Source organism: Alternaria viburni, assembly GCF_023758015.1.
Source record: "Alternaria viburni strain BMP 2772 chromosome Unknown scaffold_11, whole genome shotgun sequence".
NCBI lineage: Eukaryota > Fungi > Ascomycota > Dothideomycetes > Pleosporales > Pleosporaceae > Alternaria > Alternaria viburni.
The window spans coordinates 248,654-785,256 of NW_026055780.1; the positions used below are offsets into that span (position 1 = coordinate 248,654).

Below are 536,603 nucleotides of genomic sequence, written 5' to 3' on the forward strand. Positions count from 1 at the left end.
AGCATAGTGAATCGATGTTTACGCTTCATGGGTTACTGCCTGAATATTGTTCGATTCAAGTGCGTCACTTTTCTTACAATCGTGTAAAGTATCAACGTCAGACAGTGAAGTCAACAGGCCATTGGCTTTGACGAACGGAGAGCCCTTCCCGACCTAGGAGTTCAAGAAGACTATGCATCACGGCCAGTACGTGGATCACCGCCCATGAAGATCCCGATACTATTATTAACAGAAGAGAAAATGTGTACATATCCGAAGAAAGGTAATTGGTAATCCGTTCAAGAAATCCGAAACCTCCTCCAAAAGCTCCGTCGAGATCGTTGCCGCAGTCCGCCGGGCCTTCGACATTGTGAAAGTATTGACCAGGAATACATGAGCCTGCTGAAATAGGCTGACGTGAAAGTGGGAAATAGTGAGAACAGTGTCGTGAGAGCCGAGGATCTAATAGAGACAGACCAAGGAAAGTGACAAGACAGTGGGGTACATGCGTTTGACGCTGCACTAAGACGGGGCATGCTAGCCATCCGATAGTACAACAGTGAGATCGCCATGCATAATAGCAGCCTATCCAAGTTAGCGATTGTCTGGCTTTGCGGAAGGACAGTAGAGCAACGTACAGTGCAGCCGCGATCTGGGTCTTCCCAACACTTGTCGGCTTGACACCACTGGTTTGTGGCGCTCTTGTACCGGCAAGGAGATACAACGCCATCGCCAATGAAGGTGATGTCGTAGCCAAGTCGCTCTTTCTTGCATAGCTCGTTTTGTTTCAGGCTGGAGAAACCTTCTTGCATTGGACCGTCATCGAAGGATGTTCCGAACACCGCTGGCGCCCAATTGCCCTTGCCTCCCATTTCTGTACCCCACGTACAAGCCTCGTCTTCAGGTACGCCCTGTTTGTTGACGTAGTACTGAGCTGAAGTTTTCTTGCCTTGCCAAAAGAAATACTTCTGTTGATCGGGATTGGCTAGGAAGCCGGTCTCACCAGGACCGACGGTGACTGGGAAAGTCATGGACTCAGTCCCTGCCACGTATAAGCAAGTGTGTTGAGAGGGTGGGTGTTTACCATACCGGGATAGTCTGTGCGACAGAAAGAGACAGACTTTGAGAGTTTGTTCTGCACTTTCACACCCATGTGCTTTGATCCTTGAACGCAGAGGGTATTGGCGATCTTGCCGTCGGCCATCTCCAGAAACCCGTCTTCGTTGCAGTACAAGCCACCAACACTCTGACCCGTCCTACCTTGAATCGAGGGGAACGAAGCCTTGAGATACGGATTCGGGCAGCCATAGGAACAGAAGCTGCCAGACGTGCAGCAGGTACCGTCCGAGCATGAACCTTTTGGAACGGTTGTGATGTCATCGAAACCATCTCCTCCGGAATATTGGGGATCTTGGATACCCGACCAGCCTCCCAGACCCTCATGGGCGATAGGCAAGGCGCCATATCCGTAGGGGAACTCGGTGCAACGTATTTTGCCGTTCGGGAATTCTTTATCGCACTCGGCACAGTGACCGTCCTTGTCGACCATGTCTATCCAGGGACGCGGAGTACCGGACTGCTGAACAGGTGTCGTATCCTGGGAGGGACTCGGTGTAGGGTTGCTCGGGGGCATTTCGGGTGTTGGCGCGGGCTTCTGAGGTTCGGGCGCAACAGGCGCGGACTGTTCGGCAGCCTTCTTAGGAGTGGGTTCTGGTGTCGGATCGGTGGCTGGAACTTGATGCTTGGAAGCTGGAGGCAGAGTAGGCAATACGACGGGACTACTAGTCGATGTTGAAAGGACACCATCATTACCCCACTTCAGAGTGCCGTTAGCGATACCCTCACGGGCCTCTTCCTCTGTGATTGAATGATCCTCGAGCCAGTATACGATGTGAGTCTCGGTCGCTGCAGGCGCGAAGATGGTGCCGCGCTTGACCGGATCGTGAGCACGAGCGTGGCGGTGCATGTGGTGCGGCTTAGCTGCAGTGATTACAGCAAGCGCTGTGACGGTAACTATGTGCCCAATCTTCATGGTAGGCTAGAGCTTGCAACACTTTTGTGGAAGTCACTAATACCTTCTCCTAACGTTAGCCAGTGCGGCAGGAAGTGGTGTGACACAGAGCGACTCACCGTTTCTTCCCTATAAACAGTTACTTCCTCCAAGTTCTTGACAGAACGATCGGTGTCGCGGTACTGCTTTCGACTTTGTCGGCTACTTTGTTGTTGTGAAGTAGGCGGGGAAGTAGCGGAGAAGGATATTGGCAGTGCCTAAGGAGCGAAATGGAGATGAAACTCCGGGTGAAGACACGAAAGAATGACCGGTGAAGCGTGAAGGCGACTGAGTCGGTTCTGACTTATAGGAAACGAGCGTAGGGGGAAGACACAAGAGCGAAAGTGAGGTGAGTATTGTTTGTATCGTGGTGCCAAGACAGGGTCTCACTAGCGTGGCTGCTCCGTTTGGGCAAGAAGGAGCAATGATCTAGGTATGCGCCTACTGCGTTCTGAAGCTCTTCCGCAAATAGACAATGATCGATCGCTGAAACGGGAAAGAGTGTGTGATATGGCGAAGAGAGTGCGTACACCGCTTAGATATCTTAGCTTTGGAGGAAAGTGTTGAAAAGAGTGAATGTGAATGTGGCAATTGATTCAACAGCACAAACAGCGAAGACGACAATCAAAAGAAAGATTACCGTTCTCAAAGGAGGCTCGCTCATATGACCTTTCGGTCTAGTGAACGAGCTGCGTGGCATAGGTAGCTGGGTATTATCTGAGCAGGCTATCAGTCTGTGCCACATATGTACGTGTCTCGAAGGACAAGAGTGCGCCTTCGCTGCCAATCTGCCATGCGTCCAGACGTAAAGTGCGCCGAGAGCAAATGGGAGATACGTGGTGTCTCCAGTGCTAAAGCGCTGATTGACTGAGAAGCACCGGGTTCCTGAGGGCATGTTGATCTGCGCATGGCATTGGTACATGCTCAGAGTGGTAGTTCCTGTCAATATGCAGTGCGACATCGAAGTTTTGGTTAGACTTGGAAGAGCCGGATGCGCCCGCGATCTGCGAGAAGACACGAGTGACGCGGAGAAGAAGCTGAACGTGCGTGGAAGCCGAGAGATAGTCAAATGGTCGGACTGTACTAAGAATGGCTCAAGCCAGATCTGACAGTAGTGCGGTGCTCCGTGTTAATAGGCGCTGGCTTGCCTTGGGGTCTTGGTATGCGCGGTGACGTTACCCCGATGTTACTGTCGCATAGAATGTATACAGAATACGTATATCATCACGGTGATTTGCGCAATTTGGCCGTGCAATAGGAGACTTCGAGAATCAAGGCGTCTGTGTGTGAACAAGGTGAAAGCCCAATGTCTGCGTGTCGGCGCATACGTAGCCTGCTTTGTCTTCTCTTTCGACAGAATTCAGCAGTTGGTCACTATCGGTGAGTGTCAGTACTCTAGGTTCATAGGACGACTCAGCAGCCATGTTGTAAGCGACGTAGCAGCGCGCTGGTCACCCGAAGCTCGTGTTCTATGCAGCCCTGTTGTCGTGTGTTACGGGTTTTGGCGCAGCGGGCCACATCAGGTATAATATGATCATGGGACCCTCTAGTAGAACGCGAGACTCATGCGACGAGACGTGATGGTGAGGTTGATGGGGGAAAGATGAAGGAAGCGACGTGACGAGATGGAAAGGCTTTGCGCTAATAATCAGGGCCCACATGTTCGTCCCGAGATGCAGGGGCTCGTAGTGCCACAGCGTGACCGACATGTTTTGTGACTGCGACAACTGCACAAGTGACAGATGCATACAAACAGACTTGGTAAGAATAATGCCTTCAGGTATGTACAGATACTTTAGCGATACTCCATGCAGGTAGCTCTTCTCCAACACTCCTACGCTGTAGACAACGAACTAATCAATCAGAAGAAGCTCATCTCGCGAACTGCTGCTAGACAAGTGATCTAGACTTGCTGAACATAGTTGGCTGGTACACTGCGTACTACGCCGTCTTTCTCGACATCTGCCCAGCCGTCACCAGCCTCCATGTTGATGAGAACAAAGCGATCTCCTTCTGACATGGAATGCTCTGCGTCGCTTTGCGCAGTGTAGTCATACAGTGCTTCGACGTACTTCAACTTCTTCGCGCCACGCTTCGGCGCAACGGCGGGTCCCTTCTTCTTACCGGGAGCGGCAGCCGCGGCAAAGTTGGTGGTTGATGCCGACGATGCAGAGTACGTCGAGTCAGGTCTTGCTGATGAGAATGTAGAAGCAGTGGTAGGTGGTGTCGCGACTGTCATCTCGACATACGCTGCTGGGACAAGACCCTCTTTGAAGCCAGCACGGACTTTCATCCATCCAGAACCATCTGTGGCTGAGTGTTAGCAAAGTAACGAAAGAGACCTGACATGTGAGAAGCGTCTATTACATACCATCGGGTTCTACAATGGTAACATCCGTACCATCTGCAACAGTCAATTCGCCCTCTCCATTCTCTTGATAGGCGTAAAGCATTCTACCCTTCGCTTCTGCAGACTTGGGTGTTGGAGGAGGCATGTCCTCGTCGTTCTTGACGTATTGCGTAGGTGGAGGAGCAACTAGCCTGTTTTTCCTGGCACCCGGTACAGTCGGCGCCTTCTTCTCTGGTGGTGGTGGAGTTTCCTCGGCAGTAGGCGACATTCCTCCAGATATTGAGCGATGCGCAGTGGCCGAATAGCCAGAGCTGAGAGTGTTCATGGAGTTTACTGTGTCGCTTCTCCCCAGTGGGGGTAGATTCGTACTGGAGCTCGTCGCGGCGCCATTCGTCGCTGTCACTGCGTGCGCGGCCTTCTGCCTTTCTTCTTTTAACTTCTTCTTCTCAACCTTGGACTGCTCGCCGGGACAGTCGGCGGGAACCTTCATCTCACACTTGCTATGGCACGTATAGCCACAGTCTTGACAGTCGTACCCCTTCGCGGACAGCCCCCATATTCGATCTCCGCATAGATCGCAATTCGTAGGTATCTTGAATGTCTGCGACTTGAAGTTGTGGTTTCGTGCGCCAATGCTCAGGTCACCGACAACTGAAGTGATGGTCGAAACCTCCACCTCGGCGCTGACTTTCTGTCTCTCCACCTCATGCATTTGTTCCTGTATAGCGAAGACAGCGCGAACGATGTCCACTTCATCTCTCTTGTCTTTTCCGTCCCTTATGTTCTGGCGCACGGTTTTGGCGTTCTCAACTTCTTTACGTTTCTTCTCGAGCTCGCGCCGGTACTCCCCCAATGACGTCTTCGATTTGGTGAGAACGTTGCGCAGAAATACCGTCGCGGAATCGTCGACCGCGATACTACTGTCGTCTAGCCAAACCGGGCTGGGCTCGAATTGGAAGTCACCAGGCTCCTGGAATGAGCCAGCGTTGTGCCGTACGAACATCATCGAGTCGAGAAGAGGGTTGTTTCGCGGGATCTCGGCAGAGAGATGCTTCAGATACTCGGTACTCCGCGTAAGTGTTTGGGTTTCGATCTGAGCGGCGAGTGACCATATCGTATTCAGCTTGTTAACCCGTGTTTCCGAAAGATCCTGGAGGCTCTGTGACTGTTAGCCATGCGTCATTGATGTTGCGGCTTGACTTACGTCTAGTAGCTCAGGGACGTATTCATGGTAGTACATCTCCTTTTGCTTGTTGGTTACGTTGATACTGATGAGATAGGTGTTCTGCAGTGGTCAGTGTATGGGATGTGAGATTTGGCATGCTACGTACCTTGACGTTGCGCATCTCGACCTGCTGCTGTTCGAAAGCATTCCGCGCCTTGGCTTTTCCGTGGTCAAATGCGCCGTCCGCCTTCTTGCGCCGGCTCTCGACCTCCTGGCAGACGCTATCATATTTGCCCTTTTGCTTGCGCAACTCGCCATACTGGTTGTCGCGCTCCTTCTCCAGCTTAGCAGCATAGTCTCCGTGCAACTTGCGCAGCTCCTCGGTGCGGGTGCCAAGGACCTTGAGGGGGTCAGCGAGCTGGGTGATGAGAGCGCCAGCGAATTGTTCGTGTTCGGAGGCGCGGGATTCGAGGGTGCTTAATTGAACACCCCATGTGGTCATAGAAGCGCTGTGTGGATATGTCAGTAACGCCCAAACCTCATGCGACGACCGTCATACCTCTCGAGCGAGCCTGGAGTAACGGTAGGCGTGTCACCAACACTGAGGCTGCTCTGCTTCTTTGCCTTCTTCTCATAGTACTTCTTCGCAAGCGCGCTGAGTTTTGCCGAGTATTCCTTCTCGATAGCGCTCCGTTCCCGGTAGAACTGTTGGATGTCATCCAGCCAGGAGATGCCGCCGGAGACCTGCAGTCGCGTGTCAGTAACTCGAAGCGCAAGGCACGTAGCTGGCGGCGCATATGTCTGTTCTCCCCCGGCAGTGTATGAGAGGGTGTATGACGTACCCAAGCGTTGACTGTCTTGAAGCCATCCTGTGATCACCCGTCAGCGCATGCTCGGAGGTGCTGCTCCAACTCCGCATACCTTCAGTTCGGCGCCAAACTGGGGCGCAATGTCGACCTCCATGATTGCTGAGATGTGTATGGGTCGTGCACGTGGAGAGAGGGGACTAGGGCCCCAGACATAGAGGGTGAAGGAGTGCTGGGGCGAGGGCGGGAAGGGATACGCGGAGTACACCAGGCGTCTTGGTTACCGGCAGCCCAATTAGTGGGGCAGGAGGAATGGCAACGAGGCGGTGCGTGCCGAGGAGGGAAACCCGGGATCTGAGCCGGTGACGCTGGATCTTGGTATTCTTCTGTTTCGGTTGTATTATGTGGTGTGGTGATTAGTGGCACACGCCGACTACAATGGCATGCAGGAACAGGGCTATTGAGCGCTTTCACTCGGTCGCGCCTGCACACATGCTCGGGGCCTGTTCATGCGGCCTGCGCGCTAAAGCTGCCTAGCGTCTCAGCCCCGCCAAAGTCGACAACTGGAGCTCTCACAATTTCCAACGCGTCTCTTGTACCTGCAACAACACAGCTACCTCACACTTTGCGCCAAACCACCTTGAGCGAGCAACGACTTTGTATCTATAGCAATCCGCTCCGCTCAGCAAACTCCCGCGACTATCACCAAGGTCGCGCCTTCCTCACCTCACCGCCCGCAACGCGACCTGCACTCGCCCACCATGTCGGCGGCAGAAGAAACCCCCATCAAGCAGGAGCCGACCGAGGAGACTCCTGCGCAGGAACCCAAAGAAGCCCCGGAGTCTTCGCTCGAAAAGGCTCAGACCGATGGCAGCGGTCCACCTGGAAACGGCTCTGCTCTGGCTGAGCCCAAGTTCAATGTCGAGGTCAAGCTCGCCGACCTGCAGGCAGACCCCAACAACCCGCTCTACTCCGTCAAATCGTTTGAGGAGCTTAATCTGTAAGTGTACCGCGCTCACACCAACGAGCTAGCTAACAATGTCAGCTCCGAGGAACTCCTCAAGGGCATTCGCAGCATGAACTTCACCCAGCCATCCAAAGTTCAAGAGAAGGCCTTGCCTCTGCTTCTGATGAACCCGCCCACCAACATGATCGCGCAGTCACAGTCTGGAACTGGTAAGACTGCTGCCTTCTCGCTCAACATTCTCTCTCGCGTCGACCTATCGAACCCCGAGCCGCAAGCGCTGGCACTCGCGCCTAGCCGAGAACTCGCCCGTCAGATTCTAGGTGTCATCACGCACATGGGTCAGTTCATGGACGGTCTCAAGACTATGGCTGCCATTCCCGACCCGTCACGAAGGGGACAACAGTTCAATGCACAGATTCTCGTCGGCACACCGGGAACTGTTCAGGACATGCTGAGGCGGCGTCTTATCAACCCAAAGAACATCAAGATTCTGGTTTTGGACGAGGCCGACAACATGTTGGATCAGCAGGGCATGGGCGAGCAATGCACTCGCGTCAAGTCACTCTTGAACAAGGACATCCAGACAGTCCTCTTCTCCGCTACCTTCCCACCCACGGTCATTGCATACGCCAAGCGCTTCGCACCCAACGCAAACACAATTACTCTAGCGCACGAGGAGTTGACCATCGAGGGTATTAAGCAGCTGTACATTGATATTGACAAAGACAATGACAAGTACGCGACATTGCTCAAGTTCTACGGTCTGATGACACAAGCCTCGTCCATCATTTTCGTTAGGACCAGAAGGACTGCTGAGGAGCTCGAGAAGCGCATGGTTGCCGAAGGCCACAAGGTTGCGCAACTCAGTGGTGCCCTGGAAGGCCCTGAGCGTGATCGCATCATCGACCAGTTCCGCTCCGGAGAGGCCAAGGTCCTCATCACTACCAACGTTCTCGCCCGTGGTATCGATGTGCAGTCAGTCACTATGGTTATCAACTATGTAAGTTGCGAATCAAAAGAATATCTAGAAGGTGTACTAACTGTTCTACCAGGACGTCCCGACCATGGCAAACGGAGTGGACGCAGACCCCGAGACATACCTCCACCGCATTGGCCGTACCGGTCGTTTTGGACGCGTCGGTGTCGCCCTCACTTTCGTACACGACAAGAACAGCTGGACACAGCTGAACTACATCGCGAGCTACTTCAAGACGGACCTCGTTCCCATCGACACATCGGACTGGGACGCCGTCGAAGAACTGATTCAGGGTGTCATCAAGTCATCGCGAGCTGGCAAGACAACGGAGGAGATGAAAGGCTAGGGTGTAAAACAGGGACTATGTGTGAGGGAACAAAGCTTTTGAGCGATAGCGAACACATGACAGGGGCAACGCAGCCGTTGACCTCTATGAAGAGATAAAAGAATCACGTACGATGGAAATGAATCAAAGATACCCAAGCTTAGCAGAGTAAACTAAGTCTTCTCTTTTCAAGTCTCAAACGCCCCCGGCGCCGTAACCACTATGATGATGAGTGAACTCGCTATCAGCGCGCCTGCTATGGCGCTGACAATGATGATGCTGCCTCTCGACGCGGGGAACTTGCCCCGTATAACGTAATGCTGCGCCTCGAAGTACCGATGAAACCCTATCAATAGCATGAGAATGGCAATACCGATAAACGTCGCGCCCAGCGGTTTCCCCAAATGCCGTAGTTTCGCTTGTGGAGAGGTTGTAGAAGATGAATCCGGCGAATTCGCTATGGATGTGTTTAGTCGGAAGAGTTGCGTTATCGCTATGCCGATCGAGGCAAAGGAGAGGGATGTGCGGAGCCAGGCTAGGAAGGTACGTTCTATGTATCATGTTAGTATCATTATTACCCATCTTCCCGCATTTACATCCACAGGAGGCAGTCGGGAGGAACGGATTCTTCTTACCCAACGCCAAATGATCCCTAGCAACACTCCCCTTATTATCCAACTCTACACTCCCATACTTTTCCCAAAACGCGCTCCACCACCCTTTCTCGCGTTGTTCCACCGCTGCTGCTTCCCGCTCTGCGCTCCTCGCGCGGTGGTCTACACTCGCATGCCCGTTTAGTCGGCGCTGGTCGACGGCGGGTTGCAACGTCCCTGCCGTGCCTTCTTGTGGCGCACCAGAATCCGTGGCGGAGGGCCCTTGCGGTATGGAGGACGCGCCGTTGGGGTCTTGGGATGGGTTCGCGGGTTTAGTCGTTGTGGTGGAGGTGGAGGTGGAGAGGTCGCGTGCGCGGATATCAGGGGAGATGGAGTTGTAATCTTTGGTGTGGGATTGCGAACTCGTTACTATGGGTGAGGTTTCCGAGGCGCCGCTGTGGGTTCGTGGTGGGAGGGCGTCGCGTTCGGAGGTGCGTTTACGGGGGCCGGCGATTTCGGCCATGGTTTCCTCCTGTTTCTCGATTCGTGGGTGTTACGAGACTGGTCGCTGGAGATGGTGTGAAATGTTCCCGTCGTCCCGTATGGGTTCAGTCGTGGGAATAGTTATGGTACGGTCGAGGGAATGCCGTGGGAAGCGTCATCTCATCCCGCACCGAGGTGGATCGGGCGAGGTACCGGAGCTCTGGCGCGCGACGATCCGTTCCCCGCGGGGTTCACTGTCGCATGCGTCTGTCGATGCATGCTGCCTCAATATTCCTATGCTTGTAGAGTCTCTCGATTAGGCATGTTAGATCTAAAGATGGGCGTAGCGTGATTGCGCCTGGTCGTCACGCAAGACCCGCATCTGCCACTGGCCTATTGGAACGAAGCGTGCTCCGCAGCCCACATAGTCGAGGCTAATTGCTTGGAAACATCTTGGATATATGGGTACTATTTCACGCCGCAATGCCTGATTGATCGGTAACTCAAGCCGTTGCAGTAGAAACTTTCGTAATCCAATTCAAAGATGATGCTGGTATATCTCTTGCCAGCAAGCCTTCTATACCCCTAATACATGACTATTTTCGTACATGCAATGCTCATGATATCAACAGTGTGGCAGTCGGAAATCCCCTCTCGAACGCCGCCCAAGACCGCCAAAGGAAGCAGTCTGCAAATAGATTGTACATGGCCTCGGATCTTCTTACTCGTTGTAGTGGTAAACCTAAGACCAATGTTAGCAAGCAATGTCTGTGTGACAGGACGGAAAATGACTTACAAGGTAGTTTGGCAGTCCGAAACTTTCCCAGTTCAGCCGGTTCGCCATCTTGGCAAAACCTTCCGTCTCAATGAGGTTGTAAAAGGCAAACGGTGGGAACATGGCGCCGTCTCGGTGTACCTCCGCCTTGACGAGCAAAGTAGCGCCGCCGACTCCGTCGAGCTTGATCTTTGCCTTGGGATCCGCCGATGTGTCGTGCATCTTAGCCATGAGGCTACGGTATGTAGCCATCTCGGCGTACCCTTCGAGCAGAATGTCGTCCTTGCCCATCTTAGCAGCAAGGTCCTTGGCTGTGGGGCTGTCGATCCAGTTGTTGAAGTCGTATTCCCGGATGTCCATGCTCTTCTTATCTTCATTGTAGTATCTCTGGAAGCAGTTGGGGACGATGATGGGCACGTCGTAATCGGCCAGATCCTGGATCAGAGTGGGTGGTGTCTCGACGATATCTGCGTCCATCCAAAGGACCCATGAGGTTGTAGGACCTAGCGTTGTGAACAAGAGCGAATTGCGCGCCTTGGCCATGGCTGCCCGTCGTGCCTTCTGGTTCTCCATCTTGTGACGCTCGGCTTCGGTTTGCGACTGGAGGGGGGACTCGGTGTCCTGGCGGAGGATGGTAATGGCGGAGAAGCGATTCTTCTTGGATCCAGTTTGTGTCTTGGTGACTTGCGCCTGTAGCGCTGCGTACGCGGCATTGCCCTCCTTTGTCTTTGGTATTATGAAGCCCAGGGAGATGAGGTTGTGTGGGTAGTTGAGCTTGAGCAGGTTGTCCCAGTATTCTTGGTAGAACTTGGCCAATGGGGTGAGAATCAGGACCGTCTCCTCGTTTTCGATTGGCGTGCGCGTGTTGGTCACGTTGTTCATATAGTAATGTACGACGGGCGGCGCGGCCTGTGGAGCATTCGCCTTGGACTTGCGGAACGGTAGCGAGGGTGGCGAGAGGGGGTTCGAGGCTACCTCACCCCCTCCTTTTCTGGTAATGGACGGCACATCGGTACCAGAGAAGAAGAAGACGAAGAAGCCGATGCAGAGGATGCCCGCGAGGATTATGGTAATGGGATTCGAGCGTCGGAACGAGCGTGACATGGTGGGTGGACGATTAGGAAGGAAGGCGAACCGCGGCTGCCAAATGGGAGGGGTCTATGAAGGGCGCATCAGAAGCAGAGGCAGGCGGTGGTGATGGTGCGGGCGTGGGTCGGCGCAAGGAGGTGTGTGCGAGACGTGGCCTGGCCGGCGCTCCAAAAAGTGTCAAGGGCGTGTGCAGGCGCCCGAGTGGATGGCAAGCGTCCGGAGGGCTTCCAGGGAGTATAGACGCGTCGGTTGACAGGCTCAATGCTCGGGCTGGCAGGTGACAGGAGTGCTTGCCATGCTACCACGCCCGTTGTCGCGAGATGCGGCTCTGCTTACGTACGCATCTCGTCTCCAGGCCCTGCAGGCATCGCGGGTAGTGCGATCTGCTAGCTGCGGATGGTGCGTCATGACCACCTGCATCTGCATCTTCAACACCACGTCCATGCTTCACTATGGTCAATTGAGCTTCGACAAATGCCTCTACTGGTTGCGCGACAATGGCCACTCTTGAGGCGCGCCGCTGCCGCCGCTCGCCCTCTGCGCTGTCCCTCAGTCATACCGAATAGACGCGCAAACTTCGATCAATTCAAAGCATATCACGCGCCCGTTCGTCGGCACTGCGGCATAATTTTACCACCATCTGTGGAATCGCATGTAAGGAAATTGCTCCAAACCACTGCCATAATCTAATAACGTCTCCAGCCACACGATCTTGTTCAGCACATCGCTCCTCCACCACTGGACGTCGCCCGTCAAAGGACCTTCTGTGTCTTCTTCGTCACGCCTTCGTATGCGCACTATTTGCTGGACGATGACGCTTTCCTCCGCAACGCTCTTCTGCGCGCTTACGAAAATGCGGCCGACATACCGGACCTCCACATAGATGCACTGTGTGCTGTCGTAGACAAACTCCCCGTCAGCAGGGTTGGGGAGAAGAACCCTACTCAGCCGCCTCTTGCTGGCGCGGGGTTCGAAGGAATATCCTACGCGATTCTCCCGTCCGATGTTTCTGTACCGTCCCACGAACTATCGCCATTAGACAAGAGCGCTATCGATTTCATATTTGCCGAACACAACGTCAAGGACACCGTCTATCGTGACACTTTGCGGTTGCCTCTTGCAAATACTGTCTTCCAGACAGGCTCGCCATCCACGATGATCCTATCGACTTGGTCCCTGGATGCGAATCGTCAAATGACCCCTGTATCCAAGACCAATGTTTCTCATCATGGAATCCGCTTAGTCAAGCAACAGAAAGACTCAACTCCCGTTCTCCACGTACCGTTAATTCCACTCACAATGCCCCGCACAGTCAACGGCTGCATGGGCAACATCATCCGCAGGGTTATCGGGCCTGGTGGTAAATCTCTGCAGGCCTCGTCGGAACTTGAAAATGTTGTTCCCAGATTCTTCAAATCGCGAGGACAGCCTGCGCAAGCGACTGTAGCTTGGGCATTAGTGATACCCGATGAGTTGAGGGCCATCATTGCCGCTCGAACAGATGAAATCCTCTCTGGCTTGCCAACAGACAATCAGAGTCCGGTCTCCGAGCATACAAATGCATGGGAGCGTCTATGGCGCAGTGATCCCCCTCTCTATAACACGCTGGTGTCGCAAGCACTTACTGAAGGAGCACGTCTCCATCGAGTCTTGAGTGGTGGAGGCGGATGGGGAAAGAAAGCTGGCTTATTATCGTTGGATCCTGCAGCGGCCAGTCCAGCGGCAGACCCACCAAAGGATGACGATTTTCTCAGCATGATCAGTGATCCCCAAAACTTCGAGTCAACTCTTACACCCGTGGTGCGAGACGGTGACTCGATACAGTTCTTCATCTCTCCGAAATCAGATCTCGAACAGTTGGCTCAAAAGTCCGGTCACAGGGGGACGATCAGATGGGCTACATTCGGGAAAAAGATTAACTGGGGCTGGGAGGTGGGCACTATTCCTAGCACTGTGGACTCGATCCCCGGGGAGTTGTCGCAAGACAGTCAGACCAAAGGAGACAAGATATTTTGTCTTCCTGGCTTTGGTGCACTGAGTGAAGGAGCGATGACGCTCACACAGCACTCCCGGGTAGACGAAGGCACGCCCCACAGCGTCACTACTACGGTCGATGTTCCCTTTTCTCGTTTCCGGACGATGCGTAAAAATGAGGCTACGCCTGATGAAAATAAAGAGGACGAGGACGTAGGTGAGCCTGATGTGGACTCAACCTTCCCATGAATGTGTTCTGATAGCCCAGGTAGTCAAAACATGAGCCAAATACACCGAAATCTGTGCCATCCATCCGTGCGCAAGTGCCGACTCACAATCTCTCAACTCTGAAAGTAGCCAACACGTCTCCGGCTCAGCAAGAAGAGCAATCGCGTACCCCTCCAAGACTAACAGTAGCGGAACTGGTTCGCAAGCTCAAGATAGAAGGGCAATCTACTACCGGTCGGCTCCGTGTTCGGACAGCGAACGCAATATTGCGCAGATTCGAGAAGCTCTTCGATAAACAGAAGAAGAAGCATACAGCAGTCATGTCAGAGATTCTGCAACGCCACTGTCTTTTGATGGCTGTGAGGTTCAGGACGCTTATGGTTGATGCAGCGGAGCTGATGGAAGAGGCTGATGCCGTTTTGGACGACATCAATCGCACACTTGTGAGAAGGATTCCAGCTAAGGAGAGAGAGAGGCCAAAGGAAGAGAGGCTGCAGAGGAACGCAGAGAAAAGGGAGAAGAAGAGGGCACAAAAGGCTGAAAGAGCGGCACAGAAAGAAAATCGTGCCAGAAAGAAAGACAAGACGACCGCGGTATCACCAACAGCGACGGGGGCGCCAGTCCGCAAGTTTGCCTCCCATGGAATGTCCACAGCGGTCGAGATCAACGAGAAACTCAAACCCGCCGTCTCCGAAGTCTCCCGCCTGACTGAAGAGGCCAGAGCCATCATGGCTGCCATTCAACACACCAAACCACACATCCGCAGAATGCCCGTCTCAAAACTAGCAACAGCCCAAGCGTTCAACCAAACGCTAGGTTACGCCGTTCAAGACATCCTCTGTCTGACAGAGGAAGCACGCACTATAATGTCTACCATCCAGCAACGCAAACAACAACACCAACGGCAACGCACCCAGCAAACTCAATGGCGACACCTGCGCCGATGGGGCCACGACACTACATTCGTTTCCTTGAAGCCTGACACCTCACCCAGAGTCCTCTTGGACACAGCATACAAAGCGCGCCGAACCTCGATATCCATGATGCGAGCCTTCAAAAAGCGCGTTAGGAGTATCAAAGCTCTCATCCGGCAGCGTAAACACGACCTACGCAAATTGATCAACGCCAAGCCAGGTACCGTGCAAGACCGGCGGCGCAGGCGCATCCGACGCGTCAGCCTGCCTGTCCACGTTGTGCGCTACCCATCTGGACGCCGAACAGTGCGGAATCAGACTGTCCCTGCGTTGCAGAAAGGGAAGCGGTTTGCGAGGTTTAGGACTGTGATGCAGCGGCAGCCGGGGTTCAGGACGGTGACGCAGCAAAGGCAGTCGGTGATGGAAGAGAGGAAACAGAAGAGAGATGAGCTTGCGGCTACGGTGGCGGGTTGGCTTGGTGGCGGTGGGGGTGTTGGTGGCGATAAAGGCGGCCTTGGATCGTTATTGGATACGTCAGTGAAGGACGAGAACAGGGGTGGACGGAGGAGGCGGAGGTGAGGGGTGCACAGAATGTTGATGAAGAGTGAGGATGTAGTCGCAAGATGATGTATATACAACTTTAGGATACAGAAGAGTAGAGTGTTATTGATGCTCCAGAAGCTTATTGCATGTCCGCATACCCTATCCTCATCTTTGTGCACTGCATGTAAACGATACTTCTCCAGCTCATCTCATCTCATGTCCATCATGCTTGCTAGCGCTGAAGAGGTATAAATACCAGCTTTCTCTCTGCTCAATCCTCTCTCTCATACCATCTTTTTCCCTCTTTTTTTTTCAAAAAGATGCGATACACGCGTTCATGTCGTTCTGTCCAAAACCACCCGATATCCGATCATGTTTGGTGCTGGCTGTCGAGAACAAAACCTATTGGTCAACGAATAAAGTCCTCCCTTCTTCCGAATCTTCCAAAATTCAATGATGCAGCGGAACATGCTGTTCTCGAGTCAAAAGACGACACACTGCTTGGTGTATGTCTTTCCGCTGGACTCCTCAAATCTACACATTGAGAATCTATGGTTGCGCAGCCAGAAAACTACAAAACACTCTAGACAACTTCCTGATGGTCGTCTGTCGAGCTTTTCTCTCTGCTCAGGCTTCTTACATACACCACCATTTCTTCCTCTTCTTCCTACAAAAGAATGCGAAGAACATACCGATGTCTTCCAAAAACAGCACGTTTCGCTTCAATGACCAGCCCTGGCTGTCCAAAAACGTTGAGCTCCGTTTCCATGTGTTTCCGCTCTTCCGATCTTCGAAACAACTTCAAGATCCGCTATGCCTTCCTCGAGTCGAAGACTGGCATCGATACGATAATGCCAATCTTTCCTCCGAACTATCCAAACGTATGGGGCAAGGAGTCTGTGGCTGTACAGCCAGAAAAGCAGAAGATCACAGGACTGCATGGCAGTCTTCTGTCCAGCTTTTCCTCTGCTCAGTCGTCTCTCTCTTACCAACATATCTCCCTCTTCTTCTCAAAACGAGTACAGTATCGCATCATGTTCTTTTGAAAATACGACCACTCGCCTTATGACTAGTGCTGGCTGTCCAAAAAGAAATATGGCGCTCGCTTTATGACCAGTGCTGGCTGTCCAAAAAGAAATCCAAGGGTATCATGTGTTTCTGAACTTCCGATCTTCAAACATACCTAGGTATACGTTGCTCCTTTATGGTTTGTCGAGCCAAGATCTGCTATTGATACAACCTTATCAGTCTTTCTGCTGGACTATCTGAACTTTCACCGCTACCGTTCCATGGCTGCGCAGTCAAAAAAGACAGCCTCATGATTGATGGCGGTTCTCTGCCGCGCCTCGTCTTGTTCAACAACACCCGACCCTTATACGTCTCTATATCTGCGTCTCGGGCTTTTGATTGACTAAAAACTCTTCGAGCGCATGCAATGTCTGCTTCTCTGGCCTTTGCGACACTAGGGAATGTCTTTAAAAGTACAGTTCACTATGCGCATAGAGATCTGAAATCGGTACAAGCTCATGCGTATGAGTTCACGAGAGACGCCAAACATATGATCATCAAAATCGACTTGTCAAAAGTTCCATACCAGAAAATTATGGTGTCTGTGTCTCCTGTACGATGCTGCATACATTCCTTCCGATCTGTCCTCCTTGAGTGGTATAAAACACACCCTGCCTCTCCGGAGTTCTTCTCCCTCCTACTATATCTATTCCGGCTTTTTTCCAAAACTTCGTCGCGTCTCTTTTATGAAACCGAAATCCTCAAACCAGCACTGGCATGTCTGGTGCGTTGGGTGCTCCGACACGCCAACAATTAGCACTTTTGTTCAAAACACAGTCCGAAATTCTCATGTCCCAAAGTCGTTGACATACCGACTTACTTTGCTTCGAGGATTTGTTTAGACTTAAAGCTGCAACCACGACAATGATGTCTGGCTCGAGGACTAAAAGACATCTTCTACTTCCTCTCCGACCTTCTTCTCTTCACACCACTCAAAAACATCTATTTCTAAAATACCGAAATTCATGGTCTGTGGTCGCATGGTGGTGAAACCGAAAATTATCAAGGCCTACACTCATGACTGTCTTCTCCTCCGAGTATCTAAAAGGCCTGCTCACTTTGCAATGGTCTCCGCCTTCTTCCTTCCTAGAAATGGTCATGTCCAGGCTAAATGCGACTCTTCTTTCCTCCAAAACACACCAAAGACCGAGCACAACGCTAGCCGCAGCGGCATATAAAAGGCCCTTCTACCCATCGTCAATAATCTACCCTCCGACTTCTCCGGGATACTTCCAAAATATCAAAAATGTAATGACATCCAGCGATGAACAAAAGCTCACGACATTAAAGCCATGTGCATTTTGCGCGACTTCCAAGGCCACCCAAAACAGTTGTCGACTCCTGAGATGCGCGGACGAACTCCACTTTCAAAACTGGAGAAGAAGAAATAACATGGTTCTTTGCCTGCTCCGTCAAAAAAAGTCAAAAATATCAGCTGGATGTCTGAGAAGCTCTGCTGTGCCAAACACTACTCGTCCGCTACGCATGAGTTTGAGAAGAAGAGCGGCTCCAAAACCTTCAAGTATCAACGCACATGTGAGAGAAAAGCACCAAGAATCGGCATATAAAAGCCCCTGAATTTCGCCTGAGATTGCTCCTTTTCTTCTTAACACCACAATATCTCACTCCTATTCTCATTTACTAAAAAATCTCCGTGTATTATTAGATGGAGTGAGAGTGAGGATTTCTGGAAAACGATGAACGGCGTTGGAATGTCCGGCGGATGGCGTACCTCTCTCTCTATCTTACAAACGTGCCTTGAGCTTGTCGCTGCTGATCTTGATGGTGATGATGATGATCATCATCATCATCATCACGCATTTTCTCTCCTGTGCTCCGTTGAGCAGTCCCATGGCAACCACCACCCCGCAGTCCGACATTCCGTCAATCTGAGGATTGCGAGCTTAGGTTCATGCTATACGATGTGTTAGTATTGGCTCTGGAATGAGTCAGTAGAAGCTTGGGAAAGTGCCGCGTCGATGAGGACCGATCGGCCGGGTTCTGAGTCTATGCCAGATATCCAGTACCCCTATAGCGATGGAGAGTACTGTGTTCTTGTTCAGCAATCGTGGTCGGCATGGGGGAAGTCAGCCTACACGTATGTACTGAAGTCGTGAAACATGTAGCAAGTAGTCAGTAGCTTCTGCTCGCACTCTTTTTAAGCGTCGAGAACGCGATAAAGATCACAACACAGCCATCACCTCGAAAATCCGTCCACGCAAAGACGAGCCAAGAATTAAGTAATCTCATTTCTCGCCCATGCATATCCACCTATAATAAGCCTGTAACCCTCCCAGCGCCAATCAATATCAAAAGAAGTTGCCATGTATGCATAGCCACCCAGCTTTTGCCCTTTGTAAAACTCCGAGGCTCATGAAGAACGAGAAAACAGGAACAGAAACATGGGGTGAGTGATATATTCGTTCGACGTTGTGTCCGGCCACTCGAGACATGAACCACACGATCCCTCCGCTATGAGTATGAAGCAAGCGAGCGTGATGCTGCTACGTTTCTCGAGCATGAGGATGCTGGGAAGGATCGTGGACGTGCGAACGAGAAATCGTGTTGTGTTGGTCACTCAGGGTCGAGAATCGACGCAAGATAGAACCTCTGATCGCGAAACAACCTATAAATCGACTTTCGAGGACGTGAAGTCCCAGAGCATCTTGACGAGGGAATCGGGTAGGGTGTAGAGGTCGACGTGGAACTCGCCATCTATGATTTGTTAGCACGTGCCTTGCAATGCGAGATGATGGAAACCCACTCTCGACGTCATTCTTAGTGTACGTCTCGCTGGTCTTGTTGTCGTGGACCAAGGTGACGACGTGCAGCAGGTCATCCTCACCCAGCTTCTGCAGTCCATCGGCCAGCTTCTCCATGTCTACGTTCTTGTCTCTCCGGCCCTTCTTCTTGGCGGCGTCCTTGTTGCGCATGCCGTTGGCCTCGGCGGGACCAGACTCGGCGAGGAGGGCGAGGAGCTCAGGCTTGGGGTTGCGGAAAGTCTGCAATGGCGGGTTAGCAGTGTTCTGGCTGATGAACAGCACGCGTATGTGGTACTTACAACTTGGTGCTTGGCCTCATAACGCTCCGACTGGAAGTTGAGGTCGTGCTCGAGGGTGTGATCACCGCCCTTGCCAACAGCGGACAAGACAATGCTCATGTCGAACTCACCCCAACCCTTCTCATCGATGCGGAACGGCGGCTTCTTGATGACTTTTGGCATGTTAGTGGGGATGCTTGCTGACGGCATACTGCTGAGCGCAGTGTCGGGCGCACTTACTGTGCTTGTTCTTCTCGAACGAAGGATGCAGGTTGTAGACGGCCTTCTCGAAGACGCTGGGCATGACCTCGTTGCCCTGATCATCCAGCAGCCAGACCTCTATGCTCCATGATCGCATGGGATATCCCTCAACGGGCGAAGGCTCCGCGCTGTGAATGTGTATTAGCGGCTGGCGACGTGTAGACGCGTGAGATGGGCAGGCGCATGCGATTGCGCGCGGATTGTACGTACATGGGCTTCTGGTGAGTGATGAGCTTGACCCATCGCTTGACCTGCGCGGTTGTTAGCATTTGCGCGATGGTTTTGAGGGCATCTCCAGGCCGCAACTTACGTCAGGCATCTTGTCTGATTTGCGCCGCGAGGACTGCGTAGACGGGCTGCTGCGAGCGTGATTGGTTCCGGCCTGCCTGGAGAATATATACGCGAGGTGTGTAGAGGCGGTTCACGTCGGGCGCGGTCTGGCGTGTCGGTCTCTTGCGACAAAGCCGGGGCGCGTGTAGTAAAGGCGTGGCTGGTCTCGGGTCGCGAGCTCTGATTTGGCGAGTTAACTGAGAGATGGTCGCGGGGCGGCGGAGACGGAGACTAGTTGCGCTGGCTTGGCGCAAACCATCAAGCTGTAAGAAAAGCTGCACGAGCACGGAAGCCTGCCTGACAGGGGACTAGCCCTCTGCCAGGTGAGAGACGTGATACGGCATCGGCACACGTTTGCATTGCAGGTGAGACTGCACGCTATGCAGGGTCAATTTCGCCATTTCTTAAAAGTAAAGCCATCACTACCAAGTCGACGCATTTCGTGCCATCAGGTCTTGCATGGGGGGACGCCGTTGACTACAGTAGTCGGGCCATTTAGTTACTATCTAGTTATGTGCAGGGTGTGGGTAATCTCTTCTACCACCATCTTATCATGCCGTCCCAATTCCTCATTCACTGTTCGTGCAATCCATCTTTTCGTGTCTCATCCCATCCTCCAAGCTGTTATTATCCGGCAGCATTTACTGCTCCGACTTGCCGAAAAGCGCCTCGTTCTCTTGCTGGGCCTTGATGAAGGCCTCCTTGAACTGGTTGGCATCTGACAAATATAGTTAGTGCTCCGCTGCGCGGTTTCGTGCATCTGCTTGGACTCACTCTCGCTGTTGGCGAACCGGATGGCCAGGGTCTGAGCCTCGGGCTCGCCCTCGCTGACATCGGCGGCGGCGTTCCAGACCCAGCTGCGGTCGCTGCCGACGTTGGGCGACAGCTTCATGTCGGGAACAACTATGCACTTCTCAGTATCCGCGTTCATATCCGCCTTCCATGTATCATACCGTAGTGGTTGGCGCAGACCTTGAGGGTCTTGTCACGGCGCATGACGAGACGGGTCTTGCCATTCTCCTTGTGCTTCAGTAACCGGACGTCACCAGTGCCGCGCTCCTTCCACTCCCGCGATTCCCTGTCGAACTTGAACAGCTTGGCGCGCATCTTGAATACTTGCTCCTCGAGCTCCTCGTTGGTCTTGGTGTCGACCTTCTCGGTGAGGTGGACGACGGGCTGGAAGTCGACATCGGGCTCTTCGTTCTCGGGGTCCTCGTCCTGTCGCCTTGTCAGTACATCCTAGAAAGCACCGTAGCACATACGCACCTCGCCCTTGGGCTTGGAAGCACCTGATGGCTCGTCGACATCGTCGGCCTCCTCCTTCTTGACCTTTGCGGGGCCGCCACCGAACATGGAAAAGACGTTGTCCTTCACTGCGGCCGCTGCCTCTGTCGCCTTCTCTGTGATGGGCTTGTCATCCTTGCTCTCTGTGGTGGTCTCGGGCTTGTCAGATGCCTTGTCGGTAGTGACCTTTGCGGTCTCGTCCTGGACAAGAGTCGCCGCAGGGTTGGCGATCTGCTCGGCGGCGGGGTCGGGCTTGGCTGCTTCAGACATCTTCTTCTATGAATGCGGAGTATTCGGGTCTGTGTGTGATAAGAAGAAAGCCGCGTTTGTGGGGGAGATGTGGTGTGTTTGTGGGTTCTTGTGTCAACAACTGCCTGTAAATTGGGAAGTGGGATGCCCCTCCAGAACGCGCTTTACCCGGTTCGGCTCAGGGGACGTGCCCAACGCGCCTGCTCACACCTGACGCAACGTGCACCCTACCAGTCTGCCCTAGATGATGAGTCAACGTGTAACTACGTCAGTACAGAGCCAAGGGCATGTGCGCATCTACAAGCTGCTGTAGATGCATCGTGGTATGAGATGAATTTGACAAGTCCTATAACTCCCAAGTTGTCCTACTGTCCACACCAGGTCCCAGGGGTATATCACTGCACCCTTGTGTCTGCCCTCCTGTCCGTATACGCCGCATAATCAAAACAAGACAGTGCAGAAAGTCACATGAGATCCTCCACTGCGTGCCGCCTTCCCATGTTCCCTAGACCGCCCCTCCCACCTTTGCACATGCCCAACTCTGCCCCTCACCGCCTTCCTTTGCAGACAGTCCCGCCGCCGTCTCCATCTTGCACCTCACGCGAAGAGCATTCATCCTGGCCCTTTGCATCGCTGACGATGTCCGCACCGGTGCGGTCACCTTTCGCAACCCCATCCATGTAGCATCCGGTATCTGTCTTGCCCGCTGAGCCTTCATCTCCAGTTGATGCTTAGTTTCCTGAAGTTGCTTGGAAGCGTAGAGATCAAACCCGGCCATGTATTCTTGCAGGTGCTGTGCAGCTACAGCGGAGACGTTGCGAAGGGTGTTTTGTGTATCCAATATGTTTGACATGGCGGTGTCGAGAAGTTGATCTAGCGTCGACTTGTTGTGTCCGAGCATCACCTCGAAAGATTGCCGCAAGAGAGGCTTTGAATGTGTGGCAATGCTGACATTGAATTTATCGAATCGATACTGCTGATCCAGGTCGACAATGTACTCGCCAGTGGTGGTCCGGTTGTAATGTGCTGGAACCTCTTGAGAGTGGCGAGAAACTTGAACCTGAAGTTGGGGTTTCTTCCGGTTCGAATTGAAGGATTTAGAAGGACGGAGTACAAACTGATGGTCTCCGGTGATCTGGATTTCGAAACCTCCAGCCTGACTGTTCTTCGCCTTTGGCTTCTGGGTAGCCTGCTTTGGCTGGGACGGTACGACAGTGAGGCCTCGAGCTTCGTGTACAAGGCTCGAGCGACATGAATCCGGGTAGCGAGCCGCACTTGGAGACACTGAAGCTGCGGGCGTGATCGTTGTGGTGTTGCTTTGAATCTCTGAAACGGCTGGTGACACTGACCGCCCTTGGGACACCTTTTGGTACAGCATAGGGGTATAAGCCGCACCCATGAGAAGCGCGGGGATGAGGGCGAAGAGAACGAAAGCAGATGCTAGCAACTTTGCAGTTGGCCATGGTGAGCCCATCTTCTTCGTAGACGTCTTGGTCTTGTCACTAAACCACGATTTGCGGGCTGTCGAGGCAGCCTTCGTGCCCCGTGCCTTCGCTAGATGAGGACTAATGAGTGCGAGATGGCGATTAAGCTGCGATGGCTCGAGTTGGTCGAACTGGTGGATATCGAGGGGCAGTACCTCCTTCAGCTCGTAATCAGTGTTCGGGTTGTCTCGCCCTTCTACGCATACCCGTAACGTTGTAGTGTTCTCATCAACGGAAGATCCAGCTCCGAAAGGATTGGTCTCAGCAAGTTCGATGCATGGGATTGTCTCGCGTTCGAATACTTCCTTGGCAGATGCAAGATCTTGCTTGTCAGCAGTGCTATCAAGGACGCTTGGGTGACAGAGGACCACAAGGTCTGGTCGATCTGAAGAGTGAGTAGACAGGCCGGAGCCGAACATGAGCTGTCGTCCATCTTCCATGATGGCGAGAACGTGCCTCTTCTCGCGCGACTTATGAATCTCCATTTTGGCACAACGATCAGCGTGCGGGACGGGGGCATAGGGCTCGATGTGGCCGCGGACCATGACCGACTTCGAGGCGCTAGGGTAGGCAGCGAGTGCTGCGCAGATCTTAGAGGTGATGGTGCCCTCTGCCCACTTTCCACTACCAATATACAGTATTCGGTATGCGTCTGGGGTGGCGAGAGGGTCCTTGGACAAGGCTGCCTTGACCGACAACCTGATCTCTTTGCAGCCATAACGGTCGAACACCGGTGGCAGCTCGTCCGTATAACCTGCCGAGCTCTTGATGACGCTGCTTCCATGGCTTACATCAGAACTGCCCGTATCCTGCTCTTGGAGTACGAAATGCCTTGAGCTCATGCTCCCACTCAGGTATGGCGGAACCTCTGTCAAAGAGGAGTCTTCCCCAGATAGAATAGGGTGTACGTGGGTTTGCTGCTCTTGGGATTCGCCGTGCGAAGAGTATGTGCTATCTTGTAAGTGGTGCTCGCCAGCTTCGTATTCGACGTCGTCATCACTGAAATCGTCAGACGTGTCATCGGGCGTGGGACCGTCGGTGGACGCGATCGACTCGGTGTGGGCTTCGTCGTCGGACATGTCCATGACGCCGTCGCCGAGCAAGTCATAACTGCTGTCGTCGAGAGAGCTGCCCGCCTCTTCTGGGGCTCGGCGCTGAGTCGACCTCATCATGAGCGTTTCAAGATCAAGCTTAGTGAGCGAGTGGGCCACCTGCACAGGGGGGAACTTGAGATCCTGGGAGGAGTTAGGCTCGCTGGAAGACATGTCAGCCTGTTTTCATGCGGAATCCAGTGTGATCAGAAGCTCAAAGCGATCCGAGTGTGGTGGAAGGAGAGAGGGGGGAACGGTCAAGGTGAGGTTGTGGTGGGCACCAGGTGGACGCTGCCTAACTAGCTGCGGGCGAGGCGCGTATGGGGGCCTTCGGGAGGAAGTGGGGACCAGCGGGAGCAGGTGACAGCACATACCAGATTGCACACTGATAGCCTGATAAGTGAAGCGCAGGACTACCGAAATGCTGTCAGTGAATGCGAGAGACGAGCGACTGTTCAAACTGCTGCGAGTTGTGGTGACGACAAGGTGCTGATGGACGGTCGAGCTTAGGTGGGATGCGTATGGGGGTAACCCCTCATAGTCTCATAGTAAGCGATAAGATACGGAACATGGTTCACATGGCCAAAGCAGGCCACCTCATTCAATGGAACTGAACAGGCGCGCTGCAAGCTACATCAGCACAACAATAAGATTTAGTAAGATGCTGAGGCGATGCAGATTCCCGGTCCATCTACTTTTATCATGCTTTCAAGAGGTTGATGTTCAACCTTGCCCTTGCATGGGGTGGGGCCGTCATCTAAAGCAAGCAATCCCATGACCAAACAACGAGGGGATCATTCAAGAGCAGAGCTGTTTTCAACTTGTTCGTATTCGTTCTCATACACTGTGTCGCCAATGCGCAGAAAGTAAGTAAGCCTGCAACGACGCCCGCGTAGTCCTGATGCTCTATTGAAGGGCGGCCCAGCCCGTATGCAATGCCAACACCTGACGCCTTACTGGAAAGAGGAGTAGATGCTAATGTTCCCGCAAAATGCTAGCCTGAAGCTGATAGAATATCACGCGAGAAGGAGAGATCATGGTCCGTCAGGCCCAGGTGATGCCCAGCCACCAGCCACTTCTACCCATTCCGTGAGGCAGGACCCTTCTTTGCCCTCTACGTCGACAATATCCTGGTCGCATTTGCAGCGACAGCCGACACCGTTCTCCTTGACTGGGTCATAGGACGCCCAGTACTTATCTTCTTCCAGTCGCTCCTTCTCGTCGAGAGTCGTTTTCTCAAGATATGGCTCTCGGGCGAGTTGTCGCGCAGGTGCGTTGGCGGGACAATGTTGGATGGTCGTATGCCGGTATCCAAAGTCGCGGAAGTAGTGGATATCCTCAGGGCCAAGTAGCGCACCAACAGCGAGCGAGTGGATGGGCGCATCTCCCCATCTCTCCATCCAGAAGCCGCCACTACGATCCATCAACTCGAAAAAGTCATTGTACTCTTTGCTGCGGAACCAGTTCAGATTGGCGATTTCGAAATTGCTCCAGAAATGGCACATGTTGTATGATTCGCCCTCCATGTTCTCTGGGTGGATCTCAGGCATGGCCTCTGTGCCGAACTCGGCATCCATTATATCCTGGGGAAAGAAGTTCTTCTTCGACTTGGGCTCTGTCTTTGGCGCCTTCTCGTCCTCCTCTTTCGGCTTCTCCACGAACATCTCCCACATGCCCTTGGAGGTCAGGTTGTTGTTACGCTTGTAGGCCGAGGCATATCGCCAGATGTTGGGGACGGTTTCTCGTAGCTCCTTCACCGCGATGGTGAAGCCATATGTCTTCTTGTTCCGGATCATGTGGATAAAGGGATCGTATGTGATGTCGCAGAAGTACTTGATCTCAGGCTCGAGGCGCCAGTACCAGTCGTATTTGGCGAGGAGTTCGTGTTGGTAGAATTTACTGTCCGTGTTAGTGGCAATCAGAAGAAAGCATGCTAGGTTACATACCCCGAGTAGAACCTGCACATGTGATGGTAGCTCTCCATACCACCGTACATGATGGCCCTGTCACCCTGCTTGGCGATTCCTTCCTTCGCGACATCGGGATCTACCCAGTCGGGGAAGCCCCATTGCTCGGGAGGGATCTTACCCCACTCCACTGGAGCACTGACATGGGCCAAGACCGTCTCCCTGAACGTCTCGTTGAAGTCTCCGTCGTTGAGGAAGACGTATGGGTAGTGGAACCACCGATTGAAATGTCTCTCAATCGACTTGACCGACTGTATGACACCATCCAACTCCTTGTTTCTCGCTAGGACTACGAATGCAGCGTTTGCTCGGGGTCCGTTGACCTGCGGCTCGAGGCAGCCTACCGCAAATGGCTTATCGTACTTCTCGCTTATCCGTCTGCGCATTGTTGGATGTTGTTTGGATGCTGTGGTGATGGGATTTCACGTACCTTATTGAGGGAGGGCCGCCGGCGGGCATGTTCATAATGCCCTGCGAGTCGGGAGACTTTACGAACAGAATTATGATTATTATTATAACGAGACATGGAAACAGCAGCACCAGGCCCAGAGGTATCGACACGGATGAACTCCCCTTCAGCCGTATCCTGCGTCGAAAGAAGGACAACCGTGGCGAGTTCTTTTCGGCGCGGCGCGGTAGGTCGTCCAGCTTGTCTAGACTGTCCTTTGAGGTCGGTAGCCTCTTCGTCATATCTTGCAGGAAGCCCATGGTGGTGCCCGAGTGGTGGCGTGTCTGGTATGCGATTTCCTGCCAATGGCAGCCCTATTGCTCTTTGGCCCAGTCGCAAGCGGTGCGGAGCGAATTCGAGGGGTCTAGAGGACGTCGAATGAATGCGACGGTTGTGGGTGAGGAAAGGGCGACGTGTTCAACCCAAGGAGCTTGGTCGATAACGAGCGTGTGGGTCGTGACTCCAGGTGGGTGTACGAGGGCGGAGATGGGTCGGCGATTGGCGTGACGGGCTCAAGCTTGTAACCCTGAGGGAGTGAAAGGAGAGAACAGGGTCGTTGAATGTAAATTATTAGCGGCCGATGATTGCGTATGCGTTTCGAGATCTGCTAGTTGACATGTTCCCTGTCGGCGGAACGCGCCAAGCCCTTTAGCACGCATGCCGATAGCAGGTGCAGCGGACCAATACGTTTCGGGATGGGCTTTCACCCGCCATATCTAGGCACCCGACTAGACATCCCGATGGAGTGAATGCTCTCTGAAACCAAGAGTAGACTGCAAGTGCATCGTAAACTATCCGCAGCTAAGGCGGCGAAGGAGCCGCACGGAAACCCGCCGCTAAGCGATCGACACGACATTCAGCCAAACGACTAATCTAGACCCTTACGTGCATGCCGTGTCAGGACATCCCTTGCACTACAACCACCATGAGCTTCAAAGCAAAAGACCTCCATTTCGGTAAATACATATGTAACACGATCGTATCGTTCGCTAACTCGCCACAGACAGCTCACAGCCAGCCTTCTTACAGCGGCTGCGCGGGCAACTCACCAGTGGAGACACAGCCCGTCATGAACATCCAATCGCGCGGAATAAGAGGATGAAGAAAGACGACGACGAAGATGATGCCCCTACGTATGTCATGGAAGAGACGAATCAGTCGCTGAGTAAAGAGGAGTATGATGCGCTTGTGTCAGGCAAAGACGACAAAGAGGGAGGGGAGCCGGCTGCAGATGAGGCTGGAAAGAAGAAAGATGGTGATGCGACGTCGCAATCCAAAGATAAGATTGCTGAGGTTGGTGCAGTCTCAAAGAAGCGCAAGGCGGCAAAGATCATCGGGGATGACCAGGACGAGAGCAAAAAGGGGGAAGAGGCGGATGTGAAGAAGCCAGACGCGAAGTCTGCAAAGAAACCGAAGAAGGCCAAAGCTGTCAAGCTCACTTTTGGCGAAGATGAAGGCTGAAGACGGTCGCATCTCAGCCATCAGACATTACCCGCTTGTTAAGGACGATGCATCGAGTCACAAAGCTGTCGTGGTCCTCTCTACTTGCCACCAACGTCAACTCAGGCTGTGCGAGACCACCGGACTTGCCGGTTCCTCGAGGGCAGTGATCGCTTTCATTCATCTGCAACTTCCCGAGGTCCTCGCGTGGTCATGCAGGCTGGTTCGCAATGGACAGCATCAGCGACGCGATGCATATGGCGCAAAAGGGAAGGGGAAGCTCAAGCTGAGTCGTGTGTACTCTAGCATCAAGCTGACTTTAGAGCACGGAGTGTCGCATACGAGGGCTATGAGCTTCAAGGTCCTCCCTTTCAAGATTCTAGTGAGCACATGGGACAATATATTGAGATTAGTACAAGTCAATTTTGACCGTGACGGTATACCATTACTTCCCACCTGCACGATCTCGATCTCCCTTTGACTAAGCTATGCACCTTGTCATGTCTGACCTATCGCAGTGGTCCTTCGTGGTTAAGAGGCAAGATCTCAAGATGCTGCCAAGGTCGGAACGTTCCGATCGGAACGAGGATGTCAACCCAAGCGCTCGGGACTCCGCAAGGAAGTTCAAGCCTCCTGCATGCGGTTTCCCTTGTCCGTCCACAATTCTGCCATACAACATGGCGAAGTTTTCGCTCGAGGTAATTCGCACAATTGCCTGATCCATCGCATTTCTCATCTATTCTTCAGGACTTTGACAAACACATCGAGAACCTACGCGCGCAGCTCCTGTTTCTCAATGAGACGCTCGATGCGACGGATCACAATGCCCCCGACTGGCTAGCTACGGACTTGATCTCGCTGCGAAACAAGTCGGGCAGGCTACAGGACGACATGAAGAGATTTAGGGACCAGCTCGAGGACGAAGGTCTGGCGGAAAAGAAGAAGGTATGCTGTGCCATTTGCGCACGCGATGCCAAAAAGCTGACAAGCGACAGGTCAAGACTTCAAACAAACGTCTTAGTATCGAGGGCGGGAAACATGCCTCTACTACACCAACTGCGCAACCCCCAAACTCCAACTCGCATGCCATATCTCCTCTCGTGGATCAATCGCCCACACCACGCGCAAAGCGAGCTAGAATCGAAGACGACTACGTTGTTCAACATGTCGATGTCACCGAGGAAGTGAATAGGCGATTACAAGAGAGCCGTTTGCGACGCCTGATGCAGACGCCGAGCACTGCGCAGAAGCGAAAATTCGATGCATACGAGGATGGACCCAGATCAGATGGGCCGGCTGGGACAGAAGACGAAGGGCAAAGAGGTGGACAAAGTGGGAGCGAGTACGAGAGAACCCCAACGAAACGGCTGAGGAGTAGTGGAACCTTTGAACATCTAGGAAACAGGACAGAGGACAGGCCAGAGAGGCAGAGTCCACGCTTTGAAGACAGAGTCGACGTGAAGAGGAGGAAGTTCCAACGATAATCAGCGAGAGATTTGCGCGTGTTTATGAGGTCCATTATGCATGATCGGGGCAGAATAGGGACAACGGCGTAACGGGCATGGGAAGTCGAGAACAGCATATCAATAGGCGCATCTGAATTATGAGCATTCCAAATCGAGCCACCCTGTGCATTGAACTGTTCGCGTGGCTTCAGATCTCCGCAGCACCTCCGCTCCGAAGGGGAAGCTGCAGCCGAGGCGGGAGCTAGCCGCCGTCTTTGCATCATTGAACTTTTTGACATTGCGACCACCGAACTACTCTGACATCACCCCTTCACTCTGTCTGCTCGAACTCCTACACGCACGATCAATCTACTCCGACACCCACTGTATTTCCAGCATCGACTGCGCAACCACGTTCTCCAGGATGGCGACACCGAACCCCGTCCAAAATATGCCCATCCCACCAGAAGAGCGCCTCGCTCTCGAACAACAAGCCCGATACCAGCGCATAACACGTAACCTAGCCATCGGCGGCCTCGTCATATGTCCAATAATAGCCATACTCCCACCACGAAAACTAGACCTCTACACATTTTCCCTAGGCGTCGGCTTCTACCTCTCCGCCGATCATCTCATCACACTACGAACAGGTCGTGGCCTCGTACAAAACCTCAGTCCAATGCGAACCATGGACCTACCGACCGAACGCGCAAAGGAGATGCAAAAGATATTGCAAGAGGAAAGGGAAAAGAGTCGGAGGACACTGGAGCGGAAGGAAGGGCAAGAAAAGAGTATACTTGGGAAGCTGTGGATGGGTGATGAGGAGGAGGGTTGGAAGGAGCGGCGATTGGAGGAAGAAAGGAAGGCGATCGAAGAAGGCAAGAGTTATGGCGATATGATCTTTGAGCAGATTTGGGACGTTTGGAATTGGGACAAGAAGAAGGGAAAGGACGGTGAGAGCAAGAAGGAATGAACACGTCTTTGGGTCTGCAGAGCCGCATTCTCTTGTATAACACGGATGTACGATATCGCCTTCGGGAAGGACTGCCATCCATTTTGCCCTACGTTAGGATCTCCGGGGCGGGCCAGTAGCAGGAACACGTTCATGAGCTGATGACCTAGATGTCTTAACGAATACAGAAGACCTGTATCTTTGACAACAAAGTGTCTCAAGTCAAAAAAGACAAGCAGTGAATTGTCTCTCATACAGAGCCTTCAGACGCGCTTCGGATTTGCAACACTGTTGCGAGACAATGGACGCGCAGTGCAGCTGACTGGCGAAATCAACTTCTAACAAATGTCTCGAGCATGTCGCAACTAATTCTATACTTCCCATCACAGCAAATAGTCCTCTTATGACAAGATAGCCAAGGATTACGCGAAACGAGCCTGAGCACTAACTGTATGCACAGGAGCGATGTTTGCCTATCGACCACGTACTCAACGTAGGCATCCGGCCATTGGCCTACTCCAGCGCCACCATCTATGCTCACCAAACTCACCGCGTCTACCTGTTTCAGCTCAGGCCAACAGAAGGACCAAACAGTAATTATATCTAGACATCGTTTACGCAGCCTCCCATTTCCTGTGTAACATCCTTCCCGTATCGACAGAGCCACAGATCTCGGTAACAGTACGCGCTTTACTCATTACTGCAATCCTACTGGGAACCTACAGGATGTCTCAGCCAAACACGCCACTCAGTCACGCAGCCGCCGATCTGTTCCTTCCATCCATGAACGAGGAGCAACAGCTCTCTCAAGCCGACTTCAACGAACTATTCGGATCAGATGACTCAGGGCAACCTATCTTCTCGACGAACAACAGCGATATACTCGATGACTTCGGTCTTACATATGGAGACGGCGCTTTTGCAGCTGTTGACTCACCAAACACCTCCACAACTTCGACTCCCGACTTCTCAAATTACGATTTCGGCCAAACCGCCGCGGCATACCCGACTCCCGGACCAAGTACACCCCATCCCTACCCGCTAGATCTGCAACGAGCCTTCCCAACAACAACTGATGATCCAAACCACGACGATCGTCCTCGGCCTATGCGATCTCAAACAAACCATGCCTACCTCCACTCAGGACAGCCATCGCAAGGCTACGGTCGTCGTCGATCCTTGAGCACTGGCGATACAGATCGCATTGCCGCAGCCAACAGCATCACCAATCCCACTTTCGTTCGGCTCCAAGCACCGCGTGCGAGATCAGCCACACCAGAACACAAGAGAAGGCATGCCGCGCTCTTCCAACATGGAAGGAGTGTGAGTCAAGGTCCGGCACCGAGAGGAAGGCCACTCAATCCAACAAGCATACCGTACTATACGTACAACGATACATTCGTCGCCGACATGTTCTCTACTCCTATCGGTACGCCGCTGAACGAGATGAGAGATCGCCGGGATCTGGAACATGGCACTTGTCACAACAGTGCCGGCATGACAGATGTTGCAGTTGGCTCGGACAACCCGGTCATTCGGCATATGACACGACCTGATGAACTTGCACGAAGCAGACAGATCATCGAGATTGGCGCTCTAGCGGTTGCCAGTCACTTGACGCTGGATCCTAGACTTGGGCTACAAATTCCGACCACAGACCGCGCCCAAATCCTCAAGAAGCTCGCCGATATCGAGGAACATCTGGAAGACAAAGAAGCAAAGGAAGCTCTTTCCGCGTGTAAGACGATCCGAGACGCTTTGTCGAAGAGGATTGAAGCTGAGTTCATCGATACAGCAGACGAGGCGGCAGAAGATTATCTGGAGGCGCCTAGTAAAGTTCTTGAAGGAGCGCAGTATGGTATTTACGACGGTCACGATGACAACGAAATCATGGGGTTGTTGATGAGAGAGAATGGCGTTGATTGCCAGGAAACTGGATAAGATTCAACAAAACGTCCAAAACCGATAAAACTGGGCGTCGAGGAAATAGGTGCGAGGCGTAGCGCGATTGGGTCGTTATTGGGCTGAGCGTATACATGGTTGATTTCGGGCTATACATGATGTGAATAAATACCTAGGTACCTCTGATGCACAATAAACGAGTTGTGCTGTACATTGGTTCTTTAAAATCATGTCTCACACAGAACCTCATATCCCGATGCTGCTGCAAATTCGATTGGCAAACAGCGTCTTACTTCTGTGAAGACTGGGAGCGATGTGAGTGCTGCATCTCGTATTCCAAACACGCTAGCTCGCGACTTCACATGACCCATGGAAGCCGCCCCACCCGCCCCAGCTTACATACAGACCCAGCCACATAACCTCAAACGTGTCAACACGGGTGACCCTACTACAATTCATCATCGTACCTCTCATCATGATATTCCGGATAGTGCCTCTCGCTGCGATTTTCGCGTTTGCGCGATGCGGAGCTGCTGAAGCCGCACCGGAAATTACGACAGTTGCGGAGGGCTACAACGTGATTGCCAAGATCCCATGTGTCGGGTGCCCTTTCCTATACCAAGACACATCAAAAGGCAACGATGCGCCATGGGCTCAGAGAAAAGACGACAACGCTCTGGTAAACCATCCCTACTCTCAAGGAGACCAGATCACGCGCTCACGTGCCCCAGCTTCTGAACGTTTCCCTTCCCTACGACTCAGCGCATCTAAGCATCAACAATGCCCCACTTTTAGGAGACTCCAAGATTCTACCGAAAGTATACGTTAACCAAGTCTTGTTGGACATATCGAAAGATGATCTCGACAAGCTCGTCGCATCTGATCAACTCGACAACCTTGGGGGCGCTTACTTTGGCGCGTCATACGCCTACTCCCTGCGCCACGTCAAAGACTCCAATGCATTGGTGTTTCATTTCGATATCATGCAATTGTGGACTGATCTGACTTCTCCGGATCTCACAATCGTCATGGACAGAAAAGAACAGAAGATCCTGGAACTCGTCCTTCTGCAGCGTCCCCTGTTGTCTGCCGGTGACCCAGCAAGCGCATACGAGATTATCCGCGCGGCACCCATCCCGCGCTCACAGTCAAGCATAAACGGCAAGCGCATACAAAAAACGGCGATGTGGTTCCATGATTGGGACGACAATGGCAAGAAGGGTACAGCGACTCATGTTGTCAACTCGGCTTCTGCGTCCTTTGTAACCTGGCTTAGTTCCGGAATCTGGTCTCTGTTCATCTTCATTCTCGCAGTCATGGCGCTGTTTGTTGTCGTGTGCATGTTTTGCATATTTGGGTGTGGATGGCACAAAGATGAGTATGAAACAGCACAACACGGAAAGCGCAGCAGTGGGAAGGGTGCTTGGGGCGGAAACGACATTGAGGCCGTGCGGAGGTTCATGACGCCTGAAGAGCTGGGACTCCGAGGCAGTGGGAGGGTTGTGGGGGTTGGGAAAAGCGATTGATGGACTGCGAGATGAAGAGCCATCATCCAGTCCGTGATCCATCCTGAGTGACTTCCTTCCTGACCTCGGTTCGATCCTCGTGCGTTCGATGCGCGACCACTTTCATTATCATCGTCGTGTTCTTGAAAGTCTCGAAAAATCCTGCTGCATAGCCCACTTGGCAATGGCACATCATGTTCCCGACCGTTAGCGCGTCACCGTCGAGCCCACAAACAAGAACACCCCTGGGCAGATCACCGCGCCAGCGAACACATCTCCCGCGCTCACACCTCCACGATGGCACTACCATGACTGCGACGATCTTCGGCGGTCCAAGCCAAATATCTCAAATAACCGTTCACGCAAAACGAAAAAGCAACCGGCTGCGACGGCCATGTTGCTTCTGCTAGCGACGCGCGACGTCATTCCGTTACTCTCCGCGCGCCGCTAAACGTCATTCACCCAAGCTCATTTCAACGTCGCGACTCGCACCGAACCCTTTCATTGCTCGATCTTCGCGGAGGCCACAGTTAGTCACATAGCTAATTCCAGGCCAGGGAGCTGTTGGTCTCGATGCGCGTCAACGTTGGTAAAGTTTGACAGCAGTTCGTCGCAAGGCATCGTCATGGTCTGGGCTCGTGAGGTATGACCGCATAGGTTTGGTTGATATGATAAAGACCCTCAAGTTTGCACGTTGGTAGATTATCATCAGTATAGTAATCAATTTCATCACTTAATTCACAAGGGTGCTGTCCTGCACGCCCACCGAACACGCACAATGGCCATTACCAACACCACATCCACCGTCCAGGCAATTTTCGCCCTCCATGTCGTTACAGCAGGCGGCTCGATCATCCTCATTCTGGCCGCTCTTGCGTTGTTCGGTCGTCAACTCGTCGGCGGCCCTGGACGTCCCCGTACATTCAAGAAGTTTAACAGGTCAACTCTGAACAGGCACAGGTACACCAATCCATGCCCCTTCTTTCCAATGCCAAGTCAACTAACAAACAACAGTTCCACTGGCACACAACTCTTCCTCATCACGGGTCTCACCACCCTCATGATCGCCTACGCCGCGCAATCCTCCATCGTGGCCCTCCAATCCCGCCTCCCTTCCCCCTTCTACATCACCTCCGCCTACGCCTACCCCCAATACACCGAACCCTTCGGCAACAACGACTCCATCAGATATGGAAAGATCATCTCCATCCTCTCCTTCACCTACCAAGGTGCCATGATCATCATGAACGCCTGCATCGTCGGCGCCATCTGGATCCACGCCAACCACGTTCAGAACAACGGCACTGGCATCAAGGAGCCTGGTGTCCTGTCTTGGGCTCTGAACGGCTTCTGGATGTTGGCTATCCTTGCTCTTGGCTTTGCTAGTTGGGCTGTTGGTCTTGCGCGCCGTGGTAGTGGAAACTCTGCGTTGGCGTACCCGAGTTTGATTGCGGTTGATTACATGGTGAGGACGCTTTACGTTGTTTACGTAGCCACTGTCATCGCTGCGTCGACTAGTGCGACTCTTGAGGCGATCCTGTGCTGGATTGGTATCAAGAAGAACGGTGTTGTCGGTGTAAGTTCACTCCCTTCCCTACTGCGCACGACCATATACTAACGACATCTAGAACCGCTCCAAGTCAGCCCTCACCCGCTTCGTCATGCTCGTCACCCCCATCGTCTGGGTCCGCAACGCCTTCTCCATCGCGCAGCTCGTCCTCATCTACCGCAACACAAACAACTACTCGCGCACCACCAACCAGGCCCTCGCTTTCCTCTTCATCATCTTCGGTGAGCTATGCGACCTCGGTATCTTTGCTCTTGTTCTGCTCGGCGCCTGGAGCTTTGGCCGCAAGGATAACCAGAGGCCTGAGGTTGTCAAGGAGGCTAGGTACAGCGAGAGCATGAGGGATAGCACTTACATTGCCAATCCTCCTGCCACTTATGTTGCCGACCACGATACCGCTTACGTTGATGGACCTGCTGGACCTGCGTTTGAGGCGGGTAGGGGTCCTACTTACATTCCCCATGTTAACTAGGGGAGATTTGGTTTGAGTGTATGATCATCTGGTGGTAGTGGGAGTGATTTGTTTTGAAGCGTACTAGCGAGTTCAATGTAGTAATGATTAATGTTTCTATTTTGTACACGTTCACAATATGTTTGTACGCATTTGACGCTAGTTTGAACTTGCATACACATGAAAAACAGCACCAGATGTTATTGTGTCTCATTAGGAGGGCCTAGCGATGAGTACACTGACCCAGTTGTTCCGTGAACGTTCGTCTGTATGCATGCGGATTTGAGATAGACAGAGTTGAATCGGTCGAAACTTTCATAGTGTCTAAGCAGCTCGCACGATCCTATCCGTCAAGTCTACGTCCGCCACGGTAGCCGCGTCCACCTCCGCGACCATTAGGAGAACCCCTACCCCGACTACCGGCCCTGATCCGTTCCAAATTTGGAAATTGTTCTCGAGATTCTTGGACGGGTGAACCGGAAGACTTTGATGGAGAAGAGCTAAGGATATCCGAAATCCTATTGTGGCGTCAGCCCCATTCTGCACATTTAATGATGCCGCTTTACTTTGTTTGTTCGGTAAGGCCGCAAGGTTTGTCTCCGTGAGAATGATATGCGCAATTGTTCGCTTGAACCCGCACGGGGAAGACGGCGCCATCGACTCTGTACCGCGTAGAGAGACCAACGCAAACATCGCGAACGAAATTGGCAGGCAGCTTTGCGATAACGGAAGTCCACCAGACATGACTGGTTCTCCAGACAGTGATGTCTACCAAGAGCTTTTGGAGCGGGTTCCCTTCGCCAGTATTGTCATCGACAATGTTGATCCAGGATGACAGGAAACTTGTGCGTGGTGCGTCATCTGCATGGCGATCCCACTCGATCAAGCCATCAATAATGGTATCTCTATAGCTCGCATCTTGAAGGTAATCGCCCAGGAGATAGCCACGCACGAGACTCGAGCTTACGCCGTTGGAACTGCTAGCTCCCGAAGGTATGGCACAAAGAAGACCGGAGTAGAGCCAATGGGTGTAGATCTGGAAATCTATCGCGTCGCACGATGGAAGTCGAACGACGCGTTCCAGTGACTCGCGCCATGGGTGACGAAAGGCGGTCTGGAAGAATGCGGATGATGCTCGGATGGGATCTTCGTGGACGGTGAAATCGGTGTGGTTGGGTTCACGCCCAACGCGCACCGTGACGACCTTGGTTCCCATGCTACTTTTGTTAGCTGCTGGATCATCTGGGTTTGATGTTGACTTACCTAGGCATTTTGGACTGCGAGTAGAGCGGCATTATGGCGACCTTTGGCTGGAGGTTGAGTAATGCTACTGCTGTTACTGGCGCCGCTGCGGTCGGCGTTGTGTTGCAGCGATGCAGCTTAACCGCGTTGTCAGTAGAGGTAGAAGGATCGGAGCTGGGGTTCCAGAGAGATTGTCTGAGTGGGGGTGGTGCGGTACCTTGGATTATTTCTCACGAATTAGGCAAGAGCGCCCTACGACTGCCTCACCTTCACCTCACTATTCACAACTTTAAATATTTTTCATGTTGAACAATACATTTTGTACGCGCCTTGTAACTGTTTTAGTAAATCATAATTTCGCCATCGATGATGACGGGTAGTCCACATTGATACCACGTCGTCTTCATCACCCTCCGTTTCACCCGAACACCGCTTGACAGCCACGACACCGTTGTAGTCATACTAGACTGCGGAATAACCGAAGAGTCTTCCATGCCATGGTCATTCCATCCTCAAGCTCGTCGCTTTGCGTCTGGTGACTGTGTGTCGTTGGGAGCTGGGCGTTTCGTTGTGGTAGTGCGAGACCTAGACCCATTCAGCTGTGATCACGGCGTGAGCAAAGGATATTACGTACGTTCCAGATTTCTTTCGGTAGCAAGGCTTCTCATCGCCGTGACAGTGGTACTTGCAGCTCGTCTTCCAGCCATCAAATGGCGAATTGCTGGGTGGTCGAGTGATGTATCTTCCACCAACGGCTAGGAGGATATCCAGTAATAGGTCCGGTTCCATAGTGACCTTTCCTGTCGCCAAAACGTGAAGTTCGTGTTCGTCCATTGTCCATGCAATGAGGTCTGCAACTAGCTTTCTAGTGGGCGATCCAGAGGGTACGTTCTTGTAGAAATCCGAGGCGTAGTCTAGTGGAAACGGGAATGGGTTGCGCTTTATTTCGCTTGCGCATTGCATCAGACTGTCGCTTACAGCATCTCTAAAGTTGGTGTCGAGTAGGTAATGACCTAGGTCAAACAATGCAGGTAACCTCAAGAGCTCGTTAAACAAGGCCGATAGTTGGTAATCGCAACGTTGTCTACTGTGAACGACACCTGTAAGAAGCCAGTGAAAGTAGACGCCGAAGGTTTGCTTGCCAAATTCGGGTAGTGAGATGGATCGCTGCTGCGATTCCTGCCATGGTCCTCTCATCGCTGCATCGACAAACTCGGATGAGGCGCGTATGCTATCTTCAGGGACCATGAACACAGTCTTGCAGTCATAATCAACTTTCACAGTGATCATGGGTTCGTTTGCGCTGCTGGTTGTTAGTTTGTTGGTTCATGCTACTCCATGCTGTGCTTACAGGGCGACCTCGTCCTCGAATCCTCTCTGCATCGTAGTAAATTTCCTCTCGCTCAGTCGTCGTATGTGGGTTAGTGTTGGAAGGAAGGATCGTCTCCGCGCCAGGCGAGATGTGTTCTGTAAGTTTCTCTGAAGTGGATCCGTGTTTTGTGAGGTGAAGGAGGTTGCGCCTTCCGAAAGTACTGCCAAGGTTATCTCCCCAGCAGCATCATCACCAGCTCCAGAACCACCGTATTCCCCACAAAGAGAAGGAACACTCAACGGATCAACAATGGATGCATTTCAATACGCTCGCTCGCTAAACCAAACAATAGACACAAGAAATAATAAATCGCTCAACGACAGAAGCGCGTGCCATAACAACGCACACGCTGGGTATCTTACAAACATCCAAAAGGTCATGCCATGCCCGGCCGTATCCAGAAGGAAAGAAAACCTTACCAATCATTCCACGTCTCGAGACCGCATCAAGCGACCTAAAAGCCCTCAAGCATATGCTCCTACCCGGTCATCGCCATGGAAGAACCCACTCCCATCGAACCCTTCTTCCTTCGGCGTGGCCCATACCTCTGGCGAGACATCATCGTAGCTCGGCTTGCGGGCCAGGTCTTCAGAGTAGACGCTCGCGTCGTCGTTGGCCCATCGCTGGTTCCTGTCGTGGCTCTGCTGGCCGTAGACGACATTCCGGTCGTGCGCTGGAGCTCGCGGTGTGGAGCAGCTTATCCGCTGATCGCCTTCACGCGAGATGATCAAGGTGTCGGGCGAAGGAGTAGGATACGATGGCGATGTGGCAGTCGCCGAAACGATGAGCTTATTCACCAGTGCATGCAAGTCCGAGACATCGTGCTGCAGAGTGCGAACCTGCTGTTCCAAGGCCTTCCTCGCGCTCCTCTCATGTCTGAGCGCCTCGTAGACGTTCCGCAGAGCTCGCGCAGTCTCCTCGTTGCTTCCAGTGTGAGGAACGGGAGGTGCGGCAAGCGTTGGAGAACCAGGCGCAGGCTCAGGCTCAAGGGTCTCACTACTTGATTGGACGATGAGCTCTTGATGAATGCTCGGCGCTGATCTTGAATGAGAGCGCGATGCAGATGCGGAGGAACTCCGGTTCCTTGATCGCAGGTTGCGAGGCGCGTTTTCGAGGATGATGGTTTGCCGGTTGTTACGGGATGACATCCGGCGGGTGAGTGTTTCGAGATTGGAGTACCTGGATTCGAGATCTTGAACGCGATCCTCAATGGGTATGCGATGTTGACTCTTCGCTGGTGGCGGAGGTGGTGGAGAAATGCTTCGGACTTGCGGGGACTCTGGAATAGTTTCTTCCTTGGGTCCAAACAACGCATTCTTCAGGTCACCGAAGTTGAAGGCTGAGACTGGGGGCTGAACACTACGTTCTTGCTCTCGGTTCGGCTCTTCCGTTATCGGCGTCGCGGTCTGCGATTCGTCCGCTTGGACGAGCGTTGCGCTCATCTCGTTGAACGACTCGTTGTCTGGTTCCCGGATCATGGGCTCTTGCATCGGCACGGTGCGGACCGTCTCCACAGTCTTCGCTGTTTGCGGTCTACTATAGATGCTGCCGGACATGTAGCTCTCCCTCCAGAACTTGATCTCCGCACTCCTGCCCCTCTCCGTCGAGGCGCGCTCTTTTGCGAGATTGTGAAGAGCATCTGCACTTCTTGATCTCCGTCTGTCGTGTTTGGACGTTACTGTTTGAGTCGGACTGGACAGTGCGATACCGATACCGGGAGACATCTCATCTTCTTCAGCCTGTTCGTCCCACGCTGCCAGCTTTTCCCGAGGCTCGTCGAAACTGTGTCGATGAGTAATGGCACTTGGTACAGTGGGCAGCGTGGCTCTTCGGCGACCGAGATCCGGCCTGTCCGTATCGAATGTAAGGTACTCTTTCGGCGGACTTGCCGGCGGCGCATTCACGTTCATGGGGTACGGCAAATGTTGGCCTAGCGGATGTAGTGGCTGTAGCTCCTCCACTGGCAGATCAGATATCCGAGGATTGGACGGGGGTGTCCTTGGTTCTCTTGGTGGTGTTGATCTCAGCATGGTAGTGTCCTGTTGTTCGTCAGATTTCATTCGTCACGCTGTTTTAGACAAACTTACACTATGGTGGTAGCTGTGGCCACGCTGCATTGGCTCTTCTTCCAGATCATCCGCTCGGTCCGGGCCTTTTCGCCCGAACATTTTCCGGAATACATTTCTGAGGCCGCTCTTGCGCTTATTCTTCTTCTGCGCAGCTTTACCGGCGCTCTCTGGCGTGGAGCGAAAGGGCGACGGGGAAGCGATCGAAGTCGATGGCACAATGCTTTCGCGCTGTACTTCGTCCAAGTGTCGCACTCTGGGTGGGGATCTCGAAGAAATCGGGCGCTCGGGAGCAGCCGAATCGCGCTGCGGCTGCTGCTCTCCCACAGGATTTGATCGCAAGGCTGACATATGCTGTTCAGGCACAGGCGGAGGAGATTGAAGTGGTCTTGGCGGGGTTTGCGGCCTTTCATACTGCTCTTCTGGCGCGTCCTGCGGCTGCAGTGTGCGGTCCAGCGCGCCATTTTCCGCGTACTCCTTCTCTTCCTCTTCATTCAACGGCACATCCTCGGTAATAGGGATCGGCCCGCTAATTTTTAAGTTCCCTCTTCTGATAGCCTCAGCCTTCCAGCTGGAGCGCTCAAGAGGCGAGGGCGAGGGCGTCGACGCACTCATATCGGCGACGACAAAGCCTTCTCTTTGAAGCATATGGATGCTGCGATGTTTTGGATTCCGAGTGTTGGCGAATGCGCTTCTGCGGACGAGTTCTGGAAATTGCGCTTAGGCGAGGTTTACCGGGATGACCCAGCGAGCGTGAGGATCTCGACTACCATCACCGATGTTGCGAAAGCAGTGGATGGGTAAGAAGCAAAGCAAAGGCGGACCGGAGCGACAAGCGCGGCAAACGTCCCTCCTCCGAAAATAGATGCAAGGCAAGAATAGGCAATAAGGAATTAACAACGATAGCCCCCAAGACTCGAAAGAAGCGAACTCGATCAGAAAGAGCGACGAGGTTAAACAATAGAGAGACGTGCCACAGACGACGTAACGAGAAGAGCAGCAAAAGAACGGGGGGCGGCGCTCTTAGGGTCTATGTATCAGACCGAGAGCGTCATGTACCCTTTGGACAAGGGTGCCAATAGAGTGGGGAGGGTCAGTCGGATGGGGGGCGCGGCGGGAAGGAGGAGGCTATTATTGATGGCGCATTTGCGAATCAAGCAGTATGACCGGCATTACCTTTGACCACAACACAACGGGGGCTGGGGGGCTGCAGCAACAAATAAAGGCCTGATCGCTGCTGCACAAGCGTTGCATGAGAGGCCAACAAGTCGGACCACTGCGCGAACGAACGACGTGCAGGTTGTTGGCGATGGGGCTGTGGGGTTTTGCGTCCAGTACAGCTGCATGTTTTCGCCAAAGCGGACTGTTGCAATCGATACGTTCGTTGGCTGCAGCACGGCACGCGCAGGCGCGCTCGGCCACTGTCCTCTTCAGCCCTTCTGAAACATGCGGCTAACACGTCTTGGACCTCAGCTTCCCTGTCGACCTCTCAAACTTACCACTCGTCCAGAACCGCCATCTCAAATCCCAGTAAAGCCGTCGCAGAGCTAATCCTTCTGCGTCTACAAATAGCGGCTTGCAGCACTGACCGAGGCGTTCCACGAACCCTCCTCTTGTCGCGTCAGGTCTGAGCGCGAGAAGACATGGGGTCGCCAGGACGCATGTCATGTCATGGACCCTCGGCCGTGCAGACTAACAGGAATCCTTGCTCCAGCCTGCATTAACGCGTTTGAGGCTGTCCGCGGACTAACTCCGACGACGGCCTGATTGGAGCTGATTACTCTGGCCCACACCACACCGTCTATCACGACTGTTTGGTACTCTACTGCACGCGTTACCTGTTGACGATGTACGTTGATGTAAACATGATTAATAGGGGAGGCTGGTCGACAGTAGCCGAAGGGTCTCGAAAGACGTTGACAGAAGCGACGTCGCAAGCGCTGGGCGCCGTTTTGATGAAGTTTCCGGCCTGCGCTGATTGCTCGATAGTATTGCGCCATGTATTGATGGTCACGACTCGCCACCACACACACTTTATCCTGCACGACACCGTTCAGCATAAAGAGTTTGAGAGAATGAGCGCATTACTCGCTGTCTATTCTGCGCGCTCTTCTGGTCCTTCTCGTTTCTCTTTTGCGCATATATGTAATCGCATGCAAGCCCTGCTTCGCCGTCTTACCACCGTAGTCTCATGCCGCATGCCACTTTGGCGATGACATTCGGCGTATGTAGGTGTTTTGGCGCGAGCTGTCTCGACTCGCGACTTTGACGCGGGACTACTGCAGCTAAAATCACGCCGCATACCATGGCTGCAGTATCGCGCTTCGCTTGCGAACCAAACCATAGCGCTGAGACCATGTCTCCTCCCCACACCACTCCAACATGTAGTAGCGAACCACAACTCCGACATTGTTTGTTTGGGAGCCCGTGACAGCGCATGTGTTACAGCCTCGCTTGCTTACACCCCTCATCCGCCGTTTTCTTGGTCCACGTAGACGTCTGCCAAGTTCGGATACCTCAGATCGGCGTGGTCTTCTAGATGCTGCATCCAGGCTTTTAGAAACTTGGAGCCCCTGTGATTCAATCAAGTCAGCAACAATGCATGGCGCTGTGGTGTGATGAGCGTATAGAATCCTCCGCCGTATAGCAGGGTGCCGAGGGTCTGGTCTCGGTGTGGGTGACGAAGGGTTCCCGTGTGACAAAGCAAGGGGGCGTGTCACGGCAGTTTCGAGTTACGCGGGTTTCAGATTTGCTTGTTCGCAAAGACCACATCCCGACGCCCACGTTCTCGGGTATGACCGATGTCCGCGACTCCGCGATGACGGTGAGGTATCGGCTGTACATGCTGGGGACATGAATTGGGAATGAAGAGGGTACGTACTTGCTTATTGTGTCTGAGTCTCCGATCACACAAAGATGTCGCTTTGGGCGTGTCATTGCAACTGCGCCCTTCATTAGCACCTGCAGCCACGTGTTCATGCGTAGATATTGCGGCGAGTCGGCAGAGTAGGAGCTGACGTACCGTTGAGCCGTCTCTTCTCGCCCAAGAAGCCGACCTCATGCTCTGGATTGCTCCGTACTGTGCTGACAATGACGGCTTCCTTCTCGCGGCCTTGGAAGCCATCCACGGATCCTAGTTCGATACCAGGATACGCCTCTTTGAGCATTCCAGCAAGCAATGCGAGCTACCATTGTTAACGTTGAACCCCACAATACAAAGTTGACGCGCATGATGGGCAGGGTGAAGAGACGCGTACCTGTGCATTGTATGGCGTAACCATCGCGATGTCTTCCGCTTTAACGCCGGCTTTGATCAGATTTGCGACATGCATCTTCACCAACGCCGCTTCTGCCTCGTTGGATTTGCTATCGCCAAGACTCATGCCTTTCCCGCCCTTGCCTATCACACCCTCGTCTTCAATCTTCTCAGGAAAGTCACCGCCCTGAGTGTCCCAGAAGACGAGCGGCTCTTGTGTATCTTCAGTTTCTTCAACGTCGTACTTCAGGTCCTTCAGTAGACGGTCCTTGACAAAGTCTGCTGCGATAAGTTTCGAATCATACAGTTCGTCCGATGGAAATCGCATTATCTTTTCATGCATGCGATATTGCGTCGTTAGCATCCGCTTGATCGACGGGCCATGCAGAGAAAGCAGCCTGTCGAAAAGAGTTGTTTCGAGCGTCATGCCGGTTATCAGCTTGCCATCGGGTTTCTCCGCGTTATCGTCACTCTTGCTGGCTTCCTTCTTGGCCGCTTTCGTTTGTTTCGAGTTGAGAGACTTGATAGTGGGTGGTAATTGGAGGTGGTCGCCGGCCAACACCAGCTTACTTGCCTTGACCCACAGTAAAGGCACCCAGCATTGTGCCTCTAACGCCTGACTGGCCTCATCGACGATGACGACGTCGAACTCTTGACCTTTTAGATGGAAGCCACCCGCGCCATGCAGCGTCGCAAGAACGACCTTACTGCCGGTCACTAGGTTGTTTACACAACCTTTTTCTCGCTCTCTGTACTCTTGTCGGAGCTCCTTTAGTTCGGAATAGATCTGACGGCGCTCTTTGGCGTTGCGTGTCTTACGGATAGAAGACTGTTTGTCATCCATTTCTTTTCGAACATCCTGGACTAAGGCGGCTGCTTCTGACGTTCGTGTGAGAACGTCGAGAGAATGGTTCAAAACAGATGGTAAGAGGCGTGCTGGGTGTCCGAGGCGTACCATAGGGACCTTGTGAGATGCTAACCGCTCCACAATGTTATCTACGGATATGTTCGATGGACCGCATACCAGCAAGCGAAGCTTCTGCTTGAGCAATTGGAGGATAAGCTCAATCAGAGTGTGCGTCTTGCCTGTGCCTGGTGGGCCATGGATCAGCGCGACCTCTCGGGACGCTAGCGCGAATCTGATGGCCTCTTGTTGGCTGTCATTGAGAGATGGATCGTTCCACTCAAGCTTATGGAGGGGATTTGATGGATCGTTCAGGTCCGAGGGTAGGGGCGTAGGCGATGCTTGTCCAAAGAGTACGCGCATGAAGGGAGTGTACTCTTGGTCTCCGAGCTTCTGCAGCCTGTTCATCGTTTGGTTCATCCTATCATGGATAAGTTCAGGTAAAGATTGAATCAGTGTATTCGGCCAGGAAGTACCTCTTGTAGGTGACGTCGTTCGCCAATTTGACTCTAGTACATGTATCAGCCTCATTATGCCCGGTACAGCCGCCCACAATGTGTAAACTAACATCCATAGCTTGCCGCCAGTAGGCACATCTGCGTCCTCTTTGTCCAGTACAATTTCCACATTCTCCCTGCGTATCCTCAGAACGACGCCCGAGGCGCCTTTCTTCTCGAGCTCCTTCTTTTCCGTCTTTTTCGCGCTCCCGCTGGGCTGGTCTTGAACCGCGACTATATCGCCCACACGTATGCCATGCTCTGGGATGTCCGGCTTCTCGCCTTTAGCCACGACTGCCGAATCTAATCCCAGCTCGACCACGGTCTTGCCGCCCAGCCCTGTCCGTATAGAAGATATGTTAAGGTTCAGGATCGCGAGACCGGCGCGTGAGAGGGCGGTAGGCGTGTGTGACGAGAGAAGCGCGTTTGTTTCGGAGAGCTCGGCCTGAAGCTCGGCATCGAGCAGGGTGAGCTGCGAGGCGGCGAAGGACGGAATATCTGTAGGGTTCGGCATCGCTACTGGTGGCTGAGTATGTAGACGTGGGGTGGTAAGTTCGCGTCAGAGTTGATCAATTGCTGATCTGAGGAGCTTCGTTGGACCGGCAGAACCTCGCGCTACTTCAAGCAAGCTGGGACATTATACTCGTGTAGTGGTTCGCGCGACAATTTGCTACTGGCCAAGGGCACCGCAATGGCCGTTGTGTATCTGCAGTGCGCGCCGACTGCGAGAATGTTTAGGCCGAGCTGCTATTACGTCATGACTCTAACCCGTTTCGGCTTGTCACCAGCCACGGGCCGACACGCAATGAAGAAAGTAAATTTGTGCTTAATTCAGAGAAGGCTGGTTTACGCACTCTTCTGAGCTCTACACTCATGCTCAAGCCCGATTGTTGTACTCGTGAGCAAGTTTGTTTGGCTACCTAGATACTTCAAATTGGTGCATACACACGAACTCATCGCATTGCTCAAATTCTACTTAGGTAGCCTTGATTAGTCCAGATACAGTTCAAAGCTTTCTATTACTACCTAGATACAAAGCGCGCCAACAAGTGAACCACGAGATTAGCACCTTACATATCGTTGACATGTCCCATACAAAAGCCAGTGAAGTTGTACAACCAGAACTCCGTTTCTTGGGCACCCTTAACGACTAGGCTGGTCTGATTTCGCGTCAGCACGCTTTCGTCCAGTTCTTTGTTTGTCGCAATCCCTATCCACTGACTCGGAGGCGGTAATTGCCACCACTGGCTTAAGTCCGCGCATGCCAAATTCGTTCTCAAGTGTGCACTGGTGTACAAGCCCGTGGGACTCTTATTCGTTTCTATGCTTGCAATGACAATGAGGATCATCATAAGACTCATGAGCAGCAGAGTATAGATCCGGTACCATGTGCTAGAAATGCAGGGCAAGATCGTAGTCGTCGTTTGACCGCGAATAAAGTAGAAGGCGTACAATATGAGGGTAACGGTGATGAAAACGAAGTAAAACAATCCGAGTAAAAACGTCGTTGTCGTGAAGAAGAGTGTGTCTCCTAATGCTGGGGTGATGATAAGAAGAGCTAATGTCCAAATGCCACCGAGAAGAAGAAGAAAGAAGAAGCGAAAGATATGGCTTTGCCAGGATTGTGCGGGAGACTTGAAGCCAGCGGTTTCGAATGGCGTTGTTATGAGCGGTTCCAATGCTGTCGGTTGTTGATCGAGTTCCATAGCACTATCCTTCGGTAACAGAGTCCGGTGCGTCTGCACGATTGTCTCGGTTCGGATAATGTTCTGTAAGCTGTCTCGCTGGTATACAAAGTCCTCTGTCAGCCATGTTGCAGCGCATAAGCGCAGAAGACCTAAAATGGCCAACGGGAAGAATACGGCGTCGATGCCAAAGCCAATAGCGACACCGGGAAGTGCGGCTCCAGACATGGCACCAATAAGTATATAGAGTGCCGACACGCCTTGAAGTGTTGTTATGATGGTTTTCAACGTTGTCAATGAGGCAACTTCAACGTGGGTGTGCTCGGGCAAACGTAAGCAGTGCGGAGCACAGGCCGTAACCATCTCTTCTCCGCCATTCCATCCGTTCGAGGTCCAGAATATCGCGTTGGTGGCTGCTAAATCCTGACGACTCCATTGGACAGCGCGAATGCGTCGATCAGCTATCGCAGCGTATCTCCAAATTATTGATGTCGGGTTATAGCCGCATAGTCGATCGTACCATCTCGGGCGCCGATCCGTCAGATACGATATTGTAGGCGTACCAGATATGATATGCTGAATCACGACTTCCATCAGCACTTTATCTTCAGGCAGGAGTATAGCGCAGATTAGACTTACCGCGATCAATGGGGCAAGACACAAAGTGAACAAGGAGACCCACTCGGTAAAACTAACACATCGGCTGTTGTAGCGAATGGGCTCAACCTCGATGTTGAAATACGACATTGGAGACGATGCGGCCGAGACATTCGCGCAGAAGAATTCGCTAGGGATATCTGAACCTATCCTTCAGGCCCCCGGTGACCGGGAAATTACTTACGCACGTAAGCACGCACAGTGACACCTACCACCGCGTAATATCGGATGCATGTAAGCGCTGGTTATATGTACCATCCCTTGTGGAACCATGACTTCGCTTTGTTTGACCTCAAACCTTGAATGTGTCTCGATATGGACACAAAATTATAGCCAGAGATATGCCAAGAAGTTACCCAACAAGAAGTTGCGTCCGTAGCGAAGTCCCATGTGTCGCCTCAGCAGACAGCTACCAAGAGAGACAGTGGCAGCGCTTATCCTTGATACCGTACCTAGGTATACGTAGCTCAGACATCGGAAGCAGGTGTTCTCAATCGCAGCAGTTTGAGATTGCCGTGTTCCTCCGCCATCTTAAAGATGAGTGAGTTGCTAGAGATGAGGCCAAAACGATGGAACAGTCCTGGTGGCTGTTTTGATGCTGCCCAGGTGGTTACGTGTTATTTGCGACTGAAAGTGAGTACCGACCTGTTTACATCGTTTTGATCGCAAGTCCAGATGGCTCATAGCAAATCCGACAGCCGTAATGGAAATTGAAGTATTAGTGTTGCGATGGAATCAAGCCGCGATTGAGTCGGAGATAACGCTTAGTAATCCCGCACTGGCCCCCAAAGCTGAGATGGAAATCTGAGGTACTCGCGTGCCTCGCATCTGAGCTTTGTACACGGATGCGACTCCCAACATGCGGACTCGCATTGTTGAGAAATTCGAGAGCATTTCCCTTCTCCCTGCATTCCTTTGCATGCGATCCTACTGAGTCTGCGGGGCGTATGGCCGCGTCACATCAGTCCCGAGGTCTTTTTGCCTTTTATCATACGAGCTCAGCGAGTGTGCCCATACCGAATGCACGGTAAATTCCATTCCGAGATTTGTCAAAGCTTTGGATACGGATGAATACGCTCCGCTAGCATCAACTACCGTTACCGGCTCCACGCCCATCAGCCATCGGAGTGCACCCGGGCGTTGGCGCGGTGCGCTGAGTTCTCGAAACCTCTCAGAGTCTTCTCACATGCAATTTGAGTTTGCGTAAGTTTGTGGCGCCTCTCTACTACCGAGGCGTCAGCCTTGCCCGCAAGTGAGGCGCTGAACACCAATATATCGAGCGATGGATTCGCCGAGATCGTGGGGAGACCCATCGTGGATACCCCGCATTTTGTCCACGCGGGGCGAAGTAGTTACCCCTTGAAAGGTAGCATCTCCGTCATCAGAATACAAGCCAACGGTTTATGGATGGTTCCCGAGAAATGTTAACAACGATGGCGATTCAGTCGATACACCCACCCACAGACCGGGAGAATGCATCCGTTTGCGGTCCGGCAGTCAATACCACTCTTGGCGTCGATATCCTACCTTGCACGTCCCTCCACTACACATCTCATAGTCGGTGCACTCAGGTCAGTCGCGTTTTGGCGAAAGCGCAAACAGAGAAAGTTCCGAGGACGGCTTGTGTAAAGACTGATGTGGCGCAAAACCATAAACTCTGGATTACTACTCGTCCGCTAGATGCGCCGACACCTCATGACCAGCTGCCTAGACAATACGCGCCGGAAGCTATCCACCAACGATCCAAGCCTATTGTGGCTCTTTCCCCTGGCTGATGCTCTGGAGTGCGAGTTCGGATAGGTCAGCGCACGATGTTCTTCATGCACCGTGTCACCTCACAAGGCTGTCAGACCCCACTTCCATCAAAATGAGAGCGATCTGCAACCCAAAATTCCGGGAGGATGCTATTGAAGCATGGGTGTATCTGCAGCCACGGCGGGCTTTGAGCTTACGTTGAATCTTTCCACATCGCTCTTCGTCCGGACGCAATAGACTTCGACATTGTCCGAGGTTCGTTGTGAAGCGGAGCCTCTGGCTTGTGACATCTATTCCACCGGGCAAGTTAAGTATCGTGCGTTGCACAGCGATGGTAGAAGCATTCACTATAAGCAAGAACTTCATTTGATTCGACAGCCACGAGTCGAACGCACAACTACTCACTATGAAGCTGGCAACCCTTCTTTCGTTGCTTCCATTGGCTCTAGCAGTCCCAGCACCGCTGGAAAAACGAGCAAACCCTACCGTCGTTGCTCCCTCGCCTCAAGCCACGGTTGCTGGCATCAACGTATTGGGTGTTGAGTCCTTCAAAGGCATACCATACGCACAGCCTCCGATCGATCAGCTACGACTAAAGCCACCTCAGCCCATAACTTCCTCCCTGGGAAAGGTCGACGGAACCGGTATTCCAAAAGCATGCCCACAGTTCTTCTTCAGCATAGATGAGAGGAATATCCCCACCAACGTCTTAGGCACTATCCTAAACCTACCACTTCTTCAGACCGTCACAAATGCTGGAGAGGACTGCCTTACTATCAACGTACAGCGCCCAGCTGGTACCAAAGCTGGCGACAAACTTCCTGTACTATTCTGGATCTTTGGTGGCGGTTTCGAACTTGGATCTACTGCAATGTACGATGGAACGAGCCTTGTCGCTGAATCAGTCGCTCAAGGCAAGCCCATCGTCTTTGTTGCAGTCAACTATCGCGTGGGCGGATTTGGCTTCATGCCCGGGAAAGAGGTACTCGCCGATGGCTCCGCCAATCTAGGGCTACTAGACCAACGATTGGGCTTGGAATGGGTTGCTGACAACATTGCTGCATTCGGAGGAGACCCTGAAAAGGTTACGATCTGGGGGGAGAGTGCAGGTGCCATCTCTGTGTTGGATCAGATGATGCTCTACGATGGCGACAACAACTACAATGGCAAGCCGCTATTCAGAGCTGGCATCATGAACTCGGGCTCGATAGTTCCAGCTGATCCCGTTGACTGCCCCAAAGGTCAAGCCATCTACGACAGGGTATGTGTTCAATCCTACTCGGTGCCACATAACACGATGCTCACCTCTCCCAGGTCGTTGAAGCAGCTGGATGCGCCAGCTCTGCCGATACCTTGGCGTGTCTCCGCACAGTACCATACACCAAGTTCCTCAATGCCGCCAATACTGTCCCGGGCATCTTGGGCTACTTCACGGTCAATCTTTCCTACCTCCCTCGCCCTGATGGAAAAGCCCTCTCGGATTCTCCCGATGCCCTTGTCAAAGCTGGAAAGTACACCAAAGTACCCTTCATCGTTGGTGACCAAGAAGACGAGGGTACACTCTTTGGTCTCTTCACTTCGAATTTGACTACAACCAAGGAAGTAACCACCTATCTCTCAACCATCTTCTTCCAGAATGCTTCACCAGCGCAAGTCGAACAGCTAGTAGGCAGCTACCAAACTATCACCGAGGACGGCTCGCCCTTCCGCACCGGCCTGCTCAACAATTTCTACCCGCAATTCAAGCGCGTCTCCGCTATTCTCGGCGACGTTACCTTCACCCTCACACGTCGCCTCTTCTTGGAAGTCACTGGTCAAGTCGCACCCGATGTACCATCCTGGTCCTATCTCGCGACATACGATTTCGGTACACCCATTCTAGGAACGTTCCATGGCTCCGACATCTTGCAAGTCTTCAACGGTATCTTGCCCAACAATGCCGCGAAGACTATTAGAGGCTACTACTACTCATTCGTCTACAACTTGGACCCCAATGAGGGGAACACTTTCATGGACTGGCCGAAGTGGAGTGAAGGCAGGAAGCTGATCAACTTTGGAGCGAATAAGAACAGCTACCTCGATGACGACTTTAGGGGTGATACACACGAATTCTTGGCGCAAAACGTAGCGAGTTTGAGGGTTTGATCTCGATGATCTACATAGCACCTGACCTGCATGAATCCTTCGGAGTTGGACATAGCAGCAAAAAGAAAAATGAACAAAGTTTTACTCAATCACCCCTTTCGGTCTCATGACCCACCGCTGATGGTTTGTTGTGAGCTGCATGACTCAACTACGTTGCTGTCCCCATTCTTTTTCACAGGCCGCGAACTGCCAAGTGCGTTTTCAGGCCCTTCGCCAATCTTTCCTTCACAGATCTCGAACACTTCTTCCGTACATTATCCATCGCTGTTGGCCTAACCTTTTCTCCTTGCGCGGCATCGTGTATGACGTCTGCATATTGGAAACAGTTCACTTTTGAAGCAGCGCAAACTCGTAGATAGTCGTCTCCTCAGCTTCCTCCATGGCTGCCTAATCATTCAGGATGCTTGCGTACATACATCTCACTGAAGAATGACGATCGTGGTCGCATTGATGGGCGGAGATACCACGGATTTACTATGGAGATTACACGGGCGTTCTGTGGTCCGGCTCTGAGAGCCGTGCACACGCGTCACCTTCTCACATCACCGCGTTGAACGAAGCAGCCACGCGTACGAAGATGGCAAGTGGATTCCACTGACGGCGTAATGTGCTTGTCTTTGCATCGGCTTAGCATACTCATACCAAAGGTTTATGTGAATATGAAGTTGATCTCGAAGTTTCTGGGCTTATCGGCACACAAGCAACGCTTTGACGTACGTGTTGTATTCAGCAAGAACATAGAGCTAGTAGATGTCGCAAACAAAAGCGAGCGTGACTGAGGATCAGGTATCGAGAAGGAAAAGACCGGACCAAACAATTCAGCGAAAGAAATACCGAGGAAAGCTGTTTAGCATCCCTCTACCGCATCGTTGGCGATAGCTACCAGTCACACGTAACGACGGCATGACGATAGATGCCCATCATGGACTCTGAACAGCCCTCAGCTCCACTCTTATATCTCACCTCCTCCGCTTTACACTTGATCTCTCGGTCCTTGGGCAAGGCGGGTTCGCCTTGCTTTGTAGGTGGTGCATCCCAATCTTGGCACCAAAGAGATCCAGGATTGGTTCCATCGTTGAGATAGTCGCAACTACTGCTGTCGATGAGGTTGCCCAGTTCGTACGTACCAGCAGGCCAAGGTGGGTTATCGACATTGCCTTCTGCTGGTACAGTTTTCATGGCTTGCGTGTCAAGACGACATTCGGAGGACTCGCCGTAATCGCTATTGAAGAACAACCAGGTGTTTTCGTTCGAGATGTCATCGATGTAGTTTTGGTAAATGATAGAAAGCGCTTTGTTCTTGCGAGACGGTGTTGCCGAAGGCACAGGGCTCGGTGAAGTTGGACTCGAGTCGTTCGGGCTTTCATCGTCATCGTCATCGTCATCGTCCCCATGGTCGGCCTTTGTCGCCCCGTTCCAGATGACACGGATGTTGCTGTCAGAACCCCTCGCCCAGCTCGAATCGTCACTGGTAACATAATCACGAATAGCCTTGACGCGCTCCACACCAGTCTTGCTGTCGTCCCAAGGTTTGGTCGAGTAGGACAGGTATGTAGCAATGAGGCCCGCGACCTGAGGTGCAGCTATAATGAAATCGCAGGTCAATATCAAGTGCTTCTCAGCCGCATTCTTGGGAGAGATCGCTTACCTAACGAAGAGCCACTTGGAACTGTCCGCTCCTTGTCCACCTTTGATTGGCAATCAACTCGATCACCCAGCGCATAGATACTGACAAGTGGACCGGCTTGCGAGAAGTCGGCTCGATTACCTTCATCGTCGCAACCGCCGACGATGATGAGAGGGATGTCATCATCCTGAAGAACCATTGGAATTTGGTCGACATCTTTTCGGTTCGGCTGCTTGGCTGCGTTGCCTGCGGCTGCGACAAAAGGTACCCCAAGTTTGGACAGTGTACGGAGATCATCTCCGTACAGTTCTTGCTTCTGTTTGTCGTTCTTAGCTGCCTCAGGTGTGATTCCGCCTAAGCCGATGGCAATTGATGTGGTCACCACGCTCCGCGAAGCACGGCCTGGGTGACTGTTGATGTCTCTCAGAATCAAATACATGATGTTTTCCCAGTCGCCAGATTTGGGGTACATTTTTGATGACACAAGATTCGCCTGCAGGATGTGACCAGGATGTTAGCAAGCCGTTCTAAATACTTAGTAGATACCTAGATGGACATGGGAGACCATGAAAGAGAAGATCATGCCTAGGAAAGCTCGTCCGACAAAAGACAGGCACCAGAAGACTTGATAAGGTCGTAAAGCGTCAGCAACGTACCTCTTTTGCAAGCCCATACTTCTTGCCCACGGCTTTTGACGCGACATAAGTCCCGTGCGATGGCTTGTCAACATTGTCATCCGAATCTGGACTTTGGTGGTTTTCGATAGATGATCTGGATTGGAGTACGAGGTCGTTATCTGTCTTGAACTCTAACTCATCGTCACGCTGTGATGACATTATTAACGATGTGAAAGACTTGGGCTCATTTACTCACATTCTTGACTTTGATCTGGACGCCCATGTCTATCAAATATACATATACATCCCTGCCAGGATTCTCGGGGTACACAAAATCGGTGGCCTGGCTGAGTGAACCCCCCCTAGATCGTACACTTTTAGTTGGCTAATGAGAGCTGTGGAGATATATCATACGTACGGATACAGACTATCCATCAGCAGAGCGTCATCGGCGTTTTCCTGTTTCTTCCATGTCAAAGCTCTGGAAACGAGCTTCTCTCTTCTGTCGATCGCCTCTGACCGCTTGTACACTGCATCGAGTGACTGCTCAGCCGGGAGAGCCCGGAGAGATACCACGGGAAGCTCTTCCGTCATACCGGAAGTGTCTTCGTGATCCTCTACTTCTTTCTTTGCCTCCTGTGTCAAGTTGAGACTTCCATATCCGAGGATCTTGTCGTCCGGTCCGATCTGGTACATCCAGGAACCAGGCACCACCTTGCTTTTCAAGAAATCGTGGTAGTTCTTGATATCAATATCTTTCTTTACCAGAGCTATGTACTCCTTGATGTCTCGGCGGGAAATAGAGTGTTCTTCGCGGGTTGGTGGAGGATCATGGCTGGCACCCTCGCCTGCGTTACCATGAACTGCAGTGCTACCGTGATGCGTCGGCTCATGTCGCGACAAGTGGTCGCTATTCAGTGCGGGAGCTGTGGCTATGCCGGTTTGCTGCTCGACAGGAGGGACGTCTTCCCTTTGCTCAAGCGCAGCATTGTTCTCAGCGTCTCTAGTTGTAGCGTCAGCTAGATACGTCGGGATGAATGCCTGCGCAACGCAGAGCAGGAGGGAGAGATAAATAATGCGCATTTGTAATTATGCAAGAATTGGTTCGAAGAACTAAGCAAAAGATAGGATGTGAAGTCTGGTTTGTGTGTAGATAATGGGACAATTGGTGCAAGCAATGGAGATGTAGTTTAGCCATACTGAAGATTGTCGTGTCTCTTTGTACCCACTTCAGATGTCTCTTCAGCCCCAGCGACTTGGGTTTTGGGTCCAAATTTGCGTAATGATGCAACCGACTCCCTCACATGCTGTTGAGCGGCGTGAGTTCACCAGGGCCTACTGTCTTGAACCGAAACGCCTGTCGTGCAACTATCTACATATGGCATGCCATGGAGTTTACATCCGGCGTGATTCTCAACCATGCAAGGTTCCATTGGAGTGCGGGTAGGCCATTACGGAGACCATCAACTGTGCCAGTTCCGGGGCAGGCACACATATCCATGGAGCTGTTTGATCGGCCTGTAGATGCTTCGATAATCGGGGCGGAAAGTTGGCAGTTTGGTGTTTGACACAGCAGGCAGCAGTTGATAGAAGGGGCCAGATCTCGAGACGAGGCCATGATGTCGTCGGCAAGGTGATGCAGCATGAGTGGAGTTTAGTGGTGGTACAGCGGCCCCAGCATCCTAATAAGTGACAAAGAGGCATCGTCAAAGGAAGCACTATGAAACATGAGACGACCAGAGTTGGGACGCACGTCTACGTACTTGTTGGGGGGGTTCGCCATGATGGGGCAGCATGTGGGAAGGATGACGTCGCGTAATGATCCAGAGGCGACACGAGAGATGCTGCTTTGCGGCGGGTCGCTAATGAACTCAAAGTCTATTCGTTGTGATGAGGATTTTGGTAAGACGGCAGCGCGGGGCTAAGGTGACGAAGTTCGGCTGATGACGGATGACGTATGTTAGCTGTGCCACAAGATATTGCAGGTACGCGCTTTCGGCTGCTGATCAGATGCTTCTATTAGATTAAATAGAACTTCGAGGGGAGCGCCACCAGCATATGACAGTTGGGTAGATACGATCATGACACAGTGTCGGCGTTTAAGCGGGGGCCAGCCTCGCATCGAAGGATGGCGCAGGCGATGGTGGGTGGAAGCGAAACGGAGGTCAAGAACGCCGTCACTGGGACGCGCGGGCATGAATCAAGAGGGTGGAGTACTGGATGAATCTTGTGTGTATTATAAGTGCCAAAAAGCTAGACTCGCATGGAAGGTGAGCCCGAGGACTCTAGGGTAACCACGTGACAGAATGTCACTACGCCTCATACACCAGAGTCATCTTGCAGGATACCAACAGACCCGCTATGAGCTTTCCAACTATCGCACTGGCTCTCCAACGCATCCTTGTCGGTAATTCCTGCGATCTTGTCGTACTGCTCAACGAACTGCATGGCGAAGCCCTCGGATGTGTGCCAGCCCTGTATGGATGTCAGTAAAGTGATACAAGTGCCAATGAAGAGGGCTACGTACGATGTGGCAGTGCATCAGCCACGCTCCAGGGTTGTCTGTCTCGAAAGCGATGACAAGGTAGCCCGATGCTGGCAGCATAGCGGTGTCGCGACGCGGCGGGTTGTCGAGCTTGAGTGCAACATCATCGGTGTACTCTCCTGTACCCTGGGCGATGACAAAGAAATCATGGCCGTGCAAATGGATGGGGTGAGGTACTCCGATGTTAGTGCTGATGACTACGTAGACGAACTCATTCTCGCGTGGTAGGTGGAAGACGGCGTTGGAGGCCTCGAACGTCCGTTCTTTGCGCATAACTTGCATGAGCGTGGGATCGTCCCAGTACACGACCATGGATGTGCTGTTGAGAGCCCATTTGAACACGTTCTCGTCGTTGCGGCCGACAGATACAGGCTCATCGGCTGTGGACGACGTTGCTCCGACAGTCTTTGGGATGTGCGGCACAAGGTTCTCGGTCTCGTCGGAGCAGCTGTCTTCGTAGTCGTATGCGGAAGTGCTTGGCGTTCCAGCCGAGCCACCATAGTAGACTATACCGCGAATGTCGTCTTCGTTGTCGTTCTCGGAGCATGCGGACTGCGGAATCGCGCGCATCCAGAAGTTGTCGGCCACGTCTCCCTGATCAGCTGTTACAATGACGTCGTATCGTTGACCCATACCGATGCTGACAATGGTAGCTTCATAAGGTTTGATAGGTACAAGATCGGATGCAATGACAGTCATGGTGTGGTTGTCGATCATGAACTTCCAATGGGTGTCGACAGCGGCGTTGACGAGGCGAATGCGGTAAGAAGTGCCGGCGGTGAAGGAAACATTGTAGCGATGACCGCCGTCTCCGAAAGTGTTGGTGCCGTTGATCAGACCGTTGTCGAGAACTGGCGGACCATCCATCTCGGCGGAGAGGTAGAGCTCATCAACCGTCTGGTGGTCCCAGTCGTTGAGGAAGAGCATACCCAAGTCCTCGTCGTAGTTTGCCGTGGCAGGTCCATTGATAACAATACCGCCAAAGACGCCCTGCCAAGCCTGCAGGGCGAAATGCGAGTGATACCAAGTCGACCCGTGCTGGGTAGCTCTCCAGGTGTAAGTCATTGACTCGCCTGGTGCTGTTGGACATTGGGTAATGGAGCTCACACCGTCCTGGTCGTTGGTGTTCTTCTGCCAAAGACCGTGAAAGTGTATGCTCGTGCCGTTCATGGATGTTGTAAGAGAGTTGGTGACATGAACAACGACCATGTCGCCCCAGTCCGCGATGAGCGTCGGTCCCGGTATCGAGCCATTGATGGCCATCGCTGTCCGAGATACGCCGTCAGGTGCTACAACAACATCGGTGAGCTCTAGCCAGTACTCGCGGGTCACGCCAGTGTCTGGGATCTCGACGGACGCGTCGGTGTCGATGGAGTGATCACACCACTCCGAGCGTGTGGAAGCAGTGTTGCCATCGCATGCTCTTCTCGGCACTGGAAATGGTTTAGCTAACGTTGCCTCTACATGAGAATGAGGTGCAACTTACTCAAGTTCGTAACGAAAGGCGAAGAGGCCGCAAAGCCAGTCAAGGCTGCAAGACCGAAAGCGCCTCGTAACAACATGATGTGAATGTCTGAGAGGTGTTTGGTACTCGAAATAAGATGATATGTAGAGCCAACGAGCAATGATCGCGCAACGAGTGGAAGTGAGGACTAAAGCGAATGACAAGATACGAAAGACTCTAGAAAGAAGCTCCCAAAGAGTGATCTGAGCTCAGTCAAACGAATGTAAAGACAAGCTGATGGTTTTCCACAACAACAAGTCTTCGCTTCCTTTATATCGCCCTTGCATCCTACCTTCATGGCCTGTCTTATCCGAGGAATCTATTAGGGGCACAACCTGTGCAGTCTTGAACGACTCAAGGACGTCATGATAATCGAAACTTTCGCTCGTACTCTGCTTTCGTTCTCCTCCGTAGATAGTCTCATTGTTTATCGTGGGTCAAGTCTACCCTGATCCCTACTCCAAACTTCAGACGCCCCTTAGGGCATCACTTGGCGTAGGTACGCCGGCTGCTCGGTGATCTGCTAGCGGTATTGTGCATCTAAAAACGGCCGTGGGGTTACTGAGTAGGATGCGCAAAGTTTACCAGCGCATCAGGTGAGTCCCCACTCGATCGGTGCCATTCCGCCGCATCTGCCCATGGCATTATCGATTGTTGAGAAATCTTCGCGCATTGTCGGAGTTTGCTGACTCGGAATCGGAGGAAGGACGCGCCGCGGAAGGGCCGTCCATGATGACAGCTCGGCGCGCCGTTGTTGCTGGGTCGTGCCAGGTACTCAGTGGAGTAAGGTACATGAAGTCGAATAGACAAACTCTTCGAATATCCACTGAAAAACGGGTAGAATCTGCGTCTGAACGGTTCGATCGGTACCTAGAGAGATACGCGACAGTGGGGACGACAAGCATTCTCTAGCTTGAGCTTGGCAGTGCCAAAAATAAGACCCGCTCCGACTCGCACTACGTATCGCATCTGTGCTTTGAGTGGCTGAGGTTACGCGACGCCTGAGCATTGAGACAATTGAAGTCAGGCAGCATGCAACCATCGATAGCGCAGTACGCACTGTACGAGGGCGGGTCTTCATAGCCCTGGAGCCCTTCGGAGGCCTCCCAATGTAGTATACCAAGAGACATGGTTTTCACTCGAGGCGTCATGAGTATACGTGGAGACGTCGTAGTGCATCTGAGTCGCCCAGGGGACTGTAGAGGTAGGAACTGACTCAGACGATGTATCGAGTGTAATAAGGACAATGGAACTGCTGATTGTCAGCTGTTGCAACCATTCTTTACACGCTCGTTGCATTTCTGACGCTCTTTTCATATCCCTCAACGTCCACTCTTTCATCATGTATGCCACCATGCGCAGCGTACTTTTAGCTCTGCTTCCGCTTGCGGTCTTTGGTGCCCGCAAGCGTGATGTCGCTTCTACGCCTTTCCAGCTGTATGCATACAGTGAAGACATTGGTGGCTTGCCACTCTTCTATGCCGATGGTCTTGCATACCTCGGAGAGCCTGCTCTTTCCAACAGTACCGATGCTGCTGTCGTAACCTGTAAGTTCGGCTTCTTCGAGCCATCGCGTACCCAAGTTCATCCCAACTAACAGACACAGTCACAATCGATGTCAGCAAACACTTCATTGGAAACCCCAACGCTACCACCGCTACCGGTGAACCCACCTGGTCAAACACAGCTCTCTTTATTCCTTCGTCATCATCGATCGACAGGCGCGTGGGCTTTCTCCCACCCAACAACGGCACTGGCAACACCACGACACAAACATCGGGTTTCGCTTTCTACGGTTCCACGGTGATGTTGTATGGTGAAGATGGTACGGTCGCCACGTCATTTTACGGCATGAAGGCTGAGAACGGCCTGTATGAGTTGCATTGGAATGACACGGAAGGCAAGGTGCCTTTGACACTTCGGAGCATGGCGCCTAGCAGTGAAGCGTCGAAGCGACGTTGAAAAGATGTTGTTGTGATCTGGAAGGCTCTCGCAGAGTTGTCGTTCCAAGAGGCGTTAGGCAGGGAAGCTATGGGTAGTAGTAATTCTATATCAGCGGACTACAAATGTGATCGGTAATACACCAGTCTGCAACTCCAGGGCTGATACTTTAGATCGTCATTCTGCTTCGTTCCACTCGCAAGTTGCCAACAATCAAGTTCTCATCAAGTTCTGCGAGCGGTTTAATGCTCACAGAAGCTGTAAGTCGCCCTCTGCCATCCTTTCTCTGCGGTCTGGACAAACGCGCCCCTTTCCTGCATAAGCTTTTTGCGATGCTCACTTGCCTCTTGAAAACCCATAGGAAGGGAGTGCTTGGCTTCTTCGAAGTATTCGCGCACGTAGGCCATGAGCTCTTCAGGCAGTCGACCTTCCGTAGTGACAGAAGGACTTGCGAGTCCCTTCTCGGCTAGCAGATTGATGAGGTCTGGGGGGAACTTCGACAACGCTTCTTGGCGCGTCTTGTCGCTTGGTCCAAGTAGCGAGTCGACGTACCAGTCCATTTGTTGAGGCGGAATATTCGCCGTAGAGATGATGCGCTTCGTCGGATCGACAAGCCAAAGTGCAATAAAGCGACGATGTCCGGGCTTTGTAGGATCGATGAGACTAAAAGGAGAAACACGATGTTGACTAACATACGTTAGCCCAAGGCAATGTCCGAACAGAATCTTGACCGACTTACAAGACATTGGAGAAAGCTAGCAGCCGACCCTCACGCGTTTGTACGTTCCCGTAATTCTGCAAACATGGCGAATTCCCACACCCAAAGCCAGTGCCGTACACGTGCTCCATCCAGTGATAACAGTCTTGTCCAACGTCGAAACCCTCGTCATCCTGTAGGTAAGCAGACGTCTGCATGCGGAATGAGAGGCTGTTGTCAGTGATGTTATCACTGTCCAGGTAGTACAGGGCAGTTGCGCAGATGTTTTCGTTCATCTGCCCCTCGATGTGCCATCCACCCACAGGAAAGTCCGGCTTCTCGGGCGTGAGTTCAATCGAGGCCATCTTGACAATGATCTGAAGTCCCGTATCGCGAAATCTATCAGCAAGACGCTTGCCTGGTTGCGGTGCGTAGGATACGTCGTTGAAGGGAATTGGCATGATACGAGGTTTGCGGACGATCTTCCACTTGGCCTCCAGCAACCCTTCTTGGCGATCCTTATCGTTGTCGTAGTAATCCTCGTACCCTTCTTCCTCCAGGTCTTCTTCGCTGGCTTCCACATCACCACACTCTTCTTTATTGGGCGTCCAATTCTCTTCGTTCTCGTCACTACGCAACGGGACATTAGCAGCTGCAAAGTTCGAAGACATTACTTTGACTTACTCAGGATTCTCGGGTTTACCGGTGCGAGTCACCATACGACCGGCCCCTTCAAACTTGTGATAGCCGACTGCAAACCGCAAACACTGATCCCACATGGGTACGGATGTTTCGACCAGCTTTTCGATGGTATGATATATGTCGGGATATCTCGTAGGGTGAAGATTGTTGATGTAGCTGGTAAACTTAACAGACCCATCATCCTGGAAAGCCACATTGGCCGGCAACCATTGGTATTGATTGGACCAGTACTCCGGCGGGATGCTGCTGCCTCCAACGCTATAATCATGTCGGTTTTGCGCTGTAGTCATTTCGAGCCCCTGCTGGGGGACGACCTCGCCCTTGCCAGCCCAGCGCGCTACAGCGTCCGTCACACCAACCTGCTCCTCACGAAAGCCAGAACTGCGCCCATATACCAATGGGTACATAGACGGGTGTACCAGATCCTGCACCATACTATTCGAGTTGGGATGCCAATCAGGAGATGCAGCGTGGTCCGACTTGAGCTGGTCAAAAGCTTTGCGAAGCTTGGCGTGTAGCTCGCTTGTAACGAGCGTGTCAGACTTGGCTACGGAAGCGCTTGCGTCGAGAGAAGGTATGATGCCCGATTGTTCGAAATATTTGGCTTTGCTGCGAAGCTCTTGAACACACTGCATAGCGTTAGTGATGAAGACTATTTAAAAGCAATAGTAACGTACAGTATCGAATGTAGCTTCATCCAAAATGTTCTCGAGTATGCAAGACTGCCTGTCGTCATGAAGCTCGAGCCGGTCATCGTCGTGGGTCCAATACTGGCTCTTCGCAGCGGTAGCTAGGTGCCAAAAGTGTTGGTCAGGAATGGCGAGGGCCTCATTACGCCACTTGGCAACGATTTCATCATCAAAGACCTTCTGATGCCAGTCGGGCTTGTCGGTGAGTTTTTCCAAAACATCCATCACGGCAAGCTCTCGCACAGGGATGATCTCTGATTCGCTTCCATAGGCATTGTGGTGGGAGCCGATCGGATAGAAGCCGTAGTTGCTCCATTCCCAATTGCGAAGAGGTAGTCCGAATCCAGGATATTCGTTCATGGGTTTGCCAGAAGTCCCAGTCATTGTTGTCTTTGAGCGAGTGGAGAGTTGTGATCTTATGAATTCCGTGTTGATGCTGCGCTGAAACGGGGCGTGAATCCTCATTGCTTTATACAAATGAAGATTAATGGCCATATCGCAGGACCGCCAAGTTTTTGATGCACTAGCGCAGGCAACTTCGTGCTGCCTGAGCTGTTAGAGCGAAACAGAGCGAGATGGGGTATTTGGCGTATTGGAAGCCTAGCCTTTACCCGTCGAGGATGCGCCACGGAAACGAACGGAACTACACGAGAGGGGATCCGCGACTCGTGCCATCGATGCATTGCGACGATGATGTTCGCTTGAGAAGACTGGCATCAGGGCAGACATGTCGTTTAGCTTAGGGCGAAATGCGAAGCTGATGTCTGCGAGGCAATCGTGGAGAGTTCGCGGCACTGTCGCGTCACGCGTTCCGAGATCTGTGCGTTAGTGGCCCCCGCATGTGCGCTAGATGTCTTGGCACCGCCGCAAAATGCTGTCGGTGCAATGCGTCAAGCACACCTACTTTCGGCAGCATCGGCCTCTGATAGGCCTTTATACCCGTGATCTTCTTAGAAACATCGAAAAGTGTTCGAGTATACCTGGTAAGACTCCGACACACCACTGTACCGAAAAGGATGTCATACCTACAATAAAAGCAAGTTTGCACAGATGTGTGCACCGCTGTAATTATCTCTATAGAGTGCGGCACCACTACAGCCAAGTACACCGGCATGATATGCATCAAAGACCAACTTACTCAATCGTGCTTTGTGTATACCTTCACATACCTCACATGCTCATTACCCTCCGCATCCTCATAGCGTTCACTGACGATCTTATATCCTCCGAGCTTTGGCCAAATCTTCGTCCAGCAGAGCCAGTAGAACCCACCTAGAAGCAAAACGCTCACACCAACAACGGGAAATACGTAGTACGGGTAGCCGTCTGCGCTCCAATCGCCATCTGGTGGAATGAAGGGGACCAGTGCGAGGAAAATGTTTGCAGCCAGGTAAAGAACGGCAATAGGAAGATAGGTGTGCCATGGCGACTCCCAGCGTTCGCGCTTTGAGTAGTGTAGGTAGATGAGACCGGCGGTGACGAAGCCGTTGATCCAAGCGCCGGGGTAGGTATACAGATCGGTGATGAAATTGTACGCAGGACCAGCAGGGGGCGCAAGCAGTACGATGACTGTAATCAGCCAATGCAGGAACAAGGCTGTCGCCGGCGAATTGAATGGCTTATTCGACGCCCAGAATCTGCTCCACGGAAGTAGACCCTCTTTCGCGAACTCCTGGTTGAGGCGTGAGTGGGCGAAACTGACGGCGAGTACGTTGCCCAGATTGCTGAGGGCAACGAAAGCGGGAAGACTGCGCGCTCCAGCACTATTACCGAAAACGTTGCGGAAGAATAGACCAGCCACTATTACCTCACTCTTCGCAAGATCGGACTTGGGGATGGCAGCGAAGTAAGCCACGTTCGCGAGGACGTATAAGATGGTAGTTCCGCCGATTGCCAGGGGTGCAGACCAAGCCAGGGTTTTCTTCGGGTTCCGAATCTCGCCCAACACATAGTTGGCGTTCTCCCAGCCTTTGTAGGAGTAAATAATGCGCAACAGAGCTTGGCAGTACGCATAGGCACCGCCGCCACCATAGCCATCACCGACTTCCAGCGCGAAAGCGTTGTCGAAGTTGTGCGGCTGTTCGATCTTCAAATGGCCAGCCAGAGCAGCAAAGCCCGAGAAGACGATGAAGAGTAGGATGAAAACCTTGAACACGCCGAGAACGCTGAAGAGGCGGATGCCCCATTTCGGCAATGTGGCATGGAGCACAACCGAAAAAGTGACACAAGCAACGGCTATGCCACGCGCCGCCCAGCCATCGGGTGCTTCCGAACCAGCTGCAAACAGTACGTAGCGACCGAAAGCGAGCGAGTTACCGGAAGAGAATCCGAGCAACAACATCTGCGCAGCAAGAACGCATGTCGCAACGTATTTAGGGTGACGGTAGACGCGCTCCAGATAGTTCTTCTCGCCGCCTGAACGTGGGATTGCGAGACCAAATTCCAGAAACACGGATAGCCCACAGAATGTAAGAATGCCGCCAATGATCCACAGGAAGAGTGACACGCCGACCGACCCTGTTGCTGCAAAGATACCAGAAGGAGTCGAGAAGACTGCAGCAAGTAAGCAGCCATTCGAGCGTATGAGCATGAAGAGTACGTACTACCAGTGCCGATCATCTTATTCAGGATGACAAAGACTGTGGCCGTATAGCCCAACTTCTGGGAATCGTCGTAAACATAGGCGTTGTCTTCCTGCACGCTGCCATCTTCGTAGACCGGCGGGGAAGGCGAGGTTTCATCGTTGGTGTAACGCGCGACCTTTGCGTCGTCGTCAGCGACAGCGGCCATGCCTGGGCTTTGCTGGGAGTACCAGTAGCACCAATAGCTTGCGTTTCGTTGGTGATCAGAATACAACCGAAGCGGTCGCTACGAACAGTCCGCGCAGAAGATAGACGGTTACGCAGTGGCCGGGATCTTGTAGGGTCATATAGCCGTGTGCAATGGCGCGATAACATGGTTGTAGCATGCCACGCGAATTAAATTGCGAATGCACTCCTTCCATGTCGCGATCAGCAAGCACTGCAACATTGCGAGGCTTGAGTTGCTTGTGGTGTCCAAAGCTGGTGGCTCCCAAGAACCCTGAAGAGGAAGGTGAAGCATGTCGCTGGTTGGAATGTCTTGGAACATCCTCTCAACGATGCGCAGAAAAGGTAAGGGCGATGTCGTGATCGCTGGGCATTATTAGCCTACCACCAAAGTACTTGGCGCGTACTGAATGCCTTGGAATGCACTTCAGGGCGCCTCATGTCCGTCTTATGAAGATTTGGCAGTCTTGTAGAGTAAGGAACCGTTGTCATGAGTGTTCGCGGCGCGAAAGGGACACTCCCGAGGTCTCTAGGGAGCGGTATCGCTCGAATATCGAAACTGGTTCACATGGTCAAATGCGCGCGCCGCGGCGAGGGCTTCAGGTATTAGCTGACGAGAGTGAACAGAGCCTGACGTGTGGTTGAGGGTTGAGAGCAGCTGGGGATGTCTCCGCGTGTCTTGTGCCAAACCTCGGAATTCCCGGCGACGTAATTTCCGGGTTGGCGCCGGCAACAGAGCGGGCTCACGAGCTTACTCTTCTTCAACACCATAGACGGCTGACTCTTTCTACAACCTTAGCTCAAATCCCATATATGCCGTAACGCACCAGAGGCCTCGATGCCGGAAAACTTCAGATGGACGTCTTCGTCGCAACTACCCAGGTACAACGTTGGCTGGACTCCCGCTAGCGGTGTCCTGGCTGGAACAGAATCATCATCGCATCGCTTTGAAGCGCTTGCGAGGCAGCTCAGCTTCGACATTCATGCAGGCACTAATCTCTGCTATCCTAGATATCATCACAGTCTCATCTCAGGCCGTCTTTAGCCCACGATCTTACGCGTCATTGCGTCACATAAACAAGCTTCAGTAAGCTCTGTGCCGAAGCTTGACCAACGCCACGGAAGCCTCACAGACAGCACGGTACATGCCTACTTAATGGTGTTTGACCATGGCTCGTTGCTCGCTCTCCGCGTCGGTTTATCGGCTCTTCTGGCGATGTGAGATCATCTCCGAGGCTTGTCAGTGATCGGCTTAATTGGTGGATAATTTCCTCCACGTTCCCCACGTTCTCCGGATCTCTCTGGGTGGGTACTCCCCGCGCTCGGTATACCTGGTAATGATGCTGATTGGAGGCATTGAACGGATAATTGATACTAGAAGTGCATTTGCGGCTGATGATGATGCTCAGGGCACAACGGCAACCGGGCATTGCGAATGTCTTGAGCCACATGGGAACCCCAACCCCAGGAGTGCGGATGCGATGAGTTGATATAAAGTGCAGGCCAAGCCTCAGTCCGCCAAAACGGTGCGCATCCTTTTTCGGGCCGTGCGGAAACTCCAGCCTCTCACCATGCATTGGACTACACTCCTCTTTGGCCTGTTCGAGGCATGCGCTGCTGTATCGACTGTCAACCGCAAAGCGTGCCAGTATCCGACAAAGAAGCCACTGGACGGTTGCCCTCAGAACACGATTTTGGTTGGTCCTGGCCGCAACTTCTCGACCATTCAGTCCGCAGTACTCAGCTTGCCAAACGACACCACGCCCCATCACATCCTGATCCTTCCTGGCAACTATACTGAGCAAGTCAACGTCACTCGGCCAGGTCCCGTTTACCTTTTTGGTCAAACAAAAGCACCCAACGACCAAAGCAAGAACACTGTCAATGTAATATGGCGCAATGCAACTGGAGCTGGGCTATCAACATTGGACAACGCCTATACTTCGGTTCTCACCGTCGCGCCAACCTTTAACGCGAGTAAGACTGGAAGCGGGCCAACTGGTGATCCCGTACCTGCAGGTACACCATTCGGAAACACCGATTTTCGCGCATACAACATAGACTTCAGCAACTTGTATGCGCCCTACTCCGCCGGCCCAGCCCTGGCAGTCTCAGTGAGCTACGCAAACACCGGCTTCTACTACTGCGGATTCTACTCGTACCAGGACACCGTGTACGTCGGCAAACTAGGCAACGCGTACTTCTATAAGAACGAAATAGCCGGACAAACAGACTTTTTCTATGGTTTCGGCACGGCGTGGATCCAGTCCAGTCTTGTCTCTCTTCGTAACTGTGGCGGCGGCATCACAGCATGGAAGGGCAGCAACACAACCTTTGTCAACAAATACGGCGTCTACATCCACGACTCCGACGTCAAGAAGGCCAATTCTTCCCTCTCCATAACCGGCCAGTGCGCACTGGGCCGCCCCTGGAACGCTCAGCATCGTTCTATCTTCGCAAACTGCTATCTTGATGATTCGATTCAACCCAACGGGTACATCAAGTGGGGTACTACGGATCCAAGGGTGAACCTCAACACCACGATGGCGGAGTACAAGGACTATGGGCCTGGGTGGAATGAGACTGCGCGACTGGCAAGCAATGTTAGCATTGTCATGGATCGGAAGCAGTATGAGCCGTATTCGACGTTGAATAAGGTGTTTCAGTATCCGTTCTCGGGGGAGTTTGGGAACACGGCGTGGATTGATAGACACCCTGAGAGATGATGTGAACCATGAGGAGCTAGATAATACAGTCCTTGAATTTACAAGCTCTGGAACGACGAGCATTCCACAAAAAGCACCCATAGATACCGATCTACAGAACACTCCCTACAGAGAGCGGGTCTTCGATGCGAGCCACCACGAAAAGTACTTTCCGCAGTTCGTACCTAATTGTATTAGTAACAGATATTGATGGATTTTGGATGCGTCCACTTACACAGCATGCTATCGCAGCCGCCGTCCTTCTCTATGTCCGTACTGCAATGAGGGCATGGTCTAGTCAGATCCTTGATAAGCTCTAGGGACTCATCTTCCTCCTCGACGCGGTCCTTGATGCGGTATTGGTACGCTTCGCATGATTCACCTTTATGATACGGCCGATTGCAAGGTACACAGGCGCGTTCTCCGCACTTCGTACAGACACATAAATCTTCTTTCGTGTTTTCCCAATCTTCTTTCGAGATACTATCTTGCAGTGATAACGTGCCGGCTTCCATTTCTTGACTGGCGGTGACGATGCGCTGTTAGTATCATCGTCTCTCTTTCGTTTCGTGCCCTGGGAAGTAGCTTGGACAGTTGACATAGTGGTTTGCTCGGGACTTTTCAACAGCGACGAGATAGATGAGATCGATTAAGGCCTTAAATGCTTACCTAGGTAGTCATTGCACTTCTGAAAAAGCGAGAAGATTGACGAAGGAGCAAGAGTGTTCTTAGAATGAACAACACAAGTAGAGAAAATGAAGCAGTGGGTCTGCAACCTTCTCGCTGTCTCTCACCCAGTCTTCGCAGCACTATCATACTCCTTCCAAATCATCCCCTCAGGCAAAACCTTCCACTGCCCCTCCCCATCCAGCAACCCCTCCATCTTCTTCCACTCCTCCCTAACAGCCCTCTCCCTCCCCCCATCCCTCGGCACAATCCTCGCTTTGAAAGGACGCGGCTGCACCAACATGCCCTCCGTCAAATCATCCGCATCAGGCACAACAACGTTACCATCCCCATCTTTCCCAGGATAAAACTCAAACGCCCAAAGCAGCCTCGCAATAGCCAGAAACAAACTCCGCTCCGCAATATGCATACCCTGACACAATCTCCGCCCCGCCCCAAAAAGAAAATGATCCCGCTCCGCCGCATCAACATTACACGCCGCCTCCGCCGCCGTCTGCGCATCCTCGTAATACCGCTGGGGATCAAATCTCCGCGGCTCAGCATGCCGCGCCGGGTCGTTGTGGATAGCCCAAACGTTCCACAGCACACCGCTGCCTTTGGGGATCTTGTATCCCATGTACGAGTCGTCCTGGGTTACGGCGTGCGGGACGCCGAGGATGGCGGTGGGCATCCAGCGCATGCTTTCTTTGACGCAGCTGCGGATGTAGGGGAGGGAGGGTAGGTCGGAGAGGGTGGGGAGGCGGGCGCCGCAGATTAGGTCGAGTTCTGAGCGGGCGGTGGATGCGACGGTGGGGAAGAGGATCATGGCTTGGATGACTTTGGGGGGTTAGTTGCAACGATGGTGGGTATCAGGGGGTGAGTTTACGCACAGCCGATGAGTGTGGCGGATGTAGTGTCTGATCCTGCCTCTAGCAACGAACCGCTCACGTATCCGGCGAGCTCGTCTGAGAACTTCTCCTCGTCTTGCGCGCGCACTAGGTCCACGCAGAAACATGGTTTAGCAGTCCCGTTTTTGATTGCTTTCTTCACGTTTAGCCAGTGGCCGACGTATAGCTCGCTTTCTTTTTCGTGCAATTCTTTTGCGTATTTCCGTAAGGGAAGCGCAAAGTCGGGTAATGAGCGCAGGATTGGGAAGAGGTCGACTAGTTTTGCTGTAGTCTCACCCATGAGTTCGGAGAACTTTTCGAAGCCCTGTGGTGGTGTTAGAGAGATAAGAGGGCCTCGAAATGCGACTCACGGAATAGAGTTGTTTCAACTTGGGGTCGTCGATGCTTGTAGTGCGGAACCCAAAGATCATCTGCGTGGTCAAAGAGTTGGTGTAGCGACGAATATGGTCGATGAAGAGATCTGGAGTTTCTAGGAAGCCGACGAGCATGGCCTTATTCTCCAGCTCTTGGTAAGGCACATACGTGCGCGCCGCCTTGATATTGAGGTTAAGATGAACAATCTTCCGAATCATGCGCCATGTATCGCCGTACGGCTACCGCGATCAGCTCAATCACCAATTCAAAGGGTCAGAGAAGCTCACCATGAGCAACATACGACACCCACCGCTCACAATCTGCCCAAGATACATATCCGGACGCGACGAATATATCCCACTCCGTTTATCAAGCAGATCCTTCACAGCCTGGTCTGACGACAACACGACCATGACCTTCGTCCCCAGAATGAGCGAGTACACTGGTCCGTATTCTTCGGCCCACTTTTGGAATTGTAGATGCGGTTTTTCTTTCGGCATCAAGTGCAAATTTCCTATGATGGGTAGTGTCGGTGGGCCTGGGGGGTAGTTGGCGGGCCTGCGACCAACGCTGCGGAGGCTGTAGGCAGCTACTGCTACCAAGGCAGTCAGTAGGGCGTAGAGTGCGAGAGACATGGTGGTGGGGAAGAAGTGTTAAACGATTGCAGAGTGTTGCAAAACTGGCGTAGGAATCGAACGGCAAGGGACCTTCCACGCCAGAGCAACCTTCCTGCGACGGGCTTGTCTTATGTATCGACCCATCTCACCTGTCAAGCATCTTTTCCATGCAAAGGCCAGCATCAGATAACACTCCGCATACCAAGCTCTTTCCAATTCGCTCATCTTTATCTCCCGTCGAACGAGGCTGCAGTCATCAACATGGTAATTTACAGGGGCCGGGGAGATTCTGCATCGACTGAACGCTTGGGGTAGTTAGCCGAGACCCACCACTGTAGCGCTGACATGTACCCTGACCGTGGATATACCTTTCCAGCGAGATGCTGCGAACATCTTATATATGCCTCCATGCTCGCGCGGGGCATGCATATGCGGTGCATGGCCGGATGGAGACATCCTGTAGATGATCTGGACACACTGCAGCTTCTCCAATCTCTTCACACCCGTGCACTGAGCTCTTCAATCTTTGATCCGTCGTCAGAAAAGACAAGATATTGAAATGCGGTATTACATTTATTGTATCAAATTGTATCAAACAGATTCAACCATCTAGACAGGATATATGTCATAACCAGAAGACTGCGGAAGATGGACGATAAGGAGGAAGGAAAATGTATGCACTATACACAAGACGACGAGGGGGAGTATGCAACCCGTCTCACCCCTGTTACCCAGTACACAAAACTACAAGACCACAGGTATCGAACTAAACGCCAAGGATATAGAGACAGACAGACATGAGAAAGGGCATAAGACGGTAAAAGAAAATATGGGTAATGCGATTATAACGCGATCAAGCCCATGATGGCGACGATGATGGCGAAGACGGATCCTCCCATGCGTCCGAGGCCGGGCTGGATGACGGATCCAGCACCAGTGCTGCCAGTTGTACCTTGGACGAACTGGCCTTCAGCGGTCGCACCACTGCCGGATGAGCCCGTCTCTTGCGCAGGCGAATTTGGTTGTACGGCAGCTGATGTCTCGGCGACTTCTCGTCCAGCGCCACCTCCAGGGTTGCCACCAGGTACCATGGCAATATCAGTGGCCTTGGAATCGTCGTCTTTGTCCTTGGCCTCTCCTGGGTTCTCGCCGGTGCCCATAAGCGAGCCCAGAACAACTACATCGTCGGTGATGGCGACGGTGTTGTTAGTACCGGCTTCATCCGTGTACTTGTAGGTCTTCTTTCCCTTGATCTGCGCACCCTCCGGTGGGTCGTAGCACTCGACGGTGACTTCTGAGAAGCGGGCGGCGTAGTATCCGTTGGTCATGTAGGGCGAGTTCCAGTCGATCTCTCCTCCTGCCCACTCAATGGTACCCTTTTCGTTCGAGGGCAGACCGGCAGGCCAGAGAGAAAGCATTATACGCGCGGGTGTCTGGGGGTAGTCGAAGCGGCCAGAGGTCTTGTTCCATGTGTCGGAGCGCTCGAGTCTGCGCTGTTCCTTGCCGTTGATGGACCATATCAGGGTGTCTTCCTTCCAGTCAACGCAGTATTCGTGCATCGTCTCGACCGTGTTCGCGTCCGGTACAGTAAGGTTTTCGCCGTTGGTGTCTGGAATCGCGTTAGTCATGTACAAGGGTGGCTAAGCCCGAATGTCGGATTACTTACACACTGTGACACCCTGCGAGTAGAAGTTGGACTGCACGTGGCTTGTGTCTACGCCAACCCACTCAAAGTCGATCTCGTCCTTAACATCCGACATAAGAATGAAGGCAGTCACGACACCCTTGCCCTGCGCTGTGGAAAGCTTGGAGCAGATCTTGCCGTACCAGACGTAGTAGGTAGATGCCAGTAGTGTTCCAACTGTCCCTTGCGCCATAGTCAAGAGTGTTGACTTTTCCTTGGTCTTGGGGTCTGTGTATATGGTGGGCATGCCCTGCGACTGCCAGTTGATCTTGGAGGCATCGCCGAGGTACTTGTCGATGGTCTGCACATCGTCGAGGTTGTCTAGTGTGTATTTGCCGGATTTGCATACGGGTCCGGGAACGCACGAGTCGAAGCTGTGTGACATGAGGGGATCGCAGCCACCGAGGCAGAAAGCGCCGACACCGCAGTCGCCATATACTGCGAATTTGTTAGCACCAACCCCGATGCGACAGAACTTTGCGACACGTACGAGAGCAGCAGGGCGTGTCCTGAGGACAGTGGCTATCCTTTGTGCATTTGGCTCCAGCAAGCGCTGTGCCTACCAGTACTGTCGCCGTGAAGGCGGCGGACAGCAGACTTCGTACCATGATGTCGGACCGTTTGCGGGATCGTCGATGTCGTGTAAGCACCTTATCGTCGGCAAGTGGAGTAGCGCAGCGATCAAGATGATGGTATCACGACCTCTCTTGTAGTTATCGTAGGCAGGTACGCTCGATGGTTGGATGAAACAGCAGGTGTAGGGGCCCGGGCGGTTGTGCGGCGAGAGGGAAGGGCGCACGCGTGAAATTCGTGGTTTGTGTTCCCCTGAGATGGTACGGCGAAGAAGTTTCGAAAAGCGAGGGTCTTTAGGAAACGAAAGATTAAACTGTCGGGTTAGTAAAGCGAAGGTGGTCCCGAAGGATAAGAAAGGGCACTGAGGGAGTGAATCGAGGCAGGAGCGAGCGGCGACACTCTCTTTGAAGAAGGGGTGGCCCGCCGCGCAGATACGGGGCTCCATCCGCCTACGATCACGCTAGGCCGTAAATCACGGAAGGGCTAGCCGTTTGTGTCGCGTGTTAAATGCATCCGCGGCAGCGTCGCACTTCAAACATTGTTTCCGGCGTCCTCGTGAGCACTTCCATCGCGCTTCAACTCTTGAAACAGCTGTGAAGCCCACCCCTCGAAAAGAAAAGTTGACAGCTAACATCGTCCCTGCATGGCCTGCCCTGACGATCCTGGTGTTGCGCTCCGCTATCGCCACCCTGCGTCTATCGATAACCGCTAGTGGCTATTCTTGGACCACCGTGCAGGACCCTTTGCGCCCCACGTGCTTGCTTGCCCCATTGATTCCCTGGACAATTGTCGTCATACTGCACTCGCGAGTTTGCTTCGAAAATCAAAATGCTGTCGTACATTGCGCTGTCGCCGGTATCGTGGAACGCTGCTGATGTTTGCGGGGTTGTGGACCCGTTGACGCAGGTCCGGGGCAGGCGGCAGAAAACGAGCACGTACACGTCGCCTGACCATCGCTATTTGCATCATGATTAGGTTACATCCACCAGCCGACAAAGAGCCGCTCAGACCACCCCAAGGCCAGCCAGCAGACGGCCACTACACATCACAGCCTCGTGGCGACCCTTCAAAGCTTCACGACAGACAATGTGCTAAGAACATCGCGCATGCTAGTAGTATTGAACATTCTGCGTTCTGACATGGTGTGATCAAACTAGCACCGTCTGTCCACGTCAATACTTCCAAGCCTTGGTACCCAACGATCGCCAGAGATGAGCGGCAGATTTGTCACAACTCCTCCAATCGACCCCTCCATCCCAAGCAAGTAGGCTACTAACGCATCTCGCGTGTCGTCGCGGAAGCCGGATGTAGCTTTGCACTCTAAGGTGAAATTTAACGACCAGAAAGATTCCAATACAACTCTACCCAAGACGCAAGGAGACACTGCAACCTCGACTTTCTACAAGTTACGTGGTTGTAGTACGCCCAACTTCCGCTACAACACTAGAGCGCAGTCAAGCGCTTCAGCCCTTCTTCAACTGGGAGCACATTTGCTTGTGGCCCTTCTTCCAATCTTTCTTCTGGCATGCCGAGGAGCAGTAAAGCGCTACCTTGCAGCCCGCACACTTTTGCAACGGCTTTCCGTCACTTGAGCAGCGCGCACTGCATACGTTGCAGCAGTCCTGCTTCGGATGGCTCGGCTCGTTGATGTTCGCTGGCAGACCTGGTGCAGAGCTATCTCGGCTGACGGGAGAAGGAAAGATGACGGGAACGGCGACACGGACGGAGAACCGTGCTAGGGATTTGAAAGCCTCGAGACCCTCCAGATAGCCGTCAGGGAAGACACCTAACCCACAGCTGCACATGAAGCTCTCTTCCGGTACAGTACAGATCGGAATCATGTCTTGTTGCTTGTACTCACACGAAGGCTTGTGCTGCCACTGGCGACACCGCTCCGCGAACGCTGGTAGAAGATGCTTCCAGAAGAGGGCCTCTTGATCGGAGACTATGAATGTAACCATACCAGTATCAGCTAAACCCTCTACGGCTGCTGTACACTCCTTGGGTAAGGTGTTGAGCATCGCAATGACCGCAGCGTCCAAAAAGACAGTCTGGTTAGACAAATCCATACGAATGGCATGGACCATGACGATCGCGACAGTGCCATGAGTATCCTCAATACGGAATGTAGAGCATCGGGCGGTGCTGTTGAGGTCCGCGAATTGTGAGATCATCTGGAAGATCCGATCCTTGACTCCCATACGCCCAAGTGGCGCTTCGCCCCTCTTTTGGAGCTTCCTGGATAGGTCGAGCTCTGAAACCGACATGGTAGCATTGCCAGATGTAAGCCATTTCAGCCACATAGCATGCGGGCCTTTAGTGTCGATATGGAGGATAGGCAGGACATCGGGGCATACGTAATGAAGTTGTTCTAGCTCAATAGTAGATGACCTAAACTGGGCATGAGTGACGTAAAGATTGTGGAGGTTACCCACATACCTTGGGTCTTTTCGCAACGGAAAAAGCGCATTTGGTTGGGTAGACAAGGACGCTGAGTATGCTACGGGTGCCGAGTATTCAATCCACATAGACTTCCGAGCAATCTTGGTCTTACCTCCACCTAACTCCATGGGCATGGGAAGTTGGACTGTGTCCTGACACAGATCATATCCGCTGTAGATCTTCAATTCCAGACTGAACGGGTCTCGCAATTGCACGTCTACAGAGCCTCCACTCTGCAAGATTGCTGTGGCTTTGGCTGATAAGGTCTTGAAGCGCACTGCGAGGGCGGATACCCTGCTGCCAGTAGAGTCCAATGCAGGTTTCACGGTGATTGAGAATTCGCCATCTACTCATGATCAGTCCATGCAAAGGCGGTATAACGCTGAGCGCAAGCGCTGACTTACATGGTCCGGGTTTGACCTCCTCTATAGCTCCAGCTGAGACATCACCAGTCATATGCGGGCGATGTCTCGTAATATGAACATCTTTCCGACCCACCGCCGACCCATAAAGCTCGAGCAATGGACCAAGGCTGTGTGAAAACTTGGCAGCAATAGACGGTGTACTCTTCAAGCAAAGCTTAACTTCGCAAGCTGGGTCGCCTTCGAATACCAGTCCAAGCGTAGATACCACAGTCGAAACGATCAGCGGTGCTTGGCCTGACCAGCCCTGCAGATCCTCTTGGATATTCAACGTGTAATCATCTGTGAATTTTGTACCCGAAGTTATGATCGTGCCAAAACCGAGCTGAATATCGGGATAGACATTCTGCTTCGCCGACAAGGAGGTTTGTGTCATGATATGGCACTGCGGCGTACCACATCCATTTGAGAGATCCGCGAACATCGCAACCGCACTATGTGGTATGGCCATGGTGACGCATACTGTTGGTGGGATAGTACTCCAATTTCGGAATGGGCCCTTCTGTAGTTCTTTTCGGTAGTAAACCGGATGCCAATGAGCAAACGTTGCGAGATCAGCCAGACCAAGCATTTGGATATACACCAGAAGTGATTGATAGGAATGCCCACCCAACATAAGTGTTCGGTCTTGAATCACCATGTCGAGAAATCCTTCAATGAAAGGACGCCATTCGACAACTTCCGAGTTCTTGACATGCAGTAGAATAACTGCCAAACTTGCTCGCGAGTACATCTCGTATGTATGGAGCTTGCGGGCAAGCATACCTTCGGATCCCGTGTTGAGTAAACCAAGCAGACTGTGCAGGTTCTCGTCTTGAAACATGGTGTGATACATTTTGAAGACAAAGTCGGCAAGGCTCGGCGCTATCCACTCGACCCTGGTTGTTTCTGTAGGCCCCCAGAGGATGATATGTCTAGACATAGAGCGAACCATGGCTTCAGCATGACTTGAGTCTATTTCGATGGAGTCGTTGACATGCCATGAAGCGGTCGCGTCGGACCAGAAATGTGCAGGCTTCAGACCAAGCAGAAGTGCAACGGTGGGTAGATCGCCGCTTAGCAGTGCTTTAGCCGATTCAGAGTCTGTAGTTTCTGGTGGGATGAAAACTTCCGTTCTTATAGTGGCAGCCAATCTGCTTACAAGGAGGGGAGCAGCAGCAGCAAGTACGTTGAGTATACCGAGATGGTCTGTGAGATTGGATGTGTCGATAACGTCGAATTCTGTCGGAGCATTCCCGCGCGGGCCGTAACACGTGGCGTCAAGCTCCAATCGGTCGTAACCCCAATTGTTGCGGTACCAGTTGGCACTTCTCGACCCTCCATGCAGCCGCTGATGGCGTAGAACATGACAGAACGCGATGGCCTCGGAGTAGACATAACGAACTTTGACCCTCGTCGCGATGAGGCGGAAGGCCTTACACCATTCGGAGAATTGCGCTAGCGCAGAGGCCATAGGTTTGGGTAGTTCCTTGATATCTGCTTCGCTTGTCTTCAACGGCGATTCGGTGGATAGTGGTGTATAAGCTGCAGCATGATGAAACCCTAGTAGTGGGCTGGTTCCATAGTGAAGCTGAAGGCCGTCGCGAAGGCACATGAACATCGGATTCGCGATGGTCAGTTGACTGGTCATCTCCTCGTTCTCCAGAAAAGTCCCAGTTCGCCAGTATGTACGATACGTCTTGTCTAGCTCGGCTGGTGCTTCTTCAAGGACTGGGGCAAACGATCGGCCGCCAGTGAGTTGCAATGCGTGAGGCTCGACTTTGATTTCTTGCCACTTCTTCGCGGCGCGCCACTGCGCTCTCAACTTTGCTTGTAGTTGCAAGTGCTGCTTCTTGTCGGCCGGCGGTGTAGCGTATGTTGTCCAGAGCTCGAGGACCTTCGCGAATGTAGTACTGTCGCCGAACTCGACACATTGCGCATAAGAGCTGGTTTGCCAGGCTTCGAGTGATTGAGCCTGAGCGACCAGTTTTGCAGCCTGAGTCTGTAGCAGACTTGCGGACGCTGAGTCGAGAAAGTTATGATAGTAGATGTTCCATAACTGTTGCGTGTGGTCGCCAGTCATATCATCAAGTATCGATGTGAGTAAGAGCGCATTGCGAGCGATGATCTCGGCTTCTAGGTCGCAACAAGTGAAGTCGAGGCGGCGGTCGTCTTATTCAAATTAGCACAGTTTGTAAAAGTCAATATTGAGCTGCTCACCTGTACCCGAGCCGCCGTAGACAGTGAACAAGATATTGCGGACGTCGCCGCAACCAAGCAGAAGCAAAGCAGCATTTCTCTCTGGCGGAAGATTTTGAGTCAGGCACACTGCTGGTGAGTTGCCCGCTGGGTAGAAGTACGGGTTCAGCACAATGTGTGCAGGCCGTAGGGACGACATGTCGGCGCGGGTGGTGTAGCTAAAACTTCCGAAAAGCCATCGAGAAAGTTTCTGCGTGAGTGTTTGTTTGCTTAGACCAGCGTCTAGCTACAGCTAACCACTTCGGGTATATTTTCACCTTCACTACTTGAAGAGCCGAAAGAAGTCTCATGGTAGTAGACGCGGCGACGCGAATCACTGTCACACGAAGTTAACACTCACTCACCGCTGGCACCTATACATGGGATAGGCGTGCATCCCGACCGGTCCATACTCTTCTGATGTGCATGCGTTCAACTCGTAACACCCTAATATCAACGATAGAAAGATCGATGAATTGGAAACATAGGAAATGCTCTGAGATATGTAACAGAATAAGGAGTCCTGGAAGCAGTAAAATCTGATCGAAGAGATTGCTGACAGATCATCGTAGGTTGACATGCCGTCTTCGTGTCAGCCTGTGTGGGTGAGCGCATGATACTGTTTCCATCAATTTGATAGAGTCGCGTTGACGTCATGCCCAGGCCGCCTGCATCAACATCGTTGAAGTCCATGCTCACAGTTAAGCTGCATGATAGCTCTCGTCGTACAGGACAAATGCCGTGATGATGTCGCGCGATCTCTGGAAGTGAGCATGAGGATGGCAGATGGCAGGTGTGAAGTTTGACGCGTCCCATGGCGAGGCTGGAAGGCGCGTCCGCCGTCTAGCGCTCCACGCAGGTGGGGCCCTCTCTCCCTCACCATATGCCACTGGCCGATTGCGGGCAGCGCTTCTCACACGACACCATTTGGACGTTGCAACGAAGATACCCGCCGCGTGCTAATAGAAAAGTGCGAAAGAAGAGGACAGGCGCGCAGAAATACATGCAGAAATCACATCGAGAAGTACATGATGTCCTGTCCCAATCGTACCTCGGCATGTTCTCCAGCCTCCATAATCCCGCCCACAGCCATCAACACTATCGCATACCCATTACCATCCTATCCTCCACCCCTCATACCCCATCATCTTCCTGTCTAACTTCTAGATTACATGTCCTTCCTCCTCCACGGCAGCACAGGACACACAGGCATGGGCTGGGTCGATCTCGTCCCCCGGGCGGGTAAACTCTACATCGGCGGTCTCTACGCTCTATACCAAGGCGACCTCATAGATAAAGCAGGCATTACGCACGTTCTATCTGTGATAGATTATGATCCTTTACTGCAGGAGAAATTTAGGCATTTGAAACAGGTATGTTCGAAAGATTATTTAGGAAGTTGGGTTATGAATGTATACTAACAGATGCTTCAGTATGTGATCATCCTAAATAATTCGAGATGGAAAAAACATTTCTAGTTCTCTACTATCTCGGTTTACTAATATATTCTTCACGTTTAGTTTCCACATCCGCTCAGAAGACCACCCAAACACCAACCTGCTCCAAGACTTTACCCCCGCCGTCCAGTACATCGACACAGCTCTAAATGCCGAGAACGGCGGTGTATTCATCCACTGCGCAATGGGAAAGTCCCGGTCCGCAACACTCGTCTGCGCATACTTGATCTGGAAGTACAACATCACCCCTGCCGCAGCGCTGGAGCAGCTATGTGAGGGACGACCCGTGTGCGATCCAAATCCAGGGTTCAAAGAGCAGTTGGAGGTGTGGGGGGAGATGTGTGGGGTTAGTAGCGAGGAAGAGAAGAGGAATGTGTATGAGGCGTGGGAGAAAGACAGATTTACAGGGGAAGTCTGGGAGTGGGAAGCTCGCTTGGATAAAACGCGAGAACAGCAGTCACAATCAAAAGTGGCAAGGTCAAAGTTGTAGGATCAGATGATAAGAATTCAGTTATCATGACGTCTAAGTAAGGTGTGGACAGGGAAGAACAATACGTAGCAATGCCACCTCTTCTACCCGAAGCAAGGGGACGGCCCTGTCCCAGACCTGCATACTGCATCTAGGCATTCCAAGGCTTCGATTGGCCCTTCTTGGGCTTGTAGCACTGCAGCCACTCGCTTAGCGCTTTCCTGAACAACGTCCGACTAACGGGTCCGTCGGGCACGGTAGAACCCGTCGTCCTGAAGTCGTAGCAATGCTGCGCGTCCTTGAGGACCAGACCAAAGAGCTCGTTCCTGCTAGTCTTCTTTCCACACTTGGGTACGTCCTGGATGACTTGGACGCCCTTGGGGGCAAAGGGCTCAGCGGAAGCGGGGGAGAGAGTGCGCCAGGGATCGAATTCACCGTTGGACCAGTAGGTGTTGGAAGGACGGATATCCCAGCCTCCGAAGATCTTGTTGGTGCGGGCGGTGTTTGGCCACTCAGGGAAGAGCGACTTGGGAGCGTTGGGGAACTGGCGGTGGCAGATGTCCTTTTGGTGCTCAAGGGAGTTGTATTTGGAGACGAGTTGCTGGGATCCAAGGTTGGCGGATTGGAAGTATCCTGATGGGTAAATTAGTATTATGCAAGGAGGGAAGTTGGGTTTGAGAGGACGAAGACTTACCCCACTGTGTGCAGTATTGCCACGTCCAAGCAATCGAAGCGGGATCTGTGAACCTCTGGTTCAGGTCACAGTTACCGGTCACGTTCAACTTGCCCGAGCACTCGGTTTCCAAGTAATCATTCGTGTTGTTGGCAAAGACAGGGTAGCTCGCCCATCGATCAACCGTCCATTTCGCGCCCTTGCTCTTGGACCAGCCCTCCGCGGGAGCTGTAGTGTTCGTCTTGGGATCCTTCTCGAGGTAGTCGCAGAATTGACGAAGACCCAGAGATCCACCTTCCATACCGTAAGACTGCCATAGGTAGAAGGGAGTCGTAAGAGCATCGGCAAAGGTTGGGTTAGAGTTGTTGGCAGCTCCAAGTCCAAGGAACTGCTCCTTAAGCTTGGCGGTTGCGCGTGAGTCTGTGTCCATGATGTTGTCCATGTAGTTAACAGCAGCGTGGATATCCTCCGAGCAGTTTCCGAAGCCCTTGGCATGCATACCGCGCCAGATAGGTGAGAAGTAGAAGCTTTGGTCAACGGAAGCTTCGACGGGAGCTGAAGAGGCCCAAGACGCGTGGATAGTGTCGGGGTACAAGTTGCGCATGAAAGCGGCCCTCATACCGGGGTACGAGCCACCAACGAAAACCCAGGGAGTCTTGTCGGGTGTGAGCGTAGCATTGACACCCTTCCTGCTGAACTGCCTAGCAAAGGCGTCGACATCTTTAAGCGACTGCTCCGTGTTCAGGAACTCGAATGCCTCGGCTGGCGTGTTGAGGTCGATAGGCGTGGGTGTTGAGTTTCCGTAGAAGCGGTGCTCCCAAACGATTCCGATACCGTTATAGTCATCGACGAGCTGCTTGAAAAAGCTGGTTTCGTTTAGCAGCCTGGTCAGCGCACCCGGCTCTGCATCTGCCTCGCCTGTGTCGTAGAGGAAAACGGGACCGCCAGGCTTGTACGCATCCATGTTGACCCAGTACCTATTAAAGAATGTGCCATGGTACGAAGGATCCTGGCCTTTCTTGTAGGCGAAGTGGTCCAGTGGCAGCTCGACATATTCCGGAGTGATGTTTCTGAGCGGCGCGGCAGCCAACACAGCCGGGCTGTTTGACGTAGTCGCAATCTTGAGGGATTTGAAAGCCGTGGCATCGAAAGCGCTGTTTTCGGCGTCGTCGGAGAAAGTAACCATGGCCGAGCCATCTGGGTTCATGCCCATATCGGCAAGCAGATTAAGCTTGCGCTGAATGGCCGCATTCAAGGCGTTGGTGCCCTGCAACAGGGCGAGGGCCACTGCCGAGACGGAGACCGAGGACCGCATGTTGTGAATGAAAGAAGTAACGATGCGTGGATAGGAACTGTTGTACCCGGATTACCTCCGCAAGAGATCCGCGCGAGTGAGGTATGGGTGTCGGGAGAAGAGCGAAGATATTCTTCTGCGCAGCTTCGGTACCAAGGTTGTCAGACACACAGCCCAATCGACGGCACAGACCACGACAGCGACTCAAGGACGAAAGAACGGCGTAGAGATCCATCTTCGCCATCCTCAGGCCGCCCATATATACATAGCTAAGTTCGACGCTATACCGTTTTGCCGCCCATCCTGCGGCCCTTGGTAAGGGCCACAGGATCATCGGCTGCAAGGCTTACCGAGTCATTAAACTCAACGCCTATTAAACCACGGATGGCACCGAAAAAAGCTTAGGAGATCTGTCGTGCTTGTCTGCACCGCCAGCTCCAAAGCAGAAGGAGGTTTACGTAGTGACCAAGCGCGGTGGATCGAAGTACAGAAGCTTATCGGGCTTGGTGCTCGAATGGAAGGTCAATTGGTGGGATCGTGCCAAGTAGTCAAGTCGGCTTCCTACTTTAGCCTAGGTGGCACGGGTTAGTGCTGCTGCTAGATTGATGCGCGCACTCTCCAGGGTCCGCACTGTAGCACCGAGGCGACGGGTGGCCAATTTACCTGGCTATGGTCTGGACGAAGAGTAGATCTTGTGGCGACTATTACGGCCGACCCGTCGATGTTCGCGGGAAGAGAATGCATGGTTTGTGGAAGTTTTGTTATCAGACATGCTACACCAGAGAAGGGCCTACTTCGATATTATCATTATCTTCATTGTTTCGACTGCAATGGTCCTTTGTTTGCAACTCGGCAAATATCCCGTATCCCTTCAACAACAACAAGACATCTATCCCTTGCTGACCAACATCAGCCGGTCGTCGTGTCGTGTTCGGCCGTTCGTTCTCCGACGAACGGAATCTGTCCTCCAACCGAAGTATTATACATAAGAAAAGATCTTGCAATTAAAATTACCAAACACATGCAGCTCGCAGAGAGCCGCTTCATATCCATACATTAACCCCACAAAGTGTTCCAGATGCCGGGTATCGAAGGTTGCCACTACGCCGGACCGTAAAGATCAAATACCCATGTAGATTAGCCGAAGGTACACAGCCTTCTATGTGCCATGTGTCGTGTTTCCCAGCTCAATGTTGAGCCATGTGGCTGCCACCAGTCGCGGCATTCGGGAATGCGATATCTGGCCAATGGCTGGGAGCGTGTCCCTGGACTCCGGATGTTTGGACAAGCCCTTGGCCGTCGCTCCCAGTTCCCTGGGACCCACCGTCTCGACCCAGAGTCATGAGAGTGGTTGCTGTATTTAGATATTCACCGGGCTGGCTGTGTGGCTGCATGTATGCTCGTGTCCATTGACTCCAGTCTTGAGGAGCATAGGTATTAGCCGCGTACGCGGGCTGGTGGCCGTTGTTGGCAATTTGCGCATTACTGTAGGCGTACGCATCAGTTGAGGGTTGCGACATGCTACCCGAGCCTGCTCCTGCCAGTGCTGCTGCATGATTTGCATGCATGCTTGTCTCATCGCCGTTGCTGTATGCGTGTTGTTCGTACGTTCTGTTCGTATGCTGAGGGAGAGCCACCGGGGTGCCAAGACTGTATGGATGTGTAGTGTTTCCCGGAAGACCACTGTACGGGCCTACCGACTGTGAGGTGAGGGTAGGGTCCGTGGGTGAACTGGATGAGGTTGTGTACTGGTCGCGGTACCCGCTGTTGTCGTACGTGGGGGCGGTATTCGTCGATCGGGGTGGAGCATGCATCGCTACGCGAGCGAGAGACTCGGTCGCAGTTCGCTTGACAATGTTATCGTTGATGTTACTAAGCGACTGGTCGACGATCCTTGCGACGGCAGTTTTGAGTTTGTTGCAGGATCCCAGAAACTGGTCGCATTCGCCGAGCACATTGACCCAGGCTGCCATGTCGCCTTTGAGCTTTGTCATATCCACAGGCGACAGTTGCTCTTGCCGCATAGACGAGATGAAGAGAGTGGTGAAGGCAGCGGCAATGTAAACGACCGTGTTAATCCAGGGAATATCCAGACTCTTTTTGTTCATCATCGCCGTACAGTTGTGCAGCATCTTCTGCGATGCAGTCAGGCACTTGTCCAGGTTAGAATTGATGATGGCCGTGTCAGTGGACCTGCAAACGGCTGGATGGTGTAAGAGTAGGTTGAACGCCTGATACCAGTACTCGAGATACAAGGCGAATATGTGGTCATCCTCAGACGCATGCGACGGGTCGCGCAACTCGTAAGGGAGGTCGTCTTTCCACTGTTGTATGCCGGCTTCGAGGCGTTTCAAGCCCTCCAGGTATGTTTTCGGCGAATGTCGAACAGCATAGATGATCTTGTAGAGTTCCGTTTCCCAGACAATGTATTTAGCCATTTGGATGCCAACTTGGAACGAGCATTGATGGAAAATGTCCAGCTTGCCTTCCTCGCCAGGCAGACAGTCGTTCATTGGATCCGGGAATTCGACATCGATGTCACTTATGCTGATGGGTATAGGCCGTCCAAGCTTTCCGCTGAGGTTGACCAGCAGCGCGTGCAGCGTCCAGTAGACTCGTTTCCTCATCTCGATGTCCAGCTTGCCAAGTTCTCCGGTGCCGTCTACCCAGACTTTGACAGATCTATGTAGACCCAGTTGAACAGCGAACAAGTAGACAGTCGAGGTCATGATCCACGCCGCGCCGGGCTTGGGGAAGGTCCGGAGATGGTGGCATATCATGGCCATGGCTTGAACGTCTTCCCAGCCGTGGTCTCCGCGAATGAGCTCCTTGTAGAAACTCAGCGCGTACATGTAGTGGGCATGCGAATCGTCCAGCATCGTGCTGCCGCTGTGTTGGCTGTTCCGGGTCGCAATCTGGTAGGTGATGGTCGCGAGCATCAAATGAACCGTCACAATCTGAGGGGCAGTAGGAACGAAGCTGGAGTCGTTGCCGAATCTCCAAATCTGTGGGCATTAGCGGAGCGCACTGTGGTAAAGGGTGGTCGGCCTACCAAATCCATGAAGACCGGCTTGTGGACAAGCATCGTGTAGGGGTTCAGTGAACGCAGATACCAGATGGCATACTCTTGCAGCTCCGGGTATGGCGGTAGTTGGGGCTCGTCGACATGGCGACTGCCGATTGCAATGTCGATCAGTGTCGTGTAGGACATGGGCGAGCTCTCGTACTCTTCCTCGCCTGCCATGAAGTCGGTAATGTTGATTTCAGTGCCGAAAATTGACAGCGAAGTGCCTTTGATATGGCTCAAGAGTGAGTCTCCCGCCGCAACACCGAGATAGTTGTCGCCGATGGAGCCGTGCTTGAACTGCGGCAGCGTCTCGATCTTGCCTGGAGTGCCGGCTGGCGCGTAGCCGGGCAGCGGTGAGGTGCTGGTGCGTCGCGGGCCATCGTTCCACGCCTGGCTGTCGCTGGGGGCGGAGGACCACGGGTGGCTGGGCGGTTGGAGGGCGTTGTAGGCGGGCGGTGCGCGGGGCTCGATGTTGTGCTCCTTCAGCTGGGCCTGGAGGTCAGCGATTTGGGCGCGCAGGTACGAGTTCTCCGACTCCATGGCCTCGGCATGGCCGCGGACAGTGGCGCGGCCAGTGATGCGGTCGGTGGTGCGGCAGGGCGTCCTGTTCTGCTCGCATGGCGTGCAGCCCTCGGGGCGGCCATCGCAGCGTATCTTGCGCACCTGCCGTGGTGGTTAGCGGTGTCATGGTGTTTAGGAAGGCGCGTCCATGCAATGACGTCGCTGGCGCAGTGGTTGCCAATGTTGTGAGACGACGACCGTCAAGACCAATTGACATGCACCAAGCCTCCTTCATCGCGTACGACTAACTACATCACGTACCTTGCATCGATCGCACGCCTGACCCGTCCGCTTGGAGTCGGCGAGCTTCTTCTTGACAGAGCCGGAGAAGTCATTGTTGGAGGGCGGGCGGTGTTGTGGGCTCAGCGGGTCGGCATGCTCGATTCGCTGGATCTTGTTGACGAGATTGGGGTCATCGTCCGGGGGTCGCTTGGTGGCCATACTTTTCGTAATGCACGTCGAAACAGGCACGAGACGGGAAATGCCGATGGAGAAGACCGATGCAAGTAAACCCAGCAAAGGTGGTGCGCCTCGGGTGGCTTGCGACTATCACCTGTCAAACAAAAGACACATGACTTCTAGCGAGGCTTGCGGCTGCGCGGGAATTGAGCGTCGCTGCACGATGCGCGACCTCTGTGCAGTCTCGTCGGCCGGGTTGCGAGAGAGTGGAAGAGGAAGTGAGGGCTGGCTGCGCTGGGAGTCAAAGGGTGCGAGTGAAAGCGCGTTTCTCGGCGATGCGTCCAAGGGAACAGGCCCATTCTCCGCAAGCCCTCCAGCTATCGAGTCCAGTCCGCCCTTTATTGGCCACATGGCGCTCAGAAACCTGGACCTCTAGACGGCTGTGACGGTGCCTGCCCTGACATATTCGGCGAATTTAGTTTGTTCTCTGGCGATCGACACGATGATCCGTCCTGATTCGCCGTGCCACCTTCATTCTCTGGGACTAAATCTAGCTTGGCCGTCCCCGCTCCTGCCCAAAGCGGCCGTCGAGCTTTAGACTCACCCACGATCTGATATCCTTGGAGATTGCCAATGCAAATCGACAACTGGCGAACCGCCTAGCAGCGTCCGTCTCCATGATCACCAAAGAGCATCATCAACCACGAAGACGCCACTAGAGTTTTCATCACACGACGAAACACGCACGACGACATCACATCGCCAACAAGGTTCCGCCCCCGCGACGTGGTGCATTTCAACACCCAAACTTACGCCAACACCAATCCCATCTAACATGGCGTCCGTGCGAACCTTCACAATCCCGCACTACGAGGCCTTCCCTGTCCACGTGGCCTTATTCAAGGATGTCAAAAACGCCTCCTTCCTAAGGCGCCAACTACTCGAGGCCAATCCAGAGTTCGACTATGCCTTCTTGGATGCATCCATGGTAGGTCGTGGTTCACTACCTGTTCATTGCTTTTCGCGCCTCCAGCAACCCCCGCCTGTCAGGGTCCGCTGAGTCACCTGGATCAAAACAACACCCCACAAGTCAATAAAGTTTCGTGATAAGAGATTGCGAGGCGTGGATATTTTCCCCGCGGCATCTTTGCACCATGGTTAATCTCATCACACCGCATGAGTAAATCAGTCTGGCATCTGATGAGGCTGGATAACCCTAAGCACTAACGTATCCCAACGACAAAAGCCATGCCACATTTCAGCCCTACCCTGTTGTCACGGCTCATTTGAATCGCCATCTACGATGGATCGACATTCACCCTCGGTACTAACAGATCACCCCAGATACTCTCACCACACCACCTGCTCTCGGCCACATTCCTCGCCTTACACGCTCACCTGACCAACCGTGCCAAAACGCGCACTCCACATTCCGAGCTAGTATTCCGCCTCTCGCCCAACAACAACATTGGCGAATCATATAAGAAATTCGGCATCGCTGATACCACGACCGCACTGATTGCTGTCAAGCTACCCTTGTCTCCGTCAACGTCAACAGGGGAGCAGGGCGCTTATGAGAAAGATGAGAGCATCACCAATGAATCTGTGAGTAAGCATTTGGGCAGTGCGGTAGAGGGGACGAGGGTGGAGATGGGTGAGAATGGTGAGGAACTGGGTGAATGGTGTGATGTTGACAAGGTGAAGAAGGTGTATAAGCTGGGTGGAGGAGATAGTGGGAAGAAGGGAAAGAATGGTGGTGGCCTTAACGGGGAAGCGGACGCGGAGAGGAGGACAGCGGAGAAGAAAGGTATCGAAAGTGTTGTTCTGGGTGTTATCGCGCTGAAAGGGTCATGAGCCAGGGTAGGGTTCCTTGCAATGAACCACTAGGGGTGATCAGATGTTGAGGAGCCTCGACGCGTCGGGCTGACATGCGAGCCTGACCCGAGGGAGGAGAGAAGAATATTCGAAATACCAGGCAAACGGGTCGGATGCATGCATTCAACTCAAAAGAAACTTCTCCACCATACTATGCTACAGGTTTAGCGACCATATAGATACACTCTATAATTTACGAGAAAGTCGCCCAAGCTTATAACTCCCTGTACTCGGGCTTGAGGAAGTCGGCCATGTTCTTGGGCCTGGGGTATTGGTTCTCGGCGTGGTGGTGATCATGGCCGTGGGCGTCGTCGGCCGGGCCAACGTACTTCATCTCGTATACGGATCCGCACTCCATGCAGCGGGACTTGGGCTCCTCGCGGGTAAGGGTGATCCAGAGGACGTTGTGCGAATCGGCGGGGAAACCGGTGCAACCAACGTACTGCTCGTTACCGGCCGAGTTGACGGTGATGGGGTCCTCCATCGTACCTGCATTTCATCAGCATCACATCACGCCACTGGTAGCCCAAACTCGCGCAAGCTCTTTTTTCCTGATCTTTCCGGGGGCGGCATCACGTACCGAGACGGCTGGCGTCCAATGGCCTCATGTCGAAGATATCGATACCCTGCATCTTTCCGAGAATTTCGAGACGCTCAAGACCGGTCGCCTGCTCGGCATCGGTGGGAACGGTACCGGGCTGCGCACCAGGGGGCAGAAGGTCCTCCTCGGTCTTGATTTCTACAGAAGTGACCTCGTCAGCAATTGATGGTTTTGGCCTATCGTAGCCGCGGCAATGCGGATGACGAAGTGCGGGCGCAACATACGGTCGAGCTTCTTGAAGCCTGCGAGGACGCTGGGGGAGTTGGCCGAGTGACCGGTCTCCTTCTGCGCAATGTTGCTCTCCTTGGCCTCCTTGCTCTCGGTGGACTCCCCTGCTATAGTGTCAATGGCACATCGTACGATAGCTCCTCGCGAAACATACAGCGGGCAAAGGTGGTGGTGAAGGTGCGGCGGGTCGCAATGGCGCGGGGGGCCACACGCCTTGCTGCGGCGATAGCAGAGCGCTGGACGAACATGGCGGGACGATTGGGGTGGAGTGGAGAGGGTGGGCGTGGTTATCGAGCTGGTGATGTTCGTCAGTCGTGAATTGACGAGCCGACGGCAGACGGCTTGGCGCTGTGATTAGGTAAGGCAAGCCACAGAACGCTGGTGACGCTGCTGGCAAGCTTCTGCCTCGTGGTCTGCGATCGTTGATTCATCAACGGCTCGTTTCTACGGCTTACGCCATGCACCTGCAGCATCATGACCTACGCTGCATTGATCTTAGACATTGGTGATTATTTATAAGACGGTGCTACGCACGACTGCTCTACCTTACAGCCTTCGGAACTCTACTCTCAACCTTGGGACCACTCTAGACATCTTCACCCACTAACGCACTAATTTGATAATTTTGGTTACTTACCCAGCATGTCTTTCAAACCAGCGCTCGTCATCGTCGACGTACAGGAAGACTTCTGCCCGCCAGTAAGCACCCACCATTTGCATGGCTGCCTCCCAATTAACAAGCTTAGAACGGGGCGCTCGCAGTAACAGGTGGACGCGACATCGTCCCGACCATCAACGAGTTCCTCACATATCCTTTTGCTCTCAAAGTCGCGACGAAAGACTTCCATCCCCAAGACCACGTCTCCTTCGCCTCGAACCACTCTCCGCCGAACAACAAGCCTTTCGAATCCACCTTCACCATCAAGAACCCGAACAATCCAGACGAGACGCAGGAAACGCGGCTATGGCCAGACCACTGCGTGCAGGGCACGAAAGGCTCTGAGCTGCTGCCAGAGCTGGACGTCAGCAGGGTGGACCACATAGTCGAGAAGGGCCAGGACAAGCGCGTGGAGATGTACTCTGCGTTCGCGGATCCGTTCAAGCGCCCATCTGTGGCCAAGAGCGATCTTGCAGAGACATTGCGCAAGGCCGAAATCACCGACGTCTTTGTCGTCGGTCTCGCAGGCGACTACTGCGTCAAGTACACTGCGATTGATGCACAGAAGGAAGGCTTCAAAACATGGGTAGTCGGCGATGCGACAAGGGCAGTCGATCCGTCAGCAATGGAAGAGGTCCACAAGGAGTACGAGAAGGTTGGAGTGACGGTTATAGCCAAGGATGATGCACAGGTCCAGAGGGTCAAGGAGCAAATCCAGCGGACTCAGGACCAGGGCGCGAAGGATGCAAGCAGGGCCGGCGAGAGTGTGCTGGACTAGACGACAGTCATGAATGTCTGATAGTAATCGAATCTAAGGTTTCTTGTCAGATCTTTGGCGATGTGCACCCCTTGATAGCGACGTCATCGTCATGAATCCTTCTCGCGCCCGGTTCTCCCGGAATGCGGACGCGTAGCATTCAAGATTATCATCGCGCGACATCCGGGCCGGCCCCCACTGTATCTGGTGGCACTGTTCCTGGAATCGCAGGTCCTGGATACTCGGAAGAATAGTCGTGCTCCGAGCCGTGCCGCATGCGCGTGTCGCGTACTTCGTATCGCGGCGCTTTGGCATGTGCCGACTGCGGGGCATGGGGCAGCAGGCCTGCAGAACACAGCCTGGCGATCGCTATATTAGGTCCAGTCAGCTGGATGCTCAAAAGACTGCATGCTGTGTCGCCTGGCGCCCTGGACCCCTCACTGCACGCCCTTCCACGGTACAGTGTTGTTGATGTTTACAGTTTGCTGCTAAACAGGTCCAACGCGCGGGGTCGCTAGTTTTTGTGAAGCCCCCATCGTCATTGCTGCGACTAAGCTCACCCTCGCCGGCACCCGAAGCACCAAGACATCCTCTGCCGGTACTTCGCTGCCTGCTTCTGCCCGCCTCACCTCCACCACTTTTCCCTTTCTCTCCCTCTGCGGCCTGTACTCACCATGCCGCACCTACCTATAGTCTCCAAACACCGGCGGTCGTCGCTCACCAGTGCGTCATCTCCCGAATTCCGGCCGTACCGAAGCTGATGCAAGTTTGAATGTTTAGGTAGCCGCGGGTCTTCCATAGACGAGACACGACGACACGAGGGCGGCGACGAGACGACCAAGGAGGACGAGACCGTCATGGATTCCGAGCAGGGCAGCATGCTCTCCCACATCATATCCCAACTGCGACCCGGCGCCGACTTGAGCCGCGTCACGCTTCCTACCTTCATCCTCGAACCGCGGTCGATGCTGGAACGCATAACAAAGTGTGTAGCGCATCTAGGCTTGGCGACGGGTGCATAGGCTGACTATCAGGCAGCTTCATGGCACATCCGGAGACACTTCTCCCTATAACCAAGGTGGAAGACCCCGTACAGCGATTCGTAGCAGTGACAAAGTTCTACCTGAGTGGTTGGCACATCAAGCCCCCGTATGCATATCCGCCGTCTTCTTGCGCCCACAAGCAACAACTGATGTGACTTAGGGGAGTCAAGAAGCCGCTCAACCCCATCCTGGGTGAAATCTTCACAGGCTACTGGGACTACCCGGACGGCACCAAGGGCTACTACATCTCCGAACAGACGTCGCACCACCCGCCCAAGTCGAGCTACTTCTTCATGGCCCCGGAGCACAACATCCGCATAGACGGCACCCTCAAGCCTCGAAGCAAGTTCCTCGGCAACTCCGCGGCGAGTATGATGGAGGGCATCGCAGTTCTGCGGCTACTAAATACCGGCGAGCGATTGTAAGTCTAGCGCATGAACACCACATCTTGAGGCTCACGACAGGTAGTTTCGTCACTCAACCCAACATGTACGCGCGCGGTATCCTCTTCGGGACGATGAAGTACGAGCTTGGCGACCACGCATACATTCGCTGCCCCGAGACCGGTCTCACTGCCGATCTCGAATTCAAGACCAAGGGTTACTTCAGTGGGTCCTACAACGCTATCGGTGGCTACATCAAAGACTCCAGCGGCAAGAACCTCTACGAGCTCTCGGGTCAGTGGAACGAGGAGATGTACATCAAGGATCTGACAGTAAGGTTCTCACTCTTGCAAGGTCAGAATATGTACTGACCATCTGTAGACTGGCAAGAAGGAGCTCCTGTTCGATGCAGCACATACCAAACATACCCCACCGTCGGCTCGGCCTCTCGAGGAACAAAACGACCGAGAATCGCAAAAGCTCTGGCACGATGTGACCGAGGCTGTGAAGCGGAGAGATCAGGACGTCGCAACCGATGCCAAGGCTAAGATTGAAGACATGCAAAGACAGGAAGCTGCGAAAAGAAACAGCGAGGGCGTGGACTGGCACCCACAGCTCTTCAGACGCGTAAAGGGCGGTAGTGGCGGCAGCGAAGAGGGCGAAGAAGACCTCGACTGGATCATCAATGCTAAGATGTCAGTACCCTGCAAACTCTCCGTATGCGTTTCGTGCTAACAGGATGTAGTGATGGCAAGACGCCTGACGAGGTCGTCAAGCAGATCCTGCAGATCTACGCGATCCTCCCGGGTCAGAAGCCAGACAAACAATTCAACATCCCATCGCGAGCGAGTGAAGCGCATCTACCACAGGCACAAGGAGCTGTACAACCAGCGGAACAAGTACCCGTTGGACAGTCAGCACAGTCTACGGAAACGTTGCAGCCAGTACCGTCCGAGCCTACAAGCGTGCAGTCGCAACCAGTGACACAACACGAACAGCAGAGCGTAGGTCTTCCCAGCAACTTCGACGGAACATCGACTCATGCCCCGCCCTTCAAAAACAGCAGCATCCCCAGCAATTCTAGCAACCCACCTATGCCACCTCTCGAAAAGCCCTATTCGCAACCTAGTGCGATCTCACCCGAGAACCGTGAGGCCTTCGCCAAGGAACTGCCTCCCAGCAAACTCCTTAATTCCAACCCCGAACCAGAGCCACGAAAGGACGATCTCCTGCGGAGGACCGATAGTGAGACTCAGGAGGACGATGAGTTCCATGATGCACAATCGTGAGTTCTTTTTCCGAGCTCTCGTTGGCTCCGCTATCGATACCTACTACCGTAATCTGGTATCTTCTTTCTTTTTGTTGTCATGGGTCAAGGCTCACGATCCTATCTATAGAGTTCTCGAATTGAAAGAATCCAAGAAACGCTGCGGCGGCGGATGCTTTTCAACCTGCATCCCATCATAGAATTACCCCAATGCGGCCTTCATTTTATCCCGTGTCTCTAGCCTGGTAACGGGTTGTGGTTGGATGGATGGTGGCATCGAATGCATTTCTGGAAAGTACTAACCCATGTTGGTTTGCGCAATGAACTAGTATGTGAATGATGCAGTTTGAGCGGTGTTGCCTTGGGATGCCTAGATCATGTCCAGGGATGGCAAGGCTGCAGCCACGTTTTGGGACAAAGTGGGGTTGGTGGCGTTGCACCAAAGGTGCACGCCTAATCCGAAGACCCCATAATCCCGCCGTGCCGCCCTAGATACTCCACAAGCTTCTTTTAATAAGAGCTCGAGTTCCAACCTTCTGTTCTGATACCAGCTTGTGTTTTATTCATCTTTTATCATTCATCATGGGCTCCTTCGATTGTTACTGTATCTTATGCTCTATCTGCATGAACATTGGTGCCATCAGGATTGGATCGAGAAATGGCAAGTCTTTGCGCAAGCGAGATCGCGTGATGGATATAAGAATGGGGAGACGTACTGGGAAGAAGGTGGGACGCGGGATTGTCTACAGTGACGATGAGGACGAAGAAATGGAAGATGCGATCGACCCCGAAGCCGTTGAGAAGCAACGCATCGAACAGCAAGAACAGGAGGAAGACGATGCAGATTCGGATTACGAACCTTCCTCGGATTCTTCTTCGGACGACACGAAATCTATCGATAGCAACGACTCCGACTTACTTACGAGATCATCCGAGATTCTTGACGTCGCTCTTCGACCCCGTACCCCCGAGCCTGGGCCTGTGGAAGAACTCGATGATGGAAGTTGGTCGCAAGATCCCGAGTTGGACATTAGCGATGAGTGGGGTCTTGACAATTATGCCAGTACCGAGAACACTGAGGACAACAGTTTTGATCCTAGACTCATCGGACTCGACGACGTCAAATGGATTAATCGGGTCCGCGCACTGGCACTCAATCCCGAGCGGAAAGCCTACATATCCGGTAGAGGCCGCTACTACGACTATGGCTCTCTAGATATCGAAGGGCCTGGAAGAGATCCCAATGATCCGGGCGAAGGTTCTTTGAACATCACGAGCTACGCGAGTGGGGACGAACAACAAGCTTTTCCATTCCACGAGGCATGCTTCGACATTCTCGCAAAGAGCATAGGACTTGAGAGCAGAGATATTGATAAGCATGTGATGTTGAGAACGTTTAGCGCTCTTCTTGCAAACGAAAGACCAGTTTTGGATGTGGACTATCAGGTCTTTTCGGGCAACGAGCAATTTTGGCATAATGGAGCGGGATCGGAGTATGAAGTGTGCGATCCTTCCCCCCGACCTGCTCTCCAAGAAAGTATACAAGACATCCTACCCGCCAACATTTTCGGTGGGAGTCCGCAGTTGGCAAATCTAGCGCACAAGGTGCGAACGGATCCAATTGCAGTCCTCCCGTACGACCTGCTTCTCGAAATCCTTGGATATGTTGACTCCAAAGACATGCTTTCGCTCATGCAAGCTTCGCATCACGTCAACAGCGTCACTCGCGAAGCCGCATTCTGGAAACATATGGTACGCATGCGTGTATTGCCATGGTTCTACGAGTTGCGTTACTTCGTGGAGACTGCGACCACCGATGCGCTCGACTACAAAGGTCTTTTTCTCTGGGTGGATGCATCGACTCGTCCCAGGTTCGGCATCCAGGGACCCCTCATGCACATAGCAAATCGACGCCGGATCTGGGGCTGCTGCCAGCCAGTAGCCTCGCTCTACAAGAAAGCAACTGGGCCGGTCGAGCCCGCTGAGCCGGCAGACTCGGACGAAGCAAAGGCGATTCTAGACAGCTCCGTATGCTTGCACATGCCCATGACCATGTATCCCCCGCCAGCTCAGACCGAGACCGTTTCGGCACAGTTTATTCACTCTTGGAATGAGATTACTCATCGTGCTTGCGTTTTGGACACCTACTGGCGCCAGATTAACAACAGCCACGACTACTTAGTGGGCATCTCCGTCACCTTGGGTGACCAAACAAGACTTTTTGGCAGCTCTGATGGATTTACTGGACTTCCGTTTCATCTTGATCGTGGGGAGTGGATCAAGGAGATCGTCTGCTGTATCGAAGATATTGTGAATCAGACCGGGCCTCATGGGAAGCCTGAGGATCCTTGGCCATCCAAGACTGCTATGATCAGCGGTATCTCTGTACGCTGGGCTCACCATCTCCGAAGAAAACTATACTAATTAGAAGTAGGTGACACTGAATAGTGGGAGAAAAAAAGGCTTGCACCAGAGTTACGCTGGTGTACGGAGGCCGTTCCAAGTGTTGGATGGCATGCATTTAGTAGGAATGACGGGTCAAATTGCTTCGGTGAGTTGCCAAATGCTGCAGCCGTCTGCGCTACTCTACAGGCATCTACTGACCTCATTGCAAGAATGGAGCTATCTCACGTCTCGGTCTTCTTCAAGCATGCAGACCGGACTCAGCACCACTCACTCAGCCGCGATATGCATCTGCTCAGCAGATGGCATGGGGAAAGCTTGGATCATCGCTACCCTACGATCGTATTGGTCAAAAGTATCCTCAACAGGCTTCAGTCTGGGCGCATCCTACGATCCATTTCGAGTCCTTCCCCACTCCCATTCACCCCATACCATACGAACTCCCCGAGGATATGATGCCCAACGATGTGTTCATGTGGAACAAGAAAAACACAGGTATTGAATGCTTTCAGCCCGTTGCAACGAGTATCTCCATGCCTCACGATTCGACCGCTCTACCCAGCTCCCTCCCTGCGACCAACATATCGTCACCGTCCTACCAACTCCACACCGGTATCGATATCGTCGGCATCAACCCCGGCCCTCATGACATGTGGGGTAATCGCGGCCGCATGGTCGGCCGTCGCGGACCCGTCCTATGTCAATCCCCCAAATGGGCGCACGACATGACTGAGCCTCTCCGAGAATCCCTCAAAGCCGCATGGCAAGATATGAATAAGACAGGCAGTGGTCCACACCCTTACCAAATACAAAACACCGTCACTTTCCCGCTGAACCAGGAAGACATCACTGAAGTCCATGTCGAGCAGCAGTACCGCGCTCTCAAACTTGTTACGCAGAGTGGTCGGGTTGGCTACTTTGGGGAGCCGGATATGCGCGATTGGTTCGTGAGGAAGGCGGTGGGTGGAGAGCAGATTGTGGGGATTAGTGCGTGTTTTGGGGCGTTGGGGGGTTGGAGTGAGTCGGCGAGGATGTGGAGTCATCTCAAGTTGAGTCGCGTGGGGGTGGTGTTTGAGAGGGTTAATGGAGAGGGGAAGGTGATTGGTAAGGAGGAAGAGAAGGAGATGCGGGAGAAGGGTGTGGTGTTTGAGGAGGGTGAAGTTGTTATGTGCTCAGAGTAGGAGTGTATTGGCGTGGTGGTGGAACTCCAGTATGGTGTTTTGCGCAATGTGATGTCGATCTAGTTCACGCGTTTGGGTAAGTAGTTCTTTCATAGATTTAGTAGGTACATTTCTCTTGGTCAATTTCAGTTCAACATCACAACGTGTCTTTCCATATACTGCGTTCCAACGTACGATTGGATTGTGCTCATCCAGCATTTCGAGATCATAACAAGAAATACAGAATGCAACGTAGGGGGCGGTGACAACGCACATATAAGCCATCAGATGTAGTTCGATATGGATGATCCCAGTAATATGCCAGGGACGAACCTCATCGCACGACAAATCCAGGCTCTTATCACAACATCTCCGGACCGGCACGGAAACAACTTACCATCTGCCAGCTACTCACCGTTCAGTACAGCAAACCAATTGAGAACGCCGCGGACCTGAAGATCAATGTTGTCGCGTCCACGATGATGCGTCGTTCCCCACGCGCGATAAGGTTCGTGCTTGAGGGTCAGTGACATCATCCCTCGCGAAAATGCCTGGGCAGCGCAGCTAAACACAGCCTACTTCTGACAAGGTTGCGCTATCCAGATCTGCCACGTTGATCCGCGCTTTCTCTTGGTACGCGTCTTGGACAAATACCGCAAAGTATATACATTGCGACTGGCAGCCGGAATGAGCTCGTCGTGGTTGCCGCTCGACGACAACGACGCGATGCACGACCCGCTTGAGGAGCTGCGCAACCCGCGTCAGGCCAAAGATGACTTTTTGAAGTATTTGAAAGAGGAGGTGTTGAAGTTGAACTTTTATCGCGCGCATATGCTGTACTTCGTTGTCGTTATCGCGATCTCGTCGGTCATTGTTTATGGGCAGGGTCTTGCGGATGGGCCCAAAGAATATGGAGATGCGCATGTGACTTACACCGACGCGCTGTTCTTATGCACCAGTGCTATGACAACTACAGGTAAGTGTCTTCCCCGTCCTCTGGAATTGTGTGAGCCGAATACTAATCGATGCAGGGCTCAATTCGGTAGACCTCGGAGATATGTCCGGCTTCCAGCAAGCGACCTTCGCCGTGCTGCTCATGATTGGCAACATACCATTTGTATCGACAGCTGTGGTACTCATCAGAAGAGCACTATTCCGGAAAAAGATGGCAGATGTCGTCAAACATTCGCACACGATGCAAAGACTCGTGCAAGATATCGAGAACAGCCATTCAGATCAAAACGAAAGCAGCAGCAGTACCGGGAGCTTGCGCCAGCGACCGAATGCAAAACAAAGCCAGACAGGAAAAAATGTACGAGAAGAGAACGAGGAGCCGCCGCAAGCAAAGATGTATCCAAAGTCTAGAAGACGCACATATCACTACGAGACCGGATTTGGCTTCATACCAACACCTTGGGAGATGAAGTCCGCACGCAACTTCTTCAGCCGCATTCTGGACCGCTTTTCGACAGAGTTGAAACCCGAGAAACACGACTACGTCTCCTTCAAGCCGCATCTCGACTCCAAGGGTCGATTCCGCGAGCTCAGTGAGCAAGATCGCATGGAACTTGGGGGTGTGGAGTATCGCGCACTCCAAGCTCTGTTGCTTATCCTTGTCGGCTACCAGATCTTCTGGTATCTTCTTGGTATCACTTTCCTGATACCGTACGCATATCGCGACGATACCAAGAGTACATTGTATCAAGAGCAGCCCGGTGCCATCAACCCAGGATGGTGGGCATATTTTGCGACGGTGACGGAATTCTCCAACGGTGGACTCAACGTGCTCAACGCTAATTTCGTTCCCTTCAGTGGCAATGCATATGTTTTGCTTGTGGCTGCATGTCTCGCGTTCGCCGGTCAGACGCAGTTCCCGATTCTACTCCGCATCACGATATGGGTGTTGAAGAAGATACTGCCGAAAGAGTCTCGCATCAGAAACACGATGCAATTCCTTCTACAGCATCCGCGACGGTGTTTCATATACCTTTTCCCTAAGCGCGAGACGGTATACCTCTTTCTTGTTCAGCTGGGCATCGACATCACTGCCTGGCTTTGCTTCGAGATATTGAACATCGGCATGCCAGATGTCGAAGCTCTATCCACCGGCGCTAGAGTAGTAGACGGACTTTTCATGGCCAGCGGACTACGTACTAGCGGCGCATACATCATCAACATGAGTTCGCTGGCACCTGCATGTCTGGTGGCTTATCTAGTCATCATGTACATCTCCATCTACCCCATGACGTTGGTACTGCGGAAGACGAACACGTACGAGGAGAAATCGATCGGACTGGAAGAGAACGACAGCAGTGCTGCTGGCGTAGCATCACACTTGCAGAAGCAGCTCGCCTACGACATCTGGTTCCAGTTCTTTGTATTCTTTCTCATATGTATCATTGAGCGAGGTCACATTCTCAACGCATCTCCGGGATTCAGCGTCTTTTCGATATTATTCGAAGTCACATCGGCGTATGGCACCGTAGGACTGAGCCTCGGTGTACCGGGCAAAAACACCAGTCTATGCGGCGACTTTGCAAGCTTGAGCAAAGTCGTCTTAATGGCTGCTATGCTACGTGGTAGACATCGTGGACTACCTTTGGCGATCGACAGAAGCATTCTTCTACCCGGCGAAGAGTTGATGCATCGCATGGATCAAGAGTACAGCTCGAGGGGCACAGAGAACCCACAAGAAGAGGCAGAGCTGAGAAATGACATTGAATCGAGTGGCGAGCAACAAAAGAATGGTGGAAAGGGCGACCAAGATCCCGAAGACAGGAGAGGGTCGCAACCGGACAACGAGGCTGGTCAGGAAGGGGCGGGAGAGACAGTCGCAGAGTCCAACCCCTGATGAAGAAGGGCCGCAAGCACAGTGCAGCCGTGGTCCCCTCGGGAGTACTGTCGGCCAAACATCACCCCAGATAGCCACAACGATTACGTTGATACAGTCACGAGAGTCAGCTGACCCAACGACTCTACGGTCCGACACAATCCTTTGGGAGTCACGCGTTACACACGCATTAGGCGACTACACCGACGCAGGCTTTCCTATCGCCTTATGCACCAGCAAACCTTCGGTCACACTTCCAGAACCCCTCACTCATGCATGTCGCGGATATGACCGAACCCACGGCTTCAGCCTGCGACGTCATCTTCCCCCCTCAGCCATGCATACACAGATTCTATCAGCCCTACAAGGCATGCGAGCGAATCCATCGCGCGCATCCATCGCTCACACGCCACAGTTATGCGCCTCGAAACTAAGGCGCTCACAGATCCCCACCAGGTCTCAAACCCAGTTCGCATGAATACCGCCAACGCGACCCTGACCGACTCCACTGGACCGGAATCCAACGCACATCCCTGACACTTGCCGGAGCGTAGATCTGCATTAGGACTTCGGCATATGCGCTGACCGGGGACATGGAAATTGACTCGTTTGGTTCCAAGCCAGGGGGGAGTGGTGGGGATTGAGGGAGGATCTCTGGTCGATGAGATGGCGTGTTTACAGGGGGGACCACAGGAAAGGGATCATGGAGGAAGGGTAAGGCAGCAAGGCATGAATATCGGGAAATTAGCAACAGAGCACTGGTAACTTGTAGATGGCTGGGATGCAGTCTAGTTGGACGGATGGACGGGCTGTGGCGTTGTGCGTTAGGATCGGTGGGATGCGAGTCAAATGACGTTCGCGGGATGGGCGGGAGATGCGCAGGGCTGACATGGGGTCGAGCGTCAGACCAGCATGGAACGAGAATAGGAACACGGGATGCCGAGTTTTCTCTCTGCTCTCGCAAACCCGTCGCGTCTCTTAGTAAGACGGTTGTGTATTTGGAATTCTCAATGGTCCTACTCCGGTCTATGACGAGGCTGTTTATATGCACATCGCCAAAGACGACACACCCGCGTGTATTGCATGCACCCCTGCTTACGTGTGCGGAAACCCACCAACACAACGTCAACTTCCCACTCTGCCGTTTCGCACTCCGAGCACGCCGTGTGCGAACATCGTCGAAGCGAAATCGCCATCTACACGCACACACGATCTTGACAGGTGCATCTGACGCCCACGCCCGCCGTTACCAACCCGTTGTGCCGCGCAAAGAGCAACTAGTGCGGTCCCAAACGTTTCACCTACCAAACACGCGACGAGTCAGGCTTTCACCGCACCCACCGGTACCAGTACGGCAGCGACAACGGCAGCGGCAAAGAAGGAAATCATCCGACGATTGCAACGGTATGCTAGTTGGAAAAGAACAGATGGTTCAAAGGCGCGTTCGCGTTCGCTTGGTAAGTTCCGTGATGTGGTGTTCTGTGCCTTGGGGTTGGATGTCATGGGCGGGCCTTGGAAGCAAGGCTGCCGCTGTCAGATTAGTTATCTGGACGAGGAATCAGCTCATCAGCGGGTAAATGTGAGTAAGAGGTTGATTGTGCGCAAGGTCGAGGGTGCTCGAGTGCGAAGGTGGAAAAGGGTCACGTTGTCGTTGATGCCGTGGCCAAACTCGAGATTTTGCGAATATCTTCATCTTTTCAAGACTCAAGTGTCTTAACATGCCTTTGATATGATATCAGTAATACTACGGACAAGAGGAAGTTCGCAAAAGGTAAAGGAGAGGAAGTCATGTTTGACATGCTCGCTTAACCGCCTGTATTCGGCAAACATCACGCGTAAGCGAAATGTCAGGAACATGTGGTCGTCAAGGGTATGCTCGTTGGAATTCCATACCATGATGAAGTGACTTGAGCAATATGAAATATGAGCTAGTACTGTGGATATTCTTCTGTATTGACTACCGTTACCATCTACCGCGTAGAACAATGCCGCAAAACTCTTCAAAAAGTGAAGCGCCCAGATACCCGTTGATGCTATGCGCCAAGACCAAAATTCCAAATGCTGAACGCCTGAGTAAAAGATCCGAAACATCAAGTGTCTCATATGCCATGCTAAACCATACCGCTCTTGACATATACCACCGAGGACGTTAAGACAGTAATGTGAAGAAAAGGGTTGATTGAATAGCGAATTAACGAAAGTAGAGAAGAGGAGAGAAAGAGTCATTTGCCAATGCCATAACCGCATTCCCATGCCTAATGCCACGACCCAGGAAGTGATCTAACAAGTACAGGAATGTGATGATAATGGACATTTATTTCCTATCGTCGTTGAGGAGGCTGGCGATGGGCATGTTGTCCCTGGGCGCAGAGCTCCACGTACCAGCCCTTGGGCGGCCAGAGGAAGGGACAGGCATGGGCAGAACGTAAGGCATGCGCTCTGGGGCTGAAACGGCGCTAATGTTCATGGGGTTCATCGGGCTGTAGTGCTTGGCTGGCTCGCTGTGGGCAGGCGAGATGTAGCTCGGGAAGACGGAGGGCTTGAACATGGGGTTGTGCATGATGCTACCATCGGGCGAGGCGTCCGGAGTAGGAGGGCGGACAGCGTTGGAACCGTTGCGCCAGATCTCCTCGAGCTGGGCGGGGGAAACATCCGCACCGTAGTCGGCAGCGACGGTAGCCCAGAACTGTTGGCGGCGGGCTTCGTAGATGGAGCGGAGACGGTCAGTGTCAACGATCTTGGGCTGGTGGGCCACTTCGGTGTTGATACGGAGACCGTTGTAAGGCTCTGGGGATCCACGGGGAGTAAGGGTGCGGGGCTTGGGAAGGAGGATCTTGTGCTGGGAGCGGCCGGGAGAGGTGGTGATGGAGTTGGCGCGGACATGGGGACTGCCAGTGTAGCTCATGGGCGAGCTGTGGCGGGACGATTGAGAGTACGCGTCCTGATCCATAGTCATGGAGTAGACCGGAGCAGTACCGGAAGAGCTGCAAGAGGCGTTGGAAGAGACCGAGTTGTTGCGCTTGCGGCGGTGGCTACCGTGCGAGAGCTGATGGTAGTGCAGGCGGCATGCAAGCTCGGTCTTCTTGAGGTGAGCTGCAATGTGCTTGTAAGGCATCTTTTGCATGCGGGTCTGAAGAAGGTAGTTCTCCTAGATATTGTAAGTATATGGTGGATGGTGATGAGTGCAACTGGTCAACATACCTCTTCTTCGGACCAAGACCTGTTACCACCGGCTGACATCTTCCTAGCGCGGAGGCTGGAAGGGTCAGGAGACTGAGAGTTCATCTCAGGAAGAGGGGAGAGAATCTGGGGCTGGTGGTGAAGCATGTTGTAATCGTTGTGTTGCTGAGCTGATAGTATGTTGATGTTGATGTTGCTGATTGGAGTACTTGGCGTAGAAGAAGTCGTTGATTCGTGTCCACTAGGGATGTCTGTTCGTTGTGATCGAGGCTGGCTCTGAAAAGAAAGTATTACACGGTGTGTCGGTAAAAAAGTAATTGCTCAGCAATGTTGGTAAAGTTGATTAAGTGAATGTAGTGCAGCCCAAACCAGTGGGAAGTAAAAGAGAGTATTACAAGGCTGCTAAAAAACAAAAGACAGATGCCGATTGAACAGATGCGGTTGAAGCCTCGAAACTTGGGGCACTCGGGCAGTTATAGAGTTTGGACAGAGGTCAAGAAACGGGTCGGTCAGTGGTCACAGACCAGGTCGATTAGCAGTGGCAGTTTCTGAGATTGGCAACGTTTTCAAACCGTCGCTTCTGCAACTCGATTCCTGATCGGCATCATGGGGCAAAGACGGTGTTCGCAGCCAAAATGTTTAGAAGAACCTTGACACGAGACATGTTAAGCCGGAAGTGGAACGGACATGAAGACGCATACGAAATCGCTGCCTGGGGCTCTGAAGATCTAGAGCGGGATGCATAATGTCCTCAGCCTCATCGGGACCCACGGGGACAGTTTCAAAACCGCGCGCGTCGGACTTGGTGCAGTTTTGACGGAGCGCGAGGTTTGACAATGTTTGGAAAGCTGGAAACAAGCAGCGACCAGTGCCGAAGCGACGGCGGGCGCTAACGCAGAACGTGCTGTGACAGGCTGCGGGGGGGACTGTGCGCCGGCGGTCGCCCATTGCAGAGACAAACAACATTGGCAACGAGCTTTGAAGCACTTCTCAACGACGATGCCTCAGACACTTTGCTACGAATCTGCTCCATGTGAATAGGGCCGAGCAGACGGTGAGTGGAGATGATTCGCAACACACAAGAGTGCAGATGACGACGCTGTGAGACAGGCGAAACGAGTACGTTCGGATGGGTCGTGTTCCGCCTACAGCATCAACACGTCAGGCAACTCGTAAGGCCGAAGCGCTTGGCAGGCCATGTGTGCTGCTATAGGTCGTAAGTGGTAAGGCTGTGGCAGAGCGGTTCTGATCAAACGCTTGTGGCTTGTAGTGATACTGGCGCTGCGTCAGGCGGCTGGAGAAAGAGCTTGGCTTGAATGCGGAGCGGAGCCTGGGTTGAAAAGGCATCCAGGCCCACGGCGAGCAAAGTACTCAGGACGGTCCGGCAGCAGCGAATCGATTACCTCACTCCTCTTCCCCGCGCCCAGCGGTGTTGCTGATGAGCGCAAGAGGTCCTTGTTTGGTACCATCGTTGCAAGCCGCTGCTGCAGTGGCCGTGTGGAGAAGACAGGGATGGCTCGCACTCGGCGACGACTGAGGCCGGGCTAAATAGCAGCACAATCTCTGTGGTGGTGAGGGCGCCATTGGCGGTCAAGCGGCCGGTCGTGAGATAGATTGTCGAGCAGAGCAGCCGTCTGACGTGGTCGTGTTTGTGCGACTCTCGCCATGGCGACTTCCCGCTGTGTTGTTGACCGATGATGAGGTTGGAAGGCACGAGCACCACTCGAGGAAAGAGCGGCCGGTCCATGCACGCTGCCCCGCTCCAGCTGCCAGCAACTTCGTCACCACTACGGCACGCCATCTGGCCTGGTAGCGACTCCACGGTGACCTGATCTGGGGTCACTCTACTCGACCCGGCATGGGAATCGCCATGACACTCATGACAACATGCGCTTGTCGCTCCCACTACTCCGCCAGCGCCGTGGCTGTCTGTATACACAGTCATCATGTCGCGACACCCGATCGGGGGCGCTCCGCATCACTCGCATCTGCACTGGACACGCATGGAGCAGTCACGCGCTGCGCACTCTACCTCCGCTGCCCTCTAAGCACTCGTCGCGCTGTCCCCGTAACCTCAAAGCCACCTGTTCATCAGAGCCGGGCCCTAGAGCCTGTTACCCCGCTTCTTGTCTGCAGCGCGTCCCCGCGTATCTATACCTCGACCACCACCTTCAATTCACTAGCGGGCAAGTACTAGTACTTGCCCTCCCCATCTTGGGCGCCGACCCCCGCTAGCATTCGGCCACTTAACCTCACAGCGTCGCCCTCGTCCTCCACCATGATGCCTATGCCTTCCTCCCATTCGCCCGTCTGCTGCCAACCTGACCCTCTTTGTATCCCTTGTACTTGATCAGCGCTCGCACCGACAGGCCATCTGCTTCCTTGGATATCATGATGATCTACTGCCTCCAGTCTGGCCGTCGTACCCTCTGAAAGTGGTCCTGAAGCTGTAATATACGAGCATGACACTACACTCTATAGGCGCATCCTGCTCTCCCCAGTGAAGCTGTCTCGTGCTGCCGCCTGCCTGGCTTAGGTCTTATCGCCCCGTCTGCCGCCATGTCGTGAGTCTTTCCACTATATCCGTCTCGTCTTGTCCCCATTCTGCGACTCTGAGATACTTCCCCTACTCGACTCGGTACCTTGCCGCGCGCGCTGACGTTGTGGCCCCCGACAGCTCCTCGCCCTCCACCAAGCGTAGCCTGAAACCGTCGCCCATTGCAGCGAACCCCCAACCGAGCGTTCAGTACTCTGGACCGCCAGAGCTGCCCAGTTTACAGCCAGCGGCGTCATTCACCACGGCGAATCCAGAGGCTCACACTGGCGCTCAACCGCCACTGCCATCTCCTACGAGCCGAAAGCGCAAGTCTGTAACCCTCGGACAGTCCCAGGAACAGATGGCAGGTACTGCAGATAGTGCAGAGGCGCAAGCGAGTAGTGCTGTGTTGCCACCCACGGCTGATGTCGATGCTGCACAGGAGCCCAAGACCAAGAAGAGTCGGACAAATACGCCTTGGACGCCAGCTGAGGAATTGAGATTAAAACAAATGAGAGATGCTGGAAATAGCTGGAGCGAGATCGCAAAGGTGAGCAGGGCGCTTGCCGGATCAGACAACTGCCGTGTTCCCGGAGAACAGTTAGCTGACTTGGCCTTTGGTAGACGTTCCCGCAGCGGACAGAAGGGAGTGTAAAGAAACATTGGTACAAGGTGGGCATGCGACCAGTACTGTTCCACTGCGGACCCTCTAACTGACCTTCAAGGACATGCACTATGCCGAGTTCGCTGAGGACGAAGTGAGTTAGAGGCTATATCTCCGTCCCTCTGAGAGTGTGCTGATGAGTAAGAAGAGCGCCGCGCTGCTTGCCGCCATCAAAGAATACGATGCCAACAAATGGAAAGTCATCGGTCAGAAGGTTGGCAAGCCTGCAAAAGTATGTCTTGATCGTCTCTGAACGTAGTCTTCGCGTGCATGAGCTTGTACTGACGTGCACCAGGCATGCGAGCAGTACGCAAAGGAGAATTTTGGCGGCAAGTACTGAACGACACTCATGATCACAGTCTGCATCTTTCCGGAATTAGTGCGGTGGGGCCCGCTTATGATACCAGCTTTCCTATCTTGATCGAGCATCGCATGCGCAAAAGTGCTGTGGGCATCCGTTCGTCCTTCTTGGTGTTTCCGGACGTGGTTCTCGGCAGCGGAGTACACAAGGCATTAGTCGCCTTCTCTTTCCAAAAGATGCTTAGCAGTTTTCGGCAACGCTGACCAATGTTATTGTGTTTCTCCGCGGTCATCCTTTCGCTTCGGGATTTGGTTGTAGTCCTGAGGGAGCTTCCATCCTGGATATAATGTCGAATGTCTTTACTTAGCAATAGTCGGCAATGTATCCATGCCATAACGGATTGTCGCATGTGGGGAGCATCTCAAAGTCTTGCGTGTCGAAGCGGCGATTGGCCGATCTTGCTTGTGTTATCGTTTCACGTCAACGAACAGTTGGGAGAGTTGGTTTCGGCAGCCTGCAGCGGTTCGTTGAATGTTTCAACCCCTCGCCACACCACATCTCAACGTTCCGCCTCACCTACTGCCGCACGCAGATCGGCAGAATCCGCCTGGCTATTTGTAGCACACATAGACGACGCGCCTTTCCCGTCAGTGTAGCAATCATGGCGCAGAGGACGATCGTTGTTTTCTTTTTCGTGCGATCAACGGTGTCGTTGGGGCGATCTCAGTCGCGACGCCCACGTGTAACGGCATGAGTTACCCATAGTCCCAGACGAACGCTCCGGCTATGCTACCGAACCATATCAACGGGCGCGCGATGTGGTCGCGACGCGCTTGCACGAAGCCGTGCCGTAACGTCGACAGTAGATTGCGCGTCGGGGGAACTTGGTCGCCCACAATGCGCCGCAACGCGCTTCTACTCACCGTGTACATGCGCTGCACGCGCTCCGCTCACGACGCAGGCCAGATGACATGGCGGCGTGGCCGCGGTGAAGGGCGCGGTCTGTTGGACGGAGCGTGGTGAGGGCTGCATCGTGCAGTTCCGCGAGCCTATAGTTCGCAATGGCGTGCATCAGCCTAAATGGATAATGCGCCGTTGGTCGAGTACTTGAAGATTGGCAGACTATCGCTAGGCCTGAAAGTCGTACATGGCGACGGCGGTGAGGTCATAGCGAGGGCTGCAGATGCAGGGAGATCCCAGCCTCCAGCCGGGGAGCGCGTCTGTCGTGAAGGCGTCACGTGAGAGCGGCTGGTGGTGAGGGCGCGCCAGGAGGATGCGGTTGCCTCTTCGGCGAGCGCATCCGTCGTGGCGCACATAGGGCGACCGTGTAGGCAGCGGCACGACGCACTGGACTCGCGATGCCTCATCTCGCCCATGCAGTCGAGAGATGACCTGTATGCGAGGCTTGCGGGCCAGAAGATCGCGGCCGGCTGCGATTCGACGTCGACGCTAAAATCGGGAACTCGCTACTCAGGCGAGCCCGCTGTCGTCCTCGCTTGCTCCTTCTCCCCACAACGCCTCACGCAGTCGCCCTCCTCAAACACCTGGCTGCTGTCTCAGGTATACTTTCTAATTGCCACCAGCACTCCGTACACCCGCTGCGTCTGCAGCAGGCCGAAGTGCGTCATCCAATGCGGGCGTCGGGATATTTCTGTGGCTGGTAGATCCCAACTCATGGGGGGTGACGAAGCGCATATAGGGCAGGGTCTGACTCTATACCTTGAAACGGCCCACGCATGAGCCAATCTGAGGCCGTCATGCCTATGCGTTAGAGAACCATGACCGAGAGCCCTGCCATCGCTCGGTCCCACTGCTTACAGGCGGGTGCTACGGCTGCGTAAATGCCGGCATCGACAGCTGTCCTGCCCTGATCCGAGTACCGCTTCTTCGCCAGCACCATCATGCTCCATGGGGCCCTGAGCCCGGGTAAGGCTCTTCCAGGCATGAAGTGCCGTCGACTGAGGCACCGGGCGTGTATGCCATTGAGATGCCATGAAAAAATGCCATCATTGTCACAGCACCCCTCTGCCAGGCCGTTTGGAAGCACTCGCCTCCGAGCATGACCCGAGCACCTCTCCCGCGCTCCTGGCTCCGCCGTGTCTGGTAGACTGTGTCTCATCAATCTGGCAGACGGCGCTCGCTCGTGGCGCTGCCTCTTCGGGGAATCGCCTCGAGCCCCTGCCGTCTTGCTAGCCGGTTCAGAACGTCTTCAATGCACATCTCCTGGCCACCACGCTGCGCCAGGATCCCTCCTGCAGCGCCTGCAACGGCGTTGGAGATCTTTCTGGCGGCATTCTAGAAATAAACGACGATGGCATGGACCGCGCACGCCCCGGGCCCCACCGACCCTCGCAAGCCGGGCACAGTACCTCATGCCCATCTCATTTTGCATCAGCAGCCACTCACGACCCACGTCTGGCAGCATTGTACTCGTCCAGATCGCATGCCGGGGGACCCCTCCTTGTCATTGATCACCGCATTATGCTTGACGTAGAATCAGTTCCTGGGCCTTCCCTACTAAGCTCATTTGGTGCTCCTCAGGAACAGAGCGTCTCGTGGGGACGACCCATTGCTGTACATGCTTGGATCCTGTGTCCGTGTGGCAATCGCACAAGACGGACCGGGCTTTTGAAGGGACCTACTGCCCGAGATTTTTAATGCCTTCTCCCATCAGGCAGGAATCTTATATTCCACGAGCATCCCCAGCCATACGTACTTTTCGTTTGTTCCCTACAAGGCTACAACCTATATTCGACAACCCAGACGCTTAACACACGCGATAAGACCTCGACCGATGGCGCGTTCCCCTAGGCCTTTCTTGCTCCAACATTTGTCAATATAACAAAATTCGAAATACCCAAACGCGTGCGATACAGCCATCGCAACTCCGAACACCAACTCAAACCAGGCATCCTTTTTCTGGCTCAGGTCTCACTGCGGCGGCCTGCCAGAGCAACCTAGCTCTGGTAGTCTCCATGCGTGATCGCAACACTGGCGAGTCCCTATCGAGGCCCTTTCCTCGACTACAGCGTACCAGGCGATGCCGGGGAAGAACATCACATACCGACCTCAAACGTCGAACATCAAAATGTCCTCCATTCCCATACCGGATTGCCTCCGGGATACCACCCTCACTCCTTCCTGCAGCCACACCAGTCTCAAACGCTGCAACATGCCGGCGCCGGCCACCACCCTACCTACACAGACATCGACACACATTCATTACATCAACCCCATCTTCTGCGCCACCACTCCATGTCGCAACACTCGCCATCTTCCTACAACGTGGGCTACCCACCGCCGCCCCAGCAGACCGCCGGACGCAAGCGCAGCCACCAGGACGACTTGCAGCACGAACTGCCTCCGAGCTTAGAGCAGCAGCTCAATCCCTACGCACAAGCAACGGGAAGCGTCTCACTACAACACGCGACCCAGGGTTACTCCCTTCAACAGTATCCGCCGCCCGCTCCACAGTCCTCTTTACCTCCCACACATCACCACCATCTGCCAAATACTCATCGCAGTAAGAGACATCACCCGATGGAGGGCCAACCTCCCTCTCCCGCTCAACACCATGGCCCTCCTAGCGTAGTCGGTCAAGAAGGGATGCCCCCGCCAGCGCAACGACCCCGCGGCCCAAAGCTCAAGTTCACGCCCGAGGACGACCAGTTACTCGTCGACCTCAAAGAGAAGAAAAACCTCACATGGAAGCAAATCGCCGACTTCTTCCCTGGCCGCAGTTCTGGCACACTCCAAGTACGGTATTGCACGAAGCTCAAAGCAAAGACCACTGTCTGGACGGATGATATGGTAAGTCGCAACCCTAGTCATGAAACGCGCGACGTCGTGCATCGCATCCACAATCTCCGACATGCTAACCATAACCGGCAATACAGGTGGTAAAGCTTCGCAACGCCATGCAGGAGTACGAGAACGACCGATGGCGCATCATCTCCTCGAAGGTTGGCAGTGGCTTCTCGCCCGCCGCGTGCAAGGACAAGGCCGAGGCACTTGAGGCTGTGGAGTTGGCTGCGCAGGAAGAGGAGGAGGAAGAATCACAACATCGACAACATCAACACCAGGGTGCCTACTCCTCGTCTCAGATGGCAGCTGGTCCCAGCGATCCCGGCGCAAGTTACCAATGACTGGCCGACTCTAACTGCGATGGGCTGGCTGGCCAGTTCGAGGGCTTGCGTGCATGGTGAGAACAAAAAATATGAACAACAAGCATGCGCGTATGCGGAAGGGGGGCAGTGTTGCGGGGTTTGTGCTGGACACAAACCTGCCTCTCTGTGGTCGATTTCGGCATTTGCAATACTCTTCTGGGGCACACACCAGCCTCCTAATCACTAAACACATTTCCTTTACGACGTACCACGATTTGGGCCAACGGTATACCCTTCCTCTTCCAATACACACTCCTTTACAAATTACCTGCATACTTTGGATACTACGAACGATTATTCCTTCGACGCGCGACACATTCCAAGCGAGTCCAGCATTGCGGTGGCGTTGGGAAAGAGACGGCTCGGGCTGGTATCACATCATCCAGGGAGCTGTTGGAGGTTTGAGTTGACATGGACGGCATTGAGAAAGAGTCGGCCAGCGTTCCGGATACACAACAAGGGTGTAGGGAGTGAAAGAGAAGGAAACGATACCCAGGCAGAGTCGGAAGGGGCGCATTCTCATTGGTCTTTGTTTTACTCGTCACTACATCTTTTCCTTTGTACATCACTGGCGGTATCGTCATATGCTTTTGCTTATTTACATACACGCATTGCATCTATTCTCTTCTATACATAATCGTTGTTTCTTGCTACGCGACACAATCTTGCCAGATATCTCCTTCACACTCTGCATGTCTTACTAGACTACGGTCTTCGAGCCAACAACTGCATTTTGCGCTTGGTTCTCAGAATACCCATTTGTAATCTGTGGCTCATATTCATCTCCTACGTCCATCTCTCAAGGCATGACACCCGTCATCTAATGTCAAATACCTGTACCCGGGTCTTCCATCGCAACTTCGATACGCGATATGCGATCGCATGTAAATCATAACCCGCACTTGATATCAATAATTTGGAATGCTATTATGCGCATCATGTTCGCTGATGACCGTGTGTCAATGCCGGGGTTGTGGCTTGTGTCTCAACCACAACTATGGGTTTCAGATCAAGCAGTTTGAGATGCGCATCTGAGACGAGTATGGCCGCGAAGATGAGATCAGATGCTTAAGCTTCATGTTACATGTCGACATTATCATGAGATCTGGATGCGCATGGCATGATGCTTTACAGGTGGTGGTGGTGTCATCGGAGTTGCGGCCGGTCGCGGATGCAACAAGTCAAACTTCATGCTGGTATAGTACTTGCATCAAGCGCATGTGAGCTACAGCAACAAGCTTGAAAGAATTCAATTCCAAATAATTGCGCTGACACTCATTTGGGAACCACATCAGAGTGTATTCAAGCAAGCAGTCCATCCCTATCCAAACGCGATGCCTCAAGACCCAGCTCAATGCCTAGTCCACAACCAATACCACCATGTCCCCAACTACCGTTTTCCAAATACCTCCATCCCTTCCCCACGCCGCTTCCCAGCCGTCTCGAACTAATGACACCAAGGCATTATCACCCATTACCAAGATACACATGAGCCCTCGCCAACCGATCATACTTTCGATATTAAGAAAGCGCGGGCTGACCATGCCGCATGCGGGAAGGGGACAAACCTTGTTCATAATATCCGGGTTAGTGATATAGTACATTGTTCCCGCACACACCTCGCTACTGTTGCGCCAAATGGCGTCCTTTGGTCAAAGTAGAATATGCAGAGCGGATGCGGGCGCGGGAGGCGAAGAAGGCGCGGTTGTTTGTTTTGGAGAGAATGAATGCGACGCGACCTGGACATTGGTCACACCGGTTGATGATAGACAAACCACCTATAGCACCCTATAAAACGTGCGCCTAGCTTCGCGACTATTGCCTACTAGTCTACGGAGCAAGAAGAAGAAAAAGTCTTCAAGTTGGGCGTTCACGATATGCGCTGGTTTGCATCCGACTCGTCCAAATCCCGAGCCAGTAGTGACCGTTTGTGCAGCACGATCCGACGAACCCTGTCGTAAGATTCCCTCTTGAGCACCCAGCTCGTCGTTTACTGGCCCGTACCAAGACGACCCTGGTCCTTAGCAGCCAGCTCGGGTGTGGCCACACGCACGCAACGAGCATGCCGCGGCAGGCATATGCTGGATTGGGGTTGAACCGGGGCGAGAGGGAGGTTTTGCTGACCCTGTGCAGGACGATCTCTTGCCATAGACGTACACCCGATGGGCTGATGATGATGATTATGATGATGAAGCTTTTCCGACGTGACCACTGCCATGGGCGCAGGCACACATGTCTCTCGCTTACACTTTCCATGGACCCTGACCGTGCAATCCCTTGCCTGTTGCGCCTATGCCGCACCCCCCCATGGCGGTGGATGCTTCCTTTCTGCTCATCAGCTGTGCCGTAGCAGTAGCGATCTCCTTCTTACGTGTACTCCGCTTTCTTTCGGGAGCTAGCTAATGTTGATCTAACCGACGAACGCAGAGGGTGGAGGTCACGAACGGAATACGCCGAAGGCGAAAGCGGAAGAGAAGTATCAAGGATCGACACGCCGCTGCAGTGGATATTGGGAAGCCTCACGTTGTGCCTTTTTGCTGGTAGTGGCATCCTCGTCGGCCATGTGGCAGTGGCAAGACAGCCGTTTCATGTTTACATGTTGAGGTGGCGATTGCTATGTTTACCATTTGATGATGGATAACGAAGTGATTGCGAGGCGGAAAGCGGAGATCGTGTACTCGTGATCGACGAGGACCTGTGCTACCGAGAGACATCGCTTAGAGATGCATCGCGGGTGTAGGCTTCATCGGGATGTGGGGAGAACGATAGAGTCACGGCAGGTACACCGGAGTCGGTGGAGGCCGTTGGGTGAAGGCCCAATCTAGCAATGACTTCGCTTATCCGCGGCCATCGATCTCATGAAAGGTGAAATCGCTAGTCATGCTCATCGTGCAGAGAGGCGTCTCAACAGATCGAGGGCATTGACGCGTGAGGCGTAGGTGTACTTGCTGATGTGGGAGGTCTACTGAGCCCAACGCTGCTATACATTTATGGTCCGCATCCTTTCCTTCGACGACCATTGAAGACTACGTCATCCCCATCGTAACCTGCTTCTCGCGATACTTGAGCTGTCAATGAACTTGTGTTTCAATATTCACAAGATTCACCGAGGTTTACCCATACGTGATGGCTGACCAGTCACCTCCAAGCGTCAATGTATGCATCGCACCACCGCGGCGGCGATTGACAACAAGGGCTTGCTAGCTCGGTGCCTTGCTGCGCGATGCTGCACCGGCGCTGTGAACACCTGCATGTGCGCAGTACCCTGTCAATCGGTGAAGGAATATATCGAACGGGCGCGAGTAATACTCCGGCGCAGTGAGCGTTGTACCGTGCCGTCGCCGCATCCCGCCTTTTCGGTGCACTGTCAGAGAGGCAAGAGGCAACAATCCAGGAGCCCGGTAGATGGTCGGCCGGTTTCGAAGCAACCGGCTTTTCTTGCTGCTTCTGTGTGTCGCATACGATCTTGTGCGCCGCAGAGCTGTCAAGTGTTGATGACGCGCCCAAAGCTGTAGCCCACAACATAGCGCGATGCGTGTGCCAGCTCCGCCGCCAACGGCCCGCAAATCTATTGGACGATTGTGAAAAATAGAAAGTGGAGTCGTAGCCAATAGTGTCGCCGAAAGTTGCTTCTTTTCGGGTCGCCCGTGAGGCGAGGTACATAGGCTATATGCGGAGCTGATATAGCTCCGCTTCCCACAACGGCAGAGCATGGTATCTGCGCAAACGCTTGGCAAATTTCGCAAGACCCATGGAAGATGCCGTTCGTATCTTTGTACGTAAGCGAGCGCGGATGTTGTTAAACTTCCGCAAGATAATCGTGAAGGCGTAGTCACATGATCAGTGGCATCGTGAGTGTAACTATCATCGTAATACGACACTGTGAGGCGCGTTTTACTAACGACATCAGCGATTTCATTATCTTAGAATTGCGGGCGACTGTCTTTTCGGTGTTTCAACTGCCGTCAGTAACCCATTGTTATTCACCTTTAGCGTTGCTCGCGTATGCGTGATGACAGTGATTTCCCAAGGGCACAGCGACAGAGATAGCTTCTTGACCAGTGGATGTAGTATTGTTACTTCGTGCATGAGGCGTGTCGTCGCTGTTTTTACCCGATACGTGATCTAGATCATAGCATGGTTTGGCAGCTAGGGTGACGCTGAGTGACAACGAAGGGTTACAGTCTGGTGGGTGTCGACGCCGCATACATGGAGGTCGGTTGGAACATTTTGTGACAGTCTCGCTTAGACATGTTTTGAACAGATATCTCGAAGATTTCTAGTAGGTTCCATGAGTACCAGAGAGGACAGAAGCTAGACCGGCGCCTCAGGACGATTTGCTGCTTGTCACCGCGAAAAGGGGCAGCATCGCGTTCTCTCCTGAGCCTTCCAAAGACCAGGCCAAAGAAGCGAGTAACGAAGCAAGCCCAGGTTTTCGTTAAGGCGAACCACTTCGCTGGCCAAGGACATCTCACTGCCACACCCTCACCCGGAGACGCTCGCGGCTGGTCATCAAGGGCGCGTGGGTACGCTGTAAGGGTTCACGCTGACTGGCTTCTGGATGATCGGGTGCGCGTACTAGCAGACAGCGGCGTCGTGGCAGTGACGTGACGCTATTCGAGGGTACCCACCTACACTGCAGCAGCGCCGTGCCAGCAGTCAAGCCGCGGAGACACTCGCTCAGCGTCTCTGGTTCCCTATGGCACATCCGACGGCAATGAAGGCTACCGCTGAGCAAACGCGCGTCCGGGTTGACCGAGACATCACTCACCGGAGGCAAGCTGCGGGACTGATCTGGTAGCGAGCGATCCAACACACTCGCCATCCAGTTCAAGCCTGGTCGATAGTGACCCAACGCTGACGATAGCACAATCACGATGCGCTGTCATATATTATTCGCCGCGCAATAAGACAGCGGCTATAGCCAGGTGGACATTGCCGTGCACGCGCTGTTGGCTGAGAGACTTAGTGATGGGGTGTTATTGGCAACGCTCGCTTCCGTGCCAGAGTCCCAACGGTGTTGGGCTTGCGACGAATCTCCCGAGTTGATCGGCACTGTTGTGCATGTTGTTCTTGATGCGCTTCTTACAACGTAGACTTTGGTTCCGGGGACAGCAGTGAGAGCCTCTTCATCCTTCAGGGCATCGATCATGCTGACAAAACTTCGCCTCGTTAACATCCTCTTGCTCGACTTTGGTCGCGCCCCTTCTTCCTTGTCTTTGCGGTCCAGCGTTGGCTGATGCGATCGCTGTCAAGAATATTCAGCCGGCTGACGGCTGCCAGAGTGGTTCAAGCGGCTCCACTGCGATCCGCGCCTCTGGTGGTATAGCCATGGTGTCGACGTACGGCTGGTGGTCGGCGCAGGTAGGCGAATAGAATCTGGCATGCCTGCTGTTAGTATAACCCGCCATTGCCGTGATGCAACTGAACACCAGTTCAGATCGGCGCACACTGCTCACTCCAGGCGCAAGTCCAACTCCGTCTACCGAGACACTTCTCCAAGTTCTTTGCTCTTTCCTTTCGGTATATGGAGTAACTCACCAGGACATGTGCGAGACTTCGATGCCCAGTGTTCAGCTTTTGCCATAAATTATCATGGGCCGACCTTGATGCCTGAGACATCAGGCCAAACGATGGCGCGTTTCAGAAGCGGTACCGCCGGCCGATGCTGCCACCGGAGTAAGCACCCGCATCGCCTCGTCCTCTGCCTAGATACCATGTACCTTCGCGTCGCATAGTTCATCAATTTAATATTTCGTCTAGGTGCATAGCGCTGCGTTGTGCAAAGCTTTGCGAAGAAGTTTCCGAGATGTCATGTTGTGATGTTTTGTCTTTCCAAAATCTCCAGCTTGATCCGAGTCATCTCCGGACAATGTCCGTGCTTTGCATGACGTAAGAGCGGACATCCCCAGCCACTTTCTTCCATAATCACGTTAAGGAGCTTTCTTTATACGTGCGCTTGCATTTGACTGCAGTCCTCGGTGTTGCTATGGTCTCCTCCACCCGTTGAGTATATCCACGACATTCTTCTAAAACTGATTACTGGTCTGTTCCTTGGCCACCGGACCGATCATTGTGTTCTCCGGACCAATATCCAATCTCTACGGAGCGTCGTGACTTCAGAGACATGATAACGTACGTAAAGAAATTAGCGGCTGGCTACAGTTGTCATCTCGACTCCGTGAGCCTGAATCTCAACATAGGCATCGCGAACGGCCAGCAGCATCCGTGTGTATCTCACGGCTTCATCTTATCTCATCGCGACACCTCGCTAGCTTCCTGAACATGGGATTTTTTCCGAAGAACCGATCTCTTGAATACGCTTTAAGACCCCATGTTCACCATCGAGTCAACTGATCTCATAACTACCTTTACCCCATAAAACCTGTTCATCCAGCTACGAATTTCGTCTCTCTGGATCTCCATTTCACTACTGGGTAAGTGCCATAGCAATCTCAGCATTCGCTCAGCTTCCCTTCACCAATGTCACCAACGTGGTCTTTCTCTTTCTTAAGCTGTGCGGCAAGGGTAAACGGGATGGGCCGCGAAGGCAAGAAGGCCTTGCTCAGGCAGTTGCCAACGAGAAAGTAGTCATTTTGCAGTCGCGCTCGACTCTTGCGACGACAGGCGCGATGCTGAGCCGGTGAGTCTGATGGAAGGAGTGGCTGCACATCACCAGCGCGTACACTACCGCCATGGGCTATGATCAGCGCGGTGCAATAGCGGACAGAAGAAGACAGGAAGAGGCGGTCGATCCTTACCTGCGGGGTTCGTGAGGATACAAACTGTAAAGGTTGCTGGACCCACTGGGCTGCTCCAATCATTGCGATGCCATATCAAGACCCTTATCTTGTGACCTTATCTCTCGGCGCGTTTCTACCACCTTCTTTAGCCGAACATCCTCACGAGACACATATTCTGGCACACCTTGAGACCGAGAGAAAAGAGATACTCAAAATCCGCATCCGAGGCCGTCACCGACCGCGCGCGATGGACCACCAGCATCACCAGCCGATATGGCCTTTACTGGAAGGCGCTTTCGACTACACGATGAACCTGGCAAGCGAGCTCTGGACAATGATCTGGAAACCAGCCGAGCAGCCGCGTACGCAGCCTATGAGCGCGGTGGCTGCGCAGAGCTCCCATATTGAGGTCGCGAGAGTGGGTAGTAGTCTGCGCACGAAGAGGTCCGGAGATATCGCGAAAGCTTGCGCAGCTGCGCAGAGAGAAGTTGAGCGATGATGAATTCATGCAAACACGCATGGAGCAGAATACATCTTTGGTAACGTGGAGCACCTATTGGACCAGGGGAGAGGCTAATGTCAACATCAGCGAAGACTTGTCGTCACTGCTACCGACACGTCAACAACCAGAGCTGACTAAGGATAACCGCGAGCCGGAGGTGAGTGACCATGTAATTGGGAGCGGTTGATGACCGATGCGCTAATTACCTTGCCATTATGAAGGTCACCAAGTCGAAGTCCCATGCGAATGCAAATTGGGTAGTCCAGCCAGGCGCAAAGGGCAGTTGCGCACAATGAGCATTCTGACGGCGACACTAATTCCCATATCTGGAGCCCGAATGCAATAGCATTGGATGTGTATATATTCGAGAGAGGAGATTGGCTGTGCAACAGAAGAGATTACTTCTTTTGTCGAGTGGAACCAAGGTATACCGAGTTGCTCGACTTGTTCGCCGTTTCCACTGCAAAACTGGTCAAGAACCATGGTTCAGAGACTATGCGGCGACATCAGATGTGACTACTTCTTTCGGCGCACATAGCCATCTCCCACAACCATCTCCCACGTCCATCTCCCACGTCCATCTCCCACATCCATATCCCACATCCATATCCCACATCCATAACCCATGGCCATCTCCCACAACAAAGTCGCCCGACGTGGCAGCATACGCGCAGTCCATCGTGCGGATCCAGCCGCTACCCCCACAACGTCTGACGAAGACCGATATCATGCCTTGACCGGCGACCTGACAAAGTCAATCATCAACTCCGGCTTCGCCAACTGGGATGCATTCACAAAAGCGACCGGCCAACTCCTCGCAGACATCAACGCCGCAGAAAAAAAGTACACTGCAGCACACCCAACGACACACGAGATTTCCGGGATCCGGGATCTTCAGCAACGAATTCGCGAAAACAAGAACGACGCCCTCCAAAGCGTACGCAATGGAATCGACTTCCCTCCAACGCTGCTTCAAGCTCATCGCTTTGCTGCGTACTACAAGTCACCGGAAGCGTTTCTGGAAAGGAACAAGAACTTACGTGGATATGAAGAATGCGCTAGGGACAGCAAGAATAACCTTGCTTCCGCACTAAAGTTGGGTATACGCATGAAGAATTTCGACATTGCTACATTGGAGAAGTTCACGAAGTTGTGCGAGGAGTATCAAGTCCTCACTGCCCGTTTGAGTGGCCAGCCGGAAGAAGAAGCGCGACCTACACAGCCGATCTTTAACAGACTACGCGATGGCCTATAATTTGGGTACAGGCTGATATATTTCGGAATCCCCGAAGGGCTTGACTACAAAGACGAATAATAGTCCTTATGCATCTCGATATCCAAGTCTCCAAACCGTCTGTTTCCTGCAACGTGACTAGCGAGTCGGCATGGCGGCTGTGTGCTTGCGCATGGAGTTCATTCTTCCCATTCTGCTATCAATCTTGTGACTGATGCTCCAAAAACCTCGAAGGCAGTGGCTCGGCTAGTCGAACCTCCTCGACACCCTGGATAATAGCAATAAGCCGCGCTCGCCCTTGTTCAAGAGTCCAAGCGCTCGGAACATGATTGGGGTCAAGTCCGCGGAACAGATATTCGAGCTGATGATCTACAAGAATGGTTGGTCAGCTTCGTACTTGTCGATAGCCCACGCCACAGCTTGTACTTACCCCCCATATTGTCAATACATTCCAAAGTCTCGGGAAAACCACGAATGGGCTCATTCGTCCTCGGATTGTGGATAGATAGCAAAATCGTATGTCGGTCGGCTTGAGCATTATAGGCTGTCGCGTGTGTGTTGTGCTCCCTATCAAGTTCTAGTATGACAACAAAGCATAGCGTTATGCGCACTCACCTCGCTTTTCTGACCAACAAATCTTTGTACACAACAGACAGTGTGCGACTTTCGGCATCCATAGAAGCCCGAAGACGCAACACATTGTCGTGGAGACCTACAACCGTCCTTTCGAGGGAGGCAAGGCGTTGATTGAGGTTCTTGATATCGGTGCGGACAGTAGCGTACTCCATAGCAGCAGTCAAAGGGATGATGGAAATGGCTTGCAGCTGACCGACTGTAGAGTGTAGCTGCGACTCGAGAAAGGCGAGCTCAGCTTGTCTGTTGCGCATTTTGGAGTTGGTATACAAGAGCAGATGATGTTGGAGAGACCCTTCAGTGGATGTTTGGTCGACGTGAGGTAACGATTATGAGGGGATCGAAAGCTTGAACCACCCAAGAGCCGCGAAGAGAGAGAGCGCGTAATATTGAACATTCTGGAAAGCCCGCGAATATCCCTTCGCAGATGCACAGACGTTGCGAGTTGCTGTTAAAGGCTGATCGACCCCTCGGTGACTAGAGACCACTTCGAACTCGCCCATCGAAGACGTCAACATACCACTGTGACTAGAGACCACTTCGAACTCGCCCATCGAAGTCGTCAACATACCACTGCCATCATGGAGAACAACCCCTACGACATCGCATCGCAGCTTGAGGCAACCGCTGCCCAACTCCGCGCCTTCAGCACCCTCCCAGAGACTCAACGCGATGGGCCCATCAAGCAAGCTATGGAATATATGCTGGGGCAAGTCTGCGATGTATGCGAAAAGGTACGACAATTGAATCACAACTACGTCGCTCTCAACAAACAGGTTCAGGCACAGTGAGTGACATGGGAGGATTCGAAATAATCGAAACACGTATTAACAAGTATATGCCAGTATCTGGAATACCGCGATGCGCCAATATCACAGTACATACAAACTTTCTGAGATGAGAATGGGTCATATGCGCGACGTCAAGACGAATGAGCCTATCGCCGACTTTCCATTACGAGCAAAAGACTTCCGCAATCTGGATTGTACGTACCTCCCTGCATGGAACATTTTTTTTATCCACGCTGATCGATGTTAATATAGCCTCTGAGTGTGAACGTATTGCAAACGCGTTGGGAAGGGTGGAAAATTTAGGCGAAATTGGAGAGAGGCAACAAACAGTCATCCACTTGGTCGGACTCGATACTGCCGCCGTTTACCACTGGGTGTAGTCGCCACTTAAATAATAAACTTTAATTCTGTTGTAGGGCGGTCGATAGAAGACTATCGTCGTAGCTTTGGCGTGGGAGACGAGGCTGGGTCGGTGGTACGCGTATCATAGTGACATGTTGATCACGTCGTTAGAGTCAAGAGTGTACGTCGACGTGTAATTCACGGTGTTTGAGTCGACTGAACTCCAAAGAAGCAAATGGCTGATGCAGATTTCGTAGAGTTGATGAGACGTGCCGGCAAGAGGGCGGTCGGATGACAGTCAGCCGCATCGCTGACGTAATTAGCGTATTGTAGGCGTCATTTCCAGCCCGCATCGCGCATGCTTGCACCTCGGTTCTCAACACTACGGGCAGACCTCGCAAACTCATTCGAACACTGTACGGTTGCGACGTTCAGCCAATGGTACAACACCTGTTGCAACACTCCTCAACCGTGGATGAGATTCCCATGATTTCGGGCGCTGATTAATGCGCGCCTGGAATGGGCGCGTTGAGCTTCCCGAGGTCACGCGTCACCGACGCGGCGCATTTTTTTACAGATCACGTACGACCGATAGTCATGACCTGAGTCCTTGGTCAGATATCCTCGACTTTACAGGTCTCCTTCTTCCAGAGAAACGAGATGTGAGCCACCTTGCAAACACACATCGCGCACTCACTACTGTTACCATGGTTATGCATCGATGCGTTCCAAGGTTACCACCTCAGTCGCCTCCGGCAGATTAGCGTTGCAATGTACCCAACGATTCTAAGGTAGAGATCAGAGTCATCGCAATTTCATCAATGCGATGTGCGCGGATACATCAAGCTCGTATGAGTCATCTCAAACAATGTAAGGCGTCTACTCAGTATACCTAGGTGCATGGCTCAAAGGCTTCACTATGCATCAACGGCATACCCAACACCATGACGAGCGACGCATCTTCCACAGCGGAAAGTAGTTTCCATACCAAGGAAATGGCGACTGCGCTCGGAGAGATTAACCGCAACCCGCCTCGAAGGCCCCAGACTTCATCATCTACTACCAAATCGAAGGCGACATCAGCACTTCGAGCGAAGCAAGAGACGCGCAAGTTTCGCGGCACTTCCACCCCCGACCTGGCTCTTGACATCGACATGGACGAGTTCACATCCTTCACACAGTACCTGCGATCATCGAAACGCGTTCTAGCCCTCGTGGGTGCTGGTTTGTCGGTTGCTTCGGGGCTTTCGACATTTCGCGGCGACGATAGAAGATGGAGAGGTATAGAGCCTCAGGAACTTTCAAACATAGAGGCCATGACGCAGGACCCGGTGAAGGTATGGTGGTTCTTCAGCGATCGGATGAAGCGTGCGCAAGAGGCAAAGCCAAACCGGGGGCACATCGCGCTTGCGAAACTCGCAAAGGAGAAGAGTGGATTCTTCGCAATCAATCAAAACATCGATGGTAAGCAGACCTCTCAAGGCTAGGGCCTGGAAGAATGTCGACTAACACTATCTAGGTCTATGTCAACGAGCGGGCATACCGGACGAGCAGGTCGCGCAAGTACACGGCACCCTGTTCGAGATGAAATGCAGCAAACACACCTCAGACTCTACCGACCGTTGCGACTACAATACGCCCGTCTCCTATCCTGCCACCGAGGCGCTCACGATCACATCCGACATCAGCGACGCGTCCGTCCCTCTACCTCCTCTCGATCATACCCAGCTCCCTCATTGCCCACGGTGCGACAGCCTCCTGCGACCGAGCGTTGTACTCTTCGGCGAAATTTTATCGAGCAACCTCACCGAGGCTATACACTCTTTCGTCTCTTCCGAACCTCTCGATCTGTTGCTGGTAATCGGTACGAGTGGCGTTGTCCTTCCGGCAGCGATGTATATACCCAAGGCTCGCAATGCTGGTGCGAGGGTCGCATATTTCAATATGGAAGAGTATCGTGACGAGCCTGGATGCGTCTGGGCGGGCGACTGGATGTTCAAAGGTGATGCCGCGGTCATGGTCCCTGAGCTCCTAAAAGCGATCGTGGGAAATGTCGGAAGTGTGTGATAAGGAGTAAGTTGCCAATGCAATCTTAAGGGAGATAGAGTCAAGTGCTATTGGCCCTCACTCGGAGAAGCCAGGTTGCTGAACAACGAATTGAACGTGGCAACTCATGCATGGAAAAAGATTGAACAGGCCCGGAGCCTACATCAACGTTAGGTCTCCTACTTTGCATTAGCCTGCACACCCGTTCACCTTTTTTCCCCATGTTGGCATGACACCGTAGCTGTCAATCTCACTTGGGCGTGGATATTGTGTTTGTTTGCTACTGGCGCACGTGCCATGTGCGACTGCCTACTTGGGCCACGCAGCTCTCCTGCTCTTACTCCGCGACGACGTCACTCGGGTACCTACCTGATTCAATTTTGCACTCACTCTCGTCTTCCTCTTTCGCGCCTCTGCAATGCGGAAGTGACCCCAAACGCCAATCGAACAGACGTACCTGAACGATCCTTTCGACGAGGCCAGACAGCGCAGGCGTGCTCTACTGCGATTGCGACTGCTCCAATACTCTCCACAGTCTTAAAAGCATTCAAGAAGGCTTTGTGCGATGTCGTCAGTGCAGCAGACAGCGCAGCGCGCCTGGACGCTACCGCCGGCGGTATCAAATGTCACTAATCCCCTCGCGGTCGCCCTGGCTTTGTATCCAATACAGGAAGTAAGGCATACTTCCGTGAGCCTCTTACTCTATGCGCCTTGCTAATTCTGATCTGCAGGCCCTAGTCTCACTCCTGGTACCGGAGAGACTCATCGCTCTTACCCAGCTCTGCCAAACTGTTCATGGCCACATTCGCATGGACGATGCGAGTGCAAAAGCCAATCTTCTTTCCAAGACACTCTGCTCCGGATTCGGTTCGTTCGTCAGGATGTCTACTCATTGCCCCTGTCCAGCGAAGACATTCCATCCTGTGATGGTTTGCTCGAAAGGTGGATTTGGAACAGAGTCACACCCGTGTGTGGGATGTGGTGTCAACACTTGCGACGAGTGCCGCATCCATGTTTTCTACAACTTCATGACAGACGATTCTGGGCTCGATCAGCGTCGATGGTGGGCAGGCTACTACTTCCTCAACCCCATGGCTGTTGCAGTATGTCCACCTAAGAACTCCGATGGCAGCGCCTGGCATCTACCTGTCAAGGAGATGCTACCTCGCCATGACCAGGGCCGCGTGCACATTCCCCTAGCGATCGGTGCTCTAGGCGATCCCGAGCCGATTGAGCCGATTCTCGATCTGAATTTGGGTACCCACCAGTTCATCAGTCCCCGTGGGCGTACACAATTCCCCTACTCTGGCAATAACATCGTCTCGTTTCTCAACCTGACTGTCAACAAGCGCAAAGACCTCGCATGCCCTTCCTGTTACCTGGAACGCCAGAATCAAGGTGTGGCGCCTTGTTCCTGCACCCTACGGAAGCGCTTCCTAGACCGATGGTTGTGTATGCACTGCTATATCGAGGAGGTAAATGTTGATGAACAGCTCCGCCGTCATGTCGTGAAGGCAAACGAGGTCGGACAAGGCCACATACACGTGTGTGGCTGCGGAACGGAATTCACACCAGATATCATGCCAAAAGTCATGTGCAACTGGTGCAAAGGCGAGATCACAGAGCTCGAGCAGGGCACTGAGGATGATGCCACCAGTGAGAATGCCGAAGACAACAGCGAAGAAGAAGAGGAACTCGAGAACGGAGATGACGAGGAGGACCATTCGGCGGCTGACTTTGCGGGTCTGCCTCTGGACGAGTTTGGCTACGCTGAGAACCGCGACGGGTCTCTTTCGGTGTACGTGAACGGCGAGTGCATCCGCGGAGAACGTTTGGGACGAGCTATGATCCGCCAGTGGAAGAGAATCCAGGGTGAGCACGTTGAATGTACTTGCTGTATCTGCGACGAGAAGGACTCTATGCATGCTCACGCGGGGGATGATTCAGGGGACGAGGACGAAGACGAAGACGAGGGCGAAGATGGCGAGGATGACGATGACGATGATCTACCAGATCTGGAAGACGTCGAGTCAGCTGCTGGCTTCGAAGATCCATGGGGACTGGACTAAGAGTCCTGAGTCTACTGCACGCTTGTCCTGGTAGAATCACGCAGGGCACCACCGGTGAATGCGTGAACTTAGTCCCGTTCGGCAAGATACATACCAAGATGATCGCCGTATGCGATGTACATTTGCTTGTTGCGTCCAGTTGTAGGAATTCCCCGTGACCGCTCTTCCTCGGGAGAAGTCTCTAGCCTATTTACATATATAGCAGCAGATCAAAGAACGTATTCTAGTCGATACACCAAGAGTTGAGCCATCGATAGCTTCATGTCGTCTGTCAGTCGAACACCCAGATGACCAGGTGACGAAACTGTTGGTTCCTCCCCGCAGCGCGCACGACCACTTGCTCGAAGTGGACCCCTGAAGCTTGCCGTAGTGTCGTGGCGTGAAGCTTGGCACTGACACATGGACCAGAACACTGTTCCTGATCGCTTCGTCGCCGCATCCCCATCATCACCTGCACCTCCTCACGTCCCAACATCGTCTAATTGCGGCTTTGCCACACCGACTTCCGTTTTGCCAAGATGTGTTCGTGAATCCGCGGATCTCGCCAGACCTGCCGGCGAGGTACCGATTTGCACGCGTCGCGACTGGATATATTCACCACGCGCAATGAACGTATGAAGACGTCAAAACACTTCGAGAATGACCCAATACTTTCGAAATGACCGAATCATGGCGTTTCAGACGCGTATCGCGTTTCGAGGTGGCATTGACAGCGGTGAGTTGCAGTATCTTATCGGCGCGACTTCTGCCAAGACCTCTCGCCCGACGAAAGTTCGGAACATCGGTGAAATGCTCCAAGCACAGCGCATGACTGTGCGTCAATTCAATGGATAACACGTCCCGATTCCTACAGAGGCGCTCGGTCCGTCTACTCATAACCTGGTGATTTCCTCTTTTCTCTTTGCAAACAACTTTGTCATTGTATTATATCCACGATCTCCCAAATTGGCGTACCAAATTTGACCGGACGCAACTACCACAACCCTTATTCTTGTTACATCACTTTGACTCAGCGTATATGCGCCTACCAATTTAAGGTCGCAGTTCTTCTCTGGTAGCCTGGTTGCATCCACACACATAGTTACGGACGTCAACAGCAGGATAATGAAATATCTACCCACCTTTTCAGAAGACCGCAGCGCGCAGAGGACTTCCCTTAAAGACATAGCGCACGAAACAGTTGGCGAGACGTACATCGAAGAGGATCCATCGGTAGCAGAATGGTTCCGCGAATTCATTCCCACCTCACATGGCGCCGCAGAGTATGTACGCGAACTATTTCCGAGCGCACGGTGGCTGAGGCGGTATAACTTACATTGGCTGGCTGGAGACGCTATCGCTGGTATTTACAAAACCCCTGGACCCCTTGCTGGCCATTGCTAAAGAAAATGAAGGTATCACGGTCGGTCTTGTCGTCGTTCCACAAGCCATGGCATATGCTTCGCTTGCGCGGCTGTCACCCGCCTTTGGTCTTTACACTACGTTTACAGGCGCGTGTTTATATTGGATCTTTGGTACATCTAGAGATATCGTCATCGGTGTACGCTATTCATTTCACTATACCGTAATCAGCTAATCCAAGAATAGACGACAGCAGTTGGGTCCTTACTGATTGGAAGCGCCGTCAGCAAAGTTGAAGCGGAACACCCAGGGGTGTATCAACCTCAGGAGATTGCACATGCGCTAAGCTTCCTTGCTGGCGCCATTATTCTCGTCTTCGGTATCCTTCGTCTCGGCTTCATCATCGAGTTCATCCCGTACATTCCCATCTCAGCATTCGTCACCTCGGCCAGTATTACTATCATCTCGACACAGCTGCCGACTTTGATGGGCATTACAGGGATCAACACGCGTGAGTCTCCGTACAAGGTGTACGTCAACTTCTTGAAGGGCTTACCCACGGCAAGACTGGATGCGGCGATCGGTATCACATCCATCGTACTCCTGTACTTGATCAAGAACCTGTGCGCTAAGATGGAGGTGCGACAACCTCGGAAGAAGAAGATGTGGTCTATGATCTCCTCGCTGCGTCTTACATTCACTATCTTGTTGTACACCCTTATCAGCTGGCTGGTACATAGGACGACACCTGCAGGCGAAGAAAAGTTCCGGATCGTAGGTCATATTGAGAAGGGTTTCAGCCATGCAGGTGTACCAAAGATGGACGGAAAGCTCTTCGGCTTGGTGGCTACAGAACTCCCGGCGATCATCATCATCCTCATCGTCGAACACATCGCCATCGCCAAGAACTTCGGACGCAAACACAACTATACCGTCATCCCTTCACAGGAGATGATCGCACAAGGCGCTGCCAACATACTGAGTCCTTTTGTGGGTGGTTATGTGTGTACAGGCTCTTTCGGTGCTTCTGCTGTTCTCTCCAAGGCTGCAGTGCGCACTCCGTTATCCGGCGTCTTCAGCGCAGTGGTCCTAGTGTTGGCGTTGTATGCGCTCACAGCTGTCTTCTACTACATCCCGAACGCAGCGCTTGCTGGTCTGATCATACACTCCACCGTTGATTTGATCAAAGGACCAAAGGATTTGCACAAGTACTACCAACTGTCGCCGTTCGAGCTATTCATCTGGGTTTGTGGTGTTGTCATCGCATTCTTCACCGATCTCGAGACGGCGATCTACATTACTGTTGGCCTCTCCTTTGCAATGCTGCTCGTCCGCATGGCGAAAAGCCCAGGCAAGTTCCGGGGTGCTGTTGAGGTGACGCGCATCGTACGCGACGACCGCTCCTGCGATCAGTCCGTGTCGACATCAAGCGCGTCGCTATCTTCACAGCCACACGGGGAACAGACGCATCCTGCTGTAGCTATGCAGGAAGCTCGGCAAGTCTATATGCCCTACGACGTCACAGACAACCACAACCCGAACATCACCGTGGAGCCGGCATACCCCGGCGTCTTCATCTATCGTTTCAGCGAGAACTTCAACTACATCAACCAAGCTTATCATGTTGACTACCTTGCCTCTTACATTATCTCAAACACCCGACGGACTCAAGCGGATGACGGTATCCGCGCATGCGATCGTTTGTGGTGCGACGCGCCACCCACGGAGAAGCTCATCGAAGAGTCGTCATGTCTGCCCGTCTTGCGAGCCGTTGTTCTTGACTTCTCCACCGTCAACATCCTCGACATTACCAGCATCGACGGATTGAAGAGCTTACGCGAGACGCTTGATCGCCATGCAGCGCCCGGTTTGGTAGAATGGCACTTTGCTGGTGTTCACAATCGGTGGACACGCAAAGCGCTCGCCTTTGCAGGCTTTGGTTTCCCTGCTATCGTAACTGCAGAGTACACAGGAAACTGGTGTACTGCCTACACCGTATCGGCAAGTCTCGCAGGCGCGACATGCGAAGAGCACAAAGAAGTAGAAGCTGCACGGAGGGGATTGGGAGCCAGGGACGAAGAGCAGGGCAAGGACTCCACAGAAACAAATGCACTTGAGGTGCAGTTGTCTTCTACGAGCGAGAAGCAGAAGTTTTACCCGATTTACGGAGTTGACAGGCCGTTCTTCCATCTTGATCTTCACGACGCCGTTGACGCTGCAGTTCGCGATGCGAGGAAGGCTGATGAGCACGAGGCGCGCACGAGTTGTACATCGACTGCATGGTCAGGGATGCCAGCGGCCCAAGAAGAAGCATAGATGTCTGCGTCGTCGTTTTTTTCTTTCGACCCATGTCGGGTAATGGCGTTTTGCATGTCGGGCGTATTAGCGTAATTGGTGTCTCGGTCTGGCGTAGCATCAGCATTTGCATCATCGGCGCTCAAGAATGGCTAGCATTTAGAAGCACAGAATGTTCGTATCAATAATACATCTCCTCACTACCATAGCTTCCACCGACGACTGTAACCCCTTTGCCCCCATCATGTGCTATGTCGCACCTGGCGGGTACCTAGTCTCGCTACCATATGCTTCACTCCTCAAGCTCCAAGTTATAATCTCATCCCGCGTCATGTTCCCCAGAGTCATTCTCATCGCCTCCCTCACAATGTTGTCGCGCTCTTGCACACCGCCCAGTCTTGCATGTAGATCCCTATACTTGGTACTGTATTCCGCTTCCAAATCAGGCGTACGAAAGGGTGCCATTGCTTCGATCTTGTTCTTCTGCCGCTGGTACGCTAGCATGAGTTCGGCGTTGCGGCGACGGGAGTAGGCGGCATCGTCTAGAAAGGGGAAGAATGTGTTGTGAGACATTAGACGGAAGTGTATGTGTTTGTGTGTGGATCTGTATGTCTAGTTCAAGCTCGCCTCCTAGTTGAGAAGCTTATGTTCAGTGTACAACATGGATGGTACACTTTGATGACGTATATGAATATCTAGATCGGCACATGGACGCTTGCTATGGTAGAATTAGTTTGACTACAAAGAAATGTATGTGACAAACAGATCTTCCTTCGATCGTCTGGCCTCTCTCATTATTGTTCGACTACTTTCATTGAACTATGAGTGGATGCTAGTGTATACTATGATATTAGAGCAGCTCCGATATACATCGTAAGCTGAACCCCTAACTTCCCCGTTACTGCTTCTCTACCTCCAATGGCGGGACCAATAGAAACTGAATTCCACCTCCTTGCCCTCTTCCATTTTCGTTTTGTATGCTTCCATCTGCAGATGTTGCTTCCGGGTAAGCCACTCATGACAGACGAAGTGTCGATGCAGACCACGAGGCGCGACAGAGCCAGCAGCCACGATGGCTTGGTCAATCAGATTGCCATCCAGATTGGGACGGTCCCCATCTGAAAGCTGTTCCGGCCAGGCACCCTCCTTGTCTTCGTCCTCCTCATTCGGTACGAAATCCTTCGCCCTTTCCTCTTCTTCAGTGGCCTTCTTAGACCCGGTCACCCGACCATCGCACCACTCGCATACAAGCCACGAATCTTGGTCCTGTGCATCGAATGAGCTCCCACATGGACATTCTCCTGGTTCATCTCCCGCCAGCATCTCCAATATTGCCGCACCACCAGGTTTAGCTTCGTTCTCGAGGTAGCATTCAATACACAGCCATCGGTCGAGAAACCGCTTTCGAAGTGTGCACGTACACTGGTGCTTGACCTCCGTGGCTGAGCACGTCGTACAGAGTCGCTTAAGACGACCTGCAGTAACCGAAGACAGCGGTCCAGCGACAGGCCTGAAACCGGAAGAGCAAAGTGAACTACCCTTGGTTCTGAGGAATAGAGTATCGCCAAGATTTTGATCAAGTAGATTGTCAATCGGTTCGGCTTGGGCCACTAGATTGGAGTCAAATGGTAAGCCGAGACGGCCACAGTCATGCTGGGGTCGACCCTTGCCAGGCGGTAGCCTCCAGGGTGGCTGTTCTTCATCGTCTTCAGGTGGGTACCGGTAGATGGGCTCGTTAGGCGGGAGAAGGCGAACGGGAGCGTTCTTCGTCATGATGTGGCCTGCCCACCACCTTAATCCGTGTGGTCCATTATCCTCGGTCATGGAATGGTACGTCACATGTAACCTGCATTCGTCGCAAGTGTTCATGCCACAGGTGACACATGGACGGCTTTCCATGCCTGGGTCGTTGATCTCGCTGCCACATGATGCTTGCACGTGCCATTCTCCTTCGCTAGCGGGCTTGTGCTTGAGTTTACGTTGTTGGACGCCAAATCCGGGACAGAGTACCTTCGTACGGAGATTGGTACGGCTAGCGGCGCTTGAGAAGTCCAAGTTTGAGTACACCGTCTGTGAAGTTTGAGCTAGCCGGAGAACATCTTGGGGCCGAAGGTGTTCGACAAGACTAGAGAGAATGGTGTATTGGGTGGTGGCGTATAAAAATGGATTGTCCAAGCTGTTGGTGTTAGGTAGCTGCCAGGCATGGTTCTGGGTGGCGTTTTTGTCTCGACGTGGGAATCTAGGTTCGTCAACATCGGTAGCTGCGTGGTCATCTGGTGGTTGAGACATGGTTAGTTGAGCGACGGGGCGTAGAATGACTTGCGTCGACGGTGGGACTCATAATATACAGTTCGAGTGCCTTGTTGTGTTGTGTGAAGTGCACGCTTTGTCATTTCACCTTGACCTTGCTGTCACATTATGCTGATTATAAACACAACACCTAGGTAATCCGTTGTACATTTGGCAGTGTGTGCAGATGTTCGGCGAGCGAGTGTGCGATGGTGAAAACATGTAGAGAACGAATGCGCACAGAGGAGACGACAATGAATGGGATTCTGTTGACCTTCAGCACGCAAAAGGAGGCTTAGTCTGGATTGGGCTTAGCTTTGGACCCTGGCCAATCGGCTCATCGGCATTACGTCACCACACGCGAATGCTCCTTCTCTCTTCTCTACATCACATACATGACGAAGACCTCGATTTCAGCATGCCAAAGGACGACATACCTGAACATTTGAACCGTACTTCACTTCCGACAACATCACTCTCAATTCTGAGACTCACCTCATCAGCTTTATCGTACCCACCATCCGTCTGACAGTTCGTAACTCATCCATTCTTCGCATAGCGTCCGGATCCGACCGCCTTTCGTATATCTCTAGCTCCATCAAACGTACAAACTCATGGTGCACCAACAGTTCCAAACAAGCGATGATGTCTTTCGCTTCCCGTTTGAGTCGACTGTTTACTGCTCTCAGTTCCATGTTCGTCAAAGCCGTCGTGGCACCAGCATGGAAGTCTTGAATGCTTGATAACGAAGAAGCTCTTCCGGTGGATCTGGAGTTGTTGACGCGTGATCTATATCCGTTGATGCTGGCAGACACGGTACCGACCGACGAAGGAGGATAGCCTAAGTCGGGATGTCTGACAAGGCGAACGAGAATGTCGCATACGTAGTCCACGCCGGCACGAAAGGCTTGCTGGTGTGTTAGAACTTCGCTCACTTTGCTCCACTCTGGGCTCATCACGACGAGGTGAGACCCCCTCTTCCGCTTCATTCTTGTTTGTTCTTCTGCTTCTGCTAGTCACTATCTTCGTAAGAGCAATGCTGGGTTGCCTAGGTGGTGATTTCTATGGCTGTTGTGCGTACTAAATAAGATTTATGGTGAGTATCGAGCTGTCATGATCGCGCTTGATGTATTGACGTAGAAGGCAAAGTTTGCTGCAATAGTCATGCTGCAGCCCAATGGCATTCTAGAAGCATCCAGTGGGTCTACTGCACGCTCACTCAGTTACATTGTGGTATAGCTAAATGTGGAAAGCATTTTCACTAAGAGGCCCAGTAGTCTGCAGCAAAGACTCTCAACGAACGTAGACTTTCCTTCAAGACAATGTCGGCTTCAGCCGCATGTACTTGGGCATGAAACTTGTCGTAGACGATGAGCCTGGGGGTTCCAATGACCTTTACGAAATACAACATTACAACATTGCTCAACCCAGAAGCCACAGCGCGCCTACGGCACGGGTAAATCACAGCATCAGTATCACGGTCAATACGAGCGGAGACGCGGAGAAGAGACCATCGACCTTGTATCTTAGCGATCTACTTGCTGCTACCTATAATTTTCGTTTGATCACGCGACTATGAGTGTTGACAAGACCGCAGCTGCGCTGCGTGTAGTAAATTGGCCGTGACGACCTCGGGAGCCGGACAGGGGGCCCGAGCACACTTCCCACTTACTTACCTAGGTAGTCTTTGAACTTGCCGTGTCGCAACATCATCAATCCCTCCCCCAAGCTTGAAGAAATATTTAGCGCAAGGATCACGACTAAAGGGTCTGTTTGCGACTCCTGTTCGCGCACTGCTTCCCACTTTCCATCCCTATCATTCATTCCACCCCGTCTCCTCGTTGCAGCAAGAGAACAAGCTATGGGTTCCACTCAAGATGAAATCAACGATGCGATCAAAAATGGGACACTTGACGACATTAGGAGCTTTGCAGAGCTTCACAAGCGCAGACAAAACTTCGAGACACAACTGGAGCTGCTACCCGATATTCATCATCGTGGCCGACTCGCTTTCGACACTGCCATCGACGTAAACGTTCCGGAGTCGATCAAAGCAGGAGTTCCAGTAGTTTCCGTTCTGCAGCGGGTGCTCGATGCTATCGGAGCACTTTACGACGAAAACACACGTCGCAATGCAGAGCCGGTCCCGGAACGCGAAAGCACTGCTGAGCACGAGGCTCTGGTGAAAGACGCGACACCCTCCGAGCGACCTGACAACCAAAATGAGCAGCCACGCGACCAGTCACATGGGATGGAAGAAGTCATAGAATCGAGAGAGCTATTAGACTATGATGAGCCAGATAGCGCGGAAGAACAGTTCTACGAATCGGAGTCAGACTACGGAAAGCCGTCCAAAGGAAAAGGCAAGCTCAAGAGAGGCAGAAAGAAGACGAAAGACATCGAAGCCGCCAGAATTGCTATCGTAGTGGAAGCCAGGCAAAAGAGAATGCGCCTGACCCACGGCACGCCCAATAGCGACGCGAAGAACCCTAAGCGCCACCTCTTCGGTCTCAATTCTGAATTGGGAGACACGAGCGCTACGCTTTCACCGACACCCTCGTCACCGACAGCCAAGAGCGGGAAACTGCAAAACACTGTCGCAGCATCATCTCATCCTCGTGCGAGTAGCAGGTTATCCAGGGTAAGTATGCCGCTCTTTACATCTAGATCGATCCAGCTAACGGACAAACAGCAAGCCGAAGGTACACCCAGCAAACCATCTGCCGACCTACCCTCGCCGACGCCCGACAACGTAAGTCCCACCAACCTGCCAAGTCTCATCGTCAAGCTCAAGACCCGTAAACCATCTACGCCCAACCCGGTACACGTCTCAAGACCCAATCACCACCCCAAGCGCAGACGTCCACCGAAACCATACAAGAGTGCGGAAGTTGTAGACTCAGATGACGAGGGCGAGGAGATGAAGGAAGAGGCCCCTGCCAAGAGTATCAAAGAGACAAAGCGAGCGACGCGCAAAGCTACCAGCAAGACTACGAGCAAGCTTAAGACACTTGTCTTCGGCAGAAAAGAAGAAGTGGCAGTGGATGGAGACAAGGACGCCGATGTTCAAATGGCCGACCCGGAACCCATCTCAAGGAACGGTACGACGCGCGAGACCCGACAGACGCGGAGCGGAATGACCACACGTGGAAAGCAACCTACTAACATCTCCAAGGCCAAGCAAGATGCAAGGAAACCCAAACCACCAACGCCGTCAGTCAGAAAGATGCGGGAAAAGGCTCCAGTAGCTCCACGGCCAAAGCGGAATACTACAACACGGCCGCGAAGAGGTGCCATGTCCTCACCCTTTGAGTTGTTCGAGCCACCTCCCGCAGAAACCGCTATGCCCGCAGAAGAGAATGTCTTCTCGGACACGTGGTCAGACACCGCCGTATTACCAAACAGCCCTTCGCCTCCGCTCATCGCTAATCCACCTGATTCACGCCCGAAATCTTCATCATCTCCCTCGAAAACCGATACTCCATCTATCACCTCTCCAATAACCCTGACCCCCCTCGCACCCCAAACCTTCGCGCCCTTTCCCCCACTGACCCCCCGCGACCTCACCCCCTTCACACGCGGCGCCCGCATCGCGCTCGAAAATATCCTTTCAGACCACCAGTCCGAGCCGCTGACCAGTCTCATCGACCTCATCGAAGAGCTAGATGACACACGGCCGATCGTGAACGATTGGGAACATGTCACGGTGATGAAGGGCGGTTGTTGGGTGTACCAGGTTATGAGGGATGTGTGGGAGGAGGTTGTGGACGAAAGTGATGAGGAGGAAATGGAGGTGGATGTTAATATCGATGAGATTGTGGGGCGGGTTGGGGGCTGGGTTGATAGGGAGGTTGGGAGATTGGGTGGGATTGAGGAGGGGGGGTAGGTTGGGAATGGGATAGGAAGAGGGGTGGAGAGAGGGTTCGTGGAAGGGTCGTATTAGGGAGTGCGATATGGGAACAGGCAAGGATCAGAACGGAAGGATGAATGAATTGATCATGATTGTTATACATTGTATGTGAAGGTTATTCAGTCCAGCTGAATATCTATATCGCATGATATCTTGTTGCTTGGAGCGCTTCCTTATTGGGCTGCATGTCATGCATCTGCCTGGCGGCTATGATCCTACAATCACATCTCTTTACAGAATCCAAGCCAGCCCATCCCGGTCTTGGTTTTCGCTGAGTCTGCGTTCCCAGCACGATGCGTTGATTTTTCCCAGGGCTTGTTCATCGGAGCCGACCGCTGGCGTCCATGGAGAACTCTAGACTTCTAGCACAGGCTGGACGTCGCAAACATGACCGAGGTGCAAGGACCATCCCGGGCGACTCAGGATCCCTGGGGCGAAATTTTGATTCTGGCCCCCAGAGCATCTTACTCATGCGATTGATCTGATTCAGCTGCCACCGGACGAATCTGCTGGATAAGATCGACAAGATCGGCATGCGAGAACCTTTCGTACGCGAATGCCAAGCCGGGAAATGATCCTTCCAGTGCGAGAAAGGATGCGTCAGATCTTCAACAATCGAGATGACAGCCGACCGGGTTGATGTCCGCTCTGAATCGCGTAGTATGTGTCTTCGTACTCCAATGCAGACAAGCCAGAACCTAGTGTGTTTAATGTTCTGGTTTGATGGTCGCATATTGACTGCCCGCTCAGTAGGTTTGCTGTAGTTGCGGTGGACGGAAAAGTTGGTGACTTTGTTCAATCATCATCTCGATGTTCTTGGCCTCATTCATTTCAAAGTCGTGCATCAGCTCCATCTGTTGTTGCTGATTGAGCCCAGTACCCCTAGCATCCTGACTCCAGGCCGGGTTGAGATAGTCTGCCATTTCGTAGCCTTGATTCGCTGCGTACGCCTCGTTATAGAAAGGCGACGAAGCCATCTGCATATTTGTCATGTTGTAGTTGTCTTGAGGCGGCATCGTGAACGTTGGGTTCCATGTAGGTAACTCGGCAAAGGTAGTGGGTAGCGGCGCGAATTGGCCTGTAGGTGCGTAGCTGTAGGAGGGTATACTGTTGTCCATCGTGGTCTTCGGGCTCAGCTCGTTGTACGCCAATGATGGGGGCTGCTGAGGCGACGTCTGCAGTCCAGCCTGTTGTGTCGGTGCGCTTGAGAAAGGGTGGGGAGGGTTCGATAGGCCGTTGCCAAGGTTGAAGAGTTGCTGATTGTGTTCTGGTAAGTAGCCGAAAGGTCCAGGTCCTGGTACCTTGTCGGAAGGCGTGCGAACCGATGCTGTAGACGCCGTTGCTGGACTTGTGGTTCGTGACCGATTGATACCATCTACAATGTTGCCAGTGCCCACGGATGCAGTGTCGGAAGGTGAGCTGGCGGAGATGGGAACGTCGCCATCCTTATCGAAGATCCTCATGCAGGCTTGGATCAAGTTATAGTAAAGACCGATGGCGGACTCAACACCAGGCCATCGCTCGGACGCCTGCCTGATCGACTCCATAGCCACTTTCAAGTGACCCTCGACCTCTTCGCGGCTATGACGTCTTCGCACTTCGGAGTATGACAATGTCCAAAGCATGGTGTTGATGCACATGAAGATGGCTTGTGTGAAGATCCAGGTAACGTCGACGCTTTTTGTCTCGATCTGCTTCATAGTCATGTAGATGTTGTACTGGCAAGCGTCGTAGCAGCGGATGGCGGCGTCCAGGGACGGGCGAGGTACTTGTGGAGAAGGACGGTACATGAAGACGACCATGGTATTGTATCGACCGATGAACCTAGTCAGATTAGTCGAGGTACTTCGCATGCAAAGAGACATACTCACCAGACCTTGTTCAGCCCTGATCCACCGTCCATCTCAGGGCTTGTGTCTCTCCAAGCTTCTATCTTTGTCTGCATCTGAGCGAACCAAGGGTGCTGGTCGTCCTTTGGTTCGGGCTTCTTCCTCTGGTACAGCATCTTGCGTATCTCGAGTTGAAGCAGGCGCATTTTGTAGAAATGTATGCCGATCCACTTCTTGAGCGATGCTTGTGGTGCGGGCTTGATGCCTTCCCTGGTAATGTAGACATCGTCGACGAGCTCGCCGAAGTTGACATCGATGTGTTCCCGCCGTGTCGCGAAATGTGCGGGTCGTCCAAGACTATGCGACAAGCCGTAATCCATGGTAAGTATACTCCAGAACAACCGGCGGCGCATGTCGACTTCGAGAGGGTCTGCCTGACGTCCACCAGAGCCCATGCTGATTGTCTTCTCCTCGTGTAGGCCCAAGGCTTGACACAATCGTACGCCAAGACCTATTATGTAGTAGACTGCGGTCCTCGTTGGTGTCAGGAGCGAATAACCTGCGACTAGGCCAAAACATTGCAGGGTCTTGAGGTTCATAGGCTTGATGGCGGCTTCGAAGTGTTTCAGGGCGGCGAGATAGTAGCTGTCGGCGAGGCCTGCATACTGGGTGTCCATCTTCTGCAGGCTGATGGCGATGACCATGCGCAGACAGTAGTTCTGGTAAGGATCCGTGGAGCCGTTGTAGACCTCATCAACATCTTTGGTGAAGGTTGGTTCGTGGAAGATGGGGTACATGGGGTGCACTAGTCAAGTCAGTTGATGTCGAGGTTGCAAGGAGACAGCCTTACGCGCCTTTGCAGTAGAAGAGCTCTACCAGTAGGTTGGTGAGGTCTCTGTTGGGCAGTTCTTCGGCCGCGACGTCGCTGACCATTGGGTAGATCTTGGAGGTGGGTCGCTGATCTTCCTGGGCGAAGGTGTCCTTGATGTTCTTCGCCTCGGCATGTGGCACGATCTCAGAGATGCTCTTTGACTCGGTGAACTGCTTCGCCAGCTGCATCACCAGCCGGGTGATGGTGATGCCGCTGGAAGGCCCTAGGAATTTGGACTCGTCGGAGTCCTGGACACGCACCGTGGCTGCCCCACGCATCACATCTTCAGGGTCCGGTTCCACGTCGTCCCGTTCGAGATCAGCCAGCTGCTTCTCCAGGTCGCGCACCTTCTGCTGCAGGTGCACGACATAGTTCCGGGGTATTTTGCGTCCCTTGGTGGGGTCATAGTATTCGCAGTGGGAATTGGTGCGCTCGCATGGCCCGCATCGAGGGAGTCCGGGGTCGCATCTCGTCTTGCGCTGGGCTCTGGTCAGTGGACATTACGTAGCCAGCCGTGCCCGGGATGATGCTTACCGTCCGACAACGACAGCAAGCTGTCAGAGTGTGGGCGATGCGACTCTGGCCGGTGGTGGTGGTGCCTTCCTCAGACGGGTGCGGGGCCCCTTCCGTCTTGGTGTGTGTCGCAGTCGCGACTTCCATCGCTCGTCTCTCACCACGGGCGGAGGAGGACGAGGGAGCTGGCTTATGATGCGCCTGGGATGTGGGGGAGATCGACGCGCACGTCCATGCCCGGGAGGTTTGTCGCGCCGGCGAGGTCTGGTCCTGCGCCCTCAGTCCGTGAGGCCGGCGAGATGGCGATGTGGGAGCGAGTTCCTGAATACGGTAGCGGTGCCTGGGTAGAGGAGCAGCCGAGCAGTACCACCGGAGTGTCGTCCGGTGGGTGTATCTTTAACCAGGAAGAAGGAACGAGGCGCGACGTCGACTGGGCCACAAAAAACGCCTGCGCATTACCGAGCGTCCCCAATCAGACGGCGCCAAAAGGAAGTCGAAGCATGACACGCCCCCGTCGCTGGTGCGGCGCAGGCTGATGGTGACAGGCCCGGCCTCTGTCCAAACTCTGGGAGCCGAAGAAAGACGTGCAGCGTGGGCATCAAGCGCGACCAGGCTCTTGATAGGCTGCCTCCTGGAATTGGGCCTCGAACGCTCGGCCAAGCATACGTCTATCCTCATCCCGTCGCTCGCAACCGCGTCACACCCGTCCCTTTCAGCATCGCTTTCTCCCTGGCCGACTCAGCGGGGCAACACCGCCGTCCGCCGCTTCTCCATTCGGCCACAGAGCCGCGGCATTACGAAGTCCAGGGTACCGCGAGCCCGCTACGCCACCCGTCAACCCGCTGTTCAACACCACGAGAGCGCCAAACCACCAAATACATCGCGTGCTGTACCGCCTTTTTGGCAAGGCTGTCCGCGGACCTGATCTCTGCATCGTCGCGCTAGACCCCCAACGTGCATTGCACCGAGCTGGTAAGTGCCGTCCCGTCTATATCGATCGTCAGGCGAAGGGCTTTCCATCTCCGTACCGCCTTTGAACATGTAGTCTACAGCGATACTCATACATCGTGCCTAGTGCCATCTCATTTGATTCCGCTTTCCTTTTTTATGCCAGTTCTCGTCTGAACCCTTCCGCACTGTAATTCGCCCAGCGTCAGGTGACCACGCGATGCATACTTACTTGTCCTAAGATAGAAGGAACATGGTGCTGGAAACGCCGCTGCTCCGGGTGAGCAGACCCGTGGCTGCTTGTTCGCGATGTCGAGCCGCAAAAGTCAAGTGCGATGGAAAGCTGCCCGCATGCACCGCCTGTGAAAAGTCTAATCGGGCCTCTGAGTGCTCGAGCACGAACGATCAGTTTGCGCGCGGAAAAGAACGGAGCTATGTTGCTACATTGGAATCCAGAGTCGAGAAGCTCGAGAAGAAGATCCAGGAAGCACGGGCGAGGCGGAAGTCTTCAGGCGTTCTAATGCTAGACATGTCTGAAAACTCGACCCCGCGTAGAGCGTCTGCCGATACCATAAAAGCAACTAGACCCATCAGCAAAAGAGCTGCACGACGGAAGGAAGCATCAGAGATTGATGACCTGGTGTCAGATTTCGGTCTTCTGTGAGTGCGCCATATCCACCTTAATGTGCTGCACTAATCCACCAAGTGCCGTGAATGCCACTGCGAGAGACTTCTATGGCTTCACAACAGAAATGTCTTACGCCCGCCTGATCCGATCAGCGAGCGCAAAAGAGCCACTACCCGCAGACCTGATCAAAGCACTACCTCCAAAGTATGCAGCAACGCCACTGATTCAGCACTACCTGAACAACATCTTTACTCTTTGGCCAGTCTTCGAGGAGGCTACCCTCTACTCCTCTGTGGATGCCGTCTACCAGCAAGGTGACAATGCAAAACCTTGGGATCGGTGGAGCGTGCGCATGGTGTTGGCCATCGCATGTCTCTCCCAGTCCGAGTCGAGAGGTGACACCCACTACTCTGATGCCGTCGGACACATGAATGCTGCGCTAGAAAACGCTGAAGACGTGCTACATCCAGGCTACGTTTCTAGCATTCAAGCTTTGATACTCTGGACCATCTATGCTACTATGGACCCGCATCACTTCGATAGCTGGACACTAGTGGGCGCAGCTTCCAGAGCGATGGTCGATCTCGGTATACATCAAGACCCTTCTAAGAATGTAGCAATGTCAAGAGCAAAGCTAGAGATCAGGAGAAGAGTGTACTGGTGCGTATACTCTCTAGACAGGTAAGGCCGCGCCTCACGCTTCTTCTCTCTCTCTCTCTCTCTCTCTCTCTCTCTCTCTCTCTCTGCTTGCTAACCACATGGTAGATCAACATCGCTCGTCCAGACTCGCGCCTTTTCATTCTCAGACGAGGCTGCACACGTCGGCTTTCCATTCTATAACGCCTCAGTATCTCCAAAGTTTGCCTCGCCTACATCCCAAGTCTTCCAACAGTCTTTCGACACCGCAGTTGATCTCTTTAGGATACGAGAGATACAATCTGAGTGGTACATGGATCTCTTCCAATCTGGGCGCGAGCCCTGGCAGGAACCCTACCAATATATCTGGAAGCAATATAACAGGATGTCGGAGTGGTTCCAAGATATGCCACAAAGCACTTTACCCGCCGTAAAGTCCTTCTTCGAGCTCGAACTTCTTTACAGCTATGTTTACATTCTCTCACCAAGCCCGCGGATACCCCACATACACGAGTATGCGCAACGGCTGATCTTTGAACATTGCATCGCATATGCTACAAACCTCTTGGCCGTATTGGATAAGCCGTCTCATACAGTCAAACCTCCGGTCACCTTCTATGACGCCATGCGTGCGTATATGACAGGCCGACAGTTTGTCGATGTTCTGTCGCGCAACATGGAAATGATTCTTGACCCAAGACCACCAGTGCCTCCAACACCACTGGCCCCTCAAACGGAATCAGAAGATCCGCTTGCACCACCCGCGCAAATCAGCGCACCGCCTTTTCCGTCGCCACTGCTACCAGAGGGGCAAACTTCGCCATTGGATCCTACAAACCGGGCGATAAACGCTATCCACGACTACACATCAGTACTTTCTAAGTTCGGGTTGAGATTCGGTTTCACTCACTGGCGCGATCGCTTCCAACGAGAGTCAGCCGCTCTCTCCGCTCAGCTCTACCAACGCCAGCAGACGTCCCCACACACCTCGCCTCCAGTACAGCAGCTCCCACCGCCCGTGGATTATCCTCCGCAATGGTTACCGATGCCGTCCGTGTCGCCGCAAGCGCCGAACTTGATGTATCCTGGCGGCCCAACAACACCACCCAGTCTCTTCCCACAATCTAGTCCTTTCGCCAGCTCAATGTCTTACACCGGCACCTCGTACGACGGATCCGGCCACAGTCCGCAACCACACGGTATGACCTTCGATGCGAGCCCAGGTCAGCAAACGTGGGCTACCCCATCACCTCAGCCGGTACCAGAGTTGCCGCAACCTTCCGGTGGTCAGAAGAGGAGGGCGATGGTGTATGGTCCGGGCTTACCGGCGCCGCATCAGGGTCAGGGTCATAGCCCTGGTGCGTCGTCGATATCAGGGCAGGATAGCAATGGATGGACACAGCAGGATCAGCAGCAGCAGCAGCAACAAGATCCAAACAGTTACTTCCAAGTACCGTCTCTACAGCAGCAGCATAGCAATTCCTGGACGCAGGATCCGTCGCAAGGCAATTGGGGTTGATAGAAGCAAGATCGCAATACTTATTCTGTCCAATGATATGAAACCTGTCTGATATTCTGTTGTTGCAAACCGAGCACCTTTTCGCATTAAATCCTCTAGCAAGCATGTGAACTACAGTACATGGCGGGCCCGTAATCCGACCTGACCTCGTACGTGAGAAGGCGTTGCTTCCTACGGGGGATAATCTAGTCGCTTAAAGATCCATTAAATTACTCCGTTGTCATTCGGTTTTCCCAGCGCATCCACTGAGACTTAGCCAAGCCTTCTTTCAGCAGATGAGCCGCAACATGATCTTGTCTTTCCTCCCAATCGCGAAGAACCTGATAGCAGAACCCGCACCTCAAGGACTCAGGATTGAAGTCAGGATTACCCTGCTTCAATCTAGAAACTGAATGCTTGCTGACGTTGCCTCTCCGATGGCGCTCTTTCATGTGAATCAAGAGCTGGTCTTCGCGATAGAAGATGCGAGATGCGGCATCTTTGTGGATTGCGGAAGGCTGTACGCCTAGGTTGCAGACCCAATGGTACGGCCAGTAATGTACAGCTGTTTCGTGACGGTCCCATTCAGAGCGGAATTGGAAGGACTTGTTGCAGCTTGACCAAGTGCAGTACCATGAACGGCTTTTTGGGCGTTTAGTAGTTACGGGGCTCTTTTCTTCTGTTTCGCGGGCTGATGCCGTAGCATTGAATTGGTTCGGAACCTGCACCCAGCTTTTGCGTCCTCGGCGCGGACCCCTGGAATCGACAGAATTCTGACTGATCCAACTCCCTGCACTGCTCCCAGAATTTATTGAACTATCCGAGCCAGCTATGCTACCAGCCACATCGTTTGTAGGCAGGAGAGCTCGCGACATCCGGGCTCTGAGTCTAGAATCTTTCCAAGTTCGGGAGTTGTGTTGTTTCAGTACTTCGAGTTCAGACTGCGTCATCTTTGTCGTGCTCGGGATCCGAGCTTCAAATTTCGATGTGCGGTCCAATTCAGCTATTAGCTGTTCCGTTGTTCCCGTTCTTAAGATCAAAGAGTAATTATCCAAGAGTGAGTCAATGGCAGTCGAAGGGATGGCTTCCTCTGTGAGAGGGGTCGCGAGATATCGCTCGAGAGAAGTTGTGCTACGGGCGGGCGACACTCGATCCAGTTCCCTGAGACTCTCGGCTGAGACGGACGTCGATGCTTGTGAGGGCGTCTCCGATACTGAGCGCTCCCGACTTTCTTGTGGTGACAAAGCAACCGGAAAACCTAGCAGAAGACATTAGCTGTTGCATTCTGGATAGTCCAAGGTTTCCAAATGGCTGTTGGGAGTAAAAGAAGTAAAGGTAACGCACGGATATGAGCCGTGCGGTGTCTGGCGTTACTGAACCACGTCTTGACACATTTCTTGTCCAGCCCCGTTCGTTCCTGCAGATCGTTCATCTCGCGTGTGCCAGGGTAGCGGTTTTTCGAGAAATATGCCGACAAGATGGTCCTGTTCTTCGAAGATATATTTGACCGTCGTGATAGTTGCTTTACCAGCGGTCTGGTCGGATCGCGGGACTTATTGGCCGTATATGAGTGAGTCTGATCGTTCGAATGCAAATTCGGGCTTGTTGGGCCCATCTCAAATGAATCCAGAGATAGAGACTGGCCAGCGAGGTTTGCTTCGGTAAGCTCAAACCGTTCTGGGGCGGGTTCCAATGGTTTCAGAATATCGTTTGGAGATGCGATTGGCTGTTCCAGATGGAAAGAAGGTAGTGGTAAGTCGTTGTCTACGGCAAAGTTACCACATACGCCGTGCTGTTCGCAGTAGAGGGGCGGGAAGTCGCACACGCAACCCAAGTCCATGGTCGAATCTGCTTCTAGACCAGTTGCGTGCTCTGATTCAGGCCTGGGTTCGATCGAAAGAATGGGTACATTCCCCCATAACATTGTGTCCATAGCATCTTGCTCTTCGAGAAATCGCTGATAAGTTGCGTCTTGGTTCATATTTGGTTCAAGATGTTTGGGTTGAATCTGGAAGGTGCATTCCGCGTCCATGGCAGCGGTAATAGAATGGAAACGAAGTATAATGCAGCTGATAAGTAATCGGTACGAAAGATTTGGCTGACAGCTTGTAAGCGCTTGATGGTGACATGGCGAAAGCTGGGGTTCGGCTCGCTATTAAGCTACCCATGGTGAGGCTGAAAAACAAGGTGAGCGGCTTGACGTTCGTGGCTTGATGTTCGAGGCTAGGAGACGGGGAGCAGCGGTGTCGTCGTTGCCCGATTGGCTAATGCTAGCACCGCATCCACTAACGCGATGCAGAGGAACAAGGGGAGAAGGACGCAATATGTGCACAGTGACGTTGCACAGGATGCCACGGGGGAAGTAGATGGAATCGTGGGGTTGTCGCGAAGGATGGACACGACGCGCACGCGTCCCAGCAGGGGATCGCCAGGGCAGGCAGGGTCGACCCCCACTTGACGCGGGGCATCCGCCGCTATCTCTGCGCAACACCCAGCAACCAATCTGACACCCGACGAAATGCCTTACATCACCCTCGCGCACGCATCGCATTACTACCCAAGATTTTTCCAACTCCCAGAGCCACCCTGAAGCATCCTAAACCACCACCACAATGTCCACCCCCCTCGAGCGCGCCCTAACCGCCATCGACGCAGCCCACGCCGAAGACCCAAATAAAGTCACGATCAATGGCACCGAGATGCCCTACGAACTCCACTACGCGCAGAAATGCACCTCCTACCTCGAAAAGCGCGCCCCCTCCGCCTCCGAGCCCCTCCGCCTCGCCATCCGCGCCCAACACTTCCGGCGCTGGGAAGTGCCTCGCGCGAGCTACCCCATGACGCGCCCGGGCTACCACGCCTGGCGCACCTTTCTCAAAAAACGACAAGCCGAGCTCGTCGAACAAATCTGCCTCGATGCCGGATACACCGCTGAAGACGCGTCAACAGTTGGCAGTTTGATCCGCAAAGAAGACCTCAAGGTGAATGAGGAGACGATGGTGTTGGAGGATGTGGCGTGTCTTGTTTTTCTGGACGACCAGTTCGAGGCGTTTGAGAAGGAACATGATGAGGAGAAGATTGTCAAGATTTTGCAGAAGACGTGGGGGAAGATGACGGAGAGGGGGCATGAGCTTGCGTTGGAGATTCCGATGGCGGGGAGGCCGAGGGAGGTTGTTATGAAGGCGCTGGAGGGGAATTGATGATGGGCATGGGATGGAATGGAATGAAATGAAAAACGAATGGAATTGAAGTGTGTGATTTCTGTAGATTATGTGGGTGTGCCATTTGTTATGTTTGGGTATCGTTCTGAGCCTGTGACGTCTTTTTCCCTCCTCTTACAACCAGTATGTCCACGGGTCGTAGCCTAAGCTCCGCCCTCACGCTTAGCGTACTCCTCCTCCATGGCCTCCTCGTACCGCTTCTCAGCTTCCTTCTCCTGCTCAGTCTTCTCGCCGTTGTTCGCGTTCGCGAGAGCTCGTGTAGCGGCGTTCTGTATGTCGTTCTGAGCCTGCGCAGCAGCTGAAGACTGGGTCGCTGGGGTGGACTGCGAGGTCGCGGATGGCATTGGGACGGGCATCTTGGTGGTTGAGTTTGGTGGTGTTTGTAATGTGTAGAGTTTGAGTGTTTGATGCGAGATTGGGTAGTTGCTCGGGATTGGGTGTGGAAGATGAGAGACGTTGGAGGGACGCGTGAGGGGGCTATATACTGCTATACAAATGACTGGTGTTGCGTCATTGTGGCGGTGCGGGTGTGGCTGGAATCTTCCAAAGAACGTGATTCGCCACTGATCTTCGTTTGGCGACTTTCGCATGTGAAGACCACTGGCAGGTGCTGTTTGCACAATATGATGCGTTTTTACTTTAGGAGAGTTGTCTTCTAAATCATTGAAGGGCGATGCAATCATGGAGTTGACGTGGTGATGTAGACACAGAAGGTCGCAATACATCATCCCCTCGTCCTCTTACCACGATCAACGCTTGTTCCGTGCTTATTGCTTACAGCATTACTGATATTTTCAAATCGACATGTTGTTCTATACAAGCATTTTGCTTCTGTCTATCGCATTTTGCGTTTCTCTAGGAGATGCTACTAATACGCTCTCTGGGTCTCTCAAGCCAACACCGACGCGGTTGCACTCCCATGCACATCCCCATGTACCTACATCCACCAGCTCACCTCTCGCCATGGCGAAACAAGGCCATCCTACCGAAGGCCCCGCCTATTCAAGCTGGGCCCTTGCAGCAATCTCGTCTGCATCTCTCTCCACTACATCCCAGTGTCCACCCCTCCAATCCCTATGCGGCAGTGTCGGTTGCTACGATCCGAGTACAGAGCAATGCTGCGCCAAGAGGGGCATTTGCAAAATCACCCAAAACTGCGTCGAGGTCCAGCTACACAACGGCACGATGGCGGCAGGATGCTGTCCTGGTGGAACATCAGCTTGTGATGGCGTGTGCTTCGACGCATCCGCCTCCAAGTGCTGCGCTGCACCAGGCGGCACTCATGGGCTTTGCTCTGCGAACCAGGACTGCTGTGGAAACATGTGCTGCGATGAAGGCGCGGTTTGTGCCAATGGATTCAACGGTCCGATGTGCTGGCAAAAGCATGATAAAGGCACTGAGGAGATTGAAGGCCACGCCTTTATTCCACCAATTATTCCCGTTCCGAGTACGCAAAAGAGCGGTAGCGTGAGGATCAAAGCTCCCGGAATCTTCCACGCTCTATTGTTCTTGGCCCAGTTTGTGGCTGGTAGCTCCGAACAGGCCTTTCCCGCGACGCGTCTCCAATCGCTACCAATACCCCATGGAGCAGAAAACCCGGACATGGGCAATTTGACCGCATCCCCGAACAAGCGTTCATCCTGTGAGCCATTGGAACCCTGTGGTAGCGGCTGTCAATATAAACCATCTCAGTGCTGCTTCCGGGAGGATGGTACTTCTGGTTCATGTAATGCAGGCGATGTGTGCTGTCAAGAGTACTGTTGTCCTTCCAATACCATATGTATGGTCGCATCTGTGCCGCACAGTTCCGGACCGTGGTGCTGGCCGCCAGATTTACCGAGAACAACAGCGAACGTGCCATATGATCCGTTTCCTTGGCCTCACGACGTGGATGGGACAGGCTTCAAGAACACTCGAATCAAGAACAGCTCCGCTGGAACGCGACCATCCAGTGTGTTTTGCCTCATTACGTTCTTACTTTCGTTAGTGATCGCAACCTCCGCTTTGAGATTAGTGTCGATGAGTACCACTGCAACGACTGTGGGCGAACCGCTGAGGACGGTCACCACTACTATGCCGCCACATACGACAACTGGAATGGATAGCCACGTTGTTTTACCCGATGAAAAAGACCTGGATGCTGCAGGCCACGGTGGTCATGGTCACGGCGGTCACAACGCTGGAGATCATGCTGGAGGCGGTCATAACAACACCGCAGCGCGACCGGCTATACCACGACTCTTTCGACTCCTGGTCTGAAAGGGGAAACTCTGCCGTTCCAGCCGTGATTTCATCATGGCATCTGCCGACTCCCTTGCCTCGGAATAGAAGCATATTTAATGATTATCATGGGAGTGTCTGGGTCGTCGGCTGGGAACTTCAAGCGAGAGGGGTGGCAGCGAAATGAACGGTGTTTTCTTTTCTGTTCTTGCTGTATGTAGGATGGGCGGGGCCACATATCATGCAGATTTAGGACTAAGGATGGATCTGTCGTCGGCCGAATTTGAATGACGTAGATACTGTCTATCGCGTCAGTACAAACGAAGTGCAGATTGTCGAATCTCGTGAAAATATCGATAGGCTCAGACTTGCCTTTTTTAATATCGAATCAATGACACCAAATGCGTAGAGGATGTCCTATCTATTGCTAGATAGGAAAGCCCCGAGGAAAAGCATTGGTGCCTCAACCGCTTGCTCGGTCTGTAATCATAGCCAAAGGGGAAATGAGAACAAAAGAGTGACTGACCTTATTGACTTAGAACATGCGTGCCTTTCGTCTTGCCCGTCTCCATTTTGGCAGTGCGAGCGCCAAATTGTATCGCACGCTTCTTCTCTGCAGCTACTCTTTTCATGCCCAAGTGCCATGCCAACAAACGAAGTGCCCGCTTCCCGGGCTCGAGCAGCTGTGCAGGGTCTTCGCTATCGGTGATTTGCTCTAAGCCGAAATCGCATTTGGACGTCACCGGAAGACGGAGGGCTAATGCTATGAAGTCTTCGTCCAGGAAAGGAAATCGGACTTCTCTACTGCTGTTGCTGATCACGCGATCATCACGACCCAAGTTTCTCTTTCCCAGACGACTGAAATCGAGTTCCAGCTCTTCAATTAGGCCAGGATACCCGCGCCGAGCAAAGGCTGTAGCGTGTCGTTGGTACCCACCGAAGAGCTCGTCAGCACCGAGTCCGGAAAGAAGTACGTGCGCGGTAGTGGAGTAGGGCTCAGCTTTGGCCTTGGCCACAACGTGCGACAAGCCAACTCCGCGGGAAGCGAAGTAAAGTGCGTATGATATGGACAGATCCATTTCCGTGTTGTGGGGATGCATCAACGCCATGACGGTGCTGCGATGAGCTTGTGTCTCGGTATAGGGCACGTTGACCTCGACGAAACGCCACTCACGTCCAGGACAAATCTCTACCAGCTCTGCAAGAGATGATCGTCCAGTGACACGGTCGGGACAGAGCTCGTAGGGACTGACGTCTGGCTCGAGATTGGAGTGAATCCGAGGGTTCTCAAACGCGACATTGAGTAGGTCGACAGGTTCGCTTAGTGGTAGAAGTTCGTGACACATGCGCGCGAGGATTGTGCAGTCCAGGCCACCAGAGAAAAGAACGGCTACGCGTGTTTCTCCCCAGACTCCAAGCTTCGATTCCCCAGTCACTGCCTCCCGTATGTGTTGAGTGCGCAATTGGAGTGATCTCTCTAACGACGCCCTTAGCTGTTCTACTGCCCCAGCATCCTGTGAAGCAGAGTTACTGTCGATAGTCTGGTCCATGGCTGGGAACGGCAGAGTCTGAATCTGTTAGCATAAGTCGTGTGTCAGATGACTTACCTACGAAAGACAACCCAGAGTCCTCTTCTTGATCTGAGCGGCGATGCGGAACTCTCGTTACTGGGAACGATTTTGACGTAGGGTCTGCCAGCTCTACGTCTATAACATAGATACCATCGGCTTCCACCTCGGCCCACGACTCACCAGAGGCATTATCGCATACGCTAGAGAGTACAAGAGTGCCATCAGAAGTAGACTTTTGGAGCAGCGAGCGCCTTCCTAGGCAGTCGCGTCCGTAGTAGATGCGTTTGTGCGATGCATCGTAAAAGACGAGAGCATATGGGCCTCGCACGACTGACAGCAGCTCGATGACGCGTGGCATAGACGCCTCGCGCGTTCCAGTACATGCGTCCAGAAGTTTGGTAAAGACTAGCTTAGAGTCATTACCATCAATTGCCTGTCCAGCAATGCTCCACGCCTCCCCATTCCAGCAGAGGACGGAGCCGGTCGTATCATCTCTAAGTGGCTGCTCAACGATGTCGTTGCCGCGGAGAGCAAGAACCGTCGACAGGAAAGTCGCGTGAAGACGCGTTGAGACGTCCTTGGCGTTGGATTCGACAACGGTCTGGTGCTGCCCTGTGCTGTCTGGCCCTCTATTCCGGAGCAGTCGCTGGGTGTTGGCGTCAGGTATCACGTGTTCAGTCCGACTGAGCGAGAAGAAGATGCCGCACATGGCTGGGCTGATGAAATGGCGACGCAGGTCTGGTGTTGGCAGTGGCACGGCTGCAGTTGCTTGACGCGCTAGCGGCGGTGGCTCGGAGACTCGGCTTCTAGATGCCGGGAGACCATGCGGACGATTCACACACGCAGGCGCAGCAGACGTCAATCACCAGAGCACTTGACTTATATTCCCCCTGCGAGAGCTGTTGTGAGCTCTATTCCAGACCCATGGACGCTTGATCAACCACCCACAGCCCATCCATAATCCCCCCGTCGCACTCGGTCTATGTCTCCCCCGAACGCAACTCCGCAACCCGATGCAGCCCACGACAGCCACGCCGAAAGGGAGCTAGATAAGGTGCACGACCAGCACAATGTAGCCACGAGCAACCAGAGCGCGCCTTCCGTAGAGCAGCGTACAGATTCCAAAGCACCGACGGATGACGCGAACACGGCGACTGACGCGGGGCAGCCTAGCCATGTCGAGGCCCAAGACGAGGGGCATGATGGCAAGGAAGAGCCGACAGATGGGGTAGAGAAAGCACCTGAAACACCAGAGGAGACGAATGCTGCCCCAACAGGTCTCGAGGAACCCCAAGAGAAGGACACAGAAGCTGCGCAGCCAGCATCTACCGCGCCGATAGACGAGCTCACCACCAAGACAGAGAGCACAACGCTAGACCGAGCATCAACACCACCGCCGGGGCTCAGCGAGAAATCAGCAGGGAAAGCGCCCATACAATCGCCGTCGCCTCCGCCCCCTCCACCCAAAGACGACAAATACCTCACGACCAGCAACGTGCCCAGCCGAACCACATCCCCAATGTCGCAGGAACGATCGAGTGGGAGAAATTCGGAAGATGCTGCGGCCGACGACTATGGGACGAACCATGACGGCACAAGCGACGCGGTAGACAACTCGCAGGAGGAGATACAGAGCATCATGGATCAGTTCCAAGGGGATGGTGGGCCTGGCGAGAACGAGATCATGTCGCCTAGATTGGAAATCGCAAACCCCATGCTGGAGTCGCCGTCGACCCCGTATCCGCCGCGAAGATCAAGTCTCGTACCGCTCGACAAGCCCCTTCCCATTCCGGCTGACGATTCAGCCGCGACCGCCCCGCTCCAATCACCACCTCCTCGCACCTCCTCCCTACATCGCGTAGGCACCGGCACGTCCTTCGCCGAACCGTCATCGCCCAGTGCACATGCCTCGAAGTACAAGCCAGCGCAGCCAGCACCCGAGCCCGAACCAGACCTACCCTTCGACTTCCACCGCTTCCTCGAACAACTACGCCATCGCACAGCAGACCCCGTTGCCAAGTTCCTGCGCTCTTTCCTGCTCGAGTTTGGAAAGAAGCAATGGATGGTACATGAGCAAGTCAAGATCATCGGTGACTTTCTCGAATTCATCAGCAAGAAGATGGCACAGTGTGAAGTTTGGCGGACCGTCTCAGACGCCGAGTTTGACAACGCGAGAGAAGGCATGGAGAAGCTGGTCATGAACCGGTTATACACACAAACGTTCTCGCCTGCGATCCCGCCTCCAGAGCCAGCATCACCACGCAAGGGTCGACGGAGACAGGAGCCGCCTGGACCAGGCCGTAGGGGCCAGCATCAGGAGGATGTAGAGCGGGATGAGGTCTTAGCGCAGAAGGTGCGCATATACAAATGGGTCAGCGAAGAGCATCTGGATATCAAACCGGTAGGCGACAAGGGCCGCAAGTTTTTGCATCTCGCTCAGCAGGAGCTATTGAAGATTAAAAGCTATCGGGCGCCTAGGGACAAGATTATCTGCATCTTGAACTGCTGCAAGGTCATCTTTGGTTTTCTGCGGACGTCAAACTCTGATCAATCAGCCGATGCTTTCGTACCACTGCTCATTTACACAGTACTACAGGCGAACCCCGATCATCTCGTCTCCAACGTACAATACATTTTGCGGTTCCGGAATCAAGACAAGCTTGGTGGAGAAGCTGGCTACTACATATCATCGCTGATGGGCGCCATCCAGTTCATCGAGGGTCTCGATAAGACGTCATTGACAGTGACCGACGAGGATTTTGAGAAGAATGTCGAAGCAGCCGTTTCGGCCATCGCTGAGCGTCACGCAGCTGAAGAGGCCGAATCTTCATCATCATCCGCATTATTGCATCCTACTGCGCCTGGCCACAAGCGTATGCCATCACCCCATTATCATCATATAGCGGAAAAGACAACGCCATTGCGACCAGAGCTTACACAAAGAAACTCCATGGAGGCAGAGACCGCAGGGCCGAGACGGTCAACAAGTCTGAAGGATCGCAAGTCCGAAGCGGAGCAGCCAGAGGAAGAGAACGCAGCCGTTGCAGGCCTACTGCGAACAATACAACGGCCGCTCAGCACCATTGGTCGTATTTTCTCCGACAACGATACAAACCATCCGTCTGGACCTGCAGCGGCCCAGAAACCACAATTACCGCCACGTGCGTCAACAGAGTTTCCCGGCAACATGAGCGAGAAGCAACGCCCATCGCATGACGAAGACCGGCAAAGGCAGAGGTTGACGGCTGAAGACGCCGCAGCGCGACAGGCTTCAGCTGAAGCAGAGGAAGCGAGGCGCATACAACGGCAGGAACACAAGGTCGTAGTCGAGACGCTGACAGGCATGTTTCCCCAGCTGGACCGGGATGTCATCGACGATGTCGTGCGGCAGAAAGAGGGCCGGTAAGTTCTTTTTCGATTCATTCCATGCATGTTGCCAGATACTAATGATTGTCTAGGGTCGGTCTTGCAGTCGACGCATGTTTAGCATTAGCGAATCCTTGATAGACTTATTCATCTTCTCGGTCGAGTTCTTGGAGGAACTTGGCCTTTTCGTAGTAAACCAAGAGCTATTCTACGTTGCATCATCTACACCATTCATCAGTTCTATATTCTACTTGTGCTCACCGCAGCAAACGCTCAAATATTCTACCTACTCGTCGTTCACAGTTCGGTAGTTCGCGTGACCCTTAAGAGCACATGACTCTCCATTGGGATACATGGCAAACGATGGAAATATATTTTGGTACGCATTTCCACAGTTGACGCGAGAGTATGTGACATCTTACGCGTAAAAGAAGAGCGTTTACTATGACATGTGCTTGTTCGCGTTTGTATGCTTTGAACTTGTCTGTACAGTCTTCCTCGTTCCCCAGTGTCTCTTATATTTTCAACATCAATTCCACATTCAAGCATTTCTTGTACAGGCTACTTCTCACAAGAAGGCTGTATTGTCTTGTTAAGTACAGCGGAATAGATTCAGCGCCCTGTCGATAACCATGTCCGGTCACCACCACTCGCTCCTGCCTGGTCCGCGCGGGCCACCGATCGAACGCGAACTGCGCGCTCTTTCACTTCCACTTTCACTCCTCCACCATCTGATCTCGAGCTCACCTGATTCAATGACGCAACACCGCCTCGCTTATTTCGCACAGCCGATACTTTGTTCCGCGATAGCAAATTTGGTGTCGCGATCCAGCGACCCTGCCTCCCTCAACACTACCACCCAAAACACCCACCTCTTCTTCATTTCTTGAACTTCTACTACTTCACTCTTCCCCTGATTACTTCTGATACACTCAAGTACTTTGTTTGCGCTTCGCGCACCCCACCGCCATCATGAATTTCTGGGAGCAGATGCTTCTAGTGTTTGGCCTCCTCTACGGCGTGCTATCCAATGTCACTGTCGCCCACGACATCTGTGACATTCTGTTCCGCGGTATCCTACACATCGATTTCTTCGAGCTGCAGCTGCACAAGCATCCTTCCGAAGATAGCATCGCCGAGCTGTAAGTAGTACCCAGGCGTGAACGGTGTGTGACATATATACTGACTCAGGAAACCAAACTTTAGGCGAATGGCTCTACTTTGTGGTGCATTCACCTTCATCTACTTTTTCTTCCTTGCTCCTCGTCACCCCGGCATGAACCGTCGATTCGATCTCACGCTTGGCACCTCTATCGTCCTCAAGGCAATACACTCGCTGGAATCGAAGATGATCTATTGCTTCAATAAGATAGACATAGGTCTAAAGTCGCTCGAGAGCAATGTCACCAAAGAGAAGAAATTCAGTAAACGCCTCTCGAAGAAAGCAGATCTTTCGGACGCCAGGAAGTTAGCCTCCAACATGCCGCGAAAGCATCTCCATGTCATCACCCGGAACTCGTTTAGTCGACGCCTACGCAAGGTCGAGAACCGCCTGGATCAAGAACAACTAGAACAGGTCCAGCTCGCGTTCAAGAACAACAAGCTCTCGCCATCGGTTACTGCACTGGATAACGTGATCACATCTCTCTTCACTGACCTCGCCGCACCCTCCACACACATCACACATCACGCCAACAACATCGACAAGCTGAAACATGTTCATTCTTCTGTTAGACGAGCCAGTAGAAAGAAGGACACCCGGATCGGTGCACTTGAGGACGAGAACAACGACATGTTTGAAGAGCTTCGCCACAAGGATGCGGAACTCGACACGGCTTTAACCAACGCAGCTGACTTGACCGATGACTGTCAACGATCGAAGGTGCTACTGCAAAAGGTGACCGCCAACAAGTTGAAAATCGAGGAGTCACTACGCCGATGTAAGATTGAGCTGCGACGGGCTGATGTCAACCACACCACCAGTTCCGGAAGAGTGGCGAGACTCGAGGACCAGATCCAGCTTATGCGTCAGTCCACACAAGAGGCGAACGAGCGAGCCGACGCTATCGAGGAAGAGCTTCAGGATGTCAAAGGTCAGATGAGTGGTCTGGAACGCGAGCGTGCAGACCTTGAGACTGAGCGCCATCAACTTCAGACGAAGTTGAATACAGCCAAAGAGCAGTTGAACGGTGAAGATGGTCTCGAGAAGAAGACTCACGATCTGGACGCTGCCCACGAGCTCGCTCGCCAGCTCAAAGATGAAATCTCGGCTCTCAAAGAGCAACACGCAGATGTCGTCTCCAACAAGGAGAAGGACCTGAGAGAACTCAAACAGCTAAACAGGGACGCTATTTCTCGTAAGAGCAAGGAGATGCAGGAGCATCGTAGGAAGTATCAAGTCGCTCTCTCAACCAAAGAGAAGAAGGATGAAGGCTTGCGCAACGATCTCGCTGCTACAATCAACGCCAAAGATGCGGAGCTCGAAAGATTACGCGCCGAACATGCTGTCGCCATCACCGCTAAAGATAGGCAGCTCGAAGCCAAACACCAGTCTGAAGCTGCGATCATCACTCGCCATGGAATCGAAACGCAAAAGCTTCGTGAAGAGGTCGATTCGGTTAAGCTTCAAAAGGACAACAAAGTCAAAGAGCTTGACGCTCTTGTATCTAGCCATGATGACGCAATGCGTGAGCTTCGTCAACAGCTCGATTTGGTCACTCGGCAAAAGAACGCCAAAGCCCAGGAGCTGGAAGATTCTCGCACCAAGCACATCGCTGACGTGGCCGACAAGGAGAAGGAGTTTGACGACATCGTATCTCGCCATGAAAGCCAAATACAGGAGCTGCGCAAAGAGCTCGATCTGGCTAGGGACCAAAAGGCCGATGAAGCTGAGAAGCTGGAAATTTCACAGGCCGAACTTGCTACCGCGATCAATCTCAAGAACGCAGAGCTGCAGGAAGCACACTACGAACTCGCCATCGCCATCTCTGGCAAGGAATCAGAGATTGGCACACTCAACACCAAACACGTCGCTGCCATCTCTGGCAAGGAATCAGAGATTGGCTCACTTCACACCGAGCACGCCGCTACTATCGCTCGCAAGGATGCAGAGCTCAAGAAAGCCCACGACGACTACGCCATCGCCATCTCTGGCAAGGAATCAGAGATTGGCTCAATCCACACCGAGCACGCCACTGCCATCTCTGGCAAGGAATCAGAGATTGGCTCACTCCACACCCAACACACCGCTGTCATAGCCCGCAAAGATGAGGAGCTTGAAGCACTGCGTAAAGACCTCGACATGGCCAAGCTCAACAAGCAACCATCCTCAACCGATGGTCTGAAAGTCCTTGTCGATTCACAGCAAGAGACAATCCTTTCCATGACAAATGAGTGGAATGCAGTCTACGGCATCATCGAAAACGTCAACATGTGCCTGCCATCCGTCCTGAAGAGGTTGGGCAAGCCTTTGAACGATCGCCTTCCAGAGATAAGGGCCAGAATGCGACGCGACTCTGAATGTAAGCTCAGAATATTCTTTACCAAAATACCCCTACTAATTAATTGATAGTCAGGCCTGCGGAGCACCTGGGTGACCTTGAGACTGCGATGAAGATACGTCGTGGACGGTATGAGCTGGAAGGAACGTTCGATCACCAGTGGGAGTTCTTGAAGAAGTTTGTTCCTGCACTTGTGGAGGCTCATCCCGACGTCAAAGAGCTGGCTAAGGCCATTGATGGCACTTTTGACCGGCTTGAGGAGCAGGTGGTCCAACCCACCAAGGCGCCTACAATCGCGCCCGCCCCAGCGAAGGCGACCCCAGAGAAGCCCCCGAAAGATACATGTGCCTGCAAGTATCGTTTCTTGGTGACGGATAGCCAGGATGCCTGCCGCGACCATCTCGACGGGTGCGATGACTTCGCGAAATGGACCCCCGAGAAGAAGAAAAGCCTTCTGGGTAAGCTCGGTTTGACTGGCTACCAGCAGCCGAAGCAGACAAAGCCGAAGGCAGAGTCGATTACGTGCTGGCACTGCGAGCGTGAATTCGACAAAGCACACGGGCAATGGTTCCACGGCTCTCATGTCAAGGTAACATTATCCTAAACAATATCTATTCAGTGCATTGCTAACATACATGCGTTCTAGGTCTGCAAAAGGGGCGCCCCCAGCTTCGATGATGTCCCCGGCTCGAGCACACCAGGACCGAAGACTCCCGTCACCACACCTTCCAGACGCGCCCCCGTGATCGAGCACGGCTGGCAGAATACCGGGTCAGCGAAGAAGGCAGAGACATCAGACTTTGTTTCTAGTGGCATGGGGAGCAGCAAGTATGCGCGCCGATAGATTCTACAAGGCTCTAGGTCCTTGGCCCGTGGAAGGGAGCAAGGACATTGAGTAGAAAGAAAGAGACGGAGACTATACCAATCAGTGCGACACCACTAAACTGGGTGTCGTCATTGATGGCGAGGTATAGGACGGATACAGTGCGATGGAAGACGATGATCTTGTTGGATTGTTTTGGGTTTGCGATGGCGTTGATGGAGCAGTTAGTGTTTCGATACCCGTAGGATAATCTCAAAGTTTGACAGCACACACCGGTAACAAAGCCTATACAAATCAATAGTTCAGGTACCTGGGATTCCGTGACTTTGGCTACAGCAGTGATGAGGGTATCGGTGTCTTCCTGGACTAGTGCGTTGTTCGATTGGGATCTTCGCGCACTCTAACTGCAAGATGCTGGTATGCGAGGCTGGTTGTCAGACCTCTGCACTGCATTGGGCGGTAAGAGCATATTCCGTTGAGTAGCTTCTCGTCGTTAGGTAATGGATGTCAGGTTGGCCGCATCGAGCACTGGCGGTGAACAAGAACATTGTGCGCAGCTCTTTGCACTCAAGTGGGCTCATTGAAACATACTGAGTGGTCGTCTTCTTGTCGACAAGTACCGAACTGGCAAGTGCGGCTCCAGCCTGTCAGGCAAGCTGGCGTTGGCGTTGCCAGGCCGAGTCACGACAGCGAAGAGCCACGGTGACTATGACTCCACTTCGACTGTCTGGACGCATGGAATAGGCTTCTTCGCAGTGGAGACGCCGCTGGGAATGGTCTCGAAACGAGAATAGGGGACACCCACGACGCAGGTCCGCGGCTTTCTGCGAAGGTAAGTTCCGCGTTCGATAGACCGGCCAGTCCATCTCGTCACGTTGTCACAAATCTCGTCATCAGCACCAGTCTTTCCAAGGACGAAATCGAATCCTAGCAGCTGGAATGCGATTGGCGAAACATCCAAGCATCGCCATATCTGGGTATGATGGCAGATCTCCAGGGATCCAGAACCGTAGCATAAACTTATTTGTTTGTTTGCAACGGACGACAGGGTCTCCGAACCCCAAAAGGGATGTGCCAGAAACGACGATGCGAATGTTGCCGGGTAGTTAGTAAGGAAGAGGCTCATGCGCAATTAAAGCTTGAGTACTAGTCGGGCAGTCCTAGGCCAAAGTCGTCGGTCGGCAAGCTCAGGTACCACTTCAAACTCTATGGCGCACAGGCCGGGTCGCTTTAGCCGGCTGCCGCGGTGTACCTGGACAGAGGTAAGCATTGTGTAGCTATTTTCGATGCGACGTCTCTTCGTTATCGCAGCTGCTGATGAGAATCTCCGTTGGGAGAGGCGGACGATGACGGATGTCAGTCGTGACGGTGCTGGTGGTGGCTGAAACAAGCCTAGCGGCACTCCTGGAACGGCGGATTCCACCACCTAACTGCAGCCAAGATAGCCGACCTCACGAACTCCTGCTTGCGCTACCACCCACATCGGTGTGCGACTCGACGACATCACGAATAAAGGATGCGCTAATGCTACTATTTCCTCCTCGAACGACCCGAGCTCAGCCCACTTTAGTTTCAAGGCCGCAAGGCTGCACATTTGCACGGTGCGGAGAAGCCAGGCTAACCTTCCCTCCCTGCGCACATCGGGGCATCTCCCGCAACTCTAACCTGCTTTACCCTCACTCTACCCTGCGCAGCTCAGGCATCTCCCGTCTACCTGCCGTCGATCCCGCAGCAGATAGCGTGAAACAGACAATCTAGACAACCCTTCATCACTCTTTCAATAGAGTCACTATGTTTCGAAACGAAGCTACTGTGAGGCTCGCCACCATCATGCTCAGGGGCCAGTCTGGTCACTGACTACGGCTGTCTACTACCTACCAAAGGTCTACCATGCGACTCAGAACCCTCGAGTATAAGACCCCATGTTCCCAGCGCCAAAAGTAAAAAGGCATCAGCTTTGATCTCATCTACTTCACACTTTCGCTTTCAGCAACCAACAACACTTTCGTTACTACTACTACTCGACTTTATTAGTCCTTACTATCGTTTGTGCAGAGCACTTCACTTCTATCACATTTTTACTCGATCTCATATCGCCAATCGTCCAATACTCGACTTTTCGTCAAACATATCAATCAATCAACAACAGCAAACATGAAGTTCCAAATCGCTCAGGTTCTTGCTATCGCTAGCATCGCTACTGCTCTCCCTACCAACTACGGCTCCGGCTCTGGCACCACCCCAGCTGCTCCCATCACCACTGGAACTTCTCCCAGCTACGGATCTGGCTCCAGCTCAGGCCCCAGCTACGACTCTGGTGCTTCCGATGAGACTCCCAGTAGCGGCAGCGGTGGAAAGCCCAGCTACGGCGGCGGCATCGGTGCCGGTCTTCCTGGACTCGGTGGCTCTGCTGGTGGCAAGGGCGGCCTCGGTGGCATGATCGGTGGCTTCATGCCCGGCGGCGGCAAGCTCCCTGGCCTCGGTGGCTCTGCTGGTGGCAAGCTTCCTGGCATCGGTGGTGGCCTTGCCATTCCCGGCATTGGCGGCGCTGCTGGTGCTGGAGGTGCTGCTGGTGGCAAGGGCGGACTCGGCGGCTTCGGTGGCCTCATGGGCGGACTTGGCGGCGCTGGCAAGGGCGGACTCGGTGGCCTCGGCGGCCTCATGGGCGGAATCGGCGGTGGTGCTCACGGCGGTGCCAACGGCGGCGCTCACGGAGGTGCTGGTGCCGGTGTAGGAGGAGGAGCTGGTGCTGGTGTAGGAGGAGGAGCTGGTGCTGGTGTCGGTGGCTCCGTTGGCGGAGGTGCCCACGGCGGCGCTGGTGCTGGTGTTGGAGGAGGAGCTGGTGCCGGCGTCGGTGGCTCAGTCGGTGGTGGAGCAAACGGCTCTGTCGGCGGTGGTGCCAACGGCGGTGTTGGTGCTGGTGTCGGCGGTGGTGCATCTGGATCCGTCGGTGGAGGTGTAGGCGGCTCCGTTGGAGGTGGTGCCAACGGCGGCGCGGGTGCTGGTGTCGGTGGCTCTGTTGGAGGTGGTGCTTCCGGCTCTGTCGGAGGTGGCGCTAACGGAGGTGCTGGTGCTGGTGTCGGTGGCTCAGTCGGTGGTGGTGCTGGTGTTGGCGGTTCCGTCGGCGGTGGTGCCAACGGCGGTGTCGGTGCTGGTATCGGTGGCGGTGCCCACGGTGGTGCTGGTGTTGGTGCTGGCGTCGGCGGCGGTGCTCACGGTGGTGCTGGTGCCGGTGTTGGTGGCTCTGTTGGAGGCGGTGTTCACGGCGGTGCTGGTGTCGGTGCCGGTGCTGGTGGTAACGCTGGTGCTGGTGTTGGCGGCTCTGTTGGTGGCGGTGCTTCCGGATCTGTTGGCGGTGGTGCTGGTGCCGGTGCTGGTGGCTCTGGCTCAGTTGGAGGTGGTGCTTCCGGCGGTGCCTCTGGCTCTGTTGGAGGCGGTGCTTCCGGCTCTGGATCTGGCTCCGGCTCCGGCTCCCACTACTAAGTGGTCGTAGCTGAAGCATCACGCATGCTTCTTGTACATTAGACTCTGGATTGGACGAACGTTAGGATTCGAGATATGACTTTTAATTCATCACTTTACTTAAAACCTTTACTCTTTTGCACCTTTACCTTGATCTTCTATGTTTCTTGACTCAGACGAAGCAATTCTTTCTATCAACAATATTCATATTCTCAGGCAAGGGGCAGACTCAGAAACAACACAGCTCCGTCATTGCCACTGAGTCGGACCTTACTCCAGCATACCCAGCACAGCCTCCCAAGGCCTCAACTCCAGCTTCCCACTCTTCGCCTTCTCATCCAATTGCCTCTCGTCATAGTTACCAGCAACCCACTTCTTCACTTTCAGATCACCCATCTTCTCCCATACCATCTGCTCTCCACTGAAATTCAGCACAGTAATAAACGCATTCTTCTCACTCCACCGCCGATACGCAACGACCTTCTGATCTTCCATATCAAGCATCTCGAAATCACCGTACACGAAGACGTCCTTGTTCTCCTTGCGACACTCGAGACCACGCTTCCAGAATGCGCGCACGGAGAGCATACCGGGTGAAGGTTCGGGGTTTGCGAGTTGAGCTGCGGCGTTGATGCTGGGATAGTCGTCGTTGACGCGCATCCAGGGTTTTCCGCTGGTAAACCCGGCTTGGGCGGATGAGTCCCATTGCATGGGTGTTCTGGCGCTGTCGCGAGCTTTGCGTTGCTGTATAATTAAGAATAAGTAGTCAGCTTATGTCTCATTTCCTATCATACACACTGGGCTTACCATGATCTTGGCTGCTAGGGCCTGCTTTTCAGCATTGCCGGGGTAGAGGTCGCGATACTTCTTGAAGAAGTTTATGCTTTCAATGTCCTTATACTCCTCGGGTTTCCACTCCTTAGGCACGTTGCGCATGCCAATCTCCTCGCCTTGGTAGACATACAACGTCCCAGCGAGGGTAGTTTGCATCAAGCACAACAGCTTCGCGCCATACTCGCGCCACCGGTCGCTGTCATCGGTGAACCTGCTTACACTCCGAGGCTGGTCGTGGTTTTCCACGTAGAGCGAGTTCCAGCCGTCGCGCTCGAGCATCAGGCGCTGTAGCCTGTTCACGATCTTCTTCAGGTCTCGCGCATCCCATGGTTGTAGGGTGTACTTGAAATCGCCCGGTACATTGTCGATGTCGACCAAGTCGAAGACAAATATCATGTTCAGCTCTTCGTTTTCGGCACCGACGACTTTGATGACCTCGTCATCATCGCGGACGAATGGCATTTCTCCAACAGTGAGCGTGTCGTATTTCGAGAGGACATCGCGCCGAAGTTCCTTCAACCACTCGTGTAGTCTTGGGCCGTTGGCGTAGTATTTGTCACCAGGCTGGTACTTGTTGTCTTTGACCGAGATGGCCGCATCCGGGAACGTCTGAACCTTCGATATCATGTTGATCACATCCATGCGGAATCCAGAGACACCCTTGTCGAGCCAAAAGCGCAGAATATCATGTACGGCTGCGCGCACATCGGGGTTTTCCCAGTTGAGATCCGGTTGTTCGGGCGTAAAGAGGGATAGGTAGTACTCTTGAGTCTTCTCGTCCCAGGTCCACGCAGAGTTGGCCTCTCCTAGGATCTGCGCCCAGTTATTTGGAGGCAAGCGATTTCCGTCGGCATCGTACTTCGCAGGCTTCCAGATATACCAGTCGCGTTTCGAAGACTCCTTGGATGAACGCGAGTCCAGAAACCATGCGTGCTCTTCCGATGTATGGTTGACGACAAGGTCCATGACGAGTTTCATGTCACGCTTTTTGACTTCTTTGATGAGGTTGTCAACGTCGGCTAAGGTGCCATAGCTGGGATCGATGTCCTCGTAGTCTGCGATGTCGTACCCCATGTCCGCTACAAAAGGTCAGTATGTGCATGGCATACATTTTGAACATCCAGGACTTACCTTGTGGGCTCTTGTAGATTGGCGATACCCATATCACATCAACACCGAGGTCTTTCAAGTAGTCTAGCTTTTGTGTGATACCAGGGACGTCGCCCCAACCATCGCCATTGCTGTCTAGGAACGAAGCAGGGTAGATCTGATATCGGCGTCAATGTCTGCATCGGCATAATGGTGAGTCGTTCATACCTGGTATACCACCGCTTCTTTCCACCAGCGGTGCTTGTCAGTTCCGACATACAGGTCTTTCTTTTGCGACATTCTCGAAATTCTACCCGATGAATAGAGGCGTGATGTCGTGAAGTTTCGTCGTATTTAGCATTGCGAGATGCGGTGCATAGTGGTTCACGTCATAGCCGTATGTGGGCCTAGCCAGTCGCGATGGCCAACAGATGTAGTGCATCTCAACGCGTGGGTGTCTACGTGGGGCGCGTCACCCTCCCGATGTCGCGGGGTAGCCGTTGTGCCGACACCCAGCCACTCAGACGGAGAGACCTAACTCCCCATGGTATTCTCCATTTCGATGCATCTTCAGATGTGCTTTCAGCAGCAACGTGCATCGTAGCCTAGTGTCATTCGCGCAATATGGTAGATACTGTGAAGATCGCGTTGGCTGGCGTAGCTCACGCGCCAAAATACGTCACCAAGCGGCTGCACGGCTAGGCACGCGACCTCCTACCCTCCACAGAAACCGGATGAATGCTACCGTGCAACACGTACTTACAGCAACACTCCATGTTGCCCTCGTGTTCTTAAAGCTTTAGGAACCCCACCGAATCCGGTCCGATAACACCAGCGACCAGCTAACACTGAACCCACGAGAGCTTCAGGAGCTATGACGTACGACAACGACGCTGAGGAAAGAGGCACGTCCGGCTCGCGGACCCCACTTCTGGGGAGGTCAGCCCATCAGAGGATTGGACAGGAGAATGAAGGCCCTAGGTGGACCTTCACGAGTGTGCTACAGTTCTTTGGTGGCGGCATCTATGCTCCCGACTCCACCACGTATGACCCCCTGGAGATACTGCTCAACACCGAAGACGCAGACGAAAAAGACGAACTCACCACGTTATGGCGAGACAACAAGCTCAGTGAGCTCAACTTCGTCGGTGTGGTGGTAAGTCTCCGAACATCTCTTTTCGTGGTTAATACACTCGGCGCCGTGCCTTCCACATGGCGCATGCTTCACGCCGAATCGTGACAAGGCTAGCACGGGCACCATCCGTTGTGTTGGCTTTCCTCAATCAATATCAACGCTGTCGATAGCATCCGACATGCTAATACATGACAGGCCGCCCTTTTAGCTGGCGTTCTCACATCCACCGGAAGCTGGCCGAACATCTTGCCAAATGGGAAAGAATCGCCATGGTCTGTGCGCACATCATGGTACTGCGGTATCATATTGTCGCTTTTCAGCATCCTTACAGCTGCTGATCAGACCGTACGACTGCACCGCCTTTCATCACATCGCGATGGGCTGGCCAATATTCGAAAACTGATTGCCAAGACGAATGGCGAGAAGAGCCACTCATCCAAGACTGGACGTCGGACACCTAGCTTGCTACAAATCGTCACATGGCAAATGCCAGTGATGTTTTTGACCTCCGCTACTGTCTGCATGGTCGTTGGAATGTTCTTGCACGTCTGGTCTGCCACCACACACCTGCACCATCCAACACTGTGGGACGATAACACCAAGGTGCGTTCGTATGACATCCGTTCTACATAATGTTCTGACTCGTCCAAAAGGTTGCCGTCACGTTTAGTACTGTCGCCATTCTCGCAATGACGCTGTTCTTCGTCGGTCAGATCTCGCTTTACTCTCCTATTCGACAATGATGTCATACCCACGGACAAATGTTGAACATATCTGGAATTTTGGGGGAGCCCATACTCGGCTTAGGCCTTCGAAGGCCTTCCTTCATACCACTATAAAGACGATTTTCAGCGATTTGGTTCCAATTCCACGAGTGTATCTTCATTACTCGACTACTAGCAACTCCCATTCTGATTGTCGTGCTTGCGCTGGCCTCCGCAGTGTCGTTTGCTCAGTGCGCCTGACCTAATCACGCAATTAATTCAAGGGTATAAAGCGACGGAAAGAGCCTCCCTCAAGACTTTTGTCGCCAGTCACTCTGCGGTTCGTCAAGCTAAAGTATTATTTAACGCTCATGCTCACCTGTTTCACTACTCGAACGAATTGCCCTTCGTCATTGCGGGGTTTCCCCTTCTACAGATAGGGCTTGGCTCGCCAACTCCCACGCGACTAATACAAATTTCCATATTAGCTCACCGCATCTGTTCTATACGTTGCTCACAGACTCAACCACGACCTTTATATCACAACGTCTTTCCCCACACCAGCAAGTTCCTATATACAATCCGCTCAAGCAACATCTCATGGCGACGGTATCAGCAGCGGGCTCGTACGAGCAGTACAAGCTTGATACCAAGCGCTTCATCTTCTGGCTCATTGACACTGCGAAGAAGCGGGACTACGACATCGCTGATCCAGCCGAAACCCAGCAACCCTCGAGACGGCTGAAAGGCCAAGCGAGGAAGCAAGCAAAGCAAGTGACCAACCAAGCGACCGCGTCGAAGACCAATTACGTTATCTCGACGGAAAAGATCCTCGACTTGGCGAAACATATCGCAGACCATGAGGAGACCTCGACAATGCCCAAGTTTGTTTGGTACTCCTACAAGCGGGCTGTGAGAACGCGCCAGGCCTACGCCGACCGCTATGCCCAGGAAGAACTGTCGGAGACGGCTTCGGACGATGGCCACATCTACTTCCTGTGGCTGTTGAAACACTGCCACACGATCCTAAAGAAGAAGATCGCAGTGCAGGCGGTCAGCCGACCGGAGACTGCAGCACCTGCGCAACTTCGATTCAACATCGCGACTGAACCGACATCAGCGCCATCTCTCCTTCCGGTACCTGGATCCGCACCGCAGGCTGTTGATAATAGTCAGAAAACCACACCGGAAGAAATCACCGCCGCTGAGGCCGAACGAGAAGCAAAAGGTCACAAGCTGGATGAGCTGGCTCGGAAATTTGAGCTCGACATGAAGGTGAAACAAGACGCGGAGGCTGAACTCGAAACGGAGAGGAAAGCTAAAGAAGAGATCGCTTTGAGGAAGTCTTGTCTGGCGGACGATATGCGCATCATCGTCGAGCAGCTGGAGTCCGACTGGAACGACACTCACAAGACTGATGACGACGAGAATTACTTGGATGAGACCCGAGCTACTCTCATGACGGAAGCTGCGTTCCACCTCATACGCCACACAGAAGAGGCCCTGGTGAAAGAAGCTCATGAGAAAGGTCTGCCGCCATTTGATCCCTCTCTCGATGACGATGACTTCTTCGGCAAGACGTCGAAAGCGCTCAGAAAGATCGAGGCGGAGCGACGTTCACAACCAGGAGAGTATTTGTTCTTCGCTTCACGGTCGATCATTCAAGATGATGTTGCGAACCGACACACGAACGAGGACTACGACTTCCTAGTACACTACTTGTTTGAAGCCGCACTGGAACCAGTAAGTCTTCCTCGGTCCACCAAAAGTCTGATCCATATCCACACTGATTACTGACCATTGTATAGCAAGCCAGAAGGTCACATGAGGAACAGTACCAGATGCCACTACTAGCAGGATCATTAGACGCTCTGTCTCGCGCGTACGGTTCGCTGGGTTCTTTCGGCTTCATCTCAATGGTTTTCATATTTGCCGCCGAGTTGATGATCAGAATTCGAACGAAAGACCAAAACCGTTCGCTGAGGGATTACATACCAATGTCACGACGGGCGAGGGATGAAGAAGCCCAGTTCGCATCTTGGCATGAACGGGGAATCCGCTTCCCACATCTACTTCAGCAAGTCACAGACTCAGGGTATACACACCGAGGTCTGATCTTAGACCGGCCATTTTCCCATGCCCGGTACGCTAAGATGCGGATGTTGCCGCGTGACCATCTATTCTACGGTTTGCAGGACGACTACCCGTGGCCGGTGGGTCTCGAAGTGAGCAACGTCATCGAAAAACATGGCGACGGGTCTGCGCGCCAAGTGGCCGCCGCTCGGTACATTCTTCCACCACGGGACGGCGACTTCTTGCGTAACACCATTCCGACTCTGAGAGCGAAGCTTTCCCTGGTTCACATTTTGCTGCGCGAGGAAATGGGCCTCGGCTTTGCGAATCTCAGCCCGCAAATCTTCGCAATAGCCCATTTGTACAACTGCTTCCAAAAGCGGGGCTGGATCAACGGGGTCTGGCCGGAGATTGAGCTCATCATGGACCGGCATTCGAAGAAGATCTTCTCCACCGCAATACCCACGAAACCAGATGAATTCTACTCGCGCCTACTGCTTGTAGCCGGGTACTCAACCACGTTCATCAAGAAAACTCGGAATGCGGACAAGGACGTTTACAGTCGCCGCGATTTTGGGAAAGCCACCCATAAGACGTGCGAGTTAGAACCACTTCCGATGACGAAGATTCTCCGCGACTATGTCCACCAGAGGGAAACGGGCGTGCGCACCTGGTATCGCATGGACGAGGAGATGGCCAAGCACAGTAAAGTTTCTTCGCGGACGCAGGGTTCGGGCGACCTGAACATCTCGTCGTTCATCAAGGAGCTTCGCAATTCAGAAGAGCTTCCTCGCATTCTCGACCGTCTGGAGTTCGACTACATCAGTCTGACGCTACTATGCAACGAGCTTTGCGAAAAGATCGACGCCGAACAAGCAAGATTTAGCGCCAGCGGAGAGAAAGTTCACAAACAGGCGGACTGGAAGTCGCCTACCAGCGACGGGTTCATGGTTGTGGCAACGCTCCTCGGAGATCTCGACCGCGTTGTGATGAAGAAGAAGCGCAATCCCAAGGGAAACATGGACATGGCAGATACGACTAACGTTGTTGACGCAGCTGTTCGAGTGATGCAAGGCTTTCTGGATGGGCTGAAGAAGTAGGAGAAGAGGCGGACGGTCTGATTAGGCAGTTGACTTAACAATGATACCCCAAATAGCATCTTCGCGGAGTAACTCGGATGGACCGTGATTGGAAAACTTCCCGTACAGCAACGATGCATCAAATATGTGACTTCACACCACCACCGTCGCTTCATGGCTGACTCACTGCACTGATACCAGACCGGCTCCCCACCTGTGTAACAATTCAGCTCATCCCATCTGTCGTGTAAAACTTACTCCGCATCTCTACCACCCGGTTGAGATCCCAAAATCCACATCCGCCAATCACATCGAGGCACACGGGCTGCGGCTGACTGAAGGCTCGGGATCACGACGCCACTAATAAAGCTTCGTATATGCACTCCAGATGTACTGTGCCCGTGGAATGGTGTGATAGTTTCCCGCGCCGGCTGGATCGCTGGGAGCCAGAAGTGTCGAGAAAGCTTAAATTGGAGCTAGAGTCTCGCATGGTAGTGCCAGTGAAGTATCCCAATCTTGCCCTTCTGCAACATGCGTCTTCTCGATCTCTATTCCGCTAGTGTTTTCTTGTTCGGCGCAGCATCTGCGTACGGCTATTCAAGCAATTCGTGTGAAGACTTGGCCTTGGTACTGCCCAACCGCACCTTCTTCCCCGCAGCATCAACCTACAACGCATCTATCCAATCGTACCCTTTCCTTCAACTTCGGCTGCATCCATCATGCATTGTCCGTCCAACATCCGTAGAAGATGTATCGACTGCCATCACTGTTCTGCGATTGAGTAACAGCACCAAGTTTGCGATCAAAGGCGGTGGTCATAACGCGAACGTCGGCTTCAACAATATTGATGATGGTGTCACAATCGACATGCAGAGCATGAACAAGGTCGAAGTCGCGAGAGGAGATCAAGTTGTGAGGGTTGGCGCGGGGGCGCTGTGGCAGGACGTATACGACGAGGCTGAGAAGCGGAAACTGACGGTACTTGGGGGTCGCATTGGCGTCGTCGGAACTGCTGGCTTTCTGACTGGAGGTAAGCTGAGATTCTTGTAACAAAATTATGAATAGGAGACTGACTGATATTGTCCAGGTGGTATATCTTTCTTCAGCCCAGAGCGTGGATGGGCATGTGACGGCGTCGTCAACTTCGAGGTCGTACTCGCCAGCGGGAAGATTGTGAATGCCAACGCTACATCGCACTCTGATCTCTTCGCGGCGCTCAAAGGAGGGCAGCTCAACTTCGGCATAGTCTCTCGCTTTGACTTGGCAGCCTTCCCTGCTGGTCCCATCTATGGTGGAAGAATCGTTTTTGGGCCCAATGCCACCACACCCTTGCTTTCTGCGTTTACCAATTTCAAGCTCGGGGAATATGACCCATATGCAGCGGGCTGGGTCACTGTGCGCTACAACCATACGGCAGCGACGTTCACTCCAGTGAGCATCATGTGGTACACACGGCCAGCGCAAAGGCCTGGGGCACTGAAGGCGATTTTCGAGACCAAGCCACAAGTCATAAATGGCATGGTTGAAGCTCCCATTAGTGAGCATACCAGGAACGCGTCGAGACAAGTGGCCGCAAATCCTCAGCGCACCATCTGGGCAACGACCTCTTTCGCCGTCTCACCGACGATCATTCATCGCATCCACAGTTTGTGGAAAGAAGTCGTCCCGGAGATTGCGGCACAGTACGCCTATGCTAAGCCTGTCGCAGAGATCACATTCCAAGCTCTTCCCGCACCACCTCGCAACGGCACATCACCTAATAGCTTAGGCTTTCAACCAGAAGAGATGCCAGAGAAGGATCTGGTATTCTTGCAGATAATCTTCACATTTGAGGACGCTGCCGCTACCGATGGTTTCGAAGAAGCTTTGATGGATATGGTAAAACTAGTGGAAGGCCTGACGAAGGAAGAGGGTGTCTTCCATCGCTACAAGTATCTCAACTTCGCAGCATCGTTTCAGGATCCGTTGGGAAGCTATGGCGGAGTTGAGTTAGGAAGGATGAGGGAAGTGGCGAGGAAGTACGATCCAACGGGTATTTTCCAGACGCAGGTGCCGGGAGGGTTCAAGCTGTTTTGATACATATGGGCGCAAATGTACGGAGGAGTAACGAGCGTGAAGACATCGCGCGGGCGCGTCGGCGGGGTGGCTGGGACGCGTCCACGGGTGCGGGCGACATCGTCCAAACCCAAACCGGCTAGTGCAGGGGTGAGTCCCATCCATGGATCAAACCTACCTAGGTACGCAACCACGACCGCCGTCATTTCGTTAGAAACTTGCGTCCAATATATCGAATGCGTTGCCCGTTGCTATGAACTCTACGCGAATGTATCAATGTCATTAAATATGGGAAGTTCCAAAGAAGGCGGGTGTCAAGGCGTTCCGCTGAGCCGTCCGCGATGCTGGCGATTTGAATGCAAATGAGTACGTGTAACTGCTCCTGTGCTCTGGGTTCGCAAGGCGATAGTTGATTGAGACCGCACAAGAACGACCTTTGTCAATGATCGCGACTAGTATCGCTTCCAGCCTTACTTTATTACCATACTAAACGCTTTCCCGAGGTCCTCAGATGGTATGGTGGACATTACGAACGACACGTTCTCTCAACTCTTGATACCACTTGCAGCGTCGCTGGCAACCTACTGCTGTCTGCCTGTCTAAAGTGATCGGATCGAGAGAAAATGGAGACAGTGAAGGGCCTGTGGAAGTGGCGGCTCACATTCACTGTCATGGGAATCGCCTAGCAAATATTCTCACTGAAAGTACTCTGTAGCACGGCCACAATATCAATACAACTCTCGGGAAAGCATCTGCCATAAGCAGCCGCGTTGCGCCTTGAGAATTATCTCCTCTCGCCACATCAACCCAGCTGCAGGTACAGATCTTCAATTACAGTCAACCTTGGAACACATCAACAACCACCTCACAAAGTCCACGGGTTATCAACATCCACTTGCAGCCCTCGATCAACCTTTCAATACCTCGATATCGGCAGTCACACCCATACCTCAGCAGTTTACTTCACCAACACCGCGCATATTCACCGTGTCAAGATGGATCCTGTAACCATTGTTCTTTGGGTGTTCGTAGCCCTGCTGGAGATTTGGCTGGTCTTTGCACTCGCCTACGCCGGGCTGCAGAGATACGATGGACGGAACTTCTTCGAACGATTCGTGGCCGCTTTGCTATTCCGGTTGTAGACGACGGAGTGGAACAAGGTGGACGCATGAAGCTGGATGGAGATCACACTTGGGCGAAATGGGGCGTTGCGAGAAATGATGTGGATTTGTCGGAATGTCACGCAGGGTATACGCCGAGGGAATATCACGCAGTATGGCCAGATATAGGCTGGATGTGAAGGAACTCTATATTTGTCACATGCCCCTACAACTGCAGTTCGTTCATCATTTCCTCCCCTGACAGCCCCGCGAGCAAATTCTTGACACTCTCCGTAGCCATCTGTACCCGTGTCTCAATCGTGGCGCTCCCAATATGCGGAACAAGCACAGCTCTTGGCTGCTTCAGAATCGGGTGATCAGCTGTGATATTGGGCTCATTCTCGATCACGTCCAGCCCAGCACCGAATATCTGCTCTTGATCCAGCGCCGTCACCAGTGCATCAGTGTCGATGATGGGTCCTCGCGCGATGTTGACGATAATAGCGAGCTTCTTCATCTTGGAGAAGAAGTCTGTGCTTACGAGATGCTTGGTTTCTGGCGTGAGGGCGCATCCGACAACGACTACGTCGCTTTCTTGTGCGAGTTGGTCGATGCTGTTGGCTGGCTCGATGGGGATGGTAGCGTTCTTGATCAGACCGAAATGATCCTCTTTGACGGGCTTGCCAGGCTTGGACGTCAGATAGATGACCTTTTTGATCCCGAATGGCAGTAATCTCAGTAACGAAGCCTGCGCAATCCTCCCGAATCCCAAGAAGCCGATAGTCGATCCTCGGATCTGAGGGCCAGTCATGAGCAATGGATGCCATGGCATCTGAGGCCATTCGCCCTTTGCGACTTTCGTCATCGACTCTCCACCTCTTCTTTGCGCCATTAGAATGAGCATGATGGTGAGGTCTGCTACGGCGTCGGTGAGACATGTTGGTGTGTAACCGAGACGTACGTCGCGTTTCTTCAGCGCGTTTCGGTCGACATGGTCGGTACCGACGGAGAATGAAGCGATGGCTTTCAGTTGCGATCCGGCTGCTTCTAAGAGTTCTTCATCGACTTTGTCTGTGAGCATGACTAGGATTCCGGTCGCACCTTTCGCATTCTCGAGAAGCCATGGGCGCGGACATGGCTGCATGCACATCGTCAGCAACCCGTCTTCTCGCCAGTGATACCTTGGTAGAGACCTACCTTTTCGGATTGCCATTGCACAACTTCCAATTCTTCCTTCTTCGCATCGAGAAGACTTTGCGCCTCGTCGATTAATTGTCGCGTTACAACGACCTTGGTCTTCGCCATGTTGGTGTTGAATCGTGCAACTGAGGGGTCACCGCGATCGGCGTTAGGCGGGGTAGAGCTCGACTTCGTCGCAGTAGCACCGTCACGAGGAGTTGGTGAGATGTGCAGAGAAACTTGCGATAATCTTTGCATTGAAGTTGGATATGTGTCAAGCCATTACTGTCTCGAGGCATACATCTTTGCGACCTTGCTGCCGGACATCATTGGCCCGAAGCATCCGCCAATAAGCGTTGGAATAGCAAAAGCGAACCCACCTTCGGATGAGTTGTCTCCTTGCTTTCCATCAATATCATGAACCAGGGGATGGAGAGTCGCTTATCAGACGTCGTGGAACTGGAACCTAGCAATGGACGTTTGTGGAAATACACCTCATCGCTGCCCACGATACGTATCGCGCTGGCAAGTGATGCTCCCAAAGTAGCAGGTACAGCCGATGCGCGCCCCACTCCCACCATATCACCTCCTCCCCATCTCTATCTTCATTGACAAGTCTCTTATTCTGCGCAGTAATTATTCATGATCTTTGGTATAAGATAATTCGTCGCGAGTCCATTCAAAAAAAGAAGAAGCCACCACTAAGCCAAAGTTAACATGGAGGAACGAGCGCGCATCCCCGTCGCGCCACCCGTCGCCAATCCACTGCCTTCGTACTGGCACGATCCCAAGTCCCATCTTGCAAATGTCACTGAGCCAAAAGCTACAACGGCTGCACAAACCTACGACTATGTCGTCATCGGCTCCGGCATCTCAGGCACAATGACCGCCTACAACATCCTCAACACCTGGCCAGACGCACGCGTAGTGATGTTGGAAGCACGTGAAGTCTGTTCAGGCGCTACGGGTCGCAACGGCGGACATACCAAAGCGGCAAGCTACCGTAGCTACACACAGCATGTGCAAGAGCTTGGCAAAGAAGAAGCATTAAAGATAGCAAGGTTGGAGTACGCCAATATTGTTGAGACGCATCGCATGGCAGAGGAACTGGGATTGAACTGTGAAAGTAAGTTATGTAACACGGTCGATCTTATCTACGATAGACCTACCTTTGAAGCGGGCAAACTGGCGATTCAGATGCTGCGAATTGATGCGGAAGAGCAGGAGAAGGAAGTGGGAAATGCTGCGTGGTACCAGATCCATGAAGATATCGCGAGCATACAAGACAAGTTCTCTGTTGCAGCGGAAAACAGCAATCCGACAATCGATACGAAAGAGAAGCTGGCGGGCGCCTTCGAATACCTAGCCGGCAGAATCCACGCATATCGTTTTACGACCGGGTTATTGGCGGAGTGTGTCAAGAAAGGGCTACAGCTATGCACGAACACGCCAGTTCACGACATCGGTCCCTCGGCGGGATCGGAAGGCGAGAGTGGTAATCGCTGGGATGTTTGTACCCAGCATAGTACCATCACGTCCAAGAACGTCATCATCGCAACTAACGGCTACACACCCTACGTTATGAAGGAACTTCAAGGAGCTATCGTGCCAATGCGTGGACAAATCACCGCACAGCGGCCAGGAACCTCGACGAAGCTGCCAGCTCCATTACCGACAACATACTCATTCATCTACCGCGATGGCTACGAGTACATGATTCCTCGGCCCTTGCCAGACGGAGGACAGCAAATCGTTATTGGTGGTGGTTTGGGCCGTCTCCCTCACGCCGGTCCAAGCGAGTACGGAACGGTTGACGATAGTAGCTTGAACCCAGAAATCTCCAAGTATCTCAACGAGAGCTTGACTGGATATTTCGGTAAAGATAACTGGGGTGAGAAGTCTAAAGAAGAGGCATCGCGCCGCGTGGTACAGGAGTGGACAGGAATTATGGGCGCAACGGCTGACGGACGACCGTTTGTAGGTGAGGTGCCAGGCAAGAAGGGCTTGTGGATATCCGCGGGGTTCAATGGCCACGGTATGGTGTTGTGTTTAAAGTCTGCGGAGGCGTTGGTGAAGATGATGGAAACTGGAAGTGCGAATGGGAAACCAGAGTGGTTTCCTGAAAGCTTTTTGATGACACAAGAACGATTGGAGAAGTGCAATTTTCGTGGTCGTACCGATATGCAGGTATCTGAATGATTCATCTGATAGATCATCCGTTACCAGACACTCTGATTCTACTAAAACTTACCCAATGATAGTGCAGATATGATGTTCTGTTGTACGATGACACCTCAACGTAACACAGCTCTCGGTAACACACTTCTTTTTCTCTTACGATCTTTCCAGTCCTCCCTTGCCTGTGCGGGTAGGTAACAGCAAATGCAGAAGACTAAACCCCATGCAGCCCCGATCAAGTGTGCCACAGCATAAGCTTTCGGCCTCGATCGCTTCAAGATGTCTTTTCTTTGTGTATGTCCAGGTCGTTCCCGCCGGAACCATTGGCATTCTGGACCTAGAGTTCCTTTCAGCTCTTTCACCCATTCTTTCTCAGTATAGAACATGTCGCGTTCTCCATCTAAGCATCCATACGTCGTATATTCCGGCCGAACCGAGCTGTGAACTTGTCCCGGACGCCTGGTGGCTATCGTAAAGTACACTTTCGCACCCCGTTCCTCGGCTTCAACAATCCACGGACGCATTATTTGACAGATCTTGTGTATTTTCCGTGCCACACGAGGTATGGCTCTGGCTTTGAAGATGTCAATGCCTAGCTCGGTGCGGAAGGTGATGTCGAGTCGGAAGTTTGGGGGCCAGGTGCAGTCCGAAAGAGCTTTCAAATCGGATGCGAGTGTTTTGACGCTCACAGAGTCGCAGCTTCCCTTGTCTAATGATCCCTTGATAGTTAAACTAGGAAGCTTCGCATCGCGTGGGGTACGTCCCGCTCCGAACATGTCCGCGCAGAGAAATTCTGTGAGCTTGGTCGGCGTACTGATCTTGAAGTGCGGGTACTTTTCGTAGAGTATGTCAATCATTTCCGCTGCGAAAGGTGGGTAAAAGAGCGAAATCCAGGGCGGCTCCCAACGCTTAGTTGAGCTGTACTCTACCCAGGCTATTTTGTTGTCCCCATAAAAGCGACCATGGAATTCCTTGAATTCCTTAAAATCATTGCGGAACTGCTGGACGTAGATTGTTTCTCGATAGTCTTGCGTGAGAATTCTAGATAAGATCATGTCGCGTATCTCGCGTGGCAGGCGCGTATACGCGGCTTTGGTGATGCTGTGCAGCCTACACGTTGTCAGTAGATGTAAGTGAGGGCGGCTCCATGGGCATATACTCATGGTAATCTTGTGTCACCTGTGTATTGCCTAACATATTGAAACAGGATACAAATGTGATATGAACGACAGCAGCAGCTCAAGAGACGTCGAAAGACAAAGTAGGTAGCTATGGTGCTGAGGCACGGCACACGGCGAGAGTGGCTGGATGCCTAATTGGTGGCGCAGCAATGCAAGACCGGCAGCGATGGGCGGTTACGTGTATGGAATGCAGACATTGTAAGTACTTTCTGAGCCAATCAAGAGCGGCGACTGTCTTTGCGAATACCAGTATAGAAGTTCTTGTTGACATGGTATCCAATGTCAGCTACGACAGGTGGCCTATCGAGTTTTTGAGTATGCAGCTGGATGGAAGATGCAACAATTGAAGATCAAACATGACTGAGAAGGAATCGGAGTGGTGATTTCAAAAGAGGTTTTCTCGATGCACATTTGGGGTGGGAGTGAATGCTGGAGGTCTGTAGGGATGGCTTGGTCGAGTTGATGGTGCCCCACTTGGCGCGAAACGTCATCAGTGGCAGTGGAACATTCCAAGCCACGACTGCGCGGCATTCACGAGCCCAGAGCTTCAACAACCGCGACTGCCCTCTACAATCACCACCAAACCCCATATCACTCTCCTCATACACAAAATCATAACCATCATGTCTGAGAAAACTAGTACGGAAAAGGTAAGCGAAAAAGGGATGAATGAGGAAGGAAGCCCCCACTAATAGCTGCAGCCTCCAGAGAGTCCAACTACGGCGCGTGAGCTCGACTTCGACGATGACAACGACGCACCGGCAGCTGCGACCCAAGACAATGCCACTTCACCCTCACCAGCCTCCAAGTCGCCCAAGCCCGGCGTGCGCTTCAACGAGGAAGCCACAGAGATTCCACCCCAGAAGCCCCCGCGACCAGTCGACCCCCAGGTGCAGGCGCAGAACACGCTGATTGAGGCTTTCCCTGACGTCGACCCCAATGTCGTCAAGGCGGTCCTGGTGGCCAGCGGGGGCAAGGTCGAGCCTGCCTTCAACGCGCTGCTGAGTACGTGGCTGCCTGTTTGGTCCGTGGTTGTGAGGGGTATAGCTAACCAGCGCAGGCATGTCGGATCCCAACTTCAAGGCCGAGGAGGCTCCTCCGCCCCAACCGCCACGCCCACAACCCCGTAGTCAGCTCGAGCAGGACGAAATATATGCGCGACAACTGGCTCAGCACTACCAAAGTCAAGGTGGTCCAGAGGGCCAGGGCGGTTATGGATCGCGTGGCCAGGGGCAGCGACAACGGCCTGGTGAGCCCGAGCGGGAGCACAGCTTCTTCGATGGTACGATCACGCGACGTCAACATCTGTGCAGCTACTAACACCGACGCAGACGACCTCCCCGAGATCCGCAAGAACATCGAGCAGGGCTTCGAGGAGACAAAGCAAACCGTCACAAAGTGGATCAGCAACTTCACCAAGAAGCTCGACAGCGGCGAGATGGAAGAGTACGACAGATACGGCAACGTCCAGTACACGGGAAGGCAACCACCACCACAGCAGAGGCAGAACTTTGGCCCATCGCAGTCAGACCAGATGCATGGTATTCGCAAGTCAGCGGAACAGCGACGGTCGGCCGACCACAACCGCTACGACGCTGACAACCGAGTCATTGGCGATGACTTCGCAAAGCTCGAGTTGAGAGACAACGAGGGTATGTTAGAAGTACGGTGTGCGTGCAATAGCTGCTAACAACCTACAGGCCCTGGCCCGCGATCGTCAAGTCGCCCGCACGCCAACCCCGACCTCTTCAAGCCCACGCCCGTATCTCCGCCCCAGAGCGGACCCGTTGACGAGGTCGATGCGCTGTACCGCAACCCATCGCCGAACAACCAGGGCAGCCAGGGTAAATCGAGCGGCAAGAAATGGCAGCCTCTCACCTCAGTCGCACCGAACCCAGAGCCCGATGACCACGACCCCTTTAGCCTTGGCGACAGCGACGATGAGGAGAAGGACGTCAAGAAGCAGGACACAAACCCTGAAGATACCGAGCGGTTGAAGAACGCTGCTCAAAATAGCGAGGGCCCAGCCTCTGGCAAGCTCAAGCCTGCGGAACGAAGTGGCAGCGTCAGTCAGAAGGACGCTACCATGGAGGCATTATTGAAGGAAGCCAAATAAGAAGCCACCTTCTATCGCGTGATGGCTATGGGATGCGCAATACGCCCTGAGCATGGAACCTTGGCATTCCCGTTGTCCGCTGCGAATCAGTAGGTAGGATGAGAATTAACTTTACTTGTTCTATCGACCATATGTGCTTGTTGCAGTAACTTTCCTAGTCATCTTTTTGCATATTTATTGCTCTCAGGAAGAACTGCTGTTTCCCTCTATTGACATCTGGTGAGGTGAGAATTCTGTCCTTCGTTTGGCCAAATCAAGATCCGTGGCGGACCGAGATGCGTCTATGCGAACGCCTCCTCGATACGACCCTGCCGCCGTGCGCGAAAGTTCCCAAGGAGTTGCGCGCGCTCACTCACGTGTGTACCAAGCTGAGGTAAGCCTTCGTGTTGGGCCGGGTTCATGGGTTCAGAGGTCAGATACACCGCCCCTGGATTCGCGACATAAGTGCTAGATACTGTCAGGTGCATTGCGACATTCTCTGTTGGTACATTGTCTTCAGCCATGGGGCGTCCGACGATTCTTTTGTGCCGGGCTGATTACGTCAATCATTTCGAAGGCGTTCGACTGTGCCAAGCGACCTTCCCTCAGCCCTACCGCCAGCAGTCAACCCAGCTGCAACTAGCTATCACGATCAATACTCAGGGTTGAGTCTTATTAGCTTTCGTCAGCTAGTTTCCCATATGAACAGTATTGCTGTTCGACAACATTCGTATCGAGTTCGGGTCCAAAACACTGCCACCGGAGGCTTCCCTCGCATATGTTATAGCCCAATGGTACATCAACAGGCACCAGAGTCACAGCACACACTCTGGGATATATACTGCTTAGCAATACCTATGGCGATGTTGGACTTCGTAACATGAATGTATTGGCTGAGAGACTTGAGAGGCTGGATCACGGACCCCCTTGTCAGCTGAAATGTACGTCAGATCTGACCACCAACCGCTCACAGCAGCCAAACTCAGCCTCTCCGCAGCGCGTCGGTAAGCAACTTCACTCGTCACAAGTAGTTCGCGCCAAGTGTAATCCTCCCGCCAGTGGCTGCATGGCGCGAGAACTTCATTGACTCTTGGCAGTATCTCTACTCCACGACAATGGTCCTTCGCATCGGTTTGTAACGGCGTGGCTCAGAGTCTGCCTTCTCATCTGCCTGAATGTGGCCAGGTTCCTATCGTGGAGGGTGTTCACCTGATGGTCAGCTGGGTTATTTTGGGAGAAGAAGAAAATAATCCAGGTATGGACAGATCTCGCGGGCGATGAGAGGGCCTGGGGTCGTTGGATATAAAGTATCAGGGCTCATGTCATGTTCATCGCAACTACAACTTCACCAATTCCCATATCCTACTACACCAACATATTCATCATGGCGACCTTCATTCCCGTTAAGCTTCCCCAGCAGGTTGAAGACGAGGCAGACAACCAGAACTACATCCTCTACTGGAACCATGTCGGCTTGGATCTCAACCGCGTTACACACACCTTCGATGGCCCCCAAACTGGACCCCCAATCTCCGCCAGAGCTCTAGGCATGCTCCAGCTGGCCGTACACGATACCTACTTCGTCATCAAGCCTTCTTCCGACTTTAAGACTTTCCTATCCCTTGACGCCGAGGACGAGAAGTACCGCCTGCCCGATCCAGCTGGCGCAGACAATGCTCAGCAGGCGGTAGCAGGAGCAGCTTTCACGATGCTGTCCATGCTGTACATGAGGCCTGCTGTGACTCCTGTTCCCGCTTCCATTGCCAACAGCACCTACGATCAGCTCGAGTACATCATCCAGCAGTCGATCACCAACGCACCAGGGGGCGTCGATCCGGCTTCTCCCAGTTTCACCTTCGGTAAGGCTACTGCTATGAAATTCTTCGACCTACTTTTCCACCCTGAAGGTGCCAGTCAGCAAGGCTACCATCCCACAGTCGGTCCTTACAAGTTCGACGATGAGCCCACGCACCCCGTTGACCTCGTCCCCCAGGATGCCAACGACCCCAATGGTCCAAAGGTCCCCAGACGCCAGTACCACGGTCCCTTCTATGGCACGAGGGCCAAGCGCTTCGCGACTCAGAGCGAGCACATCCTTGCTGACCCACCAGCCATCCGCTCCATGTCTGACGAGCAGGCAGAATACGACGATGCTCTCCGCGAAGTATACACCATGGGCGGAGCGCCTGCCCTCAACACCACCAAGCGCACTCCCCACCAGACCGTCCAGGGAATGACGTGGGCCTACGACGGCTCAAAGTTGATCGGCACCCCACCCAGACTGTACAACCAGATCGTCCGCAAGATCGCGGTTCGATACAAGAAGGATTCCCAGTCTCTGACCAGCGAGGCCAACAACGCTGACTTTGCTCGTCTCCTCGCCCTTGTCAACGTAGCCTTGGCCGATGCAGGCGTCTTCTCCTGGAAGGAGAAGTGGGAATTTGAGTTCTGGCGCCCACTCTCTGGTGTCCGCGACGACATCCTTCGTGACCCTACACGTGTAGACCGCGGCGACCCATTCTGGCTTACCCTCGGCGCCCCAGCTACGAACTCAGATGCCCTTCCCTTCAAGCCGCCCTTCCCCGCCTACCCCTCTGGCCACGCCACCTTCGGCGGTGCCGCCTTCCAGATGGTACGCAGGTACTACAACGGCCGCCAGGGCGTCGGAAGCTGGCAGGACGACGCGCCGGACAACATCGCCATCGACTTTGTATCCGACGAACTCAACGGCATCAGCCGCGATCTCCGCCAACCCTACATGCTCGAACGCGAGATCACCGATCAACCCGGTACCGTGCGCACCCGTGTCCCCCGCCAGTTCTCTTCGTGCTGGGAGATGATGTTTGAAAACGCCATCTCGCGCATCTTCCTCGGTGTGCACTGGCGCTTCGACGCCGCGGCCGCAAAGGACATCTTAGTGCCTACCACGAAGAAAGACGTGTACGCCGTCGATGAGGCGGGCGCGGCTCTGTTCAAGAACCCAGAGGACATCAGGTACAAGACTAGGGGTACGAGGCAGGGTATCGAGGGTGACTACCCCATCGGTGGTGTGCCTCTGGGGATGGAGATTGCGAATGAGATCTTCGCCAACGGACTCAAGCCTACGCCGCCCAACTTGCAGCCTATGGTGCCGCAGATGCCGCAGCCGCCGCAGGATCAAAACCCGGTGCCGGAGGAACCGCCCAGGAAGAGAAAGGGGTTGGCGGAGGCGAAGAATGGGGATCAGGTTCCTATGATGGATGTGGAGCCCTAGATGGAGACATGTGAGTGCGTGGAGATTCGGAGCGTTCTTGTTAGTTCAAAACTTCAGTCCTTTCCTGTATGGCACAATAGTATCGGAGATTGATGTAGATTACAGAATACATATATTGTTTTACTACCATGGTGGTGCTGCACCAGTTGCTCAAAGCTTGATGCCGTGAGAGAAAGAGAGGCTGGGACGTGTAGACGGCCCTGCCTGGAGGACTCTGATAGGCTGCACAGGGCCGATCCTGGCCCTATCTGCCAAGACTGCTGCGATCTACAGATGCTGAATAACCTTCCCAATCAGGTAGCTAGCCCTGTCTGGCCAATCAGCTTTCCGTCCACAGGGACAGCAGACCCACAGAGCCCTCCCCACCGTGATCAACAGCCTTTGCAGAACCTTCCTAATCGGGTAGCTGACCCTGTCTGGCCAATCAAGTCCCGTTCCACAGGAGCAGCGACCCACAGTGCCCTCCCCACCGCAGTCCACGGTTTTTGAAAAAACTTCCTAATTGAGCAGATGGCCCTACAGACAGAGCCCTGGTTGGTCCGGCAGGGACAGAGCCCTTCCTGCTGTGACTGATAGCTAGCCTCAGTCCTTCCTAAAGTTCATGCCGGGCGCGCAAACCTCCCATCGTTGGACCAGGTACTATGTTCTGTTTCTCATAGCAGTGGGATGCTTCCGCCACGCTGCGAGCGTCGCCAGGAGGGCCACACCGCTGATAACTGCGCAAGCCATAAGTGTCTCATTGAAAGCATCTGAGTATGTCTGGCGAATAGCGAAAACTTTGTTGGGAGAAAGGGTCCGCATAGACTCAGCAAGTGACTCCAACTGCGCGCCCTCTACAATCAGCGAGTCGAGAAGCTCTTGACGCTCTTTAATGCCCAGGATAGCAGTTGACGCAGCAATACCAACGCTACCCCCTAGCACACGCACTTGCGCCATTAGGCCTTGTGCAACTGCGGTGTCGCGTGGCTCCGATTCAATGCCAGCTAGTAGAGTCGAATTGCTGACTGTCAATCCGAAGCCCAATCCGACAAAAACCTGTAGACCATAGGCTCGAGCTTGCGGGGCGAAAGTATTATCGAGTGTAGACAAGGTTGCGGTTCCAATAAGCATGAGTGCAGCACCAATGACGTTGACCGCAAACGTGTTATTCTTCTTACTCGACGCCGCACCAGCGAGAGTCGATCCAATGGCAGAGGAACCAAGCATAGGCAGCAAAGCAACGCCCGATCCAAGAGCACTCTTCCCGTTGACGACCTGGAACCGTGTTGGCAGCGAGTATATGATGACGAAGTAGGGGAAGCCTATCAACAACGTCGTAGCGAGTGCAGACATGTAGACTCTGTTCTTGGCTAGTCGCATTGGGAAGAGTGCAGCAATCGCGTCAGGCCAACGTCTTGCAATAAACCATTCCCAAGTGAACAGTGCGGCAAAGCAGAGCACACCAACGATGAGCGGGGCAACGAAGAGCGCAGAAGACCAGATGGAGCTGTTCATGAGGACGTGAATGCCGGCTTGCTGGAACGCAATGACAAAGGGCACGGAAGCAGCGACCAAGAGAAGGAAGCCTAGGAAGTCGACCTGTTTGAATCTGCGACGACTAACGCCGTGAATAAGGGCGTCGTTGGACCAAACCAGTACGAAAAGGATCAAAGGAACGATTCCGATCGGGGCATTGATCCAGAAGATCCACCGCCAGGATGTGTAGCTGGTGATGACACCGCCCAGCACTGGCCCCAAGATTCCCGACATCGCAATAATGGCTCCTGCCATAGCGCCCAGCATACCAATCACGCGCGGCGGGCTGATCTCGCCCAGTATGACGAAGCCCACTGAATACAAGCCTGAGCCACCAACTCCCTGTAGCGCACGCATAGCGATGAGCTGTTCGAGGGATTGAGCGAAGCCACAGCCGATTGAAAAGGCGAGAAAGATGACATAGGCGGCGAGGTAGGCGTTGCGGCGACCGATTACATCGGAGAGGCTTGCGAAGATGGCGGTGCAGCCAATATAGGCGAGTGTGTAGGACAATGCAATCCAATTCACCTTGGATAAGGACTGGAAGTCGACCCCGATTGTGTATATGGCAGTTGCAATGATGGATGTGTCCAGAAACGAGAGGAATAGGCCAATGCAGATACTAGGCAGTGTGTATTAGCTAGATGGACATGTTGAGATTTCGCGGTACCTTTACCTGATATACAAGCACACCAACTTCCATGTTGCAATTCCAGGCGCTGTAGTAGGACTGGAGGTGGTCTCGGGTCCAATAGTCGACTGAGCCCGTTTTTCTTCATCGTCGGTGAGGTTGAGGGGTTCCAGAGCCATTGGCGTACTGGAAGGTTTCTCGACGTCCATATTGGTGTGTCTGGGTAGATCGTGACGAAGCTGTTGTGGGGAAAGTAGTCGCGTGAACTAGGCGAGCTTTCTGTTTACGTTCCTCAACGTGGAAGGGGGACAAAGGTCAGGCGCGTCCTAGCACGGGATAACCAAACGCAGAAGTGACGATACACCCGCCGCTCTTATGCTGTTCACTTCATCATATTCCCTTCCTGATTCTCTATTTTAGTGCGTGAAGCGACTCGAGGTGAATGCATTCTGTGCCGCGTGGTAGCATTGCTGCGCCGACGCCGAGGTATGTTAACGATGCTTACGGCCGTTGTCGTTTGGATGAGAGATCTTGCAGGATTGTCATTTACCCGCAGCCGATCTGGCCAAAGTTGGGGCGTACGCCTTGCATTCAACGTTTTCCCGTACGTCGCTTATGGCTTCCTAACTGGCTCTTTACTGTCGCACAGCTTACATTGTAGCAACCATGAAAAGCAACTAATGCGCCAATAATCTTTTGGTGGTCAGAGAGGTGACGCTTGCATGTCTAATTCGATTCGGCTCGCTCAGAACTTCCAGATTCCTACAAGAGCGTTTTGGCGGGGTAGCGGTGGTGGTGATTTGTTGTTCGGATTCCGAAATGGTGGTTCGACTTGTCAACGCGCGCGCCAGGACGAAGCACATGACAGCGTCTCGACGATTTACTGTGCGAGCTAGCATTGCTTTTCTGGTAAATACGAACATTCCTGTACGCTCAAAATTGTCTGATAGCGGCCTGTCAGGCCGTACGAATGGAGAGACAGTGTATTGTTCGGGCGATTTAGTCGTCAACGCTCTTCTTCCCGCCTCCACTTCAAATATGGTATCAGCTCTGCATAGGTAGGGGTACGAAGTCAGTATATGTCTCACATGCACTTCGTACAGTCAGAACTTACCCTTGTCGGTCGGCACAACTCTTTTCCATTCGGGCTCAACACCGCTCGTAGATTCGATGCCCCTCAGGCGGTCGCGATAGAAGATGCGATAGCTGTCAAGCGCATACGCACCCATGCCCGGCAGGTGCGCAATCTCCCAGCCTTCTCTATCGTCGGCAGGCCCTAAGATCTCTCCTGGCTTGACATCTGCACCACATCCACGGTCAGGATAATGTAACCTCCTGTACCTTCTCTCTTTACATGGAGGAGCGGAAAGCCAGGCTTCAGCCAGTGCTATAAGGCGGGCCGCTCGAATCCGGTGGAGGCCTATGGGCTGCAACGTTGTTGTCAGATCTTCGAGAGATGCGGTGGAGAGCTCATTTGGCGATGGATAGGCTACGAGTAAACTGAAGAGCACTGGACGTGCCATTTGGCCCCGAGTCTGGTTCCACAGGATCGCTTGGACTACCAATGCATACAAGCTGTCGCATACACGCTCTTGAATGAGGCCATATTTTGCAGGCTGGAGCTCAAAAGGAAAACCGGGGGGTGTTGAGATGACGACTGGGTGGTCTTCGGTATCTACCCGGGTGGGCGTCCTTGCTGAAGGCTTGCGTGTTTTAGGTGCGGCATTGGTCTTTCGCTTCGCTCGTGGAGTGTCAGAAGTCGTTCGACGGCTTCGCAAAGTAACTGCCATAGTCAAGCATCAGATTTATCGTTTGTATGGAGACCACTGAGCAGTCAGACATGCTTCTCAATCAGCATACTTCTGGGAACCAAAGGCTCTGTGCGTGAAGCTTGCAGCCGGTTCCATGACGCTAATAGAAAGTCAATGATGCAACGCGTCATTGAAACACGGCGTCCAGCTAGATGGCCCTGTCCTGACACTGAACGGAATATGCTTTATCATTTTTGTAGGGTGTTTCAAAAGAATCAACAAGTTCCTGTCGAAACGCAGCTTCCCAGCGCAGAAGAAGAATGAGGCTCCTGCCATGATAAGCCTCGTTCTTGGAAGCCGCCCCACCACCCGCGACCCACTCGGCAAGAGCCCGGCACGCATCGGAATCGATCAAACAGTCAGCGCTCTATCCAATGCGCCTCTCGAAAACCCTAACAACAAACAAATATGTCTTTTAATGACGACCTCGACGATGACGACACGCTCGTTTCCAGCCCGCGCATCAAATACGAAGGCGAAGACACGAGCCCTACTACCGATCGCGAATTGAAGGCTTGGTATGCGTACCCAATCGCAGCCGAAGTCTTCGCTGTAGTCGCAGTCGGTACGTCATAGCCTTCTCTTCCACCCAGCCCACACAACCACCACCATACACATGTATCAATTTTCTCGTCTTACTTACAGATTCAAGGCGCTTTCCTCCCAGTCATCCTCGAGCAACTCGCACGAGAAAATGGCGTCTTTTTCTCCGATCACTCAAAGCCGTGTGTCGACCATACCGCATCCGGAAAACTCCGGATACGCGACGATGCAGATCAGAAAGCCGGAGGAGACTCTGAGCAATGCATGGTGAGATACCTGGGGAGGGATATGTCGACGAGTAGTTTCGCCATGTACACGTTCTCTACGGCTGTGTTACTTCAAGCAGTGGTCTTGATATGTTTCAGTTCCTTCGCCGATCATGGTAAGTCATTATGCTCAATATCTCACATCTTTAACAAGGACTAACATATTGCCAAGGCCCATACCGCAAGAAGATGCTCATGTTCACATCGTACATGGGCTCACTGGCCAGCTGTCTTTTCATCTTCATCTCACCATCACTTTACTACCTCGCTCCTATTCTAGTCATCGTCGGAGTTGCGAGTCTAGGCTGTTCATTCGTCCTGCTAAACGCATTCTTGCCACTGCTTGTCGCCAATCATCCAGATAACAATACGCTTGGGAAACCGTCATCTTCCGACTCCGCATCAGACGTCGAGCTGGAGTCACTGAACCCAGCCAATGGACCATCTTCCACGCACGCCCGCTTTGACCCCGATCGGTTGAAGCGAGATCTAGAACGAAGCGCGCAAATCTCTAGTAAAGGCGTGGGATATGGCTACATGGCCGCAGTCTTCGTCCAGATCCTTAGTATACTGATCATAGTTCTCTTCAACAAAACGGCTCTGTCGAAAACGTCGCCCAGTCTCTCCATCCGTATGATTCTATTAATGGTCGGTCTCTGGTGGGCTATATTCTCCATCCCCACACTGTTGTGGCTACGTCCAAGACCAGGTCCACCACTACCCACACAGACTACGCAGAGCTTTGCCGGAGGAAATTCATCGTCAAGGATAAGAACGTTTCTGTTCTACACATCCTTCTCCTTACGCAGCTTCTACGGCACACTTCGAAGAGCCATAAAGCTACGGCAGACGCTCCTTTTCCTGATATCGTGGTTCCTGCTGTCGGATGCCGTGGCCACCATCTCTGGAACGGCTGTTCTCTTCGCACGCACCGAGTTGCACATGGGCACCATTGCCATCGCGCTACTGTCCATCACATCTATCGGATCTGGCATCGTAGGCGCGTTTGCATGGCCGCATGTGCAACGGCGCTTTGCTCTACAGCCCAAGACCGTACTACTGTGTTGTGTAGCGGGCATGGAGATCATCCCTCTCTATGGCTTACTCGGATACATACCCATGTTTAAGAGCTTGGGGTTCATTGGTCTGCAGAAAGCATGGGAGATCTACCCCATTGCTGTCATTCATGGGATAGTCATGGGTGGAATATCTTCTTATGCGCGATCCGTCTACGCGCCTTTGATACCTGAGGGCAGTGAAGCGGCGTTCTTTGCGCTGTATGCTGTTACGGATAAAGGTAGCAGTGCATTCGGCCCAGCTCTTGTCGGGTTCATCGTTGACCAGGCGGCCACGATACGCCCGGCGTTCATCTTCCTGGCGGTCCTGGTGGTGTTGCCAGCACCGCTGCTGTGGCGGTTGGATGTGGAAAAGGGGAGAGAGGATGCGCGCGCGATGGCAGACGGAGATGCCCAGGGACGGGGAACGTACGAGAGGGTTCGTGAAGAGTAATGCGCCGGCAACTGAAGTCGGTGGGTATGATATTCATGTTCCGTAGATGCTAGTACGCCGTCCAATGCTGTAAACGCCAAAATGATAATGATCACACGCTTTAAGTCCTCTCTTCCACCTTCGGGCGCTTACTGTCCCGGGCGTGATCATCGCCGAACCTCTTCCTCTCGCCAAGTGGCCCCGCGTTTGCGCCAGAAGGGCCCTCTCTATCCCGATCTCTTCCGCCATAAGCATCAGGTCTGAATCTCTCGTCGACACCGAAATCGCCCTTGTCTCTCCGCGGCCGGTCATCACCGAAGTCACCCCATTTGCCGGTATCTTCGGTCTTCATGTCCCTATAGCGTGTCCGACCCTTTTTGCCCAGTTTTGTCATATCTCTGATCTGCATGTACTCGGGAAGAATCTCGCGATTCGTCTCGTCTTCGAAGCGCGCGTTCATGAGGTTCCTCCTATCCACACCCAGTTCCTTGAGCTCGTCTGTGAAGAAGGCGCCCTTGTGGAAGTACTTCTGCATGTACTGCATTTGCCCACGGTCGCCCTTTTCTTCTTGTTGTTTCTCGATGAAGGCGCGGTCTTCGGCTTCGCGTTCGGCGGCGGATAAGTTGCGGCGGCGCTCGATCTCTGCGCGCTCTGCTTCGGCTTCTTCGATCGCGAGACGTTCGCGCTTGATGCGCTTGAGCTCGCGCAGCTTCCAGGCGGCATATTCGGCGTCGGGGTCTACACCGTCTGTGTCGTCGATGGCGTTGATGTCGGCGTCTTCCACGTCGTCATCCCAGTCTTTCTTGCCCGCTGCCTTTTCCGCTATGCGCTGCTCGACCTGCTCCTGTACAAGCGCTCTGTTTTGCTCCTGCCGCCGTGCTTCCTCTTCTGCCGCTATCTCCTCTGCTGATTTGACAGGTGCGACTTTGTTCCGCTCGTTCTTCTTCAGAAACACGGGGCGCAGTAGTTTCTTCGGTGCCTCTTCTTCGCTACTTGACTCCTCCTCAGAAGACTCTTCTTCACTGCCGCTGCCGCTTTCACTCCCGCTGTCATCTTCGCCGCCCTCCTCTTCCTCGCTCTCTGTTTCGAACTCGTCTTCTAGCGCCTTGCGCTCCGCCTCGGATTTCTGCCGCGATGCAAGTTTTGCTTTGAGCGCCGACTTGGGAAACGAAGATGCGATGGGCGCGGGCTTTGGTTTCGCAAAAGGGTTTGGCTTTGGCTGTTCCTCCTCCGACTCTGATTCCGAGCTCGAGCGTTCTTCGGGTTCAGGTGCAGCTGTGGGTTTGCCGGCGAATTGGCGCGTTCGCACGGGTTGCGCGGTGAGTTTCTTGGATTTTGGTGGTGGCATAGTTACGGTTTGTAGAGGTGGGACGGAGTATAGAGGAAATGTGCAAACCTAGAGTGAACCGTGAACGCGCTGCCGCGGCTCTTGCAAGCGGCTTGGCGCGCGTAAGGCTGTACGACACACTTCGTACTGTACCAAGTTTCCCAAAATCACTCCGTAGGCAACAATCTACATGTGAACAAGTCTACAAACGACTGCAAACACTTTACGCACTCTTCATACACATGATATCTGGATTACACCCTCCTATATCTGTTGGTGGCGTTGTTATGAATTTTATGCGCAAATAGACATCGTGTTTTGCCTCCTAAAATACTACCTGTCCATCTCTCTCTCCGTCTGAGATTCCCCACCCAACAGGTGGTCGCCGACCCATACAGCTTTTGGGGATGAATTGATTGGTTTAATGCTATAGACTTGTACTTTGTCTCAAGTTCTGCTACGAAATAGACTTGGACATACAGAGAAGCATATGTACCTGGACGCATGCACCGAGCTTGAGCATGATGATATCTACCAGATTGTGTACTACCTGGCCAGCACATGAACGTACACTCAGATTATCTCATATTCAACTCATGAACATACGCCCATTCTAAAGCATAAACGAGTCAAATCCAACGGTTTTACGTGGATCTAAAGCCCTGCAGAAATGATAGATGCCCTCACAGTTGCCAGCAGCCGCCATGTGAACCACAAGGGAATTAACGATGTCATGTCGCTGAATTACACTAGGGAAATTTCATGATGTAAGAGTGAGGTAGTTGTACTTTATTTTGGATTATACACCCTTTGAGGGGTTGCTATTCTAATGCATTGGTGCTTCGCACACAATAATCCTTGGACTCGGACCTACGCAAGTCGGCCTCTCGGAACGCCATCATATCAAGCCCTGTAACACGAACACATAAAGTGTCGATCAGGCAAAAGACTACATATACAATAACGCCTGTTGATGCAGTGGTAATGTAAAGAAAGTGCTGATCAAATCTATTGATCAATGAAATGCTCACCGAAAGTGCCACCCAATGCAATGCACGCTCGAACGCAGCAAATATCATGTCCTCTGGACTAAAGGATGGGCAATCAATGTAAACCCAGAAAATTCGTAAAGTTGTTACACGAAGGTAATGAGTGGCCGTTCACCTGAATACAGGTTGTTGGGGAACAGGAAGTTGGTTGAACTGGTTGGTCTCAGGCCATGCACTCCGGTCCATGTATGGTAGGAGGCCAGAACGACGGTCAGTCATCGGTTGACCCAGAGGCTGATACTGCATTTGGTCGTATCTGATGTTCCTTGCAGGGTTGTGAATGGACGTCTGAGGCGGAGGCACGAGTAGTGTCTGCACGGTACGAACCGGTCGGTAAGGGGACTGGCGCTGATTAAGGAAATGGGATGGCGATAATTGTCTCGAGCCCGTTGCCGGGAAGGCGCCTACTGGAGAGGAACCTGCAGACTGTGGGTAAGGACTAATCTGACGAGACTGATCGGTAGAGGGCGTGTAGTTGTGAGCGTAAGGCGGTGGGGCCGACGATGTTGGTGTGCTGGTAGGTTGCTGCCATTGGACGGGCGGAGGGTACACCATGGCCATGGAGCGGCCACCTGGAACTGGTAGCGGAAGGTCTGACCAGTTCTTCATCTGGGCCGGCGGCATCTGCTGAGGTGGAGGTATCGAAAGACTTGGCAGAGGGGGTAAGCGATTCACGGATGGTGGTGGCTCGAATGACCTATTGACGGGCGTCTGCAGGGTCGGAATCGGGGGTGCATTGCTGTAGGGGCCAGGTGCAAATCCATGGGCCTGTCGCTTCATTGGGGGCTCAATACTGTAATCAGCGCTGCGTTTGCGTTGAATGGGTCCGAGTTCCGGAAGGGCGCCGATCGGGGATACCGTGGCCGACGTGGCCTGTGGTTGCAAAAGCGGGGTATTGGAGAATGCCATGTGGCTCGGGGAGTACATCATCGTCGTCGGTGGTGACGTTTGCTGCTGGGTTGGTGGTGAAGGAACAAAGTTCTGCGGGAGGCCTAGCATGTTCTGAGGACCGACTGGGCTTACAGCACCGGAGGCCGGAATCTTGGAGGCTCGATCGAAGAAGGTTCCGAACTTGCCCAGGATACCGTGCCACTCATTCCACTTCTCCTTTGATGTGAAAAGACTGTATCGCATGTTGCTGAGGAATTCGACCTCCATGATGTGCACCTCCTGTACCGAGATACCCGAGACCTCGGCCCATGTCTTGTTCGTGTAAGTGTTGTCGTCGAGAAACTTATTGCCGAGCATGAGAGCTACAGTCAGTAGACGGTATTCGCTGCCAGGTTTTCCTTTGACCGTGGGGTTGGTCTGCTTGAGCCTGTAGATGAAAAGCAGTGCCAAGAGAATGACATTTTGGGCAACCTGTGTGGTCGTCAAGATGGTTGCTACCCACTTCCTGAAACCAGTTGTAGGATGTGCGTCGGGAACGAGCGGCTGCATGGGCTGGCGTGGTGAGGCGGTGTCAAGTACTTGCTTGAGCGTGGCCGAGCTCTCGAACCAGAAGAGGCATGTCACCTGGATGGATGGTTAGTGGTTGCCGGTGAGATGATGGGGCCTGGAATTACCTCTGCTGCTAATTGAGGAAGACCCTCTTGTGGTGTGCTGATAGTCGGTGGGATCTTGAGGTTTGGTGATATGGTGTACTTCTTCCTCGGTGTCTGAGCCATCTCTTGTGCCTGTGGTTGTTGCCTTGGCGGGCTGGGACTTCTGGGAGCTGCTGATCTGGAGTTGCCGATTGCAGGCAGTTGATAGCCGTACTGATGCCCTGCACCTTGGTTTGGCGGTAGTGAGACCACCCTCACTGCTGAGCCGGGAAGTTCTGGGGGTGTGAGGGGAGCTCGGGGGGCTTGCTCATAGCTGTGTGAGAGGCTTGGGTAGGGAAGGTGCATCGTGGCGTCGAGCTTGGAGGAGCTGCGAGGTGCCGTGGCATACAGGTTGAAGGGAGGCTCCCGCGGCAGGGCGTGAGGCATTGGGCGAGGGAGCTGTAGCTCGAGCATGTGGACGGCAAGAGGACGGAGACGGTGAGGTGAGGTGAGTGGTGAAAGGCGGCGAGGTCAATGGGAGCAGGCGGTCATGTCCAGCAACTATTGTTTGCACGCTATCCTCTTCACTCAACCTTGGTTTGGCAAGAGGATGTCGACGACGGAGAGGTTGGCCTGTGGACGGGAGCAGGAGCTAGGCCAATCAAAGCCAGGCTATATCCGGGACACGGCAACGACGCTTGCAACTAGACTTGTAGGAGGAGAGGGTTTGGCAAAGGAGAGTGCAGAGGGACACAATAAAGAGACGTCAGGCCCGGTGAGCGTCCTGGCCGTGTGGTGCTATACCGGGAGCGGCTTGGTGTTGGGTGTGGGTAATGGTGGTGAGTGATTGTGACTGTAGGGAGGCGGATTGTCGGGGGCCCGCACGCTGGCATGGCAGACATGGCTTGGGGCCGTTGGATTTGAATAAAACATAGGTAATTCACACACACGGAGTCGTGAAGGCTCGGAAGGTTCCAGGCAGGAGCGAGCAGGGTAGGAGGAACGCCCCAAGAGGCTGATCCAGGACCCAGAAGGAGAAGCCGCGCTCTGACATCAACCGCGCCTGGAAGGAGCTAGGGGCGCACGGCCGCCAGCACAAAGCAACCGCGACCGGGGGTTCGCCGCGAGGGCAGGAGCGACCGACGCGACTAGCAGCCAAGCCGCGCGGGCTAATTACTGCTACTACAACAAGTCCAGCACGAGCGTCGTGAATAATCCATCCCTGCGCCAAACCACCCCAGCACCAGCTGCGCCGCGCGATACAGCCTCAGCACTCCCGCGCGCGCTGATTGGCCGGCGGCCCCTCAGGCGATGCATGGTGCGCGTCCAGAGGGGCTTCAGCCATGATTCCCCCCACCACACACGACCTTGCCCAGTGCGCACTGCGACAGTGGGACACCATCCGGCCACAAACGAAGAAACGATAGCGCTGGTGGGCCTCATCAACTCGCTGCAGCCTACATGGTAGGCCTGCTGCCTCCACGGAGCGCTGCCGTCTCAGACACGACGACTGATCAGAGATGGTGAGATCCCTTGCGCATCGCGGCCAGCTGCACCGGCCAAGGCGGAGCACCCACCACGAATGGTGGCCGCAGACGGCACCTCCAAACGCTGCCAGCAGCAGCAGGAATTGCCGTAAGCGGCAGACCTCCATCACGATCCATGAGACGACCGGTAATCGCCAGTGACGACCCCCAGCCTGGGCGGTCTGGAAGGGCACTATACGCGTGCAGCGTCCCGCCCATGCCGTGTTTGACCACCTGCTGCCCGCTTGCCGCCCTCAGGCATCTAAAAAGCATCTGCTGCAAGCGCACGCATAGCAAATGGCGAGACTCAATGTGGCAGACTGGACGGCGCCGCTGTGCTGCCAGACTGCAAGCGACACGAACCAGTCGCCCAGCCCGCCCGCCCTAGTTAGCCAAATCGCCGTCTTACCTTTCCCTAAGCATGCTCTATATCCGAGCCCGAACCCTGTCCAACGCGAAGCTTCCCATGCTGAAGTTTGCGCGAGCGCTGCTGATCAGCAATCCTCTTTTTTTTGCAGATGATTTTGCTGAATGACTTCCAATCATGTGGAGCCCGACCGCTGCAGCCCTCGGTTCCGATGCTTCCGGCGAATGGCAAGTATGAGGCATCCCGACGCTAGACACAGTGTTGTTATTGAGACCGGCCGGCGACGTGTTGCGTGCACTCCAAGTTGAGGCAATCTGCACTGCAGAACCGCCTTTGCAACGCCCCTGACGAAACACGATTTCGGGTATTGCGCGCGCCTCAGTTGCTGCATTCCATCACCTTGCGCGTCCATCAGGCCGGCCATAGCTGTTGCGGGGGCCTGCGGCTTGCTGGGTGCATCCACCTGTCCCGGACGCCTGTGTTGCAAGTCTTGCAAATCTTGCAATCCGCGTCCAGTTCCAAGGTTGCCTTTGCTGACCCGTCCAGCTAGCACCGGCGTCGTGAAGCATGATTGCTTATCGAGTCGCTTGCTTGGCCAGCAGCGCTAACCGTGAAACCGTGACGGAATTACACATGGCCAGAGCAGCAAGGGATACGCAGCCCGTAATCTATCGATAGCACTGAGCAGAGTCTGTGCCGCCGGTGATCCTGCTTCGCAATGCAATGAGGTTGTTGTTGGAACGGTGGAGCTTAGCAAAGCGAGCGCCGTCATACGTACAGTACATGAGCAGGGGTGTGGGTCGTGCTCGGTCCGTCGTCACTCTCTGCAAAAAAAGGTGCCCACGTAATCACCTCTGTTAACACATGGATGGCGATTGCTTGCAACCACCCGGCATGGATGCATTCCACATGCTGGTTAGCCCTCCACCGCCCGTCAAACTACTCCTATAGCATCGGTACGATGTCGGTGTGAGGGGCGACATCTCAAACACGCCCCTTCGTTGCTCCATGCCAACGGGAGGCTCGGGATGCCTGGACGACTCGGCTGGCGATTCGCTGATGCGCGTGATACGACCGCCCAAGGTCCTCCACGGCGCTGCAATAGTCATGGCTCTATCGAAACTAACTTCGCCGCTGTGCATCATCGCCTGCAGTGACCGTATGTCCAGAATCCACGTTCGACAGCGATCCCGTCTGACCGAGCGTCCTGACCGTCGTGTGGAGATGAATGGTGACTATTTTGGCGCAGAAAGGGCAATAGCTCCTTCCACGGAAGGCTGGGGGGCGTAGTACGGAGAGGACGGACGATACTCGGCACCGCTTTCCTCACCATTACACGATTATACGAGCCCCAACGACTCGTTACCGTCCTGCCCAGCCTATACCATTCACGGCACATCTATTAGCTTGGCCATGGCGCGCTGAGACGTACCGCGCTTCCACCACGCGTACATTACACCGTGCATCATCTATCGTCGATTGACTCCATCGTTTGCCTTTCAACAACTGACCCTGCCGAGCAGTGCAGCTCCATGGATGTGTCTCTAGTGCATTTCATCATGCGCAGCAACCTGGCCACAAGACATCTGCGAAAACCACTCAGCCGAGACCAGCATATATGGTTGGCGCCAGCTTGAGCACGCAAGTCCTTGGCTGGCGCGCGATATGGCAGACTTTTTTTTACTATGCTCTCACGACCCTGTGCCCGAACGGTCGCGATCATGAAGTGCGATGGATGCAGCTTGGCTACGGCTCATTAATTCCGGTCTGCAACCGGCCTTAGCGGCCCAGCTGCAAAAGCAGAACGCGATAGACGCACACACTGCAACAAGTCTTATGCCGACTCAGGATCTTGTACCTCTTTGCCACACGAGTCCAGTGGGTCGAGTTTAGCCTTTCGACACGGCTTGCGGCGTCCTCAGATCCATATCCAGTTCCCCGCTCTCTTGTGCTGAAAGAAGTAGGTCAGACGGTTCCCAACGAATGAGCACTGCGCAACCCCACGCTCTAGAGCGAGGACGCCGTAATCAACCAGCGACCCAACCTCAAGGCCTCCGTACCCGGATGATGGATCCCTTGCTATGCCTAGACGTGATCCTCTCGACGTTCACCAAGGTATATTGTGACGCAACCACTTTGCACTCGGGCTGCAATACCGCTCGTCTGACAGTGTTACAGCATGCTGACCGGCCAGGACGTAATGCGGGAAGATAGGCTCTATCCAAGGGGTACCGATACTTGCTACTTCCCACCGGAGATTGAATGTGAATATGTACAAGGGCGTTGGTACCGATCCACGAGGCCATACTAGTCTGCCCGATGCACAGCTGACCCGTATCATCATCTATCCCGCGGCTGACACTGTCATGAAGGACAACAAGTCCCGTATGCGTTACGCCACAAGCTTCATTAACACATTAGCGAAGCCACTCACGCGCCAGTCAGCCAACCAACTTTGTGTGACCAAGTTGCACCTTATTATTACACCCCATGCGACCAAAGTATCATGCAGGAGGCTCCATCTATTTGCGCCAAAGACAATGCTTCCGAGGTCGGTAAACCCTCGCTATCTTTTCCAAATACAATACGTCAAACTAGCTCGCCAAGCTCAGGCTCTTCTTTACTTTATTGCCGGGCGAAACTCCTTCAAAGGCAAACGACATGCAATTCGTCGGCTGCCTAGCGCTCGATTCGCACAACGATGTTCCAGCTTGGACATCTGGCGGTGCTTTCGACGCACGCGGCGAGTCATCGTGCCACCATCATGCAACAACCAACAAAGGCAACCGGCTAACACACTCCACACCTCCTTCCGTGCTCAGAAGCAACTCTGGATTGCCGTTCGAGGGGCCGATTGCAGCTAACCCTCTCAGACAATGCAAACGAAATCTGCGTCCTGTACGCACCTGCCGGAACGGATCCCAGGCCGCGCTTGCCCGTCTAGGTGCTGCAGTACATCGCTCAACACATACGGTTCAGCTGTCTTTGGAAAAGCGACGCATCGCTTCCTCACCTCAACGCGAGACATCCTCTGCACCACGTGCATGTCACCGAGCGGATTAGGACACCTTGGCTTGCGCCACTATGTGCAATCACAGTAGTGCGCGCTCTCCGGATCGACCTGTCGAGTTCTCGCTGCGCATCCCAAAGTGACTACTCAGCCTTGTGCAGGGACAAAGGGAAATGGGGGCAGGCAAGAACGCCGCACGCAGCCGTTGACCCAAAGGATCCGTAAGACGTGCAGACAGTCTCACCGGCTCGCACAAGCGGAGTGCCGACCAACTGGATTCTATGCTGATTACGGACACGTCGCGGGGATTGACCACCGACACGAAGGCTTTTCATGTGCATCATCACCTTCCATCGTTCGTCTCTCACTGCAGCTACTAGTGTTGTGGCATGCTTTCAAAGGGATCACCTTCCCCGACTGCACTGCCTGACAGGTTCGGACTCCACACAGCTTATATCCCTGCCGGCATCCATCTATTAATCATGGCTTCATTGGACGACAACTCCCTGGTGCGAAAACGGAGATGCCATGGCACGCATGTTACCTGGTCGGGATTCCCGGGTTCCAACATAACAGGCATTGTCGTCGCCGAGGGGTTCGAGATTGGGCTCCGCTATGTGAAAACGACCGTCGCCTGGGCCAGGAAGCTCGTCGATTCGAGCGTGTCGTAATAGCGAAGTGCATCTTGGAAGCATGTCTGATACATTTGATGTTGGTGTGCTAATGCAGTAAGATCCAGAGCATCCTCACAGCATGCTTCTCATTCGTTCGGGACCACATCTTGAAAGATGCAGGTAACGAAATGATAGAACACTCGTATATCAGAGAAGGACACAGCCCAAGAAGGAAGGTAGCAGAATGCGTATGTGGTACAAGTTCACGTACACTGTGCTAGATACTAGTCAGCTTCACTCATTCATCTTTCCGTGAACACAGCTGCACCACTCTAGTCAGACATATAGTCCCATATATCCAAACTTTTCACCCCAGTTTCCACACATGATGATGCATCAGCGACTTCCCAACTATTACTCACGTCACCTCATGCACAAACAACCGTCTCCACCACATGACCATCATCTCAGATCTAACAAGAACCCCCCATGTCTCAGCACAAATAGCATGCTCGAGCCACGTCGCAAATTCAATCGACGGTCGTGCCATGGAGACCGTGCGACATGTTTCATATCGCTGCGATAGTAGTTGGTGTTTGAAACGGGTATCGCATTGGCACCGATCGTGGCGTTTGCTTCACTAACAAACACACCGCCACGATTTGGCTTGGTAATGCGCATAGATACTGACGTCTTTGTTGTTCGTGTTGAGGTTTGACTATCTAGCTCTGCATTCGGCGTTGCTGCGCAAGAGCTGATGCCGAGTTGCACAGCCACAGCCTTAGGTTGCCCACCGGATGACGACTTCATTCTCACGATGGCTCAGCCCCTCAATTACACACATGTGGCGGGGAAACAACATGTTGGTCAGCAAGGTAGGCGTCCAGGTCATCCTTGATGATATGTTCATGACGGATATGAGTCAATTCATGGCTGAGCACTGTGGGCCCACGTATTGTAGTGGTATATTTGCGGGACCAACTGATCGTTATACACATAGTATGATACATGCTCCAACGCCCCTCTCTAGAACAGCTTGTTGTCCGCACTGGCCTTGGCTGCGTCTCTCCTCGCGCTCTGCTTCTTCCTGTCCTTTGCCTCGCCTGGCGGCTTGAAGAACAAAGACGGGCTCTCGCCATCCTTCATTGTGTAGTTCAAGTACCCTCTATGCGCTGGGTCGCGGTAGTACTCGATGTCCTTTCTTGCCGTCGCATCAGGCAGCCTGTACTTGTATTTCGACCCGATCTGTTTCATGACAGCAACCATAGCCTCCTTCTTCTTTTCTTCAGCGGCCGTCTGGAGGGCGGTGATGATGGGAGATGGGATCTTGGCGGCTGCGGAGCGAGCCGTAAGAGAGACGAGGTCTGGCGAGGCTTGGATAGAGATGGTGGGGTGTGAGTCGCCGCGGAGGACGCGCTTGATGGATGTGGGAGAGTAGAAGCGTGTTGTCACGCTGCCGCCAAGGGCTTCGATGCGTGCGATAGCGTCGGCAGAGGCGCGTGAGACGACGATGTGGATGGGTGTGGTCAATTGCTCTGGATTCTACGGCCACAATTAGCATTCGCGTAGCCATCATTGGTTGGTCTTCTCATACCCTCGCGAGCAGCTTAACGCCATGCCTCTTGACACCGTGCAGACACCTCGACTTGGCCAATTCCTTCATGGTGATGGGCTTCTTCGGGTCCAACCTCCCCTGGTCAATCCAGCTCTGTATCCGGTCCAGGTTTATGGGTGACATCTCGACCTTGAACGGGTTGTACTTCCCCCGCCCTCGCTCGGGGTTGGTAATCCATTGTGGTGTCTGACCTCCCTCGAAGCCCGCGGGGACTTTGCCGTGTGCATGCTGACCCTTCTGACCGCGTCCGCCAGTCTTTCCCTTTCCCGAAGCGGGACCGCGACCTCGTCGGATCTTTTTATTGTAGGCGCCTGCGTTGTCGGAGAGCGAGGAAAGAATGGATGCGCATCTCTGCTGGGCGGGCACAAGGAGGGGGGCGACCGATATCGCTGCGGGTGCTCTCGAGCATATGAATAGAAGAGATGAGGCGGCTCGGACCGCTCTTAGCCGTGGTGGCATGGCTGTGGATGGCTATCTTCCTGCTGGCGACGAGCTCGTTGGTGTTGAGCGAATGCGAAGATTCGATGATGAGTAAGCGGCCATGTCCGCGGGATCTAGCCTCATGCGGATGTTAACTTGTGCAACCACGCCGCATCTCCAATCGCTCCTCAACTCCACGCGTCAAAAATGGTCTTCCAGCTCCCTCGCTTCAGCTCGTGCTAGAGACTGGCTGGAACCTTGTCTGAAATCAGCGAAAACCTCATTTTAAGGTCTATGACCGTAGATGAACCTTGACAATGGTTCGTCTTTTCCCGCCTCAGGGTGCAGGTGAGTTGACGACTACATCGAATTTTGCACACCAAATAGGTTCTCACTAATGAAAAGGTCTACATCCTGCTATTCCCAAGACAGAAGAACCTGGTGTTGCAAATACTGCCACTGCATTGGTCTTATTAGGGCCAACAGCGGCAGCGACTCTGCTTCTGGGCCGGATGATCATCAGACGCCCTTTGCTGACTTTGCCGACGAAATCTGCGTACTTTGTTACCAGAGCAGGCTTTTATTCTCTTGCTCTTGCTGCGCCTCTGGCAGCTTGGTTGACGCACTGGGAAAGTCAGATCAGAAGAAGCATCCTTCATTATGAAGGAATCAATCTCCCAAAATCTCAGATTTGGCAAAGCAGTCAGGGGTTTACGAGGGATGATTCTAATATTATTGGTGGAATAGGAGGTATGCTCCTTTCTTTCAGAATGAGGAGCTTACGGAGTCTCTCCATTGGACATCGCCTACTTGGTCGGCTCGGAGCCTTCTCGACTGGATTCTCGACTCCGCTCCTTGTGTCCGATATAACAGTATCGGTATCGGGAACATACCTTCAGGAGCGATCTGCACAAAGATCTCATTACGAGAAGGCTGTGGCATTGCGTAAACTCAACAACGACCCTAACTTCATCCAATCTTTACCCCCCAGGTCCCTACTCCCAGAGCGAATTTGGAAGAAGACTGCTCGAGCTGAACGGGTGGCAATGTCATTCGACTCTCTGACTGATGAGGAGAAGGCCTTGTTGCAGCCTACTATGGTATTCAGCTGGCTGGACACTTCGACCTACAATAGTATTAACAAGACCCCGGGGGGCGCTATACCTATGGACTGGAAATATCCAGAGAATGCATCAGCGGCAGAGAAGCGGGAGTATGTGCTCAAAGAGCTTCAGTTCGTTGCGAATATGCTCAAGCCATATGCACACAATAACAGCTTTGCGCTCCAAGGGAAGCCCATTCCGCGTCTCGAAAGCTTTAGTGTAGAATACGCTTCCTTGACTAGGACATTGGTCACTCTGATGCATGGGATGCTTATACCAGAAGAAGGAAAGCCTGAGCCGCGGATGTACATTCATGATTGCTTGAGCATAATTGATGCAGAGAAAGGGGAAGATCACGTTCCGGTGGAGACTCTCGATTGCCTGCGCACGCTCAAGACGTTTTTCGAGGAAAGGAACCAGCCTGAGTATGTTGCGGGAATCGACAAACTCATACGGGAATGTGAAGGGCGTGCTGCAAAGAATAAGGAAGCCAGGAGTGGTCGAAATACAATTGAGGGATGAAACAAAAGAAGACAAGTCGTTGAAGGCCATCGCGCTTTGTTACAGGCAACCAATATTCAGTAAAATTAAGATGTGTAGTTGTCTAGACTGAGCTTGCTTAATTCAGATGTTCGCTGGCGGATGTGATACCTAGAAGACTAATGTAATCAGGCAGCGAATTGCACTCATCACACAAGCCCTAGCATCGTTTGAGCAGTGAATTTACCATGCCTAATGCTACCCTTCACTACTGTGATGCGCACGAGATCAAGCCACATCTGACTCTTTCATTGAGCTACTCGCAATGTCCGTTCTCTCGTCGTTGATCGTAGCCACCACTGGAAGATACTCTCCAACAACAACTATCGCGAACACAAGTACGTATACCCACGACCGCACACCATATATGAGTTCTATACCCCACAGTCTACTCAACCAGTAATAGAAGTAAACCAACACCCACACAACAACCGCGATGTCTGGAAACCCCGAAGATTGGCGGAAAGTCACAGGTATCGGCCACGGCAAGGACTGGGGCGCGCCAACCGCGTACCCCAAGAATGGGATTGCCTGGGGAAAGGCATTGAACCCATCAGCCGACAACAACAACAACACCAACAACGACAAGGCTTCGCCTGCTACACCTGCAAAGGGCTTGAACGCCGCGGCTCCGTCCTTCACTCCTGGTGGAGGCACTGCGAAGAAGTAGTAGGTGAGTCTATAGTAGGAGAACCTTGACTACGACATGGGCTGACGATTAGACAAGAGGAAACGGCGTAGATGGTGGCGGCGGACATGACGTCGACACAACAGGCGCGCGAGGTACAGGTATTCCAACATAGACTCTTAGATCGCTGTTCCGATGTGTACTTGGAGGACGATGTATTTTAGTACCCGTCAAACGTTAGTAGATAGTAATGTGATCAGCAAGATGTCAAGCGTTCAGCGAACACAGCCAAGTTTGAATATGTCTATGTACAGTATGAGAGTCGCATTTGCGAACAGTACACATATTCACCGCATCTTCCTATAAAGCTTCTTACATTCTTGATAACAAGCTTCCCACAAAACATCTCCTCGCGCAAAACCAACCAGCATACCAATAACACCCAATCTACAACTATCATATACCAGAAAACATGCGCGGCAACCCCTTCTACCACGACGACCCTTTCAACAATTTCACCGGTATCGGCCACGGCGCAGACTGGGGTACCAGACGCCCTTACAACACTCGCTCACGCTCAGTCTGGGGTCCAGGCGGCGGTGGTCGTCAGGATTCTTACTCTCGACCTGGCACATCAGGAGGTAGCATATTCTCGGATATGCGATCGATGGGGCCGTCCATGTCGTACTCTATGGATCCAGACTCGTCGTATGGAGGCTCTCAGTATGGAGGATCGGGATACGGTGGAGGGGGTCGGGATGTGCGGACTCCACCGGGATTCCCACCGCGAGGCTCGCCCTATTACGGATGGGGTAGACGGTAGTTTCTATTGAGTGGGACTTCGTCGAAGTGCGATACTTACGGGCTCTTGGGTCAATTACCTGTACTGCTAGGGTAATTGTTCGAGAGTTCGTCTTGTCCGTCATGTACGTATATAAACAAACAGAACAAAATGACGACTTGTTGCCATGTTACTCAGCACAGATATCTTCCACATCTAGCCCTAACTGAACCCAAGTTTGAACACTATAGAAACGTGAAGCTGCAGGATGCGAGCAAACTCAAACGGAAGTCTTGTTAGAATGGACGGAGCAATGTTGGTACCGCCACATCATGGCTTGAGAGCCAATGACTGTCTCATGAAACTATGCTGGCTCTTGCGGATATCATGTCTTAATTCCATGTACTTAAGCTTCTAAACACCGAGGATTCCACGGACGTAATCGTACTACACTGGCCAAGGTCTTGTCATGCAGTGAGTTGCGACTACGGTGGCCTGTAACAGGAGTACATGTAGGACGCATGAACACACCCGGCTTACAAATGCCCTCTTGGCAGACACTCCGCGACAACGTGATGCTCAAAGGCTGTTGTCATCATATGAAGTGGCTTCTAGAGCGAATAATCAACGGAGGTAAAGTATAAAACGTGGCCGTGCACCAGATGGAAGCAGCATACTTTGCTTCCCTTCGTGTACCTCTGAGAATATTCTGTCTGACCTTTGAGAAGACCACTATGTCGCATCTTCAATACTTCGACTATCCCGGCTTCGGCGAGCGATCAAAACGGGATTTGAACTACAGCCAAGCGGTCCGCATCGATAACCGCATCCAGGTATCCGGCCAAGGTACGTCGCCCACAGTGTATGGGCCACCCAATGCTGAACACATCCAGGCGGCTGGGATCGTACAACCGAGGAGTATCCAGAAGATCTTTCGAAGGAGGTTGACCAAGCTTTCGACAATGTCGAACATGCTATTCGTCAGGCTGGTGGAGAGGGCTGGGACCAGGTCTACAAGACGCGCTTTTATGTTACCGTACCGATTGACGAGATTGCGGAGCCGATCATCCGTAATATGAAGGAAAGATGCAAGAAACACGGGCCTCTCATGACGGTGGTGCAAGTCGTTGCTTTGTATAAGACGATGAAGATTGAGATAGAAGCGGAGGCGCACTTGGGGTGATTTGCGCAGAAACCTTGGAAGCTTGGAGCGCCTTTCGTTCCTGGTGTTAATTTAGCATAATTGGAGCAACTTACATGCGTAAAGAATATGAAGCCCATAAGATGTAAGATGTGTATATGAACGGCGCGCAAAGAGAAAGTCAATGTCTCGTACTCCCTGTGGTCCCAGTACGTCATCGTCATCGTGGCTGCCCGCTAAGTGGGGCCATGACTGCGCCACAGATCACAACGATCACTCCAGGTAGCCTCTCTCTTCCAGTCTCCACGACGACTGAGACGCCGCTAGAGTAGCATCGACAAATGAGAAGAGCTTCTTGTCCATCAATCGCGGCGTTGCAGATGCCAGAGAGCTTTCCGCGGCCATTCACCCGCCTGCTCGTGCGCCACGGAGGTCGTCATCGTCATCGCCATCGTTGACGACTATCGCGACTCCTCCTCAACGCAACAATGCCAAATCGATTCCGGAGCAAGCTAGAGAATGCTGGAAGAAAGACGGGCAATTGCCTACGGACAGTGGTCTGGCAAACGTCCAAATGCCTCATGTGGACAGTTTGCGCGCCTTGCATCTGTTGCTTGCTAGTGTTTCTGAGCCCAGGTCGACATGGAAGAAGACGAAATCTCTCGCACGAGATAGTACTTCCAACGATGCCGACACCTCGCAGACGCGCACTTTCCATGTCAGGGGACTTACAAGAGGGCCAAAAGACGCTGGCACAGCCTCGCTCAGCGCTTCTGAGCAAACTACCGTTGGAGATTCGGCGCATGATCTATGAGATGGCTCTGGGAGAACAGACAATACATGCGTCAGTTTTGGACGGGAAACTATTGACGCGAAAGTGCACACTTCGAAATTGCCTTTGCTACATGCCTTGTTCGCCTGGTCAGAAGCTGCAATTGGCACTCCCTCTTCTAAGAACATGCCGGCAAATGTAAGTTGAGTCAGATACAATTGTAACTACAGTCGCAGTACCAGTACAAGACTAACATACAACCCCTCTAGCTATTCTGAAGCTATCGAATATCTCTACAAAAGCAATGAGTTCTTCATGTCCACGGACTTGGAAGACTTTCCAACAGCAGGCTATCTCTGCTACTTCTTCCAGCCCCAACGTATCGTGCAAGTCAGCAATCTCAATATCGAATGGGATCTTGATCGCAATCAATACTTCCAGGTCAACCTGATGCCTGCGCATCACCGAGTTGAGTGGTACAGGTTGTGGGATGGGCTGAGCAAGATGACTGGTCTCAAGAGATTACACATCAAGTTGTACTTTTGTCTCGACCTCTGGCAGGGATGCTATGGTGAATTCTGGGAACAGAACAGCAAGGAGATTCTGCAGCCTGTCAAGAAAATCACGGCTCCAAGAGACTTTGTCATCACACTTCCGAATTGGCGATGCTCGACTGATATCGACACCGGCGAGTCCAACTGCGTCTTCCATCTACCAGAGAGAGACGATCAGGAAAGTAGCGCGTCCTGACGCGTCCAGGGACGATTCTCGGACGATCTCAATCACACGAACGGCAGCTTCTCGGGAATGGCTGTGGAGCATTACGGATGCTCATAAGACATATGGGGCTTCTCCAAACTCAAGCCGAAGGCGTACAACGACCTCGCAAAGGCCAATCGGATTGACGATGGGCCAAAGTCACCGCCTGGCCGGAGTACAAGACTCTAAGAAGCAAAACGCAGCCAAGACACAACATGACGGTGACGCACAGGAACCATGCACCTAAGCTCCCACCAGCGGCTTGAACAGGTCTTGCTCCGCCCGCTGTGCCGGCGCGCGTATCTTATCGCATCGTTGATCAACGTGACAGGCGGCGTGGACTTGGCAGCTTGGCGATCTAACTCGTCCCGTACAGCTTTCCACAACCATCTCGTTCTCCGTCCATCATCATGCACAGCCAAGAGCTTCGAGCTAGGGTAGCTCCACCACGTGCAGTAGCTGAGCAGCTCAGCTCGAATACCTCGAGCCGTGCGGCGTCCTGTACTTCGGCGTCTTTGATCCATCCGAGGTGTTGTACAGCTCTGGCCTTTTCCCGGCGCAGATAAGAAGCGTCATGGCCGCCAGGATGCTTGTCCTGCAGGAACCGTTCGCTCTCGCAGGTTCCCGGATACTTCCGGGTTGAGATCTGCTCACGATGCGCTCTTTCATTGCTACCTCCGTCCTCGTCGGACTCGCGTCCGCTGCCGCTGTACCTGTTGTTGCTCCCCGTGGAGACGGCTATGGTCATGGCCATGGGCACAGCAAGTTCAATGTCCAAGTCGGCGTCCGGCCTTACTATCTCGTCGACAACATGGACGAGAGCCCATTGAAGGAAAAGCTGGAGAGCTGCTCAGAGCAAGAGTTCAAAACCTCGGACTTTGTCCTTGCGCATCGTGGAGCGCCGCTTCAATTTCCCGAGCACACTCTTCAGAGTTACAAGGCTGCGCATCGCATGGGTGCTGGCCTGATCGAATGCGATGTTGCGTTCACCAAAGACAAGCAGCTTGTCTGCCGCCACGCCCAATGCGACTTGCACACCACGACCAACATCCTCAACACTACACTCGCCGAAAAGTGCACGACCCCCTTCTCGCCCGCCGCCAATGGCACCACTGCGTCGGTCAAATGCTGCACCTCCGACATCACTTTGGAAGAGTTCGGTACCCTATGCGGCAAGATGGATGGCTTCAACCCCAACGGCACCACAGTAGAGGAGTACATGGACGGCACACCCTACTTCCGCTCTGATTTATACGCGCAAGACTGCCCCAAGCTCATGACGGTCGACGAATACATTCCCCTGGTCGACAGCTGGGGTTTGAAGTACGCGCCCGAGCTCAAGACCCCCGAGGTTGAGATGCCTTTTGATGGATACACACAGGAGGCGTATGCTCAAGATCTAGTCGACAAGTTCCGCGAGTACGAGATCGATCCGAGCCGTGTTTGGCTGCAGTCCTTCTTGCCCGATGACGTTTTCTACTGGATCGATAACGAGCCTGAATTTGGTATTCAGGCCGTGTATCTCGACGAGCGCGTTGATACTCCTGAGGGCTACGCCAATGCTACTGCCAGCATCCCTGAGCTTGCTGCTCGTGGCGTTAAGATTATGGCGCCCGCTATGTTCGCTCTCACCAAGTTGGATGATGAGAACAAGATCGTGCCGTCGGAGTATGCTATTGCTTGCCAGGAACACAACTTGGACATCATCGCGTGGTCATTTGAGCGCGGTGGATGGCTGCAGATCGACGGCGGTGGTTACTACTACCAGTACGTTGCCAACCGTACCAACAACGATGGCGACATGTACGATGTGCTCGACGTGTTGGCCAAGGATGTGCACATCATTGGTATGTTCTCGGATTGGCCGGCCTCAGTAACCTACTATGCCAACTGCATGGGGCTGTAGGCGGCACAGCCTTATATAGATCCTAACAAGAGTGAAATATATCATACATCGTTCAAATGACCTCGCTCGCAATAGAGCAAAGTGATCTTGTCTTACTTGGCATCCTCCGAAGCATCGCTCGCGTTGCCGAAGATCCTCAGCTTTACCGTACTCTCCCCCATATCCCAGTCCGTCCTACAACTCGGATACGGTAGCACAACGATAGCGTCGCGCGGCTTCGTCACCATCCTCACACTTTCCAGCAGCATATCCTCTAGCTCCATCCACTCGCTCTGCCACAGCCATTGCGGGCTAGGATCCATCAGAATCACCCGAAGATGCCTCAATCCCTGCATATTCGCTATTATCGTCCACGCTTTCTCCCAATTCGCGGTATCGTCGCGGTACACGACGCGATTCGAAGGACCGCGACTCATATAAGGCAGCGCGCGAATGGCCCAGCGCAGATGTAGCGTGCGAATCGAATTGAGGCGCGGTTGTGGGATCGAAGCGGGGAGGTAGAGGAGATGCGTGATATGCAGGAGGGAGAAGGTGTGCGCGCGATATAAGTAGGAAATCGCTTCCGAGTACCTAGATTGCAGAACACAGTCAGTTTCCACAATGCCATTGTGATTGCGATGAGGAGGAGAGGAGAACACATACATGCGCCTACAAGCCCTCAGCACAGTCGGCCCACCAGGATACAATCTCGCGCCCTTCTTCCCAAACACCAGCACGCGACACATGTACTCCCTCCCGCCATCCCCTTCGCTGTCACACAGGAAATGGCCAAACCGCTTCTTCTTCGTGCTTAGTGTCAGATGCACAATCTCCGCGCCCATGACATGTTCGTATACCAATTGCCGCAGCTCAAGCGGCAATCGCGTGAAGAAGTCGCTCTGGCCCTGCGCGTGCGTGCGCGCATCGATATCGACATCCGGTTCCGACGTTAGGCTGATGGTGGATGCGCGCGGGCGCACAGTGCCGTGCTCTGGCGGCGAGGCTTTGAGCGAAAACGGGTTCCGGCTTTTAGGCTTCGGGGTCGACGGGGAGGTGGACGGGATGTCGGAGGGGGTCCAGCGTATGCCGGGGAGGCGGCTGAGGAGCGACTTTGGGGGCTTCATTAAGGGAGTGATGGGGTGGTGATGGGGAGGAGTCGGTGGTGACCTAGGGAAGGGTGCAATGGGAGAGTTGGCATGGCACGACGACGCCTCCCTTGCGCGGGCGCGCCAGCATCAGCCGCGGCGCAAAGTTGTCCAGTGCCAGAGTGATGATGGGCTGATGGGCGGGTAAGCGTGCGGGGTCTTGGCCGCCAAGCTTGTTTCGAGCAAGCTTCGTCTGGGGGAGTGGGGGAGGTGCTGTGCCCGTGGGGGGTGTAGATGGTCTGCTACTTTGGCATGCTAGCCATCGATATGAATTTCCCGATATACGCGTCTGTTCTTGCCTTTATGTGCTCACAGAGCGATACCGACATCCTGGCCTGCTTTCCGATGATCGCGTGAGTGGTACCGTACGTACGGAAACTCGCATTCTATCGCTTAATCAAGTATCGCGTACTTCTCTGTCTTGATCGATCGTATGTACTACCTAGGTAGCAGTGCCGTGCATTCTGGCATAGAGCCATTGCTTTGGTTATACTAACAGGCCAACTTCGACAATGCTATGATGATGCAGTAACTCCGTCTATCTCCATGGCAGAATTGGCAAGACCCAATCAGGCAACTTGGCCGCCTTCTGCAATTTCATCTGACCGGCAAGACTATGCCGAAAGATGGCAACGAAAGGTACAACTCTCGAGGAAGAGCCTCGAATGCTCTCACCCAGCTTTAACCTCCACTAAATCTAAATCGACTGATTTACCGGGCGGCCATCCGGACGAACATCGTCGCCAAAACGCCACGCTGTATTGGTACTGGTATACGGCACAGCCACCTGCAGTCATGAACCAAGCGCGCTTTCCCGGGGCGTAAAGTCACTTTGTCATAGACAAAGCCCCACGATAGACTACAGCTAAACATCTCTGTCATGTCTAAGCAAGAAGGTGGCAGCATGAGAAAACGACTTCGCGCTTGTGAAGAGTGCCATCGTCTAAAGATCAAGTGCGACATCAGCACCAATCCTGACGCGGCAAGCTGCGAGCGATGCACCCGCAACAACCTGGAATGCGTCCCTGCAGCACCGCGCCTTCAGCGCAACCGCATCCAGGAGCTAGAGGCGCAAATTCAAGAACTCAGCAATCTGCTTCAGAAACAGAGCAACAACAGCCCGACGCCAAGTCGCTCCCCTGGCGGACTCTCCACCAACACGCTAGGCCGGTCGCCCGGTAGCCTAACAGACAACCACTACGAAGCCATCTTGTCGTTCCTTGACGCGCGCATCTCACTTATCCAGCAACAGCACCTTCTCCAACTCTATGCACACCAAGCAGGATCGGCATGGCCCGTCATACGCCTTCCCGGGGATCTCGAATATCTCCGCACAAAGGCTCCTATCCTACTTCTCTGCATCGTAGCATACACAACTACGCAAGAGGCGCAAGGCTTGGATCTAGAGACGCACGATGAGATAATACGCGAAAGTATGCATGTCCTCGGCGAAGAAGTCTTAGGCAGAGGACAAAGATCGCTGGAACTTGTGCAGGCGCTGCTTATAGCCACGTACTGGAACAAGCTTCCGCGAAGAGGTCTAATGGGCAGTTGTTACCAGATCCTACAGCTAGCCGCAGACATGGCCATTGATGTGGGCATCGCGGGAAACTCGCTGCAGCCCACTCCCCCAGCCTACTTCTGCCGGCATCAGGACGCGGGATCGCTGGAGGCACGACGTACCTGGTTAGCCTGCTACATGGCACTCTCAAGCTCGTCGATCAGTACGCGCAGGCCGAATTCATACCCATGGAACGCTTACCACGAGGAGTGTCTGTTGTACCTGGAAAGCCAAGGAGATGCTTCCGACATGCTGCTCTGTCAGCTCGTCCGCATTACCCAACTGGACCAGGAGATATCCAATCAACTATACCTCTGCCAGATCGCTACGTTTGTAGACGGCAACGATTACAACACGTACGCCGTAATCGAGTCGATGAAGAACAAGCTCGAAGCGTGGGTCGCTCATATCCCACCTAGCCTTGCAACGTCCCAGACGCTCAAAGTGTGGTGGCACGCAGCCATGGTGCACCTGTACGAGCTCGTGCTGCACACACCCACGAACAAAGCTTCCTTCGCAGCGCCCTTCATCCCAGGCCGCATACCCGTCAAAGACTTCCCCAAGCCAACCATCATCATCGCCCCGCTCAAAACGTCGCTCGAAGCTCTCGTCCAGAACTGCCATGCCGTCCTCGATACGGCCGCAGAAATGGATCCAGCTCTCCTTGTTAATTTCCCATCATTCTGCTTCGCACCAACGGTCATATACTCGCTTTTCGTTCTCGTCACCGTCATGGTAGCTTCGACCGACCCCGCCAACACGTACGGCCAGTGCCTACCGAATAACTGTTTCCGCATTGAAGAGTTCGGACTCAAAATGCGCAATCTGGTCATGTACATGAAGGTCCTAGATCCCACCTTGAGTTGCTTCACCACGCGTATGTTCGATGCGACGAGTTGGCTGGAGCAATGGTATAACGATTACACGGCTATCCTGCAGCGGTATGAGGCAAATCTAGTTAACTAAATCGCCATTATACGGTGGTGTCTTATAGAATTGCGACGTCTTTTGAAGTTAGATGGCACGGCGAACTTTGGCCGTTGGTGTCGATCTATTCATCCGTCGTGTTACTGTTGATTGGTGCACATGTCCATGGATGCTTGCTGCCGCATGCAGCATGCATAAGCGTGGTTAGCCACGTTCTGGCCGTCAGTCAGCCATCCTGCATCGGTGTTTTTTCGCCAGGTGCTTGATGAGATGACGTTTCAAACACACGGAAATTTTTCTCTATGGTTGCGATCTGGTGATGGGATGTCTGATGATGTAGTTGTCGCGCACAGATGTTCGAATACACATTCAGCTGACACGCAATCTCGCAGTAGGCAACCTGGCTAAAGTCCGCTGTCTCGTCCGCGTACGCTAATGACGGTATGGAGGATTCCCCGTTCCTGCATGAGAAAACGCCCTGCGCTGATGCTCGTTGCTTCACCATGGGTCGCGGTGATGTGGTGCCGCTCTTGTTCAGCAGTCACCTTGTGTATCAGTCCCTCAAGGTCGATGTAATATCCAAGTACTGCATACAGAGCGGATCGAAACGCCTGTCACCAAAGAATGCTACTCTTTATAGTCTAGCGTCATCAGGCAAGCAGTTCGCTATCACTCCACCTAGTACCCTCTCGCTTACATCTCCACCCCCCTCCCTCTCTCCTCCCATCGCAACTCCCGCCTTGCACAAGCACCCTCCACCCTCCACCCACGACGCCACAACGTTATTTTTGGGTACCTCCACAAGTACATTTACCCACGACTTCTGGCGAATTCCTGCCGTCCACCCTAGCCCATCGTGTGTTTAGCGACGGTTGTTGCAGCACCAGGGGTGGATACCGGCATGCACGCTTCCCGCACTGCCGCCCCTGCTGATTCGCCACATCGTACACTGGGAAGGCAAGGCATAGGGCTGTTAGATCAACCAGATGCTTGGCTTGAGAGGTCAAGAGTGCCTAGGTGTTCTAGTAAAGCCATCACGATGCGGGAGGTGGATGGTGATGCTATATTTGGAGCATGCTGCTTTGATCGTGCACTTTTGGATTCAAGCTACCTAGTCATTATGAGTCGACGACCTCAAAATGTCTAGTACCGCGTTCTTGCAGTGGAGGTAGAGCAGGGCGGTGCTATATTTGCCACAGGTTGCATTGATCGTGCACTGCCGGATACGAAATGCCAGGTCTTGGCTGGCAGAAGTCGAAGATGTCATGGAAGTAAGCATGCAGGAAAGGGTGGCCGGTGAGTGAGATGAGGATGGAGAGGTTGGGTGTAGTCTGGATCATGGGGAGGGAAAACGTATAAGAGAGCCTCGTCCTTGGGCATGAGGACGACATCACAGCATTGCATCTTTGACTTTAGGGCCTTTAAGCAGTATCTTCTCCAGCACCTCCTCCATCCTCCGAAGGTTACCATGCGTCCATCTCAAGTCTTCTCCTACGCCATTTTGGCAGGCACCAGTCTAGCCCAAGGCGACATTGGTGCTCTCCTGGCCTCGCAGCCCGACCTCAGCACTCTCCTCGAACTAGTCAGTCTTGTAGACGGCCTCGCAGATACACTCTCCGCAGCCTCGAACATCACCATCTTCGCTCCTACCAACGATGCATTCGCAGCCGTACCACGCGATGTACCCGAGGGCCAGGCCATCGAAAACAAGAACGACACCATTGCTATCGGCGCCCTACTCGCCAACCACGTCTTCAAGGGCGTCTACCCGGCTAGTGTCATCACCGATATCCCAACATTTGCGCAGACACTCCTCGACAGCTCGTATGTGAACGAAATCCAGCCTTTCTCCAACTTTACGGGTGGAGCCTACAATGAGCTAGTCAAGAACGGAGAAGATGTCTGTGTCATCTCTGGAGAGCAGACCATTTCTACCGTCACTGAAGCTGTAAGTATCCATCATATGTATCCATCGTTACACACCCAATGCCTCACCAACAACACTAACCCAACCCCCCAGGACATCATGCTCGGCGCCGGCATAACCCTCCACAAAATCGACACCGTCCTCTCCTTCGGCGCGCCCTTCCAACTCTTCACCTACCGCTCCGGCTACTTCGCCATGAACGCCGCCCTCGAAGCCGCCCAACTCGCCATCGACTTCGGCCTCTCCAGCCCCGAAGCCACCGGCCTCAACATCTCCGACTTCACCATCTTCGTGCCCACCAACTCTGCCTTTGAAGCCATCGGCTCGGTGCTTGAGTCCGCGGACCAGGCGACGCTGCAGGAGGTGCTCAAGTACCACATTATTCCTAGCAATGTTATTTTCTCGACTGCGCTGGGGAATGTGTCGGTTAAGAGTCTGCAGGGTGAGGAGTTGGTGTTTACGGTGCTGGAGGATGGGAGGGCGTGGGTTAATGGCGCGGAGATTGTGTTTGCTAATAGTATTCTTTTTAATGGGGTGGCGCATGTTATTGATGGGTTAGTCTTCTCCTGTTTCACCATCAACCATTACCTACTCATACTAACATTCCATCGCAGTGTCCTCAACCCTCTCGCTCCTTTCGACCGCGCCTCTCTAGAGCCATCTGCCCCAGCATCCGACCGCGTTGCTTTCGAAGGCGCATCTTCCGTCTCTGAACTCCCCTTCTCTAGCGCTTCTCTCGCTTTTGGAGGTGATCTCATGACCTACACGACCACACCTGAGCTTCTCAAGACTGTTGCTGCTGTTGCGACACCTACCTCCGGCGTCGACGCTACTACTACTGGCTCGCCTATGGAGACTTACACTGGAGCTGCCATGGCGATGCTACCTGGTGCGGGTATGGCTGTTGCTGGTGCTATGGGTATTGCTGCTGCGCTTGTCTAGAGTTGAGAGGGGATGAAGTGACGGTTATGGTCATATCCAGAGTCGGCATACGAATGTGCACGCATAGATGGCATACCACTTAGATTCCCTTGAGGTGTTTTCCTTAGCAGGCATAGTTGTAATGATTCTGGAATTCGATAGTCAGCAAGTGCTAGAGCGTAGCTAGTGACCACTTTCTAATGCGATATTTGTTTCCAGGGTGTCTGTCTTGTTACAAATCATATCTGCTTCGTGATTGTCGAGTCTTTCGTTGTGATGAAGAGGAATCGGTGACTTCGCAGCGTCAGAACCATGACGTTGAGCCAGAGAACGTTGCACAGTACCGCGGGGTCCACTCTGTTGTAGGGCGTGGTAGGGCGCGCACTGGGAAAATCGTTATCGGTGCGCTTCTAACCCCCTGCGTCCAATCTGAACGGTAGTAACGAACTAGTGAGGTCTCTCAGCAAGCAGGAATACGAGGCCGGAATTAACAACATGTGGTGTGGCAATGTCGTTTGCCGGCTGCAGAAGGTGCTGAACTCTTGGATCAAGATTTGGGATGTATCCAGGAGACATTCAAGATCATTTCCCAATGAACTAGTCTAGTTTCAACCTGTTTCATGTGTATAAAGGTATCGAATTGTTGATGCATCTGATGTTGGAGTCGAGGTACAATTCCGGCCAGACCAATCACAGCAATCTCATCAGACCCACTCGAGGCGCATGTTGGGCCGATTCTGCGGCTCTCTGCGGCCCTTTTCTTCGGTAGTTTTTCTGGTTGGCTCCCAACCGAGCCGCTGTTAGCACTCGTGATGGTCATCGAACACCATTACAGAGGCATGTCGTGTGTCATCAGTTAGGCTCTGAGTGGTGATTAGTTGTGGTTATTGCGAATCGTTTTCATCGCGAATGTACGTGTGATGGCCATTCTGGTGTGCGATGGTGTTGTTCGGGCCGACTCAGATGATGTTGTCACCGCCGTAGTCGGCATCGTGATGAATGCATTTGAGGGCTGGCACGAAGAGAGTTGTTGTAGTTGCCTTAGATTACCCAGAACTTGTGTTCCATGATATAAAAGGGTTTCGAGTGCCGCAATAGATATAAACATGTTGTGATCTTAACTTCCAGTCCATAGTAATACATTGTAGACTTCGTGAAAAGAGACTGGATCACCAGCTGCGCACCTCCTTTGTTGCGAAAAGAAACTTGACAGCATGATGAATATTTCATTCCAATATTCTATAGACATCTCAAGCAATAGGCAAGTAGCCTCCGTTGCGGTACCTTCGCCCTCTTCCTCTGCTTGACCCAAGTCTTGGCGGCGACGAGCCTACCCTCCCAACTCATCGAGGAGATCAAGGGGAACCTCTGGATCGAGGCCGTGCATCGCAGGATGGCTTCGGGTCAAAGTCTGCTGATGCAGACAAGTGATCCAGCCATTACGTACGTCTTATCTTGACAAGGCCGGTGGTTTTCCGTGGCCGGTTTTGATTCCGGCCTCGTAGGATATAAGCTCGCGGTCGCCTTCGCTGTTGACAGAAGTTTCAATCCACCCCAACTCCAATATTCGGTGCTCGGACCAGATCTCCAGCATCAAAGCCTGAACACCTTCAGCATCTTTGACTTCTCTCACTCTTCAATACCTCTTTACACCATGTCGTCTTCAACATTTGACTTCCCCGTCATGAAGGACACCCGTCCTGATGACCGCACCCTCCCCGCCTTCATGGTCTCCACCACACGTGGCTTCCTTCCTCGTCAAGAACCCATCGTTGAACTACCAAAGGAGTTCGCTGCTCTTGAGTCTATCTTGCAACGCATGCCCATCAAGACACTGTCAGGGGAGCCAGGTCTACTTGCCAACTTCACCTTCGGCGACACCGTACTCAAGGAGCTTCCTGACCTTACCCCAGAGGTAGAGAAGTATCGCGATGACCTGGTTGTCATGAACGCCCTGTATCGTGACTACTCTTTCTTGGCTTCTGCATATCTCTTCGAGCCTTGCCATGAGAGGCATGTAAGAGGAGAAGAATACGGTCTGGGTCGGCAGTCGCTGCCGAGGTGCATCGCGCTACCTATCGTCAAGGTTGCTGAGATGTAAGTGGCAATGCTTTCTTCTGTCCTCATATGATGCTGGTCTTAGGTTCTTGTCTCCTCCTCAGTTTGGCATGGCCACTTCCAAAGAGAACCTGACCATGAAGTTACCTCCACCCTACCTCATAGACTGGATGGCATGGCTGACATTTTCACGTACGCAGTGCTGGTTTCAAGCCGTTCATGGAGTATGCTGGGTCGTATGCGCTCTTCAACTACCGTCTGGAAGATCCATCACGGGGCCTCGAGTACGACAACCTTCGCCTGATTCGCGCTTTCGAGCATGGCTTGGATCCCACCTCATCTGAGGCAGGCTTCGTTCTCGTACACATCGCTATGGTCAAGGAGTCTGGTGCGCTTGTCACAGGTGCCTCTGAGATGCTTGAGAGCTGTCTGGCTAAGGACCGAGAGCGATTCAACGACGGCCTTCGTACTCTGGTGGGTGGCCTCAGGAACGTCAACGCTGTAATGAACAGTAAGTGCATTGCTCAGGTGTGAGAGTTCACGACTGACGAGATTAGCCATGTGGAACCGCAGCAAGCCCCAAGGCTACACCAACTTCCGTACGTTCATCTTCGGCATCACCTCGCAGAGCATGTTTCCCAACGGTGTCATATACGAGGGCGTGAGCGAGGAGCCAATGTCTTTCCGCGGCGAGTCTGGTGCCAACGACAGCATGATTCCCATGTGCGACAACCTGCTTCAGGTTCAGATGCCGGAGACACCCCTCACAGACATTCTGAAGGACTTCCGCCAGTACCGCCCCGGCAACCACCGCGAGTTCCTGGAGGCTGTTCGTGATTGCGCTCAGCAGTCGGGCGTGCGCGAGTTTGCGAAAGGCGACTCCGTCTCTGCCGCGCTCTATCTCCAAGCTCTTGATCAAGTTCGCGACTTCCGCTGGCGGCATTGGTGCTTCACTCGCGAGTACATCCTCAAGCACACTTCGCACCCGACTGCAACAGGTGGCAGCCCGATCGTGACTGTAAGTGCTTCCTCGGTACGACGGTCCTTGCTCTTACTGACGCGTACTAGTGGCTACCCAACCAGCTGACGGCAGTACTCATGCAAATGGCGGAGACCTTTGAGTACTGCAAGACGATCAATGGTGTCAGCGATATCATGGATACAGTCAACCACCAGCGCGAGTCGCTGAGGAAGGAGGTGGAGAAGTACTGCGGGGAACGAGGTGTTGCAGCATCATGAGAGGGCACGCTTCCCTCGTCGACGGCGCTACCCGTTCTCTTGTAACTTATAGCCAAACCATGATGCATTTACTTTATGCCTTCTTTATCATGTGCGCCTTTGTTGGAGTGCTGCCTAGTCGCGACATTTTCGTGTTCCGCCCTTTTTGGTGATGACTCGCGTAAACTCAGCGATGCGAGGGCGTAAACACGTATCGTATGACTGTAGCGACAACACTACGGATGACGCCGTGGTGATTGTGGACCACGGAGGCTGTGAGTGGTGTAATGGTGGTGGTTCTGGGATGAGTCAAGACGCGCTACCGCGTGAGTCTCAGCGTCATGGCTCCGGCGGCCTTCTATCGATAAGTAGGCCCCCGGATCTCCCTAGCAGCTCCTCATCGCCATTGCCAGCGCCATTCCAGCACTTGCCACCCTTCGATGCTCGCTGCAAGACAACTCATGGAATATTCACACTCCTTCCAGCTCCCGCGAATACCAAACGTCTTATTAATACGGCGGTGTTTACGGAACACGTCCTGACAGCCCCAACCCCACATTCATACCTCCATCACACCACGTACATCGATCGCTACGAATACCTTCAGCCTAGGTTTACCGGTGGATATTTCATAATCACGTGCTATTTCGCATAATATGGCCTCCCGACACGAGCCTAAGCAGAGCCCAGCTGAGCGGCGGAAGGGCGAGTCTGTAAGTAATAACCCAGGAGAAGCCTACCTCTCTCCAAGCTGTACCCCAGATGTACCCCAGATATATTCGTTGCTTTGATACTGCAACGAGTATGGTACGGGAAAAACCAATTCCGTTGGCTCACGGTTTGCGCCGAGTAGTACAACCAGGGAAATGTGGCTTCCTGTAGCACGAAAGCGATCGCATCGTACTTTAGACGGATCACCCATTGAGGCTCCAGAAGACGTACTCAAGCTAATGTACATACCAGGCGCTCAGCGAATTCGCCGATTACGTCCAGAAACAACAGGCGCTGCGCCGACCGCCAGGCCAAGCCCCCGCCGTCCTCGAAGACCACGATGAGCTGAGCATCCTCGACGAGCTCGGCCTCTCCGATGACAACAAGGCGCACATCCGCCTCAAGACGCTCCTTACCGACCCCGCCGAAGAGAACGTCGCAGCGCTCGCTGAGCATATCCAGGGGCGCCTGGCCGAGGGCCATGGGGAGGCTCTGTTCGATGTTGGCCTGGAAGACAGCGGTGACTCCATGGGCTTCACTGAGGACCAGTGGAAGTTTGCCTTGGAGAGGATACGAGTTGCCTGCGAGAAGATCAAAGCCGACTACAAGATGCTCATGACGCGGAACGTTGGTGGTGACGTCGAAGTCGGGCCTCGCAATGCGAAGGAGCTTGGCTTAAGTGGCAAGATGATCTTGCGACAACAGCCGCAGAGTGTCGACGATGTCATCGAGACGAGGATAGCAGTTGTAGGAAATGGTGAGTGCCTCCAGGCGCAATTGAGAATATACACTGACTATTGACAGTCGACGCTGGCAAAAGTACCATGCTCGGTGTCCTCGTCAAAGGCGGCCTCGATGATGGCCGCGGAAAAGCGCGCGTCAATCTCTTCCGCCACAAACACGAAATCGAGAGCGGTCGAACCAGCTCAGTCGGCATGGAGATCATGGGGTTTGACAGCAAGAGCGAGGTGGTTGTGTCGAACGTCGCAGGTCGAAAACTTACTTGGGAAGAGATTGGACGGCGGTCTGCCAAGGTCATCAGCTTCACTGATCTCGCTGGTCACGAGAGATACCTGCGAACTACCGTCTTTGGGCTGCTGTCAAGCGAGCCCAACTACTGTCTATTGATGATCGCAGCAAACAACGGTTTAGTGGGCATGAGTAAAGAGCATCTCGGAATCGCACTTGCGCTCAACGTCCCCGTCATGGTCGTTATCACCAAAATCGACATTTGTCCGCCACAGATCCTTGAACAGACTATAACTCAGCTTTCCAAGATCCTCAAATCTCCAGGAGCGCGGAAGATACCGGTATTCATCAACAACAGGGAGGAGTGCATCACTACCGCTACCCAATTTGTGTCGAGTCGCATATGTCCTATCTTCCAAGTTTCCAACGTCACTGGTCATAACCTGGACCTAGTGCGCATGTTCCTCAACGCATTACCACATCACGGAAATTATGACGCCTCTGCTCCTTTGGAATTCCACGTCAACGACACATTCTCGGTACCTTTCGTTGGTACTGTTGTTTCAGGTGTTGTGAAGTCTGGTGAAATCCATTCTGGCGACACGGTGTTGATCGGTCCCGACAGTCTTGGGCAGTTCCAAACGACAAAGGTGCGTTCCGTCGAGCGCAAACGGATACAAGTTCCGGGATGCTCTGCTGGGCAGTCTGCTAGTCTCGCGCTGCGCAACGTTCGGCGGAAAGATGTGCGAAAAGGCATGGTCGTTTTGCACAAGGCTGAGAAGCCTGATCCAACAACCGGGATATTGCCAGCCCCGAAAGTGTACCGCGAGTTCGTTGCCGAAGTCTTGATCTTGTCGCACGCGACGACTATCAAGACCAAGTACCAGGCTATGCTACACGTTGGACCAGTGTCCCAAACCTGCGCCATTATCGACATCGATCGCCAGTACATCCGCACTGGTGACCGAGCACAGGTAGCCTTCCGCTTCGTACAGCGACCAGAGTACTTGACTGTCGGCGATCGGATACTCTTCCGTGAGGGCAGGACGAAAGGATTGGGTATTGTCAAGAGAGTTGGTTATGACTCCAAGCATCCGCTAAACCCGGAGTTGCACAAAGACGATAAGAAGAAGGATGGCCAACAGGATGGGAAGAAGGTGGAAGCATCATGACGGGTTAGAACGTAGAAGTTAGCAGATATCCCATGACCTGCTTGAGCAATCGCATTAGAAGATTGGATGATGTCACGTAATGAACGCTCTAGAGACTAGCTGTAATGAATGATATAATGACATCAATTTGCATGGTAATCCCAGCTCAAACGCAACTTTGCTGTGTCAATTGGTCTGGCACAGCCAGTGTTGATGATAGCGGCTTTTCGCGCTCAAACATGGTAATTCATAAGCTGGCGGGGCTGAGTTCGAAGTACCGCAACGTGTGGAAGTCACGGTGCTGACAGCCGCGTATCGATAACAGTGTCGCAATGTTGCACCTTCAGTGGCCGCAGTGGAAGCTTCTGAGCGACACAACGACGCCTGTTTTGACTCACAAACCTCTTCATCACATTTTTCATCTCACGTGCGAACTTTCAAGTAATAACTCCATGTTAAGATTAGTTAGCCGCGATCAGGAGGATCGCAGCCCAACGCGAGCGGACTGCCGCACACTGCAACTGCATCTAAGAGCATCGTCACGTTTTTCGTGATTTAAGGAGACCTGAACACCACTGCGGGATCCTGAAAAAGTTGTGTTCTTACACGATGGCAACTACAGACCCCGCACAGTCGACGCTGTACCCCAAGATCACGACACACATTCCTGAGATCATCGAACAGTTGCGACGCTCGAACCGCGACCCTACTCATCCAGAAAGAAACATCACTGTGGACCCAATACCTTTCGTGGGTACTGTCAAACTTCATGGCACGCACGCAGATATCCTCATATACCCTGATAACCGCATCGTGTTCCAGTCGCGCAACATAAGTGGTCTGTCCGTCGCAAAAGATAACCAAGGATTTGCGGCAGATATGTCAGAGAAGACCGCCGCCGTACTTGGACTGCGAGACATTTATCTGGCACGGTGGAGAGAGTTGAATCCCGGCACACCAATCGAAGAAGAGTCGCCCATCGTGATTGCCGGTGAATGGATAGGCGAGAAGATCCAGAAAGATGTCGCCATTGCCCAACTATCCCGCCGCTTCGTCATCGTCTCGGTTAACATCAATGGTGCATGGCAGAAAGATGAAGAGTACTCTGATATCTGCTTGCCGGACTACGATATCTACAACGCATTACGCGCCGGCATCTTTCACACAACACTCTACCCAGACGACTACGAACACACAGTATCAGAAATCGAACGCATGACCGAAAGAGTCGCCGCTCACTGCCCTTTCGCAGCGACTTTCAGTATATCCGGCTTGGGCGAAGGCATTGTCTGGAAACCTGTAGCCCCTCAATACAACGCCGACACCTCTCTATGGTTCAAAAGCAAAGGAGGAAAGTTCAAGCCTACATTCTTCCGCATCCCGAAATCCATCGAAGGTGCCGATATCATCAAAGAGCGACGCAAAGCAGCCGCAACGGTAGCAGTTGCGTGGTGTTCGCAGCAGCGATTAGAACAAGGCTGGGATGTATTGCGCGAGAAGGGTGTTGAGCGGGACGTCAGAGCACTGGGCGAATTTTTGAAGTGGATACAACATGATACTTTGGAGGAAGAGAAGGAGCATATCAAAGAGCATGGTGTGGATGAGGCGGCGTTGAAGATTGAGATTGCTAAGATTGCTAAGCCGTGGTATAGGGCGAAGGTTAGGGAGCGAGATGCCAACTGATGTCTAGCAAGCGAGAGGAGATCATCCGGAAGAAGTTTGCTGAAGTCGATTGCAGACGATAAATAAGATTGGGGAAGGTTTGTGCTCTCACGAGCAAAGCCGCAAACTTCCGACCCGGAGCTTATTAAAAGATATCTTGTCTTGGGGCCGACTAATCTTACCACTCGCTGAAAGCACTACTTCAGTAGCGACAAAGAATTCCCATCGTATTTTGGGTTTCAATAAAGTCCGAGAAACGCAGGTCTACCATACCGATCAACGACACATGTCTGCGGCGACAGAAGATGCTTTGGCAGAAAAGAGGCCACAGATGCCCGAAAAATACACCTGGCTTCGCCAAGCTACTTCCCTCTATGACAGCTGCTGTGTTAGCCTGTGTGTCCCCACCTCCGACATTGATGATGCGCGTTCCAGTCTGGCTAAGGGCGTACCAGAGGATTCAGTCATCGATGCACTCCCTAGGCGCGTCGTTGCAGTAAAGATTCCCGGAGAAGGCTCTACCCAGCCTACGATGCATTCCGAATTACGCATTCTCCAAGAGATACACCGCCAATCGTATTCTCGCAGCGGCGGTGAGCACTGCATTGAAGTAGTTGACCACTACGACATGGAAGCTATGGCCCAAGGGGAACCAGGTTGGCTGGTCATGGCAAGCTCACCAGTTTCTAGTGATCTTGAAGGATTCTTCGTCTTCGATACTAGGGATAAGCTTCCAAAATGCCTACTCTGGCTCATCATTACGCAGCTCTATGAGACAATCTACTTCCTACACCGCGAATGTAAACCGACTATCACACATGGCAGTGTTTTAGCGGAGGACATTCTTATCAGCTTTCCCAACGAAGAAAAGAAGAATGGCGAGGTTACCATTGCTAAACGCCCTAAAATCAGTCTCGTAGGATTTGCGAAGAGCTGCATCCATGATCCTACGAACTCTCCAGATGGGCTTGAACGCAAGGCTCGGGCAGAGGAAGAAGATGTCGAATCTCTGGCCCAATTGATTCGAAAGCTCATCTATAGGTGCTACGAGCATGAAGATGTATACGATGGCAAGCCAGGAGGGAAGATGACAAGGCTCGTGCGAAAGTATCTCAAAGATGATGCGCCAGAAGAGGTGAGGAAGTTTATGCAGCGGGATGCGCGAGACTTGGAGGGCGTATGGGCTGCTATCGGGGTATTCGCTAAGGAAGAATTGGGGAAAGTCAGGAATGAGGAGTGGGAAGAGGTGCGGGACTCGGTTGATGAGGTTGCTGAAGGGAAAGTAAAGTTGAGCGACATCGTCAAGGACGTTCTGAAGGGTCAGCCTGCGAATAATTAGGTGGCTAGCCCAATATCATTTCTATGTTAAGAGATGCTTAGATCTCAACATCAAGCGTTTTCTTATCTGCGACAGATCTTGTTCCTGTGTGCTTAGAATCCTACAAGTTGTCCTATTTGAGTCCCTCGAAATGTATAAACTACACTGTGTATGTTCTGCTCGAAAACTTGCACGTGTTCTCCTCGCCATCTACTAAGCTCAGTGGTTTGACTTTGGTTTCTCAAACGTCCAAACCCACTCCAGACAACGCCCGTGTCCTTGTGTGTATTCCCTCATATATCCACTCCGCTTGCCCCCGGGAATTACCAGCTCAGCCGCACGAGAGAGTTCCTTCTTCCAAGCATCTAAGTAATGATCTTCCAGACGCCTAGCTTTATTTGCGCTGTCGGTCTCCCCTCGCAAACTCCAATACCACACAAGCATTTTAGTATCATCAACAACGCCAACGAGGTGAACCTGGAGACGACGAAGCTCAGTGTGGCTAGATAAAATTTCGAGGCCAGAGAGGTTAAAGGTAAAGTCTGCCGCGCTGTTGGCAGCTAGTCGTTCATTGGTTGGGCGGACGAGTTTGATGCAAACAGTGTCTAGCGGAGTCGAGGAATTAGCCGTCGCGGCGCTTCTATTGATCTCAGCCCGTACTACTTCGCTGAGCCGGTAGACTCGTTTTACGTCATCGAAGATCATCGGCCAGTCGCACTGGATGAAGATCTCGTGCGTGTGGCACTCTGATGGAGTGATGGCGTCTAAGATATAGCTTTGGGGATGTGTATCTGATATTCGGTTATCCAGGTGCCACGTTGACTTCTGGTGTAGCTGTCGGATGCCTTCGCGCATCATTTGCTTGTTGGTAAGAAGCCATGGGGCTTTACCGTAAGCGGCTGGTGCTTCGACCGAGTCTTGCCTTCTATCATAGGCTACTTTGTAGTCTTTGGTATCGTACCGCTGGATAAAGCACTTCGTATCGCTCCAGAGGTAGTCGTAGATGATATCGCGGACTTCGGTTGGCAAGGTCGAAAAAAATGGAGAAGTCGACATTGGAGCGGTCGATAATTTTGATTTTCGATATGCTGTCGAAGACCCTAGTTAACATTCGCTTCAGTTCTTGACGGAGTTGAGAGATTGAACCGGAGACTGAGGCGAACTATGATCGTGAGATCTAATGGGGCTAGGCATTGTATATATCGGTAAAGGGAGCACCATGAATGCACTGTCCAACGGTGTGGACCAGCAACACAGCGTGAATTGCGCATTGATGGCCGTGCACACAAAGGTAGCGCAGATATCGGTCGTATGGATTATAGGTACTGGGTAGTCGAATGGTCAGGGTGGCGGCTTCAATGCCGTACCCATGGCGAATCTGACGTTTGGCGATGATTGAAGCCATTGAATGGATGCAGCTTACTCCAATTGCAGAACAGACGGATGGCGCAGCCTAGGGAGTAGTTGCCTACATATGTAAGTGATACCCTCACTGATGGTTGTGTGGCAAAGACGATGTCAAGAAAAATGGTGGACTGCTAACCCTGGCTTCGCGTTAGGGTCTGCATCCCAGTGTCTTCGAAGCCCCCGGGCGGGAACGATCAACTCCAGAATCTCGAAACATTGCTGAGAACCTTCGGGGTCAGTCATTGACAAGACGAAACAACCATGGAAATCCGAATCTGCGTGCTTGTCGAAGACGCCTGATCGCTGTCATACTCTCTTTTGACTCCAACATCAAACGCAGATGTATACCAAGCGAGAGGGATGAAAGCGTAGATGAAAATGTAGCCGTGAGTGACTGAAGTCGAGTGAAAAAGCGCACGACTTAGATGTGCCAGCGTCGCCATCTATCACGGAGATGATGGCCGGAAGAAGATGCGGAAGTCGCGACCTCAGGCTGGCAATACTTGGTGCCGCAATGACGTTTCCCACGCGCACCGACCAGCCCCGCCAAACGCGAACCTGTCGCGTCCTCACGTCGCGTCAGCTACGCCACTCAGCAAGACATGGGTAACACTGTTCGCGAGTTCACGAACAGAGATTGCCATTGAGAACATCACAATCTTGGCAGGTACAAAATCTCAAAGGACAGGAAGATGGAACTGTAAGCTTGATTTGACTTAATACTAGGACTCCACGACAGAGTTTACAGGAAACTATCTACTTCAACACCTCCAGGACACCGAGTTCTCGCAACGCTATGATACAAAGACAAAACAAAGAAAGGGCTCTTCCTGCTACAACACCGTCTAAAACCCAGTATTTACAAATGAGAACAAAGGAACGCCAAGTAATGCTAATGATGATGATGCAGAACAAAAAAGGAAAAGAGTGATGTTAGGGAAGCTTCTAGTTCCCCCTACCAAGCAACTTCTTGCCCAGAGCCTTCGCTTTCTTCGTCTTCGGACCATCGGTGTCTTCTTCCATGACGCTGCCTTCCCGTCCACTCATACCACTGACGCCACTAATACCAGTGGCCACACTCGCAGCTCGCATGCTGGCCGCTCCACTACCCGCTCTGCCTCGCATGTGTCCGGCGAAAGGTGCGCTAACTCCAGCGATATGTTTACTCAAGCTATGAATGAGATTCGCATGTACTGGCTCCGTGTTGTCTACTCTTGACAGCTCATCAGCAAAGGCGCGACCGTCGTCGACGTCTTCGGGGCCTAGTCCGTTGCTGTGATGATTCAAGCCACCCATGATGGAACCGTGTGTTGAGCGTGCTTGATTGGAAGTTGAAGGTGGTTTTGAGGATTGGAGAGACGAGCCTTCTTCCGAGACGGTGCTGATGAGACTACCTTGGCGGCCGGATGCGAAAGAACGGCGGGGCATACGGTCTTCGGCTGAGAGGTCGGAGCCACCGGGTGAGTGGTCGCGCATGGAATTCGAATCGGTGCCTGAAAGATCGGGAGAGGTGTTGAGCATCGTGCTGCTGTTGGCGAGCTGTCGGAGACGTGATTGTGCTTTGGCTGAAGGCCGGTGGTGCGAGATCTTGTTGCCGACGATTGTACCGGCGTGCGAGAGGAGCGCTCTCAAGACGTCTTTCTTGAGTTGCGTGACGAGGTCTAGGTTAGACCATGTCTTGTTGCGGTACTCTATTGTGGGCATCCTGAAGACCAGGTCATGGACATCTTCAAAGTTGCGTGTGCTCTTGCCCTTGTAGGAAAGACATAGTACCATGGACGGAATCTTGAAGTAAGCGACTGTCATGTACTCGCTCGCACGACTCATCATCTCAGTCAGATCATCACTTCTGGCTTCCTTCTTATTCGTTTTCTTCTCCGCCAGATTGGTGCCGGTGCGGTAGAGTGCAAAGCGTTTTGCAGTTCGATCAGACTCGTTCAGAGTCTGGCTTGAGTTGGTAGTACTTGACCGGACGGAGCTTGGTCTTGTGGAGGTATTGGAGCTGTTTCCCAATGTAGGCACCACCAATGCGGAGCTCGGGTGTAGAGTGCGACGAAGCTCTGTACCACTACGAGAAGGGTTGTTGTCTTTGAAGAAACGGAAATAGTGAGCGCTTGGGCGCTTAACCAAGCTCTTCCTCTTTGCGTCAGACTTTTGTACTGGATCGGGCAGCTGAAGTGTAGGCGTAAGTCGTTGTTTGAGCGCCTCCACAGCGGCGTCATCAGCTGAAAGCGAGGCGCTCATACTTGTCGCTCCAGAAATAATGCTATCGGTCTCCGCATCTTCTTCCTCCTGAGTCGGCAGAGTGTGCTTGAGTAAGAAGGGCGACGAGTTCGCGGTCTTGCTGTCACCGTACGTAGGGAAGACATATTGCAACAGCTTCTTGCCGATCTGGTACTCCAACTGCACCTTTAGTGGATACAACTCAACTTCAAAGTGCTCTACGACAGGGATACCAGCGATCGACTCAAGCGCCACAAAGTACACCTTGAGGCATTTGGCGTTTTCCGGAAGAGTCTGATCTTGCTCAAGGAAAGGTGAAATCATCTCTGGGTATAGAGCGTTAGGTAGCAAGTTCAGACCTCGCACTTGCTCAATCTCCAAAGAGTTCGAGTTGGATCCATCGTTGTTGTCTGTGCGGTCGAATGCGACGTTCTTCAGTTGGAATTCTGCTAGTGACTCTGCGCCTTCGCGAAGCAGATGCCAAACGATGTCTGATGCAGAGACATACATCCGCAAAAGGCCAGTTGAATCTCTTGCTTGAGCACGATCGTCTTGCTTGCGTTGTGCGGTCGTGATCGCCTTCATGACGAAGAAGAGCTCGTCCTCGTAGACAGCCAAGTCTTTCTCAACTTCAATCCTGTCTTCCCAACCTTGCTTGTCCAGGTATTTCTCGTTGATCTGGAAGACATTTTTGATCTCTTCTAATTGCTGGATACGCTCTTGAAGACCCATGACTAGCTTTGGAGCTCCTGCGAGATCGGTGAAGTCGGAAGCAAGCATGATCTTCTCAAGTCGCTCATTACGCGTCTTTTCCAAAGGCTCGTGGTACAGCAAAAGATCTAATACGATGACGTACATCGCATAGTACTGCCTGGAATCGCACAGGGCCCGCACGTGTGGGAAGTCCACCCATAGATGGTCAATACGGCTCTCCATGTTGTCAGCAGATGTGGCAGAGTCGGCAGCCGAGACATCGTCGTTGTACTTCAGGCGCAGCGCGTTGTGCTTGTCGTAGCGCATACTGGCTGAAGTTCGCTGTACCACCCGCTGGAAGCCGAATGGATTGCTATGGAACTCGAACATGACCTCGAAAGGTACCCATGGTGGCCACGCTGAGCCAGCTGGCGTTCCGTACATGCTTCCGGAGTACATGTGGATATCCTCCGGACTGCTAAAGGTCTTTGAGTTGGTGACGAAGATTTGCAAGCTGTCCATAGCTGCGATGAACCTTCGTTGAACGAGACCCGAGACCTCGTCCATGACACGGTCCTTGTCCATGATTTGTAGAACCTTGAGTTGCATGCCTTTGGCCGTGACAAGTACCGCAGACTTGGTGTCTTTCTCGCTCTGCAATTGGATCTGCGGTGCAATCAAACGTACGAGATACGAGTTCTGAGAGACGTAATCGTCCGCGACATCTTCATCCGCTTTTGTCGGATTCGCATGTGAAGAGTCACCAGCACCGTTGGATGCACCGTTGGTGCTCTTGCTTTTAGCGTCTTCCTCATCAGCGTCGACAAAATTCCTGCCGTCGCGAAGCAACTGCTCGATTGTTTCGTCAATATTCAGTCCGGCCTCGTTGTCGCCAGCCATGGGTGTTTCGTCAGGTCCAGATGTAGATGGTCCACGAGACTTATTCTGCTCTTCAACAACATCGAGTATGAACTTTACTGCCCTTCGTGACATGTAGTAGACGAATCCTCGACGTTGACTGACTTGGTGTATGTAGCGGAGTATGATGTTCCGTAGGGAGTTGCCCCACTTCAGGTGGATGTTGTGAATGATGAATCGGTTGTTGAAGTCATTAGTGAAGTCCGTGATAGGGTTAGGAGGCGCATCGGCGTGCTTGTGTTCAGGGTCGATAGCATTTTGAGCTTCGTCTGCTTCAAAATACTCATCTTCTGTGTCGGTATCAGGCTCTGCGACAGTGTTGTCTGGTGAAGACGCGGCAGTTTCTAGCCGCTCCAGCAGACTAGCATGCATCGTAGAGAGGAATTCTAGTTTCCGTTGAAGGAACTGGGAATGATTACGCAGAGCCTCAAGACGGCGTTGCGACTCTTGTTGCATGTCTGACGTCTCACGAACGACTTTTAATTCTTGGTCGTTGATTGCATGCTGGTTAAGAGCAACCTGCTCTTTCACACGTTCAATCCGTTGCTCAATCAATTGACATTGTACCCGACGTGGGTCATTCCTTGCCGAAATGACACAATGATGAGTCGGCTCGTTACCGAATGCGCTCTTGCGATGTTTGTCGCCCGAAATGTTGTTGGCATGATCGGTTTGACGGAAGTACGTAAATCGTGGCGCGAATGCTAGCGGGAGAATCTGTGTTTCCGGATGCCGGCGTGACGGCAAGATCCAGCCAAGTTCAATGAAGTCGTCCATATCGACCCAGCCTAGGTCGTTGTCGGGAATCGTAAACTTCGACAAGTCGGCTGTTAGATACTCCTGGTTGTAGCTAGCGAGATCATCCGCGGTGGCGTTATCAACATCTTCAGAGCCTGTTCCTGCAATGCTTGCAGACACCGCTCGGATGTCTGTCCGGATGAGGTCAAGCTGTACTTGGTTGATGCGCATACCAGTCGTCTTGTTTTGCCTGCTGTTTTGTTGGCCTTCAGGCGCTTGGACCAAAGTTCGGAATTCTTCGCGGCGCTGATGGAGATCGAACATGAAACTGTCGAGACGGGCCTTCAGTCCAGTGGCGGCCACAACGCCTGCACCATAGTCTTCCGCATCTTTGTGCTTGTAGATATGGCTCATGTACAGAGGCGATAGCAAGAGGTTGTACTTGATGGTTGCAAGGTGCCGCCCGAATTTCTTGCTAGACTTCTCTACTCCTGGCCACAGCTTACCCTGGCGTACGGGCAATGACATGGCACCGGAGAACATCGACCACCAGCTGTAGAAGTGTGTGAAGAAGCGTGGTGAGAGATGCACACTGTTGTAGGTCTTTGATGGTTCTAAGTTGGCGACAGACCATTCTCGATCGTATGGAGCAGCGATAGCGATAGACATGTGGATGTGGTGACTGCGGAAGCCTCGGAAAGCGTCATATTCCTGCACGATGTCAGCAAGAGCTTCAAATTCAAGAGACGGGTTGATTACCTTTCCATTGGATGCTTTCGCATACTTTGGATTCTTGAGGGTGACATTGTAGTGGGGTATGAAGTTGAAGGAACGGCCGCCGTCGTCCAGGTTGCGCTCAAATACCAGTCCGGCAACCCAGCGCACATTGCCGTTCAATTTCATTACTGTTTTCTTGAAGACGGCTCTCTGCCTACGACTAGACATGCTCGATGCAGTATCTGGACGGGCCACAGCTTCAGTCTCCGCGTCGTGACGAGCAAAGTGATTGAGATCCGGAATGGCGAGCACGTAGCTTCCGCTCTTGACGATCATGAAGTTTTTAGGGTCTTCGTCCTCAGCAATGCTAAGTTGCACGTCGTTTTGCCAGCACATGACAAAGCCCGCACCGTGACCTGTGACCATGTACGGATCGCGTGAACCTGCATTCCGTTAGTAGAGTGATTATACAGGATGTGTTGTGTCTTACCTTTGAGAATCAGATGGACGTCGCCATCGCCCTTCCACGACACGTTGATGCGCGAGTGGAAAGTCAACCTAATCTTGTCCCAGAATCCAACCCTCTCCGAGGGGTCTACAGCTGGCTTTGTAAAATTCTCAATGATTTGCATCATATCCTGGATTGCCGGCTGATATGACGTGCCCCAAGTAATCCTTGTCGGGTATGCTGAGTTGATATCGATCGCCATGTCAGAGTATGTCTTCACAGGCGCCACAGTCCGACGAACGTCCACCGCGTATCCACGTGTGAGCTCGCCTGCAGAGTTCCGCTCCTGTGGTACGACAACAACTCGGCTGACGCGAGAAGATTCAACGTCCCTGAACTCTTCTGCTATCACGAAGTCTGTCTTCATCAAGACGCTCGGTAGTCGGGACGACTGTATACTGCCGATAGCCGGGAAGTGCAATAGCGGTAGCGGATAATCGCGAAGGTGGATCTTGGCTTCTCCCATCTGTATTTGAACGTGCATGGGGATCAAAAGAGCGTACTGCGTATCAAATGGCATACCTTTGCCGACACGGTGCAGGAAGCGTGGGTACTCCGAAATGGGGAACGAGGGCTTGTCAATGACAATCTCCAGGTCGCTGACAGCCAGCGCCATCAGGGCTGGGCGTTGCGAGACAGCAAGAATGGTTTCCTTCTGCTCAATGTCATCCGGCAGTTCGTCTAAGCCCCAGAATGTCGAGCGGATGTCGTTCATGGATCGATTCTGAGTTGCCATTGCGAAATCGATACGCTTTTTCCACGTCTGAGCGTTGAGGCGATTAAGCTTCACGCGCGCGTCCTGTACCGATGTTTCATATGACCCACTAAGACCGCTAAAACCATCCTTGTTATACCGCATAGGATGATCTGAACGTCCCCGTTCTGGTGAGCTATGTCCGCTCGAGTCCGCGCTCTTCGTGCGTCGGTGGAACCTCAGCTCTTTGTCCCTCTTCTTGATCTTGTTCCGGCCCCGAGGATCATGTGCTGATCTTGCGCGGTACCGTGTACCGCCTCGTTGTTCGTCTTGCTGTTGTAGTTTCCGCACTTTCAGATCAAAGGCGTGTTCACGAGCAAGTCTCTGCTTCTGCTCCATGAGTCCGATACGGTAGATGGTTCCGAGCTTCCATTCAAAGGCGTTGTCTTCCAACTCGAAGAGGACAGCGCGGCTTCGGAGCGATATCTTTGGTACGATTTTGGGGCCTTCGGCCTCTTTGTCCAGTACGTACTCATTGGTTCCAGTCTTAAAGCGATGATGCACTTGCTTGGCAGTCTTCGCGACGTTCGCGACATTGTCAAAGATTTTGTGCATGACGAGTTGATGAGGCACAGCAATTCTTATCGCGTCCGTCGCGATATCGAAAGACTTTTCGTTCGTTACTGTGTGACCGTACCTGAGCTTGGACTGGCGATAATCCAATCGCAAAGATTTGACACTGACGATTCGACTCCAAGCGCGTTTGATGGCAGGGTTCTCGGCAAATAATCGCACTAGACGTGCCCGGAGGAAGGGACTGGCCCAGCGATGCTTTCCCGCCTCAAGTCCATAGATCTGAAGCATGAGAGGTGGATCTCCGGGCATGTCAGCTTTGATCTGGAAAAAGTGAGATTTGACATCGATCGTCACGATCTCGTTACCGGCTGCACTAGGTGGGTCAACGACATCCTCACCCAACGACGGTACCGACAGATGCCGTGGCGAGCTGGACGAGCTTGGCTCTGGAGCCTTGGTCTTGCCCGCACCCCAATCAAAAGACCTTTGCAGGACCTGCATTGCCATGCACAAGGCAAAATGACGATAGAGCGAATAACGCAAAAAGAGGTTTTGGCTGTAAGAGTGCACGTGAAATATCGGGCCCTGTTTATCGGAGAGCGTGTGTAGAGCAATCTCCATACGGGGCAGCGACAACGTTGGTTCTTGTTCCGATTGCTCGTCGCCCTCGATGACCAAGCCTTCCAGCCCGTAGAAATGTAACGCAAGACGTCTACCATCGGTTGGGCCGTTCAATGTTCCTTTCGGTGACTTCGGCGAAGATGGAGGTGGTGATCTAAGCAGATGCTCCTCGCGATTGATGCTTCTACTTGGTGCGCGCCGTCTTGCAGGTCTTAGATCTATGTCTTCTTCCCGTCCAGTTTTGTATTCGGCGGTCCAAGATTCCAAATGCAGAGCAACTCCTCGACTTTGTTTAGATACATCAGGATCTATTCCAGCGACGTCCACGTTGAAGTCCGATCCTTGGAGATGTACGTATGTCATCCAGGCCGGTAGTCTCCGGAGTACATTGACGCCCTTCTTTCTGGGAGGGCTACGCCGACGGCCCATGTCCTTTGACATCTGTGTGACGATCTGCCGCAGTCCTTCACTGATTTCAGGCCGAACCATGTAGAGAGAGAACGTTTGTGCGGTGCCCCAGACCTCCACAACTGGGTCGGGAGCCGCACTCATCTGGACCTTGACTTCGAGATAGTCGGTCAGAAGCAAGTTGTGCTTCTCGATGGCTGCAGTCTGGTAGTAGAGTTGCTGTGCGTTCATACGGAATGTCGAGCTCAGTGCATAATGTAACTCGCCATCTGCAGAGTGCGATGATTCCATGTCCAAGGAGATTGAGGAAGATGCAGAGATGAGTAGATCAAACTCGTCGGCCTCATGCTTGTCGGGGTCCATCGGTGGAAGAGTGACCCTAATGACAGGCTCATGGATAGATATTTTGATGTTTGCTTTGGGCAAGAGCCGGCGAAACAGATATCGCTTACGTTGTCTGGTTTCAGGCGGTTTGCGGTGCAGCTCGTAGTTGTGGAAAATGGCGAGGAGTAGTGGTAGATGCTTGGGGTCAAGATCCAGAGATGGTGATGTGACGACCAGGTTGGCGAATAGTATGTTGGTATTGCGCTCGGCGCTATCTTTGTCATTAGAGAAATGAATAGTTTTAGAAGGAAGGGTCGTGTTCAGGGTCATGGTCGCCATAGGAATGTATAGGAGGCGTTCGGGATGGCCATCGCTGTTGTCGATTCCGACAGATATGGATATGGCAGCAAGAAGAGCCTGGTGGGCAATGTCGTCGGGCGAGAAATACATGAGATGCGCGGGGCTACGAGGATCGAGGCGGAGGAGGTCCATGCCGACTTCTTTCATGGAGAGATTAAGGTAGACCGGAGGCTCGGAGCTGTGGCCCATTTCGATCTGCTTGGTGAGGCCAAGGAAGCCAATCGCGAACTGGAATTCATGGATACCGCGGAGGATGGAGCTGGCGAACTCACGTGAGTCGGATACGGTACGAACGAGGTTTTCTTCGCGGCTGTTGGGGTCGTCCAGCTCTTCCATTACATCGCTGAGCGATACGTGTGTCCGACTGCCCCGAGAACGCTTGCGAGGGCTGGGCGCACGACACTTCTGGGCCCTTTCCATGCACAGCTTGACATCGTCGAGTGGAATGAGGAGGCGACCCAATTTGAGCGCAATAGATGCATCGCGCAGACCCTCGAGGCCTTTCTTGAGGAAGCCGTGGACGTTGAGGGTACAGTGATCCAGTAGTTCGGTCGACTCCCTGCCCTCTGGGGTGAAGAGGATACTGCGGGCGGAGAAGAGCCATTCGGCTGGCCACTGCTCCTCGTCGGACTTGGGCTTGTGGTGGTTGAAGAGGCGACTGCGATCGACCGTCTTGCGCCGTGTGTCGACTGCGAGATTGAGGCCGCCGACCTGGATGGAGCCCACGTCGACTACGACCAGGGTGGTCGCGTGCGCCACGACATCGACCTGCCTGAGCCAGTTGATGTTCCGGTGCAGACGCTTGATTTTCTCCTTGGCATCTGTTAGCCGCTTCCACGTCAGGCTTCGCGGTGTCTCGTCATCGCCCATGTCGTCGTCCTCCGCCACGGGCTCGGGCGTGTTCTGGCCGCTCTTGCCCTTTTGTGTAGTGCCGTTTGCCCAATGGGCCCATCCCGTCTTCTTCCGCGGCTTCTCTCCCAGCGCTTTGAGGTCGACCGTGACCTTTAGCTCGTGCAGAACGATGCTGACTACCGTGGGTTGTGCGAATGTGGGTCGGTGAAGGGTGAAGCCGAGTCCGCGGATCTCGATGCGCAGGCCATCCTTGGGCGTGAAGGCAATGCGTCGCAGCCCCCGTAAGCCCAGGCGCTGTATGGAGACCCCGGTGGCGATGCGTATAAAGGCGAATAGGACAAAGGAGAGCAGGTATATGAGGAGCACGAGCCCCGCGAGGAACTGGAGGGTTGGCAGAGCCATGATGCTGCTTCAACCGTATGCCATTGACCGAGTCGAGGATTATCGAACGAGGTGGTCGCGAGTGCACGCGACGTGCCTGAGTGATGGGAGAGTCGGCCGGCGGAACATAATCGAAGGGAGCGCGGGCGCAGGGCTACGAGAGTTGCTGCATCGAGGGCGAGGGTGTACGTAGGTGAAAGCGCGGACTTAACGGTCGGGGCAGATGAAAGCGGCCAAAGCGGCAGGCCCGGATCGCGTCGCTGCGTCGTAGCGGCTGTGGCTAACGAAAAATTCAGGGCGAACAGGAGGATCACGATCTAGCAAACTCGATGTAGGCTCTCTCCAGACGCTCTGCGGGGCTCCGTATTTGCTTCGCTTGGTGTCTTGTGCTGATGCCGTCAGATTTCCAGGTTCCCACGCTTCGTCGGCACATCATCCCTGCATCGCCAAGACCCACCCGCGTACCGGGAAGGAGCTTAAACGCTCCTGCCACGCGACTGTCACCCAACGACACATCTGCGTGCTCGCTGAGTCACGCTCACGTGCTACAGACTTGCACTGGCATGACTATGTGTTTCCGTGGTGTTAGGCCAGACGGCTTTCCGACCAAATCAATCCGACCACCCATCTAGCCAGTCGTTCCTGCCAAGCACGACCGGCCGCGGCTGTCTGCATACGTGGGACGACAGATCATGGAACCTCATCCCGCATTACGGCCGAACTGCAACGGCGTCGGGAACAAAGAGACGCTATCCTTGCGGTGGATCATCACCTTTGAACCCTTCGAAAGCTGTGCTGGATAGATCAGGTCCTTGTGCGTACGCAATTGTCCCAGCTCTATCGATGAACTCGTCTTGATACTCGTCCATCGATGTCACCTTCTGCGCGTTCAACGCGGCTTCCTCGAGGCCTCGCGCCTTCGCAACAGCTGCTCATTCCCCGGTATCCGGCAGGAAGCGCGTCCAAATAGAAAGAAGCGAACGATGTACATCAAACTTGGAAACATTGCACCTCTTTCACCATAGCACATCACATCGCTAAAACATGGATAGCCAAAATCCTCATTCAAATATACATGATGTAGCTCCGGCTGGGAGTGCAAGCAATACGCGATCATTAATTTTGCCGCCACCCCGTCCAACAGAATTCTTCCGCTATACGGATCCCACCGGCTTTACCTATATATATGCATTCTCGCTGCACGACGCGCAAAATCTCATCGCCAACAGACTCTCCAATCACGTACCCAAGTCGCCCATCTCAGTCTTTATGGCACGAACAGCGGATGTCGCCGACAAGCCCACGGCACCATGGCACCTTTTCTACCCAGCTGTCCCCGTCGATGCTGCCAAGCTTATTTGGTCACAAAATAATTGTCACCCACCACGCATGCTTATTTGTCGGGAAGATCTTCGTGCGGCATCGGGAAAGATGATCAAAAGGGAATACCAATGGCGAGACTGGCAACACAATCAAGCGGCTAGGTGCATTGTGTTGGATGCGCCAAGCACGTCGAGCACAACGAGTGTCAGATACGATAAAGAGCCAATATGGGCTCACGGGGATAGGGCTACACTCGCAAGGTTGGGAGCACCCAACGAAGAAGCAGGAGCACCGCGGGTTCTGAGGCGTGTGGTTGGCTCATTCTTCCTTCCCTATATGTGATCGATTAAGGGGGCATTTTTGGACTTCTTGCTACGCTGGTGTGTAATTGAGGGTTCATTGCCGGGTGTTTGTCAGTTTGGACTTGGCGGATGCACGTATTCATCCACTGATCAAATTCGTCTCTGCCGTTCACAGACGTTCATGCTGTCTTTTTTTTTTATCGTTTCACTAAGTGGTTGTCCAACACTACTTATCCAAGCAGCATGTTTTTCGATGTTCTTTCATCAACAGCAAACCCGGACACCTACCAGTCTGTTTTTTGGATACACTCATTCCACGACACTACTGGGCAACTATCACCAGTATCCTCGTGATTAATTCGCGAAGCCTCTGATATCGATCATGTTAATTCGATTTCATATTGATGTAAGGACGTGGAGGTCTCAACTTACTGACACCTTAGGGATTCGTTCTCAGTGTCATGAAGACGTGGAAGGTGGTGACGTCATAGCAGGGCGCGCTCAGGTCGAGCCACGAACCAACATTCTTACGCCGTCCATTTCCATCACCACGACGCGATGCGCTGGCATTACTCTGACTCTGACGCGTCTTTTATATTTTCACAGGACAATGTGGAATTTAACGCGCATTTGACACGTGAGCACTGGCATCGTGTTCGCGTTCTACGGGTTATTGACTACGAAGCAGTCGCTAAGAGAACGCAGGTCGGTGCATCACGTCCTCACGAGCGCGCCTGCCACTCAAACCTGAGAGAAACTTTTCGCTAGCATGTACATTACGGAAGTGCTACCGCACAGCAATCACGACGCATGACATCGGGACCGCCTTCGCTGCTGTAGGGACATTGTCAACTTCAAAGGAGCTCTGACCGTCTGCCATGATGTCCGGAAAGAGTGAATGGCTAGACTGCAGCGACAGCAGCCAGAGTTGCTTCGTCGGATCTCAGCCTCAGGACCCTGCCTTTATCGACATTCTGTGCGAAAACCCTTTGTTTGTCAGTCAGTCATCGCTTCGGAATACTTGCACTCCGCTACATCCTATTCTACCTTGGTGGGCTTGTATACTTCAAACCAATCATCTAAAATATGCGTACCCGGCCCAACGTTTGCGAGCGGCTCCGCGGCTGCCCGAACCCGGCTCTCATATACTACGCCTTCTCAGATGAGTGGCTGTGCAGCTACTGCATCGGGGACACGCGAATGGGGCTTCCGTTGTGTACGGAGGATGGCTGGAGACGTGGCAGTTGCGTTGACACCGAAAGCCAGCAATGGTTTTGCGACTCACATGCAGATCGTTGCGAAGCCATCGTTGGGAGACCACAAGGTCAATCTATCGGGAATTCACATCGATGTATGCGTATTGGGGCTCTCTACGAAAGCAATGTGCTTGACCGGTACTATTGCACCGAGCACATGCCAAACAATCAAGGACTACATGATACTGAGCCAGTTGCCGACGTGGTGATTAGCCCTCCGACGATCTCGCAGACTCTCAATTTAGACATCTTTTCGACTGTGGTGGATACGGAATGTTGCATTTGTTTCGAGCCACAGCGGAGCATGCGTCGACTTATCGCCTGCAACCACATGTTCTGTGAAGGCTGTCTGTCGAAGCAGGTCAACGGACCGTATGTGAGGGCTCATGACTGTCCGCTTTGTCGGAAAGATATCTTTGATATGAGAGGTACGGACGAGGATATGTTGATCTTCGCGAGAACATAGTCATGAAAACCTATTCGAGGTTGATAAAGTGAGATGCTTGTTACGAACTTTAGTTGTGTTCTTCCCCTCTTTGTCTCATTGGCAATTATGTTTCAAACACCAACATGCTCTCACTCGCTGCCGCTCCTTCCTGTCTCTCACCTTGCCACGTTCACCGCTCACGCCACTGCCGATGTTTGCTAGTCGCCAGAGTCTTCCGCGATTTCCAAGTGCAAACAACCGAGACTAGCTCCGCTGGTGTTTAGCAGCTCTACCTCTGTCCCCAATAACTTTACCACTCCTGTATCTCGACCAAAGCCCAAGACGCATGCCAAGTACTAAGTATGGCGCCACCTTCGCAGCCAGAAGAGATGTCGTAAGTGTCACAATTCCACATTTAGAGGTCCTGACGCTGACCTCTTGTGTTGCGCAGGCTCTTCAACGATCCCATTCTCTCTGACATTAAGATCCGTCAAATCTACAAAGGCGAGACCAAAGAGTACTTCGCGCATAAAGCTATCTTGTCAGCGCACTCCAAGTGGTTCATGCGAGCTTTTACCGGCCGGTTCAAGGTAGAGGGCTTGCTAAGTCACAATCAAGGCGCTAATGCTGACATCGAGTAACAGGAGGCTACTGCTAATGTCATTGACATACACGACGACGATCCCGATCACTTCGAGCGCATGTTGCGGTTCTTTTACACTACGGGACACAAGTTGGGACCAGTGTGCAAATTCAGCGGGAACACCAAAGACAAACCCACAGAGGAGGACTTCCAGAAGCACCTTCTAGCGCCGATCAAGCTTTACGCCCTCGCTGACAAGTACGATGCGCCAGCGTTGTGCGATCATGTTACCGAAACTTGGCGCCAAAATCTCGAGGAGGCGTGGGTAGGCTCTACGCAGTTGTGCAGTATCATCCGCACACACTACGAAACCTGTATCACGGTCGATGATGCAATGAGCGGTGTCATCACCTGGTACATTGTTGACCGCTGCATGAGATGGTTGGGAACAACTGTAGAAGCTGCTCTCATGGCCAGAGAGCATCCGACGTTCTCTGTCGACATATTCTTAGCACTTCAAGCGAAGAGCAAGATCGTGCTACCAAAATAGTCAGGAACCGAGATTTGGGGACGAAGTGGAACTCTCAGACATCGAAACACTTTCATACACAACGATTGGCTACAGCGCTGGAGTGATTCCGGTGAAAATTGCCTCGTGTGGTAGTATTCGCCTTGTCGAGTTCTCATAGCCATCTCCGAGCTTACGAGCGATCAATATACAAATTCTCGTTCATGTTCCACTCCATTTCCAAAGCTACCTCTGGACAACGTCTAGCGCACTGCTACCCTCCCACTGACCCCACAGCTTCCGCATAACACCCTGCCTCTCCATCGTATCCTGCAGATGCTTCAGTGCAGCAAGCCTTCCACTTCCATCCTTCATCTTCCAGTTCCAACCCTCCGAGCGACCGGCCATAACAAGCTCCCACTTCGCCTTGTTATCAACCGGCTGCACATGCGCACCAGGCTCGCTGTACACCGTGACTACATCGCGAGCTTGCAGGAAAGCGAAGTTCGATGTACCCTGCATGCACTCGCGGATCTCGAGGACCTTGAGGGCGAGATGCGGGTTGTAGACGCGCGCAGTGTCTGGTTATGTTAGTTCAGTATCAGCGAAGTGACAATGTAACAACGTACTGAGGATACCAATCTTCATCTCATCAGCCACATCCGCAACAGCGACGTCCTTCTCCTCGTGACCCGTCTTCTCAACCATTCTAACGTTGATCTGGCGACCGCCCACCTTGCTCCAACACAGCTCTTGTACCGCGCGCTCTGCCTCCCCCTCTCCGGTGATCTTGATGAATGTGCGTAGCGGATAAGCGAGGTTCTTGACGTTGGGGAGCGCAAAGTCAGGCGAGATCGTGAAGTCCTGGAAGAGTAAGATCACGTCTCGGTGGGTGAGCTTTGGTGGGTAATTGGAGAGCTCGATGGTGGTCCAAGACATGTTGGAGAGTGAGGGTGTGGGAGAGGGGGTTGGTGTAGGTGGTGTAATTGTTATGGTGATTGGGTGGGGGAGAGGGAATCGAGGTGGGGCGAGGCGGTCTAGGTGTAGTGAGCGGACGGTCTTGGTGAAGATCTGGTGAGCGAGATTGGTCGGCTCGCCCGTTTGCGTTTGCGGTGGGGGCATTGTATACTACTTTTGATGGTTAGTAGCGTAAAGAGAAATGCTATTTGATTGCAAAGAGGTTCTGGTATTGCGGTTGTGTGAGAGGGTAGAATTCTGGGTTCAAAATCGCTCGAAGTTTACTATCTACTAGATGATGATATCCTCAGTCACTTTCACATCGAACTCGCATTCACCACATCATTTGGGGAAGGGTGGAAACGAGAAAGAAGCCTTGAATTCGGACATATCTAGACAACTACATCATTTTTCCTCAAGCATATCTCAGTGATGACCAAGTAGCGTGGCGATAGTCAGACTACCAGCACCTTACTGTCGTCCAGAGCAAAAGACTGTGAAGCTACAAGGCACCCGTATTGTCTCGAACTCCGTCGTTAATTGACGTCATGTAGTTGACAACTCGACTTGATCTTTTTGGTGAAGGGGAGGAGTGAGGAGGAGGCGCGTGCCCACGTGGGCTCGTGAAGTGGGGCCATGATGTGACGCGTAGATACCCATTCGTCGCACAACCTTTCGACACCGCTCCCAATCGCGAAAGGCGACGACAAGATGGAGACCGTCTATGTACCGCCACACCTTCGGAAGAAGGTAAAATCTACAACGGTATCAGACGCGCCACCAACACCTGTCGCAATACCATCCGTGGTGCCCAGCTCGAAGCCACAGGAGCGATCCGATGACGACTTGTACACGGTCCAGGAAATCCACAACTACTTCTGGGGAGAGGGAGCCGTCACCGAAGATGCGCATAACGCTACCCTCCATTCCTCCGCGACCAACCCGAACGGTCTATCGTGGGTGCTGTTGTTCAACGGCGCGAACCCGAAGTGGGACGAGGACGGAGTTATATTCGTCAAGAGCAACCTGAACCTTCTCACGGTAGCCACACCTCCTTCCGAGCCTAAAACAGTAATCGCCGTCGCAGTACCTACACAACGATTAGACGAACCGGGTGAGGACGGAGGTGTTATGCTACCAACGAGCAGCGAAGTCGCAGACGAGGATTATGAGGAGAGTTCATGGGGTGGAACACCGGAGCCTGCCAGCACTGAGCCGCTATCGAATCGCCAGAACGAGAGAGTTCTCATCGACTACTCTCCAATTGCCGTCTTCTCTCAGCCTGTCCCGCGTGCTAGCCGATCATTCAAGTTCATCGGATGGTACGAGATTGAACACCTACAAATCCTCGAGCCTGGTTCCCAAGGGCTGCTTCATATGTTGTGGGATAAGTGGAAGACGAAGGACAAATACGGCAGCTATGTACCAAGGCAGCGAGGCTCCGGCAATTGGATGAAGAGCATGTCTTACTCTTGGGCTGTTGTCCAGATGAAAAAAAGACAAAGAAGCTATGGAGAACAAGGGCAAACCGAGGATTGAAAGAAGCGAAGATACGGAAGATATGACCAGAGATGGCGGAGGACAGCGCGTCGATGACATGCTGGCTGAGATGAGGATCGAAGGCGAAGGCAAAGTGGTGACGCCCGAGGAAGAGGACACTTGATAACTCTCAGTGCGGACCAATCTATATCTGATCGGCTGGTAGAGGATGACATCGCACAGCAGCGATGGGCGCAGATACAGTGATGGAGGAAGTAATGTCTAGTTCAGACAGTCATTAAAGCAATGCCACCAACCTTGTAGTCATCTGATCAATATCGAAGTCTCTTCATGCATCCTAACGCCCTCATCAAGATCCTGACATCTTGTACATGGCTTCTCCCATCGACATCTTCTCAAACCTTGATAGATTGGACATCTGTCCTCGAGGAGATTGAAGAAGATAGAAAAGTGGCACAAGTGATGTTTAGCCGGATGAGGCAGCCGCGTCCAAAATGCGGAGGTCGACGCGCTCCGATTGGCAGTGTCGGAGAAGGCCGATGGTGGGGCTGCCGCGGGGTACCGTCACCACTTCTGATACCATTGCCGTCGGCCCATTGCTTATCGGCATTTCTTTCGTTTTCAATTCTGTCTTCTTGTTGTGTGCGCATTGAGCTGCTTGAATTTTGAACCCTCCCCTCGTCGTCCTGGTGCTAGTTGTACAGCCGCCTCCTTGCCACGCAATAACAGCGCTGATCCCCGGCACAGCACCCCACCAAAAACCCCACCTCCCCCTGAACGCGACGAAATGACCGAGTCAATCCCCAAAACACAAACCGCAGGCTGGATCCAAGACCCCGGTCCGGATTGCGTCCTTCAAATCCGCAACGATGTACAAGTCCAATCCCCTTCGGCCGGCGAACTCCTCGTAAAGCTCGAATACAGCGGCATATGCCACAGCGACTGCCACAACCTCGTTTCGCCTGGGAAGTACACTGAAGTGCCCGGGCATGAGGGCGTTGGCACTGTCGTATCGCTGGGTCAGGGAGTGTCAGGAGACTTGCTGGGGAAGAGAGTAGGAATAAAGTGGCTGTGGAACGCGTGTAAAGAATGCAGTAGCTGCAAACAAGGCAAAGAGAACCATTGCGCCAAGCAGAAGAATACTGGAAGAAGCGTATGGGGTACGCTACAGCAGTACGTAGTCGCAGATGCCGAATTCGTTACTATGATCCCGGAAGGAGTCAAGAGCGAAATCGCAGCGCCACTCCTCTGCGCAGGTCTCAGTCTCGCAGGCGCTGTGTCAAAACTCATGCCTGAGGTCAACCCCGGTGACTTCGTCGCTATAATTGGTGCTGGAGGAGGTCTTGGACATATCGGTGTGCAGATTGCTACTATCAAGGGATACAAAGTCATTGCGATTGACAGTGGTGCCGAGAAAGAGAAGCTGACGAAGGAGATGGGCGCCGTGGCTTTCGTGGACTACGCCAAGCAGGATGTGTTGCAAGCCGTGCGAGATCTTACGGACGGAGAAGGCGCGCATGGTGTTATCTGTGTTGCTGGCAGCGAAAGAGCGTATCTTCAAGCTCCTGCTTTGGCGAGGAATAGTGGCGTGTTTGTTTGCGTAGGACTTCCACCGGATACGTTCATGTTTCCTATGAGCCCTATTCATATCGCTAACAGAGGTACGCTCCTGCACCTAAATCGATTGGAACAGGACTAGTGCTAACAAAACCAGGGCTTGTCATCAGAGGATCCTCAACCGGTAGCGCCAAGCAGATGGATGAGCTGTTGCAGATGGCTTTGCAGGGCAAGATCACACCGAAGGTCGAAGTTTACGACTTTGCCGACTCTCCGAAGATTCTCCAGGAGTTGCAGCGTTATGAGGTTACGGGGAGGAAGGTGGTACGGGCGCCGTAAATGCTTGGCGAAGATTTTTGGAATGTAGTAGTTGAGCGCACGCATTGGGGTGGTGTTTCGCATGTGCGGGGTGTGGCGTTGAGGCTACTCAAAGCGCGGAGTTTAGCGTGTATCAGCGTGGGAGCGATGCATGAAGAGGAGTTGAGGGCTTGTCGTGGAGTAGGGGATATATTATAGGGTGTATTGGAGGCGCAATGTGATACCCTTGTAAAAGATTAGGGTTGTAGGAGAGCGCGGTTATGACGAATGCACTATCCTGAGATCGCTAAGTCGCTATACGGGTCGTCCCATGCTATCGCGAACATTAATCATTACATGAATGTAGACTAATACCAGTCTCCGCTCTCTTCGTTCGCCTTCACGTCCATAGGATTCATACTCATAATCCGCTGCCCGGGTATCGTGTCCGTGAACGCACTCTCAAAAACACCACTAACAGCTCTTCGTCCGATCTCCCTGAAACTGTCGTAGTCCTGGTTATCACCAGTGATAGCACTCCATTCAGGGTCCTCAGGGCTGCGCGCAGGGCCTAGATCACTCCATCGCGTTACGATGAGAGCCTGCTTGAAGCGCTCAGGGCCGTTGCCTCGCACGCTCTTGTCTTCAACGAGTTTGAGTTCGAATAGGTATTCAGTCGGGCATCTGGGACAGCGGCGCATTGGTCGGCATATGGAACAGAGGTTGACCATGCCAACAGCCTTTTTCCCTATGCTACGTTCGCGGAACTTGTCGAGGGCTGTCGTTTCGGATTCGTGAACATGAGGAATATGCGACAATGCGCATTTAGGTATCGATGTTAACAGCCCGTGCTTCCAATGTGCGCAAACGCTGAAGTAGGGGGTGAAGTCTCCACGGCTGAACAAAAGCATACGCTTTGCTGCATCTGTCATACCCCCTTCCACGTACTGTTGTGATCGGATGCGCATCAATAGGTGACCTTTATCGGTAATGTGATAGGTAGAATCATGCCTCCAGGTCGAATAGGTGTCTTTCCAACGGCGGCCTAGCGACTGGTGAGGAATACCGTAATCTGCACCGTAGGCCCAATGACGTCGGGCTAATTGAGCGAATGCGAATGGTAATGTGCGACCTTCGCTAATGCGGAGCCTTGGTGGAGGAATATGAACGTTGGTTCGATTGGGGCACTCAAAGAGTGGATTGAGAACATTGGGAGGCTTCATTGTCTCCATACCAGGCTGAATGCGCAAATGCCACTGTGCGCATGGGAAACAGAAAAGATGGCGTGGCATCTTGTGGTCCATGGAAAGTAGAAAGTCGAGCCGTTGCGGCCGATGGAGCGGATCCAGGAGCAATTTGTAGGGGTGTCTACCTAGTCGAGCGTACATGGTGCGGCATGTAGAGGATAGGTTGGCAACTTCGAGTGGTGATAGGGAGTCCGCAACATGAAGCCATACTTCAGGCGATGCGCTGCCGAGTAATGCTGTTCCGTCGGGCTTCGTAGGATCATAGAGTAAAGATACATCATCTCGTTCTTCCTCAATCGTATCGACACCATCAATGTACGTGAAAGCATGCATCATGTCTGTCAGATCCTTTCTTTCTCCGGTATCTTTGTCAAGAATGTCATCGGCCTTGACATGCTTTGAAGGCGCGCGATGAGACTTGGTCAGCTTTGAAGGCTGCGATCTCGATGGCGCGTATGGTAGAGTCTGCTCATTGCCCGACTGTGGTATTGATGCAGATCTCGAGCTGTGTAATTGATATAAAGGTGCGGCATATTGTGGTTGTCCTTCTGAGTTGCGGCGGTAATCGGCTGCTTGTTGCCCAGGTTGTAGGTAGGCGTTGCTGGTGTCCATGAGAGCATTAACAGCAGCATATGGATGATCACGCAACGCATGCGGTGCAAGGCCAGTGATGTCTTCATTGGTAGGTAAGCCAAAACTGTTGTCTGAAAGATCGGTTCTCTCGTTCGTGAAGCTGCCAGAGTCTTGGCGGTTGGGGTTCGCTACGTTGGTGGTTGAGTCAAGCTTTCCGAGCATATCGCTTCGTGATCCCTTCTTGGAAAGTTTCTTCCGCGTAGCCGGCTCTTTTGGTTGTTTCCCTGATCGCATGCCAAAAATGGCGCGTAAGCCGCCTTTCTTGGTTTCTTGTTCCGTCATAATGGAGACAGCTGCAGCTAGTTGCGCAGGTGATTAGGGGATGTCGCTGACCTCAAGACGGAGGATGAGGCTCAGTCGATACGGATGATGGACAGTATGGTATGCGCAGGTGGTACTGATACGGTTCCCCGGAGAAATGGGTTGTCAAAAGATGTTTATCGAAATTGCAGCAGGGTGGATGATCATCGTCATAGCGTGGCGGCTCGTTTCGGCAGAGGATCCGTACTCATCCGCTCAATTCGTCCACTAGTAAGCTCAATCAGTGGGTACGCATGTCGTCATGAGTGAAGTGTGCATGCAGGTGCGATGAGGTGCAGTCCAGACCGCTTAAAGATCACGATGTTGGAGCTGGCAGTGCGCGATGGGATTGTGAGCACGCGTAAGGTGCGCGACATGCATTGACCATCTGACGTAATCCGCTAGAGGTTTGCCGATCCCCTTAAGTCCCCGCCAGACCCAACCTCCTCGTCAACGAAGAACAGCATGCGCCTTTGACCCGACTACACCCACGCCTGTCACCTCTTTCTTGCCGACCCTTTATATGTCGAACAGACTGGCCAAGATAATCCGAAACCACGTTTTCGTACGAAGAATTCAGTCGATCTCGAGCTTGGAGATAGCACCTAAGAGGTCATCTTCTTCGAGCAGATCGCCCAAGGGCTGTGTTGCTGCACTGTGCACGCCTCTACCCAACTTTCGGCGGGTGTCTTTGATGGTATCATGATCCTGGACGGTCTGTACACCGTTGTGGGTGCTGAGCGCATCGAAGAGTGTCGTCAATCGCTCACAATGATGATTGTCAGCCATAGCGTCAAGCGCCGGTGCAACAGGAAAGATGAAGCCGACCAGTATCTGCATGTTCTTGTGCAAGAAGAGATAGTCCGACTGCACCATGATCTCTATCATGTCGAGCGTAATGGTCTGTACCCAGGTTGGTGCGCCAATCTTCATGGCTTCGGAGATGCTCTTGAGCAGCCGTTCGATAGCTGGCAATTCCCAATCCTGTGTTGTGGTAAATAGCTTCGAGCTAGTTTCAACTGCCTGGTCAAGTCCCTCAGGCGGAATGACGCTGAATCGACCCCTGCCGTATACATACTCGACCTTGGCAGGGACTGTGTCCTCGGCCGCATCAGAGTCGGTATCTTCCCCTTCCCAGACAAACTTTGACTCTGTGTGTTGCTGATACAGGTCAGACCTGCCGAGTATGTCGCACATGTGCTTGATCAGGGCCTTCTCTTGATCCGTCCTCTCATAGTTTTCCTTCTTCAAAGCCATCAGAATATCGGTAACACGGCTAGACTTCATGTTCTCATCGGCGGTGTCGAGCAGTGGAATAGCTTTGTACGCGAACGGAAAGAACGTGTCGTAATTGTTGTGGAAGGGCAGGTAGAGAGAGGTGGCCATCTTCTCCAACAGGCCGCAACCCACGTTCACCGCTATTGCCGATCCGCGTTGTCCGACAGAAAAGGCTCTGAGGAGGCTGAGCGAGAAATATAGTACGTTGACGGATCCGGGTTCCCAGATCGGCCGAGCGATGAACTCCCCGGCAGCCTCGAGGATGTACTTGCCCGCGATGTCGGCACCCACGATACTTTTGCCGTTGACGACTTCGAGCTCCAGATCCGGATCGATTGTGGCGAACAGAGTCCTAGTGCCACCTGATTAGCCGCGAAGTTCCTACATCATGGGTGATACCTTACCTGTAGAGCTTTACGCCTACTGTGGCCCAGCTCGATTGACTCACAATCTTAGCGTTGACGACATTGACGAGCGCGTGAAGTTTCAGCAGATCTCTACCGACAAGTGCGAGAAGCAACTCGACCTGGGCTTGTACCGTGCTGTCTGGGGTCTGACTATCGACAGAGTCAACGACATCGCGGATGAGCTCAGTGAAGTCGAATTGCTCTTGGTATACGTCTGTGGGAAGCTGTACAGATACGTCGGCAAGTACCACTGGAGCTGCAGCCATCTTGTTGATGTGTGTGAATGTGCGCGAGATCGGTGTTATGCGAGAGACAACCCTTCGCGTCGAGGTGGTGGGACATGGCACAATGGGCAGGAGCAAACACTGAAGGCTTGGCGTTGGGCGCAGGGTCAGGCACATTGGCGGCGAAGATGCGGCTACAAGAATGACACATGATAGTAGTGTATTGGCTGATGAGCGGAATTGCAGCATCAAACTATCCGATGTTCTTATGATACAAGACACTGTCCCTTTCCGCCAACCGTGTACGATAGTCAAGTCTTCCACGCTTTGCGTCATGTCAGATCCTTGCTTTCACAAAACCCAGGCGTTCTTCCTCAGGGCAATTAGTCCTGCGACCTTGATCTTGGACATTAGATCCTCGTCCGCGTTCACTGTGCGCTCGCGTACTTTCTCCAAAACCCTCGTGAGCTCCGCTTCAGTAATCGGATTCTCATCCAGACCACGCGCAACGAATTCCACGTACTCGGCAAACAAGTCGATGTTATGGTTGCTGAACAGATGCTGTGCACTTACCATCATATCCAAGATCCAAACATTTGTCTTGAGCGACATGAGCAGAGGTGATGATGTTGCGTCAGCTACAGAGGTAGAGGTACGAAGTCACTATATGTCTTACATCCACTTCGTAGGAGCAAGACTTACCTAGTTCGGCGAGGAGCCACATGCGCGGTTGGCACCATGCGGCTTTCTGCATGTCGGCTTGAAAGTCGGCCAGCGAGCGGTTGTAGATGTAGTGTTGGACGAGGCGCGCGCCGGAGCGTAGCTTGTTGTTGCCATCGGGGAGTACGTTTGGGTCGGCCAGTGTTGCTGGGATGAGAAGGCAGAGATAATTGAGGAGCTTGACTGCAACAAATACCCAGTTCCTGTCTTCCATGGCACTCGCGTAGATGATGTCGATCGTGTACTTTAACTTTTGTGGGTCCGCGTCAATATTGGCGGTCACCTCGCGCATGACGACTTCAGCAGTCTCGTCCAACACGTTCAGTGGGATGTTGAATATCAAGTGGACGACCGCCATGCGGAACATGTCGGTAAACACGAGCGAGGGAGCGATAAAAGGGCCGTTCATGCTGGATTGAGACGAGTGCAGGTGGTGTGGTATTGTGGTGTTGTGGATGTGAGGAGGTTGGGGTGAGCAAGTTTTAGGCAGGCAGCAAGCTTTGCACTGGAGACTCTTCCAGGTCGCACAATTCGTCTCGACAGGGTCTTTTGACTAACGCAAATTCAACATGACTTTGTTGCTTTCAGAAGAGATTCTCTTCAGCTTCTCGACCTCCACGTTGAGTTACGCGCGATCATATAGTCTTTGCTTTGAATGGCCTTCCAGATGCCCCAAAATCCACCTAATGGCCAGATACCTCTCAGCTTCAACCCCATATCCTTGTTTGCCATACTTGTGTACTTCTCAATATCCACGTGCACCTTGTCATACACCTCAGGCAGCATCTCCGCGTTGTACTTCTTCCTCAACCCTTGGTGCCATTTGTGATCAAACTGCGCCCAAAAGTCATCTTTGCTGTAGTAGGTCTGCGCATACAGCCACTTCATACCGCCCATCTCTCCGAGTGTCTTCTCGAGCGCGCGGTTCTTCTGCAAGTAGGTGACAGGGTCTTTAGGACCAAACCCCCAAAGACCAATATTGAGCATTTGGTCTGACTTCAGGGCGCCTTTGGTGTGAGGGTGCATAGTCGGTTGGGGGCTTTGCTTCAACGGGCAGAGCCAAAGAGGCCAGATTCCGAATTCCTTGTCGGTGTAGTCGATGAACTTTTCGGCGTTAGGGTAGGGTAAAGCCATGTCTTGGACGATGTAGCGTGTCGCAATCCCGGACGCATGAAGAGCTCTATAAAGCATGCGCGTGTGGAGAAAGTCGTCCAGGAACCAGCGAGTGTACTTGTTGAAGGGAAAGCGCATGTAGCTGAAAGCGGACCGACCGACCCAAAAGCCACCGCGGTCGTAGCGGAACATGTACTCAGCTAAGGGGATGTACTCCACCACTGGCTTGGTAGAATTTCGTGTAGCGGCTTCAACATGCAGATAGAACCACGGGTCCCACGGGTTACTGAAAGTCTGCGGCTTGGTGTTGGGTGGCAGATCATTTGTCATTTCGCCTGTGACAATCGCACCGTGCTCCTTGCTGAACAAGACGCCATCAACATAGTCGTTTCTCTCACCTTTCTCACCACGTGTATGGTCTTCGACTTCCTTGACGGCTTGAGCAACGCTACGTGTGGGATAGTATGTTGTCTTGACATATTTCTTGGCCTCGATGAGCCTCAAATCGACAAGCGTAGTCACCCCCAAGGTGCCGACAGCGCCAGCAGCCCCTCGGAATAGGTCCTCATTCTTCTTCTCGCTTGCTTTCATGACCTCACCGTCGGCCATAACCATCTCCACCTCATTGATGGTGCGATCGAAGAACCCAAACTTAAAGCTACTACTCTCGCCAGCTGTTCCCGCATACCCGCCACCAACGGTGATACCAGGAAATTCCATCACGACGGGTGGCACAAGACCATGCGGTAGCGTAGCTTCTACAAGCCGGTCCATAGGTACGTTTGGCTCGACAAGAGCTGTCCTGCTTTCCTTATCAACGCGTATGACATTCCGAAGAGCGCTGATGTCTACGACATGCTTCTTAAGATTCGGACGCGTGCTGTTTGTCGAGCCGTGAGATATCCGGAAGGGTTCTTTGCGCGTAAAGTAGTCTTTGACTTTGGATGCGACTTGCGCAACGACGCGCTGATGGCGATCCATCTTTGCGGGAGAAAAAAGAAATGAGAACGCCTGGAAATGCCAATGCTATTGATACATGATGTGAACTTTCGATGTGTGGTTGGGGATGCGCGACTGCCGGTCGAAGTCGGTACAGACGCAGATTTTCTCCGATGCGCTAAGCTTCACTCATCTGGCTAGCGCTCCCTGAACACCTTCCATCCTGATCACATCACTTCTGTCGCTCTCGTCTTGTCACTACTCCGATATCGTCTGCATTATATACGCATCGCAATTCCGCCAGCTATACTCAAGCGTTGCTTGCTATCACGATCTGATGAGCTCACGGTATCACCTAGAGAGCCTTGACATACGGCCGGTCTATGACCTCATGATATTTTTGGAAAAGAAAGGCGAGAAGTGTCCTACGTAAGGGGGCAAACGAACGGGCGTAGAACTGATACTGTGGAGACCCTCTCTGCGGTACGGTTGTCATCGCTGTATGCACTGTCGCGGTTCCATGGACTGGGGACACATTCGACACATTCTTCCTGAAATGGTTTAGACCGTTCCCAGGCGAACTTATCGCATACGTCCTTAGAGCTAACAGCAAGTCATATCTTGCGACAACGCGTCCCTTCGTATTCATCACCGCCGTTCCGCTTGATAGCCAAGATGACTCCTCTTTTCGGCTTTCACTTCTTATCATTTGCCGCCATTTGTGCTCCCTGCGGAGGTTACATCGGCCTTGCAGAAGCGGGGCGAGTAACAAACAGCCAAGACATGGTATCTTCATGCTGTGATATGTTCACGACAGCGAACTGAGTGCGCGATCACTTGTATCGTCTCATACTGACAATGTTGATTTTGGTGTTGTCGCAGTTGATCGGCCTCGTTACAGCGCTGCAGCCTCTTCCGCCTGTCTCACCACGCTACAGCAACAGCGATGACCTCGGCTTCTCTATTGGCACAGATGCAAGAAAGATATATATCGACAGAAGTTTCGCCACAAAGAGAGACTCCGAAGGTCTAACGCTCATACCGCCAACTGCCCATGAGTTTGCTGAAACATTCCGCACCGACATCTCATCACTATTTGGTGGTTCTTGGACTCTGGAGCAAGTAGACGACTTCCCACTCACTGGTATTCATATCGGCCCGATTCGAGACAGCAATCTCTCGTTGATATACGAGAATGGTCAGCCTACAGAAGAAGGATACGAGCTTGAGGTCACCAATGGCACGGTGTACATAGGCGGAGCAGGTGCGAGAGGCATGTTCTGGGGAACGCGCACCCTACTGCAGAAGTTCTTGATCGACAACGGCTCTCTCACGACGGGTCGGACAGTTGACGCGCCTGCATACAGCACACGAGGGTTCATGCTCGACGCGGGTCGTAAGTGGTACGATAAGAACTTCCTGAAAGAGCTCTGCACATACGCCTCTTTCTTCAAAATGTCAGAGTTCCACTATCACTCTAGCGACAATTATCCCTTGAACCGTGGTCGCAATGAGACGTGGCAAGACGTATTCTCGCACTTTTCGCTATACCCGGAAGAAGATGTAGAACTGCAGGCTATCATCCAGCGCCCAAACGAGACACTTTCACGCGCCGATTTCGAGGACTTCCAACATCATTGCGCACAACGTGGTGTCACCGTCATTCCCGAGATCGAAGCCCCGGGCCATGCTCTAGCGATTACGAAATGGAAGCCTGAATTAGCGCTGGCAAAGAAGGACCTGCTCAACCTGAGCCATCCGGACGCAATCCCGACAGTCAAAGCCATCTGGTCCGAGTTTCTTCCATGGTTTCAAACGAAGGAGGTACATATCGGCGCTGATGAGTACGACTCCGAGCTAGCAGACGACTACATCAACTTCGTAAACGAGATGGCCGACTTCATTAACAGTACTTCTGGGAAGCGCGTACGTATCTGGGGCACTTACGAGCCATCCGAGAACCTCACCATCTCGAAAGACATCATAGTACAGCACTGGCAATACGGTCAATCTGACCCTCTTGAACTCCAGAACGATGGGTACGATATGATCAACTCTGAGGATTGGTGGGCATACATGAGTCTCAAGAACGATCATATGCCCATCCTTCCGGCACCATACCCTCAGTTCTACAACAATACGCGCACGATGAACTTCGCCAACGTACCAGGATGGCAGTGGGAACCGTCTCTCTACAATCCGGTCAATACCACAGAGCAGTTAGAGCCCAGTGCTAGCGGTAACAAAGGCGCTATTCTTGCAGCTTGGAACGATAATGGTCCGGATGCGACTACGCAACTGGAAGCCTACTATGCGATGCGAGAAGGTATACCCGTTGTGGCGGCGCGTGCGTGGGCGGGTGCACGAGGTGCGAAGGTCGACCCGAATGAGTTGGCGGATAGCATTGCGCTTTTGGTATGTTCAAGCGAAGCAAGTAGTTCATGCATCTTGACGCGTTGGCTAACAAGAGGTCGTTCTAGGCAACTAAAGCACCCGGACAGAACCTAGATCGCCGTTTCACGAGCACGAACATAGATATACAAATCTCAGCGCTAGTATCATGGACACGGAACTCTTCTAGTAACAGCAACGCGTCGCTGGGTATGGGCTCATACGGACCACCGTACACCCTGACCCTAAACGTATCCTCATTCTTCACCTTGACCGGCCCTGATACCTCGCTCTCTATCGCTACTCTTCCAAACAACTCCAGCGGTAGCATTACAACACTCATGTTCACCACATCCGATGGCTTCGAGTATCCTCTACGTTCCGTATCTCCGGTCGATGGCCACGACCCTGGACATCCGGGTCGTATATGGACCAACCAGACGACATCGTCACATGAACCTGTGCCGATCTCGCTGCCAGCGAACTTGCGCATTGAGACCGATGTGTTGAGCGGTAGTCGCGTCTGGGTTAATGGTACATTCGCGGGCCGGTTCGAGGTGTTCGTGTTTGGGGGACGGAACACGCTGTTTAGTTGGAGTCAGATGGCGCTTGTTGCGCCACTGGACGTGATAGAAGGTGGTGTTGATAGTGGGATGCTTCAGACTGGCGTTATGCTGGGTAGATCATAGGAGGGCGTAATGCAGTCGACGCGATATAATAAGTGCCGACAATGTATACCACGTAATGGAACTTGGATACGGCAGGTTTGATGAGCTTCGAACGCTCAAATCCAGACAATTCATTTAATGTAATCGGAGCACGTTCTCTTGAATGCATGTAGGAAGCTGCCGGAACACGGGGGTCTTTAAGCAGACATCCCAGAACATACCAGATTGATGACATTGCTTCGTCCCTCAATACGTCGCTGTTAACCGCCCAATGATATAATCCCCACTCATAACATCCTTGTAGTTCCTGCCCTTCTCGTATGTGCCTGGTATAGCCTCGATCTTGCGGTCGTAGTTCGGGTTGCAGAAGTAGGCTATCGAGTATCGTGGCGGGTATTCGTCCTTGTCGGCGTCCTCCGGCTTTGGCGGTGGTTCCATGACGCGGTGCTTTGTTGACTTGATGGTGTCGTTCGACCAGCGTGCTAACAAATCGCCGGCGTTGACGACAATGGTGTCTGCGATAGGCGTGGCGTTGACGAAAGTGCCCTTAGGGGAGCGGACCTGAAGACCGCCGCGGGCGTCTTGGAAGAGGAGGGTTATAGAGCCTGTCGTCGTGTCAGTCAATCCTAGCGGCAAGTTGTGAAGACCACCATACCGTAGTCGCTGTGCTCTCCAGCGCGCACCTGCTCCTGTCCATCGTTCCTCTTGAAGATGCTCTTCGACACACCCGGGTAGTGCAGCAACCTCAACGTGTTATCGCCCGCATCCGTGAAGCCATCGAACCACTTCTCATCAATACCCATGCCCAGCGCAATAGCGCGCATGACCTGCATGTGCAGGTCCTTGCACGTCTCGAAGAAGCCCATCATCTGCTCCTTGAACTGCGTCGCCTCGTCGTCCCCACTAGGCCACATGTTCGGCATCTCAGGCTGGTCGTCGCGTCCAATCTCCATGCTCTCCTTGAGATCTGGCACCAACGCGCGCATCTCCGCTTCTGTGCCTGTCTCTTCCAGTACTACCAGCTTCTCTCGCCCTTGTGTGACATAGCCGCGGTTGGCGGCAGCCGAGTACCATGCCAACTTGTCTTTTTGCTCTTTTGGCCGCGCGAAGAACTTGGCGGAGTGCGAGAATACGGTCGATACGGTTGAGGGGGATATGCCGTGGTTCTTGAGGTAGATGAAGCCCGCGTTTTGGAAGCCTTTGAGAACGGCGTCGGCGGTTTGCTTCTTCGCGTCGGCGTCGCCTGAGAGGAATACGGAGAAGTCGATGAGCTGAGCATGATTAGGTGCTGGTCGGAAAGCATGAACGCAAATAAAGTACCGGAATCTCCAGGTCGTCCTGCGAGACGGCTGATGTGATGTTCGCCATGTCGTCACTCCTTGTCGCGTCGTTTCGGTCCGAGCTTGGAAGGGGGTGCAGGAGAACAGCTGCTATAAGGAGACACTCGCGCGATGGAAAGAGAGACTTGGATATCAGGCGATTTGCGCGTCAGCGGCCATCTCCGACGTAGTTCAGCCATGATGCCCAGATGGGACAGCTAGATGTTATAGGCGGGGTTGTTGCCGAACACAGAAGGTGTACACGAGCGCGATAAGGCTAATGGTGGGGTCGCTTGGCCGGAACCTCAACACCACGCTTGCATCGTGATATCTATCTCCGCCTATCATACAGCCGTCTCGACAACTTCGAGCTCAACACGTCTCAGCATGTCTTATTCATGCTCGAACCTCACTGCTCTCCACTCAGCTGGTGAGCCTGAGATGATCGCCCTGTCGCTGGTCGCACCGCCACTTTGGACCCGTCATCATCAGTTTAGACATCGTTTGACCACTATGTCAGGGAGTCTTAGTTGTGTGATCGGATGGAGACATTTGAAACGTGGCTCTCATTACGATATCGGCAAGGCGACGGAAGCGATCCTCGTTTGCGTAGTTCTAAGCAAAATATCCATATGACTACAGGCATGTCCGAGGTTACGGAGGGAGCACAACAGCTCAACTTGACGTGTATGAAGAAAGCCTCAATGGAAACACGAACATATCAAAAGGCACGATGATGAGTGCGCAGCAGGATACGGTTTCCATTTGCTCAGTGAAAAGTATGTGAGTTCATCAAAGTCTTGCGAGAGTATCTACCTTTCTTGGGTCTACTTTCTCGTCTTCTGCAGTCAATGAACATTGTCATCAGCTTACAACGAGCTATGAGCTCACTTCCCTTCTTTCCAATGGTCCCTCAAGTACGAACATGTTGTATCTCTTCCTCAATTCCGCGCATAAAGCGCGGATATCAATGAAAAGGAAAGGTGGGCCGTAAGTGAACCCGGGATTGCCAGTTCCTCGCTTCCTATCTTCCATTCAATATCTTGTCTCATTGGTAAGAGGGTGATAAAAAATGGTAAGCAGTCCACGATGGTCCGAACGCTCACGTCATCTACTAGAGATGTCAACCCAAACACCCAACATCTCCAACGTTAATTTTTACCAGAACGCCGGATTTGCTGAATGCTTGGTAAGTATTTCGTCCAGGATCGAGCATGTCATCAAAATGACGTAGCTCTGAGCAACGAGAGGAGCGGACTACTGCGCCGGACGGTCGCGATCATGACCAGCTCGTCGTTCTCGTACTGTGCGCGGATCCATACAAGTAGCGACGAGGCGCACCAGGTGCTCTGGCAGTGCTCGAATGCGCTTGAGTTGGTCGGGGTACTTGTCGAGTAAATCTTGTCGAAATCCGCCGTTTCTGCAGTGCGAACTGGGCCGGAGACTGTTTCTCCTGAAGAAGAAAAAGAGAGCAAGAAGGGCAGGGGAGAGCGAGATGATATACTCCTAGCGACACGCTAACAATTGCTCACGTGATTTTGGTAGTCCGCGCGCTGGAGCCTAGAAAACTCAGGAACCGCGTGTGAGTAGTGAAGGGGAGAGGAGTATCAGCTCCCAATTAGGTTAGACCTACGTCACTGCAAACACCCAGCGCACACAACGACGAAACCCGCTCAACCCCAAATTCTCAGACTCTCACCATCCTCTCCTATTGCCTACCTTTCCGACCTGGTCATGGACCCACCACGCATTCAGGCGCTCGTGGATGAGCTGCGGGAAACCATCAAGGCCTTGAACCGAGAGAAAGAGGCCCACAGTGCGACCTTTCAAGAAGTCATCAACCTCAGGAAGCATCTGAGGGAATCGGACCGCAAGCGGAAGGTCCTTGAAGGCGACAACGAGCTCTTGGTCCTCAAGTGCAAATTCCGAGAGGGAGATGGTGAAGACAAAGACGGTGGAAGCAGCGATGGCGACATGACAGCAGTCCATACTGACGACAAGGCGCTCAAGTCTGACCTACCCGACGCCCCAATCCATCACCCAGGAATGTACAAGGCATTCTCGGCCTCCCATTCGGAAAGTCTGAACGCCTCGTCTTCGGCAAACTACTTGGACCACACCACCCACGCTCTCTCAGAAGACAACGTCGCCGGCTCTACCCACGGTACCAAGCGGACCTTCGATGAAGCCAAGTAAGTAGTCGCCACGATACCACAGCCATTTCGCTAATTGATCTACAGCTCCGAAGATACCACGCGCGTCATCGTGTGCATACACTGCTATTCACTCAAGCTCCGATGCGACTCCGGAGAACCTTGCAATAACTGTGCCACATTCAAGCGCCTTTGCAAAAGGGCCAAATGCAAGGACTACGAGACTGGAGAATGCAAGCGAGCCAGCTGTCTGAGAGCACATCGCGAAGATGAGGAGGTATACGACAACATCGTCCGCACAGGACATATCGCGAGGGTTGATCCTTCCAAGCCCGCGAAGCCCAAACCAAAGAGGCGGCGGGCCTTCCGGTGCAAGAAGAACGACGATGACAAGAAGGGTGATTCAGGAGACTCTGATGGTGGTGGTGGTGGTGGTGGTACGAGTACTCGCGTTGCTCTGCAGTATTAGAGGAGCGCTGCGAGGATGTCAGGAGTGAGATGGAAGCCACCCATGAATTTGATAGAGCACGAATGAAAACATACACTTCTCAACGCTGTCCATTTCCCTCCTACTTTGGATCAACGCTGCTATATTCGTGAACTCTCAAGTAGGCCTGTCATGCTACAGGAGACCTCCGGGCCGCAGTATCGTTAGTGGCGCGCCTATGTATCTCATAGGTAGGTTGTCAGCCAGCTATGCATTGGGCAATTTGGACAATGTTTACCTCAAACACTACCATCCTTCTGCTTTTGTCGCCGCTCCAAAGAGATGTCGTCAGGAACGAGGATGACTATTGATCAACCTCTGTGGACTATATAGGATGAACTGTAGTGTAGGTGTCTCAAATAGCATAGTATGCGTTCCAGCTACCCGTGGACGTCAGCTGTCAGGATGGACACTAGGAGTGGCTACAGCTCGAGGAGCATTCTGTAAAAGCGACATTGAGGTAGAAGTATACACGATCTCAGAGATAGTCCAGTTGTCAATATTCGATTGTATGTATGCGACACAAGTTCTAGCCATCCCTGGTGCGGATGGGCTAAGATAATCGCTGCTTGCACCTCAATCCGTTGATCAAGATTATTCAGCTTTCGCACCTGGTAAGTCTCAACGTCTCACTCTACTTCACCAGAGCACTGGACACAGACATCACAACACACTGGACAAGGATTGGCCGATAGTTGCCCTATAGCTAGGCTGATACTGACTTATCTCACTCAGATGCATTTCCTATGTTGGTTAAGTTCGGCGACGTTAGCAATTCTCCTGCAATTTCATTGAATGATCATTTCGATTATCAGTTCATTCTATACGTATGGCTACGGTAACTTGTGAAGAAACGTTTATCGCCAACTCTTTCCCTACTAGGCAACGTTCAGGCAAGCAATACACCTAGTCAAGGTCTTCAATCCACCTGTACAAGGAAATCTCCAAGAGCTCGTTCTTGTACATCCTAGTTTCCGCCTTGATCTCCGCAACTTCCGCCTCGAGCTTAGCTTTCCTAGCTTTTAGAACCTCGCGCTCGATCTTCTGGGCCTCCACCTCAACCCTCTCGACAGCAATCCTCCTTCTGAGTACTGCGTGTAGCTTCTTCGTCTCTTTTATCACCTCCAAAGATCTCGCTGTCTGCGCCTCAATCATCGCTATCTCCTCGCGAAATGCTTTCTTCCTTTCCTCCTTGACTCTTGCCTTCTCCTCCTTGACTCGCGCTCTCTCCTCCTCCCTCTTCTTTGCCGCTTCTTTTCTTGCCATCAACTCCTTCTTTAAAGCCTCCGTCTCCTCCACTACACGAGCTTTCGCCTCTCTGTTCATGTCGCGACTTTGTTGCACAAGCTCGATCCACTCTCTGAGGAATTGCTCGTGAAGGCCTTGGTGCGCTTGCTTAAGTTCCTCATGATGACGGAGAATGGAGGGTTCGGCGTTGATCGCGAGCGCAGCTTGGTAGTCTTGTTCGATCTTGGCGGAATCGGCAACGAAGACGAGATGGTCCTTTTCTTTTGCAGAGAGCTGTACATTGAGCTGATCGAGAATCTCTTCGGCTGTGAGCGGATCAAAGGATGGAAGGGCTGTGGTATCCGTACCGTCGCCGCTGTCGGTATGGGTGTTGTCAGGCTCGGTAGAAGACATCGTGGATAGCAGAAGACGGCGTGTCGCGCTTGTGGAGCAGTGTGTAGCCTTAGGTGAGAAGATGGATAGCGATGGCTGTAGTGGTGACAGAGTATGAAGCGCAGAGTTGTAGAGTTTGTGTGCTCCTCGGCAGATCTAGCCCGTTACGGATACGTCAGTGAAAGACACGGACGGCGGTTGCTGGATATGTGACGACTCACTCCGGTCAAAATCGAGCTTATCGATGCTGAGCAAATAGAAATGGATCATTTGTCGAGCGGCGCGTGTAGAGATACTGCCTTTTTCGGTGTCGGTAGCACCAATAGAGCCCTGGAGGTGTAGGCAGCAAAGCGTACGGTCAGGTGTCGGTGTATTTGAGCGTTTGATTGGCCTCTCCTCTCCACCTCGTTGTATCATTCGCTGATTAGGCCGTTTGGTTTACCTGAGTGACGTCGCAAATTGTCGCGAAAATACGCACTGACTATATTCTACGCACTCGCCTTTTCAAAGTCATATTTGTTTCAAACAAATCTACTTCTTTCCTACTATCCTCATCTTCAAAGCCTACGTATCCCACCCAACGCACATCAGCAACTTTCCTGCAGCCACCCGCCCGCCCGCAACGAGCCCATATCAAGATGTCTTCCGTCGCAGATCTCGTCCAGCAGCTCGCCGATATGAAACTGATCATGGCCGCCAAAGATCGAACAATTGCCGCTCAGAAACAGAAGATGGCCGACAAGGATCTGGCAATCGCGCATCACCACAACAAGTCCAAGTCCCGCAAGTTTCGGATCGAAGAGTTGGAGGCAGATCTTAAGGAAGCGAAAGAGAAAATCGCAGAGATCGACTCCGGCGACTCGGACGCCACGAACGTCCAATATATCGAAGAAAAGCCGAAAGCTGCCCCTGTGTACTACGAGGACTACTACGAAGAACTTGTCGAGGAGAAGGCTGAGAACAAGGTTATAAGAGCAGAAAATGCCAAACTCAAGCACAAGACCTTCAGTCTTGAGTGCCAGGTCGAGCGTCTTGGGGGCGAGGTCGAGTCTAGCGATGAAGTCCCCGGTACTCCTGCAGCCGAGACTATTTTCCCCAGCGACGAGCCCTTGGATGGAACCACTGTTACGTCTGAAGCTGATATCGCTGTCCCCACTGACGAGCCATCGGATGAGACCGTCGTCACGCCTGAAGCTGATCCTGCTCCCACCGACGACGAGCCGAGAGGCCACAAGCGTACTCTTTCGCAGTCCGAGGTCGCATCAACTGAGAAGGTCGAGAGCAAGAAGGCCCGCCCTGCATTCTGGCGTGGAGACCTGACGAGCCGACCTAAGAAAAACCCAAAGAGACGTCAAGCGCAGACACAGGTTTGAGGTAGACATACCCCCAGACACATGTTGTACAAAATGCTAACATACCTTTTAGCAGCTACATACTCTCACATTGGCGTCCGCTGTCGCTCGAAAACTCATTGGAGCTCGTCAGGCCTCGTTATTGGTTCTGGTGTATGTGGTAGCGTTGGGGTTGAGTTGCAGCATACTGGGTGGGATTGCAAGGCTGGACAAAATCGCTGAGTTGATGATAAGCAATTCGAAGCACTAAACTATTGAGATAGACAACGTGATTGTGATCTGCCATCCTCCCTGGTGATCTGTATGTTGCATGTGCATCTGCTGTTGATGCGATGTTGTCGTGAAAGAGACGCGAGAATTGAAGACCTGTGAAGTTGGAAGTCGCGAATCTCGGCGTTAAAGTGGATACCTCGATGCTTAACTCCGAGCTTATGGGGCACAGCTTCCTCATACCGCCATTTCGTCTCAGAAACAACAGAGTGCACCTTTGACTCAGACTGCGGTCTGGTCATGGTTCAGACCTATCCGACACTACCAACAACTCAACATGTCGTTCCCTAATTGCGCATCTCCGCTGTTCGAGCTTCCACAGGAGCTTCTCGAAATCGTACTCAGCTATCTTCCTCCGTGCCAAGACGTGTTGAACCTGTCTCGTACCTGCAAAGCCATGCACGCAAAGACCATAGCGCATCTATACAGCAACATCAGCATGCAATGGCAGGCCGGTCATGCAACTCGCCCGCTGAGTATTCATGATTACCATCCGTGGCAACGCCGAGCTTTCCGGCCCAACTTACTCCTGCAAACAATCCTGGCGAAGCCCGCCTACGCGCAATCGATCACTAGTCTCAGACTGCAGACTACCGGGCTTGGGGGTTGTTGGGACGACTGGTTTCGTGATCCACGCAGACGGGAGCCTTTGGAGAAGCGGAAACCGAAAGCTGCCCCGATTTGGACAAACGCGAACGAGCGACTGGCCCTGGACGCCGTACGGAATGCAGGGCTGGAGTGGCACCATAAAGGACGCGGAGATGCTTTTGCAGTCAGCGGTCGTTCTTGGTATGAAGCTATCCTGAAGTACGATTTGGATGCTACCATAGCGCTGCTCGTGTGGATGTGTCCCAATCTTGTCTCACTCGATCTGGGGTTTCACATCGGCAGCGACGTAGTGTACATCCCTGAAATCTTGTGGAAGCTGCGCTCTTGTGGTGCGGAGTCACAAGCTCTCGGTTGTCGTAAGCTTCGAAACATTTATCTCGGCCGTGGGTATAGCGGTTATGTTAAGGAGGATCATCGGTGGTATAGTTGGAGTCGGATCAAGTATCTACACCAACATTTGGATTGGAGGGGATATTGGGCTTTCTTTTGGTGTCCAAACATCCAGAAGATTGAAATGAGCTTGATGGATGAGATTGCCCAGGCAGGTTTCCAGAAAGCAACACCTCTACCTGTCTGCTCAACGTTGACGACATTGAGACTCAGCGAGTCTTCAGTGGAACCAGACACACTCGCGAAACTGCTGTCTTGCACACCAGCTCTGAGGAAATTGGACTACGAATACTGGGTTCGCGATCAGGCGTTCTTCACCGTGGATTGCGCATCGCTCAGCGCCGCCCTCAACAGTGTCAAGAGCACCTTGGAACATTTGAGATTCTTTTGTCAACTGCATTTGCCGGGGTCCGTTGACGTTTACGGAAACTGCGATTTTCGGGAATATCCCGTTCTCTCCTCCCTTCACGTCCCGCCTGCCGTAATACTAGGCGGTGAGGCTTCCCTTTGGCCCCGAGTCGAGGAAGTCATACCATCGAGCCTGGAGGAGCTGTGCTTTGTCCATGATGGTCTTCTCAAGTTCTGGAGCCCGAAGGAATTGATACCGTTGCTAGACGACCTTTTCCAGGGTGGTTGGAGAGTTAAAACACCAAAGCTGCAACGCGTGTACGCGACGCACAACAAGCCGTGGAAAAAGGCGTGTAGGGGAAACTATCTGCGGCTTTTGAGCGAACGAAATGGATTAGAATGGGTAAACACTAGCTGAGCAAGAGAATGAAGATTTTGTATTTACAACACAAGGATTGTCGGAGATTCTGACAGAGGAACTCCGAAGCCGAGACAATACGAAATGTCCAAGCGGGTGCAGTCGGCGCGAAACGTTCCGCCGTGTACCGACATCACGATGATGGCGATGATGTTCGTGCTGCATCGGGAGCTGGACCCTGAGATCGCGCATTATGGGATGACGTCTTCGATTGAGGACAGACGCGACGCGAGACCGTACAAAGACAATGGCATACCACGATTTCTTGCTGAATCTCATCCTACATCTACAATCCCATCTCGCTGCATCGCATTCGTACACGTGATCCTACGTGCATTCCCACTACGACCTCGAACTCCATCACAGCCTCCAGTATGGGCAACACACAATCTACGGTGCGCTACCTTGCGCCGGCATCCTTCATCTACGACTTTGCTCTGCAACAATATGGCATCTTTTCGTCGCCCAACATGATGGATATCCACAACCGGAATCTTGCCGCCTTCAGCCCGTACCCATACTTTATCGGCGCATTCTTCTTCCCACAGCAAATCTTCCAGCTGGTCTGGTTGTGGAAGCTGTGGAAGCAAGATGGTAATGCGCAAGAGTGTGCGATGATGAACAAGTTCGCTTGGGTTTACAGTCTGGGCAACTTTTGCATTGGAAGTACGTATCATGGAAGTACCACGTGGTGGTGTAGGATGTATACTGACGTACGTGACAGCTTGGATGTTCTTCTGGAACTCGAACAACCTGGAAACATCGAACATCTTCGTCATCATCAACACGCTGGCACAAGTCGGTTACATTGCGACGGCGCTTGAGCCGCTCGACACACGCTCAACACCCAACCTCCTCACCCACATTGTCTCGAAGACATTCGCGGGTATCGGTGTGCTCGACCTTCTTCATAACACATCTGCAGCCTACTTTGTAGGTGTAGAGCCCAGTTCGCTGGTGCAGGTGGCTACCGGTGTTGGTTTCGCTGCGGCGGCTAGTATGAGCGACTGGATCTTCGGCGGCTGCTTGGTATACGACCTCGTTGCGTTGACAGTCGGACAGGAGGGCAACTGGTCGAGACTGCTAGGTGGATACGCGGCCATGACAGCGGGTATTGTGGCTTTCAGGAACTTCTTCTAGTAGGTTCACTCGGCCGTCGCATGCTGAGTCGTGCTGACGGATCGCAGTCCAAGGTGGAAGGCGCAGAAGGAGGGAAGGTACGCCAGGGTCGAGAATGGCGGTGACGTGGTTTAGATATTGGGGGTCGCAGGTCGCGATACTTACCTTGATGCGGACATCTCAGTGATGTGCACGTTGATTACTTCCTATAATGATAATTAAACTTCGTATCACTCTGCGGTCTCGGTAGCACACCCAGTCTGGTTCGCTGTCTTCGATATGCAGGTTCCAGAAGCTCGACACACGACGATGCCTCAAGTCCAGCCTCACTCATGGTGGGTTTCTGTTACGTTTCGAGGCAGATCTTAGTGCAGTGTATTAGTTGAGGCTTGGAGGCCGAAGCGACGGACCCATCCGATGGCGGAGAGGAGGGGCAGATAGGCATGCAGCGTCACTACAGCTGGCGCGCTATAGGCCGACCCCATATTGAAGTTGCTCGATCTGTGATGTGCGTAGATCTGGCGATGGCAGATTGGTGCTGCGGGATCCAGCCGGTGTCTCTTCCGCGTGACGTGCCAGCCTGATGGTCGCCGCCAAGGCCCGCGAACGGCGGCAAGCAGCTCGGAGACATGTGCGCTAGCATGATGCGCGTGCGCGCCCTTGCCCTCGAGATAAGCAACTCTTATCAATCACTCATAGCATCCCACCCGCCCAAGTCACACTGCTCCCGTCATGGCAGGCCTAGCCGCAACGGATACCGCTTGGCCTAGCATCGGTCATGCGAGCCCGCCGGGGGATCCTCTAGCATGTGGAGATGCTTCCTTTTGGGAGCCTGCGGTTGGCTGGCGTGGATGACTGTTGACGGCCGTGAGCTGCTGTATGTCTTCTGTCACACTGCTCTGACGTCTCGTGTCCTTTCTTCTACTCTTCCTCTTCCATTGCCTGCATCCCGCGCTTCTCGTGGCTGTCATAACCTCCATTCCGCACGCCGAGTCTTATCAGCAACTGACCGGTTCAACGACGTCACAGCGCCGAGCTTTGGAACAGCGACTCTCACGCGACAACTTATACAGATCTCTTGAAGGGCGGTCGCTCGGCCTGTACTTCAATTCTGATACCGACGTTACGCGTGCGTCGTATACGAGGTTGCATCCACGCCTCTGTGGCTGTACCAAGAGCCCGAACCAGCGCCTGACCACCCAGCCTGCGCTACCGAGACGTGAGAAAGAAGCAAGAAGCATCCGGAACACACGCGCGTTGGAGTTCCGGTTGACTTTCTACGGCAGTAACAGTCCAGAAAGCTGCGTCGTTCCTTCCCATCGAACCCACGAATTCGACCTATGGCACCATGCCTCCATACCTATCCCCCCTACATATAGCCAAACCCACGTTACCACCGACCTGCGAACCTGCGAACGAGTTCCTCTATCATCTCTCGGCGGCATTTCACACCTGCGTACCTACGAACCTCGCGCTCGTCTCGACATTGCTCGGCACGTGCAGCATCATATCATGGCTGTTCGCACAGCTACCACAAATATACAAGAACCATAAGCTGAAGTCAACATCTGGACTGAGCGCGTTCTTCTTGACGGAATGGCTCCTGGGTGATGTGACGAACCTGCTGGGCTGCCTGTTTACTGGACAGGCGTCATGGCAAGTCATAATCGCAGGCTACTACGTCTTCGTTGACTGCTGCCTGTGTGGTCAGTGGGTGTGGTACGAGCTGTTGCACCATGGGCGGCCGCTGAGGCCGATCTGGGGCCGATGGAGCAGCTCAGCTGGCAGCGGTTCAGGTGGCGGAGGCTCTGCCATGCATCAGGTTCTGGATGGGATGAGCATAGGCGGTACGAACAACGCGTCTAGCCCGCCAAAGTCACCGCAAGATTCAAGCGACACAAAGAACGTTAGACAGGATAGCGCGGCCAAAGACGTACCGCGCTCGAACGCGAAGGAAACCTTCAGGATACCCAACTTTGCGCGCTCGCCCATGCCTACCAAAGAATCATGGCAAAGTACATCTCCGTCAGGCGCATCACCCAACCCCAAGGTGCGGATAGCAGCCTCGAGCTCACCTATGCCCTCGCCCAAGACCGTCCTATACATCACTCTCATGATCGCCGTACTCGCCAATCCTACTACCGCTACGCCGATAAGTCCTTTTGCGCCAGGCCTCGCCCGTGCTCGCAGCCTTTCCGCATACACGACTACCGCGACCAGCTCACCTAGTGCCTCGGAAACCGCTGGCAAAGTCTTCTCATGGATGAGCACGTTCCTATACCTCGGATCGCGCCTCCCCCAACTCTACATGAACCAAGTCCGCAAATCGACAGCCGGCCTGTCTCCCACCCTCTTCGCGGCAGCCTTCTTCGGCAACCTCTTCTACTCGACTTCTCTCCTTACAAACCCTTGCGCATGGTACGACTACGCGCCAGGCGAAGGCTCCGGCTGGGTCGACCCCCAAGGCAGCGTAAGAGAAGACTGGGTCCTACGCGCCGCACCCTTCTTCCTCGGCGCAGCAGGCGTACTCCTCATGGACGCAGCAGTGGGTCTACAATTCTGGCATTTCGGCGACGCCACACCACGAGGCCGATCGCCAACGCCCCGCGACGACGAAGTCATCATCACCGTCGACGACCACGGTAAGCTGGTGCGCAGGAGTATGCATTGGCGCCGTGTGAGCGGGTGGATGAGGGGATGGGCTCCTGCTGTCAGTGTAGCTGCTACGCCGAATGTGAGCCGTGCGAATACGCCGATGGATTCTCCGAGGGATACGAGTCCGGCTAGTACGGCTGGGAGTAGTTCGAGCAAGAGCATTCCTATCAAGGGGAGGGGTAGCGCGTTGGATGAGGCGAGGGCGCTTTTGGGAACGAGTAGACATGCGAGTCCGAGGAGTTACGGCGCTGTGGGTAGTCCTAGGTAGTGGATTCGTTGCATTTGCGGCGATCGATCGATTTCTTGAGGGCGTGGCATCTTGCATCTACGAAGGGCGTTTGGGAACATCGGCCTTATAGCCTATACATATTAGCTTACGAAATGATCATTATCCTTACCATAACAATTCTACTTCCAAAGCGACTTGCAAAACAATCACCGAGCCAACACAAAGTCAGTGTTCAGATAGATGGTAGAGAACAATAGTTGTAACGTAGTAATACTGCAGTTGATCTTCCGCTGTTTCATAAAGGGTCCTATCTATCTACGAGTATCCAAAGAAAGCAACCAAGTCTAACCCGCCTCTGACTCTGGCAAAGGGAAAAAAGCACCAAAACGCCGAGCTCGACTAGCAACAAGAACATGTGACCAGACCGAAACCCCGAAGAGCCGCCCTACTGCTGCGAGGTATCACACCCTTATACAAAACGTGACGAGTAATCGTACAGAAGAAGCCGGGAGGTGTGTGTGTGTGTGTGTGGTGTACATAGGCAACGCCGTGGATAAGCGCTTACCCTTCAGGAAGTCGAACTTTTAGGGAATCTCTAGAAAAGGATGGGGAGGGAGTAACGCCATTGGGAGGAGAAGGCGTTTAGACACGCGAGACATCGCGACCGAAGCACTTGGCCTTGGCCCAGTCGAGCATGACCAATATCCTGTTGCGGGTGCTGAAGCACATGCTGAGGTAGGCGGAGCGCCAGAAGATGTAGGTGATGGTACCGCCGGAAGCGATGTTGCCGGAGAACCACGAGATGTCGGCAACGGCCTTCTCGGAACCAATGTAGGCGAGCGAACCCTGGTGAGAGTACTCGAAGGGACCGATGGATTTGATCCTCCTCAGCCTCTGTTGCAGAGCCTTGATCTCGCCGAAGACCTTGTCGCGGGCCTCCTTGCCGGGTGCCTTCTCCTGGGCGACGGAGAGCTCCGCAAGCTCACCCTCAATCTCGGAGGTCTTGGCCATGTTGTTGAACATGCGGGCGAGGAAAGCACCCTCCTGAGCAGCGACCTGGGCGGTGGGAGCGTAGTTGGCAACAGCGCAGTCACCGACAGCCCAGACGTTCTCGGTACCCTTGACAACGAGGTACTCGTTTACGGCGAGACCGCGGCGGGAGTCCTTCTGTGCGGGGATCTGGTTGATGAGGTCCTTGACGATGGGGCGGAGAGCGTTACCGGTGGCCCAGACGAGAAGACCGTAGGGGATCTTCTCGAGCTGCTTCTTGCCGTCGGGGCCAGTCGACTCAGCCTCGATGAACTTGGGTGTGACGTTCTTGACCATGGTCTTTGTGCGGATGGTGATGGTCTCCTCCTTGAAGGTCTTCTCGGTGTAGTCGATGAGCTGCTTGGAGAACATAGGAAGGACGTTGGGGAGAGCCTCGACGAGGGTGACGTGGAAGTTATCCTGGATCTCGGGAAGCCACTTCTTCAGATCGGAGTGGAAGAAGTCCTGGAGTTCACCGGCAAACTCGACGCCGGTAGGGCCACCTCCGACAACGACCATGTGTAGCAGGCGCTTCTTCTCCTCGTCAGACTGGTCCTTGAAGGTAGCAGTCTCGCAGCAGTCCATGATGCGGTTTCGGATGCGCTGGGCGTCGCCGACCTCCTTCAGGAAGAGACCGTTTTCCTTAACACCGGGAATACCTGTTCCATGTTAGCTGAGTTCGGGTGAAAATGGGCGGATGACGCACCGAAAGTGGCGTTCTCAGCACCAACTCCAACGACGAGCATGTCAAAGGGCACCTCGGTCTGGGAGACGTCGCCCTTGATGTCGGAGTCGTCGCTAATGTAGACGACCTTCTTCTCGTAGTCGATCTTGGTGGCCTCAGCTTCGTAGTATTTGACCTGGGCCTTCTTGTGGCGCAAGAAGTTGCGGATGGGCTCCATAATGGAGCGGTGCTCGATGGTGCCGACGGTGCATGAGGGCAGGAGGGGGGTGAAGAGGAAGTAGTTGCGCGGGGAGACGACGATGACATTGTAGTTTTCCGTGTCGAGCTTCTTCAGCAGGGAGACGGAGCCCCAGCCGGTACCTGTCGCGTGTCAGATGCATTCGATGCGTGCTGGGTCATTCGTCGCTACTCACCGAGGACGACGAGCGTCTTCTTGCTTGGGTCAGGCGGCGGCTGGTCGGCGGGGTTGCGAGTCTCGTAGATGCCGTATCCGACGTATCCCAGGCCGGCGATGGCGGAGAGGTACGTGAGGCGCCAGGTCCAGCGCAGGAGGCGGAACCGCTTGGCCTTGGGCTTGGGCGCGCTGCTCGACTGCTGGCGGACAGACTGGCGGAGGGCAATCTGGCACTGCGTGGGCCGGGGCGTCCATTGCGCTCTGTTGGCGATAAGCGACGGGCGCTGGGTGGTGAAGGTCCTGCGTCCAGCCAGCTGAACCTGCGAGAGCACATTGGCAGCGGCGAGCGGCCTCATGGTGGGTGCCATTGCAATGGTGGAAGCTGCGGAAGAGCTTCACGGAGTCAATGGCTGGGTGCGGGTGGTAGGGAGGCGAGCGAAGGGATGGTGAGGATGTCTCGTCGGTGCGCGGGAGTCAACTTTTTCTTAGCGATGACGAACACCCACCCTACCAAGACGCCTCGCAGGGGTCTTTGCTTCTGCGCCGAAAGATAAGCCTTGTTCCAATTAAAGCCCGCCCTGCCCTGCCCGCGCCCACACGCGAATTATTTCGAGCGCCAGGACAGCTACCATTAGTTCTCGAGGCCGATCACCCGCTACTCCCACGCTTTCGTTGGGATTGTGCTGATGCCATTGTGGCTGCACCCAAACCTTCACCTCCACGTCCAGTCATACACATCATCACATTCGAGTGCAAAATGCCTCATTGCATTCTCAATCCCTTTCACCCCCATTATTCAGCTCAACAAGCTATCGCCTCGCCGCCCCTCGGCTCGGCACCGACTCCGGTGGCCAGCCATGTACATGCCCTTTTGCAGTGAGCACCCGCATCCGGTACCGCGGAGGCACACATGGTGGCTTCAAGCGCCATTTAACCGAGCCGCATGTCCCTGAGCCTCAACGACTGCATACTGGACCCGTAGACCGACAGAATTCCTGGTTTTGCGGACCCGCCTGCCCAGCCTTGTGGTAAATAGTCATCATCCTACATCGCCCGAAACAACATGCGCCGCCGTGCATCCTTGAACCAATCCCCTCGCGACTTAATTCCATTGTGTCTCATCAATCTTGAAGTGGTCTCGATACGCCCCTTGGCGTATAGACCGCTCATGGGTTCAATGCGCCCTTCTCTATGAGCAACAATCTAAGCTTGCTATGGTGGTGGAATATGGAGACTGCCTGGAGTGCGTTCTTCAATTGTCCGCTTGGTGCATTCGGGCCTGGTGCATTCGGGTCTGCACCACTTTCGAGCAGAAGTTCTGCAATTTCCATCTTTCCGTACAGCGAGGCTGCTTGCAACGCGTTACCACAGTATCCACCTTGCGCGTTAACATTGGCCCCTTTATTCACCAACGCCTTTATCAAGTCTGCGTAATCATGGTGCACAGCTGCTTGGAGTGCGTTTCCATACATGCCACATTGTGCGTTAACGTCAGCACCCATTTCCAGCAGGAATAGTGCAGTCTCTTTGCGGCAGTGACATATAGCTGTGTAGAGTGCGTTGACGGAGTGCCCTCTCTCTCTGCGGCAGTGACATTTAGCTGTGGAGATTGCGTTGAAGGAGCACTCTCTCTGCGCGTTCACGTTGGCTCCTTTGTCCAACATTATAGCAGCAGACATTGTGTGGCCAAAATGAACGGCATGGTGGAACGCATCATCTAAGTGCTTGGGTCGAATATCCATACAGAACCTGGTACTCATGAGAAATCGAACGATTGAATCGTTGCCGTACATTACTGCGTCGTTCAGTAACTTCGCCAATTTGCCGTCTGGATCACCAGCCGAAATCACGCGATCATCCAAGAGCAACTGAACGACTTTCGCGTGGTCTCTGCGGCCAGCCGACATTATCGCGTCCCAGGGGTCTGAGCCTGGAGCTTCCACAGCATGCCTCCACAGTCGTATCAGCGTTGTCGTCAAATCTTCTGGACAGACCTTTGCTGCGTTGTTCAGGAAACCTCCTTCTCTTGAGTATGCAAATTTGCGATCTCCTGTATCTGCGATGTGTCCATCATTCAGCTCATGCCTATGCCTCTTGCGTGCTCTTCCTCTACTGAGAACAAGTGTAAACGCGCGAATCGCCGCAAAGTTTCCCAACGCACTTGCTGCAAAGACGGGACAGCCGTATCGCTCTTTTTCTATTCTCAGACATTGTAAGGGTTGGAAGTGAGCCAGTATGAGGTCAGCACAGTTCAGCTCTGCTAATCGGTACAGAAGGCTGACGTCTGATGAATTCGTACGGGTTTCATGGGACTTGAGCATGTTGTCTAATTTGGCCCATGCTCGAAGCGGAAACTTGCTGAGAAAATGCGCCTGTGATATGCCCCACTCTTCTGAGATATTTGCATGCAGCAATACATTCTGAGTAGCATACAACAGAAAGGGGAAATCTTGAGCTAGCTTGAGACTTGACGCCCTGGAGTAATCCGGCGAGCGGAGGTTACACTCAGGAATATCTGGAGGTATGACCTGCATGATCATGATCTTGGAGATCTGATTTAGACAGGATTGTTTCAGTCGCTCATGGCTCTGCCCATCAAAGTTGGTTTTGTACTGTGGCCAGATCCTCCCAAGGCCATTCTCGTTGAGGACAAAGTCGCGGACTGACTCGTGTATGAACTGAACCTTTCCTGCCTCCGGCTTCACGCATGAAGAGTGATCCTCCTCAGGGACATAGGGACGATACGAATCATCGGGCTTTGCAATCTCAACAAGACCCTTGGAGCAGTCTAATACAAAACGTTCAACCACATCTTTCGTGACATGATATCTGTTTCTCGTAGTCAGGGCCTCCGGATTGTTGCCAGACAAAACAGCATAGTAAAGCTCTTCGGGGCTTAGTGGAAGAGTCGCAAAAAGAACCCATTGAATACACAGAACCAAATCGTCGGTGTTGTCCGAATCGCGCGTCAGGATGTCGTGAAATAGGTTGTCCAGGTCGTTGGGAATCTCTCGCAACTTCTGTTCTAAACCATGAACTCGACCACGGTCGAATTCTTTGTTCAAAATACCGATGACCAGAACGACCCACATGAAAATGCCTGACGCCTTCTTTTGAAGATCAGTTCTCATACGTTTGGCCACGTCACTTTGCCCAATCTTTAGCTCTGCTTTGATGTAGTTGGCGATATCTCGTTCGTGCCCACCTTGATCATCCAACACGAGCTCTAGTCCCTTGCTGACTGTGACATGTGGATAATGTCGACTAGAGAAACAAACTGAAAATCGTACGCCTTTTTGGATACTCAGCTCGCCAACATCCTCGAAGAAGCGAATCATTTCCCGAATCTGCGCTTCTTCGCACTCATCTAGCGCATCGATGAAGCAAATAACGATCTTACTGCCTAGCTCTTGGATAGCGTTCTCGAAAATCATTTTCAAGGAATCAGTATCCCATTCACGGTCTGCGTTGAATTTGGAGCCCGGTGGGTAGAGCAAGTTCAAAACGTTTTGAAGCGACGGAATGCACTCGAGAAGGTGCACTAAGAGGGCACGGTATAATCCAATCGTGGATTTCTCCATGTCGTCTCCCCGAGCGTTGAAGAAGAAGGATAAGTGGATAGCCTGCCTCATTGTCCTTTGAGCTGACTCTACTGCAAACTTCAGCAGTGTAGACTTTCCGGCCCCAGCTTTTCCCTTGATCCACAATAGGCCGTTGTATTCGTGGTGATCGGTGGCGTTCATCCATCTGACATATTGGGGGTCATCTAAGAGCCATTTGCATGTTTGAACGTGAGCTCTCTTGATAATCAACTTGCGTGCTCCCAGGCGCTTGAATTTCAGTGACTCCAAAATGGTTCGCTTTTCCTCTACATTCAGCTCATTTTGCCCCTCGGTGTCGCTCTCCGCTGGGGTTGGTATCTTAGAGAGCAGTTCTTTCGCGTAAGCCGCTGCGGTCCCCGCTGCGTAAGGTTGCCAATGATCGTTTTTGTGCGAGTCAGCATAGTCGCAGATACCACGGATCACGACACATGGGAAGGTGTTCATAAGACCAGCGGCCTCCATCTCGAAGCACAAAACACCGCCGAGCTCGTGGCTAATCTGGTCTCTTTGCGTTCCAGATTTCATCACTTGATTGCCGGAAGCGATCGTGCCTGTATGAACTTCTACTTTTGCCCCATCTTCGCGCCCTGGGCGTATCACTTGTCTGTGGGTATTGCACTCTTTGCATGTGAGACCGCCCCCGTGATGGTAGGAAGCATCGAACAAAATATCCGGCCCCGCCTTCTTGCGCTGAAATGCAGGTATGCGTTCAACCTCGGCGAGGCGACTGCGTAGTGTACCCTTAGCCAGAAGGGTGTCTGCGTGGACCGCCGTTACGGCACTGAGCAGGATCTGTGGCGGCGCGTTTAGAAATCCTGTGCGTCGGAATTCGCCGGGTGATGACTTCCCCATATCGTATTGCACGACTCCGCCAAATGGACCATGCGGCTTGCTAACCACGATGTCTCCTAGTCGAACATCTGCATTTGCGCTCGGTACACCTCCGCCTATTCCTACCATCAGTCCGAAACGTATTCCTCTAAATTTCGCCTGCATCTGTGTTGCCACAGCTGCAGCTGGGTTCGTCCCGAAATGACCTGGCAGGCACACAATCACGACCTTGTGGCCTGCCACCAACCCCGTACAGTAGATGTTGTCGTCGTCCTGATCGACATCGCCCTCGGCGTCTTCGTATTCTTCGTCTAGCATCGCCTGCGCTGCTGCGAGTTCGACAGGCAATGCGCATACCCATCCCACGGTGTATTCATCGCGACGAGGCTGACGGGGCATCTGGGCGCGTTGCAGCCGGGCTAGGCTGACTGGAAGGCATGCGATCGTTTTCTGTCACGACAGGCGTAAGGAGGATAGTTGGGTAAGTAGGGTGAGCGTTGTAGATGCTGCGACAGCGCTTCTCTCGAGGGACGTTGATTAATCTGGTCAAGGCAGTCGCCATCAAAAGTGGGAGGGCAGGCGTTCGTGCCACCCCAGCCGGCTCATGAGGATGCGCCACATGAGTTGTCTATTGGCTAGCCTCACCCACCACGCGCATGCCTCTTTAGCTTTGTCGATTGGATGAGACATTTTTCTACCATGCTCGCTAATGATTTCTCCGTTTTTGCGAGTCTTCTGAATGTTCGGATCCAGTAAGTAGAGCAACTCGGTCGCCTGCGTCTTCGATACATGGTCACGAGCTGGATGTCACCTCTTACAGATGGAGCGCATCACCTGTGTTCAGTTTGGTAAGGCAAGTCATTACGTTCAGCCTAGCTCGACCTAACTTTCGTTCAGCCTCGGGTGCTTGGAACACAAGTATAAAACGATTAGATGAATGCGTCGAGGTAAGATATTCTGCATAATTAGTTCAGCAAGCATGTGGCTAATACTACTCCAGGCTTTAGGCACTTTATCACCACAATACCTGTTGAGATCACCTTTCTCTACGACCATCTTGAGACTGACTCTCGCATAGATTGATGCATCATGATCCTTTCTCGACCGGCAAAGAGCTGGCGCCGGACCTTCTTCGATTATTTCAAGTCCCGCAATATCTTCTTTCGGAAGGGACTCGACGTTCTAATGGGTTCTATGACCACAAGGAGACTTTTGATTCCGACGACCACTTGCAGGCAGGGTGTCAGTGCATCGGATACTCGACGAGGAACCAAAACTTACCTGTACTCCAGACATATGGTTCCGCACGCTAATCAAGACAGCCAACATGAATGGAAAGTTGAGCTACAAGTGGCATGAGATGACCTTTCTTTGCCGATGGGATGCTCAATGTAGCGTTACACTATGCATAGGTGTAGATGTTGCGTTCCAGAACCATCTCCAGCAAGCTCTACACAACATATGGCCTGAAGTGCAAGCGTCCCGGAATTTCTCGCTATTGATACCACTCGCTGAGGCTATCGTCACAATGTACGACATATCAGTATGGTCTATACGAGATATCGTAAGGCAAGCAGAGAAGGTGAGTACTTCTGAGGTACGAATGAGCACTGAACTAATTGACGTGTCCATCATAGGATCGCTCGCGCCCAACACGCGATGCCAATCATTTCACTCTTTTGCACGAAACAGCAAGACACGCCATCCACTCCTCTGAGACCCTTAATGTGTCTGTAGAAACACTAAATACCATGCAGCAACACGCTTCTGGCTGTTCAGACACGATATCGAGTACGGACGCGATTGAGAAGAAAGCTGCTGAGTATTCTACGAAGCACCTGAGCTTCCAGCTTCGCATGCTGCAGAATCTGCTCCTCCGGTCACAATCGAACAAAGAGCGACTGCAGAATGAGATCGCTCTTGTAAGTCAAAGATGCGTGTTGTGACAGACACTACTTATGTTTCTAGGCATACAACATGATTGCGCAACGAGATGGTCAGATAATGACAGGTTTGGGAGAGGCAGCGAAGCATGACAGCGGCGCAATGAGAACAATCTCGGTGGTGTCCATGGCCTTTTTACCTCCAACTTTTCTCTCAGTGAGTACCTAAATACCGACCATTCCACGTACAAAGACTGACGATGCACAGGCCGTGTTCAGTATGAGCTTTTTCGACTTCGTGCCTGGCCAAGATGGCCAAAAAGGGCAATGGCTAGTGTCCGAGCACTTCTGGATCTACTGGGCCTTCGCAATACCACTGACCTGCCTCACGATAGGAATTTGGGCGACGCGACAGAAGTGGAGTAGAGTACATAAGTAAAGAGGCCGAGTACGAAGCGTAAATACGGACTAAGCAGCTCAGCTTGCCAAAAAGGGTGGTGATGATGACATGCATCCATGGATTCACCCCGCTCATATCCGTGGATGCTTATCGATAGACCTTCCCCTCTCTCAACTAGCAACTAGCTACACACCATCACAAGCAGACTGGTCCTCTGAACTTCGATTCATGCAGAATTGCTCGTGAAACCAATTCAATCCCCACAATCCCATCTTCCAAGTCTACATAAACCATGCCTCACGCAACCGCAACCGTAAACGGCATCCTAGTAGCCGAGACCGACTCCTACGAAGTCGTTGACGGAAACATCTACGTAACCAACCCTTCTCCTTTCTTGCTCATCATAAGCCCCTTCAATCCATCTGATCCATGTCAGTTCCCACCCGACACCATCAAGAGCAACCACTTCAGCCCCACTTCAACTAAGACGCACTGCCCATACAAGGGCGATGCAAGCTACTACACCGTCACAGCCAATAAGACGGAAGTGAAAGATGCAGCGTGGTACTACCCGGAGCCATTGGAAAGCATGAACAAGATCAAGGGGTATGTTGCTTTCTACAAGGGAAAAGCTGAGGTGAAGAGTGAGTAGAGGGAAGAAGAAGTAATGTGGTGGTCATGGGGTTACGTGTGGATGTGGGTATATTCAGTATCAATTGAACTCCCAAGAAACATAATGCAAATGTTCCTGTCTAATAACGCCGATAAATGCTCATCATCATAAGGTCTGGGCTTGACATTTCCAAGATCATGCATCAACAGCCATCATCATCGTGTCATCGCCATCGATGCCTACAGCCGGAGGCTCGATCATAACACCCCGCCCTCTTCCTTGGAGCAGTTCCCTTCGTACCTCTGCGCTAATGCTCCTGTGACCCCTTGTGAGCAGCAAGTCGAGCAGCGCCTCTCGTTGGTCCTCGGTGATATCGTTCCTGTATCTTTGCGCAAAGGCAAGCAAGCACTGATGCCAGATGACGGGCAGTTTACCTGTGTTGCCGAGGTCGCCAGCCACAGACTCGGTGTCCATGGCGTCGGCACTGCTGGCGCCCACGCCGCGGAAGCGCAGAAAGTGGAATACGAGTGCGTCGATGACCTTGAAGGGGAGGGCGTACTTCTTCTCGAGAAGGGTCTTGATGAAGATGTTGCAAGGACCGGCGGCGTCGGGGTCGGATGACATTTGCTCGGCGGCGATTTCACACAGACGGTGGAGGGCGGCTGCGGAGTGTAGGACGGGCACGGAGACCTTGGCTACAACGGATGCCACGATCGTGGCGTCGCGCTGTGTGCAGGTGACGTCTGTGAGCATGGGGAAAACGACACCCTTGAAGAAGGCGCTGGGCTTGTAGAGCGCCTTCTTCAGCGCATTGTACAGATGCACGTTCAGCTTGTGTGTCTCCCGGATGTTCTGTTGTACCAAAGGTAGCAGTATGGTGTTGAGGAAGGTCTGCGCCGTTCGCGGGTCTCTGGAGATGAAGATTCGGGTAGCAGCGAAGGTCGCGTTGGGTGTCCAGTCGTCAGGACGTGTGATGGCGACGAGCGTTTCCCAGGCGGGGATCGTGGGCAGGATCTTGAAGGGCTTGGGCAGCTTGCCGCTCTTGTAGCGGCTCAGGATTAATCCAATCTTTGAATACACTGTGCAGGCTTAGTAGAGTTACGAGATTTTGTAGTGAGGATGTTGTACCTTCGACGACCTTTGCTGGTAGTTCGATTGCGTCTTCTGGAGCACCACCGCCTTGAATCTCTGGTTGCTGTACTTCGCCTCCGGCTTCATGCGCAGCGATCTTCTCGAGGATGAGCGCTGCGAGATCTGTGCCGGGACCTGACTGTTGCGCTTCTTCACCAGGCCATACGATGGGGTTGTCGTCTGTTGGTATGAACTTGTTCCACGCCGCCAAGTCGTTCGCGTCGATCTCAACCTCTTCCACCTCCTCGTCGTCCTCACCCCATGCTTCATCGTCGTCTTCGCCTTGAATCAGATCCTCTCCTGGCATGTCATCCTCGCCCATGCGTGTCTCAAAGTCGAAGGCTGGGTTGGCTTCTTGCGGTCTCCGGATCTTGTTCTCCCTCGCATCCTCCTCCTCTAGCTCTCTTCCAATCTCCAAGATTTTGCGCGAGCTCTTGGAGTCTACGTATTTCTGCTCGTCGTCTTCCTTGTCGCTCTTGTTTCGCTTTTGTCGCTTCGGCGCCTTGTTCTTCCACGGGTCGGAGGGCGCATATTCTTCGGCTAGAGGGTTGTGTCGCTGATCGCGCACACCAGGCGATTTGGGTGCTTTCGGCATGGTGGGTATGTGGTCGCTAGCGCAGGACCAGGAGAGGCGCAATGTGCTTTTCTGAAGTTTTAGTAGGGTCGTGGCTGTATTACAGACGTTTGTCAGAGTTGGCGGCAGTGAGTAGTAAAAGTTCGAGAACGAGATAAATTTTGGTGGGGTCTGCCTAGCGCCGCAACTTGCATGTCCAGGGTCGCGCCTTCCACCAACATAGCTACAGCTGTCGCGCTTTCCACTCCAGCTACATCCACCCTCAAAATGGCCGACTCACACCCCCCTTCGCGTTCCAATACCCCCACACTCGTGCCTCCAATGCGGCGGCCACTCGAAGGAGACAACGCGCCCGCTGTCTCGTCTCCGCTCAACCCCAATCCCGATGCGGCAGCGCGTGCCAGACCGAAAGCTCCTGCGCGCGAGCAGAGAGAGAAGCGCGAGACGATCAAGAAACGCGAAGCTTCAGCGTCGACGCGCCAGGCTACTCCGAGCGCAAAGTCCAGCAAGAAAGAGCGTCCCTCAGCGGACTCACCCATGCGATATTCGATCCCCGAGCCCAGACCCTCCGACTATGAAGCGCCAAAAGACAGCACGCTGGTGTCACATGAGCCAAACCCCATGTACGCGCCTGATGGCGTTACCGAGCTGAAGAAGCCACACGATATCGCCTGGAACAAGAAGGGCTACAAGTACACCCACTGCGTTGCCGACCCGCTCTTCCGTCACAAGCAATACTACAGGCAGAGCGATTCCAGGCCGTATGGACCGCGGATGAGCCATGAAGACTGCGACAGATGGTTTCACTTCGACAACAGCGCGACGATTGTATCGCAGGAGAAGGGCTGGCGCATGGGACGCGGGAACGTAGTCGCGAGAGAGGGCAGGATATACTATGAGGTCAAAGTGCTAAGAGGCATACCCAAAGACGGCCCAAAGGATCCTATCGACCCTAAGACGGGAGAGACGAAACCTGGTCCCCACGTGAGAATGGGTTGGGCAAGGAGAGAAGCGCCGTTGGACGGACCCGTGGGCTTCGACGGCTACAGCTACGGCATCACCGACGCGCGCTTCGAGGCGCAACATCGATCGCGCGCCTCCAAGATCTTCAAGCCGCTCCCCAAGAACGCAAAGAGCAAGCACATGAAGGCCAGGCCCCCGCATGGCAAGCCAATGCCAGTTGAATATGTTATAGATCAGCATGTTCAAGAAGGCGATGTGATTGGGCTTGAGATCCAGCTGCCGTCGCTCTCAATGCATCGCAAGGTCGTGGAAGGCATCTACAACCCGGCCGTCGATTTAGGAGATGGATTCGACACCGTCAGCAACCAAGACCCATTCGACCGTCCCATCGACATCATTCGCGATCGCATACCTGTCCCGTACAAAGGCAACTTCTACTTCGAGCAGCTCGACTACCAAGTCACCAAGATGGTGGAGGCTTACCACGATCGCGGTCCGGTACCCAAGATACACCCCTCGCCGAATCACGAAGACGTCAGTGTACGATCACTACCACACTCGCACATCAAGGTCTACAAGAATGGTGAGGAGGTCGGCATCGCCTTCGAGAATCTGCTTGCCTTCCTTCCTCCAGCAAGTATACCATCAGTCGAAGCTATCAAGGCTGGTGCACGAACAGGCTTCGACGACGGCATGGTAGGATATCTGCCAGCTATTTCACTGTTCAATGGTGGTGTTGCCCAGGTCAATTTCGGTCCCGACTTCTGGTGTCCGCCCGAAGAGATGGTACAGCAGCGCGAGAAGGATACACAAATGGTCGATGGTGACACAACCGAGCAGCAGATTCCAGATGGCCGTAAACTGCGAGCTATAGGCGAGCGATACAAGGAGCAGATTGCCGAGGATGTTGTTTGGGACATCATCGATGAGGTTGACTTCTTCTCCCAGGACGGAGGATGGGAGTACAAGGGCGAGGCTCCTCAGGACGTGGCCGGCAAATCCACGCCTAGGGCGCGTGGCTTTGCAAACGCGGATGAGAACATTGGTGTTGAGGTGGCCAAGCGATACTAATGAAGAACAAAAGCCGTTCTGGTGTTCAGTGGATTGTAATCATAGCGAGGCGTATAGGTATACCCGTTATCAATGATTGATATGCATCTCTCGCCTTTTTTTTCTGGCATCGTCCCCGAATTGTCAATCTCTCTTGTCCGCTCCGATGCGATCGATACGTTTGCGCTGTTGGTCCATTCGACAGATGACAGCCTTCATCTACGGCACTTCGGCTTCTTGCTGCACCAAATGGCCGCTTAATCGTGTCACGTATAGCTACACCTTGCTAAGAGATTTCGCGCCCTACGCCCTACGTGGTTTTACAAGCATTCGCATTAATTCCGCCCACAAACGTACTCTGCCAAAGAAGGCAATTAGCGCGGAATTAGCGACATCGGACATGCGTTTAAAACTAGCGCAACGTACCCGTTTACGCCAACATTGAATATATACCCACGTATCCTAAGACACTTGTCCACACTTATAAAACATTGTCTGGAGAGGTAACTTGCCCTCCTCTTGTCCTCTTGCACACATTACTCCTCTTCCCACTACCCCGCCATGGATTCTTCACAATTCCGCGAAGCGGCCAAAGGAGCCATTGACGAGAGTATGTGCTCCCAATTTCCCCTGATAGAAGCGTAAATTAACCTACCCCCAAGTCGCAACCTACTACGACACCCTCGAGGAACGCCCCGTGCTCCCCTCCGTCAAACCAGGCTACCTGCGCCCGCTACTCCCCGCCTCCACCCCCGAAGAAGGCGAAGCATGGGAGACGATCCAAGCAGACATCGACCGCGTCATCATGCCAGGTCTAACTCACTGGCAAAGCCCCAAATTCATGGCTTTCTTCCCGTGCAACTCGTCCTTCGAAGCCATGATAGGCGACATGTACAGTGGAGCCTTCAACGCCGCAGCCTTCAACTGGATCTGCTCGCCCGCGATTACAGAGCTAGAAACCGTTGTCATGGACTGGATCGCCAAGCTCATCGCATTACCGAACGACTTCCTCAGTGACGGTGAGGGCGGAGGCATCATCCAAGGCACCGCCAGTGAAGTCGTACTAACCGCCCTTGTTGCCGCCCGCGAACGCCTCATCCGCCGTAAACTAGGCGACATGCCTGAAGGCGAAGAGAGAATGGACAAGGCAGCCGATATCCGGGGTAAGCTCGTGGCGCTGGGCTCCGAACACGCGCATTCGAGTACGCAGAAAGCGGCTGTTATCGCAGGAACCAGATACCGCAGTGTCCCCGCATCCAAGGAATCAAACTACAGCGTCACGGCCTCTGCGTTGCGTAAAACCATCGAAGAGTGCCGTGCGAAAGGGCTGGAACCGTTTTACTTCACCGTCACGATTGGCAGCACGGGAACGTGCGCTACCGACGACTTGGAAGGCATTGCGGCGCTTGCGAAAGAGTTTCCTGACCTGTGGATCCATGTCGATGCCGCGTATGCGGGATCTGCGCTCGTGTGTCCCGAGTATCAACACTTGTGCAAGCCGATTGCGGCGTTTGACTCGTTCAACTTCAATCTGCACAAGTGGCTGTTGGTCAACTTTGATTGCTCGGCTTTTTTTGTTAAGAAGAGGAGGGATTTGATGGATACGTATAGTATTACGCCTAGTTACCTGCGTAACCCTCACTCCGAACAAGGCCTCGTTACGGACTACAGGGATTGGCAGATCCCGCTCGGTCGGAGGTTTAGGAGCTTGAAGGTTTGGTTTGTGTTGAGGAGTTATGGGGTTAATGGTCTGAGACAGTTCATCAGGAAGCACATCAAGTTGGGAGAGTACTTCCATGAGCTCTTGCTGTCGAAGCCGGAGTTGTTCAGCGTAACTACCGAGCCGGCGTTTGGACTCGTCACTTTCCAGGTTAAGCCAAACATGGCTTCGGGGGCGGCGAAGGCGGCGAATCAGGCTGACCCGTCGCACGAGGCACTGCAGAACGACTTCCACACGGATGCTGAGGCGCAGTACAAGGAGATGGTCAATCAGAAGACGAAGGAGGTTTACGAGAAGATCAACAGCAAGGGCGATTTCTTCCTGACAAGCACGGTTGTGGGTGGACTGTATGTTATCAGAGTGGTCAGTGCGACGATCAAGAGTGAGGAGAAGTGGATGAAGCAGATATTTGATGAGTTGGTGGAGGCTGCGGATGGCAAGGGCGATGTAAAGGTAGCTTGAGTGTAGCTTGTGTTAGTCTTATGCTATCATCCCTCCTTCATTCCTTCCACATGCGATACAAAGCCATGTGTTTTATAGAGATTGAAAGAACATATACACAACGCAGCACCGTATCTACCATGTGCATGCCACCAGGGGGTCTACATGAGCGCTTCGCTACCTACTCTGCGGCCTGGAAGTATCTTGTGGGTGCCAGGCCTATCCGAGAGTTCACGAACGTGGCAGCGTTGATTCAACGTAGGAGGAAAAGGGGGCATGAAGCCCCAGGGGCTCAAGATGAAATTGCATGAATCCGAAGTGGTGTCATCAGTCCAACCGTAATATCCGCACTGCATTTCCACCAAGAACATCCTTCGCTTTCTTGTCATCCGTCGAAAAGGCTTTCGAGATAGCCCCATAGTTTGCGTTGACACTGTGCCACTCCTTCGCGTCTTCTTCCAGCGGTGGGAAGAATGGGTGATCAGTGCCTGCTACTGTTAGCTCCTAGTCTCACATATACGTGTAGTGATGCTTACCAAACAATAACCGATCAGATCCTGATGCATCAAGAGCGGCCTTCAGTCCCACTTCCGAGTAAATGACAGCATCCAGGTAGATGTTCGTCTTCAAGATATCCCACACATCCCTCCTGTTCTGTGTCTTGCCATGCTTCTTCAAATGTCCATCGTGCAAGATGCACGACTCAATGCGACCTGCCAGGAACGGTAGTGTACCTCCAGAGTGTGCCAATAGCACGCTGAGCTTTGTGAACCGATCCCAGACGCCGCTCAACAGCATCCTCGTCACCGCAATGGTTGTCTCCAAGGGGAAGCCGAGTGCTAGTGGTAGGACGTGTCCGTATTCGCTCGCGCGGGGTCCGTAGACGGATGTAGGTAGGCCGTAGTGCGGGTGGAGGAAGATGAGTTGTTGGTGCTTTTCCAGTGCTGCGTAGACAGGATTGAGGTTCTCGTCGTCGAGCCCTTGTCCAAGGCCTGAGGTGCCCATAATGACACCGCGTGCGTATTTGAGTGTGCTTAGTCTCTCGATCTCGGCGGTTATGACTTCGGGTGAGGCTGAGAGTGGGAGGGTGCCGAAGAAGTACAATCGGCCGGGATACTGCGAGCATTGGTCGTTGACATCGTCGTTGATCTTCTTCGCAGCTTCGCCAGCTTCCTCTGCGGGAAGGAAGTCTAGCCAAGGGTTTGCTAACGAGATGACAGATTTGTCAATCTTGTGCAGGTCCATGAAAGCTATCTTTTCTTTAATCTCGTAGTATTCGGAGCCAATTGGGCGGCCGCGGGAGGTTGACGGTGTTGAAGGGTCATCTTCTCCGGGAAGGATGATGAGACGTGCTGAGTCTGGTGCATCGGGGAATGTTCGAACGTATGGTACGGTTGTTCGTGAGCGTAGTAGCTCCATGTATTTGGGAGGGTAAACATGGGTGTGGACGTCTACGATCGTCATGCTGGCTGATGGGACGCGTTTTACGCGTCAACGTGTGAGTGGAAGGTGCTGTGGTGGTGTATTGACACTTCAAACGCGTTCTTCAGAGCGAAAGAGAAAGCAACAAATTATCAGGCTATTCTGTCTGACAGACAAGACGTATCGTGGATGTTTTGACCCTGGTGGGGTAGCTTGAACTGCCCCACTACCGGGCGTCCAGCATCCCACCTTCCCCAAGCGGCAAGAAGCTATGGAGCCGTTGACGGAGATGGCCGCGATGAATATGTGTCACTTTGATATGTCGAAATGTCTTGTTACGTACTGCATTCGGGACGACTTTATTTGATCAGTGAGACTGTGGCCGATCAAGCCCATGTCCTCAGGAAGACGTTTGGTGGCTTATCCCAGGTCTCGAACTCTGCATCCACCTCCCACGGAATATCTCCTGTACCCTCATCCTTGAACCCCAGTCTCCTATACACGGGTCTTCCCATAGTGCTTCCCTCTGTTGTGCACTCCAAGTTGCCCCTCTTCTTTGCCTCCTCAAGACCGACCTCCACCAGCTTAGCAGCAATGCCGCGACGCTGGTATGCTGGATCAACAGCACAACAGTCCAATGTAAAGATGGCGGGAGGATTGCGGCCTGATTTCTCGACCTCCCGCATGTATGCGATACGTCGTTTCCATAGTGAGTTGAACATTTGTGTTGCAAACCGCCGTTTCTGGTCATCATAATCTGTGAGCGCTTCCTCCATGTCGCCGTAAAACGGATCGCCGTAGCCTTCCACGAACGACAGCTGCTTCCAGATGGCTATTCCAGCAACTCGTCTTTCGCCTTGCTTATCCGGATCAGGCACGGTAGCCTTGAGATAGAGGGCATTGGGTTGTCCGTCTTTGTTGGTGGTGATGGACTGCCATCTCTTCATCAGGATCTGAGCTTGCTTCGCCTGCCCTTCTTCCGAGTCCCAGCCGGGCGTCATCAGTTGCCATAGGGCATCTTTTGCTTGGTGACCGAAGGCTTCGGAAAGACAATGCTGCGCTTGCCTAAAGTCTCTTTCCGTCTCGCAAGGAGACACGATGACGTCGTTATTCGCGGTCATGCCGAAGGTAAACAGAAGTGGTGTGAGTGTAATTGTACTTTACGCGGAGTATGTTGGGGAACACGGCGGATTTATGTCTGGGGTTAGTACACTAGAATCGAATGACTAAAGACCCATAAAACGCCATCGCCTATAGTCTCGCGGACAACTCTGCTGATGCCTAGTTCTTGGCATAGCATCCCAATGTGGTATCGCATCCTGATGAAGAAGACGAGTGTCAGAGTTCAAAGGAAACAGCGTTATGGCGCAAGTCCAGTGTAAGGCTTTATGTGACTGGGGGCGTGAACGACATGGTGACAAGGCTGCAGGTAATATCCAGAGGCGAGCTAGCGAGGATGATTAAATACAACTATTGAGATGAGCTCACTGAGAAACCCTGGACGTTGACGCGTGTGCGTGGTGATGCAAAGGGTGCGGAGAGGGTTGGGATGGGAGCGTGGATGGCAGGCGACGGCTAGCGTGGCGCAAATCAATTAGCAGGGATGACGCGCTCGCGCCTGCGACACGCTTTCGCGTTCTCCCTGGGCGCCTTCCATCTACTCCACCAACAACAAACACACACCCACCAACCCTCCCTTATCACGCGCTTGGGTGTTGTATCTGTCGGCCACATATTCAAGATGCCAGGAGCCGTCACAAGAGCGCCGGCGAAGCGCGCCCTCGCCGAAACATCCAGCACACGCACCAATGTGCAGCCGTCGCCCCACTCATCCAAGAAGCTGAAGCTCCAAAATGGCAATGACAAGAGTAGACCGCCAACCAAGACGGTCAATGGCTCCTTCAACTCGAGCCAGGTGGGCCCGAGCCAGTTCGAGGAGACGCTGGAGAAGATGACGCAGGACATGGAGACGCTGAAGAAGGACAATACAGAGAAGGACCAGCAATGGCGGCGGCCTGCCTTGCCCGAGGACTTCAATGAGATGACGCAAAACCTTGTCTTCCAACAGATCGAGGCTGAAGAGGGCGTGTTAAATGGCGGGAAAACAACCGTCAAGCTCTTTGGTGTCACAGAGGTGAGAAGCGTGCACATGGTATATATCGACTTTGACTGACCGTATATCATAGACTGGCCACTCCGTCCTCATCCACGTCACTGGCTTCCAACATTACTTCTACGTCGCCGCACCCCTCAACTTCCACAAAGAAGACTGCGAACCGTTCAAGGTTTTCCTCGAGAGCGAATGCCAGAAGAACTTCAACCAACACTCAGCCGTCATTGCATCGGTACAGATGTGCATGAGAGAGAACATCCTGCGCTTCCAGGGAAACCAGAAGAGCCCATACCTGAAGATCACAGTGACTGATCCCAAAATGATCAATCGCGTGCGGATGATGGTGCAAAAGGGCAATGCTAACTACAAGCGCCTCTGGCCGGCCAGAGAAGACGGTATCCTCACGTTCGACAACATTGCCTACGTACTGCGCTTTATGATCGACACCAAGGTCGCCGGTATGTGCTGGGTCGAAGTTCCAGCAGGCAAATACAGAATGATCAGCCCCCGCGACCGACACTCCAACTGCCAGATTGAGGCACAGCTACACTACAGCGATTTGATCGCCCACCAATCTGAAGGCGAATGGGCCAAACTCGCCCCCCTACGCATCCTCTCCTTCGATATCGAGTGCGCTGGCCGCAAAGGTGTCTTCCCGGAGGCCAACGTCGACCCCGTCATCCAGATCGCAAACGTCGTTACGAGATACGGAGAGCCGAAACCCTTTGTCAGAAACGTCTTCTGTCTAGATACAGTCAGCCCCATCGTTGCGACACAGGTCTTGTCGTTCCAAGATGAGGGTGAAATGCTGATGAAATGGCGGGACTTCGTAGAAGAGGTCGACCCAGACGTCATCATCGGCTACAACATCAACAACTTCGACTTCCCGTATCTACTCGACCGCGCAAAACATCTCAAGTTACAGAAGTTCCCGTATTGGTCCCGTCTGAAGACAGTGCAGTCCAAGGTAGAGAGCTCGAATTTCTCGAGTAAACAACTAGGAAACCGAGACACAAAGACTACCAACACCAACGGTCGTCTCCAGCTTGACCTGTTACAGCTCATTCAGAGAGACCACCAACTGCGCAGTTACACGCTCAACTCGGTGTGTGCTCACTTCTTGAAGGAGCAGAAGGAGGATGTACACCACAGCATGATCACAGAGCTGTTCAACGGCGACTCCAACTCCCGGCGACGATTGGCTGTATACTGTTTGAAGGATGCCTATCTACCGCAGCGATTGCTCGACAAGCTCATGTGTCTGGTCAACTACACAGAAATGGCTAGGGTCACAGGTGTGCCTTTCAACTACCTTCTTGCCCGTGGACAACAAGTTCGCTTCATTAGCCAGCTCTTCCGTAAAGCCCTCGACCATCAACTCATCGTTCCGGACCTTCCGAACCAAGGCGATAGCAGTGACCAGTACGAAGGTGCGACCGTTATCGAACCCAAGCGCGGCTACTACAAGGAACCTGTCGCGACCCTCGATTTCGCATCGCTATACCCCAGTATCATGCAGGCCCACAACCTGTGCTATACGACCTGGCTCGACAAGCAGACGGTGGAGAAACTTAAGATGAAGAAAGACGATGACTACATTGTGACTCCAAACGGTGACATGTTCTGCACAGCAAAAACTCGTAAGGGACTCTTGACCGAGATTCTGGAAGAATTGCTGGGTGCGCGTAAGAGGGCGAAGAAGGAGTTGGCGATCGAGACCGATCCCTTCAAGAAGGCTGTGCTCAACGGTCGTCAGTTGGCCTTGAAGGTCAGTGCCAACTCGGTTTACGGTCTAACAGGTGCTACCAACGGAAAGCTACCGTGTCTTGCCATCGCCAGTAGTACCACAAGTTTCGGTCGCCAAATGATTGAAAGGACCAAGGCGGAAGTCGAGGCAAAGTACAACATCGCGAACGGATACACGCACGACGCAGAGGTCATCTACGGTGACACAGATTCCGTCATGGTGAAGTTTGGTACGTCCGAGCTAGCGGAGGCGATGAAGCTGGGTGAGGAAGCTGCGGACTACGTCTCTTCGAAGTTCGTCAAGCCAATCAAGCTGGAGTTCGAGAAGGTCTACTTCCCCTACCTGCTCATCAACAAGAAGCGTTACGCTGGTCTCTACTGGACGAATCCGCACAAGTGGGACAAGATGGACACGAAGGGTATTGAGACGGTCCGCCGTGATAATTGCCGCCTGGTCCAGACTGTCATCGAAACTTCGTTGCGCATGCTCTTGATCGACCAGGACCCTGAAGGTGCCCAGGAGTAAGTCATTCCGCCATCTTCGCACTTTCGTCTACTAACATCGGATAGATTCGTCAAGGAGACCATTGCGGATCTGCTGCAGAACAAAGTGGACATGTCTAACCTTGTCATCACCAAAGCCCTTACCAAGCAAGAGAACAAGGACGGAACAGGTGGTTATGCCAACAAACAAGCACACGTTGAGCTAGCCGAACGCATGAAGAAGCGCGATGCCGGTTCAGCGCCCGCACTGGGTGATCGTGTCGCCTACGTTATGATCAGAGCCGCCACCGGTGCGAAGAACTTCGAGAAGTCTGAGGATCCCCTCTTTGTCCTCGAAAACAACTTGCCCATCGACACGCGTTACTACTTGGACAACCAACTGGCGAAGCCACTGGGCAGAATCTTCGAGCCCATTTTAGGTGAGAAGAAGGCAGCCTCTTTACTCACAGGTGATCACACGCGTTCCATCACCGTCGCGGCACCCACGATGGGTGGTTTGATGAAGTTCGCCAAGAAGACATCAACATGCATGGGATGCAAGAAGCCACTTACCGCTGCGCATGAGAAGGACGGCGCCGTTTGTGAGAACTGCCGACCTCGCATCGCCGAGCTCTACACCAAGACGCTAGGCAAGGTCAGTGAGCTCGAGGTCCGCTTCTCACGTCTTTGGACCCAATGCCAGCGATGCCAGGGCAGTGTTCACTGTGAAGTCATCTGCGCATCCAAGGATTGCCCCATCTTCTATATGCGCATGAAGGCGAGGAAGGATGTTGAAGACGCAGGCAAAGAGCTGGTGCGTTTCGACAAGGACGCGGCGCTGTGGTGATTTAGTATTGTAACACCAGCAGGTGGTTAGTAAGTGGTGTTTTTGGCGTTTCGATGGCATGAATATCCGTCTGTACAAATATGGGGGCTCACTAAGCATGTTTAAGATGCGTAGCGATATCAGCATGTATACTTCTCAATGGATATTGTTGCAATCACTTGTTGCGTTTTTTGTGTCTTGCGGTTGTTCCAGTGAAGACGCTGAAGCGCATCCGAACTTCCTCTATGCCCCTTCCTTCTCCACAAGCCGACTCTTGTCCGCGACAGTTTATTCACGACCTGGTGTTCCTTATACATCGCCACAACACCATCCCAATGCCTTAGGTTTGGGTCTACAAACGCATCAGCGCCACATGCCCTCGAAGTCCCTCGCTCCTCCACTACCAACCCCCTCCTGTCCACGCGCTTGCCCCTCATCTAGATGGTCGGTCCCACCGCTCTCCAGGCCAGCACCAAACATCTGGAAGCTCCAAAGCAAGGTCTGGAAGAGTATGATCTCCTTTTGCTGCTCTAGCAGCTTCGCAATGACCTCCTGTATCTCTATAGAATTAGTCCTAGTTGCTGCTGCGTACTGTGTCTCGAATGCGGTGTAGGCTATGACGTAGGCGTTGTTTTGTGCGATGTAGAGGTCTGTGAGCATGGTTTGGTGGGCGCGGAGGGTGGTGAGGAGGGTGGAGGTGGGTTTGGCTTCTAGAAGTAAGGGTGGTGCGAGTGTGATTGGGTAAGAAGCTGTGGGCGCTGGTATGCTATGTTGGGGGTCGGACATTGTGGTGGCTGTGGTGGTGATGGTGATTTTGAGATCTGGGATTAGCTTTGAAGCTGCAGGAATATCTGAAGGGTGGCGAAAGTAGGCGATGTCACGGCTGTGATCTGCGCGAAATCGAGAATCGGAGTGAAATGGTGGGATATGCAAAATGATCTTCATTGCCTGGCCAGAAGGGTTTAGGTAGGCGTGATGTATGTACTAGCAACAAAATGAATGCCGGGCTGCAGGCTTACAATGATCTCAGTGAGATCTCTCAGTGCCTTCGTACCAGGATAGAACGACGAGATAGCTTCATGTTGGGCTCATATTGGTCGATGCTCTGGGATTTCTCGGTGGTAGAGTGTCCGTCTCTGAGGGGCTATCGAATTCCCTCCTTGGTGGTAACCAATCTAGGCTTGTCTTGTTGTCTGCCGCGAAATCTTCTTCGCTGCTCCGTGTAACATTCCATTGCGTATCCCGCCTAGTATTCCTATCCCTGCTACTGCCAGTGGTAACGGCATCCATCTTGATCCTGCCTGCGTTATTCTGGTCTGCTTCAGATCCACTCGGGCTGTGCCGAACGTATCCGTTCGTATCGTATGATATGCTAGACGTGTGGGCACGGCGAAAGAACACAGCAAACGCAGGGCAGCAACCAATACAGATAGCTACAGATGACTCGATGAGCGTCCAGAACGCTAGCCAGGTCGGACTGGGCGCTGTGCTTTCTCCGGACTTTCTGCCGACCTGTATAACGCGTAGAGTGGCGAAGGTGATGCAAACGAAGCCAGATGCGAAGAGTGCGATGATAGCGATCTTCTGCGCGCGTACCATTTGAAGGTTCCAGACAAGTCGGATTGGTAGAAACATGACTGGCAGCATTAATACCAACATTTTTAGTAGGAAGGACCTATCACATACTCATGAGGTCTGATAGGATATCAACAGCGTAGGACATGTACAGGCTAACAAGCTGGGCATGTATGTTTCGGGGGGTATTTGGGCAGTCTCCTCTGACTATCAAGGCGGTAAAATCGGTACAAGAAGTAAGATAAGAAGCGATACAGCCGAGAACAGACTACATCGGAGATTTTAGTGTGGTTAAAGAGCATGCGATAACATAGACTTACAACGATACAAAACGTGAATACTGCCCACCAAAGTCTTGTCCATACACGCGGAAGGCCCTCTAGTAATTTTTTGTACAGTGCCAACAGAGACAGCTTGACCGACCATAGCGTTAACCAAAACAGCACAGTGGTAACGAACACGATCCGAACGTTGAGGACGAAGTCGGACTGGAACGTTGGCCAAGGTTCAAGTGATCCTACCAGAACCTTTGAAATGTCGAAGATCGTAGAAATATTAACAAGGTAGCATATCGACAAGGCGAGGAACAATGCAAAAGCCAGGTATATGAGATAGTCTTGCAACTCCATAGCTTTGCGTCTCCACACCTGCACGCCTATACGTACGAGCATGATGGCTGAAGGTAAAACCACCATGGCGTAAGAGGCCCGAAAGAACTCGGCCTCTGAGATGATCTCTTTGTACTGGGCAGACATGGCTCGGTGTCTCACATCGGACTGGATCGGCCGCTGACTGGCCTCAGGTGTGTAGAAGGGAATGCGCAATGAGGGTAGAAGAATGTAGTCACAACAGTAAACATCGTCCTTTTCTCTTTCTGCCTAAACAGCACATATCAATCCACAAGGTGATCAATAATCGTATTCTCAAAGAGCGGCCAGCCGCAGCATAAATCTGGAAAAGCAGGTCCCCATACAGTGCGGCACAGTACATCCGTGGTGCCCTCACTGGATGAGGCGCAACAGGGGTCGGACACGGCCCGGCGTGGGACGCGAATTAGGTTGATTCCTCTCGGGTTGGGGCCAAATCCTTGAGGCTCGGTTAGCAGATGGTCAATCTAGAATTGAATCCTACGGTGGCGATATCTAGGTGTGGACATAGCAGCCGTCCAAGAGCTTCGGCCCCGGCCGTCGCGAGCGAAAACTTAGTCTTGTTCGTATATGTAGAGCGTTCCAAGTCAAGCTAGATGATGGTTCTGAACGGGCGGCGTTCTGGCATCCCAACAATATGTAACGGGGTGATGTGAGTCATGCTGCAATGCGTCTCGCATCGTGCTATGAGAGCGGCGAAGCTTAAACGCCACTTCGGATGTTCTGGCGGATGCAGGAACGTTAGTGCCGCTAGGTAAAACAAGGGGTTGTGCCGCACGGGCTAGGGCTTATCTAGGCGGCGGTGGCATTGGCGGAGACACCCGCCCAACTTCACGAGCTAGCAGCCCACATATTATTTAGCCACCTCTTCCATCAGCACAAGCATACGCGTCTTCCCACGACTGTCGTCGCCAAACATGTATACCCAAGTTCTTCTCAATACTGAGTCATTTGCACATTCACCGGTCCGAGCAGACATGACTCTCCACAAACTCATCTTCACCTGCGGGCGTCTTTTGAACGGGTGTCATGATGCGAAGGATGCTGCCGTGTGCAGTGGGGTCATGCAGACCGGGGGAAGAGAACTATATGCATGTAACGTGAGCGTTGGCATGGATCTCGGTAATACCGCCTCTTCGTCATTTAAGGTCAGACACAGAAGCGCGATGTACGAAGTCAGTATATGTCTCACACGCAGTCCGTACATCGCAGATTTTACTCAAGCAGGAACGAAGACCATGACCGCCAGACTTTTGGACCCGATTGATAAGCGTCCCAAACTACGGACGCATAGAAAAGCACTCCCATGGGAATATCTAAGAGATGGTGTTTAGTTCATCTAAACCTGCATGTTGAGATCTTCAGTGGACTAGAAACAGACAGGGGTTCAGCTGACTCATCCCGAGGTCTTCGATGTACACATGTGCACTGCATGCCAGCTTACCCTTTCTAAGACTGAAGGCATATACAAGGATAAAAACGCCAATAAGCCCGTCGATGTCGGGCCACAACATCCCCCGCTGCGCCCGGCAAATTGGTATCACCGAGCATTCGCACCTAAGGTTGGAGTGATAAAAGGATCTCGTTCCCTAGTACTGGGTCGCAACCACCGTCATTATAGATTCCTTACTGTAAATACACAGCGTTCTTCCTGCGCCCAGCAATTTCGTCTCACATTCGGGCAATTCTTTTGGTAAAACCTGTTTGTAGATTGACCCTGCTTTTCCGATCGAAAGGATGAAGTACGCCGTCTCATCTGCTGCCTTGGTGGCAGGCGTTGTATCCCAAGCTACTTTCGAACCCGCAGACTTCAATGTAACTGAGGCATTGCTCAAAAATGGTGTTAAAGTCTCTGCTTTACCTGAGCTTGCACCTTTAGCAGAGAGATCTTTATTGGATGGCTGTTCTATCGTCGTAAGTACTGATTAACGAGCATGCAAAATTCGGAAATACTAACATGTCGTCAGTGTAACTCGTTGAAGTTGATCTTTGGTGACAATCAAGTCGAGACACGGTCTGAAGCCGCATACGATGCGTTCATCGGCGATTACTGGGCCGGCCAACAAAGAGACATCTCTCCACAATGTGTCTTCAAACCCGAGAAAGCCTTAGATGTCTCAACTTCCATCCTTCTCTCACGTCTTACACAATGCCCTTTCGCCGCTAAGAGTGGAGGCCACTCAGCAGTACCCGGCGGGTCGAACATTGAGGGTGGTATCACGATCAGTTTCGAGAAGATGAACAAGACAACATCATCTTCTGACAAGAAGAGCGCTACGTTCGAGCCTGGCCAAACATGGTACGACGTGTACACAAAGCTTGAGAAAGATGAAGTTGCCATCATCGGTGGTCGAGTAAGTAGGACTCTGTGAGAATAGAGAGGCGTGTCACTGATGATTGCTTAGGTTGCTAGTGTCGGTGTGGGTGGGCTAACTCTAGGCGGAGGTAAGAACCAAGATGTCACAACACTACCGATTAACATGCGCTGAACCAATCTTCAGGCATCTCATACTTCTCAAGCGAATACGGCTTGGCATGCGACAACGTCATCTCGTATGAGCTGGTCACCGCTTCTGGACTTATCATCAACGTCAGCAAGGACTCGTTTCCAGACCTCTACTGGGCTCTCCGAGGGGGTGGCAACAACTTCGGTATTGTCACCAAGTTCAACGTCAATGCTATCCCCAGAGCGCCAACCATGTGGGGTGGTATGCGAGCATATTACGGAAACCAATCCGAGACTCTCATCAAGGCGTACTACAATCTCGGCATGAACGGAAAGAACGACGGAAAGGCACATCAGATCTTGTCGTTCGGTTATGGAGCTGAAGTCGGGGAGATCGCTCAGGTCGAGCTGGAATACTCAGACCCTATCACTGACGCACCAGTCCTTGCCGAGTACAATAGCATCAAGGGAGCGATCTCGGACAAAGCTGGTATCAATAGCCTCGCAAACCTTACCGCGAACCTAGCGGCCCCAGGTGCAGCTTCTCGACAGGCTTTCTGGACCTGGACGACTAAGCTTGACCTGGAAATGGCCACTCTGGCTAAAGACACCTTCTATGAGGAGCTTGACAGTATCCTCGACGTACCCGGTCTTCTTGGAGCTGTTTCGCTCCAGGTGCTAACCGATCCTATCATTGAGAAAAGTGCCACCAATGGAGGTAATGCGCTTGGGCTCGACCCTAAGGACGGCCCTCTCATGCTAGCTCTTGTCTCGATGAGTTGGGCCAACAGCGCGGACGATGACAAAATGAACAAGTTCCACGCACGCATCAAGGACCGCTGTGTGGCGGCAGCCAAGGCGAAGGGCAAGGCGAACGAATATCTGTACATGAACTACGCCAGTCCGTGGCAGGATCCTGTTGCTGGATACGGTCCCGCGAATAAGGCCAGATTGCAGGCCATTTCCAAGAAATATGATCCTACCGGTGTGTTTGAGATTCTCCAACCGGGCTACTTCAAGCTCAACGGCCCACCGCGGAATGATTTGTAGAGGATTCAATTTTGCACATCTGGCACATGGTAGCCACAGTCAAACAATTCATGCTGTTCATATGATCTATTTCTCTCTCTTCTGGCGCTGCTGTGATAAAAAAGCCTCTGCTTCCGTGCTCACTTCTTATCTTTTGTCTCGGTGGTATCACTGCCGATAGACACACGTTAGCGATTATCTCCAGTTGACTGGAGGTAATCAGTCAAAAAGAAGTTCAATTGGCGTCATGAACGACGGTTGAATGGTGGTTGCTAAAGTGACAAGGACGTCAGTACAAAGAAGTGAAAGTGGCTTCACGTGACATCCCTCCGACCAAGATATTATCGGCCTGTATCGTGCTGGAGGCTGTCTAAAGGGTACTATACATCTTCCAATAGCTCATACTAAGGAACCGCAGCAGCTTCGGCGCGGTGACAACATCAGATGGTCTTCAGAAGCGGTGTGCAGCCGCTCAGTGAGCGCCCGCAAACGCGCAAGGACGCGAAACTTTGCTGGACCCTTTTTTTTTCTCGCGACGATATCCCACACCTTTTCAATTCGAAACTATCAGCACGAACAATCTCGACATCACAAAGCTTTTCGTTCGCCCGTTACCTGCGTCTTCCCGATCACATCCTCACAATCGTGCCCACTGCCGCCGTCCAATCAGTCAGTACATCAACAAGCCACCCCCAAAGCTGTCACCGCCAATTGCAGCTCCCAAGACAACATGGCACCTCGTTCGCGCCTGCCTTCGCGCGATCCCCTCCTCCAAGACGAGAGCGACAGGCTCGTCTACGCGAGCAAGCGCGCCGTGGACAGACAGAACTCCGAGATCTTCAAGCTGGATGACCAGTACGAAGAGCTTCTTGATCAGGCTGAAAATTCTCGACATGAGCAAGAGAAGCTCATCGAAGCCTACCATGGCGCCGACAGCAAAGTGACCAGACTGGATGGTCAGAACAAGAGGCTGAGGACGCAGCTCGAGCTCGTGGGGACGGAGAACGACGAGCTGAAAGCTCACAACAGCGATCTCGCCCGGCGCCTGGCGGAGAGCGAGCGAGAAGTCGCTCGTTTCAAGTCTGCTGAGAAAGAGAAGAAGCGCAAGCGCGAGGACTTGCCGTCGCCGTTTGAGGAGGGTCCAGATGCGGACAAGAGCGCATCCAAGACAGAAGAGAGTTCTCAGGCCAAGGTCCATGGGGACTTGGTCCTTGGCAGGCCGAAGCCACAAGAGATGGCTGCTGCGGTGGAGGACGTGAAGCGGGCTCACAAGAGACCCAGGCGACGACGTCACCGCGATGATACAAGGTATGTCAACATATATCATATTGTCGTCTTCAACTAACATTCGTGATAGTAGGTCTACCGTCAAGGCTGCTGTCGAGGTGGAGGCGGATGTGGTGGAGAAGATGGATGCGTAGATACGGGAGACGCTCGAGGAGGGTGGTAGGATACTGCGTGGTGTATACATGGATGTGTAGGATAGATAGATAGTCACGTCAATAGTACTGAGTACCTCCCCACCGCTCCATAGTATCTTGAATCCTGCGGTGTTGCAGCCATGTGGACCCCAGACTTATGCTAATATCTCACTTGTTGAACGAGAACTCTTCCTCAATTCCATGCAACAAGGCCTGGAGATCAATGAAAAGAAAGTGTTGGGCGCGAGACACCCGGTTCACCAGATTCACACCAAAGGTTGCGACCTGACACTCGCACGATTACGACCATGAGGCAACTAGAGCCTCGAATGGCCGACCTCGCGTGTTACTCACGGGCAGCCGGAGCTGCGAGCGTGATGTAAATCCCATGCAGATGCGAGTATCATCCCATAGAATGGGTATGTACTCTGAGCGAACGATACCCACCGAGGTAGGTATGTTCAACGAACGAGAGTCAAGGACAAGAGAAGATGCAGTGCTTGCAAGCGCCGCTCCAATAACAGACCTCCAGGGCTGCTAGACTGGCCTGTTATAATCTCAACTTGGAGCCTTGCTGGTTGAAGTTCTTGCTGGGACCTCGCCGCACCCGAAGGCGACGTAACAGCTGCGCCTAAAGAAGAAGAAGAGGAATTGGGCGGGAAGTCGAGTATATATGTGCGACGAGAGGACGCTAGTTAGCGAGCACGTGAGCTGTTTTTTCATCGCCTGGTCGTCAGTCTGGCGGCGTAGACGCACTGTTTGTGTGACCAATAAGTGGAGAAAGTGAAGGTGAGAAGCCGCTAGTGACGAAAGCAAGAGATCTCTAGGCAACCATTGAATCAGATACTACCGCTCAAACACCTCCGTCGAATGAGACACTTCCTTTCTTTGTCACTTCACTACCTACGCGTCCAATCAATATCATACAAGATGCCCGTCAACAACAGTTCCACCCAGACAGACGACGTCACCGCTCGCGCCGACGCGACTGGCGACAGCGACTCACCCATCGACCGTAGCTCGCGGATCAATGAGCTCAAGGCGACTCAGACGTCACTCGTGGAGCTGATGTTCGATTTGGTCAAAGATAAGGCAGAAAGCGTCGGCAAGGATGAATACCTGACGCAGATGGAGAAGCGGCTGGAAGAGTTGGAGGAGACCATTCGGCAGCAGCGCGAATGTCTAGACGAGTCGGAGCGCGAGTGTCAGGAACTGGCTTTTGCAGCGAAGATGTACAAAGTGAAGAGCGAATTGTACGATCGCGGGTAGGTCCTTCCATGAATCTTTGAGAGGCCGAGGCTAATACATTACCATCAGTGCTACTCAAGAGACCACCATATCTACGCAGGACGGCTCCGAGCCTGGCTTCCCTGAATGTCCCAAGCGAAGCTTGGATGAGATGCAGTAAGTCCACCTGAACACGTGATCGAGCTCCACTGACATGTACAGATCCGAGAGTGAAAGCCAGCCAGCACCCGCCGCCAAGCGAGTCAAGGTAGCCAAGGAGCGTGTCATCGTGTGCATTTTCTGCTTCCGGAACGGCATGCGGTGTGACTCTGGGGAGCCATGTCAGAGCTGCCTGAAGAATCGTAGCAAGTGCCAGCGTGCGAAGTGTGCCAACTACAAGGCTGGCAAATGTTCCGTCCCAACTTGTACCAGGGTACATGAAGATGACGAGCGGAAGTACAAGAGGACCGTGAACGCAGGTCATGTGGGCAGGAAGGATACGGGTGGTACGTCCAAGGGCGGTCAAGGTGGCGATGAAGGAGGGAAGCCTCCAAAGCGCAAGGGCGGTGGTGCGTCAGGTGTACTAGTAAAGGGTTTCTGAGAAGGCATGAGGGAGCGTGGAGGTCGTCAGCTCGACCGCGAAGATAGAAGACACCATCCCTAAACCAATGTAGCCACAAACATCATCGTAGAGAACTAGGTTTGAGGATATAAAAGTACCCGAAGGGCAGCACACCTCACCATATCATAACTTCGGAAGCCTCATAATACAAAGTAGCCATAATAAGAATCTCATCAACCCAGCATACTCCTCTTCCTCCCCCTCAATCTAACCCCTTCTAACCTCTTTAGGACACCCCTAGCCCCCTTCCCACACTCCCCATACGCCTTGAGCACTTCCTGGAACAGCGGTTCCGCGGCGGGATGTGTTGCCGAGAACGCTCTTTCAAGTACGTACAGATCAACAGCCTTGTCCTCGTCTTGTATGCTAGCAGTCGTGAGACCGAAGTCGATGAGGAAGATGTCGCCAGCTAGCGAGTTGGTGTTGGACTCTTGCGGAGGGTCTGCAGGAGGAAGGTCTGGGGGTTCTTCGCCGTTCATGGCTGCTTCCCGGAGCGTGCTCGTTGTCTGTTTTCCGCGTGGTATTCGTCGTTGTGGTTGTTGTGCTGGAGTGTCTGGCGACTTTGGTGTTCGTAACATGATGTTGCTTGTTGTGAGATCTCCGTGACATACTCCCAGTTCGTGCAGCTTGCCTACTTCCCGTCCGACTCTTCGCATTAGGTCTAGTATCTCTTCTTGTCCTTCCTGTGCTTCTGCATTGCCACTCGCAGCTGCATCTCCCCCTCCAGTCTCCGAGTCTTTCTTCTCTTTTTCTCTCTGCGTGACTTGATGTGCCCACCCGTCCAACACTTTCCTAACAGTCCTGCCATCCACATACTCCAGCACCAACCATCCCGCATCCCAGTCCGCGCCAATCACCCCCGGTACATTAACGCCATCCCGCTTGACTCTTATAAGACTTCGTGCCTCGGCTAGTAACCTCTGCTTTGTAAGGCGCTTGTCTAGGGTGGGATGTCTGTATGGCTTTGGTGGCCGGTATTTGACGACGACGGGCGTATGGGGGGTGAGGAAAGTGGTCTTGTATACAAGGGCCTCAGCGCCTTGTGTTATAATTTCGAGCGCATCCTGAGAGAAAGGCGCGGGGAGCGTGTGGAGGGGACGCGACGTTTCGGGCGGTGGTGGGGGTTCGATTGGAGGGACGACAGGCGGCTCGGCCATTGCGATGCGGTTTGTATTGATGGGCGTGGCTTGCTGCGAGTTGTTGGTTGTGTATGGATCAGAGGTGACGTATTGAATATGCAGCGCGTGAGTAATTTCGGGATGTGTGGTGTCGAGTGTAGATGTTTTGGTGTTGACATTTGAAGCTTCGCAGTTGCCCCGCGATGCGACACCAGCCTTCAGCCCTGTCACGCTTATCGATTCTTTAGCTTCAACACCACGCGAGCATCTTGTCGATCACCGTGCAACGGCCATGGCCACACTACAGTACCGAAATTAGCTTTTACCTTGACCGAGTCGCCGTTGAGAACAGGTGGAGATTACTTCTCCGGATTTGCATTCATTTCGTGAGATTGCGAGCTGTGTCACGGACATACAAGGGTTGCTGCTAGCCAGTGCCTGACTTTCTGGGGAAAGTAGCCCTTGAGTCAAATCCCAGGCGTCATCTCACAATTGCATAGCGTGCGTTTTGAAAGCGAGTGTGATTGCATTTAGGTATCTCATCCTACATGATCCACTCTTCCTTGTGCATCGCCTTGTTGCGGCGGTAGCGAATGGATTTGGTCAAAAGCACAATATCTTCCAACAAACAATGGTAACACAGAACTGAAGCCCCAAGAAGGCAGTGAGCTCCAGCCACAGGCCATTGAGCTCACGTCCATAAAGCATATCCCAAGTCGCCCGCCCAAATCGCCGGGCCAAAAACCGTAGAGCGTTCCCGCCATGCTCATTAAAAGCAGTTCGCATAAGAGTCTGGGGAAACAAGAAGAAGGGGTGGAAAAGGAGATCTTCCCAATGGGCAAGAGACGAATGGTAATCGTGATATTCGAAAGATGGCAAAAGTGACCTTGGTCAAGTGCAGCAAACAAATGAACTAACAAACAAGGAAAGGTTCGTAATGGGCCGTAACAAGAGGCGTCCGGAGAGCGCCACAGTAATATGCACAGGGGAAGAAACTCCCAGTTTTTCTTTCCAATCCGTGGTTGATAGCTTAGAACACGGTGCTCTTGCGCTTCTCAGCGCTGGTAAGAACAAGCTTGGGCATGCGGCGTTGGCCAATCTCCTCGGGACGGATGTCGACCAGGCCGCCTCCAACGGAAGCACCGTCATCGCTGCTGACACTGTTGGCGGTGTAGGAGCGGTTGATGGAGTTGTCGCGAGACCGCTCCTTGGACGCCTTGCGCTCTGAGCCAATGGCGCCGTTGGCAACAGCGCGGAGGCTGCCGATGCTGGGCCTGCCCGAGAGGCTGCCACTTCCTCCGCTGCGAACACTGTCGGAGTCGTTGTCGGACGAAGGGAAGTGGTCGCTGTCTGGCGAGGCGCTTCCGCTGCCGGTACGGTGAGCGCGGCGGCCGATTCCAGCTCGCACAAGGTTGCCCACGGCCTGGCGGCGTTGACGAGTAGCAAAGTTCTTGCTGCCCTCATGCTTGGTAGTGGGACGCTCCTTGAGTTCCTCGATGGAAGGAGGGTTGCGAGGCTGACGCACTGGGTGCTCTCCAGCGCGTGCTTGACCAGGGCCGAATGTGCCAGTCATCGGGGTGGCAGGGAAGCCGACCGGGCGGGTGAAGGCAGAGCGAGGACCCTCCTCGGCCTTGCCATCAACAGCAAGAGAAGACAGGTTCTTCTTGTGGCCGCGACGGAAAGCGTTGGCAGATGGCGGTGGGAGCGGGACCACATCCTGGGGTGGGGTGTTGGACTTCTTCGGCGGCGAAGTGCTGCGCGAACCCCAAGGGCTGGGGTTGCTCTCGTTGGGAGGAGAGACGTGGAGCACTGGGGTATCAACCTTGGGCGGCGAAGTCGCGAAGCGGGGAGTTGGCGGCGGCGGAGAGTGCGACAGACCCGACATGCCATTCTGAGCCTGCATGTCGCCGTTGTCCTGCTGGTAGCTCGGGTCAACGACGTACTGGTACTGGCCAGTCATCTGGTTGAAGACAAGGTAGACACCAGGCTGGTTGGTCTCCTGGATGGCAGCGGTGTTTCCAAACTGCTGACCGTAGGCGTTCATCTGAGGGGTGTATGGCGTGTTGGGGTACTGCTGTCCACCGCTCATGTTCATGTTGCCGAACTGCTGGGTCGTCAGAGCAAGGAGTTGCTGCTGGAGCTGCTGCTGCCTCTGGGCGAGGTAGAGCTCGGTAGCCAGGAGCTGAGCCGCAACGTTGGGGTCCATCTCGCCGTCATCGAACTCGAATTGGGGAGGGGCCAGGACCTGGTTGTAGAAGTCGGGCTGCTGCTGTTGCTGCTGGTACTGGTTGACACCGCTGAAGCCAGAGCCGATGGCAGTCTGGGGACCACCCTGGTTGGTTCGGTTGAACTGCCTGGAGTTGTTGGCGTTGTTGGTACCAATGTTGTGCTGGCGCTGCGAGTAGGGAGCCGAAGCAGGGGGCTGCGCAGACGTGGGAGTCTTGGGCGCAGTGCGGAGGCCAGCCAGGAGGTGGGAGCGGCTGGTGCGAGGAGTCGCAACCGAGTCCTCCGCGATGGAGGCAACCTTGGGCGGCGAGGCAACGCTGAGACGCTTAAGCTGAGCGCCCTTACCGCGAGAGGCAAAGCTTGAGGTGGGACCGCCAAAGCCACCCTGGGATTGGAAGTTGTTGTAGGTCATCTGAGCAAGACCGCCAGCGTCCATGCTCATTGTGGTGGTCTAAGAAGAGTTGCGAACAAAGAGTAAGGTGCAACAAGGAGTATGCTAGGCGCACACGGGGAAAGATACAGAATCGAAGAAGGCCGGAAGAGGGAGTGTTGGCAAGACGGAAACCGAGCGTGCACCGACGAGACGTCTGCTGTGAGGCAGGGTGCGAATTGGCTGGCGATTATGGGATTAAGGATCGTACAGATCGGGATTGTAAGGTAGAGTTGATATCGAAAACCGGCCGATGGGCAATGTAGTTGGAGCTATTAACAAGTTCTTCGGGCGCCGTGTCGTTTGATGTGCGGTCAGAAGGATCGAGTGGTGACGGCAGCAGGCGCGGTCTGGCAGCAGCGAAGATATTTATGAAGGGGAATAGACGAACAGGCAGCGACGGGATCACGGGCAGACAAGCTGGTGGTTGATGCGTCGGCTGGCGAGCTCTTCTTCTCTCGGGGGAGCGACGGGACTGGCGCGCTCGCACAATCTCAGATTAGGCGGGGGGTAAGCTGGTCCAACTGGGGGAGCAGGTAGAAGATGCAGAAGCGGCACTTGTTGTCGAAGAGAGCGAAGGGAGAGAGGTAGAGAGGAAAGGGCGAGATGGAGGGGCCAGGAGAGAAAAGTGACGAGCAGCGGAGGAGCAGCGAGCCATGGACGAATGCGAGCGCTATAAGTGACGGGGGACCTGTGGCAGCGACAGCGACCCTGCATCGAGCCTAGCGCTGGCAGGCCCCCTGGCCGCGCTGGACGCACGCTTGAAACGCTGGGCCTGATGCGTAATGACTGCGCTTGGGCCGTTCCTGCGTGCGAAGGCCCTCGTGTGCGAGCTGGAGCACCTCGCTTTGATGCCGTGACGGTGCATTGCGCGAAGTTGAGTGCTGCTACTGTACACAAAGCGTTCGCTGCGCTCGCGGGTTTCAGGCGCTGGGCGTCATTTGCGGGATGCTCGCTCCTGCCGCACCGGGCGAGGGCCCTGAGCGCTCCTGCCCGACGCCACGACCGTACCTTCCTCGCGGCGCACCCAGCAAGGGCAAGAGCGACTGGCAAACAGAACCACCGAAACAGCGTCTCTCATTGCTCGAGCCCCAAGCCCACGAGCACACCGCAAGACGTGATCCACTGCATCGATAGCGTCTATCTACGCCATCTCGGCCAGTCGTTCGTAGCGTCCGAGTAGTTACCAACGGCGGCTATGCGCCTGCGCGCTGCTACTGGCCAGTCCCATCGCGGCCACCGCAGCCCTTCAGCCACGCACACTCGCTCTAAATATACCCACCACCACCTGTTCACCAGCTCCAGCGACTCCTCTGCAAAGGCATTGGTGTGCGGCCGTCTCTTCTCCGCAACGATGGACAGCGTGGCATGCGCATGAATGGATCCAAGCCCGGCACACTCCATCTCAAATCACTCACCTGTCTGTCAGCAGTCAGCTTCCAAATGTCCGCATCTCCCACGCGCAATCTGCAATGCATGTCGTGCGGGAGGAGCATGCTTGTTGGCGTGTGCCGACCCCGGACCTGGCTGCTGTCACGCTCCCACTGCAGATCCAGCGAGATGCTCGGTGCCTTGGGGCGGCCTCGCAATCGAGTCCCTTTTTTCCACCTTTTTTACACGCGTCGGCTTCCGCGGTCTTTCAATCGACTCGTGCCACTGCGCGTGCAGCCCCTTCTTCGCTGTCGCCTGCCGTTTCGTCCCGGGTCTACCCTGCTGTCTCGCTCTGAAACTGTCGCTCCGTCTCAACCACCGCAGCCCGTGCGTCGCTCCCTCATCTCGCTAGACTCTCCCTGCAGCAACGCCTGCCAAGCCAGACTTGAAAGCGTGAAACATGCTCTCGTTATCGTCACCTAGCGTTTGGGCCCCCGAAGCTGTGGGATGCGGAAGGCGCGCTGTCAGGGCGATGCTTGAACGCTGATCTCCATTCGCGTGTGGGGACGACGCCCCTTCGTATGGAGAAGTCTGAAGACAACTCACAGGTACGTATCATCGTCCAAGCAAGCTCACCAGTCGCGCCGCTACCGCCTGCTGTACATCGTTAGACTCGCTTGCCCTTCGCGAGACTATCGAATCTAGCACCGAGGCCATTCGGAGTGAACCCGGCTACCGGTATCGTATTGGCAGCCGTTCGGTCAGAGCCGCCGTCTTTAGCGGGCAGTATGACTGCTTACGTCCGAACCGGCCGATTGCCCTTCGAAAAGAACCTCATCAGAACGCTTTCGTTCTGGACCGGAAGCCAGCGGCAACGATTAGTGGGGCGCATGAGCCCGTTCGGGAGCGCAGAAAAAAGGCAGGAGTGAGGCGCAGGACTAGACACGACAAGGCAACACGAGTTTTATATGCCTCGAGGTTGGAAGGCTTGACATGTCCAACAGAACGGTGCATCGCAAAGTCAGCATCGTCACACGTCTTATCCAGACGAGTTCCCTCACCAGACAGACAGCTACTGCACCATCAGCACTTGAGCACGCGCTTGCGCAGCTCTGTTTCACGAACACGATCGTCGAGGCCGTTGGAAATAGTGTGCCTCTGGCGCCGCAAGGCTGCATGTTTCGAAATTTCCAAAGCTTCTCGCCCACACATCGCGTACACCTCCAATCTTTGCCTTGGCTCACCAGTGCGATGTCATCCTCCCACTGGATCGATGCTATTAGACATCGTCCATGGTATACATACTACTCTGGACCCTCCATTTCCTTCTCAGTACCACGGGGTGAGAGACAAAGCAGCTGAGAAAGTCAGCTCTATCACGTTGTCCGCGCTCAGCGCAGTCACGAGGTCGTAGACTGATGGGGTGTTCCAAAAGGTCTGGCCTCTTCCATGTGATGGTAAGGAGTGCGCATCAATATGAAAGAGTTGACATGTCGTCAGCGCAATACAGTGTAAGTTCTTCAGTTCATCTGTCGCTGACGGATAATTTGGAAAACCGACGCCGTTTGACTGATATTGTTCCCGTGCTATTTGGAACGTGTTAAACATGAAGAACGACGCTGTTGCTTGAATCCGCACAGCCAATCCTCCAGTCGCATCTAGGAATCATCCTGTCACTTCTACCAACCGTCCAGTCGCATCTAAGAGGTCTTTGCGAGACCCACTAGTAGTGTTTTCGCATGTTTGACACTTGGCATGAGACTCGGCACGAAACATCTGACACCACATGTTCATATAGCTCTTTTTAACCAGACTTTTCTCAAGCGTCGCGAACATCAGGCAAACTGTTTCGATCAGCGCCGTCGCCCGTTTTCCGATGTCTGCGGCAGCGTTAGTAACGGAGCGATGGAGACTCCTAGGCACGCGAGAGAGGAGTATATAGTCACCCTCGACGCTGCGCATCTTCTAATAACCAGATCTGCAGCGCATTTCCCATCTTCTACTACCTTTCTACTACCATCGATATCTTCTACAGCATCCTTCTTAATATTCACTAATACTCTTAATTGTCATCCTGACATTTCGACTTAATCCAAATCATCTCAGCCTAATCCAAATCATCATGCTTTTCTCGAACATCGCAATTGCGGCTTTGGCCCAGAGCTTGACTGCCTCCGCTGCTACCATGATGGTCACGGTCGCTGCCAACAATAAGTTCCAGTTTACGCCTAACTCTATTGTTGCCCAACCCGGTGACATGGTCGCTTTCAACTTTGTCAGCCAGGTACGCAACTGCTTCCATCACTTCACCACTACTCCAACAGATACTAACTCTATCCTCACAGAACCACAGTGTCGCCTCCTCCGACGCAAACAGCCCCTGCCAGCCCCAGGCGAACGCCATCTTTTCCGACTTCCAGCCCATCCCCGGCAACCCTAACGGCTCCCCAGGTGCAGGTGGCGCTGGCGGCGCTGGTGGTGCTGGCAATGCCGCTGGAGCTGCCGCTGCCGCTAACGGTAACGGTAAAGGCAACGGCCGCAACCGCAACAACAACCGCCAAGCTGGAAACACACCCATGTTCATGGTCCCCGTCGTCGACAACCAGCCCATGTACATCTACTGCTCGCAAGCCCAACATTGCCAACAGGGCATGGTCATGGTCATCAACCCGCCCAACGCTCAGGCCGTAACTCAGTACCAGAACCTCGCTGCTCAAGCAAACAACAACGTTTCTCCACAGGGTGGCATCAGCGGTGGACAGGTCGTCAACAACCTCGCTGGAACTACACCCAAGAGCGTCCTCGGTGGTACGGCTGGTGATGCGGCAACGGCAGCGAAGGCGGCTACAAACGGCAATGGCAAGGGCAAGGGTGGCGGTGCTGGTGCTGGTGGTCTTGCTGGATTCCTTGCGGGCCTTGGTAAGAACAACGTCGTCGTTGAGACCAGCTCCAAGAAACTCTTCGGCTTCCCCGGTGCTGGTGCTCTTGGTGGTGCTGGCGCTCTCGGTGGTGGTGGTGCGGCCGCGGCCCTCGCTGGAGGTGCTGGTGCTGGAGGTGCTGGCGCAGCCGCAGGTGGCGGCGGTGCTGGTGCCATTGCTAAGAGCGGTCTCAAGGGTTTCCTTAACGGACTTGCTCAGGGCGCCAACTAAGCATGCGCATAAATAGAATAGATATATTTGGTTGAGTAGGAGGTCGTGGGTATGGGGTTGGAGCTGTATGGTATAAGCACGACGATATCGATGGTAGTAAAAGAATGCTGGTCATTGAAATGTAAATAGTAGTAATATATACATATACCTTATGAAATTTATTGGAGTAGTTTCTATGCATCTCCATGAGCGCGTCGTGGGAAGTTGGGTTGGTAGCAGTGACGTCACACTCTTTTTCTCAACTAGCTATTGTTCAGCGACGCTCCTTCACCCACAAAGCACACAGCAGACGGAGTATGAGATACACATTTATAGCTTACCCGAAGCGTTTGGAAATCTACTACCTGATCGATACCGCCATACGTCGTCACTAACAGGACGCATGTCATCACTACCCAGGGCGCGCAGCAAAGTGAGAGTAAGTACACACTGCATCCAGAACAATAGCATGAAGCCGAAATATTCGCCGTTTCTTTGTCCAGCACAGCTTCACTTGCTATGTTCCTCGCGACGGTACAATGGTAAGCCACAACAATGGTAAGCAGGTAGACAGCTGGCAGCTCACTGTCCATGCGTCCACATATACCTTGATATCTACTTCTTCCAACCTCCTGACACGACTCCTACTCCTCTCACATTTTGCTTCCCGATTCCACATTGCAACAGAATCGACGTTCTACATACAAGCATCTCCTTCAAGCACTACCAACCACAACATCGACACCAAAGTCCACAACCCACACCCATCAAACACAACGACACGATGCTGGAAACCATCTCACAGCTGCTGCTGGCTCAGCTCACTATCTTCTACCTCTCCACCAAGACCATCATTCCCAGTTTCGACTTCCCAATTCTCAACATCTGCGTACTCGTCAACGACATCACACGGCCCCCATCTACGCTTCCATGCACCCAGGCCCGTTCTCAGCACAAGCCACACGGCGGCAGCAGCAGCAAGCAACGGACGCCAAAGACGAAGAAGTCAAGGTGCAACATTACGCCCACGATCAACGAGATGTCGTCTCCTGGTCTTCAGTGTGCGACTATGTAATCGGCCATGGGGAGAGAGGGGCTGGAGAGTGTTGAGCGCTGGTTCGCTGATATCTTGTCGCACATGGTAAGTTGAGTGCAAGCCTACTTATGTGTACCTTTTACTGATCTTGATGGCAGATTTGCAGCATTGAGCATCAATCAGCTTTTGATATCTGGAATACGTCAGCGGGGTGGCAATATGCGGGTTGTCACGTTTACATTATACGGAGGGTTGATAGAGTTCTTTGCGATTCTTCCATTCTTCTTTTCGACAGCACCGATGGTTTATGTCGAGTGTACATCACCATCGTACCAGACGGAGCAAACTTGTAATACTTTTTGTATAATTTTGATAGTGTCCTAGAACTCGAAATCTACTATTGGTGTCTATATGCAAGCAGTGTACTAAATCTATGTACTGGAACACGTCTCCCCCATCATGTACCCATGTGACTTCATCGCACTCAACGACGCTTGCCCAGCATCTCGACACCCAAGCCATCCTTGCCTTCCTCACGTGTAATCTGCTCGGCAGCCTTGACGAGATCGTATGTAATGTCGTCTCCAACAACGCTATCCTTCTTGTAGTTTGGATGCGTTTGGACAAAATGCCTGATCCACTTAGCCGCAGTCCAGTATGTTCCATTGGCGCGTTTGCGGATCAAGTCCAGGTAGGTGGCGAGATCGCAACGTGTTTCAACATCGACGTTCATGCTGTTGAGGTAGGATTCCACAAGCGGGATGAGACCCGGGAAGCCATTGCCATCACCAGTAGTCTTGCCGTTGATGACTTCATTGATAGTCATCTGCTCGTACTCGTCTTCCACTCGGCCGGTGGGCGTCGCTGGGCGACTGGCATTTCCAGCTGGTGTAGATGCACCCGTTCCGCCCGACTTATGTGCCGAGAAAGGGTCCTTTCGGAACCAGAACTTTTGCGTTGATACAGCGTCGCGGATGTGCGCTGTTTCCATGTTCTCACTCACTAGCGTGATGGGAATGTAGAAGTTGAGGTTGAATGAGAGGATAGCACGGGTCAGTAGCACAATGAAGATCGAAAATGCAGCATTTTCGAAATCCGTGATTTGGATCTCCATGGGCCGGAACTCGACGCGCCAGCCCATGTCGGAACCAGCTGGCGGTGGCTTGAAGCGCATGTGCTGCCAATTGGTCGACTGCAGGTTTTCAAAGTGGTCAGCCTTGGTAAGGTCCAACTCTTGAAGATCTTCGGCGAAAACGACAATGGGATCGCGGATGAACAGGTGAGCAAAGTGTGTCGCTAGGAGATCGTCCATGCCACCCTCGACGAGCCGTTGCTTGATGTCGCTGTCAATGATGAGATCCGGGTCAAGATACTCAGGGCGTAGGCGAGGATCTTGGGAGATGTAGGTTGAGTTTGATGCGTAGCGAGATTTGGGTAGTCGCCATCGGTCGTTCTTGAGCGGCTATGACGTGTCAGCGGATTCTTGACCCCCCACAAGCACATGACTTACCTTCTCCCCAAGTTCTTCAGGCGTACGATCATCGACCGCCCTGCTAATCTGGTTCCACCGCACATCGGTGTCGGCCAGGAAGCCCTTGTAGATGGGGGTCGCCGCCGTCAATGCTAGCAGGATAGGTGCTATCGGACTGAGCTGGTCGTACATCTTCCTTCCCTCTTCAATGTTTTTTGCTTGGAAAGTGATCTGCAGACAGCAGCTTCCCATGCCAAAAGCCATGGCATCCATGTGGATGTAGTTGTCCTTGGCAGCGCCATTGCGCACGTCATCATCTTCAGGCCAGTTATGCATGTCATAGTTGACTGTAGGATCCTTCCACGGCCATGGCGTGTTCTCGTCCTTGAAGACAGGGACGTTTACTTCGACCTTCCGGCCCCTCCGCCAACGAATGTTTGCTGCCAGCGTGGGAAACCGAATGTGTGGATTGGCAATTTCGTCCGGAACAAACTGGGAGCGCAGCTTGGGTCCTGAAACAGGATATGATGGTACGATACAATCGGTCGATCCAAGACGAGGGAACGTCGTTAATGTGATTGGAAACTCGGTCTGTGCCATGTGATCCTTCGCTATGGTTCGTCTGCAGGAAAGGTGAGCAATCACTTCATCGACGATGAGGTGGTCTGATCTACCTCCATTTCATGTTTGGTTCAACGTCAAGCAGGTCCTTGAAGCCAATGCCCCAGGGCTTCCCAGGAGTTGCTTCGAGCATGAATCTGCCGAACTCAGGATGGAACACCGGCGCCGGGTTTTCCTTCGCGCTGCCATAGTCAGTACAAGACGTCCATATCTGGACAGTCAGGCTCACTCGGCGTCTCCGGTTTGCAAGTCAGGTACCCCGCCGCCCTGCTGCAGAAGCTTTTCATCGTTGGCCAGCGCAGCTAGGATATCAGCCTGACGGAGCGATAGTCGGACCTTGCGGTTGTCCTGGTCATAGCAAACAACCAAGTACTCGATCTGGACGGCAGTCAGTCGCCGACGCTGCAACGGACGAGCGGATGGTGATCCTTCACCTCATCTCCCCAAAGAAGGGCATCCCTCTCCTTGCCTTTAGCATTGCGCCAGATAGCGAGTAATTGCTGTCAATCACATCAGTACGTAGTCCTCCGGGGTCTTGTCACCGAGCGTACTTCAATTCCCCATGACCTGACCTGGCCAGCGACTTTCTTGGCCTCTGGCCAGTCAAGAGGCGTTCCAAGGGCACTTGATATGGCATTAGCGAGGGCGGCGCGCAAAGTAGCACGGATCTCACAGCAGACCCATCCCCAAGTTCTGTAAGGCGTTGCGGTAGGCAGTCCAATGCGGGTTGGTGCACGGGCGGGCCGAGCAGACGTGTGAATGGGTGGCTTCTCGTCTTGAACGGCGATTGCGGGGAGGTGTTCGGGGAGCACTGCAGATTATAGGACGTTTAGCGGGGTTTGATGCAACGCAGGGCTTTTGCAGTTTTGGACGCGCTGCAGACGCCTCGGTTTCCTGCGTTATCAAGGGATCGTCGAATGGCGGGCGATTGAAGGAATGGCAATTTCTACGCGCTCCGCTGGCATCGACGGGCAATTTGCAGAGCTAGAGTCGGGTGTATGGATTATTAATGCGCGATGCAGTAAGCAATTCCTGTGGCCCCTTCCGAGGAGGAAAGCCCCGCCGATGACGCTTGCCTCTTTGGTAAGCTGGTCACGACATCAACTCACTGTGACACTTCTGCTGTGCGCGCATTCCATCTTTCTTTGCGCAACATGGTTGGGCATCCTGACAGCGAGCCCGCATGTACAAATGCGCACGGCGTAGTCTCCTGCTGTCCATAATGCGCCTCGCCTACCGCTGTCTTCAACCACGTGCACGCATGTCGCTACGCCGCGCGAAGCCCTCCTACTGGCGCAAGACCACGCCGCGTACCTAGGTTGAGAATCCCGATAATGTACGTTGCGAAAGGGTCCCCTTGGATACCATTGTCGCGGGCCGCGGGCTCCGGTGGCATGATACCGACCGCGCCGCAAGTATTGGCACCAAAAGCGTCGACGACATGTCTCTTCTTTGCTCTACCAAGCCGGCTCATTTCTTGGGCGGTGGTGTTGTCTGAGCTAAGCAACCGCCACTGCGGTACTGCACGACCAGGATCGGCTGCTGCTAGGCGTGCCGCACACTTTGCATCGTCGAGGTGCACATCGCCTTGCATATTGGGGGCACCAGAACGCAAGGTTATCGTGTCCTCGCTACTCTGGGCCTTCTGCAGCTACTTGGGTTGCAAGGTGCGACTCCGATGAGTTGTTATTTGACAGATGATACAATATGCGGGCAGCCTGTTTATATTGGGACGAGCCTGCGTCAGTCGTGGGCTGTGGTGCGAGCACTGCGGCACCCTTCTTCACACACTCGAGGAGCAGCGGCTATCATACGACTGTGATGCGCAAAGTGAAACAGGATTTAAGGTATTAACTTCTAGATTCAATAACTTCTACGTCGCTGGGCCTGAAAGCCGGTGGTATCTCTTTGTAAACGCCTGTCAAAATCCCCAAAGACTCGCACACTTCTAGTAAAGTGTGTCGCGCAAGAATGCCTAGAAGAACAGTAATCGTGAGATGGTAAGCGCTTGTTTCGGCGCACCGAAACGCCCAACCTATGATCGAGCCATCCTAGCAGATGGTGATATACAGAGAACGCCTTCAGCCAGTCTGCGGGCCTGGAAACCCTTGTGTATGTGCCAAAATGCAACTACCACTACTAAAAGACAAGCAAGAAATAGACCGTAGTATACGTGAAGCCCTAGTGCCGAGCGTGGCATGATGTTCTGGATCCGTTGTGGGCAACATCGGTGTGTTGACACGGAGGCACCGGTTCTCCCGGTTCGCCGTCTCCTCCAGAGTCGACCAAGCCGTCTGCAAATGACGTCCCTAAAAATGGTATATGGGACCGCCGAAAATGTGAATGATACAGGGTCATGGTCTCTAGTAAGACCCGCCAGTAGGCATGGGCCCTCTTTGTAAATGCAAACAGTATCTGCGCCAACACTCCTATGTAGTGAAGATGATGGAGACGTGTGATGGTGGTAACAAGCCCCAGAAAGATGTCGAAGCAAATATGTACGGCTCCAGGGTGATATGTCGGGTTAGAAAATTACTGTGGTCGATGATCACATCGTGGGTGAACCGTGGTCAATGGATTTGGGTCGTAAGTTTGAGCTGGTCATGGCTTGCTTGCCACCCATTTTGCGGGTGAGCTTTGCATAGTCTGAAGGCAACGTTAGTCTGGGAACACATATACTATTGTGGATTGACAACTTACGTAGACCGCAAGCATTGCACAAAGTCCTGGCGCCATCTGGCCCTCTTCGCCACTCAGGGGTCTCGGCTCTATTGCAGCTATGGCATCGACCTGGCGGCGCAGCTCGCTGTCAGGTGTGTCAGTAAGAGTAATCAGTTGGTGGGGTGTGGATCACTTACGCCTCGTTTCCGAGTCTTGTTATCGCCACCAGCAAAGCCGCCCATGCCTTTGTTGTCGTCACCGTAGTTGCTTGCATTGTCATCGTAGCCATTCATCGGTCTGTACCGTGGATCCTGAGGAGGCTCCACGATGCTCGCCTGTTGATGATTGAAAACGACGTCTCGCATTCGCTGTAGGGACATCTGAATCCTTTCGCTTTGCTTAAGCATATCGTCGACCTCTTCTAACCGGGGCATTGACTGTGGTGTCATGCCAATGCGTTGGTTCTCATGCGCGCGCTGTCTGTAGATCTTCGAAAACTCTGCAATGCGTCCGGACCCGTCGGCCATCTCGTTAAGGGAAGCCTCAAGATCGAAACTCTCCAGATGGCGCTTGACTGACTCGCCGTATGGGGCTAGACTTGATCGACCGATCTTCTTCTCTTCCAAGCGAGCCATTTCGGAGTTGTCCTGCCACGATTGTGGGGGATAACGGGGTGGGGCAGAGTAGGTCGAGCTTGCCGGTGGGTAGGCAGAGTTAGGAGCACTTGCTGAGGGGGCCGATGAAGGATAGCCAGGGGGATATTGCGTGTACGGGTAATGATGGTTCATGGGTCCCGTTGATGGAGGAGCAGGGCTCTCGTAGGTGGCTGGCGGTGGCGGATATGACGAATATGAGACGCTGGGGCGAGTTGCGCTCGGTGGCGGGGATTGTGCAGTCTTCAGTGGGTGAAGGGCAGGTAGTTTTGAGTTGTGTTGAGGGGTAGAATACGGCGGCCGTGGATCTGAGAAGGGCGGACGAGGCAGGGCTTCCGACTGAACCTGAGGCGGTTGTCGGGAGACTGTGGGTGATGCCGGGGCCCCGACAAATGGACTTCTTGGGTATGTGAATGGGTTGGAGGGTCCTTGGCTGGCGTGCTGGAGGTCAGATGGAAAGTGTCGTGGCCGTGGCTCGGCCGGAGAAGCAGCAGCAGACTGGGGATGATAATGTTGAGGAGCTGAAGTGATGGCTGAAGGTGGAGGCACTGTAGCTGGGAATGGCAGCGGCTGTTCCGAACCTAGGGCTTCATGTATTGATGGCAGGGATTGCCGGGCCGTGGGTCGTTGCGACTCTTTCTCGTCGCCAGAGGTCCTGCGTGAGTCGGGAGGAGACAGTAGGCCTCCAAGCGAGCCGGGTACTGCGCTGGCGACTGACGATTGGTGATTGCTGTGCAAATGCGGCGGCCCCGCGTAGGGGTGCAACGGGCTGGGCATGGTAGCAGCAGCGGCGGCAGAGTGTTTTCTCTGATACTCGACCTCTTCGCGCTTGACTCTATCGGCGTCCATGTGGTTGATTGACGGCAGACCAATGCTACGGCGGACAGTCAGCACCCGTACGGCGGGAAGGGAGCGGGGGGCCAAACAACATACCTTTGCCTGTTGCCGGCATCTATGGTTTCCATGGTGGGTCCTGTGTCGGACGGGTCGTGGTGGTGGGATGCGACAGCGAACTGCTGCGGCAACGCGATGGCGGGGAATCGTGGGTGCCGCGACGTTGATGTACCTTCCCGCACAACGTCGACCAGCACGGAGACCTGAGGTCGTCCCTTCCCGCACAACGTCAATCGCCACGAAGCGTCTCACTTTGCTCTTTCCTCCGCAAGCGTGGCCAAGCAATTCAGTCCGATTCTTCCAAGCCCCACAGTGATGTTGCAATTGCAGTCAAAAGCCGGATTTCAGCAGTGGCGACGTCCGGATCTCTTTTTCTTCAACGAATGGATCGGTAGGCAGGCAGAATACCGGGTGTTGTTGATGTTGTTGTCGCTGCCGCTCTTTCTCTTGTCGATGCTGTGGCTGACGTAGTGTCGCGGGCACGACGGCCGTGGAAGGATCGCTTGCGTCGATACACACTCAATACCGCACTATGTGTCCGTCTCTTGCTGTGCGTCGGTCTTGGTGCTCCGAGGCGGCGCTGGTGTGTTGGATGATGTGGAAAAGAGATGGGCAGGTGTGACATGGGCGGAGGAGCGGCGATCAGACAAAACCCGTGATCTCACAGCACACTACGCGGAATTCAGCGCCTCCTCTATGCCTGCAGGCATGGTGTGAGAGGAGACGAGGGCTAAGACAACCGCAGCGGGCTAAAGCAGATGCGATCGGAGATGAACCGCTCCGGCAGCAAGTAGTCGCTCAGTGTGACGAGGATGTGCAGCGCGCGGACTAGGATGCTCTGGATACGGCACGTCTGTTTGCCCCAGCAAGGATGTGGGTGGAGAGGGCGGTCGCTGGGTGTTCTTGATGCAACACTCGAGCGCTCCAGCGGGCTCCTAAAGCGTCCACCCAAAGGGCAAGGATATGCGACACGCCATGCCCGCCCTTGCAACGCTTGCCCGATCAGATCGCGCAGCCCCCTAAAAGCAGCAAGTCTGATTTTTCAAGGCGCCATGGCGATGCTGCATGACGGGCCCACGTCCGTTGGGCGGTGGCGGCTTGGGCGTGGGCTGGCTCGTCGCCATTTCTTCTGCTCGATCCGCAGCCGTTACGACCAGGGACATCAATCGCGACCGCCATCCGCGCGAATGGGCACCCCGCGCACACGAGGTGAGATGCGCCCATGCCCGAACAGGAACAGCCCGCCGCCATGGCACGAATTATCGTTGTGGCATGCAATCGAGATGCAACCGAGCTTCCATCATGCATCCACCCCGGCCTGCACCCACGCCCGTCCTGTCACTCCGTCCCTTGGCGCCCACAGCCAGCGAACTGTCACCCACCAGCGCCGACGCCTCGCACAGCACTTGGTCGGTACCGGAGCCCTCCACTGCTGTCACTTGCGGCCGCCGCGCGCCAGAAGTCATGTGTTGGGCACCAACCCTCCGCCGACGGTCTATCGCAACTTCCTGCCAGGCACTTAACCTGACACCACTTCGGGAATCTCCATCGCCCCAGGGGTGCCCGCGCATCTGAATCGGTGGCAGTGCGATTAGTGCAGCGGGGCTGCGGACGCCAGAAGCGCCCTCACAGAAAAAGGCACATGGTGCCGAAGAACCATCTCAGCTCGCCAGATCCCATCGGCCCGACAGGCTTCGATTCATGAACTTCCATCAGACGTCTGAGCCAGTCTTATCGCGTGCATTTGGCCAGTCTATCCATCAGCCCATTTCTTGCCATTGCTCTGACCCACTTCTGCTTCGGCAGCTTCGCAAGCAGGCTTCGCAGGCGTACCTCTCGGTTACGTCAGTAGTCACTAAACCCCCTCAACTATCTGCACTGGCTCCATCTTGCTCCGAACCATGCAACTCCAAGCGCTTGACCGTTGACGCCTACACGTGTTTAGTGTAACGCATGGAATCACCTTCTGCACGACGGCATCTTGGTGCGTTCGCGTCTGTTAAACGTCCGTGCTATGACCAATGCGCTCCGGCGCTGTCAAGTCAATATCATCAGACCGTAACCGACCCAAAGATCGCTGGCACGCTATTAACAAGTCTCCGTAGCGATCCAGCTGTACCAGTGGGACCGTCAGCCATCTACGCTCGTCATCTCTTACTACTCACGCCTCGTACCCTGCGAACCTTGATGCAACCTTAAGGGCCTCTCGGAATTTTCCTCACGCCGGCTGACGACGGTCTGAGTATATGCGCAAGCCGAGTGAAGTGACTGTCGGCGTCATCTTTCCGGTCCGGTCACCGTTCAACACCGCTCTGGATATTGGGTGCAACGTGATTGTTGGGCGCCGCAGCATGCATCAAACCACATATTCCATGTCCCACAGCCTTTGAGTGCCTCTGTCCATCTTCACTATTCTCATGGCCGCCGCTCGTCCTATGCTGTAGTGGCTGCGATATGGATAAGGCGCAAGCATGAACATGGTATCGGTGGCTTGTAACGTTGAACCGGCGCAGACGCTCGGTTGCGCCATCGTTGAATCTCGCTAAAACATCCTTCTATGTACGGTACGCCTTAACACAACACAACGGCTAATTTTGGCTGACTTCTCGACACCACCTTGCAGCACACGTCCGATTGACGAGTGTCCGATCCGGAGTCATGTCTGGATTTCCAAGCAGCCGGCATCTGACATGCGCCGGTTTGCGCAGTGTTACATGGTGCGGAATCCAATCATGCGCTGATGACTGACCCATGTACTAATGGGCAGGGTCGAAAGCTCTGTTTCGTTTCAAAACGCACATTGTGAGGGATGAATCAAGTTCAAGAATTACCTCTCATGTGACTGCTCGTTGAGAGTAACTTTTGCTTGAGAACTTGAAGGAATTCGAGATAGCTGGTCCTCATTCATCCACCGGACCTATCCATGGATCCCAAGCTCAATGTGTCGGCGTGAGCCACATGTACCTAGTATTGCTGACCCAGCAATCTAGGTTCCAGTTGTGTCTTTCCTGTTGGAAGAAGACACCCTACCCTTGCATGTCCGGCACTTGGTTCAGCATCTGAATTCGACCATGCAAAATGTATCGGTATATCGACTTCATTGGTCTCTTATCCTAGCTTTGTGGCAGTGTGTGCCCCGCAGTGTCATATCTGACAGGCGATGCCCCACATCTCCTCCGTTCGCGACAACGCTGAGAAGTCACTGGTTTCACAATCTGAAAAGCAATCACGGCAGACATGCTGTATGGTACTTCTTCGGATTCTGTAAAGAGAGTATCCCACTCTTGATTGCGGTCAAGCCGAAAACGTGACGAGCAAGTCATGTGGCCGATGTGGCCGTTTGTTATCCGCGGCAAAAGTTGACTCAAAACTGGTCCGCATGTAAATATCGGTAAGCGACGAGATGGTCCATGCGTGATTCACATGCTACTCTCTCGGTCAGTCACCACTAGTGAGGCGAATCCTTACCAGAAGCACATGCTGCATGTCCCAGAAAAAACGCATTGGTGCTTCTCGAAGTCTGACGCTGGACAGCGAATGGCGCCGGCAGAACATGCGACACATATTAACCATATCCTTGCAATAGCATTTCTGTGCTGACTCGAGATCTCAATCATCTACCCTGGCTCGGCGGGATCGTGATCTTGTTTCGGGCACACCCTTTTCGTCTGCTGCACCTGCAGCTGCATGTATCCGATTCTGTTATCCAGGCTTAGCGGACGTCGGCCCAAATCGGTCTAATGTGCGCTGGCCGATTCGGTTTCATGCTTAAGCGACATGGTACATCACCCAGCACGCCGGTTCAGATGCATCAAGAGTATCGCATCGTACGACACCTGACGCAAGCTGCCAATTGTGTTCTGAAATCGTCTCTTCTTCAAGCTCGAGCCTTGTCCGTCATCGGGCTTTTACTCCAACCAGGATATGATCACCACGCCCATGATTCTGGTTTAGGAGCCCGCGAGGCGTAGCGATTTTCGCTCGGCTCGTCGCGGAAAAAAGTAAACGTTTCTTGTCCCGCTCTCTCAGGGTCCGCATGGCACATTCAACCTCTTTTTGGCGACCTGCGTCAAGCAATGGTCGATCGAAATATAGAGCCGGCCATCTCTCGTATTGATTGGAGATCTTATGGAGAAGTGGGCCTATAGGCGCGTAAGATCATTTCGCATAGCCACTTTAGGGAAGACATTGCCGAAGGGATGTCGATTTACGGAAGACCCTATTTTGTTGACGGTTGTCGACGATGCGTTGCGATCCTGCAGTCGGACGGCAGGAGATTTGTAGGCCGCGGACCTTCAGGCTGAGCACGTTCGTAGCGATGCTCTGAGACTCCGCTGTCACGCACGAGCTTTTCACGTGCGTCGCTCGTCGCTTTCGGTCTCGAGGAGCAGGAGCGCGGCTGCTTATGCATGCCAAACAGGAAAGCAACATATCTTGTGGTAAGCCTGACACCACCAGGCTGCATTCTTACCAGGATCTCGCTAAGTTGTTTTTTTCGCAGCCGCCCGCAGTCTTCACAAAGGACATAGCAGGCGCCAATGGAATGCGACAAGAGTCGGCTCGGGACTTTTCACGATATCTTGCTGGCCAACTGCCGCCGCACTCAGATGCACTCTACAACGCGACTAGTTTACTAGGTGCGCATCGTGAAGAAAATCCTCGTGTGGAGTAACTGGATCTGCGAAGAGAAGGACCGATTCAGGTAATCATTCTGCGGAGTTCGACTAATCGGAACAGGTGGACATTGTATGTACAGCAAAGTAGCACACCTCTACTGCAGCTGCTAGCAGTCCAACGGTGTGGCTCTGGTGTACCGGCTATCATGAGAATCGCGGCTTGGCTCTAGATCTCTAAATGGCAACAGGGTCTAGCATGCGAAACGCAGACATGGAAGCCATGGTTGCGCATTTCAGATGATCTTGCGTTCGCATGCGAGCAGCTCGTTCTGCCAGATCTATGACGACATCGATCTGCACCTCCGGCAGTCAGAGATCGGGCTGGACTGTAAGATCAAACCCACGCACGCCCTTGCCCACCAAACACAGTTTGACTGTCATTGGTGAACTGCCACTTCAAGGGCGAGCTTTCCACGGTAAGGTCCCGACGCCTCACTTCATGCGAGATTACCCTGTCGCTTCACCTGGTGAATTCCCGGATACTGGAATGCGAATGCGAGACGTAGATCTCTGGATCCTCCCGCGTCGGCACGCGGCGGCAGCTCCACCACAGATCATTCGCCGCTTTCGACAATGTTAGCTGCCACTATTCCGTGGGAAAGACGGCACAGGAGCAAATCAGCATAAACCGACAGCTCACCTCGTGCAGAGCCGCCTCTGCCCCAAGTTGGCATTTAACGTTTAGAAGGCAGCGCTACGCTTGTCACGAAACGCTCTTTTCGGCACGTTACGCTACGAGAGGCAATAGCCAATTTACGCGCAGTCAGATAAGCGCTCGTTAAAGCGGCACAAGATCACTAAGTTGGATAGAGTTTCTGACTACATATGCCAAGCTCAGACGAGTTCGCGCCATGAGGGCGCCTCGGCAAACAACGGGATCATGTCGACGCCATCGCCATCAGATGCGATAGGTATGACATCGCATGTGTGGAGGGCTAGTGTCTCGAGTTGGCTGCCCTTCTCTTCACCGGTGTAGGAACACCTGAGCTTCGAGTATACTAACGACATAGTCACGGTGGAAGCCACGTCGCCAGCGCATTGAAGAATATTCCTTTCGGGTTCGAGGCGCTTGCGGCCATACTCCATTGACCTTCGCGCCGGCTTTGCTTTTTACGAAAATCGCCTACTGAGTGGACTCTCGTACGACGTGGCGCTGCAAACCTCCAGACGCTATTAGGGCGTTTCGGGTTGCCCTGCATTAGAAGGCTGGCTAGCCTCTGCCACTTACACGTGATGAACACGGTGGACTGTGAGGTTGTCTAATGGCTAGCGAAAACGCGTCGATCTCACACTACACCCGCTATAGCCGGGTAGGTAAGCCTCCGCGATACGCTAGGTCGAGGCTACATACCTAGACAAACCCGCTCGTCTCCTTGATGTTGTGGATATGCGGTCACCGACGCATCAGGCCGAAGATGGACGGCCAAATGCGGCCCCATTAGTCCCTGTTGCAACACTCAAAGTGGATTTCTGCCCAAAGAGAAATGGCGGAGATACTGATCAGCAGCCTGGATGTATACCGGAATACTGGATGGGCCGTCGCTACTAATGAGAAGTGGCAGACCATCACGAGGGGAAAGATGCCTATCCTCTGGGTATCAATTCAACAAGCTATCAGGCCGAGGTCCAACACTCGATAGTTCAGCATGAGATGAAAAAAACAGGTACGCCAGGTGTCCTGACGTCTATCTCCGTCACTAAAACGTACCGTGGGCGCCTGCGAACTCCGCTCCGACCTTCAAACTTTCCGTGTGTCTGGGGCCGCTACTACATACCGGATTAACATCCGACAAAACCTGCCGCTCACGTTGCTTTTCGTCGCATGCACATACGTTGTGCTGTGGCTGTGGGTTCTAGAATCGTCAAAGTGACAGGGTCGCATTCTAGGGTATCAATTGTCGTGTTTCCCCACCCGTGATTGATCGACACTCAGGTACGGCGGTGAGTTTACGACAGTGCTTTTTGTGAGGACGTGGCATATCGATATTGCGACGGTGGATAATTTGCTTCACTCTGGCATGCTGTTACTGCTAATGGCAGATTATCTCTTGCGTATTCGGCACACGACCCATCCGGAGCTTCAGATGTTTTACCATCAGCGTAGTACCGCCTCCCAGCTCTGAAGCTAGGCAATATTGGCTGGATAATGGGACGTCCCGGTCGCTTCTCCTGAGATCTCCACGTGAGTAGTGCTCGATTGCGTTTGCGGCTGGGTGAATGAACAGGGTAGTGCAGATCGTGAGGTCTAAGCTGCTTCCCCACGTGAGCAAGTATTCTAGATGAGTCATCTAGGCTTGCTGGGGGATATGGTTGCTCTTGCAGCCTTGTTTCTGTCTGGGTGCATATCTTGGCAGATAAGACACCGTCGACTCGGTTGAGAAAACGAGGCGAGTCGATGTGAGTTTGGTGTAGCACGATACGCTACTCATCACTGACGCTGAACTGATGTAATTGTTGCCACAATGACTTTGATAGGGACACCAAATACTCTGTTACCATTTGGCGACGTGAAGGCTTCTCTGAAGCAGAACACATTATCCTCACCTACGCATTTGCCTATGAGGTAGAAGGACGACATGATAGGTATAAGTCACTAATGCAGCGCACAATATGCGGTGCATACGTCGAACGGCATCTGTCCCCAACCGAGCATATCAACACTGACAAGTACTTCAAGTATCACAGCTCATGTTCTTTGCTGTCTGCTTTGACTCTCACGACCCGGTCTCACAAGGCTTCCTTGATGCACTGTCTTTCCGCCGCGCCTTTTTTGAGATCTCACAGGAACTTCTCACTAACACAGTGCTGTTACGGTGAAGTGTTGACGCAGAGCAGGGCAGCAAAACGTCTAATACATGGGCTATCATGGCACTGATTCGAAAAATACGCGGGCATACTACTTGCATGTAAACGCCAGGATGCCATCACAGACAAAGATGTGATGTTGTAGGTGTTTACCTCTGTCGTCTCCGCGCTGTTGAGATGTCTTGATGGCAGTCTGCATCTCTCGTTTTTCGATAGGACTCTGACCGAAGATTCTTGGAACGCCAACATGTACAAGATTTCGTTTTTCAAACCTTGTATTGACAGCGCACACCGTTGATTGGCGTGGATATGGCTACTTGCCATAATCTACTCTCTGTACATACTGATCGCGAAATGGGAGCGAAGACCACATCCAAAATACCTCCCAACCAGATTTCTGTCGAAGTAGAAAAAGCATGGCATACACCCTCGGATACCGAGGTCAGTTCTGGATGGAGATAGACGCACACCCATTATGATCTTGATCATCTTAATACTGCCGTGTTGATGGATTGTCTTATTTTGATCTCAACAAAATCCCGTTTGGAGTATGTCAGGAGACCAAAAGTGTAATATCTCAGTAATCAGAAATAGACGCAGAGGTAGTAATGCTAATTGTGAACAGGAAGCGAGCGCATGCATCGAGCTCGACTAAAAAAGAACCTCTTGCATATGCGGCCAGATCTGATGGGGGAGATGAGGTGACTCTTCACAGTGTACCTCTTCGAGATATATGGAGGTAATACCAGGACAGCTCACTGTTTCGCCACTTGGGTACGCTGAGAAAGATACCAATACGACTACAACTTGGGAATGAGGGCATGTGTGGGTTATGGCTTTGGCTCTCAGGGAGAATCGTTCCAGAATCACAGTCGAATGTGTGCGCTCATGAAGTTCGGCAGCGGTAGCGAGGGTTGACGATCTAGATACTGCAGCTGTCCGTTGGCGCTACTACCACGGTACGGTAGTGCATGGCGGAGACATGGACGCGCCACAGAAGCGGGAGATCGTCCAGGGCCCAACTGTCATCTCAGATCTGCCACATGTCACAACAAACCGATGGAACCAAATCTTTGACGGCACCAGATTCTTCCGACGACAGCTGAGATGCAAGAGGCAATTAGCGAGGGCGGAAACTTTGATGAGGTGCAGCAGGAGTCATGCGGCTGGGACAGGGGTTCGTGGTTGCGCAACCCAACCCGCCTCACGACGGTCCACGATGGAGATTGAGCTGCAAACCTCACTCACACAAAAGTACTTTTCGCGACCATTCCGAGTCCCCTTCTGGCGCACACGATAATCGGCGAGCGACGCGACACGACCCAAGCAGCGCGTGGTTGCACGGAAGACAGTACCGCGATCTCCAGACCTTGCCTGTTCGGTGAGGCTTGCGGCTAGCCCCCGTCGACTCGAGCAAGATCATACGACTTGTCGAACCACCCCAACACCCATCGACACGCGCAAACAATCACAGCCCCGGCCCCGTCGCACGCTTCCTGCAGGCCATTCGCTTTTACGGTAGTGCAGCAAATCCCGGCGCACGCTGAGGCAGAGGCAGCCCGTCCGATCTGCCGCCCGCAGTCGCGTCGTGAGCCTGCGAAGGAGTGGCATGATTTCCATGTGCATGTAGTAGCTGGTAAGCCTAAGGCGGAGCCCTCTCTTTCTCTACCAGACCCGTACTCTGTATACACTGTCCCTCTTGTTCGCCGTCTGTCGCCGTTCTTGCTGTCGTCGCCGTCGCTCCTGTCGCAGCTAGCAGCCCGACGCCGTCCTAATGGCTTCTGACCCGTACGGCAGCCCCGACGATGGGCTGGAGCTGGAGCGAATCGCCGTGCGTGACGCAATGCTTTTGCACTTTTGCATGTCTCGAGTCTCTGCTAACATGGCCTTGCACCATCCAGGTCGGCCCCTACTGTGTGTTTGACGACTTCCGCCTGCCTCCAAGTCCCCCGCCCATCCACCCGTCGGCTCCCGAGGCCAAGCGACCCACGCCCCAGATGGAGGATCCCATGCTGTCCAGCGACTTCCCCTTCGCCAACATGCGCGGACCGTGGCTCACCACCGCCGGCGACGACATGCCCCTCACCGCGCCCGCTGACGACATGACCAACTGGAACGAGTGGATGCAGTACGATCCCGCGCACGCGTCTCAGAACTCCCAGAACGTCGACCCCAAGCCCGCGAATCCGCAGGGGCCTGCCGCATATCTCAGCCCGGATCAGCAAACTTCTCCGCCCCATCTCCTTCCTCACCAACAGTCCCAATCGCTGCAATCCAACACCGTGCCGACTACCGCCCCCATGTTCGCGCAATCGCATGGCGTGCCCTTCACCTTTGGCCAGGGCGCTGACATGCCGCCGGCCTTTGACTTCAACAGCGCCGACCTCAGCTCTCCACTGACGGCGGAGATGCAGCAGCAGCACGCCTACTACACCTCCCAGCAATGGCAGCAGCAACAACAGCAGCTGGCTGAAAACACCCTCTTCTCCCCCACGCAGTTCGACCAAACTGGCTTTGTCGCACCGCCCGCCTCCACGCCCAGCCTCCACCACAGTCCCACCTCGCTGACCAACGGACGCGCCAGCTCGACCTCGTCGCATTCATCACCAGAGCCTGCGACGAACAATGCACGCAAGAGAAAGTCATTGGCCGACTCGGAGGAGCTCGACGACGATGCCCCATCAAGTAAGAAGGGAGGCCCGCCCAAGAAGACCGCCCACAACATGATTGAGAAGCGCTATCGGACGAACCTCAACGACAAAATTGCTGCTCTTCGCGATAGTAAGTTATTTCTCCATGCGCAATTGACACTCGCTGACTGATATTGAAGGCGTCCCAAGTCTTCGCGTCATGTCGCGACCGAACGGTACAGAAGAAGACGACGACCCTGAGGACCTTGAAGGTCTCACGCCCGCACACAAGCTCAACAAAGCGACCGTCCTTTCCAAAGCTACCGAGTACATCCGACATCTTGAGAAGCGCAACAAACGCCTACAAGATGAGCTCAACACTATGAAAGGCAGGGTCGAGAGCTACGAAAAGATGGCCATTTCGGGCCCCATAACACTGCACGGCACTGTCAGCACACCAGATGGTTCAAGATTCCACAAGGATCCCTTCACGCCGACACACAGTATGCCCATGTCAGGACCACCACAAGGAATGATACCCGTCCCAGAGAACATCAGCGCCCTCCAGCGCGGCATCCCGCCGCAACAGCACTATGCACATGCATACCCTCCAGGCTATGGCGGTCGCCCAGCAGTGGGCGCGCCTATGGTGAATGGACGACGCAACGGTGCTATGATGGGCAAGCTCATGGTCGGATCTCTTGCTGGTCTCATGATACTGGAAGGACTTGCAGAGCGCGAGCAGTCACAAGAAGAGCCAGCTGGACGCGGTCTATTCGCCCTGCCCGTCAATCTGGTCGGCATCCTTGCTCCTCGCGTCTCCCTAGGTGTCTCCACAGCTCAGATCCCTCTAGCCAAGCTGCTGTTGGTATTTGCCGCCTTCTTCTACCTCGTTGCGCCGCTGCTCGACTTCAAATCGAAACCAAAGAGGAAATCACCTCCCGCCGTATTGTTGACACCCGCGCCGTCACTGGCTTCTCCAGTCGAAGTACGTCGAAAGGCATGGCTCACTGCAATCCAAACCGTATGGGTCCCTCAACACAACTTCATCCTCGAGCTCGCTGCTCTGGGCTTGAAGACCCTCAAGCTCAGCATGCGAAGGCTCATTGGATGGGAAGGATACGCCTATCTAACCGGTATTACCAAGGAACAAGAAGCCGCTCGTGTCAAAGCTTGGGAGATCGCACTGGATGCCCAGCTCACGGGCGGTGACGCTGAGATCAGCACGAGCCGTCTGGTGCTTACTCTGATCGCTTCCGGTACCTTGCCCGATACGCCTGCGAGACTCATGCTCAAGGCCCTGCATATCCGGATTGTGCTTTGGGAGCTTGGGAACGCAGGTCATGGCTCGTGGTGGATGCTCAACGAGCTGAGTGCGAAATTGGCCCGAAGCTACTGGAACACGGCACGTAGCGAGCACCGCATCGCCATCAACACGTCGAAGCAGAACCATGGAGCTGTGCCGTTGCCAGAGCATCTGGCAGCACTTATCGAGAGGGAATGCGATGAGGTGCTTGTTCCTGCAGTTGTGCAGCGCGCATACAACCTGGCTTGGAACAGGCCAAGCGCAGAACAGACAACTGTAGACACCTCCATGGACGCTGTTGTCGAGGACTTTGCCATCTGCTCTCCATTGGATGCGCTTGCGGCCTGGTACTCTAGCCTTGTTCTGAACAAGGGACTCGCAGCCACACTTGGTGCAAAGAACAGCTCAACCAAGGACAGTATCGTCTCTGATCTAGCACTCGCTCTCCGCGCAGCCCCACCGAACTCCCAGGCTCAGCTACGTGCGCTAGTTGCTCAAGCTGTAGTACTCGACGATGACCGAAACACTCGCATCGCAGCAGCACTCGAAGCCCTTCCATCGTCACCCAAGCCTGCCGATGCCGGCTTCATCAATGTCGTCGGTAACGGCTTCGTTGCAGTCGATGTGCGGAAGGGCCTCACCTTGGCCAAATGCCTATCGCTGGCCGCTTCCTCGAATCCCGAAGCCCGCCGCCGCGCCATCTTCGTTATCAACAACACCTACCTCCCCGAATGCACGACCACACTCCTCAGCTTCGTTGCCGCTCACAAAGTCCTCACGCAGTTCATGGCAGACGATACGCTGAAGAAGGAAACTAGCTGTGGTCTAGAGAGGACTGCAAGTTCCCTTCGCATGTGGATCGGTCGCGAAACAGGCAGGAGAAGTGGGCTGACCAACAAGGTTCGGAGCAGGATCATAAGCAATTGTCTCGACGCGAGCAAAATGCTAGTTGGTCTGGCCGAGAGCAAGAAGAAGGATGACGCCGACGTGGATGATGGGTATGCCAGTGCGAGTGTCAAGGATGACTGAGGGTCTGTATCTATGACTTCCCATGCGATGGGATTGGCGTTTGGGATTGAACGAGGTTGCAATATTCACATCTCACTGGCGTTTTATACGGATATTTACACGGCATGGATATGCTTGATGTATGGTTTTATCTGGCTTACGAGCCTTTCCTTTCTTTGTAGCATTTGTCTTTTTTGTTAGGCTCGCATGGTGTGTATAACCCATACATTTGATAGTACTGTGCAATCGACTTTGTTCGGCGTTTCAGACGTTGATCTTCTAACTGCGAAATATGCATATTGTGTCTAGGTCTTGATTGCTTTTTCTGTGTTCGGTCTTGGTATAATCTATTTGGTGCCGACGATGTACGGTTTTAAAATTGTGCCACGCGTCGATGCTGCCATGGCCGAAAGTACACTTTCGCGTGGCTCATATAGATACCTCTTGAAAGTTTGAATGATGTTCTCAAGAAGACTGCGCGCAATCATCTAGTTGCACGATAGGTCTGGAGCAGTTCGTGAGAAGATTAAGTGAAGTGTGCGAAATATCGGAACTACTTGGGGACCATTAGGTATCTCGAATGAAGCCATGACACCGGGTCATGATCCCCCTTCTCGTCCTCTTGTAGCAAGACAGAAGCCCTCGAGTGAACTTCGGCAATTTAATTTAATGACTGGCTGTCAATACGCTACATGAAGGTGCCTGAGGTCTGTCACAACTAGATTAAAGGTAGTTTCGACCGATTGATTCAACGAGCAAGTACCATGAACATCGATGAAGCCGCAAAATGTAGAAACGACGGCAGATGACTCCCGTTGCGACGAACGGAAGTCCGTGTTGCTCGACAAAAGCCATCGTCCCGATCGGTATGGCCCGAAGAGCGAACAGCAAGGATGGCTTACATGCTGGAAGGTGGGGGAAGCGACGTTGACCTTAACACTGGTATAAAAATACATACAAATAAGTCAATTCGTATACCTAGAACGCTTAAATATTACAATCCATATAGATAGGTCGCAGAGAGTTGAATCCCCACAAAACTGCCCATATCCGTTGAGAAAGGAACTAATCCCAAGCTTGCCCTATTCATACATCATAATAGCATAAAACGACTAGCAGCAATGCGTGAAAGAGCTGCTACCGCTATGTTCAACAATACCCGGCGGCCCTCCTGAAGATGAAGCCGCCGAAGAGTTTCCGCCGGCACTGAGAGCCCCGAAGATGGGGTCTAGCCACTTGTCCACAGTGTAGATGCATGCGCCAGGGACGCAGTAAGCTTCGCGCTTCACAGCAGCATTGTTAACGCTCGTGATAGCGCCCTTGCTGTCCCTTCGGACGGTCGCGGGGAATCCGACGATGGACTTCTCCTGGCCGGTCGATGTTGTGTCAATGAAAGGGTACTTGAGCAAATAAGAAGACAGCGCGTTGTTACTGGTTTGAAGAGCCTTTGCGCTTTGTCCGAGAGCCGTAAGTGCCTCGTTACTTGGGGCGAAGATGGAGAGGTTCTTGCCTTGACCGAGAGATCCGTCGAGAAGGTAGACGAAGTCTGGGGATGTCGCGTTTAGGAGCTCTACGTATGTCGATAGGTCTTTCTGGGAAGCTAGGGCTGATGCAATGGAGCCTTCGTTCTGAGACGCTGGGTATGCGGTAGATGTAGTGTTGTTGAGACTGTCAGCCCCGTAGAGTCCAGCGAAGGAATCGAGGACTGATGTGATTTTGAAGATGGCTCCGTTTCCGACCTCGGTTCTCGACTCGGAAACTAGGTTGGCTTGCTTGTTGACTGAGACGGTCTCTCCCGCCGAGCTGAACGAAAGAGGTGTGCCTTCGATGGCGGTGACAGATTTGCCCGAGGTCTTGACATCTTCCGTTGTGATCGATCCTTGTGCGATGTGGCTTCGCAGGATAAACTCGAGTAGTGGATACGATGCCGGTGCCGTCAAAGCTGTGCTTAGTTCTTGGGGTAGATTCTTGAAAGCCTGTACAGGTCAGCAATCCAGAAGGCAAGGCAGCATTCGGTATCATTGCTTACCGAGTTGACGGGTGCAAATGCTGTGTATTTGCGTCCATCAGTGAGATTGTTGAATCGCTCTTCAAATTGAGGACCAGGATTGCCGCTGCTACCACCCGTGCTCTTGATGAGGCTGTAGAAGACGGAAAGGTCTGGGTCGTTGGAAATGGCAGTCAGGAGAGGGGCAGAGTCCTTGGTGTCTCGTTCGACTGCGACCGGAGAAGACGCTGCGAGGATGGAAAGCAAAGCGGCTGGGAGAATGCGCTTTGCTAGCATCTTGATATCTTGATGTATAGCTTTAACTTGAACTTGAGGATCGATGAACTGTTGGCTACGACTTGTTTGTCGTTCACTTGATGCTACGGACGGTCAAGCGAGGGCCTTATATGTTTGTGGACGTCCATAGCTATACTAGCTTTCGGACCGTGTTAGAGCAAATTGTTTCGTTGTCAGAGGTTTGAGTTTGCCGTTAGGTAGTCCGTAGTGTATGATGGAATGCTACCAGATGGTGTAGCTTTCGGGCCAGCCAATCAAGCCAGAGGAATATCAGCAACTAAGGGTCACTGTACCCGAAGGCGAATAGACCTTGACTACATCATCAACGTTGCGTCAGTGTTCTTCTTCGTCCGTTGTCATCTGTGACATCGGCAGGTATGACCGCCAAACATTTCGATACTGTGATGTGGATCAATATGTGGGGAGTACGAGGTTGATATCGGGAGGTTGGAGAGGTAGCATAGCAAATTCTGGAGGCGCAGTGGAGTGTAACGAAGGGGAGCGCCACAAGGAATTCTGCCGATCTGATATCATAAAATACCCGACGCGCCAAGAGCAGCTAACATCTTGTGGCGTCCAGGACGCCGTCGGTAGAGTTGCATCACTACCTAGGTAGGTGCCACAGTAATTCGTTTCAGCATTTTGGGTGACGCATGCTGAGTGACCCTGCAACGGATCGTTATTGCGCCATCGTGACATTTCTACCTGAGTTGGTGACAGAATGGATGCGACGGGATTGCCATCCCTGTTGGAGATCTCCCGAAGACCAATTCATGACACAGACACACATGCAATCAAGGTCGCCCGTGCTGCGAGTTAGTATGCCAAGTCATCCACGCACGAAGCCCCAGCGCGCACTAGTACACCGGTGGTGGAGGAAGATTGCATCATTTGCGCGTGTGGCAGGTAGGCTATTCTCGACGGAGTCCAGTCCGCAGTAAACCTACAGGCGGACGCGCAGCGCGTTTATACGAAGATCAGTCCCGTACAGTCCGTCTCTTCCCACTACTCGGCCTTCAACAAGGACGATAGGTTTCCTATATGAGTTTTTAGAAAGATCTTCAAATCTAGCATACTAGAAACTCCTGCTCACCATGATCACGCCAGCCCTGCTGTGTGGAAGATAGACCAAGAAGATGCTGTAGACATAACAAGAGCATCAAAAGCACCGAGTCTTTCTACCGCTTCAAAAAGTAGTAGGGAACAATAGCAGCTCCCACCATAGCAGAGATAGCCAGCCATCTCATCAGACCCTTGTTGATCATCTTTTTAGCCAATCTGTCAATCGCTTCTCCGTCGTTGATTCTCGGGAAGGGAATATCCTTCGGGACATCCTTCCCCAGCGCCTTACACAACGGCTCCCAACCCTCTCTGACATCGAAAAAGAACAGTCTTTCCTCAGGCACAACCTTCTTCAAGTAAGCGATGTGCGCCTCATAGTCTCGGGTGGAGACCCCGTCATGCTTTCCATACAACTCGACCCATTGCTTCCCTAGGCCGTTGGTAAAGTCGACAAAGTGGCGCATTCCTGGGAGAGGAAAGAGGACAAAACGTAGAAACCACTTTGTCGTTGCGTTTGTTATGGTTCCTATGCTCTTCACCCACGCATCTGGATCCCGAGTCGTGCATATGACCAGCGCATCTGGATAAACTTCGACTAGCTCTTCTACCAGCCCGTTGAATGGCATGTCGTTGGCTGCCGCATAGCCGTCCAAGCGCTCCTTCAGTAGATCGTGGACAAGCTGTTTCTCGGAGGGCGACTTCGGTGGTGAGTGATCAAGTATCCTGATCAACGGTTTGATCTCTTTCTCGGCGCCCAGAGTAGCCTGCGTACCACCGTGGTAGACAGGCCCATTGAGTAAGATGCGCAATGCTTCGCTGAAGGATGAAGTTCCGGTGCGTGAGAGGCCAGCGCCGATTACTTGGAACTTTGTGCCTGGCTGAGGAACGGAGGGTTGGTTACCCATTGTTGATGCTAGACTAGGGTGTTACTCGCGAGGACTAAGTGGTTAGATAGCTGTTTATATAGGTGATTGGTCGATCTCGGATCTACTCCGGTGTGAAGCGGCCTGTGGCGCTCTCGGACCTGCAGACGATTGCTCGCTTATCGTTAGCCCTTCACCGTAGCCATCGGGATCGTCCCCGGGATTGATGCCATCCTTCAGCAGATTTGACAGTACTATGAGAGGATTGGGAATCATGACGGTGCGCCGCAAAGAAGCGAACTTTTGTTGAGACTATCAGTAGGTTCTAATTGTGGTTGTTCGCGCGATGAGCCGCTGTTTAGCAATCTGTCGCCGGCTTATGACCGCAAGCGGGCCGACGATGAGCTGTCTGTGAAGCGCAGAGGGTTTACAGAGTATTGAAAGTAGATTGATGGTGACCAACAAGCCCGGGGAATCGACAGGGCAGCGAGCAGGCGATGGCTTTGGTGCTGCTATGTACAACAGGGTGAACCTCCGGTGAAGGTCGAAGTTCGTTGTCGCCAGGTGTGATCGTATTTCGTGAGACTCTTGGCGTCACCTCACATCTGGTGTTGTGTAACCGTACAGGTGTGGGGCGCGTGCCGCATCCAGTCCATCTTCGATTCCGTGATTATGTGGCGCCCGTAATTGACGTGAACCTTGAACGCCACAGTTTCTTAGGCCACAGTGCTTCGTCTAGACTATTCGGTCTTCGAGTTGAGCGCACCACCGGGGATCAGATGGGACCGACAGACTGCCAAGGTTACGGGTAAGACTAAACGTAGATGTACGAAATCAGCGTAGGCCTCACATGCAGTTCGCACAGAGAGACTTACTATGTCGAGATAATTCTCTCATGAGAACAAACCATAAGGGTAGTTTCGCAGTTCTTTACGAAGCATCTTATGAGACTGGTGTACACCGTGTGCGCAGGGAGTCTCGACTCCTTGTACGGAATCTGTTGAAGTCGCCGGTCCTTTTTCTGTAGACTTTGCTGGACATAGATGCCATCCGTGCGGAGATGTGGACACAGGGGCTGAGCTAGTTGCTTCAAGTGCTGTTGGATATCGATTATGCTCATGTCGCCAGTGCCGGCAATAATAGTCCATGATGGGTGACCACTAACCCTCCAGGTGTCGTCTGCAAGATTCTGTAATCGAGTGCAACAATACCAACTTTGTTCAAATCTCCAATCCGACATGCGTGATTTCAGCTGGTCGTACGTGAGATAATAGTGAGAACAGATACGAAAAGCAAGATTTGCACCATGGCATCTTCGTATGTGAGGGGATCGCAGCATTTCCGCTGCAGTGAACATCCGCTTCGGATGAGTTGCGTGACAGGCCGAGCAGAGGAGCTCGGCTTGTCTTTCTTCCTCGGCCAGCTTGAAATATCGCTCGTTTTCAACGTCCCTCGCAAGTCTTTCCTTCAACACCTCCCGTTCGTGTACCTCTAGGTCAACATTTTGCACGTCGTGCAAGAGCAAGGCGTATCGGCGACACGCGAGCCGCAGGCAATACTTGTCGCTAGGTTGCATCCGTTCTGCAATATCGAGTACGAGTTCAGGGGGCAAGCGGTAGATGTGAGAGGTACTGGTGTTCCGAATCTCGATAGACTCTGCGAGCTGGTTGGCCTTCTTTCTGCGCTTCATTGTTGGGGGCCAGCAGTTGTTCTTGTACTCTGTCAAGAATCTGGATAAGAAGACGTGCATGGTGGGCGTCCTTGCTGTCATGCGATGGGCGTCTGGCGTGGGCATTGTAGATGCTGATTTTGTTGTCGCTCACGACAACGACGACGGAAAGACACGTAGCTTTGAATCTCAGACAACATTGTGGTAGGACGTCAGTCGATAGGTAATAAAAGACCCTCGGAGGGGTAATGTCTACGTGGATTCATGGTCCAGGGTCAACAGGCGTCCTCGGTACCAGTACCTGCGCTTTGTTCACCGATTTGAAGACGATCTTAAACGCTTATTGCGGGAAGGCAACGTCATGATCTGAGGTTTTCAAGACATAGTTGATCGTTCCACGGCCAGCGGCAATGTGCCTGTAATGATGAAGCGTTGGCGCTCTCAGTCCCCAGCCTCGTCATGGCTTTCGCTCGAGTTGTATGCATAAAGTGAACACGATGATCAGATTTGCGACGCTGAAAGAAACGAACGAGCTTGAAGAATGCGTGAAAGGAGTTTGGGCGTGATTGAGGGCAGTTGCAGATGTAATGTTCCAAGGTCTGCCCGAAGCACGTGCGGCGGCGCTAGTGGCCCTTATGTCATCACAGATTGTGCTAACTTTTTGATAGTAGGGCAATCATCGTCACCAGCAGCTCGAGGCCCAACACCACCAACCCATTCCGACTTACATCTGTCGCTAACGCCTTATACCCTAACCACACCAATCGCACACCCGAACAACCGCCAAAATGGTCAAGCTCGAAGAGGTCATGGATGAGGAGTTTGTGCGCGAGCAGGAAGGCCCGCATGACGACGATGAGTGGGACACCGACTCTGGTACGACACCGCAAACCGCTCCTTAGATGCGCCTGGCGCATAGAAGAGATCATAGGAATTACAGACAAATACTAAACGTACCACTGCAGAGTCAGACACATCCTCCATCCACTCCGTAACACCAGACGAGACCCTCTACGACCGCATCATCGCCCTACAAGACATGATCCCCGCCAGCACACGCCGATCCGTCTCCTCAAAAGCCAACACAATCACTTCATGGTTCAAGAGCGGTCTGAACATGGGCGGCAAGACTCTCTGGGTAGTGAGCACAAGTGCGCTGCTGCTCGGTGTGCCATGGGCATTGGCGTACAGCGAGGAGCAGATGATTGTTGAGCAGGAGAGGGCTGAGCTGCAGGCACAGAGGGCGCAAAACGAGGTACGTGAAGCCGTTTTACGATGAGCGCTTTGCAACGTCTTACTAACTTTTGACAGTTCATGGCTCCCGGAGCGCCCGTACCTGGACAGCCAACAGGCGCAAAGCCTGCTTTGTAGACGACAAAAACTTCGATTTGGCGTTTCGACTGAAAGCGACTGAAGTATTAAAAACGTTGGGCTCTTCACATCTGTTTTATTAGGATGACGGTGCATGGAACGGGCTGAACCTGTACATACAGCGGCGAGAGTTTTACGCCGTCACGATTTGTACTATATTTCTCGACTCCACGATAATGTATTGCGTCACATATTCATCTTGCAAAAACCACATGTGTTTCTGTACATTTCATTTTTTGTGCCCACTGGCTATGCTACTATATGTACAAATACATCGTCTCATGTCGACATGCAAACGTCTGGCGACATAGATGCTTCGCGAGATCCCGGTCTACCAAAGCTCGTATCCCATCAGATGTCAACGTTACGCCTTTTACATTCATAAATCACCCCAGCCGCGCGCATGCAGTACCGCGATCAATCCGCAGATAGTGGATGAGACCAGGAAAGCGGGGACGCTGGGTTTGCAGACGACGCTCGCTCCAAGAAAGGTGGTAATACAGCAAAGAGAAGAGTCATGGTATTATAGTCGATACATGGGTGTGTGGAGAGGCGTTTAGAAGGGGATCGAGCCGGCTGACATTGCGACGCCCTGTTGTTCTTGCTGTTCCATGACGGCCTCGTCGGCGGCTTCTATCGCAACGGCCAGACCAAGCTTGGCGGCATTCTACGAGTTTGTCAGTATTTGCTATCAAACTGGGAATTGGCGAGACTTACGCTCTTGTGGTCGATTTCGCCTGAGAAGGTTACGCGGATTGGCGGCGCAATCATCTTCTCCAACAAACACGAGACCTTGCCCTGGTTGTCGATCTGCGCCCTGTACGACGATTGACGGAAGTCGTACTTGGCACCGATTGTGACGTTGCCCTCCTTCTGTGGTCCGGCCATGGGTCCTCCGGGGCCAATTCCAGCGAATGCAAGGTTGCAGTTGATACCAGTCTCCACCTTGTCTGTAAGCCTGCGCCAGTATGAAGCCTCCAATACACCACGGTCGGGAATGATCTGACCGCACGCCATCCAGTCGACAGCCCTGTAGCGTGCCGCATACGAGACGTTCAGCTCTGGTGGGTATGCCATAGCGGGGCGGGTCCAGAAAGCATCGATACCGAGCGAGAGCTTGGGGGTGACGGCCTGGAGGTAGCTGGCCATGAGCATGCCGGTGATACCACCATCGAGTATGGAGGGGTTGACAGCCTTCAGCGAAGCGGAGAAGTCGGCGCCAGTGTAGTCGTTCTCGAGCGACACCATGTTGCCTTGTGATGTGAGCTGGACGGCGGCCTTGGAAACGAATGCTGACGTCCAGCGCCAGTTGAAGCGACCGGAAAAGGCAAGCTCGTTGTCGAGGTTTCCTTGCATGAACACCTTGAAAAGTCAGCGTGAGAAGGCTGCCGACGATGTGAGCGACAAACCCGTGGTGATCCATAGAGAACCATGTATGAGTATGGCGGCATGACCTGCGATCCCATAGACAACGAGTGCGCAACCTGGAATAGAGGAGCGGCGCTGAAGGCCTTGGTGAGCTCGGCGCGCAGGCCTGAGAAGCTGGAGTTGTTCAGGAAGACATCGCGCTGGACCTCTCTCGCAATGTTCTCGACTGTGCCCGGGTTGCTGAGGCCCAATGCCTCTCTCCGCTCTTGGAACGCATCGTATACATTTAGGAATTGTGCGAATGGACCGGTGTTGGCGGCGCGAGGGCGTGATAGGATGTCGGCGACAGCTTGTTCCTGCGCTGGGTTGAATTGCAGCGGAGTGGCCATGGCGAAAATATGTGCCGAGGTCAAACTAAAAACTCCCTACGGTGTGGGAGAGCTTGCACAAGGTGGGATGGAAATGGCAGTAAACGGTTGGAGGGCGATGTTGGGTCGCGTTCGCTAGCATGACGATATCGAACAGAAATTCTAAAGTCATCACGTGACGTGACCTAGTGACGCTAGAGCTTATCAGATCTCTAGTACCCAGGACGTGCCGCCCGTTGATACCATGATTGCTTTTTGGGATCATTGACTACCTAACCCCGCAAAGTACTGCCTGACTACCTCCAGACTCCAGACCCTTCTGCGACACTGTTACGTGGAACTTGCTGCACTTGACTGTTACGGGTTGCCGCACCTTGTTTGCTGACATCTCTCGGCAAACGCTATCATCGCCGGAACCTTGGAACTGTGACCTTGAACCGAACGCAACTCTATTTCATTGACCTTCGACCGTTTTCCCTCCCGTGCATCTTGCACTTCTTCCCTTTCCCATCACACTCTTCCAACAACCTGAAGAATTTGCAATTATGGATACCCTACTGTGAGTGCCATGACCCCACTTTCCGCAGCGATGCGAGAGTACCAACGCAGGCCACCTCCTGAACAGGACATTCACTTATCATGAACAGTACCGCTGAGATATACGCCAACTCACCCCGCTTCCGGCGGCGGTCGAGTACTTTTGTCGACGCAATCCACGACTTACCCACCAAAGAGGAAATGGCTCCCGCTCAACTCTATAGCACAGAGTCCGGCCGCCTCTTCCATTCCGGTCGCATAGTCATCGCCACCTGTGGACTACCAGCTCGAGGAAAGACACACACATCCGTTGCCTTAGCCCGCTACCTCCGGTGGCTGGGTGTCAAGACGCACGTGTTTCATCTTGGCGATTACCGCCGCGCTACGCTAGGTCCGGATAACGATGTCCCCGACGACTACTTCTTTCTGAACGCATCGCCGCAATCTGTCCTACTACGTAACAAGATTCTCAAGAAGTGCCGTGAGGATATCTACCACTTTCTGGAAAACGACAAGGGCCAGGTGGCTATTTACGACGCCGTCAATGCAATCAGTCAAGGCCGTAGATCTTTAGCGAAAGAGTTTGCCAAGAACGGGATCCAGACAGTCTTCATCGAATCACATTGTACCGACGAGCGCATCATCCAAGAGAACGTCCGCCGGGTCAAGATCTCTTCACCAGATTACCAAGGATGGAAAGACGAGGATGCGGTTCACGACTATCTAGCGCGCATCAACGCGCGGATACCGCATTTCGAGACTATGGAGGAGCCGGACCTACACTGGATCAAGATGATCAACGCTGGCGAGCGAGTGGTAGTCAACAATTGCGCATTCGGATACCTCTCCCAACGTATCGTCTTTTATTTGCTCAATCTCCACATCAAGTCACGGCAAACGTACTTTGCTCGGGCAGGAACTACGCGAGAGGAGGACTCGTACAAAGCAGACGCAGACCTGTCGCCAGCAGGTCATGAATACGCTAAGAAGATGAGCGAAGTGCTTCTAAAGTACCGCGAAGAGGAGAAGCAGAAGCTGATTGAGTCGGGCGCAACTGATGCATCGCTGAAACCCCTGACGATCTGGACTTCTACCCGCCGAAGGACTGTCCAAACGTCAGAGGTTCTAGCTTCCATGGGCTACCGTGTCAGACAGCGATCGCAAATGAGCCAGATGAACCCTGGTGTATGCGAGAAGATGTCAGAAGCCAAGATCCGCCAGGAGTTCCCCGAGGAAGTGAAGAAGCACGAAGCGGACCCGTACCACCATCGATACCCGCGCGCAGAATCATACCACGATCTTGCCGTACGCATGGAGCCCATCATCCTAGAGCTTGAGCGCGAAGAGAACGATCTTCTCATCATCGCTCACGAGTCTGTCCTTCGTGTGCTTTATGGATATCTCATGGCATGTAACGCAGCCGACATACCTAAGCTCGAGTTCCCTCGCGATGAGATCATTGAGGTAAGTCCATTTGATAATATTCGCTGCTATCTCTATCTGTATACTAACACCTTCCCAGATCATACCCTCCTCCTACAACAATGTAGCCAAACGCATCAAGATCCCCGAGCTACCCGAGTCCATGGTTCCCGGAAGCCCAGAAGACATCAAGATCCCCGTCCCACCCAGTGGAGCCGTAAGTCCACTATCCGGAATGGGTACCCCTCAAGCTGGCTCCGGCACCGCGACACCCCAGCATGGTGTGCAACCCCTGAATCTGAAGACGCATATTAACCCTTCTTCTTGATCAGGTGCGGTATCGGTGTCGGTACGGCGCTACGTTTGATAACGAGCGATCGAGCCAACAGACGGACTATGACTCGGATTGAGGAACAATTGTGGTGCGTGCAGCGCTACGCATGGCTTCTGGATAGACGATGAGGATTTCGGCATGAGTACACGGACGGACCTTTGTCAGGGCGTTGGGGTGCGGTGTGTTGAAGACCGTCCTTAGATTACACTTGGCTTCTTGACCTGTTATTCAATATCCTTATGAACATCACCTTCTCAGTCTCCATCATCACTATGCTTTGTTTGGTAAGTTCAAGGCGAACAGATCTTGGGTTTTATGTTCTTCATTGCTTCATGTAATGATGGATGATGTCTTCGTTACCGTCTAACGACAATTCTCCACCCATGATCATATGTAAGCCTTGATTTCCATGCCGACTAACAAGGAAGACGCCGCAGCAACACCATATCGCCGCCCGCCATTCCTTTGTCAAAGTGATATCCAGAGAGTCTCTGACCGTGCCTTCATCACACTCCAACGTCCCCGCCATCCAAGCCATGTTCGTTACTCATTGCCTAGCGTTCGCACTCGAATATAGGGTCAGTTCAAGTCGTGTTAGACATAGTCGCAATGACAGCTTACTCATTGCCCCAACCCTTGTCGATAGCCCACTGCCATCCACCCCAACCATCATGATCACGGGGGCGAACCCTGAACGGCTCGTCCTCACGCGCAGCAGGGCACGCCCAAGTATCGCCTAAACCGATGCCGTAGTACTTGAGACCATAGCGAGTACCGTCGTTCTGACCAGGAGTGAGGGGGCGCGCGTCGGACGGCATCTCAGGTAGATCAAGGTCGAAGAGGTCGGGAAGAATACCCAGGAGGCACTCCATCTCGGCGTCAGTCTCGTGGATGTCAGCATAAGTGGGGGCATGGTGGTTCTCGAAGATGTCGAACGGCGGGGTGACAGAGGGAGCGGGAGCCGGGAAAGTGAAGGCGAAAGGGTGGGAGGGCTCTCCGAACTGCTGCATGTAGTGAGCCATGGAAGAAGGTTCTGGTGGGGACCAGCGTACTACGGGCGCGGGGCTCTCAAATGCTGGGACATGGCGAGGGAAGCCGCTGCGTCTCTGTTGGTTGTTAGGCTTCTGTGCATGCATTTCTGCGGGAGTGGGCCAGACTACAGTGTTCTCTGCATGGAACGGACGCTCGGGAAGCGGCGCCGGCATGAAACCTTGGAACCTCTCTGTAGGCTCTGCTTGGTAGGACGGGCGGCGCGGCATGAAGTTCGCATCGTCGGGGTAGATGTCGGCGTGCGAAGGCTCGGGACCTTGATCAGTGCGCTTGGTACGGGTCAGCGCTCGTGGACGTGGGCGGTAATCTCCTGGACTAGAAAGCTCAGGTACATGATCACGGCGAGACGGCCAGTTGGGGGTCTGGAGGTTGCTGAAGCGACGAGGCTGTCCGAATCCCGCAGGGCCTGTAGGTACTTGCTGTAATGGTGCCTGCATGACCACTGGGTTGATAGAGCTACGCTCCTCCGCGAAGATCCTACGAGGACGTTCGCCCATGAAGCCTGGAGGCGCGGGAACAACTTTGGTAGACTGGCGCTCCTCATCCGCACGCTCTGGATAGCGATCTTGAATGTAGCTCTTGCGACGCAGAGGTGGCTTAGCGGCGTCGTCCTGGGATGCGTCCTTGCCTTTGAGGTAGTGGGCTAGGTCAATCGCGGTTAACGGCTTGTCCAGCGCCCGTCCTATGAGCTTACCCAATACGCCTTCTGAAAGGCCTTCAGAACGGTGAGACTGGAGGAAGCGTGCTGAGGAGTCGACGTTAGTCGTCTCGTTCTTGATACCAGGGGGACTGAGGCCCGCACTCAGCTCTCCGACGTCTGGCGCCTTGGAGTCGGGGTTGAGCCGCTGACCAGGGAGGAGACCACGCGGACTGTTGATAGAGTTTCCTGTGAGGTTACGGCGAGAGATTGCACCAGGGCGTTCACGGTTCACAGTGATGTGGTGGTCTAGATAAGTCAGCTTCGATCTTCGCATTGTGACAAGATTGACGTTACCTTGTAGCATCTCCTGAAGAGAATCCAACGGCATGTCCTGTTGCTTGAGTGGCTTCCGCGAGGACTCTCCGAACTTGAGCTCTTCGTAGCCCTGGTAGTTGGGTCGCAGGTCCCTAGTAGGCCGGAAAGGCGAGTCTTCTGCAATCCAGTCAGTCTTGCTAGAGGTGTTCGCGAGAGAGAAGACTTACCATCAAACACGTCTCGCATCTTCGACTTCTGTCGCGGGCTGGTAGGCGGAGTCGGGCCTGCAATACCGGTAGACATGCTGGTCTCGGCTGCAGTTGGACTGAAAGTTGGTGCTTCTGGGTTGAACGAGACAGACCTTCGCGAGGCTCTCGGCTGTTTCTGCTCCATGTCGTCTCTGTGATACAGAAGAACTATCAAAAGAGAGAATCTTATATGAGCGTAAGATGGCAGTGCTTGGGCATAAATCCTTGAGCCCAGATGCTACAGTGAATGCTGCGGTGACTTGCGATTTCGATCGTCCGTCACCTTCGTTTACGGGCGCGACTTGAGCAGCAAACTCAGCTTGGTGCGTCGCAGTGAATAGCGATATATATGTAATACAACTTCTGCAATGAGCGACTGAGTTAAGACTGTCGTAGATATTGTAGCACAGGTAGGAGAGGAAATGAGTGTAGATGATGTCGTTAGGTTGACCAGGCGAGACTGGCTTGGACTGAGTTCATAATTTCTACATCAAGCTGCGCAAGTGAAGGTGAGTATCGAGCGCCACATGGTGTGGCTTGCCAGGCTACCTAGGTAGCGCCTGATGCGAAGGTGAAGGTACACACCCTGGCCCATGGTGACGATACATGGTGTAGGCTGTGGTACAGGTGGCAAAACATGGCTCTGAATTCCTACGGCATATGCGAAGTGCTCTAGCATCGGCTCCCGCGCTGTTTATGAGGTTTGACGCCCCCACGAAGCCAGTCAGCGTGTGGGTGATCGTAGACTAATTGGCGCACGGACGGTCTTGATGACTGCTCGCGTGAGACTTCTAGGGCAGCACGCCAATCAGAAGCTCGCACGATGACGCCCTGACGCGCCTCATTGAATAGGCTGGAGTGCAACCTATGTTTAAAACCCTCGCACAACACGCCCCTTTGCGCCTGCTACATTCAAAGTCAGAGCTTCTAATTTTTTTTCGCAGGTTCACAGCCCCAGCTCACAATACGACCGCGCTCGCTAATCTGTGGTAAACCACAGCACGCGACCCCATCTTTTTCCACCACAATAATGCACACTAGCTTCACCAGCATAAATCAACAAATACACCAGCCAGACCATCATACTCACCATGCCGATGATGTTCACCCCAGACGACACGTTGCTGTTCTCACCTAGCAAGAAACAGCCGTTTGCTCACTCACCTTATGGTCACGAGATACGGACTGCGACTCGATGTCACCATGGACTCCACCCCTCCAATCCACAACATACACCGTGGTGTTCCAAATGCACAGATTCGCAGGCTAGAGCAAAGTCCGACGTTGCACTCAAGAAGCTGGTAGCCGAAGGCGGATTAAGACCTCCAGTGTACATGCGCGACCGACGGTGGAACAGGGCAAGAAACGGGTACCTGATAGCGAAGCAGCGACTCGAGAAGACACGCAAAGAAGAGCAGCTGCGCTGGGAGCGCGAGCGAGCGTGGGACGACGCTCACACCCAGTTCAACCCCAACAACATCCAGGCAGCAGTCTTACCCAACAAATCACCCTCGTTGTGCCCCGTCTGTGACTCCTTGGTATCATCTTACCCCACAACTATGCCTGAGGCGCAACCCACAAAGTACGAGGCTTGGTGGGAGAAACCAAGCGCTCTTGCCACCTCACACATACTCGTGCGCCAGACACCACCACGCTCGCGCAGCCAACATGCTACACCCCCGCAAGCACACAGAGGCAACCCCATACTGCGCCAGATAATCGCAGACAAGCGCAAAGAACTGCACTCGGACGCCAACTTGCGACGGGCCTGGGAAGCCCGAGACAAGACCGAGGCGGCGCTACGTCGCAAGCACGGCTTGGGCGACATGCCCATCAACAAAGACTTCTGGGACTACCCGATATCCGGCTACTTTAGTCGCCTTACCCACCAAAATAACAGAGAAATGGTGCGTTCGGCGGAGCGGCGCGCGCGCGGTAATACAGTGCGCCCAAGACCGCCGCGCAGCTCACTGTCTTACTCGGAGACGACGGACGACGTGGAAGTCGAGCCCGGCTTTGAGGAAACGCTGAAAGAAAAGGAAGAGCGCGAGGAATGGGAGCGACAAGTCCGGAAAGTAGCAGGCGAAGTTGGATACCTTTATTTCGTCGGCGGTGGAAACAACCTTTTGGAAACGTGGGAAGAAGATTACGAGCGGAGTGCCGATTATCTCATTACGAGGAACGAAAATCCTGTAGCGGAGACGGCGAACGAGGGCGATGTCCAGGATGGGAGTGAGACGACGGATGGTGGTGATGCTAACGAGGAGGATTGGGGCGATGAAATGGATGTCGATGACGCTTAGGAGGGTGATGATGCATTTTGTCATGTCAACAGCGCTTAGATTGCTAGTTGGGTCGTTGTATAAGATACACAGTGTACGGTTATATTAATGATTGAGGGGTCAACACAGCTCCATTGACATGAGGTTGATTTGCTGTGTGAATGAGTGTCGTATAACGAATGTCATCGCTCGTGGGGTCGCTGCGGATCAACCTTGTGGCGCTTCTGGAATGCGTCGTGTGGGTATAGATGACATCGAGGCATGGGTTGAACGGACGATGCACAAAGCGTTGACGACGCCAACGCCCGTGTGAAAAGCTTGTCTAGCGCTAACCGATCTAGGTGCAAGAAAATGTCGATCGTGAGCATGTGCGAAATCACGGTATGTTTTCCAAACATCCTTCTTTTAATGATATATTATAGCACTGTCATCTAAAACCCATATCTAAGAAGAAGTGCGAGTCCCCTCGCTCGTTGCTCGTATAACATCAGTATGGCCAGGTAGCTCATACATCAGATCACTGCCCTGAACTTCCACAACGCCCACTTCACCTGAGCCCTTCAGTTCGCGTGCATTCTCCACCGTCTGGAGCTCAGATGCTTCTCTGTCCATTGCCTCGTGCTTCCCTGAACCAGCATCTAATTCGAACCTCTCTTTTTCCATAGCCTCAACTCCCAGCTTGTGCTCGCCATGCAATTCGGCTTTTTTGTAGTCGCTCTGGCTGCCTCCGTTCGAGGTGTTGCGTCGAAAAGGACCCAAGCGCCTCTTCCAGACAATGATTAGGCACAGTGCTGCAAGCCCCGCCATGCCTGCACCTACACCAATCCCAGCATACGCAGCTGACGAAAGGCCTTTTGAGCTATTTGTAGCTGAAGGTGGAGGCGGATCCGGTGTTTGGGTGGGTTCCATCTGTGAAGGTATAGGTACGATGTTCGCGGCGCTATTACCATGAGACGCTTGACTTAGATTGAAGATCAAGCGTTCGTAGTCCACAGATATGTAGGTTTCTTGCAGGAAAGTCCGACCGAGCATATACTCTGCGGGGCTCGAAGCCCTTTTCAATGGGAAGTAGTGAGTAGAGTCGTCCACGAAAGGGGAGGTAAGCTGGAGATCGAACGCAGAGTAGGGAAGTGTGTAGTTTACTAGCTGTTCCAGACTTGAGACCCCTGTTGAGAACTTTACTTCAGGATTATCGCTTAACAGTCGTGCATGCGTCGTGTCGTTGACGAGATACAGTTCCAAAGAGTCGTCCCAGATCAGTCCGAAAGCTGCTTCGAATAGTTGACAGCCTTCTTGCGGTAGCCAGATATGTGGAACATCGGAGTCGATTGTAAAAACAGGTGGGCGAGAAAGGTTTCCTTTATCCGGCTCCCACGAGGCGCCCCCAGTTATACTAATTGCATCCAAAGTTATACCGAATGACCAATTTTGATCGATAGAGAAACCCATTGTGGTAGTCGTTGCAGGATCGAATCGTGCAGCATCGTATCCGCCGAGGACCAGACTAGCTGAGCTGTTGCCTACCAGAAACAATTTAGTTACAAACCATGTATCCGCCCAGTCTGGTTCTACTTACGATTGACAGAGCCCGCTGTGTAGCCAATGCTCAAACTAGGAATGACACCTGACTCCCAGAGCGACGAGAGGAGTGAAGGATGTTGTGCTCCTGGGGGCCCGACCGATCCTGGAACGAGACCTAGAGTCCCAAGTCGGAACCGCTTCCGATCAGTTTCAGCAACGTACTGTGAGGAGATTTTGCGGCCTTGCGCAGACTTTCCGAGGTATATATCGTCGACGCCAAAGGTAGGTACGTGCGTTGCATTGTCTTCGCTAACATCGGAGTAGCTGCTGATGTATTCCTCGATTGCCAACGGTAAGAGATGGCTAGGTGTAAATTCCCAAGTCTTTGACGAACCGCCGTAAAAGAAAGCGCATGTATCGTTGCACCATTCGCTCTCATTTGGCACAATGACAACCGTAGAGGTAATGCCAGCGATGCACCGAAAAGACTGAACTGGATTACCCACAGAGAGGTCAAAGGTTGACCACGGACCGTCTGCGCCGTCCCTGTTCGATGATTAGTCAAACTTCAAACTCATGATCATGAAGAATTACCAGTGTCCGCTAGGCGCAACGACCAGCGGCGCCACAGAGGCTGCCTGACCCAAAGAGCACCCTAACCAGACTGCTGCGAGCCACATACGAGCGGGAACGGGAAGGCGAAATGCCATGACGATTTGGTTCTTGTGCCTGCGTTGTTGTACCAGCACATTCGTCAAAGCAATGATGGTGTAGTTCGGGAGTAGAAGAAGTGGACATGGAAATGGCTGAAACCTCGGGAAGTAAGCAGTGGCGGGAAAACTAACCATGCAGGGGCCATAACGACTGCTTGTCCCCGATTTAGAAGAACGACATGGATTTTAGATTGGCAGACGGGATGGCGTTCACTGTTGGGGGCCAGTATGCGCCAAGTAGTCCTTACCGGTCTGGCCCTGTTAAGCTAACCTGCTAGAGAATGAACGCCGCACGGGCATGCAATGTAAGCTGTATACCAAACTTCGAAACAGGCGCCTCGTATGTGACCTATTTGGGAGCTTCGATATGCTTGACTCTTACTGAGATAGGTTATGATGACCCATCGCAACAAGCGACTCACAACTTCCGAAATCCATATGTACCCATACAATCAGATCCTCTCGAAAAGAGAAGTATCGTCAAATCAAGAGCCTGAGAAGGGTCATGTATCCATTCTCTCCAGATCAAGGGTATACAGACTCACAAAACAACACCCCCTCCCCCACCCCCCTCACAACTCCCTCCTCTTCCTCGCCTCCTCATCCCCCTCCTTAACCTCACCCGTCCTCTTCAGATCCACAAACTCGCCCTCCTCCTCAAGCGCATCAACATCACCCTTCTCCTTCGCCTTCTGTAGTTCCTCCGCTTCCTTCCTATCAGCCTCCTTCTGCATCTGCTCATCTACCTCTTGCCTCTCTACAATCTCTGCTTCTTCGCCGACTTCGCCTGTCAACGGGCCCTCGCTCTCTTCGTACCAGTCTGTGCTCTCTGTCCACTCGATGATCTTCTCCTTGGCTGTCTCGCTGAGGGTGTAGTAACCGGGGTTGTTGCGAGGCTCGAACATGGAGGTGTGGGCCCAGGTTTCTGCTGTAGCTTTGTCGTTCACGGCGGGCATGAAGAAGTCCTTCAGAGGGCCTTTGGGTAGGTTGCAGAAGGTACGGTCTTTGCCTGCCACTTTGCCTGTCCAACCGTGTTCCTTGTTCTCGCTGTTAACGGCATGGCCGAGCGTGGTGTGCATATTGCAGAAGCCAAGATCGTGGCTCGTGGTGAGCTTCGCAATCTTCTCGAGTCGCTTTCGCATCTCTTCAGGGCGGGCCAACACTCCGACGAATTCTAGATGTGATGTGGCCCATGATACGCCTTGTGTGATCTGGTCTTTTTTCATGTATGCTGCTGCGCCTCCTGCTGCTATCGCGCCCGCTGCACCAGCGAACATGGCTACCTTTCCGTAGCGTTGCCACAGCGGTGCCGATGCTGCGTCGCCAGTAGACGAGGGTGCTGGCAGCATCTTGCTCGTATCGACGGCGCCGGCCGTGGTGTCCTTCCCACCCCATCCAAACGCGCCCGCAAGATTATTATACGCCGAGTATGCCGAGCTCGCGGTGTTCCAATGCTTCTCCGCGCCATGTGCTACTACGCCAGGCGCTATACCGAGGTATGGTGTATCGAAAGCGAGGATGCCCTGTATGTACGGGAACATGAGCGCGGAATGGTCGGCAAGCGAGCCCGTAGAGCCTGTTTGCGAGTTGGACTGCGAATGAATCGGCTGTTCCGCGAGGATGGAGAGGAGCGTCTCAGCCGCAACGATGCCGCCCATAGAATGGCCTACGAGGATCGTGCGCACGGAAGGGTCGACGGTGGGCGAGGGGGTCGAATTGGCGACCTCGAGGTCTATGACTTTGTTCTGCAGCCATTCTTTGAAGCGGCCGACGCACTCATGCAAGTCGCCTCGCGTCTCGAACTGGGGGTACGTGATGGTGAGGACGGTGACTTTAGGCAACGCGTGTTGGAGGAGCGCCTTCACGTGGCTCGGGAAGGTTCTGAATGTTTCATCTCCACCCTATAGCACGTATTAGTATCGTTCTCGCATTTGTTCGCATCGCATCGGGCGTCGCATTGCACATGGCTGGGCCTGAGACATGGAGATGCGACCCCGGCGATGACGTAATGGGGGTATCGCGTAAAGGCTACGTACCTTGAAGCCGTGGATGAAGCACAGCAATAACGTCTTCCTCATGGTCCTCGACTATGCTCCTGTGCGCCTGCATGGTGGGGCTGGGTTAGTGGAGGGCTGACGATAAGTCGACTGGGCGGGAAGGCGATTACGTCTGGGGTGCAGCTACGCTCGCTTACCTGGCAGGGGGCTGTTGGCCGGAAGGGTCGATTGCCGTGGAGCAGCACGACGGCATGAGAGTAATTTGAGAAGGTTGGATAAATGCGCAGGCAGAAGGAGAATCACATGCAGGTAATTGAGAGAGTGAGGTATTCATGTGCTTTGATTCATCGTTCCACGCAAGCTTTCGCTGCTGTGAGCGCCCTTAGTTGTGTCCACATATGCTACATGACTACTCCGTGACACATGGTCTCTCTGACACTCCCGGCTGTCGTGACTCTTCTCTGCCAATCCATCAATGCGGGTATAGTACAAACAATGCAAACCCCAACGCCATATCGTGAGCCTCTTCGGCAATGCATAAACATAAGAAAGGTGTAGACACAGTGCTACCAACTGCCCGTAAGTAGCACGATGGCCACTGCAGATAGACTTGCTATCGACAGATCAGAAGCCTTGAGCTGCCATGATGCGCCTACCGCAACGACGTCGAACGGTGAGCCACCGCCCGAGTCAGTGTTTGACAGCTGGGCATTCGGTGCTTGTGTCGGATCCGCTGCTTGCGCAGTGTCTGTGGGTGGTGCGACAGAAGTCGTGAACGTTCCAGTGGCATTCGGATCCAGCGTCAAGCCCCCTGTTGACGAGCTCGTAGTTGTCGGTTGCGCTGAACTGGTCGGCTCGTCATCTCCATCGTCCGAATCCGCAGTTGAGCTTGACGGAGTTGACGTCGCTTCGATTGCGGAGTTTGTGAAACTTGTAGACGTCAGGACCGCCTGGGTGCTTGTTGCTTGCTCTGATGTTTTCGTGCTCGTCTTTTGGGCAGTCTCGCTTGAGGTCGTTACGATAGTCACTCCTGGACATAGACTCTGGATGCCCAGTCCGTTCTGGAAGACGCCGATGATGCTCAGCTCGCCCGCATCGACGTCCGCACACTTGTCTTTCACCTCCTCCGCGAGCGCTGAAAGACCCCGTACGCAGGATGCGGTACATGTGGCGCCCGACTTGAAGTCATCGGCTGAACACCCAGAGATGGCGGAGTTGTAGACGGTGTTGCAAGATGACGGGAGGTTTTGGATCCGCGGAATGAAGGCCGAGAGCGAAACTGTTGTCGCTGAGGATATCGACGCAAGCGTGAGCGCCACCAAGGCTGAACGCATTGAGGCGGGTAGCATCGTGAGTGTTGTGAAGGTTTTCGTGAATTGGGGTCGGCAGACCCGTAGGTCTCGAAAAGAGAAAGGGCCGTGACCCAGAGTTCCGAATGCCAATCTCGAACTTCGATCACGAAGCCTGGATGTCCTGGTGGAAAGATGTCTTCCGGAGGTGGTGAGACGACTTGCGTTTGAACAGGCGGTATGACGTTTTCACGACAGCGGGTTTGTTTGCGTCGTGTGAAATTTCGAGTGCTGCCACCTGCCGACTGCACTGGGGCTTTTTGCTGTGATGTCCCGGTGACTGCGCGTTGCCGTGGACAACCGAATTTCAGAACTCTTGCCGTCGACCTTCTGGAGAGATGGTGATGCGCCCCACTTCTCACGTATGGGGATGTCGACAGAACTGTTTCGACACAATGGTGTAACGGCAGTGCGCGGATATACCAAAGATCGCCTTGTCTATACAGAACTATCCAGAAAAGCTGCAATAAAGAACGTGAATGACGCAACACGCAAATGAGGGAACGACTGTTGTTTCTTCCTGGCACCGGGCCTGCAAAAGAGCGAATGTACTTCCGAAACGAACTGCTGGGGAACAAAGACGCACAGCGTTAAGAAAGAAAACAGTTCGCAGAAGAAAGGAAAGGAGAAGGGAGGAGAGCCGCGATCTTCGTGATATTCAGTCGCTCAACAACCAAACTCAGGCAGCGTTGGGACCAGGCGGCGGGACCCGCCACATCTTAAGGTAGATCTACAAGGACACCCGTCCTATCCGCACACAGAAGACCCTTACCTTGCCTTTGCCTCATCAGAGCTCAAGTGGGTAGCCACGAGACGGGCAGTCCTTGTACAGCTATCTGAGTGTCGCAAGTGGCCGTTATTCAGTTTTCTGAAACAACGGGGTTGCCTGTGGTTAGTGTCGCTGCGGCGTTGCAGCCGCCCATTGGCTGGGCGAGCCAGCGCAGGCGTTACATGTCGCGACCGCGCTTCAGATGCAGGTACCCGGAGCTGGACAGGAGATGTGTGAGAGGTGTGTGTCGCGCGTGTACTTAATTGAGCTGCCTCGGCGGCTGCGTATGGACTGGCGGGCGAGGCGCGAACCACAATCGCCCGAGATGAGACGGTTATGGCGCCTGCGTGGCTGTGGCGCGTGGATGCGTTCGCACGTGGAGTCTAAGAGCCTAGAAGGGAGAAGCTATCAAGATGCGGACTTGGCTTTCTTGGAGTGTACGTATGACGGGTTTGACGTGTGTGTGATGGTTATAGATGCGAGCTGCGTCTACCCTGATGGCCGCTGTTCGCGCTTTAACTACCTCGCTGCCGCTTCCTTGCACGCAAACCTCCATCATCCCAGTACGACTACGAGCCCATATGCGGGGCTTCATATAGCAAGACATTTCGCATGATGGCAATTGTTTCATTGTTTCAATCATCTCCTCAGCTATAGTTCCTGACGTTTTTCTATAGTTTCCATATCCGCGCTGACCGCGTCCAGCATCCTTGCTATGCGCATCGCGCCTGAATCTTCCTACTCCATAACTATCACACTCCTGAACCTCACCTTTCCGCTTTCCATGTGCTTCACGGCATCTTCCACCTTGTCGAATGGGAACTTCTCGACCATGCACTTCACGCCCTGTTTCTCCGCAAAGTCAATCGCTTCCTCGCTGTCCAGCGCGTGTCCGGATGGCCATCCATGGACCGATTTGCCCTTCATGATCAGGCTCACAGTGTTGACTGGAATATCGCCCACAGGCGCAAGGACAAGCAGTTTGCCCAGAGGTCCAAGTCCATCAACCAGCGGCCCTATGATCTGCGGGTTTGGTGCCGTTACGACAATGAGGCTTGCGCCACCCATCTTCTGTAGTGCCTCGGCGGCGTTCTCTTTCGATGTGTCGATGTAGTCGTTTGCGCCGAGCTGGTGAGCAAAGTCCTTTTTGTTGTCCGAAGATGATACAGCGACCGTGCGGTAGCCCATCTTGCGAGCGTACTGGAGTGCCAGATGACCTAGGCCACCAAGTCCTTGCACGGCGACAGTGTCACCCTGCTGGATGTTCATCTTGCGGATGCCATTGAACACGGTAACGCCGGCGCAGAGTAGAGGAGCGTATTCGGCGGGGTTCGCATCGGCGGGAACACGCACTGCAGCCTCGCTGCGGAGAGTACAGTACTCAGCATCTGATATCACAAGTCAATCCACTGTCTTGGACCTCTCAGTGTTCGCCAAAAAAAAAGGTAAAACTCACATCCACCATCCCGACTAACACCATTAACAAGCTCATTCTCGCACATCTGGAACATTCCCTTATTGCACGACTTGCAACTCCCATCATGAGAACCATGCCATCCTCCACCGACACGGTCTCCAACCTTCCACTTCTTCTCACCATCGCCGACTGCGATTACCTTTCCAATGACTTCGTGTCCTGGTACGCGAGGGTAGACGTCTCCCAGATGGCCTTGTTGCATAAAGCTATCCGAATGGCAGATACCACACGCAAGCACCTTGATCAGGACCTCGCCCGACTTTGGCGCAGAGACGGGAACATCTTTGATCGTCCAAGGCGCACCCTTCTTCTCAATCACGACGGCGCGGCAAGAGGAGGGGATGTTGGATGAAGACATGATGTTGTTTGTTGTACGAGTGTGCTGAGATTGAGCAGGTAAAGTGCAGAGATCAAGCTTTCTTGACCGTGAATGCGAAAAGGCTTAAAGTGCAGTAGTCAAGACGGTGTTGATCTGTGATGTCAACGCGCTGAGGTAGGCGCGACCTAGCCCTCTTTTATCTCTACCTCCGTCATGCATGTATGCACATATGCATACATCATCCTTATCACCTATCACCGTTCCTTTCTTCCCCGCATCAACCGACGACTAAACATTTAGATTGCTCCTGGTCGACCAAACACACTTCCGCAACGTTCCGTATCAAATGTCCACCGTTCGGTTGGCTCGGTTTCTTCGGTACTACACCCCGTGCAATCCGGATTAGAAATATCTTTCTCAATATGACAACAACGCATGTCGCGGCCGTCCATACCTTCCCCAACTACACGATCACCCCACCTATCTCCGCGCACGGCACGGATTAGTCTGGGCATACTTGCTCCTCGCACACCGATTGGAAGGTGGTGGTACGCCCAATGGGTTTTACGCTAACGCCGGCGGAGCCGAGATAGTTATTTGGGTGTGCTATATATACGGTCATGTATGTAGTCAGCGAGTTGCAGCGGTCGAATTCTGCATGATGGGCTAGATTGGCGCGGGGTTTACGGGTGGGTTTTAAACGCGTCGTGAGGATGAACAACAGAGGAGACGTCCAACCATCTCTGCGAATTTGCAAGGCAGAATGCATAGGGGTATCATTTTAATGCTGTCTAACCTCCAGTCAAGACTCGTAGAACACCTTACCAGGCGTCAAAGTTGCCAAAGCCACCAGTCTTTGCTTTCTTCTTGACGGGCGCAACATCCTCCTCATCATCCACGTATCCAACAATCTCATCCTCGCCCTGGTTTTGTATCTCCTGTTTCGCAGCTTGGAGATACTTGCCTACGCCGAGACCTTCACCCGTGCCGTTCTCCACTGTGCCATCTGCGCGTATGCGCTTGCCCGTCCATGTAGTCTTGTCATCCGCTGTGCCGCCTTGCCTCTTGATCTCCTCAGCCTCCAGCTCTTTGTTCTCCTTGTCTTTGCGCTCCTTTTGCCATTCCTCGAAGGGGTCTACAAAGACCACTACGTCCAGTATCTCAATGTCATCGACAGGCTTGTCCTTCTCGCCTACTTCTGCGATCTCCATAGATCGTAGTGTAGTATCTAAACCACCAACTACTCGTGCGAAGATTGTGTGTTTGCGGTCGAGATGCGGTACGGCACGGTACGTGATGAAGAACTGGCTCGTGTTGGTTCCCTTGCCCTTGTTCGCCATACTGAGTACGCCTCTAGCGTTGTGCCTCTCCGGCCCTTCAAATTCGTCTTCGAATGGCTTGCCCCATATACTTTGCCCGCCTCTTCCTGTACCTGTCGGGTCACCACCTTGTATCATGAAGCCCTTGATGTTCCTGTGAAAGATGGTGTGGCTGTAGTATCCCTTCTGCGCGAGCTTGACAAAGTTCCATACCGCGCGCGGTGCGTATTCGGGGAGGAGTTCGACGTTGAGGTCGCCGAGTGAGGTGGAGATGCGTGCATAACCCTTGTTCTTTATGCGCTTCGGCTTGAGCATATAGTCTTCGTCGGAGAGGAGGGCGCGTTCGCCGGAGGTATGCGGTGTGACGCCGGTCGAGGTGAAGGAGGCAGCAGCTTTACCCGAAGTATACACGGCGGCATTGTATGCTGGTTTCTTGGGTTCAGAGGATGTCGATGCTGCTGTGCCATTCCTGGGCAGATTCGCAAGCGCTTTCGATGTAATCCCGCTCTGCTCCTTGATCTTCCTGTTTTCGCGCGCCTTCGCAACTGCTTCTTTCGCCTTGAGAATCTTCGCAGCGTTGCCCAGCGCCTCTTTATTCACACCGGTCTCCGCCTCTGCCACCACCGTGTCTCCGTCCTTCACATGCTTGTATGAGCTGAAGTCCCTTGACTCGATGCTTTGAGGGTCCTGGAGTGTGATGATGTCTTTCCGTGTAAATGCGTCGTCGCTGACCAGATCTTGCCAGTTCTTCGCCTTGATGTTCAGCCTCTCAACCGTGTCCCATGCGAAGACGTTGCCGCTCTTCCTTAGCGCAACGATATGGGTGTTGTCTGTGAAGACCTTGTATGTGACCGGATCAACGAATTCGCCGTCCTCGTTCTTGGTGAAGTTCAGCGTGATGAGGTCGGCGCGCTTCAATGGCGTTCCGTCGACGGGATTCGTGTCGGGGTGTTTCGATAGCCATGTGAGGATGTGGGTGAGATCGAAGATGGTGCCCGATGTTGTGCACACGGGATCTGTGAAGGGCTGTAGGGAGACGGCGCAGTAGTTGAAGGGTAGGCGCTTGAAGGTCGAGGATAGGCCGGCAGCGGAGGCTCGATTTGCGCTGTTTGCGCCGCGCGCGTTGCCGAACGCATCCGAAGATGACCACTCGGAGTGGGTGATATATAGCTTGTCGGTTCCTTTGCCCATGTCGGATATATGTAGAGGGGGAGGATGTTGTTCGAGAGGCGCTGCGTGAGGCGCAAAATGTCTGGAGTGACGCGCCGGCGATCAGCCACCCTAGCGCGACTCCACATCTGAGTATCCACCCTTTCGTAGTGCTCTTACCTCTGAACCACTCGTCTCTAGACGCAGGTTCCCACCAAACCTGGGCATGTACCCAAGTACACCAGAACGACGCCCAGATATGAAGGAGAGGGCTATGCCGTGCGTCGAGCCTATCACTGGCTAACACGAAGACGCTCAGCCTCATATAAGTAGGCTGGCGTCGGCTGCGACGGCGTTCCAGCCTTCTCAACACCTTCTGAACACAACTCATGTCCGCCGCATACAAAGTTCTTGGTTGTAATTATCATCGTATTATCTGGTGATAGGATTGTTCTTTCGTACCAGGATCAATGTACGTACGAGCAGATACCCTAGGAGTTTACGACTGTTGAAGAGTTCGAGTTCCCTTTCCCCAGACCGTTGTAGCCTGCAAAGCGCGTCAAGAGTTACAATACTTACACCTCTATAGACCTGTCCTATGTAGAGAAATCCGCGTCAAACTTGGAAAACTCTCTCTTCACGCGATGTCGGCAATCCATCAGTCTGCTCCGCTGGACCTTAGCCCTACGATCAACACGCGGCTGCTCAAACTTGAGCTAGACTTCTCGGCAGTCATGCACTCATCGATCATCTCTGTACGACTCCGTCAGACATCTCTGGTCGATGCACCTCCCTATACCGCCGTTTCCTACGTGTGGGGGGACCCTTCGCCCACAAAGCAGATCTTACTCAATAGACAGCCCTTCACTGTACGCCCAAATCTTTGGAATCTTCTTAGTCGGCTGCGGGATGTGAAACACGACGGCTACTTCTGGATCGACGCGCTTTCGATCGACCAAACAAGCGATAGCGAGAAAAATCATCAAGTCGCCATCATGGGTTCAATATATGAGCAGGCGGAAATAACGATAGCTTGGCTTGGTACCGCAAACGGGGATGTTGAAGAGAAAATCCAGGCCTTGAGCGCAACGCCCATGTTTGGAAAAAGGACTTTCATACAGTACGTACCGTATGCCAGTAGAGACCCCAATCCTCGAGTAGCGGGCTTCAAGTACATACTAGCTCATCCGTACTGGAGCCGTACATGGATTCTACAAGAATACATACTCTCATCCGACGTCGAGTTCTGGTGCGGACACCAAACATTGAATGAGAAAGAACTGAGAAGCATGGCCGAAAGATGGGTGGATACGGTCGCAAACTTGTATGGAACAGGTGCACAGACAAGTGCCCTTACCATAATAATGCACGGCGCTGCAGAAAAAGTCGAACATTACACTTTGGGCTGGCTATTGAATCTGTCGTCGAATAGCGCCTGTCTCGACCCGCGCGACCGCATTTACGCATTGCTTTCATTGATGTCGCCACGGGAACGCGAGCTATGGAATATCACACCAGACTACTCAGCGTCAACCCAAGACCTATTTGAACACCTGTGCAGTGTTTTCCAAGACTCTGACAAGGATGTTGGAAGATGGGTGTGGAATCTGGAACAATGGAAAGAGCGGCTCCGACATATATTGCTCCTGGACGCTGTCGACGAAGATGGCCAAGACAAGACATTCACTTCTGGCACCGACGAAATCTGATTTTCGATTCACTATGGTACTTCGTTCCAAACTATTTAGTAGCTACATCAAAAGCTGATAATGCCGGCATGCCTAAGAACGTGTGCTAGAAGCCTCCACAAGGACCAAGTTATCGAATCTATCCAATCGTGTACCATTGTAGACTTTCCAAGCAGAAGCCTTGACTTGAAAGAATATGGCCTTTACAAAGCATTTGGGGAAGCCTCGTAACCCATTACCAGAGGCTGCGATGCCTACCATTTCCCAGCTATAACTACCTTCTTCTCATCGATCACTTTTCAAGTCATCAGAATCACACATGCAAGACCAAGAAAGTTTTAAACCAGACTCGCTAACATTCATCTATATACAGACCCAGACGAAACCCCCACGAAAAAGAAAAGGCTGCTCCCATCCAAAACCGTCAAGGAACAACTCCCCCTTCCGCAGACTCCGTCTCCCATTCCATCCATCTAATTACAGTTTATATAACCAAACAACTAAAAAGGAAAACAGCTCAAGTAAATGAGTGTATGGTAGGTCAGTTATGTACAGAACTAAAGGAATGGCACCAAGAACCCATCGTAAGAAATGGGATCTTGAGAAGCCGAGCTCGCTTTATTCATACTCGTATGTACTTGTAATATCTCTTTCTCTCTCTCTTATTGTTCTTGTGCCCAAAGTGGAATTGCCCAGCAAAACCGCAAAGTTGTTCTTCGTCTCTTATTATATTATATCCAACTCTTCATTTGTCGTGCTAATCCGGGGGTTGCTGCTGTCGTCGTTGTATGATTCCGAGGGGCCATTGTAGAGAAAGCTTGATGGATGGCGAGAAGCTTACTCGGGCTTTCCGAGGATACCGCGGGCCATGTGGCGCTTGCGGAGGTTGTACTCGACCGCGCGCTTCTTGGCAGCAGTGCTCTGGGTGAAGGCAGCGGAGCCACCGAAGGGACCGGCAAGGGCAGCGTTCTGCATGCGGACGATGCAGACGTTGGTGGCGCCACCGGCGGTACCGGAGCAGGTCATGCCAGCGGGCATCTGGACCTTGACGGGGAAGTCCTTGACGGCGGCGGCGGAGAGACCTCCAATACCGATACCGGGGACGTTCTGCATGACGGTTGCGTCCTGGAAGGCGGCGGGGTCGGTGCCAGCGGAGGTGGCGTCGATCTGGGCGGTCAGGGGACCGGCACCGTCCTGGTTGACTTGGTGGAAGGTCATGGTGATGGTGCCGTCGTCGGCGGTGGTGGGCAGACCAGATGTGGCTCCGGTACCTGCGGCTTTGGCGACACCACCCTCAGTTCCTGTGGACTTGGTGCCGGCAGAGGCAGCACCAGCGCCGCCAGCGCCACCACCGGTAAGAGCATCGAGGAAGCCACGCTTGGCACCAGCTGCGGCACCCGCACCAGCACCTCCAGCAGCGCCTCCCATGAACATGGAGATAGCGGCACCAGCGTCAACAGCACCGCCACCCTGGGTGCGTCCAAGAGCAGAGGCCTTGCCACCCATCTCGCGGGTGCGGATGATGGAAGTATCAGCCTCGGAACCGCAGAGAGGAGAGGCGCAGTTGCGAGGAGTACCGTCCTGGACGGAAAGACCAGGCATGGTTACACCATTGGCACCCTGGATCTCAGAAACGACACCGTGGGCCTGAACGGAGGCGGCGATAGCAGCAATGGCAGCGAGAGAGTAACGCATCTTGATGGATATGAAGTTGGTTGATAAAAAGGGTTTAAAAAGAGTTGAAGATAGTCGAGAGTATTGAGTGAGAAAGATGTAATGAGTAGTGAATTAAGCAAGCGACCGGCGCAAGAAAGTAATTAGAAGGATGGAAGAAAGGGAAGAAAGCGAGTCTGGTTGGTTTGAATGTTGAGTGATGGTGATATCGACCTTAGGAGGACGAGCAGTGAGGTTTATATACAGCTTTCTCGACGTGGCTTGTCAGCGTTCCAAAGCTTAGCATAGACACAAGCATTCAGCGGTCTGCGTCTCCGATCCACCCAGGCAAGATGGCGTCCGCGACCCCTTGCTGCCATGGCCAAACACGATGATGGCCGTCGAGGGAGGCTGTGATACCGAGAGCACAGACCCTGACCGGAGAGCTGAGACGATGCTGGTCGAACGATGGTCATGGTTACTCCACTAAGGCCAATTCCGCTAGGATATCCACTGCGGGACGATCATCTCCAGAAGCTTGGTTTGGGATCTTCCCAAGGCTGCTTCGGAACAATGATGTCGCGTTGTGGGTGAGTGCATTGATGTTTGGCATCTGAGGAAGCATGTCTGCAGATGTGTATCAGCAGCGAGGTTTCGATTCAGGCTCGGCGATCGAAACAGCATCGAGGGAACATCGTTTCGCTATTGAGTGCTCGCTTTCGCGTTCCTGTGATATCGCCCGGAATTACGTAGACCTTCGCAGGTCGTGATCATACACAAAAGTAAGCAACGAAATAATATCCCTGGCCGTTATCGGCAGCTATCCACCGCTTGTCGTTCATGAACGGTTAGCCAGCAATCCGGCCGAGGTGAAAAGGCGATGGTTGTTTCAGTAGCGGGTTTTGAAACTCTAAAGTTTGGTATCGTTCGAGGGTTAGCGCGTTGCTTCTTGCCTTAGCTGCAGTCCCGGATATTCCCGAAACCTTCAAGCCGCCTCAAGCACGACCATGACTTGACGTCGACACTTCCAGGCGACTCCACTGCAGTACTGTAATAGTGAAGAAGGTTGAGAGTGACAGCTTCGAAAACGCGGAGCGGTGAGATTGTCGAACAACATGCAGGTTCTGGACGCGGATTTTCATGCTATCGGCTTCCAGTGTTTCGCTATGCATGTCGGTCACAGCAAGACTTGCCACATCTGGACGGTACGGAGCAGTGGTCGCAGTAGCTGCATCGTAAGGCAAACGCTGCAGTCGCAGAAACGGACCGGCCAACATCGAAACATTGGTATCAACGACACTGGCCATCTACAAAGGGAAGACCTGAATCAGCGTATCAATACACCCTGCTTCTCTCTAAGGATCAGTCCTATCGACCTCTAACATCCGCAGCCTCTTTGTACCCGACCTGACTGTCTGGCCTTCTTCGACTTCTTCTTGGTAAGCTTCTAGTTAACCCCAAACTGTCCTTGTGTCCAAGCCTTGAAGTCCCTGACCTCTTTTATCCATATATATCGGATACATATTTCCTGAAGCTCATAGAAGAGCGCCCCCGCTTCAACGAAGCCCTTGGTGATGGAGCTTTTGATGAACAACAGCAGTATCATGACAGCGCGACGTTGCGCATCCTTTCCGTATTCAACGATCGGGGTGACGTTGCCAACACCGTTGGTGGTTCCGTTGGTAGTTCCATTTGTGGTACCGTTGGCAGTACCGTTGGCAGTTCCATTGGTCGTGCCGTTGGTCGTTGTCTCCTCCTGTGACGTCGGAGGGGGCGCCTCCATCTTCTCGATAAGCCGCATTGCGTGCTGTATGAAATGGATGGTAACGTCTTGACCATCAATCCCGTTGTCAACGAAGGTGTAGTTGGCGTGTAGTTTGGTGAGAAAGTCTAGGGACGATAGCTCGAGTGGAAGATGCGCGAGTTCTTGCACGGCTTGTTCGGGTTCGAATTTGAGCTTTCGGATTATGGCTTCATCCCATGACTGTGAGCTGTTAACTTCTTGCGTCTGAGTAACGTGCAGTGGCTCCTCGTCTTCCGCTGGTGCTGTAGGCTCTTGAACGGGCTGTGCAGGAGCTCGTACTTTCGGCTCTGGCAACTCGTCCCAAACCTCAGTCTCAACGAGCATGCACATATACGGTTCCAGATCGAAGGTTGCTAGTGGAACACCATCCATCTTAAGGCGGTCCAGTATCAAGTGGGGTGAGGCTTTGGATGATGACGGCTCCCACAGCAGGAGCCCCATGATGTATTCCGCCCTGGTCCTCCGAACTTCCGCAGCAGTGACAGTGTCGTTGCTGGCCGCCTTGTCTTCCTGCCCTTCGGCTGCTTCATTGTTGATCTCCTGGAGGGCCTCTATCCAGTGCGACAAGTAAACCTTGTGCTTCATAGGTGTCTCTTCGGCCAACTTCCACAGTTTGTACTCGCAGTTCAAGATGAGCCTGAGCACTGGCAGAGTCGGCTCAAGTTTGGCCCGTTGGACGTACGCATCGAGCGTGTTTTTGACCCGTATCGACTCGATGAACGAAGTAGGGTCGGTGTTTAGCGAGCGCATAATTTTGTCGAGCTTGCGGATTGCGCCATCGTGGTCAGAGGCTTCGCTGCTAAGCGCGTCGATTTCGGCGTCTGTGAGCGTGGCAGTCATGAAGCTCATACTGGGCGGTATTTATATCGCGCCTTGCGCTTCGAACGATAGGAATGCGGTGAGTGATACGGTTTGGAGTGGAGGGAATACATAAGGGTCGAAGTGGGCGCGAGGTGTGACGGTCGTGAGTGCTGGTGCGGAGCGCGTGAACCTTGGAAAGAGCGGCGATGCACGTGCCAAGCATAGCATCGTGCCTCTGGTTCAGCCGCACATCGGACGGGAGAGGGATAACACACCGACCCTGAGTGGTTGTCATGAGATTTATTTGCTAACCCTGAAATACATCGGTAATCATGAGCTGCAGATCGGATTCGCGACCTTGAGCCCTGGCGCAACCACCAAAGCCTCGAACGTTCTGTGTCTGTTTGTACTGATTGCTTCTAGCCATCTTGACTATCTAACCTTCGCAACATTACACATGGCGTTCATGCTTGCACATCATCGCAATTGGAAAGGGATGTTCGTAGAATGTTTGATTATATTCTCATTACAGCACGCTCGTAGAAACGCACCAGGATGCTCGCGAGGAAACCTGAGATTGTCCCAGAAAACCAAGACGCCAAAACCTGAAGCTATTCATGACATTACAGACGGAGCCAAGCCGAGAGCACCTTCACCCGACCGGAAGCTCCGGCATCCCTAAGCGACGCCATGCCAAGTGCATCCTGGCATCGAAGATATCGGTGAGTGTCGGGTGTTGGCCAAGCTTTGACAATGGCGGAAAAAGAGGAAGATGGGTATCGTGATGTGACGTTGTTCGTCAAGCCGTTATCGCGGCATCGTGAAAGGTGGTTGCGCGCCCCCGCTAAAACTTGAATATGATGTACAGGGCGTGGATGATACCCTGGTAATGTTGTTAGTGACAGGGTCGCAGGCGATGATGTGTGTACCGGAACTCACCGGAATGTAACCAAGAACGGTCAACAGGATGTTGATGAGGAAATCAGCGTTGCATCCGCGCTCAAGGAAGACACCCAGAGGAGGCAGGATGATGGCAAGGAGGATCTTGCAGATGTCGCTGGCGATTGTTAGTGTCTACGTCTTCAGGTAGGCTGATTGCTGCTGGAGCGGACATACCTGGCGGTGAAAGGCATGTTTGGAGTGTTGGGTTGTTCTTGCGTGTAAGAGTTGGAAGTGCTTGTAGCAGAGTGCGGATTGATGGTGTGATGATTTGACAAACAGCGGGAGTCTTGCTTAGTATTTATGGCAGGTGACGAGGGCAGCTCATGACCACAAGAGTGACGTAGCCGGTGAAATTCAGCAAGGATGGCAGGCGCTGCCGCGTACCCGCACGCGCCACACCTTCCGTTGTGGCGTCATAGGTGTCCGAGTGACCCGACAGCAAAACAAGATCGCGCTCAAACTTCCAAGCAGAGTTTCCACGGCGAGATTGCCTGTCAAGCCCTGCGAGTGACGCATGCCGCGTTCTGAGGCTGGGGGAAATTGCGTGCTGCTGCTTGGTCGACCCCGGACTCAGCAGCGGCCGTGTTTCCGAGCCTCATTTGCCAAACGTACATGTCTCTAGACGGTGAGGGTGCTCTTGGCTGGCAAGGTCTGGATCGCCCACCAGCCACAAGAGCTGCGCAAGCTTCATGGCCTTGTGCCGTCGATCCACTTCACGTCACAGCAGCTGCCGGCCATCATGCCGCTAACATGATGTCAAGCCTCACCATGTGGCGTAGGCTTCTATTCATAGTTAGTTGTGGCTCAAACCTGGGGGTTAGGTCAAACTACTGGGGCTTTCGTTCCACCTTGGCTGCGCCTATTGAATCCTCAGTGGATTGGCATCAAGCGACGCGCCCGCAATCTTCTTCGTCGAAGTCTCTAGCAAGGCGTAGCTCCAAGTTTTGCACGGATAGATCGCCGGGCAGCTTGGCATGTGCCTGCGTGGACATGCGTCGTGGAAGATGCCGGTGTATGGCCGGAATCGATCGGAATTTGTTTGCGAATCGGTAGAAAGAGAACAAGCACAGAACATGGAAGACCTGCGATTATCATCGCAAATGGACAATGACTCTCGTTTGAACCGACAACCAAGCTTCCCAGGTACTATGATCACAATTCATCTCATACATGGAGAAATTCGAACGGGGACGCTGAAGTCTGCGTTCGTCTAAAAACAAAAATTTGCAAAACCCCAAGGTCATGTAGCATTCTTAATTTGTTTTTCTTATTGTCGGACTTTGTAGGACATGCATGTCTACTTCTTCCCTTAAATGGGGGTGATGCGATACGTTGTATTATTTTGCTACAATTATACCGACAGTGTTTTCCGTGTAAAAAATTCAACTGTCTTTATACGTTTTGTTGTCGCGCGGAAACCCAAGACAAGCACACGATACGTGCAGACGAAAACGTACAACAAAGCACACTACTCTCAAAGATAACATCATATCATTCATCGGGTATCATCTCAAAATCCGTCACATGTGCCCCAAGACTTCCTCCGTAGGATCATAACAGTCCATCCCTCAAGCCCCCTTCTCAGCCTCAACCTGCTTCTGCAGATCCGCCTCCACACCCCTCTGCCTCGCCTTCCCCTCATCATGCTGCTTCTGCGCCTCCTCCTTCTGCGCCGCATTACCCGTCAGTCCCGCAACAGCACCACCCACGGCACCACCAAGCCTATCGCCAATCCCCTTTCCGAGATCGTTGACCTGGCCCGCAGCTTCTTGCTCCTTGCCTTCCTTGTTCTGCTGGATGCCCTGCTGCTTGAGGCCCTCGGCGCCGGTGAGGCCACCGAGTGCTTCCTTCGCGGCACCCATGTTTTGGTTCCATGAGCCCTGGGTGCGGTCTGAGTTGTCTTTTGCGACGCCGCCGCTGGGGGTTACGGAGAAGGGACCGGCTTTGGCGGCGGAGTGGGAGAGGTCGTGTTCGGCGGCGGCGGCATCTTTGCGGTTTTCGCCTTGGGCCTGAAGTGAGTTAGTAGAGGTCTTTGCAAAGGAGAAGCGCGGAGACTGACCTTGTCGGCGGTGCTGCCTGTGAGAGAACCGATGGCGCTCTGGACTGCGCCGGTGGCTTTGTCCATGTAGGACTGAGGGGTGGAAGTAGCGTCGTTTGAAGACATGGTCGTGTTATTGGGTCTGTGGTGGGTTGAAGAGATTGTGGTTTGGTATAATAAAGCTGCAGCTGTAGTTGTAGCCAAATGGTACGTTGGCAGCGTGTTATATATCACTCTGTTTGTCTGGAAGTTCGAGTGGAGCATGTGAAGTATGACGTCATGCCCCACGTTGGGCACTCGCGACGCGCGCAACTTGGCTTCTGCGCGGGAGATCTGACGAAGGTGGCGCATTAAGAATGCGAGACGTGCGACGCTCGTGGTCCATTTCACAAACTCGTGGGTCTCGATGACATCGCTTTTGGGGATCAACTGATCGCTTTGACGTGTATTATGATGCAATGCAGACATTTGACCGAGCAGACACCGGTCATCCAGTCATCCATGGCGACTGAGATTGCAAAAACTTGAGTCGAGAGTGTAGTTGCTAACATGGATATCTATTTGCTCGCACTGCCGTGTCGAGAAGGGTATGTTCGTTCCAAATACAAACGCCAGGGAAAATGCTTTTGAAATAATCGTGGTCTCATACATCACCAATGACAGATACCTCCCTCGCTATCATCGACGCTCCAGGTTCCCGCCAGACCGACAATCTCAACCTGCCCGTTGAAGGCTTCTGATATCTTGCCTAGCCGGGCGACGCCATCATCGACGCCAAAGGACGCTCCAATCTCTGCAGGCCCGTTGTTGAGCAATCGCTTTGCCCAGGCATCGATTGCAGGCTCGCCAGTCTCGTCGCGTGCTTGTTTCAGGAAAGGAATCAAAGCTGTGCCTCCTGTGCCACGAAGTTTCTTGCTTCCCGTGCGAGCCATAGTGTTAGCCAAGTTGACGCGTTGTGTGTTTGCTGGCTTGGGTGACAGTGATCGGGCGGTCGACTGTGTCTCGCGCGATTTGATGATAATGTACCGCGATACAAGCTGGATATGCTTATCGCGCAGACTCCGCAGCATGGCTAGACATGCGTCGTAGGATGTCGTCAAAGCCCGATCTCTGCGATTCGACGTGACGTACTCTCGAATGTTTGCGACGCTTTCCATATGCTCTAAGAACCTGCGATGGGGTCCGGGCATGTAGTTGCGCATATCCTGGATGAAGCCATGCGAGGGTCCAGATGGCGCAGGCTTTCCAGTTCCATCCCTCTTCTCGCCGGTGGGTCTGTGTTCTACTCCTAGGACAATGTCGAAGAACTGGATAGTGGAGCTCTGCGCGTTGCTGCCGCCGCTGAACTGCACATATGGTTGCTGGCCGGTACCATCATCAAACATGACACCATTTGGAAGACCAGCGTCGGCCATGTTCTTGCTCCCAGCTAGGAAGGGTCGAATGCGATGGTAGAAGACATGTGGATCGCAGCTCTCGTACATGCGCTCCAACAGGGCGCCTAGGTCATCGAGTCTCCCGGCAAATTTCTGAAGGCAGTCCACGACTGTCTTGCTATCGTTGTCCCTAGCAGCTTCAATAGCACGAATCATCATCGGAATGGCTGGTCCGGCTCTGGCTTCGATCGCTACAGACACTAGGTAGAACCAAGATTCGTCCATCGAGCCAGTGAAGGTCATTTGCGTCGCGAGGTTGTCCAGGGTGTCTGCAGGTTCCCAGTCGAATAGTGGTCGCCAGTTCCACAGGCAGACGGCTGCAAAGGTTGCGACTGGTGGGAGCTCCAAGTGTCTACATGTCTCCATGAACGGTATCGAGATGGATGGTGGCACAATCTGAACGGGGTCGTTAGCTATGCATCGCTTTGAAATGTTTGGATTCTCAAGGCTTACATCAGATGGTCTGTCACCGCCCCAAATGTATGCATGGGCGATGAACCCCAAGATGGAGTAGGCTCTCCGCCATTCAGCTTCTGTGAGGAGAAATCGGGTTTCTAGTACTGGTAATGTGTCGACTATCCCACGTAGCCGCTTGGCAAGGATCAAGCTTTGGAAGTTGCGCACGATGGTCTCCCACGGTTGGTAGTAGCGATCCGGCAGAACATCGAGCGGTATCTCATCGGGCAAGAAGCCGTTCTGAGGTGAGATGCCGTAATCGGCCAACTGAGGCAGAGTCGGAAGCATTGTGATGGTAGGCGGAAATAGAGTTTGGGTGTATTTAACTGTTAGAGGGATGGAGGCGTTCTGTTGTGCTCGGTGGTCGTGGGAAGCAGTCGGAGTAGGTGTCGCGTGATGGAATCGGAGTCGGGGAAGGAGTACAACTCGACTAACGGCCGTGGAGGTAGTCGCCACCAACTATCACCCCTGGTTTGATTGATCAAGGGATTCCCAAATCTTTAAAGGAACGACCAGCGGAGGGTGGGGTAGAGATGAACTAAATCCGCGGTACTTGTGTGTGGGCGAAAGGAATCTAGGCGTGTCTGGTAAGTTGTCTCGGAGGTGGAACCCAGGCACCAAACGAGTTGGTTCCGAGTTTGGGGAGCCCAGTGCTAGAGGGGTCTTTGCGGAGACGCGGACAGTAGGCTAAAGACACCTGGTGAAGAGCTGACTCGATGAAGCAACTGCAACACGAACAGTAGTAAAATGGTCATGGAAGTGGCGTGAGAGAACAATGAGCATTATAACTGCCTTCCGGCCGCGGCTGCGAACCTTGGTGGATAACGTCAAAGAAGCAGGCCGAAACGCGTAGTGCTCAGTAATTGCCTAAGAGAAATCTGCGAGCCGAGTGCTCCGCGCAATCGGTTTCGTGGGCGTCACTTGGGTCACATTAGCAATCAATTCACTCATGGATTCCATGATTCTACTATAGCGGAGGTAGCGCGGCTGGCCGACGGGCTACTAAGTGCCTCCACACTAGCGTAGCTGCCCTGCATGAAACGGCTGGCTGCCGAAGTCGGGCAATCGGCCGTTGGGGAGCAACACGGGTTAAACCCGCAAATAGAGGCCGGTGCCATAGAATGTGAATGCTGAATGATGGTTTTTGCCTCTTGTGATGAGATCACGACGCGACAACCGAATCTTCGAGGACGGAATCAAGCAGCCAATCCAGCCTCACGCACCGTCGCCAACCCCGCAAAATTCCCGTTCCTGTACGCCGACGCTACTGCAGTGGCATTGAGCTAAGAGTGCAGATCAGGAACCGCATGTTGGCTGTGGAGTTGTGTGTACATACATAAAATGAAGTTGTGCGGATTGCGACGATTAGTATTGCTGTGTACTGGTGTGGAATGCGACGGTGGTGATAGTTTAGATGGGAACACACTAACGCTGCAACATCGATGAAGAAAGCTGCAAGAAACAGCCGCGGGGTGGATGATGAACACCACCAGTGGACATCTGCGCCCGTGTCTTTCCGATATTCTACGACTACTGGCCCTCTCTCCAAGGCATCCTTTCAACACCCCTCACCCACCTCCGTCTCCTCCACTCGCCCTTGCGACTCGGTGCATGGCTCTCCCACGCTCGGCGCAATACCTCCTTTTCTTCATCTGCAATATCCCTGCTGCTTCCCTTTGACCCGCTCCGTTTCTTGAGTTTCGCCTTTGCGGCACTGGCCTTCTCTCCTTCGCTCTCAAGGACTTCGTAGTGCAGATCCGTCACCCATCGCTCACCCTCGACCTCAACCTCTACGCCTGTAACACAGCGATCCTCAACCCATTCACGAGACAGCAGATCGAGCGTCCACTTCTTGTCGCTCCAGCGCCAGCCGCGGGGTGGAAGTACATCTTCGAAGAACGGGGTACCGCGGGGTCTGTCACCGCTGATCCTAGAAGGCGACAATGGGGAGTAGGGCGATGGTGAGAACATGAAGCCTTCATACTCGCCATGCTCGTCATGTAGGGCGCGGTGTTGAAGTTCGAATACCTCTACCTCACGCGTCTCCTGGGATGTCTCCAGTTCGATGTCTGCGCGTGAGATGGTCAGGAGGAACGATCGACTTTCATGTTCTGCGTCCGAAATGAACTTTTCGGTCTCGGGCATTGTAAGGAGGTCTTGAACGCTGGGATGCCCTAACGCTGTCAAAGTGTATCCAAGGACGAGGAATATTGCGCGCCACGGTAGTAGGTGCGCCGATATGAATAGCAGCACCGATACAACGAGCAGGATGAGGTAGAGCATAGATGAGAGGTTCTCGTTCTGGAAGTTGGTGAGCGGCGTGATGAAGCTCAGTACAGCATCGTGGCCACGGCTAAAGTCCTCCATGCAGTTTTGCAGATCGCGCATGTTGCGGAAAAAGTCCTTGCTGAACTCAGGCGCAGGCTTGATTGTCTTCGCATCGGCCAACGGTGGTCCTCCCAAGCTTCCTCTCCACAGATCGCCGTCGATATCTACCGTATTCGTCATGGGCTCCGGATGACGGGTCAGAAATGCAGGAACCATGACGAAGAACATGCCACATGCCAACGGGAGTACAGGTGCAAGATACGGATTGACGCATACGAAGGTCCAGACGAAGAGAAATGAGAGGGTTTGCGTAGGCTGAGCCCAGGTGAACAGCCGAATGAGGCGATTTTGAGCAACGAAAGCAACGCCGATGCGCGAGTTGAAGCGACGGAAGTTGGACGACATGGTGGGGATGCTGAAGTTGGGTCGAGCAACATAGCTTCGAGAGCGCCGGTCCTTGACTTGCGGTGTGTTCCCGCTTGGTGTCGAGGCTGAATCCGGAGGCGAGCCGTCAGAGAGGTCTTCCGAGGGCAGGACTTGTGCCAGTAGCCTATATAAATCAGCTCAACATGTCGTTTATTCACTACTTCTGTATTCGAGGGCCGTCCGTGATGTTCAATCTGTGCACCAACACCTGGGTATCGGATAACTTACATGTTCATCATCTTATCTCCCACCCTACTACTCGACTCGCGACTTATGTTATCACCCAGCGACTCCAGTTTGTCTTTGAGCCTGCTAGCCGACAGACGCCGCGAATGAGGCCTCTCCGTGGTGGGCGTGCCATCGTTCGATGCATGCTGTACTTGGACGACTGGAATGGGCGTGCCGCGGTTCACAAGCGAGTCCGCGTTGTCTGAACCCATGGCGGGACCTGCAGTGTGATTGTCTTGTTCCTCTGCTCAGGCAGGCAACCAGATTAAAGTGAATCGAGGCTGAAGTGGCGTGTTGGTCTCAGACTGTGATTAGGGAAGTCACACTTGTGTTGCGTGGTGTTCGAGGTAGGTGTGTCACATGTGGCTGAGTCGCGAGTTCCTAATCCGTGCAGACGTCGAGCAACTGCCTAGACAACATCCAGATGGTAAACTGTCCCTGCTCTTTCGGTTCCGTTATTTCAAAAGCGCATCCTCAATTTGGCGTGGAGGGTCCGAAAGCAGGTGTTGGTGCAGCAAACGGATGACGCACGCGCATGTGAACTCGTGGCGTCGAGCTTGCGCCGTGGTACGTTGTTGCTTCCGGCGTTTCCCCACATGTGGCCGTGCACGTGCGCGATTGGGATGGTCAGGGACAAACAACCTTTGGGCTTGGAGAACCAAGAAGCTCTTGGAGATCGCTATTACATTGTGAAGTCTCCGTTACCATTTAGTGGTGAGACGAAGAATCAAGACTGCGGAGAGCTGCGGAGTTCCCGCTGTCATGTTTCGGGGCCGTAACCTCCCCTACATAGATAGCTTCCAGAGCATGCACGATTGAGGGTTCAGCATGCACATGCTGAAAGCCGTGCCATGTGCAGGCGGGCTAGGGTAGCTTGGGTGGTGCAATCATGGTTGGCAGGTGATGGTCGTACTGCCTGGTGTACAGCTACTCTGGACAGGAGCGTGGCAGCAGCGCTGAGATGACAGCGAGGCAGTAGGGCCGTTGGGCGATGCGTCCGTTTCCTGGGAGAGGAGAGTTGTTTTGATAATACCCTATTCGCCGCAAGAGGCAGATATGGACAGGGGCCGTGGGTCCTTGTCAACTAGACAACCCTAGTGCCTTGGTGGCTTTTGCGGGCGACCCTCATTGTGACTTTGACGAACGTCGACTATCGTGCACCTCCCCTTTGCCGCAACTCAGCGCCGTGCTTTTTGCGCAGCCCATTGCCTGAGCCTGAATCCTTCCGATAGCCGTTCGCTCGACTCATTACCGACCGCCGATCGCTTTCACCGCTGTAGCCGGGCCCATTCGACATGTCGGCATAGTCTCCCTCGGTGCCCAAGCTCGACGCTTGGAGACCATCCCGGCTTTTCGAAAGAGGGAGACTTTTTGAAGCATCTCGTGACAGCAGAGCGTCCATTGCCGGCGTCGTAATCACGAGCTGTGGAGCTGGCCATGGCGACGCAGCCGCGAACTGCAACTCGGACCATGGAGACGACCAACGTGCCCGAACGGTCAGGGTCCAACATGTCGGAGGACTCTAGCGGCTCCTCAGGTACGAAAAAGCATTAGGGTGGCTGTCGCATTACGCGACGAGGTGTCATAGCTAACCCGCGCTGCAGAAGACCGCGTACGCAAGTTCCAAAAGACGGGCGACCAGGGCAGCCGCCTGCGCAAGACGAGTGCATCCAATGCCATAAGCGCAGCCCGCCCGCTGCCTTCCATCAACAACAACGCCGCAGGACGGGGCAGGGCCAAGGTGCCGTTGGGCCCCCGCGAGCGGCCCCAGGACTTCACCAAGCAGAGGTACGACGCCGCAGCTATGGCGACGACAACACTGACGCGTGATGCAGCAGAATGGCAAGCGGCGCCAGCGTTGCTTCCCTCGAGACGCGCTCCTTCCTGCCCACGCCCGCGAATGAGACGGCGGCCACGCGTACCGTCCCCTCGAACCCACGCTTCAGCTTCACCAAGCAGCCGCAGCCCGGACCTGCAAAGGAGGAGCCCGCTGAGAGCACCGGCTCGTACGACTTCCTGCCCGCCGTCAACTTCGACGACTTCGCCAACAGCCTCGCGTATGAGCCCGCTCTGAGCGACTTCCCTGCGCCTGGCACGTTTAAGGCCAACGTGCCTGCCAACACGACCACGCCCAGTAACAACAACATGCCGTCATTCACGGGAACGCCCACCGACAAGCCGCCCACACGCAGCAGCGACTTCGTTCGCCGCTTCAGCCAGTCCACCGCGAGGAAGCCAAGTGGCGCCTCTACCGCATCGGGCTCTGACACGAACATGCCAGCGCCCCAGAGCAACATGGCCATTCGTTCACGTCGTCAAAGTCAATTCCCCGCCCAGGCACCCCCAAATCCAGCTGCCCGAGCACCACGGAAGAGCGTTGGCCCTGGAATGCTGCCTTCAAGTAGCTTCGAGCGCCAGGAAATGGACAGACTGGCCAACGACAACACAATGCCCCAGCTCGGCCGTGCGCCGTCACTGAACAAGGGGAACAGGCGAGAAACACTGTCTGCAAACATCAACACAGCTCCTACCACTGGAGTACCCAGGCTCCCAACTGCCGCACGCAACGCCAAAGCAAAGTCCTTACAACCGCCTTCGAGACAGCAACCGGGCCACCTGACTGTCTCATCCATGACCCCCGATCCAAGTTCAATGCCTTCCCCTGGCAGGTCTCCCGCTGCGCAAAGATCGTACACACCTTCGTCCTCCTCGAGCAAACGGCAGTCGACGGCTCCTCACATCTCTGGGCTTGGCGCGCGAACCATCAGCCCCACAGACGCTCGGCGGCTCAGAAGACTGTCCATGAACCCAAATCATCCGCCAGGCGGCCCAGTGGGTCCTCCCACTCCCCAGGGCGATCAGACATTCGACGAGCGAGCCTTCAGCCAGTCCCCAGCCTTGGCTGTGGGAGGCAGCATGACACCATCTTCGGCGCGCGCGACGCCCGAGCAGAAGCGCAAGTCCTATGCTTCTGGTATATCGCTCTCGTCGAACTCGAGCTTGAACTCGTTGAAGGTTGGTCCTTCATCAATACCCTTGCGCACCAATACCGCTCCGACAAGCTCTCGTCTGCCTGCGCCAAAGCCACGAAATGTGCAAAGCTCAGCTGGTGGGGAGCAAGAAGAGGTGCCCCCTGTACCTGCCATACCAAAAGCGTTTGAATCTCCCAAGGACCCCGAGCGCAGCAGCTTTGCATTCACAACACCAAATTCAAAGATGAGCGCGCCTCCTCAAGCACCTCAAGAACCAGTGTCAACACCCGACACGCAACGAGCCGAGCCTCGGCAGAACGAGACCCTGGAAGGCGGTCTTATGAACAGGAGCACAGGGTCCATCAGACATCGACGGGGACTAACTGTTGGAGCTGGTACCGAAGGTGAGAGGACGCCCACGGTACAGCAGTCCAGCAAGAAGAACCTACAGCCAATTAGACTGCCACCGCTGAATCTGCTGCCGCTCGGCACACCGTTCAACAATCGGATATCGTCTTTCCCTGCGCCCTCTGGTGAAGTGGCCGAGGGTAATGTAACGCCACCGCCTAAACGTGCTGCCAATAAAACGCCCAGTACGCCCATGACAGCCTCCAAGGCGAACTTCTTCGCAAGGAACAACCACCACGACGAATACCACAAACACTTGCGTAGCAGTAGCTCTGCCTTCAACCTGCGTGCTGCAGACTCGTCGCTTGATACCCACCCGAACATTGGTTCGATTCCCGTTCCGACCTTGAACCCAACACGTCAAGCCACCACGCCTTTCTCATCGAATTCGTTACCAAAGGGTAGCGGGGAGTTCGCTCGATTGCAGCCGCGACCTAGCGGCGAATACAAATCCTCTGCGAGGGATGTGGAGATGCAGAGTATGGTTGCTGGCCCGCGGCCATTACAAAAGAAGAACACGTCGGATTCAATACAGACGTCCACGTCAACCGAACCTGAAACGCCTTCTTCTGGCTCATCTTTGCGGCGAAAGCTCAGCCTCAGTGGCTGGAGAAGAGCTTCATCTAAAGCTGCAACACATCAATCGCAAAATCTGCAGGTTCGAAAACCGGGCCCTCAGGGCGGTGAACCAAGACAGCAACCCCAGCCTCCCAAGCACAGCGAAATGCCTCCACCGCGGCTACCTGCGTCTGCTACTTGGAGCGGTGCTATTGGCACGAGCCCAAGTCCCGCCAAGAGTGGGAGTCGACCATCCCTTGATTTCGGGCGCCGCAAGCCCTCTGCAACAGCGGTTGCTAGTGATACAGAGGTTGAGAAATTAAGTGCTCGTAAGCCCGTAGGGAATGCCGGAACACGTGCGGTATCAGGCCACACAGACCAGGCTAATAGCCAGGCGACACAGAAGTCAACGTCGATCTTGACACCGATGCAGCGGATGCTGGGTACGAAGAGCTCGTCGAACATGCTCAAAGCTCGTAATCTCGATTCAAACCTCGATAGAGATGACATGTTGGCCGACGAAGAAATGAAGAAGCTTGCTTCGAAGCGGAAAGACTTTGAGCATGCGGCGCGCGATGTCGACGAGCTCCGTAAGCGCGCCACGGCCAAGGAGCGTGTCAGTCCCAGTGATGCTGTGCGCATGGCCAATTTGAACATATTCGAAAGAGGCGAGATCATCGACTACAAGGAGGTCTACTTCTGTGGAACGAAGAACGCCAAGAAGCACGTTGGCGATCTTAATGCGCAGACCGCAAACTTTGGCTATGACGACGAACGCGGCGATTACAACATCGTCTTGGGAGACCATCTCGCATATAGATACGAAGTTGTTGATGTTCTTGGCAAGGGCAGCTTCGGACAGGTTGTGCGTTGCGTAGACCACAAGACGGGAGGGCTCGAAGCGATCAAGATCATTCGTAACAAGAAACGGTTCCATCAGCAAGCTCTGGTCGAAGTCAACATTCTCCAGAAGCTACGTGAATGGGTAAGAAAGATCCATTCAGTGTACAGAGTAAGCTTGCTAACGATATCCAGGACCCCGATAACAAGCACAGCATGATCAACTTCACCCAGAGCTTCTACTTCCGTGGCCATCTTTGCATCTCGACCGAGCTTCTTGGCATGAATCTGTACGAGTTCATCAAGGCACACGAGTTCAAGGGCTTCTCCCTACGCCTTATCCGTCGATTCTGCAAACAGATGCTGGCTTCGTTGACCCTCTTGAAGACCCAGAAAGTCATCCATTGTGACTTGAAGCCGGAGAATATTTTGCTTGCGCATCCGCTTCACTCGGAAATCAAGGTCATCGATTTCGGATCCAGTTGCTTCGAAACCGAGAAGGTTTATACTTACATCCAGTCGCGATTCTACCGATCGCCGGAGGTCATCCTCGGCATGAGCTACGGTCTGCCGATAGACATGTGGAGTTTGGGTTGCATCCTTGCCGAGCTGCTCACCGGTTACCCCATATTCCCTGGAGAGAACGAACAGGAGCAGCTTGCTTGCATCATGGAGATATTCGGACCTCCAGAGAAGCACCTCATCGAGAAGAGCAGCAGGAAGAAGCTATTCTTTGACTCCCTTGGCAAGCCCAGAGTCACTGTTTCCTCAAAGGGCCGCAGGCGACGACCCAGCTCGAAGACACTGCAACAAGCCCTGAAGTGTGACGATGAGGCCTTCCTTGACTTCATCACGCGCTGTCTGCGTTGGGATCCCGAACGTCGAATGAAGCCCGATGAAGCGATGCAGCATGAGTTCATCACTGGCGTACGCAAAACCAATCAACAACGACGGCCATTCAACGCCCCGTCCGGCACGTCTTCACCTGCGAAGCGAATGCCGCCCCCACAGTCGGCACAGCCACGTGTCCGACCTCTTCCCGAGCCTCCCGTGTCTAGCTTCAGAAACGGGACCGCAGCCAGCGGACAACGTCAGGTGTCGAACAGCAACTCACCTGTGAAAACATCTGCTCCCGCGAGACGCCACTCCACCGTGCAAGGACTTGCACCTGGAACAGCAGGTACTAAGCGTGCAGCAAACGGAGCGCCACTCAATGGCGCAGGTGGAAGTGGACTGCCGCGCGCAGCACAGCGCAGTGTGTCAGGCAAACCAGACCTCGCTTCGGCGGCGGCTATTGCCAGTCTCGTAAGTTCAGAGCATCCCGGCCAGCTTGATATCGATGAGTAGCTAACAAGGCTTCAGAAAACGCACACATAACCTTACGAAACCGAGAGATATTCTCAATATAGATTAACGATTACTGGGCATCTCATGAGGTTTCTACTATCTAATATGGGGTCTACCCCGCTGGCGGCTTCGGGGTTGGGGCTGATCCGGACTTTTGTGCAGATGTGGTTGCGAATGTTTATGTTTTCCCATTCAGCGACGTTATACCCCCGAAAAAGTCTCTCTTTGGAGCATATTTTCAACAAGGTGTATTGATTGGTTTATTGGATAGGGGGGAGGATATTGAATCTTGATATGAACAGCATTCTAGGGCGTTGTAGCAAGATAGATATCTTCTAGATATCGTAATGTGAGGGGTGCTGGGTCGTATGGAGTCGAGTATAAGCATTGCCCATTTGCTTGAATGCATCGGTGATGGCGAGCTGCAGCCTTATGTGATGTCAGTGCGTTATCGATAAGGGTGGTCGCGAATTTGACAATGTTGGCTTTCGCACTGCAACCATCAGCACTCGACTACCTTTCTTTGATACCCCCGTTCTTCCTTCTTTACATTCTTTAGACATGCCTCGCGACCCGCTGATCGGCCTCGTCGGCAAGCCTTCGTCCGGCAAGTCGACTACACTGAACAGGTGCGCAATGCCCCTCCACCCCTCTTTCGCGGATCTTTCTAAGATGGATTTCATGGCAGCTTGACAGATGCTACCTCCAAAGTCGGTCCGTACATGTTTGAATACGCTGGGAGCTATGTAGGCTGATTATGAGTAGGTAACTTCCCGTAAGTCATCCCTCCTAGATCCATGGATTGCGATAGCGCAGCGCACACCGCGCTCGATTCTCCGTATCGTCAGCTCCTAATGCTACAACCAGATTCACCACCATCGACCCCCAGCGCGCCATCGGCTACCTCCAGATCGAATGCCCATGCGCGCGCCTCGGTCTTGCTGATCGCTGCAAACCCAACTACGGCGGTTGTGTCGAAGGACGGCGATCGGTCCCTATAGAACTTCTCGATGTCGCCGGGCTCGTACCAGGTGCGCACATGGGAAAGGGCCTCGGAAACAGGTTCTTGGACGACTTGCGACATGCAGATGCGCTTGTACACGTGGTGGACGTGAGTGGGACGACCGATGCGGAGGGCAAGGCGACAAGAGGCTACGACCCAAGTCAAGACATTGTCTGGCTGAGGAGCGAGATCGTGCGATGGATACAAGGCAATCTTATGGAGAAATGGGGTAGTATCAAGAGGAGGCATGTCGCTATCAAAGCCACGGCAGTCGAAACACTACAGAACCAGTTCTCAGGTTACGGATCCACATCCAGCGTCGTTGCGCGCTGTCTCGATCGCCTTGCCCTCAAGGAGCCTCTACAAGACTGGTCAAACGAGACTATCGAACGAGTCGTAAACGCCTTCACCGACGAGAAATTTCCTACCGTCATCGCCCTCAACAAGATCGATCATCCCGACGCGGACAAGAACATTGCGAAGATTGCGAAACAGGTAGATGCCAAGAGCATAGTGCTTTGCAGCGCGATATCTGAAGTCTTTCTGCGGAAACTAGCGAAACAGGGCTTCATCAAATACACAGAGGGTAGCGAGTTCGTCGATACAAGAGAAGACCTGATTGAGCAGGGTGACCCAGATGGAGGCGGACTGAAGGAGTTGGACGAGAAGCTCACAACTCGAATCGAGAACCTTAAAGACATGGTCCTTTACCGCTTTGGCAGCACAGGCGTTGTACAAGTCCTGTCGCGAGCGGCAGAACTACTCGGTCTGGTTCCAGTCTTCCCGGTTCGCAACATCCACGCGTATACAAGTGGTAGTGCGAGCTCGACGGCTGTCTTTAGAGATTGTGTGCTTGTGAAGAAGGGTAGCACAGTGGGTGATGTGTATAGGAAGGTTATGGGCGACGCGCCGATGGCGTATGTCGAAACGGAGGGTGGAAGGAGAGTGGCGGAGGATGATGTTGTTGCTGTGGGAAAGAACGATGTGAGTATATGATGAGCATGCGAGCAGACATATCGCTAACAAGGTGCAGATATTGAGCTTCAAGGTAGGAAGGGCATAATTGAGTCTGGTCATGATCTAGTTGGGATTACATCCGAGATGCGCAAAGTGTCTGGCAATCGATGAACCTGAGCAGTATAACTTGTCTCAGCCTGATGGACCTTGCTGAGCTTGCATTGATGAAACTGTGACTGTATAATTCTGTGCATCTCCAGATAGCTAGTCTAATGGACATCTATCGAGTAAGAACAATTGCGCGTCGCGTTGTTGTGACGATGTTCTCTATAGTTCGCGTTTCCCCGCTACACACTAGCATCGCAGCCACACACATCCTCAGCCAACAAAAAAAGGTCCAAAATCCATTCTCCCCTCGAGCGCTCACACGTCTGAGCACCAACGCCCAGCAAAAAGTAATCCTCCTCCGGGAAGGCTCGAACTTCCAACCTCCTGATAACTCGCTACTTATGTAGTAACAGTCAGACGCGCTAGCCAATTGCGCCACAGAGGATTATTGAAATGCGCTGTTGCACTTCTTGATGGAGATTTTCCAAAATTGCATCGTACTAATTGCCTGGCAAACCTCACTTTTTCGCTTCTCGGGAGACTTGGAGCGAGCAAACATCGGCAGCATCGGGGATATGTATGTTGTAGTGGGGGATGATGTGGGTCTTGCTCGCTTACCGGAGCATAGGACGGCAGTGATGCTGTGATAAGCGTTGTATTGTAATGTAATTTGGTTGATAGTATTGCTACTGAATTGCTCTGTTACGGTGATGGAAGTGGGTATAATGTGATATGAACGAATTGCCGCCGTACTCATCGCCTGGTATGAGTCCAAAGAAGCACCTGCTCCGCGCGCTATGCAGTAAATCATGTGTTTAGGAAAATCATGAGTCCAGGCCCCTCCTTGGCCATTGCCTCCTCGATACGTGCCTAGTTACTCTTCCGGCCTCGTTTCTTCTTCTGATCTTTTGAAGGTGTCTCGCCCGCTGCGGCTCCTTCGATCTTGAATTCGTCGCTCTCGAGGTCGACAACACCCCGCAGGATACTGTACGTAAAGAAGTCCTTTGTGTAGCATGTTACCCCATCCTTGATTAGCTTTTGTGCCTCCACATCGTCTCCATCTTCAGCGAAGACGATAGTATCTCCTGCCTTCTTCAACTTTGTCGCACCAGTCGTTACACTTTTCGCACCGGCGGCTTTGCAGACCGCTTCAATGTCAGAGAAAGATGCGTATCTCGTTTTGAGGCTTTTCGTAAAGTGAACAGCGAAGTCGGTGAAGGGTGTTTGCGGCTTTTCGAGGATGTCGTCAAGCTTGATTTTCCACTCCTCTTCTTGCTTGGGTATGGATGGCTTGAAAGCGGAAACGGCAAGCAGGCGCTTAGCTGATGCAGATTCCAATAGCCATTGATCTGTGACGATAGGAATGCCGCGCGCGATTGCGTAAAGTACTTTTGTTGTCTTTTGGAGATCACCATCTCGTACGCTTTGATGGATTAGCATGGTGACACAACAGCAAAGACAGTGCAGTACTTACCATAGTACATTGAAGTCATCAGCCAGATTCTCTACAAATGCTCCGCCTTGTTTCTTCAGGAACTTGACAGCCGCACTTGCTTTCGTAATGGTGGAGTTGCTGCAGGCTACACGGGAAGCTGGGCCATCGTAGTCCTCTCTAACTGTAGTAGTAGATATGGATCGTTGAGAACCCCTCTGCGATCGTGGTGGGGCGGACTGTTCGGGCTTAGCAACGTCGACGTTGCTCAGGCGACTGTCTTCTGTATCGCTATCGCTTGTTTTGGCGCGCTTGCTAGGCCCAGCAAATGCCTCGTTGTCAGACTTGGATGCATATGCCTCCGCCTCATCGGCGAGGGACCGTGTTCGTTTCTTAGCTGATCTCGACGGTATGTGTACTCGCGGTGAAGATGTTCTAGCATTCAGAGGCAGCTGTGGTTGCATCTGATTCTGTGACTCGCCAGTACGGGCGGTCGAGAAAGCCTCTGCTTCCTGAACGTCTGCTTCGTAGGAATCTGCAACATTTCCTGTACGGGCAGCGGTTGGGGTCTCCTGGATCACGGTAGTCGATCGTTGATTCGAAAGCTGAGGGGTTGCGCGAGGTTGTGATTTTGCTACATTGACAGTGGGTTCTTTCGTATCATCGCCCTCGCTCTGGGCTTCTTCAGGTGTCACCGCGATTCTCATAGCGTCAGCGGCCGATGAGTTGACCTGGACCTCCGAGTCTGTCCACTGACAAGTCAGGTAAGATTCAGCATTTGGAACATGGATCTGATCGCCATGACGCAAGAATATTGTTTCTGAGCGTCCGTCGCTCTGTGGTTGCAACTCGTATCTAGCAGCCGATGACAGACTGTTGGCGTGTGCTTGGCCAGGCAATATGCTTAATGAGGCTGTGATGGCTTCCAGCTTGACCCCACATGGCCCAGAATCTGCTATAGTCAGTGGATGTCTCAAGCCTCTTCGGTGGACCTACCGATGCGACCGAGCTCAGGTACGACTGCGGGCACTGCTATAATGCGAACCACGCCAGGATGGACTTTGTTGACGATGTGAACTGTTCCTGTTTCTGGCAGGGCATACTCCGAGGAGCCCGGCGCTCCCGTGGTATGTGACGAGATCAATGTCCACATCCTGGGCCGGTTGACGCGTCGTGGCGGTTGCTTGATCGCGAATGTTGGATTTAACGCGTGGTCACGTTTGCGGAAGGCGCAGCTGGGCTAGCGGTGACGCGCATAATAGGTGGGGCCATCTGCTGATTCGCCACTCACGCTCACGCTGACCTTCCCTTTGTGCCTGCCAGCCGTACGCCGCTACCTCCTCTAGTCACAGCAAGGATATGGATTCGAAGGACGATACCTGCACAACGGTAACTCGTGTACTTAATTTGGTTGCTGTGCATCTCAACTGCCGTTGGTCCCAGTTCTCACGAACACCGCCGCTCAACAGTCTCAAAGCTCAGACAGTCGACGATGGAGAACAATAGTAAGGAATTCGCGCTATCTCATCACAACCATCGCACACTGCAAACAGCGCATCCAGCAATTATCCAACTCACTGTGAGCGACTCTGCGACTCACTGTAAGACAGGAGAAGAGCACCAGCGGCGAGCATTGGTCAAGCGTTTACAGACCGAGGCGAGTATCCGGACGCATGCAGGTGAAGGGACCACGGAACAATAGTAAGGGCTTCAAGTAACTCTAAGACCTCATCTTCGCCTTCGCTTTGGCTAGCTATAGTTGTGAGTGGAGATATCGAGACAATCGCATGCTGCCGCTGCTATTATCCGCTCGGGATCCGAAAGCCATCACTCCCCGTCACTTTCTCGATAACCCTGCATGCCACCAATCTGCAGCGCAGAACCAACCTTGCCATCTAGCTATTATATAACTCTGATATAAACGATACAGCTTCGACTCTCGTCGCTGCAGGACTCCTTCATTCCTTCTTCAACCTCTAGTACTTTCTATCTTTCTTCCAAATTGTCACCTCCAGACCCAACTCCGTCAGACTCTGTTCCTCCCCTAGACCTACGGCCAAACAGCACTACCTCTATAACCTCCAAAGACTGCTAGCAGTAGGAGCCGTTATGGCTGACGACTTCCACGCCGTTGACCTTCCGTCCAACTTCCAGGTTCCGCCCGGCTTCGAGCCATGGACCCAAAACTTCACCCTCATCGTGCCGGTTGTGACGGGCGACGAATCCAAATGGGCAGTCACCACAGTCAACATGGCGGATGTCAACTATTGGAGCGTGAACACCGCCCGCCTTGCTACCAGTAATGGGGTAGGTCTTGGTGTATCGATCATGCTTCTGGTTGTTCTCGTCCTCTTGACCAAGGCTGAGAAGCGGAAGTCTTTCATCTTCTACCTCAACACCGCTTCCCTCTTCACCAACACCATCCGCTGCCTGCTTCTCGCCATGTATCTTAGCAGCACCTGGAACGACCCTTACAGCGATGTTACCCCATATTCACCACCTCTGACTAATGTGGACTGGGCTATCTACGTCTTAATCAACGTTTTCAGTCTTATCGTCGCTATCCTAGTCTACGCTTCACTCAGTCTCCAAGTCTGGATCGTATGCGTCACTACACCACCTCTACATCGCACCATCATCATGGGTGCAACCACCACAGTGGCCTGCGCTGCTTTTGGAGTCAAGTTCGCTTTCGTCTACCTGAATACCAAATACGCATTGGACAATGTGTCACCCGATTCTCTGGCAGCACTGGACGGGATGACCTACATCATGCAAACTATATCCATCTGGTTATTCAGTTGCGTGTTCACCTGGAAATTGGGACATGCCATCCTTCAGAGGCGCCGTCTCAACATGCCTAGATTTGGACCGATGCAGATCGTCTTCATCATGGGCTGTCAGACAATGTCAATACCAGGTTCGTCTCTCTTTGCCACGCTGAACACTGACATTTACTAACGTACGTGTAGCTATTTTCACATCTCTCCAATTTGTTGAGAGCATCCCCCCTGAGATTGTCTCCCACGTTCTCACAATCGTCTGCATCTTCCTTCCCCTCTCGGCTATGTGGGCGGGTGTTGCCCACGATCAAAACGCTGCTCCCAGAGGCCTACGATCCACCAAGAACAAGCTCCATGGCAAGCCCGCAACGTCTACTTTGACGGACAGTTCCACCGCCTGTGGAAATAGTTCTCAGATGAGCTCGTGGTCGGATACCATGAACAAAGATCATATGAGCTCTGCCACTGCTCCCACATACCGTGACCACCGCACGAGCGTCGAGGACAACTGCATCCGGGTAGACCGCAAATTCGGTTTCTCGCACGAAGACGCCGCGGACCGAGTCTGATAGCGCGCAGCTGCATACCTGGCATGTGTCGACTCCTTTGCAGCGCATCGGAGATCATGCTTGATGGAGAATACTGAGGGTGCATGGGGGGTTATTATGGAGCGGCACGAGTAAACGGAGTCGGCGCACATTGCGTCGCGTCTGGTGCTCATGAAATCGGCAACGTACCCGGGGACTGTGCGTATCCCAACATTTGTGACACCGGGGACATGATTGGAGATGATATGGATCGCAGTTGGTGGATCTCCTATGTACGGCTGCCGCGTGTTACCTTATCTGTATCCTTAGCCATTTTTTACTTTCTCCAGCACCTTCTCTTAGCAACTAATACACTCGCTGCAGACCTTCCGCTCGCATTCATTATTGTGATGATAGACTTTGTGTTCGCGCTAGGTCAGGGTGTCATGGTAATTTGGTGCAAGTATCGGCAATGTGTTACGACAGCTATTTAATATCAGTGACGCCATGTCAAGCGCTGCAATGACAAGGACTATCGTCGGACTCCGTGCTTGAACATGAACCAATCGCTGTTAACCCCGATGCCGTATCGTAGTCTCGCGATAAGGACGCACATCCCTAGCTACGATTTACGGCTATGGAAGCATCGCTCTCCGAGCGTCGTGCATGTTCCAGTCTATGATGGTACCGGCATTCGTCGTGAGGAAATGCTTTAGGAGTCTGAAGTTACGAGCAGCTTCGTATAGGGCAGCCCATTGGGTCTAGCGCAAAGCCCAAACCGATTCGGCTCATCGGGGGCAGGCACCCCGCTTGGTCTCTCTACGCCAATGATCACCCACGCCGACACGTCGCTCAGCGTCTGTTATGCGACTCATCGATGTCAGGACACTCGAGCTTAGATGGTTCAATGATGACTCTGTCCCAAAATACGCCATCCTTTCTCACACCTGGGGCGGAGATGAAGTCAACTACCAGGAATACGTCTGGATTAGCAGAGCTCGAGCACTGTCCGCTTCTACCAACTTAGCGTCGGCATCAACAGGCAGTCAGGATGCGCGAACTACACTGATGTTGGCGTTGGAGATGATGATTCGAGGCAGTTCCGAGATGCCTTTGGGAGGTTTATCGGAGAAGGACCTCATGACGCGCGTCGGCTACAGCAAGATTGTGAACGCAGCTGAGCAGGCGCAAGGCCAAGGCTGTCACTATCTTTGGGTTGACACGTGCTGTATTGACAAAACATCAAGTGCGGAGCTACAAGAGGCCATTAATTCCATGTATCGCTGGTACCGAGATGCGGAGGTCTGCATTGTCTATCTAGGCGACATTCCCAAACCACGGTCAAATGGCTACACAACCGCTTCCGAAATTGCAAGAGATTCACTGAAGTCTTCTCGGTGGACACGTCGCGGTTGGACCCTACAAGAACTGATTGCACCGATTCTATGTCGCTTCTACTTCCAGGACTGGACCTTGATGGGCGAGAAGGTGGAGTTTCTGGAGGAGCTATCTGACGCCACGGGTATACCAGTTCGTGTACTCGACGATAGAAGTACTGTTAGTGAGTTCTCCGTTGCGGAGAGGATGTCTTGGGCAGCACATCGGCAAAGTACTCGTGTCGAAGATGTTGCTTACTGCTTGCTCGGCCTCTTCGACATTCACATGCCCTTACTTTATGGAGAAGGTGCGAAGGCTTTTATTCGCTTACAAGAGGAGATCCTAAGGACTACTGACGACTACTCCCTATTCTCCTGGTGCGCAACTTTATCGGAGCGATCAATGTATCGGGGTTTGCTCGCGCGCCATCCTGAAGAGTTCCGACACTGCGGTTCTATCGAGCGCGAGAATGTCGTCTCTACTTTCCCCATAGGCCTTACCCCCATCGGTCTACGTGTGCAGCTCGAGTTCTTACCTGATCCCAAGGACAAAAGCCGTGTCCTAGCTATGATACGATCAAGCAACCAGGTAAACCAGCGCATAGCCATCACATTGAAGTGCCTGGATGGTGGAATGCAATACGCGCGTGTTGATGCTGGCTCTCTGGCTTTTATCGACGACTGGCCTACTGGGAAGCTCCATACCATTTATGTACGGCAGAAGCTGTCCATACCACCTGATTTCACGACTACCGAGTTCAAAAGCTTTCATATACGACGTCGAGTTTCTAGCCACACCACGCCAACAGTTCGGATAATCAGTGTCACGCCTCGTAATTCCTGGGACGAAGCCACTCACGAGCTACGGATCCCAGACAATGTCACCGAATTCTGGGGGGCTGTTCTACTCCGAGTCCAATCAGCAGCGTATGCGCATTCTCTAAGCTTCCCCGTCGCTTTCGGCTTCAACCGGTCTACTTGTCATTACTGGTGTAAAGCCATTTCGGACTTTGACCCTTCGCAAGACGGCCAGGCCAGTGGTACCTGGCCGCAAGCGGTAAAAAGGAGGATACCAGATGAAGTGTATGACCCATGGCTAGGGAATGGCGCGCGAAATGATATGTTTTTGGTGCGTGATAGCGGGCTGGCTATCAACGTTGGCATCAAGGCAGGGTTGTGCGGCGATAGCATTGCATTGCAGGTACACATCGATGGACTTGTTAGATGGGCATGAGATGAAGCCCAAACTTAAACACCTAGTTGAGTTACGCTGCTTGAGTCCCCTGCTGTTGTGCCATACATATGTGACGATGTTCTGTTGGATGGCAGATGTTGTATGCAGGGAAGGTGTTTAATGTCAATTTTGTCCCAAAAATGCGCAAATCTTACATAGTATATGACATTCTCTTCCCCCGCGGCTTGGTACTTCTCTTTGTCCGATTAGTTCGCTTGCCCCACTTGTAAGAGCCAGTCATTCGGTTCGGCTGCCCTGCCATGGCCGTCCATACCCACCAAAATCCTGCCAACTTCTCTCCTGGCTTGCCAATGTCTGGTGTGCTCACATTATATTGTGTTCACTGCTCTAAAAGCTCATCAAAGGACAGATGGCCGAGCGGTTAAGGCGCTAGCTTCAGGTGCTAGTAGAGAAATCTGCGTGGGTTCGAATCCCACTCTGTTCAACATTCTTTTTGCATGTGTGGTTCAGTCGAATGCTGCGCTCAACACCTTTTTTGCACATGTAATAGTGGCTGGGCGATGCTGTACCATTTTGCTACTCTGGTGGGCTAGATGCGGTCCGTGCGTGCAAACCACGCGACAGCGGGAGCGGGGCAGACACGCGATTTCATGATCCCAGGGTTCAGGCTTGGCGTCATCTCATCTCTCTATCACGCGTTGCGCCTGGGGAAGCACCAATATAGTCGTGTCTTCGTCTTCTTAACCATTATGGTCATGTCGCAAGTACGCCTCGCGCCAATTTGTCTGCCATCCGCTGCTACAGGCATGGGACGGATCTCTCAGGCAAGAGCAGCTACCCAAGCCGGTACGGGAAGGTGGACTTGGCCAGGATCGTATGCGCCTCATGCACTTGCGGCACATGCCTCCTCTAGTATGACCGTCACAGCAGCCGACAAGAAGCCTTGAATGGTCTTACTTATCGATCCTATATGCATACCGCATTATTTCTAACAGTAGCTCGCGCGCAGAGCTGCTCCATGAACTGCTTACGCGTCGCATAGCACCAAGTCCTCCCGAGGTCATTCAGCGCAACACCCAGCTGAGCATCAGGGCTTCCTAGGCTTCGCAATGGGGTCGCTGCGTGTCGCGTCGCTTTTGCGACTATGTTTATCGCTTCTACTGCTTCAATTCGCGTTTGCGACCAGCTCAATCGCTAGCAATGCGAGATCGCCAACTGCACAAGGTATGACTGAGAGATACTTTCCCCTCAAAGACCTCTCACTGACATGTCGCAGAAGCAGATCAACCGGTCTACGAGCCCGAGAATCAAAATGTCGTCCGCCTGCTTTCGTCGCCAGCCTCGTCTACATCCTTCCCCGATTCGTCCCAGACATCATCGAACGACCTCCCTACCAGCACAGCCAGCTACTCGCTCGCCGAGACCAACATCCTTCATGATCTCCACTCCGCCCTATCTACAATGCAAGACCACTACTTCTCAGTATGGCTCGGCAAATACACAACAGCGATAGATTGGACAGCAGCCGTCATGTCGACCTACGTTTCAGCTACCCTCTCGTCGCTCTCCCACTCGCTTGCCTACACAATGCCAGGCACATTTGACAAAAGCCGGAAAATGGACGTCGAGGCACAAATGGTGGAGAATGAGATCAACAAGTACTTTGCGCAAACCACTGCATACTACTTTGGTGAGGATCACTTTGCAATAAGGATGCAGGCATTTGACGATATGCTTTGGGTGGTCTTGGGCTGGCTGGAAGCAAGCGGTTTCGTCGAGAGCCATTCCGCTGAACACTACACGTCTGACAAGGTCGGAGCAAACGAATGGCATGCCAGACAGTTCGTCCCTGCTTTCGCCCACCGAGCACGCGTGTTCTACGAGTTGGCGGAGAAGGGATGGGACTGGAGGCTCTGCGGGGGCGGCATGACTTGGAACCCGCGTCTGTTGCCGTACAAGAACGCCATTACTAACCAGCTCTTCATCTCGGCGAGTATCAGCATGTACTTGCACTTTCCAGGCGACGACAACTGTTCACCGTTCCTTTCGCAGCACGACAAGGTTGGTCTACAGCAAGACCAGTTGTTTGATGACTGCGACGAGGGGCACCGTGGACGCTACGATCCTGTTTACCTTGCGAACGCGATGAATGCATACGAGTGGCTGAACAATATTGGCATGACGAACGACCAGGGGCTTTACGTTGACGGCTTCCACATCGGGGGTTACCGCACGAATCATAGCAAGACGACATGCGACGAGCGGAACGAAATGGTGTACACCTACAATCAAGGTGTCCTTCTGTCCGGACTTCGCGGGCTGTGGGAAGCTACCGGCAAGACCTCATATCTGGAAGATGGCCATGAGCTCATCAGGAACGTCATACGTGCCACAGGCTGGAAGAAGTCTCAACCTCATCGAAGCAATGGCCCAGAAGACGAAAAGGAAGCACTGCCCACTGATTGGGCAGGCCTGGGTTCCAATGGTATCCTAACAGAGTTCTGCGACCCCTCTGGGCGCTGCAGTCAAGATGGCCAGACATTCAAAGGCATATTCTTCCACCACCTAACGTCCTTCTGCGAACCTCTTCCATCTCGACCAGCTAGACCAGGGAAAACCCATGCAGCACCCAAAGAGTTGATCATGTTACACGCAAACAGCTGCAGAGAATACACCGCATGGGTCGTCCACAACGCCCAAGCCGCCCTCCGAACGCGCGACCAAGACGGCCGATTCGGCGCATGGTGGGGCGCACCAAAGCTCTCATCTCCATCTGCCTCCTTCCACGGTAACAGGAAATCGGCGTCTCATTCCCACCCAGTTCTCCCAGAGAACGCAGTAGACTACCGCAACGTCTACCCAGACCCCTCGGATGGCGACTACCTAGAAGACGACCTCAAAGAGCCCTTCAAGCGGTACGTCTTTGACGGGAATGACGGAGACGAAACGGCCAAGAGAAGCCCAAGCGATCTCAACGACCGAGGACGCGGACGCACAATCGAGACCCAAGGCAGCGGTCTCGCAGTTGTGCGAGCAATGTGGGAGTTTCTCCGTCGGGTAGAAGGCGCAGATGGGTATTTGGTGTGAGTGAGATCAACGATGGAATCGTTACTCATCACCCATCATCCACCACAACCCACACCACAAACCCATCAAGACTCCAACTGCGTCATTGACATGTTAAAACCAGAACCACCGCCCCATCTTTCCCACAACACTCAAGCTCCGCTCCCCTCTCCCGCCCCAACACCATCGGCAGGATACGCAGAGAACGGCATGAGATTGCGCAGAAACTGCCGCCGGCAGCGAGGTAGCTACTCAGTGTCGTGGAACTGTATGTGCACATGGAAGTGTGCTGTCTGACGGGAGGGGAGGCGTGCTGTTGGTTGATGGGGCTGGAGCTCTTTTTTGGAGAAGGGGAGCATTGGTAATAGGAGAGAGGTGTGTATGCTGAAGGTGCTACTGTTGAACGAGAGATGTGGTTGGATTCGGTATGAGGGAAGCGGGTAGATGGGTGTTGGATTGTTGCGGAATCGATGGATGGGCGTGGAATATGCCAGATTGGAAAGCAGTTTGCAGTAGAGAACTAGACTTGCGCTGGGTTAGACGCTAGGCTTGGAAACGGCTTTGCATAGCTACTAGTTTTACCGTCCATTCTTTCCATCTTCGCCCACGATAGTATCCGTGAATATTCATCACTATCTACTCAAATTCTAGCACAACCTTCCGCACACTCTTCCGCCCTCAATACTCATATGCGCCTCTCTCACCCCTTCCTCCACAAACCCCAACTTCCGCCTATAATGACACCTCACGACCTTAAGGAATGCGTAGCTCGTATCATACCACGAGGCGTCTGCACCACGAGAATCACGAAGCCACTGGTCTACGTAAGACCAGAATGTCGTGTAGCACGCGAAATAGTATAACTTGCCTGCTCGCACTCACCAGATCTTCTTTCTTTCATCTCCATCCCTAACTCACAGCCACAACATCATTCGCCATGAAGAACACTATCCTGAGCTTTCTTCTAGTGGGAATGCACACTCGCCTTGGTAGTGGTATGCCTCAACACGTTCTCGCAGGCACCGACAAACGTCTCTCGCTCCGCCCAGAGCAACTCAGCGTCACGATCAACATCGCGTACTCCCCATTCCATGATTCATCAGCGGGACACTGTGTTACAGAAGACTTTGGCTGCGAACAAGGCTATTGCTGGAGAAAGGTTAGTTTAATTTCATCTTCTTCAAAGGGAAGTTCATGTCTTCGAGATGCTGATACATGCGTTAGTGTACGTGTGCTGGAGATTGGTGCTGGGGAAGAGATTCCAATGGCAACTCTGCCTTGTGTAAGACTGCTGCTGATTGCCCGGTGGTTGCAGTTGCGTGCCCGGTCAATGGCTGCCCTGATGGCTGTGCTGATAAGTGATGAGCTGCTCAGTTTATGCTATCTTGATCTATGACTGGGCCTCTTGCCTGCTGTCTGGCTGGTCCTTCTTTTTGGTTTACAGGATTGCGAGGGGTTCATTAACTAGTCTTGAGTATGAAACTGTATGATCAACTTACTGTGTCTTCTTTCTTTTTATCCACTATCTCGATCTTATCCACGAATGCACACGACCAATCGACCAAGACCATCTCTTGATTCAGTCGCTAGTAGGGCTTAGTGTTTCATTGCGGGCCAGTCATCCTTCTTACTCGAAGATGAACAGTCGGTGTTGTTCGGGTGCTACAAATCGCCTCACCACAACGGCGGTAAACTCATGCATGTACTACACAGCCACGGTTCGACAGATCGGATATCTCTCCATTGATATATCGGTGCTAGCACGCACAACGCTAGCTATGAGATCGTGGACTCGTGTACGGCAGCGTAGTCAACCGCTGGTCTCATTGCATTGGGAGACTCTAACGTCCACTATTACGTACATCCAAAGAGTTCGGCCATGATGTTGATAGCTGCGCCACTAAGCTACGTTTTCCTGTACGATTGAAGGTTTACGATGACATGACCTAAAGCGGTTAGCGCAGAAGCCAACGAAGCAGACGCGGTGCTCAGCTTCGACTCCCAAGCGGCAAGTACATCTGACATGACAGTAGGAAAACCACATCAACACGTATTTACCAACAATGACCACTGCAGACCAAGCATGCGTACCGGCATATACCAAGCACTTCATTCCTCTCGAGTCAAATCCAGACGTCTTCACCGAGCTCGCGCATAAGCTCGGCCTATCCACCTCATTGGTCTTCGAGGATGTGCTCTCTTTGGAAGACCCAGAACTGCTTGGCTTTCTTCCGCGTCCCGCCTTTGCGTTGATACTGGTGTTTCCGACGACAGACGATTATGAAAAGCGTGTTCAGGACGAGGACGCTACGCTTGAGGAGTTTCGAAGCTCTGGAGGTGCTGGTGACGTGATCTTCTTTAAGCAGACCATCAACAATGCATGCGGTCTGTATGCGATCTTGCATGCCGTGTGTAATGGCGAGGCACGACGAGATATTAGTATGATAGCCATGACCCCAATGGAAAATACTACTGACATCGGTCAGACAGTGACTCGATCGTTGCTCAATTGTTGGACTCCAGTCTGACGCCAGATTCAGACGAGCTGGCGAAGGCATTGGAAAAGAACGACGGGCTCGAACGGGCATATGCTGGAGTAGCAAGCATGGGAGATACTGAAGCGCCCCTCAACGCGGAAGACGAGGTGGACTACCATTACATCGCCTTTGTCAAGTCGTCCGAAGACAACCATCTATACCAACTTGACGGCGACCGCAAGCGTCCAATAGACCTTGGGCCGCTCACAACAGATGAAGACGTTCTAACTGAGAAATGCCTTGGCGTTATTCGCGGTATGATGGCAAGCGAAGACGAGAACCCCAACTTCAGCCTGATGGCTCTGGTGGAGCAAGCAGATATGTAGGTAGCCAAGGAGTCACACTCTTCGTAGGATTTCTCCGAAGAGCGAGGAAGTGTGAACTATGAAGGACCTTTGTATTTGTTCTTGCAACGGACTTCGTCAGACGAAGAATGCACATACTGAAGTACAGCCGCATACACCACAGCTGAGCAAGACGCAAAGCTGTGGGATGCTCCCCCGAAAGGGACTCGTAAAAGTGTCGGAGACTCAAGTGGCTGGTGTGCGGGTTGCGTCCTACAATGGATATGTGTAATACAACGACGTTGGGCGATATCGATTTGTCCTCGTATCAGAGGCTGACGATGTCTGTCATTGTGATGTTGTAGGTGAAAGTGGGTGAACGGGAAGAAAAGTTGAGATGTTCGCCGCATGGACCACCGCGCTAGGCTAGCTCTCGAGGAACCGCGAGCCCTGAGCTTCACTTCGACCGACCGCGAGCGCGACCACGCCTTCCCCACTTGCCTCCTACCAATCGCAAACATGACGAAGAAACGCAGAAGATATCCGGATTTGAACCAGAAGCTCGAGGTACGATATGCGCATCCAAATCGCATACAGCGCCCATACTGACATCTGCAGCGACCATGGTGTTACTACTGCGAGCGCGACTTCGACGACCTGAAGATTCTCATCTCTCACCAAAAGGCCAAACATTTCAAATGCGACCGCTGTGGAAGACGGTTAAATACTGCCGGAGGTACGCACCGCTCGAATCAACTCCGCGCACTGGATCTGCAATGCTAACAGCTTCTCAGGTCTCTCCGTGCACATGAACCAAGTCCACAAGGAGACGCTCACCCACGTTGAAAATGCCAATCCCGGCCGTCAAGGTCTCGAGTTGGAGATCTTCGGTATGGAAGGTGTCCCCGCCGAGATAATAGACCAGCACAACCAGCAAGTCACACAAGCACATTTCGCCGAGGAGCAAGAGCGCGCACGAATTACCGGTAACCCCATGCGTGGAGCGTACGTCAACGGCCAAGCTGCGCCGAATAAGAGACCGAAGATCAACGAGAGTCTGGAGGAGATTGAGAAGAGGGCGGCCCAGTTCAGGGAAGATCGAAAGAACGGCGTTCTACCCGCGCCTGTGGAGCCAGTACAAACTGCTGTATGTATTCGAGATTCTGGACACGGAAAGGATACGGGACTGACATATCCACAGACACCACCAGTTGCTCAGACACCGTACGGCGTACCCCCCCCTGGCGCTCCCGTGGCCTTCCCACCCGGTGCGCCCGCATACCCTCCTCAAGGCGTCCCGCAACCCTTTTCGCCCGCCAACGGTGGCATGCCCCCACGGCCTGGCAGCATACCCGGCCAACCTGGCGCGTTACCTCCTCGACCTGGTTTCGGTGCTCCACCACCTGGTGCATACCCGCCGGGCCAGAACGGCGACATATCCAACTCTGTCGACGATTTGATCAACGAAGTGACCAAAGAGGCCGCGCCAAAAGAAGAGAAGAAGAGCAAAAAGGACAAGAACCAGCGCCTCATCTTCTTCGCCGAGACAACGAGTCCCGAAGAGAAGATGGCAGCGCTGCCGAGGTTTGCGGATTTCATGCGGACATGATAAGATAATGGGCGGTTTGCTGTGTATAACGAGAGAAGGCCAAGTTGCGACTATGCACGTTGGCATTTATGCTGTGGAGCCTTGAGGCCAGCGCAAGGGCAACAGCCGACAGATGCTACACGACGCAGGACGGACCGCATCAATCAAGGCGTTGCGGCGCGAAAGACTCTGGCTTTGCATGTGATATCTAGCTATGAGCGATCACCTCATCAAACGATTGAGATCAAAAAGTCGGAATCAACAATGGACTGGTCTCAGATAGCTCAACGACACTTGATAGCATAGCACAATGGAACGAACCAAGCTTGAGAAATCAGGGTATCTTGCAATTCAACGCATCCAGTAATTATACAACAATCGTGTAGCCCCGCCCCAGTCCAGCCAAACCAATTCTTCCAAACCTTATCGTCGGTCGTAAAAGCCCGACTGATCACCCTCCTCTTCCTCTTCACTATCTTCAGTGTATTCCTCACTCCGCTCATCGTCGCTGCTTCGATCCTCACTAGCACGCGCCCACTCCGAACTCTCCGTGAACAACGATTCTCCGAGATCCAGACCGCGCGTGTGCGTCGTGCCCGTGATACCCTCCTCATCCTCTTGCGTTGTATCCGCGGCGTCTTCCATCTCCGGCATAGGATCGACTTCCCTCAGCAGCGCCTTCTCATCCAACTCATCGCCAGCAGTAGCGAAACCAACAGACTTGGCTGTGCTGGGCCGTTCGTGCACTTCGGTATGCTCAACGCGACGGGGCTGCTCTTCAATGACATCGCCGTTCCAGGGCTTGCATTCCTTGACTGTCTCGCCACAGCGGAGACAGGTCCAGCCTTCGCCTTCTTCGTTTGCGATGCGTTGCGCGATGCAGGCGAAGCAGTATATGCAGCCGCACGGGATGGTTTCGTAGGGGTTGGTGATGTCGGTTGTTGCGGAGCCGACGACGCCGCCGCCGCCAGCCGAGGAGGTGAGGATGTCGGCTTCGGTGGTGGTTGTGGGGTTTTGGTCGCGGTAGCAGATTGCGCAGGTGCGTTCCGGTAGGAAACCGAGTTCGCCGGCTGCTTTGCTCTCCTCGTCGTCTTCGTCGTTGGCGGGTTTCGAGCGGCCGAGAAGGGAGAGGACGGTCGTGCGTAGCTTCTTGAGTGTGCGGCTTAGGATGCGGCGCCAGCGCGAGATGCCGACGAGGGGGAGGAGGAAGAGGAGGAACTCGGTGAAGGCGTGCCAGACGAGTTGGCGGTTGAGGTACTCGAAGCTGACTTCGCGTGATGTGGAGTGCGAGGTTGGTGTCAGGCGTAGACGGAGGAGGCGGTCGGTTATCGTTCTGTACCGGCCGTCGACGAGGAAGACGAGGAAACTGGCGAGGCCAAAGACGTCGTGTGCGTTTCCTGCCAGTTCGCTCAATCGTCCTAGGACTTTCAATCGCGCGCTCTCGGGTCGGGTGTAGTCTTCTGAAGCGGATAGAAGGTACTCTTCCCATTTCGTCCACGCGTATCGCCCTCCCACTGTGACAGCCCCATATGCAATCTTCTGCCACGGCTTAGGTGGTGGGCGATTCGGCGCACTACTCCGCGCATCCGTGTACCGCAGCCCCTGTAGATGCGCGCCATAACTCGCGTTCTGGTCCCAAATGCTCAGTTTCCACAGTACAGCCCTCAATGCCAGCAATATCTCGGCTGAGTAATGGTCTGTGATATGGCTCCCAAAGTACTTCAGGCCCTCGCCGACTTGACCCTTCATCAGGGTAAGGAGTTCCTCATCGAGGAGTTCGGCATCGACTTGGCCGACGCGGAACTCTGGCCGTGTGCCCGACCGGCCTTTTATCGCGTCCCAGACGCTGAATCCGGTCGAGGAGACGCTGCTGAAGGGGAAGGGCAGACGCGAGAGGGCGCGTTGTGCGGTTGATGGCGGCGGCTCATGGTGATTGCGCTGCTGAAGGGCGCGTTGAGCGCGGCGGGCTGCGATGCGTTGCTGGGCGGCGGCGAAGTCTGCGGAGGGCATTTGGGCGCATTGGGAGGGTTGACGTTACGGGCGTGGTTGGCGATGGCGCGCGATGGGGCTGCAACGTGACAGCGTGATGGGGAGACGAGGCTCGAGTTGCGACGGACCGAGGTTGGCTGGGGAAGGCGTGGGAGTAGCCGATGCGCGCGACGCCTTCTCCAGACACGCCGGGGCCATGTTCAGACACGCCCATGACAGTGCTTCTGTGGAGAGACCATATTCAAGTACACGCTAGGCAAATGACACACACTGGATCATCCTATGCGCAGTATATGTCAACTGCCAACACGGTGCCCCAGAATCACTGTCTCGTGTCTCGGAGGTCCGAGCTGTCAGGCGGGGAGCTTCTCGAATTTGTTTCCAAACACCAAGATAGACTTCCCAGACAAGACTTGCCGCATCCTGATCGCAGCCTGGGTGAGCAGGCTCCATAGACTGAACATTCCGCCTGAGCCGTGAGCCGCTTCCGCCCAACTACTTGCCTGTTCCTGCCATATCCAAAAGTTCACCTACTTGCGGCTGCCCCACTACCGCAATAGTTGACCGTCAACATTCACAGCATGAACACAGAATTTAGTATCGAGGCGCCGGCGGAGGCGAATCCTCTGACGGAGAGCATCTTGTTCCACGTCCTGCGATCAGCGTCTTCAGCAGACCAAACACAAGTACAGACGGGCACCAAGCAACTCCAGCAATGGGAGAAAGCCGCGGGTTTCTATCCTCTGCTGCAGGTATGCATATCTTAGCTCCCTGAACTGTACCGGACTGACACTAGTAGACGGTGTTCCTTGACCAATCTCTCCCCCTCGAAGTTCGCTACCTCGCCGTCATCCAGCTCAAGAACGGCATCGACAAGTACTGGCGCAAGACTGCCACCAAGTACGCCTCCACATAAAGCCGCAGAGATGCATAGGCTTACGTGACTGCAGTGCTGTAAGCAAAGAAGACAAGGCTATCATACGGGCTCGTCTACTCGAAAGCGCCGTCAACGAAGCCGACCATCGCCTGGCCCTACAGAATGCTCTCGTCGTCGCTAAGATCGTCCGATTCGAGTTCCCAAATGACTGGTCAGTCCAACTCAACATATACCTGCATGCTCTAACACTTTCTAGGCCAGATCTATTCCAACAGCTACTCCACGTCCTTCGCACCTCGACCGATCCGAACGCCTACCGCTTACAACTCCCTCGCGCCCTTCTCGTCTTGCTATACATCGTCAAGGAACTGTCAACTGGAAGACTTCTACGAACACGGCAGAGCCTACAGACCGTCGCGCCGGAGATCTTCAACGTACTTGGTACAATCTATGTGAACAAGGTACAAACATGGCAAGCCTTCTTTCGCGATGGCGGAGACGACGAAGGCGGTGCGCTTGAGAGTATCGACAACAGTCTGCTTGCTATCAAAACTATGCGGAGACTTATAATCGCTGGCTACGAGTTCCCAGGCAGAGACAAGGACGTTCAGGAGTTCTGGACACTGACCCGCACTCATCTCGGAGAGTTCTTACAATACGTGATACCGGAGAACTCACCACTTGCAGGCGAAGTTCAGAAGAAGGTAGGCAGGCACTTGATGCAGCTTTCGAAGTTGCACCTCAACATGGCCACGACTCACCCAGCAGATTTCGTCCTTTTACCCAATTCCATAGAGCTTGCGCGCGACTACTGGAGCCTCATCTCGCGACTAGGTGAGCAGTGGGGCTCAAAGTCTATCGAAGGCGCCAAAATCGGTACTGATGGCGATGCTGAAGATGAAGCACCCATCCTCGAGCGTCTAGGTCTCAAAGGCTTGCTGTTGATTCGTGCATGCGTGAAGATGGTCTTCTTCCCTACCCAGACTTTCCGCTTCAAGCACCAGCAGGAAAAGGATGAGAAAAATGCGGCCACGCACAAGATCAAGACAGATCTGCTCACTGACGACCTCGTTCGTGAAATGATCTCAGCACTTGTCCAGCGCTTCTTCGTCTTCAGGCCCAGCGACCTCCGTATGTGGGAGGAAGAGCCCGACGAGTGGGAGAAGATGGAAGAGGGAGCAGAGGACTGGGAATTTGCGATCCGACCCTGTGCCGAGAAGCTGTTCCTAGACCTCGCAAAGAATTTCAAGAATTTGATCATTCAGCCTCTGCTCCAAGTCTTCTACACAGTTGCGAGTGAGTACTCACTTTAGCAGAAGATGACCCTCGCTGATGTTTTATAGCACCGGAAAACGAAGACATCCTTTTCAAGGACTCCGTTTACACTGCCGTTGGTCTTGCGGCTGATATCCTGCACGATCAACTTGACTTCGACACCTTCCTTGAAAAGACGTTGGTCGTCGAGGCAGCGAAGCAGACACCGGGCTTCAATATCATTCGTCGCCGCATCGCCATTATCATCTCCCAGTGGATAACTATTAAGATGGCCAAGGAGAAGAAGCCTATCGTCTACCAGATCTTCCAGCATCTCCTCGATAAGAGCGATCCAATGAACGATCAAGTGGTACGAATAACTGCGGGAAGGAAATTCCACGCCGTCGCCGACGAGTGGGAGTTCCAGGCAGATGCATTCCTGCCGTACTCGCAGCTTATGCTCGATAGGCTGATGGCACTGGTCCAAGAGGTGGAACTTCCAGAAACGAAGATGGCACTGCTAAACACCATTAGTCTTGTTGTATACAGGTTAGAGCATCATGTAAGTCGGAGATGGAGACGCTTGAAGTATTGAGACTAACTGGATGCAGATCACCCCATACGCCAACAGCATCATCGCTCTCCTCCCACCGCTGTGGGAGCAGTCTGGCGAAGAGCATCTCATGAAGCAGGCGATTCTCACACTCCTGGCTCGTCTAACGAACGCCATGAAGGCCGAGTCACGTTCTTTCCATGTCTCATTCTTACCCATTATCCAGAGCGCTATCGAGCCTGGCTCAGAAACCCAGGTCTACCTCCTTGAAGATGCACTCGATCTATGGGCCTCTATCATTGCACAAACACCATCAGCTCCAGAGCCTACACCACCTGAATTGCTCAACCTAATTCAATATCTGCTACCTCTGTTCTCCATGGACAACGAGACCCTGCGAAAAGCCATCGAGATCACAGAAGCATACCTGCTTCTTGCGCCCTCCGCCGTCCTGGCAGACTCTTTCCGTCCCGCGATCCTCCAAGCCCTCGCCGAGCTCCTAGGCAACTTGAAACCCGAAGCGAATGGCATAATGACACATCTCGTGACATGCATCATTCGAGGTGCGGAAGGTGTAGGTGGCGAGAACGCTGTCAAGGTTCTGACTAGCGATTTGATCTCTTCCGGGTTCCTAGCAAAGGTTTTGGAGGGTCTCCACGGCGCATGGACCCACCATCAATCCCACGGCCCTTACCGCGAACTCCCTTCCCGGGCTGTTGATGGGGTTGTCGAAACCGACTACTTCACTGTGCTAGCACGTATCGGCATGGCTTCACCTTCTGTACTCCTCGAAGCCCTCTCCGCATTATCAAGTGAAGGTCTAGAGAAGACTCTAGATTGGTTATTGGAAGAGTGGTTTGGCCATATCGAGAACATTGGCGATGCGCCAAACAAGAAACTCATGTGCCTTGTTCTCACACGTTTCTTAGAAGGAGCACAGCCTTGGATGTTGGGCAGGCTGCAGTCGCTGGTAGGAATATGGACGGATGTACTTGGGGAGTTGCTGGATGGCATGGATGATCGGAGTCAAGAGTACGTATACCCATTTACCATTATTTTCGTGACCATACTGATGTCTCTTTCTAGTTCCCTATTCTGGCCTCCAGAACCTTACCACCCCACCGAACCTGAGGCACCGGAGGATATCCGCAAGCGCGAACTCATCTATACCGATCCTGTGCATCAGATCAATCTCGTTGCGTTCGTTAGGGAACATCTCCAACAGGTCATCCAACAAGTGGGTGGTGAACAAGCCTTCCAGGAAGAGTGGTTGAGCCGAGTGGACAAAGAGGTTCTCAAGGGTTTTGGGGAGTTGGGCATCATGTGAGGTGGGAAGACGGCCATTCATGACGGACACGTTAAGCGGACACAAGAGGGGCCAAGTCAAGGTTCTGAATATATTTTCCATGAAAAGGAATGCAACAGTGACAAGCTAGCCGTGGATACAAGGAAACATGTTATCTCGCCATGCCATCGGCAGTGTAGACATTTCGACTCACTTTGGATAGATGCGGGATGCGGAGCGGAACTGATGGAAGGGATTCGGAGCTTCGGAGGCGCAAAGTAAGGAGTCGATGAATGTGCAAAGGGTCGGGTGTTCGATAGCGAGGGTGAGTGGTTCGTCACAAGGGGATGTTAAAACGTGCGCCCAATGTCGATACGTGTATATTGCACGAGACCGAGATGTATTGATCGCAGCTTTAGCTGCATATTGCAACCCGTCTAAGGCTTTCGACGTTAGAACACACGGCTTCTCATTGGCCAATTAAGCTCTGCTCCCGGCCGTCCGATGCATGCCAAGATGTCAGTACCTCTGAATTAGGTTAAAGTCGTCGTGAAGGAGTAGGAGCGTATGAGATCAGGCGCGTATTTGGGCAGGAACCTCTCTATGTCTTTCAGTATGTACTCTTCCGCCAGATAAGCATTGCGCAAGGGATAAGTACACCCGCACTGAAGCTGCACCTCTTTAGCTCCGCGGACGGGTCGTCGGAAGAAATCCAAGGCACCGTGTAAGTTGCCAAAATTGAGTCAAGTTTAGGTCTGAAGTGCTTGAGCCTTCCCTGCACACGAAATCGTAACTTTGCCATTCGATTGCACCAGCACTCCAAGCTAGCTAAAGCAACCGAAGGATCTTGGGTAAAACTAATATCGCGAAACTGCAGGTGTCCGGCGTAGGCACATTACAAATACAAAGGTGCAGATACTTCGGTTCTCATCCCATTAATAGTCCTGACGTGGAACCCCGCGCTGCTACTTCCTATTCGGGCAAGCCATTCCCCATGTGTATATCCGTTAGTATACCCCACTCCTTCCAAGGTTACCAACAAACTCAACCCCGCCCCTCACCGTACCAAACTTCGACGGTTACTCCCGTCGCGACTAATCCGATGGGGCGTTTCAGAAATTTCCTGTCTCGTTTGACCTGCGGGATCTTCCACATCAAACCCAAATACTCAAGATTACCTCGTCCGGATCCTACAATGGCGACAAAAGTCCACGAATACAAACTTCCTCCTACAGCCCTCATTCCTAACTCACCATACCCGCTGCTCCACTATCCCGGTCTTCTCTATGATATGGTGACCTCACCGCACTTCAAAACAAGAGAGATTCTCGACCTTTATGCATCGAATGGCTGGCAAACACAATGGATAGCGCAGTACGGAATGGACATACAATCGCACTACCACTCCACTACCCACGAAGCCATGACCGTTATCTCAGGCGAAGGCGCATGGATCCGTTTCGGCGTCGCTGACTCCCCGTCCTGGTCGCAGGGGAAATACGAACCGGGTGACAGAGGAGATGGAGAGGTTGGTGGCGTGGATATCAAAGCGGAACTGGGCGATGTCTTCATCATCCCAGCGGGGGTTAGCCACAAAACCTTTTTGCCGCGACCACGGAACGAGGAATTGGCGTTCCACCAACCGAAGGATGTAGAGGAGGGGAGGGCGGCGGAGGTTGATGAGGAGAAGGAGGCGGAGAGGAGGAGGTTTTTTGAGAGTGTGGATGTCAGCGGCGGGAAGTTCATGATGATGGGTGCGTATCCTTATGGCGGAGTTTGGGACTTCGCTGTTGGGGGTGAGCATGACGGGAAAGAGGGAGAAGTGTGGAAAGTAGGCATGCCGGAGAAGGATCCGGTGTTGGGAGATAGTGATGAGGGATTGAGGGGGTTGTGGGAGGGTGTGGAGGAGGCTGGTGGTAGGGTGGTGATGGGGTTGAGAGAGTTGGGGTTTGGAGTTTGAGGTGTGATTGAGTGTGGGTAACGACCGAAACGATCTCTTACACAGTTCTTCTCATTTTCACGAGGATGGCTTCCTCCTTCATTCCCGTAGTCTCGATACCAAGTTTATCTCATTACTGTTACGCTGTCCACGCGCGTTTCTTTGGAATAGAGCATGAGCGGTAGTGTCAAACCCATCTCCAGCAACGAAATGAGGTGCGACTCGTCTACCACTATATCCAAATACGCCATATCTCTGTAACAGGTAGGTTTGAGAACATGTGGTCGTGAAGTTCTCCGCCGCACGATCATTCCGAGACGGGTCCGACATCCCCGAAAACGGCGCTAGCCTCCACTCCCGTCCACGCGCCCTACGAGTGATCCATCAAGGTCCATACTATAAAACAAATGGCAATACCCCTAACTTTCACAGTTTCGCGGCTCTTCGCATTTGAAACAGCTTGTTCGTCCAGATCACCTCTGATTGACGCGACGTATCCAAAGTTACTTAGGTAGGCACGATGCTGCCTCTTCTACGGCCCTTCCAAACACCCAGCCACGAGGCGGCACCTGATTAGCGCAATGCAGCAAGAGGAGGCACACAACACCAAGACAACTTAGGACCCCTCGTAGACCACTCTTGCTTCTAGAAGACGTTCACAAGGAGCGACGCTTTGCCAAAACCACCACCATGCCGCAGATAACCGCCGAATTGCGACCATAGCCAAGCGACCGGAGTCCCTATCATCATTACCAACGCCAACACCTTCTCACTCAATCATGAGAGGGTCATACCAACACATAGAATCGTGGGATTGACTGTACGCCCGACCCAGATCACTGGGCATCCAAGCCGCCAAGGCCAAGTGAGTGCCGCATAGCCGGACGCCCTCTGACTGATAGCAATCACTCGGCGTAACCTTACTCCCAGCTGGCTGACCGAGAACCTGTCCATGTAGGCGAGGAACTTGAATGGGAGTATTTGAGCCTGGTGGCCCGTTGTCCATCGGACGCGTGTCGCCAAAAGACACCTGAACGATACAACAATTACTGATGTAGATGCGTCCCGATGGGTCACGTGTGTGACCACAAACGCACGCCGAGGCCATCGTGCTTAGGCACCAAGACGTATCGGACCCCTCGTGGCTGACGGCCAACTCTGGTCCCACTCGTAATCCATAGACGGATTCCGAGCATTACCCCAGATCTGGATGCGTCGAGTTCTGTCGCGTGCGCAAGCTTTACCGCGCGCCAAGATCAATACACTAGAACCCAAGACCGACTGGACTGACCAGACGATATCTCACTCCCCCCCGTGGCTGACGCGCCAACACAGGTTCAGCGCCATGTCCGAGATACATGCACGCCTGGTACGGCATCGGCAATGGTGTTGAGCGCTCAGGATGGAGCGAACCAACCAATGTAGAGCTGTTGATCACCCAAGACCCGTTGTACCCGAGCAGTAGGGTACGCCCAAGCTAGCTGAGCCTCTGCGCAGGATCTGGGGAAGCCTTGGATGCGAGCGCCACACTACTAGTGCTGTTTGTAGAAGGAAGGTGGGCGATTGCTTGGGCTGGGCACATGCTTGGAGAGATAGGATATGTGGCACGACAGTCAGATTGTAGGACTCTATATACCGGGATCTCACTGCGCAAATCTTATGGTTCGACTTTCACGTTCGTCTCCGCAACTCGCCTTTACACGGTCGTGAATTGACCCCGTCACTCTGTCGGGAGCGACAAACTCCTTTTCTCTCGTTCTCTACCTACTACCCCCAGTCGTTAAGATGGCTGCAATCAAGAATATCCTCATGAAGCTCTCGCCAGCGGCGAAGAAGAGCGAAGATGGACGCGACATGTTCTCGAACCGCATCCAGTTCGTCCTCTGCGCCATGGGCGGTGCTGTTGGTCTTGGTAACCTGCTACGCTTCCCATCGGTCGTGTACAACAACTACGGTCTCCAATTCTTCATCCCCTACTTCATCGCCCTATTTTTCGTCGCTTTGCCGGTCCTGGTCCTTGAGATCGCACTCGGTAGCGTTTACCGTGGTGGCCCAGTTCTCGCGTGGCACAGCAACAACAAGCGCGCTAAGGGTATTGGTCTAGCGGTCGTCTTCAACGGCGTAAGTGGAATTGACTTGCAATGGTGAGAAACATACACTGACTTCGCAATTCTAAAGTATGTCGTGGTTACCTACTACGTGCCCCTCCTAGCATGGATCATGAAGTACTTCTCCCGCAGTTTCCAAAGCCCTCTGCCATGGAAAGGCCAGGACCTCGAGGAGTACTTCGCGAACGTCATCGTTGCTAACACGGCCGCGGCTTCCACGGGTAGTCTCAACCCCGATGGTAGCGTCGCCTCGTACACTCAATACGTCGGAACTGGTATGCTAGGGGAAACCGCAGGATGGGCCATCTTCACATGGTTCGTCACCTGGTTGTGCGTCTTCAGGGGTGTTGGTATGACTGGACGTGTCATTTACGTTACTATGGGTCTCCCGCTCGTCCTGATCATTATCCTCATCGGCCGCGGAGTCTCGCTGCCCAATGCTGGAGAAGGTATCAAGCTTTACTTCGCGACATGGCGCACCAGCGCCCTCGAGAGCCCTCAAATTTGGCAAGCAGCTTTTGGCCAGATCTTCTTCTCCATCGGTGTCGGTTTTGGGTATGTTCGGCTACAAATCTCGAAAAAGAAGTATACTGATGTGTGTCTAGATACTTCACATCGTGGGCGTCTTACTGCTCGTCGCACTCCAACGCCGTACAAGATGCTCTTATCATCGGCTTCAGCAATTCCGCCGTTGAGATTATCGCCGCTTTCTCCGTCTTCGGTGTTGTCGGTTATCTAGGCATTGATCCCTCCAGCGGCACACAGCTCGGTACTTTCGTTACAGGATTCATCACTTACCCCGAGGCTCTTGCTCAGATGCCAGGTGCTCCGTTCTTCTCCGTTGTCTTTTGTGAGTTGCAAAATATCATCTCCCGAATGACAACTTGCTAATCGTTCCTCATAGTCTTCACCCTCTTCCTCCTCGGTCTGACATCCGCCTTCTCCCTCCTCGAAGTCATGACAACACTCATCATGGACACGAACTGGGGCCGCAAACTTCCTCGCTGGGCCGTCTGCACCATTGTCACCGTCATCTCCGCACTCATCTCCCTCATCTACTGTACCGAGTTCGGACTGCAGGCCCTCGATGCAGTTGACACCTACGTCAACGATGTCGCCCTCTTCTTTACAGTCTGGTGCGAGACCTTCGCCGCAACATCCCTCTACCGCTGCCGCGACGTTGCCCACCAAGTCGGTTGGCCGGGATACCTCATCTTCACCATCGGTTTCGCCGTCGCCCAGGGTCTTGGCATTCGCGTCGCCTACGGATCAACCCCCGGAACCGGTGCTGGTGTCGGTTTCGCCTTCTTCATCGTCAGCAGTCTGATCGCGCTCTTCGCTGCCCGAACCCCTGCTATTCCTGGCCCCCGCTTCTTCGGTAACAACAAGTTCTTGAGCCGTTTCTGGTGGGTCGCTTTCTACCCTGGACACCAGCTCACACGGGATATGAATGTGACTATTGGCGTGGGAAAGAACTGGAACATCCCCTTTTACTGGGCTGTTATCATGAAGGTACATTGACATCAAACCCGGCATTCAAGTACATTGCTGACTCTTTTAACTCCCAGTACATCTCCGGCCCTATTCTCGCCATCGTCCTCTCCTTCGCCTACCCCAAGTTCACACAACAACACATGTTCGACCCCATCATGATCTACGGCTTCAGCATCGTGCACCTCGTGCTGCCAACTATCGTTCTAGGTCTGCTGATGCCATCCTGGTTCAACTGGATTATCCCGTCCGAGAAGGTTCTTCTCGGTGACAAGCCAGTTGCGCCTTTGGAGACGATTGACAACACGAACGCCATTATGAGGATAGGCAGTGAGGAGACTGGATCAGCGCCGCCGTACGAGGAGCCGAAGATGATGGAGACGAAGTCGACGAAGGTTTGAGAGGCTTTTGTTGGCACTGGATTGCCCGTGCTTTCTGTTGTAATGATAGAGGGGTTGTAGCTGGTGATTAGACACGCTCGCTCATATGTTTGTAATTCGGACTAGCGATATCCCAATCCATGTATCCACACTTCATCAACTACCACGCCCTTCGCAACAAACCCCATACTACACATCCTACCGCGGACTAGCCCTAACCAACCACGCCCTAATCCCCTCCGTATGCCTCCTAGGCAACCCCTCCCACCTCCCCTCATCATACGTCTTATCCATCTCCCTCAGAATCCCCTGCGCCTTCCTCAACTGCAGTCTCTTCGCCCCCGCCCAAGGCGTCTTATCAATAAACGCATCCGCCTCCCCCACCAACTCCATCCGCTTATCCCTCACCTCCTTGCCATCCTCTTTCTCCGCATCACACAACTTACACTGACACCTGAAACCCCATGTCCTCTCCAAGAACCCCTGCCTGGTCTCGTAATCAAGCGACGCGTCGTACGGATGGAAAATCTCCTCGCCGGCTTTGATATGTTGAGTCGCCCGGATGATTATCATATCGCCTGCAAATTCTTTCGTGGTGTTGGACAGACAGGAATGGTTGATATAAGCCGCGTGTCGCCAAAGTCCCGTGCTAGCGTTCCTAGCACTTTCCTCGCCGAATTGACTACCAGGACCGAAACCATTGCGCGACATGATGTCGTGGACGCGGAAGACGTCTACAATAGCACCGTCTTCGTTGCTGAAGATCTGTGGGCCTTCGCCTTGATAGTCGCCGAAAAGGTCCATCAGTTTTTCTGTTTGAGAAGGCTGGTTCAGACATTTCTGGACGAGTGCTTTTGCGAGACCGACGGGTGCGACGCGGATCCGGTCGTCGCGCGTGTCGTACGTCATGGCTGTTAGAGTGTCTTCTTCGTGGCCCCAGACTACGCAGAAGGCCTTTTCACACATTACGATGTCGCCGGTGGTGAGGTCGCGTGTGGCGTATAGGCCGCGGCCTTTTCCGGGACTGTCTTTGATGAGCGTGTTTTTGGTGAAGTTTCCGGCGTCGACTCGGGAGCGGGCTTTGGAGAGGTTGGTTCGGATCTTCATTAGGTCGTAGCCTCCTGTTTCTTCTTCGCGGAGGCGGGCTTCGATTTTCTTGAGTTGGAGTTTGGCGTCTTTGTCGTCGGGGGTCAGCTTTTGTTGCTCGAGGAAGAACTGTTTGGCTTCTTGCCAGTGACTTTGAGCGTACGCGGCTGACCCTGCTCGGAAGTATGCTTTGCTGTCTAGTTCTTTGGACTTTTGATCCTCGCGTCCCGTCAATGAGGCGCGGGCGTCTGTCTTTACTTCATCTAGTCGGCCTAGTAGCAAGTTCACGTATGCGCGATTCCTGGAGATGTCGCAGGCTAGATCGGGGTTCGATTCTGCTAGGATGTCTTGCTTTGCGATCGCTAGACCTGCTGTGTACTTCTCGTGGGCCAACGGCAGATCCTGCTTCTTCAGTGCGTTGTTGCCTTGAGTCTTAAATCTTGTGGCTGCCTTTTCTGCTGCTGCGACATCCTCGAAGCTCTTTGGGCCTTCTTCATGGCAAATGACTAGGTCTGAAGGATGGTCGATGCGTAGTGTAGGTTCGCCCTGTTCAGTGAGAGTGAAGTATGGCTCTTTGATGATGAAGAGCTTGGTCGACTCCAGTACATCCTCGTTATAGCGCGATTTATGCAGCAAGATCTCCAGACGCTCTGCATCAGTTCCATCTTCATTCTGAACCATAGTCCAGGACCTCGCTACGAGGGTGACTACAGGGCTTCCTCGCTTGACCACCAATTTGCGTCCTCGGTGATGTGTCTCCATCTTGAGGTCAGACATCTTCATCGGTTCAAGATCTGACAGCGGAGTTGTGCATGGCGGATACGGCCGGCCTACTCCGATGACTGGAATAGTAGTTGATGTCTTTCCTTGGGTTTGCAGCATGTCTGGATCTGGTGCACCGCCCATATCTGCCATTAGAGCCGCACCAGTGGCAGCCTGGTGAGCAGCCAACTTGTCTCTTGGGGCCTTTGCATTGCCGCTTTGCTCTTCGCACTTTTTGAACCGGTCTTTGATGGTGTTCTGGATGCGTTCCGCCTCTTTCTCTGTGAGGTAGATTGTGTTATCTTCTCGTTGGCTGTTCGCCATCTTTCCGACCTGTGCCGTCAAGCCCCGACCGGCTTCTGCAGATTGGTGACGCAGCGTTGCTGTGGTCCTTATTCGCCCACCAAAATTTCGACCCTTTCCGGATGACCTCGTTGACAGTCGCGGACTGTCAGAAAATTGCGCAACGGGCTGGCGGAAAGACTAGAAAGGGAAGATGAGACGAAAGTACACGACGCGGCACCCAGAGTTAAAGATGATAAAATTGATTTCTGGTTGAGTCAGATTCTTCTTCACTTGAAGTTTGACACCACACGCGCAGGCGCGTTCCGAGGGGTCGAAGCTAGCTGAAATTTGTTATCGATAAATGCGGGGCTAACCGCGACACCTTGGAAAGCGGAACTCGAAGCCGCTCTTGAAGTTTACCAACGCCGAACATTGACCGTGCCAAAGAAGGGCTTCATGATCTACTTCCACACACTTGAACTTTCTGCCCCCGCCTCCTTCCCTTTCTGATAAGTCTCACTCAGACTGTTGTATAGACTCTTGACCCTGTCGATCTCACCCAGCAGCCGCCTCCTCTCGGTCTCATCTTCAATCTCCCCAACGACATCGGCAAAGCTCTTCGCGGTGAAGAACTTGTTCTTGCGATTGTAAAGCTGCCTGCTTTGTACCTGCTCTTCAGTCTCGCCCTGTCCTTGTACCCGAAACACCTCTTGTAGGATGTCGATATCGTATGGTATTCCGAAGAGATCCCTACTATCCTCGTACGTGAACAAGTAATAGAACTCGTTGAACCCCGCCCATGTGATTCCACTCAGACACAATGAACATGGTTCATGTGTAGCGAGAAAGATGCAGTCTTTAGCGGGATGAGGTCGCGTTGATGGGTCAGGGAAGTCGACGGTGCAGAATTGTTGGATGCAGTTGATCTCGCCATGTAAGAGTGGTGAAATGCGCTCGTTGTTTGTAGCGAGAGTGTATGGTGTGAGATCTTTGCGGGATAAAATGGCCGCACCGAAGAGTTTCGAGCCACTTGAGACACCTTTTCGCGTCAGAGGTATGATGCTATCCTCGATGGTAGATAGCAGGCTTGAGACAAGTTCCTCAGGCAGTGGTGATGTTGAGGTTGAGTGGGAAGACATTTCGTGAATGCTGAAACGAGTAGCGGAGATGGATCTCGTGCTGGCTGAGAAATTAACCTTTGAGTATTGTAAGTGTCTTTTTAGACTAGAGACACTGATCCCGCTTATCGCTCGCTGCGCCCGTTGATGAGGTTGTTCCTCATCTACATGTCGGAGGCCACCGGTGGCGCATGCCGCGGGGTCTCCCGATGGGATTATAGCGGGGCGCTACCGTCCGCAGGCATAGACTTCTGGTTCCTTGACTTTGCGATTTCTTTTTTCCTCTGTGCACAACGCCTCGCTCAAGAAGTTGTATCGTGCGACGAACATGCCGCATGAGGCCCATGGGATGCTCGCATGAACGTAGCGCGCACCACCAGTAGGTTGAAAGGTGGCAAATAGCCGTCTGCTCAGCGATGTGCTGTCGGAAGCCTATCATCTGATCCTCAGGTAGCAAGCGTTAATCATTGCTGACAGCATAACACGTGGCTCATTTTGCAACCTGCCCAGGTGTACAGGCACTGTATCAGCCCCCTGCAGTCTCGCATCGAACTTAGGCGCGGACTTACTGGTCAGCCTTCTGCCATGACAATCTGCGGCCGCCTACTTCAACGGTGTTGGGATCTTCTCTCTTGACACCCAAGGCTTACTTCTGTTCAACGATATCCCTCACACGCGATTATCTTAAAGCAGACGCAGCGACACGTTGCCGGCCCTGGAGACCTCGTGATACATCGATCTGGGAGATAGCAGGCCGAGCATCATTACTGGATGCATTAGCTATGCAGGTCTGGGAGGAATTCAGCAGAGATATCATGATGCCGTATTTTTGGAGGCACGTTGGATTGGGTAGATCACAACATACCCCACCCACGGATGTCGAGCAGGGTAACCCTCCGCAGGCTCCGCAAGCTCCGCTCGATCAATTCCCCAAAGGCTTTCCATCGTTGACAGCTTTCATCTCCAGCAACGCCAAATCTGAAAGCTTCATCTTCAAAAGATTTGACTATCTTGCAGCAAGGAATCTACTCTATCTTCAGAGCGAACTGGCCTTTCTCCAACATCGATTGCAGCAATTCGATAAAGCAGACTACAAAGCAAAAGGCGACAGCGGTCAAGAGGCTAGGGATTGCGCGCGTTCCTGGGAGGAGTTCGAACGCAAGAAGAACAGCAACGACGCACAGCGTGAACGCTGGGAATTGGTTCACAGGATCCGAGAAACGTTGCGGGAATATCGTGAGTAGCCTCGTCTGTACCTAATGTGAATGCCATCTCACTGCTGATCTAACCAACCGTATAGAGAAGACACTACTCAGACAAAGCCAAACTGCCGCGCTAGAGACACCTTCGCATAAAGTGCTCGAGGCTTTCAACAGGGAGTTCTACGACAACAACTCTGCCATAGTTGGCCGCGGCAAACACATTTACGAAGACAAAGGGTCAAACATCCAAGACCTCGCACAGTTGCACTCTACAGAGAGGAAGGATCGTGTGAGCACTTTCCTTTTGAAATACATGTTCAACTGGCTACAGGTACGTGAACTGCTGCGTGTCCTGCTTTAGAACTGAGCGCTAAGAACGGAAACAGGCCAAAACAATGGCCGAACAGAACCGTCGCAATCCAAGAGTTTCATATGTTCATGCCAGACGTTTGGATCTCGTAGTCGACATGTTCTTTGCTTTCCTTAGTATATTTCTGTTGTTAGGCGGTATACTTAGCTTATACTTCGTCGAGAACTCTTCATGGCGCATAGCGGTGATTGTCATGTTTACCTTGACCTTCGCCATGTGCGCTATTTTCCTGGCCGATGGCAAGCGACTGGCTGTATCTGCGGCGTGCGCGGCTTATGCTGCCATCCTGGTGGTATTCGTGAGCGGTAATCAGACGCCAGGCGTGGTTACGAAAGGGACAGCTAGATGACATGGGCGTAGAAGCACAGAACGTAGCCAGTTCGAGCAAGCATATAAGACTGAGCTATCGCATACGTGCGTTTCAGGGGTACCAAATACCGCATGTGATAGCCGCAATTTATCGATTGAGCTCACCGGTACAGTCTCACGTAAGCCTAAAATGCGTCAAGGGGGTCGGGACAGGAAGGTGCCGTGCACTAAGGCAGCGGCTGGCGCGATAAGATCTAACTGGAGGCTTAGAAACTAGGCTGACAAGGCTGATACGCAGATCCATTCATCCGCGAAGTACTTGATATGGACAGACATCGCTACTCACACACCTATAGATCGGGTTACTCGGGGAGGTCTTTATAAATTCCTCTTTTCCTCTTTATGCTTCTCCCTTTGTTTCTGCCTCACAACAGTGTTGCTCCAAAATGTCGCAGCAAACCCACCGCGTGAGCGATACTAAAGACAAGAAGGATACGGTTCCGGAAGTTACTTCGAACGATGAGGAAGTCTGCGACGAAGAAGGTTCTGATGATGAATTCCTTGAGCTTGATATATTGCCACTACCCAAGTATGGCGGCACCACGTGGAACAAGGACGATCGCGGTTATGAGAACATCCGTCGTCCATCGATGTTTCCAAACTCAGGTCAGTAGTTCTGAGTTAGCTCCACACACTTCATACCTATAGTAGATCTAATACAATAGTAGCATCCAAGACCCCAGCTTCGTTCGAAACCGTAATCGAAACTTTGGAGAGACAATTGCAAGAAAAGCAAGACGCAAGACGCAGTGAACTTGAAGGAGAAGAAGTGCCGGAAGATCAGATCGAGGCGAAGCTGAAGGCAGAGTTTGGTGAACCTCGGAAAGAGCTACAGCGGAAAAGAGACTCATTGAGAAGGGGGTAAAGTTTAGATCGGAGCCAGACCAGATCGTTTTGAATTCAACCACTCCATAAGCCCACATGGGTATTTGATAGACTCTAGCAAATAGCTCAATGAAAACTCTCTATACCACTACATGGCTCTTTAGTGACGTCTGTGAGCTCTTCACGGGGCTAACAGACAAAGCATTCCATTGCAATCGTGCAACTGAACTTCCACATGTTTACCAAGACAATCCTACAATACAATGATGATACATACAGGCTAAGGGTACGCACAGTTATACAACCAATCCGGATAGACCGCGCTCGATGGCGCAAGTAAACATTAACGGTCCGCTTATCAATTCGGACTCGAAGGCAACAGAACTTCGCTAGCTCTGAAACTTGTCTTCGAATATGTACAGATTTCCAGCGTATTTGGCCGCCTTACGTCTCTTGACTGCTTTTTGATCGATAGCAGCCATAAAGACTTTATCAGAACCGAGATCGTAAAGGATATAGGCGTAGCGGAGGAATGTAACGCCTAGGATATAGTCTTCTCGGGGCTCAGGCAGATCTGCGCCTCTCAGACCGGTGACAATTGCATAAGACCAGTAGCTGGCATATGCTGCTATGCCTAGAAGAATCAGTACAACCTTCTAATTCGAGACGGTGTTCCTCGTACCATGTGTGACGCACGCGGATCTGCTGTATCCCTTTTCCAATGCTTCCTGCGCCGTCACATACCGGAGTATCTCGTGTAAAGGTACGCTGATTTTGGTTTCTCCGAATCGAAAGTTCATCATATCGGTCTCCAGATTCCAGGCACTGCAGTCTGGATAGAGCGCAAATACGCGTTCGGCATTCCACTTGATGGTATGACTACCTAGCAGATCTGCTATGTGATAGAAGGTATCCAAGGGGAGCCATGAGCTGTAAGAACCGGTGTCTAATAAGACCTTAATTCCTCCAGAGTCGGGAAACCACACGGAGTTGTCTTGTACTGTGATCTTGTTTAAGTAGATCTTGATCTTCGTAGGCGCGTCATCAATTTTGTCCCCAACTATGTCGAAACTTTCGGGCGTGCCTCCTTTGTAGAACCCTTTAGCATAGCCACCGAAGAGGAGTTGGACTTCGAACTCGTCATCGTCTGATGTCTCCTCAAACCACATGCTGAAAGCAGTGGACAAAGTCTCATTGCTTTCAAGCAGAAGGTAGGGTAGAGTGCTGTACTTTTTCTCGGACGTTTGGTTTCTGATGTAGCCTAGGCCCACCATACCACTGATCATGTTGGAGGTTCCCGGAAGATTCGCGCCTTCGGAGCTCGTGGCTGCTAGAAACATAGCCGACTTGAGAGTCTTGCCGCTGTAATAGAGTGACCCTTTGAAGTAGTGGCCCTCAACTCTGAGCCCGTCGGAATACTCGAGTTGGTCGGGGGTGCTTTGTTTTGCAAACCATGCTTGAATTTTAGCACAATATTGCTTGGCGTTGAGACTTGTCGTTGTGACGTCTTTCTTATCGCAATGACACCACAGAGTGGAGTCGATCCAAATATCGCTGCTTCCAGTGTCGATAGTGATCATATTCGTTCTCGGATTGAAACATGGTGAAGAAGCGAAGTGCATATCTTCAAAGTAGGGAAAGATTCGTGCTTTGATAGGATGGAGGATTACATCGTTCCGCGGATTTGGACGCCTGAGCCTGGTGAGAAAGTATTTATCTTCCGCGATCTTTCTGCTCTTGTTATAGGTCAGCCCATCGATCAGTGCTATATGATAATGCCATTTCGAGGAGTCATACCTCAAGCGCCAATACAGCGACTTGTACGGCCAAGAAGACTGCACAAATTATGCCTCTCATTTCGAAGTGTAGACAGTGGGTAACGATGTTGCACAGAACGGTAGAGCTTTCGCTAAAGTGATGAAGCAGTTTTGATCGAGGTCATTCGGAGAGCGTTGGTGTCCAAAGGTTGAAGGGGGTCAACATAGATGTTCGACGTCTCGGGACCTGATCTTGGTATGCAGGGACGAGGTACCGATAATGCTTCGTAGATCCAGTGTTTTTGGGGCACTTGATGTGTGCATGGATCTTGAAGGTGCTGCACACATGCATGGGATTGGGTGCGACGTGAGACAGAAGGGTAGTGAGAGCTGTGCGCCTAGCTTGATTCGTTTGTTTTGCTGTCAGCAACAATGTCGCACGACGATCTGTTGGGACCAACCGTAAACCAATAAATATCTTAAAAGTTCAGATATAGGCCGATCGTAAGTACCGGTGAGCTGTATCTGGGGGGGATTGATAGGATTATCTCCTGATTTGGCACGTACGGGGGGCCGACAGGCTGACGGCTATCTTGGGAACAAGGCTGAAACCACCAACCCCGATCTCTGTAGCCGCCCGCTGTTCCAAAATTATTGCCTGCTGTTAATCAGCTGAAAACGCAATTTGCGGTCCCTTTTAGCCTGCCATACGCAAGGTGCCTATAACGTCATGGTCTCCATCTCTTCTCTTGCTGTTCATGAAGCTCATAGCATCAAAAAGTCCTCCGCACAGAATGTTCGGCAAGATCTTGGACCGCAGAACTCGCATTCAGCCAACCAGATACAACCCCGTGTTGTTCCATTCGATTCGCGGCTCGCAGCTAGTTTCGTCTGTTATCGTCTATTGTATACTCTTTTTCTTCGTCCAGCAACTTCTTCATGACAAACAGTACATACCATGGACCTTCATTTTGGTACGTGATTTCTGGTCGACCATCGGTCACACGAGGTTGATGTGGCAAGGGTCGACTCCTCTCGAGCACTGAAACACTTTTTAAGAGGTATCTGTTGCTTTGACAGTCAATCTCTGACCTTCGCGTAGCTTCTCACTGTTTCAGCCATCACAATAGCAGCTCTCATCATTACCACTATCGTCCACTGCTTCAACGGCCTCAATGCACGACTGAATTTGGTTTTAAACAGTGGCCTTCTTCTGATCTGGACAGTAGGCTTCGCCTTATTGACATGGTGGAGCCGTGCAACGCTTTCCCATTCTTGCAGCAGGCGCATCTGGTTGAGTAGCGCAGGAGTCAATATTTGCAGATGCTATAAGGCGTTATTCGCCTTTACCCTGTTCGGCTTGTAAGTATCCTGGTGTACGACTTGCCCGCTCCGTAGGTCTCCGGATGGAAACACATTATTCGCAGGCTCATAAGAACGACGAGAACTCCGCTTACAAATGTCAGTGTCAGCACGATACTTGCTATATGCCTGGATTTCAATGGCTATCGATCGGCTATGCGCCAAGGTCACTACAACCCACCTCAGACTGACCCAATTTCAAACTTGATTCATGAAATCGGGATCCCTTTGCCAGAAAATGAAGAAATCGAGCTGAAGGCCAGCGGGGTCGAAAGCAGGGAAGGCCTGTTGCGGAGATGAACAGCTATCTTAACTGAGGCGCTCTACACAGCTGAGGGATCAGGTAGGATATGGTTTGGTATGAGGTTAAAACGGGCTGGAATAGACGCAATATGAGTACTAGTAGTCGAAGTAGCAATGCTTCAGGCTGCATGTGAGAAGATCCGTTACGGGTGCAGGGCGTGCCAAACTGCTAAGGGGATGCCCGTGCGCGGACGCTAGTGACTCACGTGAGCAGGCGCGGACACGCTCATCGCGTTGTGCATCCTGACATGCTTCACCACCTCAACAGACACTACCCGCCCATGCACACTCAGAAGAAAAATGGTCTAGTTGAATGGTTGTCTGATTAGTTACGCGATTATCGCTACACCACCCTCATAAATCGACAAACTCACCCCTCAGCAGCGGATCGTCGCGCACCTGCTGAAGGTAGCTCTCCACCTTGGCCGTCAACGCAGGCACATCGAATCCGAAGTACTTATAAGCAGCTTTGCCCGGCAAACTGTGCCCGAAGCGCTTCATGCAGCAAGCGGCATCAGCATACCTCTCCCAGCCGTTCGGCGCGAACGGCTCAATGACGACAGCCGGAATACCGCGATGCCTTCGCAGCGTCTCCCGCTTGTATTGTGTGGGTTGGGCATCGAACAATCGCTGACATGGGAAGCTCACGACACGCGCCTTGATATTCTTCGCCTTTAGCTCCTTCGCTGTGTCAACGGCATGGTGCAGTTCTGCGCCGACACCGATAAGCGTCACATCCGCGTCCTCAACCTCGTCGATCACGTACGCGCCCTTCGCCACCAAGTCCCGCTTCGTTTGCGGTAGTTGAGGCAGAGTATGCCGAGACGTCGAGATGATGCTTGGTGTGTTCTTCGCCTCGATCGCTGTAATCCACGCGCCTGCCGTCTCCTCGCTATCGGCCGGTCGAATGTACAAGATATTGGGCATAGCGCGGTAGAGGTTGGCAAGCTCGATTGGCTGATGGGTTGGGCCGTCTTCGCCCATTCCGATGCTGTCGTGCGTAGCCGCATGTATGACCTGAAGGCGTTGCAGCGCACCCATGCGAACGGCTGGGGCTGCGTAGAGGTAGAACATGAAGAAAGAGGATGTAACGGGGATAAAAGTGTTTGGCGCGTATGCTGCCAAACCGTTGGAGATGGCAGCCATGGCATGCTCTCGCACACCATAGTGGATATAGCGTCCGCTGTAGTTGCCGACAATGTCGCATGTGGTCTTCAAGTTGGGCTACGGAGGGTTAGGAACCTCGCATTGAGCTGGATGAGGGCACGACTTACATTTTGGAAGTCGACTTTTCCTTTCCAGTTCATGTTGACTGAAGGGGTCAGATCAGCGGTGCCGACCATGAAGTTGTTGATCTTTTCAGCAATTGTGTTGAAGACAAGGCCTGACGCTTTCCTCGTAGCTGTAGGCGCTTCGGGAAATGAACTTGGGACCAAATCTTTCCAGTTGTCTGTCAGACAACCTTTGACGCGGCGTTTGAAGTCAGCGCCCTCTTCCGGGTACTTGCTCTGGTACTCTGCAACTTTCTTCTCCCACGACTTCACAAGCTCCTCGCCCCTCGTGGGAATGTCTCCGAAGAACTTGCGCACCTCTTCGCTGACAACAAAATGTTCCTCAGGGTTGAAGCCGTACGCTTTCTTCATGTTGGCTACATCAGCTGCTCCGAATGCCATACCATGTGCAGTCGCATCGCCTGCAACAGCACTACCAAGACCAATCACAGTCCGGACGTTGATGAATGTGGGCTTCTCGGTGGATGATCGCGCTTTGTTCAGGGCTTCGACCAGGCCCTCAATGTCAAAACACCCATCCTCGATGTCGATGATATCCCAGCCGCATGCTGCCATCTTGGCGTTGACGTCCTCGGTGTTGGTGAGATCGACTGAACCGTCGCAGGTAACTTGGTTGTTATCGTAGATGATCGTAAGGTTGTTCAGCTTCAGATGGCCAGCGAAAGAGATCGCTTCCAGAGCGACACCTTCTTGCAGGCATGCATCTCCAATCATACACCATGTGTGATTCGACACAACGTCGAAATCCGGTTTGTTGTAGATCGCCTTTAGATTCTTTGTCGCCATCGCCAGTCCGACCGCATTGGCTACACCCTGTCCTAATGGGCCAGTCGTCACCTCGATGCCTTCATGCTCGATCTCGGGATGTCCTGGGCACAACGCGTCGGTGCGTTCTGAGTGGTAAGACTTCAACTGGTCGAAGGTCATGGCTTTGTAGCCTGTGAGATGGAGGAATGTGTATTGGAAAAGACAAGTGTGACCATTCGACAGGACGAATCGATCTCGGTTGAAGTAGTCAGGCGTGTGCGGTGCGTATCGCATGACATATTTCCACAACGCAACACCGATTGCCGCCATACCAATCGCTCCTCTGTCGCATTGTCAACTTCACTGTTCCAATCTCTGGTTGTGGAACTTACCCGGGATGCCCGCCATTGAATTGCTGACAAAGATCCGCGATGAGCAGCCTGAACGTCTTCAAGACGTGATCCTGCTCTTTCGATAACTTCTGGACAGACGACTGTTCCAGCTTCGCCTCTTTCTTCAGTCCATCTACGACATTCTTGCCGTAACCGGTCGAGCCGCCGACCTGCGGTGAATCTTGCGAGGTATGCATTATGTAGGTTGTGCGGAATCTTGCGAGTTGCGAACTTCACAATACAAACATTAGTAGTTCTGCAGATCAAGCAACATCAGGAGGCGCATCATACATAAGTACACCGCGTGCTGTACTGAAAACTAATCTTCGACGTCTATCCAGAACATTTGGCCGGGCATGCCACATTCGGTAATCCGACGCGTCGCTATTGCGGAGGCAAGCTCGGTGTCTTCGATTCCTATTGGACGACAATGCCATCGGCTAGTCGAACACGGAAATCATAGCCACCAACATACTACGTTGTCAGTCCCGCTGGACGTTTCCCCGCATTTTGCCACGACTATTGCGCATTCCGGTCTCCAGGTTAAGGGATGGGATTTCCACTTTGGCAAGGACGGAAATCTGGCGCGCTGAACATGTGGGGCTACTTGATACACCTCTACCCGTTTCCCCCAAGTTGACGACAGGCACTCTTACTGGTAGTGATCGATCTTTGCACCGCGACAAGTAAACATGGCCCCAGGACTGGTAGATACGTCTTCCGCTTCCGAAGCACATGCGGCACCGAAACCTACTCTCAAGACACCGCTGCCGAATCCCTCGCTGCAAGTCACCGCGGACCATAACTTGAAGCTGCAAGAAGCGCCTGTGTATGCGCCAGCAAAGGGAGAGGTACTCTTACACATCAAGGCTACGGGAGTTTGTGGGTAAGGCGCTTCATCTTGACGGGCATTTCCGAAGCTTACGATGATCTGCCAGATCTGACATCCATTTCTGGAAAGCTGGGAGAATAGGCTCACTCGTTGTCGAGGGAGACTGTATCCTCGGCCATGAAGCAGCTGGCATAGTTCTACAATGCGGCGAGGGAGTTACGACTTTGAAGCCTGGTATATCCACTTCTCCGAGTTCAAGATCGATACTAAGAATTATTCCAGGTGATCGTGTAGCAGTCGAACCCGGCGTGCCATGCGGCACATGCTTCCTCTGCATGGACGGTCGATACAACCTCTGTGAAGAAGTCCAATTCGCCGGCGTCTACCCCTACCACGGCACGATCCAACGCTACAAAACGCATCCCGCGAAATGGTGCCACGTACTCCCCTCCAGCGTATCCTATGCCGAAGGTGCACTTCTCGAACCACTTTCCGTCGTCATGCACGGTATCAAATCCGCCGGCCTATCTCTAGGCCGCGGTGCAGTCATCTGCGGCGCAGGCCCCATCGGTCTCATCGCGCTTGCTGCAGCGAGAGCAAGCGGAGCGCATCCGCTTGTCATCACGGATCTTGAGCCTAAGCGCCTGGCATTCGCAAAGCAATTCGTACCGACGGCCATGACATACCAGGTCGATCGCAACCTAGATGCGCAGGGTAATGCGAAGAAGATTAGAGAGTTGTTCGACTTCGAGAATGGAGGTGAGTATGGTGCACCGGAGACTGTGCTAGAGTGCACGGGTGTGGAGAGCAGTGTAGTTACAGCTGCGTATACGGCGAGGAGAGGGGGCACGGTCATGGTGATTGGGGTTGGGAGGGAGATTATGAATAATCTGCCGTTTATGCATTTGAGTCTTGCTGAGGTATGTTGGCAGCAGTTCATCTTGTTTACGTTGGTGAGCAAGTTTGAGAGTGTTTTTGCTGATGACTGCTTTAGATCAATCTCAAGTTCATCAATCGATACCGCGATACTTGGCCTTCTGGCCTTCAGTGTTTGGCAGGTGGTATCCTTGATCTGAAGCCACTTGTCAGTCACACCTTCCCGTTGGAGAAGGCGCTGGATGCTTTGCATACGTGTGGGGATCTGAGCAATGGCAGTATCAAGGTGCAGATTATTGACGAGGTAGACGATGTGTTGTAGAACATTCATCTCGACGAAAGTTTGGATGAGGTGTTCGTCAATCGAGTCAAGGCGAGAAAATTGAGAACGTATGGACGCATGCTCAGGCTATGGATTAGATGATCAAGCAGAAGGAAGCCGCATAGATTGCTGAGGTCAAGTGATAACATAGCAAATCGCAACGTCGCTTGAACAGCAATCTCAAAACCTATATGGAAGAGACGACATATTCCGCTAGATTTACTTCTCGACTGTCCGTACTCAACTCTTCCGCATCCATAGGTGATCAGACACACCTGAAGACATGCCATTTGACTGTACAGGTCTAGCTGATCTATTGACGCGCTTCACACCAGTCCAGGACAGCGTGTTGCGCTATCTCGACATCGGGGATATCATCGCACTCTCACGCGCCGCAAAGGCGTTTAGTGATTATGTGCGCCTGGTCGAGCGAACGCAGTTTAATATCAACGAAAAGCTGAAGGTGGTTGTGACAAGTCCGAACGCGTTTCGCTCGCTACAGGCGAAGCACAACATCCTTATCAGCGGATCTTTTGCGTTCGGCTTCATGCTGAGAATACCGCTCAACTTCCGCTTGTTTGATATCCCTACGACTATGCTGGACAGGCTCTTAGTGGAGAAAGGCCCACATGCCGAGGCCCTGAGATCGTTTCTCGAAAACGATGGTTACAGGGTCAAGGACAGCTCCATCCCAAACGTAGGTGCTCTGTTGTCGCATCGACGAGCTTTTGCCGTCTTTGAAGTCGCTGACCACAGGCTTAGCACCCTTTCATGGAACGCGATACCGCCAGGGGCCGTCAAACCGTCTACATTCGAGAGACGGAATATACGTCTCTCTTCAAAATGTTGAACTTGGACTTGACTTGCGACGTCAACTTCGTTACCTGGAATAAAGCATACTCTGTGTTCCCATACCAGACTTTCATTCTGAAGCAAGGTCACCTACTTAGGGACATGAAGCATTGGGAACATCTTCCACAGGATCTGGCCAGATGGATGCGTGTTGGGTTTGACATCGCCCCTTCCACTCTTCAGGATGCGCTCCCTCCACATGCGAGAACCGACTCTACTTCTACACTTCTGGGAATCCGGTTGGTCGGTGATAAGAAATCCTGGGTTGTACCGCTAAAGACTGACTTGGTCGAGCCATCGCCCTTCCCCGACCTTCTCATCGACTATGCTGGCTTTGAGGTGACTAGTTCCCTGAAGGACGAAGCCGAGACTCTGCTAGATCCCTCATCTCCTCCGTTCAACCATTACACCATTGAGATGACGGTCGTCAAAAGCCTTGCATTGCGCCATCAGTATGTTTTCCCCGACAAAGCTTACTCAGAGCAACACCGCTTTCGAGATCGCACAATCTTACAACTCTACACTCTAGGCGTTGCGAGGCGACCATCGGGATTTGCGCACATCTTTGCTCAGACCAACCGTCCGAATCTACGTGACATTGCAGGATTTGTACCACCGGATAGGTGGAAGTATTACGATGACGAGATGCTCAAGATGTTAGATATGAGGTATCCGGGGGCTATTCAGGTAGCTCCAGGGGAAGTAGCGGAGAAGTAGGATCATTGTATATTGCGATCGCGAAACAATTAGCATCAAAACGTTGTACGCCGTACCACGAAGAATTTAACTACCATGTAATTGCTCTCTAGGGTAGCCTCATCAGTATGCGATGCCACCGTAACTTACCATGCATCCCCTGACACGCCATCCTCCCCACGAATTCTCATGCAGCAACCCAGCAGCCCGTAACTATCTTTATCCACAAACGCCCATCTTACCCCAGTATCTCCTCTCCATGTTCCTTCAGCCCCAAACGCCATCCATGATCCTTCTTTCTGCATCCTGCAACCCGCATCCTCCCACCTCCTCGGTAACCGAAAACCCCGGACCCAGCTATTTCAAGTACCCACCCGCGCATATCTAGGGCAAGACACGTGCCCAGCACATCTGCAACGCATCACAAAACAAGAAAGGTCTACTATGCGGCAGCTGGATGTGGGGGCCGGGTAGCGGGAATAACGCGTCAAAAGACATGGGATGAATGGGAGTCGGCGTCCAGCAGGATTATAGTCGCCGAAACCACGGGAACGTGAAACGGGGGTTCTCGTACGTGGGGTCTGGAAATGCAGGGCTTCCAGGATAGCTCTAGTGTTGCGCGAAGGGTGGGCTAAGTGTTTCAGGAAGTGTGTGTATACGTGAAGGTAGGAGGTTATACGGGTGTATCAGCTGAGCGGGGCATGATGCGACTTCATTCCCAGGGCCCCCTGTGCACACGCGGAGTTGGTTTGAGAGTTGTAATGTATACTGTGAATTCGCTGTAAAAATGCAGACAATGCAATGAGGTGGAGCGGTGATGTCGTGCCCAAATGAGTATGATCCCATACCTCCCATCTAAGTAACATGCTTGTGAACTCATTTGACCGCCTTGGACGTGGCGTCATGCTCACTAGCATCATCATCCAAATCGTCGTCCCATTCATCTCTCCTTACACCGCTCTGTTCAGCCACTGAAGTAGCACCAGGCGGTGGCGCATCGTCGTCGCTCTCGTCCTCGAACGCAGCTGGATCGGCCAGTGGCTGACTCTCTGGATCTACATTTCTTCTCTCTTCGGGACTCGTCCTCTTTGGCGCACCCTCTACTCCTTCATCGGCAGAAACGGAAATGCCCCTCCGACCCCATTTGTTCTTCGGTTGTGTGGTATCGTTGCGTTGACCAGCGGTCTCCTCGTCGTAGTCGAAGTCCATGCTCTTCCTGCCCACAAACCGGCCAACGATCCATCCGCGACCCAGATCTTCTGAGTCTACTACGCCGCCGTGTCGGAGCTTCACGCGCTGGCGCGTGTAGTATACCCATGCGAAGTCGATCATGAGTGCCGTCTGTATAGAGCCCCAGACCCACGAGGTAGGATCGAGATAGTCGTCCTCCTTGACGCCGCGCATGATCCAGTTCAGCACATATAGGGCGCGGTATGTACCCAGTGTAACTAGGTAGTAGGAGTCGATGACGGTGGGTACGGTGGTTTGGCGGAGGAGGAGCAGTTGCGGGATGACGCAAACGGATTCAAGGATTTCGGAAAAGACCCAGAGAATCTATCATGTCAGCATCTAGTCGAGTTTCTGAGGGTGTGTGAGCATCTTACCTTCATAAAGGTGCTGTGCCCGAGAACGTGATTCCTAAACATAAGGTACCAGAATGGGGTGATGAGGATGCTGCCTAGCAGACAGTACATGCCAAACTTCCATGCCTTCTCTCGCTCCCGTGTGCGCGCGTATACACTTGTCATCAAGAAGATGATGTATAGCGATGATAGCGTATAGAATATCTGACCGGTTAGCCGCGTACGCGTGGACGTATGCCGGGCCTCCGTACCTTCAGCGAGAAGTTCCACGTATGCCACCCATCTTTGGTGATGGAAGAGCTGAAGATATCGAGATATCGCGTGCCGAAGACGAGCGCGTAGAGGACCTGGGTGATGAGAGACACACCTGCATACGTCAGCCCGTGTTGCAAGCTTCAAGTGGTGATAAAGCCAACTCACCCTCAGCGCTGCTGTTGGAGTGTATCGCCCATATCAGTATCAGCTTCGATGACGTATGCGAGACGTCGCCGAGGATGTGGAAGAGGTTAAACCCCGTCATTTTGGGGATAAATAATGCTATGCGACGGCTACACAGCACTAGGCCAGCCGCCTGTCGCCTACGTGTTGGGGCTCAAAGCGCGCTTCCGGCACTCGGTGCCAATAAGAGGGTCGGGGATAGACAGGTGCCGGCGCGAGGATGTGCAGCACCACTTCCGGTAGGATTTGGGGTCGAGGATAGGAAAGGACGGGGAGGCGATGGGCGGGCTGGTTGGTGATGCGTAACGTCTTCCCCGGGTTTGACGCAAGCTACCACGCTACATGTAACGTGCTTGGCAATTCCCAAGGGTCTACACTAGCGCCTCACATGCGGCCTAGTCGCTCGAGCTAGCCTGGAGAATCGGAACGCGAGGCTGCAAACTCCACATCTGGTTCTGAGATATATGGTCTAGCTTCGAGGATTTGCAGGAGATTAAAGATTGTTGGCGAGCTTAGACGATGTTGAGAATTGCGTTTGCATGCATGCGTCTTTCTCGATAGGCGGTCGGACTGTGCACCGATCCGGCATAGGCTACCGACTGCTTGGTCGGAACGCTCATCGTGACCTTGTAGCTCAGAAGTTTTGATCTACTAAAACCCGTTCTCAGCAAGCGTAACTTTTAGATCGATCCGTATATCACTCGAGGGGCAGCATTTGCGAGGCCGGGTGCCAGTGGATCCGCACTAGATGACCCCGAGAGGCTCGTTTCGCTTTTGAACCACAGCGCGCGTGCTTGTGCGAGTCGAAGTATGTCACAAAAGGATTGCTGCATATCGCACAAAGAGTTGAAGTCAAAAGCGGGACCACATTACAAATGTATGGCACGATGATAGTCGGGCGGTGTGAGGCGCAGCGAGCGAGCCAAGCAGACATTGTGGCTCAACTTACGCCCTGTGCTATTCCGAGATGCGAAGTCCACACAGCCTTGCAAACGAGCGTCTATATCGTCCATAGATCCCGTCGCAGTATTTCAGTAAGTCGGATAGTGAACTACAGCGCCGCATAGGTGCCACTTGCAGCCTCATATCGGTGTTTCTTGCGGCGAAGATCATGGACGCCTGGGTCAGGACTCCAAGGCATCCAACGTGGCGCGCGGGACGGATGGCAGCATCCTTAGGCCAGGTACGCAATCCTTCGCTGTACCTACGTATACTTCGAGAAGGTCATATGAGCTCCGTATCCGTAACGGTGAAGATGTTGCCGACTCTAGGCGGGCATGCAGTGGTTGCGATGTGAGTGGCCAACTTCGTCACTTCGCAATATCTCAGGCAAAAGTGCGGATCCAGCCCTCAGGCCGCGTGCAACAGTACACTGTACGGCGTAGTTATTGCAAATACCCGCGATAGAACAGATCCACCAAGTGCCGCAACGTGTATGTTTCCATTTTCACTTCGGAACGGTTGTCAACCGGGAAGGCTGAGTGAATCAAGGCAGATTCTGCGCCCATAAAAAAAGCAAGACAAAAACTGCAAGTCGGAGGACGAACGTAAAACAATGGAGTCGCAGCTATATCAAGAGTCAAAAGGCAGTGTACCAAGATCTGGAGCCGCCGCGTGCTGCGGTCGCAAAGTTCAGTGCGTCACCATGGGCACCACCCACGCTCCACTTCACGGAAAGACCATGAAGGACGCTCTTCAACACAAGAAGTGTCGCAGGTATTCTGCCGATACGAAGCCCCCGACGAAACACGGCAAACAAAGTAACGAGTGAGGATCACCGTTGGAAGACAACAAGGAAGCGGGGTCTTCGGGCGCTGGACCGCCGCACAAACGAAGTCTTTTAGCCGTTCAACAACGCACAGCCCAGATTGACTAGTAGCAGATATGTACCATGGCGGTGGGGGGTCACACCCACTGAGCATTGTGCGGAAGGTCGCTGTCGGCGGTATTCCACGGAGCAGACCCGTGGTGTGGGGCGAGAATCGACATGGCAGACGTACACGCTAGCAAGCGACGTGATGTAGATAGCAGTGGTGGCAGTGATCTTCGCTGATATCGTGAGCGAGTGCTGTGTGAGAGGTGCGACGAAGAGGAGGTGAGTTGGAAGGGTGGGAACAAGGACGAAAGGGGCGAATTAGCGGTCATTGCCCAGCCGAAGCGTATATTAGCGGCCAATAGAAATTACCGCAAGCGTGCATTTAAGCGCCGTCGCGTCCTTCGCTTTCAGCTTACGCACCCTATGCGGGGCAATTTACTGGCTTTGAGGCAGCTCGACGGCACAGCTGTCCAGGCGCACCGAATGGGAAGACACGGCTGGCCAAATTTCCTCGCTGCTGCGCGATGGAGTGCACCCCTTGTTGACGGCATCCTATGGCGCCGCCAGCACAGACAGGTTCGTCAATATCACGCTGCATCGAAAAGAGATTAACCCGCTGGGTCGCGATTGTGGGAGGAGTCTCAGACGTCAGGGCCGACGTCAGGGCCGACGTCAGGGTGGCCGCCTTACTGAAGGTTACATTCGACTTCCACCCTCAAAAACCACAGGTATGCGCACTAGCCACGATGCCGTGTAGCGGGCACACCCTGGCCGGCCAGGCGTGTAGCGGAATCCGATAGCAAGGCTGCCGCGACGCCCACACGGTCATGATCACCGTTGTTGCAGGACACCACCTAGAAAACCCAGCGCAGCGTTCCGGGCCAGCAAATGGGCCGGACACAACCGTCGAGCAACGCTGCATGGCTGGCCAATTCGCGGCTCAAGCGCAAGGCATGGCATGCTGGGGTTAGGGCCGCCAAACCACGTAGAGACAAGAGAAGAGCAGGGTGAAAGCTCGGGGCGCTAACGTGCAGGCCTGACCGTCAGTGCGCAGCAGCATCCTTCAAAGCCTACTGGGGGTGGCACGTTAGAGTCGACGCACTAGAAGTGACCTGCACTCGAGGCCGCTATACCGCTACCATCTTGATAAATATGACTGAGGCGTTCCCCTAGCCTAGTCGTCCAGCTCGAGCCTGAATATCATCACCGTGCGCCGCATCCTCTTCTTGCTACCGCCCGTCTCCAGTCTGCTACATTAGCGACCAGCAGTAAGGCGCAGCACATAAGGTTCTTCAAATCCTACCCACAGCCGCAGTTGTCATGTCTATCATACTTGAAGGTGCTATCCTCCCTCCGCATCATCTCCAAGACAAGTCAGCCTCGTCCTGGCCAAGTCCCTACCACCCTCAGTACTACCCCGCGTTGGCCTCCTCGCCTGGCACTATGTCTCCACAGTCGTTCCATTCATACAATCCACGCTTGCCAGAAAGCCCTCTGCCTTCTCAAGAGCTCAACTGTCAGCCGACTACTGGGTGGTATGCCCCCTCAATTTCGGCCCCAGAGTGCCACAGCGAGGTTTGTACTTCACCCTTGTTGCGAGATCGGCTGCTCATATGCCGTCGTCTAGACCACATACGCCTCATATGGCTATATACCTCCACACACGACGCAGGTCAACTTGTCACCACCTGCGTCTGCATCCTACTACTCAGCAACAGCTCCAGTGTCCACTACGCATTCAACAACAGCCATCTCTCCAGGTACCGTCTACTCTCGGGAATCCGTGGTACCAGAGTCAACACGGCCATCTGAAGAGCCCCAATCCGACGCAAGGACTGTCTTGCATCAGCCCACTTCTCGCTACAGGAGACAGTCTCACTTTATGGACCGGACTCACAGCGGTTCAGACTCGTTGCACTCGGCCGCAGTGGACGGCTCCTGGACGATGAACGCACTAGGCATTCATGCGAACCACGAAGCCTACTATCCGGCATTCCCAACCCATAGTCCTCGCGTGAGTGAGCCATCAACAGAGCTATCGTCAAGCCACATGCCCTCGCCACAACCCCGACGCATGTACACACCGATCGCTCCTCTACCCCTGGAGACACCCCGTTCGCACGGAACCAAGCGACAGAGGGAAGACGACGAAGAAGAAGAGCCCAAGCGAAGAAAGCGGTCGGACTCACAGATATCGTCCCAGTTTGAGCTCAGTGAGGAAGACCGTCTACTTCTTCGGCTCAAAGAGGAAGAGCACATGCCTTGGAAGGACATCGCAGCACGCTTTGTCAAAGACTTCGGCAGGCAGTACCAAATACCCGCACTGCAGATGCGTATCAAGCGACTAAAAGAACGGATGCGTCAGTGGACTGAAGTAGACGTCCAAGCACTGCGCAAAGCCCATGACTACTGGGTGCAAAACAAGTTCGACATCATCGCGCAAAAGGTATGTAACACCACCATCGATTCCAAGTACAGCCACTGACTCCTCTAGATGCTCGATTACGGCGCAGAAGAAAAATGGACCGCACGCCAATGCTCTCGCAAATGGCAAGAGATCGATCCAACACCCATACCCTACACGCAGTTCGACCACCACGTCCAGCACGTCCAGCAAGGCTTTGCACCCTACGCGATGAGCCCCATCGAGCCCACGCCCATGAACTTCCCTCCCTTCCTGCACCAGCACCATACCACCTAGTCAACCTCGCCAGTGTCAGCCTCGCTTATTACGGCAGGAGGATGCGGGTAAACCACGCCGCATCGCTCTTCCTTTCTGATTCTTCCACTCCTAGGGATTGTCCCATCGGGGCAACATGTCTAAGTCTAAACGCTTCCCGCGATGCGGCACAGACACACCGGCGTTTAGCAAAGCGAGAGAGAAAAAACGGGCGGCTTGCATGGGCTTGGGTCAGGGAGTTCTATGGGGCACAGCAAGCAGCAACCAGCGCGCAACGCCTTCTTAACGTTCGCCTTTTATGTCATTTATCTTCTTCTTTCGCTCGATACCCTTGCTTAACTAACTACATTTGTTGAGTTATCTTATTTCAAATACATACAACGATCATCTTCATCTCCTTTCCTGTTGTTGAGTCGCAGCTAGATCTCACAGGCCATCTGCGCGGCCCCCTTCTTCTGCTTCCCCATGTACAACACGCGCACATCACATATCCCTGCTGCGCGTCTTTTCGGTTGTTGCAAGCTTCAAAGACAGCGCGTCTGCATCTACACGTGGAATGAGACAAAACGAGATCGCGTATCTCGCTCCCAAAACCGTTAAACCCTTCTTCATCTTCCCTTTCTGTCGCTCGCGCATGCGCTTTTCGCACCGCCCTAACTAACCTTATGCCGCCTTGTGGGGCCCTCGTTTTTGTTCTGGTCCCTCGCTCCTTCTTCAACGGGGCACCCATCTCCGTTACCACACACCCACCTGTGCCGAACTGCGCCGCAATACAGTACAGTCGTGCCGCAATCACGATTGTATCGATTTTTGGCGCACTGGTTTCAGATGTCTTAATAGAAAGCGCTGTGACAGGTTCGCTTACGACTTGACAAGGCTCTATTTATTTTTTTCGCGGCTGCTCATGTGGTTAGTGGACACGAGACAACCGTTTTGTGCGGCAGAGGTTTGGGGCTTGGGCTTTCACCCGCGCGGCTCGCGTGTCTTGAGGGCGGCACGGTGGTGGTGGTGCCGTACCTTCGCGCAGAAGGTTTGGAGATGGGTGCGGCGCCGCAATCGGGCCTTTCGTGTCTTGGTGCCCTGCCCGCTATGGAGAAGCGATGGACACTGTTACATTGTGCGTTCCTTCGTGTGAATCCTGTCAAAGGGCACGGGGACATGACGTGCTTTCGCGATGAATGCCAATGCGCGCGTAGTCTGCCTTGATGATGCAGGTCACGCATTCGGGTCTGTTACGTATAGCACTGCGCATTCTGTTCTGTGGCCTGGGTAAGATGCATCATCGCTGTGGCTGCGCTATTTGCTTAGCTATGACGGTACGCATGGGTCGTGTGCCTCCCCTACCTCCGACTTTTCCGAGTATATCGGTGCTTGTGTAAGAAATGTTAGTAGTAAGAAGGCGTGATCGACGCCAGCATCCCTCGTATACCTCCATTCCAAGCTCGTGACTGGTCAGCATAGTCAGCCCTATGTGTAAGCTACGTGGTACAGTCCCTTCTCCACGCGAGCACGTAACAACTTACCTACATGCCACTGTTGTAGTATGCATGGGCTCATAGCGCGAGTATGCTAGGGGGTCTCAGCTACGCACACCGTACCTATCCTCGTCATCATCCCCTGCGTCTGCCACTATCTTACTGAGGTAGTTTCACATTCTTAGTGATGTCTGGTCGAGACCATTCTTCGGCAGATGCACCAAGCACTGACAGACTGATTTAGCCAGTGCGATTGGAAGGCACGGGTGCCATGCGGTCTCCTGGGGCGTAGACCAAGGAGATCAGCAAGATGAACGGTCCTTACATAACGCTGTGCCGACTTGCGTATGTGGGTAGATTCTGATATTGACATCTAGCACTGAGCTCATGCTGATGTTGCGGAGAAGAGGAGCTCGGCCGTATCAACCCCCGGCTGATAGACTACCACAGGCGTATAGAGGATGGTAGTATCACATCTCCACACCATGTGGGGATCTGAGCAGGAACACCGGCTCCTACGTGCCGTGACATTGTATCTGTCAATCAAGGGCCCCGCAATCCTGAGTTCCCCTTAAGCTGTCAGTCGCTCTTCAAACGGCACGGGTGGCGCCGGTATGCACGACAAGAACTCTCGTCACACTGTCTATATCCTTCAGTGCTGCGACATCCTTTGCGCCGAGTGCTCTCCTACACGCACTGTAGATGTAACAGGTGGACGACGTCTACGTACTGAGTGTAAGCACTGCTGTCAGAAGCTCGAGCTCCATGCACGATGCCACCGAGACTTTCGCGGCAGTTTCACTCGACGCATGGACAATGGCTTCGAATACGGTCTGACGTGTACCACACATCTACCAGATCCAGCACGAGCACGGGTAGAAGTAGAATCTGGACGATGCTGATGGACCGCGCGGTGTAATATCATGCATCTGGTGGCTATGACTGGTCAGCGCGTTTCGAAATCTTGTGGATGGCGACGAACGATTTGCTTGGTGATCGCCCGTGGCTTGCTCGGAAGGAGGGAGCTTTCACGTCACAAGCCCTAGTCAGCTTACATCCGCTCGCCAAGGCAGTCGCGGACCGCGATGAAGACCGGTTCGTTGCGCATGTACGCAGCTTACTTCTCCTCGACGTCGCCAGCGGCCCGAACGGCCCTACGCTCGAGTTGAAAAACGGCTGGTAGCGGCCTTTCGCGTAGAACTGCCAATGGAAGTGGTGGTAAGAGTCAGGATTTAGTCTGATAGACTTCTTCTAGAAGTCTTAATAGGCTGCTTATCATCTTAGACTAAGCCTCCGAGAACGCGCTGTAGCCAGTAGTAAGCTTCGTCGTCCGCGTGTGCTGTATACCCCCACGTTCCTGCGTCGTCGCGCATCACGCAGCGATCGGAACCTACCGCCATTCTACTTGGCTGGTCGTTGACCGCTGACGGCAGGACAGTGTTCCACGTTCTTCTTCCGAGCATGAGTGCCAATAGCGGCGAGACTCAGACGCAGGATGCGGACTAGTACACTCGGGGTAGGTGACATTGTTCGAATCTTCGGGATCGCCTCCGCATTGCCGAACACGCGATAAGACAACGACCAGAGTCAGTGGAAAAAGATCCCTGTAGCTGTGAATGACGCATGGAGCGACGGTTGAGGCTTGCGTCGAGGGGTTGAAACAGATCAGGAAATGGTTTGACTGGGTCGTGAGGTAGACAGAAGGGCAAGCAATGTGACAATGACAGAGGAGCTGCAGTTGACGACTCGACCGGGTTAGTGTTTCATGATCTACGCCCCACATTAGCAAAGGAGTGGAAGCGAAGTGTTTCCCGTCTCTGCCACCCAGACGATAGAGTCAGTCGATCATGGCAAATATTGTTGAACTGCACATGTTTTAGCCGCATCGCATGGGTTTCCAGAGGTGGCACAGAAGCGGCCAGATGCTAGACCCTATGAAGTCACCCTGCACGTGCGTGTCGTGTCAGCGTGCATCCCTTCACGGCTCACCGGTGGTACTACAGGCTGCCGAACCACTCGTTCACAAGCTCATGGTCGGACAAGCTTCAAGGCTCCGGCAAAGATCGATCTCTATTCCGATAATGCGATCGGCATCCATCGAAAATCAGTCGTACAAAACTCTTCGGCTAATGTTGGAAAGCTGTCGTGCTACACTCCGTGGAGTTGAGAAACGTAAACCGACTCCTGAGACGCTGCCGGGGTGCCGAACCAAAGGCCAGTCCATCGGTGTGTCGGAGGAACGAGTTAGGCCTGCAACCTGCTATCCTCTTGCAGAAAGCACATACTCTTTACGCGACCCAGAGGTCCAAAAAGGAGGGGGGTCGGGACGTTTCAGGTCCGTGGGCTCGCATGCGCAACGTGGTATTGTAATTATCCATAGTGTCAGGCGCCTATTCGCGTGCGTTCGCCCCACCAGCTTTCGCCAGTCTGCAGCGTCTTCTCCAGATCTTCTTCGGCCCTTCTAGCGCTGACAAAGGGCCCGTCATCTCGGATCCCGTGCAGCTGAGGCCCGCGAAGCCGCCTGGGGTTCGCATGAGAGCTGGGAGCTCGATGCCTGTCTTGCTTCGCATATATGTGTTGAGCGTAAGAGGCGTCAATAACGGCGGTGATCGCTGGGTAAACAGTTGCAGAGTGACAGGAAAGAGCGGCAATTTGCCTAATTATGTGCTGCTACATTGGGTTGATTTGCTGCGTCATATGTCCTTAAGGGGCGGCTGCGAATTGATATTAATATTGCCGTTTTGGGACGAATCTCGTGGTAAGAGGCGCAGGCGCCATTGAGGTTAATTTGGTAGTAAAAAGACCCAGAGAGAAGCGGTGACGATGAAGTAACTCAAAAGTCCGATGGACTGACGATGAAGAAGTTTTATTTCGCTATTCGGTGTAGCTAGGTAGGTGATCTTGCTCCTGACGCGTCATTAGTCTTCGGCCTTGGCGCTTTATGTCCGCTATTTCCAGGTTCACCGGAGTATACTCCTACAGGTATCATCCCGTCCTTGAGGCAACAGCCGCTCAAGATATATAACTATTTCCATTCATTCCGTTGCAAAGGTACTATGCGTACTGCTGCCCTCACAAGATTGTCAAATCTACGTTCTCAATTGCCCCTTCCCAGATCACCTCGGTCCTTCCATACGTCATCAGCAATCATGGCAGGGCTCACCATCAACTCGCAACAGACCATGCCATCAGGCTACAAGATCCCCGTTCTCGGATATGGCGTATACCAAACACCAGCAGACATCGCTTCCGAGGTGGTTGAGCACGCGCTCAAAGTCGGCTATCGCCATGTTGATTCTGCCGTCGCCTACCGGAACGAGCAACCATCTGCGGAAGGCATGAAGAAGTCGGGCATTCCAAGAGAAGAGCTATTCTTCACGACAAAGATCCCTCCGAAAGACATGAGCTACGAGAACTCGAAACAGCACATTGAAAACACCCTCAAGATCACCGGATTCGATTACATCGATCTCTACCTCCTGCACAGTCCCTACGGCGGTAAGGAGAACCGCATCGGTGCGTGGAAAGCGCTCGTTGAGGGTGTGCAGGCAGGCAAGATTCGATCGATTGGCGTTTCGAACTACGGCGTGCATCATCTAGATGAGCTAGAAGCGTGGATCAAAGAAACCGAGGCAAAAGAGGGGAAGGGCAAGGGTGGAGTGCTCAGCGTCAATCAGGTAGAGCTTCACCCGTGGCTCGCGCGTCCAGATATCGTAGACTGGTGCAAGCAGCGAGGTGTGTTATGCGAAGCATACAGTCCAATCGTGCGCGCAACAAAAAACGACGATCCGCTGCTCAAGCCACTCGCGAAGAAGTACAACAAGACGCCTTCGCAGATATTGCTGAGATGGAGTATACAGATGGTGAGCGTGAATGCAATAACTCTTTGCTAGGGAGCAATGGACTGATGTTGCTGTTACAGGGATTCATACCGCTCCCCAAATCCGTAACCAAATCTCGCATCGAGGAGAACGCCCAAATCTATGACTTCGAGCTCACAGCCGAAGAGATGAAGAGCCTGGATACCGGAGTGTATGAGCCCTGCGCATGGGATCCCACCGTCAGTCACGACTAAAGTCGTGAACATATGCATGTATCTACCGAGAAGCCAACGTAGATTCAAGGTTCAGAGCTCATGTCGTTCCACATCGGAAATCCGTGTCCATAGTTTCCAGGGCTTCTACCCGTGGAGTGAGCACGAACATCGGGTAGTGTGGCCACTGATCATCCACCACACACCAGTCTTCCATATCAACATCTGCTTTCGCTTCACATTTTACATGTGCTCTTGGGGTTTCCCAGAGCCAATTCCGTGTCCAGTCACCAATCCAAAAAGTTGCTCTTTCCAGCTCTTGCCCTTGCTTCTTGTCTCGCATGTAATTGAAGATATTCAGCGCATCCTTTTTGTTGAGAAATAGGTATCTGCCGCCTTCTGCCTCTGCGTGCTGTTCTCCGAGGGCGCGGAGCTCTTTGTAACTCCACTCCCGTGGCCCGAGTATGTCTATCCAAAAGTCTGCTTCTCGTAGCGTGGGTATGGAAACGATCTTTCCCAGCGTTTCCAAGGGTGAGCTGCTAGCGTTACGGAAGATGTTTATACTTAGATGCTTGACTTGCTTTGCGCTCTTTCTGATCATCTGAATCTCGTCGTCGAGATCGCCGTCATACCTCCATGGATGATGCTCAGTATCCCAGCGCATCTCAAGACTCTCCAAAGATCCGCCCTGCTGGTTCAGAATATCTTCGAAGAGGACGGTGTCGCGCTTGCCGTTGACAAGAGACAGATGCGTCAGCGTGTTCTTTGGCAAGCCGAGGATGAGTTCGCTGTCTGTCGTGTTCAGCGAGCGCAACGCTCGCGACTGCGAGAGAACCTTCCGCACGCTTTCCGGGACGGTGTCTACAGAAAGCTCCTCGATACGCGTCCAGTTCATTGCGTCAAGCCACAGCTCTGCGTTGGTCTTCTCGCACTGCTCTTTCGATTGAGTGCGCCATCTAAGCCAGCTTCTCCAATGGCCTTTGTAAACCCAATACAATGTGTCCATGAAACATTCCAGCTTGCCTGGCGCTAGACACTTCGGCCCTTTCCAAATTTCGTGATGCTGCCATGTCTCCCACTGATAGCCTTCAACCTTCAAAGATTTGATATCGGGATATTTCTCACCGCCGAAAGGGCTGAGCGGTAGGTTCATCCGGTCGGGCCATGTACTGCAGGACCCGTAGACACCGATGTCGAGGGTGGATATGTTAGGGCAGGTAAGGAGGGCTGAGTGGACGGAGTCCCAGGTTGTGAAGGGTGTGACGTCGTATGGGTAGCGGCCGTCGAGGGACCGGGAATGGTCAGCCTCAATTTTTGCCTCGATGGAAGTGGGACAGGGGTCTTTTGAATCCCATAGCGCTAGCGCAGTTGACAGGATGGAAAAAAGAAAGAATACGTGAGTGTAGAGGCGCATAGTAGCTAATGTGCAGGATGGTCAGTGGCGATGTCAGCAGTGTTGAGTATCGATGCATCATCTAGCTGGAGTCCGCCTGATATAACGTCTGTTCTGCTACAGGATGATTCAAACTATGCGTGATGTTGTTATGTTGTCTTCTTGGAGTTTTTACTGTTGCCTGAACGCGACGGCCTCAACAAGGTTCTTGCACGACTTTCAGGCGTCCAGGACTGCGATTCTTGCGCTGTGGACACATGTGTGATGCTGCTGGTTTCCTGTGGCACGAATCTTAGGGCCCAGTGTGCTTGACACCTTTACAGGCGTTATTCTGCAGCCTGGCTATATACATTTCGTTCTCTTGCAGTTGCGTACGCTCGTAGTGAAAGTTTGGAGGAGTTGAGGAATTGAGATGGATGGCACAAGCGAGTCATCTCGCGATGAGGGACGAGTCATGCAAGAACCGCCTTCACACGCGACGCGACGTGTCTTCTTCGCGTATAAGGTCGCCCATCAAGACGATGACACAGGATTGTGCCGAGGTTATCCGAGACAGAGCATCGAAGTTTATGCAACACGTCGACTACCTAAGTGGAGAGTCGGGTGGGTGTGACGTTGCTGAAGGACAGAAGGCGCCTACGTCATACTGACCTTGCAGCGAAAACCATAAACATATACACCAACCCCTCGTATCGCCCTCTCCTATCTCTCGTACAACACAGCTTGATATCCATTTGACTTCTCGAATATCAAAATCAGAAACGCATAATATCCACCAACCTACACATCCAAATCCAAATCAACCATCATGGCGGCAAACAAGAAAGTCCTCATCGTGCTCTCCGACGCGTCCTCCTTCCCCCTATACAACACCGGCAGCGATGGAAAGACCGTATCGCAAGACTCAGGCTACTTCCTCATGGAGCTAGCGAAGCCTCTCCAAAAGATCCTCGACGCCGGCTACGAAGTCACATTCGCATCACCAGAGGGCAAAGAACCCACACCAGACCCACTCAGCGTATCTCTCGCCGCCTTTGCAGGAAACTACTACGAGAAGCAAAGAGAACTCGACTTGATCGAACGCATGAAGAAAGAGAACGGCTTTTCGCGACCAAAGAAGTTCTCCGAGATCAGCGACGAGGAACTGAAGAACTACGGCGGTGTCTTCATCCCCGGTGGTCACGCTCCTCTGTCAGACTTGGGCGACAACGCGGATCTCGGTCGCATACTCACACACTTCCACAATTTGTCAAAGCCTACTGCGGCCATCTGCCACGGACCTTGGGCTTTCCTAAGTACCAAGTACGGCCCCAGCAAGAAGTTTGAGTACGCTGGCTACAAGATGACGAGCTGGTCGGATGCCGAGGAGAAGTTGATGGAGACGATCTTCCGCGGCGAGATCGACAAGGTTGAGGGCACGCTGAGGAAAGAGGGCGCGGATATGCAGGAGGGTGTTGCTAAGTCTATGGGAAGTATCACTGTAGATAGGGAGCTTGTTACCGGCGACAACCCGATGGCGGCGAATGCGCTGGGGGACAAGTTCTTGGAGATGATGGCGGCAAAGTAAACAAGAACTGGTGGAGCGCCGACGACGATACGGTGCTATGTATGATTAAATGAGCTATGAATTCATACCCAATGACTACGTCGCCTCTTCCCAACCCCAGTGTTGGGCCTCATGCCAAACTCTTCCTTCCTATACCTAACCCTCATTCTCTCCTCCACATCGCCCTCAAAACCTCCCAAGCACTTCTGCGCCCTCCTCATCTTTCTCTCCACCAACCTCCTCAAACCTACCGCCGTCGGTCTTCTTGCGGGTATACTTTGATTACACAGTTCAAATATCCGGGTCAAATCCCTCGTATAGTTGGGCTCATCCATCGTGGACGCCAGCACGGGAAGAGTATGCTTAAAAAAGCGACTTTGTGATGGATCTGAATGTATAGTATTAGTGACAGCCCCGTGCCAAAGGCCTTGAGCCTTGTGGGGACCGAGAAAACTGTGCATCATCTCCCAGAGTACGGTGCCCAGAGACCAGATGTCTGTTTTGCAGGAGAGCGGCTGCTTTTGAAAGTAGCCAAAGCCTCGGGAGTCGGGGTCTAGGGTGTGCAGGTCGATGTTGTTTTCCGGAGCAGCGTAGCCTCGGGTGAACAAGTGGTACTTCTTGGTGTACTCCTCATATCCAAAGAGCTCGAGCATATCATCGAGGTCTGCTAGCACAGGTCGCGGGAAAGAAGTGAAGGGTTCTTGAGGTTCCATGAGGAAGATGTTGCTGGGCTTGATGTCGCGATGCACTTTTGGTATCCACCCAAAGGCTTTTGCTGCATCGTCCGTACCTGGTGTGTACGTCAATCCGGTTGTGAGATTGTAGATTGCTTCTGAGATTGTGATGAGAGTGATCCAAAACATGGGTTCAGGAATCTGGTCGTCGGTATTCTGCTGCCATTTTTCCGCACTGTATTCTTCGATGATGTTGGAAAGTGTGCCTGCAGAGCAATAGTCCATATACCTTTTCACCTCGTACCTGTGTTTGGAGGTGGGACCGAGATGCTCGCCATGGTCATGACACGACCAGAATCTATGTTTCAGTACTGCGCCGGAATCGGGAAGGGTGTCGATGACACGGCAAACTGCCTGTCGCTCGTTGAAGATGATTCTGTCATCTGTTGTGACCTTCTTGAGTACAAAGCGCTAGATCCATGTTAACACGTATCGGCGACAGAAAATTGAATGTCGATACTCACGTCGTGTATGGTGTTGGTCTCATCTAGTGCAATGTACAAACGTATAATTACATGTTTGTCATCATCGCTTTCGTCAGAAAGGGTCTGTAAAAGCTGATACCGGAGATCTGAGGCCATGTTTACTATTCTACATTGAACCTTTTGCTGATGTTAAGGATCGTCGTAGCAGTTTGCTATGGTCGACTGCTCTGATGTTGGAGACATCCTGCGGAAAGTGCTCCTAGATCGGTGTACAGCTAATTTCTTGTATAAAGGAAACAATCGAAGTCAAACAAAGGCATCTTTGATATGCTGCGCCGTCGTGGTTTGCCAAAGCTCTTTGTCCTGAATAGCAGTAGAAAAAGCGATGTATGACGTCATCAAGCATGACGGTCGGATCTCATTGGCATGAGAAGAGCACGGCGTCTAGTCTCCGCGTGTGTGCGCCCGGCGTCAGTAGTTCTCTCCGCAATATCGAGCGCCATTGCTGTTGAATAGAAGATCGTGATGATGTATATGAGGAGGACGGGTGTGATGGATGCTTCGCGACCTTGTCGGAAGCACCTAAGCGAAGCGCGTCGCCCCCGGTCCACGCGCCGAGCATCCTCGTCCACTTTTCGCGTCAAACATCATTCGGTGATAACAGCGGCTTCGCAGCACCGAGGCAGAGGCAGATAGTCCAAGATAACACGACTGCAATTAGCTCTCACCGACCCCGCATCCAAACGATAGCGAACACCGATCATCCTCAACATTCCAATCATCGCCAGTGCCGTAATTGCGGCATCCATTAGACGCCTTCCCCAAGCGCAATGGTGACTGCCACTATGGGCAGGGCGCAGTGTCTGACAGCGGCAATGGAGCCTCTGATAGCACGAACGATATTGTATTTGACAATGCTCGGCGCGGCCTCGGCGCATTAGCAGCAGCTCCAAAAAAGCATGGTTATAGCATGACGCAGGGCCATCCGGTAACCCATCATCCAGTCCTCGTTGTAAGCCTGGGATAGACTCAACCTCATCGCTGAACCGCGATTCGGCTACGACACCATGGCCACGCCTGGTTACAGACTCGGCGTTGATGTTGGAGGGTAAGTAATGATCGCCTCAATTTTCTCATGGACCGGTGGGAGGCCTGGACGCCCACCCGCTAGCTTCTTCCTGGCCCCGGCGGCGAACATGCAGAACTTCCCCGAATCCACAGCTGCCAGCACCTCGCGGCTTGTCTGAACACGGCCCACATCAAGGAGCGCGGCTAACACGATCCCAGAACCTTCACCGACGGTACGGCCCTTTTCCACAAAGTAGCTTCATCTTTTAATCGAGTCTAGTCTGCGTCATTACCCCGAACGGCGAAGCGGTACGCACAAAAGTGCCGACCAACACGACAGATCAGTCTATTGGTGTGCAAGACGGAGTGCAACAGGCACGCAAAATCCTGAAAGAGAAGTACAACTGGGACGGCAGGTTTGAGTACATACACCATGGCACAACCACAGGTACCAATGCGGTGCTTGAAGGGAAAGGCGCCAAATGCGGTCTCATCGTCACCAAGGGTCACAAGGACATACTGTCCACACGGCGAAGCCAGATACCAGGCGGATTAGGCTCGTGGATGCACTACGAACAGCCCGACCCTCTCGTGCCTCTCGAGAGGACTGTAGAAGTCAAAGAGCGTATCAAGATTGACGGTGAAGTCTTCTACGAGCTGGATGAGGATGAATTACGAAAGGACTTGCAGGATCTGAAGAGACAACAACTGCAAGCAATTGCCGTATCGCTGATCAATTCCTTCGCCAATAGCGCGCATGAAGAACGCATCAGGGCCATATTGAGCAGCGAGTTTGGGCCAAATGTTGAGATCGTCACTTCTACAGATGTCCTGCCGGAAATCCAAGAATACGAGCGCACTGTTACGACAGCCGCCAACGCCATCGTCAAACCGGTGGTAAAGACTTATATGCAGAACCTACAAAAGAAGCTCGAGAAAGACACAGACACGATCCGCATCTTGAAATCCGATGGCGACCTGACTTCAACCCACCTTGCTGGCGAGACACCGGTGCGCATCCTCATGAGTGGGCCAGCTGGTGGCGTCAAGGCTGTTTCTCATCTTGTCGCGAAGAACACGCCCTACAAGAATCTCATTACGTTCGACATGGGTGGAACCTCCACTGACTGCGCTCTACTTCCGGGAAGCGATGCCATTATTCGACGAGAGACTGCGATCGGTCACCTATCAGTACGAGCACCCAGCGTGGATGTTAATACTGTAGGAGCCGGTGGTGGCTCTATCGCGATATTCAATGACTTCACAAAGACTCTACGTGTTGGACCTGAGTCTAGCGGCGCCACACCTGGACCTGCAGCTTACGGAAAAGGTGGCACTCAAGCGACTGTGACCGATGCAAATTTGGCATTAGGTCGCCTTCCGTCGAAACTACTCGGTGGAAAGTTTCAACTGGATGTCGCCGCATCTACAGCTGCAGTCGAATCGATCGCTAAGCAAATGGGTCTTGATACAGCTTCCGCAGCTGAGGGCATTATCGACCTGGTAAATGAATCCATGCATGGTGCTCTGCGGTTGGTGTCTGTCGAGCAAGGCTACGATCCACGCGATTTTGCATTGGTCGCTCTCGGTGGTGCTGGTCCACTTCATGGTAACGCCCTTGGCCAGCTTCTTGGTTCCTGGCCTGTTATCGTCCCTCCTTCTCCCGGTGTGCTATGCGCGCAAGGTGATGCTATTACGAAGATGTCGCACGAGCAGAGTTGCACGTACATTCGCGCATTCTCCGAGATAACCGAGGAAGAGCTCAAAGAGACGTTATTGAATCTCAAGTCCGGCGGTGTAGGAACGATGAAGACCTCGCTTGCAGACGAAAACGCTGCTCTGCATGTCGTGTACCAAGCAGATATGCGTTACAAGGGCCAAGCCATGACACTTACTGTGGATCTGACTTCCGACGAGTTCAATAACTCCCAAGAGCTGGTGAATATATTCCGTTCCAAGTTCAACGAGGCCCACCAACATCAATTCGGCTTCTCACATGCGCATGCTGAGATGGAGACAATGCGCTTGCGTGCTAAAGTCATTGACGCTTCCGAAGAGGTGGCTTTCAAGCCCCTGGAAGATGCTCGTACTTCTGAACCTTGCGAAGACGCCATCACAGCTAAACAGGTCATCGTCTGGGATGGGAAGAAGGTCGAGGCAACTTTCTGGGATCGGTCCAAGATCGGAGGAGCTGGCAAAATCATACATGGTCCAGCGGTTGTTACTGAGATGGACTCGAACACCCTCATCCTTCCTGGATACTACGGAAAGATCGACTCCATGGGCAACATACTCATCTGGCCAACCGAGAAAAAGGAACACGGAAAGATCGCGCATACCAAAGAGTCGGCTCAAGAATTGATCAAAGAGCAGCCCATCATCGCTACTCTGATCGCCTCCGCACTGGGTTCTATCAGACGAGAAATGGATGCTCTTCTGCTTCGTTGCGCTATGAGCCCGGCGATTCGGGAACAACAAGACGAATTCAATGTCATCACCAACAGACGTGGCCAAATGCTAGTCGGTCAATTTGGGTCTTTCATACAGCAGTTTCTGGACGGTTGGAAAGGCACAGTCGAAGAAGGCGACGTGTTCGTCACAAATGATGTATACCAAACCGACGGCGCCGTATCGCATCTTAACGACGTTCTCGTTGTACTCCCCATTTACTACGAGCACAACCTCATAGGTTGGGCAGCAAATTTCGGCCACATAACTGATATGCAAGGAAAAGTACCAGGTTCTATGAGCATCAACGCCAGCACCATCTACGAGGACGGCCTTCAAGTACCTATTGTGAAGCTCTATACAAAGGGTGTTTACAATGAAACTCTCGCGACGGTACTCTTCCGCAATTCCCGTACACCAGACTGGTTTCAAAGTGACCTTATGGCGCTTGTTACCGCTTGCCGCACAGCTGCTACGCGTGTCACCGAACTATGCAGGCGCTACAGTCTGGAGGTATACGAAGCAGCTGCGGATTACCTACTGGAGCAGAACAAGCTTGCCATTAGCAGGATCATCAATGACAAGATCAGCGATGAGGTGTCAAGCTTCACTGATTTCATCGACGACGATGGTCAAGGAGTTGGTCCATATGCCATCACTTGTTCCATGAAGAAGGAGAACGGGAAGCTTATTTTCGATTGGGATGGCACTTCGCCGCAGTCAAACAGCTCGATGAACTTCTATCTGTCTGTCACGTTATTAAAGATGTTCATCGGCTACCATTTGCTCGCCATCTACGATCCGTACGCTGTAAGTAAATCAAGCGCCAGAATATGACGAAACGTAACTAATTCTGGTAGGTGGTGAACGATGGATTCCATGAATTGCTAGATATCAAGATCCCGGCCGGTACCATCCTTCGCCCCGTGCGTCCAGCAGCCGTCAGTTGCCGCACTCATCTCCTCGGTCGGATCATGGACGTTTTGCAAGCGCTATTCGGCCAACAAAACCCCGCCTACCGTTGTGCAGCAGGTTTCTCCGACTCACCATATCTCTTCTACTCTGGTTTCAAGCCCGATGGCGAATTTTACTTGCTCTTCCAAATCGGGTTCGGTGGCGTGCCTGCGCGACCAATCGGCGACGGACCAGATTGTCACTGTCTCTTCCCAGCTATCAAGTCCATCCCAGCTGAGAACATCGAGCTCTACTACCCCGTCGTCATCGAAGCCAACGAGGCATTGCCAGATTCTGGTGGCGCTGGTTTCTACCGCGGTGGTAATGCACAGAGGACGTTGTACAGATGGCTATGCGAAGGCGACGTCAGCACGCACGACGACCGATGGTTGACTAAGGCTTGGGGCGTCAACGGCGGAAGGCCTGGAAGCAGATCGAGAAAGGTTGTCTACCGAAACAACAGCTACGGTACACCGGCCGAGAAGGACAACATGGAATTCTGTCAATCGAAGCAAGATTTCATACATGTCTACCCAGGTAAGTTGCACTCATTGTTCGCGTGCGTGGACTACAAAACTAACACCCCCAGGCGACGTACTAGAATGGATAACCTGGGGCGGTGGCGGTCTCGGCGACCCCTTGACCCGCCCACCCGAACGCGTAGCCCAAGAAGTCCACCGCCGCCTCGTCACCCCCGAAGGTGCCGCAGAAAACTACGGTGTTGTCGTCGACCCGCACAACTTCACATTCGATAAATTCGCCACGTCTACTCTTCGCAGCAAGAAACGTGAGGCGCGTGCCAAGGAAGGCGGCTATAGCACCGACAACACCATTGACCGCGGTGGCACACTAAGTGAGCTGATGCGCAAGTGTGAGGAGGAGACGGGACTGAAGGCTCCGGTGCCGCAGTGGGAGAAGAGGATTTATGGCCCACATGCTGGGTTGGAGTATGTGAGGGCGTGGTATGAGACTATGAAGAAGGAAGGCATGGAGAGGTGGGATCGGGATTAGAACTGGAGCTCTTGTCACATGATCTCGTATTCTGTGTGGAACGGATGGACTCCAGAGTAGTGCACCTAGGTATTGCTATTCTGTCAATTGCTTACAATTTATTGGTATTCTGCGTGTCAATTGTACGCGTGACGCCGTTGGTGCCCGCATAATATGCTCAAGATCCATTGCAGCCTAGCGCTTACCGCACGAGTTAACGGAGATGCAGGCATGATCGCAGCCTGGTTCTTGTCAGCTTTGCTTCAAACATCATCCGAGCTCATGAACATTGCTCGACGGGGTCGGCCCTCGCTACGACACTTTCGGATGTGATGTAAAGCAGAAAATATCGAGGTCCGCCACCTAGACACTCGCACCAGCTCTTCAACCTTCCTCTGTTTACCCCAGCTCGAAACCAAGCGCACACCAGCACAGCCAGACAGCGACTTGAGAGTGTTAGAATGGCAGCAGCAGCAATGATTCTGATCAAGGCCCCTTTTGCCAATACTTTGCAAGTCTGCCACCGCATTCGCGCAGTCTATGTATCCTGTCATCATGCCGTTCGAGCTCCGCAAAAGCGAGATCTTTACCATCAAGCAGCAAAAAAAGGTATATACGAACCCATCGATTGGATGTGGGAGGACCAGATTCGCGTGCTCAAACTCCAGCCTGGACGATGGGACGATCCCATATCGTGCAGGATAAAAGTTGTTTCCCTCGATCAATTGTTCAAACCTCGGTACGATACTCTGTCATACACATGGGGCAAACCAGGCAGCAAAAGTTCCATAAGTGTCAATGGTCAAACCATCGATGTATCCACAAACCTCTTCATGGCTCTGAGGGCGCTTCGCCGACGATTCTTCACAATCACTATCTGGGCTGACGCGCTTTGCATAGACCAGGGAAATAACGATGAGAAGAGCAAGCAAGTGGCCTTGATGGGAAAAATCTACAAACACGGAAGGCGAACGTGGGTATCACTTGGATGCCCGGACGAAAGTTGGGCTGACGGTAGCTGGTCGCCACCATTCCGCCTACCAGAGAGCGCACCGGTATGCAGTCGCCTCATTCGAGGCGCGTGGAGATATTGGTGGCATAATCTTGTTCTCCGGCGGTCGCTTCGATCTAGAAGAGGCGTAAGCCATATCGCCGACGCAGTCCGGGTTATGAGGCCAACACGCTTACCCAACAATTCCGACGATCTGGATCGCCTGCACCAGCATAAAAAAACAGCCACATCTATGCTCACATGGCTAACTACCCACGACTACTGGTCCAGAGTGTGGATCGTACAAGAAATCGCGCTCTCACGAGTCGATCCCATCTGTCTCTTCGGCCGCCATCAAATTCCTCTGCTCTCGCTGGGTAGCGTCCTTAGAGACTGTACGGCGCCAGACCCACAGGCAGTACCTTGTCCGGCAATGATTGAGGAAGCCTCATATCGCGCCCAGGAGATATGTATGCGAAGATACGAGCCCCTTCAGACGCCCACAGTGGGTGTAGCAAGCACCATGGAGCTCTTACGAGCGTTACAATTCGCTAGTTACAGGAACGCCAGCGATCCACGGGATCACATCTATGGGCTTCGTAGTCTAATTCCGGCAATTGATCAGACATGGATAAAACCAGACTACATTCTGACTACACGGGAACTCTACGCAGATGTTACTAGATTACTACTAGAGAGGAAGTGGTCCGTCAGCCTTCTCTGTTGTGCAGTAGGAATGGGCCACCAGCAAAACGGACACAACCTACCCTCCTGGAGCCTCGACTTCCGCAAACCGATGCCACGGCTCCCGTGTTCAAGCGACATTCTCGGTGTTCAAGAACAGGAAAACATTGACAACAAGAGTACGGACAGACTCCACATTCTCCGTCTCTGGGGCGAAAGTCAAGGGGAAACCATCACTCGATTCATCGCCCCAAAAGACTACTACGAGTTTGGACACATGTCTAACCCGGAGACGTCTCGTCACGTTTCCGAATTTCTGCAAAGCAACATTTTTGAACCGGACGAAAGATGCAGACGTGATACGGATGCTCGTACGGAAATTCAAGAGCAATACGCGGTCTTCAGCACTGATCAAGGAAGGATTGGGAAGTGTTCCAATCGTGTGAGGCAAGGGGATGAGATATGGAGTTTCGAGGGATCAGTAATCGCATTTGTACTAAGACCGTTGGCTGAATCTGGAGAACCGGAGGATGTTGTGAGAGATAGGTATAATTGGGATAGGTATAGATTGGTTGGTGCGTGTAAGTTTTTGGGTGAAGTCGAGAATACATGGGGTCCACCGGAGCGGTCGAGGAGGATGATTGGGCTCGTATAGGAGATGACATCGTTCACAAAGCCCACAACAGAAGTTATGCGAAGAGACTCGTCAGGCTCGAGCTTGAGAGATGGAAGGGCGGACGACTCGTGCCGTTTTCGCCTATCACTGAAGACACGCGCACATGGCGCGTGGGGTGCGCCTGCGCAGTCGAGGCAGACAGCGTTGAGAGGTCCTGAGATAACGATGGCGCAACTCTCTAGGCTACATCTCTTGCGCAAAAGTAGGGCCTCTCTTGAGTTTCTCCTCATTCGTCGCAGTCGAGATATTGAATCGTGCAGGTGGAGAGTCATTCTTATCGTGGAGATAAGGGGCCCTACACTAAAATAGCTCCCTTGGCATGCTTCATCTCGTGCTTACTTCCTCCAACCATAACTCCTCAACTGCATTTCGCCATCTCGAGAAGGCTCCCGCAATACCCTGCGTCTTCGTCGCAGCCACATGCGCCGTTATGTTGCACGCTCGATCGCCTCTGGGCAGCGATCGTAATTCCACGGAGCGGGCCTCGAAAGCCACAACACGGACCCGCTACAGCGAAAGAGGCAGGCGACCAATGCGCCCAGCCTGACTATCTTTTCCACTACAGCTGCGGCTACACCGAAGTGTCTAATTAGTCCTTTCGTCATGCGCCTATCCGGAGTCAGAGGACCTCGCTGCGAGACAAGTCTGCTGCCGGTACATTCTCGTGTTCGTTGGCAGTCTGCAATAGCCGCTTCCTACGGGTTCCTGCAGGCAAAACAAAAGTAGCGACGCGTATTCCCTTCCTCCTCACGGGCAAGGCGACGGCACGCTACTTCAGGGGCTCCGCCGCCGTTGTCGTCCGATACCGCAAAGGTACTTTTGCCTTCTCCATGTGAACGCATGAAACATTCGTGATCTCCCGGCCCATGGCTCTATCCGGAAGGTCAGGATCGTCGCCTCGGGCACACAATGCACGATATAATGCCCAGACCAATATAACAGGGCCTCCGAAGCTTGCCTGCCTATTTCACAGTGTCGCCAAGCCTCCGCTCTGCTGTCTCCTACCATCGCGCCGGTCGACTACGCGTGCAGCCAGTCCGAGAAAGGCAGCCGGTGATCGTTCCCTTGTCGCGTGGACGGCCTACTAATCGTACGCGCCTGGTGTTGCATCAACCATTCGCTCCGTATTCTCAAAAGGGTCAGGACCGAGTGTGGAGAGTCGTTCGGGGGGTAGATGTGGCGAGGCAGCTGTTCATGTATAAGAGGAGTGGTATACTGTTTCAAAGCATTACTTTTGAGCACATCACCTGTCTCTAGTCTCTCATTTCTACTTCACTCGTTCCCACGATGCGTTCCGTACTTCTCGCGTCGCTGGCATCGCTGTCTGCCATCAGCGTCTATGGCCACCCCCACGCTTCATGGCAAGGCCGCAGCACACTTACTCGCCGCGCTGTCGACTTGGACTCGTACCGCATGAAGCATGCTGCCGCCTACAAGAACGTGGCCGAAGTTGTGGCTGATCCCAACATCAACACACTTACGAAGCGTGCTAGTGCGGAGGACGTTGCTACCGACCTGGTCAAGGCTACGATCCCAGATGCTACCTTCCGTCTTGTCAAGGACTCGTACGTCGGCGACAACGGAGTAGCCCACTTCTACTTCAAGCAAACCGCCAACGGTCTTGACATCGATACCGCGGACTTCAATGTCAACGTAAGTCAACAACCTCTCAAAACCGTATACTCTCTATGTTGGCAATCGTGCTAATACCCCCACAGGTCGGTCGTGATGGCAATGTTTTCTCTTTCGGAAACTCATTCTACAAGGGTGCTATCCCAGCGCCGCCAAGTCTGAGCAAACGTGACAGCGCGGCACCCGCCAATGCGCTCAAGTCCGCTATCAACGTTCTTGGACTCCCAGTTTCTGCGGAGGAGGCTATCGCTGAGGCGAAGGAGGCTACCGAGACTTACGCTATCAAGAAGACTACCGGATGTGTCAGCGAGCCAGAAGCACGCCTTGTCTACCTCGTAGATGAGGAGGGCAAGCTCGCTCTTACCTGGAGAATTGAGACTGATGTCATGAGCAACTGGCTCTTGTCTTACGTCGACGCGGAAGATGGCGAGAAGGTGCACGCCGTTGTTGACTACTCTGCCGATGCTGAGTACAAGGTTTAGTAAGTAGCCACGACTACTATATATGATTATATCTAACAACTTCTAGCCCCTGGGGTATCAACGACCCATTTGAGGGTGACCGCAAGCTTGTCGAGGATGACTTCTCTCCCGCTGCTAGTGAATTTGGTTACCACAACGATGGCAAGCAAACTTTCAAGACGACCCGTGGAAACAACGGTATTGCCCACACCAACTGGGAGAATGTCAATAGCGGTTTCCTCAACCTTCCCCGTCCCCAGAGCGAGGATCTGGTCTTCGACTACCCGTTCTCTCTCAACGACACCGACTGGATGGGATATGCCAACGCCTCCATTACCCAGCTCTTCTACACCGCCAACAAGTACCACGATGTTCTGCACACGCTAGGTTTCAACGAAAAGGCCGGAAACTTCGAGATCAACAACAACGGCGCTGGTGGTGCCGGTCAAGATTTCGTCTACCTGAACGCTCAAGATGGCTCCGGCAAGAACAACGCCAACTTCGCCACACCTCCTGACGGCCAACCCGCACGTATGCGCATGTACATCTGGAACACAACAACCCCCTACCGCGACAGCAGCTTCGACGCCGGAGTTGTCATCCATGAGTACACCCACGGCCTTTCCAACCGTCTGACCGGTGGTCCTCTGAACGCCGGATGCCTTTCTCTGCTCGAATCCGGCGGCATGGGCGAAGGCTGGAGCGACTTCTACGCGACCGCCATCCGCCTCAAGGCCGGCGACACCCGCAAGACCGAGTACCCCATGGGCGACTGGATCAGCGGACGTCCTCTCGGAATCAGAAACTACCTCTACTCGACCGATCTCAACAAGAACCCCCAGGTCTACTCCGACGCCGATCTCTACGAGAAAGTCCACCCCATCGGCAACATCTGGGCATCCATGCTCTACGAAGTCCTCTGGAACCTCATCGACAAGTACGGCAAGAACGACGACTGGCTCCCCAAGCTCGACAGCAAGGGCATCCCGTCTGACGGCAAGTACCTCGCTATGAAGATCGTCATGGACGGTATGGCGCTGCAGCCCTGCAACCCCACTTTCGTCTCTGCTCGCGACGCGATTGTCGACGCCGACAAGGCGCTCACAGGCGGTGAGAACGTATGCGAGATCTGGAGCGGATTCGCAAAGCGTGGTCTTGGTGAAGGTGCGGTCTACGCTCCTACCGGCCGCACGAACAGTTTCGATATCCCCGAGGGAGTCTGCGGTGGCGGCAACTCGACCAAGGCGACGAAGATGAAGATGCATAAGAGGAGGGTTCAGCCTGTTGAGCTGAAGTACTAGACGCATGGGGTTTGAGCATGGAGTGGAGTTTTGCATGGGATGTGGCGATTGTTGTTGTTGATGAGTGTATGATGATACCTGCATTGGGCGGCGTTTTAGAGGGGCATATACTGCTTCCTGTTTTCTTAATGAATAATCATTACCTTCCATCAGACCTCCCTTCCTGTTGACTCGATCGTCTGATACTATGCCGCTCTTAACACAATGACATTTAGTTCAGTCCACGTCTCGCAACGCATACAATCTTAACTGTAGTTTGACTGATTAAGAGGTTTTCGCATTCACCAGAGACGTAGAGCTGCCCGCGCGCACACGCATGCTATGCTTGTTAGTCGCTACGTGCACAACATGTCATAGCACGCTTGAGTGTACCTTGAATCGCGACAAATACATCAGTTCTAAGACTCATCTTCAACACGAAACTTCCCTCACTCCTCACTCGTACTACTACCATCATCCGCAACCATACTCTCCGCCTCCCCCCTACTCTTAAAGTCGCCAAACATGAGATAAACCCCCGGCACCCCATACCCCTGCAACTCCTTCCTGACCCCCTCCCTTGCCGCACTCTTAACATACCTCCTCGCCTCCTGCCACAACCGCTCACTCCCCGCCAACGGCTCCTCCGCATACCCAATCCATTCCCCCATCCAAGCCTCCCTATCCCTCTCCATCTGCCAAAACGCCAATCCAGCCCTCACATAAATCCAACCTACATCACTTCCCTCCAAAAACTCCGTGAGGAAGTGTTCGAAATCAGGGTTGAGACTCTCCTGCAAGATTTTTATGCTGCGGAAACCCCAAAAGGCGGCTTCGGCGTACTGGCCGAGGGCGTTGTACGCGGCGATGGTGCGGGAGACGAGTTTGAGGCGCAGGACGACGCGGATGGTTATGCCGGTTTGGCCGGCGTAACGGCCCGTGGTTATGGCTTCGTGGAAGAAGTCATCGGCGAGGACGCGGCGGGTGCGGCCGGAGATGAGGATGTGGATGGAGTGGAAGGCTTTGTTGTAGAGATCGAGGGCTTGTTGGGCGGCGATGTGCTTTTCGTCGGTGGTGAGGGTGTTGTCTGGAGAGGGTGTGGCGGAGGCGAGGAGGACGTCGCCGGCTAACATGTGGTCTGTAGCGTTTTCGACGGATTCGCGGAGTGTGGGTATTGGGATGGCTTGGAGCTTGGCAAGTTCTTCGCGGACGACAGGGGAGTAACCATGGATGTGAGTGCTGTTGAGGCCCTTGACATGTTCGAATGGGAGGAGGAGCTTGCGTTGGAGAGGGACGGGGATGTTGTAGTCTTGCTGTTCTTCCCCTATGACTGCCTCGCCATTCTCGCCATACGGATCCCGCAGAACGAACGTAGTAGATAGGCGCTCGTTAAGCATAGGATAAGACAACGCACTGTAGTACCAAGTCTTCGTGAAGAGGGGTAGATCGTCCACCAGCATAACGACCATATGCTCAGGAACCTCGCCATGGAACGGCGCGGTAATCTGCACTACCGCATGGAAATCGTTGAACACATCGGCGCGCGCATCCGTGCAAACAATCGGCACAAGGCCCTCGGAGGAAATGTGGTTGACTAGAACTACCACGTCAGGGTATCAGCCATGCACACCAAATGAACTCTGAAAGACAAGGGAAAAGCTCACGGCGTCCTCGGCGACCGGTAAGTTCCAATTGCTCTGGCACACCATCCGTAGCCATTAGATAAACGCGATACATACCCGCGCTCGGCCAAGGAGTAGCAATCTTGACAAAGACGTTTTCTCGTCTCCATACTGTCTTCGCTTCTGCGTAGATTTGTTTGTTCGCCAGCCAGAGGTTGAAGTCCCATTGGTAGACGCCGCCGTAGAAGCCTTTCGCTTCTAGCTCTTCGCTGCGGACGAGGTGGTCGGCGGGCGTGAAGTAGATGGAGTAGATTTGTTCGCGGAGTTCTAGGGGCAAGCGTAGGAAGGGGAATGGCGTTGGTGTGGCGTTGGTGGTAGTGTCTTCGGACATCGTAGGCGGTGAAGGGGGATCTTGGGGTGGTTTGGATTTGGGTTTGGATGCGAAGGGGTTGGTGACGAGAGATGTGAACTGGAACATGGTAGCGAGGGCACGCGGTCATCGAGCTTAGGTAGCTCTAGGGAAGTGTGGTACGGGCGGCTGGGAGATGCATGACGGAGGAGGAATCTGCCCCACCTTTAGCTCCGGTGTTAACACCGCGGGCCGAGGCACGGAAGAAAGATGAAGTTTATCGCTGTTCGTTTTTGCTTCCACTCCCAAATCAAATGCTCAAGCAATGTTAGTCATGCGTCCAGATCTCGCGTATACTTGCGGCGGTGGTTTACTAGGCCGATCTGAAGCATTCGTGTCCATGCTCAACGATGGTGGCTAAGGTGGCTGCAAACATGAGTGTATATGATCATGTCATGTATTCAACATATATAGTACATGTAATAGATATCCAGGACACCCATTCCCGGGTTAATTACCCCTGTCGTATCCGCATCAGAGTGGAACAGTATCTTTTCGTGGTATCTTTCAAATCCTTAAACGTACATTCCGCAACTCCTCTACCGTGTCTGAGTAGGTGGTACTCCTTCTTGGTGGCTAGCTGCTGCTTCTGGCGCACTCGCTGCTGAAGGCACAGTCGCGGATTGAGGTGCCGAGTTACCTGCACCCAACCAACTGAACGCGCCTGCCTTCATATCGTTGAGCTGAGCTTCCTGCATCTTCTTCTCCTCTTCGGCCATCTCCTTGAGCCATTGCTCTCCGTTTTCGCGGATTTGCTTGTCCAGATGGACGTAGTTTTGCTTGTTGAAGTCGCGGTACATGTCGATCATCATCTTGCCCTCTGACATTCCCTGGCTGATGTTCTGGTCACCGAGAACCATGCCTTGTTTCGGTCCGTCGAGTCCCAGACTCTTCATGAACATGCCGCCCGCACTTCCCTTGGTCTTCTTCTGCTGCTGCTCGAGGTCGCGCTTGAATTGTTCGCGGAGTTTGGCCTCGCGGCGGGCGTACTCAACCGGGATGTCTTTGCCTTCCATCGACTTGAGAACGGTGCGGACGTCGATTGGTGTACCGGTTTGAGACATCATGGCAAGGTATTCGAGGAAGGGGATCAGGGCTACGAGGCCCTTGTCGCCGGGCTCGCCCTTCCACTTGGGCAGAATGATGGCATTTTCGGGTTGGAGCTTGACGTGCGAGGGGTCGGTATCGATCATGATGACTTTGGAGAGGTCGCGGTTGAGGTAGGAGAGGTCCTAGGGATGATTAGCAGGAATCTCGTACTATAGATGACAGACGTACCTTGATGTACTCGCCCTTCTCGAAGCGGGTAGCCTCGCGGAACAGTGGCCACATGACGAGACGGAAGGGGTCGAGCTTGCGGATGATGGGGTCGGCGTCCATGGACTTGACAGAAGTGAAGATGACAAGTTCGTATTGCGAGCTGAGGTATCGGAGGAAGTAGTCAAGACCAGGTCGTTTTGCTAGTCGGTAGCCGTGCTTTGTGGTCCATTCCGAGTGCAACAGGAGATCCTCCAAACTGAGTACCAGAGTAAGTTCTGGGGCGCCTCCGGGGATCTTGTCCTTGTCTGGTAGCAACTTCTGGAAGGTAGGCTCCGTGTAGTATGCCTTCTGTCCGTTGATGCGGGCAGCCGCACGGGCGTACATGCCGCCCAACGTCCAGCCATTCGGAGCATCGATGTGTGCGGCTTCCTCTTCTTCGTCCTCCCAGTTTCGGCCCATGAAGAGCGCGCCCGTTGTGCCGAAAAGTAGCATACCGAGGTAGGACCAATTGGCGACACGATTCCGCCGCCTATCGGTGCTCGTCTCATATGCGGACTTGGGCAGTTCGCCGCCACTACCACCCTCTCGGCCTCCCGCAGCGCCTGGTGTCGGGTCTTCGTAGAGCTCATTGGGGTCGTTGGGGTCTCGTTTCGCCTTTCCATCGGCTTCAGCATGCTCCTCCGCGAACGTCGAGGGGATTCCATATCGTAGGTCTGGTAGTGGTTTTTGCGGTTGTTGCGCCTCTGGGCTCTCGGTGGTGGGGTCGGTGTTCTCGTTGGGCGACTTGGGCCCCGACATCTCCTCCTGCTCCGACATCTTAAAGTCCTTTCCGGCATCTTTCGAGGCTTGTGTTGCGCTCTCCACTGGTCTTGAAGGCTGTGTGGGTGTTGTGTTCTTTTCAGGCGCTGATTCTGTGTCGAACTCGGGCTGCTGTGAAGGGTTTACCGGGTTGGGCCGCGCTTTGTTGGCCTCGTCGAACTTGATGGGATCTGAGGGTTTCCAGGTGTTGTCTTTTGGCTTGCCGACCTTGGCATATGTGCGCGTCCATTGCGAGGTGGAAGCTATGGGTGTGATGCGCGGCGCTGCCAGTGCAGACGGCATGCGCAGGGCGCGGAAGGCGGTTCTGGGGAGCATGGCGATAGAAGGGGGGATAAAATACAAATTAAGAAGAAAAGGCGCCTCTAGGAAACATGGGCCGGGCACATGGGGGCGGTGGTGTCGACGGTCCTGCGATGAAATAATTGATGGAGCAGGGCTTGGCGCAATGACGCTGCTCCCTCGCCAGAAATTCGGCCGTGTCGTATGGCAATCGTGGCTTCACCAGTCCAGCAGGAACGCCGAACATGTGGCCCCGCTTAAACACCAACGCCCTCGTCGCCTCCCGCTGCTGACAGACTCGAGTCACATGTCGCCTCACAGGGACTTCTTTGCCCATGCGACTGACTGGAAGGCCTCTGCGGCGACATGCGCCAATGCCCGGAGGAGCACCCTTTCAGCTACTATGCATCCTCCTGCTATGTATAGGTTGCTGGACGACTCCCGCTTGTGGCATGACCGATGAAGCCATAGTAGAACTGAGGTAATACTGTTGTCTTATCTTGCTATCGATGCATGCTAATTCCGCAGACAAGAGACACGCGACATCTTCTACCATGGTTTCGACAACTACATGGAACATGCCTTCCCAGAAGACGAACTACGACCACTCGCTTGCGCACCCCTCACTCGCGATCGCCATAACCCCGCCCATATCGAGGTCAACGATGTGCTCGGAAACTACTCTTTGACACTGATAGACAGCTTGTCGACGCTCGCTATCCTTGCTTCCACGCCCGAGAACGATGCCGCCGGTACCAACAGACCGTTAGAGGACTTCCAAGAGGGTGTTAAGTTATTGGTAGAGAATTATGGAGATGGCTCGTCAGGACCTCGCGGTCGTGGGGCAAGAGCGAGGGGCTTCGATCTGGACAGCAAAGTGCAGGTCTTTGAGACGGTCATTCGCGGCGTTGGTGGGCTGCTCAGTGCACATCAATTTGCAGTCGGAGATTTGCCCATCCGAGGTTACGATGCAAGGACAGAGAGGAAGGGCGGTCGTGAAGGGATGTTCTGGCCCAATGGATTCGTCTACGACGGACAACTTCTACGGCTTGCTGTAGACCTTACGGATCGACTGCTGCCAGCCTTCAACACGCCAACTGGCCTGCCGTACCCTCGAGTCAACCTTCGATACGGAGTACCCTTCTATGCGAAATCGCCAAATAATATGGATGCCGAGCATGGCCAGTGCGGCAGGGACCCAAGCGATAAGGGGACCGAAGTTACTGAGACGTGCAGCGCTGGCGCCGGGAGTCTGGTCCTGGAGTTCTCTGTCCTCAGTCGACTGACCGGTGATACGAAGTACGAAAGATTGGCCAAAGACGCCTTCTGGGCTGTGTGGCACCGCAGAAGCAGCATTGGGCTTATTGGCGCCGGCATCGACGCCGAGACAGGGCAGTGGGTAAATTCTTACACGGGCATTGGAGCAGGTATTGACAGCTTCTTTGAGTATGCCCTCAAGTCGCATATTCTTCTTTCCGGACTGCCTTTCGACAAAACACGCGAGACTACTGATTCTCCCGAGGCATTTCTTGCTACTTGGCTCGACGCTCACGATGGCATTCGGAGACAAATTTATCGCGGAGCGCAACACCAACATCCTCACTACGCCCAAGTCGATCTATACACTGGTGCGATCAGGGCATTTTGGGTCGATAGTCTGAGCGCATTCTATCAAGGGCTCTTGACTATGGCCGGCAAGCTCGATGAGGCTATCGAGACGCATCTGCTCTACACTGCTCTTTGGACCCGCTATTCCGCAATGCCTGAGAGATGGTCAACTGCGACTGGCAGTATTGAGCATGGCCTTCGTTGGTGGGGCGGCCGACCAGAGTGGATTGAATCGACCTGGTACCTCTATCAGGCTACAAAAGACCCTTGGTATCTCTACGTAGGAGAAATGGCGTTGCGCGACATCAAAAGACGTTGCTGGACTAAGTGCGGTTGGGCCGGTCTGCAGGATGTACGTACTGGAGAACTGAACGATCGCATGGAGAGCTTCTTCCTTGGTGAAACTGCGAAATACCTTTTTCTGCTTTTCGACCCGTCGCATCCGCTCAATACCTGGGACGCGCCGTTTGTGTTCACAACCGAAGGGCACCCGTTGATCATTCCGAAGAGACTCCGTCCCACTCAGAAGACGCGGCCAGATCCTGATCCAATCCTAGAGGTACCTCAGACATGCCCTCTTCCACCAGCTCTCTTGCCTCTCAGTATCTCTCCGACAGCCGCTCGGACCGACGTTTGGCATGCTGCAAGCCTTGCCAGACTACATCTTATGCCAACCATCGAGACGCTTGAGTCGCCACTCGTCGAGTTCAGTGCCGACCATCCCAGCATTTCTTTATCAGACATACGTTCGCCTTCCAACTACACTTACTATCCATGGACTTTACCACCCGAGCTCATCCCGCACAACGCTACAAGTTCAGTGCTGGCTGTCAGGACTACCTTTGACCTTTCGTTCCCCAACATGCCAAGCACATCGCTGACAGGTGCGCTCCAAAGAGTGCAGGAAGGCATCTTGGTCAACTCCATGAGTGGGCTGAGGCTTGGCATGGTTCGTGAGCAAGACAAACCACGTACAGTACGACAGCAGCTGGACCTGGATGAGCAATTCCGCATCTATGCCATCTCCAACATAGCTCTGGGCCGTGATGAGAAGGTCTTCATGTCTCGTTCGACCATCGACAACTTCAATCCGCTTGACCCATTCTTCACAAGAACACGAGATTCGCATGCGTTAGACCTGGTCATCGATGTACCGCCGCAGCCTGCACCTGCATCCTCCAAAACGCTGGCAGACCTTCTCAGTGATGCGCTCGGCGAAACAAGCAACCTATCCGACATGGACATCGCCGACGTGATCGATCTAGAAGTAGACCCCGAAGCACTCGATAGCCAGCCGTCATACCTCGCCACCTTCCTCTCATCGCTTCAAGCCCTCCTCTCCGCCCCACTACCCACATCCACATCCACAGCATCTCAATCCCAAGACCCTTCTGAGCAAACCTTGAAACGCCACTTCTCCCCCGCCGCGCTTCCCACCGGCCCCGGCGCAGCACCCATGCCCGACACGAAAGACCCAGAAATCGCATACAGCCCAGACAATCTACTCACCTGGTCAAATATCTACGTCCACTCCACAACTCTCTGCACAGACCGTCTTCCGCTGGAGGTCGCAAAGAATCATCAAATCATCGCAATCCCTAGAGGCGATTGCTCCTTTTCGACTAAGCTGCACAACATCCCAGCTTACCCACCCGACGCCTCTTCCCTCCAGCTCGTCATTGTTGTCAGTTTTCCTGAACACGAACCCAATGAGGATAGGTATACTGCCGATACCGATGCTGCGACGCAGCAACCCCCTGTGCAGCCGCTCCTGGATGATGTGCAATACACGCCCACAGGCATACTACGACCCAATCCCATTCCCATGATCATGGTTGGTGGAGGGGAGGACACGATGGCATTGTTGAAGAGGGCAACGGGAGTAGGTGTGAGACGAAGGTATTACTTTAGGAGTCAAGGGGTCAAGATTGGAAATTTAATCGTGCTCTAACGGATTGTATGACATGAGTGTATGCGGGAATGGAGGGATCGTGGGCGTTCGTGTGAATAGAAAGGAGTACAGGACACTGCATTTGCGACCAGAATCAAGATTCACACTCTGGCACAGTTTTCGAACGTGTAGTCTACACTATCCACATATGCTAGAGCATAACAAGATTTTAGACAATCAGATTAGGTTCAACAATCTTAATTCGCCATTCGAGATATAGTCTCACCATCTACAAACACCACATTATCACTGTGGCCCATCCATCTCGCACAAATGCACACTCAAAGCCCGTACAAAAACGTCATCTTCGCATCCGCATACCTCGTCGCATCCAGCCTCTCCGCCTCAACAGCCTGCACGCTCTTCCCCCTCCTCCACGCCACTTTCCTCCTATTCACCCCGACAAGAATAAACCTATACGCCGTATACCCCAGCAACGCCGCAACCACAAACCCCAACGTACCATAAAACGGCACCAGATACCTCGGCGCATACTTCTTCCGATACAACTGCGCGCCCACCACACCAGCGAGATTACCAAAGCCGTTGACGCCCAGGACCAGCGACCGTTTTCCGGGCTCGGGGTTGTTGCCGCTGAGCCAGGCGACGGTTAGGGGCGCGGAGATGTAGGAGCCTGAGAGCAGGATGCACAGGCCGGCGTATTGGGCGGAGTGGGATGGGGCGGTTACGGTGATTATCAGGCCGATGAGCGAGATGAAGATGCCGGTTATGATGTGGTAGCCGCGTTCTTTGCGGTGGTCGGATGATAGGGCGAAGAGGTAGAGACCGATTGCGCCGCAGACGAAGGGGGGGACGGACATCTAAGCGTTGTTTTGGTTAGCTTTCATGTCAAGAGGAGAGTGCATATGTATGAGTGTAAAACATACCAAATTCGCGTCCAAACTCGAATACCCCAACCCCTGCACCACCATGGGCATAAACACCGAAAAGGCCTGACTAGGCACACTCGCGCAGATATTAAAAAACAGCAAGAACCACAACTTCCAATCCGTCGCCGTCTCCCTCGCATCTCGTCTTGTCAACCTCTCCCTCTCCACGCCATCCCTTCCAAAATCATGCGAAGTCCACGCAGAATTATCCTTGATGATGCGTTGAACGGCGAAGACTTGCTCTTCGTGGCTGAGAAACCATGCGCTACCTGGTCCGGCGGGTAACCAGAACCACGCGAGTATGGCGATGAGGATGGTCAGACTACCTTCGATGATGAAGAGGTACTGCCAGTTATGCAGACGAGTGTTGTTGAGATGGAAGATACCGAATGCTTAGTTCGTATTAGCATACATGACATACAGTACGGGATTACTGAACAAGGCAAAGTGAACATACCGATAGACCCCGAAAACGCGCCGGCAATAGCGTATTGGCCGTAGAAAAGACCAATCCTGACGGCCATGTCGTAGCGCCCGTAGAAGGTGGAGAGGTACGCGATGGCTGTAGGGTAGAAGCCTGCTTCGAAGGCTCCGATCATCAGGCGGACGGCGATGAGGCGGCCGGGGCCGCGGATGAAGGCGTGGGCTAGGGTGAAGATGCCCCATCCGATCTATCCTTGAATATCAGAAATGCCAGGTTAAAAATGATGGTATTGTGAACTTGCCATTATGATAGTAATCCAATGCTTTGCGCCCAGCCATCTCCCCACCGCCGCCGACGGAGGCTGGAGTAACACGAATGTGACGAAGAAGAGCGAGACTGCTAAGTTGAGATCGTCCGGAGTTGCGCCGATGTCTTTTGTGAACCCTGCATTGTAAGACGTTAGGAGAGAACCGTTCCTTTGGGTGTTCGTAGGGTATGATCAGCATAATGGGGTTGATGCTGATCGATCTAAAACATACCTTGCGTCTCCGCATTCCCAACATTCGATCGATCTAATCCATTGAACAGGTACAACAGGGACAAGCAAGGTAAAAGTGCAATGTCCATTTTTCGGTTCACGCGACTGGACATGCAACGCTCCTCTGGACCAGGGGCTTCCTCGTCTGCCATTGTTGGAGCTTGGTTTCCCAAGTTGACCGTGGAACTCATGACTGCGGATTTGCTGCTGCTGCTGCGAACACAAGTGGAAATAAGAGGATCTCTTTCTTCTCTAGTAGTAGAAACCATAGTAAAGGCAAGTTCCGCGCGATCAAGTGGCCAAGCTTGCCCTAGGTAAAAGAACGCCCTTGACCATTTTCCTCATTCACATGTACGTAATTGCTTTGGTGAGGCTCTTCAGCTCCCAGGACCCTAGTCTTTGGCTTCCCGTGACCCATTGTCGATATGTTACCGCTTCTTTTCACCCCATTGAATTTGTCCGATCAAAGGGTGGTTATACAGCTTGGCCTGCAGGAGCCTCTAGATCGAAGCGTGCCGGGCTAAGCTTGGCCAATCGGAGCCCACCGCGCAAGGTGCGACCCCTGCTCGCCGGGTGGGTTTCGACTATGACACCTCGGAGCGAGAGCCAAACGCCGTTTTTGCATATGGTTGCTTATCTCGACAAGAGTGGTAAAAGGGCTTTCGTGGAGGCAAAGCTGAATTGGATATGATGACATCGTCTACTGTCATCGAATGGCCGTCGCGATAATACGGAGTAATGGAAACTTCTCGAAATGATCTTCCCTATGCCCTCGCCGCGCGGCAGCTCGAAGCAGGAACTTTATGCACTACACGTGCCGTTACCAAGTTCTTGTCTCGTTTATCGGTTATAGCGTCGACCGGCCCTTGGTGGCCCAGCAGCCAGCAAGGTGGTAAGAGCTACTACTTGCCTTCGGGCGTTTCCTCATCAGTGTCACTGCAGTGGCGTGATTGGTTGTACAGTCCGCGGGCATAAGAGGGCGCCGCGGGGAGAATAAGGTTTCTGATTAATGACTCGTCCGGGTAGCATTCCCGGTGGATGAAGTCTGTTTCAAATGAGTAAGCTGTTATGTAGCTTCAATCCGTCACTCTGCATCCAGGTTCGTAACTCTTGGTACACAGTGCCAGCTGTGGTGTTCAATGGGTTTCCTTGAAGTTCTGCGCCTCGTTGCGCATTGTACTGCGTCCCGGGAGTGTTGATGACGAGACCGGGGTCGTTGCTTTGCTCGAAGTGGCCATGACCATGGGAGAGGTAGCGGTCAACGAGAGCTTTGAGATCTTGCAAGACTTTGTAACAGTCTCTGGGGTAGTTAGTACCGGTTCGTGACTCCTCCTCGAAGGTGCGCATCGCAAAGTCTATCTCCAGGGTGTACACGGGAGTGTTAAGCGCGGTAGCCGTGGGTGCAGTGCTGGAAGAGTGGAGAATCTGATCTAGTATCAAGATAACAGCTGCGTTGAACACGAAGTGTAGACCGGCTTGCAGCAGCTTCCTTGTAGATCGTAATCGCTTGGCTAAAAGCAAATTTCGCTGGGCGGCCTCTGGACAGGCCTGAACATACTTGCTGTGTGCATGTTGCTGCACAGACCACGAGCCATTCATATAGCGTTCAGCCACGGCTTGCTTGACAGCGGCCAGGAGGATGGGCCGAGTCGTGAGGACGATGAGTTGGTTGTAAGCTAGATGGAGGGACAGAACCGCGGGGTCAGCGTCAACGTCGATAGCTAGCACCGGCGGTAGGTTGAGCTTCCAGTTTTCGAGTTGGTCCAGAGCCTTGTCTACATTCAAGGTCGAGTAACCTCGTTGGTAGTGTCGTGGAGCGATCTTGAACGTCTCGCAGACGATGTAGCCCGAGATGCGCGACAACTCTACGTGTGCTCGGAGACCTGCACATGGCGGCATTGAGCTGGGAAGTTTAGCGGACGCTCTCATATTTACATGTGTAAGATACTTACGGCACATCGCATGGTAGAGGCAGCCTTATAGCTTCATCAAGTAGAGTTGGCGGGCGCCCCATCAGCACAGAAAGCCATCTGTCTAATATGTAAAGAGTCCAGAATGTGCGTTTACTCGCTTCATCATTGCAAGACCTGAATGCACCATGTATAATGGCAATGTGAATCGCTAAACTGACCTGGCGATTGTAAGTGCGTGTCTTGTTTGCAGTGCTTCAGTCTCTCTTACATATACGTATGCTGCGTCTCTGCGGTTCAGCTCGATGAGATAGAAACCCATAAGAGTCAATACAGGAACATCATCCAGGGTGAACCGCACGGTATCTAATGGATTCCCGAGGAGCTTTCGCGCACGCTTGAAGTACGCCTCTCCCGCATGCTGATCTGAGCGTCGGGAAGACTGATGACCGAAAGACGTAGCTAGGGCGAAGCAGACATGGTAGAAGGCTAAGCCTCGGTGAGTGTCGTCTGTCGTCATTGCACTCAGCAAGACGGAAGGAGCCGCAGACGTGGGGAACTGGGTGAGATCGCCCCACCCTGGGTGAAGATTAGTGAAAGCACAGTAGAACATCCACGCATAGCTTACAGTATATTCCGCCAGACAGAAACTCGCCATTGCCATCCTGGATGTAGGCTCGCAGTTGGGCAAGCATCAATGCCATGTCGTCCTGATCCGGAAGCCATAACGGATCCACGCTTGGATTGGGGATAGGTCGCGAGTCGTATGTCTGATAACGCCCAATTGATGCAACGAATGAAGACCCATCCGCCGACTCGGGCTGGAAAGTCAGAGGAACCAGCGTAAGCATGAATTGCTTTAGGTAATCCAGGAACGTCGCTCCAGACGTTTCACCGAAGAATCTCGGGGTACCAGAAGGGTCAACAAGCAGGCGGCCATCGTTCGTGTCGGCTTGATCGAGCTCCATTGAGACGGAAAGAAAAGTCGGCGCGGTCGAACGCGTTCCTGGCCCGCCATGATCGAGCTGTCCAATGATCTCGGCGGCCTCTTCAGGTGCAGCGATTTTGAACCCTGTCTCGAGTGCTGCACAACGCGCTCGCAAGCGTTCGAGCTCGTCTTTGAGAGAGTGCTTATCTGATTCTGGTGCTGGGTACTCGCATTCGCGTGAGGTTTTGCTGCATCGTTGACACGGCTGCTCCCCCGAGCACCGAACTCGACGAACGTTGCACGCGTTGCATCTACGCGCCGTACGTCAGTGATGAGCTTTAGACGGGTGTTTGCACGGTGCATGACTTGAGCGATGCGCGTGTTCTTGATGCTGCCGATGAGCCCTGCTGACGTATGCGCTTGCTCATTGCCTGGGCGACATCCATCGGCACCGTAGTACCAAGAAACCACAACCAGTACCAATGCGAAACATGAGGCTGGGAATTGACTCACGCTCTTACGACGCGCTTTCGTAACGACGGGTCGACCTTGTGCCGTCTTGGATTAACAGGCAGGCGCTGCGGCTGGGGAGAAGAAGATTTGGAGGAAGGTGTGAAGTTGGACTGCATTTCGGACCGAACGGTTCAATTCTGTCGGTAGTACACTCGCTGCCATGGATTGTGTGGGGAGGGATTGTGGGTGAGGAACAGTAGCACCGAAGAAGGGAAGACGCGAAAGATGTTCGGAAGCGTGCAGTTGGCGGCTCCTGGACCCCACGAGCCTAGTTACACGGCACATCACCGTCATTGTTATGTTGAGACTTTGTAAGGACCATGCCACTGGCATTTGCAATGAAGGCGAAGAGGATAAAGTCGAGAATGCGATAAAAGAAAAATGTGCTTCATGTGCCACATGTTGGTTGCACTCACGATCCAATCACACGATCTGGGTATGCCTCCATAGGAACCGGAGGGCGCGATGGCAGGGTGGCCTGATTAGCCTGCGCGAGGCTGCTGCAAGAAGTCATACCACCAACACCACGATACCTCCACCGGTATACACGCTTGACCTCAGAGAGAAGGTATCGGATTGTTGAATCGACATGTTTTACTTTTGGTCGGATGCTGAGAGTCCCTCAGTGGGGGAACCTATCAGATCGATGGTATGTTAACATCTCACGCTACGACTACCGATCACGGGAACGAGGCGCGCGCCAATGCGGTACTTGAAAAGAGAAGCTTGATATTAGAGGTTTGTATACCCTCAACGGGTATAGAGATCTTATTAGAATGCTTGGAACGTCGTTTCATGGGACGCCAAACGGTACGGATCGAAGGAAAGCCGCGGGCTAATGCGCGTCAAGAAAAGGAAAGAGGAAACATCTTGCCGCCGAACAGAAACAGGCTCTCGGCCTGGCCGTCGCGTGGCTTCATTTCTCCAAATCCACGGCTAATTGCCACCTGCAAGCCGTCCGTATCATGTATTTGGCCTCTTCTTCGCTCATCCAGTTCATCTCTTCACCTCCATTCCACTTGATGCCAACAATCTTTCCAGCACCCTCGCCTTTTGTATCCATTACCACAAACAGTTCTGCGACCTTCATGCCAGTCCAACTTCGATGGAAGTGCACCTTTAGCTTTCCAGCCTGATCAGGACCCTCGCTGTAGATGTACCACTTGTCGTCCATGTCCCGTGGGGCATACCCAAGATATAACGAGTATATTTGTGATGGTGGAAGGAAGACATTCCACGACGTTATGAGAGGCTTGCCGGGGAATGGCATGGTAGGTAGCGCGCTGGGAAGGATGCGTCGCCGCGGTTCTGGAGAGGGTGGAGGTGTGAATTCGCTCCGGTTGCGTTGATATATTGGCAACTCGATGCGCTGGATGTGTGTGACCATCTTGGGTTGTTGAGGTTTCGAAGCATCGATAGTTACGATAGGACTCTTCTCTGTAGGTGACGCTGGCGGTGTAAGAAGGCTCAACGGTCGGTGTGATGGGCGGCGTTGTAGCCTTCTAGGCGACTGTGGATTTGACGATTGTAGATGCGGTGATCGTAGGCCCTCGCTCATGAGGAATGGCGACGGAGGAGCATCGCCGCGTTCTCGTCTGGAGAAACGTCGGAATATCGACTTCTTCCTCGAAAGCGGCTGTGGTGATTCGAGTGCCATCATCTTACTATTACCCCTCTATGCGAATCTTCTGATTAAGTCCTGGGTGCGAAACGTGAATCTCCAAAGTAGGTCTAACGGCGAACGAGAGTATAAACGAAAGTAATGGCCGACCAACCTCTTACCAAACAATGGAGTGGGGAAGGGAAAGTGTACCGTGCAAGACAAATACGGTGGTGGTACTCAGCCGCACCCCTCGCGCGGGCTGAGTCTGGCTTTATTTAGCATGCGCATTCCAACTGCATGCGGACAAGCGGGCATCCCCAGCGCACCCAGATCCACTCCGCCAGCACGGAACTTCAGAACTCCTGCATGGTATGGGCTGGCAAGCTTGAGAAAAGGTCGTGGCGTGTGATCAGCCTGGAGATGGCTGGAAAGGAGTTCTGTTGGTGGTCCGGCAATGGCAAGCGTCACTTTGACGCGGGAAGCGCACGGCCTCTGATGGAAAGCGCCCGAAATAGTGCAGCTTCAATCTCTGGGTCGATGCGCGAATCGAACTTTATCGCCGGCTGTATCCAGACTGGGGGACTCCCCTGGATTTTCCAATTTCTCACGGACATTCTCGTACTCCAGATTTTGCGAGAGCAGTTGTCGTGTTGCGAGCTCTCCCCATACGTGGACGCTTTGCCACAAAAAGATCCTTCGCTGACCTGCAAGCACGACGATCGTATCGGCTCCTCAATGCCGAAAAATGCCCACAAACCTATGTTTCATAGATATCACGATCGCACAATCAGAGCAGTCCGCTCGACTGGTGTACAATAAAATCCGCCCAGTGAACGGTCTTTGGTTCCACAGTCTTGGGTTTTAGCTACTAACAAGGCCGGACAAAGCCAATCACAATTCTATTGTCCCATCTCACGATCTGTGCTAGGCCGGGCTAACAAAGGGTAGCTCGCGCGCCAATGTAGCTCTACGACGTGATGGATGTGACGGGTGGGGCGATCGTGACCTGTACGAGTTTAGCTGGATCCCACGAGAAATTCAAAGAGCACCAGTGTGGCACAGGGTGTTCGCATCCGATCGAATACCAAGAGCAGGCTACCGGAGAATTGATAGCGCATCTTCTATGTCGGCGTCTACACCCGCTTGATCAGCTGGTAGACATTACGCTGTTTCCCGTTCCCTGGGCTAAAGGGTCATTGAATAATGACGATTGAGTTCGTCATGATGGATCGCCAGAGCCTCAATTTATTGACGAGTTAGCCTCGTTCTCCTTTCCATCAGGAGTCGCTGCATCGAGGAAATGCAGACGAGTTTCTTTTGATAAGGCACTTTCCAATGATTAGACCAGAGTCGAACAAGAAACGCCAGAATCTGCATAATGCGGGGTGAACAACTTAGATCAAGGCTACCCTGCGCCTATCGTGTAGACGTGACCAGTAAGACAGCCAGCCACATCGAAGACTAACCGAAGCCACAGGACAGTTTACCGTGATCCAGATCATTCGCTGGTAGACTAAAGGAAACCTAGAACAACAAACTACACATGCATCAAGCCTCCGAAGAGTTCAGCCGCAAAAGATCAGCGCAGTACATCGTAGCAAGGGCTACCCAAAACAACGGCCAGATCTAGATGCAGCAGTATTCAGTTCTGTTACAACACCAAGAATGCTATCCAGAACGCCGGCAAGATCTAGAATGCAGCAATATTCATTCATTACAACAGCACTAATTCTACATCGGCCCGACGACCATTAGGCTTCAGCTCCTCATTCTTACTCCAGCTTCAGCACCTCGACATCTCCAGTCCCGAAACTAACATTGTACGGCGCACAGTATGTACTAGTGTTGGAGAAGATATCGTACTTGGGCCACATGTGGTTCTCACACGCCCAAACACTACAGTCCAGGTCCAAGACAGTCTGGGCGGAAAGACCGTAAACACCCTCGCTGTAGTAATCGTCAGCCGAAATATTATCACAAGGTAGGAAAGCGAAAGACATACTTTTCACACGTCCAACTCATCTGCACGGTCAAATCATGAATCGTCGCATTCTTCTCATCCCGTTTCGTCGTGTCGAAATTGAACGTCGCACTGTTGGTGTAGCACCACGGGTCCTCTCTCCCTTCCTCGCCTCCCGCAGGCGCGAATTTGCATTCGTAGGTTACGGAGGAGGAGAAGAGGGCGTAGGCATTGTAAGATATGGCGCTGCAAGAGATGGGCACTTCGATGGCGCTGTTGGTCATGGTGAAGCCGATGACACCTTGTCGGGGCCCTTGTGCGGAGGGGGAAACATATAGGACGTAGGAGGAGAATTGGATGTCGGTGAGGGAGAGGGAGGGGAAGGCTGCGGTGGCGGATGATGAGAGGGAGAGGAAGGGGAGGAGGGTGAGGAGGAGGGTTGGAGTGTGCATCATGGCGTTTTGGCTTGAAGGTTTTTTGCGACTTCGTGTAGATTGGATCGCGGTGTCAACGAAGGGATGAAATCGGGGTTATGCCCGCAGGATTATAAGCAACTCTATCTCGCCGTCCACGTTGTGTTTGACATCGAATATGGTAATGTGTACTCCGCCATTCTCAGTAAGAAGCGTGTTGTGCGGGGAATGAGTACTCCCTTCAGAAAGCCACCCGTTGCAAGCAGGAGGCTGTGTTCTCTCGTTGAGGAATGACTTCGCTGTTCGTTATGGTGGTCGTTGCTAGATATAGTCTTCGCAATGGACCTTGCGTTACCTCTGCCTGTGGCTTGAACGTACATGGAGATACATACCTTGAACCGGTATTAGAGGGACGCACGACGAACAAATGTGGCATGGCAAGGACAAGTCAGGAAAGAATTCCAAGCATATCCACATCGGATCCGCAGGCTATGTGATTGGCTGAATCAGGAGAAAGCAAACCGAGCTTCAATCTGTATGTCGCACGTCGTGCTCCGCAGTTTCTCAACTTCATATCATTCCCGTTTGCCGAGCTGGGGAGTAGAAATATTTTGATCAAGCTACACACAAAGATACTCTTACTCTTTGTAGGTGATAGTCTTCATCCTCAGGAACTCTTCGATACCCCAATGTCCGTTGAACCTGCCAAAGCCACTTGCCTTTGCACCACCATGCGGCAAGGTCCACTCATCGTGCACCGTCATGGAGTTGATGTGGATAGCTCTGTATCATTATGTTAGCCATCAAATTTCCCCGCAGTAACCATTCACGCCACATCATGCGTTTTTACTGAACTTACCCGCTTTCAATCTGCTTTGCAACGCGCAGACCGCGACCAAGGTTCTCTGTGAACACAGCGCCCGAAAGACCGTAGTCGGTGTCGTTGGCGATCTCAATGGCTTCCTCATCGCTGGAGATCTCGATGACGGAGACGGAAGGACCGAAAGACTCAGTGTGGAAGAGATCCATGTCCTTGGTTACGCCGTCAACAATGATGGGTCGCAGACGTGTGGCCGAAGCCTCGTTCGTCTCAGGGTGCTTCTCATCTTTCTCGTGGTCGCCGTGTACGACTTTCGCGCCGTTCTTGACCGCATTGGCAACGAGAGTCTTGTTCTTCTCTACACCGGGTGCAGCTACGAGAATGGGTGCGGGCTTGTCGCCGCCAAAGATGCCCTCAACGGCGCCCTTGAAAGCTTCGATGAATTGCGGCTTGATGTTCTTGTGCACGAGAATGCGTTCTGAGCTCATGCAGATCTGGCCTGCATGCAGGAAAGCACCAAGCGCACATTGTACTGCTGCGGTCTGCAAGTTCGCATCGTCGAGGACGATGGCGCTCGCTTTACCACCTAGTTCGAGCAGAACGGGCTTGAGGTTCTTGCCAGCGGTTGATGCGATGATACGACCAACAGCGGTGGAACCAGTAAAGTTGATCTTTTTGATTGCGGGCTCCTCGATCAAGGCCGTCGTGACTTGCGCCGCGTCCTCGGGACGATGGACAAGGACATTGAGCGCACCAGCGGGAAGACCAGCCTCGGTCAGGGCGCTGCCAATGGCCCACCATGTACGAGGACAGAATTCGCTACCCTTCAGGATGGCGGTGTTACCCGCAGCTAGAGGGTACAGAATCGATCGCATGCCAAGCACATATGGGGCGTTCCTGGTGCTCTCATCAGCTTTGCGCATACGTACGTGTACCAACGTAGGAATACTTACCAAGGCGCAATACCCAGCACAACACCATAAGGCTCCTTGACGATCAACGCACTGGTGCCCTCCTCTTCACAGCTGGGAATGTGTCCCATTACGGCGCTCAGCCTGCCGGCCACATCTCTCAGCATATCCGCCATCTTGGGCACATTGAAGCCATTGCTGAAGTTGTCCGCAGCACCGGTTTCGATCTTCATGTAGTCTGCGAATTCTTCCGCGCGCGCATCAATCACGTCGGCGGCCTTGAGGAAGATGTTGCGCTTAGCGGAATGCTTCATCTTGGACCAAGTGGGGAATGCGCCCTTTGCCGCCGCAACGGCACTCTTGACCTCTTTCAGCGAGGCGGACGAAGAGCTCCATACTTCTTTGTGCGATGAGGGTGATGTTACGGGAAAGGTGGTTTTGGTGGTGACCTCCTTGCCGTTGATGAGGAGGGGTACGACGTAGGACGGATCGGGCTTGACAACTGAGGGGTTAGACATTTTTGCTTTTGACCTATGTACTGCCAATTGCTGTTGATGAAGTTATTGTTGCTTTTTGATGATAAGAACGATGTAAAGGAACGATGAAACGGGCCGTAGAAGTACCGAGATGGATTGGAGAAGCTATCTACGTATGTATCCACTTCGCATACCGACCTTTTCTGTATCAGACCCTGAGCGTGCGCGCATGCGCATGGCAATATCGGCAATTCAGAAGCGCGGGTCAGGGGCGAGTGGGCGGCTTGTGGGGACGGCACGGGTCAGAGGCGAGTAGACGGGCGAAACCGATGCATGGAGGGGTCGAAAACATTGACGTGAATTGTCGCATAATAGATTATTAGATGTAACAGCTTCTTCAGTAGGCGAGTAGGCGGCGGAATAATTCCATGTCGTCTCGGCCACCGAGGCGGGGGCTGGGAACAACCTGGGATGATCTGCTACCGATGTCGCAAAGCTGCCCAGGTAGTGCGTTATCGCGTCGTACGGAACATCTCGAGAGCCTTCATGTGAGGCTTCCTCAGTTCAGTCCGCCTCGTGTAGATGCACAACAGTCGCAAGTCGTTATACCGAGAATGGAGACAAGACGATGATGACGTCAACTCTCTAGATCAGCGGGGTATCGCCGAAGCCTTCCATCACGAATTTCCACGTGCTCTATCGTCCGAACCAACTCCTTCGGGATCCATTCCAGCTGGCGGTCGATAATAGAAGGCACGTCGATGGTACTGGAAGATACGTTCAACGGGCGAGGGCGAATGTCGCTCAATACAATGTATATCGTTGGTCTTCCGCGCAAAGTCCATATGCCATTCGTGTAGTGTTCTAACCCGAGGACGTTCTCTCGGAACTGATCCGCGCAGCTTCGCCAATGCCACAGCACCGGCTCGGCACATTCCTCGAGCGCTTCGAATAGCTGTTCGCACGTTATGCCGCTTGAGTTCAGTACGTGTACAATAGTGTTCATCGAATCATAGGTAGATAATAGAAATCCGAAATCCCTAGTAGTATCCGGATGCTGAAATGGTACTTGGATACGCAGCTCTATCGCTTTGCAGGGCGGCTGTGTCAACTGCATAGGGCCAACTAGTCCACGAAAGGCTCCTAGGTAAGGGGTGGTTCCAAAAACGAGGTTCTCGATTCGGTCCAATGGCTGAAATTTGAACTCATACACTCCGACCGACTCCGTTAACTGCCGTACGAACACAGTTTGGAAGTAAGGGTTCATCTTGAACTGTGTGAAGTCGCGCCACGCATTTGTATTTGAGTCCAACGAAGAGCGAATGCTGACCAAATGGTATAAGGTCTTGAGATGATCAGGTAGAGCCTTCGACGCGTAAATGCGAGCCGGCCAATAAGGTCGATATATCCCGGACCATGAGTAATCTCGTGCGGCGATCTCAGCGTCTCTTGATGCCTGGAACTCACGTAAGAGCAGCATCTCTTGCTCAAATTTCTGGAAATCCTCGTCACTAGGCTCGGGAAGACTACTCATTGCATCCAGATTTCGCGTACTGCCACGCTCCACAACTTCGTATGGAAGTGATGGACGAAATGAGTTTGGAGTGGTCATAATATGCGCGACGGTATGTCTCCAGAGAGTTGAAACGTTCCAGGCAGCGTGCATCTGGGTCTCTGCATCGGCGAAGCGAATGATGTTCTCAACGAGTTCAGGGACATGGCCCGCCTTCTCGATTGCAGTGACGATGCGATCTGAATCCAGGAATATTGGGCGCTGGTCTTGTCCTACATCCACGAACCAAGATGCCAACGCAAATTTGCTACGCCAGGTACGAAGCAGGTTCCTCCAGAGTTGCCTGATCCTGCCGAGTAGTAAAACCACCGCGCGAGTGGCCCTTACTCTTCGGTTGTATGGAAGCGGTCGTGGGTAGAGGTCGATACGCTTGTCGATCATGGCGAGGACTGAAGTCTTCCATTGCTTCAGCTCTTCTCCTTCTGGTGCTGCGTGCGCGGATTTGACTGGCGGCTTGGGGTCGCCTTCGGTGGAAGACATCCTTCGTTGTGATAGGATGAGGAAGAGAGTGAACGATTGCTGTAGGTATAGCGGGAAGAGTCTACACTCGCATTTATTTATGTCGTTTTGTTAGCGGCGACGTTGCGAAGTTTGCATTTGAGATGTGGCCTGCGCAAGGCTGCTGCCTTAGGTGAGGACACATCTTGGTACCGACCAGCATCGGCCATCACAATTTGGAACCCGCTGAAAAACTGGCTGTACAATGCGTTGCATTTTCTAAGGCATTAATATTATTATGGGTCCCTGATCCTACTTCTGTCCATGTACACAAGCAAAAATACTCACAGAAAAGGCCGTTATCGTGAAATCGTGAGCAATACTAGTACATCATTCCTCGTCGCCATACAGATCAACCTCATCTGAGGAGTCCGACGAGTCTGTCTCATGATCATCCCAGTCCTCGAAGGCATCGTCATCAGTGTCTCCAGGCTCCACCACGAAGCTGATGCCTGTTTCAGCCGAGAAGAGCTTCACAAGAGGCTCCCAATCATATGTAAACCATGTTGCAGCCTCTGGAGCAACCACCCGAACCTCTTCCAAATCAGGTACATGTTCCCGATAAGAGGTTACCACGTCTCTTAAAGCCTCCAGGCACTGTTTGTCCTCGGTGTGATTCCGGACTGGCGTTCGAAACGTCAGCAGCGAGGATGGCAATCGCTCCACAAAGTTGTCGTCATCGTGGTTCAAGAGCATGCCTAGTGGACAGCTGAGATGTTTTAGCGAAGCAAAGCCTTTGAGGTTGTCGCGGAGATGGACGCTGCGCTTTGTATCATGCTCGGTGATTGGATCGCAACAAACCCAAAGAGTCTCAAGTGATGCCTTCTGGCAGAGTAAGACTTCAGACAGCGTTTTGTACAGCTGTCCGTTTTCCGGTGGCCGCTCTGCCAGGTGAAGTTCAGACTCGGTCTCGTACTTGATGCTCTTCAAGCACCGCGACGAGGAGACCAATACTTCCAGCAACGGTGGAGTGTAATAAGTGCTCTCCAGATCGAGCTCCTCTAGATCGTTGCACGCTTTTGGGATCAGACGTTGCAATTTGTGTGCGCCTTCTGCGTCATCTTGGCGATATCCATAAAGGTAAGTGTGGCACAAATGCAGCTTTCGCAACGATTGTAGCCGGAAAAGAGGTGCGAGCTCGCTCAAACCTAACGAACCTGCCTCGACGCTGATCGATTGTAGCTTTTCGAAGCGGTGGGCTTGTGGAGAGAGACTACCTGTCGCGGCCCTGCTAATGAGATCGATCCAGGAAGGATGTCGCAAGTTCTCCTTTGCAATTCCTCGAACGCCGAGACGTTTGATTTCTGGTGTATGCAACAATATCGCGTTCTGTAGCGCGTGCTTCTGTGGCGCGTAGTCATTGGGGTAGGCTTCGTTGCACCTACTTGCCCACTCTTTCCAGTCGGATGTACTTAGTGCGCGCAATCCCTCCTTTATAATTTTCTTGTCGCTTGCTGTCGCATGGTAACGCTGGGAGGGGTGGCTAGGGCACGTGCCAAGTTCGATCTCCACATTGTGGACATATTTTACGAGCCGCGGAGCATCTATCATGGTACGGAGGAATGTGTACGGCTCGCAGAAACGGCTATCGTATTTAGAGTAGATCTTGCCAATGACAACGTCATAGAAATGCGGACTAGTCAATGCCAGTCTAAGGAGCGTAAGAAGCTGGAAGTCTTCAATGTCCATGCCGGGCAAGTAGCTGAAAATCTGCGAGATAAGCTCATTGGGGAGATGACTCAATTCCGGAAGCGGTTTGGTTGTAGGTGGTTCTGCGGCATTGCTTTCGACTACACGCTCAGCGGCGCGTCGACGCGTTGCGTTTTGTGATGGAAGTGGAGGGAAGTCGCGCTCGTTGACGATCGCCATTGTGCGGCAACTGTCGCATATGGGTGAGGAATTGGGTGGATATTGCAACTGTCTGGGTGGAGTTGTGAGAACCGGAGTGACACGAGAATGAGTGGAGGGAAATTTCCCGGTCAGTTGAAGTGAGTCGGCATTTGGTGCGCTGTTGTTCCTCCAGGGCTATCTCGATAGGGCTGAGCGCTAGGCGTGCTGAATCAGCCAGCTGCAGCGCGGCGGCGGCCGCCCTTTGCCTCTTCATTGACGGCCGACACGTTTGAGGCATCGCTGAAGCACAACGCCACCCGTCATATTTGTTTTGCCTGCGCGCCCTTCCCGTCATGGAGCGCCTTTCAGAAGAACTACTCGATCATGTAGTGTCCGAAGTCATCAATCCCCTGCCGAACAGGCATACATCAGACTATGACGATCTCCTCAACCTATCGCTGGTCTCACGCAAGTTTTGTCGCATCACAGAGCCGTATATCTATCGTTCTTTGATCCTCTCAAGAGATAACGGAGACGACTTATTGCAGACCTTTCAAAACCGACCTGATTTGTTACTATACGTTCGGGCCGTCTACGCGATGCGGTATGATTACCTTGGTAATCGGATGCGGAACTTCATCTTGAATGTACCCAACCTGCAAGAGTTGGATTTGAACATTGTTTCTGGCACGCTATCCGAGATCATACCAGTTTTGAAGTTGCAAACCTTGAAGACATTACGCCTCTCGGGTGTCACTGCTGGCGAGATTCCCGACGAACATTTCGACGACTGGGAATTCGAAAACAACACGCTTGATACTTTGGATATCTCCTTCACTGATCATACGCTCCAATGGGGGCTTGGTGACGACGAAATACAGGTCTTTGCGGCAGTGTTTCTCAACTTGAGACGTTTAAAATTGCACAGCAATTACGAAGGCAGCATACGCGATGTATTGGATGGCACCGCTTTCCGCTACCTGATCCGCGCTTTCAAGCACAGTTTCGAGACAACTCTTCGCAAACTCACTTTTGAGTACAATCATCCGAACGACGGCTTCATAATCGAAGAGGATGAGGCTGTGAGCGGGAATGTTGATGTAAGGGACATAATCAAGAATTCGCGGCTCGAGAAGCTCAGATTGGACACAATCTGTTTGCATAAACCCATGCAAGAAGCGAAACTACGGAGTCTCGCACTCGGTCCCTCATGTCTACCTACATCGCTACGCACACTTTATCTACGCCACATCGTTGCGACGGGAAACCTCAATCCCTACGAGAGGAACCTCATGCACTCGGACGAAGCGCAGTGTCTATCGCAACTCGTCAACCTGGGGGCGCGAAGATCGCGCTTTCCGCATCTGCAGAACATGACACTAGCAATCTGTCTACCTCCGTTCTTCGAGGACGTAGCTTCGAGGGTCGTCAAGGTTCAAGCACGGAAAGTCAAAGTGCAGCTGGATTTGATGTTCATGTAAGTTTGTGTGTTGGCTATTGCGACGGGCGTCACTGACGAAGATTAGGTCGGAGTGGGACTACGTCAGCGGTGACCTGGCAAGAGCTTGGCCTGAGTATGATCGTGCTCGGGACCCTCGAGACCCATCATATGACCATACGCTCATCCGGTACGCGTAGGCCTGCTGCTCAGTCCACGCTGCGGCTACCAGTAGCTAGACAGCTTCATGCGCTGGCGGGGAGATCTGTAGGTTCACAACCGATAAACGCGGCATCAAGTCTTCTGTCTACTAAGCCAACGCAAGGCTTCTCAATTACCATCCGCAGTGGGAGACATGAAGTCAGCAGTGAACGCTGCCCGAGATGCAGTGCCCCAAGATCGCCACCGGTTTTGCTGGAGGGAGATCGACATATCCGAGCGCACGCTTCCGATTGGCTGTTTGTACGAGGTTACGAATCCCTTCAGCCACCTTCCGCGCCAACATCGCGAAACCGCAGCAATGCCTCGCAAGATGTGCTGTAATTGTCGGTGAATACAGTTTGCGAATACGCGTACAGCAAAATGAATCTAATCGGGCCATTAATGTATAAAACCACCGTGGACGCGATGCCATGCTTGCCTCTCACAAAACACCATTACAATCAGCGCACTTGAACATTCTGCACTTCCAACATAGCAGCATTTCCGTTTCTCGATAATCACTATCACGACTTACCAACATGTTGTGTCGAGCACTCACTCCCTACCCCAAAAGGCGCACCCAAGACGCCCGACCAGAAGCTTCAGCGTATACAGAATCACAAGCCCTGGTAACAAAACCAGAAGCGGCTGTTACACAACCAGAAGCTCCCGCCACAAGACCCAAAAAATCTTCGAAATCTAAGGAGCCAAACCAACAACGGCCTGTCGGCGGGCCTCTCAGAACAGGCCTCGAAAAACTCACGCGCAGCGTAGAAAGAGGGGTTGACCGACAAATCTTGGGCGCACAGGTGCGGGCTTACGGCATGCCTCCATCTACTTCGTCCTCGAAACAGACTACGAATATCGGATCTATCCAGGAGAAACATGTCGCATTCGCTGTTTGATGCGCTCCGACAGATTCACTGTTGTGTTAGCGAGGAGGGCGACGTCGCAACCCATGGTCGCAATCGTTGGACAATCGGGATTTCCGGAGATGGATCTATCATGAGGTTGTTTTACGCAGGGAGCGCGGCGTTATTGCATGAGCGTTGATTTTGAATGTCAGGTCTAGACTGGAAGAAACACACATTTTCTACGATTGAACGACATTGGTGCATACCACGATGCATGGTTTTGGTTTATGACGCGACCTCAAAGGCTTTTGGCATTGTATTAGCGTACTCTTGGAATCTATCTCATTATAACTCATACATATCACATGTATATCACATACATATGCTATCCTTGTGTTCGTCTGTCCCTCGCTAACAGATAACATCGTTGATGTCGAGCCTTCCGGCCTTGGAAGCTTTGGTGTGGCATGACGCCCGCCGTTCGCCTGCCCGCGCGCTGCACTTCCCAACGGACACAACCCCACAACCACAACCCTTGGGATGTCGCAACAGCAGCCACCCAACCACTGAACCATGGAACCAAATTTGTCAATTACTAGCGCAAAGCTCAAAGTAACATTTGGTCTTTAGCAATGGCCTTTTCTCGCCGTCGTGCAGCACAGTTCCCACTCCAGCGATCTCGCGCGTCTGCCAGCCCCTGATATGTGTATTTCGGTACGCCGTAACGCAACAAGTACTGTCGTGCAGTCGCCGAGTGTGTAGTATGCAGGCAACACTGCATGCTCGCCGAGATCTTTCGGCCAACAGAGCACGGCAGATGAGAGTTCGCATGGTCTAGATCTGCAGAACCCCACTCCGGTCAACGCTGTCTAACTCTACCCCGTCTTTCCCAACTCAACAACGTAAACCCCTTTCGACTCGTCTCGACGTCGTTGTGAATTGGAATATAATGTTATCTTTTGTTCGGACTTCCATCAAGCGAAACAACTCGCTCAGATCACCAGCATCGGTGGTTTAGTGGTAAAATTAGCCGTTGCCATCCATCACAGGACAGTTTCGGCTAGCCCCGGGTTCGATTCCCGGCCGATGCATTCTTTTTGCCATTCTACACGTTGCTGTGGCGGTTGTAGAGCTCTGGGGAGAGTGCTGGTTGAGTTTGGGGAGGTTTGGGATACTTTGGGCATATGGGTCTGTGCACACGTTCTGGCATTACACTGCACTCATCAGGACCTGCTCAATAACTGGCTGATGCATTGAGCCTTCCCACATTCTTTTTGGAGTTGGTAGAGCATTGGGTTGGGGCTGCTCGAGGTCAGGGACATGAAGGGCATGGCGGATTTGGAGATTCGTGCGCCCCCCTTGTTTTTGCCAACTGCACGAACACTGCAGGACGAAGACACGATTGCAAAGATATTTTGACAAAGTTGAGACTGGCAACTTCGTGTCATACGTGTATCCTTTGACCCCTTTGTCTCGCTGTGATAGACTGGGAAGTGAGGAGTGCAAAATGAACGACTAGGTCTATATGTCAGGATGTTCGGCTGAACTACACACTTCGACGACATCTTCATTGGCTTATGGATGCGATATAGCATTGAGACAGGCAAGTACATGGCGACATCTAAGCTTCCAAGGTTGTCCCACTCACCACGTGAACGCAAATAGATGGATGTCGCCGCATTCCATCATTCGCCCGCTATTCCGCCACGTGAAAAGACCGTCTACTTGCATCAACTGATGCAAACGACTCGTCGAATTCGCAAAGGCGACATTTCATTCGTGACGGTGATGGTCGCCCATGAGGGACACTGCTCGATGGACACCCGCGCTAACCCGCATGCGACGCTAGCGCCACACCACCAATGCTAAGCGACACTCGAAATTCAGCGAGTCGCAACATTGACGCCGACGACATCGACCACCACCGCAGCCACACAACCCAACCCGACTCCCACCCACACATCAATCAAAATGGAGAACGAACGCGGAGAGCTCGTCGACCTTTACGTCCCCCGCAAAGTAAGCCAAGCCATGTCACATTACCAATGAATGTCTGCTAACACATCCCAGTGCGTAAGTTACCGACAACCACCTACGTGACCCCGAAACGCGATACTAATACCCACAAGTCGGCCACCGGACGCATCATCAGGGCCAAGGACCACGCCTCTGTCCAGCTCAGCGTTGGCAAGGTTGACGAGAACGGCCGCTACACCGGCGACAACCAGGCCTACGCCATCTGCGGTTTCGTCCGCGCCATGGGCGAGGCCGACGACAGCTTCAACAGGCTCGCACAGAAGGACGGCTTCCTCAAGTCCGTCTGGAGCGCAAGCCGGTAAATGGTTGGGGATATGGAGTTGAGGTATGCACACGATACCATGTCGGGTGGCTGGACGGAGCTGACGGGAAGCAGGAATTCGGGATCTGAATAGCCCCTCGAGGGCGCAGGCATGCATTTCACGGCGACTTAGGCCTTCATTTCCTTTCTCCCGCGGATCAACGATATCACGAGGAATGGAACCGGTTGAGACATGAATACCATCAAATTCACAAACCCTGTCACGTCTGACAACCAATTGTGATGTACATCGTCGGGCTGAGTGAGACCCAGGAGCCAACATTGCGCATTGTTACGATGTCGCCCTACTAATCTGCCGGCAAGATACAATAGCAGTAGAGAAGGAAGTGCTCTTGAGTCGAGGCATTGCATGGTTTCTTTTGTCTAAACTGACCACGCGTCCTGCTAGGTACATGGATCGAAACACGTCAAAAAGCACGCACTTCCTACATCGGTCGTACCGTTGATGCCCAAACAGCCGCCCAGCGCACTGCATCGCCTTACAACCTTATCAATACCCATGATATGCGACAGACGTACGACACCCGCATGGAGACTATCGAAGCGGCATCGGAGGGAGACTGTCAAGCTTGGGCGCATAGTCTCACGCGTGGGGAATGCTGTCGAACGCGAGGAAGCTGTCCGCTGTTAACAGCACAGGTACGGATTTGGACATCGCGAACACATACACTTTTACACAGCATGCGCAATGACGCCGCTCTGCTTGACTTCCAACATCGAGCATACGCTGCATGCAACAAGTATCATCGCTATGTTCTGGCCCAACCCACGGAATCAGCCCACCACACCTCGCTAAACCCCCCATGACCCCGCGGATAGCATCCGCCTATGACATGCTAATCACGAACCCGACATTGCGGTCGCGAGTATTGTGTAACCCAAAGCGCGTACAACAGTCGAAGTCTAGACACCTACGTACAACCAAAAATACCCAACGACGTCATCCGTACCAGATTCACAATCTCTCAACATCCCATCATCTTGCAGCATCAGCCTGTACACTGCACAGCGGTTACAGATGCGACCGAAGATGCTCCATTCCTGTTAGTATCGCCATATTTATCCATAGCCACCAATACACCGTCGCGGCAGCCTTGCGTCCATACAACCCCTGCAATCTACAGTCTACAATCTTACTCGCAGTAAATGTTCCTCAACAAATGTCGTCATGTAGGTGAATCACTGGGATCGTGGGGAATGCGGTAATGTAGGTCTGGTTGCGGTACTCCCGCTGCGGATGCACAGGTGGAACACCGATCATGGGAATGCCAGTGAGCGAGCGACAGACCGATCAGCGTAGGCTGGGGGCTGGGGGGCGTACACGCGGACATGGGAGGGAGTGGTGTGAGGCGTGAGGTACATGTGTAGGGTACGTACCTTTCAGCTCATGCGAAGTGGTGGTATGGTGCGGTCGTGAGGTTGTACGGTTTACACATCGTCTACTGATTAAGTATGTTGGTGCCACCTGAACCAATTGACGGATGCTGGACGTCAGAAGGAATTTATCACCCTTCTGATTACGATGTTACCTTACTTCCCTTCACACGGACAGACTGTCATGGATTGTATACAAGCTAGGAGCTACACTCAAGCCACCATTATCAAACAGCACGTCTATGTGTCTCTATATGCAATGACGCGCCCGTCGTAATTTGCGACCTATAACGACCTCTGATCATCAAAGCATTTACTAAACATTTACGACACACGCGACAACCGAGGGGTCTCGACCTCATACTTTCTTTGTTTTTTGCACACGAGAAGTTACTGTATATGCAATAAATCATCATATGGGTGGGTGTAAGCGATCCATAGTCAAAAGCCGCGTGATGACAACGGTAAGGCTGCAGCAGCGCTAGTCTACATGCTGCTTACTTCCGTTCCGAAGGTGGATACCTTGTACACGTACTGGAAAAGGTACCCTTTCCATGTGCCGGCAGACGGGGCGGTCGGGCGAAGTTTCCAAGGATGAACCCGAGTATGATAGCATGATGGTGGTATAATAGTAGCAGCTTAACAATCATTAATATCGTCTTACACTCCAAATACGATCCCCTCAACTCGTCATCGCGCATCATCGCAAAAACACACATGCATACAACCACCCCCACCGCCTTCCCACCTCCCACATACCATCGCTCCCGCGATCCCGACCGACCATCTGCGCAAAAGTACCGAAAACACTTACTACCACATGCAGCATCACGCCTATAAATTCCCGCCTCGCTACCCACGAATTACACGTGGCAGACCCACGCTTCAATCAAGTCAGCGTCCCGCATCCCGGGGAAGCGGGCGGGCTGCGCGACTTTATCGAGGGTGTGCGGGCTTTTCATTGTCTTACAACGATGCTTGGCGCGCATACAAGCGGTGTGATTATGCATGTATGCGGGCAGCTCCATTTTGCCATGTACACCGACGTATTGCGAAAATTGAGATGCGGATCCGATGTGAGGAATTCCTTCGGAAAGGGTTGTGGTTGGACGTGTGGTGATGTCAGGATCGGACTCGAAGGGTCGCCGTGCCTGGTATTAAGTGCATGGGTCTGCAAAGTGAGTGATTCGTTTCGGGCCGAATTGCTGTGGTCGAGACTTGCGACGGCCCGGGAAGTATCGATGCGCGTATTGCTTGATATTGATTGCTCCGGAAGTAGCCTTTGTTTCATCTACGAGTCGGTGTTGTGGTGCCAGAATTTGGCTGTGATTGTTGATCTGGTATCGTGTCGAGGGCAGCGTTCCGGACTGCCGACACCGCGCGGCTTTCCTTTACCTTCCAATCATCGCCTTTTCGAACAACCTTCGATCGGTCCTTCTCTGCTTTCTTGAGGAGCATCTCTTCGATCTTTGTGTCGCGGCGTTTGCCTTGGACACAGTCGCAGAGACAGCCTTCGGTCGGACATGCGCCGTCTGATAGTGTCGGATCGACAAACCAGGTCGACAGACAATTTGAATGTCCTCCGTGACCACACAATGGACACCATGTCCAGAGCGTGGCTGCAGGTGACGACCATTTGGCTGGAACAGTCGGTGATGGACCGTCTGCGACTTGATCGCCGACATGGTCTGGATTGGACGTGAGAGACGATCGCTGCCTTCTGTGTCCTCTGTCCTTGAATGATGGCCGCGACTTCGCTTTCGATTTCTTCTTCGCGGTGATCGATTCGAAAGCCGGGTATTTGCCCCAGCAAATCGGACAGGGTGCCTGCGTTCGCTTGCAAGACTCGCATCGCATCTTATCTCTAGGGTTGTTGATTGGTGACTTGCAGCTTAGGCACAAAAGCCCAACCTGCGTTTCTTTCAGCGCTTGCTCGTAGACAGCAGGATATGTCGGGTACGCTAGGCGGCGGAGCGAGGCCGCGGAGTTGAACAATGACAAGGAATGTAGCTGGAAATGATAGGCGGAAAGAATAGACTCCGCTTGGTAGGGATTGATACCGGTAGCTATCAGCTGGCTTAGCTGTGTCGATAGTATAGCTTTCGCTTGTGCTTGAGTCAGTCCTAGTGCTACAAACGTGTCGCTGAAGACGTTCAATACATCGCCTATGTGCACATCTGGAGTATCAGAAGGGCCATGCGTCTGTGGCAACAGCGGGGCTAAAAGCAGAATGAGGACTGAGGAAAACTGTGCGTCCGACGCTTCCGTGTGGTACTCTAGTAGATGATTCAGCAGCCCTATGACGGAGTAGGGAGAGCCGGCCTCGGCGTCGATATGCACAGCTTCAAAGTCTGACAGCAATAATCCTTCTTCTACTGCTGGATCAAGTACGGGAGGCGCACTTCCGGAGCCATGTGGCAGGGACGCCGGTGGCTTGAGAACATGAGGCGACCTCACATCCTCAAACACGTCAGGTACAATAGTTCCGCTGGCTTCCATCTCAGTGCTGAACTCGTAGGACGACGAGGAGATGCTTGTGAGCGCTTCAGAATCAGAGCTATCATGGCGAAGCAATTGGTTGTTCCGCCGTAAATGTTCCATATCCCGAACAGCCTTCTCTCCACTGCCAAATTCATCCGCATTGTTCGAAGCGCTGCGAGCCACTTTCTGTGTGTACCCCTGGTCTGCACGAGGAAAGCTCTTGCCGACGGGCATGGTCGTTGGAGATATCGAAATGCTTTTGCTCAGCTCTTGATCTCCAGCGTTTCTCGGCTTCCCAAAGCTAGATTGTTCCTGGACAGACTGCCAATCTTCCGATAGAGAATGCCCAGGGCCTAGTTGTGAGTTGGTACTCGCGAACGAGCTCGGCACAGAATTACCCTTTTGAGAGTCAGATGACGCAGAGAACATTGTAAAGCTTTCACCAGAGTCGTGTCGCTCCAGGGGATGAGGCTCAATGGTGCGTCCGGCTTGTGTGCCGCTCGGTGCGAGGCTCAGTGGGATCCGTGGGGATGCACGATAGCTGCCGACCAAGGCACGGCGTTCATCGATGTCGTCTCCCGAGTGATACCATTGTGGTCCACTGAACGTCCTTGGCGGCGCGAGCGTCCTACTTGCATCGACAGGCGGTCCAGTAACAGCGGGTGGAAGCTGATCAATGTCCGCCTGATCAATATCGAGCAGGCCTGGCCCTTCAGCATTATCGACGGTTTGAGTGATGACTGGACGAGCAAGAGGGGTCGCAATATTAGAAGTGCTCTCTCGCACGCTGGGCGATCGGGATGGTGATGTTGGCTTCTCTAGCGTGCTCAAGATGGCACGCACTGCAGGATTTGGAGGGATCGCCATGCGCTTGTCATGTGCCTCCATGTGCGCGGATGTTGCTTGGTGTGTCTGTCCGGACGGTAGCGCGGTGTTCTGCGGTCGCAACCTTCTTTGTTGTCTGTGTAACTCTGCTCGGCGTCGTGTCGCCATGGTAATGGACGCACCAACGACCCTCCATGTTTGCGCAAGCCTATAGAAGGCTGCGCGCTGCGCGTACTCAGCGTTTTGCTCAAACGCCCTCTCCAGTCTCAGAAAAGAGTCCAAGTCGGGTGGGTCGGAAAGAGGTATGGTCTTGTATTTCTGTGCAAGATACTCGAAGATCTGAGGACTAGCCGCGCCTGGCAGTATGCCTCGTATGGCGACCTGGTTCGGCCTGAATGACTCGCTATGTGCGACCATGGAGTCACTGAGGAACATGACTTTGGGGGCAATGTCAGATGGCGGGGTACTACTGAACGATTTGGTTGACCTGTTGCTAGCAGTGCGACCATGATGTCGCTTCATTGACGATGTTAGAAAACTATCATCTAGACTGTCATCTGCTGAGCTTCTGAGACTGCCCTTCTCGGGGCTATGTCGTCTGGCACGCGGGTCACCAAGGTACGTATCGTCAGTATAAGCTAGGCCTGTTGAAGATGGCTGCCGAGGTCTTTTCTGGGCAACAGCAGCAACCTCTCCACTTGGCGATACCCCAAAAGCCTGCAGATTGCGCCGATCTACGGTTTTGGGAGCATGGTGGACATCGTTCTGCTGGAAAACGCCTTCTCTGCCCACAGTCCACAACGTGTCACGCGAGTGCCAGAGCATGTCGGAAGGTGCGCTGGGAAACTTGTTGATCTCCCGAAACGGAAGGAACGGACGACGGAAGTCCCATACATGGATGACAGAGTGTTCTTTGTCGTAAGACGTGGCCAGCTGTGTGCATTGGTAGGCACCCTTTTCGTGGTACTCGTCAGACCAGTATGGCGGCCTCCATCGAGCTTGGTATACCGGAAACGGTGTGTGTAAGACGTATGCAGCTTTCTGGCGGCGTCCAGTGACGGAGAAGTCCCAGACCTTGACGGTTCGATCCACGCCAGCACTGAGCAGATGCTTACCGTCTGGGTGCCAGTCGATGGAGGTGCAGATGCGCTGGTCGTGAGCTGTAATCTTCTGCTTGGGCCCCTTGTTATGGCGGAAATCCCATCGCTGTATGGTTCCGTTGTCCGTGCCGAAAGCGAACTCTACGGCATCGGTAGGCGACCACTGGACGTCACGGATACCGCCATTCATGCCAGCGTAGTGATCCCGACTGCGGCAGACAGTAACATCCCTACGCATGTCGCGCAAGTCCCACAGACGGACCGTGTTGTCATGGCTAGCAGACAGCAGCAGATGGCCCTGGTGGGGGTTGAAGGCCAGTTTGTGTACCTGACGCGTATGCTCGTGCAGCCTGGTGAGCTCGACGCTTGCGCGGTTCAGGTCGTACAGTATGACTTTGCCATTTGCAGCGGCAGTGGCGATGTGGGAGCTGAACTGGCCATGGGACCACTTTACGTCGTGTATGCCCAAGCCCTCGCGCTGTCGGGCATGAGAATCGGCATAATTGAGGACTGCAGCCCGTAGGTTGGTCTCGTCGACGATCTTGGCATCTTGGACGCGGACAGTCTTCAGGATCTCCTTGCCAGCGAGGACGGCATGGGTGCGTTCACGGTTGATGTCGAGGGCAGAGATGTCGAGGCCTGTCTTATGGCTTGCATCTTGGGAGTAGCCCGTGCGGATGCTGACGGATGTGAGTGCGTGCAGCAGAGTGCAGGAGGGTCAGAGTGGTTCAGAGTGGTGGAGAGTGAGTGCAGAGACGGGGAAGGCACGTTGGGGGTATGTCAAGATACATGGCAGGAGGTGAGTGGCGGAAGTGAGCGACGGAAGTGAGTGACAGGGAAGGAGCGAGGCAGGGTAAGACAGGTGAGTGGCAGGGAAGGAGGAGACAGGTGAGTGAGGTAGCAGGGAAGGAACGCGGCATCGGGGAAAGAGCCACGCAAACGTCAACAACAGATGCAGAGGGAAGTGTGGAGGAAATGTGGGAGTGTGGATGGAAATGGTGGAAGACGCAGCCAATAGGGGAGACAGAAATCAAGTTGCCGTATACGGCGACGGAGTAGTCGAGCATGTACGAAAGAGACGTACCCGGCAAGTTTCGGCACTAGAGGGTTCGGAGGACCGCCCTCGTAGCCATGTTGATGCACGCTGGGTGGGCGGGATCCATAGGCCGTGGTCAAGGGCTGCGCAACAAAACGCTCAAAGTAGGAGCGTGACTTTTGCTTGGGCAGTGGCAATGGCGGTGCCGGGGGGATCTTGGGCGACGAGACGGCTGACGTGCGACGGTTTTCAGTCATCTGAGCGTCAAGTTCGCCTCATGCCAGAGACGGGGGCGATGGACAATACTCGTTACGGTGCTGGCAGTACTGGATACTGGAACGAAGTGCAGTAATCGCAGGCCAGTACAATGTAGTTCCGGTCGACTCTGGTGTGACGAGCTGCAGGCGGCTGCAGGACACGACTCGCCCCGTGTGCCTGGGAGCTGTACCGTGCTGGGAGCTGCTGCAGGCCGGGGTCACAGCGAGGTCTGGATGAAATCCATCATCGGCGCGCACGGACAGGGCTAATGCCTGCTGCATGTGCGCCACAAGTCTACTCGTGCTAGCTAGCTCTCGCCCATGGCACCGTCTCAGTGTGCCCAGGTGCAACATGTCACCGCGTTTCTCTTCCACCACCGACACTCCCTCCTTCCCTTTCCTATCTCCTCCCCGCCCGTCTCTGCCACCCGTGAGTCTCGCTGCCGGGCCTCACAGATCCGTGGAGAGAGAGCAACAGCATGGCTGGGCCGCACCACATGGACGACCACGACCGCGAGCGATGGGCCTACGCCGGCCCTGTGCGCACCACCATCGCCGTGCTGCAATATGCCTACCCCATCGTTATGCTCGTCTTCTTTCTCGCTGCCTTCACCGTCCGCAGCATTGCCGCCTCTAAATCTAATACTAATATCGCCAAACCTACCACAACCGGCCCTGGAGGAAAGCCGCTCCCGGCCACCGATCCCACCCGCAACTTCGTCAAGAAGCTCGTCCACGATGATGTCACCCAGACCCAGAAGCGCGTCTTCGAATGGGTCTCGCTCGCCACGGCATTCACCTTTGTCGGCAATTCCGTCGTCGTCGTTGCGCATGCCCTGGCCGAGGCGGAGCAGCACTGGTGGGTGGGCAAAGCCGCAGTGGTATGTGACAGCAACAAACTTCAGATTCCATCCATGGCTGACTTTCTCAGATCTACCTCGTTGGCGCCTTCTTCGTCTACTGTCTCTTCGTCATCTCCCTCCTCGACTCGAAGCCGTCTCCGACCGAGGCGCATCTCGCAACATGGAGTCTGGCAACTGTGCTAGAAATAGCACTGGTAGCCCTTTCCTTCTCCATTTACACGCATCCGCACAAGGAGCCCACCGTAGGCACTCCCGCCAAGCGATTGCGATTTGGAATGACCGAGTGGGAAGCCGCAGAGGTGGCCATGGACCTCCTCCGCATCGTGCTGCTCCTCGCACTCATCGCCTTCTACGTACTATTCGTCATAGTCCCACAGCGCAAGTCTCGCCAAGAATCGGGCAGTCCATCCGAAAATACCTCTTTGCTCGGTAGCGCCGAACAAAACGGTCATGCGGAAAACGGTCACGCGAACGGCTCATATGGCTCAGTCCACCCGACCGGTGGCAAACACCAGCACACCGAGGGTGCACCGCCCGCCTGGAGCAGGCCCACTGGCGCACCCGCGCGCAGCTGGTGGGAATACATCAAAGGCTATCACGTCTTCTTCCCCTACCTCTGGCCTTCGAAAGATCGCAAGCTGCAGCTGGTCGTCATCGCATGTTTCATGCTCGTCCTAGGCCAACGCGTCGTTAACGTTTTGGTCCCGGACCTCACGGGTGAAATCGTGAAGCGCCTCAACGACCGCGAGCGCGGAAATCCGTGGACCGCCATTATGTTGTACATCGGCTTCCGTTTTCTGCAGGGCAGCAACGGATTGTTGGGTGCGGCGCGATCTGCCCTGTGGATCCCCGTTTCCCAATACTCGTATCGCGAGCTGTCCGTTGCGGCATTTGAGCACGTGCACAGCCTTAGTCTCGACTTCCACCTCGGCAAGAAGACGGGAGAGGTCCTGTCCGCTCTAGGAAAGGGCAGCTCCATCAACACGTTCCTCGAGCAGGTGACCTTTTCGGTTGTTCCCATGCTCATCGATTTAGGCGTAGCCATCGCCTATTTCCTCATCAGGTTCGATGCTTACTACGCGCTCGTCATCGCCATCGTTACATTTTGGTACATCTATCTGACTATCCGCATGGCGCAGTGGCGCGCTGAGATTCGCCGCGAAATGGTCAACGCCGACAGAGAAGAAGATGCAGTCAAGAACGACTCCATGGTGTCATACGAGACGGTCAAGTATTTCAACGCCGAAGCGTACGAGTTCAACCGCTACCGTGAAGCTGTTAAGAAGTATCAGAACGCTGAGTACAAGGTCATGATATCGCTGAACATCATGAACATCACACAGAACATGGTCTTTATGATTGGACTCCTCGTCACATGCTTCATCGCGGCATACCAGATCGCAGTTGGAGTCCTCGACGTCGGCAAATTTGTGACGCTTCTCACGTATATGAGCCAACTGCAAAGTCCTCTCAACTTCTTCGGCACCTTTTACAGGATGATTCAGTCTGCCATGATCAACTCGGAGCGAATGCTTGAGCTGTTCAAGGAGCAACCCACCGTAGTCGACAAGGAGGATGCCAAACCTCTTGCTTCTTGTGAGGGTAATCTTCGCTTCCAGGATGTACACTTTGCCTATGATCAGCGCAAGCCAGCGCTGACCGGTCTCGACTTTTACTGCGAGCCAGGCACGACCACCGCGTTTGTTGGTGAATCCGGTGGAGGTAAATCGACCGTCTTCCGTCTGCTCTACCGATTTTACAACACCATGTCTGGTAGCATCCAGGTCGATGGTCACGATGTGGAAGATCTCACCATCGACTCGGTGCGCAGCCACATTGGTGTCGTACCCCAAGACACTGTGCTCTTCAATGAGACACTCATGTACAATCTCAAGTATGCAAACCCAGAGGCAACCGACGAACAGGTACACGAGGCATGCAGAGCTGCCAGTATCCATGACAAGATCATGACATTCCCGGACAAGTATGAGACCAAGGTTGGTGACCGCGGCCTGCGACTTTCTGGAGGTGAGAAGCAGCGCGTGGCCATCGCCCGCACGATTCTGAAGAATCCGCGTATCATCATGCTTGACGAAGCCACTGCCGCTCTTGACACGGAGACAGAGCAGCACATCCAGGAAGCGTTTACGACATTGGCCAAGGGCCGCACCATGCTCATCATCGCTCATCGTCTTAGTACCATCACCCACGCTGACCAGATCCTCGTCTTGCACAAGGGCAAGGTCCAGGAACGAGGCACTCACGAGGAGCTGCTCGATCGCAACGGCCACTACGCCGCCATGTGGAAGAAGCAGATCCGGGCCCAGAGAGCCGCCGAACAGGCCGCCTACCTCAAGGACAAGGCTGATAGGCTACGCCGCGAATCCAAGGATGGAACCATTGGCTTCGAAGACGGAAGCAGCAGCCACTCAAGTTCAGACGACGAGAACGCGAAGAAGATCCGCTCTACTACTGGCCAGAACGGATCGAATACAGAAGACACGTCAGGGAAACCGCATGGCCATCCTTAGTCTGGCAGGTCATCGTACTTCTGAAAGGAGCTTGCTGAATTAGACGGCAAACTCAAGATATCACCATGGTGGGAAAGGAACTCAGGATTACCCAACCGGATGCACACTATATGGCTGGAAGACGGTCATTAGAAAACCCTCTTTTATGAGTGGATGTTGTGCTATTACCTCCCCGGGATCTGGACTAGCCACCTTGCCCTACCTCTTTTCAAGACATCAAAGTAATGGACCCCGAAATTTTGCACCCCAACCCACTTCATCGTGTGTTTCTCCATGGAACGAACCTACCCTTCACCTTTCCTATCGGAGTTGATTTGAAGAAACAAACAAAATGTAATACTGGGATGGACTATCTTATTTCTCACAAAATACATGTCACGGGTGAATGAGAGCTATGGATCGGTGGCGGGCTCAAGTGGGCGGCAAATTTTGTTGTTTTATATACCAAAGATCGCTACGGTGGATGGATGGATGAGCAGAAAGACGAAAGTAACCCCCAAGGGTTTTTTGTTGCGACAATACCGACGCATTGTCGTGTCGCGGTTCTTCGAAGAAGCGGCGTACGAGAAATGAATTTTACGGGTAATGGGAAATGGATCAGCGTGGGCTGGTGTTCTGCTTCTTGCTTTTTGGCTACGAGAAAAAAAAATAGAGGTATCAAAATGACATACGTTTGAAATCAAATAGTGCTGAACTAGGTGTTGTGATAGACGATGGACGGAAGTCGAAAATCTACGTTGTGACAACGGCTCTGCGAATAAAAAAAGACATAGCAATACATCTAACCATCAGACCCCACGCCTCATGTGCGCTACTCGTCTCACCCACACACAAGAATCATCGAATTCTTTCGAATCTTTCCCTGGAACGCCGACGATGGAACCAGCACCTAGACTTCTAGTCCGCGGTTTTCAATCGTGATCGAAAGCTGAAATCATACATGAACGACATCTGACGCAAAGAAATAATCCACTGCTTCGCTTCAGCGAGAACATGACGTACAACTTGTGTGTGTTTAAACGATGTGGAGAAGAGAACAACGTCAAACATATTCCCCTGTCTAAGTGTATAGGATGTAACTTGTGGGAAAATGTATTTCCATGCCACTGCAAACCTCATGACGAGTTCTACGTCTCAGTGCTGTGTCGGAGGACTGATGTGCTGGACTACCCGCAACGAATGAGTGAGCGATCAGTTCGCCTCTGTTGTTATCCAGGACTACTAAACTCAGGCCTAGAAGAACTATACCTATTCGTGTAGCTGTTGTCAAATCGGCAAAGCAACCGTCATCATGAGTGGAATCATGTTTATGTGATGTCGTTGTTCTCATACATAGTCTATGCATTACTGTATCGTATATGCCTCTTTTGAGTGCATTATTCTGCAGCTCATGCCAGTGTACATGCTTCCTCCAAGCCAGGCCACGGGTATGCGATCCTACTCCTCCATCTCCATATCGTCGCCGCCGCTTGACTGGCCGTTTTGCCGCGAGTTCGATTTTGGTACCGAGGCTTCCTTGTCGATCATCTGCCGTGAGACGGAGACGATGTTGTCTTCGATGAGCTGCTGGCCGACGTCTGAGATGTCTGTGAGGTGTTGTTAGTAGGTAATCGGTGCGAGGTGATAAGTCAGACGTACGCTTCTTGGGGTCGACCTTTCCGACGTATCGCGTCTTTAGTTGGTCCTTGGTCAACTCCGTCTCCTCCTTCACTCGCTTCTCGTAGCCGTCTGCCAGTGTAACGAGCTTCTGCAGCCTGTCGGTATTCCGCTCGCCCTCGCCCTTGAAGTCGTCCATGAGCAGCGCCTCTGTCCATACGTGCTTGTGCAGGTTCATGAGCATGTTCTCCTCCAGCGCAGTCTTGCGGTAGTTGATGCCGATGGAGTAGTAGTGGCGGTTGAGGCCGTGGATAAGTGCCTGGATCGATGGCTTGTTGAGATGACCGACGTTGGAGGTTGTCTGGCGCGGCTCGTGGCCCATCATGAGGGCTTGCGGGTTGATGAGGCGGAAGGCATCGATGACGACTTTGCCCTTGACGGACTGGATGGGGTCGACGACGACGGCGACGGCGCGGGGTGTGAGCTGCTCGAACGACTGCTGTGTGTTGATATCGACCGAGGACAGCCAGCAGCCGAAACCAGGATGTGAGTGGTACCAGCCGACGACGGTCTCTTGCCTGTGTTTGTCAGCGACTGATGGGTGTGGTGGGAGCGGTGGCGGCTTTGAGCGCCCAGGCAGCGATTGCGTACCTTCCTGTTTGCCTCAACATGTCCATCATCTTGGTTTGGAAGACGGGGTCTACGGCCTCGACGGACACACCCGTTCCTGACTGCGGCATGGCAAAGACATCCACCACTCGTACTGTGTAGTCGTCCACAAACTCGCCCAGCATCAGGCCCATGACTTCCATGGGTACACCTGCGCGACCGTGCCGCAGCATCTTGAGGAGCGCCAGGGAGGAGATGTAGACGGTTTCGGAGTTATCGATCAGGTTGGTGTCGCCCTGGGGTCCTCCCATACCGCCCATGCCACCTTGGGCGGCGGCGAGCATCCTAGTTAACCGATCCATGGTGGAGTACTGGCGATGATTCTTCGATTACTGCAGGCGGGGTATCTGGCGACGAGGTGAGGGTGTCCGTGTAGTGGGCGAGGTGTTGCTGGGTAAGGCGGCGGCGATGATGAAGCTGTTGATGCTCGGAGCTCTCTCACGTAACTGCGCGACTGCATGCGGCGATTCGGTTGTTCCGGAACCGGCACTAGACCGGGGGGGCCCTGTCGCAGCTCTCATGGTAATGGCGCGCGAGGGTCTTTGTTCAAGCTCCCGCCATCTCTCTGCCACGCCCCTCCACCCTTCCTTGATTGCTGATACTCGAACACCTTGCATGCTGTAGTCGCCGTCGCCCGCAACATCCAGTCCAACTTTATCACATTTATCACGATAATATCATCACACATCCTCCCAGTCGCATAGCTGTGCGCAGCCACCAAAGATATGACCACCGCTATGGAACCCACGACGGGCTCCTCGTCTTTGAGCAATGGCGTCGCCTCGCAGCCAAAGAAGGTCGCATACTTCTACGACTCCGACGTTGGTAACTACGCCTATGTAGCCGGACATCCCATGAAGCCCCACCGCATACGCATGGCGCACAGCTTGATCATGAACTACGGACTGTACACCAAAATGGAGATTTACGTAGGTGGATCCGAGGTCAATTCTCCATGGATATGTGCTAACTCACCGGCAGCGCGCTAAGCCCGCGTCCAAATACGAGATGACGCAGTTCCACACAGACGAATACATCGAGTTCCTTCACAAAGTAACGCCCGATAATATGGAGAGCTTTACACGTGAGCAGAGCAAATACAACGTCGGAGACGATTGTCCAGTCTTTGACGGCCTATTTGAGTTCTGCGGTATCAGCGCTGGCGGCACCATGGAGGGCGCTGCGCGCTTGAACCGAGGAAAATGCGATGTCGCAGTGAACTGGGCGGGAGGACTGCATCACGCGAAGAAGAGCGAAGCCAGTGGTTTCTGTTATGTCAACGACATTGTCTTGGGAATCATCGAGCTACTCCGATACAAGCAGCGCGTGCTGTACATCGACATCGACGTCCACCACGGAGATGGTGTCGAGGAAGCCTTCTACACGACCGATCGCGTCATGACCGTCTCTTTCCACAAGTACGGCGAGTACTTCCCCGGTACCGGTGAATTGCGCGACATCGGTGTCGGCAGCGGCAAGAACTACTCGGTCAACTTTCCTCTTCGCGACGGCATCACCGACGAGACCTATCGCAACATCTTCGAGCCCGTCATCCAGGCGGTTATGACATACTACGGCCCAGAGGCTATTGTTCTACAATGCGGTGGCGACAGTCTTTCCGGAGACAGGCTTGGTTGCTTCAACCTGAGCATGGACGGCCACGCCAATTGCGTCAAGTACGTCAAGAGCTTCGGCGTACCAGTCATCGTGCTGGGAGGAGGTGGTTACACTATGAGGAACGTGGCGCGAACTTGGGCCTACGAGACGGGAGAGCTCGTCTCGACCAAGATGTCCAAACAGCTGCCTTTTAACGACTACTACGAATACTTTGCTCCCGACTACGAACTGGACGTCCGTCCTTCTAACATGGAGAACGCGAACTCTCACGACTACCTGCACAAGATCAAATCAGCCGTCATCGACAATATTCGGAGAACCGGAAAGCCATCAGTTGAAGCCTTCACCAATATTCCGGATGTGCCTGCGGGTCTAACTCGCGCTACGGACTCAGACGCTGAAGATGAAGACGATGATCTCGATGCCGACGAGAACAAGGATGTGCGCATGACACAGCGTCAACGCGACCAGCAAATAGAGCACGACGGCGAACTCTACGACGCGAGCGATGACGAGGATTATAAAAACAGCCTCGGAGTGCGCGAGCAGCCCGGCACCAAGAAGAGGCGACACATCACCGACTTCCCGAACCCCAATGCTGCTCCAGAGGATGACTTGGACCGCATGGAGACGAATGGTGAAAGCGCCGTATCCACACGGCAAGCATCTGCAGTCGCCAATTCGCGCACAACAACCCCCGCCGCTGGCGAGCAAGAAGCCGACGAAGATGGCGACATCGACATGGACGCAGCGCCTGCTGCGACTGCACCTGCCGCTGGCTCCACGCGATCACAATCGCCCGCTGGTGTCGTAACCCCACCCGAATCCCCACCAGCCGCGGCAGCAACAACAACCATGGCACCTACTTCAGCCCCCACGGCAGACGTCGAAATGGAAGAGAACGACAACAAAGAAGAGATCGCCGCAGCCAAAGAAGAGGGCGACGCAGAACGCGACTCCGAAAACGTCAAGGGCGAGGTCCGCACGGAGGTCGCTAAGGACTAAGCACCCAAACGGCGGTTCTTTGCTGCATTTGCGAGGCGTTTGTACTTTCGTCGCACTATTTTCTGGGTCACTTCTTGACGACGGGTAGCGGGGTCGGTGTTTTGGTGTGATGGGAAATAGCTTGCGTGAGTTAGCTCAAGCTAGGGATACCTTTTTGGATTTTACTGAAGTATGTTATTCTGATGCAATGGGTCTGTTGTTCTTTCTATCATTGTGTGTCTTACGTGCTAGAATGAATATGAATACCAAAGCAACGATCGATTTCACGTCCTGGGTCGCTTGTCGAAACTTATTGGACGGCTTAACACCACTCTCCACAAGCCTCAACATCCCACACCGGTCTCTTTCCCACAACTGCACTCGCCTTCTTCCCTTTGTTCCTCTTGACCTCTTCGCACGCACGCACCGTGTCCTCGTCACTTTCCAACAGTCCGGCTACGACACGCTCGGCCATGCCACAGAGCTTAGCAACCAAGCACTTGTAATGCCCCAGCGTACCAGTCGTCTCGATAAGTACGCGCATCCTTGGCTTCCCAGCCGCAGACGGAACAGATGTTCCTGTACCAGACGCCGACGCAGGAAGACAATGTCGAAGCCCGGCGATCTTACTAACAGGACCGCCAGCCTTGCCATCATTCTTCGTCTTCACCGTTGGTGTTACGTCGTCTTCTGTCTCCTCCTCTCCCAACACCTTACCCACTCCATACAACCTCTCCATCTTCATCTTCCGCAATCCTTCCATCCGAGTCTGTACAGAGCTTTTCCTCTTCTTCTCCTCGAAAACTACTAACGCGATCTTCAAGCCTATTTCTATCTCTACTTCCTCCTCCTCTTCATCCTCTTCATCCTCGTCTTCTTCATCCTGTTCCTCCTCTCCCATACCCACACAAGGTACGCATACAGGCACCTCAACAATCGGCACACTTACCCTTAGCGGATTACAGTCCGGGTCGTTGGCGTAGTACCGCACGAGGAAAGCGAGGTGTTTTGAGCATTCGTTGAGGAAGGGCTTGGGGACCGAGGGGTGCGTTAGTTGGAAATTTAGTTCGGAGAAGATGCGTGCGCGGAGGGGGTCGATTGGTGGTGTCATTTTGAGCGTGTGGTAGGGGGTGATGTTGGATTGTATGTACGAAGGATGATTGTTTGTAGTAGTGGTGGCGGCAAGGGGGATGCTGGGTTGAGGCGGTGTTTATAGCGATGTCGAGCGTGGAAGGGGATGACAGTTTGCTGTTTTGAGACATGGGTTGCGGATGTTGTCTTAGAGGTTAGACAAACTGTGTCTTCGTTGTGAGAGACGGGTTGGTGCGGGTATGTTTCAAGCTGCATCGATTGCTGATTTCTCAAAAAGGTCAGACAAATTCACTATCCCCGTCCAGGGCAAATGAGTGAAATGCTAATGTCTTGTTACTAGGAATGGCTTTTATCTATACTCCTCGGGTACGCGGAGACTTTGATGACAATTCCCTACGATCAGAGTACCAGATGCATATCATCCAGGTCAATATCCAATCCTGAACTCAGCTGTGGAATCTGCTTGTAGTTGCTCTCGTCCAGGGTCTTCCGGATAAACTTGAGTGTCTGTCTCCCCGTCAGTACAACAATGCGCAGATCCGCCAAACATGTGTCAAGCACTCACCTCAGCATAAGTCGGAGTCTGATCCTGCTTCATCATCTCCAAGAACGCCCACGTCATAGCTCCCGTCGCCTCACCTTCAATCCGCGCATCCGCACTCGTCTGATCATCCCTACACCCACTAAACATCGTCACCATCTTCTGCTCACTCCCATACTGGCCCGCAAACTCTCCACTTTCGAGCCCCTCCTCCTCCTGCTCCTCTCCAAAATGCTTCAGTCCCTTGAAGAACGTACTCGCACCTGCAAGCAACTCCCTCGCCTCCCCAACTTTGCTGTACGAGAAGCCACCGGAGATGATATCGCGCGCCTCATTAGCAAGCGTAAGCCCAGCTTTCAAGTTATCCATCAAACTGATCTGGCCATCGCTATCAGAGCGGTAAACAAACGGTAGTTCAAGCGCACTACCAGAATGACAGCAGTCCATTATGACAAACAGCGTGCAATCCCGCGCCATATACGTAACGAGATGTTCATGTAAAATGGTACTGGAAATCTGGCCGCGCTGTTCGAAATCCACAGGCACGATCGATGCATCCATTCCCGTCGTCCTGTTTCCGTCTACGTCTGCAATCTGGCCGCCATGGCCCGAGTAGTGAAGGAACAAGGTGCATCCGGGTTCTGAGACGAGCCAGTCCATGGCTGCGAGGAGGTTGTGGCCGGTGGGGTAGTAGGGGGAGTCGTAGGGTACTTCTGGTCGGTCGGTGAGGATGACTCGGTCTTTGTGCGAGTTGGTGTAGCCGCGGTAGGAAAGGAACTCGGCCATGTTGTCTACGTCTGAGTGGCAGCCCTTGAGTTCGTGGCTGCTGCCGACATAGTTGATGCCGATGAGGAGGGACTTCTTGCGGCGGTAGGACATGTTGGAGTTAGATAGAAGAACGGAGTAGGTATGCGATTGTGGTGTTGGAAGAAGGATTCTAGGTGGCTGTGGCTGAGGTTTGTAGCGTGGTTGTCAAGTGTTGGTAGTGGTGGGGTAGTGAATGATGTGGCTGATCACTGCCCAATCAAATCTAGTGGGAAGACGCGTCGCGCCCCGCCCACGTGCATGCGCGATTGTATGCTGCAAACAGCGATACGACATTTACCAAGGTTACGAGGATCTTGGTGGCTGGGTTTGCGACCAGTCTAGGGCATTGCTTCGGTGCAGAAAGTGATGATGACGTCACTTGGTCGTGCGCGCATCTTACAACTGCATGTATCACATATATCACAAAGAGTCACGGCATGCCGCCACTACAGTACTATGAATCGAGATATCAGTCCACCTCCCTCGAAACGACGCAAGGTCGCGACAAACACAGCGGCGTCTCCTGGGCAAACGGCGCCTCCAAGCACGCCCGCATCTCCAACGCCCCTTCCACCTCTCGACTCAAACACATTACGCATCTTCTCTTGGAACATCAATGGCATTGCTCCGTTTCTACAGAAGCCAATCACAGACTTCTTCCAAACTTCCAAGTCCACGACGGCGCTTAGGGACGATGCAAAGAACGCGCGACCAGCAGCCTCTCTAAGAGGTTTCCTACACAGACACCAATGGCCATCCATCCTGTTCCTCCAAGAAGTCAAGATAGCCCACACAGACGAAAAAACCCAAGACGCAGTCAAAAAAGCAGTAAAATCACCCTTACCAGAAGAAGAAGGAACCCCCCATAATAAGCGCCCACTATACCACGTCCACTTCACCCTCCCCACCGACCTCCACAACGCCCGCGGCCCCAAACGCAGCGGCAAAATCTACGGCGTATGCAGCCTAATCCGGCGCGACCTCTACATCCCCTACAAAATCGCCCTCCGCACCGTAGACTGGGACGCCGAAGGCCGCATCTCCGTCGTAGAACTTCGCTCGAAAACCAGCAGCACCGCCAAACTCGCCATCTTCAACATCTACGCCGTCAACGGAACGGAGAACGCGTATCGAGATCCGCAGACGGGTGCGTTTAAAGGAACGAGACATGATCGGAAACGCGCGTTTCATAAGCTATTGGCAAGGGAGTGTAGGGAGTTGGAGGAGCAAGGCTGGGATGTATTACTCGCGGGCGACATGAATGTCGCGCCTGACGAGCGAGACGGGTATCCCAAACTACGCATCTTCCCGCAGGCACATGTTGTCAACCGCGCTGATTTCCACGATAAGCTGTTGGGAGGGGATGGGAAGGCGAAGGAGCCATTTGATGGGGTGGATGTGTGGAGGGAGATGTTTCCGCATGAAAGACGGTATACGTATCATTCGAGGGGTAGGAAATGGGGGAGTAGCTGTGATAGGGTGGATTACTTTATTGCGGGGAGGAAGATGTGGGAGAAGGGGTGGGTTCGGGCGGCTGGGATTATGGATAGTGAGGAGGAGATGGGGACGAGTGATCATGTGCCTGTTTGGGTGGATGTTGAGATGAAGGAGGGGGGTGGACAGCAAGCAATGCCGAAAGGGCAAGAGAAGGATGCCGTAAAAATATCATCTTCCTGAGTTACAGACTTTCTCCAATCTCCACATCGACATCCAGACGTACCCACGACCCCCATCCTCTTACTCCACCTCCCCAGTATCCGCCACAAAAAACGGACTCGTTCCCATCCCATTAAACGCATTAACCTCCCACAACTCCGTCGTCCCACGCAGCACCTCATACCGATTATAATCCCCACACCCACTCTCCGTATTAACACACTCCGTCGTAATCCGACCCGCAATCCTCTCTCCAACCTCCTGCCCCTCGAACCACGCACCGTGCAAGAAACCAAAGTACTCCGCACTCATCGCCTCGCCCGCAAAGTACAACCTGCCCACATTCGCGCGAAGGTTTTGGTGCATTTCGAGTGTCGTTCCAGCGGGCCAGTTGGAGTAGGAACCGTAAGACCAGGGTGTTTGGGACCAGCGCGGGTAGGTAAAGGCGATGGGTTCAGGGACCGTGATGTTGGGAAACATTTTACGGAGAACAGCCATACCCTCCGCTTCCGTCGTCTCGTCGTCCTGCGCTTCCACACGGTACGACTGTTCGTCTACGAGCGTGGCGAAGAGGATGTTGGAACCGGGCAGGAACCCTTCTGTGGATAGACTCTGCCAGACGGTGTAGTAACCACGCGTCGTGGGGTCAGCATAGAGGAAGAATTGCTTGTCGGTTGGCCAGAAGGTTTCGTTGAATTGGAAGAAGAGCTTTGTGTAGGTACCGAAGGAGAAGGTGGCGATGGCGGATTGCTTCCAGTCGGGGAGGGTGGGCGAGAAGGTTATGGCGTCGTTTTGGAGGACGCCGAGGGAGACGGTGGAGATGGCGTAGTCGGCTTCGATGCAGGAGCCGTCTGAGGTGAGGATTTGGACGCCGGTGTCAGAGTAGGTTATGTTTGTTACGATGGTGTTGAGGAGGAGGCGGGGGTCGCCCGGTTTGAGGAATTTGGAGGCTTGGTGCTTGAGCCAGGTATTGAAGCCGCGTTGGTCGGTGCAGACTATAAGGATGTGTATGAGTACTTTGCTTATACTCTTGTATGGAGGTACGTACAGTTGCTGACCTCGGAGAAGCCATAGTAGGTCAAATTGTATCCCGTGATGCCATAGACGAAGCTTGATTCCTCAGGTGTCTGGAAAGCTTGCGTATTAGCACATCTCACAAATGATCATTCCAGGTAGCTTACCTGAGCGGTCTCCCAATCCCAGAGATAATACTCCACAGCCTTGCGCGCCGGATCGCCCTTTGGTCTCCACCCGCTTTGCCAAAGACCCGCACGGAAGCTCCTGTCCTGCAAGTTCTCAGAGAGTAGCGTTCCAGCACTTTGCTCGAAAACACTCCAGTACTCTTCAAACTCATCCAGTAAGTTCGTGAAGTCCACAGCTCCCGTTTCATTGTAGGTCGTGACGGAGAAGGAGTCAGAATTTGGGCTGGAGAGATTGACTTGTTTTGAAAAAGTCCAGACAGGGTTTTCTGGACCGTCTACTGTGTTTTCACCCAGACCAGAGATCCAGTTTGCACCTAGCTCGACGGTATAAGGGTCGCCGTTGGTATCGGAACCAAACTTTGTGTTTCGCATGCGGCCACCGATATGATCCTGGTATTCTAGGATCAGGAAGTCGGTAACTGATTGATTGGCAAGCGCTTGCTGGAATATGTTAGCAGCTGGCTTAGACATAATCGTTGAGCCATGTATTGGATTAGATGAATTTTGCGTTGTTCCACTCATTTTGAAAGAGTCTTAATGTAGACTTACAGCTGCTGTGATGCCCGCAACACCGCCACCGCTATGAATGATTAGTCGATTGTGATCTGTGTTTTTAAAGATCAAACTTACATGATCGCGACAGTAGTCTTCCTACAGGTGCTGTTGTTGGCTCGTCCATGGATTGCCGGCGCAGCGAAGGTCAGTGGTACAAGACCAGTGGTCAACAACAACGTATTCGTCAACCTCATGATGAATACACTGCGAGAGACAGGTGTCAAGAATGTAGGGCTTGCTGTAGTCTGCTGCACACTTGCAGATACTTAAAGCTTGACCTAAGCATAGATGCTTGAATGCATATCTAAAGTATCATCCACTTTAGTTCCGCCTACGTTCCTTCCCCCGCATTAGTCCCACGGCAATGGCCGGGGATGGCGGTAGTAATCGAGGTACAGTAATAGCGGTTAGTCGCATCTTACCTATCACAGATAAGCATGGGTTCATGGGTTTGTGACCCGGTGTTCATGTGTCGCAACGCAGATCTTAGACCTGCCTAATATGGGCATAACCTCATGGGAACCTGGAAGTAGAGTAGCAGTAGAATGACGACTAAGTTCAAACATAGTCAGGATGAATATGCAGCTTGATTGAAAGAGCATGGTGTGGAAGGTAGTAGGAAGGCCGATGTAGACCGGGGTTACTGGCGGGCGCCGAAGATGATAAGAGCGCCGCGTGTACCTGCTCGATGCGCGAGGTGACGTCGCCATAGATGGCATGTGCTCGTCGGCGTGACCGCAGTGCTCTTGCCGTTATTTTCGTTGGAGGTTGTTGTTGAATGCGAGATGATGCTGTCATGGAATTGCGGTGTCGCGTCCATGTTAGCTGGGCGAGGCTGACCCGCAGGAACACCGCGTGAACCCAAGGAAGCTATGACCACAGAGGCCTGCTCCCACACCTCCACGACCATCGCGCGATTTCGACGCGCCCACGGGTATGCGCGCGACAAAGTTGAGTCTAACCGAAAGATATTGAAGAATCTGAACGCATTCCATTACGCGAGCAGTCCAAGACACGGGAAAGGCGCAAGATTTTCGGGACGGCACGATAGCGGGGTTTTTGGTCATGTCATCTTTCGCTCGTCGCCTTTCGCTTCCAATGTCACTCCCATTTCTCGCCGCTTCCATTGACACTCCATTGCTCTCCTGATCTTTGCTTCGTACCTCTACTATCGCGTCATTGTCTCTTCAAACGTACGGCAACACAGCCAGGATGCAGCCGAGTAGCAGAATGCCCGATCAAGGTAACGTCAGATAGCAGAACGCATGAGACCGGTGTTCGCTCGCCAGCATCTTTGCTAGCAGCGATCTGAGATATACGGTCTGAACTTGATCAGGTTAAAGCCTGCGAAAGGACTCATGCTTTGCTCCCTCGCCGCGAGGCTGCTACTAATGGCTTTAGGTCGCCGTCATGGACCCCATCACGAACCCGCCCGATGAAAAGAAGTCGATATTCGCCCCGAACGCGAGAAACGAACCCGGACTACCTGTCAGCGCACACGATACCGAGACTGAAGGAGCGGGACACCAGAGCAGATGGCAGCAGACGTGGAAGGCGTTTGAGAGGCAGCTTGTCGCATACAACCTCGAGGCCCGCGGCATTGAGCGTGTCGAGCCGGAGGAGCGACAGGACTTGCGCTTGCTCGGATACTCTCAGATGGCCATCATGTGGTTCAGCGTCAACCTCGCGGCAAACAACATCACGCTGGGCATGCTCGGCCCCGCTGTCTTCGCACTGGGTTTCCTCGACTCCTGCATGCTGGCCGTGTTCGGCGCATTCGTCGGCTGTCTGGTCGTCGCATACATCGCTACCTTTGGTCCGAAGAGCGGGAATCGGACTATGATCTTCTCGCGATACGTCACAGGCTGGTGGCCGTCCAAAGTAGTCGTCCTGCTCAACATCATCGTTCTGCTTGGGTACGGAATGATCGACTGCGTAGTCGCTGGACAGATTCTCTCGGCTGTTTCGGGCAACTCCATGTCCGTGGTAGTGGGCATAATCATCGTAGCCATCATCGCGTGGGCTATCACAACGTTCGGCTACCAGATCTTCCACTACTACGAGCGATGGGCTTGGCTACCACAACTCATTGTGTTATGCATTCTAGCTGGTGTCGCCGGTCCGCAGTTCAACATCTACTCCGAGTCTCACGGCGACGAAGACTCAGATACCATAATCGGGAATCGCATCAGCTTCTTCGGCTTGACACTCGCTGCGGCTATTACGTACGGCGGAGGAGCAGCAGACTACTTCGTCTACTACCCAGAACACGCATCATCGTTCAAGATCTTCGGCATGACCATGCTCGGTTTGATGTGCAGCTTCACGTTTGCCTTCGTCTTGGGCATTGGCCTGGCATGCGGTATGCTTACCAACACGGACTGGGAAGCGGCATATGGGGTATCCCAAGGCGCCCTGATAGTCGAAGCGTACAAGCCTTTAGGCGCTTTCGGCTCGTTCTGCGGCGTAGTAGTTGCCTTGGGTCTCGTCGCCAACCTCATCGTCCCTACCTACTCTTCCGGTATCGATGCCCAGATTCTAGGGCGCTACGCAAGTGTCGTACCGAGAGTCATCTGGAACACTGTTGGCGTAGTCATCTACACAGTCTGCGCACTAGCAGGGCGTGCCCATCTCGCCGAGATCTTCACCAATTTCCTTGCTCTTATGGGCTACTGGGTCTCAGTGTGGATCGCCATCACCCTCGAGGAACATTTGATCTTCCGTCGTAAGACTGGCTTCAATTGGCAAGTCTGGAACCAGAAGAAGAAGTTGCCGCTGGGCATCGCAGCCTTTACTTCGTTCGTGATCGGTTGGATCGGAGCCATCATGTGTATGGCCCAAGTTTGGTACATTGGACCAATCGCTAAGCAGGTTGGGACTTATGGAGCTGATGTATGTGCATGTGGAGAGGCAGAGATGTGCAAAGCTAATGTGAACAGATGGGCAACTTTGTTGGATTCGCATGGGCTGCAGTTGTCTACCCGCCTCTGAGGGCCTGGGAGCTGAAGCGTTTCGGCCGATGATCAGGACCTTTTCAAGGCTCGCAGCGCAATCTGCTTGGAGTCGTCAGCGTAGCGACTGAAGCAAGAAGTCAATGGCACTCTGAGTCTTCCTATCGCACATGTCAAGTATAGCAAGTCTTTTTCACCCGTTTCTCCTCTTTCTTTCATCATTGAACGTGCGTTGAGATAAGGTCGAGAACGATGCAAGAGTTGATTTGACAAGAGATGGTCTTGTAGCATTGCAGGCGTGCGCCTTGGCAAAGAGCTCCTTTGCTTATTGCGTATGCACCTCGGGACTACATGAATGTGACATATCTTCACGCACCGTTACTTGCCGGTGTCCGGTGGAAATCTGCCGACCAATTCAACTCAGACTCAGGGTGATGTCATCGCCTCCTGCGCATTTAAGATTGGAAAGAGCATATTAGGCACGCACGTCTTCTTCTTGATAAAAAGGGCCTCCATACAGGAAGCCGTGGCAAAAAGGTAACTGTCTCACCATCCGCCTGGTTGTAGCATAGCAGCAGAGGCTGACTTGGGGGTAAGTCCTAATCACGTTCACATCTTATCCATGTATCAAGTGCTTTCTACTTCGTGTAGTGGTCGTAAAAACCCTTCGTCACTTCATGTAGGGATTCTCAGTCACCTCGCATGTTCTTCTGTCGTCTCTGTTTTTCGAGCTCAGTTTCCTATCTTGCGCACGGGCCTGGCAACGTGTTGTTGTTGTGTAAGTCACGGTGACTGCCTGTTGCGCTCGTCTCTGGCTTGGCGTTGTTGTGACTGCTGTCTCTCACCTCACCTCCCCACAATCAAAACAAAATCCTCCACAACAACGGACAGCTCTTCTGTCTTTTCCCATCTTTTCCCATTCCCAATCACCACCACCGACCACTGGCAACATGTCGGGCAACCTCATCGACCTCAGTGACGAGGGCACCACCTCTCAGAACACCACTGGCATCAACGGCATTCACCGTACCAACGGTCTCGTCGGTAGGATGTCCCTCTCGGAGAACGGCGCAAGGTCGCCCCCACGCAACCACTTCGCCGGTCTCGATATCCTCATGAGACAGAGGCAGTCATCTACACCAGTCCCTTCACCAGCTCCGCGCCCGGTGTCGCTGCCAACCGTGTCCAGCGGTGAGTGACCTGATCTATATTTATATGACTGCATGACTGACTGACCACATCTAGTCCCTCGCTTTGCTACACGTCTTTCTTCAAGTTCGGAGATGTTCTCCCCGCTGGCGCAGCCGTACAGGGCTCCAGAGTCTGTGGCGTCTTTTCTGCAAGAGCAGCAAGAGCCCTTGACTTCCGCTCTTAGGTCTGATCAGCCGATCCCCGAGTACATCCCTGAGAACCGGATGGAGTTCAGAAGTATGATTGATACCATCAACGACTACAACAAGGCCACCGACAGCGAGTCCGATCATCGTTCTGATCACAGCTCCTGGTCGCCACCCGTCCCCGTCTCTCACATCGAGTTATCCGTGCCTGCTGCATCTGATACACCCCCGACTCCAGCAGACTCCGTTGTGGATGCCGTTCATGATTTCGGATCCGACCAACCAACGATGGTGTGGATGACTGAGCAGGAGCAGGTGACCGTGCTAGAGGACAGGTTGGCAGCCGCTCAGGAAACCCTCGCCAGGCTGGAGCGCGAGAACGCCGAGGCCGATAGGAAACTAGGACTTCTCGGATACCAGCTCGACTCCACCGAGAACCAGAATGCCGCAATGTCTCGCGCTATGTCTGAGAAGGACGCCATGATCAAGAAGCAGGATCTCGGAATGAAGAAGCAGGGCGCTGATATCAAGGCCAAGGACGCTCAGCTGGTAAAGAAAGAAGTTGAGATAGCGAGAAATGTTGCTGAGATCAAAAAGCAACGTCAACAGCTAGGTGCCCGCAATGCGTTGATCAACAAGGCAAATCCCGGAAGTAAGTTCGAACATCATACTGTACCAAAGGGGCCTACGCTAACTCATGCCAGATGACAGGGTCGGTGTGCATGGCGCCAGGATGGCTGCTAAGGATGCCGAATTGACCGCGAAGGACGCCAAGTTGGCCGCCAAAGATGCCGAGTTGGCAGCGCTCAAGCAGGCCATTAAGGATCGCAACCGCGAGATCAAGACTGCCGAGGCTACCATCAATGAGGACAAGAATCTCATCATCAAGGAGCAACAGAAGGCAGCCGACCATCAGCGGATGATCGACCATTACCTCTTACAGAATCAACACCTTGCTGACGCTGCGACTGCACGCGAGAAGACCATAGCTGATCTGCGACAAGAGCTTGTCGTCCGAAAGTTTGAGCTGACCGACGCCCAAGAGCAACGTGGAAACCGCGGCGCCATCGAGGACATCAAGGGCAAGCTTCGTGAAATGACCACTCTTTCCGATCGCCAGCGAGCCCAGCTCAAGGACGCCAAGGACGAACTCAAGTTCAAGGATGCCCGCATCATGGACCTCAGCAACAACGGCGAGCGTCTCCGTGGTGCCATCCATGTCGTCCCGCCGCGCAATGTTAAGCTCCCTGAGACCGTCGTATCATGCACGGAGTGTTACGCCATGGACCGGCGATGCGACAGCGGTACCAAGTGTCGCCCCTGCATGGAGAACAACACGGAGTGCCTGCGCTTCATGTGCTCATTGAAGTACAAGAACGGCAACTGCCCTCTTGTCCCCTGCCCACTCACTCACGATGGTCAAGGCTACCTCATGTTGCCGCGACCTCGTCCTGAATGGTGAAAAGCTCAACACGGTAAGCTAGGAAACGATTAGCGGACTCTCGTGAGCTTTGGTGCATATTTCTCTGGCGTCGGCGTCGGAGTTGGCATCTGTGTGTTTGAGCAATCCTATGGGCAGCCAAGTGCTGGCAGTTTTCTGACCGAATAGCACGATTAGGTAGAGCCTCAATAAGGAAAAAGTCTTCAAGATGAAGCATTCATGAACTTCTATTCGAATTTGACCGTGATGACCAGGTTGTACATCGTGCTGTTGTGACGTCATTTGCTCGCCTTGCTAATGCTAGCACGTCGGGGCGGAAGGCAAGCGCGAAGGATGCCGCTCGTACATGATCACCATGCGCATCTCGGGCTCAGAATTCTCCTTCAAATATAACGACGAGCTATTCAGAGTGCTGATCAGAGGCGTGCAGTGCAGTCCGCCTCGTGCCGGGGTCTGCGTTGTGGCGCGTCGCAGACATCTGAAACAGCGTGCGGCGCGGCACCGGGCGTCTTCACAGTCAGCATGGCATCGCGGCTGCTGCCTTCCTGGTTGTGCCTGCCGTCTGCGGGTCTTTTACTTTGATCCCATCTCTTCCTTTACTGCCTCTCTCTAAACAATTCACAACAGCACGCAATTATGGAAGAGATGGCAATGAAGACGGGTTCGAGCGGGCTAGAAGTACGGGTGGTTAGTATTGTTGCCGCAGATGTTCGCTTTATCAATTTTAATGAGCATATAGGCTTCCGAAGAGGAACCAGGTCCCTTAATTCGACAGCGTCCACTGTGGAGAGTACCGCAACTAGGGCTGCTCGTAATCGCGATAGTATTGCTGTATTGGAATGCGTGCCCTCCCGGCCATACGACGACTTCTGACCGATCTTTATACGACGCCACACCGGCCACCATCAACTACGCCAGATGTGAATCGATTGTTTCTTCTGAAGCGCGCACATTCGGCTTCAACATCTCGAACAGTGACGGAGCTGAAACCCATTGGCGTCTATCCGACTCATCCAATTTCACGGTTGGCGGTCGTCTCTCTGGTATAATTCACGTCCAGAGAGGCGACGTCGACCAGACCTCAGATATCGAAGTTCGGCTCGAAATAAACTCCAGCTCAACGACGGACTACCAAAACGTCATCTACAACCAATCTGCAACGAGCCTCAGTTTAGACTACCTTCCCTCCGACCATGACGGAGACGTTTGTACAGAGATCAAAGTTATGATATACTTCCGTCCGGAATCACCCGTGCGTCTATTGGATGTGCTCGAGATCAGGTCCGAGACATTCGATCTATGGGTTCACGACTGGGCCTGGCAGATCAACAACCTCATCACACATACTTCGCACGGCGAGTACACATACGAAGGCGGCAAAGGCCCGGACCCGTTGCATCCACACAACATCGATTCCAGCTCAACAACAGGAGTCATATGGGGATGGTACGGCTGCGAAGGTAGATTGAAAATACACAGCAAAAGCGGGCAGATTGATCTAATGCTGGTACCGCGGTATACGTTCATTGGAAAACCGATGCGACCTGAAGAAATCGTGGTGTATACAAACAGCGGAGACATCAACGTCGCTGCGCTCTGGGAATATTGGCCACAGCAGCCTTTTACGCATTACACGGAAATTCACTCGGCTTACGGCAATGTAGTCGCGGAGATACCACATGGCTCGTACACTACTCTCGCGAGTATCAAAGGCAACGTAAAAGCGTATCTACGACCCTTTGCTGCCGTAAGCCCGGATGATGAAAGCACGATTAAGACGACTACATTGTATGGCAATACGGTTTTACATCTGGATAATGCGGACCGAGAGCTCCTGGATGAGTTGTACGATCCTCTTCTCAGCACGAAGAGTGACCACTACGTCGGCACTGGCGATCTGTACCTGCGGTACCCGTTTAGTTGGTTCGGGAAAATGAAAGCGTATGGCAAAAAGGGCTCGATCAAGCTTGGGGGAAGTGCCCTAGATGAGGTGGAGGAAGGTGATAGATTCGTTAAGGCTGTCAGAGGGAGAGGCGCAGGTAGTCGCATGGAAGCGGTTGTTCACATGAGGGGGATGATGGATGTCACACTGGGTATTTGGGACACAGCTGAGTGAGTAGTATATTTGGTCGTTATACTGTTATCATTGCGAGTGCGTATGACCTTCTATCGATACATCAATCATGTGTTATTGCTGTCGATCAACAGTCATGGGTGATTCCAACACACTGCTATACATGTTTCGCAAGGCCAAACAACAACGCGCCATGAAACCTCGCTGAGCTCTGGGCGTCCAGCCCGATCGCCAGAACTGACATGACGGTTTCGCATTGGGGTCAGGCCTACTCAGTAGATATTTCGGTGCGGTCTCCACAGCCTCACGCAGGACCGACTGTCTGCCTCATGACTGAGGTAGTTCTAATCAATACTGCTACCGCCCTGTCGCTTCTCCGCCTTGCTGCTTACGTTTCTGACTATGAAGCGAGGCTTTGTCGACCCCAGGTTTCAGGATGCTTCAACCGAAGCGCCGGGCGTTATTGGCCCCATGCAGCGTAACTGCGCACAAGGCTGTTGATGGTGACGTTCGGACGAACATCCATCTTGGCTTCTGTCATGATGTCGAATCGGATCGGCAGCTCGTCCTCCCTGGGAGTTGGTTTGTTTGACAATGATCGAAATGTCCTAACCGAGCATTGGAGCATTCGTGAACGACGTTTTTAGACCCCAAAAAGTACGCCCAATTGATGACACAGGTGACAAGTATACACAACCGACGTGAGGATTTCTGATGTCAGCCCCGTGCCGCTTCGTGAAGATGGGTTTGAGATCGAAAGTCTGCTCAGACGGTCTCGTATATGCTCACTGCTGACAGCAGACCCTTGAAGACATGCTCAAGGTGAAAAAGTATAAGAAGATCGTAGAGAGAGGATAATGAAGATACCGAACCAGCTTCTCCCCTCATCTCCTCTTCTACACAGGTTTCTCGTCAACATGTTTACGTATCAGAATTATTTCACCCTTGGGTCAGTACTACTGGCACAGACGGTGTTGGGTTACCCCCAGGGCGCGGTCCTCAACCCCGCATTGATCACCAGAGACAATGAGTTCATCTTTTCCGCCATCGGTGATTCATGGGGAGTAAGTAACCCCCCTCAAAACCGACACATCGACTAAAACGAAACAGAGCGGAGTCCAATGGAGCGACGACACCGCATATGACGGAAACGAAGATGGATGCATGCGCTATAAGTACGCCTGGTCGACCATCGTCAACGACAGATATAAGGACTGGACACCAAACCCAGACCAAGGTTCTCTGTTCGAATTCAGAGCCTGTTCCGGCGCCCATCTGGGACAGAACATCCACGACCAGATGGACAAGTTAACACGACCCAAGATGACCCTCCTCGAAGCAGGTGGAAACAACGCCGATTTCTACCCCATGGCCGATAGCTGCCTCTTCCATTCCAACAGAAGCTTAGACTATGGCACGAAATACGAAGACGACAATGCTGATGATCCGACTGGATTGTGTAGGAAAGAGATCAAGTTCGTACGAGGAAGAGTTGGAGGAGGTCTTAAGCAGGCCGTTCTGGATACTATCGACATCTGGAGAGCCCACCCTGCTGTTGGTGGTAACGACGCCTCTCTCTTCATGCTAGGGTATGCGCGCTTCTTCGCCCTTGACGACGCATGCAATGACTGGGATTTTGGCGTACAGTACCAAAGGCGAAACGAGACACAGACAGTCAAAAAAGAGATGCGACAGGATTTCAACGATCTAGTGAGCTCCCCTCCCATCCCACCTCATCAAACTCGCATCTTTCAAAACCCGCTAACATCGCCACCTCAGGTCGACGCGGTGAACCTTGCGATCCGGTCCTCCGTCGAACAATACAACGACCCCAAAATCCAATACATCGACATCAACCCCGCCCTCGAAGGCCACCGCTTCTGCGAACCAGGCCACAGCTGGTGGTCTCAGTTCAACTACGGGTCCAAAGTGCACATCTATAACAACCCCGGCCGGCTCGTCGTCACCATCCACGACGGGGATCACGCTACCACGTACGAGTCTAACGATGACCCAGGTGCACCCAGCCCACCCGAGGATATCGTCGAGAAACTACATGGCTACCCCGAGGGCGAAGCCGTGCAGCAGGATCAATACACCATCCTTACCTTCCGCGACCCTGCGAATCCGAGTCTGTGGATGGAATGGAAGGTTGAGCCGCAGCCTCTAGATGGTGGGAGTGGAAGTAAGGATGGTCGTATCGCTAGGACGTTGCATCCCACGCAGGACGGGCACAAAGAGATGGGCGATTTAATTGTAGAGGCGCTCAAGAAGAATTATAGACCTGATGAGTCGGCTCCTGAGCCGCCGACGAACCCATCGAAGCCGACACAGCCGCCGCAGCCGGAAACTACGGTGCCTGGGTTTAACTGTCCGACCGGGTGTACTTGTAATTCTGGGGTTCCGCTTTGTTTCTAGGGTGCTGATTCGAGGGGGGTAGGCGTGGTGGTTGAGCAGTCGCAGGCTGATTAGCTTTCGGCGTTGAGATGTGAGGGCGTTTCTTTCGGGATGGTTTCGAGAAACAAGACTGGATCATCGGACGTAGCGTGTCTACATCGCCTTGGTAGTGCTTCTGTCAGCTTCTTGGCCTGATGGACTTCTGAGAATGGACTAGTGTTTGGAATCTCGACCTTCCCTGGAGTTTGGAGTCATAGTTGCCTTGGTATTGGTAATGTTATCGCATACTGTTGCGTGTGCTCGCCCGGAAGTTTTTCTACTCCCGCCATACTTACATATTGCGCTCAAGCTGTCAGAGCTGATATATAAGCGCGAAGGGCGTGACGCTCCCGTGACAGCAAATGCATGCGCGGTAGAAACGGTGTGCTAATCTGTTGACCGGTCGGAGCAGGGATCGATCGGCCCTCATGTCAATGGTCTGGAATCTTTGGGAATAATTTATCTGCTGGGTTCCTAACCAGTCAAGACGTCACAGTCGGTTCGCCGTGCATTATATAAGCAGTAACACAGACGAGGCTGCTCGAGGCTTGGTGGTGGTCCTGGAACTCGGCTCCGCGTGCACTGCCATTGGCCCCCAACGACCGTTCACCTTAGGGCGAGGCAGACATGATTGTGATACGAGTCACAAGTCTGGTCCTGAGACCAATCCTAGAGTGTCGCGAAGCTCTCTATTTATGGCTGAGATAAGCCCATGATCCCTGGCATTGTGGTCGATCTGGGCGTTGGTGTTCCCAGAGAGATGGATGTCGGAACCCGCCGTGGCAGAGACGTGTGAGCAATAGGAAGGGCGCGGCATTGAACGTCGCGGCAAAAGGTCGATTAGTCAGGAGAGATGATGAGAGAGCTAGAGTCACGAGTGTGCTGAGAATGAGGATGATGATGCAGTTGTTGGTGGGTTTGCAGAGTAGCGGCGGGAATTGGGTGGGCGGCCGTGGCGGCCAGCGGCCAGGAACCAGCCCAGCGTTGTGGACCTCCAGGGCTGAAGCGGGGCACCATGCGCCATGCGCGAACGGCCAAACATCTCCACGTCCCCAATCCCGTCACTAATGTCGCAATTTCCTCTTTCTCTCTCCCTCGATATCACAGATGATTGAGGGCCTTATCATGCACAACACCGCCATGGTGGCGATCCAGAGTAAGCCTCCTGCTCGGCCTACCAGGCCTCCCACGAACGGAAGTTCTAACCGCCCTAGCTAAATTACACGATGCCCATATCCCACGCACAGCCACATCACTACAGCATCGCCCGCGACGCGATCCGCTTGGTTGAAGGTGAAGAATGCATCTATACCCGACTAAAGGCAATGGCTCGCCTGATGCACCTAATTCAGTCTTCCGAGTCGCCGACTCGGTTGACCGAACTGCCTCGCACTTAGACACCGAAACGGGTCACCTCTGAGACACATGCCAGAAAGCTTAACTTGAGCCTCCTCTCAGGCTTCCCTCTGACTAAAACCGGGTCGATCCAATGATTCTTCCTACACAGGCTGTCAAGCGGGTCACGGCTACCAAACTTAGCCCTATATCCGACCCTACACGTTCTGGCCGAGCTTTCAACGTTGCTCTAGCGCGTTCTTTAACATGGAAACGACCATTCCTACTCGTTAGATGAGCACTAGATGGGATCTGGGGCGAAATCGAAAGAGTAGAGTGCTGCGACAGCCATGACTCCGGCTGTGAGTCGGTGGGAGATCGTTGGAAATGCGCTCATGCTCGTGCTGAGATGAGAGGCCTCATATCATATATAAGAGTCGGGATGGGGCACGGTTAGGGCCATCAACTCAATGAACATCATGGATATCTCCTTCTCGCCGGCTCTTGCTATGACTTCCCTTCAGGTCCAATCTCGTACTATCAGCAACATCGAGCAGTCTTCCATCGCCGTTATACACGCAGTCTCTGCCCTAGAGGCACACCAGCTTTTACTCGAAGTATACAGAGTTGCCTGGCACTTCATTCAACAGTCTCAGTACTCAAGTCAAATGTCACACCGAGGGCCATACTCAACTTCTGGAGAGATGAAGGATGGTGGAAACGACCCAGAACCGCCAGCTGCACCACCGTAAGTTCCCACCCCTTCTATCTCAAACCCAACCATCTTCAGACGAATACCACCAAACCAATATCACCCCCATTAACCATTTCCAACCCAGAATCATCATCCTCGCCCAATCCGGTAAAGCACCTGCGCCCCACTTCCAGGTACCAGACCCTGCCGATCCGCCATTCCAGCCGCACCCACCTACGTCATCCCTGTCGTACGTATGCCCAGTCTTACCTAGGTAGTTTGTGCAACCATCTCGTATCTTTTGTCGGTCCAATTCCTAACTCTCTCTCCTTATTTCTAGACCTGCACTTTCACGACAAGAATCTCACCTCACCGACGCGACATCGAGACCACCGAGTAAACCGGAACCAGAACCTCATCCTGCGCCACCGTAAGTAGATCGAGGAGACAGCCTTGCGCGAATGCGCACACGCGACTTGTTGCTGGAATTGAGCTGACGAGACACCAGTGTAATCATCTTATCGAACCAAACCCACCCTTCTACCTCTACGTCTACCACCTCACCACCACACGCGCAAACCACACCCACCACCACCTCAACACCCACACCAACCCACCTCTTCCTCCCCTACCTACCCGTCCCTCCACCCCAACCCTCCATCAACCCCAACGCTCCCTCCACAACCTCTACAATGGGCTCCAAAGTCAGCAAAGTCAAAGAACGCGCCACAGACGGCAAACTGCAACCCAGCCAAGAGCGCCTCGACAAGGAGCAGATGAAGGAACCGAGCAACTACTATTCACACCGTAGTAAGAGCATGCGGAGGAAAGCGGGGAAAGGGGGTGCTACAAGTGATGTGGGAGGGAGTGCTGGGGGTGCGGGCGGAGGGGCTGGTGGTGTTGCTTAAGAAAGGGGAAGAATATATACAGGAGTTTTGTGAGGTAGAGGGCAGATTGAGAATTTGGATACAAGATAGGTGGCGGCATATTGTGTTGGCGTTCAGGATTGTTTTTCTTCGGGTGTAGCATAGCGATGCATGGGCATGAGGATATTCACTTCTCCATCAATACATCAGGTATACTGTGTCTTCTTCGAGTTGCGTTTCCCCATTTGCACAAGAATCGGTCCGCCATGGCATGGCGACCACTCCAGCTAATCTCACCGCATCGGTCCGTTGTCATCGCATTTCGTACAATCTCACCTATGTACAAACACACACACACACACACGTTTCGACAACTCATTGCGAATGAACACATTACATTACTGAATTCATCTCACATACTATCTTCTTTCCATCCCCTCTAGCACCACTATCTAGTGCATAGTCGCATTCCCGCCAACGCGATAACTCTCCGGCGGTCCATTATGACTATAAACAACACCTCCCAAATCCAGGACAACCTTCTGCAGAATAACATTCGCCTCCACAAGCCACAGCTTGAGAGTATGCTTACCCGGTGCAAGCTCACCGTGGTTAGTAGTGTTCTTCCACGCGCTGTCAGCGACCGCAACACCCCATCCAACAGGGAAGTTGGGCTGCGGCTGGTCGATGACAAACTGGCGGCGGGCCTCGGTCTTGTTGTCGATTTGTGCGATGTACGCGAGGGGAACCTTGGGGTTGATGTTGTGGGTGGGTGTGAGGATGAGGGTGACGTTGAGGCCCTTGGCCTTGGTGGTGGGTGTGAAAGTAACGAAGTCGTATTCCAGACTTGGTGCGCTGGAGGAGTCAAGACCCTCGGCTAGGTTGTTGGCGAGCTTGACGCCAGACATGGTGCGACCGTATTTGGGGAGGACCATGTATTCGTTGTCAGAGGAGCCAGGGGTGGAGCGCGTGTAGTGCTCTGCTTCGAAAGCGAGTTGGCCCGCGGATTCGACGAAGCCGGCGTTGAAGTCGGAGGGGATGGACGTCTTGTTTACCATGAACATGACTTGTGGGTTTCCGCCTTGGGTGCCGAAGTCGGTGGAGCTGGAGAAGTTGAGCTTGCTCTGGGCGCCGAAGCCGTCTTCGACCTTGGTCCAGTCTACGTCGACGTAGATGCGGATGTCTTCGTCGTTGGGTTGCATGGTTCCCTTGGCTTCGGAGAGAGTGACGAAGGGGTCGGCGCTGATGTTCCAGTTGAAGGCTCCGGTGCCGCGGTGCGAGATTTCGATCCAGCGCTTGGGGGTGAAGGGTGTCATGGCCGGCAGGGTGAGCGAACCACCGCCGTTGCTGTGCCACATGTCATCACCGGGGATAGTGGCGTTCGAGCCTTCGACGGAGATGCCCATGTCGCCGGCTAGGGATCGTTCTTGAGTCTGTACCCAGCGGAGGTCGGGAGTGGACTGGCGCATAGGTTGTTGCCTGTGATTGAGTTAGCACCATGATTTCCATCGCAACGTCATTAGAAACTTACCAGTATCCTTGGTAACCAAGATGGGTCTGGTCCATCATGTGGTCCCACTTGCCGTTGAGCTGAGTGTGGTAGAGGCGGGTAAGGTTGTGGTCTTTGTTCATGCCATCAATCACACGCTGCATCCACCTGTTGGCGCTGTTGCGGCCCATCTGCGCGTAGATGATGTTCCTGGCGCCTGAAACCTGTACATCGACGTGGTTGCCTCCAGCAAGGACACGGTGCAGAATGATCTCGTAGAATGCGGGCTGTTGTTCAGGAGAAAGCGCGGCGTTGACCTTGTTGGCGCGTTCGGCGAGAGACTCCCAGTGAGCAAGGATGCGGTCAGCCTCCTCGTAGTTGAGAACGCTGAAGGAAGAAGGCTCGACCCATTCGAACTTGCGCATGTTGGCGAGGAAACCGTACTCGTCCATGATCTCGGCGATCTCCTCAGCATGCTCTTCACCGAAGTTACGGGCGGCGAATCCAGCGAGCCACTCGGGCACTGAGTCGTGGTTGTATGAGTCCATGTCGTAGGCAATGTCGAACCAATGGCTGATGGCGATCTCGGCGGGCTTGATGTCACCAACGTTGACGATCCAGATTCGGTCAGCCTCACGGTCCTTGGCCAACTTCATCTGCTCGTAGGTCTTCTGGAGCTGGATGGTATCTTGCCACTTGTAGTTGCGGGAGTCACCAACGTAGTCGAAGTGGTAGTAGACACCAGCACCACCGGATCGGTTCTTTTCGTCGCCAACTGGAAGACGGCGGATGTTTTGCCAGTTGTCTTCAGTCCAGAGTAGGGTAACCCAGTCGGGGACCTTCATGCCAGCCTCAAAGTAGTCCTGAACTTCCTTGTACAAGCACCACATCTGAGGAACTTCCGACGCGTTTCCGTGGACCTTATTGAGAATGTCTTGCTGAGCGTCGACGACGGCCTCAAGAACCGAGGTTTGGACATCGGAAGACATGGCGGTGTCGTGGTATCCACGCATACCAACAGTGACGACGTTCTCGTAGGGAGCAGCGCGCACGGCACCCTCCATGAAGTAGTCGTAGAGAGTGGCGTTGTTGGTCGCCCAAGACCAGCCGGACTCAGCACCCTTGGCGACCTTGCTCCATTCTTGGGTAGCGCGAACCATGGGCTCAGTGTGGGAAGTTCCCATCACAATACCGTATTCGTCAGCAAGAGGTTGGTTGCGGGCGTCGTCGACGTTGAACATGCCGTTCCACATAGCCGGCCAGAGGTAGTTGGCCTTGGAGCGGAGCAGCAGTTCGAAGACCTTTGAGTAGAACTGAGCTCCAAAGGGTGCGCCATAGGGAGACTGCGGGTAGCGGTCGTTAGCCCAGCCTGTCAGAGCTGGGGCCTCGTCGTTGATGAAGAAGCCTCGGTACTTGACAGATGGTGTCTTCTGGACCTTGGTGGTTTGCAGCATGTAGATGGAGTCGTGCTTCTTCGCAGGCACGTCGGCGAACCAGTGCCATGGCGAGACACCGATTTGCTCAGAGATATCGTAGATACCGTAGATGGCACCACGGCGATCGCTGCCTAGAAAGAGTTAGCCTCGAGCATCAAGGCCAATCTCGGGATACATACCAGCAATGACAAGTGCGTCGCCAGTCATGTTTCCAGCCTGCTTTACCACCGCACTAACGTAGGACTCCCATTGACCCTCAACCTCGCTGACGTCGAGTTGTCCGCTCGCAATCATGTCGTCGATCAGGCTTGAGTTGCCAATGGTTCCCACAATGATGGTGCCAGCTGATGAGTTGGATGCAGCACTGCCACTAACGCTCCAGTCTTCGCTGATTCCAGTGACGTTGAAGATCATGGAAGCATTAGCCGTCGGCGTTCCAGAAGTCATAAGGGTACCATTGGTACCGGTAACGCGTCCGAAGTCGATAGCAAGGTCGTGAGCAGCGCGCAGAACACCGGGCCAATCCGCAGCATCAGCATGGATACTGACAGGAGAGCCACGAGCGGCGAGAAGAGACGAGCCATCGCCTTCTGTAGAAGAAACAGTAGGCTTGCGGAAGGCCTCGAGAGCAGAAGCCGAGCCAGCAAAGGCGACGGAAAGCGACAGGGCGCTGACCACGGTGCGAGAGAAGAGCTCCATGATGCCTGGTCAGTAGTCGAGCAACGTCCTGAACAGCGAACGAAAACGCGGAGAATCCCCAGCTTTTGAATGGCTTCCCCAGACCACACGCCGCGGTGATAGCCACGACGGTAACCCCATAGTTACCAAGAGATCCCCACCGCCCTAACCGTTTAGTCGACTAGTCATCGTGCATGTTCGTACATCGAATGACCACCTTCCCGTGAAATGTCTAGCAGCGACTGCATATCCAGGAACAGCATGGAGTTGCTGGCCAACGGCCCGATATTGAAGGACCCTAGTCGCTTTACCCCAGCCGGGACCGGTTGTTCTGTGGCTAAATTGACGTGACGTACATGAGCCAGTCGCCTTGTCGCTGCAAGACTTCTAGAAGGGCAAGCAAGCAGTCTTGGCGGTAGGTCGGAGGACACGTGCAGCATGCAAATATCCGGATCCATGCACTGCACATGGAAAGTCGGTAGCAAAGGCGCTGTGCGATTGATTGGTACCAACTCGGCGTCCAGACAATCGGATACCATCTCTGGGATGCTGAGACGACGCAGAAATTGTTCCGTGCCAGTTCGCCAGGCTTTCTCTTGGCGACAAACAGGTGGCCGCCTGATCCCCCTCTTTGCCCACGGAGATTTCCAAAAGAAACGCAGGGTGCGCAGCGCGAAGGGGCTTGGAAAACGGGTCTACGGGCTCATGGAGCGACTCCCCACGGTGGGTGAAAAGGCTAAATGCAGTCCCCCGCAAACTGCTCAAACCGCTCTGGGCCTAGTGCGGCGGCAGGGCGCCAAGCATCGCGAAAAATGTTGGACGCGCGAATTATCCAAAGAAACATACAGCCGTCTTAACCCCAATAGCGCCATAGCAACGTCCGACTCGATAAGTGGAGATTTGCATACTATCGTGTGATTAGTCGTGTTCGGAGATCAATCACCCGACTAAACCTTCCTTCACCGTTCCGGAAGGGAGTCCAAGACGCTCCGACTTTTGTCAAACCTCCGCATACTCGACCCCACGCACGCGTCAACAGTCGACCGCCGCAATGGCACAAGGCGCAATCAAGAAGACCAAGGCCGCTCCTCCGAAGAAGTGCGTTCTATCCCCGCGCTCAATACTCCACCAAGCGCAAACTATTCTCCCAACACGCATACTAACATCGGAACTCTAGGTCCTCGGTCGCGCGCAAACAAACCGGCGCCCGCGTCATTAAGCCCAAGAAAGCGTCCATCATCACACAGAACAAGATCAAGCACAAGAGCAGTTCAGGACTCGTGGGCAATACAGAGAAGATGCTTGCGCAGAAGGCGGGGCATCTGGAGATACTCAAGGGAGGAAAGAGGGATAAGAGGGAACCCGGTGACAAGAAAAAGAGTGGTTGAAATGCGGACTTCGTGGAATAGGTATCTGGCAAGGCGCGTGGGATTATGACCTGGACTGCTGAGGTTTGGCATGAAGTAATGCGCTCCGACGCGAGAGAGGCTTCATGGACAGCGAGAATGGTATTCAGCGTGTGAAAAGATCAGCCTTGTGCGATCGGTATCACGTTATACAAGCCAGGTCATTAGTGATGACCTGAAGGAATCAACGACAGAAGGCATACTTGAAGGACATGGGATGGAAGCCGAAGATATTATAATTCGAACAACAGTGTCCATTCGCGGGGCAAATGCCGAGCGCATCCAGTGAGTATATAGGTAGCATATCCCAGCGCCTTGCCGCGACCAGAGAAATAAAAGACCCCATCAAGTCCATGTTGAGTCCTCAAATGATACCCGCTCGTGCAGCCTCACCACCACCAGCATCCACCACAGCTTCCCTCGCCTTCCCTCTGCCCAGTCCACCCTCTCCAACTCCCATTCTCCGCGCAACATAGCGCTGTGCAACGATGCCCACACTCAAGTTGATCGTCTCCTCCATCCACTCACTAACCCATTCCCGTGGGTCCACACCACCACTCTCGATAATCTCGTATATCTCCTGCGGTAGTTGCTGCTCCTCGCCCTCTGCTTCGGTATTGGCCGGCGCATCTAGCCAGTCGACCCATTTCGACGGGAAAGACTGGCTGATGGACTTGAAGGATATGCCGTGGATAGGGTCGTGCAGGTAGATAGCGAAAGCCACCTCCTCCCCGTCCTCCTTTTGTTCTTCCACATCCGACTTTTCTTCCGAGGAGGATGTGGCGAAGAGTTCGTCTTGTACGGGGTAGCTGATAGCTTGGATCGCAATAAAGATGTCGCTGCTCCTGACTGGGTTTGTTTCGCTCAGGACCTCTGTCGCTTGCTTGGCTGCTTCTTCAACGCCTCCTCTTGCACCGAAGAACTCGTTCGCGTAGGACTCTGCGCTGACGCGTGCGAGCTTTGTGCCTTCTACAAGCCCCTTGACCACGGAGAGGTCGCGCTTGTCAGTGTGTCGCCACCATGGCCCGTCGTTCCAGCCTCCGCCGCCGCCCCGGTAGCCGTCTAGCGATCCGCGCTGTGTTGACTCTGAGCCGCGTTGGATGACCATAAGGTCTCCGCCTTCGACTTGTGCCATGACTCCGGCGAAGGTCTGGTAGATGAGGGGGTCGAGCGAGGGGTACCCGATGAGGTCGTGTGTGATGTGGATCTGGAGGCGTTCATGCTGCGAGATGGGCGGTGCGAGGGTGTTTAGAATGTTGGTAAAGGTAGGCACGGCACGCTTGCCGAGTTCACCTCCTGTAGCATGTTAGAATGAGATGACATGGTGGGAAATGGAATTGTACCAATGCCGCGAAGAGCACCAACGTTCCCCCGCACTTGCTCCGCCCATCGTTGGGCTTCCTGGTTCTTTTGGATCTCTTGGTAGGCGGCTTCGGCTTGCTTCCTCGCCGTCTCTGCTGCCGCAGTGGCTGTTGACACAAGTCCTCCCCATCCACCTCCCCACCAAGATCCACCTGACTGCTTCTCCTCCAGGGGCTCTGGTGCTTGTTGTTTGGCGGGCTCCTCCTGGGTTGGCGCGAAGCTCTGGTGGTACGAACGGGTACTCTCCCCTGATTTCCTCGGCACTGAAGGTCGGTTGTCTTCGCTTGTACGTGCTGATCCAGTGGAAGAGGGAGTCGCTACGCCTGGTGCGCGGCGGCTGCTCGATGTAGTCGACGACGAGGCTACTTTGGGTGTATTTGGACGACTGATCTGGCGGGGAGCTGCTGGTTGAGCCTTGCCCAATTGCTCCAGCTCGTCCAGATCCTTCAGGGCATCTTCATCCTCCTTCCGCTGGACCTTCTGGCGTGGTGCGCGGGACCCTTTGGCATGCTTCGGCGGGGGCGCGGGAGTCTCACCAGCCAGAGCTTCCAGTTCCGCGAGCTCCTCGTCAGCTGTCTTGGGTGGCATGATGGATGGAAGATAAGGAGACTAGTCTAAGGTGATAGTGCCCACAGTCACGAGTCACTGAGGGAGCGGAGGCGTATATAGTCGGCGGATATCACTGCAAACATCAAGTCATGGCCATCTTGTTTGGACCATCTGACAGCTAGATGCCAGTCAGTTTAGCGTGTTGATGTCATTGGCTGCCTGCGCATGCGCCAAGCGCGATCATGGTTCGGCTCGCTTTTGCTGAAGCAGCCACGCCCCGTAACAAAGATCATCACACTCGATTCACTGACTATTCCATTTCCCATTTCCTTTTCAAGATACCCTCTATCACCTGCTAGCTTTTATTTGCGCGCGCTCTTTGCGGAAGCGCAAGGTTCTGTTCATCTTCTTCGCTCACAGCTTTTGTCACCCTGAAGGCTTGCGATTCGCGCTACGCCCCTTCGGCCCCTACATGGAGACATTGTCCCGACAGGTACACCCACATCAAACTCAACACAACATTCACTACTTGCATTGGCCCCGCGTATCTTCCTGATGCCACGTCCACGGGGTGCGGCTACGCGCGGTGCCACACGTCGCAATTCGCAGCAAGATGACACGCCTTCCCGGACCCGTGGTCAAGCAGCAAAACAAGCCCCGTCAGAACCAGATGCGCCAGACACGGTTGCACCAGCATTCAGTCCCACCAAACTGAGTCCTACCATCACTAGGAAGACAACTCGCTCAGCTTCCAACATTTCTGGTAATTCATTCGAGGCGCCGTCCGCGTCCGAAATTTACGCATCTTACGAGCACCCGTTGTTCATGGTCTTTGGCCTGTCACCCGAGTTCTTTGACGGTCTGAAGAAGCACCATGGAAAACTTCCAAAAGAGCGCAAATCGATAGTTGGCGCACTCCCAGAACGCTCACCTACCCCAGAGGAAGCCTCTGACTCTGCAGATGAGAGTGCCGAGGAGAGTGAGGTTGAAGTGCCTGTTGCGCCTCCGCCAGCGCCAAGAGGTCGTGGACGTGGTGGTCGAGGCTCACGTGGCGGACGCGGTCGAGGCGGTCGCGGCAGAGGCAGTCGAGGAGGACGCGGTCGCGGCGGTACCTCAAGAGGGACTTCATCTGCGCCATCGAAAGCTTCTCGCAATGCTGCCGCCATGTTTCCACTTACAGAAGATGATGATGATCAGCCATCCAATCAGAGCACACCCAACGGCACCGCCAAGCCATCTATGCGACTACTCAACAACAACCGTCTGCATAGCTCTGATGATGAGAACGAAGAGGCGATCGAGGATGACGAGAGCGAGGCCGAGTATGATCGCATAGATGTTGTACAGAAACCATCCAGAACACCCCAAGGTTCTGCGCCACCCGGTCAAGACTCACTCGAAGGCGGTTCACATACATCAGCACCGACACGCGAGTCAAGGCCAGAGCCCACGTCTAGGAGATCCACCAAGCTTGCGGTACCCAAGATCGCGCTGCCAGAGTCAGCCTCACAGACACCGCGAGATTCTGCATCGACGCCCGCTGAGTCTGCAGTCCCAAGACTGCTAGAGCCTGAGGAGGACATGCTCTCCGAGTCAGATCTTCCCGACCCCTTCATCGAAGACGCGCCTTCTCCGATCGAAGCCGAGTGCGAAGATAGAGCAGACTACCTCCTGCAGAAGCGCTTCAAGCCGATGACTGACGTACAAGCTGCTATTGCCGCCTTGACGAAGTTTCCAGCAGCGCAACGGAGTACTGAGAATCTCTACGCTCTGACGCAGAACACGCAACAGATCCTCAAAGCTTGGCAGGACGAGTATCTCGTGTTGGACGCAAGGGTATGTTACTGTCATCCTTTCATATGTATCCACTAACACTTATAGACTGCACCTCACATGCATCCAGCAAAGAAGGCTTGCAACGGTGGACGTATCCCGCTGGCTCCAGAGGTCTTCGAGGACATGAAAGAGGCCGACCTCTATGGCTACATCTACGACCCAAAGAAGCCACCCGGTTGTCAGGATCCTTTCCTACAGCGACCAGGCGCGGACAAGGGTGGCAAGAGAGAACTACGCACGCGTCGCACACGGGACCAGCTTGAGTCAGCAGCTCCTAGTGAAGAGGAAGACGAAGAAGACGGTGAAGGTCGACCCTCCAAGCGGCAACGAAGAGCCACCCGCAAGTTTGACGGTACTGACACAGGAACTGGTGCCAACACCCCCAAGAAGCACAACGGTTGGGGCGGCGCGCGCAAGAAAGGTGTTAGTCGATTCACGAAGCCAACCTCGGAGACGCCAGAACCCGAAGGACGAGGCGTAAAGCGAGCCCGGACAACGGCTAGTAACTTGCTCCATCAACGCATCCAAGAAATGAGAGAGGAATCAGTTGTCGGTAGTTCCGGGGACGAGGACTCATCAACCATGGACGTAGACGAGTATTCAGATGCTAACCCTAAGCGTGGACGTCCAGCCGGTAGTAAGAACGTAGCTCGCCGTAGTGACTTTGGAGTAAAGAAAGGCCCACGAAAGAAGACCAGCGAATCAGGAACCCCAGCACCCTCGGCACATGGCCCAAACGCTCCACCACCAGCACTGAACTCAATGAGTGAAGGTCAAGGTCAGTTTACTATTGATGCCCAGCCGTTCCCGGAAGGCATACCCATAATGGCACCGAACTCTGCTGAGACGGTTTTTCAAGGCACACTACAGTATTCTGCGCCCAACACAGAGGTACCACTTGTGCATCCGAGCGAATCCAGTACTCCTGACGCGTACATGCTCACTGCCCCCCTTAGTCAGTATACAGCCAACAACAGCTACGCGGACGACTCATCCCCAGCGTCAGGCTCGCGACGGAAACCGCGCGTAAAATCAGAGAAGCGCAGTCAATCCATGACCATGTGGTGGGCCGAACGCAAGGCAAAGAAGCGGGAGGAGGAAGCGCAGGCCGGAATTACCCCAACACCCGATCCGCGCGAAAAATCCGCGACGCAAAAGGGTGCCCGGCAGTCTGAAGGCTCGGCGACTGGCGCTACACCGCAATCGCAGCCTTCGCATTCCCAGCAAGCATCTCCGATACACCATCCACAGCACGCTCCTCAACACAGTCCCCATCACCCTCCGCCAGAAGCGTACCTGCAGTATACCCAAGGCCCGCCGCAACACTACATGTACCTCAGCGGACCGCCTCCACCACAACACATGATGATGCAGTACTCGCCACTTGCGGCCCTTCCCACTGGTTCTTTCCCTAGCCCATATCCCCATCACGCGCCCCACGCCCACAGCGGAATTCCCCTTACCCAACCCTCGAGCACAGCAGGCGGACCGTTTGGAGGTCCCCGCCAACTCGCCCCAGCACCCATGAATATGCCCACATACCCCAGCCCGTATGGTCCCCAGAGCCCAGCCGGAGGCAGACCCAAGAGCAGTGGCCAGTCACTGCCTAGGAGTGCTGCTACTACCGGCCAAAACGGACAGCAGGCACTGGCACCCGCACCATCTCAGCAACAACACCAGCAGCAGCAAGGACAGCATTTCAGCCCGTACGCACCGATGAATGTCGGAGGTGCTGCGGGTCGTGAAATGCCGTTCAAAGTCATGGTTCCCGGTCCAGCCCCAGAGAGGAGAGGAAGTCGTTAGAAGCGATTGTCGCCTCGTAATGAAGATGGAGGCGAGGATAGCGATGACAGTATATACGTGCTTGATTGATTGATTGATTGTTTTTATGCGATAGAGAGCTGTGCTGGGCTGAGATGGGCGGGTTTGAGTTTTTACTGAACGATGCGAATTAGAACGGCTGTTAGTAAGCCTGTGTATCATAGTAATACTAATGAAAAATTGCATTTGCCTGGCTTTCATGCCGGGCATATTGCCATCCACTTGATGTACTATGTTCCCCCGTATGCCACTATCAAATCTATGAACTTTATGTGAACAGCTTACTAGACTTCCAAGCCAACAGCAGCGCTGTTCATCCGACTAATCGCACTCGCCCTCCATGTATCTTCTTCCAGACTGATGCCACTTTTCCTGAAGAGCATGTTTCTAGCGCTCTCTTTTGTGTACACCGGCCAGGATGTGCTAGAGTCCAGAGCATAATGCGCATTCGGCGAGAGCTCGTTAACAAAGCTCAACCACATCCTGCACATGCGCTTACTGAGTGTGACAAACTCCTCGCGTTCTTCCGTGGAGTTGGAAGCAAGAAAGTTGACTTCATGTCCAACACCGTCGACATTGCCAAACACGAACGGAATCTCTGTGTAGTGCGCGGCGCCTAGAGTCTCGGCCGAAACACCGCTCCCTACTGTGTCGAATCGGTAGCTGTAAGCAGGAACGCCATATTCAGCCCACGCCTCTGTGGCGAAGCGTCTTGCAGCAATGAAGATATGATCGCCTACGAACAAGGTAGTTATTCCGTAGAGACTGCCGTTCTCCAGGCGGGATGATGGCAACACAGTACCGAGGGAATCCTGTAGATCTGCGGGCGATATTCGCTCGAGGTATTCAGCAGCGATACTATCCACCGTCGTATTGGCTATGCCAGGGCCCAACCATCCCGCAACGACTGCCCGGAACTGGGTGGGGTCACTTATACCTTTCAAACCCTGACTTATGGTGAAAGATGTACCCTCATTCGTATTCGCACCAGCGAGTATAGGTACCCGTACAAATCTGCCCTGCTTCAGAGCCATGCGCGAGTTTCCATCGAAGAATTGGCCGTCCGGAACTGGGATCAATGATTGATTTTGGAAAGCGACTTTGAGCGCCTCGACGGGTACACTCCTCAGGCAGTCGAGCGTGTCCTCCTCGAGCATACAACCGGTCTGCCTGAGCAAGTTGTCGTAGAGGACGTCCTGCTCCTGCACCGACATTCCCCTCGCATCAACCGCCGGTCCACCACTCTGCACAATGGCGGCGCGAAAAAGACCCTCATCTTTCCCTCCATACGCAGCAAGATGATGGCCAATTGACATCGCACCCGCCGACTCTCCCTGAATCGTAACCTTTTCCGCATCTCCACCAAACGCAGCAATGTTCTCCCTCACCCACCAAAGCGCCAGTCGCTGGTCGTGCAGACCCAGATTCGCATTGCCAGACTCAAGTACCGCGCTTCCGGGCAGGAAGCCAAACCCAGATAGCCGGTAGTTAATCGTGACGCCAATGATAGGTGCGCCGACTGTGACTGATTCCTGCACGAGGAAAGACATGTTGTAGCGTTGATCTCCACCACTGCCTTCCTGGAAACCGCCGCCGTGAATGAAGAGTAGCAAAGGGAGTATAGCGCCTTTGTTGAGACCAGCGGGACGGACGACATTGAGGGTTAGGCAATCTTCGCTTTCGGGGTAGGATGGCGTGGTCTGTGAGAAGACAGGTAGGTTTATGGAAGTGGAAATGCATCCTGGTCCGTAATTGTTTGCATGGAATTGTCCTAAGGGATGGGTAAGGGGCGCAGGGCGGCGGTAGCGGAGGGGCCCGGTTGGGGGTTGGGCATAGGGGATGCCGAGGAAGAAGTCTTGGTTGTAGTCTGGGTTGTGTATCCCAGTGAGGGTGCCGTTGATTGTTTTGACTGTCGGGTAGAGGGTAGAGGCACTTGTAATGTTCGTTAGAAGATACAGAAGCAATGTTTTGACGTTGATGCTGAGCATGTCTGGGAAGTAGTAAATGGGGTATAGAACGATCTGCCTGTTGTGGAAGTACCTACCGAAAGGTTTTCTGGAACTACTTATGTACCTACCTAGCTACGCATAATGGCATTTGACATTCAAGTTGAGCCTCCAAAGACGTGTCTCGCGTACTCGTTTGATAGTACGTAGCCGGCCCGACGCGAGCTCGGAACGGATGGCCATGACTTCCGGTCGGGCAAGTCGAGCGAGAAGTGGATCAGGCTCTTGATAGTAGGCCTTGGAATCCGTGCTATACGATCTCTAAAACCTGGGCGCAGTCGACTTGTGGGCGGCCAAGGTCCAACGACCTCGGGACGTTGTTGTATAGCGGAGTCTCTTGGAACCGCACGGGGCGGTGGATATTTTGCTTACGCCATGCTCGAATCTGTTCCAATCATCTATCGTTGGGAATGAAGACAGTCGGCCGAGGCCAAGTGCAGGCGCGATAATCCTTTCTGGAGGCGGGCCGGTTACTCAGAAGGCTGCACTAGGCGTCGCGAGAGCCGAATGTACGTAATTAGGATCGCGTGTTAATATCGTGAGATTTGTTGACGGAGCCTGTAATACTGACTGTTTGTCGCGTTGGGAAAGTGAAGTATCTGAGGACACGTGATGGTGCGGCTCGAAGCATGCAGGGGTCGGCTCGCTTATCTGACATCGATCTGAACTCTCCATGTTCCAGGGACTATCTGCGTCATCGATCGGTGCTAAAGGGACGCGACAGCTGAACGCGTCGAGTTAGCACGGCAATGGCTTCATTAAATCCTGTTTCAGGAGGTTATCCTCATCTCGCCCATTCTGCGGTTCCACGAAACGCGTATGCTGCTCGCACGTCCGAGGCTCCTGCTGTCCCTCAAACCCTTTCTACGCATACACCCATCCTTCCCCACGAAGACACTAGCCACGATGCCACCGAAACGTAAAGCGAGCATACCTGCAAATGCGGCATCCGCGAAGAACTACACCGACGTGTCCGGCGACGCTCCCAACAAGCGCTCGCGCATCGCCAAACCTCTCCCAAAAGCCACCTCGAAAGACGCGCCTCCCGTTGACTCGATAGCGAAGAACACCGAGAATGGAGCGCCTGGAGAGGCCGTGAAGAAGGAGGAAGAAGGTTTCGACCATTCGAGACCAGAAGAGAGAGCCGGCATCGTCGATCGACGATACTATCCTGCTGAAATGAGCAACGAACGATGCGCATTGTACAATCAGAATGAGGTACCGCGCCCGATCGAGATTCTGAACAAGACGTTGGAGGATACGAAAGACAAAAGAAAGGCTATCAGAGAAGGGAAGAAAGGGCAACATGGCGACGCGGTAGTACACTGGTTCAAGAGGGATCTGCGGATAGGAGATAATACTGGCTTGTCTGAAGCAGCAGCATTGGCGGAGAAGAAAGTAGTAGGCCTGATAGGCGTTTGGTTCATGAGCCCGCAAGACTGGGAGGCTCACCTGGTCAGCCCGCCAAAATGTCATTTCGAACTGCGCTCTGTGGAGACACTCAAGAAGGAACTCGAAGAGCTGAACATCCCCCTCTACATCGAAACGATTCCCGAACGAAGGAACGTGACAAAGCGTTTGGTGGAGTTGGCAGAAGAATGGAATGCGAAGAACGTCTTCTGCAACTTGGAATACGAACCCGACGAGCTTCGGCGGGAGGAGCGCTTGGTACGCATGATGCTGGAGAAGGGCATCAACTTCGAGCCGCATCACGACGACTGCGTGGTACCGCCTGGTAGTCTCAAGACAGGAGGTGGAAAGCAATATGCGATGTACAGCCCTTGGTTCCGATCATGGGTTGCACATCTGCATGAGCATCCACATCTTATGAGCGAGCGCCCCATGCCCGATCGCAATCCTCCAGCCTTCCGCAAGAAATTCACTCAGCTCTTCGACACGAAAGTCCCCGATCTACCAGAGTGCAAAGCGTTGACAGCAGAAGAGAAGGAACGGTTCCAGCAACTGTGGCCCGCGGGTGAGGCCGCTGCTATGGATCGCCTGGAGCGCTTCTTGGAAGAAAAGGTGGTAAAATACAAGGACACGCGCAACTTTCCCGCGATGAACAGCACCGCACGCGTGAGCGTGCATCACGCTGCTGGCACGCTGGCGGCACGAACCAGTATACGCATGGCTCGAGACGTCAACAGCGCGAAGAGACTCGACGGAGGGAAGGATGGCGTCAAAGGCTGGTTGGGAGAAGTCGCATGGCGGGACTTCTATCGGCATGTGCTTGTACACTGGCCCTACGTTTGGTATGCCCGACCAATGCCCTCTATACCATGAACATACTAACACAACCCCAGCATGAACAAGCCCTTCAAATTCGAATACACAAACATCGAATGGGAGTACAACGACGCGCACTTCCAAGCCTGGACACAAGGCCAGACCGGCTACCCCATCGTCGACGCCGCCATGCGCTGCCTCAACCACACAGGCTACATGCACAACCGCCTGCGCATGATAACCGCCTCCTTCCTCGCCAAACACCTCCTCCTCGATTGGCGCCTCGGCGAACAATACTTCATCACGCACCTCATCGACGGCGACTTCGCGTCCAACAACGGCGGCTGGGGCTTCAGTGCGTCGACAGGTGTAGATCCACAACCGTACTTTAGGATCTTCAACCCGTGGACACAGTCGGAGAGGTTCGATGAGCAGGGCGAGTTTATCAAGCTGTGGCTACCGGAGCTGGCAGAGGTGGAGGGGGCGGCTATACATAATCCGTATGCGGCCGGTGGCAAGGCCGCGCAGATTGCGAAGGCGAAGGGCTATCCCGAGCCGGTTGTTGAGCATAAGTTCGCGAGGGAGAGGTGCTTGGCTAGGTATAAGGCTGGTATTGGGAGGAACACTGCGTGAAGAGTCGTTGATGAGATGTTGAGGCATGTCTGGCTGAAACTCAGTTGTAGCATTTATTTGGGCACAGTGCATTCATCTCTAATTGACATCGTTGTATCTTCCGCAATCTATACGAATTTTACGCAAGGAAACGCTCTCAAATGAGGAGTTTCGCAACCCCAAAAACTCCAGATGACATGTGCATTGCGATCCGTTGCTCGAGGCCTGTTTTGTGGTAAAGATCTGCAATGCGGGGCTAATGCGCGACAGTCGGCCCGAGCAATTCGACCAGATCGCTTCTGTCGCGTTCCCCATCTTCCTTCTCGCAATAACGCAGGAACAGTAAACACGGCTGTTGTCGATTGGAACTGGCGTCATCATTGAATCCCTACATGGTTATTCACGTTACCGCCGCATCAGTACTGATCAACTTTTCTGCAGGATCTCACGGGAAAGCTTCCTCCGTCCCCCTCAGGAGTTGACCTCGAGGAACCGCGACCAGCTATGGAACAACCAAAATGTACCAACTTCGTCAAGCCCAAACCAATAGAACCCGCAGAGAGACCATGGCCGCTCCTTGACAGTGGTCAAACGGTGCCAATGCCCTATGGAGAATTCCACAAAGAGACATTTGGAAAAGTCAAGTCAATAATGGCCGACTATGGCATGCTAAACGCCATCTTGATAAGATCCGAGGGCGTTATACGGAAGAGATGGACAAAGAAGACGCGTACTCAACGTAAAGCTATTCTTGAACGATCATGGCACACGCAAATGCCACACCAGCATCGCCCAGACCTTCGCGACTACTACAGAGTCCAAAGACGAGATTTCAGCGAGGCTTCCACTTCCACGATCAGAGAAGATGTATACAAATGGCCATATATCAATACAGAGGACCTCGTGACTCCAACACATGTTTTACAGCTTCTGAACTCTCGCGGACGGTATACACCCAACAATTTTGCCGAGATGGATTGGCAAAGCTCAGAGCTCGGTCGCAACATCAATGTTATCAAGGTGCGTCCGATATATTACGACCCAAATGACGAAGGCCAACACAAAGCTGTATTGGAAGACGAATCCAACGGCAAGGAACCCGAAGATGGGGAAGTTTCACGTAGTTCGGAAAATGAGACAGTACGCGAATGGCAAGATAAATACAAACCCAGCGAATGGGGTTACTATCTGATGATGCATCCTACTGATCTACAAGAATACGGGCTTCCGGTCAAGCTTCCGGTCGCTCTGGAATCTCAAAAACACGTGAGGCGCGCGAGCGAGGCTCTTATCGTCCTACAGATACAGCAGCCTCTGATGGCCTTCCTCGTCAAGATCTGCCTTGAGCTACTTCCCGACGTAGAAGGTGGTCTGGACGGGTTCAAGGCCTTCTTCCAAGCCCCCGAACAACCCGAGCCCCCCGAAATAAGAACGACAAAAGAGGATGGATGGGACTCGGCTTTCGCACTAGCCCAAGACATTCCATATACCGCCCCACAATGGGAAGACTTTCTCAAAATCATGTCCTCTATAGCGGCTAGAATACACGAGTGGAAGGACCATGCCTGGGCTATGCGCGATGATCCATCCTATTTCACTAATGCTGTTAGCGAGTTCTGTAAGTGCGAGGCGCCGTGAGGAGCATCGATTGAAGCACGCTGACCCGATGCATGTAGATGAACACAGCCCTACACATGTGTTGGACAGGAAGGGAAGGAAAAGCCCCCATCTTACTGATCCAGCCCTTCAAAAAGACTTTTGGCACATTACGATATACTCGATCATCATGGATTATTACGAGAATCTTGTCATGTGGCATGCTGCACAAGCTGCTCTACACAAGGTTGCTCGGCTGCTGTTGACACGGTTGGAGAAACAAGAAGGGCATGATGCATGGGTAGAGGCTGTCGCGGACTTGAAAGATTTACTTGATATGCGCCTTATCAAAAGCCTAGCTTCACGGTTGCCGAGTTGCTTCATTGGCTCACCACCGGTGCGCGGCATGTTCGTACGTGACCATGCAGTTCCAGAGGAATTACCCCTGCTCAGAGACCCGAGCTCTTTTGGGAAAGACTATTTGTTATGGCTGTGTTCCTTGCTTTGGTCTGAGGAAGGCCTTGGGGTTCCTCAAATTGTAGTCAGGGAAATGGCTCGAGTTATACAACAGGACAAGGACCAGAAGTACAGAATCACACCCTTGGTCGCACAGGTCAGTCATTACCCATGTAAGAAATGCGTATGAGATAGCCACTGACCTCGTACACGTTGATAGCTCGTGTCAGACCTAGCTATTTGTTTTGAACTACGAGCTCGCCTGCGCCTGGTGTGCCCACAAGCTTTCAAACCTGATGAGCAGTACTGTACCGTTGGAGCCGACCGCGACTATCACGAGATAGTCATGGAGGTTTCTGTGAAAGAACTAAACGTGATCTTAGACCCGGAATGCGGTCCAGAATACGATGCCAAACGCCGATATGACTTTCTCCTTCTTGGTGAGCTCGGGCATCCAAAGACAATGCCGTACCCTGTCGGCAAGCGAAGAACCAAAGAGAACGTAGAGATTATGCAGGCTACTGAACGACGGCTCGATGAGCTTTGGAGCAAGTTCGATGCTCACGTGCAGAAGTATTTGAAGAAAAAACACCTCGAGGCTCTTGAATCCCTAGCGCCGTCAAGAGGACAAATACAACGGACGCCAGACTGGATAGAACCGGCGAAACCTTCCAACAAAGCGAAGAAAGATGCTGCCCTGCAGGAATACATCACGCCTCTCATACCGGAGCAGCAGCCCGACCCTGTAGACCTTCCAATTCGGAGTGAGAAGCGCAAGACCAGGGGGATTGCGAATGATCCTTCCACTGAGCCTGTCGAAGTCGCAGCAGACTTGCAGCCAGTCGCTTCTGAGGGAACAAACACTTCACCTTCACCGCGATTCACCGTTGGGAAAAAGACACAGCACACATTCTCGACTATATTCTTCCAGCCGTCTGCAAGCTCGCATCCCGGTGAAATCCCGTGGACTGAATTCCTCTCAGCTATGAACACGATTGGCTTCTCACCCGAGAAAGTGTATGGCTCTGTATGGCGCTTCACACCGAGAGAGGGGGGTGTTATCAACGCAAAGCAGCCAATCAATTTCCACGAGCCGCATCCTGAGGGGAAATTAAGGTTTGAGGTGGCAAGGAATTACGGGAGGAGATTGACGAGGAACTATGGTATCGATGGTAGCAGCTTCATTATCGCGTAACTGGTCTCGGGGTTTTATAGAATTCATCACAATTCGCCACATCTGTTTGTGCATATTTCATTTGACAGTGATCTTCGCGGTTTCATGTCTACATTCACTCCATGCATGTTGACAAGAACGCAAGATGAGGTGCATTGAATGTATCATGATGTACGCATATTTTACCAATGACAATACTATGGGTGAGCCTGAACAACCTCAATGTACAAACAAACGTCAATCTGATGACCCTGCAGTGCTTGTATGCCTCAGGCTTGTCATTAACCGGTCGAGGGACCAGCGACATACACAGCCTTCTCTCCTTGCCTACGCGGTCCAGATACCGTCGCGCAATATTTCCTCGTTGTCATCTCCATGCCGTCATTCCATAGCAGACCAAGGTATTCAGCTAGCGTTTGACGGAAGCGTCCGTTCTCCAACCCGGGCCTGTCCAATCCGCAGAACACAATCGTTTCCAGATACACGTCCAGTAATGGTTTGCTGTAGTCTGGTTCCAGACCTCCAATCTGGCAATCGGAGCTGATACCCAACATTGCGTAGATGAGATCGCGTGGCTCAGAGGTTTCGAGTCCTCTCTGGCACGCCATTCTCAACCAAGTCACCAATGTGTTGGAGTCTATCGGCAACCGTTTTCTCGTCACAATCGCATTGGCAGCGCTCTGCTCGATAGCAGCGGATATTTCTCCAGCAACAAGGCTGTCGTCTCTTGTGATAAGGCCCAATATGTGATCGAACATTTCGTAAAGTATGTACTTGTCTCCTCCCCACATGATCAGAATTTGTCTAGCGAGGTATAGTTCCTGTTGAATCCAGACACGGTTCCAGTACGGTCTTAGACATAGCTGAAGAATCGGATCAATGTTGTCTTTTATCTCAGCGTACCATGTATTGGGCCCATCGTTCTGGTTGTTAATCACAGAAATGGCGCGATCGTAGCGAAATTCAGAATACCCGGGCCAGACCAACACACACATGGCCCCTCGGTATATTGTGGACATGAGTCGAACTTGGTGATTTCTCTCTTCCATACTGGCTTGGTTAATGCACAACGCATCAATCCATATCTCACGGCAGAAAGGATTCTCGTATTGCCAGCGTTGTCGCAGTGACAATAAAGCCTGAAAGAGGTTACGCCGGACAACCGTGAGGTGGCCGTTCAGGCGGATTTTGGGATCGTCATCGGCAGGCGGTCCCCACTCGTAGGATAGAGCGTGATATTTACCTTCCAGTATTCGTGTCTGTCGGACGTCACATTTGATGCTCTCGGAACCGTCATGATCGTACGGTCTTAGAACAAGGACTCGGATCATATCCGACGCCTGTAACGGCAGGTACTTGTAACTGCTACCGGCTTGTACCCATGTAAGCTTTTTTTCAGCTTTGCTGGAAGGTATATTTACGCTGATCTCGGCCTTGCGTCGAAGTTGTACTTTGCAGTGATGGGGCAGGCTCGTCCTCAGTGGAGGTTGATGCTTTTCGTGACCGTTTACGCAAAGCTGTGATAGCTCGGTTCTGAACGACATAACCAAGACCACCGAAAACCATGTCTTATCGCGATCTTCAGTAAACAGACTGAGAACAAGTACGTAGGTACTCTCGAGGCTGCGCGGCCAGGGATGAAAGTTGAAGATCGTGGGGTTTTGATATTTGAACGTGTTACAGCTACCTAGATCCTAGTATATGATTATTGAGAGCAGGTACAGTAAGAGCTTCGAAGAAAGAAAGTACACACGATGGGAGAGGCATCTTCAGCTGGGTGCAGGGCCAAGCCTCCGGAGGTTGTGGACTAACCGCATTGAGCGACACCAAGGCCTGGATCTTCCACCTGCAGGAACGGCATTCCTTCTGCCATCGGCTTCCGCGAATTCTCATCGGAAACACTTTCGCTCAAACCTGTCGGCCATGTATACCCATCCATCGACGATTTTCGGGATGGGTTGACTGCGTCCAATGCGAAAACACACTGCGTCGGAGCTGAGCGTTAGGCAACCGCGCCCTGTGATCAAGCCACCTCGTATCGCAGTTTGACGACCATCTCCCGATGCATTCAGGCGTCTTTGAGGCTCCGAAACTGTGCCACGCATACACGATTGAATAGTTGCCATGACGCAAACTGGAAAGTGCGACACGTGTCGGCAGCGCAAGGTTAAGGTAAGACGCGTTTCAATTTCTGCGATCATTTCGTCGCAAAGCATTGCAAGTCGTTGCGGAATGAATATGTTCTTACTAATGGCTACCTAGTGTGACGAAGTGCGACCCAAATGTAGCGCATGCAGGAAGAAAGACAGACCATGTGCCTACTCCTACGGCAAAGCCTCAGCATTCGTCGTGCAGGATCCCAGACAGTTGACCAAACATGGAAGATCCAAGACTGGCTCTGCCGTATATCCCTTGAACTCTCCTGACGAAGGCTCAAGCTCGTCATCAACAACCTCATTCGCAGCCGGCTCGTCCTCGTCAAATTCCTCAGACCTCTGCATCACTACCGAAAGGCACACCGAAGATCGCCAAGGTTGCTTTCAAACCCTGGCACCGCGTTCAAGATCTAGAATGCAGCCGTCGAAGATGAGAGAATACCGGCAGAATCTTGCGCTTCAAGTATATCTCCAGAAGCTACGAGAAGAGAGCCCTCTCGTACCATATCAGCCATCCTCGCCCGAGACGACCCTGATCTCCCGATACGTTGGCGTGCTCGGACCAGAGCCCGCTGGTAGGCAGCCTTTTGAGGTCTTAGGGACCTGGATACAGTCTATTCCCTCGCGCATCGGGTCGAACAAGATGCTTGATTTGGCCGTTCAGTTCTTCGTCGATAGTCACGCTACGTATCGAGATGATATGCACTCGAAGCGCAAGGTCGCGAGAGCTTCAAAGGCTAAAGCGCTCAAGGAATTGCAGCTCGCCGTGATGAACACTGATAACAAGGTCACGTACGACATCCTGTTGGCTACGAAATTACACTACGCTGCTGAGGTTAGTCAGCCTGTCAGACGTCGACGTGTTTTGCTGATCACATGCAGGCTCTTCTAGGGCTCGATACTATGTATTACGCGATTCATGCGTTCGGAATCGCCGAGCTGCTGAGGTCAGGTGCGGTGGCGGAAGTTGATGACGATCATTTCTGGAATTTGATCGACAATACCTATATCGACGATGTGAGTACTGGTCGGTCTTGGGAGTTCGCTGCTGATGTCGAAAGGTTCACGAGGCGATGATGTCGGGTCGGAAGTCAGTATACCACAACGACTATTACCTGTCTGCTACAATTCCACCTCCGATCGATACAAGAGATGTCATGCTGTCGCCATCACAGAGAGCGTCGATGGCCGTCATGCACGTTTTCATTCAGTGCCCTTACGCGGTAGCATTGATCCGAGAAGCCATTTCGAACCCCGAGGACACGATCGCGCTTGCAATCGCCATGTCATATTTGGAGGGTCTGATGCAAATCAACGTGTCGCAGCACGTAGCTGAGCTCATTGAAACGACCGTGTCTGTGGTACCGATTCCACCGTCACCGGACGTCGCCGACCTAATGCCCGACACCCTCGAGTTCAATTCGGTACAAGACTTCATACTTTGCACCAGAAGCTGGATGTTACAGTCGCTCCTCTGCGGTCTTGCGGATACACTTTATCGATACTTCCCAGCTGAGGCGGCGTTATCGCTACTCCCGTCGCCTCAGCAATTACGAATTATTGATGTGGATAGCGCACTCTGTCTCCAGAAGTCGCACAGATGGGCAGACTCTGTTTCCAAACACATTCCGCTTTTGACAATGCGCTTACACACTCCACTCCAGATGGCCATTGCCCCATGGCACCGCATGACCCGAGATCTTACTACTCAACGCTCACCATCCGCCTCGCCAGGCACCCCCTCGGACGTGGCGACGGAGGTCACACGCGCCAAGCGCATGCAAGCCTGGATAGTCAACGAAACCAACAAGATACACAAGAACTGGAACGTCGCCACCGTCGATGAAGAAATTCTTATCGAAGCTCTAGAAGCTTTATCCGGAGAGAAGATGCCAGATTGGCTACCAACACGCGTGCGATTCGTCCCCGAAGAAGGCGAAATGGCTCTACACATGGAATTCGAGAACAGAACAGGGACCTACTCCACCGGGAGAATCGATGTAAGCAAGGAGCCTCCGCGCAAATTGGCGATGCCGCCGCATCCTGGGGAAAAGGGACAAGAATGGCAGAGGAAGAATGTACATGTGGTCGAGCTACCGCTCAGAGGAGGGCGGAATGAAAGACCTGTAGATTTCTTACATAGTACAGGAAGGAACCTGTGTACGACTTCAGGATGGTGGCCTCAGTCACACGAAACATCACATGATAGCTAGGAGGTAGCCAAGTACAGTACAAACTTCATTCTCATCACCACTGGGTATCGTGACAGCTACATCGCTCTCCTTCTTCACTCCTCACAGACCTCCTCTCCTTATGTCTTCTGCAACCCCCTTCTCACCCCCTCGTCCCACCGTCCCCAAATCTGTCGTATGCCCCGACCGGCATCTCAGAATCCCTTGTGTCCTTCACCAGTATCACCATGGTACTCCTGCCACATGCCCGTGAGTTGCTGGGCGCCGCACTTTGCACACTTGAACTGGTGCTGGAACTGCGGGTACGGGCTCCGCGGGACGTTGTGCACGATGTTGGCGGCGCAGCAAGAGGGGTTGCAGCAGAAGTAGGTGTATGAGGAGGTTGGGGCTGGTGTGGTCATTGTTGTGGTTGTTGTGGAGGTGGTTGAAGGTGATTTGATGTGGTGGTGTGATGTGGCTTTGGGAGTTTGTGGTATTGTGGTGAGATTGTGGTGGTGGGTAGTTGTTGGAAAGGGAATAGAGGATTGGGCTTGGAAAGAGTGGTTTATATAGAAGGAGGGCGAGAGGCACAGCGATGGGAGTGTGTTGGTGAATGGTGAATTGACTGAGACATACTGGGAGTGCTGTTGAGGCTGTTGCGTCGAGGACGGCGTCACCGCTGATGAGCGTGTCTACTGGCATTGTTATCTATCATTCACCTCTTAATCCGTCTTCTTCAGTTCCTGCTTCACCTCCCTAAGCACCTCACACCCCTTCGTATCCTTGCTCCCACCGCGGCACGCAGGACAAGTCCGTCCATGCTGAATAAGGAAGAAGTGCAGCTTGAACTTCAGCTCCGGCGGGATCACCGCATCCAAGTGCAACTGCGTGTTCTCTCTACTCGCCTCCTTTGGCCTCCATCCCCATAAGCCAGCAATGCGATACACATGCGTGTCAACCGTGAACCTGTTTCTCTTCAAGCACCAGCCCATTACTACGAACGCAGATTTTGGGCCCACGTACTTGTAGCTCATGAGCTCTTTCATGGCATCTTCGTCGCTGGCTTCGAGTAGGTGGTCGAGATTCCAGCGTCCGTAGCGGCGCTTCACTTCCTCGAGGATGGACATGATGATCTTGGTCTTTCTGACGTGCAAGCCGCCGCAGCGAATAGTCTCTTGTAGTTTCTCCGATCCTCCATTATATATCTCCTCGTAAGCGAACACCGAGCCGTAGGTGTCTTTCATGCTGTCCATTGCGCGTTTCGCATTGTTCCAGCTCGTGGCTTGGCTGAGCACGGCGACGATGAGGGCGTCGGGGACGAATGGGATTGTCTCGGGTGTGTTGGTGTCTTCGAACTCCGCTTCTACGGCGTCGTTGTGCAATTTGTGAAGGATGTCGTAGGCTAGTTGGCACTCGCGGTTTGTGGGGTGGCCGAAGTCAGGGTAGGGCGTGGATGTCGCGTGGGCGGACCATGCTTTCCATTTCTTGTCGGCGCCGGCGTTGTCGCCGGCTGTGGGCTCCTCTGCTTTGGTATCGCTGGCCTGGTCCTTTGGCTTCTTCTTGTCTCCATCACTGCTTTGCGCAATAGCATCCCTTTTCGCGGAACGATTCGCTGCTCGGCTGTCGACGCGCTTGCTGAGCGTCTCTTCACCAGTCGACGAACCAGAGTGTCTTCTCTTCATCGCACTACTCGCGGTCTGCTGCGCAGTGCGCGTCGCCGCTCTCGTCGATCTTCTTAGAGCCATGCTGTAAATTAACATCTAAGAAATAATGCAGGTAGCAAGTGTGTCATACAATGCTGTAGACGCGCTTCTTCTTGGAAAAAGTCCGGCGGACGCGTTCGAGGTATATACTAATCAGCACGCTGACGTCTTCGTCAGTCGCGGCCCTAGGCCCTTGCATGAGGACGCGCTAATCGTCTGCATGATCGCGTCGGATTCCGCGGGCACTGAGATCTAGATTCGCGAGATGCAGTGCGGAGGCGCGGTAGCGCATCGAAGGTTCGGCGATGAACCCATCTCGGCGATAGACCCAGCATCCGGAGATAGACCCACACGCTAGTCCTGTCTTGTCAAACATTACTGACTGAGGAGCGATCGCTTTGGCAGAAGGGCATACGTCATGCTTAATTCTGTGCTATCGAATGTGAAACACAGCATATTTATATTATCTCGAGTTACCCACTTCTACACAACATAATCCTTATACCTCCTTACAAAATCATGCAAGTCTTGCGTCGAATCGCAAGGTGCAGGTTGCATATAACGACAGCTCCTACCTCCCAGCTTTGAGACCTTCAGGATGGTCTTGGTAAGCCACCAGTACTCCGCGGCGTGCTTCTCAAACCCCAGATCAGGCAAGCAATGTCCTTCGCCATCTCGGCTCACTACATCCCAGAGCGCCTTCCATCGGTCGGTGGCGCGAAGCATCGGCTCTATGTTCATAGAAGTGAGGAAATTCATTCCGGATGTCATGACGATAGATAGCAGTGCTGTGAGAGTCAGCGGGTTCACCATAAGATGGGTGATGTGAGAACGGACCGCAGATGAGTATCAGCATATGCGGTGGTGAGACGGCTTCCCCGGGCTCATCGGCGCGCTGTGCAACAGGAGGAAAAAGGGCGCGTGACATGAGTTCGGGTAATGTTTCGACTCGTGGTCGCGGGTGCTGATGCGATGCAAGACGCGCGAAGTCGGCGGCCGACTCAGCTCTGAACAAACTCTCCTCGCAGGGGAGATCACCTATCGCCTCACAGATGGCAACCTGTGGGGTATTGTTGAAGAATACAGAGAGCGTGCTGTCGAAGAGGCAGGTCCACATGCCCAATCTGCGAGGTTTGTTAGTGGCTTCATGTACATAAAGTGTACGGGGTCATAGTACCTTGATCGCATCTCATCGTTGATGAACGCCTGCCAGTCATGTTCATCCTGACTGGGGATAATGTGACGCTGTTTGTGCGCAAACAAGCCTGAAGCTCGCACAGCAGCGACAAGCGATGGAATGCGCTGGAGGCGGATTCGCCGTCTTGTGACGATGTCGTTGCTGTTGTTTAGAAACACCAAGAATAATAGACCTGCTTGCAATAACTGAAGATGCACATCGTCGACCCACGCCGAATGATCAACTTGCGATGTCTGTTGTAACACCAGTTGATCGAAAACGTATGCCTCCGCAACGTGTGAGAACCGCCGTAAGCCGATGGAGGTATCAGACTCCAGAGTCGGCAGCGACCCAAACAAAACGAGCGCGAGTAAAAGCGGGAAAGAAACCGTCTGTATATCGAACGTCGGCTTATGCAGGATAGGAAACGAGTAGTGAAAGTAGCGGAAGAAAGCCCAAACAAAGTGCCGCACATTGCCGACTGTGAAGACGGTTTCCGCAAGTTGACAGTCAAATGTTGCATCAACTGCATCACCACGTTCCAGCATCGAGCTGTGCTTGGCAGACAGCTGCTGTAGCATCTCCCTTACGCGTACTTCGAAAGCGTACGCATCTTCCAGTTCAGGTGTCAGACCATCGCTTATGATCGGAGACGCGTAGTCGACTTCTCGTCCAGATACCACGAACGGAAAGCTGAAGAAGACAGAAGGTAAATCTGCGAACTCAAAAAACGACTGGTCATGCGTCATATCTTGATCGTGAGCGTCTGGCTGAACGTGCGCTTCGCCATCTGCACCATCGAGCTCAGCAGCCTCAGCGGCGATGGCAGCGGACGGGCGGTAACCCGAGGGATTCGTAAAGTTGAGGAGGAAGTCGATGGAGATGCCCACGCGCTGCCTGTCGGTACTGGTCTCAGTACCATCTTGGCTGCTTCCGACAGATGCAGTAGCACCTGCAGATACGCCGTCCAACCGCTTGTACGTACACGCTGCGCCACCGTCCCGACAACGCACACATGGCATTTTGGTATCGCACGACAGCTTGCGCTGTGAACATCTGTCGCAGGAGTTTCGCTTCCTGCCGCGCCTCATCGTGGGTAGACTTACGTCATCGCCGGAAGTCGAAGAGCAGTTTGTCAGATGGCGTCGAGCGAGGTCTCTGTCCTCTTTATCAGCTCCATGCAACACGCACATCCATCTAGAGAAAAACTCACCGTCGCGTAAACTGCGCATGGCATGTTGGACATGTCAAGTCTTGCCTGCCGAAATCTGTCTATTGTGAGCTGCGACTAATTGATTATGCAAGATGCTGCTCACGTGACGCTTCATGGCGGCGAAGATGGCTGTTGGTGGAATAGACCTTGTCGCATACCGCGCATTGATGCTTCGTGCGGATTGCGGGAGGCATGTAGGTGGCGTATGCATCTCGCACATGAACCCACGGGAAGGAGTCGGGAGGGAGTGGGTTTTATCCCGTGTGGTGGTCGTGGATCTAATCTGCTAGCGTCCGCCCGATCCCGCTGCAGTGGATCGACGTCATCTGCTTCTGGGCTTCGTGTTCGGAGTCTTTCTTCGTGTAAGGAACTTTGGGTGTGTGGGTTGGTAGGTTGGTAAGTCGATAATGGTGAGCTGCTAGAATTGTTCGCTCCTCCCGGCGTCTTATACCGCAACGAGCGAGAACAGACTTTAAACAATATATTATTAGGATCTCATCGGTCTCCGCGGTCTCCGGAAAAATTGCCGAAATCCGCATTATCAGACAAGGCTCTCTGGCCAACGTAGCTCTGTATCCAGGTATCTCATAGCATCAATAAAACCCCTTCCTAGCCGTCCCCTTCTTCGTCCTATTCTCCCCCCAAATGCAACAAACACTCAAGCTCTCACACCACCCTTGCACCATCGTGCTCTCTAGTTCCTTCTCCACGGCAAACACCTCCGACCCATCCCCTTCCCTACTTGGCCCCACACCCAGATGTACCGCCTCCTTGTCCTGCTTCTTCAAATCCGCATTCCAGGCCTTGATTTGCTTCTGCGTAGCTTTCTTGTACACGCGGATGGGTGTGTGGGCGTTGAGGTACGCGGTGAAGTCTTCGATGACGATGGGGTCGTACATGAGGATCTTTTCGTGCCAGGTAGGCTTGCTGGGGTCGGTGGTTGGAGGCAAAGACCGGATGTGACTTGTTATCTGAGCAAAGACCTGGGCTTTGATGTTCGGCCATTCGAGAAGCGGGGTAGGTATGCGGTGGATGGGTGCTAGACTTTGATCGGCCGCTAAGGCTTTCGCTTTCGCCGATTTGCTGGGTGAGGTTGTGGGAGATAGTGTAATTAGAGACAGAGGTTGCGAGTTGGCATGTTTAGTTGTTCGGGGCGGCGTGGGGGAGAGAAGCTGCAGGGCTTCGTCTTCGGAGTCGAGGATCTCGTCTATGTCGATGAAGCGACCTGAGCCTGTGGGAGGGGTCGATGGCATCTTAGTACTGGTCTTTGACTTCGCGCGGGGCTTCAGAATTGACGTCGATGACGCGGAGACTGATGTAGGTATTGCAGAATGCGATTTCGTCGGCCTTCCGCGCTTCTTGGGAGAGCCGTCCATGGGCGTTGGTGCTGAGGCTGGAGGTTTGAAGATCGAGACTGGCGATTTCCGCATCTGCGCAGAAGGCGGAAAGTCAAAGTCGTCGATGTCAACAAAGCTATCTGGTGAGACAGGTTTCTGACCGGAAGGTGGAGGCTCTTGCATGAAGTCGTCAATGTCCCTGAAGCCCGTATCTTTCATGTGGTCATCATCATTGCGAAGCTTCGTCATTGGGGTGGCGCGTGAAATGCTGGGAGGAGGCATTGGTGGATCAGAAGATATGGCAATTGGTGGCGGCGGGTCCGGCGGTATATCGTCAATATCTATGAAGTCAGATTGATCATCGCCTTGCTCATCAGGCGCATCGGTAGTGCCATCCATGAGTAATGGGATGTCTTCCGTTCGATCGGGCTCGGGTATATAAACGTCCTTCAAGTGCTCTAGCATACCGCCCTCGTCGTCGCGGGAACTCGCAGCCCAAAGTCCGCGCTTGCCTTCCACCCTGCCGAGCCGTGACCATCGCGGCGGCGCGCCATACGCAACATTGTCGACGTCCTGCTCAGACTCCTTCAGCGCATACTGTAGTTGACGCACCATTGTCGGCGACTCTTCAAGCACAAGCTGACTTGATGTTCCGAACAAGACGTCTTGCTGCTGTAGACGCGACATTGCAGATGAAGGACTGAGCAACTTCTCCGCGTTAGGCTTGGGCTTGGCGGCTGCTTTCGAAGATGCTTTCTTCGACCTCGGCTTGGGATCTGCTTTCTCTGTGCCTGACTTTGAGCTGTTACGCCTGCGTACTGGCTTCTTCGGTGCTGCATCGCCGTCCGCGGCCGATGCATCGTTCAGCGGCACCTTTGTTGTAGTTGTCGAAGCTCGGGATTCGAAGAAGTTGCTAGTCGCATCGTCTGGGACTGGTTGTGCATCCTTCAAAGCATACTGCTCTGTAACGAGGTCGGTGATGGTGCGCGGTTTCTTCTTCGGTGCTTTGCCTTTCTCGGGAGACGAGTCTCTGGAGTTGGTGTTATTGTTGGGTATCTCGACAAGCTCGATTCTCCGCCGCTTCGTCGCTGCCACGGCCCCTGTTGCGTTGTTCGATTTTGCAGCGGTCTGCGCAGATGGCGATTGTGCGTAGGCGAAGTTGGAGAGGAGGTTTGTGAAGGAGCCATTAGCGTTCTGCGATAAGGTCTTGTTCTCCTTTCCGGTCGAGTCGGTGAACGGCGATGCGATTGTGGTATCGGGTGGCGGCGTCCAGTCTCTCCTCCTTACAACAGCCTCCTCCAACTCCAAACCTTGTGCGATGGGATCTGGCTGTCGCTGCTTGGGTGCAGCCTTCTTCTTCGGCTTCGGGCTGTCTGGCACTTCCCAGATCGATTGAGGCTTGGCTTGAGTGTCGTGGTCCTCTACAGAAGGCCGTGTTGCCGACTCCTGGCCGCCGTCTGCTCCACCTCCTAAATGCGCAGACACAAGCGACGCATCTCCCTGCTTGCCCTTCCCCGCCCCTGCTTTCGCCTTTGTGACCCTCGGTTTCTTTGGCTTTGGCGCAGGTTCTGTCCCATCTTCCACAGTCTTGACCTTCTTCGCGCGAGGCTTACGGGGCTTGCCAGACTTGGTCAGCTTCGGCGCATCCGCAGCTGGTGCCGCAGGGTCACCCGGAGATTCTGTCGCATCATCGTCGAAAAAGGGAGACTTTGTAGGCCGCTGCGGCGGGCGTCCGAGTTCGTCGTCGGAGTCAAGGATCTCTCTGTCTGACTTGGGTTTCGCTTTGCGCGCTCGAGGCTTTGGTTTGGGCTTCTCGGAGCCGTCTGCAGCGTTAGTAGTAGCTGTAGCCTTCTTCGTAGTCCGCTTCTTGGGTTTCTCCGCAGCCAAAGGGGGCTCTATGGTATCCTGTGAAGCCCGCCGTGGTTGCGCTTGTTGTATCGCATCGAAGTCGTCGTCGAGGCGGCTTGTGAAGTGCTCGGAGCGTATGAGGCTGCCCACGGTGGCGAACCCTCTGACAGCTCCCTCGGGGATGGGAGCAGCTCGTGCATTGCTCTTGGACGCGCCGACAGTCGGTCTGAGGGGGCTCGCAGGAGGGGAGAATGCGAGAGGGGAGGATGCAAGCATGGCGACGCGACGGGAGGGGGCATCATGTAGCGGGGAAGCGGCCGGCGGACTCGAGGATAGCACCACGACGTCGTACATGGTATTGCCTGCCATTCTGAGGCGAGGAAGGGGCCTCGGGGCAGCCAGTACGGGCAGACGGAGAGGAGCAATCCATAGACTCGGCCTGCGTAGTTGGAGAGGGTGTGGTGTAGCGTGGCGCTGGTTGGTGAAGCCGAACAATGCACGGTCTTTGGGTCAACTGAAGTTCATTGCTGCAACACCAAAGTCTCCATCACCAAATTCCCAGCCATGCCCCTCCACCACCGTAGCTCCCACATCAACCCCCTGCGACCGAGCTGCATTTCGTTGAGAAGCTCTACAAGTACTCGCAGAACATCATCATCGACTTGAATGACTGCCCCCGGCCGCATACAGCGCGGAATCCGCCTCCGCGGAAGTCTTCCAAAACCCATCGTAGCCTCCGGCCATCCCCCACCCTCGACAGCAACATGGAGCAGACTCGGAGCTTCAGAATACCTCCTCCATCCCGCTCAGTAAGCCTGCGCGCTTGTCGCAGCTTCTGGCGTTGCGAGTGAGGTTCAGGACAGCCGGGAGCCGTCGCTGCGAACCTCACCCGCCGAACGAAGGACTTTGGCATCCTTCTGCGAGCCGCACACAGCGAGAGGAGCTCCCGAAAGACTGCAGTAAGTGCCTCTCGTCTTTGCTGTCGACGTCCTTGACCTTCGCTGCCCCTCCCTGAACCTGCCTCCTCCGCCGCTACCCCGCCTCGAAGCCACACACATCACCCAGCAAGGGCAAGAGAACGTGCAGAGACATTGCTGATGTTTTGGCTTACAGACAATAAGCTGCTGCTGTAGCCTCGCATCGGCAGCGACATCCTCCTTGGGTTGACTTCAGGGCTGCCTCCGACACACCTCCGCCCTCACCTCCGCCAACAACCCTCAGCGACCAGCATTGCTGAAGCACTGCGCAAGAGGCGAAGCACAAACCCCCATCGCTGGCCCAAGGCCGGCAACTACCACAACGATAGTCCATCTCGCTGTCGATGTCCTGGCGGCATGGCGCTGAACCATTCTCACATGAGAGGCAGTAGCTTGGCCATGTCGACACCCTCGCGGAGTGCCTGGTGAGAGCCGTCAAGCTTGACATTCGAACCCGACCATCGATGCCTCACCTAGTACGTTCCTTCGGACCGGTACTTATGGCGGCCACCCTTGACGCTCTCGTGACCCTCGCATGCCGAAGACGAAAAGACTCGACGCTGTCACTCACTCGAAAGTAGAGCGACTCGGATCGGAGGAAGGGTCTCGGCCTACAACATACTGTGCGGGGCGCTTGGGCAAGCGCGAGGAACCCATGGAGAGGATACATACCAGCAAGAGACGGAAACTATGTGCATGCCACCGGAGCGCCCAAAGGTTCATTGCTCATCGGCGCAGGCGCGGGTCAAGCCCGCAGCGCTGGCTCGATCTCGCTGTCGATGGAGCATGTGGTGTACCATACTCAGCCTCCATGGCTAGTGTGTCGAGCAGGCTTGACTAGGCCGTATGGTATGGCGGTTGACGTGCAGTCTACCGGAGCAATGACCGACAGGGCTGTACAGTATTGCATCGTGACTTCGCCAGCGAAATACTAACTGCAGGGTATCGCCAGCGAGACATCCGACAGCGAGATACCGGCGCGGAGCCATCGACAGTGAGACCTGGACAGCGACAAATCGACTACGGAATCGTTAGCCTTGTGAAAGAGCATATCAGAGCTCTCGACTTACCATCTGGAATCTGCCATGGAAGCCGCATCTTCACGTACCAGATGCTCATCAGCTTCGCATCTGCGAGAATCAGCTAAGCATTAGCATCACCAGCACCGTCGACGTCGGCTGTTGCCGTCGCAGCCCGAATCGACATCACGCAAAGAAAAAGAAGCAGAAGACTCTTTTAAACTTTATTAATTCCTGGAAGACGTCAGCATTGTTTCACTCTGGGATGTTATAGGCTGGAGACTCACTATCTATTCATTCCGCATTACGAATCCAACTATCGAACGATTCCAAATGGTAGAAGTCGGAGATGAACCCATTGCGCTTCATGCGAGATCGAGCCAAAGCACCTGTTCTCTGCGCAGACCTCGAAGGCAACGCCCTTGCCGACGGTAGCACGACCAACGCATGTCTTCTTGAGGAGCCCATCGGGGAGTACGTTTGGGTCGGCCAGTGTTGCTGGGATGAGAAGGCAGAGATAGTTCAGCAGCTTGACTGCGACATATACCCAGTTCCTGTCTTCCATGGCACTCGCGTAGATGATGTCGACCGTGTACTTCAGCTTGGCTGGGTCCGCGTCGATATTGGCGGTCACCTCGCCGTCTCAAGACCGTCGCACCACGAGAGTCCTTCTCGGCGCCCTCGTAGCGTCGAATATCCAACTTGTTGTTGCAGTCCTCGCGGTTCGCGTAGACTTGATGGCATAGTCGACTTCGGGGTAGGGGTTGAGCGTTTGTGGTGTGCATAAGGCATGAGCGCGCCTTACCACGAATGCTATCTTGTCCTGGAGCTTGGGGCCATGAGAGAATCCTACTTCGACCAGAAGGCATGTGCACTGTAAAGGCAGGGCAGCTGACGCGTCTGCCTCCGACGCAGTGCTCCCACACTTCAAGGTCGCTGGCTTCTTTGAAGCGGGCCTCGACCGCGATGATCGCGGCATTCACAAAGAGGTTCGGCAGTGGTGAAGAGGATGATGCAGGACGAACGAACGCAGTCCTCGCATATGTTGGCGATCCAATCAGATTGCGGAGATTGTCTCGAGTGGCGCGACGACTATTGCCGAGAAGTTCAAAACTCTGGAAGTACTTAGGCAGGGCGGCTGACGCGCCTGCCTCCGACGCAGTGCCCCCAGACTTCAAGATCGCCATATCTTAGTCGATTCGGTGAAGTTGGCTAGGACGATCGAGATGCCGTGGACAATGAGACCCCAACTGCAAAGTAGGCAGCTCCAGAAGTAAAGGCTGCGACGTGTGGCTCTGTACAGCAGGCGGATGTTGAGCTCGATGCAGATAAACCACGCGATTCCCAGAAAGGCTGATGCGGCCATGGACGATGGTCGGTCGGCAAGTTCGGATGCCTTGGGGTCACTGGGGTCTGTCTAACTCGATGCAGATGAATCATAAGGCCACAACAGAAAAGGTCCATCAACAAAAAAGGTCCATCTGTTGAAGAGGCGGCTTATCGACGACTTCACCCATGCTGTTGCAGGGCGGCCCATAGCTGGTGTTGCACCGGGACTTCGGCGACTTGCTGCGCGCGCAGCAGTGCATCCGGGGACATCCATGTACGTGAGTTGCGGTAACTACCCGCACCACCTCCGTCATTGGCGTCATGGGCGCCTCGGACTCATCGCTGCTGGTAGTCCACAGCGATGAGTCCGAGTCTGCTCGGGCTGCGACTGTGCCCGGGAGGGCTGTCAAGCTCTGCGCGCTGTGAAGCGAGCACAAGGCTCTCAGGCCGGAGCCTATTCGCGTCGTTTGCCATCGTGTGGGAATCACGATGCTCGAAGGAGAGCTGTCAAGCTCCACCCGCTGCGAACTGAGCACAAGGCTCGCAGGCCGGAGACACCGACTCCTTGACCTTCTTGGGCGCAATGTTGGGCCCGTTGATGATCATGGGAACACGCGCGCTGTTCTCATACCAGCTCAGAAATAGGAACAGCTGCTTGTACGTCTCTCCTCTCTTCTTTCCATCGATCAGTAGCTGATCGTTGTGCTCTCCGCTGGAGTTACCAACGAAGAGATGGGCAAATGATGATCAGAAAAGGGGTGTGAGTATAAGTTCCAGCGCTGGGCTTGGGCACCAGCCCTACTCCTGGATACGGCTCTGGAGACCGCCATCCAGGCATGCATGTTGACCGTGATGTTTTGGTCAAAATCGGTTTGCACTGATAGTCTCCCACTCTTGCTCCTACTCCTGCCATATTGGGATATGGAAATCGATTTCGACCCTTGGGTTTGACCGACTCGGTCATCGTGTTATTGCAGACGTAGGCAGTTTCGAACGCCGCTCGACCCGTCTATGGCCGCTTTCAGTCTCGCTGAAGAATCGAAATGGTCGCCGATGATTAAAGTGCGTAAAGTCCAAGTGGCTCCGTGGAAGAAGATGCCCATCGATGGTGTTGCGCCGGGACTTCGGCGACTTACAGCGCATGGCTGGAAGCACATAACCTGGCCCACAGACGGAATGCGCCGGGACTTCGGCGACTTAGTGGTGGGTGAGATTGGCAGCGGCCACGTCTGGGAGAAGTTGTAGGTTTGTCTGTTCGGGTCGAAGGAAGGGTCAAAGGCACCGTCCACGCCGTAGATGGCGAATGGCTGAGTCCAGACGAACGTACATTCCATCTGGAGAGGAAGGAGCGGAAGAGTGATGTTTGTGTACGACCTTGGTGCCCATAGATGGCGATGCGCCGGGACTTTGGCGACTTGTGCCCATGGATGGCGATGCGCCGGGACTTCGACGACTTGTGCCCATCGACGGCAATGCGCCGGGACTTCGGCGACTTGGGTGCTGATGCTGGTGATGCGAGTGCTGCTGCTGCTGCTGCTGCTGGCTGCCATCGTGGTGCTGCTGTTGCTGTGTCATGCTGCCGGGTGAGATTGGTAGCGGCCACGAGATTGCGAGCGGCCACGTCTGGGAGAACTACAGCATCCTGCCTTCTCAGCAATCTCGTGGCCGCAGCCATATTTGTGTACGACCTTGGTGCACATGTTGGCGGGGGTCGGCGAATGGCTTTTTCGCAGCGCATTCGAACGCTGGCCTATGGACGAGGTGCGCT

At 53.2% G+C, this 536,603-nt stretch overlaps 191 protein-coding genes and 2 non-coding genes across 193 annotated transcripts; 102 read left to right on the forward strand and 91 right to left on the reverse strand.

Annotated features, from left to right (window-relative positions):
- Positions 1–516: 516 nt before the first annotated feature.
- Positions 517–2,011, reverse strand: J4E79_005729 (uncharacterized protein; the record flags this gene model as incomplete). The annotated part of the gene is made up of 3 exons (XM_049354607.1): positions 517–564; positions 618–1,021; positions 1,069–2,011. The coding sequence occupies 3 exons, from the start codon at positions 2,009–2,011 to the stop codon at positions 517–519; spliced, it is 1,395 nt and encodes a 464-aa protein (XP_049210730.1).
- Positions 2,012–3,932: 1,921 nt separating this feature from the next.
- Positions 3,933–6,507, reverse strand: J4E79_005730 (uncharacterized protein; the record flags this gene model as incomplete). The annotated part of the gene is made up of 7 exons (XM_049354608.1): positions 3,933–4,336; positions 4,401–5,538; positions 5,584–5,664; positions 5,711–6,053; positions 6,104–6,288; positions 6,387–6,413; positions 6,466–6,507. The coding sequence occupies 7 exons, from the start codon at positions 6,505–6,507 to the stop codon at positions 3,933–3,935; spliced, it is 2,220 nt and encodes a 739-aa protein (XP_049210731.1).
- Positions 6,508–7,111: 604 nt separating this feature from the next.
- On the forward strand, positions 7,112–8,639 carry DBP5 (RNA helicase required for poly(A+) mRNA export; the record flags this gene model as incomplete). Its single annotated transcript, XM_049354609.1, has 3 exons — positions 7,112–7,350; positions 7,396–8,317; positions 8,370–8,639. The coding sequence occupies 3 exons, from the start codon at positions 7,112–7,114 to the stop codon at positions 8,637–8,639; spliced, it is 1,431 nt and encodes a 476-aa protein (XP_049210732.1).
- Positions 8,640–10,415: 1,776 nt separating this feature from the next.
- On the reverse strand, positions 10,416–11,573 carry J4E79_005732 (uncharacterized protein; the record flags this gene model as incomplete). The annotated part of the gene is made up of 2 exons (XM_049354610.1): positions 10,416–10,436; positions 10,491–11,573. The coding sequence occupies 2 exons, from the start codon at positions 11,571–11,573 to the stop codon at positions 10,416–10,418; spliced, it is 1,104 nt and encodes a 367-aa protein (XP_049210733.1).
- Positions 11,574–12,010: 437 nt separating this feature from the next.
- Positions 12,011–15,253, forward strand: J4E79_005733 (uncharacterized protein; the record flags this gene model as incomplete). Its single annotated transcript, XM_049354611.1, has 3 exons — positions 12,011–12,013; positions 12,261–13,745; positions 13,805–15,253. 3 exons carry the CDS (start codon positions 12,011–12,013, stop codon positions 15,251–15,253), a joined length of 2,937 nt encoding a protein of 978 aa, XP_049210734.1.
- Positions 15,254–18,911: 3,658 nt separating this feature from the next.
- On the reverse strand, positions 18,912–19,905 carry J4E79_005734 (uncharacterized protein; the record flags this gene model as incomplete). The annotated part of the gene is made up of 6 exons (XM_049354612.1): positions 18,912–19,000; positions 19,050–19,287; positions 19,347–19,498; positions 19,566–19,714; positions 19,797–19,837; positions 19,897–19,905. The coding sequence occupies 6 exons, from the start codon at positions 19,903–19,905 to the stop codon at positions 18,912–18,914; spliced, it is 678 nt and encodes a 225-aa protein (XP_049210735.1).
- Positions 19,906–20,557: 652 nt separating this feature from the next.
- Positions 20,558–24,198, reverse strand: J4E79_005735 (uncharacterized protein; the record flags this gene model as incomplete). Its single annotated transcript, XM_049354613.1, has 5 exons — positions 20,558–20,634; positions 20,691–20,819; positions 20,870–21,134; positions 21,183–21,476; positions 22,099–24,198. 5 exons carry the CDS (start codon positions 24,196–24,198, stop codon positions 20,558–20,560), a joined length of 2,865 nt encoding a protein of 954 aa, XP_049210736.1.
- Positions 24,199–27,364: 3,166 nt separating this feature from the next.
- On the forward strand, positions 27,365–27,900 carry J4E79_005736 (uncharacterized protein; the record flags this gene model as incomplete). Its single annotated transcript, XM_049354614.1, has 2 exons — positions 27,365–27,395; positions 27,443–27,900. 2 exons carry the CDS (start codon positions 27,365–27,367, stop codon positions 27,898–27,900), a joined length of 489 nt encoding a protein of 162 aa, XP_049210737.1.
- A 656-nt stretch (positions 27,901–28,556) lies between these two features.
- Positions 28,557–29,363, forward strand: J4E79_005737 (uncharacterized protein; the record flags this gene model as incomplete). The annotated part of the gene is made up of 3 exons (XM_049354615.1): positions 28,557–28,577; positions 28,627–28,824; positions 28,875–29,363. The coding sequence occupies 3 exons, from the start codon at positions 28,557–28,559 to the stop codon at positions 29,361–29,363; spliced, it is 708 nt and encodes a 235-aa protein (XP_049210738.1).
- A 385-nt stretch (positions 29,364–29,748) lies between these two features.
- On the forward strand, positions 29,749–30,297 carry J4E79_005738 (uncharacterized protein; the record flags this gene model as incomplete). The annotated part of the gene is made up of 1 exon (XM_049354616.1): positions 29,749–30,297. The coding sequence occupies one exon, from the start codon at positions 29,749–29,751 to the stop codon at positions 30,295–30,297; it is 549 nt and encodes a 182-aa protein (XP_049210739.1).
- A 705-nt stretch (positions 30,298–31,002) lies between these two features.
- On the forward strand, positions 31,003–32,217 carry J4E79_005739 (uncharacterized protein; the record flags this gene model as incomplete). Its single annotated transcript, XM_049354617.1, has 1 exon — positions 31,003–32,217. The coding sequence occupies one exon, from the start codon at positions 31,003–31,005 to the stop codon at positions 32,215–32,217; it is 1,215 nt and encodes a 404-aa protein (XP_049210740.1).
- A 436-nt stretch (positions 32,218–32,653) lies between these two features.
- Positions 32,654–33,704, forward strand: J4E79_005740 (uncharacterized protein; the record flags this gene model as incomplete). The annotated part of the gene is made up of 2 exons (XM_049354618.1): positions 32,654–32,857; positions 32,910–33,704. The coding sequence occupies 2 exons, from the start codon at positions 32,654–32,656 to the stop codon at positions 33,702–33,704; spliced, it is 999 nt and encodes a 332-aa protein (XP_049210741.1).
- A 757-nt stretch (positions 33,705–34,461) lies between these two features.
- J4E79_005741 (uncharacterized protein) lies at positions 34,462–35,722 on the forward strand (the record flags this gene model as incomplete). The annotated part of the gene is made up of 3 exons (XM_049354619.1): positions 34,462–34,643; positions 34,698–35,259; positions 35,312–35,722. The coding sequence occupies 3 exons, from the start codon at positions 34,462–34,464 to the stop codon at positions 35,720–35,722; spliced, it is 1,155 nt and encodes a 384-aa protein (XP_049210742.1).
- Positions 35,723–36,263: 541 nt separating this feature from the next.
- J4E79_005742 (uncharacterized protein) lies at positions 36,264–36,996 on the reverse strand (the record flags this gene model as incomplete). Its single annotated transcript, XM_049354620.1, has 2 exons — positions 36,264–36,918; positions 36,965–36,996. 2 exons carry the CDS (start codon positions 36,994–36,996, stop codon positions 36,264–36,266), a joined length of 687 nt encoding a protein of 228 aa, XP_049210743.1.
- A 459-nt stretch (positions 36,997–37,455) lies between these two features.
- On the reverse strand, positions 37,456–38,326 carry J4E79_005743 (uncharacterized protein; the record flags this gene model as incomplete). Its single annotated transcript, XM_049354621.1, has 3 exons — positions 37,456–37,528; positions 37,578–38,246; positions 38,295–38,326. The coding sequence occupies 3 exons, from the start codon at positions 38,324–38,326 to the stop codon at positions 37,456–37,458; spliced, it is 774 nt and encodes a 257-aa protein (XP_049210744.1).
- Positions 38,327–38,779: 453 nt separating this feature from the next.
- Positions 38,780–41,029, reverse strand: J4E79_005744 (uncharacterized protein; the record flags this gene model as incomplete). Its single annotated transcript, XM_049354622.1, has 2 exons — positions 38,780–40,354; positions 40,403–41,029. 2 exons carry the CDS (start codon positions 41,027–41,029, stop codon positions 38,780–38,782), a joined length of 2,202 nt encoding a protein of 733 aa, XP_049210745.1.
- A 2,327-nt stretch (positions 41,030–43,356) lies between these two features.
- J4E79_005745 (uncharacterized protein) lies at positions 43,357–45,552 on the reverse strand (the record flags this gene model as incomplete). The annotated part of the gene is made up of 4 exons (XM_049354623.1): positions 43,357–43,566; positions 43,639–44,962; positions 45,018–45,050; positions 45,110–45,552. The coding sequence occupies 4 exons, from the start codon at positions 45,550–45,552 to the stop codon at positions 43,357–43,359; spliced, it is 2,010 nt and encodes a 669-aa protein (XP_049210746.1).
- Positions 45,553–49,541: 3,989 nt separating this feature from the next.
- J4E79_005746 (uncharacterized protein) lies at positions 49,542–51,280 on the forward strand (the record flags this gene model as incomplete). The annotated part of the gene is made up of 2 exons (XM_049354624.1): positions 49,542–50,396; positions 50,450–51,280. 2 exons carry the CDS (start codon positions 49,542–49,544, stop codon positions 51,278–51,280), a joined length of 1,686 nt encoding a protein of 561 aa, XP_049210747.1.
- A 327-nt stretch (positions 51,281–51,607) lies between these two features.
- J4E79_005747 (uncharacterized protein) lies at positions 51,608–55,307 on the reverse strand (the record flags this gene model as incomplete). Its single annotated transcript, XM_049354625.1, has 7 exons — positions 51,608–51,667; positions 52,244–52,863; positions 52,929–53,400; positions 53,564–53,731; positions 53,781–53,886; positions 53,943–54,527; positions 55,252–55,307. The coding sequence occupies 7 exons, from the start codon at positions 55,305–55,307 to the stop codon at positions 51,608–51,610; spliced, it is 2,067 nt and encodes a 688-aa protein (XP_049210748.1).
- A 536-nt stretch (positions 55,308–55,843) lies between these two features.
- Positions 55,844–57,631, reverse strand: J4E79_005748 (uncharacterized protein; the record flags this gene model as incomplete). Its single annotated transcript, XM_049354626.1, has 3 exons — positions 55,844–55,999; positions 56,052–57,502; positions 57,556–57,631. The coding sequence occupies 3 exons, from the start codon at positions 57,629–57,631 to the stop codon at positions 55,844–55,846; spliced, it is 1,683 nt and encodes a 560-aa protein (XP_049210749.1).
- A 1,284-nt stretch (positions 57,632–58,915) lies between these two features.
- J4E79_005749 (uncharacterized protein) lies at positions 58,916–59,535 on the forward strand (the record flags this gene model as incomplete). The annotated part of the gene is made up of 2 exons (XM_049354627.1): positions 58,916–59,120; positions 59,180–59,535. The coding sequence occupies 2 exons, from the start codon at positions 58,916–58,918 to the stop codon at positions 59,533–59,535; spliced, it is 561 nt and encodes a 186-aa protein (XP_049210750.1).
- Positions 59,536–59,756: 221 nt separating this feature from the next.
- On the reverse strand, positions 59,757–61,986 carry J4E79_005750 (uncharacterized protein; the record flags this gene model as incomplete). The annotated part of the gene is made up of 4 exons (XM_049354628.1): positions 59,757–60,201; positions 60,335–60,841; positions 60,896–61,542; positions 61,591–61,986. 4 exons carry the CDS (start codon positions 61,984–61,986, stop codon positions 59,757–59,759), a joined length of 1,995 nt encoding a protein of 664 aa, XP_049210751.1.
- Positions 61,987–62,740: 754 nt separating this feature from the next.
- Positions 62,741–64,392, reverse strand: J4E79_005751 (uncharacterized protein; the record flags this gene model as incomplete). The annotated part of the gene is made up of 2 exons (XM_049354629.1): positions 62,741–64,155; positions 64,206–64,392. 2 exons carry the CDS (start codon positions 64,390–64,392, stop codon positions 62,741–62,743), a joined length of 1,602 nt encoding a protein of 533 aa, XP_049210752.1.
- Positions 64,393–65,980: 1,588 nt separating this feature from the next.
- On the forward strand, positions 65,981–67,135 carry J4E79_005752 (uncharacterized protein; the record flags this gene model as incomplete). The annotated part of the gene is made up of 1 exon (XM_049354630.1): positions 65,981–67,135. The coding sequence occupies one exon, from the start codon at positions 65,981–65,983 to the stop codon at positions 67,133–67,135; it is 1,155 nt and encodes a 384-aa protein (XP_049210753.1).
- Positions 67,136–67,904: 769 nt separating this feature from the next.
- On the reverse strand, positions 67,905–69,677 carry J4E79_005753 (uncharacterized protein; the record flags this gene model as incomplete). Its single annotated transcript, XM_049354631.1, has 4 exons — positions 67,905–68,617; positions 68,671–68,992; positions 69,039–69,281; positions 69,360–69,677. The coding sequence occupies 4 exons, from the start codon at positions 69,675–69,677 to the stop codon at positions 67,905–67,907; spliced, it is 1,596 nt and encodes a 531-aa protein (XP_049210754.1).
- Positions 69,678–70,501: 824 nt separating this feature from the next.
- J4E79_005754 (uncharacterized protein) lies at positions 70,502–71,951 on the reverse strand (the record flags this gene model as incomplete). Its single annotated transcript, XM_049354632.1, has 3 exons — positions 70,502–71,268; positions 71,326–71,781; positions 71,834–71,951. 3 exons carry the CDS (start codon positions 71,949–71,951, stop codon positions 70,502–70,504), a joined length of 1,341 nt encoding a protein of 446 aa, XP_049210755.1.
- Positions 71,952–73,379: 1,428 nt separating this feature from the next.
- Positions 73,380–77,157, reverse strand: J4E79_005755 (uncharacterized protein; the record flags this gene model as incomplete). Its single annotated transcript, XM_049354633.1, has 4 exons — positions 73,380–74,307; positions 74,356–74,704; positions 74,763–76,931; positions 76,980–77,157. The coding sequence occupies 4 exons, from the start codon at positions 77,155–77,157 to the stop codon at positions 73,380–73,382; spliced, it is 3,624 nt and encodes a 1,207-aa protein (XP_049210756.1).
- Positions 77,158–78,169: 1,012 nt separating this feature from the next.
- On the forward strand, positions 78,170–78,944 carry J4E79_005756 (uncharacterized protein; the record flags this gene model as incomplete). Its single annotated transcript, XM_049354634.1, has 2 exons — positions 78,170–78,370; positions 78,585–78,944. The coding sequence occupies 2 exons, from the start codon at positions 78,170–78,172 to the stop codon at positions 78,942–78,944; spliced, it is 561 nt and encodes a 186-aa protein (XP_049210757.1).
- Positions 78,945–79,074: 130 nt separating this feature from the next.
- Positions 79,075–80,911, reverse strand: J4E79_005757 (uncharacterized protein; the record flags this gene model as incomplete). Its single annotated transcript, XM_049354635.1, has 2 exons — positions 79,075–79,556; positions 79,618–80,911. 2 exons carry the CDS (start codon positions 80,909–80,911, stop codon positions 79,075–79,077), a joined length of 1,776 nt encoding a protein of 591 aa, XP_049210758.1.
- A 1,166-nt stretch (positions 80,912–82,077) lies between these two features.
- Positions 82,078–84,959, reverse strand: J4E79_005758 (uncharacterized protein; the record flags this gene model as incomplete). The annotated part of the gene is made up of 3 exons (XM_049354636.1): positions 82,078–83,895; positions 83,943–84,620; positions 84,780–84,959. The coding sequence occupies 3 exons, from the start codon at positions 84,957–84,959 to the stop codon at positions 82,078–82,080; spliced, it is 2,676 nt and encodes an 891-aa protein (XP_049210759.1).
- Positions 84,960–85,752: 793 nt separating this feature from the next.
- Positions 85,753–86,771, forward strand: J4E79_005759 (uncharacterized protein; the record flags this gene model as incomplete). The annotated part of the gene is made up of 2 exons (XM_049354637.1): positions 85,753–85,905; positions 86,262–86,771. The coding sequence occupies 2 exons, from the start codon at positions 85,753–85,755 to the stop codon at positions 86,769–86,771; spliced, it is 663 nt and encodes a 220-aa protein (XP_049210760.1).
- A 235-nt stretch (positions 86,772–87,006) lies between these two features.
- Positions 87,007–87,869, reverse strand: J4E79_005760 (uncharacterized protein; the record flags this gene model as incomplete). Its single annotated transcript, XM_049354638.1, has 4 exons — positions 87,007–87,281; positions 87,373–87,531; positions 87,618–87,725; positions 87,776–87,869. 4 exons carry the CDS (start codon positions 87,867–87,869, stop codon positions 87,007–87,009), a joined length of 636 nt encoding a protein of 211 aa, XP_049210761.1.
- A 394-nt stretch (positions 87,870–88,263) lies between these two features.
- Positions 88,264–89,057, forward strand: J4E79_005761 (uncharacterized protein; the record flags this gene model as incomplete). Its single annotated transcript, XM_049354639.1, has 2 exons — positions 88,264–88,320; positions 88,368–89,057. The coding sequence occupies 2 exons, from the start codon at positions 88,264–88,266 to the stop codon at positions 89,055–89,057; spliced, it is 747 nt and encodes a 248-aa protein (XP_049210762.1).
- A 653-nt stretch (positions 89,058–89,710) lies between these two features.
- J4E79_005762 (uncharacterized protein) lies at positions 89,711–91,751 on the forward strand (the record flags this gene model as incomplete). Its single annotated transcript, XM_049354640.1, has 7 exons — positions 89,711–89,759; positions 89,817–90,021; positions 90,075–90,185; positions 90,240–90,500; positions 90,548–90,794; positions 90,844–91,157; positions 91,208–91,751. 7 exons carry the CDS (start codon positions 89,711–89,713, stop codon positions 91,749–91,751), a joined length of 1,731 nt encoding a protein of 576 aa, XP_049210763.1.
- A 680-nt stretch (positions 91,752–92,431) lies between these two features.
- J4E79_005763 (uncharacterized protein) lies at positions 92,432–95,313 on the forward strand (the record flags this gene model as incomplete). Its single annotated transcript, XM_049354641.1, has 2 exons — positions 92,432–94,114; positions 94,411–95,313. 2 exons carry the CDS (start codon positions 92,432–92,434, stop codon positions 95,311–95,313), a joined length of 2,586 nt encoding a protein of 861 aa, XP_049210764.1.
- A 705-nt stretch (positions 95,314–96,018) lies between these two features.
- J4E79_005764 (uncharacterized protein) lies at positions 96,019–98,143 on the forward strand (the record flags this gene model as incomplete). Its single annotated transcript, XM_049354642.1, has 2 exons — positions 96,019–96,268; positions 96,324–98,143. 2 exons carry the CDS (start codon positions 96,019–96,021, stop codon positions 98,141–98,143), a joined length of 2,070 nt encoding a protein of 689 aa, XP_049210765.1.
- Positions 98,144–100,436: 2,293 nt separating this feature from the next.
- Positions 100,437–101,449, reverse strand: J4E79_005765 (uncharacterized protein; the record flags this gene model as incomplete). The annotated part of the gene is made up of 2 exons (XM_049354643.1): positions 100,437–101,270; positions 101,324–101,449. The coding sequence occupies 2 exons, from the start codon at positions 101,447–101,449 to the stop codon at positions 100,437–100,439; spliced, it is 960 nt and encodes a 319-aa protein (XP_049210766.1).
- Positions 101,450–103,861: 2,412 nt separating this feature from the next.
- On the forward strand, positions 103,862–104,842 carry J4E79_005766 (uncharacterized protein; the record flags this gene model as incomplete). The annotated part of the gene is made up of 5 exons (XM_049354644.1): positions 103,862–103,866; positions 103,920–104,388; positions 104,564–104,596; positions 104,648–104,734; positions 104,798–104,842. 5 exons carry the CDS (start codon positions 103,862–103,864, stop codon positions 104,840–104,842), a joined length of 639 nt encoding a protein of 212 aa, XP_049210767.1.
- A 3,501-nt stretch (positions 104,843–108,343) lies between these two features.
- On the forward strand, positions 108,344–108,948 carry J4E79_005767 (uncharacterized protein; the record flags this gene model as incomplete). Its single annotated transcript, XM_049354645.1, has 2 exons — positions 108,344–108,613; positions 108,700–108,948. The coding sequence occupies 2 exons, from the start codon at positions 108,344–108,346 to the stop codon at positions 108,946–108,948; spliced, it is 519 nt and encodes a 172-aa protein (XP_049210768.1).
- A 7,891-nt stretch (positions 108,949–116,839) lies between these two features.
- Positions 116,840–117,469, forward strand: J4E79_005768 (uncharacterized protein; the record flags this gene model as incomplete). The annotated part of the gene is given in 2 exon segments (XM_049354646.1): positions 116,840–116,894; positions 116,907–117,469. The coding sequence occupies 2 exon segments, from the start codon at positions 116,840–116,842 to the stop codon at positions 117,467–117,469; spliced, it is 618 nt and encodes a 205-aa protein (XP_049210769.1).
- Positions 117,470–120,158: 2,689 nt separating this feature from the next.
- J4E79_005769 (uncharacterized protein) lies at positions 120,159–121,281 on the forward strand (the record flags this gene model as incomplete). Its single annotated transcript, XM_049354647.1, has 2 exons — positions 120,159–120,678; positions 120,734–121,281. 2 exons carry the CDS (start codon positions 120,159–120,161, stop codon positions 121,279–121,281), a joined length of 1,068 nt encoding a protein of 355 aa, XP_049210770.1.
- Positions 121,282–122,288: 1,007 nt separating this feature from the next.
- J4E79_005770 (uncharacterized protein) lies at positions 122,289–123,329 on the forward strand (the record flags this gene model as incomplete). The annotated part of the gene is made up of 1 exon (XM_049354648.1): positions 122,289–123,329. The coding sequence occupies one exon, from the start codon at positions 122,289–122,291 to the stop codon at positions 123,327–123,329; it is 1,041 nt and encodes a 346-aa protein (XP_049210771.1).
- A 1,104-nt stretch (positions 123,330–124,433) lies between these two features.
- On the forward strand, positions 124,434–126,986 carry J4E79_005771 (uncharacterized protein; the record flags this gene model as incomplete). The annotated part of the gene is made up of 3 exons (XM_049354649.1): positions 124,434–124,671; positions 124,724–124,869; positions 124,917–126,986. 3 exons carry the CDS (start codon positions 124,434–124,436, stop codon positions 126,984–126,986), a joined length of 2,454 nt encoding a protein of 817 aa, XP_049210772.1.
- Positions 126,987–127,874: 888 nt separating this feature from the next.
- On the reverse strand, positions 127,875–128,738 carry J4E79_005772 (uncharacterized protein; the record flags this gene model as incomplete). The annotated part of the gene is made up of 1 exon (XM_049354650.1): positions 127,875–128,738. The coding sequence occupies one exon, from the start codon at positions 128,736–128,738 to the stop codon at positions 127,875–127,877; it is 864 nt and encodes a 287-aa protein (XP_049210773.1).
- A 2,377-nt stretch (positions 128,739–131,115) lies between these two features.
- Positions 131,116–133,140, forward strand: J4E79_005773 (uncharacterized protein; the record flags this gene model as incomplete). The annotated part of the gene is made up of 2 exons (XM_049354651.1): positions 131,116–131,895; positions 131,932–133,140. The coding sequence occupies 2 exons, from the start codon at positions 131,116–131,118 to the stop codon at positions 133,138–133,140; spliced, it is 1,989 nt and encodes a 662-aa protein (XP_049210774.1).
- Positions 133,141–133,910: 770 nt separating this feature from the next.
- On the reverse strand, positions 133,911–136,524 carry J4E79_005774 (uncharacterized protein; the record flags this gene model as incomplete). Its single annotated transcript, XM_049354652.1, has 4 exons — positions 133,911–134,988; positions 135,036–135,798; positions 135,848–136,343; positions 136,399–136,524. The coding sequence occupies 4 exons, from the start codon at positions 136,522–136,524 to the stop codon at positions 133,911–133,913; spliced, it is 2,463 nt and encodes an 820-aa protein (XP_049210775.1).
- Positions 136,525–137,854: 1,330 nt separating this feature from the next.
- On the forward strand, positions 137,855–140,108 carry J4E79_005775 (uncharacterized protein; the record flags this gene model as incomplete). The annotated part of the gene is made up of 3 exons (XM_049354653.1): positions 137,855–137,985; positions 138,032–138,634; positions 138,719–140,108. The coding sequence occupies 3 exons, from the start codon at positions 137,855–137,857 to the stop codon at positions 140,106–140,108; spliced, it is 2,124 nt and encodes a 707-aa protein (XP_049210776.1).
- A 2,591-nt stretch (positions 140,109–142,699) lies between these two features.
- Positions 142,700–143,287, forward strand: J4E79_005776 (uncharacterized protein; the record flags this gene model as incomplete). The annotated part of the gene is made up of 1 exon (XM_049354654.1): positions 142,700–143,287. The coding sequence occupies one exon, from the start codon at positions 142,700–142,702 to the stop codon at positions 143,285–143,287; it is 588 nt and encodes a 195-aa protein (XP_049210777.1).
- Positions 143,288–143,451: 164 nt separating this feature from the next.
- On the reverse strand, positions 143,452–143,664 carry J4E79_005777 (uncharacterized protein; the record flags this gene model as incomplete). The annotated part of the gene is made up of 1 exon (XM_049354655.1): positions 143,452–143,664. One exon carries the CDS (start codon positions 143,662–143,664, stop codon positions 143,452–143,454), a length of 213 nt encoding a protein of 70 aa, XP_049210778.1.
- A 2,391-nt stretch (positions 143,665–146,055) lies between these two features.
- On the reverse strand, positions 146,056–147,808 carry J4E79_005778 (uncharacterized protein; the record flags this gene model as incomplete). The annotated part of the gene is made up of 2 exons (XM_049354656.1): positions 146,056–147,096; positions 147,140–147,808. The coding sequence occupies 2 exons, from the start codon at positions 147,806–147,808 to the stop codon at positions 146,056–146,058; spliced, it is 1,710 nt and encodes a 569-aa protein (XP_049210779.1).
- A 273-nt stretch (positions 147,809–148,081) lies between these two features.
- Positions 148,082–150,505, forward strand: J4E79_005779 (uncharacterized protein; the record flags this gene model as incomplete). Its single annotated transcript, XM_049354657.1, has 1 exon — positions 148,082–150,505. One exon carries the CDS (start codon positions 148,082–148,084, stop codon positions 150,503–150,505), a length of 2,424 nt encoding a protein of 807 aa, XP_049210780.1.
- Positions 150,506–151,437: 932 nt separating this feature from the next.
- J4E79_005780 (uncharacterized protein) lies at positions 151,438–154,809 on the forward strand (the record flags this gene model as incomplete). The annotated part of the gene is made up of 4 exons (XM_049354658.1): positions 151,438–151,607; positions 151,672–153,986; positions 154,037–154,554; positions 154,612–154,809. The coding sequence occupies 4 exons, from the start codon at positions 151,438–151,440 to the stop codon at positions 154,807–154,809; spliced, it is 3,201 nt and encodes a 1,066-aa protein (XP_049210781.1).
- A 2,133-nt stretch (positions 154,810–156,942) lies between these two features.
- On the forward strand, positions 156,943–158,271 carry J4E79_005781 (uncharacterized protein; the record flags this gene model as incomplete). Its single annotated transcript, XM_049354659.1, has 1 exon — positions 156,943–158,271. The coding sequence occupies one exon, from the start codon at positions 156,943–156,945 to the stop codon at positions 158,269–158,271; it is 1,329 nt and encodes a 442-aa protein (XP_049210782.1).
- A 249-nt stretch (positions 158,272–158,520) lies between these two features.
- J4E79_005782 (uncharacterized protein) lies at positions 158,521–160,473 on the reverse strand (the record flags this gene model as incomplete). The annotated part of the gene is made up of 4 exons (XM_049354660.1): positions 158,521–158,994; positions 159,058–160,163; positions 160,216–160,351; positions 160,402–160,473. 4 exons carry the CDS (start codon positions 160,471–160,473, stop codon positions 158,521–158,523), a joined length of 1,788 nt encoding a protein of 595 aa, XP_049210783.1.
- Positions 160,474–161,047: 574 nt separating this feature from the next.
- J4E79_005783 (uncharacterized protein) lies at positions 161,048–162,051 on the forward strand (the record flags this gene model as incomplete). Its single annotated transcript, XM_049354661.1, has 3 exons — positions 161,048–161,329; positions 161,504–161,911; positions 161,962–162,051. The coding sequence occupies 3 exons, from the start codon at positions 161,048–161,050 to the stop codon at positions 162,049–162,051; spliced, it is 780 nt and encodes a 259-aa protein (XP_049210784.1).
- A 561-nt stretch (positions 162,052–162,612) lies between these two features.
- Positions 162,613–165,185, forward strand: J4E79_005784 (uncharacterized protein; the record flags this gene model as incomplete). Its single annotated transcript, XM_049354662.1, has 2 exons — positions 162,613–163,755; positions 163,821–165,185. The coding sequence occupies 2 exons, from the start codon at positions 162,613–162,615 to the stop codon at positions 165,183–165,185; spliced, it is 2,508 nt and encodes an 835-aa protein (XP_049210785.1).
- Positions 165,186–166,031: 846 nt separating this feature from the next.
- On the forward strand, positions 166,032–167,240 carry J4E79_005785 (uncharacterized protein; the record flags this gene model as incomplete). The annotated part of the gene is made up of 2 exons (XM_049354663.1): positions 166,032–166,194; positions 166,252–167,240. The coding sequence occupies 2 exons, from the start codon at positions 166,032–166,034 to the stop codon at positions 167,238–167,240; spliced, it is 1,152 nt and encodes a 383-aa protein (XP_049210786.1).
- Positions 167,241–168,545: 1,305 nt separating this feature from the next.
- J4E79_005786 (uncharacterized protein) lies at positions 168,546–169,756 on the reverse strand (the record flags this gene model as incomplete). The annotated part of the gene is made up of 2 exons (XM_049354664.1): positions 168,546–169,457; positions 169,517–169,756. 2 exons carry the CDS (start codon positions 169,754–169,756, stop codon positions 168,546–168,548), a joined length of 1,152 nt encoding a protein of 383 aa, XP_049210787.1.
- Positions 169,757–170,215: 459 nt separating this feature from the next.
- J4E79_005787 (uncharacterized protein) lies at positions 170,216–171,697 on the forward strand (the record flags this gene model as incomplete). The annotated part of the gene is made up of 1 exon (XM_049354665.1): positions 170,216–171,697. One exon carries the CDS (start codon positions 170,216–170,218, stop codon positions 171,695–171,697), a length of 1,482 nt encoding a protein of 493 aa, XP_049210788.1.
- A 1,783-nt stretch (positions 171,698–173,480) lies between these two features.
- J4E79_005788 (uncharacterized protein) lies at positions 173,481–174,973 on the forward strand (the record flags this gene model as incomplete). The annotated part of the gene is made up of 5 exons (XM_049354666.1): positions 173,481–173,507; positions 173,559–173,862; positions 173,918–174,139; positions 174,189–174,509; positions 174,558–174,973. The coding sequence occupies 5 exons, from the start codon at positions 173,481–173,483 to the stop codon at positions 174,971–174,973; spliced, it is 1,290 nt and encodes a 429-aa protein (XP_049210789.1).
- A 1,363-nt stretch (positions 174,974–176,336) lies between these two features.
- Positions 176,337–178,205, forward strand: J4E79_005789 (uncharacterized protein; the record flags this gene model as incomplete). The annotated part of the gene is made up of 1 exon (XM_049354667.1): positions 176,337–178,205. One exon carries the CDS (start codon positions 176,337–176,339, stop codon positions 178,203–178,205), a length of 1,869 nt encoding a protein of 622 aa, XP_049210790.1.
- Positions 178,206–178,844: 639 nt separating this feature from the next.
- On the reverse strand, positions 178,845–180,560 carry J4E79_005790 (uncharacterized protein; the record flags this gene model as incomplete). The annotated part of the gene is made up of 2 exons (XM_049354668.1): positions 178,845–180,342; positions 180,397–180,560. 2 exons carry the CDS (start codon positions 180,558–180,560, stop codon positions 178,845–178,847), a joined length of 1,662 nt encoding a protein of 553 aa, XP_049210791.1.
- Positions 180,561–182,570: 2,010 nt separating this feature from the next.
- On the forward strand, positions 182,571–184,480 carry J4E79_005791 (uncharacterized protein; the record flags this gene model as incomplete). Its single annotated transcript, XM_049354669.1, has 3 exons — positions 182,571–182,727; positions 182,815–183,087; positions 183,144–184,480. 3 exons carry the CDS (start codon positions 182,571–182,573, stop codon positions 184,478–184,480), a joined length of 1,767 nt encoding a protein of 588 aa, XP_049210792.1.
- A 100-nt stretch (positions 184,481–184,580) lies between these two features.
- J4E79_005792 (uncharacterized protein) lies at positions 184,581–185,807 on the reverse strand (the record flags this gene model as incomplete). Its single annotated transcript, XM_049354670.1, has 1 exon — positions 184,581–185,807. The coding sequence occupies one exon, from the start codon at positions 185,805–185,807 to the stop codon at positions 184,581–184,583; it is 1,227 nt and encodes a 408-aa protein (XP_049210793.1).
- Positions 185,808–186,946: 1,139 nt separating this feature from the next.
- Positions 186,947–188,805, reverse strand: J4E79_005793 (uncharacterized protein; the record flags this gene model as incomplete). The annotated part of the gene is made up of 2 exons (XM_049354671.1): positions 186,947–188,350; positions 188,401–188,805. The coding sequence occupies 2 exons, from the start codon at positions 188,803–188,805 to the stop codon at positions 186,947–186,949; spliced, it is 1,809 nt and encodes a 602-aa protein (XP_049210794.1).
- A 6,096-nt stretch (positions 188,806–194,901) lies between these two features.
- On the reverse strand, positions 194,902–195,949 carry J4E79_005794 (uncharacterized protein; the record flags this gene model as incomplete). Its single annotated transcript, XM_049354672.1, has 2 exons — positions 194,902–195,417; positions 195,470–195,949. 2 exons carry the CDS (start codon positions 195,947–195,949, stop codon positions 194,902–194,904), a joined length of 996 nt encoding a protein of 331 aa, XP_049210795.1.
- Positions 195,950–197,989: 2,040 nt separating this feature from the next.
- Positions 197,990–198,223, forward strand: J4E79_005795 (uncharacterized protein; the record flags this gene model as incomplete). The annotated part of the gene is made up of 1 exon (XM_049354673.1): positions 197,990–198,223. One exon carries the CDS (start codon positions 197,990–197,992, stop codon positions 198,221–198,223), a length of 234 nt encoding a protein of 77 aa, XP_049210796.1.
- A 1,473-nt stretch (positions 198,224–199,696) lies between these two features.
- J4E79_005796 (uncharacterized protein) lies at positions 199,697–200,145 on the forward strand (the record flags this gene model as incomplete). Its single annotated transcript, XM_049354674.1, has 2 exons — positions 199,697–199,808; positions 199,856–200,145. 2 exons carry the CDS (start codon positions 199,697–199,699, stop codon positions 200,143–200,145), a joined length of 402 nt encoding a protein of 133 aa, XP_049210797.1.
- An 863-nt stretch (positions 200,146–201,008) lies between these two features.
- Positions 201,009–201,625, forward strand: J4E79_005797 (uncharacterized protein; the record flags this gene model as incomplete). Its single annotated transcript, XM_049354675.1, has 2 exons — positions 201,009–201,073; positions 201,145–201,625. The coding sequence occupies 2 exons, from the start codon at positions 201,009–201,011 to the stop codon at positions 201,623–201,625; spliced, it is 546 nt and encodes a 181-aa protein (XP_049210798.1).
- A 664-nt stretch (positions 201,626–202,289) lies between these two features.
- Positions 202,290–203,540, forward strand: J4E79_005798 (uncharacterized protein; the record flags this gene model as incomplete). The annotated part of the gene is made up of 1 exon (XM_049354676.1): positions 202,290–203,540. One exon carries the CDS (start codon positions 202,290–202,292, stop codon positions 203,538–203,540), a length of 1,251 nt encoding a protein of 416 aa, XP_049210799.1.
- Positions 203,541–205,544: 2,004 nt separating this feature from the next.
- Positions 205,545–207,191, forward strand: J4E79_005799 (uncharacterized protein; the record flags this gene model as incomplete). Its single annotated transcript, XM_049354677.1, has 1 exon — positions 205,545–207,191. One exon carries the CDS (start codon positions 205,545–205,547, stop codon positions 207,189–207,191), a length of 1,647 nt encoding a protein of 548 aa, XP_049210800.1.
- Positions 207,192–208,620: 1,429 nt separating this feature from the next.
- J4E79_005800 (uncharacterized protein) lies at positions 208,621–210,021 on the forward strand (the record flags this gene model as incomplete). The annotated part of the gene is made up of 3 exons (XM_049354678.1): positions 208,621–209,100; positions 209,173–209,633; positions 209,694–210,021. 3 exons carry the CDS (start codon positions 208,621–208,623, stop codon positions 210,019–210,021), a joined length of 1,269 nt encoding a protein of 422 aa, XP_049210801.1.
- Positions 210,022–211,654: 1,633 nt separating this feature from the next.
- On the forward strand, positions 211,655–213,297 carry J4E79_005801 (uncharacterized protein; the record flags this gene model as incomplete). Its single annotated transcript, XM_049354679.1, has 4 exons — positions 211,655–212,097; positions 212,259–212,569; positions 212,616–213,076; positions 213,127–213,297. The coding sequence occupies 4 exons, from the start codon at positions 211,655–211,657 to the stop codon at positions 213,295–213,297; spliced, it is 1,386 nt and encodes a 461-aa protein (XP_049210802.1).
- Positions 213,298–213,932: 635 nt separating this feature from the next.
- On the forward strand, positions 213,933–216,128 carry J4E79_005802 (uncharacterized protein; the record flags this gene model as incomplete). The annotated part of the gene is made up of 3 exons (XM_049354680.1): positions 213,933–213,989; positions 214,240–214,744; positions 214,792–216,128. The coding sequence occupies 3 exons, from the start codon at positions 213,933–213,935 to the stop codon at positions 216,126–216,128; spliced, it is 1,899 nt and encodes a 632-aa protein (XP_049210803.1).
- A 588-nt stretch (positions 216,129–216,716) lies between these two features.
- On the forward strand, positions 216,717–217,790 carry J4E79_005803 (uncharacterized protein; the record flags this gene model as incomplete). Its single annotated transcript, XM_049354681.1, has 1 exon — positions 216,717–217,790. One exon carries the CDS (start codon positions 216,717–216,719, stop codon positions 217,788–217,790), a length of 1,074 nt encoding a protein of 357 aa, XP_049210804.1.
- A 265-nt stretch (positions 217,791–218,055) lies between these two features.
- On the forward strand, positions 218,056–219,108 carry J4E79_005804 (uncharacterized protein; the record flags this gene model as incomplete). The annotated part of the gene is made up of 1 exon (XM_049354682.1): positions 218,056–219,108. The coding sequence occupies one exon, from the start codon at positions 218,056–218,058 to the stop codon at positions 219,106–219,108; it is 1,053 nt and encodes a 350-aa protein (XP_049210805.1).
- A 2,331-nt stretch (positions 219,109–221,439) lies between these two features.
- On the reverse strand, positions 221,440–230,528 carry J4E79_005805 (uncharacterized protein; the record flags this gene model as incomplete). Its single annotated transcript, XM_049354683.1, has 3 exons — positions 221,440–225,777; positions 225,826–226,226; positions 226,274–230,528. 3 exons carry the CDS (start codon positions 230,526–230,528, stop codon positions 221,440–221,442), a joined length of 8,994 nt encoding a protein of 2,997 aa, XP_049210806.1.
- A 3,649-nt stretch (positions 230,529–234,177) lies between these two features.
- On the forward strand, positions 234,178–234,948 carry J4E79_005806 (uncharacterized protein; the record flags this gene model as incomplete). The annotated part of the gene is made up of 3 exons (XM_049354684.1): positions 234,178–234,209; positions 234,267–234,405; positions 234,460–234,948. The coding sequence occupies 3 exons, from the start codon at positions 234,178–234,180 to the stop codon at positions 234,946–234,948; spliced, it is 660 nt and encodes a 219-aa protein (XP_049210807.1).
- A 204-nt stretch (positions 234,949–235,152) lies between these two features.
- J4E79_005807 (uncharacterized protein) lies at positions 235,153–235,845 on the reverse strand (the record flags this gene model as incomplete). Its single annotated transcript, XM_049354685.1, has 2 exons — positions 235,153–235,487; positions 235,536–235,845. 2 exons carry the CDS (start codon positions 235,843–235,845, stop codon positions 235,153–235,155), a joined length of 645 nt encoding a protein of 214 aa, XP_049210808.1.
- Positions 235,846–236,574: 729 nt separating this feature from the next.
- Positions 236,575–237,526, forward strand: J4E79_005808 (uncharacterized protein; the record flags this gene model as incomplete). The annotated part of the gene is made up of 2 exons (XM_049354686.1): positions 236,575–237,285; positions 237,380–237,526. 2 exons carry the CDS (start codon positions 236,575–236,577, stop codon positions 237,524–237,526), a joined length of 858 nt encoding a protein of 285 aa, XP_049210809.1.
- A 624-nt stretch (positions 237,527–238,150) lies between these two features.
- On the forward strand, positions 238,151–239,259 carry J4E79_005809 (uncharacterized protein; the record flags this gene model as incomplete). Its single annotated transcript, XM_049354687.1, has 2 exons — positions 238,151–239,024; positions 239,078–239,259. The coding sequence occupies 2 exons, from the start codon at positions 238,151–238,153 to the stop codon at positions 239,257–239,259; spliced, it is 1,056 nt and encodes a 351-aa protein (XP_049210810.1).
- A 326-nt stretch (positions 239,260–239,585) lies between these two features.
- Positions 239,586–241,379, reverse strand: J4E79_005810 (uncharacterized protein; the record flags this gene model as incomplete). Its single annotated transcript, XM_049354688.1, has 1 exon — positions 239,586–241,379. One exon carries the CDS (start codon positions 241,377–241,379, stop codon positions 239,586–239,588), a length of 1,794 nt encoding a protein of 597 aa, XP_049210811.1.
- Positions 241,380–241,973: 594 nt separating this feature from the next.
- On the reverse strand, positions 241,974–243,348 carry J4E79_005811 (uncharacterized protein; the record flags this gene model as incomplete). The annotated part of the gene is made up of 2 exons (XM_049354689.1): positions 241,974–243,027; positions 243,080–243,348. The coding sequence occupies 2 exons, from the start codon at positions 243,346–243,348 to the stop codon at positions 241,974–241,976; spliced, it is 1,323 nt and encodes a 440-aa protein (XP_049210812.1).
- A 309-nt stretch (positions 243,349–243,657) lies between these two features.
- On the reverse strand, positions 243,658–244,435 carry J4E79_005812 (uncharacterized protein; the record flags this gene model as incomplete). Its single annotated transcript, XM_049354690.1, has 2 exons — positions 243,658–243,944; positions 244,009–244,435. The coding sequence occupies 2 exons, from the start codon at positions 244,433–244,435 to the stop codon at positions 243,658–243,660; spliced, it is 714 nt and encodes a 237-aa protein (XP_049210813.1).
- A 191-nt stretch (positions 244,436–244,626) lies between these two features.
- On the reverse strand, positions 244,627–246,120 carry J4E79_005813 (uncharacterized protein; the record flags this gene model as incomplete). Its single annotated transcript, XM_049354691.1, has 1 exon — positions 244,627–246,120. The coding sequence occupies one exon, from the start codon at positions 246,118–246,120 to the stop codon at positions 244,627–244,629; it is 1,494 nt and encodes a 497-aa protein (XP_049210814.1).
- Positions 246,121–246,936: 816 nt separating this feature from the next.
- J4E79_005814 (uncharacterized protein) lies at positions 246,937–249,158 on the forward strand (the record flags this gene model as incomplete). Its single annotated transcript, XM_049354692.1, has 2 exons — positions 246,937–248,493; positions 248,559–249,158. 2 exons carry the CDS (start codon positions 246,937–246,939, stop codon positions 249,156–249,158), a joined length of 2,157 nt encoding a protein of 718 aa, XP_049210815.1.
- Positions 249,159–249,383: 225 nt separating this feature from the next.
- J4E79_005815 (uncharacterized protein) lies at positions 249,384–250,505 on the reverse strand (the record flags this gene model as incomplete). The annotated part of the gene is made up of 3 exons (XM_049354693.1): positions 249,384–249,742; positions 249,793–250,408; positions 250,458–250,505. 3 exons carry the CDS (start codon positions 250,503–250,505, stop codon positions 249,384–249,386), a joined length of 1,023 nt encoding a protein of 340 aa, XP_049210816.1.
- A 1,685-nt stretch (positions 250,506–252,190) lies between these two features.
- J4E79_005816 (uncharacterized protein) lies at positions 252,191–253,078 on the forward strand (the record flags this gene model as incomplete). Its single annotated transcript, XM_049354694.1, has 2 exons — positions 252,191–252,648; positions 252,697–253,078. 2 exons carry the CDS (start codon positions 252,191–252,193, stop codon positions 253,076–253,078), a joined length of 840 nt encoding a protein of 279 aa, XP_049210817.1.
- A 924-nt stretch (positions 253,079–254,002) lies between these two features.
- On the reverse strand, positions 254,003–254,737 carry J4E79_005817 (uncharacterized protein; the record flags this gene model as incomplete). Its single annotated transcript, XM_049354695.1, has 1 exon — positions 254,003–254,737. The coding sequence occupies one exon, from the start codon at positions 254,735–254,737 to the stop codon at positions 254,003–254,005; it is 735 nt and encodes a 244-aa protein (XP_049210818.1).
- Positions 254,738–255,354: 617 nt separating this feature from the next.
- Positions 255,355–256,089, forward strand: J4E79_005818 (uncharacterized protein; the record flags this gene model as incomplete). The annotated part of the gene is made up of 1 exon (XM_049354696.1): positions 255,355–256,089. One exon carries the CDS (start codon positions 255,355–255,357, stop codon positions 256,087–256,089), a length of 735 nt encoding a protein of 244 aa, XP_049210819.1.
- Positions 256,090–258,477: 2,388 nt separating this feature from the next.
- J4E79_005819 (uncharacterized protein) lies at positions 258,478–259,243 on the forward strand (the record flags this gene model as incomplete). Its single annotated transcript, XM_049354697.1, has 2 exons — positions 258,478–258,769; positions 258,828–259,243. 2 exons carry the CDS (start codon positions 258,478–258,480, stop codon positions 259,241–259,243), a joined length of 708 nt encoding a protein of 235 aa, XP_049210820.1.
- A 1,327-nt stretch (positions 259,244–260,570) lies between these two features.
- On the forward strand, positions 260,571–262,145 carry J4E79_005820 (uncharacterized protein; the record flags this gene model as incomplete). Its single annotated transcript, XM_049354698.1, has 1 exon — positions 260,571–262,145. The coding sequence occupies one exon, from the start codon at positions 260,571–260,573 to the stop codon at positions 262,143–262,145; it is 1,575 nt and encodes a 524-aa protein (XP_049210821.1).
- Positions 262,146–262,748: 603 nt separating this feature from the next.
- NDH2 (External alternative NADH-ubiquinone oxidoreductase mitochondrial) lies at positions 262,749–264,570 on the reverse strand (the record flags this gene model as incomplete). Its single annotated transcript, XM_049354699.1, has 3 exons — positions 262,749–263,794; positions 263,842–264,180; positions 264,234–264,570. 3 exons carry the CDS (start codon positions 264,568–264,570, stop codon positions 262,749–262,751), a joined length of 1,722 nt encoding a protein of 573 aa, XP_049210822.1.
- An 810-nt stretch (positions 264,571–265,380) lies between these two features.
- On the reverse strand, positions 265,381–268,965 carry J4E79_005822 (uncharacterized protein; the record flags this gene model as incomplete). Its single annotated transcript, XM_049354700.1, has 1 exon — positions 265,381–268,965. The coding sequence occupies one exon, from the start codon at positions 268,963–268,965 to the stop codon at positions 265,381–265,383; it is 3,585 nt and encodes a 1,194-aa protein (XP_049210823.1).
- Positions 268,966–270,175: 1,210 nt separating this feature from the next.
- On the forward strand, positions 270,176–270,969 carry J4E79_005823 (uncharacterized protein; the record flags this gene model as incomplete). The annotated part of the gene is made up of 4 exons (XM_049354701.1): positions 270,176–270,229; positions 270,285–270,376; positions 270,440–270,569; positions 270,799–270,969. 4 exons carry the CDS (start codon positions 270,176–270,178, stop codon positions 270,967–270,969), a joined length of 447 nt encoding a protein of 148 aa, XP_049210824.1.
- Positions 270,970–271,222: 253 nt separating this feature from the next.
- Positions 271,223–271,598, forward strand: J4E79_005824 (uncharacterized protein; the record flags this gene model as incomplete). The annotated part of the gene is made up of 2 exons (XM_049354702.1): positions 271,223–271,536; positions 271,583–271,598. 2 exons carry the CDS (start codon positions 271,223–271,225, stop codon positions 271,596–271,598), a joined length of 330 nt encoding a protein of 109 aa, XP_049210825.1.
- Positions 271,599–271,738: 140 nt separating this feature from the next.
- On the reverse strand, positions 271,739–273,269 carry J4E79_005825 (uncharacterized protein; the record flags this gene model as incomplete). The annotated part of the gene is made up of 2 exons (XM_049354703.1): positions 271,739–272,622; positions 272,672–273,269. The coding sequence occupies 2 exons, from the start codon at positions 273,267–273,269 to the stop codon at positions 271,739–271,741; spliced, it is 1,482 nt and encodes a 493-aa protein (XP_049210826.1).
- A 246-nt stretch (positions 273,270–273,515) lies between these two features.
- J4E79_005826 (uncharacterized protein) lies at positions 273,516–275,282 on the forward strand (the record flags this gene model as incomplete). The annotated part of the gene is made up of 1 exon (XM_049354704.1): positions 273,516–275,282. The coding sequence occupies one exon, from the start codon at positions 273,516–273,518 to the stop codon at positions 275,280–275,282; it is 1,767 nt and encodes a 588-aa protein (XP_049210827.1).
- Positions 275,283–275,822: 540 nt separating this feature from the next.
- J4E79_005827 (uncharacterized protein) lies at positions 275,823–277,443 on the forward strand (the record flags this gene model as incomplete). Its single annotated transcript, XM_049354705.1, has 2 exons — positions 275,823–275,871; positions 275,924–277,443. The coding sequence occupies 2 exons, from the start codon at positions 275,823–275,825 to the stop codon at positions 277,441–277,443; spliced, it is 1,569 nt and encodes a 522-aa protein (XP_049210828.1).
- A 306-nt stretch (positions 277,444–277,749) lies between these two features.
- On the reverse strand, positions 277,750–278,886 carry J4E79_005828 (uncharacterized protein; the record flags this gene model as incomplete). The annotated part of the gene is made up of 2 exons (XM_049354706.1): positions 277,750–277,910; positions 277,959–278,886. 2 exons carry the CDS (start codon positions 278,884–278,886, stop codon positions 277,750–277,752), a joined length of 1,089 nt encoding a protein of 362 aa, XP_049210829.1.
- Positions 278,887–279,230: 344 nt separating this feature from the next.
- Positions 279,231–279,965, reverse strand: J4E79_005829 (uncharacterized protein; the record flags this gene model as incomplete). Its single annotated transcript, XM_049354707.1, has 1 exon — positions 279,231–279,965. The coding sequence occupies one exon, from the start codon at positions 279,963–279,965 to the stop codon at positions 279,231–279,233; it is 735 nt and encodes a 244-aa protein (XP_049210830.1).
- Positions 279,966–280,585: 620 nt separating this feature from the next.
- On the forward strand, positions 280,586–284,033 carry POL3 (DNA-directed DNA polymerase delta; the record flags this gene model as incomplete). Its single annotated transcript, XM_049354708.1, has 3 exons — positions 280,586–280,978; positions 281,031–283,225; positions 283,274–284,033. The coding sequence occupies 3 exons, from the start codon at positions 280,586–280,588 to the stop codon at positions 284,031–284,033; spliced, it is 3,348 nt and encodes a 1,115-aa protein (XP_049210831.1).
- Positions 284,034–284,375: 342 nt separating this feature from the next.
- J4E79_005831 (uncharacterized protein) lies at positions 284,376–284,798 on the reverse strand (the record flags this gene model as incomplete). Its single annotated transcript, XM_049354709.1, has 1 exon — positions 284,376–284,798. The coding sequence occupies one exon, from the start codon at positions 284,796–284,798 to the stop codon at positions 284,376–284,378; it is 423 nt and encodes a 140-aa protein (XP_049210832.1).
- Positions 284,799–287,971: 3,173 nt separating this feature from the next.
- On the forward strand, positions 287,972–289,730 carry J4E79_005832 (uncharacterized protein; the record flags this gene model as incomplete). The annotated part of the gene is made up of 3 exons (XM_049354710.1): positions 287,972–288,148; positions 288,202–288,592; positions 288,736–289,730. The coding sequence occupies 3 exons, from the start codon at positions 287,972–287,974 to the stop codon at positions 289,728–289,730; spliced, it is 1,563 nt and encodes a 520-aa protein (XP_049210833.1).
- Positions 289,731–290,439: 709 nt separating this feature from the next.
- On the forward strand, positions 290,440–291,130 carry J4E79_005833 (uncharacterized protein; the record flags this gene model as incomplete). Its single annotated transcript, XM_049354711.1, has 2 exons — positions 290,440–291,017; positions 291,067–291,130. 2 exons carry the CDS (start codon positions 290,440–290,442, stop codon positions 291,128–291,130), a joined length of 642 nt encoding a protein of 213 aa, XP_049210834.1.
- Positions 291,131–292,060: 930 nt separating this feature from the next.
- On the forward strand, positions 292,061–292,958 carry J4E79_005834 (uncharacterized protein; the record flags this gene model as incomplete). The annotated part of the gene is made up of 3 exons (XM_049354712.1): positions 292,061–292,395; positions 292,448–292,534; positions 292,580–292,958. The coding sequence occupies 3 exons, from the start codon at positions 292,061–292,063 to the stop codon at positions 292,956–292,958; spliced, it is 801 nt and encodes a 266-aa protein (XP_049210835.1).
- A 194-nt stretch (positions 292,959–293,152) lies between these two features.
- On the reverse strand, positions 293,153–294,136 carry J4E79_005835 (uncharacterized protein; the record flags this gene model as incomplete). Its single annotated transcript, XM_049354713.1, has 1 exon — positions 293,153–294,136. One exon carries the CDS (start codon positions 294,134–294,136, stop codon positions 293,153–293,155), a length of 984 nt encoding a protein of 327 aa, XP_049210836.1.
- Positions 294,137–295,127: 991 nt separating this feature from the next.
- J4E79_005836 (uncharacterized protein) lies at positions 295,128–296,765 on the reverse strand (the record flags this gene model as incomplete). Its single annotated transcript, XM_049354714.1, has 1 exon — positions 295,128–296,765. The coding sequence occupies one exon, from the start codon at positions 296,763–296,765 to the stop codon at positions 295,128–295,130; it is 1,638 nt and encodes a 545-aa protein (XP_049210837.1).
- A 3,544-nt stretch (positions 296,766–300,309) lies between these two features.
- J4E79_005837 (uncharacterized protein) lies at positions 300,310–301,273 on the forward strand (the record flags this gene model as incomplete). The annotated part of the gene is made up of 2 exons (XM_049354715.1): positions 300,310–300,408; positions 300,470–301,273. 2 exons carry the CDS (start codon positions 300,310–300,312, stop codon positions 301,271–301,273), a joined length of 903 nt encoding a protein of 300 aa, XP_049210838.1.
- Positions 301,274–301,807: 534 nt separating this feature from the next.
- J4E79_005838 (uncharacterized protein) lies at positions 301,808–302,327 on the forward strand (the record flags this gene model as incomplete). Its single annotated transcript, XM_049354716.1, has 2 exons — positions 301,808–301,810; positions 302,058–302,327. 2 exons carry the CDS (start codon positions 301,808–301,810, stop codon positions 302,325–302,327), a joined length of 273 nt encoding a protein of 90 aa, XP_049210839.1.
- A 445-nt stretch (positions 302,328–302,772) lies between these two features.
- Positions 302,773–305,854, reverse strand: GCS1 (Zn finger-containing GTPase- Activating Protein for ARF; the record flags this gene model as incomplete). Its single annotated transcript, XM_049354717.1, has 7 exons — positions 302,773–303,750; positions 303,799–304,381; positions 304,434–304,562; positions 304,610–304,758; positions 304,815–304,880; positions 304,932–305,191; positions 305,695–305,854. The coding sequence occupies 7 exons, from the start codon at positions 305,852–305,854 to the stop codon at positions 302,773–302,775; spliced, it is 2,325 nt and encodes a 774-aa protein (XP_049210840.1).
- A 1,074-nt stretch (positions 305,855–306,928) lies between these two features.
- J4E79_005840 (uncharacterized protein) lies at positions 306,929–308,659 on the reverse strand (the record flags this gene model as incomplete). Its single annotated transcript, XM_049354718.1, has 4 exons — positions 306,929–307,026; positions 307,081–307,186; positions 307,239–308,568; positions 308,628–308,659. The coding sequence occupies 4 exons, from the start codon at positions 308,657–308,659 to the stop codon at positions 306,929–306,931; spliced, it is 1,566 nt and encodes a 521-aa protein (XP_049210841.1).
- Positions 308,660–317,843: 9,184 nt separating this feature from the next.
- On the forward strand, positions 317,844–321,034 carry J4E79_005841 (uncharacterized protein; the record flags this gene model as incomplete). Its single annotated transcript, XM_049354719.1, has 3 exons — positions 317,844–317,900; positions 317,971–318,850; positions 318,900–321,034. 3 exons carry the CDS (start codon positions 317,844–317,846, stop codon positions 321,032–321,034), a joined length of 3,072 nt encoding a protein of 1,023 aa, XP_049210842.1.
- Positions 321,035–322,125: 1,091 nt separating this feature from the next.
- Positions 322,126–323,297, reverse strand: J4E79_005842 (uncharacterized protein; the record flags this gene model as incomplete). Its single annotated transcript, XM_049354720.1, has 2 exons — positions 322,126–322,989; positions 323,043–323,297. The coding sequence occupies 2 exons, from the start codon at positions 323,295–323,297 to the stop codon at positions 322,126–322,128; spliced, it is 1,119 nt and encodes a 372-aa protein (XP_049210843.1).
- Positions 323,298–324,475: 1,178 nt separating this feature from the next.
- Positions 324,476–325,264, reverse strand: J4E79_005843 (uncharacterized protein; the record flags this gene model as incomplete). The annotated part of the gene is made up of 1 exon (XM_049354721.1): positions 324,476–325,264. The coding sequence occupies one exon, from the start codon at positions 325,262–325,264 to the stop codon at positions 324,476–324,478; it is 789 nt and encodes a 262-aa protein (XP_049210844.1).
- Positions 325,265–327,679: 2,415 nt separating this feature from the next.
- On the forward strand, positions 327,680–328,262 carry J4E79_005844 (uncharacterized protein; the record flags this gene model as incomplete). Its single annotated transcript, XM_049354722.1, has 3 exons — positions 327,680–327,767; positions 327,857–328,146; positions 328,203–328,262. 3 exons carry the CDS (start codon positions 327,680–327,682, stop codon positions 328,260–328,262), a joined length of 438 nt encoding a protein of 145 aa, XP_049210845.1.
- Positions 328,263–328,818: 556 nt separating this feature from the next.
- On the reverse strand, positions 328,819–330,019 carry J4E79_005845 (uncharacterized protein; the record flags this gene model as incomplete). Its single annotated transcript, XM_049354723.1, has 3 exons — positions 328,819–328,929; positions 328,980–329,624; positions 329,672–330,019. The coding sequence occupies 3 exons, from the start codon at positions 330,017–330,019 to the stop codon at positions 328,819–328,821; spliced, it is 1,104 nt and encodes a 367-aa protein (XP_049210846.1).
- Positions 330,020–330,637: 618 nt separating this feature from the next.
- On the forward strand, positions 330,638–332,285 carry J4E79_005846 (uncharacterized protein; the record flags this gene model as incomplete). Its single annotated transcript, XM_049354724.1, has 2 exons — positions 330,638–331,999; positions 332,058–332,285. 2 exons carry the CDS (start codon positions 330,638–330,640, stop codon positions 332,283–332,285), a joined length of 1,590 nt encoding a protein of 529 aa, XP_049210847.1.
- A 623-nt stretch (positions 332,286–332,908) lies between these two features.
- J4E79_005847 (uncharacterized protein) lies at positions 332,909–334,689 on the reverse strand (the record flags this gene model as incomplete). The annotated part of the gene is made up of 3 exons (XM_049354725.1): positions 332,909–334,287; positions 334,336–334,473; positions 334,524–334,689. 3 exons carry the CDS (start codon positions 334,687–334,689, stop codon positions 332,909–332,911), a joined length of 1,683 nt encoding a protein of 560 aa, XP_049210848.1.
- Positions 334,690–335,747: 1,058 nt separating this feature from the next.
- On the forward strand, positions 335,748–336,847 carry J4E79_005848 (uncharacterized protein; the record flags this gene model as incomplete). Its single annotated transcript, XM_049354726.1, is given in 2 exon segments — positions 335,748–335,784; positions 335,802–336,847. 2 exon segments carry the CDS (start codon positions 335,748–335,750, stop codon positions 336,845–336,847), a joined length of 1,083 nt encoding a protein of 360 aa, XP_049210849.1.
- Positions 336,848–337,270: 423 nt separating this feature from the next.
- Positions 337,271–339,057, reverse strand: J4E79_005849 (uncharacterized protein; the record flags this gene model as incomplete). Its single annotated transcript, XM_049354727.1, has 3 exons — positions 337,271–338,346; positions 338,403–338,893; positions 338,942–339,057. The coding sequence occupies 3 exons, from the start codon at positions 339,055–339,057 to the stop codon at positions 337,271–337,273; spliced, it is 1,683 nt and encodes a 560-aa protein (XP_049210850.1).
- A 575-nt stretch (positions 339,058–339,632) lies between these two features.
- J4E79_005850 (uncharacterized protein) lies at positions 339,633–341,138 on the reverse strand (the record flags this gene model as incomplete). Its single annotated transcript, XM_049354728.1, has 2 exons — positions 339,633–340,961; positions 341,097–341,138. The coding sequence occupies 2 exons, from the start codon at positions 341,136–341,138 to the stop codon at positions 339,633–339,635; spliced, it is 1,371 nt and encodes a 456-aa protein (XP_049210851.1).
- A 485-nt stretch (positions 341,139–341,623) lies between these two features.
- Positions 341,624–342,406, reverse strand: J4E79_005851 (uncharacterized protein; the record flags this gene model as incomplete). The annotated part of the gene is made up of 1 exon (XM_049354729.1): positions 341,624–342,406. The coding sequence occupies one exon, from the start codon at positions 342,404–342,406 to the stop codon at positions 341,624–341,626; it is 783 nt and encodes a 260-aa protein (XP_049210852.1).
- Positions 342,407–343,913: 1,507 nt separating this feature from the next.
- On the reverse strand, positions 343,914–345,010 carry J4E79_005852 (uncharacterized protein; the record flags this gene model as incomplete). Its single annotated transcript, XM_049354730.1, has 2 exons — positions 343,914–344,563; positions 344,632–345,010. 2 exons carry the CDS (start codon positions 345,008–345,010, stop codon positions 343,914–343,916), a joined length of 1,029 nt encoding a protein of 342 aa, XP_049210853.1.
- A 782-nt stretch (positions 345,011–345,792) lies between these two features.
- CYP8 (Peptidyl-prolyl cis-trans isomerase cyp8) lies at positions 345,793–347,481 on the reverse strand (the record flags this gene model as incomplete). The annotated part of the gene is made up of 1 exon (XM_049354731.1): positions 345,793–347,481. The coding sequence occupies one exon, from the start codon at positions 347,479–347,481 to the stop codon at positions 345,793–345,795; it is 1,689 nt and encodes a 562-aa protein (XP_049210854.1).
- Positions 347,482–349,964: 2,483 nt separating this feature from the next.
- Positions 349,965–350,822, reverse strand: J4E79_005854 (uncharacterized protein; the record flags this gene model as incomplete). Its single annotated transcript, XM_049354732.1, has 1 exon — positions 349,965–350,822. The coding sequence occupies one exon, from the start codon at positions 350,820–350,822 to the stop codon at positions 349,965–349,967; it is 858 nt and encodes a 285-aa protein (XP_049210855.1).
- Positions 350,823–352,227: 1,405 nt separating this feature from the next.
- On the reverse strand, positions 352,228–353,433 carry J4E79_005855 (uncharacterized protein; the record flags this gene model as incomplete). Its single annotated transcript, XM_049354733.1, has 1 exon — positions 352,228–353,433. The coding sequence occupies one exon, from the start codon at positions 353,431–353,433 to the stop codon at positions 352,228–352,230; it is 1,206 nt and encodes a 401-aa protein (XP_049210856.1).
- A 2,462-nt stretch (positions 353,434–355,895) lies between these two features.
- On the reverse strand, positions 355,896–356,491 carry J4E79_005856 (uncharacterized protein; the record flags this gene model as incomplete). Its single annotated transcript, XM_049354734.1, has 2 exons — positions 355,896–356,336; positions 356,387–356,491. The coding sequence occupies 2 exons, from the start codon at positions 356,489–356,491 to the stop codon at positions 355,896–355,898; spliced, it is 546 nt and encodes a 181-aa protein (XP_049210857.1).
- A 524-nt stretch (positions 356,492–357,015) lies between these two features.
- On the reverse strand, positions 357,016–358,545 carry J4E79_005857 (uncharacterized protein; the record flags this gene model as incomplete). Its single annotated transcript, XM_049354735.1, has 2 exons — positions 357,016–358,197; positions 358,255–358,545. 2 exons carry the CDS (start codon positions 358,543–358,545, stop codon positions 357,016–357,018), a joined length of 1,473 nt encoding a protein of 490 aa, XP_049210858.1.
- Positions 358,546–359,787: 1,242 nt separating this feature from the next.
- J4E79_005858 (uncharacterized protein) lies at positions 359,788–361,451 on the reverse strand (the record flags this gene model as incomplete). The annotated part of the gene is made up of 2 exons (XM_049354736.1): positions 359,788–361,135; positions 361,240–361,451. The coding sequence occupies 2 exons, from the start codon at positions 361,449–361,451 to the stop codon at positions 359,788–359,790; spliced, it is 1,560 nt and encodes a 519-aa protein (XP_049210859.1).
- A 1,258-nt stretch (positions 361,452–362,709) lies between these two features.
- J4E79_005859 (uncharacterized protein) lies at positions 362,710–367,364 on the forward strand (the record flags this gene model as incomplete). Its single annotated transcript, XM_049354737.1, has 4 exons — positions 362,710–362,776; positions 362,844–363,027; positions 363,078–366,162; positions 366,213–367,364. The coding sequence occupies 4 exons, from the start codon at positions 362,710–362,712 to the stop codon at positions 367,362–367,364; spliced, it is 4,488 nt and encodes a 1,495-aa protein (XP_049210860.1).
- Positions 367,365–367,925: 561 nt separating this feature from the next.
- J4E79_005860 (uncharacterized protein) lies at positions 367,926–369,430 on the forward strand (the record flags this gene model as incomplete). Its single annotated transcript, XM_049354738.1, has 4 exons — positions 367,926–367,993; positions 368,053–368,082; positions 368,232–369,351; positions 369,401–369,430. The coding sequence occupies 4 exons, from the start codon at positions 367,926–367,928 to the stop codon at positions 369,428–369,430; spliced, it is 1,248 nt and encodes a 415-aa protein (XP_049210861.1).
- A 355-nt stretch (positions 369,431–369,785) lies between these two features.
- Positions 369,786–369,877, reverse strand: J4E79_005861. Its single transcript has one exon. It is a non-coding gene; the product is annotated as a tRNA-Asn (tRNA).
- A 425-nt stretch (positions 369,878–370,302) lies between these two features.
- On the reverse strand, positions 370,303–372,017 carry J4E79_005862 (uncharacterized protein; the record flags this gene model as incomplete). Its single annotated transcript, XM_049354739.1, has 3 exons — positions 370,303–370,855; positions 370,907–371,816; positions 371,861–372,017. The coding sequence occupies 3 exons, from the start codon at positions 372,015–372,017 to the stop codon at positions 370,303–370,305; spliced, it is 1,620 nt and encodes a 539-aa protein (XP_049210862.1).
- Positions 372,018–372,973: 956 nt separating this feature from the next.
- On the forward strand, positions 372,974–374,216 carry J4E79_005863 (uncharacterized protein; the record flags this gene model as incomplete). The annotated part of the gene is made up of 2 exons (XM_049354740.1): positions 372,974–373,784; positions 373,837–374,216. The coding sequence occupies 2 exons, from the start codon at positions 372,974–372,976 to the stop codon at positions 374,214–374,216; spliced, it is 1,191 nt and encodes a 396-aa protein (XP_049210863.1).
- Positions 374,217–375,038: 822 nt separating this feature from the next.
- On the forward strand, positions 375,039–379,832 carry J4E79_005864 (uncharacterized protein; the record flags this gene model as incomplete). Its single annotated transcript, XM_049354741.1, has 3 exons — positions 375,039–376,633; positions 377,953–377,969; positions 378,022–379,832. 3 exons carry the CDS (start codon positions 375,039–375,041, stop codon positions 379,830–379,832), a joined length of 3,423 nt encoding a protein of 1,140 aa, XP_049210864.1.
- Positions 379,833–381,874: 2,042 nt separating this feature from the next.
- On the forward strand, positions 381,875–382,674 carry J4E79_005865 (uncharacterized protein; the record flags this gene model as incomplete). Its single annotated transcript, XM_049354742.1, has 2 exons — positions 381,875–382,250; positions 382,298–382,674. The coding sequence occupies 2 exons, from the start codon at positions 381,875–381,877 to the stop codon at positions 382,672–382,674; spliced, it is 753 nt and encodes a 250-aa protein (XP_049210865.1).
- A 477-nt stretch (positions 382,675–383,151) lies between these two features.
- Positions 383,152–384,241, forward strand: J4E79_005866 (uncharacterized protein; the record flags this gene model as incomplete). The annotated part of the gene is made up of 4 exons (XM_049354743.1): positions 383,152–383,199; positions 383,251–383,368; positions 383,427–383,779; positions 383,834–384,241. 4 exons carry the CDS (start codon positions 383,152–383,154, stop codon positions 384,239–384,241), a joined length of 927 nt encoding a protein of 308 aa, XP_049210866.1.
- Positions 384,242–384,643: 402 nt separating this feature from the next.
- On the reverse strand, positions 384,644–386,230 carry J4E79_005867 (uncharacterized protein; the record flags this gene model as incomplete). Its single annotated transcript, XM_049354744.1, has 1 exon — positions 384,644–386,230. One exon carries the CDS (start codon positions 386,228–386,230, stop codon positions 384,644–384,646), a length of 1,587 nt encoding a protein of 528 aa, XP_049210867.1.
- Positions 386,231–386,790: 560 nt separating this feature from the next.
- On the forward strand, positions 386,791–390,220 carry J4E79_005868 (uncharacterized protein; the record flags this gene model as incomplete). The annotated part of the gene is made up of 7 exons (XM_049354745.1): positions 386,791–386,961; positions 387,009–387,109; positions 387,160–387,297; positions 387,343–388,382; positions 388,430–388,902; positions 388,952–389,925; positions 389,980–390,220. The coding sequence occupies 7 exons, from the start codon at positions 386,791–386,793 to the stop codon at positions 390,218–390,220; spliced, it is 3,138 nt and encodes a 1,045-aa protein (XP_049210868.1).
- A 1,153-nt stretch (positions 390,221–391,373) lies between these two features.
- Positions 391,374–392,047, forward strand: J4E79_005869 (uncharacterized protein; the record flags this gene model as incomplete). The annotated part of the gene is made up of 2 exons (XM_049354746.1): positions 391,374–391,974; positions 392,028–392,047. The coding sequence occupies 2 exons, from the start codon at positions 391,374–391,376 to the stop codon at positions 392,045–392,047; spliced, it is 621 nt and encodes a 206-aa protein (XP_049210869.1).
- Positions 392,048–393,902: 1,855 nt separating this feature from the next.
- Positions 393,903–396,117, forward strand: J4E79_005870 (uncharacterized protein; the record flags this gene model as incomplete). The annotated part of the gene is made up of 5 exons (XM_049354747.1): positions 393,903–394,238; positions 394,296–394,780; positions 394,831–395,075; positions 395,130–395,737; positions 395,794–396,117. 5 exons carry the CDS (start codon positions 393,903–393,905, stop codon positions 396,115–396,117), a joined length of 1,998 nt encoding a protein of 665 aa, XP_049210870.1.
- Positions 396,118–396,294: 177 nt separating this feature from the next.
- Positions 396,295–399,368, reverse strand: J4E79_005871 (uncharacterized protein; the record flags this gene model as incomplete). The annotated part of the gene is made up of 2 exons (XM_049354748.1): positions 396,295–398,303; positions 398,705–399,368. The coding sequence occupies 2 exons, from the start codon at positions 399,366–399,368 to the stop codon at positions 396,295–396,297; spliced, it is 2,673 nt and encodes an 890-aa protein (XP_049210871.1).
- Positions 399,369–400,162: 794 nt separating this feature from the next.
- Positions 400,163–400,910, forward strand: J4E79_005872 (uncharacterized protein; the record flags this gene model as incomplete). Its single annotated transcript, XM_049354749.1, has 2 exons — positions 400,163–400,583; positions 400,648–400,910. 2 exons carry the CDS (start codon positions 400,163–400,165, stop codon positions 400,908–400,910), a joined length of 684 nt encoding a protein of 227 aa, XP_049210872.1.
- Positions 400,911–401,674: 764 nt separating this feature from the next.
- J4E79_005873 (uncharacterized protein) lies at positions 401,675–402,153 on the forward strand (the record flags this gene model as incomplete). The annotated part of the gene is made up of 2 exons (XM_049354750.1): positions 401,675–401,894; positions 401,957–402,153. 2 exons carry the CDS (start codon positions 401,675–401,677, stop codon positions 402,151–402,153), a joined length of 417 nt encoding a protein of 138 aa, XP_049210873.1.
- Positions 402,154–402,502: 349 nt separating this feature from the next.
- On the reverse strand, positions 402,503–403,693 carry J4E79_005874 (uncharacterized protein; the record flags this gene model as incomplete). Its single annotated transcript, XM_049354751.1, has 2 exons — positions 402,503–402,747; positions 402,796–403,693. The coding sequence occupies 2 exons, from the start codon at positions 403,691–403,693 to the stop codon at positions 402,503–402,505; spliced, it is 1,143 nt and encodes a 380-aa protein (XP_049210874.1).
- A 2,196-nt stretch (positions 403,694–405,889) lies between these two features.
- J4E79_005875 (uncharacterized protein) lies at positions 405,890–408,163 on the reverse strand (the record flags this gene model as incomplete). The annotated part of the gene is made up of 3 exons (XM_049354752.1): positions 405,890–406,759; positions 406,810–407,917; positions 407,967–408,163. The coding sequence occupies 3 exons, from the start codon at positions 408,161–408,163 to the stop codon at positions 405,890–405,892; spliced, it is 2,175 nt and encodes a 724-aa protein (XP_049210875.1).
- A 495-nt stretch (positions 408,164–408,658) lies between these two features.
- Positions 408,659–409,996, forward strand: J4E79_005876 (uncharacterized protein; the record flags this gene model as incomplete). Its single annotated transcript, XM_049354753.1, has 4 exons — positions 408,659–408,852; positions 408,905–409,032; positions 409,081–409,718; positions 409,793–409,996. 4 exons carry the CDS (start codon positions 408,659–408,661, stop codon positions 409,994–409,996), a joined length of 1,164 nt encoding a protein of 387 aa, XP_049210876.1.
- Positions 409,997–410,279: 283 nt separating this feature from the next.
- J4E79_005877 (uncharacterized protein) lies at positions 410,280–411,565 on the forward strand (the record flags this gene model as incomplete). Its single annotated transcript, XM_049354754.1, has 2 exons — positions 410,280–410,693; positions 410,759–411,565. The coding sequence occupies 2 exons, from the start codon at positions 410,280–410,282 to the stop codon at positions 411,563–411,565; spliced, it is 1,221 nt and encodes a 406-aa protein (XP_049210877.1).
- Positions 411,566–412,420: 855 nt separating this feature from the next.
- On the reverse strand, positions 412,421–413,647 carry J4E79_005878 (uncharacterized protein; the record flags this gene model as incomplete). The annotated part of the gene is made up of 4 exons (XM_049354755.1): positions 412,421–413,098; positions 413,149–413,331; positions 413,379–413,494; positions 413,548–413,647. The coding sequence occupies 4 exons, from the start codon at positions 413,645–413,647 to the stop codon at positions 412,421–412,423; spliced, it is 1,077 nt and encodes a 358-aa protein (XP_049210878.1).
- Positions 413,648–417,455: 3,808 nt separating this feature from the next.
- On the forward strand, positions 417,456–418,082 carry J4E79_005879 (uncharacterized protein; the record flags this gene model as incomplete). The annotated part of the gene is made up of 2 exons (XM_049354756.1): positions 417,456–417,827; positions 417,876–418,082. The coding sequence occupies 2 exons, from the start codon at positions 417,456–417,458 to the stop codon at positions 418,080–418,082; spliced, it is 579 nt and encodes a 192-aa protein (XP_049210879.1).
- Positions 418,083–422,685: 4,603 nt separating this feature from the next.
- On the forward strand, positions 422,686–423,611 carry J4E79_005880 (uncharacterized protein; the record flags this gene model as incomplete). Its single annotated transcript, XM_049354757.1, has 2 exons — positions 422,686–423,399; positions 423,459–423,611. The coding sequence occupies 2 exons, from the start codon at positions 422,686–422,688 to the stop codon at positions 423,609–423,611; spliced, it is 867 nt and encodes a 288-aa protein (XP_049210880.1).
- Positions 423,612–423,669: 58 nt separating this feature from the next.
- On the reverse strand, positions 423,670–424,722 carry J4E79_005881 (uncharacterized protein; the record flags this gene model as incomplete). The annotated part of the gene is made up of 1 exon (XM_049354758.1): positions 423,670–424,722. The coding sequence occupies one exon, from the start codon at positions 424,720–424,722 to the stop codon at positions 423,670–423,672; it is 1,053 nt and encodes a 350-aa protein (XP_049210881.1).
- Positions 424,723–425,770: 1,048 nt separating this feature from the next.
- Positions 425,771–426,529, forward strand: J4E79_005882 (uncharacterized protein; the record flags this gene model as incomplete). The annotated part of the gene is made up of 1 exon (XM_049354759.1): positions 425,771–426,529. The coding sequence occupies one exon, from the start codon at positions 425,771–425,773 to the stop codon at positions 426,527–426,529; it is 759 nt and encodes a 252-aa protein (XP_049210882.1).
- Positions 426,530–426,694: 165 nt separating this feature from the next.
- J4E79_005883 (uncharacterized protein) lies at positions 426,695–427,823 on the reverse strand (the record flags this gene model as incomplete). Its single annotated transcript, XM_049354760.1, has 3 exons — positions 426,695–426,784; positions 426,919–427,653; positions 427,758–427,823. The coding sequence occupies 3 exons, from the start codon at positions 427,821–427,823 to the stop codon at positions 426,695–426,697; spliced, it is 891 nt and encodes a 296-aa protein (XP_049210883.1).
- A 911-nt stretch (positions 427,824–428,734) lies between these two features.
- J4E79_005884 (uncharacterized protein) lies at positions 428,735–433,148 on the forward strand (the record flags this gene model as incomplete). Its single annotated transcript, XM_049354761.1, has 5 exons — positions 428,735–428,775; positions 428,955–428,968; positions 429,016–431,993; positions 432,044–432,674; positions 432,727–433,148. 5 exons carry the CDS (start codon positions 428,735–428,737, stop codon positions 433,146–433,148), a joined length of 4,086 nt encoding a protein of 1,361 aa, XP_049210884.1.
- Positions 433,149–436,765: 3,617 nt separating this feature from the next.
- J4E79_005885 (uncharacterized protein) lies at positions 436,766–438,872 on the forward strand (the record flags this gene model as incomplete). Its single annotated transcript, XM_049354762.1, has 3 exons — positions 436,766–437,131; positions 437,197–437,591; positions 437,639–438,872. The coding sequence occupies 3 exons, from the start codon at positions 436,766–436,768 to the stop codon at positions 438,870–438,872; spliced, it is 1,995 nt and encodes a 664-aa protein (XP_049210885.1).
- Positions 438,873–439,300: 428 nt separating this feature from the next.
- On the reverse strand, positions 439,301–440,951 carry J4E79_005886 (uncharacterized protein; the record flags this gene model as incomplete). The annotated part of the gene is made up of 2 exons (XM_049354763.1): positions 439,301–440,445; positions 440,516–440,951. The coding sequence occupies 2 exons, from the start codon at positions 440,949–440,951 to the stop codon at positions 439,301–439,303; spliced, it is 1,581 nt and encodes a 526-aa protein (XP_049210886.1).
- Positions 440,952–441,421: 470 nt separating this feature from the next.
- On the reverse strand, positions 441,422–443,276 carry J4E79_005887 (uncharacterized protein; the record flags this gene model as incomplete). The annotated part of the gene is made up of 2 exons (XM_049354764.1): positions 441,422–442,114; positions 442,161–443,276. The coding sequence occupies 2 exons, from the start codon at positions 443,274–443,276 to the stop codon at positions 441,422–441,424; spliced, it is 1,809 nt and encodes a 602-aa protein (XP_049210887.1).
- Positions 443,277–443,692: 416 nt separating this feature from the next.
- On the forward strand, positions 443,693–446,931 carry J4E79_005888 (uncharacterized protein; the record flags this gene model as incomplete). Its single annotated transcript, XM_049354765.1, has 3 exons — positions 443,693–443,721; positions 443,769–446,730; positions 446,872–446,931. 3 exons carry the CDS (start codon positions 443,693–443,695, stop codon positions 446,929–446,931), a joined length of 3,051 nt encoding a protein of 1,016 aa, XP_049210888.1.
- A 149-nt stretch (positions 446,932–447,080) lies between these two features.
- J4E79_005889 (uncharacterized protein) lies at positions 447,081–448,803 on the reverse strand (the record flags this gene model as incomplete). The annotated part of the gene is made up of 5 exons (XM_049354766.1): positions 447,081–447,620; positions 447,687–448,081; positions 448,147–448,360; positions 448,415–448,557; positions 448,653–448,803. The coding sequence occupies 5 exons, from the start codon at positions 448,801–448,803 to the stop codon at positions 447,081–447,083; spliced, it is 1,443 nt and encodes a 480-aa protein (XP_049210889.1).
- Positions 448,804–449,701: 898 nt separating this feature from the next.
- On the reverse strand, positions 449,702–452,118 carry J4E79_005890 (uncharacterized protein; the record flags this gene model as incomplete). The annotated part of the gene is made up of 5 exons (XM_049354767.1): positions 449,702–450,554; positions 450,604–450,782; positions 450,833–451,140; positions 451,190–451,800; positions 452,003–452,118. 5 exons carry the CDS (start codon positions 452,116–452,118, stop codon positions 449,702–449,704), a joined length of 2,067 nt encoding a protein of 688 aa, XP_049210890.1.
- Positions 452,119–452,918: 800 nt separating this feature from the next.
- J4E79_005891 (uncharacterized protein) lies at positions 452,919–453,662 on the reverse strand (the record flags this gene model as incomplete). The annotated part of the gene is made up of 1 exon (XM_049354768.1): positions 452,919–453,662. One exon carries the CDS (start codon positions 453,660–453,662, stop codon positions 452,919–452,921), a length of 744 nt encoding a protein of 247 aa, XP_049210891.1.
- A 1,715-nt stretch (positions 453,663–455,377) lies between these two features.
- J4E79_005892 (uncharacterized protein) lies at positions 455,378–456,017 on the reverse strand (the record flags this gene model as incomplete). Its single annotated transcript, XM_049354769.1, has 2 exons — positions 455,378–455,552; positions 455,608–456,017. 2 exons carry the CDS (start codon positions 456,015–456,017, stop codon positions 455,378–455,380), a joined length of 585 nt encoding a protein of 194 aa, XP_049210892.1.
- A 599-nt stretch (positions 456,018–456,616) lies between these two features.
- Positions 456,617–458,227, reverse strand: J4E79_005893 (uncharacterized protein; the record flags this gene model as incomplete). The annotated part of the gene is made up of 3 exons (XM_049354770.1): positions 456,617–456,761; positions 456,838–457,695; positions 457,752–458,227. 3 exons carry the CDS (start codon positions 458,225–458,227, stop codon positions 456,617–456,619), a joined length of 1,479 nt encoding a protein of 492 aa, XP_049210893.1.
- A 595-nt stretch (positions 458,228–458,822) lies between these two features.
- Positions 458,823–460,238, reverse strand: J4E79_005894 (uncharacterized protein; the record flags this gene model as incomplete). The annotated part of the gene is made up of 1 exon (XM_049354771.1): positions 458,823–460,238. One exon carries the CDS (start codon positions 460,236–460,238, stop codon positions 458,823–458,825), a length of 1,416 nt encoding a protein of 471 aa, XP_049210894.1.
- A 348-nt stretch (positions 460,239–460,586) lies between these two features.
- Positions 460,587–462,125, reverse strand: J4E79_005895 (uncharacterized protein; the record flags this gene model as incomplete). Its single annotated transcript, XM_049354772.1, has 1 exon — positions 460,587–462,125. One exon carries the CDS (start codon positions 462,123–462,125, stop codon positions 460,587–460,589), a length of 1,539 nt encoding a protein of 512 aa, XP_049210895.1.
- Positions 462,126–462,439: 314 nt separating this feature from the next.
- J4E79_005896 (uncharacterized protein) lies at positions 462,440–463,567 on the forward strand (the record flags this gene model as incomplete). Its single annotated transcript, XM_049354773.1, has 1 exon — positions 462,440–463,567. The coding sequence occupies one exon, from the start codon at positions 462,440–462,442 to the stop codon at positions 463,565–463,567; it is 1,128 nt and encodes a 375-aa protein (XP_049210896.1).
- Positions 463,568–465,582: 2,015 nt separating this feature from the next.
- Positions 465,583–465,670, forward strand: J4E79_005897. The gene has a single exon. It is a non-coding gene; the product is annotated as a tRNA-Gly (tRNA).
- An 880-nt stretch (positions 465,671–466,550) lies between these two features.
- Positions 466,551–466,918, forward strand: RPS21 (40S ribosomal protein S21; the record flags this gene model as incomplete). Its single annotated transcript, XM_049354774.1, has 2 exons — positions 466,551–466,598; positions 466,709–466,918. The coding sequence occupies 2 exons, from the start codon at positions 466,551–466,553 to the stop codon at positions 466,916–466,918; spliced, it is 258 nt and encodes an 85-aa protein (XP_049210897.1).
- A 2,681-nt stretch (positions 466,919–469,599) lies between these two features.
- Positions 469,600–474,011, reverse strand: J4E79_005899 (uncharacterized protein; the record flags this gene model as incomplete). The annotated part of the gene is made up of 2 exons (XM_049354775.1): positions 469,600–473,398; positions 473,803–474,011. 2 exons carry the CDS (start codon positions 474,009–474,011, stop codon positions 469,600–469,602), a joined length of 4,008 nt encoding a protein of 1,335 aa, XP_049210898.1.
- Positions 474,012–478,842: 4,831 nt separating this feature from the next.
- RPN11 (multicatalytic endopeptidase) lies at positions 478,843–479,972 on the reverse strand (the record flags this gene model as incomplete). Its single annotated transcript, XM_049354776.1, has 3 exons — positions 478,843–478,991; positions 479,044–479,579; positions 479,653–479,972. 3 exons carry the CDS (start codon positions 479,970–479,972, stop codon positions 478,843–478,845), a joined length of 1,005 nt encoding a protein of 334 aa, XP_049210899.1.
- A 435-nt stretch (positions 479,973–480,407) lies between these two features.
- RPD3 (histone deacetylase) lies at positions 480,408–482,292 on the forward strand (the record flags this gene model as incomplete). Its single annotated transcript, XM_049354777.1, has 2 exons — positions 480,408–480,599; positions 480,652–482,292. The coding sequence occupies 2 exons, from the start codon at positions 480,408–480,410 to the stop codon at positions 482,290–482,292; spliced, it is 1,833 nt and encodes a 610-aa protein (XP_049210900.1).
- Positions 482,293–482,593: 301 nt separating this feature from the next.
- J4E79_005902 (uncharacterized protein) lies at positions 482,594–483,382 on the reverse strand (the record flags this gene model as incomplete). Its single annotated transcript, XM_049354778.1, has 1 exon — positions 482,594–483,382. One exon carries the CDS (start codon positions 483,380–483,382, stop codon positions 482,594–482,596), a length of 789 nt encoding a protein of 262 aa, XP_049210901.1.
- Positions 483,383–483,762: 380 nt separating this feature from the next.
- J4E79_005903 (uncharacterized protein) lies at positions 483,763–484,783 on the reverse strand (the record flags this gene model as incomplete). The annotated part of the gene is made up of 2 exons (XM_049354779.1): positions 483,763–483,870; positions 483,929–484,783. 2 exons carry the CDS (start codon positions 484,781–484,783, stop codon positions 483,763–483,765), a joined length of 963 nt encoding a protein of 320 aa, XP_049210902.1.
- Positions 484,784–485,167: 384 nt separating this feature from the next.
- Positions 485,168–485,925, forward strand: J4E79_005904 (uncharacterized protein; the record flags this gene model as incomplete). Its single annotated transcript, XM_049354780.1, has 2 exons — positions 485,168–485,858; positions 485,906–485,925. The coding sequence occupies 2 exons, from the start codon at positions 485,168–485,170 to the stop codon at positions 485,923–485,925; spliced, it is 711 nt and encodes a 236-aa protein (XP_049210903.1).
- A 523-nt stretch (positions 485,926–486,448) lies between these two features.
- J4E79_005905 (uncharacterized protein) lies at positions 486,449–488,318 on the reverse strand (the record flags this gene model as incomplete). Its single annotated transcript, XM_049354781.1, has 5 exons — positions 486,449–487,362; positions 487,416–487,494; positions 487,549–488,010; positions 488,119–488,149; positions 488,200–488,318. The coding sequence occupies 5 exons, from the start codon at positions 488,316–488,318 to the stop codon at positions 486,449–486,451; spliced, it is 1,605 nt and encodes a 534-aa protein (XP_049210904.1).
- Positions 488,319–489,534: 1,216 nt separating this feature from the next.
- Positions 489,535–491,147, forward strand: J4E79_005906 (uncharacterized protein; the record flags this gene model as incomplete). Its single annotated transcript, XM_049354782.1, has 2 exons — positions 489,535–491,016; positions 491,064–491,147. 2 exons carry the CDS (start codon positions 489,535–489,537, stop codon positions 491,145–491,147), a joined length of 1,566 nt encoding a protein of 521 aa, XP_049210905.1.
- Positions 491,148–492,025: 878 nt separating this feature from the next.
- On the forward strand, positions 492,026–493,874 carry J4E79_005907 (uncharacterized protein; the record flags this gene model as incomplete). Its single annotated transcript, XM_049354783.1, has 3 exons — positions 492,026–492,266; positions 492,321–493,064; positions 493,117–493,874. 3 exons carry the CDS (start codon positions 492,026–492,028, stop codon positions 493,872–493,874), a joined length of 1,743 nt encoding a protein of 580 aa, XP_049210906.1.
- Positions 493,875–494,489: 615 nt separating this feature from the next.
- On the forward strand, positions 494,490–495,969 carry J4E79_005908 (uncharacterized protein; the record flags this gene model as incomplete). Its single annotated transcript, XM_049354784.1, has 2 exons — positions 494,490–494,540; positions 494,593–495,969. The coding sequence occupies 2 exons, from the start codon at positions 494,490–494,492 to the stop codon at positions 495,967–495,969; spliced, it is 1,428 nt and encodes a 475-aa protein (XP_049210907.1).
- An 875-nt stretch (positions 495,970–496,844) lies between these two features.
- On the forward strand, positions 496,845–498,399 carry J4E79_005909 (uncharacterized protein; the record flags this gene model as incomplete). Its single annotated transcript, XM_049354785.1, has 4 exons — positions 496,845–496,991; positions 497,038–497,637; positions 497,707–498,282; positions 498,391–498,399. 4 exons carry the CDS (start codon positions 496,845–496,847, stop codon positions 498,397–498,399), a joined length of 1,332 nt encoding a protein of 443 aa, XP_049210908.1.
- Positions 498,400–501,710: 3,311 nt separating this feature from the next.
- Positions 501,711–504,882, reverse strand: J4E79_005910 (uncharacterized protein; the record flags this gene model as incomplete). The annotated part of the gene is made up of 3 exons (XM_049354786.1): positions 501,711–502,737; positions 502,790–504,314; positions 504,363–504,882. 3 exons carry the CDS (start codon positions 504,880–504,882, stop codon positions 501,711–501,713), a joined length of 3,072 nt encoding a protein of 1,023 aa, XP_049210909.1.
- Positions 504,883–505,912: 1,030 nt separating this feature from the next.
- J4E79_005911 (uncharacterized protein) lies at positions 505,913–506,249 on the forward strand (the record flags this gene model as incomplete). The annotated part of the gene is made up of 2 exons (XM_049354787.1): positions 505,913–505,959; positions 506,039–506,249. 2 exons carry the CDS (start codon positions 505,913–505,915, stop codon positions 506,247–506,249), a joined length of 258 nt encoding a protein of 85 aa, XP_049210910.1.
- A 382-nt stretch (positions 506,250–506,631) lies between these two features.
- Positions 506,632–508,217, reverse strand: J4E79_005912 (uncharacterized protein; the record flags this gene model as incomplete). The annotated part of the gene is made up of 2 exons (XM_049354788.1): positions 506,632–507,563; positions 507,611–508,217. The coding sequence occupies 2 exons, from the start codon at positions 508,215–508,217 to the stop codon at positions 506,632–506,634; spliced, it is 1,539 nt and encodes a 512-aa protein (XP_049210911.1).
- Positions 508,218–509,003: 786 nt separating this feature from the next.
- Positions 509,004–511,817, forward strand: J4E79_005913 (uncharacterized protein; the record flags this gene model as incomplete). The annotated part of the gene is made up of 2 exons (XM_049354789.1): positions 509,004–510,014; positions 510,060–511,817. 2 exons carry the CDS (start codon positions 509,004–509,006, stop codon positions 511,815–511,817), a joined length of 2,769 nt encoding a protein of 922 aa, XP_049210912.1.
- A 302-nt stretch (positions 511,818–512,119) lies between these two features.
- On the reverse strand, positions 512,120–513,932 carry J4E79_005914 (uncharacterized protein; the record flags this gene model as incomplete). Its single annotated transcript, XM_049354790.1, has 2 exons — positions 512,120–513,860; positions 513,913–513,932. The coding sequence occupies 2 exons, from the start codon at positions 513,930–513,932 to the stop codon at positions 512,120–512,122; spliced, it is 1,761 nt and encodes a 586-aa protein (XP_049210913.1).
- An 815-nt stretch (positions 513,933–514,747) lies between these two features.
- Positions 514,748–516,700, forward strand: J4E79_005915 (uncharacterized protein; the record flags this gene model as incomplete). Its single annotated transcript, XM_049354791.1, has 2 exons — positions 514,748–516,093; positions 516,145–516,700. The coding sequence occupies 2 exons, from the start codon at positions 514,748–514,750 to the stop codon at positions 516,698–516,700; spliced, it is 1,902 nt and encodes a 633-aa protein (XP_049210914.1).
- Positions 516,701–517,183: 483 nt separating this feature from the next.
- Positions 517,184–518,317, forward strand: J4E79_005916 (uncharacterized protein; the record flags this gene model as incomplete). Its single annotated transcript, XM_049354792.1, has 1 exon — positions 517,184–518,317. The coding sequence occupies one exon, from the start codon at positions 517,184–517,186 to the stop codon at positions 518,315–518,317; it is 1,134 nt and encodes a 377-aa protein (XP_049210915.1).
- Positions 518,318–518,825: 508 nt separating this feature from the next.
- J4E79_005917 (uncharacterized protein) lies at positions 518,826–519,926 on the forward strand (the record flags this gene model as incomplete). Its single annotated transcript, XM_049354793.1, has 2 exons — positions 518,826–518,888; positions 518,952–519,926. 2 exons carry the CDS (start codon positions 518,826–518,828, stop codon positions 519,924–519,926), a joined length of 1,038 nt encoding a protein of 345 aa, XP_049210916.1.
- Positions 519,927–522,491: 2,565 nt separating this feature from the next.
- Positions 522,492–524,191, forward strand: J4E79_005918 (uncharacterized protein; the record flags this gene model as incomplete). Its single annotated transcript, XM_049354794.1, has 5 exons — positions 522,492–522,896; positions 522,944–523,078; positions 523,237–523,485; positions 523,726–524,061; positions 524,123–524,191. 5 exons carry the CDS (start codon positions 522,492–522,494, stop codon positions 524,189–524,191), a joined length of 1,194 nt encoding a protein of 397 aa, XP_049210917.1.
- Positions 524,192–524,954: 763 nt separating this feature from the next.
- Positions 524,955–525,977, reverse strand: J4E79_005919 (uncharacterized protein; the record flags this gene model as incomplete). Its single annotated transcript, XM_049354795.1, has 1 exon — positions 524,955–525,977. The coding sequence occupies one exon, from the start codon at positions 525,975–525,977 to the stop codon at positions 524,955–524,957; it is 1,023 nt and encodes a 340-aa protein (XP_049210918.1).
- Positions 525,978–526,973: 996 nt separating this feature from the next.
- On the reverse strand, positions 526,974–528,134 carry J4E79_005920 (uncharacterized protein; the record flags this gene model as incomplete). The annotated part of the gene is made up of 1 exon (XM_049354796.1): positions 526,974–528,134. The coding sequence occupies one exon, from the start codon at positions 528,132–528,134 to the stop codon at positions 526,974–526,976; it is 1,161 nt and encodes a 386-aa protein (XP_049210919.1).
- A 784-nt stretch (positions 528,135–528,918) lies between these two features.
- On the reverse strand, positions 528,919–531,879 carry J4E79_005921 (uncharacterized protein; the record flags this gene model as incomplete). The annotated part of the gene is made up of 1 exon (XM_049354797.1): positions 528,919–531,879. The coding sequence occupies one exon, from the start codon at positions 531,877–531,879 to the stop codon at positions 528,919–528,921; it is 2,961 nt and encodes a 986-aa protein (XP_049210920.1).
- Positions 531,880–536,603: the final 4,724 nt, after the last annotated feature.